This window comes from Pungitius pungitius, chromosome 1 (genome assembly GCF_949316345.1).
Source record: "Pungitius pungitius chromosome 1, fPunPun2.1, whole genome shotgun sequence".
Classification (NCBI taxonomy): Eukaryota; Metazoa; Chordata; class Actinopteri; order Perciformes; family Gasterosteidae; genus Pungitius; species Pungitius pungitius.
The window spans coordinates 13,436,559-13,953,739 of NC_084900.1; the positions used below are offsets into that span (position 1 = coordinate 13,436,559).

Here is a 517,181-nt window from a genome sequence, read left to right on the forward strand (position 1 = left end):
TCCTCCACTTAGAGATTTAGAATGTGTGTGTGTGGCTTCCATGGTGACAACTGGCAGTTGGTTTCAGCGGTCTCCATGGCGATGAAGAGAACAGGCAGACAGAATTAAAACCCACCCTGTACCGCACGGTGTGTGTGTGTGTCTGTGTGTGTCTGGGGGGGAGGGGGGGTGTATGTGTGTGTGTGTGTGTGTGTGTGTGGTGTTTACTGTTCCAACAGCTGAAACAGGAAGTCCAGTCAGCATGACTTAACACACACACACAGATACACAAACACACACACACACACACACACACACACACACACACACACACACAGGGTGGAGATCAATACAATTATTATCACACACTGAAAACCATACTAAAGTAAAATGATATACAGTAAAAAGTACAATATGTACCTCTGAGGTGTAGTAAGAAGTACACTATAAATACCTCTGAGGTGTAGTACACGATAAGGATGTGTAATACATTGTGTTGTACTCACAGTACTCTGAGGTTTCCTCTTTAAACCACAAACTTCCTTTTTTGGTGGTGAAGATTATTAAAAGTCAGTTTTTCTTAAATGAAAATGATCTGAAAACATTGTTGACTTTTCACATTTTTATAATATCTGTCTTTAAATTAAGGAAACAAAAGCTACTTATTGTTAACAAACCAAAGGTATTTTTTAAGTCAATATATGTTTGTCAATAAAACAAACATTTGAAAACCTGTAGGACTTCTTTCTCATCTTCATCATCTTCTCCTTCACCTACTTTTTCCCCTTCTGCTGCTCCATATATTCATTCTCCTTCTTCTCCTTCTCCTCCTCATCAGGAATGAGGAACACGAAGCGAAGCCAATGAATCGCCGGACGCTGTCCTGCAGAAGCCAATCAGCGCTGAGACGCTCGTCGAAGGCCTCTCCGAAGCAGAGTCACCTGCTGAGAACTGTTTCTCAGAGTCATTTAGCTTCTCTCACCGCTCTGCTGAACCTGTATTTTGACTCTGTGTCCCCACCCCTTTACGCCTGATGCTTCTGCAGGCGGAGCTTGTGGACTTTTAACTTTTTTAACTGTTATCACTTTATTTTTAAACTAACCCAAAGCCTTAGATCACTAACCCATAGCATACCATGTTGACATTTACTCTTTAATTCAATAAATGCTCCTTTCATGTAATGATGAAGTGGTGAAGTTTCATGTTGACATTTACTCTTTAATTCAATAAATGCTCCTTTCATGTAATGATGAAGTGGTGAAGTTTCATGTTGACATCTACTCTTTAATTCAATAACTGCTCCTCTTAGTGCAGTGATGACGTGGTGAAGTTTCATGTTGACATCTACTCTTTAATTCAATAAATGCTCCTTTCATGTAGTGATGAAGTGGTGAAGTTTCATGTTGACATCTACTCTTTAATTCAATAAATGCTCCTCTTAGTGTAGTGATGAAGTGGTGAAGCTTCATGTTGACATCTACTCTTTAATTCAATTACTGCTCCTTGTAGTGTAGTGATGAAGTGGTGAAGTTTCATGTTGACATCTACTCTTTAATTTAATAACTGCTCCTCTTAGTGTAGTGATGAAGTGGTGAAGCTTCATGTTGACATCTACTCTTTAATTCAATAACTGCTCCTTAGCGTAGTAATGAAGTGGTGAAGTTTCATGTTGACATCTACTCTTTAATTCAATAACTGCTCCTCTTAGTGTAGTAATGAAGTGGTGAAGTTTCATGTTGACATCTACTCCTTAATTCAATAACTGCTCCTCTTAGTGTAGTAATGAAGTGGTGAAGTTTCATGTTGACATCTACTCCTTAATTCAATAATTGCTCCTCTTAGTGTAGTGATGAAGGGGTGAAGCTTCATGGGGCGTGGGGGCGTGTCTTATGGCTTGCCCCTGCACGTTCCTGCACGCCCGGTTTGCGCACGTGCATGTGTGAGTGTGTGCTCAGTCTGTCACACCCCGGCTCACTTCCTTGTTAGAGCAAATACACAAAGATTGTCAGAAGCATGCACGCTTCTCCGTGCACGCGATAACGCGCTTCTCGTCCTGAGAACTTCTTGAAGAGTTTTGTTGTCGTCACGCGGAACCCGGCAGTGCGCGAGGAGGCGGACTCAGGGAGACCTGGACAGAGACACGTACGGAGACACGCACGGAGACTTGTGGCTCTACAGCGGCAGACGGGGACACTAGAGACAGGTGTGAGCGCGTGAGGGGGACCGTTTCCGTCTTCCCGCGTCGCGTGGCCCGGACCCGGCTCCAGCATGTCGGACTCGGCCTCCAGCTTCCTCCACATCGGGGATATCGTGTCCCTGTTCGCGGAGGGTTCCGTCAACGGCTTCATCAGCACCCTGGGGTGAGTGGCGCGGCCGCGCGCTGCGCGTGCCCCCGCGGGGACTCGTACTAATGCTGGATGTGGAGTCTCCATGTCCTTCTACACACGGTGCATTTCGAGCTGCACCACTACGCTGCTGGTCTCCATCACGTTAATCACAGGAGGTTCTTACCATTGAGGAGGTGTACTATGAGTACAAGTATGCTACTAGTACTAATATACTCCTAAAGCTACATTTCTGTTGTTTCGTTCATTAAAGGCAAATTTCAACATATTAAGCTCTTTAATCTTTTAGTCGACAAAATAAAAAAATATTTGCAGAAATATACATAATTGGGTGAATAAGTTCCGTGATACAAGATATATAGATACTGTGCTATTAATACACTTTATACCTGCGTAAGGTGTCTCGTGAGGACAAATAGTTGTGGTCCTCTCATGATCAAACCCCTTTAATTACCTGTGTTATTCTGCTCCTCGCTGCCCGTAGGGGGCGCTGGTGAGAGTGAGAGGGTGAAGTCACGAGAAGCTGACCCACGTTGTGTAAATGTCCTCCTCAGTGTCTGGAAGCTTCCATCTCGCCTCTTTGGGGCAGACTGGTGAGAATGTGAAGCGGAGAAGGTCGATTCTGAAATCGCAGGGAAAGTGTCCGCTTCGTCTTGTATGGCAGGAAAAGGAAGTGGCACAAGTCTGTCCCAGAGAGATTTGTGTGTGTGTTCCGGCCTCCCTCCCTTGCATTGGACTCGTGATCTTTCAGCTTCTCTCGTTGACCTTCACTGGCTTCCACTACCATTGTGTCGCTTTTAGCCGTCGCTTTTAGCCGTGCTGGCGTCACCAAGGTCAACTTGTGAGTCCAGAATGAAGTGATCTCTACGGTTGGTTTGAGACATTCATGTGCCCCGAGGTCAAAGGTCGCGCTTCAGCTGCAGACAGGATGCCTCACAGCAGATTCCTGTTGTCGTAAGGGGAGGAGAAGCCGCACACCTGTCCTCTGGTACCTGTGTGTTTAGCACAAGGATGTCCTCACAGCACAAACAGGTCCCACTGGTTCCGTCCCTCTTCCACCTGGAGGAGTGTCCCTGACCTCTGAGGTCTGTGGATGAATCAGAGTCCAGTCAAATCTCAGCCCCACGTTTCAGGGAGCTTTAATTTGTTTAACTCCAAAGCTGCTTTGCATACCGATGGAAACGATGTCCGTCCATGCTGAACGCACCTGGAAACCTGTATGACATCACAGGTGTCAACAGGAAGCAGAGCAATGAAAAGGGATTGTCCTCCTTACCAGATAGACCCTGAACGCATCATGGTTTTGACCCGGTGGAGCTGTGGTGCCGTAAACAATAACCGTTCTATTCGTCACCACATCACAGAGAAGAAATAGACATTTATCCCATTCTACTCTCTTTTCTTCCAACTACCAAACACAGTGCCTGGTAATGTTTGATGGAAACACTTGTAAAATCTAGTCATTTATTAACGTCCACCTGTCTCAAGTTTGTCTTCTATAGACAAGAATTTAAAAACACTTCATTAAATGGAACAACACAAAAAGCACTCCTCAGACCTGCACCCACGCACAACAATGCACACAAATCCATACTCAAATGTGGAGGACCAGGTGGATGAAACAAACCACACTGTAAACCGTCAGAGGGAAACAAAGCCAGAGGTTAAACGTCACGAGGACGGCTCCGAGACGCACAGCTACGGGACACCTGGTCGTCCAACAGCTCGGCGCCATCATGGCAGCGGAGCTCCTGGGCGTCCACGGTGACCCCCACGGTGACCCGCACGGTTGCTGTTGGTGACACGCACAGAGGACGTATGTCTCCTCGCAGAAGGACTCGAGCGCACAGGACGATCAGAGGCCGTCCACCAGGTTGCTTTTTACAATGTAGGACCTTCTGAAGACCTTCTCATTCGATGAAGAACGTTGGTGCAAATGGTTCCGCTGAAAGAATCTAAATGATGATCTCAAAATGCGTGAAAGCCTCAGACGTTGAACGGAGTGAAGATGCGCTGTGATTTGTGAAGCACTCAGTCGTCGCTGAGTCAACACACCTGGGTGTGAATGGAGCAATCAGCAGGACACACCTGGGACACACCTGGCACACACACAAAGGGGCTGAGAGGCGCCGGGGGGTTAGACGAAGAAGACTATGAATGATTAAAAGGACGTTTTGTACAAAGTAAAGACGTTAAATAAACAAATATGAAAAAGAGTCCAAACAAAAGAGGTTTAATAGATTCATTAATGTGAATGATTGCTGAACAAAACCAGGCTTTTTGTGAAGGAAGTGTTGTGTACTTCACAATAAAAGTTACAAACACACACCCACCGAAACACACAAATCCCTCTTTTCATGCAGTGAGCCGCCTGCAGGCAGCAGGATTACAGTGAGGCCCTCTGGTGCCTCAACACTGATGTTAGGAGAGATTTCCTCTACTGACCACACACACAGCCAGACGTCTGTCTGTGATCAACTCCGCTCCCATCCCACATATTTATGTTCTTCACCCATGAACGTGATGAACGTCTTCTTCTCTCCAGGCTGGTGGATGACCGCTGTGTGGTGGAACCGGCTGGTGGAGACCTGGAGAACCCTCCAAAAAAGTTCCGAGGTAGGACCACACGAGTGTTGTTGTGACCTCTAGTCAGAAGGGAGAAAGTCTCGTCTGCATGAAGGAATGTTGATTCTCTGGTAAATCTCGAAATAAACGGACTAGAATCACCACAAAAGGCTTTTATTTTGACATTTCAATCATGAGAGGTGAAAACTTATAACATTAACCATTAAATCATCAGTCTCCTGGTGAAGTAATAGTAATAGTAAATAGTATTTAGTAAATAGTAATAGTAAAAGTAGACCGGTTCAGTTCAGCCCGGCCTCATTCTGGTCCTGGGTCATGTCCTCGTTAGAAGAACCAAACGGACCCATGAAAAACCTCCAGAGTGATGGATTTCATATAAGTGATGTGGGTCCAGCTGCTGTCACACACACACACACACACACACACACGCGCAATGCCATCTGTTCAGTGCTGTTTTAGTCTTTAGTCATAAATGAATTGAACTAGTTTACGAGAGAAAGAGAGAGATGTATAATCGTAGTCGTATGGAAGGACAACAAAATGTCCACTCAAACACTCAACGACCATATTTGGCTGTTAACGTCAGACACTTCACCGGTTTGATCTCCTGAACCCAAAACAACCAATTAGCCTCAGGCGCCAGACGTCACATGACTCCACAGAGTGACTGAGGTCATAGACATTATTTATATTTGTCTATTATTATATTCTAATATCTTATATTTGTCTATGTTAATGTATTCTATTCTATTCTACTCTAATATATATTATTATAACACGGGTAGATGAAATCCAGCGTTCTGATTGGTGAAGAGTGAGTCACGGGGTGCCTTATTCAGTGATAATGTTCCATATCACTGCACTGACATGTGACACAACGTTTGGTGGCTACAACTATTTTGTGCTGAAAGGCAGCTATTTACTTATTATTTATAATGTCTCTGGTAACGTGTTATAAAAGCAACAAGTTACTGTTTTAATAAATTATATTCTATTATCTCAGACTTTTAAAGTTGATCCAATGAGTTGTTCTATTGTATATTTGATTAGTTATGTTAAATTATTTGATTTCATGTTATATTGTATTACTTAATGTTCTATATTAATATTCTCTCCTCTCAGACTGCCTGTTTAAAGTTTGTCCCATGAGTCGATATTCTGCTCAGAAACAATTCTGGAAAGCAAAGCAAGCAAAGCACGAGAAGGACAAAATCGCTGATGTGGTGCTGCTGCAGAAACTCCAGGTAACGCACACACACACCGACATACAGAAACTCCAGGTAACACGCACACACACAGGTAACACACACACACAGGTAACACAGGTAACAGACACACACACACACACACCGACATACAGAAACTCCAGGTAACACGCACACACGCACACACACAGGTAACACAGGTAACAGACACACACACACACACACACACAAGTAACAGACAGAGAAACAGACTCACACAGGTAACAGACACACACACACACAGACACACACACACAGACACACACAGTCACACACACACACACAGGTAACAGACACACACACAGGTAACACAAACACAGAGTAACACCACAGAAAATGAAATAAATGTGAAAAAGAAAAACATGAAAAGAAGTTGGATGCTACGTTAGCACGTTAGCATGTTTCCCTCTGCTTCCATTCATTGTGCTAAGCTAAACATTGTCACTGTGTTACAACTAAACAGAGGGGTCTCGTCTGTGTGTGTCTGTGTGTTTCCCAGCATGCCTCTAACTTGGAGCAGAAGCAGAACGAGACGGAAAATAAGAAAGTCCACGGAGACGTCGTGAAGTACGGAACCGTCCTGCAGGTACAACGTCGCACAAGACAATGTAACGCAACGTAGTAACACAACATCGCAACATCGCAACGTAGTAACACATCATCACAATGTAGTAACACAACATCACAACATAGTAACACAAAGTTACAACTTTATGAGCAAAGCATCATGGTGTTAAGTGTTTTCAAATCACAGTTGAAAACACATCTATTCAGACAAGCTTTTAATACGTAGCCTCCAACTGGACTGCTTTTGTTATTTTTATGTATATCTGAGGTTTTAATTACTGTTTTGTTGTTTTAACTGGAAAGCGCCTTGTGCACCTTTTGGCTGTTGTAAAGCGCTCTACAAATAAATTTGGTTGATTGATTGATTTACTTTTTATAATCGAGGAGTTTTTACAATTGACCGTACGAGGTTCGAATCCGCCGGCACACTGCGTTGCAGTGGTCTGTCGTTCGTCGCCATGGCAACACGTGTCCTTTTGACCGCCCTGGTGCATGTGTGATCGTTTAGTGTACCTGTCTGACGCACACACAAACATGCGCACACACACACCTCCACTGCGTATCGACGTATCGCTATCTATCAGTGTCAATATTGACCTCGCTTCGAAGCTGGAGACCTCTCTTCATAGAAGACACACACACACACACACACAGAGAGAGTGAATCTGGGTGTGGTTGCTGCTGAATTGGACCGTGTCGAGATGATAAAGATTCCTTCAGCAGACCGGTGTGTTTGTGTGTGTGTAAGGTGTGTAAACGGTGAACTGCTCTTTTGCACACATTGTTCTTTACTTGTTCCTTCTTATGAATTCTCATTAGTAACATTAGATTGAGTCCACGGTCACGTTTTAGACTCAATTAATTCCATTCTTCACATGCAGCAGTTCTTGGCTGGTTTAAACATCCAGTTTGGAGGTCAAAACCATTTTCTCTTCTGGGGTCAAACACGGTGAATCCACAACCTAAATACCAAAGCTAAATAGTGTTTAGTGGAGCGCCACCCAGTGTACAAAGATGGGAACACAGTTCCAACCTCACCCGTATAGGGACTACTTTCTGCAGCGGATGTGGCTCCAGAGAGCATTCCTACGTGTGTGATGGTTCAGGAGAAGCGTGAAGGTCCTGTGTGCTCCTCCTCCAGCTGCTCCACATGAAGAGCAACAAGTACCTGACGGTGAACAAGAGGCTGCCGGCGCTGCTGGAAAAGAACGCCATGCGGGTCACGCTGGACGGGACGGGGAACGAGGGCTCCTGGCTCTTCATCCAGCCCTTCTGGAAGCTTCGGGCCAACGGGGACAACGTGAGGGCCCCTGCTGCTAAACACAGACACACAAACTCACACACACGCTGCACCTTCATGCTCCCCAGAAGATTTAAGCGAGTGTGTGTGTGTGTGTGTGTGTGTGTGCGTGCTGCAGGTGGTTGTGGGGGATAAAGTGATCTTGAACCCGGTGAACGCCGGTCAGCCGCTTCACGCTTCAAATTATGAACTGAGCGACCACCCAGGCTGCAAGGAGGTAAATATACTACTGATGTAGTACTGCTACTGTACTGTGTAGAGCACTATACTGTAGTACTGTATAAAGTACTGAGGCTGTAGTACTGGTTATAGCAGCAATACTGAAGACTAGTTCTGATTGTGGTACTGGTCCTGAAGAGGACTAGTTCTGAGCCAGAACCCCCCTGCTGAGCAGCTTTCGCCCCCCCCTGCAGGTGAACTCGGTGAACTGCAACACAAGCTGGAAGATCAACCTGTTCATGATGTTCAGTGACCATCGAGAGGAGGTCCTGAAAGGGGTGAGAGGGTACACGCAGTACACGCAGTACACGCAGTACACACAGTACACGCAGTACACGCATCAGAGCAATACTGTACCTGCGTCCAACCAATAAACTATTATATATTATTTAAATTATTGGAAATATATCTGGTTGTTGACAGAATAAAAGTATTAAAGGAAGGATGAATTGGAAATAATAAATAATTGTCGATACATATTTTTCATATTATTATATTCCATTTGACTTAATTTTCCGTAATGTGAATAAAAAAGAACAAAGAACCCTGAGAGTTGTCATGCTTTCCTCTTTTTAGTGTTTGACAAACTCAAACAATAATAACAAAGTGTATTGATGATGTCATCATCACAATAATAAAAAAGTGTATTGGTGATGTCATCACAATAATAACAAAGTGTAATTGTAGTGCCTTCCAGTAAGTCACTTCGGACGCCTCAGGGGTTTCAATATGCTGTTCTGTTTATTCCAGTATGTCTTTCAAGTCTCTGGATAAATAACTTCCACGTATAATTAAAAAAAATAAACTGTCACTAAACTTATAAATAAACCAACAAACAAACAAATAAACAAGCAAAATTGAAAAACCATATACCTGCTGGCGTCCACGTATTTCCAACATTCAATTCCAAAAACTTCCAAACTCTCTCAAGGATTCCTCCTTTGTCTTCTTCTGACCTACTAATTGGCACAGGTGTGCAACTTTAACTCTGGCCCTTTCTCAATACCTGAGACGGCGAGAACGGACTTGCGTTCCCGCGAGAATAGACTCGGGAGACAGACTCTGGAGTCCTGACTCGCAGGTTCAAGAGACCGGAGAACGGACATTTCCGCAATTGGAACAGCAGCTGACTTGATGACGTCACCACGTCAGCTGGTCTTGCTAATACGTTTTAATTCAGTTTTTGACAAATATTTTACTATTAACAAGCTTTTGTCTCATTTTCATTTAATATTAGAAATGATATATATAATATTGAGCACTATATATTATGACTGATTATATATATATATATATATATATCAGTCATAAAATAATTAGCATTTTAGGAGGAGGAGGTTGGATACAGTAACAAAAAATAAACTATTATACTAAAATATTTGAATGCACACACACCTACCGTTTGTCTTGTTACTCAAACATCAAGAGGCTGATAATCAGTGTAGTGGTCCTCGTACAGCAAGCTGCTGGCCACACATCAAAGATCTTACAGATAACTATACAATAATTCATATGTGGAATATTATTCATTAAAGTTTTTATTCATTATTATTATAGTTCAGAGCTTCAGAGTTTCTTTGAAGTTGAAGTTCTGCTTAGAGTTAGTTTTAATGCACAATGATGGACAATAAACAAGCTGCACTCTGCGGATACAGACAATACGTTAAAGTTTAAACATGAAGTTATGAATCTAAACTCTGTCCTCAAACAGACGTAACCGGTGAACAACATCAGTCTCTGACACCACATTAAAACTTATGAAGACTCGTTATAGTAGTTAAATCTCATGTGTAACCGCTACGGAGAAGTGAAAACCGGCGGAGCATTTCACAGAAGACTCGCCGAAAACAGGCTGCTCTCTTTGGGCTGAGATGAGCTGACCGCCCGGTGCTGGAGGGTCTGACGGTCCGTTAACTACACCTCACATCTCCATCCACGGAGCAGATTGTAACAACAAAAGTTGCTTGAACAACTAACTTCATAAAATTACATTACGTTACTTAAATAAAGTAGTATTTATAAACTTTGACATAAAGTTGTTCATTTTTCGTTGTTGTTGTTGCCTGTTGCTGAGGTGAAATGCATTCTGGGATATTTGGCTCTCACAAGAACAGACAAGCCTGCTCCAATGCATGCCCGGTAAAATGGGCGGGCCGAGTCACATCCGGGTATTATAACCGTTCTCGGCTAGATGCGGACTTTAGAAAAAATTAAACAGTACTCGGGCTGCGACTGATGACGTTTCACGAGTCCACGAGAACAAAAGTCCACACAAGAACGCATATTGAGAAAGGGCCTCTGTTCCAAGGCCTTCCAAGGCCGCAAGGTCAGGATTCGCCAGCAGGCGTCATTAAAGTAACTTCATCACAAATGGCTCCATCAGTAATGGTGATGTCATCATCACAATAATAACTAAGTGTAATGGTGATGTCATCATCACAATAATAACAAAGTGTAATGATGATGTCATCATCAGGGCGAGGTGGTTCGCTTGTTTCACGCCGAGCAGGAAAAGTTTCTCACCTGCGACGAGTACAAGAGCCAAAACCACGTCTTCCTGCGGACGACCCTGAGGCAGTCAGCCAGCTCGGCTACCAGCTCCAATGCACTGTGGGAGATAGAGGTACACACACACACACAGCACAAAACATATACACACAACCATGCGGGGGTTCTACTAAACCCCCTGTGTGCTGATTGGGCCGTCAGGTTGTCCATCATGACCCGTGTCGCGGGGGGGCGGGACACTGGAACAGCCTCTATCGCTTCAAACACCTGGCTACCGGCAACTACCTGGCTGCGGAGGTAACCATGGGAACACTGTGTGGTATGATTCATGAAAGAAGAAAGGAATGAATGGATGGATGGATAAATGAAGTAATGAATTCAAACCTGGTCTTATTATTGAAACTCAATCAGTTTTAGTAGTCATAGCAGTAGATTGTGTGTCTATTGTTGTAGGAGATGATTGTGTGGATGTTTCTGTTTTTGTTGTTGTTGTAGGAGATGATTGTGTGGATGTTTCTGTTTTTGTTGTAGGAGATGATTGTGTGGATGTTTCTGTTGTTGTTGTTGTTGTAGGAGATGATTGTGTGGATGTTTCTGTTTTTGTTGTAGGAGATGATTGTGTGGATGTTTCTGTTGTTGTTGTTGTAGGAGATGATTGTTTGGATGTTTCTGTTTTTATTGTTGTTGTTGTAGGAGATGATTGTTTGGATGTTTCTGTTTTTGTTGTTGTAGGAGAACCCTGGGTACAAAGGAGACCACGCGGAGCCGGTGTCCTCGGTGAGTCTGCTTGTCGACGCCGGCGAGTCTGAAAGCGATAAAGTACATAACTAGACCACTGAAATACCCATGCAGTAAAAGTACACAATGCTGAGTATCCTCCTCTGGAAGAACCACTGTGACCTTTGACCCCTCCTTAGATGGACAGTCGCAGCATCAAACGCTCCCACGGCGAGAGGATCAAGTACAAGCTGGTGGCGGTGGCTCACGGGAGCGACATCGCCTCACTTTTCGAGCTAGACCCGACGACGCTGCAGAAGACCGACTCATTTGTTCCGCGGTAGGAACTCCCCCGGTTTTCACAATAAAATACAGTTTATCATTTTCAAAAATGTTTTTATCCTTCTTATTACATTACATGTCATTTAGCTGACGCTTTTATCCAAAGCGACTTACAATAAGTACATTTCAATCGTAGAGATACAAACTCAGAAGAACAAGTAACAAGAAAGTACAATTTTCATCAAATAAGCAGTTTCAAAACATGTTATAGACACGTGCCATTATAAGTACAATTTAAGTGCTATGATTTGTTAGTGCTACAGTTAGTGTTTTAGTCAAGGTAGAGTCTAAAGATGTAAAGGCTCTCTGTGGTCCTGATGTCATCACAGAGCTCCTTCCACCATGTAGGAGCAGGACAGCAAAGAGTTGTGATCTTGTTGAGTGTTTTGCTCTCAGTGAGGGAGGAACAAGCAGCTTGATGTTGGGATGGAGGGTTTGACCATGTCCTGGATGGAGACTGGATCCCATCCATTCACAGCATGCTATGTGAGCACCAATGTTTTGAACTGGATGAGGCAGCCACTGGTGACCAGTGAAGAAAGGAGGAGTGGAGTAGTGTGGGAGAGTTTAGGAAGGTTGAAGACCAGTCGAGCTGCTGCATTCTGGATGAGCTGCAGAGGTGGAATGGAGCAGGGAGACCTGCCAGGAGAGAGTTACAATAGTCAAGGAGATGACAAGAGCCTGAATCAGTACCTGCGCTGCCTTCTGAGTGAGAAGGGGTCGTATTCTCCTGATGTTGTAGAGCGTGGACCTACAGGATCGTGTTGTCGCTGTGATGTTGGGAGTCAAGTGTCACACCGAGGTTCCTATTAGTCAGAGTTGGCCTTAAAATGGAGCCAAAGTTAACAGTCAGGTCCTGTGTCACAGAGTCTTTTCTGGGGAAGAGAAGTAGTTCACTCTTGTCGGGGTTGATTTTCAGGTGGTTAGTGGACATCCACTGAGAGATGTCAGTCAGACAGGCAGAGATACGTGTGAGGGAAGGAGAGAATTAGTTGGGTGTCATCAGCATAGCTGTGGTAGGAGAAACCATGTGAGCGAATGACGGCGCCCAGAGAGTTAGTGCAGATAGATAAGAGGAGGGGACCCAGGACGGAGCCCTGAGGAACTCCAGGAGTAGAAGAGGACATGGTTCCGACACAGATCCTCTCTAGGTCATCCAGTAGCTGCGGCCATCAAGGTAGGATGAGAGAATGGAGAGAGCAGAGCCTGTGACACCAAGTTCCTGAAGAGAGAAGATAAGGATGTGGATAAGGATCTCATCTTGAGGGGAGTTTTAAACTTGACCTGCGTCAACATGCTACAGGAGTCTGTCTGATTGAAGCTTTAAGACTTCACACAACTACCTTCATGTATGCTTTTATTCTGCAACATTTATACAGGAAGTCTAGAGTTTCACTGACAGCAACTTGACGACATTCAAAAGATCCAACCTTTATTTGAGTGAAACCAGGGGCTGCTGTTGAATAGTCCAGAGGTTACGTCCTAGAGTCCTTTTCTAACTTCTTGTCTTCAAACATCATTGAGTAATCTAAGCATTTTTAAGTTATGACAACCTTTACTTTCATCATCCTTTGTTCTTGTGCGTCATTTTAAAAGATGCTGCCACTAGGCATTATCGGTTGGAATGACCTTTCGTTTGGTAGAGGAATGTCCAGTGTATCCTATGCTAAAGAAGCTAATAAAGGAAGTATTGCAACATTTAGGGCAGGGGTGTCAAAGTCATTTGAGTATGGGCGATGGGTACGGGGGGTACAACGGGGCCTTTCTGTAATTCTCACAATTGCAAAGTCATCCAGCGGTTGACATATGTGATCTACATTATTGTAACAGCTGAGAGACACTTGAGATATATGAGATCAAAAGGAGTGCTCCCCCATAGCAGTCTTCCTTTTAAAAGCAAAACTGAAAGCAGGCAATGGGTGAGTATATCGGTTGAACGGACCACCAGGTGGTTTAGGTGCATCGAGACTGATCCGTGTGCCGCATGTCTGCAGGAACTCGTACGTACGGCTGAGACACCTGTGCACCAACACCTGGATCCAGAGCACCAACGTCCCCATCGACATCGACGAGGAGAGGCCCATCAGGCTCATGGTGAGGCCCAAACACTTCTATCTCCATTTCGCCTCAAGGAAATCACAACACTTTATTTATTTATTTTGGAAACGATGAGTGTGAAGTGTTCCTTAATGTGACCAATCCTGTAGTTAGGAACATGTCCCACCAAAGAGGACAAGGAGGCCTTCGCCATCGTCTCCGTCCCTGTAATGGAGATCAGAGATCTGGACTTTGCCAACGACGCCAGCGCCATGCTGAGCACCGTGGTGGAGCAGTTCAGCCAGGGCTTCATCAGCCAGAACGACCGGCGGTACGGCTCCCTGTGTGTGTGTGTGTGTGTCTTTAAAAAAAAACATTTATTATTTCATCTGATTTCAACTCAATATGGACATAAATTAATATTCATACCGAAAGAGCTCAAGTGGATTTGGTTTAGGTTGAGGTCACATATTTTCGTAAGAATACTCACGTTATCCTTCGTACTCGTTATTCATGATCTGAGCTGCTATTGATTGAGCTCAGTTTTTAATTTCCCCTCAAAGTGGCATGTCAAAAAAAAAAAAGGATGTGGGAGATGGAATGGAATGGGAGAAAATGTTTTCGCCATAGTGAAAGGACCCCCATGTCGTCTTAGAACATGCAGATGATCCTCTGGTCCCTAATCCCTAATGTGTCATGTCATGAGGCGTTTCTGAGGAGAAACTCTAATATTCACAGAAAGACAAGGAGGAATTAAAGGTTACTGTTTCTTGCCCATCAGGTTTGCCATTAAACTGCTCGAGGACGTGGTGTTCTTCGTGGCTGATGTCATCAATAGCGGTCAGGCGGTCCTGGATGTGACCATGACCAAAGCCAACCGAGAGAGGCAGAAGCTGATGAGGGAGCAAAACATCCTCAAACAGGTGTGATTTGCGGATTGCTCCGGTTTCTAAAGTGAAATCACAGAAACGTCACCAGCAAACACCTGATTGTGTTTTCAGATCTTCGGCATCCTGAAGGCTCCCTTTAAAGACCGGGGCGGAGGGGAGGGTCCTCTGCTGCGTCTGGAGGAGCTGGCAGACCAGAAAAACTCTCCCTACCAGTACATGTTCAGACTCTGCTACAGAGTCTTGAGACACTCCCAGGAGGACTACCGCAAGAACCAGGTGAGGATGATGGTGACCTCACTGGTCTGCTACCCGTCTAATCCTTCTCAAAGTGGTCGGTTCAGTTAGCCTTACCGGATCAAAAGAAGCACCCCAGGGTTCTGTACTTGGGCCACTTATCTTTTCTAAATATTTAAGTTAAATGTATCAACCTCCACAGACTCTCATCTGCATATCAACTTTGAATTTGAAAATTGAAAACAAATTGAAAAAAATACATTACATTTCTTTTAGCTGATGCTTTTATCCAAAGCGACTTACATTGCATTGCATTATAACCCGTGCATTACATTATTTTGCCTGGGGAGCAATTAGGGATTAGGTGGCTTGCTCAGGGACACTTCGACATGGCACATGGGGCAGCCAGGATTCGTACCACCAACCTTGCGGCCTCCAGCGCACTGCTCTACTCCATGCGCCACCATCGCCCATTACATTATGTTAATTATAAAATATAATTACATTATCTGAATAGTTACATGAGTGGTTGAGACTCAATGAAGATGAAGTTGATGAGAATGATGATGGTTGAGTTGTTAAGAATGATGAAGATGAAGTTTGATGAGCAAGATTAAGATGTTAAGAATAATAAGGTTGGTGAGGATGGTTGAGAGTCAATGAAAAAGGAAGATTAAGTTCATGATGTGATGCTGAGACGATAAGGAAAATCATAACAATGGCGTTGTTGTTAACGCTTTAAGAAGTGAGAGGGTGAGTCCTTTTTCCCCCCTCCAGGAACACATAGCGAAGCAGTTCGGGGTGATGCAGAGTCAGATTGGTTACGACATCCTGGCCGAGGACACCATCACCGCCCTCCTGCACAACAACCGGAAATTGTTGGAGAAGCACATCACCAAGACCGAGGTAGAGACCTTCGTCAGCCTGGTCCGCAAGAACCGAGAGCCCAGGTACTGATGGAGGGCGCGAATTGGAGGAGTGGGGCAGGAATTTTGTTTATTCCTACATTTTGCGGTTGTGTGGGTTTGTGCAGGTTTCTCGACTACCTGTCGGACCTTTGTGTATCCAACAACATCGCCATCCCCGTCACTCAGGAGCTCATCTGTAAATGTGTGCTGGAACCCAAAAACCAGGACATCCTCATCAAGACAGAGTAAGGAGGGAGAGAGGGAGGACTCTTGAGTCATTGTGGCTGTACTTATTTCTGTGGGGATGACAGACCAGCGTATATCAGTGGTTGCATGTACTGTTGTCTGGATTGTATTTTTTTATGTATAGTTTCCTACTTCCATGTGTGCAATACCTTAAAACTAAAATTACTACTGTCTTAATGAAGAGGTGTCAAGTAACAAAGTACAAATACTTTGTTACCCAAAATTTCTACTTCAGTAAGGTATCTAAACTTTACTGGAGTATTTATTTTTGCTTAAAGTGGTCGGTGTAAGGATCCTTTTTCAGGTCGGCAGGTTGGTGGTTGGTTCCTCCTCTGGTCGGTGGTAACGAGCCGATCTCAGTTGGTATTTAGCGGCATGGACCCGGCATGAATACTTTTGACACCTCTGTCTAAATGATGCTGCAAAGTCAACATCTGATCTTTTAACTTAACTCATTTGTCTGCTTTGTTTCATCTAGACGTCGTGTGCCCAAAGATGCGCCCACTGGTGGTGGTCAGGCGGACTACCTGGGGATGGATGACTATGGAGATGAGGATGAGGTAAATCTTCCTCATCTTAATAGATGGCAACAAAGATTGAAGCCGGGACACCACAAAATTACAAATATCTTTGAATTGATTATGTTGATGAAGCTTATCAGTGTATAATGGAAAAGCAGAAGTAGAGCTTGAATGCACACAACAATTGATTCCATGAACTAAATCCTTACATTTTAGATTTTTCACACCAATTCTGTGTTCACACTCTGCGTAGCTGTCTAGAATATAGCAACTTCGGATAAAGATTGCCAGCAGAGCATTCAAAGACATTTCTAAAGATTTGACATCATGATCTCTCTGTTGCAGAGGTGGTAAAATATGTTAGAGAAAGATAGCATGTTTTTCTGCTTCATCAAATATATTTGGGAATGGTCATCTAGGTTTTCTTCTTGTCTATATTCCTGCAGGTGTGGCTGGTGTGGACGGACAAAACCAATGAGAGACAGGAGAAGGGCATCAGACAGTTGGCTCAGGAGGCGAGACAAGGGAATGCCCACGATGAGAACGTCCTCACATACTACAGGTAGGAACACCAAGGAGGGCCGTGCACAGAAGATTTAGTGAAACTCACAGCATTAACTTTCAGTCAAATCTAAGTTCTCCCATGAATAGAAGCAGAAGAAAGCAAAACTCTCTGTGGACAACCGTAGGTACCAGCTGAAGCTCTTTGCGCGAATGTGTCTGGACCGCCAATACCTGGCCATCGATGAAATCTCCAAGCAGCTGGACGTAGAGCTCATCTTCCTGTGCATGATGGACGAGACGCTGCCCTTTGACCTTCGAGCATCCTTCTGTCGCCTCATGCTCCACGCCCACGTAGACCGAGACCCTCAGGAACTGGTGACACCTGTCAAGTTTGCCCGCCTATGGACAGAGATCCCTACCTCCATCACCATCAAAGAGTTGGTAGACTTTAATACTCCTATCTTCTAATCTAAGTATGTTGTCTGTTATCAATTCTAAAGTCATTTTGTTGAATATTGGATACCTCAATCGGTAGAGCATCAGACTTAATCCCAAAGCTGTTATGCTTCTTCCTCTGAGCAGGGTTACAATTGCTTTTCTCATCAGTCCTCTCAGATGTTCCTTTAACAAGTACCGTTTTCCAACATTACCTTCTAATCACGGTCAAACTTTAAACCCTGAGTATTTTGTTGACGAACAAATTTAACTTGTTCCTCTGCAAGAATCACGTTTGCAACAATTCATTCAGTTTTCGAAGCCTGGATAGCTCATTCGGTAGAGCATCAGACTCTGAGGGTCCAGGGTTCAAGTCCCTGTTCAGGCTTGACGTTTAGCGGAACTGTGAAGTTTAGCACAACTGTGACCTTCCCCTAAAGTTCCTGACTCTTGAGCCAGTTCCAAACCAAGCTTTACCCTTCCCAAAGCTGTTATGCTTCTTCCTCTGAGCAGGGTTCCTCTGCCAGAATCACGTCTGCAACAATCCATTCAGTTTTCGAAGCCTGGATAGCTCAGTCGGTAGAGCATCAGACTTTTAATCTGAGGGTCCAGGGTTCAAGTCCCTGTTCAGGCTTGAAGTTTAGTGGAACTCTGACCTTCCTGTCAAGTTTCAACTATTGTTTGTCCTGAATCAGTTCCAAACCAAGCTTTACCCTTCCCAAAGCTGTTTTGCTTCTTCCTCTGAGCAGGGTTACAATTGCTTTTCTCTTCAGTCCTCTCAGATGTTCCTTTAACCAGTACCGTTTTCCAACATTACCTTCTTATCACGGTCAAACCTTAAACCCTGAATATTTTGTTGACGAACAAATTTGACCTGTTCCTCTGCGAGAATCATGTTTGCAATAATCCATTCAGTTTTTGAAGCCTGGATAGCTCAGTCGGTAGAGCATCAGACTTTTAATCTGAGGGTCCAGGGTTCAAGTCCCTGTTCAGGCTTGAAGTTTAGTGGAACTGTGACCTTCCTGTCAAGTTTCAACTATTGTTTGTCCTGAATCAGTTCCAAACCAAGCTTTTCCCTTCCCAAAGCTGTTTTGCATCTTTCTCTGAGCAGGGTTACAATTGCTTTTCTCATCAGTCCTCTCAGGTGTTCCTTTAACAAGTACCGTTTTCCAACATTACCTTCTAATCACGGTCAAACCTTAAACCCTGAATATTTTGTTGACGAACAAATTTGACTTGTTCCTCTGCGAGAATCACGTTTGCAATAATCCATTCAGTTTTCGAAGACTGGATAGCTCAGTTGCTAGACCATCAGACTTTTAATCTGAGGGTCCAGGGTTCAAGTCCCTGTTCAGGCTTGAAGTTTAGTGGAACTCTGACCTTCCTGTCAAGTTTTAACTATTGTTTGTCCTGAATCAGTTCCAAACCAAGCTTTACCCTTCCGAAAGCTGTTATGCTTCTTCTTCTGAGCAGGGTTCCTCTGCCAGAATCACGTTTGCAACAATCCATTCAGTTTTCGAAGCCTGGATAGCTCAGTCGGTAGAGCATCAGACTTTTAATCTGAGGGTCCAGGGTTCAAGTCCCTGTTCAGGCTTGAAGTTTAGCGGAACTGTGAAGTTTAGCACAACTGTGACCTTCCCGTAAAGTTCCTGACTCTTGAGCCAGTTCCAAACCAAGCTTTACCCTTCCGAAAGCTGTTATGCTTCTTCTTCTGAGCAGGGTTCCTCTGCCAGAATCACGTTTGCAACAATCCATTCAGTTTTCGAAGCCTGGATAGCTCAGTCGGTAGAGCATCAGACTTTTAATCTGAGGGTCCAGGGTTCAAGTCCCTGTTCAGGCTTGAAGTTTAGTGGAACTCTAACCTTCCTGTCAAGTTTCAACTATTGTTTGTCCTGAATAAGTTCCAAACCAAGCTTTACCCTTCCCAAAGCTGTTTTGCTTCTTCCTCTGAGCAGGGTTACAAATGCTTTTCTCTTCAGTCCTCTCAGATGTTCCTTTAACCAGTACCGTTTTCCAACATTACCTTCTAATCACGGTCAAACCTTAAACCCTGAATATTTTGTTGACAAACAAATTTGACTTGTTCCTCTGCCAGAATCACGTTTGCAATAATCCATTCAGTTTTCGAAGCCTGGATAGCTCAGTCGGTAGAGCATCAGACTTTTAATCTGAGGGTCTAGGGTTCAAGTCCCTGTTCAGGCTTGAAGTTTAGTGGAACTCTGACCTTCCTGTCAAGTTTTAACTATTGTTTGTCCTGAATCAGTTCCAAACCAAGCTTTACCCTTCCGAAAGCTGTTATGCTTCTTCTTCTGAGCAGGGTTCCTCTGCCAGAATCACGTTTGCAACAATCCATTCAGTTTTCGAAGCCTGGATAGCTCAGTCGGTAGAGCATCAGACTTTTAATCTGAGGGTCCAGGGTTCAAGTCCCTGTTCAGGCTTGAAGTTTAGCGGAACTGTGAAGTTTAGCACAACTGTGACCTTCCCGTAAAGTTCCTGACTCTTGAGCCAGTTCCAAACCAAGCTTTACCCTTCCGAAAGCTGTTATGCTTCTTCTTCTGAGCAGGGTTCCTCTGCCAGAATCACGTTTGCAACAATCCATTCAGTTTTCGAAGCCTGGATAGCTCAGTCGGTAGAGCATCAGACTTTTAATCTGAGGGTCCAGGGTTCAAGTCCCTGTTCAGGCTTGAAGTTTAGTGGAACTCTAACCTTCCTGTCAAGTTTCAACTATTGTTTGTCCTGAATAAGTTCCAAACCAAGCTTTACCCTTCCCAAAGCTGTTTTGCTTCTTCCTCTGAGCAGGGTTACAAATGCTTTTCTCTTCAGTCCTCTCAGATGTTCCTTTAACCAGTACCGTTTTCCAACATTACCTTCTAATCACGGTCAAACCTTAAACCCTGAATATTTTGTTGACAAACAAATTTGACTTGTTCCTCTGCCAGAATCACGTTTGCAATAATCCATTCAGTTTTCGAAGCCTGGATAGCTCAGTCGGTAGAGCATCAGACTTTTAATCTGAGGGTCTAGGGTTCAAGTCCCTGTTCAGGCTTGAAGTTTAGTGGAACTCTGACCTTCCTGTCAAGTTTTAACTATTGTTTGTCCTGAATCAGTTCCAAACCAAGCTTTACCCTTCCGAAAGCTGTTATGCTTCTTCTTCTGAGCAGGGTTCCTCTGCCAGAATCACGTTTGCAACAATCCATTCAGTTTTCGAAGCCTGGATAGCTCAGTCGGTAGAGCATCAGACTTTTAATCTGAGGGTCCAGGGTTCAAGTCCCTGTTCAGGCTTGAAGTTTAGCGGAACTGTGAAGTTTAGCACAACTGTGACCTTCCCGTAAAGTTCCTGACTCTTGAGCCAGTTCCAAACCAAGCTTTACCCTTCCGAAAGCTGTTATGCTTCTTCTTCTGAGCAGGGTTCCTCTGCCAGAATCACGTTTGCAACAATCCATTCAGTTTTCGAAGCCTGGATAGCTCAGTCGGTAGAGCATCAGACTTTTAATCTGAGGGTCCAGGGTTCAAGTCCCTGTTCAGGCTTGAAGTTTAGTGGAACTCTAACCTTCCTGTCAAGTTTCAACTATTGTTTGTCCTGAATAAGTTCCAAACCAAGCTTTACCCTTCCCAAAGCTGTTTTGCTTCTTCCTCTGAGCAGGGTTACAAATGCTTTTCTCTTCAGTCCTCTCAGATGTTCCTTTAACCAGTACCGTTTTCCAACATTACCTTCTAATCACGGTCAAACCTTAAACCCTGAATATTTTGTTGACAAACAAATTTGACTTGTTCCTCTGCCAGAATCACGTTTGCAATAATCCATTCAGTTTTCGAAGCCTGGATAGCTCAGTCGGTAGAGCATCAGACTTTTAATCTGAGGGTCTAGGGTTCAAGTCCCTGTTCAGGCTTGAAGTTTAGTGGAACTCTGACCTTCCTGTCAAGTTTTAACTATTGTTTGTCCTGAATCAGTTCCAAACCAAGCTTTACCCTTCCGAAAGCTGTTATGCTTCTTCTTCTGAGCAGGGTTCCTCTGCCAGAATCACGTTTGCAACAATCCATTCAGTTTTCGAAGCCTGGATAGCTCAGTCGGTAGAGCATCAGACTTTTAATCTGAGGGTCCAGGGTTCAAGTCCCTGTTCAGGCTTGAAGTTTAGCGGAACTGTGAAGTTTAGCACAACTGTGACCTTGCCGTAAAGTTCCTGACTCTTGAGCCAGTTCCAAACCAAGCTTTACCCTTCCGAAAGCTGTTATGCTTCTTCCTCTGAGCAGGGTTCCTCCGCCAGAATCACGTCTGCAACAATCCATTCAGTTTTCGAAGCCTGGATAGCTCAGTCGGTAGAGCATCAGACTTTTAATCTGAGGGTCCAGGGTTCAAGTCCCTGTTCAGGCTTGAAGTTTAGTGGAACTCTGACCTTCCTGTCAAGTTTCAACTATTGTTTGTCCTGAATAAGTTCCAAACCAAGCTTTACCCTTCCCAAAGCTGTTTTGCTTCTTCCTCTGAGCAGGGTTACAAATGCTTTTCTCTTCAGTCCTCTCAGATGTTCCTTTAACCAGTACCGTTTTCCAACATTACCTTCTAATCACGGTCAAACCTTAAACCCTGAATATTTTGTTGACAAACAAATTTGACTTGTTCCTCTGCCAGAATCACGTTTGCAACAATCCATTCAGTTTTCGAAGCCTGGATAGCTCAGTCGGTAGAGCATCAGACTTTTAATCTGAGGGTCCAGGGTTCAAGTCCCTGTTCAGGCTTGAAGTTTAGCGGAACTGTGAAGTTTAGCACAACTGTGACCTTCCCGTAAAGTTCCTGACTCTTGAGCCAGTTCCAAACCAAGCTTTACCCTTCCCAAAGCTTTTATGCTTCTTCCTCTGAGCAGGGTTAATCTGCCAGAATCACGTTTGCAACAATCCATTCAGTTTTCGAAGCCTGGATAGCTCAGTCATCTGAGGGTCCAGGGTTCAAGTCCCTGTTCAGGCTTGAAGTTTAGTGGAACTCTGACCTTCCTGTCAAGTTTGAACTATTGTTTGTCCTGAATAAGTTCCAAACCAAGCTTTACCCTTCCCAAAGCTGTTTTGCTTCTTCCTCTGAGCAGGGTTACAAATGCTTTTCTCTTCAGTCCTCTCAGATGTTCCTTTAACCAGTACCGTTTTCCAACATTACCTTCTAATCACGGTCAAACCTTAAACCCTGAATATTTTGTTGACAAACAAATTTGACTTGTTCCTCTGCGAGAATCACGTTTGCAATAATCCATTCAGTTTTCGAAGCCTGGATAGCTCAGTCGGTAGAGCATCAGACTTTTAATCTGAGGGTCCAGGGTTCAAGTCCCTGTTCAGGCTAGAAGTTTAGTGGAACTGTGACCTTCCTGTCAAGTTTCAACTATTGTTTGTCCTGAATCAGTTCCAAACCAAGCTTTTCCCTTCCGAAAGCTGTTATGCTTCTTCTTCTGAGCAGGGTTCCTCTGCCAGAATCACGTCTGCAACAATCCATTCAGTTTTCGAAGCCTGGATAGCTCAGTCGGTAGAGCATCAGACTTTTAATCTGAGGGTCCAGGGTTCAAGTCCCTGTTCAGGCTTGAAGTTTAGTGGAACTCTGACCTTCCTGTCAAGTTTCAACTATTGTTTGTCCTGAATCAGTTCCAAACCAAGCTTTTCCCTTCCCAAAGCTGTTTTGCATCTTCCTCTGAGCAGGGTTACAATTGCTTTTCTCATCAGTCCTCTCAGATGTTCCTTTAACAAGTACCGTTTTCCAACATTACCTTCTAATCACGGTCAAACCTTAAACCCTGAATATTTTGTTGACGAACAAATTTGACTTGTTCTTCTGCGAGAATCACGTTTGCAATAATCCATTCAGTTTTTGAAGACTGGATAGCTCAGTTGCTAGACCATCAGACTTTTAATCTGAGGGTCCAGGGTTTAAGTCCCTATTCAGGCTTGAAGTTTAGTGGAACTGTGACCTTCCTGTCAAGTTTCAACTATTGTTTGTCCTGAATCACTTCCAAACCAAGCTTTACCCTTCCGAAAGCTGTTATGCTTCTTCTTCTGAGCAGGGTTCCTCTGCCAGAATCACGTCTGCAACAATCCATTCAGTTTTCGAAGCCTGGATAGCTCAGTCGGTAGAGCATCAGACTTTTAATCTGAGGGTCCAGGGTTCAAGTCCCTGTTCAGGCTTGAAGTTTAGCGGAACTGTGAAGTTTAGCACAACTGTGACCTTGCCGTAAAGTTCCTGACTCTTGAGCCAGTTCCAAACCAAGCTTTACCCTTCCGAAAGCTGTTATGCTTCTTCTTCTGAGCAGGGTTCCTCTGCCAGAATCACGTTTGCAACAATCCATTCACTTTTCGAAGCCTGGATAGCTCAGTCGGTAGAGCATCAGACTTTTAATCTGAGGGTCCAGGGTTCAAGTCCCTGTTCAGGCTTGAAGTTTAGCGGAACTGTGAAGTTTAGCACAACTGTGACCTTGCCGTAAAGTTCCTGACTCTTGAGCCAGTTCCAAACCAAGCTTTACCCTTCCGAAAGCTGTTATGCTTCTTCCTCTGAGCAGGGTTCCTCCGCCAGAATCACGTCTGCAACAATCCATTCAGTTTTCGAAGCCTGGATAGCTCAGTCGGTAGAGCATCAGACTTTTAATCTGAGGGTCCAGGGTTCAAGTCCCTGTTCAGGCTTGAAGTTTAGTGGAACTCTGACCTTCCTGTCAAGTTTCAACTATTGTTTGTCCTGAATAAGTTCCAAACCAAGCTTTACCCTTCCCAAAGCTGTTTTGCTTCTTCCTCTGAGCAGGGTTACAAATGCTTTTCTCTTCAGTCCTCTCAGATGTTCCTTTAACCAGTACCGTTTTCCAACATTACCTTCTAATCACGGTCAAACCTTAAACCCTGAATATTTTGTTGACAAACAAATTTGACTTGTTCCTCTGCGAGAATCACGTTTGCAATAATCCATTCAGTTTTCGAAGCCTGGATAGCTCAGTCGGTAGAGCATCAGACTTTTAATCTGAGGGTCCAGGGTTCAAGTCCCTGTTCAGGCTAGAAGTTTAGTGGAACTGTGACCTTCCTGTCAAGTTTCAACTATTGTTTGTCCTGAATCAGTTCCAAACCAAGCTTTTCCCTTCCCAAAGCTGTTTTGCATCTTTCTCTGAGCAGGGTTACAATTGCTTTTCTCATCAGTCCTCTCAGGTGTTCCTTTAACAAGTACCGTTTTCCAACATTACCTTCTAATCACGGTCAAACCTTAAACCCTGAATATTTTGTTGACGAACAAATTTGACTTGTTCCTCTGCGAGAATCACGTTTGCAATAATCCATTCAGTTTTTGAAGACTGGATAGCTCAGTTGCTAGACCATCAGACTTTTAATCTGAGGGTCCAGGGTTCAAGTCCCTATTCAGGCTTGAAGTTTAGTGGAACTGTGACCTTCCTGTCAAGTTTCAACTATTGTTTGTCCTGAATCACTTCCAAACCAAGCTTTACCCTTCCGAAAGCTGTTATGCTTCTTCTTCTGAGCAGGGTTCCTCTGCCAGAATCACGTCTGCAACAATCCATTCAGTTTTCGAAGCCTGGATAGCTCAGTCGGTAGAGCATCAGACTTTTAATCTGAGGGTCCAGGGTTCAAGTCCCTGTTCAGGCTTGAAGTTTAGTGGAACTCTGACCTTCCTGTCAAGTTTCAACTATTGTTTGTCCTGAATCAGTTCCAAACCAAGCTTTTCCCTTCCCAAAGCTGTTTTGCATCTTCCTCTGAGCAGGGTTACAATTGCTTTTCTCATCAGTCCTCTCAGATGTTCCTTTAACAAGTACCGTTTTCCAACATTACCTTCTAATCACGGTCAAACCTTAAACCCTGAATATTTTGTTGACGAACATATTTGACTTGTTCTTCTGCGAGAATCACGTTTGCAATAATCCATTCAGTTTTTGAAGACTGGATAGCTCAGTTGCTAGACCATCAGACTTTTAATCTGAGGGTCCAGGGTTTAAGTCCCTATTCAGGCTTGAAGTTTAGTGGAACTGTGACCTTCCTGTCAAGTTTCAACTATTGTTTGTCCTGAATCACTTCCAAACCAAGCTTTACCCTTCCGAAAGCTGTTATGCTTCTTCTTCTGAGCAGGGTTCCTCTGCCAGAATCACGTTTGCAACAATCCATTCAGTTTTCGAAGCCTGGATAGCTCAGTCGGTAGAGCATCAGACTTTTAATCTGAGGGTCCAGGGTTCAAGTCCCTGTTCAGGCTTGAAGTTTAGCGGAACTGTGAAGTTTAGCACAACTGTGACCTTCCCGTAAAGTTTCTGACTCTTGAGCCAGTTCCAAACCAAGCTTTACCCTTCCCAAAGCTTTTATGCTTCTTCCTCTGAGCAGGGTTCCTCTGCCAGAATCACGTTTGCAACAATCCATTCAGTTTTCGAAGCCTGGATAGCTCAGTCGGTAGAGCATCAGACTTTTAATCTGAGGGTCCAGGGTTCAAGTCCCTGTTCAGGCTTGAAGTTTAGCGGAACTGTGAAGTTGAGCACAACTGTGACCTTCCCGTAAAGTTCCTGACTCTTGAGCCAGTTCCAAACCAAGCTTTACCCTTCCGAAAGCTGTTATGCTTCTTCTTCTGAGCAGGGTTCCTCTGCCAGAATCACGTTTGCAACAATCCATTCAGTTTTCGAAGCCTGGATAGCTCAGTCGGTAGAGCATCAGACTTTTAATCTGAGGGTCCAGGGTTCAAGTCCCTGTTCAGGCTTGAAGTTTAGCGGAACTGTGAAGTTTAGCACAACTGTGACCTTGCCGTAAAGTTCCTGACTCTTGAGCCAGTTCCAAACCAAGCTTTACCCTTCCGAAAGCTGTTATGCTTCTTCCTCTGAGCAGGGTTCCTCCGCCAGAATCACGTCTGCAACAATCCATTCAGTTTTCGAAGCCTGGATAGCTCAGTCGGTAGAGCATCAGACTTTTAATCTGAGGGTCCAGGGTTCAAGTCCCTGTTCAGGCTTGAAGTTTAGTGGAACTCTGACCTTCCTGTCAAGTTTCAACTATTGTTTGTCCTGAATAAGTTCCAAACCAAGCTTTACCCTTCCCAAAGCTGTTTTGCTTCTTCCTCTGAGCAGGGTTACAAATGCTTTTCTCTTCAGTCCTCTCAGATGTTCCTTTAACCAGTACCGTTTTCCAACATTACCTTCTAATCACGGTCAAACCTTAAACCCTGATTATTTTGTTGACAAACAAATTTGACTTGTTCCTCTGCCAGAATCACGTTTGCAACAATCCATTCAGTTTTCGAAGCCTGGATAGCTCAGTCGGTAGAGCATCAGACTTTTAATCTGAGGGTCCAGGGTTCAAGTCCCTGTTCAGGCTTGAAGTTTAGCGGAACTGTGAAGTTTAGCACAACTGTGACCTTCCCGTAAAGTTCCTGACTCTTGAGCCAGTTCCAAACCAAGCTTTACCCTTCCGAAAGCTGTTATGCTTCTTCTTCTGAGCAGGGTTCCTCTGCCAGAATCACGTTTGCAACAATCCATTCAGTTTTCGAAGCCTGGATAGCTCAGTCGGTAGAACATCAGACTTTTAATCTGAGGGTCCAGGGTTCAAGTCCCTGTTCAGGCTTGAAGTTTAGCGGAACTGTGAAGTTTAGCACAACTGTGACCTTCCCGTAAAGTTCCTGACTCTTGAGCCAGTTCCAAACCAAGCTTTACCCTTCCGAAAGCTGTTATGATTCTTCTTCTGAGCAGGGTTCCTCTGCCAGAATCACGTTTGCAACAATCCATTCAGTTTTCGAAGCCTGGATAGCTCAGTCGGTAGAGCATCAGACTTTTAATCTGAGGGTCCAGGGTTCAAGTCCCTGTTCAGGCTTGAAGTTTAGCGGAACTGTGAAGTTTAGCACAACTGTGACCTTCCCGTAAAGTTCATGACTCTTGAGCCAGTTCCAAACCAAGCTTTACCCTTCCGAAAGCTGTTATGCTTCTTCTTCTGAGCAGGGTTCCTCTGCCAGAATCACGTTTGCAACAATCCATTCAGTTTTCAAAGCCTGGATAGCTCAGTCGGTAGAGCATCAGACTTTTAATCTGAGGGTCCAGGGTTCAAGTCCCTGTTCAGGCTTGAAGTTTAGCGGAACTGTGAAGTTTAGCACAACTGTGACCTTCCCGTAAAGTTCCTGACTCTTGAGCCAGTTCCAAACCAAGCTTTACCCTTCCCAAAGCTTTTATGCTTCTTCCTCTGAGCAGGGTTCCTCTGCCAGAATCACGTTTGCAACAATCCATTCAGTTTTCGAAGCCTGGATAGCTCAGTCGGTAGAGCATCAGACTTTTAATCTGAGGGTCCAGGGTTCAAGTCCCTGTTCAGGCTTGAAGTTTAGTGGAACTCTGACCTTCCTGTCAAGTTTTAACTATTGTTTGTCCTGAATCAGTTCCAAACCAAGCTTTACCCTTCCGAAAGCTGTTATGCTTCTTCTTCTGAGCAGGGTTCCTCTGCCAGAATCACGTTTGCAACAATCCATTCTGTTTTCGAAGCCTGGATAGCTCAGTCGGTAGAGCATCAGACTTTTAATCTGAGGGTCCAGGGTTCAAGTCCCTGTTCAGGCTTGAAGTTTAGCGGAACTGTGAAGTTTAGCACAACTGTGACCTTCCCGTAAAGTTCATGACTCTTGAGCCAGTTCCAAACCAAGCTTTACCCTTCCGAAAGCTGTTATGCTTCTTCTTCTGAGCAGGGTTCCTCTGCCAGAATCACGTTTGCAACAATCCATTCAGTTTTCGAAGCCTGGATAGCTCAGTCGGTAGAGCATCAGACTTTTAATCTGAGGGTCCAGGGTTCAAGTCCCTGTTCAGGCTTGAAGTTTAGCGGAACTGTGAAGTTTAGCACAACTGTGACCTTCCCGTAAAGTTCCTGACTCTTGAGCCAGTTCCAAACCAAGCTTTACCCTTCCCAAAGCTTTTATGCTTCTTCCTCTGAGCAGGGTTCCTCTGCCAGAATCACGTTTGCAACAATCCATTCAGTTTTCGAAGCCTGGATAGCTCAGTCGGTAGAGCATCAGACTTTTAATCTGAGGGTCCAGGGTTCAAGTCCCTGTTCAGGCTTGAAGTTTAGCGGAACTGTGAAGTTTAGCACAACTGTGACCTTCCCGTAAAGTTCCTGACTCTTGAGCCAGTTCCAAACCAAGCTTTACCCTTCCCAAAGCTTTTATGCTTCTTCCTCTGAGCAGGGTTCCTCTGCCAGAATCACGTTTGCAACAATCCATTCAGTTTTCGAAGCCTGGATAGCTCAGTCGGTAGAGCATCAGACTTTTAATCTGAGGGTCCAGGGTTCAAGTCCCTGTTCAGGCTTGAAGTTTAGCGGAACTGTGAAGTTGAGCACAACTGTGACCTTCCCGTAAAGTTCCTGACTCTTGAGCCAGTTCCAAACCAAGCTTTACCCTTCCGAAAGCTGTTATGCTTCTTCTTCTGAGCAGGGTTCCTCTGCCAGAATCACGTTTGCAACAATCCATTCAGTTTTCGAAGCCTGGATAGCTCAGTCGGTAGAGCATCAGACTTTTAATCTGAGGGTCCAGGGTTCAAGTCCCTGTTCAGGCTTGAAGTTTAGCGGAACTGTGAAGTTTAGCACAACTGTGACCTTGCCGTAAAGTTCCTGACTCTTGAGCCAGTTCCAAACCAAGCTTTACCCTTCCGAAAGCTGTTATGCTTCTTCCTGAGCAGGGTTCCTCCGCCAGAATCACGTCTGCAACAATCCATTCAGTTTTCGAAGCCTGGATAGCTCAGTCGGTAGAGCATCAGACTTTTAATCTGAGGGTCCAGGGTTCAAGTCCCTGTTCAGGCTTGAAGTTTAGTGGAACTCTGACCTTCCTGTCAAGTTTCAACTATTGTTTGTCCTGAATAAGTTCCAAACCAAGCTTTACCCTTCCCAAAGTTGTTTTGCTTCTTCCTCTGAGCAGGGTTACAAATGCTTTTCTCTTCAGTCCTCTCAGATGTTCCTTTAACCAGTACCGTTTTCCAACATTACCTTCTAATCACGGTCAAACCTTAAACCCTGAATATTTTGTTGACAAACAAATTTGACTTGTTCCTCTGCCAGAATCACGTTTGCAACAATCCATTCAGTTTTCGAAGCCTGGATAGCTCAGTCGGTAGAGCATCAGACTTTTAATCTGAGGGTCCAGGGTTCAAGTCCCTGTTCAGGCTTGAAGTTTAGCGGAACTGTGAAGTTTAGCACAACTGTGACCTTGCCGTAAAGTTCCTGACTCTTGAGCCAGTTCCAAACCAAGCTTTACCCTTCCGAAAGCTGTTATGCTTCTTCCTCTGAGCAGGGTTCCTCCGCCAGAATCACGTCTGCAACAATCCATTCAGTTTTCGAAGCCTGGATAGCTCAGTCGGTAGAGCATCAGACTTTTAATCTGAGGGTCCAGGGTTCAAGTCCCTGTTCAGGCTTGAAGTTTAGTGGAACTCTGACCTTCCTGTCAAGTTTCAACTATTGTTTGTCCTGAATAAGTTCCAAACCAAGCTTTACCCTTCCCAAAGCTGTTTTGCTTCTTCCTCTGAGCAGGGTTACAAATGCTTTTCTCTTCAGTCCTCTCAGATGTTCCTTTAACCAGTACCGTTTTCCAACATTACCTTCTAATCACGGTCAAACCTTAAACCCTGAATATTTTGTTGACAAACAAATTTGACTTGTTCCTCTGCCAGAATCACGTTTGCAACAATCCATTCAGTTTTCGAAGCCTGGATAGCTCAGTCGGTAGAGCATCAGACTTTTAATCTGAGGGTCCAGGGTTCAAGTCCCTGTTCAGGCTTGAAGTTTAGCGGAACTGTGAAGTTTAGCACAACTGTGACCTTCCCGTAAAGTTCCTGACTCTTGAGCCAGTTCCAAACCAAGCTTTACCCTTCCGAAAGCTGTTATGCTTCTTCTTCTGAGCAGGGTTCCTCTGCCAGAATCACGTTTGCAACAATCCATTCAGTTTTCGAAGCCTGGATAGCTCAGTCGGTAGAGCATCAGACTTTTAATCTGAGGGTCCAGGGTTCAAGTCCCTGTTCAGGCTTGAAGTTTAGCGGAACTGTGAAGTTTAGCACAACTGTGACCTTCCCGTAAAGTTCCTGACTCTTGAGCCAGTTCCAAACCAAGCTTTACCCTTCCGAAAGCTGTTATGATTCTTCTTCTGAGCAGGGTTCCTCTGCCAGAATCACGTTTGCAACAATCCATTCAGTTTTCGAAGCCTGGATAGCTCAGTCGGTAGAGCATCAGACTTTTAATCTGAGGGTCCAGGGTTCAAGTCCCTGTTCAGGCTTGAAGTTTAGCGGAACTGTGAAGTTTAGCACAACTGTGACCTTCCCGTAAAGTTCATGACTCTTGAGCCAGTTCCAAACCAAGCTTTACCCTTCCGAAAGCTGTTATGCTTCTTCTTCTGAGCAGGGTTCCTCTGCCAGAATCACGTTTGCAACAATCCATTCAGTTTTCGAAGCCAGGATAGCTCAGTCGGTAGAGCATCAGACTTTTAATCTGAGGGTCCAGGGTTCAAGTCCCTGTTCAGGCTTGAAGTTTAGCGGAACTGTGAAGTTTAGCACAACTGTGACCTTCCCGTAAAGTTCCTGACTCTTGAGCCAGTTCCAAACCAAGCTTTACCCTTCCCAAAGCTTTTATGCTTCTTCCTCTGAGCAGGGTTCCTCTGCCAGAATCACGTTTGCAACAATCCATTCAGTTTTCGAAGCCTGGTTAGCTCAGTCGGTAGAGCATCAGACTTTTAATCTGAGGGTCCAGGGTTCAAGTCCCTGTTCAGGCTTGAAGTTTAGTGGAACTCTGACCTTCCTGTCAAGTTTTAACTATTGTTTGTCCTGAATCAGTTCCAAACCAAGCTTTACCCTTCCGAAAGCTGTTATGCTTCTTCTTCTGAGCAGGGTTCCTCTGCCAGAATCACGTTTGCAACAATCCATTCAGTTTTCGAAGCCTGGATAGCTCAGTCGGTAGAGCATCAGACTTTTAATCTGAGGGTCCAGGGTTCAAGTCCCTGTTCAGGCTTGAAGTTTAGCGGAACTGTGAAGTTTAGCACAACTGTGACCTTCCCGTAAAGTTCATGACTCTTGAGCCAGTTCCAAACCAAGCTTTACCCTTCCGAAAGCTGTTATGCTTCTTCTTCTGAGCAGGGTTCCTCTGCCAGAATCACGTTTGCAACAATCCATTCAGTTTTCGAAGCCTGGATAGCTCAGTCGGTAGAGCATCAGACTTTTAATCTGAGGGTCCAGGGTTCAAGTCCCTGTTCAGGCTTGAAGTTTAGCGGAACTGTGAAGTTTAGCACAACTGTGACCTTCCCGTAAAGTTCCTGACTCTTGAGCCAGTTCCAAACCAAGCTTTACCCTTCCCAAAGCTTTTATGCTTCTTCCTCTGAGCAGGGTTCCTCTGCCAGAATCACGTTTGCAACAATCCATTCAGTTTTCGAAGCCTGGATAGCTCAGTCGGTAGAGCATCAGACTTTTAATCTGAGGGTCCAGGGGTCAAGTCCCTGTTCAGGCTTGAAGTTTAGCGGAACTGTGAAGTTTAGCACAACTGTGACCTTCCCGTAAAGTTCCTGACTCTTGAGCCAGTTCCAAACCAAGCTTTACCCTTCCGAAAGCTGTTATGATTCTTCTTCTGAGCAGGGTTCCTCTGCCAGAATCACGTTTGCAACAATCCATTCAGTTTTCGAAGCCTGGATAGCTCAGTCGGTAGAGCATCAGACTTTTAATCTGAGGGTCCAGGGTTCAAGTCCCTGTTCAGGCTTGAAGTTTAGCGGAACTGTGAAGTTTAGCACAACTGTGACCTTCCCGTAAAGTTCATGACTCTTGAGCCAGTTCCAAACCAAGCTTTACCCTTCCGAAAGCTGTTATGCTTCTTCTTCTGAGCAGGGTTCCTCTGCCAGAATCACGTTTGCAACAATCCATTCAGTTTTCGAAGCCAGGATAGCTCAGTCGGTAGAGCATCAGACTTTTAATCTGAGGGTCCAGGGTTCAAGTCCCTGTTCAGGCTTGAAGTTTAGCGGAACTGTGAAGTTTAGCACAACTGTGACCTTCCCGTAAAGTTCCTGACTCTTGAGCCAGTTCCAAACCAAGCTTTACCCTTCCCAAAGCTTTTATGCTTCTTCCTCTGAGCAGGGTTCCTCTGCCAGAATCACGTTTGCAACAATCCATTCAGTTTTCGAAGCCTGGATAGCTCAGTCGGTAGAGCATCAGACTTTTAATCTGAGGGTCCAGGGTTCAAGTCCCTGTTCAGGCTTGAAGTTTAGTGGAACTCTGACCTTCCTGTCAAGTTTTAACTATTGTTTGTCCTGAATCAGTTCCAAACCAAGCTTTACCCTTCCGAAAGCTGTTATGCTTCTTCTTCTGAGCAGGGTTCCTCTGCCAGAATCACGTTTGCAACAATCCATTCAGTTTTCGAAGCCTGGATAGCTCAGTCGGTAGAGCATCAGACTTTTAATCTGAGGGTCCAGGGTTCAAGTCCCTGTTCAGGCTTGAAGTTTAGCGGAACTGTGAAGTTTAGCACAACTGTGACCTTCCCGTAAAGTTCATGACTCTTGAGCCAGTTCCAAACCAAGCTTTACCCTTCCGAAAGCTGTTATGCTTCTTCTTCTGAGCAGGGTTCCTCTGCCAGAATCACGTTTGCAACAATCCATTCAGTTTTCGAAGCCTGGATAGCTCAGTCGGTAGAGCATCAGACTTTTAATCTGAGGGTCCAGGGTTCAAGTCCCTGTTCAGGCTTGAAGTTTAGCGGAACTGTGAAGTTTAGCACAACTGTGACCTTCCCGTAAAGTTCCTGACTCTTGAGCCAGTTCCAAACCAAGCTTTACCCTTCCCAAAGCTTTTATGCTTCTTCCTCTGAGCAGGGTTCCTCTGCCAGAATCACGTTTGCAACAATCCATTCAGTTTTCGAAGCCTGGATAGCTCAGTCGGTAGAGCATCAGACTTTTAATCTGAGGGTCCAGGGGTCAAGTCCCTGTTCAGGCTTGAAGTTTAGCGGAACTGTGAAGTTTAGCACAACTGTGACCTTCCCGTAAAGTTCCTGACTCTTGAGCCAGTTCCAAACCAAGCTTTACCCTTCCCAAAGCTTTTATGCTTCTTCCTCTGAGCAGGGTTCCTCTGCCAGAATCACGTTTGCAACAATCCATTCAGTTTTCGAAGCCTGGATAGCTCAGTCGGTAGAGCATCAGACTTTTAATCTGAGGGTCCAGGGTTCAAGTCCCTGTTCAGGCTTGAAGTTTAGCGGAACTGTGAAGTTGAGCACAACTGTGACCTTCCCGTAAAGTTCCTGACTCTTGAGCCAGTTCCAAACCAAGCTTTACCCTTCCGAAAGCTGTTATGCTTCTTCTTCTGAGCAGGGTTCCTCTGCCAGAATCACGTCTGCAACAATCCATTCAGTTTTCGAAGCCTGGATAGCTCAGTCGGTAGAGCATCAGACTTTTAATCTGAGGGTCCAGGGTTCAAGTCCCTGTTCAGGCTTGAAGTTTAGCGGAACTGTGAAGTTTAGCACAACTGTGACCTTGCCGTAAAGTTCCTGACTCTTGAGCCAGTTCCAAACCAAGCTTTACCCTTCCGAAAGCTGTTATGCTTCTTCTTCTGAGCAGGGTTCCTCTGCCAGAATCACGTTTGCAACAATCCATTCAGTTTTCGAAGCCTGGATAGCTCAGTCGGTAGAGCATCAGACTTTTAATCTGAGGGTCCAGGGGTCAAGTCCCTGTTCAGGCTTGAAGTTTAGCGGAACTGTGAAGTTTAGCACAACTGTGACCTTCCCGTAAAGTTCCTGACTCTTGAGCCAGTTCCAAACCAAGCTTTACCCTTCCGAAAGCTGTTATGATTCTTCTTCTGAGCAGGGTTCCTCTGCCAGAATCACGTTTGCAACAATCCATTCAGTTTTCGAAGCCTGGATAGCTCAGTCGGTAGAGCATCAGACTTTTAATCTGAGGGTCCAGGGTTCAAGTCCCTGTTCAGGCTTGAAGTTTAGCGGAACTGTGAAGTTTAGCACAACTGTGACCTTCCCGTAAAGTTCATGACTCTTGAGCCAGTTCCAAACCAAGCTTTACCCTTCCGAAAGCTGTTATGCTTCTTCTTCTGAGCAGGGTTCCTCTGCCAGAATCACGTTTGCAACAATCCATTCAGTTTTCGAAGCCAGGATAGCTCAGTCGGTAGAGCATCAGACTTTTAATCTGAGGGTCCAGGGTTCAAGTCCCTGTTCAGGCTTGAAGTTTAGCGGAACTGTGAAGTTTAGCACAACTGTGACCTTCCCGTAAAGTTCCTGACTCTTGAGCCAGTTCCAAACCAAGCTTTACCCTTCCCAAAGCTTTTATGCTTCTTCCTCTGAGCAGGGTTCCTCTGCCAGAATCACGTTTGCAACAATCCATTCAGTTTTCGAAGCCTGGATAGCTCAGTCGGTAGAGCATCAGACTTTTAATCTGAGGGTCCAGGGTTCAAGTCCCTGTTCAGGCTTGAAGTTTAGCGGAACTGTGAAGTTTAGCACAACTGTGACCTTCCCGTAAAGTTCCTGACTCTTGAGCCAGTTCCAAACCAAGCTTTACCCTTCCCAAAGCTTTTATGCTTCTTCCTCTGAGCAGGGTTCCTCTGCCAGAATCACGTTTGCAACAATCCATTCAGTTTTCGAAGCCTGGATAGCTCAGTCGGTAGAGCATCAGACTTTTAATCTGAGGGTCCAGGGTTCAAGTCCCTGTTCAGGCTTGAAGTTTAGCGGAACTGTGAAGTTGAGCACAACTGTGACCTTCCCGTAAAGTTCCTGACTCTTGAGCCAGTTCCAAACCAAGCTTTACCCTTCCGAAAGCTGTTATGCTTCTTCTTCTGAGCAGGGTTCCTCTGCCAGAATCACGTTTGCAACAATCCATTCAGTTTTCGAAGCCTGGATAGCTCAGTCGGTAGAGCATCAGACTTTTAATCTGAGGGTCCAGGGTTCAAGTCCCTGTTCAGGCTTGAAGTTTAGCGGAACTGTGAAGTTTAGCACAACTGTGACCTTGCCGTAAAGTTCCTGACTCTTGAGCCAGTTCCAAACCAAGCTTTACCCTTCCGAAAGCTGTTATGCTTCTTCCTGAGCAGGGTTCCTCCGCCAGAATCACGTCTGCAACAATCCATTCAGTTTTCGAAGCCTGGATAGCTCAGTCGGTAGAGCATCAGACTTTTAATCTGAGGGTCCAGGGTTCAAGTCCCTGTTCAGGCTTGAAGTTTAGCGGAACTGTGAAGTTTAGCACAACTGTGACCTTCCCGTAAAGTTCCTGACTCTTGAGCCAGTTCCAAACCAAGCTTTACCCTTCCCAAAGCTTTTATGCTTCTTCCTCTGAGCAGGGTTCCTCTGCCAGAATCACGTTTGCAACAATCCATTCAGTTTTCGAAGCCTGGATAGCTCAGTCGGTAGAGCATCAGACTTTTAATCTGAGGGTCCAGGGGTCAAGTCCCTGTTCAGGCTTGAAGTTTAGCGGAACTGTGAAGTTTAGCACAACTGTGACCTTCCCGTAAAGTTCATGACTCTTGAGCCAGTTCCAAACCAAGCTTTACCCTTCCGAAAGCTGTTATGCTTCTTCTTCTGAGCAGGGTTCCTCTGCCAGAATCACGTTTGCAACAATCCATTCAGTTTTCGAAGCCAGGATAGCTCAGTCGGTAGAGCATCAGACTTTTAATCTGAGGGTCCAGGGTTCAAGTCCCTGTTCAGGCTTGAAGTTTAGCGGAACTGTGAAGTTTAGCACAACTGTGACCTTCCCGTAAAGTTCCTGACTCTTGAGCCAGTTCCAAACCAAGCTTTACCCTTCCCAAAGCTTTTATGCTTCTTCCTCTGAGCAGGGTTCCTCTGCCAGAATCACGTTTGCAACAATCCATTCAGTTTTCGAAGCCTGGTTAGCTCAGTCGGTAGAGCATCAGACTTTTAATCTGAGGGTCCAGGGTTCAAGTCCCTGTTCAGGCTTGAAGTTTAGTGGAACTCTGACCTTCCTGTCAAGTTTTAACTATTGTTTGTCCTGAATCAGTTCCAAACCAAGCTTTACCCTTCCGAAAGCTGTTATGCTTCTTCTTCTGAGCAGGGTTCCTCTGCCAGAATCACGTTTGCAACAATCCATTCAGTTTTCGAAGCCTGGATAGCTCAGTTGGTAGAGCATCAGACTTTTAATCTGAGGGTCCAGGGTTCAAGTCCCTGTTCAGGCTTGAAGTTTAGCGGAACTGTGAAGTTTAGCACAACTGTGACCTTCCCGTAAAGTTCATGACTCTTGAGCCAGTTCCAAACCAAGCTTTACCCTTCCGAAAGCTGTTATGCTTCTTCTTCTGAGCAGGGTTCCTCTGCCAGAATCACGTTTGCAACAATCCATTCAGTTTTCGAAGCCTGGATAGCTCAGTCGGTAGAGCATCAGACTTTTAATCTGAGGGTCCAGGGTTCAAGTCCCTGTTCAGGCTTGAAGTTTAGCGGAACTGTGAAGTTTAGCACAACTGTGACCTTCCCGTAAAGTTCCTGACTCTTGAGCCAGTTCCAAACCAAGCTTTACCCTTCCCAAAGCTTTTATGCTTCTTCCTCTGAGCAGGGTTCCTCTGCCAGAATCACGTTTGCAACAATCCATTCAGTTTTCGAAGCCTGGATAGCTCAGTCGGTAGAGCATCAGACTTTTAATCTGAGGGTCCAGGGGTCAAGTCCCTGTTCAGGCTTGAAGTTTAGCGGAACTGTGAAGTTTAGCACAACTGTGACCTTCCCGTAAAGTTCCTGACTCTTGAGCCAGTTCCAAACCAAGCTTTACCCTTCCGAAAGCTGTTATGATTCTTCTTCTGAGCAGGGTTCCTCTGCCAGAATCACGTTTGCAACAATCCATTCAGTTTTCGAAGCCTGGATAGCTCAGTCGGTAGAGCATCAGACTTTTAATCTGAGGGTCCAGGGTTCAAGTCCCTGTTCAGGCTTGAAGTTTAGCGGAACTGTGAAGTTTAGCACAACTGTGACCTTCCCGTAAAGTTCATGACTCTTGAGCCAGTTCCAAACCAAGCTTTACCCTTCCGAAAGCTGTTATGCTTCTTCTTCTGAGCAGGGTTCCTCTGCCAGAATCACGTTTGCAACAATCCATTCAGTTTTCGAAGCCAGGATAGCTCAGTCGGTAGAGCATCAGACTTTTAATCTGAGGGTCCAGGGTTCAAGTCCCTGTTCAGGCTTGAAGTTTAGCGGAACTGTGAAGTTTAGCACAACTGTGACCTTCCCGTAAAGTTCCTGACTCTTGAGCCAGTTCCAAACCAAGCTTTACCCTTCCCAAAGCTTTTATGCTTCTTCCTCTGAGCAGGGTTCCTCTGCCAGAATCACGTTTGCAACAATCCATTCAGTTTTCGAAGCCTGGATAGCTCAGTCGGTAGAGCATCAGACTTTTAATCTGAGGGTCCAGGGTTCAAGTCCCTGTTCAGGCTTGAAGTTTAGTGGAACTCTGACCTTCCTGTCAAGTTTTAACTATTGTTTGTCCTGAATCAGTTCCAAACCAAGCTTTACCCTTCCGAAAGCTGTTATGCTTCTTCTTCTGAGCAGGGTTCCTCTGCCAGAATCACGTTTGCAACAATCCATTCAGTTTTCGAAGCTTGGATAGCTCAGTCGGTAGAGCATCAGACTTTTAATCTGAGGGTCCAGGGTTCAAGTCCCTGTTCAGGCTTGAAGTTTAGCGGAACTGTGAAGTTTAGCACAACTGTGACCTTCCCGTAAAGTTCCTGACTCTTGAGCCAGTTCCAAACCAAGCTTTACCCTTCCGAAAGCTGTTATGCTTCTTCTTCTGAGCAGGGTTCCTCTGCCAGAATCACGTCTGCAACAATCCATTCAGTTTTCGAAGCCTGGATAGCTCAGTCGGTAGAGCATCAGACTTTTAATCTGAGGGTCCAGGGTTCAAGTCCCTGTTCAGGCTTGAAGTTTAGCGGAACTGTGAAGTTTAGCACAACTGTGACCTTGCCGTAAAGTTCCTGACTCTTGAGCCAGTTCCAAACCAAGCTTTACCCTTCCGAAAGCTGTTATGCTTCTTCTTCTGAGCAGGGTTCCTCTGCCAGAATCACGTTTGCAACAATCCATTCAGTTTTCGAAGCCTGGATAGCTCAGTCGGTAGAGCATCAGACTTTTAATCTGAGGGTCCAGGGGTCAAGTCCCTGTTCAGGCTTGAAGTTTAGCGGAACTGTGAAGTTTAGCACAACTGTGACCTTCCCGTAAAGTTCCTGACTCTTGAGCCAGTTCCAAACCAAGCTTTACCCTTCCGAAAGCTGTTATGATTCTTCTTCTGAGCAGGGTTCCTCTGCCAGAATCACGTTTGCAACAATCCATTCAGTTTTCGAAGCCTGGATAGCTCAGTCGGTAGAGCATCAGACTTTTAATCTGAGGGTCCAGGGTTCAAGTCCCTGTTCAGGCTTGAAGTTTAGCGGAACTGTGAAGTTTAGCACAACTGTGACCTTCCCGTAAAGTTCATGACTCTTGAGCCAGTTCCAAACCAAGCTTTACCCTTCCGAAAGCTGTTATGCTTCTTCTTCTGAGCAGGGTTCCTCTGCCAGAATCACGTTTGCAACAATCCATTCAGTTTTCGAAGCCAGGATAGCTCAGTCGGTAGAGCATCAGACTTTTAATCTGAGGGTCCAGGGTTCAAGTCCCTGTTCAGGCTTGAAGTTTAGCGGAACTGTGAAGTTTAGCACAACTGTGACCTTCCCGTAAAGTTCCTGACTCTTGAGCCAGTTCCAAACCAAGCTTTACCCTTCCCAAAGCTTTTATGCTTCTTCCTCTGAGCAGGGTTCCTCTGCCAGAATCACGTTTGCAACAATCCATTCAGTTTTCGAAGCCTGGATAGCTCAGTCGGTAGAGCATCAGACTTTTAATCTGAGGGTCCAGGGTTCAAGTCCCTGTTCAGGCTTGAAGTTTAGCGGAACTGTGAAGTTTAGCACAACTGTGACCTTCCCGTAAAGTTCCTGACTCTTGAGCCAGTTCCAAACCAAGCTTTACCCTTCCCAAAGCTTTTATGCTTCTTCCTCTGAGCAGGGTTCCTCTGCCAGAATCACGTTTGCAACAATCCATTCAGTTTTCGAAGCCTGGATAGCTCAGTCGGTAGAGCATCAGACTTTTAATCTGAGGGTCCAGGGTTCAAGTCCCTGTTCAGGCTTGAAGTTTAGCGGAACTGTGAAGTTGAGCACAACTGTGACCTTCCCGTAAAGTTCCTGACTCTTGAGCCAGTTCCAAACCAAGCTTTACCCTTCCGAAAGCTGTTATGCTTCTTCTTCTGAGCAGGGTTCCTCTGCCAGAATCACGTTTGCAACAATCCATTCAGTTTTCGAAGCCTGGATAGCTCAGTCGGTAGAGCATCAGACTTTTAATCTGAGGGTCCAGGGTTCAAGTCCCTGTTCAGGCTTGAAGTTTAGCGGAACTGTGAAGTTTAGCACAACTGTGACCTTGCCGTAAAGTTCCTGACTCTTGAGCCAGTTCCAAACCAAGCTTTACCCTTCCGAAAGCTGTTATGCTTCTTCCTGAGCAGGGTTCCTCCGCCAGAATCACGTCTGCAACAATCCATTCAGTTTTCGAAGCCTGGATAGCTCAGTCGGTAGAGCATCAGACTTTTAATCTGAGGGTCCAGGGTTCAAGTCCCTGTTCAGGCTTGAAGTTTAGCGGAACTGTGAAGTTTAGCACAACTGTGACCTTCCCGTAAAGTTCCTGACTCTTGAGCCAGTTCCAAACCAAGCTTTACCCTTCCCAAAGCTTTTATGCTTCTTCCTCTGAGCAGGGTTCCTCTGCCAGAATCACGTTTGCAACAATCCATTCAGTTTTCGAAGCCTGGATAGCTCAGTCGGTAGAGCATCAGACTTTTAATCTGAGGGTCCAGGGGTCAAGTCCCTGTTCAGGCTTGAAGTTTAGCGGAACTGTGAAGTTTAGCACAACTGTGACCTTCCCGTAAAGTTCATGACTCTTGAGCCAGTTCCAAACCAAGCTTTACCCTTCCGAAAGCTGTTATGCTTCTTCTTCTGAGCAGGGTTCCTCTGCCAGAATCACGTTTGCAACAATCCATTCAGTTTTCGAAGCCAGGATAGCTCAGTCGGTAGAGCATCAGACTTTTAATCTGAGGGTCCAGGGTTCAAGTCCCTGTTCAGGCTTGAAGTTTAGCGGAACTGTGAAGTTTAGCACAACTGTGACCTTCCCGTAAAGTTCCTGACTCTTGAGCCAGTTCCAAACCAAGCTTTACCCTTCCCAAAGCTTTTATGCTTCTTCCTCTGAGCAGGGTTCCTCTGCCAGAATCACGTTTGCAACAATCCATTCAGTTTTCGAAGCCTGGTTAGCTCAGTCGGTAGAGCATCAGACTTTTAATCTGAGGGTCCAGGGTTCAAGTCCCTGTTCAGGCTTGAAGTTTAGTGGAACTCTGACCTTCCTGTCAAGTTTTAACTATTGTTTGTCCTGAATCAGTTCCAAACCAAGCTTTACCCTTCCGAAAGCTGTTATGCTTCTTCTTCTGAGCAGGGTTCCTCTGCCAGAATCACGTTTGCAACAATCCATTCAGTTTTCGAAGCCTGGATAGCTCAGTTGGTAGAGCATCAGACTTTTAATCTGAGGGTCCAGGGTTCAAGTCCCTGTTCAGGCTTGAAGTTTAGCGGAACTGTGAAGTTTAGCACAACTGTGACCTTCCCGTAAAGTTCATGACTCTTGAGCCAGTTCCAAACCAAGCTTTACCCTTCCGAAAGCTGTTATGCTTCTTCTTCTGAGCAGGGTTCCTCTGCCAGAATCACGTTTGCAACAATCCATTCAGTTTTCGAAGCCTGGATAGCTCAGTCGGTAGAGCATCAGACTTTTAATCTGAGGGTCCAGGGTTCAAGTCCCTGTTCAGGCTTGAAGTTTAGCGGAACTGTGAAGTTTAGCACAACTGTGACCTTCCCGTAAAGTTCCTGACTCTTGAGCCAGTTCCAAACCAAGCTTTACCCTTCCCAAAGCTTTTATGCTTCTTCCTCTGAGCAGGGTTCCTCTGCCAGAATCACGTTTGCAACAATCCATTCAGTTTTCGAAGCCTGGATAGCTCAGTCGGTAGAGCATCAGACTTTTAATCTGAGGGTCCAGGGGTCAAGTCCCTGTTCAGGCTTGAAGTTTAGCGGAACTGTGAAGTTTAGCACAACTGTGACCTTCCCGTAAAGTTCCTGACTCTTGAGCCAGTTCCAAACCAAGCTTTACCCTTCCGAAAGCTGTTATGATTCTTCTTCTGAGCAGGGTTCCTCTGCCAGAATCACGTTTGCAACAATCCATTCAGTTTTCGAAGCCTGGATAGCTCAGTCGGTAGAGCATCAGACTTTTAATCTGAGGGTCCAGGGTTCAAGTCCCTGTTCAGGCTTGAAGTTTAGCGGAACTGTGAAGTTTAGCACAACTGTGACCTTCCCGTAAAGTTCATGACTCTTGAGCCAGTTCCAAACCAAGCTTTACCCTTCCGAAAGCTGTTATGCTTCTTCTTCTGAGCAGGGTTCCTCTGCCAGAATCACGTTTGCAACAATCCATTCAGTTTTCGAAGCCAGGATAGCTCAGTCGGTAGAGCATCAGACTTTTAATCTGAGGGTCCAGGGTTCAAGTCCCTGTTCAGGCTTGAAGTTTAGCGGAACTGTGAAGTTTAGCACAACTGTGACCTTCCCGTAAAGTTCCTGACTCTTGAGCCAGTTCCAAACCAAGCTTTACCCTTCCCAAAGCTTTTATGCTTCTTCCTCTGAGCAGGGTTCCTCTGCCAGAATCACGTTTGCAACAATCCATTCAGTTTTCGAAGCCTGGATAGCTCAGTCGGTAGAGCATCAGACTTTTAATCTGAGGGTCCAGGGTTCAAGTCCCTGTTCAGGCTTGAAGTTTAGTGGAACTCTGACCTTCCTGTCAAGTTTTAACTATTGTTTGTCCTGAATCAGTTCCAAACCAAGCTTTACCCTTCCGAAAGCTGTTATGCTTCTTCTTCTGAGCAGGGTTCCTCTGCCAGAATCACGTTTGCAACAATCCATTCAGTTTTCGAAGCTTGGATAGCTCAGTCGGTAGAGCATCAGACTTTTAATCTGAGGGTCCAGGGTTCAAGTCCCTGTTCAGGCTTGAAGTTTAGCGGAACTGTGAAGTTTAGCACAACTGTGACCTTCCCGTAAAGTTCATGACTCTTGAGCCAGTTCCAAACCAAGCTTTACCCTTCCGAAAGCTGTTATGCTTCTTCTTCTGAGCAGGGTTCCTCTGCCAGAATCACGTTTGCAACAATCCATTCAGTTTTCGAAGCCTGGATAGCTCAGTCGGTAGAGCATCAGACTTTTAATCTGAGGGTCCAGGGTTCAAGTCCCTGTTCAGGCTTGAAGTTTAGCGGAACTGTGAAGTTTAGCACAACTGTGACCTTCCCGTAAAGTTCCTGACTCTTGAGCCAGTTCCAAACCAAGCTTTACCCTTCCCAAAGCTTTTATGCTTCTTCCTCTGAGCAGGGTTCCTCTGCCAGAATCACGTTTGCAACAATCCATTCAGTTTTCGAAGCCTGGATAGCTCAGTCGGTAGAGCATCAGACTTTTAATCTGAGGGTCCAGGGGTCAAGTCCCTGTTCAGGCTTGAAGTTTAGCGGAACTGTGAAGTTTAGCACAACTGTGACCTTCCCGTAAAGTTCCTGACTCTTGAGCCAGTTCCAAACCAAGCTTTACCCTTCCCAAAGCTTTTATGCTTCTTCCTCTGAGCAGGGTTCCTCTGCCAGAATCACGTTTGCAACAATCCATTCAGTTTTCGAAGCCTGGATAGCTCAGTCGGTAGAGCATCAGACTTTTAATCTGAGGGTCCAGGGTTCAAGTCCCTGTTCAGGCTTGAAGTTTAGCGGAACTGTGAAGTTGAGCACAACTGTGACCTTCCCGTAAAGTTCCTGACTCTTGAGCCAGTTCCAAACCAAGCTTTACCCTTCCGAAAGCTGTTATGCTTCTTCTTCTGAGCAGGGTTCCTCTGCCAGAATCACGTCTGCAACAATCCATTCAGTTTTCGAAGCCTGGATAGCTCAGTCGGTAGAGCATCAGACTTTTAATCTGAGGGTCCAGGGTTCAAGTCCCTGTTCAGGCTTGAAGTTTAGCGGAACTGTGAAGTTTAGCACAACTGTGACCTTGCCGTAAAGTTCCTGACTCTTGAGCCAGTTCCAAACCAAGCTTTACCCTTCCGAAAGCTGTTATGCTTCTTCTTCTGAGCAGGGTTCCTCTGCCAGAATCACGTTTGCAACAATCCATTCAGTTTTCGAAGCCTGGATAGCTCAGTCGGTAGAGCATCAGACTTTTAATCTGAGGGTCCAGGGGTCAAGTCCCTGTTCAGGCTTGAAGTTTAGCGGAACTGTGAAGTTTAGCACAACTGTGACCTTCCCGTAAAGTTCCTGACTCTTGAGCCAGTTCCAAACCAAGCTTTACCCTTCCGAAAGCTGTTATGATTCTTCTTCTGAGCAGGGTTCCTCTGCCAGAATCACGTTTGCAACAATCCATTCAGTTTTCGAAGCCTGGATAGCTCAGTCGGTAGAGCATCAGACTTTTAATCTGAGGGTCCAGGGTTCAAGTCCCTGTTCAGGCTTGAAGTTTAGCGGAACTGTGAAGTTTAGCACAACTGTGACCTTCCCGTAAAGTTCATGACTCTTGAGCCAGTTCCAAACCAAGCTTTACCCTTCCGAAAGCTGTTATGCTTCTTCTTCTGAGCAGGGTTCCTCTGCCAGAATCACGTTTGCAACAATCCATTCAGTTTTCGAAGCCAGGATAGCTCAGTCGGTAGAGCATCAGACTTTTAATCTGAGGGTCCAGGGTTCAAGTCCCTGTTCAGGCTTGAAGTTTAGCGGAACTGTGAAGTTTAGCACAACTGTGACCTTCCCGTAAAGTTCCTGACTCTTGAGCCAGTTCCAAACCAAGCTTTACCCTTCCCAAAGCTTTTATGCTTCTTCCTCTGAGCAGGGTTCCTCTGCCAGAATCACGTTTGCAACAATCCCTTCAGTTTTCGAAGCCTGGATAGCTCAGTCGGTAGAGCATCAGACTTTTAATCTGAGGGTCCAGGGTTCAAGTCCCTGTTCAGGCTTGAAGTTTAGTGGAACTCTGACCTTCCTGTCAAGTTTTAACTATTGTTTGTCCTGAATCAGTTCCAAACCAAGCTTTACCCTTCCGAAAGCTGTTATGCTTCTTCTTCTGAGCAGGGTTCCTCTGCCAGAATCACGTTTGCAACAATCCATTCAGTTTTCGAAGCCTGGATAGCTCAGTCGGTAGAGCATCAGACTTTTAATCTGAGGGTCCAGGGTTCAAGTCCCTGTTCAGGCTTGAAGTTTAGCGGAACTGTGAAGTTTAGCACAACTGTGACCTTCCCGTAAAGTTCATGACTCTTGAGCCAGTTCCAAACCAAGCTTTACCCTTCCCAAAGCTTTTATGCTTCTTCCTCTGAGCAGGGTTCCTCTGCCAGAATCACGTTTGCAACAATCCATTCAGTTTTCGAAGCCTGGATAGCTCAGTCGGTAGAGCATCAGACTTTTAATCTGAGGGTCCAGGGGTCAAGTCCCTGTTCAGGCTTGAAGTTTAGCGGAACTGTGAAGTTTAGCACAACTGTGACCTTCCCGTAAAGTTCCTGACTCTTGAGCCAGTTCCAAACCAAGCTTTACCCTTCCCAAAGCTTTTATGCTTCTTCCTCTGAGCAGGGTTCCTCTGCCAGAATCACGTTTGCAACAATCCATTCAGTTTTCGAAGCCTGGATAGCTCAGTCGGTAGAGCATCAGACTTTTAATCTGAGGGTCCAGGGTTCAAGTCCCTGTTCAGGCTTGAAGTTTAGCGGAACTGTGAAGTTGAGCACAACTGTGACCTTCCCGTAAAGTTCCTGACTCTTGAGCCAGTTCCAAACCAAGCTTTACCCTTCCGAAAGCTGTTATGCTTCTTCTTCTGAGCAGGGTTCCTCTGCCAGAATCACGTCTGCAACAATCCATTCAGTTTTCGAAGCCTGGATAGCTCAGTCGGTAGAGCATCAGACTTTTAATCTGAGGGTCCAGGGTTCAAGTCCCTGTTCAGGCTTGAAGTTTAGCGGAACTGTGAAGTTTAGCACAACTGTGACCTTGCCGTAAAGTTCCTGACTCTTGAGCCAGTTCCAAACCAAGCTTTACCCTTCCGAAAGCTGTTATGCTTCTTCTTCTGAGCAGGGTTCCTCTGCCAGAATCACGTTTGCAACAATCCATTCAGTTTTCGAAGCCTGGATAGCTCAGTCGGTAGAGCATCAGACTTTTAATCTGAGGGTCCAGGGGTCAAGTCCCTGTTCAGGCTTGAAGTTTAGCGGAACTGTGAAGTTTAGCACAACTGTGACCTTCCCGTAAAGTTCCTGACTCTTGAGCCAGTTCCAAACCAAGCTTTACCCTTCCGAAAGCTGTTATGATTCTTCTTCTGAGCAGGGTTCCTCTGCCAGAATCACGTTTGCAACAATCCATTCAGTTTTCGAAGCCTGGATAGCTCAGTCGGTAGAGCATCAGACTTTTAATCTGAGGGTCCAGGGTTCAAGTCCCTGTTCAGGCTTGAAGTTTAGCGGAACTGTGAAGTTTAGCACAACTGTGACCTTCCCGTAAAGTTCATGACTCTTGAGCCAGTTCCAAACCAAGCTTTACCCTTCCGAAAGCTGTTATGCTTCTTCTTCTGAGCAGGGTTCCTCTGCCAGAATCACGTTTGCAACAATCCATTCAGTTTTCGAAGCCAGGATAGCTCAGTCGGTAGAGCATCAGACTTTTAATCTGAGGGTCCAGGGTTCAAGTCCCTGTTCAGGCTTGAAGTTTAGCGGAACTGTGAAGTTTAGCACAACTGTGACCTTCCCGTAAAGTTCCTGACTCTTGAGCCAGTTCCAAACCAAGCTTTACCCTTCCCAAAGCTTTTATGCTTCTTCCTCTGAGCAGGGTTCCTCTGCCAGAATCACGTTTGCAACAATCCATTCAGTTTTCGAAGCCTGGATAGCTCAGTCGGTAGAGCATCAGACTTTTAATCTGAGGGTCCAGGGTTCAAGTCCCTGTTCAGGCTTGAAGTTTAGCGGAACTGTGAAGTTTAGCACAACTGTGACCTTCCCGTAAAGTTCCTGACTCTTGAGCCAGTTCCAAACCAAGCTTTACCCTTCCCAAAGCTTTTATGCTTCTTCCTCTGAGCAGGGTTCCTCTGCCAGAATCACGTTTGCAACAATCCATTCAGTTTTCGAAGCCTGGATAGCTCAGTCGGTAGAGCATCAGACTTTTAATCTGAGGGTCCAGGGTTCAAGTCCCTGTTCAGGCTTGAAGTTTAGCGGAACTGTGAAGTTGAGCACAACTGTGACCTTCCCGTAAAGTTCCTGACTCTTGAGCCAGTTCCAAACCAAGCTTTACCCTTCCGAAAGCTGTTATGCTTCTTCTTCTGAGCAGGGTTCCTCTGCCAGAATCACGTTTGCAACAATCCATTCAGTTTTCGAAGCCTGGATAGCTCAGTCGGTAGAGCATCAGACTTTTAATCTGAGGGTCCAGGGTTCAAGTCCCTGTTCAGGCTTGAAGTTTAGCGGAACTGTGAAGTTTAGCACAACTGTGACCTTGCCGTAAAGTTCCTGACTCTTGAGCCAGTTCCAAACCAAGCTTTACCCTTCCGAAAGCTGTTATGCTTCTTCCTGAGCAGGGTTCCTCCGCCAGAATCACGTCTGCAACAATCCATTCAGTTTTCGAAGCCTGGATAGCTCAGTCGGTAGAGCATCAGACTTTTAATCTGAGGGTCCAGGGTTCAAGTCCCTGTTCAGGCTTGAAGTTTAGTGGAACTCTGACCTTCCTGTCAAGTTTCAACTATTGTTTGTCCTGAATAAGTTCCAAACCAAGCTTTACCCTTCCCAAAGTTGTTTTGCTTCTTCCTCTGAGCAGGGTTACAAATGCTTTTCTCTTCAGTCCTCTCAGATGTTCCTTTAACCAGTACCGTTTTCCAACATTACCTTCTAATCACGGTCAAACCTTAAACCCTGAATATTTTGTTGACAAACAAATTTGACTTGTTCCTCTGCCAGAATCACGTTTGCAACAATCCATTCAGTTTTCGAAGCCTGGATAGCTCAGTCGGTAGAGCATCAGACTTTTAATCTGAGGGTCCAGGGTTCAAGTCCCTGTTCAGGCTTGAAGTTTAGCGGAACTGTGAAGTTTAGCACAACTGTGACCTTGCCGTAAAGTTCCTGACTCTTGAGCCAGTTCCAAACCAAGCTTTACCCTTCCGAAAGCTGTTATGCTTCTTCCTCTGAGCAGGGTTCCTCCGCCAGAATCACGTCTGCAACAATCCATTCAGTTTTCGAAGCCTGGATAGCTCAGTCGGTAGAGCATCAGACTTTTAATCTGAGGGTCCAGGGTTCAAGTCCCTGTTCAGGCTTGAAGTTTAGTGGAACTCTGACCTTCCTGTCAAGTTTCAACTATTGTTTGTCCTGAATAAGTTCCAAACCAAGCTTTACCCTTCCCAAAGCTGTTTTGCTTCTTCCTCTGAGCAGGGTTACAAATGCTTTTCTCTTCAGTCCTCTCAGATGTTCCTTTAACCAGTACCGTTTTCCAACATTACCTTCTAATCACGGTCAAACCTTAAACCCTGAATATTTTGTTGACAAACAAATTTGACTTGTTCCTCTGCCAGAATCACGTTTGCAACAATCCATTCAGTTTTCGAAGCCTGGATAGCTCAGTCGGTAGAGCATCAGACTTTTAATCTGAGGGTCCAGGGTTCAAGTCCCTGTTCAGGCTTGAAGTTTAGCGGAACTGTGAAGTTTAGCACAACTGTGACCTTCCCGTAAAGTTCCTGACTCTTGAGCCAGTTCCAAACCAAGCTTTACCCTTCCGAAAGCTGTTATGCTTCTTCTTCTGAGCAGGGTTCCTCTGCCAGAATCACGTTTGCAACAATCCATTCAGTTTTCGAAGCCTGGATAGCTCAGTCGGTAGAGCATCAGACTTTTAATCTGAGGGTCCAGGGTTCAAGTCCCTGTTCAGGCTTGAAGTTTAGCGGAACTGTGAAGTTTAGCACAACTGTGACCTTCTGGTAAAGTTCCTGACTCTTGAGCCAGTTCCAAACCAAGCTTTACCCTTCCGAAAGCTGTTATGATTCTTCTTCTGAGCAGGGTTCCTCTGCCAGAATCACGTTTGCAACAATCCATTCAGTTTTCGAAGCCAGGATAGCTCAGTCGGTAGAGCATCAGACTTTTAATCTGAGGGTCCAGGGTTCAAGTCCCTGTTCAGGCTTGAAGTTTAGCGGAACTGTGAAGTTTAGCACAACTGTGACCTTCCCGTAAAGTTCCTGACTCTTGAGCCAGTTCCAAACCAAGCTTTACCCTTCCCAAAGCTTTTATGCTTCTTCCTCTGAGCAGGGTTCCTCTGCCAGAATCACGTTTGCAACAATCCATTCAGTTTTCGAAGCCTGGTTAGCTCAGTCGGTAGAGCATCAGACTTTTAATCTGAGGGTCCAGGGTTCAAGTCCCTGTTCAGGCTTGAAGTTTAGTGGAACTCTGACCTTCCTGTCAAGTTTTAACTATTGTTTGTCCTGAATCAGTTCCAAACCAAGCTTTACCCTTCCGAAAGCTGTTATGCTTCTTCTTCTGAGCAGGGTTCCTCTGCCAGAATCACGTTTGCAACAATCCATTCAGTTTTCGAAGCCTGGATAGCTCAGTCGGTAGAGCATCAGACTTTTAATCTGAGGGTCCAGGGTTCAAGTCCCTGTTCAGGCTTGAAGTTTAGCGGAACTGTGAAGTTTAGCACAACTGTGACCTTCCCGTAAAGTTCATGACTCTTGAGCCAGTTCCAAACCAAGCTTTACCCTTCCGAAAGCTGTTATGCTTCTTCTTCTGAGCAGGGTTCCTCTGCCAGAATCACGTTTGCAACAATCCATTCAGTTTTCGAAGCCTGGATAGCTCAGTCGGTAGAGCATCAGACTTTTAATCTGAGGGTCCAGGGTTCAAGTCCCTGTTCAGGCTTGAAGTTTAGCGGAACTGTGAAGTTTAGCACAACTGTGACCTTCCCGTAAAGTTCCTGACTCTTGAGCCAGTTCCAAACCAAGCTTTACCCTTCCCAAAGCTTTTATGCTTCTTCCTCTGAGCAGGGTTCCTCTGCCAGAATCACGTTTGCAACAATCCATTCAGTTTTCGAAGCCTGGATAGCTCAGTCGGTAGAGCATCAGACTTTTAATCTGAGGGTCCAGGGGTCAAGTCCCTGTTCAGGCTTGAAGTTTAGCGGAACTGTGAAGTTTAGCACAATTGTGACCTTCCCGTAAAGTTCCTGACTCTTGAGCCAGTTCCAAACCAAGCTTTACCCTTCCCAAAGCTTTTATGCTTCTTCCTCTGAGCAGGGTTCCTCTGCCAGAATCACGTTTGCAACAATCCATTCAGTTTTCGAAGCCTGGATAGCTCAGTCGGTAGAGCATCAGACTTTTAATCTGAGGGTCCAGGGGTCAAGTCCCTGTTCAGGCTTGAAGTTTAGCGGAACTGTGAAGTTTAGCACAACTGTGACCTTCCCGTAAAGTTCCTGACTCTTGAGCCAGTTCCAAACCAAGCTTTACCCTTCCCAAAGCTTTTATGCTTCTTCCTCTGAGCAGGGTTCCTCTGCCAGAATCACGTTTGCAACAATCCATTCAGTTTTCGAAGCCTGGATAGCTCAGTCGGTAGAGCATCAGACTTTTAATCTGAGGGTCCAGGGGTCAAGTCCCTGTTCAGGCTTGAAGTTTAGCGGAACTGTGAAGTTTAGCACAATTGTGACCTTCCCGTAAAGTTCCTGACTCTTGAGCCAGTTCCAAACCAAGCTTTACCCTTCCCAAAGCTTTTATGCTTCTTCCTCTGAGCAGGGTTCCTCTGCCAGAATCACGTTTGCAACAATCCATTCAGTTTTCGAAGCCTGGATAGCTCAGTCGGTAGAGCATCAGACTTTTAATCTGAGGGTCCAGGGTTCAAGTCCCTGTTCAGGCTTGAAGTTTAGCGGAACTGTGAAGTTGAGCACAACTGTGACCTTCCCGTAAAGTTCCTGACTCTTGAGCCAGTTCCAAACCAAGCTTTACCCTTCCGAAAGCTGTTATGCTTCTTCTTCTGAGCAGGGTTCCTCTGCCAGAATCACGTCTGCAACAATCCATTCAGTTTTCGAAGCCTGGATAGCTCAGTCGGTAGAGCATCAGACTTTTAATCTGAGGGTCCAGGGTTCAAGTCCCTGTTCAGGCTTGAAGTTTAGCGGAACTGTGAAGTTGAGCACAACTGTGACCTTCCCGTAAAGTTCCTGACTCTTGAGCCAGTTCCAAACCAAGCTTTACCCTTCCGAAAGCTGTTATGCTTCTTCTTCTGAGCAGGGTTCCTCTGCCAGAATCACGTCTGCAACAATCCATTCAGTTTTCGAAGCCTGGATAGCTCAGTCGGTAGAGCATCAGACTTTTAATCTGAGGGTCCAGGGTTCAAGTCCCTGTTCAGGCTTGAAGTTTAGCGGAACTGTGAAGTTTAGCACAACTGTGACCTTGCCGTAAAGTTCCTGACTCTTGAGCCAGTTCCAAACCAAGCTTTACCCTTCCGAAAGCTGTTATGCTTCTTCTTCTGAGCAGGGTTCCTCTGCCAGAATCACGTTTGCAACAATCCATTCAGTTTTCGAAGCCTGGATAGCTCAGTCGGTAGAGCATCAGACTTTTAATCTGAGGGTCCAGGGGTCAAGTCCCTGTTCAGGCTTGAAGTTTAGCGGAACTGTGAAGTTTAGCACAACTGTGACCTTCCCGTAAAGTTCCTGACTCTTGAGCCAGTTCCAAACCAAGCTTTACCCTTCCGAAAGCTGTTATGATTCTTCTTCTGAGCAGGGTTCCTCTGCCAGAATCACGTTTGCAACAATCCATTCAGTTTTCGAAGCCTGGATAGCTCAGTCGGTAGAGCATCAGACTTTTAATCTGAGGGTCCAGGGTTCAAGTCCCTGTTCAGGCTTGAAGTTTAGCGGAACTGTGAAGTTTAGCACAACTGTGACCTTCCCGTAAAGTTCATGACTCTTGAGCCAGTTCCAAACCAAGCTTTACCCTTCCGAAAGCTGTTATGCTTCTTCTTCTGAGCAGGGTTCCTCTGCCAGAATCACGTTTGCAACAATCCATTCAGTTTTCGAAGCCAGGATAGCTCAGTCGGTAGAGCATCAGACTTTTAATCTGAGGGTCCAGGGTTCAAGTCCCTGTTCAGGCTTGAAGTTTAGCGGAACTGTGAAGTTTAGCACAACTGTGACCTTCCCGTAAAGTTCCTGACTCTTGAGCCAGTTCCAAACCAAGCTTTACCCTTCCCAAAGCTTTTATGCTTCTTCCTCTGAGCAGGGTTCCTCTGCCAGAATCACGTTTGCAACAATCCCTTCAGTTTTCGAAGCCTGGATAGCTCAGTCGGTAGAGCATCAGACTTTTAATCTGAGGGTCCAGGGTTCAAGTCCCTGTTCAGGCTTGAAGTTTAGTGGAACTCTGACCTTCCTGTCAAGTTTTAACTATTGTTTGTCCTGAATCAGTTCCAAACCAAGCTTTACCCTTCCGAAAGCTGTTATGCTTCTTCTTCTGAGCAGGGTTCCTCTGCCAGAATCACGTTTGCAACAATCCATTCAGTTTTCGAAGCCTGGATAGCTCAGTCGGTAGAGCATCAGACTTTTAATCTGAGGGTCCAGGGTTCAAGTCCCTGTTCAGGCTTGAAGTTTAGCGGAACTGTGAAGTTTAGCACAACTGTGACCTTCCCGTAAAGTTCATGACTCTTGAGCCAGTTCCAAACCAAGCTTTACCCTTCCCAAAGCTTTTATGCTTCTTCCTCTGAGCAGGGTTCCTCTGCCAGAATCACGTTTGCAACAATCCATTCAGTTTTCGAAGCCTGGATAGCTCAGTCGGTAGAGCATCAGACTTTTAATCTGAGGGTCCAGGGGTCAAGTCCCTGTTCAGGCTTGAAGTTTAGCGGAACTGTGAAGTTTAGCACAACTGTGACCTTCCCGTAAAGTTCCTGACTCTTGAGCCAGTTCCAAACCAAGCTTTACCCTTCCCAAAGCTTTTATGCTTCTTCCTCTGAGCAGGGTTCCTCTGCCAGAATCACGTTTGCAACAATCCATTCAGTTTTCGAAGCCTGGATAGCTCAGTCGGTAGAGCATCAGACTTTTAATCTGAGGGTCCAGGGTTCAAGTCCCTGTTCAGGCTTGAAGTTTAGCGGAACTGTGAAGTTGAGCACAACTGTGACCTTCCCGTAAAGTTCCTGACTCTTGAGCCAGTTCCAAACCAAGCTTTACCCTTCCGAAAGCTGTTATGCTTCTTCTTCTGAGCAGGGTTCCTCTGCCAGAATCACGTCTGCAACAATCCATTCAGTTTTCGAAGCCTGGATAGCTCAGTCGGTAGAGCATCAGACTTTTAATCTGAGGGTCCAGGGTTCAAGTCCCTGTTCAGGCTTGAAGTTTAGCGGAACTGTGAAGTTTAGCACAACTGTGACCTTGCCGTAAAGTTCCTGACTCTTGAGCCAGTTCCAAACCAAGCTTTACCCTTCCGAAAGCTGTTATGCTTCTTCTTCTGAGCAGGGTTCCTCTGCCAGAATCACGTTTGCAACAATCCATTCAGTTTTCGAAGCCTGGATAGCTCAGTCGGTAGAGCATCAGACTTTTAATCTGAGGGTCCAGGGGTCAAGTCCCTGTTCAGGCTTGAAGTTTAGCGGAACTGTGAAGTTTAGCACAACTGTGACCTTCCCGTAAAGTTCCTGACTCTTGAGCCAGTTCCAAACCAAGCTTTACCCTTCCGAAAGCTGTTATGATTCTTCTTCTGAGCAGGGTTCCTCTGCCAGAATCACGTTTGCAACAATCCATTCAGTTTTCGAAGCCTGGATAGCTCAGTCGGTAGAGCATCAGACTTTTAATCTGAGGGTCCAGGGTTCAAGTCCCTGTTCAGGCTTGAAGTTTAGCGGAACTGTGAAGTTTAGCACAACTGTGACCTTCCCGTAAAGTTCATGACTCTTGAGCCAGTTCCAAACCAAGCTTTACCCTTCCGAAAGCTGTTATGCTTCTTCTTCTGAGCAGGGTTCCTCTGCCAGAATCACGTTTGCAACAATCCATTCAGTTTTCGAAGCCAGGATAGCTCAGTCGGTAGAGCATCAGACTTTTAATCTGAGGGTCCAGGGTTCAAGTCCCTGTTCAGGCTTGAAGTTTAGCGGAACTGTGAAGTTTAGCACAACTGTGACCTTCCCGTAAAGTTCCTGACTCTTGAGCCAGTTCCAAACCAAGCTTTACCCTTCCCAAAGCTTTTATGCTTCTTCCTCTGAGCAGGGTTCCTCTGCCAGAATCACGTTTGCAACAATCCATTCAGTTTTCGAAGCCTGGATAGCTCAGTCGGTAGAGCATCAGACTTTTAATCTGAGGGTCCAGGGTTCAAGTCCCTGTTCAGGCTTGAAGTTTAGCGGAACTGTGAAGTTTAGCACAACTGTGACCTTCCCGTAAAGTTCCTGACTCTTGAGCCAGTTCCAAACCAAGCTTTACCCTTCCCAAAGCTTTTATGCTTCTTCCTCTGAGCAGGGTTCCTCTGCCAGAATCACGTTTGCAACAATCCATTCAGTTTTCGAAGCCTGGATAGCTCAGTCGGTAGAGCATCAGACTTTTAATCTGAGGGTCCAGGGTTCAAGTCCCTGTTCAGGCTTGAAGTTTAGCGGAACTGTGAAGTTGAGCACAACTGTGACCTTCCCGTAAAGTTCCTGACTCTTGAGCCAGTTCCAAACCAAGCTTTACCCTTCCGAAAGCTGTTATGCTTCTTCTTCTGAGCAGGGTTCCTCTGCCAGAATCACGTTTGCAACAATCCATTCAGTTTTCGAAGCCTGGATAGCTCAGTCGGTAGAGCATCAGACTTTTAATCTGAGGGTCCAGGGTTCAAGTCCCTGTTCAGGCTTGAAGTTTAGCGGAACTGTGAAGTTTAGCACAACTGTGACCTTGCCGTAAAGTTCCTGACTCTTGAGCCAGTTCCAAACCAAGCTTTACCCTTCCGAAAGCTGTTATGCTTCTTCCTGAGCAGGGTTCCTCCGCCAGAATCACGTCTGCAACAATCCATTCAGTTTTCGAAGCCTGGATAGCTCAGTCGGTAGAGCATCAGACTTTTAATCTGAGGGTCCAGGGTTCAAGTCCCTGTTCAGGCTTGAAGTTTAGTGGAACTCTGACCTTCCTGTCAAGTTTCAACTATTGTTTGTCCTGAATAAGTTCCAAACCAAGCTTTACCCTTCCCAAAGTTGTTTTGCTTCTTCCTCTGAGCAGGGTTACAAATGCTTTTCTCTTCAGTCCTCTCAGATGTTCCTTTAACCAGTACCGTTTTCCAACATTACCTTCTAATCACGGTCAAACCTTAAACCCTGAATATTTTGTTGACAAACAAATTTGACTTGTTCCTCTGCCAGAATCACGTTTGCAACAATCCATTCAGTTTTCGAAGCCTGGATAGCTCAGTCGGTAGAGCATCAGACTTTTAATCTGAGGGTCCAGGGTTCAAGTCCCTGTTCAGGCTTGAAGTTTAGCGGAACTGTGAAGTTTAGCACAACTGTGACCTTGCCGTAAAGTTCCTGACTCTTGAGCCAGTTCCAAACCAAGCTTTACCCTTCCGAAAGCTGTTATGCTTCTTCCTCTGAGCAGGGTTCCTCCGCCAGAATCACGTCTGCAACAATCCATTCAGTTTTCGAAGCCTGGATAGCTCAGTCGGTAGAGCATCAGACTTTTAATCTGAGGGTCCAGGGTTCAAGTCCCTGTTCAGGCTTGAAGTTTAGTGGAACTCTGACCTTCCTGTCAAGTTTCAACTATTGTTTGTCCTGAATAAGTTCCAAACCAAGCTTTACCCTTCCCAAAGCTGTTTTGCTTCTTCCTCTGAGCAGGGTTACAAATGCTTTTCTCTTCAGTCCTCTCAGATGTTCCTTTAACCAGTACCGTTTTCCAACATTACCTTCTAATCACGGTCAAACCTTAAACCCTGAATATTTTGTTGACAAACAAATTTGACTTGTTCCTCTGCCAGAATCACGTTTGCAACAATCCATTCAGTTTTCGAAGCCTGGATAGCTCAGTCGGTAGAGCATCAGACTTTTAATCTGAGGGTCCAGGGTTCAAGTCCCTGTTCAGGCTTGAAGTTTAGCGGAACTGTGAAGTTTAGCACAACTGTGACCTTCCCGTAAAGTTCCTGACTCTTGAGCCAGTTCCAAACCAAGCTTTACCCTTCCGAAAGCTGTTATGCTTCTTCTTCTGAGCAGGGTTCCTCTGCCAGAATCACGTTTGCAACAATCCATTCAGTTTTCGAAGCCTGGATAGCTCAGTCGGTAGAGCATCAGACTTTTAATCTGAGGGTCCAGGGTTCAAGTCCCTGTTCAGGCTTGAAGTTTAGCGGAACTGTGAAGTTTAGCACAACTGTGACCTTCCCGTAAAGTTCCTGACTCTTGAGCCAGTTCCAAACCAAGCTTTACCCTTCCGAAAGCTGTTATGATTCTTCTTCTGAGCAGGGTTCCTCTGCCAGAATCACGTTTGCAACAATCCATTCAGTTTTCGAAGCCTGGATAGCTCAGTCGGTAGAGCATCAGACTTTTAATCTGAGGGTCCAGGGTTCAAGTCCCTGTTCAGGCTTGAAGTTTAGCGGAACTGTGAAGTTTAGCACAACTGTGACCTTCCCGTAAAGTTCATGACTCTTGAGCCAGTTCCAAACCAAGCTTTACCCTTCCGAAAGCTGTTATGCTTCTTCTTCTGAGCAGGGTTCCTCTGCCAGAATCACGTTTGCAACAATCCATTCAGTTTTCGAAGCCAGGATAGCTCAGTCGGTAGAGCATCAGACTTTTAATCTGAGGGTCCAGGGTTCAAGTCCCTGTTCAGGCTTGAAGTTTAGCGGAACTGTGAAGTTTAGCACAACTGTGACCTTCCCGTAAAGTTCCTGACTCTTGAGCCAGTTCCAAACCAAGCTTTACCCTTCCCAAAGCTTTTATGCTTCTTCCTCTGAGCAGGGTTCCTCTGCCAGAATCACGTTTGCAACAATCCATTCAGTTTTCGAAGCCTGGTTAGCTCAGTCGGTAGAGCATCAGACTTTTAATCTGAGGGTCCAGGGTTCAAGTCCCTGTTCAGGCTTGAAGTTTAGTGGAACTCTGACCTTCCTGTCAAGTTTTAACTATTGTTTGTCCTGAATCAGTTCCAAACCAAGCTTTACCCTTCCGAAAGCTGTTATGCTTCTTCTTCTGAGCAGGGTTCCTCTGCCAGAATCACGTTTGCAACAATCCATTCAGTTTTCGAAGCCTGGATAGCTCAGTCGGTAGAGCATCAGACTTTTAATCTGAGGGTCCAGGGTTCAAGTCCCTGTTCAGGCTTGAAGTTTAGCGGAACTGTGAAGTTTAGCACAACTGTGACCTTCCCGTAAAGTTCATGACTCTTGAGCCAGTTCCAAACCAAGCTTTACCCTTCCGAAAGCTGTTATGCTTCTTCTTCTGAGCAGGGTTCCTCTGCCAGAATCACGTTTGCAACAATCCATTCAGTTTTCGAAGCCTGGATAGCTCAGTCGGTAGAGCATCAGACTTTTAATCTGAGGGTCCAGGGTTCAAGTCCCTGTTCAGGCTTGAAGTTTAGCGGAACTGTGAAGTTTAGCACAACTGTGACCTTCCCGTAAAGTTCCTGACTCTTGAGCCAGTTCCAAACCAAGCTTTACCCTTCCCAAAGCTTTTATGCTTCTTCCTCTGAGCAGGGTTCCTCTGCCAGAATCACGTTTGCAACAATCCATTCAGTTTTCGAAGCCTGGATAGCTCAGTCGGTAGAGCATCAGACTTTTAATCTGAGGGTCCAGGGGTCAAGTCCCTGTTCAGGCTTGAAGTTTAGCGGAACTGTGAAGTTTAGCACAATTGTGACCTTCCCGTAAAGTTCCTGACTCTTGAGCCAGTTCCAAACCAAGCTTTACCCTTCCCAAAGCTTTTATGCTTCTTCCTCTGAGCAGGGTTCCTCTGCCAGAATCACGTTTGCAACAATCCATTCAGTTTTCGAAGCCTGGATAGCTCAGTCGGTAGAGCATCAGACTTTTAATCTGAGGGTCCAGGGGTCAAGTCCCTGTTCAGGCTTGAAGTTTAGCGGAACTGTGAAGTTTAGCACAACTGTGACCTTCCCGTAAAGTTCCTGACTCTTGAGCCAGTTCCAAACCAAGCTTTACCCTTCCCAAAGCTTTTATGCTTCTTCCTCTGAGCAGGGTTCCTCTGCCAGAATCACGTTTGCAACAATCCATTCAGTTTTCGAAGCCTGGATAGCTCAGTCGGTAGAGCATCAGACTTTTAATCTGAGGGTCCAGGGGTCAAGTCCCTGTTCAGGCTTGAAGTTTAGCGGAACTGTGAAGTTTAGCACAATTGTGACCTTCCCGTAAAGTTCCTGACTCTTGAGCCAGTTCCAAACCAAGCTTTACCCTTCCCAAAGCTTTTATGCTTCTTCCTCTGAGCAGGGTTCCTCTGCCAGAATCACGTTTGCAACAATCCATTCAGTTTTCGAAGCCTGGATAGCTCAGTCGGTAGAGCATCAGACTTTTAATCTGAGGGTCCAGGGTTCAAGTCCCTGTTCAGGCTTGAAGTTTAGCGGAACTGTGAAGTTGAGCACAACTGTGACCTTCCCGTAAAGTTCCTGACTCTTGAGCCAGTTCCAAACCAAGCTTTACCCTTCCGAAAGCTGTTATGCTTCTTCTTCTGAGCAGGGTTCCTCTGCCAGAATCACGTCTGCAACAATCCATTCAGTTTTCGAAGCCTGGATAGCTCAGTCGGTAGAGCATCAGACTTTTAATCTGAGGGTCCAGGGTTCAAGTCCCTGTTCAGGCTTGAAGTTTAGCGGAACTGTGAAGTTGAGCACAACTGTGACCTTCCCGTAAAGTTCCTGACTCTTGAGCCAGTTCCAAACCAAGCTTTACCCTTCCGAAAGCTGTTATGCTTCTTCTTCTGAGCAGGGTTCCTCTGCCAGAATCACGTCTGCAACAATCCATTCAGTTTTCGAAGCCTGGATAGCTCAGTCGGTAGAGCATCAGACTTTTAATCTGAGGGTCCAGGGTTCAAGTCCCTGTTCAGGCTTGAAGTTTAGCGGAACTGTGAAGTTTAGCACAACTGTGACCTTGCCGTAAAGTTCCTGACTCTTGAGCCAGTTCCAAACCAAGCTTTACCCTTCCGAAAGCTGTTATGCTTCTTCTTCTGAGCAGGGTTCCTCTGCCAGAATCACGTTTGCAACAATCCATTCAGTTTTCGAAGCCTGGATAGCTCAGTCGGTAGAGCATCAGACTTTTAATCTGAGGGTCCAGGGGTCAAGTCCCTGTTCAGGCTTGAAGTTTAGCGGAACTGTGAAGTTTAGCACAACTGTGACCTTCCCGTAAAGTTCCTGACTCTTGAGCCAGTTCCAAACCAAGCTTTACCCTTCCGAAAGCTGTTATGATTCTTCTTCTGAGCAGGGTTCCTCTGCCAGAATCACGTTTGCAACAATCCATTCAGTTTTCGAAGCCTGGATAGCTCAGTCGGTAGAGCATCAGACTTTTAATCTGAGGGTCCAGGGTTCAAGTCCCTGTTCAGGCTTGAAGTTTAGCGGAACTGTGAAGTTTAGCACAACTGTGACCTTCCCGTAAAGTTCATGACTCTTGAGCCAGTTCCAAACCAAGCTTTACCCTTCCGAAAGCTGTTATGCTTCTTCTTCTGAGCAGGGTTCCTCTGCCAGAATCACGTTTGCAACAATCCATTCAGTTTTCGAAGCCAGGATAGCTCAGTCGGTAGAGCATCAGACTTTTAATCTGAGGGTCCAGGGTTCAAGTCCCTGTTCAGGCTTGAAGTTTAGCGGAACTGTGAAGTTTAGCACAACTGTGACCTTCCCGTAAAGTTCCTGACTCTTGAGCCAGTTCCAAACCAAGCTTTACCCTTCCCAAAGCTTTTATGCTTCTTCCTCTGAGCAGGGTTCCTCTGCCAGAATCACGTTTGCAACAATCCCTTCAGTTTTCGAAGCCTGGATAGCTCAGTCGGTAGAGCATCAGACTTTTAATCTGAGGGTCCAGGGTTCAAGTCCCTGTTCAGGCTTGAAGTTTAGTGGAACTCTGACCTTCCTGTCAAGTTTTAACTATTGTTTGTCCTGAATCAGTTCCAAACCAAGCTTTACCCTTCCGAAAGCTGTTATGCTTCTTCTTTTGAGCAGGGTTCCTCTGCCAGAATCACGTTTGCAACAATCCATTCAGTTTTCGAAGCCTGGATAGCTCAGTCGGTAGAGCATCAGACTTTTAATCTGAGGGTCCAGGGTTCAAGTCCCTGTTCAGGCTTGAAGTTTAGTGGAACTCTGACCTTCCTGTCAAGTTTCAACTATTGTTTGTCCTGAATAAGTTCCAAACCAAGCTTTACCCTTCCCAAAGCTGTTTTGCTTCTTCCTCTGAGCAGGGTTACAAATGCTTTTCTCTTCAGTCCTCTCAGATGTTCCTTTAACCAGTACCGTTTTCCAACATTACCTTCTAATCACGGTCAAACCTTAAACCCTGAATATTTTGTTGACAAACAAATTTGACTTGTTCCTCTGCCAGAATCACGTTTGCAACAATCCATTCAGTTTTCGAAGCCTGGATAGCTCAGTCGGTAGAGCATCAGACTTTTAATCTGAGGGTCCAGGGTTCAAGTCCCTGTTCAGGCTTGAAGTTTAGCGGAACTGTGAAGTTTAGCACAACTGTGACCTTCCCGTAAAGTTCCTGACTCTTGAGCCAGTTCCAAACCAAGCTTTACCCTTCCGAAAGCTGTTATGCTTCTTCTTCTGAGCAGGGTTCCTCTGCCAGAATCACGTTTGCAACAATCCATTCAGTTTTCGAAGCCTGGATAGCTCAGTCGGTAGAGCATCAGACTTTTAATCTGAGGGTCCAGGGTTCAAGTCCCTGTTCAGGCTTGAAGTTTAGCGGAACTGTGAAGTTTAGCACAACTGTGACCTTCCCGTAAAGTTCCTGACTCTTGAGCCAGTTCCAAACCAAGCTTTACCCTTCCGAAAGCTGTTATGATTCTTCTTCTGAGCAGGGTTCCTCTGCCAGAATCACGTTTGCAACAATCCATTCAGTTTTCGAAGCCTGGATAGCTCAGTCGGTAGAGCATCAGACTTTTAATCTGAGGGTCCAGGGTTCAAGTCCCTGTTCAGGCTTGAAGTTTAGCGGAACTGTGAAGTTTAGCACAACTGTGACCTTCCCGTAAAGTTCATGACTCTTGAGCCAGTTCCAAACCAAGCTTTACCCTTCCGAAAGCTGTTATGCTTCTTCTTCTGAGCAGGGTTCCTCTGCCAGAATCACGTTTGCAACAATCCATTCAGTTTTCGAAGCCAGGATAGCTCAGTCGGTAGAGCATCAGACTTTTAATCTGAGGGTCCAGGGTTCAAGTCCCTGTTCAGGCTTGAAGTTTAGCGGAACTGTGAAGTTTAGCACAACTGTGACCTTCCCGTAAAGTTCCTGACTCTTGAGCCAGTTCCAAACCAAGCTTTACCCTTCCCAAAGCTTTTATGCTTCTTCCTCTGAGCAGGGTTCCTCTGCCAGAATCACGTTTGCAACAATCCATTCAGTTTTCGAAGCCTGGTTAGCTCAGTCGGTAGAGCATCAGACTTTTAATCTGAGGGTCCAGGGTTCAAGTCCCTGTTCAGGCTTGAAGTTTAGTGGAACTCTGACCTTCCTGTCAAGTTTTAACTATTGTTTGTCCTGAATCAGTTCCAAACCAAGCTTTACCCTTCCGAAAGCTGTTATGCTTCTTCTTCTGAGCAGGGTTCCTCTGCCAGAATCACGTTTGCAACAATCCATTCAGTTTTCGAAGCCTGGATAGCTCAGTCGGTAGAGCATCAGACTTTTAATCTGAGGGTCCAGGGTTCAAGTCCCTGTTCAGGCTTGAAGTTTAGCGGAACTGTGAAGTTTAGCACAACTGTGACCTTCCCGTAAAGTTCATGACTCTTGAGCCAGTTCCAAACCAAGCTTTACCCTTCCGAAAGCTGTTATGCTTCTTCTTCTGAGCAGGGTTCCTCTGCCAGAATCACGTTTGCAACAATCCATTCAGTTTTCGAAGCCTGGATAGCTCAGTCGGTAGAGCATCAGACTTTTAATCTGAGGGTCCAGGGTTCAAGTCCCTGTTCAGGCTTGAAGTTTAGCGGAACTGTGAAGTTTAGCACAACTGTGACCTTCCCGTAAAGTTCCTGACTCTTGAGCCAGTTCCAAACCAAGCTTTACCCTTCCCAAAGCTTTTATGCTTCTTCCTCTGAGCAGGGTTCCTCTGCCAGAATCACGTTTGCAACAATCCATTCAGTTTTCGAAGCCTGGATAGCTCAGTCGGTAGAGCATCAGACTTTTAATCTGAGGGTCCAGGGGTCAAGTCCCTGTTCAGGCTTGAAGTTTAGCGGAACTGTGAAGTTTAGCACAACTGTGACCTTCCCGTAAAGTTCCTGACTCTTGAGCCAGTTCCAAACCAAGCTTTACCCTTCCGAAAGCTGTTATGATTCTTCTTCTGAGCAGGGTTCCTCTGCCAGAATCACGTTTGCAACAATCCATTCAGTTTTCGAAGCCTGGATAGCTCAGTCGGTAGAGCATCAGACTTTTAATCTGAGGGTCCAGGGTTCAAGTCCCTGTTCAGGCTTGAAGTTTAGCGGAACTGTGAAGTTTAGCACAACTGTGACCTTCCCGTAAAGTTCATGACTCTTGAGCCAGTTCCAAACCAAGCTTTACCCTTCCGAAAGCTGTTATGCTTCTTCTTCTGAGCAGGGTTCCTCTGCCAGAATCACGTTTGCAACAATCCATTCAGTTTTCGAAGCCAGGATAGCTCAGTCGGTAGAGCATCAGACTTTTAATCTGAGGGTCCAGGGTTCAAGTCCCTGTTCAGGCTTGAAGTTTAGCGGAACTGTGAAGTTTAGCACAACTGTGACCTTCCCGTAAAGTTCCTGACTCTTGAGCCAGTTCCAAACCAAGCTTTACCCTTCCCAAAGCTTTTATGCTTCTTCCTCTGAGCAGGGTTCCTCTTCCAGAATCACGTTTGCAACAATCCATTCAGTTTTCGAAGCCTGGATAGCTCAGTCGGTAGAGCATCAGACTTTTAATCTGAGGGTCCAGGGTTCAAGTCCCTGTTCAGGCTTGAAGTTTAGTGGAACTCTGACCTTCCTGTCAAGTTTTAACTATTGTTTGTCCTGAATCAGTTCCAAACCAAGCTTTACCCTTCCGAAAGCTGTTATGCTTCTTCTTCTGAGCAGGGTTCCTCTGCCAGAATCACGTTTGCAACAATCCATTCAGTTTTCGAAGCCTGGATAGCTCAGTCGGTAGAGCATCAGACTTTTAATCTGAGGGTCCAGGGTTCAAGTCCCTGTTCAGGCTTGAAGTTTAGCGGAACTGTGAAGTTTAGCACAACTGTGACCTTCCCGTAAAGTTCATGACTCTTGAGCCAGTTCCAAACCAAGCTTTACCCTTCCGAAAGCTGTTATGCTTCTTCTTCTGAGCAGGGTTCCTCTGCCAGAATCACGTTTGCAACAATCCATTCAGTTTTCGAAGCCTGGATAGCTCAGTCGGTAGAGCATCAGACTTTTAATCTGAGGGTCCAGGGTTCAAGTCCCTGTTCAGGCTTGAAGTTTAGCGGAACTGTGAAGTTTAGCACAACTGTGACCTTCCCGTAAAGTTCCTGACTCTTGAGCCAGTTCCAAACCAAGCTTTACCCTTCCCAAAGCTTTTATGCTTCTTCCTCTGAGCAGGGTTCCTCTGCCAGAATCACGTTTGCAACAATCCATTCAGTTTTCGAAGCCTGGATAGCTCAGTCGGTAGAGCATCAGACTTTTAATCTGAGGGTCCAGGGGTCAAGTCCCTGTTCAGGCTTGAAGTTTAGCGGAACTGTGAAGTTTAGCACAATTGTGACCTTCCCGTAAAGTTCCTGACTCTTGAGCCAGTTCCAAACCAAGCTTTACCCTTCCCAAAGCTTTTATGCTTCTTCCTCTGAGCAGGGTTCCTCTGCCAGAATCACGTTTGCAACAATCCATTCAGTTTTCGAAGCCTGGATAGCTCAGTCGGTAGAGCATCAGACTTTTAATCTGAGGGTCCAGGGTTCAAGTCCCTGTTCAGGCTTGAAGTTTAGCGGAACTGTGAAGTTGAGCACAACTGTGACCTTCCCGTAAAGTTCCTGACTCTTGAGCCAGTTCCAAACCAAGCTTTACCCTTCCGAAAGCTGTTATGCTTCTTCTTCTGAGCAGGGTTCCTCTGCCAGAATCACGTCTGCAACAATCCATTCAGTTTTCGAAGCCTGGATAGCTCAGTCGGTAGAGCATCAGACTTTTAATCTGAGGGTCCAGGGTTCAAGTCCCTGTTCAGGCTTGAAGTTTAGCGGAACTGTGAAGTTGAGCACAACTGTGACCTTCCCGTAAAGTTCCTGACTCTTGAGCCAGTTCCAAACCAAGCTTTACCCTTCCGAAAGCTGTTATGCTTCTTCTTCTGAGCAGGGTTCCTCTGCCAGAATCACGTCTGCAACAATCCATTCAGTTTTCGAAGCCTGGATAGCTCAGTCGGTAGAGCATCAGACTTTTAATCTGAGGGTCCAGGGTTCAAGTCCCTGTTCAGGCTTGAAGTTTAGGGGAACTGTGAAGTTTAGCACAACTGTGACCTTGCCGTAAAGTTCCTGACTCTTGAGCCAGTTCCAAACCAAGCTTTACCCTTCCGAAAGCTGTTATGCTTCTTCTTCTGAGCAGGGTTCCTCTGCCAGAATCACGTTTGCAACAATCCATTCAGTTTTCGAAGCCTGGATAGCTCAGTCGGTAGAGCATCAGACTTTTAATCTGAGGGTCCAGGGGTCAAGTCCCTGTTCAGGCTTGAAGTTTAGCGGAACTGTGAAGTTTAGCACAACTGTGACCTTCCCGTAAAGTTCCTGACTCTTGAGCCAGTTCCAAACCAAGCTTTACCCTTCCGAAAGCTGTTATGATTCTTCTTCTGAGCAGGGTTCCTCTGCCAGAATCACGTTTGCAACAATCCATTCAGTTTTCGAAGCCTGGATAGCTCAGTCGGTAGAGCATCAGACTTTTAATCTGAGGGTCCAGGGTTCAAGTCCCTGTTCAGGCTTGAAGTTTAGCGGAACTGTGAAGTTTAGCACAACTGTGACCTTCCCGTAAAGTTCATGACTCTTGAGCCAGTTCCAAACCAAGCTTTACCCTTCCGAAAGCTGTTATGCTTCTTCTTCTGAGCAGGGTTCCTCTGCCAGAATCACGTTTGCAACAATCCATTCAGTTTTCGAAGCCAGGATAGCTCAGTCGGTAGAGCATCAGACTTTTAATCTGAGGGTCCAGGGTTCAAGTCCCTGTTCAGGCTTGAAGTTTAGCGGAACTGTGAAGTTTAGCACAACTGTGACCTTCCCGTAAAGTTCCTGACTCTTGAGCCAGTTCCAAACCAAGCTTTACCCTTCCCAAAGCTTTTATGCTTCTTCCTCTGAGCAGGGTTCCTCTGCCAGAATCACGTTTGCAACAATCCCTTCAGTTTTCGAAGCCTGGATAGCTCAGTCGGTAGAGCATCAGACTTTTAATCTGAGGGTCCAGGGTTCAAGTCCCTGTTCAGGCTTGAAGTTTAGTGGAACTCTGACCTTCCTGTCAAGTTTTAACTATTGTTTGTCCTGAATCAGTTCCAAACCAAGCTTTACCCTTCCGAAAGCTGTTATGCTTCTTCTTCTGAGCAGGGTTCCTCTGCCAGAATCACGTTTGCAACAATCCATTCAGTTTTCGAAGCCTGGATAGCTCAGTCAGTAGAGCATCAGACTTTTAATCTGAGGGTCCAGGGTTCAAGTCCCTGTTCAGGCTTGAAGTTTAGCGGAACTGTGAAGTTTAGCACAACTGTGACCTTCCCGTAAAGTTCATGACTCTTGAGCCAGTTCCAAACCAAGCTTTACCCTTCCGAAAGCTGTTATGCTTCTTCTTCTGAGCAGGGTTCCTCTGCCAGAATCACGTTTGCAACAATCCATTCAGTTTTCGAAGCCTGGATAGCTCAGTCGGTAGAGCATCAGACTTTTAATCTGAGGGTCCAGGGTTCAAGTCCCTGTTCAGGCTTGAAGTTTAGCGGAACTGTGAAGTTTAGCACAACTGTGACCTTCCCGTAAAGTTCCTGACTCTTGAGCCAGTTCCAAACCAAGCTTTACCCTTCCCAAAGCTTTTATGCTTCTTCCTCTGAGCAGGGTTCCTCTGCCAGAATCACGTTTGCAACAATCCATTCAGTTTTCGAAGCCTGGATAGCTCAGTCGGTAGAGCATCAGACTTTTAATCTGAGGGTCCAGGGGTCAAGTCCCTGTTCAGGCTTGAAGTTTAGCGGAACTTTGAAGTTTAGCACAACTGTGACCTTCCCGTAAAGTTCCTGACTCTTGAGCCAGTTCCAAACCAAGCTTTACCCTTCCCAAAGCTTTTATGCTTCTTCCTCTGAGCAGGGTTCCTCTGCCAGAATCACGTTTGCAACAATCCATTCAGTTTTCGAAGCCTGGATAGCTCAGTCGGTAGAGCATCAGACTTTTAATCTGAGGGTCCAGGGTTCAAGTCCCTGTTCAGGCTTGAAGTTTAGCGGAACTGTGAAGTTGAGCACAACTGTGACCTTCCCGTAAAGTTCCTGACTCTTGAGCCAGTTCCAAACCAAGCTTTACCCTTCCGAAAGCTGTTATGCTTCTTCTTCTGAGCAGGGTTCCTCTGCCAGAATCACGTCTGCAACAATCCATTCAGTTTTCGAAGCCTGGATAGCTCAGTCGGTAGAGCATCAGACTTTTAATCTGAGGGTCCAGGGTTCAAGTCCCTGTTCAGGCTTGAAGTTTAGCGGAACTGTGAAGTTTAGCACAACTGTGACCTTGCCGTAAAGTTCCTGACTCTTGAGCCAGTTCCAAACCAAGCTTTACCCTTCTGAAAGCTGTTATGCTTCTTCTTCTGAGCAGGGTTCCTCTGCCAGAATCACGTTTGCAACAATCCATTCAGTTTTCGAAGCCTGGATAGCTCAGTCGGTAGAGCATCAGACTTTTAATCTGAGGGTCCAGGGTTCAAGTCCCTGTTCAGGCTTGAAGTTTAGTGGAACTCTGACCTTCCTGTCAAGTTTTAACTATTGTTTGTCCTGAATCAGTTCCAAACCAAGCTTTACCCTTCCGAAAGCTGTTATGCTTCTTCTTCTGAGCAGGGTTCCTCTGCCAGAATCACGTTTGCAACAATCCATTCAGTTTTCGAAGCCTGGATAGCTCAGTCGGTAGAGCATCAGACTTTTAATCTGAGGGTCCAGGGTTCAAGTCCCTGTTCAGGCTTGAAGTTTAGCGGAACTGTGAAGTTTAGCACAACTGTGACCTTGCCGTAAAGTTCCTGACTCTTGAGCCAGTTCCAAACCAAGCTTTACCCTTCCGAAAGCTGTTATGCTTCTTCCTCTGAGCAGGGTTCCTCCGCCAGAATCACGTCTGCAACAATCCATTCAGTTTTCGAAGCCTGGATAGCTCAGTCGGTAGAGCATCAGACTTTTAATCTGAGGGTCCAGGGTTCAAGTCCCTGTTCAGGCTTGAAGTTTAGCGGAACTGTGAAGTTTAGCACAACTGTGACCTTGCCGTAAAGTTCCTGACTCTTGAGCCAGTTCCAAACCAAGCTTTACCCTTCCGAAAGCTGTTATGCTTCTTCCTCTGAGCAGGGTTCCTCCGCCAGAATCACGTCTGCAACAATCCATTCAGTTTTCGAAGCCTGGATAGCTCAGTCGGTAGAGCATCAGACTTTTAATCTGAGGGTCCAGGGTTCAAGTCCCTGTTCAGGCTTGAAGTTTAGTGGAACTCTGACCTTCCTGTCAAGTTTCAACTATTGTTTGTCCTGAATAAGTTCCAAACCAAGCTTTACCCTTCCCAAAGCTGTTTTGCTTCTTCCTCTGAGCAGGGTTACAAATGCTTTTCTCTTCAGTCCTCTCAGATGTTCCTTTAACCAGTACCGTTTTCCAACATTACCTTCTAATCACGGTCAAACCTTAAACCCTGAATATTTTGTTGACAAACAAATTTGACTTGTTCCTCTGCGAGAATCACGTTTGCAATAATCCATTCAGTTTTCAAAGCCTGGATAGCTCAGTCGGTAGAGCATCAGACTTTTAATCTGAGGGTCCAGGGTTCAAGTCCCTGTTCAGGCTAGAAGTTTAGTGGAACTGTGACCTTCCTGTCAAGTTTCAACTATTGTTTGTCCTGAATCAGTTCCAAACCAAGCTTTTCCCTTCCCAAAGCTGTTTTGCATCTTTCTCTGAGCAGGGTTACAATTGCTTTTCTCATCAGTCCTCTCAGGTGTTCCTTTAACAAGTACCGTTTTCCAACATTACCTTCTAATCACGGTCAAACCTTAAACCCTGAATATTTTGTTGACGAACAAATTTGACTTGTTCCTCTGCGAGAATCACGTTTGCAATAATCCATTCAGTTTTTGAAGACTGGATAGCTCAGTTGCTAGACCATCAGACTTTTAATCTGAGGGTCCAGGGTTCAAGTCCCTATTCAGGCTTGAAGTTTAGTGGAACTGTGACCTTCCTGTCAAGTTTCAACTATTGTTTGTCCTGAATCACTTCCAAAACAAGCTTTACCCTTCCGAAAGCTGTTATGCTTCTTCTTCTGAGCAGGGTTCCTCTGCCAGAATCACGTCTGCAACAATCCATTCAGTTTTCGAAGCCTGGATAGCTCAGTCGGTAGAGCATCAGACTTTTAATCTGAGGGTCCAGCGTTCAAGTCCCTGTTCAGGCTTGAAGTTTAGTGGAACTCTGACCTTCCTGTCAAGTTTCAACTATTGTTTGTCCTGAATCAGTTCCAAACCAAGCTTTTCCCTTCCCAAAGCTGTTTTGCATCTTCCTCTGAGCAGGGTTACAATTGCTTTTCTCATCAGTCCTCTCAGATGTTCCTTTAACAAGTACCGTTTTCCAACATTACCTTCTAATCACGGTCAAACCTTAAACCCTGAATATTTTGTTGACGAACATATTTGACTTGTTCTTCTGCGAGAATCACGTTTGCAATAATCCATTCAGTTTTTGAAGACTGGATAGCTCAGTTGCTAGACCATCAGACTTTTAATCTGAGGGTCCAGGGTTTAAGTCCCTATTCAGGCTTGAAGTTTAGTGGAACTGTGACCTTCCTGTCAAGTTTCAACTATTGTTTGTCCTGAATCACTTCCAAACCAAGCTTTACCCTTCCGAAAGCTGTTATGCTTCTTCTTCTGAGCAGGGTTCCTCTGCCAGAATCACGTTTGCAACAATCCATTCAGTTTTCGAAGCCTGGATAGCTCAGTTGGTAGAGCATCAGACTTTTAATCTGAGGGTCCAGGGTTCAAGTCCCTGTTCAGGCTTGAAGTTTAGCGGAACTGTGAAGTTTAGCACAACTGTGACCTTCCCGTAAAGTTCCTGACTCTTGAGCCAGTTCCAAACCAAGCTTTACCCTTCCCAAAGCTTTTATGCTTCTTCCTCTGAGCAGGGTTCCTCTGCCAGAATCACGTTTGCAACAATCCATTCAGTTTTCGAAGCCTGGATAGCTCAGTCGGTAGAGCATCAGACTTTTAATCTGAGGGTCCAGGGTTCAAGTCCCTGTTCAGGCTTGAAGTTTAGCGGAACTGTGAAGTTGAGCACAACTGTGACCTTCCCGTAAATTTCCTGACTCTTGAGCCAGTTCCAAACCAAGCTTTACCCTTCCGAAAGCTGTTATGCTTCTTCTTCTGAGCAGGGTTCCTCTGCCAGAATCACGTTTGCAACAATCCATTCAGTTTTCGAAGCCTGGATAGCTCAGTCGGTAGAGCATCAGACTTTTAATCTGAGGGTCCAGGGTTCAAGTCCCTGTTCAGGCTTGAAGTTTAGCGGAACTGTGAAGTTTAGCACAACTGTGACCTTGCCGTAAAGTTCCTGACTCTTGAGCCAGTTCCAAACCAAGCTTTACCCTTCCGAAAGCTGTTATGCTTCTTCCTCTGAGCAGGGTTCCTCCGCCAGAATCACGTCTGCAACAATCCATTCAGTTTTCGAAGCCTGGATAGCTCAGTCGGTAGAGCATCAGACTTTTAATCTGAGGGTCCAGGGTTCAAGTCCCTGTTCAGGCTTGAAGTTTAGTGGAACTCTGACCTTCCTGTCAAGTTTCAACTATTGTTTGTCCTGAATAAGTTCCAAACCAAGCTTTACCCTTCCCAAAGCTGTTTTGCTTCTTCCTCTGAGCAGGGTTACAAATGCTTTTCTCTTCAGTCCTCTCAGATGTTCCTTTAACCAGTACCGTTTTCCAACATTACCTTCTAATCACGGTCAAACCTTAAACCCTGAATATTTTGTTGACAAACAAATTTGACTTGTTCCTCTGCGAGAATCACGTTTGCAATAATCCATTCAGTTTTCGAAGCCTGGATAGCTCAGTCGGTAGAGCATCAGACTTTTAATCTGAGGGTCCAGGGTTCAAGTCCCTGTTCAGCCTTGAAGTTTAGCGGAACTGTGAAGTTTAGCACAACTGTGACCTTCCCGTAAAGTTCCTGACTCTTGAGCCAGTTCCAAACCAAGCTTTACCCTTCCCAAAGCTTTTATGCTTCTTCCTCTGAGCAGGGTTCCTCTGCCAGAATCACGTTTGCAACAATCCATTCAGTTTTCGAAGCCTGGATAGCTCAGTCGGTAGAGCATCAGACTTTTAATCTGAGGGTCCAGGGTTCAAGTCCCTGTTCAGGCTTGAAGTTTAGCGGAACTGTGAAGTTTAGCACAACTGTGACCTTGCCGTAAAGTTCCTGACTCTTGAGCCAGTTCCAAACCAAGCTTTACCCTTCCGAAAGCTGTTATGCTTCTTCTTCTGAGCAGGGTTCCTCTGCCAGAATCACGTTTGCAACAATCCATTCAGTTTTCGAAGCCTGGATAGCTCAGTCAGTAGAGCATCAGACTTTTAATCTGAGGGTCCAGGGTTCAAGTCCCTGTTCAGGCTTGAAGTTTAGCGGAACTGTGAAGTTTAGCACAACTGTGACCTTCCCGTAAAGTTCCTGACTCTTGAGCCAGTTCCAAACCAAGCTTTACCCTTCCCAAAGCTTTTATGCTTCTTCCTCTGAGCAGGGTTAATCTGCCAGAATCACGTTTGCAACAATCCATTCAGTTTTCGAAGCCTGGATAGCTCAGTCGGTAGAGCATCAGACTTTTAATCTGAGGGTCCAGGGTTCAAGTCCCTGTTCAGGCTTGAAGTTTAGTGGAACTCTGACCTTCCTGTCAAGTTTCAACTATTGTTTGTCCTGAATAAGTTCCAAACCAAGCTTTACCCTTCCCAAAGCTGTTTTGCTTCTTCCTCTGAGCAGGGTTACAAATGCTTTTCTCTTCAGTCCTCTCAGATGTTCCTTTAACCAGTACCGTTTTCCAACATTACCTTCTAATCACGGTCAAACCTTAAACCCTGAATATTTTGTTGACAAACAAATTTGACTTGTTCCTCTGCGAGAATCACGTTTGCAATAATCCATTCAGTTTTCGAAGCCTGGATAGCTCAGTCGGTAGAGCATCAGACTTTTAATCTGAGGGTCCAGGGTTCAAGTCCCTGTTCAGGCTAGAAGTTTAGTGGAACTGTGACCTTCCTGTCAAGTTTCAACTATTGTTTGTCCTGAATCAGTTCCAAACCAAGCTTTTCCCTTCCGAAAGCTGTTATGCTTCTTCTTCTGAGCAGGGTTCCTCTGCCAGAATCACGTCTGCAACAATCCATTCAGTTTTCAAAGCCTGGATAGCTCAGTCGGTAGAGCATCAGACTTTTAATCTGAGGGTCCAGGGTTCAAGTCCCTGTTCAGGCTTGAAGTTTAGTGGAACTCTGACCTTCCTGTCAAGTTTCAACTATTGTTTGTCCTGAATCAGTTCCAAACCAAGCTTTTCCCTTCCCAAAGCTGTTTTGCATCTTCCTCTGAGCAGGGTTACAATTGCTTTTCTCATCAGTCCTCTAAGATGTTCCTTTAACAAGTACCGTTTTCCAACATTACCTTCTAATCACGGTCAAACCTTAAACCCTGAATATTTTGTTGACGAACAAATTTGACTTGTTCCTCTGCGAGAATCACGTTTGCAATAATCCATTCAGTTTTCGAAGCCTGGATAGCTCAGTCGGTAGAGCATCAGACTTTTAATCTGAGGGTCCAGGGTTCAAGTCCCTGTTCAGGCTTGAAGTTTAGCGGAACTGTGAAGTTTAGCACAACTGTGACCTTCCCGTAAAGTTCCTGACTCTTGAGCCAGTTCCAAACCAAGCTTTACCCTTCCCAAAGCTTTTATGCTTCTTCCTCTGAGCAGGGTTCCTCTGCCAGAATCACGTTTGCAACAATCCATTCAGTTTTCGAAGCCTGGATAGCTCAGTCGGTAGAGCATCAGACTTTTAATCTGAGGGTCCAGGGTTCAAGTCCCTGTTCAGGCTTGAAGTTTAGCGGAACTGTGAAGTTTAGCACAACTGTGACCTTGCCGTAAAGTTCCTGACTCTTGAGCCAGTTCCAAACCAAGCTTTACCCTTCCGAAAGCTGTTATGCTTCTTCTTCTGAGCAGGGTTCCTCTGCCAGAATCACGTTTGCAACAATCCATTCAGTTTTCGAAGCCTGGATAGCTCAGTCGGTAGAGCATCAGACTTTTAATCTGAGGGTCCAGGGTTCAAGTCCCTGTTCAGGCTTGAAGTTTAGCGGAACTGTGAAGTTTAGCACAACTGTGACCTTCCCGTAAAGTTCCTGACTCTTGAGCCAGTTCCAAACCAAGCTTTACCCTTCCCAAAGCTTTTATGCTTCTTCCTCTGAGCAGGGTTAATCTGCCAGAATCACGTTTGCAACAATCCATTCAGTTTTCGAAGCCTGGATAGCTCAGTCGGTAGAGCATCAGACTTTTAATCTGAGGGTCCAGGGTTCAAGTCCATGTTCAGGCTTGAAGTTTAGTGGAACTCTGACCTTCCTGTCAAGTTTCAACTATTGTTTGTCCTGAATAAGTTCCAAACCAAGCTTTACCCTTCCCAAAGCTGTTTTGCTTCTTCCTCTGAGCAGGGTTACAAATGCTTTTCTCTTCAGTCCTCTCAGATGTTCCTTTAACCAGTACCGTTTTCCAACATTACCTTCTAATCACGGTCAAACCTTAAACCCTGAATATTTTGTTGACAAACAAATTTGACTTGTTCCTCTGCGAGAATCACGTTTGCAATAATCCATTCAGTTTTCGAAGCCTGGATAGCTCAGTCGGTAGAGCATCAGACTTTTAATCTGAGGGTCCAGGGTTCAAGTCCCTGTTCAGGCTAGAAGTTTAGTGGAACTGTGACCTTCCTGTCAAGTTTCAACTATTGTTTGTCCTGAATCAGTTCCAAACCAAGCTTTTCCCTTCCGAAAGCTGTTATGCTTCTTCTTCTGAGCAGGGTCCTCTGCCAGAATCACGTCTGCAACAATCCATTCAGTTTTCAAAGCCTGGATAGCTCAGTCGGTAGAGCATCAGACTTTTAATCTGAGGGTCCAGGGTTCAAGTCCCTGTTCAGGCTTGAAGTTTAGTGGAACTCTGACCTTCCTGTCAAGTTTCAACTATTGTTTGTCCTGAATCAGTTCCAAACCAAGCTTTTCCCTTCCCAAAGCTGTTTTGCATCTTCCTCTGAGCAGGGTTACAATTGCTTTTCTCATCAGTCCTCTCAGATGTTCCTTTAACAAGTACCGTTTTCCAACATTACCTTCTAATCACGGTCAAACCTTAAACCCTGAATATTTTGTTGACGAACAAATTTGACTTGTTCTTCTGCGAGAATCACGTTTGCAATAATCCATTCAGTTTTTGAAGACTGGATAGCTCAGTTGCTAGACCATCAGACTTTTAATCTGAGGGTCCAGGGTTTAAGTCCCTATTCAGGCTTGAAGTTTAGTGGAACTGTGACCTTCCTGTCAAGTTTCAACTATTGTTTGTCCTGAATCACTTCCAAACCAAGCTTTACCCTTCCCAAAGCTGTTTTGCATCTTTCTCTGAGCAGGGTTACAATTGCTTTTCTCATCAGTCCTCTCAGGTGTTCCTTTAACAAGTACCGTTTTCCAACATTACCTTCTAATCACGGTCAAACCTTAAACCCTGAATATTTTGTTGACGAACAAATTTGACTTGTTCCTCTGCGAGAATCACGTTTGCAATAATCCATTCAGTTTTTGAAGACTGGATAGCTCAGTTGCTAGACCATCAGACTTTTAATCTGAGGGTCCAGGGTTCAAGTCCCTATTCAGGCTTGAAGTTTAGTGGAACTGTGACCTTCCTGTCAAGTTTCAACTATTGTTTGTCCTGAATCACTTCCAAACCAAGCTTTACCCTTCCGAAAGCTGTTATGCTTCTTCTTCTGAGCAGGGTTCCTCTGCCAGAATCACGTCTGCAACAATCCATTCAGTTTTCGAAGCCTGGATAGCTCAGTCGGTAGAGCATCAGACTTTTAATCTGAGGGTCCAGGGTTCAAGTCCCTGTTCAGGCTTGAAGTTTAGCGGAACTGTGAAGTTTAGCACAACTGTGACCTTGCCGTAAAGTTCCTGACTCTTGAGCCAGTTCCAAACCAAGCTTTACCCTTCCGAAAGCTGTTATGCTTCTTCCTCTGAGCAGGGTTCCTCCGCCAGAATCACGTCTGCAACAATCCATTCAGTTTTCGAAGCCTGGATAGCTCAGTCGGTAGAGCATCAGACTTTTAATCTGAGGGTCCAGGGTTCAAGTCCCTGTTCAGGCTTGAAGTTTAGAGGAACTCTGACCTTCCTGTCAAGTTTCAACTATTGTTTGTCCTGAATAAGTTCCAAACCAAGCTTTACCCTTCCCAAAGCTGTTTTGCTTCTTCCTCTGAGCAGGGTTACAAATGCTTTTCTCTTCAGTCCTCTCAGATGTTCCTTTAACCAGTACCGTTTTCCAACATTACCTTCTAATCACGGTCAAACCTTAAACCCTGAATATTTTGTTGACAAACAAATTTGACTTGTTCCTCTGCCAGAATCACGTTTGCAACAATCCATTCAGTTTTCGAAGCCTGGATAGCTCAGTCGGTAGAGCATCAGACTTTTAATCTGAGGGTCCAGGGTTCAAGTCCCTGTTCAGGCTTGAAGTTTAGCGGAACTGTGAAGTTTAGCACAACTGTGACCTTGCCGTAAAGTTCCTGACTCTTGAGCCAGTTCCAAACCAAGCTTTACCCTTCCGAAAGCTGTTATGCTTCTTCCTCTGAGCAGGGTTCCTCCGCCAGAATCACGTTTGCAACAATCCATTCAGTTTTCGAAGCCTGGATAGCTCAGTCGGTAGAGCATCAGACTTTTAATCTGAGGGTCCAGGGTTCAAGTCCCTGTTCAGGCTTGAAGTTTAGCGGAACTGTGAAGTTTAGCACAACTGTGACCTTGCCGTAAAGTTCCTGACTCTTGAGCCAGTTCCAAACCAAGCTTTACCCTTCCGAAAGCTGTTATGCTTCTTCCTCTGAGCAGGGTTCCTCCGCCAGAATCACGTCTGCAACAATCCATTCAGTTTTCGAAGCCTGGATAGCTCAGTCGGTAGAGCATCAGACTTTTAATCTGAGGGTCCAGGGTTCAAGTCCCTGTTCAGGCTTGAAGTTTAGTGGAACTCTGACCTTCCTGTCAAGTTTCAACTATTGTTTGTCCTGAATAAGTTCCAAACCAAGCTTTACCCTTCCCAAAGCTGTTTTGCTTCTTCCTCTGAGCAGGGTTACAAATGGTTTTCTCTTCAGTCCTCTCAGATGTTCCTTTAACCAGTACCGTTTTCCAACATTACCTTCTAATCACGGTCAAACCTTAAACCCTGAATATTTTGTTGACAAACAAATTTGACTTGTTCCTCTGCCAGAATCACGTTTGCAACAATCCATTCAGTTTTCGAAGCCTGGATAGCTCAGTCGGTAGAGCATCAGACTTTTAATCTGAGGGTCCAGGGTTCAAGTCCCTGTTCAGGCTTGAAGTTTAGCGGAACTGTGAAGTTTAGCACAACTGTGACCTTCCCGTAAAGTTCCTGACTCTTGAGCCAGTTCCAAACCAAGCTTTACCCTTCCCAAAGCTTTTATGCTTCTTCCTCTGAGCAGGGTTCCTCTGCCAGAATCACGTTTGCAACAATCCATTCAGTTTTTGAAGCCTGGATAGCTCAGTCGGTAGAGCATCAGACTTTTAATCTGAGGGTCCAGGGTTCAAGTCCCTGTTCAGGCTTGAAGTTTAGCGGAACTGTGAAGTTTAGCACAACTGTGACCTTCCCGTAAAGTTCCTGACTCTTGAGCCAGTTCCAAACCAAGCTTTACCCTTCCCAAAGCTTTTATGCTTCTTTCTCTGAGCAGGGTTCCTCTGCCAGAATCACGTTTGCAACAATCCATTCAGTTTTCGAAGCCTGGATAGCTCAGTCGGTAGAGCATCAGACTTTTAATCTGAGGGTCCAGGGTTCAAGTCCCTGTTCAGGCTTGAAGTTTAGCGGAACTGTGAAGTTGAGCACAACTGTGACCTTCCCGTAAAGTTCCTGACTCTTGAGCCAGTTCCAAACCAAGCTTTACCCTTCCGAAAGCTGTTATGCTTCTTCTTCTGAGCAGGGTTCCTCTGCCAGAATCACGTTTGCAACAATCCATTCAGTTTTCGAAGCCTGGATAGCTCAGTCGGTAGAGCATCAGACTTTTAATCTGAGGGTCCAGGGTTCAAGTCCCTGTTCAGGCTTGAAGTTTAGTGGAACTCTGACCTTCCTGTCAAGTTTCAACTATTGTTTGTCCTGAATAAGTTCCAAACCAAGCTTTACCCTTCCCAAAGCTGTTTTGCTTCTTCCTCTGAGCAGGGTTACAAATGCTTTTCTCTTCAGTCCTCTCAGATGTTCCTTTAACCAGTACCGTTTTCCAACATTACCTTCTAATCACGGTCAAACCTTAAACCCTGAATATTTTGTTGACAAACAAATTTGACTTGTTCCTCTGCCAGAATCACGTTTGCAACAATCCATTCAGTTTTCGAAGCCTGGATAGCTCAGTCGGTAGAGCATCAGACTTTTAATCTGAGGGTCCAGGGTTCAAGTCCCTGTTCAGGCTTGAAGTTTAGCGGAACTGTGAAGTTTAGCACAACTGTGACCTTCCCGTAAAGTTCCTGACTCTTGAGCCAGTTCCAAACCAAGCTTTACCCTTCCCAAAGCTTTTATGCTTCTTCCTCTGAGCAGGGTTCCTCTGCCAGAATCACGTTTGCAACAATCCATTCAGTTTTCGAAGCCTGGATAGCTCAGTCGGTAGAGCATCAGACTTTTAATCTGAGGGTCCAGGGTTCAAGTCCCTGTTCAGGCTTGAAGTTTAGCGGAACTGTGAAGTTTAGCACAACTGTGACCTTCCCGTAAAGTTCCTGACTCTTGAGCCAGTTCCAAACCAAGCTTTACCCTTCCCAAAGCTTTTATGCTTCTTCCTCTGAGCAGGGTTCCTCTGCCAGAATCACGTTTGCAACAATCCATTCAGTTTTTGAAGCCTGGATAGCTCAGTCGGTAGAGCATCAGACTTTTAATCTGAGGGTCCAGGGTTCAAGTCCCTGTTCAGGCTTGAAGTTTAGCGGAACTGTGAAGTTTAGCACAACTGTGACCTTCCCGTAAAGTTCCTGACTCTTGAGCCAGTTCCAAACCAAGCTTTACCCTTCCCAAAGCTTTTATGCTTCTTCCTCTGAGCAGGGTTCCTCTGCCAGAATCACGTTTGCAACAATCCATTCAGTTTTCGAAGCCTGGATAGCTCAGTCGGTAGAGCATCAGACTTTTAATCTGAGGGTCCAGGGTTCAAGTCCCTGTTCAGGCTTGAAGTTTAGCGGAACTGTGAAGTTGAGCACAACTGTGACCTTCCCGTAAAGTTCCTGACTCTTGAGCCAGTTCCAAACCAAGCTTTACCCTTCCGAAAGCTGTTATGCTTCTTCTTCTGAGCAGGGTTCCTCTGCCAGAATCACGTTTGCAACAATCCATTCAGTTTTCGAAGCCTGGATAGCTCAGTCGGTAGAGCATCAGACTTTTAATCTGAGGGTCCAGGGTTCAAGTCCCTGTTCAGGCTTGAAGTTTAGCGGAACTGTGAAGTTTAGCACAACTGTGACCTTGCCGTAAAGTTCCTGACTCTTGAGCCAGTTCCAAACCAAGCTTTACCCTTCCGAAAGCTGTTATGCTTCTTCCTGAGCAGGGTTCCTCCGCCAGAATCACGTCTGCAACAATCCATTCAGTTTTCGAAGCCTGGATAGCTCAGTCGGTAGAGCATCAGACTTTTAATCTGAGGGTCCAGGGTTCAAGTCCCTGTTCAGGCTTGAAGTTTAGTGGAACTCTGACCTTCCTGTCAAGTTTCAACTATTGTTTGTCCTGAATAAGTTCCAAACCAAGCTTTACCCTTCCCAAAGCTGTTTTGCTTCTTCCTCTGAGCAGGGTTACAAATGCTTTTCTCTTCAGTCCTCTCAGATGTTCCTTTAACCAGTACCGTTTTCCAACATTACCTTCTAATCACGGTCAAACCTTAAACCCTGAATATTTTGTTGACAAACAAATTTGACTTGTTCCTCTGCCAGAATCACGTTTGCAACAATCCATTCAGTTTTCGAAGCCTGGATAGCTCAGTCGGTAGAGCATCAGACTTTTAATCTGAGGGTCCAGGGTTCAAGTCCCTGTTCAGGCTTGAAGTTTAGCGGAACTGTGAAGTTTAGCACAACTGTGACCTTCCCGTAAAGTTCCTGACTCTTGAGCCAGTTCCAAACCAAGCTTTACCCTTCCCAAAGCTTTTATGCTTCTTCCTCTGAGCAGGGTTCCTCTGCCAGAATCACGTTTGCAACAATCCATTCAGTTTTCGAAGCCTGGATAGCTCAGTCGGTAGAGCATCAGACTTTTAATCTGAGGGTCCAGGGTTCAAGTCCCTGTTCAGGCTTGAAGTTTAGCGGAACTGTGAAGTTTAGCACAACTGTGACCTTCCCGTAAAGTTCCTGACTCTTGAGCCAGTTCCAAACCAAGCTTTACCCTTCCCAAAGCTTTTATGCTTCTTCCTCTGAGCAGGGTTCCTCTGCCAGAATCACGTTTGCAACAATCCATTCAGTTTTCGAAGCCTGGATAGCTCAGTCGGTAGAGCATCAGACTTTTAATCTGAGGGTCCAGGGTTCAAGTCCCTGTTCAGGCTTGAAGTTTAGCGGAACTGTGAAGTTTAGCACAACTGTGACCTTCCCGTAAAGTTCCTGACTCTTGAGCCAGTTCCAAACCAAGCTTTACCCTTCCGAAAGCTGTTATGCTTCTTCTTCTGAGCAGGGTTCCTCTGCCAGAATCACGTTTGCAACAATCCATTCAGTTTTCGAAGCCTGGATAGCTCAGTCGGTAGAGCATCAGACTTTTAATCTGAGGGTCCAGGGTTCAAGTCCCTGTTCAGGCTTGAAGTTTAGTGGAACTCTGACCTTCCTGTCAAGTTTTAACTATTGTTTGTCCTGAATCAGTTCCAAACCAAGCTTTACCCTTCCGAAAGCTGTTATGCTTCTTCTTCTGAGCAGGGTTCCTCTGCCAGAATCACGTTTGCAACAATCCATTCAGTTTTCGAAGCCTGGATAGCTCAGTCGGTAGAGCATCAGACTTTTAATCTGAGGGTCCAGGGTTCAAGTCCCTGTTCAGGCTTGAAGTTTAGCGGAACAGTGAAGTTTTGCACAACTGTGACCTTGCCGTAAAGTTCCTGACTCTTGAGCCAGTTCCAAACCAAGCTTTACCCTTCCGAAAGCTGTTATGCTTCTTCCTTTGAGCAGGGTTCCTCCGCCAGAATCACGTCTGCAACAATCCATTCAGTTTTCGAAGCCTGGATAGCTCAGTCGGTAGAGCATCAGACTTTTAATCTGAGGGTCCAGGGTTCAAGTCCCTGTTCAGGCTTGAAGTTTAGTGGAACTCTGACCTTCCTGTCAAGTTTCAACTATTGTTTGTCCTGAATAAGTTCCAAACCAAGCTTTACCCTTCCCAAAGCTGTTTTGCTTCTTCCTCTGAGCAGGGTTACAAATGCTTTTCTCTTCAGTCCTCTCAGATGTTCCTTTAACCAGTACCGTTTTCCAACATTACCTTCTAATCACGGTCAAACCTTAAACCCTGAATATTTTGTTGACAAACAAATTTGACTTGTTCCTCTGCGAGAATCACGTTTGCAATAATCCATTCAGTTTTCGAAGCCTGGATAGCTCAGTCGGTAGAGCATCAGACTTTTAATCTGAGGGTCCAGGGTTCAAGTCCCTGTTCAGGCTAGAAGTTTAGTGGAACTGTGACCTTCCTGTCAAGTTTCAACTATTGTTTGTCCTGAATCAGTTCCAAACCAAGCTTTTCCCTTCCCAAAGCTGTTTTGCATCTTTCTCTGAGCAGGGTTACAATTGCTTTTCTCATCAGTCCTCTCAGGTGTTCCTTTAACAAGTACCGTTTTCCAACATTACCTTCTAATCACGGTCAAACCTTAAAACCTGAATATTTTGTTGACGAACAAATTTGACTTGTTCCTCTGCGAGAATCACGTTTGCAATAATCCATTCAGTTTTTGAAGACTGGATAGCTCAGTTGCTAGACCATCAGACTTTTAATCTGAGGGTCCAGGGTTCAAGTCCCTGTTCAGGCTTGAAGTTTAGCGGAACTGTGAAGTTTAGCACAACTGTGACCTTCCCGTAAAGTTCATGACTCTTGAGCCAGTTCCAAACCAAGCTTTACCCTTCCGAAAGCTGTTATGCTTCTTCTTCTGAGCAGGGTTCCTCTGCCAGAATCACGTTTGCAACAATCCATTCAGTTTTCGAAGCCTGGATAGCTCAGTCGGTAGAGCATCAGACTTTTAATCTGAGGGTCCAGGGTTCAAGTCCCTGTTCAGGCTTGAAGTTTAGCGGAACTGTGAAGTTTAGCACAACTGTGACCTTCCCGTAAAGTTCCTGACTCTTGAGCCAGTTCCAAACCAAGCTTTACCCTTCCCAAAGCTTTTATGCTTCTTCCTCTGAGCAGGGTTCCTCTGCCAGAATCACGTTTGCAACAATCCATTCAGTTTTCGAAGCCTGGATAGCTCAGTCGGTAGAGCATCAGACTTTTAATCTGAGGGTCCAGGGTTCAAGTCCCTGTTCAGGCTTGAAGTTTAGCGGAACTGTGAAGTTTAGCACAACTGTGACCTTCCCGTAAAGTTCCTGACTCTTGAGCCAGTTCCAAACCAAGCTTTACCCTTCCGAAAGCTGTTATGCTTCTTCTTCTGAGCAGGGTTCCTCTGCCAGAATCACGTTTGCAACAATCCATTCAGTTTTCGAAGCCTGGATAGCTCAGTCGGTAGAGCATCAGACTTTTAATCTGAGGGTCCAGGGTTCAAGTCCCTGTTCAGGCTTGAAGTTTAGTGGAACTCTGACCTTCCTGTCAAGTTTCAACTATTGTTTGTCCTGAATAAGTTCCAAACCAAGCTTTACCCTTCCCAAAGCTGTTTTGCTTCTTCCTCTGAGCAGGGTTACAAATGCTTTTCTCTTCAGTCCTCTCAGATGTTCCTTTAACCAGTACCGTTTTCCAACATTACCTTCTAATCACGGTCAAACCTTAAACCCTGAATATTTTGTTGACAAACAAATTTGACTTGTTCCTCTGCGAGAATCACGTTTGCAATAATCCATTCAGTTTTCGAAGCCTGGATAGCTCAGTCGGTAGAGCATCAGACTTTTAATCTGAGGGTCCAGGGTTCAAGTCCCTGTTCAGGCTAGAAGTTTAGTGGAACTGTGACCTTCCTGTCAAGTTTCAACTATTGTTTGTCCTGAATCAGTTCCAAACCAAGCTTTTCCCTTCCCAAAGCTGTTTTGCATCTTTCTCTGAGCAGGGTTACAATTGCTTTTCTCATCAGTCCTCTCAGGTGTTCCTTTAACAAGTACCGTTTTCCAACATTACCTTCTAATCACGGTCAAACCTTAAAACCTGAATATTTTGTTGACGAACAAATTTGACTTGTTCCTCTGCGAGAATCACGTTTGCAATAATCCATTCAGTTTTTGAAGACTGGATAGCTCAGTTGCTAGACCATCAGACTTTTAATCTGAGGGTCCAGGGTTCAAGTCCCTGTTCAGGCTTGAAGTTTAGCGGAACTGTGAAGTTTAGCACAACTGTGACCTTCCCGTAAAGTTCATGACTCTTGAGCCAGTTCCAAACCAAGCTTTACCCTTCCGAAAGCTGTTATGCTTCTTCTTCTGAGCAGGGTTCCTCTGCCAGAATCACGTTTGCAACAATCCATTCAGTTTTCGAAGCCTGGATAGCTCAGTCGGTAGAGCATCAGACTTTTAATCTGAGGGTCCAGGGTTCAAGTCCCTGTTCAGGCTTGAAGTTTAGCGGAACTGTGAAGTTTAGCACAACTGTGACCTTCCCGTAAAGTTCCTGACTCTTGAGCCAGTTCCAAACCAAGCTTTACCCTTCCCAAAGCTTTTATGCTTCTTCCTCTGAGCAGGGTTCCTCTGCCAGAATCACGTTTGCAACAATCCATTCAGTTTTCGAAGCCTGGATAGCTCAGTCGGTAGAGCATCAGACTTTTAATCTGAGGGTCCAGGGTTCAAGTCCCTGTTCAGGCTTGAAGTTTAGCGGAACTGTGAAGTTTAGCACAACTGTGACCTTCCCGTAAAGTTCCTGACTCTTGAGCCAGTTCCAAACCAAGCTTTACCCTTCCGAAAGCTGTTATGCTTCTTCTTCTGAGCAGGGTTCCTCTGCCAGAATCACGTTTGCAACAATCCATTCAGTTTTCGAAGCCTGGATAGCTCAGTCGGTAGAGCATCAGACTTTTAATCTGAGGGTCCAGGGTTCAAGTCCCTGTTCAGGCTTGAAGTTTAGCGGAACTGTGAAGTTTAGCACAACTGTGACCTTCCCGTAAAGTTCCTGACTCTTGAGCCAGTTCCAAACCAAGCTTTACCCTTCCCAAAGCTTTTATGCTTCTTCCTCTGAGCAGGGTTCCTCTGCCAGAATCACGTTTGCAACAATCCATTCAGTTTTCGAAGCCTGGATAGCTCAGTCGGTAGAGCATCAGACTTTTAATCTGAGGGTCCAGGGTTCAAGTCCCTGTTCAGGCTTGAAGTTTAGCGGAACTGTGAAGTTGAGCACAACTGTGACCTTCCCGTAAAGTTCCTGACTCTTGAGCCAGTTCCAAACCAAGCTTTACCCTTCCGAAAGCTGTTATGCTTCTTCTTCTGAGCAGGGTTCCTCTGCCAGAATCACGTTTGCAACAATCCATTCAGTTTTCGAAGCCTGGATAGCTCAGTCGGTAGAGCATCAGACTTTTAATCTGAGGGTCCAGGGTTCAAGTCCCTGTTCAGGCTTGAAGTTTAGCGGAACTGTGAAGTTTAGCACAACTGTGACCTTCCCGTAAAGTTCATGACTCTTGAGCCAGTTCCAAACCAAGCTTTACCCTTCCGAAAGCTGTTATGCTTCTTCTTCTGAGCAGGGTTCCTCTGCCAGAATCACGTTTGCAACAATCCATTCAGTTTTCGAAGCCTGGATAGCTCAGTCGGTAGAGCATCAGACTTTTAATCTGAGGGTCCAGGGTTCAAGTCCCTGTTCAGGCTTGAAGTTTAGCGGAACTGTGAAGTTTAGCACAACTGTGACCTTCCCGTAAAGTTCATGACTCTTGAGCCAGTTCCAAACCAAGCTTTACCCTTCCGAAAGCTGTTATGCTTCTTCTTCTGAGCAGGGTTCCTCTGCCAGAATCACGTTTGCAACAATCCATTCAGTTTTCGAAGCCTGGATAGCTCAGTCGGTAGAGCATCAGACTTTTAATCTGAGGGTCCAGGGTTCAAGTCCCTGTTCAGGCTTGAAGTTTAGCGGAACTGTGAAGTTTAGCACAACTGTGACCTTCCCGTAAAGTTCCTGACTCTTGAGCCAGTTCCAAACCAAGCTTTACCCTTCCCAAAGCTTTTATGCTTCTTCCTCTGAGCAGGGTTCCTCTGCCAGAATCACGTTTGCAACAATCCATTCAGTTTTCGAAGCCTGGATAGCTCAGTCGGTAGAGCATCAGACTTTTAATCTGAGGGTCCAGGGTTCAAGTCCCTGTTCAGGCTAGAAGTTTAGTGGAACTGTGACCTTCCTGTCAAGTTTCAACTATTGTTTGTCCTGAATCGGTTCCAAACCAAGCTTTACCCTTCCGAAAGCTGTTATGCTTCTTCTTCTGAGCAGGGTTCCTCTGCCAGAATCACGTTTGCAACAATCCATTCAGTTTTCGAAGCCTGGATAGCTCAGTCGGTAGAGCATCAGACTTTTAATCTGAGGGTCCAGGGTTCAAGTCCCTGTTCAGGCTTGAAGTTTAGTGGAACTCTGACCTTCCTGTCAAGTTTTAACTATTGTTTGTCCTGAATCAGTTCCAAACCAAGCTTTACCCTTCCGAAAGCTGTTATGCTTCTTCTTCTGAGCAGGGTTCCTCTGCCAGAATCACGTTTGCAACAATCCATTCAGTTTTCAAAGCCTGGATAGCTCAGTTGGTAGAGCATCAGACTTTTAATCTGAGGGTCCAGGGTTCAAGTCCCTGTTCAGGCTTGAAGTTTAGCGGAACTGTGAAGTTTAGCACAACTGTGACCTTCCCGTAAAGTTCCTGACTCTTGAGCCAGTTCCAAACCAAGCTTTACCCTTCCCAAAGCTTTTATGCTTCTTCCTCTGAGCAGGGTTCCTCTGCCAGAATCACGTTTGCAACAATCCATTCAGTTTTCGAAGCCTGGATAGCTCAGTCGGTAGAGCATCAGACTTTTAATCTGAGGGTCCAGGGTTCAAGTCCCTGTTCAGGCTTGAAGTTTAGCGGAACTGTGAAGTTTAGCACAACTGTGACCTTCCCGTAAAGTTCCTGACTCTTGAGCCAGTTCCAAACCAAGCTTTACCCTTCCGAAAGCTGTTATGCTTCTTCTTCTGAGCAGGGTTCCTCTGCCAGAATCACGTTTGCAACAATCCATTCAGTTTTCGAAGCCTGGATAGCTCAGTCGGTAGAGCATCAGACTTTTAATCTGAGGGTCCAGGGTTCAAGTCCCTGTTCAGGCTTGAAGTTTAGTGGAACTCTGACCTTCCTGTCAAGTTTCAACTATTGTTTGTCCTGAATAAGTTCCAAACCAAGCTTTACCCTTCCCAAAGCTGTTTTGCTTCTTCCTCTGAGCAGGGTTACAAATGCTTTTCTCTTCAGTCCTCTCAGATGTTCCTTTAACCAGTACCGTTTTCCAACATTACCTTCTAATCACGGTCAAACCTTAAACCCTGAATATTTTGTTGACAAACAAATTTGACTTGTTCCTCTGCGAGAATCACGTTTGCAATAATCCATTCAGTTTTCGAAGCCTGGATAGCTCAGTCGGTAGAGCATCAGACTTTTAATCTGAGGGTCCAGGGTTCAAGTCCCTGTTCAGGCTAGAAGTTTAGTGGAACTGTGACCTTCCTGTCAAGTTTCAACTATTGTTTGTCCTGAATCAGTTCCAAACCAAGCTTTTCCCTTCCCAAAGCTGTTTTGCATCTTTCTCTGAGCAGGGTTACAATTGCTTTTCTCATCAGTCCTCTCAGGTGTTCCTTTAACAAGTACCGTTTTCCAACATTACCTTCTAATCACGGTCAAACCTTAAAACCTGAATATTTTGTTGACGAACAAATTTGACTTGTTCCTCTGCGAGAATCACGTTTGCAATAATCCATTCAGTTTTTGAAGACTGGATAGCTCAGTTGCTAGACCATCAGACTTTTAATCTGAGGGTCCAGGGTTCAAGTCCCTGTTCAGGCTTGAAGTTTAGCGGAACTGTGAAGTTTAGCACAACTGTGACCTTCCCGTAAAGTTCATGACTCTTGAGCCAGTTCCAAACCAAGCTTTACCCTTCCGAAAGCTGTTATGCTTCTTCTTCTGAGCAGGGTTCCTCTGCCAGAATCACGTTTGCAACAATCCATTCAGTTTTCGAAGCCTGGATAGCTCAGTCGGTAGAGCATCAGACTTTTAATCTGAGGGTCCAGGGTTCAAGTCCCTGTTCAGGCTTGAAGTTTAGCGGAACTGTGAAGTTTAGCACAACTGTGACCTTCCCGTAAAGTTCCTGACTCTTGAGCCAGTTCCAAACCAAGCTTTACCCTTCCCAAAGCTTTTATGCTTCTTCCTCTGAGCAGGGTTCCTCTGCCAGAATCACGTTTGCAACAATCCATTCAGTTTTCGAAGCCTGGATAGCTCAGTCGGTAGAGCATCAGACTTTTAATCTGAGGGTCCAGGGTTCAAGTCCCTGTTCAGGCTTGAAGTTTAGCGGAACTGTGAAGTTTAGCACAACTGTGACCTTCCCGTAAAGTTCCTGACTCTTGAGCCAGTTCCAAACCAAGCTTTACCCTTCCGAAAGCTGTTATGCTTCTTCTTCTGAGCAGGGTTCCTCTGCCAGAATCACGTTTGCAACAATCCATTCAGTTTTCGAAGCCTGGATAGCTCAGTCGGTAGAGCATCAGACTTTTAATCTGAGGGTCCAGGGTTCAAGTCCCTGTTCAGGCTTGAAGTTTAGTGGAACTCTGACCTTCCTGTCAAGTTTTAACTATTGTTTGTCCTGAATCAGTTCCAAACCAAGCTTTACCCTTCCGAAAGCTGTTATGCTTCTTCTTCTGAGCAGGGTTCCTCTGCCAGAATCACGTTTGCAACAATCCATTCAGTTTTCGAAGCCTGGATAGCTCAGTCGGTAGAGCATCAGACTTTTAATCTGAGGGTCCAGGGTTCAAGTCCCTGTTCAGGCTTGAAGTTTAGCGGAACAGTGAAGTTTTGCACAACTGTGACCTTGCCGTAAAGTTCCTGACTCTTGAGCCAGTTCCAAACCAAGCTTTACCCTTCCGAAAGCTGTTATGCTTCTTCCTCTGAGCAGGGTTCCTCCGCCAGAATCACGTCTGCAACAATCCATTCAGTTTTCGAAGCCTGGATAGCTCAGTCGGTAGAGCATCAGACTTTTAATCTGAGGGTCCAGGGTTCAAGTCCCTGTTCAGGCTTGAAGTTTAGTGGAACTCTGACCTTCCTGTCAAGTTTCAACTATTGTTTGTCCTGAATAAGTTCCAAACCAAGCTTTACCCTTCCCAAAGCTGTTTTGCTTCTTCCTCTGAGCAGGGTTACAAATGCTTTTCTCTTCAGTCCTCTCAGATGTTCCTTTAACCAGTACCGTTTTCCAACATTACCTTCTAATCACGGTCAAACCTTAAACCCTGAATATTTTGTTGACAAACAAATTTGACTTGTTCCTCTGCGAGAATCACGTTTGCAATAATCCATTCAGTTTTCGAAGCCTGGATAGCTCAGTCGGTAGAGCATCAGACTTTTAATCTGAGGGTCCAGGGTTCAAGTCCCTGTTCAGGCTTGAAGTTTAGCGGAACTGTGAAGTTTAGCACAACTGTGACCTTCCCGTAAAGTTCCTGACTCTTGAGCCAGTTCCAAACCAAGCTTTACCCTTCCCAAAGCTTTTATGCTTCTTCCTCTGAGCAGGGTTCCTCTGCCAGAATCACGTTTGCAACAATCCATTCAGTTTTCGAAGCCTGGATAGCTCAGTCGGTAGAGCATCAGACTTTTAATCTGAGGGTCCAGGGTTCAAGTCCCTGTTCAGGCTTGAAGTTTAGCGGAACTGTGAAGTTGAGCACAACTGTGACCTTCCCGTAAAGTTCCTGACTCTTGAGCCAGTTCCAAACCAAGCTTTACCCTTCCGAAAGCTGTTATGCTTCTTCTTCTGAGCAGGGTTCCTCTGCCAGAATCACGTTTGCAACAATCCATTCAGTTTTCGAAGCCTGGATAGCTCAGTCGGTAGAGCATCAGACTTTTAATCTGAGGGTCCAGGGTTCAAGTCCCTGTTCAGGCTTGAAGTTTAGCGGAACTGTGAAGTTTAGCACAACTGTGACCTTCCCGTAAAGTTCCTGACTCTTGAGCCAGTTCCAAACCAAGCTTTACCCTTCCCAAAGCTTTTATGCTTCTTCCTCTGAGCAGGGTTCCTCTGCCAGAATCACGTTTGCAACAATCCATTCAGTTTTCGAAGCCTGGATAGCTCAGTCGGTAGAGCATCAGACTTTTAATCTGAGGGTCCAGGGTTCAAGTCCCTGTTCAGGCTTGAAGTTTAGCGGAACTGTGAAGTTGAGCACAACTGTGACCTTCCCGTAAAGTTCCTGACTCTTGAGCCAGTTCCAAACCAAGCTTTACCCTTCCGAAAGCTGTTATGCTTCTTCTTCTGAGCAGGGTTCCTCTGCCAGAATCACGTTTGCAACAATCCATTCAGTTTTCGAAGCCTGGATAGCTCAGTCGGTAGAGCATCAGACTTTTAATCTGAGGGTCCAGGGTTCAAGTCCCTGTTCAGGCTTGAAGTTTAGCGGAACTGTGAAGTTTAGCACAACTGTGACCTTCCCGTAAAGTTCATGACTCTTGAGCCAGTTCCAAACCAAGCTTTACCCTTCCGAAAGCTGTTATGCTTCTTCTTCTGAGCAGGGTTCCTCTGCCAGAATCACGTTTGCAACAATCCATTCAGTTTTCGAAGCCTGGATAGCTCAGTCGGTAGAGCATCAGACTTTTAATCTGAGGGTCCAGGGTTCAAGTCCCTGTTCAGGCTTGAAGTTTAGCGGAACTGTGAAGTTTAGCACAACTGTGACCTTCCCGTAAAGTTCATGACTCTTGAGCCAGTTCCAAACCAAGCTTTACCCTTCCGAAAGCTGTTATGCTTCTTCTTCTGAGCAGGGTTCCTCTGCCAGAATCACGTTTGCAACAATCCATTCAGTTTTCGAAGCCTGGATAGCTCAGTCGGTAGAGCATCAGACTTTTAATCTGAGGGTCCAGGGTTCAAGTCCCTGTTCAGGCTTGAAGTTTAGCGGAACTGTGAAGTTTAGCACAACTGTGACCTTCCCGTAAAGTTCCTGACTCTTGAGCCAGTTCCAAACCAAGCTTTACCCTTCCCAAAGCTTTTATGCTTCTTCCTCTGAGCAGGGTTCCTCTGCCAGAATCACGTTTGCAACAATCCATTCAGTTTTCGAAGCCTGGATAGCTCAGTCGGTAGAGCATCAGACTTTTAATCTGAGGGTCCAGGGTTCAAGTCCCTGTTCAGGCTTGAAGTTTAGTGGAACTCTGACCTTCCTGTCAAGTTTTAACTATTGTTTGTCCTGAATCAGTTCCAAACCAAGCTTTACCCTTCCGAAAGCTGTTATGCTTCTTCTTCTGAGCAGGGTTCCTCTGCCAGAATCACGTTTGCAACAATCCATTCAGTTTTCGAAGCCTGGATAGCTCAGTCGGTAGAGCATCAGACTTTTAATCTGAGGGTCCAGGGTTCAAGTCCCTGTTCAGGCTTGAAGTTTAGCGGAACAGTGAAGTTTTGCACAACTGTGACCTTGCCGTAAAGTTCCTGACTCTTGAGCCAGTTCCAAACCAAGCTTTACCCTTCCGAAAGCTGTTATGCTTCTTCCTCTGAGCAGGGTTCCTCCGCCAGAATCACGTCTGCAACAATCCATTCAGTTTTCGAAGCCTGGATAGCTCAGTCGGTAGAGCATCAGACTTTTAATCTGAGGGTCCAGGGTTCAAGTCCCTGTTCAGGCTTGAAGTTTAGTGGAACTCTGACCTTCCTGTCAAGTTTTAACTATTGTTTGTCCTGAATCAGTTCCAAACCAAGCTTTACCCTTCCGAAAGCTGTTATGCTTCTTCTTCTGAGCAGGGTTCCTCTGCCAGAATCACGTTTGCAACAATCCATTCAGTTTTCGAAGCCTGGATAGCTCAGTCGGTAGAGCATCAGACTTTTAATCTGAGGGTCCAGGGTTCAAGTCCCTGTTCAGGCTTGAAGTTTAGCGGAACAGTGAAGTTTTGCACAACTGTGACCTTGCCGTAAAGTTCCTGACTCTTGAGCCAGTTCCAAACCAAGCTTTACCCTTCCGAAAGCTGTTATGCTTCTTCCTCTGAGCAGGGTTCCTCCGCCAGAATCACGTCTGCAACAATCCATTCAGTTTTCGAAGCCTGGATAGCTCAGTCGGTAGAGCATCAGACTTTTAATCTGAGGGTCCAGGGTTCAAGTCCCTGTTCAGGCTTGAAGTTTAGTGGAACTCTGACCTTCCTGTCAAGTTTCAACTATTGTTTGTCCTGAATAAGTTCCAAACCAAGCTTTACCCTTCCCAAAGCTGTTTTGCTTCTTCCTCTGAGCAGGGTTACAAATGCTTTTCTCTTCAGTCCTCTCAGATGTTCCTTTAACCAGTACCGTTTTCCAACATTACCTTCTAATCACGGTCAAACCTTAAACCCTGAATATTTTGTTGACAAACAAATTTGACTTGTTCCTCTGCGAGAATCACGTTTGCAATAATCCATTCAGTTTTCGAAGCCTGGATAGCTCAGTCGGTAGAGCATCAGACTTTTAATCTGAGGGTCCAGGGTTCAAGTCCCTGTTCAGGCTAGAAGTTTAGTGGAACTGTGACCTTCCTGTCAAGTTTCAACTATTGTTTGTCCTGAATCAGTTCCAAACCAAGCTTTTCCCTTCCCAAAGCTGTTTTGCATCTTTCTCTGAGCAGGGTTACAATTGCTTTTCTCATCAGTCCTCTCAGGTGTTCCTTTAACAAGTACCGTTTTCCAACATTACCTTCTAATCACGGTCAAACCTTAAAACCTGAATATTTTGTTGACGAACAAATTTGACTTGTTCCTCTGCGAGAATCACGTTTGCAATAATCCATTCAGTTTTTGAAGACTGGATAGCTCAGTTGCTAGACCATCAGACTTTTAATCTGAGGGTCCAGGGTTCAAGTCCCTGTTCAGGCTTGAAGTTTAGCGGAACTGTGAAGTTTAGCACAACTGTGACCTTCCCGTAAAGTTCATGACTCTTGAGCCAGTTCCAAACCAAGCTTTACCCTTCCGAAAGCTGTTATGCTTCTTCTTCTGAGCAGGGTTCCTCTGCCAGAATCACGTTTGCAACAATCCATTCAGTTTTCGAAGCCTGGATAGCTCAGTCGGTAGAGCATCAGACTTTTAATCTGAGGGTCCAGGGTTCAAGTCCCTGTTCAGGCTTGAAGTTTAGCGGAACTGTGAAGTTTAGCACAACTGTGACCTTCCCGTAAAGTTCCTGACTCTTGAGCCAGTTCCAAACCAAGCTTTACCCTTCCCAAAGCTTTTATGCTTCTTCCTCTGAGCAGGGTTCCTCTGCCAGAATCACGTTTGCAACAATCCATTCAGTTTTCGAAGCCTGGATAGCTCAGTCGGTAGAGCATCAGACTTTTAATCTGAGGGTCCAGGGTTCAAGTCCCTGTTCAGGCTTGAAGTTTAGCGGAACTGTGAAGTTTAGCACAACTGTGACCTTCCCGTAAAGTTCCTGACTCTTGAGCCAGTTCCAAACCAAGCTTTACCCTTCCGAAAGCTGTTATGCTTCTTCTTCTGAGCAGGGTTCCTCTGCCAGAATCACGTTTGCAACAATCCATTCAGTTTTCGAAGCCTGGATAGCTCAGTCGGTAGAGCATCAGACTTTTAATCTGAGGGTCCAGGGTTCAAGTCCCTGTTCAGGCTTGAAGTTTAGTGGAACTCTGACCTTCCTGTCAAGTTTTAACTATTGTTTGTCCTGAATCAGTTCCAAACCAAGCTTTACCCTTCCGAAAGCTGTTATGCTTCTTCTTCTGAGCAGGGTTCCTCTGCCAGAATCACGTTTGCAACAATCCATTCAGTTTTCGAAGCCTGGATAGCTCAGTCGGTAGAGCATCAGACTTTTAATCTGAGGGTCCAGGGTTCAAGTCCCTGTTCAGGCTTGAAGTTTAGCGGAACAGTGAAGTTTTGCACAACTGTGACCTTGCCGTAAAGTTCCTGACTCTTGAGCCAGTTCCAAACCAAGCTTTACCCTTCCGAAAGCTGTTATGCTTCTTCCTCTGAGCAGGGTTCCTCCGCCAGAATCACGTCTGCAACAATCCATTCAGTTTTCGAAGCCTGGATAGCTCAGTCGGTAGAGCATCAGACTTTTAATCTGAGGGTCCAGGGTTCAAGTCCCTGTTCAGGCTTGAAGTTTAGTGGAACTCTGACCTTCCTGTCAAGTTTCAACTATTGTTTGTCCTGAATAAGTTCCAAACCAAGCTTTACCCTTCCCAAAGCTGTTTTGCTTCTTCCTCTGAGCAGGGTTACAAATGCTTTTCTCTTCAGTCCTCTCAGATGTTCCTTTAACCAGTACCGTTTTCCAACATTACCTTCTAATCACGGTCAAACCTTAAACCCTGAATATTTTGTTGACAAACAAATTTGACTTGTTCCTCTGCGAGAATCACGTTTGCAATAATCCATTCAGTTTTCGAAGCCTGGATAGCTCAGTCGGTAGAGCATCAGACTTTTAATCTGAGGGTCCAGGGTTCAAGTCCCTGTTCAGGCTAGAAGTTTAGTGGAACTGTGACCTTCCTGTCAAGTTTCAACTATTGTTTGTCCTGAATCAGTTCCAAACCAAGCTTTTCCCTTCCCAAAGCTGTTTTGCATCTTTCTCTGAGCAGGGTTACAATTGCTTTTCTCATCAGTCCTCTCAGGTGTTCCTTTAACAAGTACCGTTTTCCAACATTACCTTCTAATCACGGTCAAACCTTAAAACCTGAATATTTTGTTGACGAACAAATTTGACTTGTTCCTCTGCGAGAATCACGTTTGCAATAATCCATTCAGTTTTTGAAGACTGGATAGCTCAGTTGCTAGACCATCAGACTTTTAATCTGAGGGTCCAGGGTTCAAGTCCCTGTTCAGGCTTGAAGTTTAGCGGAACTGTGAAGTTTAGCACAACTGTGACCTTCCCGTAAAGTTCATGACTCTTGAGCCAGTTCCAAACCAAGCTTTACCCTTCCGAAAGCTGTTATGCTTCTTCTTCTGAGCAGGGTTCCTCTGCCAGAATCACGTTTGCAACAATCCATTCAGTTTTCGAAGCCTGGATAGCTCAGTCGGTAGAGCATCAGACTTTTAATCTGAGGGTCCAGGGTTCAAGTCCCTGTTCAGGCTTGAAGTTTAGCGGAACTGTGAAGTTTAGCACAACTGTGACCTTCCCGTAAAGTTCCTGACTCTTGAGCCAGTTCCAAACCAAGCTTTACCCTTCCCAAAGCTTTTATGCTTCTTCCTCTGAGCAGGGTTCCTCTGCCAGAATCACGTTTGCAACAATCCATTCAGTTTTCGAAGCCTGGATAGCTCAGTCGGTAGAGCATCAGACTTTTAATCTGAGGGTCCAGGGTTCAAGTCCCTGTTCAGGCTTGAAGTTTAGCGGAACTGTGAAGTTTAGCACAACTGTGACCTTCCCGTAAAGTTCCTGACTCTTGAGCCAGTTCCAAACCAAGCTTTACCCTTCCGAAAGCTGTTATGCTTCTTCTTCTGAGCAGGGTTCCTCTGCCAGAATCACGTTTGCAACAATCCATTCAGTTTTCGAAGCCTGGATAGCTCAGTCGGTAGAGCATCAGACTTTTAATCTGAGGGTCCAGGGTTCAAGTCCCTGTTCAGGCTTGAAGTTTAGTGGAACTCTGACCTTCCTGTCAAGTTTCAACTATTGTTTGTCCTGAATAAGTTCCAAACCAAGCTTTACCCTTCCCAAAGCTGTTTTGCTTCTTCCTCTGAGCAGGGTTACAAATGCTTTTCTCTTCAGTCCTCTCAGATGTTCCTTTAACCAGTACCGTTTTCCAACATTACCTTCTAATCACGGTCAAACCTTAAACCCTGAATATTTTGTTGACAAACAAATTTGACTTGTTCCTCTGCGAGAATCACGTTTGCAATAATCCATTCAGTTTTCGAAGCCTGGATAGCTCAGTCGGTAGAGCATCAGACTTTTAATCTGAGGGTCCAGGGTTCAAGTCCCTGTTCAGGCTAGAAGTTTAGTGGAACTGTGACCTTCCTGTCAAGTTTCAACTATTGTTTGTCCTGAATCAGTTCCAAACCAAGCTTTTCCCTTCCCAAAGCTGTTTTGCATCTTTCTCTGAGCAGGGTTACAATTGCTTTTCTCATCAGTCCTCTCAGGTGTTCCTTTAACAAGTACCGTTTTCCAACATTACCTTCTAATCACGGTCAAACCTTAAAACCTGAATATTTTGTTGACGAACAAATTTGACTTGTTCCTCTGCGAGAATCACGTTTGCAATAATCCATTCAGTTTTTGAAGACTGGATAGCTCAGTTGCTAGACCATCAGACTTTTAATCTGAGGGTCCAGGGTTCAAGTCCCTGTTCAGGCTTGAAGTTTAGCGGAACTGTGAAGTTTAGCACAACTGTGACCTTCCCGTAAAGTTCATGACTCTTGAGCCAGTTCCAAACCAAGCTTTACCCTTCCGAAAGCTGTTATGCTTCTTCTTCTGAGCAGGGTTCCTCTGCCAGAATCACGTTTGCAACAATCCATTCAGTTTTCGAAGCCTGGATAGCTCAGTCGGTAGAGCATCAGACTTTTAATCTGAGGGTCCAGGGTTCAAGTCCCTGTTCAGGCTTGAAGTTTAGCGGAACTGTGAAGTTTAGCACAACTGTGACCTTCCCGTAAAGTTCCTGACTCTTGAGCCAGTTCCAAACCAAGCTTTACCCTTCCCAAAGCTTTTATGCTTCTTCCTCTGAGCAGGGTTCCTCTGCCAGAATCACGTTTGCAACAATCCATTCAGTTTTCGAAGCCTGGATAGCTCAGTCGGTAGAGCATCAGACTTTTAATCTGAGGGTCCAGGGTTCAAGTCCCTGTTCAGGCTTGAAGTTTAGCGGAACTGTGAAGTTTAGCACAACTGTGACCTTCCCGTAAAGTTCCTGACTCTTGAGCCAGTTCCAAACCAAGCTTTACCCTTCCGAAAGCTGTTATGCTTCTTCTTCTGAGCAGGGTTCCTCTGCCAGAATCACGTTTGCAACAATCCATTCAGTTTTCGAAGCCTGGATAGCTCAGTCGGTAGAGCATCAGACTTTTAATCTGAGGGTCCAGGGTTCAAGTCCCTGTTCAGGCTTGAAGTTTAGCGGAACTGTGAAGTTTAGCACAACTGTGACCTTCCCGGAAAGTTCCTGACTCTTGAGCCAGTTCCAAACCAAGCTTTACCCTTCCCAAAGCTTTTATGCTTCTTCCTCTGAGCAGGGTTCCTCTGCCAGAATCACGTTTGCAACAATCCATTCAGTTTTCGAAGCCTGGATAGCTCAGTCGGTAGAGCATCAGACTTTTAATCTGAGGGTCCAGGGTTCAAGTCCCTGTTCAGGCTTGAAGTTTAGCGGAACTGTGAAGTTGAGCACAACTGTGACCTTCCCGTAAAGTTCCTGACTCTTGAGCCAGTTCCAAACCAAGCTTTACCCTTCCGAAAGCTGTTATGCTTCTTCTTCTGAGCAGGGTTCCTCTGCCAGAATCACGTTTGCAACAATCCATTCAGTTTTCGAAGCCTGGATAGCTCAGTCGGTAGAGCATCAGACTTTTAATCTGAGGGTCCAGGGTTCAAGTCCCTGTTCAGGCTTGAAGTTTAGCGGAACTGTGAAGTTTAGCACAACTGTGACCTTCCCGTAAAGTTCATGACTCTTGAGCCAGTTCCAAACCAAGCTTTACCCTTCCGAAAGCTGTTATGCTTCTTCTTCTGAGCAGGGTTCCTCTGCCAGAATCACGTTTGCAACAATCCATTCAGTTTTCGAAGCCTGGATAGCTCAGTCGGTAGAGCATCAGACTTTTAATCTGAGGGTCCAGGGTTCAAGTCCCTGTTCAGGCTTGAAGTTTAGCGGAACTGTGAAGTTTAGCACAACTGTGACCTTCCCGTAAAGTTCATGACTCTTGAGCCAGTTCCAAACCAAGCTTTACCCTTCCGAAAGCTGTTATGCTTCTTCTTCTGAGCAGGGTTCCTCTGCCAGAATCACGTTTGCAACAATCCATTCAGTTTTCGAAGCCTGGATAGCTCAGTCGGTAGAGCATCAGACTTTTAATCTGAGGGTCCAGGGTTCAAGTCCCTGTTCAGGCTTGAAGTTTAGCGGAACTGTGAAGTTTAGCACAACTGTGACCTTCCCGTAAAGTTCCTGACTCTTGAGCCAGTTCCAAACCAAGCTTTACCCTTCCCAAAGCTTTTATGCTTCTTCCTCTGAGCAGGGTTCCTCTGCCAGAATCACGTTTGCAACAATCCATTCAGTTTTCGAAGCCTGGATAGCTCAGTCGGTAGAGCATCAGACTTTTAATCTGAGGGTCCAGGGTTCAAGTCCCTGTTCAGGCTAGAAGTTTAGTGGAACTGTGACCTTCCTGTCAAGTTTCAACTATTGTTTGTCCTGAATCGGTTCCAAACCAAGCTTTACCCTTCCGAAAGCTGTTATGCTTCTTCTTCTGAGCAGGGTTCCTCTGCCAGAATCACGTTTGCAACAATCCATTCAGTTTTCGAAGCCTGGATAGCTCAGTCGGTAGAGCATCAGACTTTTAATCTGAGGGTCCAGGGTTCAAGTCCCTGTTCAGGCTTGAAGTTTAGTGGAACTCTGACCTTCCTGTCAAGTTTTAACTATTGTTTGTCCTGAATCAGTTCCAAACCAAGCTTTACCCTTCCGAAAGCTGTTATGCTTCTTCTTCTGAGCAGGGTTCCTCTGCCAGAATCACGTTTGCAACAATCCATTCAGTTTTCAAAGCCTGGATAGCTCAGTTGGTAGAGCATCAGACTTTTAATCTGAGGGTCCAGGGTTCAAGTCCCTGTTCAGGCTTGAAGTTTAGCGGAACTGTGAAGTTTAGCACAACTGTGACCTTCCCGTAAAGTTCCTGACTCTTGAGCCAGTTCCAAACCAAGCTTTACCCTTCCGAAAGCTGTTATGATTCTTCTTCTGAGCAGGGTTCCTCTGCCAGAATCACGTTTGCAACAATCCATTCAGTTTTCGAAGCCTGGATAGCTCAGTCGGTAGAGCATCAGACTTTTAATCTGAGGGTCCAGGGTTCAAGTCCCTGTTCAGGCTAGAAGTTTAGCGGAACTGTGAAGTTTAGCACAACTGTGACCTTCCCGTAAAGTTCCTGACTCTTGAGCCAGTTCCAAACCAAGCTTTACCCTTCCCAAAGCTTTTATGCTTCTTCCTCTGAGCAGGGTTCCTCTGCCAGAATCACGTTTGCAACAATCCATTCAGTTTTCGAAGCCTGGATAGCTCAGTCGGTAGAGCATCAGACTTTTAATCTGAGGGTCCAGGGTTCAAGTCCCTGTTCAGGCTTGAAGTTTAGCGGAACTGTGAAGTTTAGCACAACTGTGACCTTCCCGTAAAGTTCCTGACTCTTGAGCCAGTTCCAAACCAAGCTTTACCCTTCCGAAAGCTGTTATGCTTCTTCTTCTGAGCAGGGTTCCTCTGCCAGAATCACGTTTGCAACAATCCATTCAGTTTTCGAAGCCTGGATAGCTCAGTCGGTAGAGCATCAGACTTTTAATCTGAGGGTCCAGGGTTCAAGTCCCTGTTCAGGCTTGAAGTTTAGTGGAACTCTGACCTTCCTGTCAAGTTTCAACTATTGTTTGTCCTGAATAAGTTCCAAACCAAGCTTTACCCTTCCCAAAGCTGTTTTGCTTCTTCCTCTGAGCAGGGTTACAAATGCTTTTCTCTTCAGTCCTCTCAGATGTTCCTTTAACCAGTACCGTTTTCCAACATTACCTTCTAATCACGGTCAAACCTTAAACCCTGAATATTTTGTTGACAAACAAATTTGACTTGTTCCTCTGCGAGAATCACGTTTGCAATAATCCATTCAGTTTTCGAAGCCTGGATAGCTCAGTCGGTAGAGCATCAGACTTTTAATCTGAGGGTCCAGGGTTCAAGTCCCTGTTCAGGCTAGAAGTTTAGTGGAACTGTGACCTTCCTGTCAAGTTTCAACTATTGTTTGTCCTGAATCAGTTCCAAACCAAGCTTTTCCCTTCCCAAAGCTGTTTTGCATCTTTCTCTGAGCAGGGTTACAATTGCTTTTCTCATCAGTCCTCTCAGGTGTTCCTTTAACAAGTACCGTTTTCCAACATTACCTTCTAATCACGGTCAAACCTTAAAACCTGAATATTTTGTTGACGAACAAATTTGACTTGTTCCTCTGCGAGAATCACGTTTGCAATAATCCATTCAGTTTTTGAAGACTGGATAGCTCAGTTGCTAGACCATCAGACTTTTAATCTGAGGGTCCAGGGTTCAAGTCCCTGTTCAGGCTTGAAGTTTAGCGGAACTGTGAAGTTTAGCACAACTGTGACCTTCCCGTAAAGTTCATGACTCTTGAGCCAGTTCCAAACCAAGCTTTACCCTTCCGAAAGCTGTTATGCTTCTTCTTCTGAGCAGGGTTCCTCTGCCAGAATCACGTTTGCAACAATCCATTCAGTTTTCGAAGCCTGGATAGCTCAGTCGGTAGAGCATCAGACTTTTAATCTGAGGGTCCAGGGTTCAAGTCCCTGTTCAGGCTTGAAGTTTAGCGGAACTGTGAAGTTTAGCACAACTGTGACCTTCCCGTAAAGTTCATGACTCTTGAGCCAGTTCCAAACCAAGCTTTACCCTTCCGAAAGCTGTTATGCTTCTTCTTCTGAGCAGGGTTCCTCTGCCAGAATCACGTTTGCAACAATCCATTCAGTTTTCGAAGCCTGGATAGCTCAGTCGGTAGAGCATCAGACTTTTAATCTGAGGGTCCAGGGTTCAAGTCCCTGTTCAGGCTTGAAGTTTAGCGGAACTGTGAAGTTTAGCACAACTGTGACCTTCCCGTAAAGTTCCTGACTCTTGAGCCAGTTCCAAACCAAGCTTTACCCTTCCCAAAGCTTTTATGCTTCTTCCTCTGAGCAGGGTTCCTCTGCCAGAATCACGTTTGCAACAATCCATTCAGTTTTCGAAGCCTGGATAGCTCAGTCGGTAGAGCATCAGACTTTTAATCTGAGGGTCCAGGGTTCAAGTCCCTGTTCAGGCTTGAAGTTTAGCGGAACTGTGAAGTTGAGCACAACTGTGACCTTCCCGTAAAGTTCCTGACTCTTGAGCCAGTTCCAAACCAAGCTTTACCCTTCCGAAAGCTGTTATGCTTCTTCTTCTGAGCAGGGTTCCTCTGCCAGAATCACGTTTGCAACAATCCATTCAGTTTTCGAAGCCTGGATAGCTCAGTCGGTAGAGCATCAGACTTTTAATCTGAGGGTCCAGGGTTCAAGTCCCTGTTCAGGCTTGAAGTTTAGCGGAACTGTGAAGTTTAGCACAACTGTGACCTTCCCGTAAAGTTCATGACTCTTGAGCCAGTTCCAAACCAAGCTTTACCCTTCCGAAAGCTGTTATGCTTCTTCTTCTGAGCAGGGTTCCTCTGCCAGAATCACGTTTGCAACAATCCATTCAGTTTTCGAAGCCTGGATAGCTCAGTCGGTAGAGCATCAGACTTTTAATCTGAGGGTCCAGGGTTCAAGTCCCTGTTCAGGCTTGAAGTTTAGCGGAACTGTGAAGTTTAGCACAACTGTGACCTTCCCGTAAAGTTCATGACTCTTGAGCCAGTTCCAAACCAAGCTTTACCCTTCCGAAAGCTGTTATGCTTCTTCTTCTGAGCAGGGTTCCTCTGCCAGAATCACGTTTGCAACAATCCATTCAGTTTTCGAAGCCTGGATAGCTCAGTCGGTAGAGCATCAGACTTTTAATCTGAGGGTCCAGGGTTCAAGTCCCTGTTCAGGCTTGAAGTTTAGCGGAACTGTGAAGTTTAGCACAACTGTGACCTTCCCGTAAAGTTCCTGACTCTTGAGCCAGTTCCAAACCAAGCTTTACCCTTCCCAAAGCTTTTATGCTTCTTCCTCTGAGCAGGGTTCCTCTGCCAGAATCACGTTTGCAACAATCCATTCAGTTTTCGAAGCCTGGATAGCTCAGTCGGTAGAGCATCAGACTTTTAATCTGAGGGTCCAGGGTTCAAGTCCCTGTTCAGGCTAGAAGTTTAGTGGAACTGTGACCTTCCTGTCAAGTTTCAACTATTGTTTGTCCTGAATCAGTTCCAAACCAAGCTTTTCCCTTCCCAAAGCTGTTTTGCATCTTTCTCTGAGCAGGGTTACAATTGCTTTTCTCATCAGTCCTCTCAGGTGTTCCTTTAACAAGTACCGTTTTCCAACATTACCTTCTAATCACGGTCAAACCTTAAAACCTGAATATTTTGTTGACGAACAAATTTGACTTGTTCCTCTGCGAGAATCACGTTTGCAATAATCCATTCAGTTTTTGAAGACTGGATAGCTCAGTTGCTAGACCATCAGACTTTTAATCTGAGGGTCCAGGGTTCAAGTCCCTGTTCAGGCTTGAAGTTTAGCGGAACTGTGAAGTTTAGCACAACTGTGACCTTCCCGTAAAGTTCATGACTCTTGAGCCAGTTCCAAACCAAGCTTTACCCTTCCGAAAGCTGTTATGCTTCTTCTTCTGAGCAGGGTTCCTCTGCCAGAATCACGTTTGCAACAATCCATTCAGTTTTCGAAGCCTGGATAGCTCAGTCGGTAGAGCATCAGACTTTTAATCTGAGGGTCCAGGGTTCAAGTCCCTGTTCAGGCTTGAAGTTTAGCGGAACTGTGAAGTTTAGCACAACTGTGACCTTCCCGTAAAGTTCATGACTCTTGAGCCAGTTCCAAACCAAGCTTTACCCTTCCGAAAGCTGTTATGCTTCTTCTTCTGAGCAGGGTTCCTCTGCCAGAATCACGTTTGCAACAATCCATTCAGTTTTCGAAGCCTGGATAGCTCAGTCGGTAGAGCATCAGACTTTTAATCTGAGGGTCCAGGGTTCAAGTCCCTGTTCAGGCTTGAAGTTTAGCGGAACTGTGAAGTTTAGCACAACTGTGACCTTCCCGTAAAGTTCCTGACTCTTGAGCCAGTTCCAAACCAAGCTTTACCCTTCCCAAAGCTTTTATGCTTCTTCCTCTGAGCAGGGTTCCTCTGCCAGAATCACGTTTGCAACAATCCATTCAGTTTTCGAAGCCTGGATAGCTCAGTCGGTAGAGCATCAGACTTTTAATCTGAGGGTCCAGGGTTCAAGTCCCTGTTCAGGCTTGAAGTTTAGCGGAACTGTGAAGTTGAGCACAACTGTGACCTTCCCGTAAAGTTCCTGACTCTTGAGCCAGTTCCAAACCAAGCTTTACCCTTCCGAAAGCTGTTATGCTTCTTCTTCTGAGCAGGGTTCCTCTGCCAGAATCACGTTTGCAACAATCCATTCAGTTTTCGAAGCCTGGATAGCTCAGTCGGTAGAGCATCAGACTTTTAATCTGAGGGTCCAGGGTTCAAGTCCCTGTTCAGGCTTGAAGTTTAGCGGAACTGTGAAGTTTAGCACAACTGTGACCTTCCCGTAAAGTTCATGACTCTTGAGCCAGTTCCAAACCAAGCTTTACCCTTCCGAAAGCTGTTATGCTTCTTCTTCTGAGCAGGGTTCCTCTGCCAGAATCACGTTTGCAACAATCCATTCAGTTTTCGAAGCCTGGATAGCTCAGTCGGTAGAGCATCAGACTTTTAATCTGAGGGTCCAGGGTTCAAGTCCCTGTTCAGGCTTGAAGTTTAGCGGAACTGTGAAGTTTAGCACAACTGTGACCTTCCCGTAAAGTTCATGACTCTTGAGCCAGTTCCAAACCAAGCTTTACCCTTCCGAAAGCTGTTATGCTTCTTCTTCTGAGCAGGGTTCCTCTGCCAGAATCACGTTTGCAACAATCCATTCAGTTTTCGAAGCCTGGATAGCTCAGTCGGTAGAGCATCAGACTTTTAATCTGAGGGTCCAGGGTTCAAGTCCCTGTTCAGGCTTGAAGTTTAGCGGAACTGTGAAGTTTAGCACAACTGTGACCTTCCCGTAAAGTTCCTGACTCTTGAGCCAGTTCCAAACCAAGCTTTACCCTTCCCAAAGCTTTTATGCTTCTTCCTCTGAGCAGGGTTCCTCTGCCAGAATCACGTTTGCAACAATCCATTCAGTTTTCGAAGCCTGGATAGCTCAGTCGGTAGAGCATCAGACTTTTAATCTGAGGGTCCAGGGTTCAAGTCCCTGTTCAGGCTAGAAGTTTAGTGGAACTGTGACCTTCCTGTCAAGTTTCAACTATTGTTTGTCCTGAATCAGTTCCAAACCAAGCTTTTCCCTTCCCAAAGCTGTTTTGCATCTTTCTCTGAGCAGGGTTACAATTGCTTTTCTCATCAGTCCTCTCAGGTGTTCCTTTAACAAGTACCGTTTTCCAACATTACCTTCTAATCACGGTCAAACCTTAAAACCTGAATATTTTGTTGACGAACAAATTTGACTTGTTCCTCTGCGAGAATCACGTTTGCAATAATCCATTCAGTTTTTGAAGACTGGATAGCTCAGTTGCTAGACCATCAGACTTTTAATCTGAGGGTCCAGGGTTCAAGTCCCTGTTCAGGCTTGAAGTTTAGCGGAACTGTGAAGTTTAGCACAACTGTGACCTTCCCGTAAAGTTCATGACTCTTGAGCCAGTTCCAAACCAAGCTTTACCCTTCCGAAAGCTGTTATGCTTCTTCTTCTGAGCAGGGTTCCTCTGCCAGAATCACGTTTGCAACAATCCATTCAGTTTTCGAAGCCTGGATAGCTCAGTCGGTAGAGCATCAGACTTTTAATCTGAGGGTCCAGGGTTCAAGTCCCTGTTCAGGCTTGAAGTTTAGCGGAACTGTGAAGTTTAGCACAACTGTGACCTTCCCGTAAAGTTCCTGACTCTTGAGCCAGTTCCAAACCAAGCTTTACCCTTCCCAAAGCTTTTATGCTTCTTCCTCTGAGCAGGGTTCCTCTGCCAGAATCACGTTTGCAACAATCCATTCAGTTTTCGAAGCCTGGATAGCTCAGTCGGTAGAGCATCAGACTTTTAATCTGAGGGTCCAGGGTTCAAGTCCCTGTTCAGGCTTGAAGTTTAGCGGAACTGTGAAGTTTAGCACAACTGTGACCTTCCCGTAAAGTTCCTGACTCTTGAGCCAGTTCCAAACCAAGCTTTACCCTTCCGAAAGCTGTTATGCTTCTTCTTCTGAGCAGGGTTCCTCTGCCAGAATCACGTTTGCAACAATCCATTCAGTTTTCGAAGCCTGGATAGCTCAGTCGGTAGAGCATCAGACTTTTAATCTGAGGGTCCAGGGTTCAAGTCCCTGTTCAGGCTTGAAGTTTAGTGGAACTCTGACCTTCCTGTCAAGTTTCAACTATTGTTTGTCCTGAATAAGTTCCAAACCAAGCTTTACCCTTCCCAAAGCTGTTTTGCTTCTTCCTCTGAGCAGGGTTACAAATGCTTTTCTCTTCAGTCCTCTCAGATGTTCCTTTAACCAGTACCGTTTTCCAACATTACCTTCTAATCACGGTCAAACCTTAAACCCTGAATATTTTGTTGACAAACAAATTTGACTTGTTCCTCTGCGAGAATCACGTTTGCAATAATCCATTCAGTTTTCGAAGCCTGGATAGCTCAGTCGGTAGAGCATCAGACTTTTAATCTGAGGGTCCAGGGTTCAAGTCCCTGTTCAGGCTAGAAGTTTAGTGGAACTGTGACCTTCCTGTCAAGTTTCAACTATTGTTTGTCCTGAATCAGTTCCAAACCAAGCTTTTCCCTTCCCAAAGCTGTTTTGCATCTTTCTCTGAGCAGGGTTACAATTGCTTTTCTCATCAGTCCTCTCAGGTGTTCCTTTAACAAGTACCGTTTTCCAACATTACCTTCTAATCACGGTCAAACCTTAAAACCTGAATATTTTGTTGACGAACAAATTTGACTTGTTCCTCTGCGAGAATCACGTTTGCAATAATCCATTCAGTTTTTGAAGACTGGATAGCTCAGTTGCTAGACCATCAGACTTTTAATCTGAGGGTCCAGGGTTCAAGTCCCTGTTCAGGCTTGAAGTTTAGCGGAACTGTGAAGTTTAGCACAACTGTGACCTTCCCGTAAAGTTCATGACTCTTGAGCCAGTTCCAAACCAAGCTTTACCCTTCCGAAAGCTGTTATGCTTCTTCTTCTGAGCAGGGTTCCTCTGCCAGAATCACGTTTGCAACAATCCATTCAGTTTTCGAAGCCTGGATAGCTCAGTCGGTAGAGCATCAGACTTTTAATCTGAGGGTCCAGGGTTCAAGTCCCTGTTCAGGCTTGAAGTTTAGCGGAACTGTGAAGTTTAGCACAACTGTGACCTTCCCGTAAAGTTCCTGACTCTTGAGCCAGTTCCAAACCAAGCTTTACCCTTCCCAAAGCTTTTATGCTTCTTCCTCTGAGCAGGGTTCCTCTGCCAGAATCACGTTTGCAACAATCCATTCAGTTTTCGAAGCCTGGATAGCTCAGTCGGTAGAGCATCAGACTTTTAATCTGAGGGTCCAGGGTTCAAGTCCCTGTTCAGGCTTGAAGTTTAGCGGAACTGTGAAGTTTAGCACAACTGTGACCTTCCCGTAAAGTTCCTGACTCTTGAGCCAGTTCCAAACCAAGCTTTACCCTTCCGAAAGCTGTTATGCTTCTTCTTCTGAGCAGGGTTCCTCTGCCAGAATCACGTTTGCAACAATCCATTCAGTTTTCGAAGCCTGGATAGCTCAGTCGGTAGAGCATCAGACTTTTAATCTGAGGGTCCAGGGTTCAAGTCCCTGTTCAGGCTTGAAGTTTAGCGGAACTGTGAAGTTTAGCACAACTGTGACCTTCCCGGAAAGTTCCTGACTCTTGAGCCAGTTCCAAACCAAGCTTTACCCTTCCCAAAGCTTTTATGCTTCTTCCTCTGAGCAGGGTTCCTCTGCCAGAATCACGTTTGCAACAATCCATTCAGTTTTCGAAGCCTGGATAGCTCAGTCGGTAGAGCATCAGACTTTTAATCTGAGGGTCCAGGGTTCAAGTCCCTGTTCAGGCTTGAAGTTTAGCGGAACTGTGAAGTTGAGCACAACTGTGACCTTCCCGTAAAGTTCCTGACTCTTGAGCCAGTTCCAAACCAAGCTTTACCCTTCCGAAAGCTGTTATGCTTCTTCTTCTGAGCAGGGTTCCTCTGCCAGAATCACGTTTGCAACAATCCATTCAGTTTTCGAAGCCTGGATAGCTCAGTCGGTAGAGCATCAGACTTTTAATCTGAGGGTCCAGGGTTCAAGTCCCTGTTCAGGCTTGAAGTTTAGCGGAACTGTGAAGTTTAGCACAACTGTGACCTTCCCGTAAAGTTCATGACTCTTGAGCCAGTTCCAAACCAAGCTTTACCCTTCCGAAAGCTGTTATGCTTCTTCTTCTGAGCAGGGTTCCTCTGCCAGAATCACGTTTGCAACAATCCATTCAGTTTTCGAAGCCTGGATAGCTCAGTCGGTAGAGCATCAGACTTTTAATCTGAGGGTCCAGGGTTCAAGTCCCTGTTCAGGCTTGAAGTTTAGCGGAACTGTGAAGTTTAGCACAACTGTGACCTTCCCGTAAAGTTCATGACTCTTGAGCCAGTTCCAAACCAAGCTTTACCCTTCCGAAAGCTGTTATGCTTCTTCTTCTGAGCAGGGTTCCTCTGCCAGAATCACGTTTGCAACAATCCATTCAGTTTTCGAAGCCTGGATAGCTCAGTCGGTAGAGCATCAGACTTTTAATCTGAGGGTCCAGGGTTCAAGTCCCTGTTCAGGCTTGAAGTTTAGCGGAACTGTGAAGTTTAGCACAACTGTGACCTTCCCGTAAAGTTCCTGACTCTTGAGCCAGTTCCAAACCAAGCTTTACCCTTCCCAAAGCTTTTATGCTTCTTCCTCTGAGCAGGGTTCCTCTGCCAGAATCACGTTTGCAACAATCCATTCAGTTTTCGAAGCCTGGATAGCTCAGTCGGTAGAGCATCAGACTTTTAATCTGAGGGTCCAGGGTTCAAGTCCCTGTTCAGGCTAGAAGTTTAGTGGAACTGTGACCTTCCTGTCAAGTTTCAACTATTGTTTGTCCTGAATCGGTTCCAAACCAAGCTTTACCCTTCCGAAAGCTGTTATGCTTCTTCTTCTGAGCAGGGTTCCTCTGCCAGAATCACGTTTGCAACAATCCATTCAGTTTTCGAAGCCTGGATAGCTCAGTCGGTAGAGCATCAGACTTTTAATCTGAGGGTCCAGGGTTCAAGTCCCTGTTCAGGCTTGAAGTTTAGTGGAACTCTGACCTTCCTGTCAAGTTTTAACTATTGTTTGTCCTGAATCAGTTCCAAACCAAGCTTTACCCTTCCGAAAGCTGTTATGCTTCTTCTTCTGAGCAGGGTTCCTCTGCCAGAATCACGTTTGCAACAATCCATTCAGTTTTCAAAGCCTGGATAGCTCAGTTGGTAGAGCATCAGACTTTTAATCTGAGGGTCCAGGGTTCAAGTCCCTGTTCAGGCTTGAAGTTTAGCGGAACTGTGAAGTTTAGCACAACTGTGACCTTCCCGTAAAGTTCCTGACTCTTGAGCCAGTTCCAAACCAAGCTTTACCCTTCCGAAAGCTGTTATGATTCTTCTTCTGAGCAGGGTTCCTCTGCCAGAATCACGTTTGCAACAATCCATTCAGTTTTCGAAGCCTGGATAGCTCAGTCGGTAGAGCATCAGACTTTTAATCTGAGGGTCCAGGGTTCAAGTCCCTGTTCAGGCTAGAAGTTTAGCGGAACTGTGAAGTTTAGCACAACTGTGACCTTCCCGTAAAGTTCCTGACTCTTGAGCCAGTTCCAAACCAAGCTTTACCCTTCCCAAAGCTTTTATGCTTCTTCCTCTGAGCAGGGTTCCTCTGCCAGAATCACGTTTGCAACAATCCATTCAGTTTTCGAAGCCTGGATAGCTCAGTCGGTAGAGCATCAGACTTTTAATCTGAGGGTCCAGGGTTCAAGTCCCTGTTCAGGCTTGAAGTTTAGCGGAACTGTGAAGTTTAGCACAACTGTGACCTTCCCGTAAAGTTCCTGACTCTTGAGCCAGTTCCAAACCAAGCTTTACCCTTCCGAAAGCTGTTATGCTTCTTCTTCTGAGCAGGGTTCCTCTGCCAGAATCACGTTTGCAACAATCCATTCAGTTTTCGAAGCCTGGATAGCTCAGTCGGTAGAGCATCAGACTTTTAATCTGAGGGTCCAGGGTTCAAGTCCCTGTTCAGGCTTGAAGTTTAGTGGAACTCTGACCTTCCTGTCAAGTTTCAACTATTGTTTGTCCTGAATAAGTTCCAAACCAAGCTTTACCCTTCCCAAAGCTGTTTTGCTTCTTCCTCTGAGCAGGGTTACAAATGCTTTTCTCTTCAGTCCTCTCAGATGTTCCTTTAACCAGTACCGTTTTCCAACATTACCTTCTAATCACGGTCAAACCTTAAACCCTGAATATTTTGTTGACAAACAAATTTGACTTGTTCCTCTGCGAGAATCACGTTTGCAATAATCCATTCAGTTTTCGAAGCCTGGATAGCTCAGTCGGTAGAGCATCAGACTTTTAATCTGAGGGTCCAGGGTTCAAGTCCCTGTTCAGGCTAGAAGTTTAGTGGAACTGTGACCTTCCTGTCAAGTTTCAACTATTGTTTGTCCTGAATCAGTTCCAAACCAAGCTTTTCCCTTCCCAAAGCTGTTTTGCATCTTTCTCTGAGCAGGGTTACAATTGCTTTTCTCATCAGTCCTCTCAGGTGTTCCTTTAACAAGTACCGTTTTCCAACATTACCTTCTAATCACGGTCAAACCTTAAAACCTGAATATTTTGTTGACGAACAAATTTGACTTGTTCCTCTGCGAGAATCACGTTTGCAATAATCCATTCAGTTTTTGAAGACTGGATAGCTCAGTTGCTAGACCATCAGACTTTTAATCTGAGGGTCCAGGGTTCAAGTCCCTGTTCAGGCTTGAAGTTTAGCGGAACTGTGAAGTTTAGCACAACTGTGACCTTCCCGTAAAGTTCATGACTCTTGAGCCAGTTCCAAACCAAGCTTTACCCTTCCGAAAGCTGTTATGCTTCTTCTTCTGAGCAGGGTTCCTCTGCCAGAATCACGTTTGCAACAATCCATTCAGTTTTCGAAGCCTGGATAGCTCAGTCGGTAGAGCATCAGACTTTTAATCTGAGGGTCCAGGGTTCAAGTCCCTGTTCAGGCTTGAAGTTTAGCGGAACTGTGAAGTTTAGCACAACTGTGACCTTCCCGTAAAGTTCATGACTCTTGAGCCAGTTCCAAACCAAGCTTTACCCTTCCGAAAGCTGTTATGCTTCTTCTTCTGAGCAGGGTTCCTCTGCCAGAATCACGTTTGCAACAATCCATTCAGTTTTCGAAGCCTGGATAGCTCAGTCGGTAGAGCATCAGACTTTTAATCTGAGGGTCCAGGGTTCAAGTCCCTGTTCAGGCTTGAAGTTTAGCGGAACTGTGAAGTTTAGCACAACTGTGACCTTCCCGTAAAGTTCCTGACTCTTGAGCCAGTTCCAAACCAAGCTTTACCCTTCCCAAAGCTTTTATGCTTCTTCCTCTGAGCAGGGTTCCTCTGCCAGAATCACGTTTGCAACAATCCATTCAGTTTTCGAAGCCTGGATAGCTCAGTCGGTAGAGCATCAGACTTTTAATCTGAGGGTCCAGGGTTCAAGTCCCTGTTCAGGCTTGAAGTTTAGCGGAACTGTGAAGTTGAGCACAACTGTGACCTTCCCGTAAAGTTCCTGACTCTTGAGCCAGTTCCAAACCAAGCTTTACCCTTCCGAAAGCTGTTATGCTTCTTCTTCTGAGCAGGGTTCCTCTGCCAGAATCACGTTTGCAACAATCCATTCAGTTTTCGAAGCCTGGATAGCTCAGTCGGTAGAGCATCAGACTTTTAATCTGAGGGTCCAGGGTTCAAGTCCCTGTTCAGGCTTGAAGTTTAGTGGAACTCTGACCTTCCTGTCAAGTTTCAACTATTGTTTGTCCTGAATAAGTTCCAAACCAAGCTTTACCCTTCCCAAAGCTGTTTTGCTTCTTCCTCTGAGCAGGGTTACAAATGCTTTTCTCTTCAGTCCTCTCAGATGTTCCTTTAACCAGTACCGTTTTCCAACATTACCTTCTAATCACGGTCAAACCTTAAACCCTGAATATTTTGTTGACAAACAAATTTGACTTGTTCCTCTGCGAGAATCACGTTTGCAATAATCCATTCAGTTTTCGAAGCCTGGATAGCTCAGTCGGTAGAGCATCAGACTTTTAATCTGAGGGTCCAGGGTTCAAGTCCCTGTTCAGGCTAGAAGTTTAGTGGAACTGTGACCTTCCTGTCAAGTTTCAACTATTGTTTGTCCTGAATCAGTTCCAAACCAAGCTTTTCCCTTCCCAAAGCTGTTTTGCATCTTTCTCTGAGCAGGGTTACAATTGCTTTTCTCATCAGTCCTCTCAGGTGTTCCTTTAACAAGTACCGTTTTCCAACATTACCTTCTAATCACGGTCAAACCTTAAAACCTGAATATTTTGTTGACGAACAAATTTGACTTGTTCCTCTGCGAGAATCACGTTTGCAATAATCCATTCAGTTTTTGAAGACTGGATAGCTCAGTTGCTAGACCATCAGACTTTTAATCTGAGGGTCCAGGGTTCAAGTCCCTGTTCAGGCTTGAAGTTTAGCGGAACTGTGAAGTTTAGCACAACTGTGACCTTCCCGTAAAGTTCATGACTCTTGAGCCAGTTCCAAACCAAGCTTTACCCTTCCGAAAGCTGTTATGCTTCTTCTTCTGAGCAGGGTTCCTCTGCCAGAATCACGTTTGCAACAATCCATTCAGTTTTCGAAGCCTGGATAGCTCAGTCGGTAGAGCATCAGACTTTTAATCTGAGGGTCCAGGGTTCAAGTCCCTGTTCAGGCTTGAAGTTTAGCGGAACTGTGAAGTTTAGCACAACTGTGACCTTCCCGTAAAGTTCCTGACTCTTGAGCCAGTTCCAAACCAAGCTTTACCCTTCCCAAAGCTTTTATGCTTCTTCCTCTGAGCAGGGTTCCTCTGCCAGAATCACGTTTGCAACAATCCATTCAGTTTTCGAAGCCTGGATAGCTCAGTCGGTAGAGCATCAGACTTTTAATCTGAGGGTCCAGGGTTCAAGTCCCTGTTCAGGCTTGAAGTTTAGCGGAACTGTGAAGTTTAGCACAACTGTGACCTTCCCGTAAAGTTCCTGACTCTTGAGCCAGTTCCAAACCAAGCTTTACCCTTCCGAAAGCTGTTATGCTTCTTCTTCTGAGCAGGGTTCCTCTGCCAGAATCACGTTTGCAACAATCCATTCAGTTTTCGAAGCCTGGATAGCTCAGTCGGTAGAGCATCAGACTTTTAATCTGAGGGTCCAGGGTTCAAGTCCCTGTTCAGGCTTGAAGTTTAGCGGAACTGTGAAGTTTAGCACAACTGTGACCTTCCCGGAAAGTTCCTGACTCTTGAGCCAGTTCCAAACCAAGCTTTACCCTTCCCAAAGCTTTTATGCTTCTTCCTCTGAGCAGGGTTCCTCTGCCAGAATCACGTTTGCAACAATCCATTCAGTTTTCGAAGCCTGGATAGCTCAGTCGGTAGAGCATCAGACTTTTAATCTGAGGGTCCAGGGTTCAAGTCCCTGTTCAGGCTTGAAGTTTAGCGGAACTGTGAAGTTGAGCACAACTGTGACCTTCCCGTAAAGTTCCTGACTCTTGAGCCAGTTCCAAACCAAGCTTTACCCTTCCGAAAGCTGTTATGCTTCTTCTTCTGAGCAGGGTTCCTCTGCCAGAATCACGTTTGCAACAATCCATTCAGTTTTCGAAGCCTGGATAGCTCAGTCGGTAGAGCATCAGACTTTTAATCTGAGGGTCCAGGGTTCAAGTCCCTGTTCAGGCTTGAAGTTTAGCGGAACTGTGAAGTTTAGCACAACTGTGACCTTCCCGTAAAGTTCCTGACTCTTGAGCCAGTTCCAAACCAAGCTTTACCCTTCCCAAAGCTTTTATGCTTCTTCCTCTGAGCAGGGTTCCTCTGCCAGAATCACGTTTGCAACAATCCATTCAGTTTTCGAAGCCTGGATAGCTCAGTCGGTAGAGCATCAGACTTTTAATCTGAGGGTCCAGGGTTCAAGTCCCTGTTCAGGCTAGAAGTTTAGTGGAACTGTGACCTTCCTGTCAAGTTTCAACTATTGTTTGTCCTGAATCGGTTCCAAACCAAGCTTTACCCTTCCGAAAGCTGTTATGCTTCTTCTTCTGAGCAGGGTTCCTCTGCCAGAATCACGTTTGCAACAATCCATTCAGTTTTCGAAGCCTGGATAGCTCAGTCGGTAGAGCATCAGACTTTTAATCTGAGGGTCCAGGGTTCAAGTCCCTGTTCAGGCTTGAAGTTTAGTGGAACTCTGACCTTCCTGTCAAGTTTTAACTATTGTTTGTCCTGAATCAGTTCCAAACCAAGCTTTACCCTTCCGAAAGCTGTTATGCTTCTTCTTCTGAGCAGGGTTCCTCTGCCAGAATCACGTTTGCAACAATCCATTCAGTTTTCAAAGCCTGGATAGCTCAGTTGGTAGAGCATCAGACTTTTAATCTGAGGGTCCAGGGTTCAAGTCCCTGTTCAGGCTTGAAGTTTAGCGGAACTGTGAAGTTTAGCACAACTGTGACCTTCCCGTAAAGTTCCTGACTCTTGAGCCAGTTCCAAACCAAGCTTTACCCTTCCGAAAGCTGTTATGATTCTTCTTCTGAGCAGGGTTCCTCTGCCAGAATCACGTTTGCAACAATCCATTCAGTTTTCGAAGCCTGGATAGCTCAGTCGGTAGAGCATCAGACTTTTAATCTGAGGGTCCAGGGTTCAAGTCCCTGTTCAGGCTAGAAGTTTAGCGGAACTGTGAAGTTTAGCACAACTGTGACCTTCCCGTAAAGTTCCTGACTCTTGAGCCAGTTCCAAACCAAGCTTTACCCTTCCCAAAGCTTTTATGCTTCTTCCTCTGAGCAGGGTTCCTCTGCCAGAATCACGTTTGCAACAATCCATTCAGTTTTCGAAGCCTGGATAGCTCAGTCGGTAGAGCATCAGACTTTTAATCTGAGGGTCCAGGGTTCAAGTCCCTGTTCAGGCTTGAAGTTTAGCGGAACTGTGAAGTTTAGCACAACTGTGACCTTCCCGTAAAGTTCCTGACTCTTGAGCCAGTTCCAAACCAAGCTTTACCCTTCCGAAAGCTGTTATGCTTCTTCTTCTGAGCAGGGTTCCTCTGCCAGAATCACGTTTGCAACAATCCATTCAGTTTTCGAAGCCTGGATAGCTCAGTCGGTAGAGCATCAGACTTTTAATCTGAGGGTCCAGGGTTCAAGTCCCTGTTCAGGCTTGAAGTTTAGTGGAACTCTGACCTTCCTGTCAAGTTTCAACTATTGTTTGTCCTGAATAAGTTCCAAACCAAGCTTTACCCTTCCCAAAGCTGTTTTGCTTCTTCCTCTGAGCAGGGTTACAAATGCTTTTCTCTTCAGTCCTCTCAGATGTTCCTTTAACCAGTACCGTTTTCCAACATTACCTTCTAATCACGGTCAAACCTTAAACCCTGAATATTTTGTTGACAAACAAATTTGACTTGTTCCTCTGCGAGAATCACGTTTGCAATAATCCATTCAGTTTTCGAAGCCTGGATAGCTCAGTCGGTAGAGCATCAGACTTTTAATCTGAGGGTCCAGGGTTCAAGTCCCTGTTCAGGCTAGAAGTTTAGTGGAACTGTGACCTTCCTGTCAAGTTTCAACTATTGTTTGTCCTGAATCAGTTCCAAACCAAGCTTTTCCCTTCCCAAAGCTGTTTTGCATCTTTCTCTGAGCAGGGTTACAATTGCTTTTCTCATCAGTCCTCTCAGGTGTTCCTTTAACAAGTACCGTTTTCCAACATTACCTTCTAATCACGGTCAAACCTTAAAACCTGAATATTTTGTTGACGAACAAATTTGACTTGTTCCTCTGCGAGAATCACGTTTGCAATAATCCATTCAGTTTTTGAAGACTGGATAGCTCAGTTGCTAGACCATCAGACTTTTAATCTGAGGGTCCAGGGTTCAAGTCCCTGTTCAGGCTTGAAGTTTAGCGGAACTGTGAAGTTTAGCACAACTGTGACCTTCCCGTAAAGTTCATGACTCTTGAGCCAGTTCCAAACCAAGCTTTACCCTTCCGAAAGCTGTTATGCTTCTTCTTCTGAGCAGGGTTCCTCTGCCAGAATCACGTTTGCAACAATCCATTCAGTTTTCGAAGCCTGGATAGCTCAGTCGGTAGAGCATCAGACTTTTAATCTGAGGGTCCAGGGTTCAAGTCCCTGTTCAGGCTTGAAGTTTAGCGGAACTGTGAAGTTTAGCACAACTGTGACCTTCCCGTAAAGTTCATGACTCTTGAGCCAGTTCCAAACCAAGCTTTACCCTTCCGAAAGCTGTTATGCTTCTTCTTCTGAGCAGGGTTCCTCTGCCAGAATCACGTTTGCAACAATCCATTCAGTTTTCGAAGCCTGGATAGCTCAGTCGGTAGAGCATCAGACTTTTAATCTGAGGGTCCAGGGTTCAAGTCCCTGTTCAGGCTTGAAGTTTAGCGGAACTGTGAAGTTTAGCACAACTGTGACCTTCCCGTAAAGTTCCTGACTCTTGAGCCAGTTCCAAACCAAGCTTTACCCTTCCCAAAGCTTTTATGCTTCTTCCTCTGAGCAGGGTTCCTCTGCCAGAATCACGTTTGCAACAATCCATTCAGTTTTCGAAGCCTGGATAGCTCAGTCGGTAGAGCATCAGACTTTTAATCTGAGGGTCCAGGGTTCAAGTCCCTGTTCAGGCTTGAAGTTTAGCGGAACTGTGAAGTTGAGCACAACTGTGACCTTCCCGTAAAGTTCCTGACTCTTGAGCCAGTTCCAAACCAAGCTTTACCCTTCCGAAAGCTGTTATGCTTCTTCTTCTGAGCAGGGTTCCTCTGCCAGAATCACGTTTGCAACAATCCATTCAGTTTTCGAAGCCTGGATAGCTCAGTCGGTAGAGCATCAGACTTTTAATCTGAGGGTCCAGGGTTCAAGTCCCTGTTCAGGCTTGAAGTTTAGTGGAACTCTGACCTTCCTGTCAAGTTTCAACTATTGTTTGTCCTGAATAAGTTCCAAACCAAGCTTTACCCTTCCCAAAGCTGTTTTGCTTCTTCCTCTGAGCAGGGTTACAAATGCTTTTCTCTTCAGTCCTCTCAGATGTTCCTTTAACCAGTACCGTTTTCCAACATTACCTTCTAATCACGGTCAAACCTTAAACCCTGAATATTTTGTTGACAAACAAATTTGACTTGTTCCTCTGCGAGAATCACGTTTGCAATAATCCATTCAGTTTTCGAAGCCTGGATAGCTCAGTCGGTAGAGCATCAGACTTTTAATCTGAGGGTCCAGGGTTCAAGTCCCTGTTCAGGCTAGAAGTTTAGTGGAACTGTGACCTTCCTGTCAAGTTTCAACTATTGTTTGTCCTGAATCAGTTCCAAACCAAGCTTTTCCCTTCCCAAAGCTGTTTTGCATCTTTCTCTGAGCAGGGTTACAATTGCTTTTCTCATCAGTCCTCTCAGGTGTTCCTTTAACAAGTACCGTTTTCCAACATTACCTTCTAATCACGGTCAAACCTTAAAACCTGAATATTTTGTTGACGAACAAATTTGACTTGTTCCTCTGCGAGAATCACGTTTGCAATAATCCATTCAGTTTTTGAAGACTGGATAGCTCAGTTGCTAGACCATCAGACTTTTAATCTGAGGGTCCAGGGTTCAAGTCCCTGTTCAGGCTTGAAGTTTAGCGGAACTGTGAAGTTTAGCACAACTGTGACCTTCCCGTAAAGTTCATGACTCTTGAGCCAGTTCCAAACCAAGCTTTACCCTTCCGAAAGCTGTTATGCTTCTTCTTCTGAGCAGGGTTCCTCTGCCAGAATCACGTTTGCAACAATCCATTCAGTTTTCGAAGCCTGGATAGCTCAGTCGGTAGAGCATCAGACTTTTAATCTGAGGGTCCAGGGTTCAAGTCCCTGTTCAGGCTTGAAGTTTAGCGGAACTGTGAAGTTTAGCACAACTGTGACCTTCCCGTAAAGTTCCTGACTCTTGAGCCAGTTCCAAACCAAGCTTTACCCTTCCCAAAGCTTTTATGCTTCTTCCTCTGAGCAGGGTTCCTCTGCCAGAATCACGTTTGCAACAATCCATTCAGTTTTCGAAGCCTGGATAGCTCAGTCGGTAGAGCATCAGACTTTTAATCTGAGGGTCCAGGGTTCAAGTCCCTGTTCAGGCTTGAAGTTTAGCGGAACTGTGAAGTTTAGCACAACTGTGACCTTCCCGTAAAGTTCCTGACTCTTGAGCCAGTTCCAAACCAAGCTTTACCCTTCCGAAAGCTGTTATGCTTCTTCTTCTGAGCAGGGTTCCTCTGCCAGAATCACGTTTGCAACAATCCATTCAGTTTTCGAAGCCTGGATAGCTCAGTCGGTAGAGCATCAGACTTTTAATCTGAGGGTCCAGGGTTCAAGTCCCTGTTCAGGCTTGAAGTTTAGCGGAACTGTGAAGTTTAGCACAACTGTGACCTTCCCGGAAAGTTCCTGACTCTTGAGCCAGTTCCAAACCAAGCTTTACCCTTCCCAAAGCTTTTATGCTTCTTCCTCTGAGCAGGGTTCCTCTGCCAGAATCACGTTTGCAACAATCCATTCAGTTTTCGAAGCCTGGATAGCTCAGTCGGTAGAGCATCAGACTTTTAATCTGAGGGTCCAGGGTTCAAGTCCCTGTTCAGGCTTGAAGTTTAGCGGAACTGTGAAGTTGAGCACAACTGTGACCTTCCCGTAAAGTTCCTGACTCTTGAGCCAGTTCCAAACCAAGCTTTACCCTTCCGAAAGCTGTTATGCTTCTTCTTCTGAGCAGGGTTCCTCTGCCAGAATCACGTTTGCAACAATCCATTCAGTTTTCGAAGCCTGGATAGCTCAGTCGGTAGAGCATCAGACTTTTAATCTGAGGGTCCAGGGTTCAAGTCCCTGTTCAGGCTTGAAGTTTAGCGGAACTGTGAAGTTTAGCACAACTGTGACCTTCCCGTAAAGTTCATGACTCTTGAGCCAGTTCCAAACCAAGCTTTACCCTTCCGAAAGCTGTTATGCTTCTTCTTCTGAGCAGGGTTCCTCTGCCAGAATCACGTTTGCAACAATCCATTCAGTTTTCGAAGCCTGGATAGCTCAGTCGGTAGAGCATCAGACTTTTAATCTGAGGGTCCAGGGTTCAAGTCCCTGTTCAGGCTTGAAGTTTAGCGGAACTGTGAAGTTTAGCACAACTGTGACCTTCCCGTAAAGTTCATGACTCTTGAGCCAGTTCCAAACCAAGCTTTACCCTTCCGAAAGCTGTTATGCTTCTTCTTCTGAGCAGGGTTCCTCTGCCAGAATCACGTTTGCAACAATCCATTCAGTTTTCGAAGCCTGGATAGCTCAGTCGGTAGAGCATCAGACTTTTAATCTGAGGGTCCAGGGTTCAAGTCCCTGTTCAGGCTTGAAGTTTAGCGGAACTGTGAAGTTTAGCACAACTGTGACCTTCCCGTAAAGTTCCTGACTCTTGAGCCAGTTCCAAACCAAGCTTTACCCTTCCCAAAGCTTTTATGCTTCTTCCTCTGAGCAGGGTTCCTCTGCCAGAATCACGTTTGCAACAATCCATTCAGTTTTCGAAGCCTGGATAGCTCAGTCGGTAGAGCATCAGACTTTTAATCTGAGGGTCCAGGGTTCAAGTCCCTGTTCAGGCTAGAAGTTTAGTGGAACTGTGACCTTCCTGTCAAGTTTCAACTATTGTTTGTCCTGAATCGGTTCCAAACCAAGCTTTACCCTTCCGAAAGCTGTTATGCTTCTTCTTCTGAGCAGGGTTCCTCTGCCAGAATCACGTTTGCAACAATCCATTCAGTTTTCGAAGCCTGGATAGCTCAGTCGGTAGAGCATCAGACTTTTAATCTGAGGGTCCAGGGTTCAAGTCCCTGTTCAGGCTTGAAGTTTAGTGGAACTCTGACCTTCCTGTCAAGTTTTAACTATTGTTTGTCCTGAATCAGTTCCAAACCAAGCTTTACCCTTCCGAAAGCTGTTATGCTTCTTCTTCTGAGCAGGGTTCCTCTGCCAGAATCACGTTTGCAACAATCCATTCAGTTTTCAAAGCCTGGATAGCTCAGTTGGTAGAGCATCAGACTTTTAATCTGAGGGTCCAGGGTTCAAGTCCCTGTTCAGGCTTGAAGTTTAGCGGAACTGTGAAGTTTAGCACAACTGTGACCTTCCCGTAAAGTTCCTGACTCTTGAGCCAGTTCCAAACCAAGCTTTACCCTTCCGAAAGCTGTTATGATTCTTCTTCTGAGCAGGGTTCCTCTGCCAGAATCACGTTTGCAACAATCCATTCAGTTTTCGAAGCCTGGATAGCTCAGTCGGTAGAGCATCAGACTTTTAATCTGAGGGTCCAGGGTTCAAGTCCCTGTTCAGGCTAGAAGTTTAGCGGAACTGTGAAGTTTAGCACAACTGTGACCTTCCCGTAAAGTTCCTGACTCTTGAGCCAGTTCCAAACCAAGCTTTACCCTTCCCAAAGCTTTTATGCTTCTTCCTCTGAGCAGGGTTCCTCTGCCAGAATCACGTTTGCAACAATCCATTCAGTTTTCGAAGCCTGGATAGCTCAGTCGGTAGAGCATCAGACTTTTAATCTGAGGGTCCAGGGTTCAAGTCCCTGTTCAGGCTTGAAGTTTAGCGGAACTGTGAAGTTTAGCACAACTGTGACCTTCCCGTAAAGTTCCTGACTCTTGAGCCAGTTCCAAACCAAGCTTTACCCTTCCGAAAGCTGTTATGCTTCTTCTTCTGAGCAGGGTTCCTCTGCCAGAATCACGTTTGCAACAATCCATTCAGTTTTCGAAGCCTGGATAGCTCAGTCGGTAGAGCATCAGACTTTTAATCTGAGGGTCCAGGGTTCAAGTCCCTGTTCAGGCTTGAAGTTTAGTGGAACTCTGACCTTCCTGTCAAGTTTCAACTATTGTTTGTCCTGAATAAGTTCCAAACCAAGCTTTACCCTTCCCAAAGCTGTTTTGCTTCTTCCTCTGAGCAGGGTTACAAATGCTTTTCTCTTCAGTCCTCTCAGATGTTCCTTTAACCAGTACCGTTTTCCAACATTACCTTCTAATCACGGTCAAACCTTAAACCCTGAATATTTTGTTGACAAACAAATTTGACTTGTTCCTCTGCGAGAATCACGTTTGCAATAATCCATTCAGTTTTCGAAGCCTGGATAGCTCAGTCGGTAGAGCATCAGACTTTTAATCTGAGGGTCCAGGGTTCAAGTCCCTGTTCAGGCTAGAAGTTTAGTGGAACTGTGACCTTCCTGTCAAGTTTCAACTATTGTTTGTCCTGAATCAGTTCCAAACCAAGCTTTTCCCTTCCCAAAGCTGTTTTGCATCTTTCTCTGAGCAGGGTTACAATTGCTTTTCTCATCAGTCCTCTCAGGTGTTCCTTTAACAAGTACCGTTTTCCAACATTACCTTCTAATCACGGTCAAACCTTAAAACCTGAATATTTTGTTGACGAACAAATTTGACTTGTTCCTCTGCGAGAATCACGTTTGCAATAATCCATTCAGTTTTTGAAGACTGGATAGCTCAGTTGCTAGACCATCAGACTTTTAATCTGAGGGTCCAGGGTTCAAGTCCCTGTTCAGGCTTGAAGTTTAGCGGAACTGTGAAGTTTAGCACAACTGTGACCTTCCCGTAAAGTTCATGACTCTTGAGCCAGTTCCAAACCAAGCTTTACCCTTCCCAAAGCTTTTATGCTTCTTCCTCTGAGCAGGGTTCCTCTGCCAGAATCACGTTTGCAACAATCCATTCAGTTTTCGAAGCCTGGATAGCTCAGTCGGTAGAGCATCAGACTTTTAATCTGAGGGTCCAGGGTTCAAGTCCCTGTTCAGGCTAGAAGTTTAGTGGAACTGTGACCTTCCTGTCAAGTTTCAACTATTGTTTGTCCTGAATCGGTTCCAAACCAAGCTTTACCCTTCCGAAAGCTGTTATGCTTCTTCTTCTGAGCAGGGTTCCTCTGCCAGAATCACGTTTGCAACAATCCATTCAGTTTTCGAAGCCTGGATAGCTCAGTCGGTAGAGCATCAGACTTTTAATCTGAGGGTCCAGGGTTCAAGTCCCTGTTCAGGCTTGAAGTTTAGTGGAACTCTGACCTTCCTGTCAAGTTTTAACTATTGTTTGTCCTGAATCAGTTCCAAACCAAGCTTTACCCTTCCGAAAGCTGTTATGCTTCTTCTTCTGAGCAGGGTTCCTCTGCCAGAATCACGTTTGCAACAATCCATTCAGTTTTCAAAGCCTGGATAGCTCAGTTGGTAGAGCATCAGACTTTTAATCTGAGGGTCCAGGGTTCAAGTCCCTGTTCAGGCTTGAAGTTTAGCGGAACTGTGAAGTTTAGCACAACTGTGACCTTCCCGTAAAGTTCCTGACTCTTGAGCCAGTTCCAAACCAAGCTTTACCCTTCCGAAAGCTGTTATGATTCTTCTTCTGAGCAGGGTTCCTCTGCCAGAATCACGTTTGCAACAATCCATTCAGTTTTCGAAGCCTGGATAGCTCAGTCGGTAGAGCATCAGACTTTTAATCTGAGGGTCCAGGGTTCAAGTCCCTGTTCAGGCTAGAAGTTTAGCGGAACTGTGAAGTTTAGCACAACTGTGACCTTCCCGTAAAGTTCCTGACTCTTGAGCCAGTTCCAAACCAAGCTTTACCCTTCCCAAAGCTTTTATGCTTCTTCCTCTGAGCAGGGTTCCTCTGCCAGAATCACGTTTGCAACAATCCATTCAGTTTTCGAAGCCTGGATAGCTCAGTCGGTAGAGCATCAGACTTTTAATCTGAGGGTCCAGGGTTCAAGTCCCTGTTCAGGCTTGAAGTTTAGCGGAACTGTGAAGTTTAGCACAACTGTGACCTTCCCGTAAAGTTCCTGACTCTTGAGCCAGTTCCAAACCAAGCTTTACCCTTCCGAAAGCTGTTATGCTTCTTCTTCTGAGCAGGGTTCCTCTGCCAGAATCACGTTTGCAACAATCCATTCAGTTTTCGAAGCCTGGATAGCTCAGTCGGTAGAGCATCAGACTTTTAATCTGAGGGTCCAGGGTTCAAGTCCCTGTTCAGGCTTGAAGTTTAGTGGAACTCTGACCTTCCTGTCAAGTTTCAACTATTGTTTGTCCTGAATAAGTTCCAAACCAAGCTTTACCCTTCCCAAAGCTGTTTTGCTTCTTCCTCTGAGCAGGGTTACAAATGCTTTTCTCTTCAGTCCTCTCAGATGTTCCTTTAACCAGTACCGTTTTCCAACATTACCTTCTAATCACGGTCAAACCTTAAACCCTGAATATTTTGTTGACAAACAAATTTGACTTGTTCCTCTGCGAGAATCACGTTTGCAATAATCCATTCAGTTTTCGAAGCCTGGATAGCTCAGTCGGTAGAGCATCAGACTTTTAATCTGAGGGTCCAGGGTTCAAGTCCCTGTTCAGGCTAGAAGTTTAGTGGAACTGTGACCTTCCTGTCAAGTTTCAACTATTGTTTGTCCTGAATCAGTTCCAAACCAAGCTTTTCCCTTCCCAAAGCTGTTTTGCATCTTTCTCTGAGCAGGGTTACAATTGCTTTTCTCATCAGTCCTCTCAGGTGTTCCTTTAACAAGTACCGTTTTCCAACATTACCTTCTAATCACGGTCAAACCTTAAAACCTGAATATTTTGTTGACGAACAAATTTGACTTGTTCCTCTGCGAGAATCACGTTTGCAATAATCCATTCAGTTTTTGAAGACTGGATAGCTCAGTTGCTAGACCATCAGACTTTTAATCTGAGGGTCCAGGGTTCAAGTCCCTGTTCAGGCTTGAAGTTTAGCGGAACTGTGAAGTTTAGCACAACTGTGACCTTCCCGTAAAGTTCATGACTCTTGAGCCAGTTCCAAACCAAGCTTTACCCTTCCGAAAGCTGTTATGCTTCTTCTTCTGAGCAGGGTTCCTCTGCCAGAATCACGTTTGCAACAATCCATTCAGTTTTCGAAGCCTGGATAGCTCAGTCGGTAGAGCATCAGACTTTTAATCTGAGGGTCCAGGGTTCAAGTCCCTGTTCAGGCTTGAAGTTTAGCGGAACTGTGAAGTTTAGCACAACTGTGACCTTCCCGTAAAGTTCATGACTCTTGAGCCAGTTCCAAACCAAGCTTTACCCTTCCGAAAGCTGTTATGCTTCTTCTTCTGAGCAGGGTTCCTCTGCCAGAATCACGTTTGCAACAATCCATTCAGTTTTCGAAGCCTGGATAGCTCAGTCGGTAGAGCATCAGACTTTTAATCTGAGGGTCCAGGGTTCAAGTCCCTGTTCAGGCTTGAAGTTTAGCGGAACTGTGAAGTTTAGCACAACTGTGACCTTCCCGTAAAGTTCCTGACTCTTGAGCCAGTTCCAAACCAAGCTTTACCCTTCCCAAAGCTTTTATGCTTCTTCCTCTGAGCAGGGTTCCTCTGCCAGAATCACGTTTGCAACAATCCATTCAGTTTTCGAAGCCTGGATAGCTCAGTCGGTAGAGCATCAGACTTTTAATCTGAGGGTCCAGGGTTCAAGTCCCTGTTCAGGCTTGAAGTTTAGCGGAACTGTGAAGTTGAGCACAACTGTGACCTTCCCGTAAAGTTCCTGACTCTTGAGCCAGTTCCAAACCAAGCTTTACCCTTCCGAAAGCTGTTATGCTTCTTCTTCTGAGCAGGGTTCCTCTGCCAGAATCACGTTTGCAACAATCCATTCAGTTTTCGAAGCCTGGATAGCTCAGTCGGTAGAGCATCAGACTTTTAATCTGAGGGTCCAGGGTTCAAGTCCCTGTTCAGGCTTGAAGTTTAGTGGAACTCTGACCTTCCTGTCAAGTTTCAACTATTGTTTGTCCTGAATAAGTTCCAAACCAAGCTTTACCCTTCCCAAAGCTGTTTTGCTTCTTCCTCTGAGCAGGGTTACAAATGCTTTTCTCTTCAGTCCTCTCAGATGTTCCTTTAACCAGTACCGTTTTCCAACATTACCTTCTAATCACGGTCAAACCTTAAACCCTGAATATTTTGTTGACAAACAAATTTGACTTGTTCCTCTGCGAGAATCACGTTTGCAATAATCCATTCAGTTTTCGAAGCCTGGATAGCTCAGTCGGTAGAGCATCAGACTTTTAATCTGAGGGTCCAGGGTTCAAGTCCCTGTTCAGGCTAGAAGTTTAGTGGAACTGTGACCTTCCTGTCAAGTTTCAACTATTGTTTGTCCTGAATCAGTTCCAAACCAAGCTTTTCCCTTCCCAAAGCTGTTTTGCATCTTTCTCTGAGCAGGGTTACAATTGCTTTTCTCATCAGTCCTCTCAGGTGTTCCTTTAACAAGTACCGTTTTCCAACATTACCTTCTAATCACGGTCAAACCTTAAAACCTGAATATTTTGTTGACGAACAAATTTGACTTGTTCCTCTGCGAGAATCACGTTTGCAATAATCCATTCAGTTTTTGAAGACTGGATAGCTCAGTTGCTAGACCATCAGACTTTTAATCTGAGGGTCCAGGGTTCAAGTCCCTGTTCAGGCTTGAAGTTTAGCGGAACTGTGAAGTTTAGCACAACTGTGACCTTCCCGTAAAGTTCATGACTCTTGAGCCAGTTCCAAACCAAGCTTTACCCTTCCGAAAGCTGTTATGCTTCTTCTTCTGAGCAGGGTTCCTCTGCCAGAATCACGTTTGCAACAATCCATTCAGTTTTCGAAGCCTGGATAGCTCAGTCGGTAGAGCATCAGACTTTTAATCTGAGGGTCCAGGGTTCAAGTCCCTGTTCAGGCTTGAAGTTTAGCGGAACTGTGAAGTTTAGCACAACTGTGACCTTCCCGTAAAGTTCCTGACTCTTGAGCCAGTTCCAAACCAAGCTTTACCCTTCCCAAAGCTTTTATGCTTCTTCCTCTGAGCAGGGTTCCTCTGCCAGAATCACGTTTGCAACAATCCATTCAGTTTTCGAAGCCTGGATAGCTCAGTCGGTAGAGCATCAGACTTTTAATCTGAGGGTCCAGGGTTCAAGTCCCTGTTCAGGCTTGAAGTTTAGCGGAACTGTGAAGTTTAGCACAACTGTGACCTTCCCGTAAAGTTCCTGACTCTTGAGCCAGTTCCAAACCAAGCTTTACCCTTCCGAAAGCTGTTATGCTTCTTCTTCTGAGCAGGGTTCCTCTGCCAGAATCACGTTTGCAACAATCCATTCAGTTTTCGAAGCCTGGATAGCTCAGTCGGTAGAGCATCAGACTTTTAATCTGAGGGTCCAGGGTTCAAGTCCCTGTTCAGGCTTGAAGTTTAGCGGAACTGTGAAGTTTAGCACAACTGTGACCTTCCCGGAAAGTTCCTGACTCTTGAGCCAGTTCCAAACCAAGCTTTACCCTTCCCAAAGCTTTTATGCTTCTTCCTCTGAGCAGGGTTCCTCTGCCAGAATCACGTTTGCAACAATCCATTCAGTTTTCGAAGCCTGGATAGCTCAGTCGGTAGAGCATCAGACTTTTAATCTGAGGGTCCAGGGTTCAAGTCCCTGTTCAGGCTTGAAGTTTAGCGGAACTGTGAAGTTGAGCACAACTGTGACCTTCCCGTAAAGTTCCTGACTCTTGAGCCAGTTCCAAACCAAGCTTTACCCTTCCGAAAGCTGTTATGCTTCTTCTTCTGAGCAGGGTTCCTCTGCCAGAATCACGTTTGCAACAATCCATTCAGTTTTCGAAGCCTGGATAGCTCAGTCGGTAGAGCATCAGACTTTTAATCTGAGGGTCCAGGGTTCAAGTCCCTGTTCAGGCTTGAAGTTTAGCGGAACTGTGAAGTTTAGCACAACTGTGACCTTCCCGTAAAGTTCATGACTCTTGAGCCAGTTCCAAACCAAGCTTTACCCTTCCGAAAGCTGTTATGCTTCTTCTTCTGAGCAGGGTTCCTCTGCCAGAATCACGTTTGCAACAATCCATTCAGTTTTCGAAGCCTGGATAGCTCAGTCGGTAGAGCATCAGACTTTTAATCTGAGGGTCCAGGGTTCAAGTCCCTGTTCAGGCTTGAAGTTTAGCGGAACTGTGAAGTTTAGCACAACTGTGACCTTCCCGTAAAGTTCATGACTCTTGAGCCAGTTCCAAACCAAGCTTTACCCTTCCGAAAGCTGTTATGCTTCTTCTTCTGAGCAGGGTTCCTCTGCCAGAATCACGTTTGCAACAATCCATTCAGTTTTCGAAGCCTGGATAGCTCAGTCGGTAGAGCATCAGACTTTTAATCTGAGGGTCCAGGGTTCAAGTCCCTGTTCAGGCTTGAAGTTTAGCGGAACTGTGAAGTTTAGCACAACTGTGACCTTCCCGTAAAGTTCCTGACTCTTGAGCCAGTTCCAAACCAAGCTTTACCCTTCCCAAAGCTTTTATGCTTCTTCCTCTGAGCAGGGTTCCTCTGCCAGAATCACGTTTGCAACAATCCATTCAGTTTTCGAAGCCTGGATAGCTCAGTCGGTAGAGCATCAGACTTTTAATCTGAGGGTCCAGGGTTCAAGTCCCTGTTCAGGCTAGAAGTTTAGTGGAACTGTGACCTTCCTGTCAAGTTTCAACTATTGTTTGTCCTGAATCGGTTCCAAACCAAGCTTTACCCTTCCGAAAGCTGTTATGCTTCTTCTTCTGAGCAGGGTTCCTCTGCCAGAATCACGTTTGCAACAATCCATTCAGTTTTCGAAGCCTGGATAGCTCAGTCGGTAGAGCATCAGACTTTTAATCTGAGGGTCCAGGGTTCAAGTCCCTGTTCAGGCTTGAAGTTTAGTGGAACTCTGACCTTCCTGTCAAGTTTTAACTATTGTTTGTCCTGAATCAGTTCCAAACCAAGCTTTACCCTTCCGAAAGCTGTTATGCTTCTTCTTCTGAGCAGGGTTCCTCTGCCAGAATCACGTTTGCAACAATCCATTCAGTTTTCAAAGCCTGGATAGCTCAGTTGGTAGAGCATCAGACTTTTAATCTGAGGGTCCAGGGTTCAAGTCCCTGTTCAGGCTTGAAGTTTAGCGGAACTGTGAAGTTTAGCACAACTGTGACCTTCCCGTAAAGTTCCTGACTCTTGAGCCAGTTCCAAACCAAGCTTTACCCTTCCGAAAGCTGTTATGATTCTTCTTCTGAGCAGGGTTCCTCTGCCAGAATCACGTTTGCAACAATCCATTCAGTTTTCGAAGCCTGGATAGCTCAGTCGGTAGAGCATCAGACTTTTAATCTGAGGGTCCAGGGTTCAAGTCCCTGTTCAGGCTAGAAGTTTAGCGGAACTGTGAAGTTTAGCACAACTGTGACCTTCCCGTAAAGTTCCTGACTCTTGAGCCAGTTCCAAACCAAGCTTTACCCTTCCCAAAGCTTTTATGCTTCTTCCTCTGAGCAGGGTTCCTCTGCCAGAATCACGTTTGCAACAATCCATTCAGTTTTCGAAGCCTGGATAGCTCAGTCGGTAGAGCATCAGACTTTTAATCTGAGGGTCCAGGGTTCAAGTCCCTGTTCAGGCTTGAAGTTTAGCGGAACTGTGAAGTTTAGCACAACTGTGACCTTCCCGTAAAGTTCCTGACTCTTGAGCCAGTTCCAAACCAAGCTTTACCCTTCCGAAAGCTGTTATGCTTCTTCTTCTGAGCAGGGTTCCTCTGCCAGAATCACGTTTGCAACAATCCATTCAGTTTTCGAAGCCTGGATAGCTCAGTCGGTAGAGCATCAGACTTTTAATCTGAGGGTCCAGGGTTCAAGTCCCTGTTCAGGCTTGAAGTTTAGTGGAACTCTGACCTTCCTGTCAAGTTTCAACTATTGTTTGTCCTGAATAAGTTCCAAACCAAGCTTTACCCTTCCCAAAGCTGTTTTGCTTCTTCCTCTGAGCAGGGTTACAAATGCTTTTCTCTTCAGTCCTCTCAGATGTTCCTTTAACCAGTACCGTTTTCCAACATTACCTTCTAATCACGGTCAAACCTTAAACCCTGAATATTTTGTTGACAAACAAATTTGACTTGTTCCTCTGCGAGAATCACGTTTGCAATAATCCATTCAGTTTTCGAAGCCTGGATAGCTCAGTCGGTAGAGCATCAGACTTTTAATCTGAGGGTCCAGGGTTCAAGTCCCTGTTCAGGCTAGAAGTTTAGTGGAACTGTGACCTTCCTGTCAAGTTTCAACTATTGTTTGTCCTGAATCAGTTCCAAACCAAGCTTTTCCCTTCCCAAAGCTGTTTTGCATCTTTCTCTGAGCAGGGTTACAATTGCTTTTCTCATCAGTCCTCTCAGGTGTTCCTTTAACAAGTACCGTTTTCCAACATTACCTTCTAATCACGGTCAAACCTTAAAACCTGAATATTTTGTTGACGAACAAATTTGACTTGTTCCTCTGCGAGAATCACGTTTGCAATAATCCATTCAGTTTTTGAAGACTGGATAGCTCAGTTGCTAGACCATCAGACTTTTAATCTGAGGGTCCAGGGTTCAAGTCCCTGTTCAGGCTTGAAGTTTAGCGGAACTGTGAAGTTTAGCACAACTGTGACCTTCCCGTAAAGTTCATGACTCTTGAGCCAGTTCCAAACCAAGCTTTACCCTTCCGAAAGCTGTTATGCTTCTTCTTCTGAGCAGGGTTCCTCTGCCAGAATCACGTTTGCAACAATCCATTCAGTTTTCGAAGCCTGGATAGCTCAGTCGGTAGAGCATCAGACTTTTAATCTGAGGGTCCAGGGTTCAAGTCCCTGTTCAGGCTTGAAGTTTAGCGGAACTGTGAAGTTTAGCACAACTGTGACCTTCCCGTAAAGTTCATGACTCTTGAGCCAGTTCCAAACCAAGCTTTACCCTTCCGAAAGCTGTTATGCTTCTTCTTCTGAGCAGGGTTCCTCTGCCAGAATCACGTTTGCAACAATCCATTCAGTTTTCGAAGCCTGGATAGCTCAGTCGGTAGAGCATCAGACTTTTAATCTGAGGGTCCAGGGTTCAAGTCCCTGTTCAGGCTTGAAGTTTAGCGGAACTGTGAAGTTTAGCACAACTGTGACCTTCCCGTAAAGTTCCTGACTCTTGAGCCAGTTCCAAACCAAGCTTTACCCTTCCCAAAGCTTTTATGCTTCTTCCTCTGAGCAGGGTTCCTCTGCCAGAATCACGTTTGCAACAATCCATTCAGTTTTCGAAGCCTGGATAGCTCAGTCGGTAGAGCATCAGACTTTTAATCTGAGGGTCCAGGGTTCAAGTCCCTGTTCAGGCTTGAAGTTTAGCGGAACTGTGAAGTTGAGCACAACTGTGACCTTCCCGTAAAGTTCCTGACTCTTGAGCCAGTTCCAAACCAAGCTTTACCCTTCCGAAAGCTGTTATGCTTCTTCTTCTGAGCAGGGTTCCTCTGCCAGAATCACGTTTGCAACAATCCATTCAGTTTTCGAAGCCTGGATAGCTCAGTCGGTAGAGCATCAGACTTTTAATCTGAGGGTCCAGGGTTCAAGTCCCTGTTCAGGCTTGAAGTTTAGCGGAACTGTGAAGTTTAGCACAACTGTGACCTTCCCGTAAAGTTCATGACTCTTGAGCCAGTTCCAAACCAAGCTTTACCCTTCCGAAAGCTGTTATGCTTCTTCTTCTGAGCAGGGTTCCTCTGCCAGAATCACGTTTGCAACAATCCATTCAGTTTTCGAAGCCTGGATAGCTCAGTCGGTAGAGCATCAGACTTTTAATCTGAGGGTCCAGGGTTCAAGTCCCTGTTCAGGCTTGAAGTTTAGCGGAACTGTGAAGTTTAGCACAACTGTGACCTTCCCGTAAAGTTCATGACTCTTGAGCCAGTTCCAAACCAAGCTTTACCCTTCCGAAAGCTGTTATGCTTCTTCTTCTGAGCAGGGTTCCTCTGCCAGAATCACGTTTGCAACAATCCATTCAGTTTTCGAAGCCTGGATAGCTCAGTCGGTAGAGCATCAGACTTTTAATCTGAGGGTCCAGGGTTCAAGTCCCTGTTCAGGCTTGAAGTTTAGCGGAACTGTGAAGTTTAGCACAACTGTGACCTTCCCGTAAAGTTCCTGACTCTTGAGCCAGTTCCAAACCAAGCTTTACCCTTCCCAAAGCTTTTATGCTTCTTCCTCTGAGCAGGGTTCCTCTGCCAGAATCACGTTTGCAACAATCCATTCAGTTTTCGAAGCCTGGATAGCTCAGTCGGTAGAGCATCAGACTTTTAATCTGAGGGTCCAGGGTTCAAGTCCCTGTTCAGGCTAGAAGTTTAGTGGAACTGTGACCTTCCTGTCAAGTTTCAACTATTGTTTGTCCTGAATCAGTTCCAAACCAAGCTTTTCCCTTCCCAAAGCTGTTTTGCATCTTTCTCTGAGCAGGGTTACAATTGCTTTTCTCATCAGTCCTCTCAGGTGTTCCTTTAACAAGTATCGTTTTCCAACATTACCTTCTAATCACGGTCAAACCTTAAACCCTGAATATTTTGTTGACGAACAAATTTGACTTGTTCCTCTGCGAGAATCACGTTTGCAATAATCCATTCAGATTTTGAAGACTGGATAGCTCAGTTGCTAGACCATCAGACTTTTAATCTGAGGGTCCAGGGTTCAAGTCCCTATTCAGGCTTGAAGTTTAGTGGAACTGTGACCTTCCTGTCAAGTTTCAACTATTGTTTGTCCTGAATCACTTCCAAACCAAGCTTTACCCTTCCGAAAGCTGTTATGCTTCTTCTTCTGAGCAGGGTTCCTCTGCCAGAATCACGTCTGCAACAATCCATTCAGTTTTCGAAGCCTGGATAGCTCAGTCGGTAGAGCATCAGACTTTTAATCTGAGGGTCCAGGGTTCAAGTCCCTGTTCAGGCTTGAAGTTTAGTGGAACTCTGACCTTCCTGTCAAGTTTTAACTATTGTTTGTCCTGAATCGGTTCCAAACCAAGCTTTACCCTTCCGAAAGCTGTTATGCTTCTTCTTCTGAGCAGGGTTCCTCTGCCAGAATCACGTTTGCAACAATCCATTCAGTTTTCGAAGCCTGGATAGCTCAGTCGGTAGAGCATCAGACTTTTAATCTGAGGGTCCAGGGTTCAAGTCCCTGTTCAGGCTTGAAGTTTAGTGGAACTCTGACCTTCCTGTCAAGTTTTAACTATTGTTTGTCCTGAATCAGTTCCAAACCAAGCTTTACCCTTCCGAAAGCTGTTATGCTTCTTCTTCTGAGCAGGGTTCCTCTGCCAGAATCACGTTTGCAACAATCCATTCAGTTTTCAAAGCCTGGATAGCTCAGTTGGTAGAGCATCAGACTTTTAATCTGAGGGTCCAGGGTTCAAGTCCCTGTTCAGGCTTGAAGTTTAGCGGAACTGTGAAGTTTAGCACAACTGTGACCTTCCCGTAAAGTTCCTGACTCTTGAGCCAGTTCCAAACCAAGCTTTACCCTTCCGAAAGCTGTTATGATTCTTCTTCTGAGCAGGGTTCCTCTGCCAGAATCACGTTTGCAACAATCCATTCAGTTTTCGAAGCCTGGATAGCTCAGTCGGTAGAGCATCAGACTTTTAATCTGAGGGTCCAGGGTTCAAGTCCCTGTTCAGGCTAGAAGTTAAGCGGAACTGTGAAGTTTAGCACAACTGTGACCTTCCCGTAAAGTTCCTGACTCTTGAGCCAGTTCCAAACCAAGCTTTACCCTTCCCAAAGCTTTTATGCTTCTTCCTCTGAGCAGGGTTCCTCTGCCAGAATCACGTTTGCAACAATCCATTCAGTTTTCGAAGCCTGGATAGCTCAGTCGGTAGAGCATCAGACTTTTAATCTGAGGGTCCAGGGTTCAAGTCCCTGTTCAGGCTTGAAGTTTAGCGGAACTGTGAAGTTTAGCACAACTGTGACCTTCCCGTAAAGTTCCTGACTCTTGAGCCAGTTCCAAACCAAGCTTTACCCTTCCGAAAGCTGTTATGCTTCTTCTTCTGAGCAGGGTTCCTCTGCCAGAATCACGTTTGCAACAATCCATTCAGTTTTCGAAGCCTGGATAGCTCAGTCGGTAGAGCATCAGACTTTTAATCTGAGGGTCCAGGGTTCAAGTCCCTGTTCAGGCTTGAAGTTTAGCGGAACTGTGAAGTTTAGCACAACTGTGACCTTCCCGTAAAGTTCCTGACTCTTGAGCCAGTTCCAAACCAAGCTTTACCCTTCCCAAAGCTTTTATGCTTCTTCCTCTGAGCAGGGTTCCTCTGCCAGAATCACGTTTGCAACAATCCATTCAGTTTTCGAAGCCTGGATAGCTCAGTCGGTAGAGCATCAGACTTTTAATCTGAGGGTCCAGGGTTCAAGTCCCTGTTCAGGCTTGAAGTTTAGCGGAACTGTGAAGTTGAGCACAACTGTGACCTTCCCGTAAAGTTCCTGACTCTTGAGCCAGTTCCAAACCAAGCTTTACCCTTCCGAAAGCTGTTATGCTTCTTCTTCTGAGCAGGGTTCCTCTGCCAGAATCACGTTTGCAACAATCCATTCAGTTTTCGAAGCCTGGATAGCTCAGTCGGTAGAGCATCAGACTTTTAATCTGAGGGTCCAGGGTTCAAGTCCCTGTTCAGGCTTGAAGTTTAGCGGAACTGTGAAGTTTAGCACAACTGTGACCTTGCCGTAAAGTTCCTGACTCTTGAGCCAGTTCCAAACCAAGCTTTACCCTTCCGAAAGCTGTTATGCTTCTTCCTCTGAGCAGGGTTCCTCCGCCAGAATCACGTCTGCAACAATCCATTCAGTTTTCGAAGCCTGGATAGCTCAGTCGGTAGAGCATCAGACTTTTAATCTGAGGGTCCAGGGTTCAAGTCCCTGTTCAGGCTTGAAGTTTAGTGGAACTCTGACCTTCCTGTCAAGTTTCAACTATTGTTTGTCCTGAATAAGTTCCAAACCAAGCTTTACCCTTCCCAAAGCTGTTTTGCTTCTTCCTCTGAGCAGGGTTACAAATGCTTTTCTCTTCAGTCCTCTCAGATGTTCCTTTAACAAGTACCGTTTTCCAACATTACCTTCTAATCACGGTCAAACCTTAAACCCTGAATATTTTGTTGACGAACAAATTTGACTTGTTCCTCTGCGAGAATCACGTTTGCAATAATCCATTCAGTTTTTGAAGACTGGATAGCTCAGTTGCTAGACCATCAGACTTTTAATCTGAGGGTCCAGGGTTTAAGTCCCTATTCAGGCTTGAAGTTTAGTGGAACTGTGACCTTCCTGTCAAGTTTCAACTATTGTTTGTCCTGAATCACTTCCAAACCAAGCTTTACCCTTCCGAAAGCTGTTATGCTTCTTCTTCTGAGCAGGGTTCCTCTGCCAGAATCACGTTTGCAACAATCCATTCAGTTTTCGAAGCCTGGATAGCTCAGTCGGTAGAGCATCAGACTTTTAATCTGAGGGTCCAGGGTTCAAGTCCCTGTTCAGGCTTGAAGTTTAGCGGAACTGTGAAGTTTAGCACAACTGTGACCTTCCCGTAAAGTTCCTGACTCTTGAGCCAGTTCCAAACCAAGCTTTACCCTTCCCAAAGCTTTTATGCTTCTTCCTCTGAGCAGGGTTCCTCTGCCAGAATCACGTTTGCAACAATCCATTCAGTTTTCGAAGCCTGGATAGCTCAGTCGGTAGAGCATCAGACTTTTAATCTGAGGGTCCAGGGTTCAAGTCCCTGTTCAGGCTTGAAGTTTAGCGGAACTGTGAAGTTGAGCACAACTGTGACCTTCCCGTAAAGTTCCTGACTCTTGAGCCAGTTCCAAACCAAGCTTTACCCTTCCGAAAGCTGTTATGCTTCTTCTTCTGAGCAGGGTTCCTCTGCCAGAATCACGTTTGCAACAATCCATTCAGTTTTCGAAGCCTGGATAGCTCAGTCGGTAGAGCATTAGACTTTTAATCTGAGGGTCCAGGGTTCAAGTCCCTGTTCAGGCTTGAAGTTTAGCGGAACTGTGAAGTTTAGCACAACTGTGACCTTCCCGTAAAGTTCCTGACTCTTGAGCCAGTTCCAAACCAAGCTTTACCCTTCCCAAAGCTTTTATGCTTCTTCCTCTGAGCAGGGTTCCTCTGCCAGAATCACGTTTGCAACAATCCATTCAGTTTTCGAAGCCTGGATAGCTCAGTCGGTAGAGCATCAGACTTTTAATCTGAGGGTCCAGGGTTCAAGTCCCTGTTCAGGCTTGAAGTTTAGCGGAACTGTGAAGTTGAGCACAACTGTGACCTTCCCGTAAAGTTCCTGACTCTTGAGTCAGTTCCAAACCAAGCTTTTCCCTTCCCAAAGCTGTTTTGCATCTTCCTCTGAGCAGGGTTACAATTGCTTTTCTCATCAGTCCTCTCAGATGTTCCTTTAACAAGTACCGTTTTCCAACATTACCTTCTAATCACGGTCAAACCTTAAACCCTGAATATTTTGTTGACGAACATATTTGACTTGTTCTTCTGCGAGAATCACGTTTGCAATAATCCATTCAGTTTTCGAAGCCTGGATAGCTCAGTCGGTAGAGCATCAGACTTTTAATCTGAGGGTCCAGGGTTCAAGTCCCTGTTCAGGCTAGAAGTTTAGTGGAACTGTGACCTTCCTGTCAAGTTTCAACTATTGTTTGTCCTGAATCAGTTCCAAACCAAGCTTTTCCCTTCCCAAAGCTGTTATGCTTCTTCTTCTGAGCAGGGTTCCTCTGCCAGAATCACGTCTGCAACAATCCATTCAGTTTTCGAAGCCTGGATAGCTCAGTCGGTAGAGCATCAGACTTTTAATCTGAGGGTCCAGGGTTCACGTCCCTGTTCAGGCTTGAAGTTTAGCGGAACTGTGAAGTTTAGCACAACTGTGACCTTCCCGTAAAGTTCCTGACTCTTGAGCCAGTTCCAAACCAAGCTTTACCCTTCCCAAAGCTTTTATGCTTCTTCCTCTGAGCAGGGTTCCTCTGCCAGAATCACGTTTGCAACAATCCATTCAGTTTTCGAAGCCTGGATAGCTCAGTCGGTAGAGCATCAGACTTTTAATCTGAGGGTCCAGGGTTCAAGTCCCTGTTCAGGCTTGAAGTTTAGCGGAACTGTGAAGTTGAGCACAACTGTGACCTTCCCGTAAAGTTCCTGACTCTTGAGCCAGTTCCAAACCAAGCTTTACCCTTCCGAAAGCTGTTATGCTTCTTCTTCTGAGCAGGGTTCCTCTGCCAGAATCACGTTTGCAACAATCCATTCAGTTTTCGAAGCCTGGATAGCTCAGTCGGTAGAGCATCAGACTTTTAATCTGAGGGTCCAGGGTTCAAGTCCCTGTTCAGGCTTGAAGTTTAGCGGAACTGTGAAGTTTAGCACAACTGTGACCTTCCCGTAAAGTTCATGACTCTTGAGCCAGTTCCAAACCAAGCTTTACCCTTCCGAAAGCTGTTATGCTTCTTCTTCTGAGCAGGGTTCCTCTGCCAGAATCACGTTTGCAACAATCCATTCAGTTTTCGAAGCCTGGATAGCTCAGTCGGTAGAGCATCAGACTTTTAATCTGAGGGTCCAGGGTTCAAGTCCCTGTTCAGGCTTGAAGTTTAGCGGAACTGTGAAGTTTAGCACAACTGTGACCTTCCCGTAAAGTTCATGACTCTTGAGCCAGTTCCAAACCAAGCTTTACCCTTCCGAAAGCTGTTATGCTTCTTCTTCTGAGCAGGGTTCCTCTGCCAGAATCACGTTTGCAACAATCCATTCAGTTTTCGAAGCCTGGATAGCTCAGTCGGTAGAGCATCAGACTTTTAATCTGAGGGTCCAGGGTTCAAGTCCCTGTTCAGGCTTGAAGTTTAGCGGAACTGTGAAGTTTAGCACAACTGTGACCTTCCCGTAAAGTTCCTGACTCTTGAGCCAGTTCCAAACCAAGCTTTACCCTTCCCAAAGCTTTTATGCTTCTTCCTCTGAGCAGGGTTCCTCTGCCAGAATCACGTTTGCAACAATCCATTCAGTTTTCGAAGCCTGGATAGCTCAGTCGGTAGAGCATCAGACTTTTAATCTGAGGGTCCAGGGTTCAAGTCCCTGTTCAGGCTTGAAGTTTAGTGGAACTCTGACCTTCCTGTCAAGTTTTAACTATTGTTTGTCCTGAATCAGTTCCAAACCAAGCTTTACCCTTCCGAAAGCTGTTATGCTTCTTCTTCTGAGCAGGGTTCCTCTGCCAGAATCACGTTTGCAACAATCCATTCAGTTTTCGAAGCCTGGATAGCTCAGTCGGTAGAGCATCAGACTTTTAATCTGAGGGTCCAGGGTTCAAGTCCCTGTTCAGGCTTGAAGTTTAGTGGAACTCTGACCTTCCTGTCAAGTTTCAACTATTGTTTGTCCTGAATAAGTTCCAAACCAAGCTTTACCCTTCCCAAAGCTGTTTTGCTTCTTCCTCTGAGCAGGGTTACAAATGCTTTTCTCTTCAGTCCTCTCAGATGTTCCTTTAACCAGTACCGTTTTCCAACATTACCTTCTAATCACGGTCAAACCTTAAACCCTGAATATTTTGTTGACAAACAAATTTGACTTGTTCCTCTGCGAGAATCACGTTTGCAATAATCCATTCAGTTTTCGAAGCCTGGATAGCTCAGTCGGTAGAGCATCAGACTTTTAATCTGAGGGTCCAGGGTTCAAGTCCCTGTTCAGGCTAGAAGTTTAGTGGAACTGTGACCTTCCTGTCAAGTTTCAACTATTGTTTGTCCTGAATCAGTTCCAAACCAAGCTTTTCCCTTCCCAAAGCTGTTTTGCATCTTTCTCTGAGCAGGGTTACAATTGCTTTTCTCATCAGTCCTCTCAGGTGTTCCTTTAACAAGTACCGTTTTCCAACATTACCTTCTAATCACGGTCAAACCTTAAAACCTGAATATTTTGTTGACGAACAAATTTGACTTGTTCCTCTGCGAGAATCACGTTTGCAATAATCCATTCAGTTTTTGAAGACTGGATAGCTCAGTTGCTAGACCATCAGACTTTTAATCTGAGGGTCCAGGGTTCAAGTCCCTGTTCAGGCTTGAAGTTTAGCGGAACTGTGAAGTTTAGCACAACTGTGACCTTCCCGTAAAGTTCATGACTCTTGAGCCAGTTCCAAACCAAGCTTTACCCTTCCGAAAGCTGTTATGCTTCTTCTTCTGAGCAGGGTTCCTCTGCCAGAATCACGTTTGCAACAATCCATTCAGTTTTCGAAGCCTGGATAGCTCAGTCGGTAGAGCATCAGACTTTTAATCTGAGGGTCCAGGGTTCAAGTCCCTGTTCAGGCTTGAAGTTTAGCGGAACTGTGAAGTTTAGCACAACTGTGACCTTCCCGTAAAGTTCCTGACTCTTGAGCCAGTTCCAAACCAAGCTTTACCCTTCCCAAAGCTTTTATGCTTCTTCCTCTGAGCAGGGTTCCTCTGCCAGAATCACGTTTGCAACAATCCATTCAGTTTTCGAAGCCTGGATAGCTCAGTCGGTAGAGCATCAGACTTTTAATCTGAGGGTCCAGGGTTCAAGTCCCTGTTCAGGCTTGAAGTTTAGCGGAACTGTGAAGTTTAGCACAACTGTGACCTTCCCGTAAAGTTCCTGACTCTTGAGCCAGTTCCAAACCAAGCTTTACCCTTCCGAAAGCTGTTATGCTTCTTCTTCTGAGCAGGGTTCCTCTGCCAGAATCACGTTTGCAACAATCCATTCAGTTTTCGAAGCCTGGATAGCTCAGTCGGTAGAGCATCAGACTTTTAATCTGAGGGTCCAGGGTTCAAGTCCCTGTTCAGGCTTGAAGTTTAGCGGAACTGTGAAGTTTAGCACAACTGTGACCTTCCCGTAAAGTTCCTGACTCTTGAGCCAGTTCCAAACCAAGCTTTACCCTTCCCAAAGCTTTTATGCTTCTTCCTCTGAGCAGGGTTCCTCTGCCAGAATCACGTTTGCAACAATCCATTCAGTTTTCGAAGCCTGGATAGCTCAGTCGGTAGAGCATCAGACTTTTAATCTGAGGGTCCAGGGTTCAAGTCCCTGTTCAGGCTTGAAGTTTAGTGGAACTCTGACCTTCCTGTCAAGTTTTAACTATTGTTTGTCCTGAATCAGTTCCAAACCAAGCTTTACCCTTCCGAAAGCTGTTATGCTTCTTCTTCTGAGCAGGGTTCCTCTGCCAGAATCACGTTTGCAACAATCCATTCAGTTTTCGAAGCCTGGATAGCTCAGTCGGTAGAGCATCAGACTTTTAATCTGAGGGTCCAGGGTTCAAGTCCCTGTTCAGGCTTGAAGTTTAGCGGAAATGTGAAGTTTAGCACAACTGTGACCTTGCCGTAAAGTTCCTGACTCTTGAGCCAGTTCCAAACAGAGCTTTACCCTTCCGAAAGCTGTTATGCTTCTTCCTCTGAGCAGGGTTCCTCCGCCAGAATCACGTCTGCAACAATCCATTCAGTTTTCGAAGCCTGGATAGCTCAGTCGGTAGAGCATCAGACTTTTAATCTGAGGGTCCAGGGTTCAAGTCCCTGTTCAGGCTAGAAGTTTAGTGGAACTGTGACCTTCCTGTCAAGTTTCAACTATTGTTTGTCCTGAATCAGTTCCAAACCAAGCTTTTCCCTTCCCAAAGCTAATTTGCATCTTTCTCTGAGCAGGGTTACAATTGCTTTTCTCATCAGTCCTCTCAGGTGTTCCTTTAACAAGTACCGTTTTCCAACATTACCTTCTAATCACGGTCAAACCTTAAACCCTGAATATTTTGTTGACGAACAAATTTGACTTGTTCCTCTGCGAGAATCACGTTTGCAATAATCCATTCAGTTTTTGAAGACTGGATAGCTCAGTTGCTAGACCATCAGACTTTTAATCTGAGGGTCCAGGGTTCAAGTCCCTGTTCAGGCTAGAAGTTTAGTGGAACTGTGACCTTCCTGTCAAGTTTCAACTATTGTTTGTCCTGAATAACTTCCAAACCAAGCTTTACCCTTCCGAAAGCTGTTATGCTTCTTCTTCTGAGCAGGGTTCCTCTGCCAGAATCACGTCTGCAACAATCCATTCAGTTTTCGAATCCTGGATAGCTCAGTCGGTAGAGCATCAGACTTTTAATCTGAGGGTCCAGGGTTCAAGTCCCTGTTCAGGCTTGAAGTTTAGTGGAACTCTGACCTTCCTGTCAAGTTTCAACTATTGTTTGTCCTGAATCAGTTCCAAACCAAGCTTTTCCCTTCCCAAAGCTGTTTTGCATCTTCCTCTGAGCAGGGTTACAATTGCTTTTCTCATCAGTCCTCTCAGATGTTCCTTTAACAAGTACCGTTTTCCAACATTACCTTCTAATCACGGTCAAACCTTAAACCCTGAATATTTTGTTGACGAACAAATTTGACTTGTTCTTCTGCGAGAATCACGTTTGCAATAATCCATTCAGTTTTTGAAGACTGGATAGCTCAGTTGCTAGACCATCAGACTTTTAATCTGAGGGTCCAGGGTTTAAGTCCCTATTCAGGCTTGAAGTTTAGTGGAACTGTGACCTTCCTGTCAAGTTTCAACTATTGTTTGTCCTGAATCACTTCCAAACCAAGCTTTACCCTTCCGAAAGCTGTTATGCTTCTTCTTCTGAGCAGGGTTCCTCTGCCAGAATCACGTCTGCAACAATCCATTCAGTTTTCGAAGCCTGGATAGCTCAGTCGGTAGAGCATCAGACTTTTAATCTGAGGGTCCAGGGTTCAAGTCCCTGTTCAGGCTTGAAGTTTAGTGGAACTCTGACCTTCCTGTCAAGTTTCAACTATTGTTTGTCCTGAATCAGTTCCAAACCAAGCTTTTCCCTTCCCAAAGCTGTTTTGCATCTTCCTCTGAGCAGGGTTACAATTGCTTTTCTCATCAGTCCTCTCAGATGTTCCTTTAACAAGTACCGTTTTCCAACATTACCTTCTAATCACGGTCAAACCTTAAACCCTGAATATTTTGTTGACGAACAAATTTGACTTGTTCCTCTGCGAGAATCACGTTTGCAATAATCCATTCAGTTTTCGAAGCCTGGATAGCTCAGTCGGTAGAGCATCAGACTTTTAATCTGAGGGTCCAGGGTTCAAGTCCCTGTTCAGGCTTGAAGTTTAGTGGAACTCTGACCTTCCTGTCAAGTTTCAACTATTGTTTGTCCTGAATCAGTTCCAAACCAAGCTTTTCCCTTCCCAAAGCTGTTTTGCATCTTCCTCTGAGCAGGGTTACAATTGCTTTTCTCATCAGTCCTCTCAGATGTTCCTTTAACAAGTACCGTTTTCCAACATTACCTTCTAATCACGGTCAAACCTTAAACCCTGAATATTTTGTTGACGAACAAATTTGACTTGTTCTTCTGCGAGAATCACGTTTGCAATAATCCATTCAGTTTTTGAAGACTGGATAGCTCAGTTGCTAGACCATCAGACTTTTAATCTGAGGGTCCAGGGTTCAAGTCCCTGTTCAGGCTAGAAGTTTAGCGGAACTGCGACCTTCCTGTCTAGTTCCTGACTCTTGAGCCAGTTCCAAACCAAGCTTCAAAAAGCTGTTATGCTTCTTCCTCTGAGGAGGCTTCCTCTGCCAGAATCACCTCGGCAACAATCCATTCAGTTTTCGAAACCTGGATAGCTCAGTCGGTAGAGCATCAGACTTTTAATCTGAGGGTCCAGGGTTCAAGTCCCTGTTCAGGCTTTAAGTTTAGCGGAACTTTAAAGTTTAGCACAACTGTGACCTTCCCGTAAAGTTGCTGACTCTTGAGCCAGTTCCAAACCAAACTTTACCCTTCCGAAAGCTGTTATGCTTCTTCCTCTGAGCAGGGTTCCTCTGCCAGAATCACGTCTGCAACAATCCATTCAGTTTTCGAAGCCTGGATAGCTCAGTCGGTAGAGCATCAGACTTTTAATCTGAGGGTCCAGGGTTCAAGTCCCTGTTCAGGCTAGAAGTTTAGCGGAACTGCGACCTTCCTGTCTAGTTTCTGACTCTTGAGCCAGTTCCAAACCAAGCTTCAAAAAGCTGTTATGCTTCTTCCTCTGAGGAGGCTTCCTCTGCCAGAATCACCTCTGCAACAATCCATTCAGTTTTCGAAGCCTGGATAGCTCAGTCGGTAGAACATCAGACTTTTAATCTGAGCGTCCAGGGTTCAAGTCCCTGTTCAGGCTTTAAGTTTAGTGGAACTTTGACTGTGAAGTCTGGATAGCTCAGTTGGTGGATTATCAGACTCTAGGTTGAGGGTTTAAGTCCCTGTTCAGCCTTGAGGTGTAATTATAAGTTTTCCTCGTTTTTAGATATTTTATTTGAAAACACAGTTGACGTGTTTCCTTTCAATATTTTGACCGCTATCTTTTAATGTTTGTCCTCTTAAGTTATGACTCCAACATGGACGACAGCAGGGACAACAAGAAAAACCGGTTCTCTAATACAATGGTGTTCATGGAGGAATATCTCAACAACGTCCTGAACGACGAGCTTCCTTTCCACGACGAGGAGAAAAACAAACTCACGTATGAGGTCAGTCGTCGCTCTTTCACAGCCCGTCTCGTTTTACAATTTCCTTTTTCCTTTTGTTCTGCTATGTCCTTCTATTCATATCTATTTCTTTTTTCTCCAGGTGGTGAGCTTGGCCAGACATTTGATCTACTTTGGTTTCTACAGTTTCTTCGAGCTGCTCCGACTCACCAGAACCCTGCTAGGCATCATCGACTGTAGACCCCATCCTGGGTACAATGGGCTTTTATTACATGATGATGGATCAGGTACTCACTGCTTTGGTTAATGTTGACCTAAACAAAACTGTCCTCTTTGTAAAAATATTTAGGGCAAAACATCATATAATTTTCTCAGTTAACAACTTAGCGAATCTAATATCTGGGCTTTTCTTCCATGTCTGAAGGGAAGAACGTAAAACGCTCTATCCATGGGATGGGTCAGATGATGTCCACCATGGTCCTTAGCAGGAAGCAGTCCTTATTTGGAGGTGCCGGAGCCAGAGGGGCAGGAGTAGGGGCGGGACTTGCGATTGATGGACAGAGAGGCAGCAAAGATAGCATCGACAAGATGGACCTGACGGTGATGGATACGAAGCTGAAGATACTGGAGATACTACAGGTTTTAAAAATATATATAATATATATAATATATATATATATATATATATATATATATATATATATATATATACATACATATATAAGCATATGTATGTGGTTACTTTAAAATATAATATAATATTTAGGGCTGTCAATAGATTTAAAACACTTAACTAATTAATCGCATGTTTTGAAATTCATTCATCTCGGTTAATGGCAGTTAATGAATGTTGTTTGTAAGAGCCCACGAAGGGACGCCGTTACATGGTTGTTACAAGTCGTTTTAATGAAGTAAACCGGAAGTAAACAAACATCCGTGAACTCTATTAAAAGAATTTTGTTGCATTAACCTCGGCCAGATAAAAATCTGAACAATCCTTGGAAGGTAAATGCTATCACAGAAAACAATCCAGCAAACAGCACGAGGAGATCCACTAAATCCAGTGATATCTTCACCATTTCTCTCAGACAAACTATGCTGAATTGAGAAAACAATAAGCCATCGAAGCAAATTAATCATAAAGATATCCTAACTTTGGGGTTTTTCAAAAGAATTATGAAATGGTTCCTTTGTTTTTGCAATACGGCCAGCTGCCATCTTGCATGTCTCACAACGCACCTCGCTGCTGTGGGATGGCGTCAGTGGAGTTCCGGGGTAAATTTTTACAGCCACTGTCACTCTTGAGCGTTATTTTATGCTCAACTAATTTTGGCTTCATGTAGATGTGGTTTTAGCCTGATATTTACAGTATATGGCTGTGATATTCTCTAACTTTTTTTGCATGCAATATTGAAGCCTGGATATTTCTTCACCAGAACATATAAACTTATTTTTACTCATCATTCACTCACAGGGCCTCCTCACAATTAAATTGTCCAAATAGACAAAGTAGTTCCAGAGTTATTCAACTTTTTGCCTGTTTCGGAGCAGAGGCCAAAAATAGCCCATGGGGGGAAAAGGTGGTTGAGTGTGGTTCAGGTGAGGCTGACCTGTGTGAGAAGTGAACAGTGGCCAAAAAAAGAAAAGTCAAATGAGTAAATAAACTCAATTGATCAACAGGTCCACAGTATTTGCCACTATATGTATATTAGTTATATAAAACAGAAATACTGCAGATAGTATGGGATCTATTAACTTGAATATAAACACAGCTGAATACAATACAAACTGCAAATTAATTTGACTATTTGTATAATATCTGAAGGCAGAGACTGATACCTAAAACAAATACTGAAATGAACGTGTGAATTGTCTACGAAAACATGAAAGAGCAGTAATTTTAAACTATAAACTAAAACTGAATTTCACATCAAAATGTATAAATTAAGATCAAATCTACTTTGTTCTTTTCAAGTTGTGTTGCTGATGGACTTAAGTGAACGTTAGCTTGTACTTAAACTAACGCTAGCTAACACATGTTGCTAACTACTCCTCTCAAGATCGGCCAATAATTGGCTTCAAAAGATTTCTTTTCTCAAGTTAATCATTCTCATTTCTTCATTTGAAAATATATGACGGTTAATTAGCGTCCTCTAATCTGCTCCTCGTCAGTTCATCCTCAACGTGCGTCTGGACTACCGCCTCTCCTTTCTGCTGTCGGTGTTCAAGAAGGAGTTTGTGGACGTTTATCCGATGGCCGACGCCGACGCCACCACCAACATGGAGCACGCAGGTACTAAGTGGTGGTAACTCTATCGTCGGCTGAAAGAGCTTTGCTCTCATCCTTTAGTCTCTAGAAATACATTTAATTCCAACAAACATTTACTTTTTTGCAAAAAAGAAAAATGTAATTGTGAATTCCTTTCTCCAAGTCATTTAAAATTGTGTTTGCGTATGTGTGTGTGTGAGCTACACCAACACACACCCTCCAGAGTTTATGTGTGTTGTTACTTCTCACAACGCTCCCAGATGTACTGGGCAACAGGGAGGCAACATTTAACCCATTTCCTTTGTGTAAATTATTAAACCAACCAAAAAACGTTCAGATTGTTTTCATTCTTCCTTCCTCAGCCACCATCAACCTGCAGCACATCGGCGAGCAGGCCGAGGCCATGTTTGGAGTCGGGTATGTGATGCTCATCATGTATATACAGTATATACATATATTGAAAAAATTACAGGTATGGGTATAGATCGGTTGTGTGCACACAGGAAGGGGAACAGCATCCTGGAGGTGGACGACGAAGGCGGCCGTATGTTCCTGCGAGTGCTAACCCACCTCACCATGCACGACTACCCCCCCCTGGTGTCTGGAGCCCTGCAGCTGCTCTTCAGGCACTTCAGCCAGAGACAGGAAGTGCTGCACACCTTCAAACAGGTACACACACACACACGTACGGAACTAAAAGCGCACACACAGTGTTGAGGTTGGGAAAGTTTCCTGTGCTTCACAAAATGTGAAACAGGAAAGAAGTTGAAAGATAGATAATATCAGTGAGCTCTTAGAGGCTCCATCATGTGTAATCTCATTGAGATCAAAGTGAGCAGGAGATGATCTAAAGGAGAATAGCAAGCATTAACAGATGCAGATATGTTCCTTATAATAGACCATATCTCTTGTGAACTATGTATGTTAAGTTGGTTTTATGTTTTTTGGACCCTGTGCAGGTCCAGCTGCTGATCTCGGCTCAGGACGTAGAGAACTACAAGCTGATCAAAGCGGATCTGGATCGTCTGCGTACGCTGGTGGAGAAGTCTGAGCTGTGGGTAGAGAAGAAGAGCTCAGGTGGAGAAGACGGGAAGAAGGACAAGAAGGACAAAGGACAGGTAGGAAAGATTGATATTGAAAAAAGATCAAATGGAAAATTGTTGGAAAATTGCCAGGAAGGGGAATTTTACAAAATGTGTCAAATGACTGAGCTGCAAAACTATTGAATAGCCTCTTTTTCATAGAAAAAAAATACAAAAATACAAAAATCCAATGATATATATATATATATATATATCATTGGATTAACCCTACTTTGATGTATTTGTAGCTCTTATGTGTCCTAATATATATGAACACAGATGATGCGCAGGCACTGTGTGAGTTGAAAGAGGCGAGAGTGATGAGGAGGAAGTGAACAGAGCTACTCCTGTAGAACTCTACACAAACTAACTCATAGTCTCTACTTAAACAAGCACATTAACCATGCTGGATGAAATACTAAAATGAATTAAACCAAACTATTTACTACTAAAAAGACACTAAACATTTAGCTTCTTCCACTGACTACTCGTTGTTGGTGTGGGGCTTGGTTACGTTCCTGGGGTCAGATTTGGGCTTTTTGTTGCATGCCACGCCTTAACTCTGTCTGTACTGTATTTGTCCTGCTAATATACTGCTATGCTACTATGCTACTACTAATTAGTCCAGTGTGCAGGGATGTAGGGGGAGAAACATGGTGGACTCTGTGGAGACGACCGTCCCCCCTATGAACATATGATTGAGGTGGTTGTTCACTAAAGAAAACATTGTAGATCTTGAAGGACTGCTTCTTTAATAGCACCTTTCTATCGTCAGTGTCATAATGCATACGATAGTCTGATCATTTACTTAAACCTGTCAAAGAGAATCATCCGATCAGCTGACGTCTGACAACAACCTGCACAACATCTCATCCAGGCTCAGGAACATTTTCCACAGATACTTCCCAGGTAGCTAGGTGTACTGGCGTCCACCCTCTTTGTCCTTCCAGTGACTTCATGTCCTCCACAGTCCCAAAAGCCACAATCATGTGTTTGGGGGTCAAACCCAGCATCTGTTCATCTTTTACTCAAGTGTGTGGAATTTAGTGCCATACCCAGAGAGACCTGCATGTACTGTCTTTCCCTCTGCGTCCTGCAGGGGGCATCAGAGAAGGCGACGCCACAGAAGGACACGCAGGAGAAGGGCAACGAGAACTACCAGAAGGTCAAAGAGGTGAGACGTCCTCCAGGTGCTTTCTCTTGGTTGGGTCTGGTTGTCTTCGGCTCTCCTCTTGCATCGTGGTGTTTCTCTGGTCCAACAGATCACCTGTCAATCAATCAATGGGGGCGGGCCCACTCTTTTTTGGTTGTTGATGTCTTTTCAGAAATGGTGGCTTTCAGTGATCTTTGTGTTTTTTCTTTCTACCAAATTATAAGTCTGAAAAACATTTAAAGCGAAATGGCTCAATTGAAAATGAAAATAAAAGAATATGTTGAAAATGTAACAATGAACTTGAATCAGTCTCAGCCTGTGTTTGTACATTAAAGTAAGTGCTTTCCTTGAGACATCACAAAATCCACACAAGACATTCCAAAGCTCAGCCAATTGTTTGCCTCTCGTTTTCTTTGAGGGATTTGAGCTTGAAACAAATTTCCACAAAACCCATTCAAAAGTGACTAATTTCCCATAATAATATAATTCTAATGCCAGTTGTGATTGTACATTTTATATTTTTTGGTAAACCATAAGAATAGATGCTAAGATAATAATGCTAAGAATGCATATAATAAAAGCACGTTTTTGGAAAGTTGTTGCATTCAAATAATTCAGATGTGATTTCCAGCTTCAAGGTAATTTACTTTTGATAGTTTGATATGAATATGAAGAATATAAGTCATCTTCTTCTATAAAAATCTTCTGTTCCTTTTCCTTTGTATTTGTGGATTTAACCCTATCAAAAGAAACCTGTATCAAATAGACCTAAACATTTTAGAAACTGGAAAAATATTGTTTTCAGAATGTTTAAAAAGGAAAAGAACAATAGGGACTTAACGCTGAGCCCACAAAGGAAATCTCAAGTCATTGACATGTGTCAGTGATGTTGGGTTTGTCTTTTTACTGTACATTATTACATTCTAAACGCATGCAGAAGAGATGGACCTGCTCTGATTGCATAGTTTGTCTTATATTTCTTGATTACAGACTTATAACAGACATATGGAAATAAATTGCACTTTACTAAGCAACTAGTGACCTTACCAATTAATGTTAAGAATATGAAATTAAAGATCTTTCATGCTTTATGACCAACATGTTAAGGTTAACAATTGGTTCACTTGTAACTGGCCCCGCCCTCCTCTGTAGATCCTGGAGCGGCTGAACAAGATGTGCAGCAGTGGAGTCTGGAAGAAGCAGCAAAGGCTGCTGAAGAACATGGGAGCCCACAAAGTGATGCTGGACCTGCTGCAGGTGTCCTACGACCTGGTGAGACCGCCACAATAAAAGCTTATTTTCGCCATGAAAGAGGTCTCTGCTCATCCTTTTCGGAATTTGAATTTTGAATCAACATTAGAAGAATGCTGCTGATTTTCTGTTGTTCTAATTATTATTTTATGGTGTATTAAGTCCAAATGTCAACGGAAATGTCAAAACAATTCCAAAATTGACAGAAAGTTTTTGTCCATCAACATATTCTACTTTAATCCATAATTGTTTAGCTTTTGTTACATTTTTGGTTTTAGATTAACCCCCCCCCCCCCCCTCTTCTCTGTCTGTCTGCAGAACGACGTGAAGATGCAGGAGATCATCAGGTACACTCATCTGTTCCTGCAGAAGTTCTGCACGGGGAACCAGGAGAACCAGACTCTGCTGCACAAGAACCTGAGCCTCTTCCTGAACCCCGGGGTACGCCGCTTATGAAACTCTTATTTATTTTATTATATTCAATCCATCACAGAAGAATCATTGGCTATTGTTTCCCTTCATCTCATCAGATCAGTCCGGTTTCAAGTGTCTTTAATTAAGAGGAACATCAACATCAACTAATCATTAGTCTATAATCAAATACTGAAAATGAATCAGCATCACTGTTAATAACTAGTCAATTGATAAAGCTATTTTAGGAACAAACAATATGAAGAAAAATGTGCAAATAAACTCCCGTCCTCTGCTGGTTGAGAAGTTCAAGTTGTACGTCACCATGACAGCAGAGCTGAGATTTCCCAAACTGAGTAAGAAACTACGTGATGGTTCTTCCTCTCACAGCTGCAGGAGGCGGAGACGGTGCAGCACATCTTCTGCAACAACTACCAGCTGTGCAGCGAGATCTCTGAGAGCGTCCTGCAGCACTTCATCCACTGCCTGGCCACGCACGGCCGCCACGTCCAGTACCTCAACTTCCTCCACACCATCATCAAGGCCGAGGGCAAGTACGTGAAGAAGTGTCAGGACATGATCATGACGGAGGTGAGGATGGGGAACGGGGGACAGAATGCTCCGGTGGGTTTCTCCCGGGGTTCCTCACGCTACCGTCTCTCCCCAGTTAACCAACGCCGGCGAGGACGTGGTGGTCTTCTACAACGACAAGGCCTCCTTCAACGTGATGCTGGAGCTGATGGCGGAGAGCAGGGAGGGGGTCGGAGACAGCAGCCCGCTCAGGTAAGAAGTACACAAAGTACTACCACACTGCAAGTACAAGTATGTACATGCTGTTAGAGGAGATGAGGTGAAGGTGTGGAGGTACACATGTTCCTGTTTCTGTGTCTGGAAACACAGTATGTTCCTCCATCCTCTCTGCAGGTATCACATCTCTCTGGTGGAGCTCCTGGCAGCCTGCGCTGAGGGGAAGAACGTCTACACGGAGATCAAGTGTACGTCCCTGCTTCCTCTGGAGGACGTGGTCCGAGTGGTGACCCACGAGGACTGCATCACCGAGGTACTTCAGTCCATCTGTCCAAACAAAGTATTGGTACGACGATGTACTTAAGGAACCAAACGAACTCATTAGGCAGAATAACACAAAATTATACAATTACACAAGTATTATTGCATAATAATGGTTAACGCAATGATATTTTCTGTTACAGTATAAACCGCTTTGATTAAACTAGAAGCCGCCTGTCTTTCTTTCTCTTCCTGTCTGTCCCTCGGTCTCCAGGTGAAGGTGGCCTATGTGAACTTTGTAAATCACTGCTATGTGGACACAGAGGTGGAGATGAAGGAGATCTACACGTCCAATCACATCTGGAAGCTGTTTGAGGACTTCACTGTGGACATGGCCCGGGTACATTTTACTTTGCTCTAGTTGACCTCGTCCCTGTGAATCTCACAGTTCATGGACATTTATTTAAAGCCACACACTTACTCCTCACTGCCCCAGCACATAACTGTGGAGATCTTTTGCTAGCAAACCAGCAGAGTCCCTCGTAGGACCCCCCTCAAAGGACCCGTTGATGTTTCATGGGGGGTTAGTCTGCATCCAGCCGTCTAGTTTCCCCCCAGATGTTGAGGGTGCTCGTTCCAGCAGATGTTGTGATTGAGGATGACAGACGCACCCTAACATTGTATTATTTTCTTCATCACCACTTCCTTCCACTGCAGCCGAGCGCTTTGGTTTTGTATGGTTCTAATATTGCAGAGCGAGCATGAGGTTTTTAAAGTTTGGAGCATGATAACATTTGTTTGATCGTGGCCGGTTGGGAGTTTTGCTGATGACCCTGAGATTTTCCTCAGCGATGGCCCCGATGAGGCGTGAAACTCTCGACCTGACCTGAACTGACTCATCCTTGCTCACTTGGCCTCCTTTTGCCCGATGCTTGAAGACGGCAAAGGAGTCTTTTTCACACTATCCCAACATGATCTCCTTGATCTCTGCGGTGCCTTCTTTACAGGTTCTCTACAGGGACTCTGTGGGTTTAGCAGGATCCTCACCTGTCCTGCGTTTGGCCCACAGAGTGGGGAGGGTCACTCAGCTGAGCAGGGTGTGGCATGTCTCCATTGCGGGGGGGGCGTCCTTGTCTTACTCCCATCCGTTGGTCTACGGGTTAAAAGGATTCCTTTTGTTTCTTTTGGCAGGTTTGCAAAAAGCGTGAGAAACGTTTGTCTGATCCCATCCTGGAGAAATATATCATCAACGTGGTGTTCGACACCATCAACGCCTTCTTCAGCTCCCCCTTCTCTGAGAACAGCACGTCTCTGCAGGTGGGGGCACCACCATCTTAATCAGACAGCACCGTCACATTGCACTGCTTCCAGCTGAACGTCATTTACTGTGTGATGGATGGACAGACCTGGTTTCACTTCAATTTGAACATCTACCTCATGCAGAAGAATAACATCTTATTTATATGAACACACTATATGTATTTATTGAAATCCCTTTTAATTTGGGGTTGCTTCACCTCCCTCAGACTCACTACACCATTGTGACTCACCTGCTCCAGTCCTCTGTCCGGCTGCTGGACTGTCCCTGGCTGCAGCAGCAGCATCGAGGACAAGTGGAGACCTGCATCAAGACCCTCGCTATGACAGGTAACTGGTCGGACTGAATGGATGTGATTATTGCTCCTCTACCTTCTCTCTTAGTGTGGATGTGACTATTGCTCCTCTACCTTCTCTCTTAGTGTGGATGTGATTATTGCTCCTCTACTTTCTCTCTTAGTGTGGATGTGATTATTGCCCCTCTACCTTCTCTCTTAGTGTGGATGTGATTATTGCTCATCTACCTTCTCTCTTAGTGTGGATGTGATTATTGCTCCTCTACCTTCTATCTTAGTGTGGATGTGATTATTGCTCATCTACCTTCTCTCTTTGTGTGGATGTGATTATTGCTCCTCTACCTTCTCTCTTAGTGTGGATGTGATTATTGCTCATCTACCTTCTCTCTTAGTGTGGATGTGATTATTGCTCCTCTACCTTCTCTCTTAGTGTGGATGTGATTATTGCCCCTCTACCTTCTCTCTTAGTGTGGATGTGATTATTGCTCATCTACCTTCTCTCTTAGTGTGGATGTGATTATTGCTCCTCTACCTTCTATCTTAGTGTGGATGTGATTATTGCTCATCTACCTTCTCTCTTAGTGTGGATGTGATTATTGCTCCTCTACCTTCTCTCTTAGTGTGGATGTGATTATTGCTCATCTACCTTCTCTCTTAGTGTGGATGTGATTATTGCTCCTCTACCTTCTCTCTTAGTGTGGATGTGATTATTGCTCCTCTACCTTCTCTCTTAGTGTGGATGTGATTATTGCTCCTCTACCTTCTCTCTTAGTGTGGATGTGATTATTGCTCATCTACCTTCTCTCTTAGTGTGGATGTGATTATTGCTCATCTACCTTCTCTCTTACAGTATTTAGTATTCCAGTATTTTTTACAGCACAGTATGTCATGTGTGCTCTTCCAGCTAAGAGTCGCTCCATCTCTCTATCTCTGGACCTGGAGGCTCAGATCAGCATCATGTTGTCTAGCTCCGCACACAACTCTCTGTCCCGCTCCAACCCCAACTACAAGTCCTCCTCGAGGTCCTCCCGGCCCGTCGCCCCCAGCAACCCCTGGGACTACAAGAACATCATTGAGAAGCTGCAGGTAAGCCGGTATTATTATTATTATTATTAGCATTGAACAGAACTCATCGACTCAGAGTGATACAGCTCATCAATCACTTACAGGAGTACGTTTTTTGTTTTATTATTTTTTGTTTTATAAGTGGAACAATTATCTATTAGATCAAAAGTTTGCCAGGGATCGGGTTCCATTATTTACAGGCTGTGCGTGTGTGTGTGTGTGTCTGTGCGTGTGTGTGTGTGTCTGTCTGTGTGCGTTCCTCAGGACATAATTAACACCCTGGAGGAGCGTCTGAAGCCTCTGGTGAATGCTGAGCTATCGGTGCTGGTGGACGTCCTCCACCAGCCGGAGCTTCTCTTCCTGGAGGGAACTGACGCCCGGCAGCGCTGCGAGTCGGGGGGCTTCATCTCCAAGTGGGTTCAAGTCCTCCTGGTCCAAACATCTCAAGGTCTTCTGAGGCACACATGGGCAGAGGGCTGATGGTGTGCTCTTTGTGTGTTTCTGCAGGCTGATCCAACACACCAAAGCACTGATGAGTTCAGAGGAGAAGTTGTGCATCAAAGTTCTGAGAACTCTGCAGGAAATGCTGATCAGGACTCTGGACTTTGATGAGAAGGTCAGCTGACTTACTAAGTTACTTGCACTTAACTAACCCCTCCATAGCCGTCATCTTGGGTTTTCGTGACACAAAGTAAACAACCAAATGAGACCAAATGTTCTGACAAACAGAATGTTTTTTAACCTGTTCAGCCTCCAATGATCTCCTGTTTCCATGAACTCAAATGTGTCCTGTGGTTCCAGGGAATCTCCCTGCGGAAGGTGCTGCTGCAGAACTACTTGTTCCCGAACAAGAAGAACCACCTGAAGACGGAGCTGGCCGAGCTGGGAGCCGCGGGTACGACCCCCTTCGCTGCCATCACTAAGTCATGATGAATTTCACGCTGCTTCTGCTGAGGAACTGAGCTCAGGGGGAAGGGATAAGACGTAACACCTGACTATCGCTAATAAATTAGCAATATTTCATTAAATAAATGTTGTTGTAGAATATGTTAATAAACATTTCATGACTAGATGGACCACAAACAAATCTTAGTCTTTAATAAAGTTGGATCTATTTATTTTATCATCCCCATAATCATCAATATTCATATTTAAAGATGATTTTAAAAAGTGATAACTATTTTTCTCCTTCATCAACTTTCTTCTTCATCTGTCTCTTTCTTTGAGCTCCAGCAAATATTTTCTTCACTCTAATAATAGTGACTGTTATTATCAGAATGTTCTCACGTACACAGCATCCTATAACTAAATAAATACTAGCAACATATTTCATAGCAGAACAATCAACAATAGCTGATAGTTGTTTAATCGTAACATGAAATAACTCATTAAGAATTGTGATGTAATAATGATAAAATATAATATTAATGCTTCTCTTTTAGTTCAAACAGAAAATACTTGAATAATACTTGTGATGTTTAAATAATCTAATGAGGTTTAGTCTAACCGTAACTTTTGGAGAATTTTGGATTTAAAGAGACAGATGCAGGACATTGAGTAGAGGATGAGGACCGGTGACTTCCCCCATACTCCTCATGTTTCCCTGCTGAGACGTGTCCATACCTTCATGACGTTGTGTCATTGATCAGGCGGGGAGCAGGAGCGGGACTGGGCGGCCGTGGCCTCCGTTCAGTGTCGCCTGGACAGAGAAGGAGGAACCAAGCTCTTCACCGACCTGGTCATGAGCTCCAAGAATGACAAGATCTTCCAGGAGAGCATCCAGCTGGCCATCTGTTTGCTGGAGGGGGGGAACACAGAGATACAGGTGAGTCTCCGCCTTCTTCCCACCCGAAGCTCCGCCCTCAACCCGCTAACCTCGACACTCTCCCGCAGAACTCCTTCTACAAGCTGATGATGGGAGACAACAAGTCGGAGAAGTTCTTCAAAGTTCTCCACGAGCGGATGAAGGAGGCGCAGACGGACATCAAGGCCACGGTGTCGGTGAACGTGGGCGAGATGACGCACAAGGCCAGTGAGAAGGAGCTGGAGACTGGTGAGACGGGTCATATGATGTACCTATCCAGGTATCCTGTTGTCATCGACTTTGGCTTTTATTCTTTTATCAAATCCTTTTTTATCCTTTTATCAATATCTTTTATGTTAAATATGTGCAGTTAAGACTGTGTTTACTTTTTGTTTTTATTGTATTATAGTTTCTTTATCAGCATTTCATTTCAAAGTAATTTGAACTCAGCTTCAGCTGTTTTTTAGTTTCCATCTGTCTGAAAATCCTCTGATTAGTTTTGATTTTGCTTTGTGAAATATTTAATTTTGAAAACCTGGATAAAAGCATCCTTTCGATAGGTGATTTTATGGATTGGATCTGGACAGACCTTAGAGTCAGCTGAAGGTGACGATGTACACACTCTGATCAGGTGGCTCGGCGGCCCTGGTGCTTCCTGGGACAGGAAGTCACCCGTTGTTGTCCCAGTCCATCGCCCCGGCGGCCTCCGCCCTGCCCGTCCCGCCGGCGGTGGAGCAGAGGGAGGTGGAGATGGAGATGGGGCCGGCCGTGACCATCATGAAACCCATCCTGAGGTTCCTGCAGCTGCTCTGTGAGAACCACAACCACGACCTGCAGGTCAGTACACAAGGGGAGCTTAGCTTAGCATAGACAAGGAAATGTTTCGAGTTTCGATTGACCAACGACACGTAAATTACCCATAATTCAGTGGGATTGCAATTGATTCTGATCCATAAATCTGCAGTAAGACAATAGAGTCACTCTTTTTCCAGAACTTCCTGCGATGTCAGAACAACAAAACCAACTACAACCTGGTGTGCGAGACGCTTCAGTTTCTGGACATCATGTGTGGAAGCACCACCGGGGGCCTGGGCCTGCTGGGCCTCTACATCAACGAATCAAATGTCCACCTGATCACTCAGACCTTGGAGACACTCACTGAGTACTGCCAGGGCCCGTGCCAGGAGAACCAGGTAGACCGGAGGACCGGTGCATCACAGGGAGTCACCAAACCACCGTGAACATGCAAGCTCAGTCCGTGTGTGTGTGTGTGTGTGTGTGTGTGTGCGTGTGTGTGTGCGCGTGTGTTGTAGACCTGCATCGTGACCCACGAGTCCAACGGCATCGACATCATCACAGCGCTGATCCTGAATGACATCAGTCCTCTGTGTCGGTATCGGATGGAGATGGTGCTCCAGCTGAAGGTGCGTTGCTCCACCTGCAGGCACGGTGCCGGGAATCAGTGAGGTCATACCAGTCCACCAGGGGGTGACTCCTCTGGTCCCATAGAAGTCAATACAGCATAAAGTTAATTTAGCGGACCACGCTGCTACCCGCTGATTGACAGGTGTCTAACACACCATTTCACTCGCAAGGATCCCGCACACCAACTGAACTGTTTAACAATTGTGTTTGCAAGATGTGAGCGATAGGAAAGAAAAAGCAATAAAAATGTTAATCAGATGTTGTCATTGGCAGATTGTGTGAATTTGTAATAGTCTGATCCTTGTGAGCCTGTTGTTTGTCTGTTTCCTTCCCGGTTGCCAGGATAACGCCTCCAAGCTGCTGTTGGCTCTGATGGAGAGTCGCCATGACAGCGAGAACGCAGAGAGGATCCTGTTCAACCTCCGACCTCGAGAGCTGGTCAGGTCCCTTCTCAACAGATTAGGGGTCAAGTGTGTGTTAGTGATGTGTGCTCAGACATTAAGTGTGTGTGTCTGTGTGTGTGCGTAGGTAGAGGTGATAAAGAAGGCCTACCAACAGGACAGTGAGTGTGAGGGGGGGGAGGTTTCTCCCCGCGAGGTGGGACACAACATCTACATCCTGGCTCAGCAGGTGACTAAACACAGCCTCCTCATTGGCTGCCTTGGAGGTCTCACTCCCCTCCTGGTTCTGTCCATAACTTTTTTCTCCCGTTTGTTTGTTTGTTTGTTTACAGCTGGCCAGACACAACAAGCTCCTCCAGAACCTCCTGAAACCTCAGAAGAACAGTAAAGAGGGAGAGGAGGGAATCTCCTCTATGGTAAAGCCTTCAGCCACCTACCTAATATTCATCCATTGATCCAATCATTCATTCATTCATCCAATCATCCATTCATCCAGCCATTCATCCATTCATTTATTCCTCCAATCATCCACCTTTCCATCCTTTTATCCAGAAATAAATCCATCAATCCGCCCACGTATTCATCCGTTCATCCATCTATCGTTGATTTTCTTTGTGTTTTGTTCTATCTTCAGTTGAACAACCTGAACAACCGCCCTCTGTCCCAGATGTTGAAGTCTTCAGCTCCAGCTGCTGTGGTGGAACAGGACCCTCTGGAGTACTACGACCTGCTCACCTCACAGATAGAGGTACTGGTACTAATTGTCACTAATACCACTAATAATACTAATTCTACTACGTCTTAACTTCAACTTCATTGTTACAATGCAGGCTTTAAGGAATGCATATTTAAAAATAGGCAGTAACAGCTAGCTATATTTGTTTCTAATTCCATTTCATTGTATTTTATTATTTTATTTTTATTCTTTTTCTCATCAAACTGCACCAATCACTAGAACAGATTGCTGCATGCGTAACATACGTGGCAATATACGGCTTCTGATTCTGATCTTATTCTGATTCTAATAATAGGCGGTAACAGGTGGCAATATGCAGTAACAGATGGTAATAGGCAGGAACAGACAGTAAAAGGTGGTAATAAGCAGTAACAGGCAGTATTTTGCAGTAATAGGTGGTAATCGGCAGTAATAAGCAGTAACAGGTGGTAATAAGCAGTAACAGGCATTAATAGGCAGTAACAGGTGGTAATAAGCAGTAACAGGCAGTAATAGGCAGTAATAGGTAGTAACTGGTGGTAATATGCGCTGGGAACCGCAAGTTCGAATCCCGGGTGCTCCATGTGCCATGTCAAAGTGTCCCTGAGCAAGACACCTGACCCCCAATTGCTCCCCTGGCAAATTGTAACACATGCAATGTAAGTCGCTTTGGATAAAAGCATGAGTTAAATGTAATGTAATGTAATGAGCAGTAACAGGCAGTAAAAGGTGGTAATATGCAGTAACAGGTGGTAGTAGGCAGTAACAGGCAGTAACAGGTGGAAATATGCAGTAAAAGGTGGAAATATGTAGTAACAGGTGGTAATAGGCAGTAACAGCCAGTAACAGGTAGTGCCAAAGACTGGCTCTATATGCTCCAGCCCTTATGAAGTAACACCTGATCACATCTCCAGATCGTCCGTGACGACCGCAGCATGGAGCAGATCGTGTTTCCGGTTCATCCCATCTGTGAGTTTCTGACCGAGGAGTCAAAGACCAGAGTGTTCAACACCACAGAGCAAGACGAGCAGGGGTCAAAGGTCACGCACTTCTTCGAGCAAACCTCCTTCCTGCACGGGGAGATGGAGTGGCAGAAGAAGCTGAGGAGTAAGCACATGCACACACAAAGGGTGTATTCTTTTTACACGATCAGCTGAAGACCAGTAAACACAACTCATGTGTCAACTTAAATGTGTGTGTTTTTTTGTGTATGTGTGTGTGTGTGTTTGTTCATGTGTGTGTATGTGTGTGTGTTTGTTCGCATGCGTATGTGTGTGGTGCAGGTATGCCGGTGTTGTACTGGTTCTCCGGGAGGATGTCGCTGTGGGGAACCATCTCCTTCAACCTCGCCGTCTTCATCAACCTCATCATCGCCTTCTTCTACCCCTACGCTTCAGGACAAGGTACCGCTGATACTGCGTGTACTACTGGTACTGAAAGTACTGCTGGTACACAGAATGTCACGGTTTGGGTCTGCTTCCTGTTTTATTTTGTAGTTTCATGTCTCTTGTGTTCCTGGGTAACTTCACTTCCTGGCTTGTCCTGTCTTCCCCTGTGATTGTCTGCTGTGTCAATGATCGTTTCCACCTGTGTTCAATCATCTGCACCTCCCTTGTGTATTTAAGCCCTGTCAGTCTCTTGTCTCATGTCGCGTCATTGTTTCCTGTTACCTGGTCAGGTTGGTGGATGTCGGTTATGTTTGGTATTATTAAAGAACACTTTGTTTTTTGGTAACTCTGCTTTTGAGTCCTCTCTGCCTGCCTTCGACCCGCACCCTCCCGTGACACAGAAAACATTGAGTCACAAACATTGAGTCACAAAGGATACCTCAGGACCCTCAGCCATATTTTCGGCCCCTGCTTTATGTTGCGTACCATAATATAATGTGCAAGCATAAGGTCTATGTGAATAATCTACGTTCATTTCAGTATGTTGCAGGCTGAGAGTAAATAAATCTCAAATGTAAAGGTTCCAGGTTTGCCTGAAATAAAAATCTCTTTGGGGAGGTTTCTCCTGTGGAGGGGTGCTGTTATAGATCTAATTCTCTACACCATCACAGCACAATATGTCAACATTCTCTGTGCAAAGGTTGATCTAGAGATTATTTCAGTACAGACATTTCAGGCGAGATCTGTGGAATTTAGTTTTTTGGTTGGTTTGTAGTGCTGAAAGTGAGATTGACAGCACTGTTAGCCAACCAGGATCAGCAGAGTGCTGAAGCACCCAGACTGATTTGACTAACACATGAAGTCACATGTTTTACCGCGTTGTTTTTTTGCTTTTAGTGATGGTTGAATGTCTCTGGAAGCGGCGCGCTGTGTGCTTTCTCTAGTGATGTCCTTTGTGCGTTTTGCTCGAGGCGGTGAAATGCTTCAAAGGGTTTGCTCTTTCGTGTCTCCTGGATTATTAGTTGGTCATTCATTGAGTTGTTATTTGGATTGTTTTGGAGCATTAAAATGTGGCCAACAGGTTATTGTGGCCCCACTTCTTTTGATGTGCAGCATCACTTCTCTGAAACCACCTCGGTCCCCTGATCAGGTGACTTGCGCCCATCAATGACTCATAATCCCCCCTCCTCAGCGGGGGCCATCGATGACTCCCTGCTGCTGATGCTGTTCTGGATCCTGGCGGGCCTCTCGGTTCTGGGTCTGTTCTCTCAGCGGTACGGCCTGCAGCCTCTCACCATCGCTCTGATCCTCCGCTCCATCTACCACCTCGGCATCGGCAACACACTCATCCTGCTGGGCTCCCTCAACGTGAGCAAGACTCCATTACCCATCAGCCACCTGGGCAGCTTCTGCAATGCAGTAGAACGTACTACATGTACCTCTTAGATGTAGAGGGGTAGAACGTACTACATGTACCTCTTAGATGTAGAAGGGTAGAACGTACTACATGTACCTCTAAGATGTAGAGCAGTAGAACGTACTACATGTACCTCTAAGATGTAGAGCAGTAGAACGTACTACATGTACCTCTAAGATGTAGAACGTATTACATGTACCTCTGAGATGTAGAAGAGTAGAACGTACTACATGTACCTCTAAGATGTAGAAGGGTAGAACGTACTACATGTACCTCTAAGATGTAGAAGGGTAGAACGTACTACATGTACCTCTAAGATGTAGAGCAGTAGAACGTACTACATGTACCTCTAAGATGTAGAGCAGTAGAACGTACTACATGTACCTCTAAGATGTAGAACGTATTACATGTACCTCTGAGATGTAGAAGAGTAGAACGTACTACATGTACCTCTAAGATGTAGAGCAGTAGAACGTACTACATGTACCTCTAAGATGTAGAACGTACTACATGTACCTCTTAGATGTAGAAGGGTAGAACGTACTACATGTACCTCTAAGATGTAGAGCAGTAGAACGTACTACATGTACCTCTAAGATGTAGAGCAGTAGAACGTACTACATGTACCTCTAAGATGTAGAACGTATTACATGTACCTCTGAGATGTAGAAGAGTAGAACGTACTACATGTACCTCTAAGATGTAGAGCAGTAGAACGTACTACATGTACCTCTAAGATGTAGAACGTATTACATGTACCTCTGAGATGTAGAGCACTAGAACGTACTACATGTACCTCTGAGATGTAGAGCACTAGAACGTACTACATGTACCTCTGAGATGTAGAGCACTAGAACGTACTACATGTACCTCTGAGATGTAGAGCACTAGAACGTACTACATGTACCTCTGAGATGTAGAGCACTAGAACGTACTACATGTACCTCTGAGATGTAGAGCACTAGAACGTACTACATGTACCTCTGAGATGTAGAGCACTAGAACGTACTACATGTACCTCTGAGATGTAGAGCACTAGAACATACTACATGTACCTCTGAGATGTAGAGCAGTAGAACGTACTACGGGTACCTCTGAGATGTAGAGCAGTAGAACGTACTACGTGTACCTCTGAGATGTAGAGCAGTAGAACGTACTACATGTACCTCTGAGATGTAGAGCAGTAGAACGTACTACATGTAGTTGATAATTAGGAAGTAGCGCAAACATGGAAATACTTGTGTAGATTTTAAATAATTAAACTATTTTTTTTTCTTGACTAAATGTACTTGGTAACATTCCACTAATGCTGTGAAATATTTATCAAATATCACTAAAGAATTCTCCTCATCACCCCTGTCTTCTCCTCCTGTCCCCCCCAGCTGATCAACAAGGTGGTGTTTGTGGTGAGCTTTGTGGGAAACAACGGGACGTTTATTATGGGATACAAAGCCATGGTGATGGACGTGGAGTTCATCTACCACCTGGCCTACGTCCTCACCTCCACCCTGGGACTGTTTGTCCACGAGCTCTTCTACAGCATCCTGGTAAGAGTCTCGCCTGTCCGTCTCTCATTTGTCCCCCACCTGTCCTCAACTCAACTGTACTCACCCATCTCACCTGCCCCTCACCTACCCTTCCCCCGTCTCTGTTTCACCTGTCCCCCCAGCTGTTTGACCTGATCTACCGGGAGGAGACCCTGTTCAACGTGATAAAGAGCGTGACCCGTAACGGGCGCTCCATCCTGCTGACGGCTCTGCTGGCGCTTATCTTGGTCTACCTGTTCTCCATCGTGGGCTTCCTGTGCCTGAAGGACGACTTCATCATGGAGGTGGACCCGCTGCTCCAGCTGGCTGCAGGTAGTTGAACTTTCACCCCTTACCTCTGCTCCTGGGACAGATCACGGCCCTCTGAGCCCAGGAATATTACAACAGTGTTATAGAGTAAAACCATATATTTAATAGGATATGATTTATTTAATAGCAGCATTACATTACAAACAACATAAATAGAAAATGTGATGGTGTGGATGGGTTTGTTTACCTTTGACCCCTAAAAAATATAAATATTGATGTTCATAGGACCATAGTTCGGTCTTTATTGTCATTGGGACATAAACAAGTCGTCAAAATAAGGACGAATAAAGTGATTTTATTGTTTTATTCAGTGAATGTCAAATAACTTTCTACTTAAATAGTATGTCCCTGTAGCAAAGCTCCCTATTTATTGTTCTTTAACATCTCATCGTCTGGTGTGTCTCTCTGTGTCTCTGTGTTTTTCTCCAGCTCCTCAGCAGAATGAGGCCTCTCAGGACTTCCTCAAGTCGTGTTCTACTGACGGAGTCAGCTGCTCCTCGGAGGCCGTTGCCGAGGACGAAGGTGAGAGTCTCTTTAGTAACCAGGCGTAACCACCAGTGTTGGGAAAGTTCACTTTCTACATGAACTAGTTCAAAGTTTAGTTCACAAATTATAAAATGAACTAGTTCAGTTCATAGTTTAAACTTCAAAATTTTTGAACTAAGTTCAAGCTATTATTTTTTCAAAATTATTGCCACAGCCCATATAGAACCACAGACAGCAATTATTTTATCAGTTTTAACACTGAAGCTATGCATCAGATTTAATCTTCATATCCAATTTTGAATCCTTATCCAACCAGGGTTCACATTAGCATTGAGGGGACAGCGTTTCCCCTTTGTTGCTTTAATGTTGCTGTCTATTCACTCCACACTAGCAGCAGCTGCAGCGTTCACCCCTACAGTACATTCTCAAACACATGCTGCTTTAATGGTCAATTTTAAATAAAGAATATAAACAGGAAAGTTATCATTAAGGTGCAAATGTTTACAAAGAAAGGTCAGATTCCTCCCATTCTCACCGACCTTGTCAGTAACTTCATAAAACTCTTTTAAATTATTATACGCCGCCTCTTTGCTACATGCTGCTGTCGCCTCCATGCATTTTTTTTTTTTTTTGATGACGCATGCGCGATGCGACACTGGTGGCTGGTGTTGCCAGATTGGGTGTTTTTTCCGCTACTTATTAAGGCGCGTTTACGGTGTGTTTTCTATAGAAATCTGGAATCCTATTTGAAAAACGTTAACCTGAAAGAACGCGCCGTTCATAGACACCAGAATGAACGAGTTCACAGTGACGTTCATCGGGCATTAATACAGTACGTTCAGTTCACGTTCACCCAGAATATGAACGAGTTCATGAACTATCGTTCAATGAACGCGTTCAGGCACAACACTGGTAACCACCACGTCATCGCTGCGGCAATGTGATCATCATGACAACGACCACGTGTGCGTTGTCTTGTGTCTTCCAGCAGAGCCGGACGCAGAGCGAGCATGCGACACCCTGCTGATGTGCATCGTCACCGTGCTGAACCACGGGCTGAGGAACGGAGGGGGGGTTGGGGACGTGCTGCGTAAACCCTCCAAGAACGTAAGGACACAAACAAACACGCACACACACGCACGCATGCACACAAACGGTCACAAAGTCAGTGGAGCCAGAACCCCGATGGACTGAGGTGGACGTCTCCTTATAACCCCCCTCCAAAAAAACAAAAACAGGATCACTGTTTTTTTGGATTAAATCCAAAGTAGGAAACAGAACACCTATTTCCCTTTTATCATCATGAGCAGATGGTCCTAAAAGTCTACTATTTTTAAATAAACGTGTGTGTGTGTGTGTGCGCAGGAGCCGTTGTTTGCGGCGCGTGTCGTTTACGACCTGCTCTTCTACTTCATCGTCATCATCATCGTCCTCAACCTGATCTTCGGCGTAATCATCGACACATTTGCAGACTTGAGGAGCGAGAAGCAGAAGAAGGAGGAGGTGCTGAAGACCACGTGCTTCATCTGCGGTGGGTTGTTAACATCTGGATGTCCAGTGATGTTCTGGTTGTTAACATCTGGATGTTCAGTAATTTTTTGGTTGTTAACATCTGGATGTTAAGTAATGTTTTGGTTGTTAACATCTTTAGGCCCAGTGGTGTTCTGGTTGTTAACATCTGGATGTTCAGTGGTGTTCTGGTTGTTAACATCTGGATGTTCAGTGGTGTTCTGGTTGTTAACATCTGGATGTTCAGTAGGGTTGGGTATCGAGAATCGAGAATCGATTGGAATCGGAACTAGCTTTGCGATTTACCCGGTATCGTTCAAAAGTTTAAAATTCGATTCCTAGTTTCGATTCTCAGTCCGCCGGCGCCGACCGGAAATAGAAACCGCTGAACACCAACGAAGAAGCGTCCACCGGCGTGTTGGCGTAACAGCGCGATCGAACATGTATAGCGTGCGTCGGCGTTTCAAAGTGTGGTTACACTTCTCGAAACAAACCGAAAACTCGGCAAAAAACTCCCGGTTGTTGTGAATTTGTGACGCATCGGACCAGTGCGCGCGCGGGTGCCGGGTGGCGTGAGCGGAGCGGTCCTCTGTTAAAATGACCAGTGAGGCTGGTGCTGCAAAAAAAAAAAAAGATTGAACTAGCCCTCCCCGCGTCGACCGCCAGCAGCCCCCCGTCAGCGAAAGTGTCCCTGATTTGGGGTTGGGAGAGTTGCGCGCGCCCCCCCCCCCCCCCCTCCGTGTGCCCCGTGTTTGACGCGCTGCCTCTTCCTCTGATTCCAAGGGTTCGTCCATCAGTGGGAGCAAGGTAACGTTTAAGTACCTGCAGTATCACACACTCACGTGTAAATGTGTTTTTGTGAGGTTTCAAAAATAAAGCTCTCTGGAGGAAAGTGTACCCCTGTTAAAATATATTCATAATTTATAATGTTTATACAATATTCAAGTTCATAGTTTGATATTTATATTGTAGTTGAAAACAGCCCTGTTAGAAATTCATAGTAAAGTTAATAAAAAGTTCATAGAATTAACATTGGAGAAGGTCAGACTATTTCCTTCAGAAAGACCCTTGGTTAGCTAGCTCATTTAAAATATCTTAAACTTAAACTTTTTTGACCCTGTCTCTTAAAAGAATCGGAATCGAGAATCGCTGGGAACCGGAATCGAAACCAGGAATCGAAATCGGAATCGGAATCGCTCAAATTCAAACGATACCCAACCCTAATGTTCAGTGATGTTCTGGTTGTTAACATCTGGCGGCCAGAAAGTTGACGCTGTGGCTTCTTTGTCCCTCAGGTCTGGAGAGAGACAAGTTTGACAACAAAACGGTGTCCTTCGAGGAGCACATCAAGCTGGAGCACAATATCTGGAACTACCTGTACTTCATTGTCTTGGTGCGTGAGAAGAACAAGACGGACTACACTGGACCCGAGAGCTACGTGGCCCACATGATCAAAGTAAAGCAACCGCCGTCCAATAGGAACGCTGCAGAAGCTTCTTCTTCTTCTTCTCCTTCATTTCCTCCTTCTTCTCCTTCTGTCAAAGAACAACAACCTGGACTGGTTCCCACGGATGCAGGCGATGTCTCTGGTGGTAACCGACGGCGACGGGGAGCAGAACGAGATGAGGATGCTGCAGGACAAGCTGGCGTCGACGATGAAGGTGGTGATCACGCTGACCACCCAGCTGACGGAGCTGAAGGAGCAGGTACACACACACACACAGTACACACTTGTCAGTGGCGTATCCAGAACATTTTTACTGGGGTGGCCAAGATGGGACACAAAGCTAGTGTGGGGTGGCCATGGTAGACGGCGCTGTCCCCATCTAAGCAGCAATTTAACAGAACCTATATACATCCCGTTACATATACATAAACAATTGTAACAAAAACCAAACAAATCTTAACTCCAAACAAAGTATATACTACGAAGTAATGTTATGTGAACCTTTAAACTCTCATGAACAATAGAGGATTCTAATAATAGTAACAGTGCAATAGAGGTAGCTAGTTCTTGCTTTTGCTCTTTCTGCTGCTACAAAATGCTTTCACATAGAGCCAAGACCACAAGACAAGACTTAAAGTCCAAGTCTGTCAGTCTGTCATCTGTCATTGTTGTGCGCAAATGGGTCTTGATGAGTTTAAGAGCTGAGAAGTTGCGCTCACATGCGCTACTGCTTACCGGGGGGCTATGGCTATCTTGCACAGACGAAAAAGCTCGTGAAAAACATCCTTATGAGGTTCAAGGAACACTGTAAGTTCAACAATACCGGACAAGTTTGGCATTCCACTTTGCTGTTTCCTTTGCAAAAGCCTCCTTGTCTGGCGGAGTTCATGACTGAGATCTTCAGAGTCACTTTCATAAATTTCTCCCAGGCGAAAGACTGCTTCCTCTTGAAGGAAACATCTGCTTTTGGGGTCCAAAGCTTGTATTCCTCTCATTATTTCACAATTGTCTTTGGAGAAGCGCCTGTCTAAGTCTCCAAGTATGGTGTCCACAATGGGGTAGAAGATTGTCCTCCTAAAGGAATCCTTGTCACCATCGTTACGTTTGCGCTGACCCAATGTAGAGGTTATGACAGACCCACCAAGTCTGGATTTAACGTTTTGAGACCTCTTTTTCTCTGCATTTTCAAGGGCTATATTGCACTTTGTGGCAGTGTCTAAAATACTTTTCCACAGATTGTCAACAAATGTTTCACTTCTGTACTCCTGAAATGAGTCTTTGCACTTACTAAATCCACTGCCATGGCAAGGTCAAGTGAAGGAGATTGGAGGGTGTCAGACAGCACCTTTGCATCCCCAAGGAGCCTTCGAAAGGTTGCAAGAAGACTGACAACGCTTAGGTCTAGCTGAGTCAGCAAACCTCGAGCATCTACAGATCTTTCCCCACTATTTTCTATAGCAATAATATGTGAACTGTGAAGATGAGCTAATTGATACAGACAAAAAGTCCTTTATCTCCAAGAGCAAAAAGTCTTTAAACAGCCCTTAAATCACAGAGCAAATAAATAAGTTACAGCTTGTTCTTGTGTTATAGCTACTTAAATCTAGACTGTCACACTATATTTCAGACACTGTTAGCTCTATTGAACACACATCTGCAAACAAACACCCTCAGTCTTCAGTCCAGAAAACAGCATTTCATGGTGGTATCCTAATAATTAAAAAAAATAAAATGCTAATGTTCAACCTTAACTTGGTTTGCAGGCTGCTAAGCTAGCCAGCTAGTGCAGTGTAGTTCGACTTTTAGCTGCTACTTAGTGCTAGATAAAGTTTTCCTACACATTCAGAGGGAACAACGATATAACTAAACATTAAATTACCATACCTCTCAATCGACAGATTCCGGCGTTTTTATCGTTGTATCGTCGCTGTTGTAAACTGACCGTCCTCCTGTTTCACGGACCAGCCACCTGACCTGCATGGCCAAACGTCCGCTGAACAGAAATCAGCTCTCACAGCCTCAGTATGACCATTACTGTGTTGGTTAAAAATGTAAAACTGACCCTAAATCAGCCACCCCCCCAGAATCGCCATTGACACATGTACTTCTTTGATGCTTTTATTTTTCTAATTCTTTTCAACATAAACTTTAAAAACAAGACATATAATAACGAGCATTGTGTACATATTTGTTTATGTATGAAGCCAATATATATTTATACATCTGTGTATATAAGCGCTCTCTCTGTACTTCCTGTGTTCCTGCAGATGACCGAGCAGAGGAAGAGGAGGCAGAGGATGGGATTCGCTGACCACCAATCAGGAGCCGGCGCCGCGCTGCCACCGAGCGCCGCGGGGGGGAACCACCAGATGTACAAATCATAAACCCAATGCAGAAAATATCGGTAGAGGGTTAACTTGAGCCATAAAAACACAGATTTCCAGTTAGCTTTAGCTTTAGCTCCGGATGTGTAAAAGAAAGAACTGGTTTGGTTCATCCTCCTTCAGTCTCTGTTTCTGGGTCATTGTGAGACTTTAGGAAGATGTTGTTGTGATTCTAGTTTGGGCCACAAGAGGCAACAACACCTCACGCTGCGACATCGTCCATGTAATGAGGTTATTTTAGCTTCAGTGGACGGTTCATTGTTAAAATGAACAACACAACAAAGCAGTAGAATGTTTTTGAAATTTAGAGAAAAAAGGAAGGATCCATTGGAGCCAAATCCAGGTCAAAAGTTTTGTTAATTCGAAAAAAAAATGTGAATCTGAAAGTTCAGGTTTTGTTGTTGAACATTGAAAAATGCAACACTGTATTCAAAATAAAAATAAGTGGACAAAAAATATTTTTTCTTTTAACACTGTAGCTAGCTCAGTACAGACACTGGATTATACTAAAATAATCTTTACTGTATCTCTTCACAGACAGGTACACACTGAGCTGGGGGGGGGGGGGGGGGGGGTGGAGACCATGCATCTTCATAACAATGAAATATTTACTGAGGATTAAAGTGCATTTACTCTACTGTGTGGTTTTGTTGAAGTGAACTTGTTCTTAAATATACATTAAATACCACCAGAACTATGCTTTACACTAATGTACGTTTCATATGTACTTTATATAAGTACTTTATAGATGTACTTTCTACTGCACTGTCAGTACAGACAGGGTTTTGTGTTTTCCTTGGCAGATACTTAATAAAATGTAGAAATCGTATTAATATTACGTCAGAAAAAGACAAAGAAATGACATTTCAGGTTGAAAAACAACAAACAAATATACATGTTTTGTAGTATTTCCTGCAGTTATCTATAAATAAATCAAACCATTGTGTGTGGGGGGGAACCAGTGGGATCATGAATAATTACAGCCAAACAATAGAACATGTAACATAATACAAGAACAATTCTGCAGTGAGAAAGAGGGACGCTGATGACGACCTCTGATGACGAGGGGATGGTTTGACATGGTTGACGAAAATTAACATTCTTTCACCATCTCGCATTCATTCATATTAGTTTGTGTTTTTGTTTGTTTTCCTGTTTTCTTACTTGAATTTGGTATCAAAGCGATAACTAAACCTCGTGATCCACACTCCGTACAAGATGGTGGCGCTAATGCGGCGATTATTGATTATGCACCGTCAATAAGAAAAGGAGGAAGAGGAGGAGGAGTAGGAGGAGAAGGAAGATGAAGGAGTGAGCGAATCGGTAGAAAGTCACCAGAGCTTCATTTGAACATCTCAAAGTGTTCATAGACCTGTGAGTATGTCCCGTGATACACGGAGTGCGTGTGTGTGTTTACGGGCGGTGAACCTTCCCAAAGTTGAACAAACACGGAAATAGTTTGCGTCGGTGGCGCGAGTATCGGTCCAGATGTTTGAGGCTCTTTCTCAATACCTGACTCATGTAGATGTTCTCGGCCCTTTCGCAATACCTGAGACGGCGAGAACGGACTCGGGAGACGGGCCCTTTCTCAATATGCGTTCTTGTGTGGACTTTTGTTCTCGTGGACTCGTGGAACGTCATCAATCGCAGCCCGAGTACTGTTCCAATTCTAAAGTCCGCATCTGGCCGAGAACGGTCATAATACCCGGATGTGACTCGCCCCGCCCATTTTGCCGGAGCAGGCTCGTCTGTTCTTGTGAGAGCCAAATATCCCAGAATGCATTTCACCTCAGCAACAGGCAACGAAGATAGAGGGAAATAAACACAACTTTATGTCGAAGTTTATAAATACTATTTATAAAAATGTATAAACTTCGACATAAAGTTGCGTTTATTTCCCTCTGTCGTTTCCTTCTGTGAACAAAAGTCCACACAAGAACGCATATTGAGAACTCGCGGGAACGCGAGAACGGAGAACGGTCATTTCCGCAATTGGAACAGCAGCTGACTTGATGACGTCACCACCTCAGCTGGTCTTGCCAATACGTTTTAATTTAGTTTTTTACTTAAATATTTTACTATTAACAAGCTTTTGTCTCATTTTCATTTACAATTAGAAATGGTATATATAATATTGAGCACCACATATATATATATAATCAGTCATAAAATAATTAGCTTTATCATTTTAGGAGGAGGAGGTTGGATACAGTAACAAAAAATAAACTATTATACTAAAATATTTGAATGCACACACACCTACCGTTTGTCTTGTTACTCAAACATCAAGAGGCTGATAATCAGTGTAGTGGTCCTCGTACAGCAAGCTGCTGACCACACATCAAAGATCTTACAGATAACTATACAATAATTCATATGTGGAATTTTTTTATTCATTGTTATTATAATTCAGAGCTTCATAGTTTCTTTGAAGCTGAAGTTCTGCTGCCGAATTAGAGTCTCGATGACGGTCTCCTCATTTCCTTTAATTAAAACATCGTTAGTTTTAATGCACAATGATGGACAATAAACAAGCTGCACTCTGCGGATACAGACAATACGTTAAAGTTTAAACATGAAGTTATGAATCTAAACTCTGTCCTCAAACAGACGTAACCGGTGAACAACATCAGTCTCTGACACTACATTAAAACTTATGAAGACTCGTTATAGTAGTTAAATCTCATGTATAACCGCTACGGAGCATTTCACAGAAGACTCGCCGAAAACAGGCTGCTCTGTGCAGGCTGAGATGAACGGACCGCCCGGTGCTGGAGGGTCTGACGGTCCGTTAACTACACCTCACATCTCCATCCACAGAGCAGATTGTTACAAAGGCTGAATGTTGACAAACATTTGCTTTAACAACAAAAGTTGCTTTAACAACTAACTTCAGTCATACAACTACATTATGTTACTTAAATATAGTAGTATCTATAAACTTCGACATTAAGTTGTGTTGATTATCCTCTGTCGTTGTTCGGGATGACGGTCATTTCCGCGTTAAAACTGTGTGCGTGTGTGTGTGTGTCTACATACACACGTCATATATACTGTATATATATGACAAAACTCAATATCGTCCACCAACTCGGTGATTCTCACACCGTGGGGCGTGACCCTCTGGTGGGGCCCGGAGTTATTTTTTTTGGAATAAATTATAATATTATTATAAATTAATTTTAATAATCATTTTATTTATTATAAATAATCAATTAGGGGCTGGAGTGTTGGTGTATATTTTCTGTTTAAATACAAATTATTTTATTTGTTTATTTGCTTGAGATTGAAATTTTAACTAACTTTTCTTACAGTTTATTAGATGCACCTGACAATGATCAGTGCAATAAGAGGAGGGGGTGGGACCCAATCACAAGGCTGGCTTTTGTATGGAACGGCACATTTTGACCTTACGTTGTCCACTATCATAATCATGTTCAAATTAAACAACCAAATGTAAAACATAACGGACATAAATGAGAACACAAGGATTGAGGGTTCTTCCAATGGAGCGACAACGTGCGAGTCAAGAAGCAAAGTCCGGGCACAGAAACCAGGAAGTGCAAAGGCAGGCCACCACTAAGTAATACTTCTATTGATGTCAATGATTGAATTTCACATTATTAACCTCACACACACACACACACACACAGTCTACTTCAGTCTTTCAGCTTCATTCAGATAGAAGACGATGACAAACAAGTGTCCCATTAGCGTTCCTCAAGCTCTGTGTGTTTGTCCTGATGAAGATAATAATGTGTGAGATCTCCCAGCAGGTTGTTGTGAAGGTGTGGACTCTGCTATGAATCAGGCGGAGGACCCAGAGGACGGAGTCCCTCCCTCTGAGGCCCCTCTGTGTGGGGAACATGACAGACAGACCAAAGCTCAGAGGTGAGAGGACCATCACCAACTGTCCTCCACTCTTCTCCATGTCCCAATGTCTTTGGCTCACTGACTCTGGTTCTACATGTGTGACCAGGACCCATCAGAAACTAGGACCTGTTCCTGGAGCTGGACCTGGACCAAGCTGTGTGTCCATGAAGAGTCATCAGTCTATGGGTTCTCCTCTACACTTCAAAGATGATCAGTCTATGGGTTCTCCTCCACACTTCAAAGATGATCAGTCTATGGGTTCGCCTCTACACTTCAAAGATGATCAGTCTATGGGTTCGCCTCTACACTTCAAAGATGATCAGTCTATGGGTTCGCCTCTACACTTCAAAGATGATCAGTCTATGGGTCCTCCTCTACACTTCAAAGATGATCAGTCTATGGGTCCTCCTCTACACTTCAAAGATGATCAGTCTATGGGTCCTCCTCTACACTTCAAAGATGATCAGTCTTTAGGGTACTACAGGTAGGGCGCTGGGGGATTTTTTTTTTAAATAAATAAATGATAATAATATTATTATGAAAAAATAAATTAATCTATCATTAAATAAATTATGATTAAATAATAACAATTTTATTTATTATCCTTTTATTAATCCCTCATGGGGAATTATTCTCTGCATTCATCCTTAGTCATTAAGGAGCAGTGTGCTTCTGTGAACACTGGGGTTTTAGTGTTTTGCTCAAGGACACTGAGACACGGATTAAGCATGGACCAATTTGGTACATTTTTGTTTGGGTGGTGGGGCCCGAACATTTTTCTTCCTCCAAAGTGGGGCCACTGCTCTAACTGGTCTTTGTGTGTTTAAGTGTGAATCATTAACTGTAAACATTCTCAGATGTAAATACAATGTGAGCTAGTTCCTCCACATCAGGATCAGGAGAAGTCACATCTGGAGACAGCTGCAGGTTTCTGCAGCCAGATGACTGGGACTGAACATGTGATTAGAATAAACTCAGTGCTCTGTGGACCAGCTGATGTAGTCTCTGGACTCCATGCAGAGGTTTGGACAAAATAATGTCGTGTAGACTGTGGAAAGGTGCAAAGACTAGTTTCAGAAGATCCAAGGAGACTTCTAGAGGTCAAGGGACGGACTAAAGAGGTTTAGAGTAGTTTCAGACTTGTATCAGTTGCAGAGGCCTGGAGAGGTTGTTTTTATGACCCACAGTAAGAACTAAAAACAGAATTAAACTGATGGCTAACTGTCATTCAATAATAAACTGTCCGTCATCATCGACCGTCTTCAGCATCTGGTTTCCGTGGTGATCAATCATGACAGAAGCCAATATCTTCATCTAATGTTATGTTGGTGTTGATGGTCCAAACACCATGTGAACTGATGGTTCATGTTCCTCCACAGAGAGGACCAGGAGAGCTCAGAGGTTCCCACAGGTCAATCTGCCCAGCAGCATCAAACACACCTGGACTCCATCTTCATGGTGTGTACATGAACAGCTACTTTAACATCTCTTAGTTCCTCATCATCTCCATGCCGCACTTTGTAGACCAGTGGATTGTTCTTTCATAGACTGTTCTGTTCTAGCTGCTGGAGGAGAACATCCTCACTTTTGTGAAGAACGAGCTGAAGAAGATCCAGAAGGTTGTGAGTTCAGATTACCCAGAATGCTTAGAAAAGGAGAATGAGGAGGTGCTTGATGAAGATCAGAGGAGCAGCAGAGAGGCATTTATGAAGATTTCAGTGCACTTCCTGAGGAGAATGAAGCAGGAGGAGCTGGCTCAGCGTAAGAGTGTTTCTCGAAAGATTTGCCATGTTGATAAATGACACCTTTACAAATATCTCAAGAGATGGACAGAATATATTCATGGAGTCATTCTCTGAGGAAAGGACATATTGAAATCTATTCTTTGACCCATTGATCTCCTTTATTGTCTTCATTCAGGACTTCTTGCTCCAGTTTGTCAGCGTGAACTCAAATCCAACCTGAAGAAGAAGTTCCAGTGTGTGTTTGAGGGCATCGCTAAAGCAGGAGACCCAACCCTTCTGAATGAGATCTACACAGAGCTCTACATCACAGAGGGAGGGACTGCAGAGGTCAATAAAGAACATGAGGTCAGACAGATTGAAACAGCATCCAGGAGAGCAGCCAGACCAGAAACAACCATCAGACCAGAAGACCTCTTTAAAGCCTCATCTGGAGGAGAGGAACCAATCAGAACAGTGATGACTAAGGGAGTGGCTGGCATTGGGAAAACAGTCTTAACACAGAAGGTCAGTCTGGACTGGGCTGAAGACAAAAACCACCAGGACATACAGTTCACATTTCCATTCACCTTCAGAGAGCTGAATGTGCTGAAGAAGAAGTACAGCTTGGTGGGACTTGTTCATAATTTCTTCAGTGAAACCAGAGAAGCAGGAATCTGCAGGTTTGAGAAGTTCCATGTTGTGTTCATCTTTGACGGTCTGGATGAGTGTCGACTTCCTCTGAACTTCCTCAACAATGAAATCCTGACTGATGTCACAGAGTTGGCCTCAGTGGATGTGCTCCTCACAAACCTCATCAGGGGGAAGCTGCTTCCCTCTGCTCGCATCTGGATAACCACACGACCTGCAGCAGCCAATCAGATCCCTCCTGAGTGTGTTGGCATGGTGACAGAGGTCAGAGGGTTCGCTGACCCCCAGAAGGAGGAGTACTTCAGGAAGAGGTTCAGAGATGAGGAGCAGGCCAGCAGGATCATCTCTCACATCAAGACCTCACGAAGCCTCCACATCATGTGCCACATCCCAGTCTTCTGCTGGATCACTGCTGGAGTTCTGGAGGAGGAGTTGAAGACCAGAGAGGGAGGAGAGCTGCCCAAGACTCTGACTGAGATGTACATCCACTTCCTGGTGGTTCAGGCCAAAGTGAAGAAGGTCAAGTACGATGGAGGAGCTGAGACGGATGCACACTGGAGTCCAGAGAGCAAGAAGATGATTGAGTCTCTGGGAAAACTGGCCTTTGATCATCTGCAGAAATGCAACCTGATCTTCTATGAATCCGACCTGACAGAGTGTGGCATCGATATCAGAGCAGCCTCAATGTACTCAGGAGTGTTCACTGAGATCTTTAGAGAGGAGAGAGGACTGTACCAGGCCAAGGTGTTCTGCTTCGTCCATCTGAGTGTTCAAGAGTTTCTGGCTGCTCTTTATGTCCATCTGACCTTCTTCAGCACTGGTGTCAATCCGCTGTCAAAAGAACAAACAACCTCCTTGGAGTCCAAACGCTTTAAAGACACTCCTGAACCAAAGCGTCTCTACCAGAAAGCTGTGGTCAGGGCCTTACAGAGTCCTAATGGACACCTGGACTTGCTCCTCCGCTTCCTCCTGGGTCTTTCCCTGGAGACCAATCAGACTCTCCTACGAGGTCTGCTGACACAGACAGGAAGTAGCTCAGAGACCAATGAGGAGACAGTCAAGTACATCAAGGATAAGATAAGTAAGAAGGTGTCTCCAGAGAAAAGCATCAATCTGTTCCACTGTCTGAATGAACTGAATGATGGCTCTCTAGTGGAGGAGATCCAAGAGTTCCTTGGATCAGGACGTCTCTCCACAGAGGAACTGTCTCCTGCTCACTGGTCAGCTCTGGTCTTCATCTTACTGTCATCAGAAGAAGATCTGGAGGTGTTTGACCTGAAGAAATACTCTGCTTCAGAGGAGGCTCTTTTGATGCTGCTGCCAGTGGTCAAAGCCTCCAACAAAGTTCTGTAAGTACAGAGACCATTAGATTCATACATTATGACTTAAACATGCTGCCATCTTTTATACTTTTTGTTCATATTTTTTTCATTGTCGTTTCATTTTTCATTTACACTACTGTTGAGAAAATTAAAATCAATGTTCTTTGTTAGTGGACAGAAGGTCTGTGGCTCTTGAACTGATATGTGGTGTTCCTGAGATAAACAGATCTTAAGGATGATTTGTGAAGCAGAATCTGGGTATTTCCCAAAGGACTCATGTTAAGAAGTTTCATTGCTTCACAACATTTCTCTTCCATCTCCTTCTGTACATTAGTGTGTGTTTGGTTGTTACTGGAAACCTGTCAGTATTCATGTTAATGTGACCCCTCAGTAGCCAACCGTATCTCAGTAATGCAGTGACCTTCCCACCCTCACAGCTCCCTCAGATCATGTGACATGTGTGTTGTTGTGTATATTCGCAGGCTGTCAGGCTGTCAGATCACAGAGGACGGCTGTGCTTCTCTGGCCTTAGCTCTGAGCTCCAACCCCTTCCATCTGAGAGAGCTGGACCTGAGCTACAATCATCCAGGAGACTCAGGAGTGAAGCTGCTGTCTGCTGGACTGGAAACTCCTCACTGCAAACTGGAAACTCTCAGGTCAGATGAAGTTTGTCTTCAATGATTTACATGTCTCTAAACTTTCAGATTTTCTTTTCACCTGGAAATGAACCAGTACTATGGAACCAGAGGAACTAATCTTACACACAACTACAGAATAAAAGCCTCTTTTGTGAATCTAGGTCTGTTTCCACAGACAACTCCATAGAAAATACCTATTCATTACACAGTAGCTTATAAAAAAGTGTTTGACACGGTTCTTTCACATCCAAAGCGTCTTACATTGCATTATAACCCATGCATTACATTTTGCCTGGGATTCAAACCCATATTCAAAACTGCCATTGCTGAAGCTGCGGCAGTGAGTTGTGGCCTCAAGGTCTTAGGTGTATCAAGGGGCTCTAACCCTTGAACCCCGTGGTGGACACCGGTGGTAAGGGAAGCTGTCCGACTGATGAAGAAGGCCTTCTGGGTTATGATATCCGGTGGGTCTCTGGAGGCAGCTGCAGTGAACCGACAGGCTTGAAGGGTAGCAGCCTCTGCCGTGATTGAGGCAAAGCAGCGAGTGTGGGAGGAATAACTATGGAGAAAGACTTTTGGTCGGCACAAAAGTGCTTCTGGAAGACCATCCGGCACCTTTAGAAGGGGGAAACGGGCAACCATTCAAGCTGTGTAGAGAGAAGGATCGGACCCTGTTGGCCGCGACTGAGGAGGTTATCGGGCGGTGGAAGGAACACTTTGAGGAACTCCTGAATCCAACTACTACGCCCTCTTTGTTAGAGGCGGAGGAGGGATTTTTGTCAATTTGCCTGGTGGAGGTCACTGTGGTAGTCAAACAACTCTGCAGTGGCAAAGCCCCGGGGATTGATGAGATTCGTCCAGAGATGCTAAACGCAATGGGTGTTGGGTCTGGGACAGTGCTAAAAGAGTGGCAGACCGGCGTGATGGTACCTCTCTTCAAAAAGGGGGACCAGAGAGTGTGTGCCAATTACAGGGGATCACACTACTCAGGCTCTCTGGTAAAGTCTACTCCAAGGTGCTGGAAAGGAGGGTTCACCCGATAGTCGAACCAAGGATTGAAGAGGAACAATGCGGTTTTCGTCCTGGTCGTGGAACGACGGACCAGCTCTTTACTCTTTTACGAATCTTGGAGGGGGCCTGGGAGTATGCTCATCCAGTCTACATGTGTTTTGTGGATTTGGAGAAGGCGTATGACCGGGTCCCCCGAGAGAAAATGTGGGAGGTGCTGCGGGAGTACGGAGTGAGGGGGTCCTTACCTAAGGCCATCCAATCCCTGTACGCCCAAAGCGCGAACTGTGTTCAGGTGCTCGGCAGTAAGTCAGAGTCGTTTCCGGTGGCGGTTGGCCTTCGCCAGGGCTGCGCCCTATCACCAATCTTGTTTGTGGTTTTCCATGGCGTGGTCGGGGGGAGGAGTGTCTACACTGCTGCGGATTTCATCGCTGCTTTTTGCAGGTCCTGATTGCATCCTTCATCTGCGGCCTCCAACTCTCACTGGAGCGGTTCGCAGCAGAGTGTGAAGCGGTTGGGATGAGAATTAGCACCTCCAAATCTGAGGCCATGGTTCTCAGCAGGAAACCGATGGATTGATTGCTCCAGGTAGGGAATGTGTCATTACCCCAATTGAAGAGACCCCGGGGGAAGACCGAGGACTAGGTGGAGAGATTATATCTCTGCACTGGCCTCCGAACGCCTTGGGATCCCCCAGTCAAAGCCGGTAGATGTGGCCCGAGAAACGGAAGTTTGGGGTCCCCTGCTGGAGCTGTTGCCCCCGCGACCCGACCCTGGATAAGCGGATGAGATAGCTCGCCCGCAATCACAACAAGAAGAAACTTCGTCACTAACATAAAAACACGGAAAAGTGCGATGCAGGAGGGACCAGAGATTTACACAACCTATGCCCAAGAGAGGAGCCGTGTCTGTTTGGAAGGTTTAAAATAAGTTCAGTAAGAAAACTTTATTGCAAAGTTGGTCAAGTCGCTGGTATGGCCTCAGGTGGCAACACTAGCAGCCACAACAGCTAACACACTAAAAAGTTAACTCCCTGGCTAGCTACGAGCAAGAGCAGCTGTTCAGGTGGCCGGCGTTGTTTTTGCGGTCAATACATGAATGTGTTCACTCAAAAGAAAAATATTGTGATCCCATCATACTGTGATATGAATCTTTGCCCATACTGCCCACCCCTAGAAGCCTCACTGTATTTAGCTCTAAAAACAGCATTCAATATATCTGCCTAATCCTAATATTGGCACTACAGTACTTCCTGTAAACCGTGGAGTATGATGAGCTGATTTTTTGCTCTTGTTTAAAATAGAACAAGTGATTGTAAACCCCTCCACTGAACATCTCTTTGCTATTACTGATTGTATTTTTATCCTTACTCATCATCAAAAAAGATTTCATTTTGACTGTTATTTTTCATCTTGTTGATTGTTGTCTCTTCAGGCTGAGTGGCTGTAACCTCTCGGAGAGAAGCTGTGAAGCTCTGTCCTCAGTACTCAGCTCCCAGTCCTCTTTTCTTAAAGAGCTGGATCTTAGTAACAACGACCTGCAGGATTCCGGAGTGAAGCTGCTGTCTAGTGGACTGAAGAGTCCACACTGTGGACTGGAGAATCTCATGTCAGTTTTCAATTACTGTCCATTATTTACATCAACACACATTTCTGACCGGAAAAAGATTCTTTCTTCTTTCATGATTTGGATCAATTATGTATTTTCCAAATATTTCCATAGACTTATTGTAGAGGTTATTTTCAATATAATGGTACACATAGAAATATGGGAGACTAATCATAGTTATCACTAATGTTATCAGATTATGGATGTACATGTAGTGTTTGGTTGTGACCAGTGATGCCAGGAAGATTACTCTAATCTGACCACCTTTTTCAGTACTGAGTAATCTAACTCAGTGTGTCCAAACCAGTAATCAGATTAAGATTACTTTTCCAAGTCACTGTGCGTTACTATTTTTTCATTGATAGTCAAATATATATTTGATTTCTTGCATCTCTGAGAGTGAAGGCACGGTCGTTGACTTGTTGCCATCTGGCGGGCCGGACGCATTACGGCGGCGGGGCGGATGTATGTCCGTTGTTACGTGTGTGCGCATGCGCACACATAGTGAGAGCGAGATGCGCATTTTCAAGTTGGAAATACCAACTTGAAAATGCGCATCTCGCTCTCTCTCCTGTTTGTGTCGCTGCGTGTATGTACACGTGACTGGACCGTCATGCTGCCCCAGGTCAGCAGGACCATCTGCTCGATTAGATAAAGTGAGTGTTGGCATAACCAGTTGTCATTTTTATGTTGAGGCGGCAGGTGTTCTCAGCTGCTGCTGAATGTAACTTGTAATCTAACTTAGTAACTTCACAGATGTTACTTTTTAATAGAAGTAATCAGTAGTCGGATTAATTTTTCAAAGTAACTGTGGCAACACTGGTTGTGACTGGACACCAGTCAGTAACAATGTCAATTTGACCCCTCAGCCGACAATATCTAAGTCCTGCAGCGACCTTCCAGCCTGCACAGCTCCCTCAGATCATGTGACATGTGTGTTTGCAGGCTGTCAGGCTGTTGGATCACAGAGGAAGGCTGTTCTTCTCTGGCCTCAGCTTTAAGCTCCAACCCTTTCCATCTGAGAGAGCTGGACCTGAGCTACAATCGTGCAGGAGATTCAGGAGTGAAGCTGCTGTCTGCTGGACTGCAGGATCCGCACTGGAGACTGGAAACTCTCAGGTAGGAGAGAAAAGACAAAAAGTCAAAGAATCCATTTGTTTTAAAGATTTCAGCTTCACCTGGTTATCGTTGCTTTGCACTGAGAGCCATTTCCCTGGATGAGCGGACTGATACTGCAGGTGACAGTCGGCCACAGACGCTTAGTGAAGAACAGTGTAAACTGTTGCTAGGAGACGGAAAGTGAACAGCAGTGTCACAGACACAGACTGACCCTTTGTACCTCCAACACCCCCCCGCCCCGACCTCCATCAAAGGGTTTGTGGTTGTGACAACGGTGTCTAAGGAGTTACTGTCAGATCTCAAATCATTGCAAGTATCGACCAGTCAGTGGTCTACTGGGAACAATAACCATACACTTAACATTATTTTGGAGGATTGCAACGTAATTGCATCATGTCTTTTATTTTAACTGGTTACTGTAACTGTACGCTCTGTGCTGGTTTCAGATAGTTATACGTATATCTGCAGATCCTTAAAGATGAATGTCAGCAGAGAGACACTTGAATCAGAGGGTAGAACTAGTATGAAGTGTGTGTGCATATTGTTGAAGCCATTACACTGATCTGTGTTTTGATCTATCACATCCAAGTGAGTAAATTATAATCATGCTACCACCTTTGTATAATATCAATGTTGATCATAATGAAATGCTGTTTGTCATGTTAACATGATTGTGATGGCGATTAAGCAATGATGATGATGTTAGGGGGCATTCACTATATTTACACGTCACCGGAGTACAACCAGGTGTGTTGGTGTGCTGGAGCGCAGAAAGGAAAACTACTTTTCAACCGTATTTCGGCGCAGTAATTTATTTACCGCTCCTACATGCATAACAAAACAATACGATAAGTAACACAACCTGAACTAAGTGGTCCATTAGTCACATGGTACTAAAAACAATATCTGCATACTCCTGGTTCTTGTCTCCATGCTCCTCTGACCCCCCTCCTCCTTTCAGGGTGGAGCCTGCTGGAGCCCGATGGTTGAGACCAGGTCTGAGGAAGTGTAAGTGTGCTTTGAGTTTGAATCATGAAGATTCAACCATCTTCACACTGACGTCACTCATTCACCTCTGTGATGTCATCATCAAAGTGTCACTAGATGAACACATGATTAATAACTGCAGCTGTATTGTGTCTTGCTCTCTCATCAGATTCCTGTGAACTCACAATCGACACAAACACAGTAAACAGAAGACTCACACTGTCTGACAACAACAGGAAGGTGACACATGTGTGGGAGGGTCAGTCATATCCTGATCATCCAGACAGATTTGACTCTTATCGTCAGCTGCTGTGTAGAACTGGTCTGACTGGTCGCTGTTACTGGGAGGTTGAGTGGAGTGGAGAAGTTGAAGTATCCGTAAGTTACAGAGGAATCAGGAGGAAAGGAGACAGTACAGTCTGTGAGTTTGGATGGAATGATCAGTCCTGGAGTCTGAGATGCTCTGATAAAGATTACTCTGTCCTTCACGATAAGACAGAGACACAAATTACCTCCTCCTCCTCCTCCTCCTCCTCTGGTAGAGTAGCAGTGTATGTGGACTGTCCTGCTGGCTCTCTGTCCTTCTTCAGAGTCTCCTCTGACACACTGATCCACCTCCACACCTTCAGCACCACATTCACTGAACCTCTTTATCCTGGGTTTGGGTTTGGGTTTGGGTTTGGGTTCTTGTCCCTTTCTGGTTCCTCAGTGTCTCTGTGTTTTCTGCAGGAGGGAGAGACTCCTCCTGGTGGAGAACCTTCCTCTCTGCTCACCAGTGTGACATCCTGTACAGACTGAACTCTGTACAGGATGTCACACAGCTGATGTAGGTTCATGTGGGTGTAGGTGCAGGTGGAGCAGGTGAGGGGTATCTGAGCTGGTCTGGACTCTGGGGGGTCCACAGCTCTCTGGGACTTGTGGTGTTACAGATGGATGTCTGAAAGAGCTCAGCAAGGTGTGTTTTAATGTCTCTGTGGATAAATCAATAGATCATCATCTAGATGTTGGGTTTAATCTTAATCTTTGTGTGTCGCAGTGTTCAAGAAGACATTTTATAAAAAGGTCTCCCCTCCCCCAATATAAGACAAATATATCTGTATGATAAATGATCCTTGTGTGTCTTTCATTAACGTTCATGCTAATAAAAGGTGAAGGACTGTTTGTAAACATTAAAACAACTGAAATATAAACGTGTGATTCTACTATCTAACAGTATATCCCAACCAGTGTTGCCACAGTCACTAAAAAGTAATCAGATTACTGACTACTGACAACTTACATACTTTACAGATTACTTGATTTTTAAAGTAACAAAGTTGGATTGGACCCAAGTTACTTTATTATTTACATTCAGCAGCTGCATTCTACCCGCCTCAACATAAAAATGACAACTGGTTATAACACTTTATCTAGTCGAGGGGGATGGGGGGTGTGTGTGTGTCTGCTGGTTTGTGAGGGCACACGCGCCCCGCTGTTCTAACGGTAGGGAAACAATGGCTTTGTGGCACTTTGTCGCCACCAGCACACAGTGTACAACAAACCTTGACATTTCCAACTCGAACATGCGCATCTCTCTCTCTCCTGTTTGAGAGTCTGCGTGGTCGGTCTGTGTATGGACACGTGACGTCACCCTCATGCTGAAAACGGGACTTTATTGTTGCATCTATTTGGCTTCACTCCCACAGATGCAAGAAATCAAATATATATTTTACTATTAATGACAAAATAGTAACGCACAGTGACTTTGACGAGTACCTTTAATCTGATTACTGGTTTGGACGCACTAACGCGTTACTCTTTACTGAAACACTGATCTCGAGTACGGGGCCTTCAGACATCCATGCAACCTGAAATCAGAATAAGTATCTTTTCTTTAAACCAAGCGAGTCTGCTAAATTTGTTGTTGATTTTACTGTTTTTAACTTGATTGCTAGTTTTTGCCGTTTTTAGTGACAGTTCTTGCTGTATTAGATTAATCTGACTGCTAGTGTCTCCTCCTATCGTTGCTCGGTTTGACTTGATCCAACTCTGTTTGGCTTTCTCTCTGAAGCAGAGCAGACTTGAATCATTAAAACTCTCAGTTTGTCAAAACAGCACATGGTGAATTTTTACCGATTAGCCCGTCAAGTGATCGTTGTTTTGCATTTTGAGGAGTTTTGGCTGAGAGCAATCGACCTTGAATCTCTACTCGCAGATCTGCTCTCTATCGTAACCTCTCGTCTCTTACCGACCCCACCCGCTCCACACATGTCCAGCACCTCGCCACAGGTGGCCTCTGAACCTGCCAGTCAGCTACTCGCAAGGCAGACTTCATCTCCGGCTTCACTATCCAGCAGTCGCTTGGCTTCCTCCCTCTCACTGAGACCTGGACCACACCGGAGAACACATCCACCCCAGCTGCTCTCTCCTCCGCCTTCTCCTTCAGCCACACGCCCAGACCGTGCGTGTGTTGTGGCGCCTCGATGGAATGCAGCAGCTGCTCCTCAGCTTCACAATAAGATACCAAATAAGGACGTCTGATGTGTTTGGATGACACTTTTATTCAGACACACATGCAGGAGGAGGCATTAACGAGTTGACGTGTGTGAGTCTGCGAGAGATGTTATTACAGCTTCTATTAATAAAAAGGTCATGTGACCTTTCTTCAGATGTGTCATGTTGTGTATAAATATTATTAATAACGGAAGCTTTGATCTGAAGACTAATCACGTTTAAACAGTTTAGATTATACGACAAACACAAAAATCACACCTTCATCTCCCAGGAATCCTTCGCGCATTGAACGATGCAACGTCCATATAAATAAAACATCAAATATGATTTAATATAAATAAAAGCTGACTTGAACGTTCCTTCCTGGTAGTCCTTATGTTCCCACTCTATTGTTATGGGTTAAACACGTTTTTACTACAAAAGAAGCCGAAGGGCACATTTTAGTATAATGTGATTTTCATCCATCCATCTTCAAAGCCGCTCATCCTTCATACGGGGGGGAGTCGGTGGATGGATGATATTCATAGAAGACTTTAAGTCAATGTGACAGAAGGTCAAAGTGTGATTATGTGTGGATTCCACGTCAGTTGGTTACTATTTATTATTATTATTATTGTGTGTGTTCAGAACTTTGTTTTTAACAGAATCTGGTTCAATTAGACTGTTCATTTGTGGTTTATTTGTGGACAGATTTTTAATGACACATAAAAGGCTTCTGATGAAATATCACAATTTAAGGTTTTGTTTTGTCTTTTTTTCTGAGGAAACATTTGTCACGTGATGCATGAGACGTGTTTTCCATCGGCAGGTTTGGAGTGTGTGTGATGTCATCCTCATCCTATCTGTCACTGGATGAGGGATCCCAGGGAGGCAGAGGGGATGATGGGAGATTAAGACCAAGCCTATGTTTAGGACGAGGGTCTATTGTTCTCTGTTACAACCGGCTCGTATCTGGGATTCTTTCTGAACGTTTCTTATCCTTTAGGCCATCGGAGCGTCGCACTGCTCGCTTAGCGTACGCCTGGAATCCAGGACCAAAACAAGTGTGAGCTATCAGCCAATCAGACAACAGCAAGAGAGAGTCTTCTTCAAAGAGCTGAGGAGTCCACACAGCGGGCTTAACCCTTAGGCACTAAAGCCCTAAAGCCTTATGGGTAAGGGCTTTAGCGCCTGCTATCCAACACACCTCTGCCAGGCCGCTGTAACCCCGACCTGCAAACCAGCCGCTCTGTGCTGCTCTATCCAGAGAGTTAGACAATCAGAGACAAAGACTGATGAGGACAGAAAGACAAAGATTGATTATTTATTGGCCGATGAGGAGACACGGATGAGGACAAAGACAGTTGAGGACAGATATTACAAAGATGGATGAGGACAGACAGATGAGGACAGAGCGACAATGATCAGTTGAGGACAGAAATTACAAAGATGGATGAGGACAGACGGATGAGGACAGAGACAAAAGGCGGTTGAAGACACTCAGTATCCATAGATAGTCCTCAGATAGACAGACGGTGAGGAGCGTATTCCATGCCGACCCCAGCAGGCCCTTTTATGTCCGGCCTATTGGACCGGCTGGACCAATCACACACCGGCTGGCGGGTCAGGTGACTCTTCCCAGTGAGGTTATAAAACCCGGTGGCGCCCGGCGGCCGACTCAATGTGATCGTCCAGCGAGACTCGACCCAGGACAGAAAAAAGACAGAGCTTCAGAGGTGAGTAGGCAGCAGGACTACACTACCCATGAGCCTCAGCGGTCGTTACCATGGTGAAGATGCTGGTTCCCTGAATGTTTAGACCATGTTTTACCGAGTTCAGAATTTTTGTTCATTGCTTTAATTGTAAATGACACGGCGTGAAAATGAACCACTGACGTCTAAAAATTTGTTTAAGTTCTGATTATCATCATTTATTCTTTTCCCACCTCAGGAACAATATGTGTAACTTTCTGACATTATGATTGAACAAGTCTTCTTACTTATCGTATTATGAAAGACAACAGATCAGGTTCTCGTACATGTGTCTTCTCCTTAACTTGGACACCATCGGGAAGCATTTGTGTCATTCAACGTCTTGATATTGTCAACAACCGCTGATCTGAATGATTCAAATGAGCGTTGATGTTGTTTATAATCAAACTTCTGTTAGCCTGTAATGTCCAAGCTTCTACTGGCAACAACAAACAATACGACCTCAAAACCCTCACAATATGCTACAAAAGTCAAAACTCACCTTTTCTACGTTTCTACCTCCAAATTTCATTTTCGAAATAAAGTTCTGACACTGGACAATGTGACAAAGATGAGTCTGCGTTGACTCATGGTTCCCTCTGGGGGGGGGGCTCTGGCTGTTCACTTCAGTGCTTTTTGTTTGTTGATAACATTAAAAATGGACCAGGTATGAGTGTCATTTAATAAAAGTAATGAGGTAAACTTAATCAGAGAATAACTTGGGTAGTGACTGTTCTCGTCTGTCGCCACGGCAGTTTCTCAAACTGTGGGGTGCAACCCTCTAGTGGGTCGCAGTGGTTTTACATGTGGGGCTCATGGGGAAATGTAGATTTACTTCCCCTATTACAAAAGGGAAAAGTTCACAGATCCAAGCTGAACATTGATCATGAATTGAGAGGTTGTTTTGGAAAGTTTGGAAATCAGACTCATTACAGACACTTAAACTGATAGAAGTCAGATTAAATAATTTTTCTTCTTTTCCAAAGTTGGTCATGAAACGAACATTGTGAGAACCCTTGTCATTGTTTCTTCACCTTCTGAACATAAACGGTTGTACTTTGAATCTCGTTCGGTCCGCCAGCTGACAGGAAGTGAGTCTATCCAAGAACCAGAGGATCGTTTTAGAACTTCTGTCCTGCTTGTTGTTGTTTTGGGGTGGGATGGATTTAGAGCTTTGGTTCTTTCTGGGTGTGACGGACCAGAGAAGACCAGAGCTTTAGTGAGCAGGTCCTCTTGAGCCGACGTGGCAGCTGCATGCTCGGCCTGGAATTCCGAGCAATCGGGGGGCGGAACATACCGCGAGGATGGTCGCCATGCCGATTTGGTGACTCAACAGTTCGATCAGGGTTGCTGACAGAATGCTGTTGATGTTGAAAGAAACCAGCAGCAGATGTTTCTACTTCTAAGAGTCCTGGGGCGTGTTGCACAAAAGTAGAATAAAGAAATCCAGGATGAGTGAAAAAGTGCAGCTTGACTTAGTGTTATCTTAATCAGCTGCACTTTTGCCGAGTCGGGATGAGAAGGAGGAGCTAAGTCGATTCAGGTGCATATAGCTGGGATCAGTGCACGTCCACGACTTTCTTATCGCAGATTTACTGATGCAGAAATGGAGAAGACGCCACACGCAGCCTATTTCTCACCTGCTGAGCAGCAATTGATCAAATATATGAGGAGGAGAAGCATATAATATGCAAAAAAGGAAATACGGCAGCTGTAGTTAAACAGAGAAAAAGCCTGACAGACAATCGCGGACCAACTGAATGCGGAAGGATTAAAAAATATCTCCTACTAGGAAAGTTGTACACTCTTTTAATTGCTTTTAATATGATTGTTTTATGTGTTGGTTTTATTGCTGTATCTGTATTATTATTTAGCCTACTTTGCCTTAAAAGTGACCAGTGTTCCTCTGGAAACTTACTGGAGTTTAAGACTCATAAAAATTTGTGACAGGTTTGAGTTAACTCTGACGTAAATGTGATTAATCGTGATTAAATATTTTAACCGCTTGACAGCACTAATAAAATCATTTTTAGGAATCCGGAATCGTTTATTGTCATAATATGTCAGACATACATGGAATTTGGGAAGAAACTGCTAGTGTGGTGGGGGGTCTTAGTCCTGATGGACCTCCGCCTCCTGCCAGATGGAAGGGGCGCAAATAGTTTGCACCACGTCACCAGGTGGTCAGACTCCCACCTGTAGGCGGACTCATCCCCACCAGAGATCAGTCCAATGACGGTGGTGTCATCCACAAACTTCAGGAGCTTGACGGACTGGTGACTGGAGGTGCAGCTGTTGGTGTCCAGGGAGATGAGCAGAGGGAAAAGAACGCAGCCTTGGGGGGAACCGGTGCTGATGGACCGAGAGGCAGAGGTGTTTCCCCAGTGCTGCTTCCTGTCGGACAGGAAGTCAGTGATCCACTTGCAGGTGGAGTCGGGCATGTGCAGCTGAGAGAGTTTGTCTTGCAGCAGAGACGGGATGATGGGGTTGAAGGCAGAGCTGAAGTCCACAATCAGGATCCTGGCGTAGGTTCCTGGGGAGTCCAGATGCAGGATGAAGTGGAGGGCCATGTTGACAGCATCGTCTACAGACCTGTTGGCTCTGTAGGCGAACTGCAGGGGGTCCAGAAGGGGGTCAGTGAGGGACTTTAGGTGGGACAGGACTAGCCGTTCAAAGGACTTCATGATTACAGAGGTCCGGGCGACGGGTCTGTAGTCATTCAGTCCAGTGATCCTGGGCTTCTTGGGAACAGGGAGGCCTTGAAGCAGGCTGGAACGTGGCATGGCACCAAGGAGGTGTTGAAGATGGCGGTGAACACAGGAGACAGCTGGTCAGCACAATGGGGGATGAGAGTCAGGACATTGTCTTTCAAAGCTGCAGTAGAACTCATTCAGTTCGTCTGCCAGGCGGAGGTCATTCATGGAATGGGGGGTTTTCAGCTTGTAGTTTGTGAGGTGTTTAAAGCCTATCCAAACTGAAGCTGAGTCATTAGCTGAGAACTGACGTTGGAGTCTCTCAGAGTACAGTCGTTTAGCTTCTCTCACCGCCTTGCTAAACCTGTATTTTGACTCTGTGTACAAGTCTTTGTCCCCACTCCTAAATGCCTGATCCTTCTGCAGACAAAGTTTTGTGAGTTCCGCTGTGAACCAGGGTTTGTCATTGTTATAACTCACCCTGGTGCATGATGGTACACCGCTGTCCTCACAGAAGCCCATGTAAAAAGTTACAGCGACGGCGTGATAAGCCCTGCTAACTGTAGTGTAGCAGTGGCCCAGCGTATTTTGCAGGCTGGTAAGTGCCGTAACCATTTGCAAATGGTGTAGAAATTACTAAGAAGATGCTGCTCACATATTTCATCTAAACTGATTTAGTAGTTATAAAAGGCTCATTTGTCTGGCACTGGGGGGTACCAGCACCATGCAGGCTTCACCCTGAGGAATTGGCCCTTTGCTTTAAAACAAGGAAGGCCGGTGATAGAAGGGATTCAGGGTGGGACAGCTACTGAATCTGATCCACCTGCAGTAACTGTTAAACACGTTTGTTGGGGATCAGATCAGCTGATTTAACACATGAGACTGCAGGATTAATCTTAGCCTGGTCTTGAGCAGGCTAGGTGCAAAGAATAAATCACCATGTTTACTTGGCCGGGTTAAATTCAACCTTCTTTCGTGCAACCAAGTCCAAGCTAAATTCCTCCAGGATAACCTGAATATCCTGACTTAATCTCTCATTCAGGTTTCGTGCAATACCCCCCTGATGAGAGCTCCATTAAAACTGTTTATTCTGACTGACTCAAAGTGTGCATTCATCCGCCAATGGAAATAGTCCCCAACAAAGTCTGTATTCCCTCCAGTTAGTTTGATGCCATTCCAACTGCAATTAATCACATTTGGAACTAGATTTGTGATTTTAGAACCATTTAGACCAAAAACAGTAAGTGAGGTATCATCAAGAGACAGATAAACAACACAAAAAACATGATGGACCTGGACCACCGAGTGGTTTGGGTCCATAAATACTCACCTTTCGAGTTTTCAAGTCGAGGCTAAAATCTGTTTTGATTCTCTGAGGTTGTTTAAAGGTACCATCGGGTGTTGAAGTCCCTCAGAACCCAGAGATCCCTCTGAGCTCTCAGAACCTTTACAACCTTTAAAGCCCTTAGAACCCTCCGAACATTAAGCAGTTTCTCTCTCTCTGTACCTTTTGATTTTCTCTGTGATCTAAAAGTTCTGAGCCTCTTTGAAAGCAGAATCTTGATGACTAGAAGAAGAGAACTAGAACATGTTGGATCCATGTTTAATGACCTCTGATGAACTGTGGAGGTTTCTGCATGAGTTGTCTCTCTTACTAATGAAGGTTCTGGTGTTCAGATGTCTCGGTTTCTGGACCTGGCGGAGTTTGGAGAAGCTGCTCGCTTCCTTCGTCTCACCAACTTGGAGCAGCTGGCTGCAGTAGCCCAGGCGTATGATGGTAAGATATCCAACGTACCAACAAGGTAGCGTATACTCGTAAGTATATCTACACCTTAAAACTAAGAACTGTTTCTCCTCACAGGAACCAAGAGGGTCTGGATGCCCGATGACGTGGAGGCGTACATCGAGGTGGAGGTCAAAGAGCTGAACGGAGACAAGACCACGGTGGAGACAAAGGACGGACGGGTCAGTCGGTCTTACTTAAGAATGTTCTTCTGATGCTCAAAATCTTTATCCCCCAACTCTTCCTCCTTGACCTCGTTCTGCGTATCCGATTCAGTTCCTGGTGGTCAAAGAGAATGAGCTCCAACCGTTGAACCCTTCAAAGTTCGATATGATTGAAGACATCTCCATGCTGACACACCTGAACGAAGCCTCGGTCCTCTTCAACCTGCGGAGGAGATACAGCATGTGGATGGTCTACGTCAGTGTCTGCTCGCTTTTGTTTTTTTCAGTTTACACATAACTGCTACTAATACACCCAGATAAAACAGAAATGAAGTAAATTAAACTGAAAAAGCATCAAAAAACGCAAACAAATACAACACATATATATATATATATATGACGTTACATTAAGAAAATGACATTACATGTCATTTAGCTGATACTTTTGTCCTAAGCGACTTACAATAAGTGAATTTCGAACATAAGGAAACAAACTCAGAAGAACAAGAGCAAGTGCAATTAAAAGATTAAAAGATTTAATAAATAGCTTAACTTTTCTTTTTTTTTTTGTCAGACCTACTCTGGTTTGTTCTGCGTAGCCGTCAACCCGTACAAATTGCTGCCGGTCTACTCCAACCAGGTGGTTACCGCCTACAAGGGGCGTCGACGTCTGGAGGCCCCGCCCCACATCTACGCCGTGGCCAACAACGCCTACCTCGACCTGCTGCAGAGTGAGACCTTTGACCTCCTACCTCAGGCGCCAGCTGTGGCAGCTAGCGCTAGCTGTGCTAGAAGTCAGCTAGCATCGGCTCTGTGCCGTCAGTGTTTCTTTAGCTGCGGCTTAAGTCACAGTTCATCCTCATAACGTCAATCTGTTTTTTTATTCATTTGATTTTTGGGAGTCGGTATGTTCGGTTTTATTGGAAAAATGTAACTTCCTGTGGTCAAAAAACAAAAAAAACTTTTAACTGAAACTACAAATACAGTTTGGTTTCCAACAAACTTCATTGATTGAGTTTTATATATTCTTTTTATCGGTGAATACATTTCCAGAAAAGAATACATAGATTTTTTTTAATGCTAATAAATAAGAAAAAAATCATGCAATGTATTTCTGCACACTGTGGGTGTACTTTTAGTATGTTTCTAGTAAACTGTCACATATGTGAAAGTGGTTACACATGGATTCATTTTTCTCCACAGATCGGGAAAACCAGTCGATGTTAATCACGTGAGTCAGAAAATCGGCTGTTTTGACAATGTTTTATTTCTAACAACAAACATCGTGTAAAAACAAAAATGGATCTAAGAATGTTCAAAATTAATGAATTACAACTTCTAAACCATGTAATTATGTGTTCATCAAAGTCCTGTTATTTCATTCATGACGTGAGTGAGCACGTGTTTCCTACTCTAACTTGTCATCTTCTCAGCGGGGAGTCGGGCGCTGGGAAAACTGTCAACACCAAGAGGGTGATTCAGTACTTCGCCATCGTCGCTGCTCAGGGAGAAAATGTGAACAAAGGAGTGAGTCTTATGAAAATGATATCTTCATTAGCATCATGTTGCGCTAGATTAATAACAACAGCTGAGAATCTCTTCTTCTTTAAAGTGCAGTCAAAGTGTCATGAGCTGCATTCTCTCTACTGACCAGCAAGAGGCGACTCCTCCCATAGACGAAAATGACTCTACTTCTGTCTTGATTTATTCCCTCAGTAAACATTGTAAACATTAGTCTCTAGTTTCAAGTCTCGTTCAAAACAGCATGATGTTCATTTAGTGAATGATGGTCCATTTAGAGTCAAACAGACCATAAAGCAGGGGATGCTTTAGGGTAGGGCTACACACTGATTGACAGGTCTTTACCAGAGACGTTCATGGCGTCTCTACGTCCTCCTCAGTCCGGATGAGGTCACTTCCTGTTTACTGAGAGGCGTCTCGATGGCGAAGTCTATTTCTTAGAGCCTGAGTACTCTATTCTCCATGTGTGTTCAGGGTTCCTTAGAGGACCAGATCATTGAAGCCAATCCAGCCATGGAGGCGTTCGGCAACGCCAAAACTGTCCGCAACGACAACTCATCACGCTTTGTGAGTTTAATAAATGAATAACTATGACCATGGCGAGCTGAAGATGGGTCAAGTTTCAAAGAGAGTTCCTCTGTGTTTGTGTGTCTCAGGGAAAGTTCATCAGGATTCATTTTGGGACATCAGGACGGCTGGCGTCCGCTGACATCCACATCTGTGAGATGTTTTCTTTCACAGTTAAATCAACAGATGTGTTCATCTATGTGTTGTGATAATAACAAAATTAATGTTGGTGAATTTAATCAGATCTTCTGGAAAAGTCAAGAGTGGTGTTCCAGCAGCCGGCAGAGAGAAGCTACCACATCTATTATCAGATTCTGTCCAATCACAAGCCAGAGCTGCAAGGTAGCCACACCCACAATAAGATCTGTTCTGGACTTGTATGCAATCAGCACAAAATCAATGTGACAATGCCATCCAAACATAACATTTCACAACAAACACAAAAACATGTATTCATCTCCATGTGAGTGATAAACTGCTGGTACTTATGATGATATGGATAAAAGCTCCCTTTCCTGCAGACATGTTGCTGCTGACCACCAACCCGTACGACTACCACTTCTGCTCCCAGGGAGTGACCACAGTGGAAGGCATGGACGATGCAGAGGAGCTAAGGCTCACCGATGTAAGCAAGGTCACTTCCACACACACACACACACACACTGCTGACATGTACACAATAACATCAGAGTGTGTGTATGTGTGTGTGTGTGTGTAGCACGCTATGGACACGCTGGGCTTCACACTGGAGGAGAAGTACGGTTGCTACAAGATCGTTGGGGCCATCATGCACTTTGGAAACATGAGGTTCAAGAAGAGGCCGAGGGAGGAGCAGGCGGAGGCCGACGGGACGGAGAGTAAGGGGGCGGAGCTGCAGCCCGTTTAACCACGAAAACACTGATCATGTTGTGTCTTAGATGAATGTATACAAAGCTTCTTGGATGTGTTTGTAGAGCTTGTTGTGTTGGACCAAAGCGTAACAATGACAGTCGATAGCCATAAGCGTTGAAAACAGCTGAAATAAGACCTAAATAATTAGATGAAAAGCAGATAAAATTATCAGAAATATAGTCGCAAAGGTCAAAAAGAAATTGAGACCAGTAAGCTGAAGTGTACCTCTCTGAGAGCTAAGAGGTACTTATTACTGTACCTCTCAAGGGTACATATTGTACTTTTTACTGTACTTAATCCCAGAGGTCAGGCGGTTCTTTGCCTCCTTGTCGTATTAAAATAGTGGGACATACCTTTAGCCATGTATTAATGGGTATTAATGGCAGAGGAGTTGAGATGTGCGTTTTGTGTGCTGAGGTGTTGACAAAGCAGCCTATCTGATGGGCATCAGCTCCGCCGACCTGCTCAAGGGTCTTCTGAACCCCCGCGTCAAAGTGGGACACGAGTTCATCGTCAAGGGACAGACCGTAGAGCAGGTACCCACCGATCAATCAATCAATCAATTGAAAACATCGTATCTTCTATATGATGCCTTGTTGTGGATCTGCAGGTGACCTCCGGTGTGGCCGCTCTGGCCAAAGCCACCTACGACCGCATGTTCAAGTGGCTGGTGAGCCGCATCAACTCGTCCTTGTACACTGCGCTACCTCGTCAGTACTTCATCGGAGTCCTCGACATCGCCGGCTTTGAGGTCTTTGAGGTAAAGGGGAGGAAGGGGCAGAGATTCATGTGTTCGTGCTAAGCTATGCTAAACACGTCCGGGCCTATGTACACGAGATGGACGGGGATGAATCTTCATTTCTGAATTTATTGTAGATCATTTAAAGTTCATGGTCGTTCTTATGGTACGCCAATATGTTCAAGATTACATTTCTTTGAATTGGTGTGCAGCAACTTAAAGCCGCATTCTCTGTAGTGACCATGAGGGTGCGACTCCTCTGGTCCCATAGAGTATGCAATGGTTTGTGGGCTGGGCTACCTTGGGTACTTTCGTAAATCTAATAGGATGCTCTACACCACAGATGTTAAACTCAAGGCCGGCAGGCCGAATTCGGCCTGTATATCTACAGAAGGGTTAATGAAAATGTAACCCAAATTGCTTAAATAAACATTTCATAAAATAGAACTACCAACGAGTAACTTCCACACATCCAGTGCTCTGTCACTGTTCTCCAATCTACACCCAGCGTTGGTTTGTTTGTTTGTGTCTTACTGCAGTTCAATAACTTCGAGCAGCTGTGCATCAACTTCACCAACGAGAAACTGCAGCAGTATTTCAACCACCACATGTTCATCCTGGAGCAGGAGGAGTATAAGGCCGAGGGTATCGAGTGGACCTTCATAGACTTTGGTTTGGACTTACAGGCCTGCATAGACCTCATAGAGAAGGTGTGTGTTTCGATTGTGTTACTTTAAGTTATTTTTTTAAATATTATAAAGGTAGTGTGAAACTTTTGGGGTATTAGTTCTATTGGACGGCAGAGGCTGGAATCTGATGATGTGAATGATCCTGCGATGCCTAAATCAATGTGAATATGTTGCAGCCGATGGGCATCCTGTCCATCATGGAGGAGGAGTGCATGTTCCCCAAGGCCACTGACAACAGCTTTAAAACCAAACTCTACGACAACCATTTCGGAAAGTCGCCCAACTTCCAGCGGCCTCGGCTGGACAAAAAGCGCAAATACGAGACGCACTTTGAATTGCTCCACTACGCCGGAGTGGTGAGTGTCTGCTCAAGTAGGAGGTCCTGTCAGTGGATGTTGATTTTTCGGTTCCCAATGACGTCATTGCTGTTTTGTTTCTTCATCCTTTCTACAATGGTTGAACCATGCGTTCCTTTACAGCGTGTCCAATAAAGCAACAACCATGGAGGAAATGTTTTTACACAAGAAACACATAGTTGGACTGATCTCAGTAGCTCAGTCAATAAGCTTTTTGCTTCCAGGAAGTACTTTTGTGAAGCCACTATGGATATGATTGTTTTATCCTTTGTTTTATCCTCCTAAAGGAGGAAAGAGTGAGCTGGTCCTTTTGACTTATGACCTTAAACCCCCCAAACCAGCAGATCAGGATGAGAGTTATGTATGTAAGGTTGTAAGGTTGGCCCAGGAGAACTCCAAACCATCTTTGTTTGCAGAGATGTGTATTGCTTGCCACAAAGGACACAATAGAAGGATAAGACTCCTATAGAAACCTCTTTTTTGAGTTATTGGAAAATGATCTGTGCGTATATCTCTGTAGGTTCCGTACAGTATTACAGGATGGCTGGATAAGAACAGAGATCCTCTGAATGAGACGGTGGTGGCTCTGTTCCAGAAATCCTCCCACAAACTGATGGCTGGACTCTTTGAGGACTATATCAGCTCTGACATTGGTAACTACTCCAAACAAATAAAAATAAAAGTGTGACACTGTGTGTGTAATGAACATGTGTTGTTTGTGTTTTTGTTTTAGCAGGGGATCCAAAGGCTGAAGGAAAACACAGGAAGAGGAAAGCAGCTTCCTTTCAGACAGTTTCCCAGCTTCATAAGGTGATCAATAGTTGTTTGTCGGTTGGACTCAGACAGGTGAGAAGGTCTCTGACTCATTGTCTGTTTGTTTGTGTAAATGCAGGAGAATCTAAAGAAGCTAATGGCTAACCTCCGAAGCACTCAGCCTCACTTTGTGCGATGCATCATCCCCAATGACACCAAAAGTCCAGGTAACCAGGGAACAGAGGCCTGGCTGCGTCAGACCTGGTGTCAGCTACATTTCAACCATAATATTAGCATTTTAACATGCATTAGTATTCTAGTAGAAGCTTCTTCCTTTAGCTGTTCTGGGAGTTGTTGGCAAACAACTATTTATATTGTTTAGGTATGGGGACTTTAATATGTCATTAAACACAGAACAAATATAAAACTAAAAACTATAATGAAGCACAACTCAAAAAAGTAAAATAGACCATAAGGTATACATATATACAACAGTAATTTGAGTGTAAAGGATGTCTGGTTAAATGTAGGGAGGAGCTGTGTCTGGTGGGCTCTGTAGCGCCTACCAGAGGGGAGGAGAGGGAACAGGTTGTGTGCAGAGTGTTCTGCATCAGCAACAACTGAAACCAGAGGATAAATATAGACAAAAATAATTCCTTACATTCATGTCCTTATCTTTGCTGATATGAACTTACACAATTAAAGAAAAAGGAATGTGTCTCATCAACATAACATCAATGCGTCCGTGAAGTGGAAGCACGTCAGATTGATCCACACATTCTCTCACTGTATCCGTGCTCCAGGTGTGATGGACGCCTTCATGGTCCTCCACCAGCTGAGGTGTAACGGAGTCCTGGAAGGGATCCGGATCTGCAGGAAGGGGTTTCCAAACCGCCTCCTGTACGCCGAGTTCAAACAACGGTGGGTCTCGAACCCAATGACCAGAACTTCATTCATCTTACTGATGCTTGTCATCCCTCAGGGTTCTGCAGATCTTTGTGCCTGCTACCCTCCAGAGATCCACGTGTGCTCTTCCTTCTCAGATATCGCATCTTGAACCCTGCTGCCATTCCAGAGGACTCCTTTGTGGACAGCAGGAAGTCCGTGGAGAAGCTGCTGGGCTCTCTGGACATCGACCACAGCCAGTACAAGTTTGGACACAATAAGGTAATGTTCAGATACTGTGAATACTACCACCAGATCAGATACTGTGAATACTACCACCAGATCTCAGGGTGTCATGCTGTACGGATCTCCTGGTAACACCAGAGACCTCAGTTTGGAGTGATGCGATGGAGGTTTGTTGGAGGTTGGTGATGTGTAGGTCTTCTCCGTGCTCGCAGGTGTTCTTCAAGGCGGGTCTGTTGGGTCTGTTGGAGGACATGAGGGACTTCCGTCTGGCCGCGATCTTCACCATCATTCAGTCCATGGCCAGAGGTAGGCTGATGAGGGTGCAACGCGAGAAGATGGCGATTCAAAGGTCAGTGAGACGACCACATGACCCATGAGAAATTATATTTGTTTTCATAGTAAAGCATGAGTTTGGGCTTTACTCCTTCCTCTCAGGGACGCTGTATTGGTGATCCAGTTCAACCTCAGAGCCTTCTTCACTGTGAGGACGTGGCCGTGGATGACGCTGTTCTACAAGATCCGCCCCATGCTGAGGAGCGCCCAGGTGGAGAAAGAACTGGTTGCTCTCAAAGAAGAGTTCAGGAAGCTAAAAGAGGCCTTTGACAGGTGCGTTCAGTCTGTTGATCCCAGTCACCTTATCACTCACACATTTACATTTGGGTTCAGAAAGTAAAGTACAAAGATCAACATCATAGGTCTGCTGCTCTCTTGTAGCTGGTGATTGTTTGTTTCTTCCTCCATCAGGTCAGAGGTCAAGCGCTGGGAGGCGGAAGGGCGGCAGGTGGTGTTGATTCAGGAGAAAAACGACTTGGCTCTGCAGCTGCAAGCTGTAAGTCTCCCTGAAACTTTCAGGAACAATCCCAGTGTGCATCTCATATCAGTGTCTGGATGAAGTAGTCAAAAGTCAAAAGACCTCTATCTTCTTCATAACATCTATAGTTCTGATTAATAGAGCAACAATAGAGCAGGTATGACAAAGTTAAATTAAGAGTCCATCATGTGTGTTTATATGTCTGCATGTTTGTTACCAACTACACGTCTGCTCATAGTGTTCAGGCTGCGGTGAGCACGAAAGCAACACTCAGATGAAAAGATCTCTTTGCTTCCAGTACAGCTGCAGGTCCAGGACTCAGCTTAGCTTAGAACAATGGCTGAACGCAGATAGAAACTGCTAGCATAGCTTCATTGCATGACCGTTATATCACATCTGCAGGATTACAGTGACGGTGACAATTTATTTTCTTAAAAGGCAACTTATAACAGATTACATTATTACAGATACTTATTTCAGAAAGCTGTTTTCTTCTAAACTCATTATTCTCTTTAGTTATTTAGTCCCTCTGAGATGAAGTCCCTCTTTTGATTCGTCCAGGAGCAAGACAACCTGGCAGATGCAGAGGAGCGCTGCAACCAGTTGATTCAGTCCAAGATCTCCATGGAGTCAAAGCTGAAGGAGACAAAGGAACGTCTGGAGGACGAGGAGGAGATAACCACCACGCTCACGTCCAAGAAACGTCAGCTGGAGGAAGAGGTGGTGCTGCTGAAGAGAGACGTGGACGACCTGGAGATGACTCTGGCCAAAGTGGAGAAGGAGAGACATGGAGTGGAGAACAAGGTCTTGGCCTCTCTGTGGGGGGCCTTTACTTAGAGATTCAGTTCTGATGACTCCTAAGTATTAAATATGATTCTCCCTGCCGCCCAGGTGAAGAACCTGTCCCAGGAGATGTGTGTTCTGGATGAATCCATCGCGGCTCTAACCAGAGAGAAAGACGCCCTGCAGGCCGCTCACCAGCAGGCCCTGACTGACCTTCAGGCGCAGGAAGACAAGGTCAACATGCTGGTCAAGGTGAAAGCACGGCTGGAGCAGCAAGTGGACAATGTAAGAGAAGATTTGAACACATCACACTCCACAACCCCCCCTCCCATCACTGAGTTTCTAGATATACTGTAAGCGTCCTACAAAAACAGAAGAGATCTCCTAATCTGTCTTTCCAAAAACCCCAATTCATAAGAATCCCTAAAATCTCCTTTTGGTTGACTTGGACTTCCGCTTGACATTCAAAGCATCTTCATCACCACTAGAACCTCCTTAAACGTGAAACGGTTGAAACACCTCAGGGCCCACCAGAACGTCTCCAAGCACCTTCTCAAGGGTTCTGGTCAGATCAAAGGACCCCCCTCTCTCCTTTCGACAGGTGGAAGGCTCCTTGCAGGTGGAGAAGAAGGTGAGATTGGAGCTGGAACGTGTCAAACGGAAGCTGGAGGGGGATCTGAAGCTGTCCATAGACTCTGTGAAGGACTTGGAGACCCAGAATGGAAACCTGGAGGAGAGGCTGAAGAAGTAAGAAAGCACTTCTGCAGCTGGTAGTTAACTAAGTGTATTTATTTATTAGGATCATTAACTTCAGAACGTTCCTCCTCTCTCCTTTGTCCTCCCATCTCTCTCCCTAAAGAAAAGACTTTGAGTCAGGTCAGCTTCAGTCCAAGCTGGAGGACGAACAGAGTGTGCTCGCTCATCTTCAGAAGAAGATCAAAGAGCTCCAGGTTGGTCACACCAATCCAGAATAGAACTCGTAAGTACCTCCCTGATGTTCTCCCCTACATCACTCTGGGCTTGTGTCGTCCATCGACCCCTCAGACCCGCACCGAGGAGCTGGAGGAGGCGCTGGATGCAGAGCGAGCGTGGCGTTCCAAAGCTGAGCGCCAGAGGAACGATATCACCAGAGAGCTGGATGAGCTGGAGGAGAAACTGGAGGAGGCGGGAGGAACCTCGGCTGCTCAGATCGCTCTCAACAGGTCAGCACCAGCACCAAACCTGCGTGAATCATGGCTTGGTACCTTTCCTCCAAAACAACTGACTCGACGTCTAACAGAAAGAGGGAGGCCGACTTCCTGAAGATGCGACGGGAGCTGGAAGAGGCAGGACTTCAGCACGAAGCCACGGCCGCCACCCTGAGGAAGAAGCATTCGGACACGGTTACAGAGCTTGGCGAGCAGATTGACGCCCTGCAGAGAACCAAGTACAAACTGGAGAAGGAGAAGTTGGAGTTTAGGATGGAGGCGGAGGACTTAGCTGCTAACGTGGAGCAGCTCTCCAAGAACAAGGTGAGTCCACCTTAAAAAAGAGAACTACACAATATCATACCGGTCACACTGAGGAAATAATTGTATTTAATAATGTCTTTAAGCTGCATTCTGTGTACTGACCAGCAGGGAGCGACTCATCTGGTCCCATAGACGTCTACTTTCCCCTCAGTAAACACTGTAAACATGAGTTTATGGTCTCAGTCCATTTAGACTCAAGCTGACCATGAAGCAGGGGATGCCTTAGGGCGGAGCTTACTGTGATTGACAGGTCTCCAACAGACCATAAAGCAGGGGATGCTTTAGCCTACGTTGTGATTGAGATTGACCGAACCATTATTAGGTGATTGAATTTCACAAACCACACTTATGGCATAAAGAAGAGTTAAAGCCTTGTTATTATTGCACATGGCTACAATCCGAAGCCGAAGGTGTTTTGGGTGCTCGCTCCTTTAGCTTGAGGCACGCTCACGCAATCTAGAATCTATTGCTCTTCCTTAGTGTCCCGGATGTTGGTGTCTCACTGCTGAATTTTTTGGGCTGAATATTGTAACCATGATTTTATATATATATATATATGATACATTATTTCAATGCATAAATATTCAGTGCTAGAAATCACCTTTTTATTTCAACCCCCGATGACACAGATTTACTTCCATACATATGGCTCCAAAAAAACAAGATTGTGACAGCCAAGCTGCCAATTTTGAGAGGTCAAAACGGCAGTCCACAATCAGATCCGTGTCTTCCTCCCACTCTGCAGTCCATGCACAGAGCCAACTTGCATGATGGGAAATTTAGGATCCTTTTGTTTTTGGCGCTCAGGCGAAACCTCTATTTGAAACCTATCAGGCATTTAAACAAATTCTACATTTTTGGAATTACTCCATGAGGCTGGGAGGCAAAGCTAAAGGTAACAGTCCAACTCTTTTAGATCATGTCCCAATGAGCAAAGCATTGGATGGGCCCTGGACATGCTTTTGTTTGTGTGTGTGTGTGTGTGTGTGTGTAGGGCGCGGTGGAGAAGATGTGCAAAGTTTATGAGGACCAGTTGAATGAAACCAAGAGCAGAGCAGAGGAGCTGCAGAAACAGCTCACCGATGCTTCTGCTAAGAAAGCACGAGCACTCACAGACTGCGGTACAACACCTACGTGCATACACACATACTCACACACACATTCACACACACATACACAAACGTGCATACACACAGATCATGTGGTAGGTACAGATATATTGTAAACGTGGTTATTCCAGCTTTAAATGAAATTGTTAAACACAAAGAATGAATTATTTACATAAATAATAACTTTGCTTAAATAAAACTAAGGCTTAAAGCTTCTTTTCTGTGTCATTCTCGCAGCCGAGTACTGCCGTCGTCTGGAGGAGCGGGACGCTCTGATTGGTCAGCTGCAGCGCTCCAAAGCCGGGTTTTGCCAGAACTCTGAAGACCTGAAGAGGCAGCTGGAGGAGGAGAGCAAAGTAACCATGAGCCTCTGTGACTCCGCCCCTCATTTCAAGGCTCCTCTGGTTGTCTGGGTTACCTGAGAGGGCGTCTCACTTGTTTGACGGTCTTTTTTGTGTGCGTTTCAGGCTCGCGCGGCGCTGGCTCACAGCGTGCAGGCGTCCCGCCACCACAGCACACTGCTCAGGGAGCAGCTGGAGGAGGAGCAGGAGGCCAAGGCCGAGCTGCAGAGGGAGCTCTCCAAGGCCAACAGCCAGCTGGTCCAGTATAGGGCCAAGTACGAGACCGACGCCGTGCTGAGGATCGAGGAGCTGGAGGACGCCAAGTGAGACCTGGTGGTGTCATCAAGTGTTACGTCGCACACTTGCACACATCCTTCAGGATCTCAGGAGCTTTCCTGCACCGACGTGGGATGAAAAGTGCTCCTGTCCCTAAAAGATGGATAAAGAACAGCACATATCTCACCACACACACACACACACACAATGAAGGCTATAAAATAAAGTGAATTGCAGCTTTTCACTCTTGATCTCATTCCTCACCGACTCCTGGATTATCTCTAAATCAGCCACAAAAGCCTCCAGATACGACTGGAACCGCTATTGATTTTCATGATCCCCACATGATGAATTCCACTGACCTCCTGACCTACCACCACCATCAGGCTTTCCTACATAGCTCACATAATGTCATCATTCAGTAAGATAGTGCAGCTGAACTCACTGATCGTACAACCGTCTTTAGGGTCGCTTCGGGTTATTTTCTTACATTTGTGCAGCTCTGTGCGTTCTGATTTTAGCTGCTCTGTCCCGTTGTTTGTCTCGTAGGAAAAAGTTGGCACTCAAACTGCAGGCGTCCGAGGAAGCCGTGGAGACATCTCAGGCCAGGTGTTCCTCTCTGGAGAAAAGCAAATTGGGTCTGCAAACGGAGGTCGAGGACCTGCTGGTGGAGCTGGACCGAACCAACGCCGCCGCTCTGGCTCTGGACAAGACGCAACGCAACTTCGACAAGGTCGGCGACGCCGGCCATGAGTCCACCAGGTTGGGAGCGAGGTTGCTATAAACTAAGTTTTCTGCCGGTTTTGCAGTTGTTGGGCGAATGGAAGCTGAAGTTCGAGGAGAGTCAGTCGGACCTGGAGGCGTCACAGAGGGAGTCCCGCAGTCTGAGCACCGAGCTCTTCAAGCTGAAGAACTGCTACGAGGAAGCTCTGGACCAGCTGGAGACGGTGAAACGAGAGAACAAGAACCTGCAAGGTACTTTCTCCTCGCAGCAGACATATAGATCACTTTGGTTCTTTGACCTTCTCTGATGTCAAGTCTTTAACTCTCAGTGTGGAACATCTCCTGGTGTGAATGTGTGACACGTCTACTCAAAGGACTTAAACTAAATGTCAAACTCAATGATGCCAAACAGAAACATTCAGAATGATGTCAAACCGAAGCAACAGTTTAAAATACATTCTAAAGATCTTAAAACTCAGAAGTAAAGGTTATAGAAGGTACCATGTAGGGTTCTCTCTTTGTCTGCATAGGGGAACCCTTCTGCTCATAACCAGTGTTGGGAAAGTTCACTTTCTACATGAACTAGTTCATGAACTAAGTTTAGTTCACAAATTTTAAAATGAACTAGTTCAGTTCATAGTTCAAACTTCAAAATATTTGAACTAAGTTCACAGTTTCAACTAGTTCAGTTCTTTTTTTCCATATGTTGCTGCAAGCTATTATTTTTCAAAATGATTGCCACAGCCCATATGTGCAGCAATTATTTTATCAGTTTTAACACTGAAGCTATGCATCAGATTTCATCTTCATATCCAATTTTGAATCCTTATCCAACCAGGGTTCACATTAGCATTGAGGGGACAGCGTTTCCCCTTTGTTGCTTTAATGTTGCTGTCCATTCACTCCACACTAGCAGCAGCTGCAGCGTTCACCCCTACAGTACATTCTCAAACACATGCTGCTTTAATGGTCAATTTTAAATAAAGAATATAAACAGGAAAGTTATCATTAAGGTGCAAATGTTTGCAAAGAAAGGTCAGATTCCTCCCATCCTCACCGACCTTGTCAGTAACTTCATAAAACTCTTTTAAATTATTATACGCCGCCTCTTTGCTACACGCTGCTGTCGCCTCCATGCATTTCTTTTTTTCGATGACACTGGAGGCTGGTGTTGCCAGATCGGGTGTTTTTTCCGCTACTTATTAAGGCGCGTTTACGGTGTGTTTTCTATAGAAATCTGGCATCCTATTTGAAAAACGTTAACCTGAAAGAACGCGCCGTTCATAGACACCAGAATGAACGAGTTCACAGTAACGTTCATCGGGCATTAATACAGTACGTTCAGTTCACGTTCACCCAGAATATGAACGAGTTCATGAACTGAAAATCGTTCAATGAACGCGTTCAGGCACAACACTGCTCATAACCCAATATAAAGAGTTTCACCTGGAATTCTCTCTGGAGGTACTTTCCAAAGGTGCTAATAATTGTTCTGTTCTTGTGGCATGTCCTTCTTTTGACCAACGTTTTCAACAATCTTTGAAGTACTCTTTGGGGATACAAAAAGTTCTTATTGGGGCCTTTAGTTTATCTTCAGAAAAGGTTATTCTGAAGAAATTAGTTATGGATAGAACCTCAGCTCTGTTGTGTCAAAAACCTGTAAGAAGCCTAGTTTCTTGCTATACGTCACTGTCATGGATCTGCATTGATACTGTAATCAATTAAGCAACTTGTGTTTGTCTCCAGAGGAGATACTGGACCTGACGGATCAGATCGGTCAGGGTGTGAAGACCATCTTCGAGCTGGAGAGGATGAAGAAGATCCTGGACGTGGATAAGAGCAATATCAAAGTGGCTCTGGAGGAAGCACAGGTGACCGACTGATCCGCTGGACATACTCAATAACAGTCCACCAAGTGTTCACTAAACAACTCTCCGACCCTAAGGGAACCCTTGAGCACGAGGAGAGCAAGACCCTGAAATACCAGATGAACCTGCAGCAGATAAGGTCTGAGATTGAGCGTAAGATCGCAGAGAAAGACGACGAGATTGAGAACCTCAGGTACCAGAAATATGAGAAATAGTCAATCAGGGGCAGAGTGTCGTGCAAACATTTTGCATAAACGTAGTAAACTGTGCATTAGGAGATTATAGTAGGAGTAATACCGGTGCTGTCCACCAGACGGGGCCACCAGCGCTCCCTGGAGACCATGCAGGCCAGTCTGGAGGCGGAGGTCCGCAGTCGCAGTGAAGCGGTGCGTTTGAAGAAGAAGATGGAGTCTGACCTGAACGAGATGGAAGTCCAGCTGGGTCACGCCAACAGGCAGGCGGCTGAGGGCCAGAGGACCATCAGACACCTGCAGACACAGGTAGCCTCACGGATCTGCGTCAGGGTGGGAAGGATGGAGATAATGCTGGAATTTTACATATTCAGTAGGACCACCCTTTGCTGATTGCTTTTTTTAGGCAGTGGAGGTTTTGGATTCAGAGAAGGTTGTCCACAGCTTGTCCTCAGGTGGATTTCATCAAATGGCTAGAACATTGGATGAACATCTTACAGATCCAGTCCATAAAACAGACGTGGTTATTTGCATTCTTTTGGGACGTTGGTTGTATGAAATAAAAACGACCGTTACAAGCCATTTAAAGTTAGTAAAACAAACTTTAACTTTGTGTTGATGTTGGTGCCCTCAGTGGACTAAAGTGGTAGTGTCTCTGAACATCAGGGTGCCTTAAGACAACCTCCTTCTACTGCAGAAGACTCTCCCCCTCCCCCAGTATTGCATTGTGGGTCTCCAGAGAAGAGAAGCTCTTCTCCTGGAGGAGGAGGAGATGCTGCTGTGGGGAGCCGAGCTCCTGTCCTCCGTCTGGAGCCTCGGCTGCAGGTCCGAGGCTGTGAAGCTGATCCCCCTGTGTTCTGTCCTTTCATAGGTCCTCGAGTATCAGGTGGATCTGGAGGACAAAGTACAATCGGCCAATCAGCTCAGAGAGCAGATAGTCCTGTTGGAGCGGCGTTGTTCCCTCGTGACGGCTGAGGGGGAGGAGCTACGCAGGGTTCTAGAACAAACCACCCACGGACGCAAGATGGCCGAACACGAGCTGGTGGAGGTCACAGAGAGGCTGAACCTGCTCTCCACACAGGTACAAACACAAAGATACACACACAGGTACACACACAGAGCCACACACACAGGTACACACACAGAGCCACACACCGGTACACACACATACCCACACACACAGGTACACATACAGAGTTACACACACAGGTACACACACAGGTACACACACAGAGCCACACGCACAGGTACACACACAGGTACACACACATACCCACACACACAGGTACACACAGAGTTACACACACAGGTACACACACAGAGCCACACGCACAGGTACACACACAGAGATACACACACAGGTACACACACATACCCCCACACACAAGTACACACAGAGTTACACACACAGGTACACACACTGAGTTATACACACAGGTACACACACACACACAGTTAAACACACAGGTACACACAGAGTCACACACAGTTAAACACAGAGGTACACACACAGACACACAGACAGACTCACACACACACAGGTACACACACAGAGTTACACAGACAGACACACACACACACACACAAATTAGTATTTAATTGATTAACTGATCAAACTGACTGATTGACCAACACATGATTGGTTCTCTTACTGAGTGATTTCTGTAATTAGTGTTTAATAGATGGACGACTATAAGTTTGATTGACAGATCCGCTGACTGATGATTCCAATTAATAGATTAAAATTCTGACTTCCTTATTGACTGATTGATTGGTGTATTGATGGACTGATCAGCTGACCGATCAATGAGCCTCAGTGGTTATTGATGAAGTGATCGATGGCCTGCCTGTATCCCAGTACTCAGCTCTGATGAACCAGAAGAAGAAGCTGGAGGCCGACGTGTCCCTGCTGGCGGGGGAGGTGGACGAGGCCATGCAGGAGAGCCGCGGCGTGGAGCAGAAAGCCAAGAAGGCCATCACCGACGTCAGTGCTGACCTCTGACCTCTGGCTCACCCTGAGCTGGCTGTGTGTCTCGGAGGCTTTAAACCTTCTCACTCCTTTCAGGCGTCTCTGATGGCGGAGGAGCTGAAGAAGGAGCAGGACAGCAGCAGCGTGATGGAGAGGATGAAGAAGAACATGGCGTCCACAGTGAAAGGTACGGAGGTCATCACTCCCCCCCCCCCCCCAGCCCCGTCCATCGGATGTTGACGTAGCTGTTGCTCCTCTCACAGAGCTGCAGCTCAAACTGGAGGAGGCGGAGCAGATGGCGCTGAAGGGAGGAAGGAAGCAAGTCAGCAAGCTGGAGACCAAGGTGAGAGAGACAAGGTGGACCTGGGGGGGTCAGACGGGACCGACGAGCTCAGCTCACAGTGGGAGAAAGACTGGGTTCATAACTGTGTTACCACTGAGCTGCTGTGTTCAGGTGAGGGAGCTGCAGACGGAGCTGGGGGCGGAGCAGAGGAGGAGCGAGGAGTACCAGAGAGGAGTCCGCCACTACGAGAAGAGGGTGAAGGAGCTGACCTACCAGGTCTGATGGGTTCTGTGGGATCAGATAGGTTCTGTGGGTTCTTTGATCTGCTCTGAGGGTTCTGTGGGTTTCTCACACCGGTTCTCCTGCTGCCAGTCGGAGGAGGAGAAGAAGACTATGCTGAGGATGCAGGAGCTCATCGAGAAGCTTCAGACCAAAGTGAAGAGCTACAAGAGACAAGCGGAGACCGCTGTGAGTCTTTGAGTTATTGATCCAAACTGTCCCAAACAGACAGTGTCAATGAGTGACAGGTACTGCTCAGGTAAACCTTTCTGTTGAACTGGGTTAGCATTGAGCATTCAGCAGCTAGACATACAGATGTTTCCACTTGACTGAACAAGGTCCAGATGTCACGTAACTTACGAGAAGAGGCTTGTTTATTCTGAAGAACAAAAGTGCTCACTGAATGATGCCACCCGTGTTACTGCCGTGTCCACCAGGAGGAGCAGGTGAGCTGCAGCATGCTGCGCTTCAGGAAGGTCCGAAACGAGCTGGACGAGGCCGAGGAGAGGGCTGACCTCGCCGAAACCTCCGCCAACAAGCTGCGGATTCAAACCCGCGAGCAAACCAAGGTGGCCGTGGTGAGGAGCGCTTGTTTCGTTTTGTGGTGATACAAATGGAGTGATTTTTCTAATCCGCTGTTTGTGTTTCTGCAGATCATCGAGTGAAGCTCGAAGGATCCTTCGCAGACCCCAGAGCGGAGTTCCTTACTTACACGAACATGTTTAGCTCTATAGATCCTTATATAGATCAATACACGTACATGTTTAGCTCCATAGATCCTTATATAGATCAATTCACGTACATGTTTAGCTCCATAGATCCTTATATAGATCAATTCACGTACATGTTTAGCTCCATAGATCCTTACATAGATCAATTCACGTACATGTTTAGCTCTAAAGATCCTTATATAGATCAATTCACGTACATGTTTAGCTCTATAGATCCTCATATAGATCTATACACGTACATACAGTATATACGTATTATATTTCTCTGGGTTTGTGCAGGAAGAAGAAATGAGTACATGAGCTGGTACGTAGTCTAGTAGAATGTACTGAACAACACTCTATATATCATAGGTTTATTGTACTGAACGTCAGAGATCAATAAAGGTTTATTATACTGAACAACACATGTTTATTGTACTAAACAATATAAACATGTTTTGTAGTACTGAATAGTCTCAGCAGGTTGTGCATACATCAATAGTTTGATAAACTGCTTGAAACTAAACTTTGTCGCACAGTTGTGAGTTTGTAAGATTGTTTAAGCTTGTAACTGTCCCTGGTGGTTCGTTTGTGATTCATGATTTGTTATTAATCATTTTTATTACAATATAAAGCAGACAGAGCTTGAAGGAGGGCGGGCTTTGGACGAAATAAAAAATAATCATATGTCAAAAAGTTTATATACAGTCTCTTATATACATTTGATTAAACCTGCTTTGAAGTTGGATATTCTGCCCCCTGGTGGTCAAAGGTCTTCAGTACACCTTCAAAAGATCTGTTTCACAACTTTTGAAAAGCACAACCAACTAATACACATGTAGGTTTTCAGTCAGCATGTTTGTATCTATATTTATATTTGGGTTCTTTGATTGGTTTTACTGTTCTTCAATGTTCTTTGTGAAAATATCAAAAATAAATACCTGGGTGTTTGACGTAGTTCGTCGACGTCTTTATGTTTTTTCCTGGTGAACAGGAAGCATATGTGGAGGTATAGCACATTTCAACAAGGCACTTCAAAGTGCTTCACATAAAACCATTAAAAACATCCAAACATAAAGGAAGGAGATTTATAAAGAGTTAAAAACATTGATACCTTGAAACACAAAAGAAAAAGACGCTAAAAGATTTAAAATCAAATAAATTTGCAGAGTAGTTTAAGAATGTCTTTAAGAATTCCAGATTGCACAAACGGTGAATTAAAGGCAGCAGGAAACAGAAAAGTCTTTAATCTGGATTTAAAGGAGCTGAGGGACTCAGCAGACCTGCAGCCTTCTGGGACTTTGTTCCACATGTGGAGCAGAAGAACTGAAGCTGCTTCTCCATGTTTAGTTCTATGGGACCAGGAAGTAGATCCGTCCCAGACGACCTGAGGGGTCGTGGCGGTTCATCAGTATCAGCAGATCAGAAATGTACTTTGGCCCTAAACCATTCAGTTCAGTTTCAGTCATAGACTTGCGAGACGAGGAGTCGCCCCCTGCTGGTCACTACAGAGAACGGGTTAAGCAGAGTCCAGCAGAAGCAGGGGGTCACAGAAGAACGTGAGGTTGACATGAGCATCTCATCAAAAACCCTTACAAATCAGCAGAGAAACTGATGCCAGCGTCTCATTTTCTGAATAAATCAGTTCAAAACAATTAATCAGTTCAAAACAATTAATCTTACATTTATAAAAGAACACAAAACACTGAGGTACATTTTGGCATCGGACACTTTATTCACAAAGGGGGGGGGGGGGCTGTACAGGTGTCTTACATAAGAATCAACTAGAGGCACACACACTTCCTGTCTCACCTGGATCCTCCAATCAACTGGGTGAGTGTGTGTCTGTGTGCGTAAACATTAACACAAATACAACAACACAACCAGCTGTTAGCCAGGAGCACCGCGGAGGTACGGACATTCAGGGGTTAAAAACACATACCACTTCCTTAGAAATAACACTTTTTACACGGGGGGAGGGGGGACACGTTTAATTAAGAACAGCTTGTGTCAGGGAGGAATTGTTCACTAAAATCACATTTGGGGTATTTTGTACGCTGCAGTACACAACATGAAACACTTATTTCACTGTGAGTATTCAGGTTACGATGAAGGCTGATTATTAATAATCCTGAAAAACATTTACATGTTTACGAACAATTTTATAATTGTAAATCATCAAATCTTTTGTTAAATCTTTTCTGACTTGCTGGTGTTCATCCGTGCATGAATAAGGTATGTATACGAATACATTATATATATATATATATATATATATATATATATATAAATAAATAAAACGATTTTTCATCCATTACATATCTTCTAAGAGAAATGAAACAAGTAAAGTAACAACAAAGTAAAACAAAAAGTAATGGTCTAAATGTTAGTAATCAACTAAAGTTTCATGTTGTTTTGATGGTGTCTCCTCTTCTTCATCATCATAACTAAATACGGATTCAGTCATGTGACAAGTGGGATGACCTTCAACAGGAAAGCTCTCTTAAAGCGATGAACAGCTGTAGGTTTGGAGCGTGATGACACCACGTAGTCCTCTTTTCATTGGCTCACGGGACATCAAAAAGTCCAAAGTTCAAAGTGCATCTTTTTGTTTCGTGCTTTTTACTTCACATCAAAATGTTCTCGTTCATCATATTTCTTCAGGACTGCCGTGTTGCATTGTGGGTACTGTAGTCAGTCGCCGGGTTAGTACACCTGTAGCTCTGTCGTCAGTAAAAAATAAAATTATAGAAGAAATTACATCACAGTTACACCAGCAGTGATGTCACAGCATTCCAAGTTGGTCCGCCTTTGTCTCAGTTTAGTAACTATAGCAACAAGAGGAAAAGGAGAAGGGAGGAGCAATAAGCAAGATGATGAGGAGCTGATGAAGAGCGTGTTGTCTCCCTGAGCAGCAGGGTGAGGATGGCCGAGCGATGTCACAGAAATGGCAGAAGCTGATTGGCTGATGGGGCAAGGGGCGTCACCGCCCCTCTCAAAGACCACGCCCCGTTCTTTCAGGCTGCTATAGGTGGAGTCAGGAACCTGCTCCGACCAATCAGGAGGCTCAGCCCTTCCAGCCGTCCCAGATCGGACCTCTGGATGGACAGACAGAACCCAGAGTGAGGTGAGACACACAGAGACAGACAGACAGACGGAGGGACAGACAGACAGACAGACATACCGAGGGACAGACAGACATACCGAGGGACAGACAGACAGACCGAGGGACAGACAGACATACAGAGGGACAGACAGACATACAGAGAGACAGACAGGACGGACAGACAATCTACTAAGGAGGAAGATAAAGAGGAAAACTCACAGGGTTCGAGATGATGAAGGCTTCTTGATTCTTGGCCATTTCCTCTTCTCAAACATCCTGATACAACACACACACACACAGGGAATCATGCAGCATTCAGAGCAGGAAAACACAGTGTGTATGTGTGTGTGTGTGTGTGTCAGTGTTGTGCCTGAACGCGTTCATTGAACGATAGTTCATGAACTCGTTCATATTCTGGGTGAACGTGAACTGAACGTACTGTATTAATGCCTGATGAACGTTACTGTGAACTCGTTCATTCTGGTGTCTATGAACGGCGCGTTCTTTCAGGTTAACGTTTTTCAAATAGGATGCCAGATTTCCATTGAAAACACACCGTAAACGCGCCTTAATAAGTAGCGGAAAAAACACCCAATCTGGCAACACCAGCCACCAGTGTCGCATCGCGCATGCGTCATCAAAAAAAAGAAATGCATGGAGGCGACAGCTGCGTGTAGCAAAGAGACGGCGTATAATAATTTAAATGAGTTTTATGAAGTTACTGACAAGGTCGGTGAGGATGGGAGGAATCTGACCTTTCTTTGTAAACATTTGCACCTTAATGATTACTGTCCTGTTTTTCTAATTCCTTATTTAAAAAAGACCATTCAAGCAGCATGTGTTTGAGAATGTACTGTAGGGGTGAACACTGCAGCTGCTGCTAGTGTGGAGTGAATGGACAGCAACATTAAAGCAACAAAGGGGAAACGCTGTCCCCTCAATGCTAATGTGAACCCTGGTTGGATAAGGATTCAAAATTGGATATGAAGATGAAATCTGATGCATAGCTTCAGTGTTAAAACTGATAAAATAATTGCTGTCTGTGGTTCTGGGCTGTGAACTTAGTTCAAATATTTTGAAGTTTGAACTATGAACTGAACTAGTTCATTTTAAAATTTGAGAACTGAACTTTGAACTAGTTCATGTAGAAAGTGAACTTTCCCAACACTGGTGTGTGTGTGTGTGTGTGTGTGTGTACCTGTAGTCATCAAAGCTGCCGTGGTCCCGCCCTCCTGCTGGAGAGACAATCTGATTGGTCAATGAGCAAAGGCCTCTTAGTACCTCTGTATTCTGACTTTATAGGAGAATACATTGAATGCACCATTAATAACCAAATGGTGTGCAAAGGATTGTGGGATACCTTCCATGTGTATGTGTGTGGGTGAGTGTGTGTGTGTGAGAGTCACACACCCTGTGTGCGTGGGTTACACTGCTTGTGTCCTCTACAGCCTCGGAGCTCCATCAGCTGGACGTGGAGCTGATGGAGGACGGTCTGATCCAGAGAGCTGACGGCGTTCATCAACTGAGGGGGAGGGGGGGGGCAGGTTTACTCATTGCTTTACTTCTCACTCAGTGCCTGTTTTGTGGTTGTGTGTGTCCGTGTGTACCTGGTATGGGTCCATGTTGAGGTCAAAGAACTCCAGGAATCCGGTGGCGAACTCACAGAACAGGAAGTTGTGCGTCTCGTTGATGGTCCTCAGACACCAGTAAGTGTTGTTGTTGGCGCTGGTGCAGGCGCAGAACGAACCCACTGCAACACACACACAAGCACGCACACACTATCATACTTGTTGATAGTTGTGTGCCTTTCTGTGTCTCTATGCGTGTGCGTGTGTGTCCTACAAGTCCAGTAGGGTGCGGTGTGCCAGTGCTGGTTGTCGTGGGTGAAGCATGTGAGTCCCGGCATGGAACACGTGTCGTTGTTTCGGATCCTCTTGATTATCTTCCTCATTTTCTTCCTCCTCTTCTGCTCCTTCAGAAGCCACGCCTTCTTGTCCCGAGCCCCGCCCTTCCTGCACGCACACACACGTTATACACACATACACACGTACACACACACACTATTGAGGGCGTGTTCTATGAAGGTTAAATGAAAGTGACATTAATGCAGACTTTGTCTGTCTAACCCAGACTGGGACAGACCAGGACAAGCTTGATTGTCTCACATGTCTCACCTGAAGGGGTGTCCTCCGACTCCTCTGTACCTCAGCTTGTTCTTTAGTTTGTACTTGTACCTGTGGGACACACACGTTAACACCAGTATGTGTGTGTGTGTGTGTGTGTGTGTCTCACTCACAGGTATTTATTACAGTCACACTCCAGGGGGCGGGCTTTCTTCAGGTGACCTCTGACCTCCCTCAGGTTCTTTATCTTCGTCTGCAGTGTCTCAATCTGACAAAGTGAAGTTATGACAAACAATGTGTTACAGTACTTGTACAAGTACTGTAACACATTGTGAGTATTTCCGTGTGTACTAGTACTCGGCTCTCACCTCATGGTCGATGTGCAGCTTGTGGTCCTTCCAGGCCTGGAGAGTCTGGTACACGCCGGTGTCACACTTCACTGTGGTGTTGGGCAGGATGGAACATCTGCAGGAACATGAGAAGAAGGTGAGAACGACAGCCACTTCCCTCACAGCTAATCATCATCAATAATAGCTGATAGATGAGGCCGACGTTTCCCATAGAGGTCAAGGAGAAGTGCTTAGGAAAGGAGGTTAGGAAGTCACTCTCTGACACCTCTTATGAGCATTTTGACTCACCTGTGTGTGACCTTGTGGGAGGTGGGAGTGGCCATCCCTTCGGTAGCTCCTCCCATCCCGCTGAACTCATCCTCCGAGCCGTTCCCTGTCGGTCGAGGCCACTTGGCTCCGCCCCCCAAGCTGTGGTTGCCAGGGTAACTGTTGGCCATGGCGACGGAGCGGCTGTAGCGGTTCCTGGAGTAACTCTTCAGAGCTTTGACCTCTGACCCCACAGCAGCAGAAAGAAAACATCAGAACGACCTCATGGACAGAAGCGTCCGTCACTTCCTTGGAGAGGAGACGGGAGACACAATGAGGACATCACGGGGAGGGGCAGTTCACCCCAAGGCCACTAGAGGTCAGCAGCACGTCATCAGCTGGGCGGGATGTTTGTTTGTTTGTTTGTTTTGTTGTTTAGTACATTTAAAGTTATTCTATTTTCTTTGTATGTATTGTGGATTTTATTCTTGTTTTTTTCTAAACATATACATACAAATATTTAAATCTCAGCAAAAACTTGGAGTGTGAGCTTCACTTTGACATGTTTTCAATAAGCCCTGCAGGTGAAAGCGAGATTTTATTCAGTTTTTCTTTTATAACTCTTATAAACTAAATTGAGTCTGAAAGGAGTCATTACAAAAAAAATACTAACACCAGTTTTTTTTTCCTTTTCTGTTCAACCTTCAACCACATAATGCCCAATATTACATTTATTATTTCATCATATATCTATATATATATATAGATATATATCTATATATATACACACTTTATACACATTCACACACACACATATCATTCATTGCATATGCGTGCAACACTTCCTGCAACTATTTACCGATAGGCTGCCGGTAGAATGAAACCGGTAGACCTAGAGCTAATCAACTTTCTGTAGACTAACCATTTAGAAATGAATCAGTAATAAACCATAGTGTCAGTCTCAAGTTTATCGCGTATAGCGCTTTATTTGCAGTGTCCTCCTCGTCGTTCTCCTCATCCTGGGCTACTTGCGTGCGGTTCTCCCCCCCTCGCTGCCGGAGCTGCGCCAGCGCATCCCTACCAGCGGCACATGGCTGTCCCGCTTTTGGATGAGATCATCTTTACTCCCGTCATCTTTCAGTGTCAGTCCACAAACTTTGACGGACTTTCGGATCATGTCCTTGTCCAGCTTCTCCCAGGCAGCGACTACCCAGTTCACAAGCAGGTGGCGGGCAGCGGCTCTCATGTTACCTCCAGCAGTATTTTCTTTACTTTTACTTTTTTTTTTTTACCCCCGGCCTGTATTTGGGGCCCGGCCTTTATTTGTCCGTATCGACCGCGCCCCCGGCTACTATCTGAAGCCCGGCCACTAATTGAATCCCGGTCTTTATTTGAGGATTTACGGTATACTATATGCATAGATATATATTCATACTTTTAATACTTAATAAATAAGTAAATCCATTTTAGTCTCCATTAGTTACTGTTTGTACACTAATCTTTAATGGATTTAATAGAGGTCCCTCCTGTCCGTTAGGAATGAGACAGGAAGTGGAACAATGGAATATGGACCCCGGTACTCGAGCACTCACTCTTCTTGTAGAAGAACGGCTTCTTGTTGAAGGGTCTCAGGTTCGGAGGTCGGAGGTTGCGTGGGTCACAGTCGCAGCCGACATTGGCGTCCCGTCGGTACAGCTGAGACTTCACGCTCATTGGACGTTGTCGACTGGCCACGCCTTTAGTCCCGCCCCCTTCATGCTTACACTTGAAAAGCCGAAACTTCCCCATGGCGTCCTCCACGCACCGCCACTTCTACGCTCAGAGAGAAGAGGGACACTGGTAATAGTGGTTGTCATGACGACTGGTTGTCAGCTTCTTGATTCTCTTTAGCCTGCTGGTAAAGACAACCGATATATAGGAGTGAGAGCTCAAAGGTCATGACCACCGAGTGAGTCAACCTCAAGACCCGACGGCGGCGTGCGCAACAAAGCATCTTCATCCTCATCCTCATCATCATCATACCACACACACACTGTTTATCAGGACCATCCATTAGCTGGTGGGCATTTAATCGTTTAAAAAAGGATTTGTCCAAGAGTATAATTAACATCTCAGTTCTCTTTGATCCTGATTCCTAACAGGACAAGAGGACTATGGCCAGGAGGACTCTTATGGGACTAGAGGACTGGGACCAGGAGTGGACCAGTAGAAGTAGAGGACTGGGACCAGAAGGACTCTAATGGCACTAGAGGACTGGGACCAAGAGTGGACGAGTAGAAGTAGAGGACTGGGACCAGAAGGACTCTAATGGCACAAGAGGACTGGGACCAAGAGTGGACGAGTAGAAGTAGAGGACTGGGACCAGAAGGACTCTAATGGCACTAGAGGACTGGGACCAAGAGTGGACGAGTAGAAGTAGAGGACTGGGACCAGAAGGACTCTAATGGCACTAGAGGACTGGGACCAGGAGTGGACGAGTAGGAACCACAACTACCTGTCCGCTCTGCTGACAGGATGTCTGGTACTCTGCTCTCTGGCAGAGGTCTTTTACTCGTTGGTATTTGGGCAGGAAGTTCTCCTCCTGGGACACCTCCTTCCTCTCCACCAGCTGGTGCAGCAACTTCCTGTTGACGCACACAGAGGACTCATGTTGTCTCAAGTCTTTGCTCACGAGCTTCTGAGAGGAGGTTGTGATCCATACGCTATGTAAGACCCTCTCATCCAGGTTCATGTGTTCATGGTGTAGTAGAAGATGGATGTGGGGGTTTAAACAGGTGGTGTTGTGGTGGATTTACCCTCTCTCCACCAGGAAGGAGTCCCTCCACACCTTTTGTTTCTTTGTCACCTGGAACCTGAAGGAGAGCGAAAGCAGCACAGGTTCTTTACTCGCTCGTTGTTTTCCTTTTTAGCAACAATCACGTTCATCACGCAATGATGGACCCTGAATGCTGCTTTCAGAGGATGGATCTACGTGTTTGTACCGAATGTATACAGGAAGCATACCGTATGTATACAGGAAGCATACCGTATGTATACAGGAAGCATACCGTATGTATACAGGAAGCATACCGTATAAATACAGGAAGCATACCGTATGTATACAGGAAGCATACCGTATGTATACAGGAAGCATACCGTATAAATACAGGAAGCATACCGTATATATACAGGAAGCATACCATATGTATACAGGAAGCATACCGTATGTATACAGGAAGCATACCGTATAAATACAGGAAGCATACCGTATGTATACAGGAAGCATACCGTATAAATACAGGAAGCATACCGTATAAATACAGGAAGCATACCGTATGTATACAGGAAGCATACCGTATGTATACAGGAAACATACCGTATGTATACAGGAAGCATACCGTATGTATACAGGAAACATACCGTATGTATACAGGAATCATACCGTATGTATACAGGAAGCATACCGTATAAATTCAGGAAGCATACCGTATGTATACAGGAAGCATACCGTATAAATACAGGAAGCATACCGTATGTATACAGGAAGCATACCGTATGTATACAGGAAGCATACCGTATAAATACAGGAAGCATACCGTATGTATACAGGAAGTGGCCATTTTGAACATTATGATGACATGATAGCATGTGAACATTGCAGCAGGACGCTGTGGTCCCAGTTCAGTGGTGGGACTGGGAGCGATAAATGTGGGAGGGGGAGGTGGGGATGAGAACAAAGTAAGCTCCTCAAATCTTCTCTGATTTAAACAACAGAGTCACAATGGATTGTGGTCTTTAGGGTTCAGAGGGTCTGGTGGGGCCGGTGATGAACCATCCGCCAAACTGAGTCAGGAGAAGACAGCCTAAACACCTAAAAGTGATCATGTGACTCTCAGGCGAATCAGGCTGCAGCACGAGAATGTGGATGAAAACATTGATCATCCCCAAGGTGTGTGTTTGTGTCTGTGTGTGTGTGTCTGTTTTTGTGTGAGCGTACCTGTTGGCAGGTTTGTCCGTCTCCAGCAGGGACAGGATGGACTTCCCATCCATGTCTGCAGGCGTGTCGAGGCCGGCGATGTCCAGGATGGTCGGAGCCAGATCGATGTTTAGCACCATGTGAGGGTTACTGACACACAGACACATACCATCATCATTATCATTTACACACAAAAAAGTTATAAAACAATAATATTTATATGATAAATGCAGATAATAACAATGATAGTCAGCTTGATAATAATGATTATGAAATAATAATATGACGACTGTAATGATAACAATAAAATAATAGTGAAACTGACTCCAATAATCTACTTTACGTGTGTGTGTGTGTGTGTGTGTGTGTGTGTTTACATGGTGCCTCGCTCCACGTTGGGTCCTCTAATGAAGAATGGGACTCTGATGTCAAACTCGTACGGCATGGATTTACCTGCAGACACACACACACACATATAAACACACACAGGGTGAGTATGTCTCACTTCCTGTTCAAACTTGTTCATCCTATGTGTCTTTCTACCTTTGACGAGGCCGAACTGTCCGATGTGGTACCCGTGATCGGAGGTGTAGATGATGTAAGTGTTCTCCACCTCCCCCGTCTCCACCAGCATGTTGTAGAGCTGGAGGGGGGACGGTTAGAGAAGACAACTTTTATAGATCATTTTGAGGTTTAAACAAAAAGATTTTATGAAAAATACAAGCTCAACATCCACTGATGGATTGTAGTGTGCGTCTCTCGCAGTGTGCACGTGTGCATGTGTGCGTGCGTGTGTGTGCGTCCTCACCTGCTCCACGCTGTCGTCCACAGACAGCAGTGTCTGCAGCCTCTTCCTCTGCAGCATGTTGGTGAACTCCATGTGGACCGGCCTCATGGGGCCCGTGTAGCGCATGATCCAGTGCTTGTCCTGGTTGGGGGCGTAGTTGTAACTGGGAGTACTGATGGAGGATGAGAGGGACAGTGGACAGTGTTTAGAGGAGGGTGGGGGGGGGGGAACCTCGGTGTGTTCTGTTGGTGATGGGCTGTGTGTGTGTGTGTGTGCGCGCGGGGGGGCCCACATGTGCTGCGAGGCGTTGGGGAAGGCAGTGCTGTACTGCGGGGCCGAGTCCTCGGGTCCATGCGGTGCCGCGTGGCTCAGAACCATCATCACGGGCCGGTGAGGGTAGAGCCGCTTAGAGGACCGGAAGTACCGGATGGATTCTGAGGTGATGAGGTCAGTGAAGTAGTCCTGGAGACACAAGGGGACACACAGGGACACGCTGCTGTCACTGGCTCAACAATTAGCATTAGCCTGCCCTCCTAGTTGCAATGGTGACAGTTCCAGCCTGCCTCCAGGACAACAAACAGAAATAATGACAGTGTTTTTTTATTGTTATTGTTGTGTGTGCGTACCTGGGGGTACTGCGCTCCATGTGTGTGTGTGTGTGTGCCTGGGGGTACTGCGCTCCATGTGTGTGTGTGTGTGTGTGTACCTGGGGGTACTGCGCTCCATGTGTGTGTGTGTGTACTGCGCTTCATGTGTGTGTGTGTGTGTGTGTGTACCTGGGGGTACTGCGCTCCATGTGTGTGTGTGTGTACTGCGCTCCATGTGTGTGTGTGTGTACTGCGCTCCATGTGTGTGTGTGTGTGTGTGTGTACTGCGTTTCGTGTGTGTGTGTGTGTGTGTGTACCTGGGGGTACTGCGCTCCATATGTGTGTGTGTGTGTGTGTGTGTACCTGGGGGTACTGCGCTCCGTGCTTCTCCCTCACCCCGTTGCGGCTCAATGTGTAGTTGTAGAAGCGGCTGTTCTTCACCAAGCCGAGCCACTCCCTCCAGCCGGGGGGGACGTAGGAGCCATTGTACTCGTTCAAGTACTTCCCGAAGAACGCTAGGGGGGGGGGCGCGCGCACACACACACACACACACACACACACACACACACACACAGCTTCAAAGTCACAGAGTAATTCTACCTTCACCTGGTGTGTGTGTGTGTGTGTGTGTGTGCGTGCGCGTACCTGTCCTGTATCCTGTGTTGTTGAGGTAGACCCCAAAGCTGCGTGGCTCATGCTGCCGTTGCCATGACGGCGAGGAGCAGTTCTCGTTGTTGGTGTAGGTGTTGTGGTTGTGTACGTACCTGAGGAAGTTGTTACATCAGATTATTTATGACTTTATTTCTTCTTCTTCATGATTCCACTAAAACGCTTCAATGAAACGGTGTGGATCATTAATGAATCATTAATCAGAGCGAAGTCTCTCTCTCTCTCCTTACTTCCCAGTGAGCATGCTGGAGCGTGACGGACAGCACATGGGCGTGGTCACAAAGGCGTTGGAGAAAGAGGTCCCACCCTCCTCCATGATGCGCCGGGTTTTGTTCATGGCCTGCATGGAGCCTGAAGACAGATACTGTGTTACAGTGCTATTAATGATGAGTAATGATCATGATGATACAGCGCGTCAGTCACCCAGCTCCTGGTCCTGGTCGTCGGTCAGGATGAGGACGATGTTCGGCCGGATGTTGCGGCGGTCCCTCTGGAGGCGGGGCTTCAGACGCTGGCCAGATGGGAAGTGGGCGTGGCCAAGCGTCGCAGAGACAAACATCAAGAGGAGCAGTCGGCCCGCCATTACGTTTTCGACCCCGTCAGCCAATCAGGCGCAGAGATGACGCAACTTCTTGAGAAAAAACCAAAACAAAAGGAGCGGATGAAGCTCGCGGGAATTTAACCCGTGAGTCTGGAGACTCGTGGACCTCAGTCAGTAGAAGGGTTCTGGTGTCACACAGAGCTCCTCTAAAGAAACCGATTGCAGGAATCAAGGCGCATTAAAGGAACACAGCCCGTAAACACATGTTGTGTCAGCGCGCTACGTGATGTTGTGCGTTTATCTGCACATCATTTGTGGACACGTCCAACAGGAAATGAGAAAAGAGAAAAAAAAGAACTGAAGGATTTTTCATCCAGATAACAGAAGGTGGAAAAGGAAGAGGAGGCCGAGATGTGTGCGTCTCTGTGGTTTTCACACAAAGATACACACACACAAACACACACGCTCAAACTCACTCATCCATTATGTGGAGCCTTTTATTTTTCTGATAATAAAATGCTGCAATCCCATAAATCACACTGAGGAATCAGGAACGTGTGTATTTCTGTGTGTGTCTGTGTAAGTGTGTCAGATTGTGTGTGTGTGTGGGGGGGGGGGGGGGGGGGGCTCCAGATGGACACAACGCAGAGGTGTCTTTACTTCAGACGGTAGAGAGGAACTAAGTCTCTTGCAATGAATTATGGGTAATCACAGCTCTGATTGATTTTAAATCATCTGTTAATGCAGCTGAAGTATTTCTCTATTAAAAACTTAAGTTGTGTGTTGTACTAAATACTAGGGCCGGGACTCGATTAAAAATATTAATCTAATTAATTAGAGGCTTTGTATTTTTGTTCAACCAATTCCAGCAGACAAGTGTAGCAATAGCATATTTAGAAATATAGTACTTTCAGAAATTCAGGTAGCCTATAGGTAAGTAGACCTTGTGTAAACTAAGTTTTTTTAAGTAGACCAATACTTTCAAGTACATTCAGAACATTGGTTATTTTTTCAGACGTGGACTTAAGTTACCCTGGTCCTTAAACCAGTCATCTGGTGCAGTGTGGGTTAGGTGTGGGTCCTCGTACGTCCACGCTAGCTGCTAATTGTTTTGCGTTGAGGTGATACTTGAGGCTCGATGTGAATTCCTTGTTGCACAGCTTGCACACAACCACGCTCTTATCGACGCTTCCATCCGTGTGTTTATTATAATAAAATTTCCCATTCACGGGGCCAACCGACACGGTCTTGTCAGCTTCTTCGTTCATGTTCACTGTGGTTTGTTGTTGTCTGACGTCATGAACGCTAGTTGGTGCTCCAGTATAATTGGTCCTCCGAAACTCATCCAGTGAGAAACGTTCCACGGTGCAAAAAATAAGTGTAAAAAATATTTTTTTGTGTAATTAATTAATCTTAATTCACATTGTAATTAATTAATCGTAATTAACGCGCTAAAGTCCCGGCCCTACTAAATACACATAATACTGCAAAAACACAATGTATTCACACACACACACAAAAAGATTTATTTTGGACTTTTGCTGAAATAGTTTGGTAATTTGAGATGAATAAATGAAATGAGATGATACAGTTAATGTGGATGACATCATTAAGTCATTGTTTAAAACAACGAGGCCTCGTACTCTTCACGTACGTTTAGAGAGAACAGGAACCAACATCTGGACCAAACAGGCCAGATGTTGGCCGCCGTGAGCCGGCAGTAATCCCCCCCGTTTGGGTTACGTCATGCGCTCTCGTTATGGAAGCGACCTCCAAGCCGATAATACGTTCCACCCACAGCGACTGTCCTCCGCCCGGAGACGTCTCTTCACTGGTGACAGAAGAAGCTTCTGGCGTATTGAAGCCTGATGCTTTCTGCTCTGACATTCAGAGAAACGTTGTCTGCTGACCTGGAGTCTGCAGAACCCACCTCTGTGAACTCAGTCAGCAGCTGAGAAGTCTTCTTCTTCTTCGCTCAGATGTGATCACAGATGATGAGCAATGATCAGCCTCCATCACTGTCGTCCTATCATCACATTGTATTATGCGTCACAGCTCGTCAATATTCATGAGCGGGGGCGGGGCCTGGTGGGGGCGCAGCTGCATGTGTTAAATGTCAAAAATAGAGATGTTTATTTTACATGCAGAGTCTCGGTGACGAGATGTCAAAGGTCAGCGCAATCCAAATGGCGGTTGCCGCGGTAACAGGGTTCAGCCCGGAGCCAGGACACACAGTTCATCACGTGTGTTTCATGCAATATGTCTTTCTCCCCCGGGATCAATACGTGAGCCGATAGATCATCAATAAACACGTGCGTGCCGATGGGAGAGGTTACTGTACCCCCGTCTCTCTGCTTCCTCTGTGTCTGTCCCTCCATCATCTCCTCTCTCCTGCTTCCTCTGTGTCTGTCCTTCCATCATCTCCTCTCTCCTGCTTCCTCTGTGTCTGTCCCTCCATCATCTCCTCTCTCCTGCTTCCTCTGTGTCTGTCCCTCCATCATCTCCTCTCTCCTGCTTCCTCTGTGTCTGTCCCTCCATCATCTCCTCTCTCCTGCTTCCTCTGTGTCTGTCCCTCCATCATCTCCTCTCTCCTGCTTCCTCTGTGTCTGTCCCTCCATCATCTCCTCTCTCCTGCTTCCTGGTTTACGTGGTAGACGTTGATGAAGCATGAGCAACTTCATCACACACAAACACTATCAACGTAAAAGTGGTTTTAAACACCAAACAAAGCCAAATGTAACCATGGATACGGATAAGAAAAACATGTGACACACTGTGTGTGTGTGTGTTTTCATGATGGATGAGGTTTCTAAGCGGTTGCAGCGGCCCGACTGCAGGACTGAAAATTCATCAAACCTGCATGCACACTAAATACAAGTGTGTGTGTGTGTGTGTGTGTCAGATTGTGTGTGTGTGTGTCACCTTGTGCAAACACTCAGTGGACTGTTTGACGCAGTGTGTCTCAAATGAGACCTGAAACAAACACACACATCAGATAAATCCCTCACAACAGTGCTTCCAATATGCACACACATACACATTTTATATATATATATATATATATATGTACTGTATATATATATGTATCTGTATTTGATGAGCTGCAAGAATGCCCCTAAATGCTCTTAAAGCATAAATGACTTCACACACTCTTCAGAACGTACAAACATAACAACCACGTTCACACGACCCTCATAATCACATTTTTGTCCTAAAATCAAAATGGCGTTGGTACCCAGTCAGTGAAATAACCTGCAACAAAATTATGCGAATAAAAGGTGCAACCCATTGGAATAAAACCTTCATCAGATTAACAGAAAACTGGATGAACCCAAAGAAAAAATCTTTTGATTTATCATTTCTTTTGAAAGTCTCTCAGAATGTGTTTTCTCTTCAGTGATAATAGAAAAACTCCTTTCTATTTCAATATGAGCTCATGCCAGGCTCAAGAAGACTAGAACTAAAAGAAGCAATATAAGAAGAAGAAGAAAGAGAAGGAGATGAAGAATGAATAACGAGTAGAACTAAACGTAGAATAAGATTATGTCCTGAAGATCATGAAGTTCTATATATATATCGATGCAAATATAAAACATTTAACGGCGATTTGCTTGGCGCCATGGAGACGGACCTCCAGCATTGTCCTCTTTTAATCTTTTTGAATTAAAGTGAAGGCTTGTAGGTTTACAACTTCAAGAGGGGTGTAGTAGAGTCGGGCGGCGGGTGGGGGGGTTGTCAGCTTTATAGAGATTATGTAAGTCATTCTTGATTGTGATGCACAACATTGATTTATCTCATTTACTAAATTTACAGCAGTGCCAAATTTATTTTTAATTTCATGCCCCAAAATGTCTGTACACGTGCCTGTTGTTATCAAATCATGATGTATCTACATGCTGGTAACGACAGGCACATTGTGTCTGGGATGCCCAGACAATGTGTCCATCAAGTCTGTCCTTTCTGTAGGACTGGCAGGGACCATCTATAAAGGGCCTGGCTCCCTCTCAGCTACCTGTTTATACCGTGTACCTGTCCAACAGAACATTCCACCCGTATAATGGAAAGGGAAATACTGAAGGAACCAGCTGTGAGGTTGACATAAAAAAATCAGTTTCACAGAAAAAACGATGAGCTGCTTGTCCTCCTCCCGAGACTGTGTGTGATTTGTAATTACTCCAGTGAGCCAGTGATGCAAGATTGAGGGGAAAGTCACACACGCACACACACAGAAAGCGAAGATACATGCACTCTGAAACAATATCTGACAAACCAGTTGATAATAAGAAGCTGTGCAAACACCCACTGGAAAAACCCAAACCACGCACACGTGTGCACGTTTGAGAGTGTGTGTGTGTGTGTATGTGTGTGTGTGTGTGTGTGTGTGTGCAGACTGCAAAATAGCTTTCTCAATCTTCTTCCCGATGTGAATTTATTGTAGAAGCAGCTGCTGTCTTTGTTACAATACAATGTCACAATCTTGTGATAACCTTCCTATAATTGCAATACGCTTTTAATTAGTTATTATTACTTTTACCTTCTTACCTCACATTGTACTGTTAAAGCTTTTAGGGTCAAACAGCAGAATTCTGTGGGGAGTTGACTGAAGCATAATTTGCATAATTGTGCATATTTAGCTTTATGCAAATGAGAGCTGTCCACCTGGAGACAGTAGCTTGTTAAACAGTCAAACTAGATTAAGTGACTGCGTTACTTCTCTCTCCCCTCCAATGTTCTCAGAAGCAACTGCAGAGTGACCGATGAATAAAGAAGCTCTGTGCTGCCTAAACGTTTCTGAAAAGTGAGTCGAGTCCTAAAGAGTGAGACCAGCTAAAGAGTGAGTGAGTCCTAAAGAGTGAGACCAGTCCTAAAGAGTGAGACCAGTCCTAAAGAGTGAGTGAGTCCTAAAGAGTGAGACCAGTCCTAAAGAATGAGACCAGTCCTAAAGAGTGAGTGAATCCTAAAGAGTGAGACCAGTCCTAAAGAATGAGACCAGTCCTAAAGAGTGAGTGAGTCCTAAAGAGTGAGAGAATCCTGAAGAGTGAGACCAGTCCTAAAGAGTGAGCCCTAAAGAGTGAGTGAATCCTAAAGAGTGACCAGAGTCCTGAAGAGTGAGACCAGTCCTGAAGAGTGAGACCAGTCCTAAAGAGTTAGACGTGTCCTGAAGAGTTGGACAAGCTCTAAAAGAGTAAGTGCTGAAGAGTGAGATGAGTCCTGAGTGAGACAAGCCCTAGGGAGTGAGACCTGAAGTCCTAAAGAGGACGAGTCCTGAGGAGTGAGACGAGTCCTGAAGGGAGCCTGCTTTGCTGCTTTTCCTTCTCGCCGCCTCCATTGAGACATTTGTCTCTTATTTATTGATCTTCTCTCCTTACTAATAGCTGGAGGCTAAGAGCATCCATCAGCTACACTCGCCTCCCGCTTTTACCTGGCCTCCACCTACACCTGGAGACCTGCTGACCTGGAGACACAGGAGAGTGTGTTACTCTGTGTGTGTGTGTGTGTGTGTGTGTGTGTGTTCCTGCATGTGTGCGCTCCTCTCCACCACTGAAGCAGCTGCTTCCCTCAGAACAAGAGGAACCGAAACAGCTGCTGAATTCACTCTGTTGATTTTAAGGGGGTCAACATTCAAGCTTAGGGCCTCAAGCAGGACCTGGACCTGGAGGACATGAGAGAGGCGTCCATTAAGAGTGACACAAGCCCTAAAGAGTGAAACCTGTTCTAAAGAGTGAAAAGTGCAGTGACAGAGACGTGTACAGCGCTTCTGCGTCCTCCTCAGTCCAAATACCAAGTACTATCCGTTCTTTGGAGACGTTTAAATCGACAAACTCAAGACTTCACAGCAACTACGTCCACTTCCTGTGAACATTACATGTTAGCAGCTAATGTAGCCTCGTAACATCTATTGTGAGCTGTAAAAAAATAACGGAACACAGCAAGCTTCACCGAGCAACAGGTCGATTAAAATAATAGAGGACAAAAATACATCATCCCGTCCCTACTCCCCTCCGGGTGGTTCATCCATCCTGCCCACTGAGAGACAGAAATAGACTGATAGAGAGCAGGAGAGCTCTGCTGGGAGATGACCACTGGACACAAACAGACACACACAAACGATTCACAGTAGGTCTGACTGACTCGGTCTATATTTATAGACTAGATCTTGGTCGCAAATAACAGTTTTGATGCCTTCCAGTCAAGCTTTCGACAGCACCACAGTACGGAAACTTCTGTTGTTAATGTTTTCAACGAGATCCACTTTAACACAGACAACGGCAGGATTTTAGTCTTAGCATTACTGAATCTCAGCGCAGCATTCGACACGGTCGACCATAACATCTACCCCTCTCCTCCGAGGTGGGTGTGTATTGGGGGGGGGGGGGGGGGGGACCAGTTGATATGAAGAAAACAACGATCCTCTCATCTGTCAGAAGGAGCGAACAAGCATCCCACACATTATTGGTCGTTACATTATTGGAGTCAGCCTGGGTTGCTCTGGCATTAAATGAAATGCGTCCGTTAGTAAGCAAGGATCACTACTTAGCGTTAGTTCATCTCCCGTGGTAGAACATGCATTTGTGACGGCATTCTTTCATTGATGGACGACTTGTCGATCGCTATTGGGCACCCCCTGCGATAGACTAATCAACTGGGTGGGACTCCACAGGTTTAAAAGACCGAGAATACTTGTCTGTAGCTGTAGCTAATTACGCATCACAGCTAAAGAAAATGACGTGATGTTCCCCAAGGTTCAATACTGGGGCCCCTTCTGTCCAACATCTACATGCTTCTATTAGCTCAGATTATGGAAAACAAGTGTGTATGGAGATGACACACAAATCTATATAACTACAGTAGATCACCAGGGCCGGTATTTCAAAACTTGTAATCTAGATCAGAACGGATAACCAAATCCCTGTGTCCTCAGCCACAGATCAACCTGATCTACCCCGGTATTTCAAAACTTTGCCGGATTGGATCAGAGTGATCCTGATATTGGTACATTAGGATCTCCAAATCCGTCCTGCCCCCTGGATCGGACACAGGAAACAGGAAATGGAGCGGATATTCTACAGAAAAAAGGAGAAGCTGACTATTGTCTGTAAATGTATAATCTTGGTCCCTGTTAATGAGTCCTAAGACTAGATGAAAGGCAATCATTATATTGAGTTAACTAATTACGTAAATCAGCAAATCTTTGTTTTAATAATGGCGGAATTATACTTAATGAGGGAATTGTGAAACCGTAAATGTGAGACTCCTGAAAGGATGTAGTTAGCAGACCAATCGCAGCCTTGTGGGCTTCCGTAGCTTTTGACGCAAGTCTAGAAACATTGGTCGACATACGCAAGAGGGGGTGAAAAGGTAGGCAAGGGACGCACAAGGGGCTCCTGCGTCAGCGTGTCCTTGCGTTTCTCTGAAAACGCAGAAGCAGGTTTTAGCCCTGCGATTGGCTGGCGACTAATCCAGCGTGTACACAGTCTCTTGCCCCAAGTTGTCTGGGATTGACTCTAGCCCCCAAAACCCTGTATGAAGGATAAGCGGTTTGAAGATGGATGGATGGAGACTCGACTACCGTAATGGTGTTTTGACATGTCTGTGTAAAATGTCAATCAGATGATCAATACAGATGATCCAGAACTGCAGCTCGAGTCCTCCTAGGACCATGAAAGTGGATCACATGATGCCAGTTCTCAGGTCTTTAGACTGGCTTTCTGTCCAAGAAAGGGTTGTCTTCAAAACCCTGCTGTTGGTTTATAAAGCTCTGAATGGTTTAGCGCCTAAGGAAATTTCTGTTGATTCATATTGATCGAACCTATTCATAAATAACCAATCCATCAATCATGATGCTGTTTGAGAAATAGAAATTTAAAAAAACTGTTGGCGTTATATCCTCCACTGGTCAGCGATTCCTCTCACGTCTGCCTCAATCCCTCGAGTGAGGAGGAGGAGGAAGAAGGCGAGGAAGAGGAGGAGGTGACTGAAGGTACATTCTCTCACTCGGCAAAGCATGACCGGCATACTGATGGAAGGATTACACACACACACACACACACACACAGTGAGAGAAGTAATGACTTTCTGCCTTCTTTCTCAATTCGCTCCGAACTGCGAATTCCCACTGGGTCTGCTGTGTGTGTGTGTGTGTGTGTGTGTGAAAGAAACAGAGAGCAGAAAACACAAAGGAGGTGATACAACATCTCCAATTAGCTGGGCTGGTGGTCTGCGGTGTGTGTTTCGGGTAATGAGACCATAAAGCAGGCGTCTCCTGGGGGGTCGAGGTTGTGAACTTGAACTCTAATCCTCCAAATTTTGTGACTTAAAATCTTGCATTCTGGATTAAAACATTTTGTCTTGAGGAGCAAAGTAAAGAAATATGGTTTCTGACTTTTTAATAATCTGAATTATGATGTCATTAATTTAAACCACAGGCCAAACCTCATGATGTCATGATGATGACACAGTCAACAGCTGTCCTGAACCGAGTGACCCGCGTCCCGACACACACACACACACACACGAGATGTCTTGAGAGGAAGGGGGGGGTCAGTGATGTGATAAGGTGTCGCAATTGAAGTTCTGAGATAAAGAGTTTGTGTGTTTTCCACCAGTAACAATCCTCCAATTCTCATTTCATGCTTCAGTGAAAAGCTTCAAAACCTTGTTTCCTCTCCTCAGCCTCCTCTCCGCATCCCGTCCACCTGCCCTCTTTTTCTCTTCTCCTAACCCTGATGGGATATTGAGACAATATCTTCATTTCCTCCTCTTTCGTTCCCTCTGACCCAAAATGCAATGAAAACCGACCAGTGAGAAAAGAGGCCAATTACGAGGAGGGATTACAGCTCCTTGTTCTGTCCTCTCTATTTTCCCTCAGCTCCTTGTTCCCTCTTTTCTATTCTCCCCCTGCTCCTTGTTCCCTCAGCTCCTTGTTCCCTCCTTTCTATGCTCCCTCAGCTCCTTGTTCCCTCCTTTCTATTCTCCCTCAGCTTAGTGTTCTCTCCTTTCTATGCTCCCTCAGCTCCTTGTTCTCTCCTTTCTATGCTCCCTCAGCTCCTTGTTCCCTCCTCTCCATGTTCCCTCAGCTACTTGTTCCCTCCTCTCTATGTTCCCTCAGCTCCTTCTCCGTCCACTCTATGTCGCCTCAGCTTCTTGTTCCCTCCTTTCTATACTCCCTCAGCTCCTTGATCCCTCCTTTCAATGTTCCCTCAGTCCTCACAGACACTCACAGACACAGACACACACACACACACACACACACACACACAACCGATCTGTCAGAAAGGGAAGAAAAGGGGAGAGTTTGTGTGTGTGTGAGTTCAAAGGTCACCAAGTCGTGTTGCCATGGTACCATCATTGGTGTCTGTGATGTCAATGATGTCATTGTGTTTGCATTGAAACATTAATTAGTGGATTATGTAATAAAACAGACAACCTAAAAACTACATAACAATAATAATAATTCATGAAATCCACCAGTGTTTATTTGATTTATTTTATATTTAAACATTCACTTTTTATTTTATCCTTCACCTTTAGTCTAAACTGAACCGCTGCTTCTGACCTTTTATCTGAAAGGATCCATCCTCTGGGGAACATGAGTTCCATTCTCATTGGGAGGTGAAACTGTTGGTCGAGGAGTAAACAGCAGCCTCTTGTTGGACAATGTGTCCAGTCCAGATGACTACAGTCAGAGGATGAATCCTCTGGAGGCCACGAATGTGTCTCCACATGTTGCTGCAACTTATGTGTCCTGTTTGGTGTTAGAAGTTCAGAGTGAGGGGGTTTATCTTCTGGGGAACATGAGCAGGTATATCTTAGTACTTGAGGAGATACTTCTGTGGTCCTTGAAGCACTTTTGTTTGACGGTTCGTCACAATCTATTTGAAAATGTAAATGTCAACTTTTTTTTTTATTATAACCTTTTGTTACTTACTTTGGAAGCAAAGTAATATTATAATAAAACCAGTGCAGCCTTCCTTCCTTCCTTCCCTCTCCCTTCACAGACCCTCCCTCTCCCTCCTGACCGACCTCAGAGTTCCGCAGCTGTAACACACACCCACGTGCTCCTCAAGCAGGAAGCAATAACACACACACACACACACACACACACACACACACACACACACACACACACACACACACACACACACACACACACACACACACACACTGGCCTCGGAGAAGCGCATATGCAAAGTGGAGCAACACACGCACGCGCGCGCGCATGCACACACTCCGAAACAATTGACCAACAGGAGGTGACACACAGGGAGGTAGAGGGGAACTAAAGAGTCTCGCGTGCACACACACGCGCGCGCACACTTCGTCGGTCCGTGAGTGATGACCTCAAAGGAGCGAGAAGAACCTGATAAAGTAGAACAGAAGCTGTCCTGTACCTCCTTCTGCTGCGCCTCCTCCTCGGGACCTCCTCGCGGTCAGCAGGTGTCCTCCCCCCACCACGGCTCAGGAGTAGGAGGAGGAGGAAGAAGATCTCACGCTCCTCTCCTCCGCACAACTGTTGCTCCTCTCGGCTGTGGAACTTAGTGCTCACGCTGACATGTCTTCCTGGGTGTCTGCACAGGAGGAGGAGGAGAGGGGGGAGGTCTCACTCTGTCTCTTTTCTCCGGCCCTGACTCTCCGGAGCTCCTCCCTCTGCTTCGTGTCCAACAGCGAGTTCCTCGATGCAGCCGCCGCTGGTGAAGCCATCTGCTGCAACACGCCTGCCTGCCTGCCTCCCCACTTTCACTCTCCTGCCTCCCCCCTCTGAGCGAGAGAGAGAGGGAGAGAGGGGGGGGGGAGGAGCTCCGGGACCGCTGTGAACCAATGAGGAGGCTCCGAAACCGCTCTCTCTCTCTCTCTCTCTCTCTCTCTCTCTCTCTCTCTCCCGGACCAGAAGGGGGAGGAAGCAGCAGTGGAGAGGACAGATGCAGTAAATACGGGAGGAGGGGAGGTTTGCACGCGCACACGCACTCATTGTGTGGCCAAAAGTAGGTGGACAGAAGCTTCTTTCATAGGAGGAATGATGTGTTCACCTCATTGGAGTTAAGGATAATTCCACATTTTTTTACAGATGTATTTACCAGAAATTTGAAAATTGTCCTTTCACAACTTAATATATTTTCGTATTTCACAAAGGGTTCTTTTTGCAAACTTGTGGAATAAAGCGGGCAAACCTTCAGGTTGATGCACGTGATGAAGACGAAGAGAGAAGTTCTCTCATTCATCTGCGTAGTATCTGCAGGCGAGCTAGCGTTAGCTGCACGGCTACACAGCACAAACTAAGTGAACACATGTCATCAAAGCACACAAACGGTGAGTCACATGGGGTTAAGACTGATAGTCATCATCTTCATCCTGTTCTATCTTCTCTGGCTTAAACTTTCACGTTAGTGTTATGATTCGGCCATGGGCAAATGCAAAGAATGAGGCCTTCAGTTAAAGATTTCCGTTTCACTGTCGTCTTCATTTGTTGCCTCAATCACATTCACAAAAAACACCTCCAATTGGAGCTAATGGATCCCAATCAGTCAACGCAGTGCATCTTCTCAGTCAGTCCTCCTCAACTACAAATGATTCAATGATTCTGAACAGAACATTTAGTTCTTAAATAAGTTCGAAATACTTTAGATCACGCAGCTGGAGGAGGATCCAATGTGAGAGCGGAAGAGCGGGCGCAAAAGGGGGAGAAAACACGAGGGAGGGGAATCGGGGGGGTAAGGCACATTGTAATGGAGCTGTTGGCAGAGCTCCTGGCTCTTCATGGGTATTCATGTAGCTGGTGGCTTCAGTTAAATGGAGCGAACACAGGGAGTCGAGGGGGGGGGGGGGGGGGTGCCGAGTTTCAACCAAACAAGGAGTTCCTGCTGATCCCAACGGACCCACGTACAAGATAAACGGGATCACAGCGTTACGTTATATCACGTTATTCACATTATATCACGTTATATCACGTTATTCACGTTATATCACGTTATATCACATTATATCACGTTATTCACATTATTCACGTTATATCACGTTATATCACATTATATCACGTTATTCACATTATATCACGTTATTCACATTATATCACGTTATTCACGACTTTCTGAAGGGCGTTTTTCCCATACGATTACTTCACATGTCAATATAGTTCCATGACCTGTGTTTTTATCTTCATATTTCATCACAGAAGAGGAATATTATGCGGTGAAAAAGCCACAATTCTTTCACAGATTTGTGTTGTTTATTGTTCATATATAGTTCATATGTTCTCGCTATGTTGATGAAGTTTAATATTCCTTTTAGCCCCGTTTTTGGTCTCCAACATTAAAATTAGCTACTAAAGGCTCACCGTGACTGACAATGTAATTTGTGGTATGCTGGATTCTGTGGAAGTGTGACATGATGACAGTGATGACTTTGAAGGAACAAAAAGAGCAGCGTAATCTTTGTATTCTGTCTGAAAGCCTTCATGAAGCATTCAAATAAAAGAACTCAGAGAATGTAAATAATTTAAGACATAAAAGGGTCGGACCTAAATGGAACAATCGGTCACTTAAAAAAACGGCACACAGCATATTTGTGTTTTCTCATCTGATCGCTGGCTTCAGAAGCCTCAAAACTCCGGGTTTAGTGTTGGGATAAAAACGGCTGGGTTAAGGTTCAGAAGACAGCCATTGTGTTGTCATGGTTACCGAATAGAGGAGCTAACGTGGGCTGTCTGGTAGGAGAGCCGGAGCAGAGCGTTTCAGTGAAGGCCCAAACAAACCTGGAAGCATCCGTACGATCCACACTTCATACATGAGATGAGTTGGTTTGGAGTTACCTCATACCTCAGCCTTCCACTTTAGTTAGAAAAAAAATGCAGCTAGTGGTGGAGCTCTGATTTTGTCTTCAGGCCCCAAGAGATCACTCTCCTGCCCTTTATGAGGATCGTCCTCATGGCGAGCTGCAGCCATCGTAGCTGGTGTGATGGTGGCCTCCATGCTCTCGCAACCTGAGGATCTCAGTGTGTAGCACGCCAGGTGATTCCCAGCATGCACTGCAGACGGCGGATGTGGAAATGCTCCAGAGATTGCACATGGCGGCTATAAGCGGCCGAGGCTTCACAGCTGGGGAGGAGGGCGGTGATGCAGACAGCTTGATACCCACAGATTTAAGTTCCTGTTCTTGGACCTAGCTGTCCATGTTATTGTCCTCAGAGAGGATACAGATGGTACTAGAGACAGGCACACACACATATTCACACAGAGAGATAAGGCATTGCAAAGTCTCCGCTGACGGCGGGCTGCATGCACTCCGGCGGCGGGACGCACTGGACGCCCCCCGGCGGGGCCGCAAGTTTGACATATCGGCCCAAGCCCTTTTCCTTAGAACGATTTCACCGCTGAAAGGAACAAGGAGCCTGTGTTTGAGCCAAAAACGGCAGCTGTTGACGTCTGCATTCGGCTTTAACATTAGTGTCGCTACACACAAGATGTTCACTTGGACGACCATACAGATGTTGTTGACTGATTTGTCATTCTAGTTAGCAGTTCAGTAGCTAACAGTTGTGCCTGACCGCTATCACTTTGTGAAGACTCCATTTCCTCCTGATGTGTTGACGCTTGACAGGAAGTTCACTTCCACATTGATCACGAATTTCCTTTTTTTTTTTAAAGTTCTATAAATTGACGTTAATTTTGAATCTATTAGTCTGAACTGGAGCCAGTTTTTGTCTTTGTTCAAATAAATTAGTGTGATGGCCACAGTGATGCTAATAAGGAAGCTAACGCTAATTTATTGTGATACATGTCAAACGTCAGATTGATTGAACTTTATTAAAATCTAATATAGATTTCTGATATCATCTTTATCAGCGGGGAAAAGCTGGAAATAATCTGTGTTATAACAAGTGTTCCCGCTGCTTTCTACACACACACAGACGCACACAGACACACACACACACTCTCTCACCAACACATTGACGACCCCCCAACCCGCCTGTCAGAGGAAGCTTGTTTCTATTCAACGAGCTGCAAATTAGTCTGACCCTTCAAACCCTGCGCACACACACAGACACACACACGGACACACAGACACACACACACACGAACACACAGACACACACACAGTCATAGCTCTCTGGCTTCTCTCTCACTCGCTCTTTCTTTTCACTCCGCTGTCCCACCCTGACACAGAACTTCTGAGAGACCACACAGACACACACGCACGCGCTTACACACACACGCACACATTAGATAGAAATGAAGTGAGGGGAAGACGGTCATTAACTACACAAAAGAAGCAAAAAAGGGCATCAGAATGGTTAAAAGCAGCTAATCCATCAACATGTGAGTAAAGATGGAGGGATAGGAGAGGATGAGAGGGAAGGAGGGAGGAAAGGAGGGGACATGGGAGGAGAGGAGGGAAGGAGGGAAAGCAGGCGTCATTAAAGTAACTTCATCACAAATGGCTCCTACACATAATTTAATAGTGATGACAGCATTGTTGTTACTTCCTGTTTCTGCTCTCAGAGCTTATTATTTATGTTCAAAAACAGGAAACAGGAAGTGTGAAAGTGTCCGTCGTGCTCAATAATTATAACCTCCTTTCTCTGCCCCCTCAGCTCTCGTTATTTTCATTTGATAACAAGCTTTGTTTAATCCTGAAACCACACTTTCAAAGCTCTTCACAGTCTACATTACGATTCATTTTGACCAAACAGTTAATCAAACCTACAAAACACTTCATACACGTCTCAAAATGAGCTGACAACAGATCAGCAAACATGCAACTCATAACACCTAAAAAACACTAGCAACAGGGAGCATTACATCAATCAAGAACTGTTATTGAAAGTTTGAATGAATTCACATACAAACATTATTTCATTATAGAATAACAGATGTTTAATTTATTGAATGTACTAAAGTATACATATGAAACCATTTGTTTTCCTGCACATCTCCAGTGTGAGGCCACACAACACAACAATACTGTACATGTATTGTAACATGTTGTTTTGACAGAGAATTTGTACTATTGACGTTTTACTATTAACTGTTGAGCGGTGCAGCCACAGTCGTCTACACACACCTAACTGGGAATAGTATTTAATTGCTTTCAGACAAAATTAATTCAAGCACCACATTTTCTAAATCCACAACGAGCTCATTTTGAGAGTGAAGTGTTTTGTTGTTGGTTTGACTTTATATGATATTGATCTTGGGAGTGAAACTGTGAAGAGCTTTGAAAGTGTGGTTTCAGGACTAAACAAAGCTTGTTGAACAGTTGAAATAAACTATAAAGATGACAAACTTTGTTTAATCACCTCAGACTCTGTGTTTCAAACTTTGCTCTAAAAAAGTTGCCAACAAACTTAAAAACTAAACTGTCTTCAGCTGTTACTAAGCAACCGGCTATACCACTATGCAGTGTGTGTGTGTGTGTATGTGTGTGTGTGTGTGTGTGTGTGTGTGTGTGTGTGTGTGTGTGGATCGTTGAGCCTTTATCAATATTTCACCTCGTCATCACAGGGTCAATGCGCCGGTGTGTTTTAACGTGTTTTACTAGTCTAGTGGGGACATTGGGCTGATCACACCTACATTGTGGGGACTCGTTTCATTGTGCTTTTAATAGATATACACCTTGTACATCTATTAAAAGCACTTTGAGGTTAGAATAAGATTCAACTTTAACTTATGGTTAATGTTTAGGAACTAAAATAAAACCTTAAGATTAGGCTAAAGGCTGTGAATTAAAGGTTAGGATTAGGTCCAGCTTCAGTGACACTGAAACGCAAAGCAGTGTCTGCTGACTCACCTGAATCCCACACACACCTAACTCAGCAACATGTGTGTCTGTGTGTGTGTGTGTGTCGAGGCCTGAGCCCAGCAGAGACTCCGGTATAAGACCTTTCAAAAGAAGCAACAAAACCTGGAAGAAGAAATGAAATCGACGACCAATAAGTCGGTAAATGAATTGATCGCATCCACCAGTTAAAACACAAGTAAAACACACATCTTAGCATTCACATTAAAATGAAGCAAAGATGTTGTTGGAAAAAAACATATATACATAAATATATATAAACATCTATTTGGGTGAAGAGCTGTTCCTTGAACTTCAAACCGCTTCAGCTTCAAAGGCCTCAATTGAACGCTGGCTTCAAATATTAATAACTTAAATCAATACTTGTGACTCACACACACACACACACACACTCCTCAGTGTGTGTGACACACACACACTCTCACACACACTGAGGCTCTTAACCCTCTAAACTCAAAGCAGTTTCAGTAGTTTTTGTCAAATTCTTATGTTCCTCTGTGGTCTGAAGTTCTGCTGCTTCATGGAGACAAGTAGAGGACTCATAGAGGATCAGGACTAGACTGAGCCTGCTTCTCATAGAGGATCAGGACTAGACTAAGCCTGCTTCTCATAGAGGATCAGGACTAGACTGAGCCTGCTTCTCATAGAGGATCAGGACTAGACTGAGCCTGCTTCTCATAGAGGATCAGGACTAGACTGAGCCTGCTTCTCATAGAGGATCAGGACTAGACTAAGCCTGGTTCTCATAGAGGATGAGGACTAGACTAAGCCTGGTTCTCATAGAGGATGAGGACTAGACTAAGCCTGGTTCTCATAGAGGATCAGGACTAGACTGAGCCTGCTTCTCATAGAGGATCAGGACTAGACTGAGCCTGCTTCTCATAGAGGATCAGGACTAGACTGAGCCTGCTTCTCATAGAGGATCAGGACTAGACTAAGCCTGGTTCTCATAGAGGATCAGGACTAGACTAAGCCTGCTTCTCATAGAGGATCAGGACTAGACTAAGCCTGCTTCTCATAGAGGATCAGGACTAGACTGAGCCTGCTTCTCATATAGGATCAGGACTAGACTGAGCCTGCTTCTCATAGAGGATCAGGACTAGACTGAGCCTGCTTCTCATAGAGGATCAGGACTAGACTGAGCCTGCTTCACATAGAGGATCAGGACTAGACTGAGCCTGGTTCTCATAGAGGATCAGGACTAGACTGAGCCTGCTTCTCATAGAGGATCAGGACTAGACTGAGCCTGGTTCTCATAGAGGATCAGGACTAGACTAAGCCTGGTTCTCATAGAGGATGAGGACTAGACTAAGCCTGGTTCTCATAGAGGATCAGGACTAGACTAAGCCTGGTTCTCATAGAGGATCAGGACTAGACTGAGCCTGCTTCTCATAGAGGATCAGGACTAGACTGAGCCTGGTTCTCATAGAGGATCAGGACTAGACTGAGCCTGCTTCTCATAGAGGATCAGGACTAGACTGAGCCTGCTTCTCATAGAGGATCAGGACTAGACTGAGCCTGCTTCTCAGGACTAGACTGAGCCTGCTTCTCATAGAGGATCAGGACTAGACTAAGCCTGGTTCTCATAGAGGATCAGGACTAGACTAAGCCTGCTTCTCATAGAGGATCAGGACTAGACTAAGCCTGCTTCTCATAGAGGATCAGGACTAGACTGAGCCTGCTTCTCATAGAGGATCAGGACTAGACTGAGCCTGCTTCTCATAGAGGATCAGGACTAGACTGAGCCTGCTTCTCATAGAGGATCAGGACTAGACTGAGCCTGCTTCTCATAGAGGATCAGGACTAGACTGAGCCTGGTTCTCATAGAGGATCAGGACTAGACTGAGCCTGCTTCTCATAGAGGATCAGGACTAGACTAAGCCTGCTTCTCATAGAGGATCAGGACTAGACTGAGCCTGCTTCTCATAGAGGATCAGGACTAGACTGAGCCTGCTTCTCATAGAGGATCAGGACTAGACTGAGCCTGCTTCTCATAGAGGATCAGGACTAGACTAAGCCTGCTTCTCATAGAGGATCAGGACTAGACTGAGCCTGCTTCTCATAGAGGATCAGGACTAGACTGAGCCTGGTTCTCATAGAGGATCAGGACTAGACTAAGCCTGGTTCTCATAGAGGATGAGGACTAGACTAAGCCTGGTTCTCATAGAGGATCAGGACTAGACTGAGCCTGCTTCTCATAGAGGATCAGGACTAGACTGAGCCTGCTTCTCATAGAGGATCAGGACTAGACTAAGCCTGGTTCTCATAGAGGTTCAGGACTAGACTAAGCCTGCTTCTCATAGAGGATCAGGACTAGACTAAGCCTGCTTCTCATAGAGGATCAGGACTAGACTGAGCCTGCTTCTCATATAGGATCAGGACTAGACTGAGCCTGCTTCTCATAGAGGATCAGGACTAGACTGAGCCTGGTTCTCATAGAGGATCAGGACTAGACTAAGCCTGGTTCTCATAGAGGATGAGGACTAGACTAAGCCTGGTTCTCATAGAGGATGAGGACTAGACTAAGCCTGGTTCTCATAGAGGATCAGGACTAGACTGAGCCTGCTTCTCATAGAGGATCAGGACTAGACTGAGCCTGCTTCTCATAGAGGATCAGGACTAGACTAAGCCTGGTTCTCATAGAGGATCAGGACTAGACTAAGCCTGCTTCTCATAGAGGATCAGGACTAGACTGAGCCTGCTTCTCATAGAGGATCAGGACTAGACTGAGCCTGCTTCTCATAGAGGATCAGGACTAGACTGAGCCTGCTTCACATAGAGGATCAGGACTAGACTAAGCCTGGTTCTCATAGAGGATCAGGACTAGACTGAGCCTGCTTCTCATAGAGGATCAGGACTAGACTGAGCCTGGTTCTCATAGAGGATCAGGACTAGACTAAGCCTGGTTCTCATAGAGGATGAGGACTAGACTAAGCCTGGTTCTCATAGAGGATCAGGACTAGACTAAGCCTGGTTCTCATAGAGGATCAGGACTAGACTGAGCCTGCTTCTCATAGAGGATCAGGACTAGACTGAGCCTGCTTCTCATAGAGGATCAGGACTAGACTGAGCCTGCTTCTCAGGACTAGACTGAGCCTGCTTCTCATAGAGGATCAGGACTAGACTAAGCCTGGTTCTCATAGAGGATCAGGACTAGACTAAGCCTGCTTCTCATAGAGGATCAGGACTAGACTAAGCCTGCTTCTCATAGAGGATCAGGACTAGACTGAGCCTGCTTCTCATAGAGGATCAGGACTAGACTGAGCCTGCTTCTCATAGAGGATCAGGACTAGACTGAGCCTGCTTCTCATAGAGGATCAGGACTAGACTGAGCCTGCTTCTCATAGAGGATCAGGACTAGACTAAGCCTGGTTCTCATAGAGGATCAGGACTAGACTGAGCCTGCTTCTCATAGAGGATCAGGACTAGACTAAGCCTGGTTCTCATAGAGGATCAGGACTAGACTAAGCCTGGTTCTCATAGAGGATCAGGACTAGACTGAGCCTGCTTCTCATAGAGGATCAGGACTAGACTGAGCCTGGTTCTCATAGAGGATCAGGACTAGACTGAGCCTGGTTCTCATAGAGGATCAGGACTAGACTGAGCCTGGTTCTCATAGAGGATCAGGACTAGACTAAGCCTGGTTCTCATAGAGGATCAGGACTAGACTGAACCTGGTTTTCATAGAGGATCAGGACTAGACTAAGCCTGGTTCTCATTTCTGTCTTTTTATGTCCAATAATCTCCTTCAGTCTGAACATCCTGCTTGAACCTCGTCATCACGTTGAGAACGTTAGACGGACAACAATGAGCTGGTGACCACGGACACACACACACACCCATCAATATTCATCCTGATGCATTTGATGATGGAAAAAATCAATAAGGATTCAAATAAAGTCCAAACTGCTTCTCATCATCAGAACATACGTTCTAATTGGCTAATAGACACATGACATCACTGTTATTAATGTAAAGACTCATCCATATGAATCTATTCTCTTCTTCCATAAGCTTTGCTGTGACTTAAACTTGATCTCATAATTAACTCATTATATAAACAATTATGTTCGATTGTTTTATATTATTTTCAGTTGAACACAACACAAAAACAACATCTTGTGTCACACACACAGCTTGTTTATCTTTACATCTAAATGACAAAAGCTGCCAAATTTATGAAGGATATTTAAGGCCCACGAGACGCAGGGGACACATCAGCACCTCATGTCCCGGTCACATCGTCCCCTGCTCTGACAACCTGTTGCCATGAGTTACCGCCCCGTACCCCCACCGGGGGGGGGGGTGGGACGGGGGTCACCATGACAACACAAAGAGCCGCTGGTGACTCGATGGAGAGCGAGGTTCAGCCCCCTGACATCACGCCCAGGTTCTCTTTAAGAGGATTAACGGATCGGTCCAACAGCTGCTAGTGGGGCTATGGGGGGGAGGGGGGCGGGGGTTCCGAGGACAGACAAAGCCGGGGTTCGTCCTCTGGGGAGAACATTGAATATTCCACAACTTTGTGGTCATCATCATGATCTGTACTCACGGATTCATCCTCAGGAGACCACGAGCATACGTGTGAATACTTGGATCATGTGACATTATAACCTCCCTGTGATGTGTTCATGGTGGTGCTCTTCTCTCGTGTATGAATAGCGTGTGATGGACAGCTGAGTGGACGTCTGGTCAGACGATGATGCATTGTGGGAAATCAATCCGATCAGCAAACTCAATTACAACACAAATAACCAGTTTACAATGAGAGAGAGACATTCAAACAGAGAGACAAAGAGACAGGGACAGACAGAGGCAAAGAGACATAGTGATAGGGAGACAAAGACAGGGACAGACGTGGGTCTAAATAATAAATGAGTTGTTTATGTCTGAAGCTCTGAACACACAAACCTCCTTTCACTTAAATCAGTCTGAAAAACAAGCAAACAAATCATGACATCAACCTCACACACACACACACAGACACACACACACACACACACAATGTTTGCTCTGGCACCAATAGCCATTGATGCGGTTCAGGATTATACAAAGAGCAGAGTTTGTCTCGTAGATGGAGGCCCTCAGTGTGTCTCGATTTGTGTGTTTCTCCATGAGTGATTGTATTTGTCCCAGTGAGTCTCCCAGAGACACATGTTCTGTTTCCTCTGGTTTCCATTAATGTAAATGAGTCTTTAATAATAAAAACCAAACATAATCCATTAAAGCATTTTATTCTGTCTCACCCGGACGGACAGAAATAATTGTCTCCTCTTTGATTCTCACAGAGAGACAGAGAGCTTCGGAGGAAGGAAGCAGCGTCTTCTCTTCTCTGGAGACCCAGAAGGTGGTGCTGGACCCTCTGGAGTGAAGGGAGGCCCCCGGAAGACCAGGACCAGCACTGAGGGTCCGTCGCAGACGACACTCAGTCAGACCTTCAGGGATGAACTTGTCAAAAGTTCAGAGTCAAAATGGAGCGATTGAGTCCTCAGCTCCTAAAGCAGCGCTAGTCATTAGCATTTGAGCTACACACACACAAGTCTGTCTTTGTACTCATGGTATGCTACACAACAGGAGGCCTGGGACCCCGAGTGTGTGTGTGTGTGTTTCTGCCTGAAGTGTGATTAAAAAGCCCTTTTGTGGTTTTCAGATGCTAATCTTTCTATTATCAGCAGGATAAAGGAGGAGTTTAGCAGCTAAAGACAAACAAATGACTTCTGGCACGCACGCACGCACACACACACACACACACACACACACGGCTAATGAGTGCTTTGCGTGTGGGTTTTTTGACAGAGGCAATATCTAAATTATTCGGCGCTCTCATTTGGCCCGCTGAGGGTTTATAGCACTTCCTGTCGTTTTTTCACATCAAAAGCCCTGCAGCATTATAGTTGACGAAATAGACAAAGAGTGCTTTTATTGTGAAACATGAGCAGGAATGTCTTACGCAGAACTCTGGGACTTTGGCCGACATTAACAGTTTAAAGTTGTCCTGACTGGAAGATCAGGTCCTCAGTGAATCTGTCCCCGCACACGTCCTGCAGATCGTCCTTTCATGTCCTCTCACTTTCTTCTTCAGTTTCAGTTCAATCTCCATCTTCCTCAAGAAGACTAAGGGGAGTGTGCAGGAGAGGAGGTCATGGAAGCGTCTGAAGGTCACCAGCTGGGCCTGCAGAGGAGCCCACGCCACCATCTCACGGTGGTGATGATTGTACTATTCAGCATTTCATTCCCAGTCTCCTTCCACTAACGTCTCCACCCTGGACTGTACATAAGTGGACCATCAAGCTACTCCTCGTCCTACGAAATGTTGTCTCCCCAAAGGTTATTAATATAGAGAACCAATAAATCTATCAAATACTTAAAACAGCTGCTTCTTTCTGCTGGTATCGAAGGATGAGGACTGAGAAGAGTCTTTACTAGACTTTACTGAAAGTGTCACAGAGCACACAACGATGTCATCTCTCCTTTTTGACTAAACACTGACCTGAACTAGTTCATCTTAAGCCTAAAACTAAGCTTTCATTATGCGTTCAGTTGTGGAGGCAAATCCCCACCTTTTTACTGTGGCTCACACACACACTGTGATCACACACTACGTGTGTGTGTGTGTGTGTGTGTGTGTGTGTGTTGGTTGTCAAGTGTGTATTTGTTTGTGAGAGAGAACACGGCTACTTACTTGTGTACATAATCCAGTTTGAATAAACATGAGATGATTTATGAATAAACATGGGTGGTGAAGAGCACATATACACACACACACACACACATTCCTACAGTACCAACAGTGGACCAGGATTCTCTACTAGTTCTATTAGGGGGAAAAGGGGCACTTGTCCCTCCATCATCATAAAACGACGTTGCATGATGGTCACAGAAGGTTCTTTACACTGATAGAAATGTCATCTGTAAACCAGCTGCTTCCCATTTAAACATCCCCAGAGCTCCTGGAACACCATTCTAAAGTTATGTAAACACCACCAACATGAGACCCGGGTCTCGTTTGCTCGGTGGTCCACTGTTGGTTGGTTGGTTGGTCGGTCACTCTCTCTCTCTCTCACACTCACACACTGCTGGGAACGGTTGGCAGTGGATGAATATTCATGCCGTAGTTCTGTCACCGTTCTCACACTCGATGGCGTTTTTTTCCTCTCAGTCAGACTCTGGATTGACACTCGTCCCCCTAAGCTTCTCTCTCTCTGCCCCCCCCCCCCCTCTTTCTTTTATCATGAAGCCTAAAGGCCTGTTGGAGAAGAGCCGTCGCTCGACCGGAGAGAGGACGAGGTCGGGCTGTGGTGACCGGGGTCAGAGGTCAGACCTTTCTTCAGGAAGTCATCATTTACATCCTGTCTGACCTGATTACTGACCACTTGGTTTACAGACCCGGTCATGACACTTTGTTATTCCTTTTGAAAAATATATTTGAATAATTATGTATATAATGTATGTGCTTAAATCCATGGTATAGAAAGACAAGAAACAATATATAGTTTGTCATTCTAAATAAAATATAGAAAACAGTTTGATATTGATATTCTTATAATTAAAAAATGTTGCCAATGAATAAAAAAAACAAAAGCGTATGTTATAAAGAATAAAAGAATATCAGAACCTTCAGTAGCTGCTGCTGAAGAACAGGAAATGAAGCTGCAGGAGGACGTCGCCCCCTGGAGTCCACGTGAAGACACTGCACCTTTCAATCTTCACAATATACAATTAATCATATTTCGCAGCTTTTCAGTTAAATAAATACAAACTTAATCAATTCAATTTAAATAAACCGAATAGATATAAAATATTTACATATATTCCTTTATAGAGTTTGGGATATGTTGTTTTGTTGAAAATAAAAATTTGCTGAACAAAAAAACAAGTAGCCCTTATTCAGAAAACCTTCAAAATATCAGAAGACATATTAGTACATTATTAACTTAAAAACGTATTTAATTAGTAAATAAACATTTGGTCTTCAATGATTTTAGATTTTCAATTTCAAATATTTATCTGTTAAATACCTAGAGGTACTCGAGTAAAGTACCTCAAAACGGAAAAGTAGCTAATGTACTTTGTTACCTTCCAGGTTTAGTCTGTTGAGGAACAAAACGAGACAAACCGCTCTGAATTTATCTTTAATGACACAAACAGCCTCAAACATCAATAAATTAACACAGAAAAATAAAAAAGACCGCTTTATTTTGGCGGGTTGAAGACGACACTTCCTGTTTGAGACCCTGCAGTCACTTGACCTCAAACTGCACGCAATAAGTAGTAAAGAAACGTACAGAATAAACATACCGAATCCTTTGAGGATAAATGATCAAACACGACAGTGGAGATGTTATTGCATTAAGTTCAACAGTCAAAGAAAAAATTAAAATAAAACCCCTTTAAAACTATTAGAAAATCAGAGCGACTTCAAATTGACAACGTCGGCCGCTAATAAAAACACAACTATTGCGCACGCTCAGGGGGGAGGAGTCAATTCCTCGGCACGCAGCCACAGAGGCAAAGTACCAGGATGTAGAGCGGCTCGTTTAATATTCACGCAACCTTAGCATCGGCGCTAGCAACCTTAGCATCGGCGCTAATGGAAGGTCAGTCACACGATGACTTGTAAGAATACAATCTTGTATTTCCTAAATATTTGTGTTTTTATGAAGTAAAAAAAAAAATTACTGAAACAAAAGGAAAAGTAGAACATTTAATGGTTTACCAAAAAATTAAATAATCTGCCTCTCAACTCACCCGGGAAAACATAACTAACCTCTGCAGTGAGCAGATTGTCTGGCGGCCGTGTTGCATTGTGGGTGATGTAGGCGCCTGCTTCCAAGGAGAGGACCTCTGTGGTTGTGTTGCATCGGTTTGATCCTCACAGCTGGAAAACTACAAGTAAACAATAAAAAGAACAAGAAGACACAAAGCTCCTCCTCCTCTTCTTCTTCTTCTTCATCATCACCCGGCCTGTGGGAAGCACACGATGAGGTGGTCTCGTGACGCACAGCATGAAGGTTTGACTCCTGTGACGGCAGATTCTTCCTCTCCTTCTTTTTCTCTTGTCGCTCTGACTGCAGCTGTCCGTCTGTCCACTAAAACGGTCTCTCTCTGTCCACCTCTCAGGTGCGTCTCCTCTTGGCCCCCCCCGGACTCGCTGGGTTGGAGGACGACAGCAGCTTCTCGGCCGCTCGACTCCTCTTCCTCTTCTCTGCTTCCTTCGCCCCCCCTCCTCCTCCTCCGCCGCCTCCTCCTCCACCTACTCCACCCGGTCCTCCTTCACTCCCTGCTTTGTCCTTGTCTCGCTCTCTCTCCTTGTCGCGACCACTACTCGCTCGCTCTGACGTCTTCAGCGATGAGTTGCTGCCTGGGCACCGAAAGGACAGACAGGAAGTGATATAACAAACGTCATGAGGGAAGGTTTAAAAACAGCAGATATAAAAACAAAACAAAGGACTTCTGACTCTAAGATCGCCTTTGAATCAAACTATGTAAACAAACTAATGTTTGTAATGTAAACAGGATGTCCTAGATGTACCTTCTTCATGTGTAGCTGGAGGTTCTCTCTCCATCCGGAACTCCTCTTTGGTCTCCTCCTCAGAGCACAGCTTCCCTGAACAAACAGAAACATTTTGAGTCAAGTTCAGGATACTGATGCTGTATTGAAGAAGACTTGAAACCAGAGACCATAAACTCATGTTTACAATGAGGGAATAAATCAAGAGAGAAGTAGAGTCATGTTCTCATAGGACCAGAGGAGTCGCCCCCTGCTGATCACTACTAGGATGCAGCTTTAACACACACACGCTTAATTTCTCTATTTGCATCAAGTCTGACTAAATCAGCTGTCGTCTCACCTTCTTTCACTTCCTGGATGATGTCATCAGGCAGAGAGAAGCTCTTCTCTGTGTTTGGAAATGGCAGGATCTCAGACTCGTGCTGCATCTCTCACGCACACAGACACACACACAGTCAGCTTATGCTCGGACTACGTACGCAGTGTGTGTGTGTGTAGGTGTGTGTGTATCCTCACCAGGGCCTGCATGTCGTACATGGTACCCAGATGGTCCCAGATGACGGACGAGGAAACCTGCCGTCCGATGTTCTGACTGAACTTGTCTCTGATGCAGATCATGTGAAAGTGACGGTTCACTCCTGAAGACAGAGTAACACACACGCAGAACCTGTGATGCAACATATCAAGCGTCACAGCCATTAAATCGATCATCTCATCAATCCCGCGGTCCTTGAACACATTAGTTCGTAAGAAAAATTATCTTTAAATTGTGATATTTCATGAAAAACATCTTATTCTTCATGACTGAAATGAAATAACAATAACCTGTATGTTTGTATGTGTGTGTGTATATATATGTAGAAACATGCATTATCATTATGTTATGACAGCTTAAAAAGACAACTGACAATGGTTCCAACACGTCAGTACTTCTACTGGTATAGTACCAGCAAGTAAAGTGACTTTTGGTAATAACTGGTTACTTAAGCTGTAAATTTTATCCAGTACCATCGTTATTTTCTGGTCGTTGTTTTCATTAGGGTCATATCTATTGTTATTGTTCCTCGGCGAGAAACTTCCGGTTTGTAATCACTTAAAAAAAACAAATGACGTCACAACAATCCAAACTACACCAACACGTAACATTTCCTGGACCCTGCAGGACTCCGAGGAGCCCGCGACCCGCGGATTGAGAAACTGCGGGTTTAAACGGGCCGTTAACGGCCACATATGCTAAAGTGCTAGCAGAGTTAGCGCCCCCCCACTTACCGACGGGCTTGTGTCCGATCATCGCGTGAAACAGACAGACCTCCACCTCGTGGCTCCAGACCACCGAGTCCTCCCCGGAAACCAACCCGGAGTCCGGGGGCTTCTCGTCAGGCTGGTTCAGCGTCACGTCAGCCTCCCCCATGTTCGACAGGAGAAATGAGCTCTCGAGTAAAAGAGACGGGAGGATGAGCTAACGCTGCTACCAGCTAGGAGAGTCTTCGCTTTAGCTCCGCCCTCCACCGGTGGCCGGAAACACTATTCCACATCCGGGTGTCGTTTTATTTTATTTCCAGAATAAATGTTTTCAGGGAAGGAAATCTGTGAGGAGCTTTAATTTTGACATCAACACGTTATGTTCTAAACAATATAAAAAAGATACGTCAATTAACTAATGTTTATATTCATAATCTAACAACGTTTACAGTATTTTCAGAATAAATGTATCCAGGGATAGAAATCTGTGTGGCGATGTGTTACGGTCTGATATGAATGACTCCACTACTACTACATAACATTGTTTTTTGAAGGGGGGGGGGCAGTTAAGTCACAAGCAACAAAGAACCATCTGAGCACTTTGCCACATTCCTAACACTTAAAATGTTTAAATGGTAACAATGACTTCCTTCTCAAAACACTTAACGTAATTTAGATTCTAAATAAGGAAATAATGAACAAAGCAATGTTATGCATAGGATTAACTCTCCACTACATATAGTTAAAACAAACTTGGTGTGGGAAACAATGTGAAAAGGGTTAAATATAAACTTTATACTAATTTGCATTTTTCTTTAATTAGAACGTGAGATTTTAGCAGTCTGAAAAAATTATACTGAATAGACAACTTTTCATCTGAAAAGGAACCGAAACATTAAAAGAAGCAGACGGACGCAGGGTTATGCTTCTCTACGTGGTGATCAAAACACCCCCAAAAAGGTTTATTGCAAATAAAATATATATTCAGGCCATAAAAACGACCTCCTGCACAAATCTAACCAAAGAAAGAAAGACTAAATAGTTCAAATACATCATTTAAAATGCTGATGATGAGCTACTGAACAACACGGAGCGAAGGATGGGGGATTTCCTCTCATGTTTTTACATCAAAATACAAAAACTGTGCATCTCTTGATAAAGCGACATTGATCAACATCGAGAACAATAACAAGGCCAATCACGTCCAATCGGAAGCTTTAAATGAAATGACTTCCTCAAATGATAGATTATATATTCATTGGACAATAATACAAAAGTGGGAATTAGATACTTTTGAAACAGACTCAAAACCTCTTTAAGAAAATGACTGTCGATGGTTTTTGGCACTTGAGATGATTTAGATGACACATGTCTCGTGCTCCGATGCCTCAATTTGGATCCTTGACGAGTTTTTTTTACTAAAACGTGGATCTTTGAACAGAAATTCAAGAAATAAGTCGGCGCTTCAGATTGACCGACTCCGGAAGGTTATTCAGCTTCAGGTTTGCTTATTTTGTCTAACTCATGCAACCAGTCTCTGATTTAATGTAAAATTAAGTTAAACGAATGAACAAAAAAAATATTCAAAACCGATGCTTTATTTTGAAAAACCCCTGAAACTCTTGTTCTCTGAGCCTATTGCCTCCGACACCCTCTGCACCAATAAGACGTCAGAACGAGGCCTGGAAGATCAGACGCTGGAGAACCAGAAGCAGTTCAGACCAAGAACAGAACGTCTTCCAATGATCTGGGCTTCCTTGGCCCTCTTAAAATTCTGACCTTCAACAATAAAACTAAAGTAAAGCACGACTGAAAACATTGGCGAGAGGTGTGTGTTTAAAACAAAGAAAGCAAAAGCAGCGCTTGTTTTACTGTTGTTTAAGGTCGATGAAAACAAAGCAGTTCAGACCAAACGCAAAGGAGACACTTTGTGGCATTGTGTGTGGAGCCTTAGCCCCGCCCCCCAGCTGCTGGTGTGAGAATGCAGCTTTAACACAGGAAGCAGACTTCACTTTAGAGGAGAAGCAGCGAGAGGTTTAGAAACATCTTTGCGTTTGGTCTGAACTGTACGGTTTGTGGTCAATCTGAGCTGCAAACACAGAAGTTCAGGAGTCACCACGAGGCTCCGAGTCGCAGTCTACCCAAACGACCTTTACAATACAAATCTACCGTTACCACGGAGACCAGCTGGGCCGTCACGCGGTATCAGACAACACTCAGCGGCAGACAGGAAGCTGGAGGCGGGCTTCAGTGAAATGTGGCAGCAGGCTGGATGAGGAACGCTTGAGGAAGGGGGCGGGGCCGGGGGCAGCGATGGATGCTATTGGTCCTTCTTCTCTGTTTCTGGGTCTTCTTTAACATCTGTATCCTCAGGAGGGGTCTCCTCGTACCTGGAGACGAGGAGGAAGAAACAAAAGCATGAGGAAAATTGTCTCCATTTCCATCATTAGCAGAACTTCAATTCATTATTTTCAATTGTTGAAAAATAGAAAATGAAACCAAATAGAATCCGTGAAATCTCAAATTAAAATGATATAAGAAGGCCTTTAATGATAATTCATTCAGTTTGTTGAATATATTTGGTATATTTCAGAGTGAAGCGAGTTCCAGAGGATTCATCAGTCTGCTCATAGTCCAGATAAACTCGACTGAGTTTCCTTGACGATGGATCAGATTGAGTCATGTCATGTCATGAGGTGAGTGCAGACTTTGATCTTTAATTCTATTACTCTGCTGTAAACTTCCACCTGTTCACTTCAAACAAAATGTCATTTTTGCTAACTTTATTTGTATAAAATTGTATTAATTAACTGTCTGATTACCTGTCCTGGAGACAGGTGTGTGTGCAGTGGTGGGGGAGGAGTTTAAAGAGGGACGGGCCTCTACATGGGGGTGGGCGGTAAACACCGGTGACGGGGGGAGGGGCCTGTTGTCATGGAGAAGGCATCCATGGAGCTAGCCAGGCTGGCGGGCGAGCCGCTGACTGTTGGGAAGGAAGTGAGCCGGGGGGAGCAGGGGAGGAGCTGCTCTGATGACTCATAGCTAACCATGGGGGGAGGGGGAGGGGGGGGACGCACGGCGGAGAGGAGAAAGAAAGGAGAAGAAAATTTAAGAGAAAGGGGGGGGGGGTAGAAGGAGAGAATGTTTAAGTTTGTATCTTAGTGTAAAGTTTAAAACTACTAAAGAAATCTGCTGCTAACGCATTACAGAAACGAGAGGGACAGAGGACAAGAAGACTGGACAGAGGAGAGGAGGACAAGAAGGAGGTCAGAGGAGAGGACAGAGGAGAGGACGGAGGAACCGAGGAGAGGAGGAGTTTTTTGGTTGGCGAGTCCTGTCTGATGGAGACATGTCCTACTTCCTTCATGCGGACACACACTTCAAACATTTGTCTCGTTTACGTGACAGAAGCAGCCTTTTATTCTGCCGTCCAATCACAGAGCAGAAAGGATTTTAAAATGTGACCAGCCAATCAGCTGTGAGATGTCCAGAGATGAGGGTCACTTGTAAAGGATGTTTTTAGATATTAAAGAACACTAAGCGCTTTGAAGTCTCACCTGAACAACTCTGTGAGTTCTCCTTTGATCAGAGCGACGACGACGGGGAAGCCCACGCAGGCCGGGACCAGGTAGAGCAGAGCGGGCTGCAGGCAGACAGGTCAACACACACACATATGCATATACATATAAATAAAATAGAGATCCATACTTATGGTTGACAAATATCTAAAATATATGATCACAAAACTGTTCCTCTGGACTAGAGACTCATCGTGGTTCCGTTCCCACAGAGGAGCAGAACTTCTGTATTAAAGGTGAAACATCTGAGGTTCAGTGCAGACGACCTGACCCCTGACCTCATACCTGTGCGTGTTTGAAGGTGTGCATGACGAAGATGGTGAGGCCCAGTCCGAAGATGTAGGCCAGGAAGCTGGAGTAGAAGTACGTCCTGCTGTTCTTCTTCAGGCTGCATGAAGACACAAGAGACATTAAAACTTTCCTCAGGAAGACGAGGAGCAAAAAAAAAAAAAAGGAGAACAGGGAGAAGGACAAGAACAAAAAGGACAAAGAAGAAGGGGACGTTACCTGACGTCAAAGCGCAGCAGCAGGGCGATAAAGATCCCGGGGATGACGATGTCCCCAAGACCCAACATGGCAAAGTTACTGGCATCAAGTCCTCGCTCCAATAAGTCCTGAGGAAACACCACTGAGGACAGAGGAGACGAGTAACCACGTGAGCGCTTAACCCTCAACGACCTGCCGCCCATCTGGCCAACTCACATTTGATCGGCGCCTCAAAGGACCTGGCGACTGTTACCATGACGTTAGTCCCAAACACCTGCAGGGACACGGAATCAGGACACAGGTTGTGGTGAGTTCAGGTGCTGCTGGTTAGTGTTGCCATTCATCTTCTAAAGTTCTGGGCTCATGTTCATAAAACCATTAAAAAGGTTATTTTGGGGACTTAAATGATAAAAAAAACTCCATCACTGTCAACAGTTCGTATGTTATTTGATTTGTCTGATAATACTTTAAACTGGCGTCTTTGCTCTCTGTTAACGTTGGTTTATGAGCGATGGCGGAGATGCTGATGAGTAGCTTGAGAGTAAACATAAATAAAGAATAGATAAGATCTTTTATCGACTGTCTTTCAAACTGAAAGCAGTGACACTGAATGTACAATGTTGTCCCAAGTAGTGAGAGCAGAATACTTACCATCTGTGGTCAATAACTGGGCAATATGTCCCATCATGCATTGTGCCGAGCAAGAAATATAGACGGACGAGAGGAAATGAGACAAATCCTCGAGTGGTGGCATGAAAATACTTGTGAGCAGCATCAGACTTTATTCATTTGGGATACAAGCTTTCGATCCAGCAGATAGTGCCTCTACTCTTTCAGTCTGTTCCCTTTCAAAATAAAATGCCACACATGGTACACGCCCACCACGGACACCTCACTCTCATTTGGCAAAAAGGAAGAATGGTTCACAATGATCACAAAAACACATCCACGGAAAAAACCTTTAGTTTTAAAAATCCTCTCACCCAGAAGACGTCGTAGACAAACAGCCCCCCCAGCAGGATGCAGCCGGTACTGACGTTGTTCAGATGGAGCAGCTCCACTCCGTTGAGGGCGAACGCCAAACCAAACAGGTTATTGGCTATCCAGTGCTGTGATGTCACCAAGCACAGAGACAGGTTATTGGCTATCCAGTGCTGTGATGTCACCAAGCACAGAGACAGGTTATTGGCTATCCAGTGCTGTGATGTCACCAAGCACAGAGACAGGTTATTGGCTATCCAGTGCTGTGATGTCACCAAGCACAGAGACAGGTTATTGGCTATCCAGTGTTGTGATGTCACAAAGCACAGAGACAGGTAATTGGTTATCCAGTGCTGTGATGTCACCAAGCAGACACAGGTTATTGGCTATCCAGTGCTGTGATGTCACCAAGCACAGAGACAGGTAATTGGCTATCCAGTACTGTGATGTCACATGATCTATCATTTGAGTCTGTGACTGGTTGTCTGGTATAGTGACATCACAGAAAGGGTACTTTTGGTCAGAAGGAACCAACCTTCAGCTCCCTGCGTGTCTGTGACATCAGAAGATAGTGGTCAGGCTTACCTTTTTCAACAGGTACCAGACTCCCACCACGGTGCTGATGAGCAAACACACCAAGTTCTTGGTGTCAAACTCATAATTCACAATTTCTGCAGAGAGTCGAAGTGAAGAAGGTTATTGGTCAGATTTAAATTACTTTTTTTGGTGAATAAAGGGGGTTGTTAGGGTTGACACAATATCACATTATTGTTGTGTGATTATTGCACAAACATTTATTGCAACATTGCAATTGTCAGACCATTTTATGCCACTGAACATAATATGATTACATACAAAAAAAAAATTGCAAGGGACATGGATCGGGCGAAGCATCGTTCTCGGTCTGCAGAAAGGAGCCGTGGAGGTTTAACCCGTGGCTCTGACCGCCGGCAGGGAGAGACGGAGCGGCTCGGTGCCGCTAACAATCAACGAGCAGTCCGCAGGGACCGACAGTTGTTCAGGTCAAAGACGGGCGGATGGTTGTTTTTGAGGTTTGAGCTTAGTTGTGTTGCCCGTTTTCGGTGCCACTGTTTTTTTAAACAGTCGACGCACCGGCTCGTGCACATGGATTGGTTCTCCTCTCTCATTGTCTCAAACTAAAGCCAAAAAGACGTTCATTTATAAGTAAAATGAATATCGCAGCACCAAAGATTATTGCATGCAATGTGTGTTTATCGCATATTGCGACGGGCCTGGTGCTTGATGCAAATGATAAGAAACTAGCTACTCTGTGTAAACTGGTAAATAGTCAACAGACTTGTCTAAAGGTCCGTCAATGTGCTTCGTACCTTCTTTGGTCTCTTCAGAGCCCTGAGTGAAGAGCAGCTGGAACTGTTTGTTTGAGAAGGAATCAGGAAAGATTCTGGACATCAGAGGACTGCAGGAGGTAGACAAGGACAACGGATCGCAGGCATTGCAATATGAAGTTAATAAAATCTAACTTTTTATTTGACGGCTTAAAAAACTGATATTGTCTAAATAAATGTAATGATAAATCTCGTTAAAAAAAACATTTATTTTAGCCAGATTCTGGTGAAACATTCAATTCTATGAAACTGACGTCCTAAATGATTCTTCTGATACAAACAGTCATGTGACTATAAATCAGAGGAACTGGCCCACTGAGGTCACCTGGTCAGTGGTTGAGGCCTGAAATGTGTCACCATAACGTCACACAATACAATTTACCACTGAGGGGATTTAATTCATACTTTTCATTCTGATTTGAAGAACTTTTCTCATATGGTCATTTTAGATGTTTTACTGTTTGTCAAAATTGCTTTGATGATAAGAAATACATATTTTTATGAATAAACATCTGAGTTGACGCATTTGTTTTCCTCCATCTTTAATCCTTGATGCTTTAAATGTATACATTTTAACGTGTGCCTCCTCTTTTTAACGTTGTGATGAATGTTTATAACTTGTATGTAACTTTTTTAACTATTTCACTCGTTCTAGTTCTCTAAATGAAGGCTCTAGTTTCCAAAGGGGGTCAAAATGTGTCAACTCATTTTACACTTAATTAGTTTAAATCGATAGAGCAACCCCCCCCCCCCCCCCCCGCCCCCCCCGGTGGTGGTGGTAGTAGTTATTTTTACCTCATGGTGTGAGACAGAGCCAGGACGCCCAGGCCAAAGAAGTAGACTGACAGCAGCAGGTTGATGTACTCTTGTGAGAATACCTGCATGTGAACATTTACACGTTACCCCCAAAGTGCAGAAGACTCTACCTGAGGCCCCTGAAGTAGGGCCGAGTAAACCATGTTACCTTGAAGAAGAGGTAGAGCCCAAACAGAGTGCAGCTGGCGATGATGGGAAACCTGGCTGCGTCTCGACCGGTGATCGTTTCAGGCATGTCTGATGCATTCTGGGAGGAGAAAGAAATACAGAGAGATGAGCGTGTCACTATATAGAAGGGTCAGGTTGTAGATTAAAGATCTAATGTGTAAAAATAGAAAACCACAAAAAACTGATTTGCCCAAAACAATAAAAAAGCCAAACTATTCCTCCTGTTCTATGAATTGAAGTCAAAGCGCCATGAGGTGAGGCTCATGTGACCACCAGGACGTCTCCCCTGGTGTCAACAGAACAGTGGTCCCCAACCACAGGACCGGTACCGGTGGACACGGACGCTTTCACACACAGAATAAATCACTTGTTTATTCAGGACGCTTGTCTCGGTCACGTCAAAATTACAGCATAACTTAAGGCCAAGAGCCGGCGAAAAAAAACAAAAAGCTGGAAAGCTTTTTTGGAAGGTGGAAAGACCCATGAGGAGACAAAGACGCCAACTTAAAAGAAAGCTTCATTTAACAGGAAGTATCATGCTTAAAATACCACTCTGCGTTACATGGATGTGTATTAATGCCGATCAGAGCTTTTTATTTCACAGTGTTTATCTGCCACACCTTTTGAAGACTGTCCGCTAAATGTTGTCCAGCAGGAGACCAGTCTGTGAGGAATAAAAGGTTGGGGACCATTGTCATAGAAGTCTAGGAGAAAATGCCTACTTCTGTGTAGTGACCAGCAGGGGGCGACTCCTCTGGTCACATAGACGTCTATGAGGAAATGACTCTACTTCTGTGTAGTGACCAGCAGGGGGCGACTCCTCTGCTCCCATAAACGTCTATGAGGAAATGACTACTTCTCTCTTGATTTATTCCCCCAGTAAACATTGTAAACATGAGTTTATGGTCTCAGTCTCTAGTTTCAAGTCTTCAATACACCATGATGTCCATTTACAAAACCACTAACTTAGGGCTTCATAACGTCCACAAACTAACGCAGGTCACCATGACAATGTCCACTTATAAACAAAGTTTGCCACGCCGTCCAGCAGACGAGTCACCTATTGATCATTGGCTAATCAATGAAAACAGCTGGGTAGAAGTTAGTAAAGACACGACCCCGACTCCTCCCTCCGTCCTTCTACTCTGATTCAAAGACACCAACAGGCTGACACCACCCTGTATGAGAGCCCCTCCTGACTCAGTGTTAGTAAGGGTCAAGAAGGGTAAGAAGCCATTTTTATTAAGTATTATTTTACACCTACAGGAAATTGTTCTCTGCATTTTACCCACCCCACGCAGTGGGAGCAGTGGGCTGCCTTAGGGGAGCAGGTGAGGGTTAGGTGTCTTGCTCAAGGACACTTCGACTTGTGACATTGAGCAGGCGGGGTTTGAACCGCCAACCCTTCGGTTCCCAGTGCACCCTCTACTCCACGCGCCGCTGTCACCCTTCTGTAAGGTAAACGCGTCCCGTGTCCATGCTCAGGTGTTGGTGCTGTGAACAAGCGGCTCTCATACTCACTCTGAAGCCCGAATCGTAATCATTTTCTCCAAGCTCCTACGGACAGAGAGACGGGATGGATGGACAGACAGGTGTGCACAGACAGGGAGAGAGCGATCAGATTGGCAGCAAAGGGGAGGACAGAAAGCAGGGCCAAAAGAGATCAGGAAACAGCCTTGAAAAAGGCTCTGAGCAGAACTGTTTGAGTGATTAAAGAGGTTATGTGACCTCATTTTAAAGATGGCTGACGGAGGAGAGCGATAGACAGAGGGAGACAAAGGATGAGAGAAGATGACCTACAGTTACACCTCACCGGAGACAAAAATACCTGTTAAACACCAGGTAAAGTGCTCTCAACGTCCTTGCGGTAGTTTACCTTTACAATGGTCATCTTCAGGTCACATGTCAAAGAGCAAGTACCTCAAAGCACTGTATGTGTAACCAAGTACCAAAAGCCCTTCATGTGACGATACATTAGAACAATGACTGAATTCCTTTTGCGTTGCAGCTGAGGGCTGCAACAACAAATCGATGAAAGCGATTATTAAAAGTGTTGGCTACAAATTTCATTATCGATTCGCTGTGTCGAACGATTATTACGTTTTTGTGAGTCATCCGTTGTCTTGTATGTATTCCGTGCTTTGTCCCATTTCGGTTATCGTTGACAAATATATTTGTGTGTGTTGTACTTTTTAATCCTGTCATATATGGTAGTCTAGTGCAAATCTACTGTGGGTTTACGGTAGTTGGTGTGATGCCTGTAACAGGAGTCACACGGTGATCTATTAAACTAAGAAGCCTGTAATGCATTTATTTACAAATGCTATTTTAAATTCATCTCATAGCACTTGGTTATTTTTTTAGCTGTATAGATTTAATTAACTTGCACTACAACGATGGTAATAATTTAATAAATAAGCTTCAAGTGAACATGGGGGTGTGTTTTCGTCTGTGCACAAGTTGACGTTAAAACAAATCGTTACATTTTCTGATTTGTATTTTTTAAATAAATTATTATATTATTATTATAACCCGTACTTTCTGAAGTATTACAGTATGCAATGTTAATTTTAGTTAACAGCAGTTCCATTTTAGAACAAAGGGTTGGAAATTAAAGCTTTTTAATGCCGTTTTTCCCCCGATTCATTGATTAATCGGAAAAATAAATCGACCGATTAATTATCAAAATAATCGTTATTTGCAGCCCAAGTTGAAGCTGATAGAAGGTGGAATAAGGTAGTAACGTTCGAGTAGAACGACTCTAGTGACGTTTCCGCCACTGTCGACCATACGTCATCTTAGTGAACCGGCGCATGAAGCTCCACTGCGCATGCGCACCAAATAAAGAACCCCCAAAAGCGTGCAAATAAATCCATTTTAGTACACGTCTGTCTGTGTGTCTGTCTCTCTCTCTCTCTCTCGCACGCGCACACACACACACACACACACGTCAATAAACTCGCTGTGTGCGCGAGACAAGCCACTAAAAACACCACTACGTTAACGTAGTTAGCCCCACTAGTTAGCCGTCACCTGAACTAACGTTAGTACGCGACTAGCTCAATTAGCTAACCACTAATAGCCGGCGGAAGCTACCGACGGACTGGGCCGCGTCACCGCGGTGAGCCCCGAGGGAGCTGCCGCTGAATGTTACCTTAGATTTGGAGCAGTGGACGGACCGCAGGGCTCCGAAGAAGATGGGCAGCAGTGCCATGAACACCAGGCTGCCGTACGCCAGCGCGGTGCCCTCCGGCGAGGCGACGAACTTTGCCGTAGCGTTGAGCGCCTCGGTCCCGTTAGTGTCCGTCGCGTTCAGGGCGTCCAGGACCGCGGCAGCAGCGGCCTCCGGCACCGAGGCCGGGGCTTGTTCCGTGTCAGCCATGGTCGTTGGTTCAGAGACGGGCTTCGAGGGGGCAGCGGGGTGGAAGGCAGGCGGATGGAAGGTATAGCTGCTGTGCGCGTCTCCTTCATACAGCGGGATGCTGCGTAAGGCCACGTTTCCTAACACACGGAGCAAAGAAGCGGAGGCGCACAGGACGTCTCACTCTGTAGCTTTTTCCAGGAACCAGAGACGTCGCGGACGTGCTTAAGACTGCAAACTTAATGAAAAAATAACAATCAAAGACATACTACATAGAATAGGTAATACGGAGGTATAATACATGACTACAGTATTATGCGGGTAGCTACATACACTTAATATTACGCGGTCTGGTCGACTGTTACTTTACACTACAGATAAAATACTACAGACAAAATGAAGGAACTGTATAGAAAGCTGGAGGGGAACCCCTTCACTAGTATAGACGATGTTGGCATGGAAGAAAGACAACATGTCTTCTTTGTTGGTGGAACCAGTTGTCGTGAGACGCTTCAATATGAAGGTAAATCAGTCCCATGCGCGCGCGACGTATTTGCTGGGTTGTAAAACTTGAACCTCGCTGCTCGCTTTACTGTCGCTTTTTGACAGTAAGGGGGCGGAGCCAGTCACCGGTATCTCTACATCTAATTGGTTACAAGCCCCGTCTTTGGATTGGCTGGAGTTGTGCGTCCACACAACTATAGAAGCCTAAGAAAGGGGATAGAAAGTCGAAATGATGAGATAAAACGTTGCCTAAACACAAAGGTCTATAGAAGCCCATTTCAAAACATCTGCTCGAGCTCGCAGATTCAGGTTTTGCGAGTGTCCAAATAGAAGGACATAGTACCTGAGCAGGTAGTGAACAGGTAGTAAATATACATAAATATAAAATCATAACTTCAAGATGCCATTATATCTTGGACGCGCAGATGTCTGCGCCCCACCGGGCCACGGCTTAGAAAACCCGGCTTCAAAGTCAGCCTACGGGTTACTTTTCTCAACCTCCACGGTCAACTCAGAGAACTTTCTTCATGAGTTTTCAGTCGTCACTAATCACGACTGCCACGGAGCAAACACCCACCGGGACGTATTTAATCTCCAGATGAACATGGTCGTAATTTAGACTCCGCTAAAAGGACCAATGTACATCTTCTCCAAGTTACGCAGGACCTGCCCGGCCTGGAGCTGATGGGGTGTGGAGTGAGTGGGTGTCCGTAGTGGATCTACCTCACGTGGACCAGGGCTCGCCGGACGTCGGTGGGTCTCAATGAAGAAACTTCAAAGAATCAAAGCGAACTCGGTCTTATTTCCTTCATGATAAAAAAATCTGATTATAACAAGTTATGGAGGGTAAAGGAGAATAAAATGTCGAACAAAAACTAAGATAAAAGTGTTGAGACAGCTTTAGATACAGCTTCTTTATCACCGTCCAGCAAACAGCAAAAACCAACCACCCAGAAAAGTCCCCCCTCTGGTCCAACTGTCCCTTTTAAGACCAGAAAGTTCGTAGAATCAGGAAAAGTATCACTTGGGTTAAGCCTCATGTCTCCTCCCAGAACTGATGTCACTTCTGTCCATAAATGACACAAACATGTCAACACTTACATATAGATTTAGCATTTTACAGTTTTAGATGACATGCACATACAAAAAATATGAAACACAAAGAACACCTGCACATATATAGGTGTGTCAATAAGGATGACTTTATACCTCTTATAATAAAACTACAGAGCATCTCTTTATTATCTACTACATAATATGGCTGATTATCTCATCAAAAAATATTTGGTCCCACTTAAAAGATTAAAACATAAGCACTTGGCATTTATGTGTCCCCTCTTATATCCTAAACCCGTAATAGTTCTTCGTCCTTAAAAAGTCAGAACAACATTATTCATTTCATCCTCACTACAAAGCAAAGAAGGATTCTCACAATGAAGAAACACAATATTAACATTAAAGCATCTACGTCCAAAACAACAGACTTAAGTTTCTTCATTGTCACCCGTGAAAGTACTCGTGAAAAATAGCATGCTGTGAATGGATAGGGTCCAGGACGACAGAGAGCCTTTACATCTTCAGACTAAAGACACACCTCTTCAGACTAAACCTCCCCTAAAACACTAACACACTGTAGACCTTAAACTGGACTTAGAATGGATCTTATCTAGAAAAAGTTTTGAAACTTTCCTTTTTGATGAAAATTGTACTTTCTTGTTACTTGTACTTCTGAGTTTGTATCTCTACGATTGAAATGAACTTATTGTAAGTCTTTGGATACAAGCATCAGCTAAATTACATGTAATGTAATTAACTCTTTTCGAGAGCTTTTATGTAATAAACAGCATGTTGTTGGCATTTTATCTATGATTATCATGTGAGTTGCATTTTTACGTTATAAAACAATGCTTCATATCTCATAAACCCGTCACATATTTAATATTTAAATCTAGTGAAGATAAACAAACCACACTCTAAAAATTAAACGTTCTGAACAGGTGGGGTTTTTTGGTTCTAACAGAAGAACCCTCTTGTGCTGTTTCTAAAGGTTTCACACCCAAAGGTTCATCCAAAACCCACATTTCTGTGGTGATTTTACCACCAGTGCTTTTAATAACCTTTGAAGAACCTTTGAAGACCCCAGAGGACGGAAGCAACATTAAAGCTCATCTTTGTCTGCACACGTCTCCTTTGTCTTCTTCTCCTCCTTGTGGAAGACTTTTCCATCCGGCTGCTTCTTCCAGCTCAGTTGGACGTGGTCGTCCATCCCCTGGTCCTTCAGCCTCTGTTTGAGCTGAGACACACAAACAGAAGAACTCTTCATTATGCTGCTGTTCATTCACATCCTGTCTCTCACTGTCCTTGTGTGGAAGCTCTGGTTCACAACCACTCTGGTTCGCTCTTTAACAGCTTTGTTCTTTGGACACACGAGAGAGTACCTTCTCCAACATGTCATCCATCACCTTTGGGTCATTGAGGTCCACAGAGGAGCTGCTCTGCAGCCTCACTTTGATCACTTGCTTTGAAACAGGCACATCTAAAAAGGCAAAGAAACGTCATCAGTCAAAATATTGTTGCATCGTTGAATCTTTAACACAAATAATAGAGAAAACCATGGTCATTAACCTGAAATCAATATGTACCGAATAAGTGAATGGTATCTTACCAGTGTAGCAGATGAAGGGTCTCATGTCCTGACAGAAGGACACCTGCCATTGTCCATTGGCACTGAAATCTGCTGCCGCACAAATCTCATTGGAGAGCTTTGGTTCACCATTTTTCCAGTTTGTAAATGAAGAGTCAGTCCCATCAGACCCCTTCCATCCATCTCTGAAAAGACCGATCCTGACTATTGATTTTGGGGGAACCAGACTCTGTACTTTCTGGTTCTCTGCCAGGTTCCTTACAATGGCCAGGTCTGTGTAGTGTTCTCTGCAGTAGGTCTGGGCCTGAGTCCAGTTCATGGAGATGCTAATGAGGATAAATGTCTCACTCAGACCTGAGAAGAAACCAGAGAGAAGAACTGTGACAACAGACAACACAGACCCATACCAGTCCATATGAACCAGAACCAATAGTTCCCTCTCTAGCATCGCTACCAGCTGGATGTTTTTTTTTTTTTTGCATTGGCATATGTATTCTGTCTCCATACTATCTCAGGTTCAAACTGCACCATATTTTCATTAAATCAATTTGAGAAGTTGAGAATGTTCCTCGATTTGGGTCGCGGCTTGTCATTAAGGGTTGATGGTGGGTCCCGGAGCCAGACCAATTGAGAACCACTGTTCTAGAGGGACCCAGGTGAGAGCAGGTACTACCACTTCTGTCCACAGGGGGTGCCAGAATCACCACTCAATGAAAGTTTCTCCATGTAGCTTTAATATTCTCACCTCAAGCGTCGAAGCAGATGGACAACATTAAAGTGTTAGGAGGGTAGTCCATCCAGTACCCATCTGAATACATAGCTGTGCAGCTTTCATAGTTGTTGGACCCTTCTCCAGGCCCCCATCGTCTGAACTCTGCCTCCCCGGGTTTGTAGAAACTCGGGTTTGACAGTGACCACCTCCAGCTGTTCACATCAGCATACAGTCCTATCCAGGCTACCTAGAAGCAATATTTCATTGTGACAGCAGGACACTTATACACTTATACAGGGCACTCATGTTCATGATGGAGTGTCTCTTAACGTGGAACTATCTTTACATGGAATATGGGATCATTGTTTGATGAGGTATTACATCTGTGGGTATCATGTACAGATTTGCAGTGTATTTTGCAAAATCCTACTCTGTCACGTCAATAACCCTCTGAAACGTATGATGAGAAGGAATTGAATTCATTATACTCAAGTACAAGTACACACTCCAGTACACCTCCTCTGCACACCTTCCTCACTGTGAGAAGGGGAAACCTTCAGACCTTCCGTCCCTGACCTCAAAACACTCACATGGTTGTAGGCGGCCATCTTGCTTGAGTCCACCATCTGGTTGAGTGTCTTCCTGTCCTCCGAGTGGCGGACAGTCACCAGGTCGGTGTACTTCTTTCTGCAGTGACGCTGTGCTTCAGTCATGTTCTTTGGTTCGTAAACAACATCATAGCGACGCTCAGGACGGTGGGATGAGATGGCACACAGCCCTGTGGCGACCAACATATTTATTATGTTTTAGATGAATCATTCAGGCAAATTATTATTCTACATTGAAGTAAGAAACCAGGAAGATAGAAGAGGAATGCTACAGGAGAATTTATTGAATGTCATCACGTTAAATGTATAAAATAATAAAAACATGTAAAAGTCTTGCCTGAAAGGACGAAGATGCTCAGAAGGAGTTTGTCCATCCTCGTCTCTTCTCTGGTCCTCTGTGGATGTGCTCACCACCCCTTCCTGTCTCGGCTGCACTAGACAACACTTAACACACTCCAAGGTGTGGACGTCATCATGGAAATGCCATGTAAATACAATGCTGGGTGCCAATTAGATCTGATTTTCTGCAGTCGGTGCTTTGACTAAAAATGTCAAAAGGTCTTTAGATTTGACTGACCAACCTCCCTGTTGGGTTTAGAGCACAGAGCCAAGACTTGCTTTCGGTTCTCCATTGGAAACATGTGGTCATCCAATGTCATCCATGTAAATCCAACCTCGCTCCCAAATTACATTCATTTCATCAGTAGGTCTCCTGCCCACAGTCCCAAGGGGTTTTCAGCATCCTACACTCAGAATAAGGAGCTTCCTTATTGGCCATTAAGCAGCCTACACGTCAACTGACAAGTCTTAAACCGGGTGGTACTGTGTGGAATCTTTACATGGATATTAGTTGAAATACTAATGCATTCTGGAATGTATTTGGACCGTAACCTCTCAGCCTGTTGGCAGGTGTTGAGTCTGTCCAGTCTTTGGTGAATTATTGTTTGTAAAAATTGAATACATAAAATGAAGTGTAGTGAATGTTAAAATCACTCACATTCATAACATTCATGTGGATGTCGATAGCGACAGCCTTGGTACTTCATTTCTCTCCTTGCGTGATAACTTATTTAACAATGTTATCACGTTAAATGTGAATTCCTGGCCCGACAAAGAGAGTATTTATCATGTTTTGTATTAATAACTTAACTCACTATAAAGATTGTTTATATCTTATAAAAAAGGATGAAGGAAGAAGGGGAATGTAAAATGAGAAATCATTTAACAATATCATTATGTTAGAGATGAAAAGAATAAAACCATATTATAATATAAGTCTTACCTGACAGGACGAAGATTCTCAGAAGGAGTTTGTCCATCCTCGTCTCTTCTCTGGTCCTCTGTGTCAGCCACTGACTGTGGATGTGCAGCTCATGCAAAATTCTGGGAACAATTATTTGACTATCAGTGTTCATCCTGATGTATTTACGTTTGTGAAACAAGCCTGTTACCTGCGCGGTTTCTTTGAGCACAAATAAAGCAAGTTATCTTTCGGAATGAGATGGATTGCATTAAGATGCATTAAGTTCCCACATCTGAGGCTAGTTTTCATGATATTCATTATAATTAAAATATCACGCTGTGCGTCCATCACAGTTATGCTCCGTCCACATGAATTGCGTCACGCACCTACAAAGTCTGTGCACAGACAGTCAGTCCGTCTGTCCAATCAGAAGGGTCCATCCTCTGCTAGATAGGCCCTACCCTTTCCGTAAGAAGTTAATTCCTTTGCGTTTTCCGTTGCGTTTTTCTAGTTGTCGTTGTGCTTTCTTATTTGCCGTTGTGATTTTCTACTTGTCGTTGTGTTTTTCACTTCAGGGCCACCATAGGAGACAGCTGGTCAGCACAATGCTTCAGGGTGTGGGGCGAGACTCAGTCCAGACCGGCTGCTTTACGAGGGTTTTGTCTTTTAAAGAGCCGGTTCACGTCTCTCTCCAGAATGGTTGCTGGTGAGGGGGGTGGGGGAGTGGAGGGTGGTGGTTTGGGGCAGGCTGGTGGAGCTTTGTCTTCCATGGTTGACGCGGAGGAAAAAAAACGGCGCGAATTGACAGAAATGAATCCTGAGAGTCCTGCTGCGCGTTTAGAGCAGTTCTCTTTTCTGCTTTCTACCATGGAAATAACCACTATTGCTGCTCTGTACTCATTGTGAAAATTACACAAATGTCGGAACTGACGTTCCAATATAACCATTTGCATGCATTGACTTCGGGGAAGATCTATTTGCCTGAATAATTTGCTTCACTTTTGGTGTGAACGCAGCATTAGATGCTTTTTCTGCAACGGCTACATGACAGATTATGTAACTAAAGAGTCCACAACTTCCTTTCTCTACTCTGCTGCAGTACACAACACTTTAAACAACATTATGTAAATGTCATGTAAACAAGAGGCCTTTCAGGGATTAAAGCTGATTTCTTTTCGGCAGAAGTTGCTTTGACTAAAAGGTAAAAAAAACTCTTTAGATTTGACTGACCATTTTCTCTGTTGATTTAGAGCACAGAGCCAAGAGACCTTTTTTATGTCCCCCATGTAAAGTGAACCTCACTTTTGGCCTACTTTTATGACAATTAGTAGAAGCCTTATTGAGGCAGTTAATACAAATCAAATTCACCTTCTGATGGAGGTGTGGGGTTAACCCTGTGCATGTCCTCCTCCTCCCTCCGTTCTGACGCATGCAGGTTATATATATATATATATTAGGGGTGTCAAATGATTAAAAATTTTAATCAAATTAATCAGAATTTTCAGTGGATTAATCATGATTAATCACTATTTGGAATTACACCTTAATCCTAACCATTTTTTCTTTCTGAAATGCATACTAAAGATAAATAACAGGACACAGATACATAATTATCATTATTATTATCATCATTATTATATTTTACATAAATACATGTTATTGATATTTGACTTTTTAATTCATTCCAGAAAATAATCAAAGCAATGTTATCTGATAAGTTACAGACGGATTTCCCTGCATGGCTCTAGAAGGGTCTCCAGCCTCTGCAGTTTATCCCACTCTGCTGCGGTCGGCAAAACGAGTTTGTGCTGCTGATGGTCCAGGGCTGCGATGACCAGACATGTCAACCCTCCCGATATTTACGGGAGACTATCGAATTTCAAAGCCCCTCCCGAAAATCTCCCGGACCGACCTTTCTCCCGAATTTCTCCCTGGCAGTAATGTGTTGTATAGGATGAAGTGCATTCCCTAGAGGAAGAGGCACTTTCCTGACCTGAATAATTTGTCACACTGCGGATGCGTGAAATGTGTTTAAAAAATTTACGTAATTAAAAACAAACAACTAATTAACGTCGTTAACGCGCTATTTTTGACAGCCCTAATATATATGCAAATTTGCTAATAAATATGTGTGATTTAAATACTGTTGAGAATATTTGATAATATGAGTAACAAAGCCATGTTAAATAGTCGATGCAGTGATGTCACATTAGAACATGTGCTAACTGTGATGGGATGTGATGGGAAGTATTTTTTGTTTGAAGTATTGTACTTCGCTACATTTTAAATCATATCCGTTACTGAGTAAAAAAAAATGCAAAGAAAAAAATATGCAAAGGAAAAAAAATCCAGGAAACTAGCCCAGGAAACTAAGGTCACTGCAGTGATTGAGTGATGAGCGGGAGAACGAACGCGCTAAACAAAAATGATGGAGATGGACAAAACAGATGCACACCCAGCTGAAATCGAATGACAATACGAAGCGTAGCCGCTAAACCGGAAGTACGTAGATTTTCACAGTAAGAATCGGCGCAACCGTCTGTAATGACAGCGGTTACCAGGGTAACAAGAGGAGAAAAGTTCATTAACGGATATAAATAAATAATCCTGGTCTGACGGGATGTGTTAGCAGCAGTAGTTGACTACCCTCGCTGCTCTTGGCTCTGATATTTATTGTCCACGTATTGTCATCAGACTCTATTTTGACCTGAAATACATGAAGAGCTGATTCAAATGTTTTATTGTAGCCAAAGAAGGATAAATACAATGAAGAAACAACAAGAAGGTTATTGGATCCATACGACTGACACTGTGAGGACTGCTGTCTAATATTCTCTCCTCATGTTGATGTCATTCCCCGTTCTGTTTCTTATGGTTTTGTAATGTGCTTGTGTTTTTGCACTTAGTGTCTGATCTGGTATTTCTTGGCCCTCTGACCCTCACTCACGTTTTTTCTGGGCCTTATGCTACTTGCTCCAAAGTCACTTGTTGGCACTAATGTCTTTTTAGCCATTTTAATTTCACCTGATGATTGAAGTCAGACCACCTCGGTTCCTCAAAGGCAAGGCAATTTTATTTGTTAATCACACATTTCAAATTTACAGTGTAATTTAATTGTAACCACACGTCGGCCATCAGGATAATTACATGTAAATCATCAGGTATTGATCAACAAAGTTACAGGTGTCAAACTCACGACCCGCTGACCAAATCCGGCCTGCCGGGGCGTCCAGTGCGACCCGCCGGATGACTTTGCTATTGTGAGAATTACAGAAATGTCCCCAAGCATGAGCGGTCGTCCACCAACCCCCCCCGACCAGGCGTTACTCCAGGCATCAGCGCCCGCTTAAAAATGACGGTGCCCCCCTTTAGCTGGACCATCCACACAGCAACCCCCCCAATGATTTGAGTGATTGAGAGCAAAGTGGGGGTTTGTGGCATGACTTGTTCAGACTGGAGCAACACATTCATTCTTTCCCACGGGCAGTGAATGCAGCAGCCCGGGAGGGCGTGGCCAGCCTGCTAACTCAGGAAAGGTGTGAGAGTCACAGCAGCAGGTTCAGAGCCACCACCCGGAAGCAGCAGAAGGACTTACCTGAACAGGTAAGGAGACCAGCACACCCAGTACTGCTGACCGGTCCCAGTACGGACCGTGAGGGACTAAAGTTGAGGGTGTGGTGCGCGCGTGTGTTTGTGTGTGTGTCAATGGCCGACTCACGTGACTGTGTGTTGGTTTGTGTTAAAGTGCGAGTGCTTGTGTTTTCTCTTTCACGTTTTTTAAATGTACATCATGAATAAATAACAATTGTAAGTTTCTTTACTATAATAACGTTATGTAGAGTTTTGACTGACTATTAATAACATTATTATTTAATGAAGTATAGGATTGCTTGCTGCTGTCTGATTAACGGTTTGTTTATGATCCTCCCTGTAATCCTTCAAGTAAAGTCAGAGCTTCATGAGTTAAAGCTGCATTATGTGTCCCATAGACGTCTATGAGAAGATGACTCTACTTCTCTCTTGATTTATACCCTCAGTAAACATTGTAAACATGAGTTTATGGTCTCAAGTCTAGTTAGTCTTTCTACAGTAGCCCAGAAGGGACACACTTAAGATTCTGGAGGGAGACGTCCACATTGAAGACCTGAAGACCCCTGTAGTTCTCCCTACTCACCATGAAATGGAGGAGTGAGGGACCACTGGTTTAAATGCTGCATCTTAATGCGACGCCTTCTGTGGGCGAACAGGGTGTGGAGATTCATGACTGTAGAGCAATGGGCTTTGAGTGAGGGAGGGGCCGATGATCACTAGAAGAGAGGAGGTAATGAGTGTTTTGTACCTTTAAGACAAATCTACGTGGTGTTATCCCCCCCCCCCCCAGACAAAAGCCAAAAGAATATTAAAGCACAGTGTAATATTCTGAATGCTGAACCCGAGGTGATCCAGAAGGACTTCCTGCTTCTTCCCAACATTTGATTCAGTAATCTCTTTTTTTGGATGCGACTCAGCTTGTTTACCAGCAGGTCTGAGCGTGCTCCCACTGCTCCTCAGACCGGTCAGACCAGTCAGACCAGTTCCAGTGGGACACGCTGTCAGGGTGACTCCGCCCGGATGCAGAGCGTGTCGCTCACTGCCGCTTTATCAGTCCTGTGTAAACCCCCCCGCCCCCCCCCGGGTTGTGTCACGTTAGATCCCACTATCCCACATGGCTGAGAGGACATGTGGAAGACTTCAGGGTGGACACGCATGGACACAACTGATGCTGGCACAGCATTTCTGGGTCTCACAAGCCGGGAATGAAAATAAAAAAGAACTTTCTGTCATGTGAACATTTTTTAGAAGAAGTGAAACCAAACTGAATACTGTGTGTGTGTGTGTGTTTGTGTGCACACACAAAGTGTTCAATCACTGTCTTTTACTTCACAGTCGCACCATGGGGTCCAGCTCTCCTTGTCTTCCTCTCTTCTCATTCTTCATCCTGTTGGTCAAGATAGTAGCAGCTTCAGAGTTCAAGATCTGCGCCTACAATGCGGAAAGATTTGACAATGCGAAAGCATCCGACTTCAGATTGTTACACACATTGAATCGGGTAGGACACACACACACACGCAAGCAAACACATTTTTTGTCTTTATTTTGAGCTCAGCTTGAGAACTGACTGCCGGGGTGGGGGTGTCTTCATGGGGGACAAACTGTAGGTTGAATGCATTGTTTGGTCTGTCCCTCTTCCTGTCTGTCTCACTGTCTCCCGTCTGTGCAGATTGTGTCTCGCTGTGATATCTGCCTCCTGCAGGATGTGGTGGATTCTGGCGCCATCGAGACTTTGCTGGAGTCCCTCAACAGGTAAAGAGAAGCTTAGTGCTGCAGATCCGTCCTGCTTCCTCTGGTACGGGTTTCTCTGTGGGTCTGTAGTATGTAGTATTAATGATGTGGTCTGTATTATGTAGTATTTGGTTTGTGTTCTTTAGTAGGTAGTCTCTAGTATGCAGTCTTAATGATGTGGTCTGTAGTACGTATTATTTGGTTTGTGGTCTTTAGTAGGTAGTATGTAGTCTTAATGATGTGGTATGTAGTATTTGGTTTGTGGTCCTTAGTAGGTAGTCTTAATCATGTGATCTGTAGTATTTGTTTTGTGGTCTTTAGTAGGTAGTCTGTAGTATGTGGTCTTAATGACGTGGTCTGTAGTACGTAGTATTTGGTTTGTGTTCTTTAGTAGGTAGTCTCTAGTATGCAGTCTTAATGATGTGGTCTGTAGTACGTATTATTTGGTTTGTGGTCTTTAGTAGGTAGTATGTAGTCTTAATGATGTGGTATGTAGTATTTGGTTTGTGGTCCTTAGTAGGTAGTCTTAATCATGTGATCTGTAGTATTTGTTTTGTGGTCTTTAGTAGGTAGTCTGTAGTATGTGGTCTTAATGACGTGGTCTGTAGTACGTAGTATTTGGTTTGTGGTCTTTAGTAGGTAGTATGTAGTCTTAATCATGTGGTCTGTAGTATTTGGTTTGTGGTCTTTAGTAGGTAGTATATAGTCTTAATGATGTGGTCTTAGGGTGCGTAGTCTGTAGTATTTGGTATGTGGTCTTATGTAGTCTATAGTCTGCAAATATTCTGGTCTACAGTCTAAAAAATATGTCATTATGTCTGTAGTGTGAGAATGTGAAGGTCTAGGGGTCAATAACCTGTTTGTCTGCATTGTGTCCATTTGCTGGTCTGTAGGTTGATCAATAGGTCTGTGGTCCATACTCCATTGATCTGTAGTTCCTGAGGTCGGTATCATGGTGGTTTTTGAGTTTTTAGGTCTATAGTCTGTAGTTCCTGAGGTCTGTAGATATAGTATGTAGTTTGTGTGCGACTGGGTGAGCCGGGAGCAGGTCGTCTTCCAATCAGGGTTGTTGGTTTGATCCCAGGTCCAGTTAACCTGCATGCCGATGTGTCCTTGGGCAACACACTTAACCCCACACTGCTCCTCTAGCTGTGACTACAGTGTGTGAATGTTAGTGACTGGGCAGGTGCTTCTGTGTGTGGTAGGTCCTGTCATCAGTGTATGAATGGGTGAATGATGTCATTTAGTGACACACTTTGAGTGGTTGGAAGACTAGAAAAGTACAGACCATTTACCATTAGTTTGGAGGTTATATATCCCCTATATTCAGGGGGTCTCTAGTGTGGAAATATGGAGATCAGTACTCTGTAGGTCAATGGTCTCTAGTCTGGAGGTCTGGAGTGTTTAATCCATAATTAATCAATTATAAGACAATTTCACAAGTTGTTGTTTGAATTCACTTTGCATGAAGTCCTTTACACAAGTTGTCATCGTTCATTTTCATAGAGATTCATTTATTAACCGTTCAGGAGCCTTCAAAAAGGACTTTTCATAGAACGTCAATGTAAATTCTCATGTCTGAACGCTGACTAAACATCCACCAGTAAGCTTAAGGATTTATAGGAGGCAGCCCGACTAATGACACTGCTGTAACCGCAATGTGTGTATTAATACATGTGGTCATCATTGTGTGTCTCCAACAGGGAAAGTGACAGGTACAGTGGCCTTATGAGCATGCATAACATCCTCTGATCATTAATCATCAGTTCCCTTTACCTACCCTCTTCACTAACGCCGGTGATATGGGAGTGCTGCAAGGATGGTGTGTTTCGTTTTTTTACGTTCGTTTGAGCGTGAACAGCATCTTCAGAAGTAAGAAGCTAATGATAAACTGAGAAAATCAAAATGATGAAAGGCAACAAAGAACCGTCAACCACTGAAGAACCGTGGTATCTGCTGGATGTGGTTCGTTGGGATATTAAAGGGTCTTTTAAGTCTATGGTACCACTTTATTTCTGGTAGTTGCTCTTCTAGTAACTCTGCAATACATTTTTTTTAAACAGAAGAGACTGGAAAACTGAGCAGATAAAACCAAAAAAATTGTCCTACCTTATTATGAAAGGGTTAAATTGGGATTTTTGTCTTTGAATTCAACATGTATTAGGCTATACGATCCAGTTTACAAACTTTGCACAATTCAGTAACTTTATTGGAATATGACTCAATATTAATAATCTAATCTTTAAATTCAAGTAATTCAAGTTTTAAGTTATGTTCACAAGATGAGAACAGAAATATTGTGTCGTCGGACAAACACTGAACATATTGCTCAAGAGTGTTTCTAGCTGAATTAACTTTAATAAAGTAGTGGACCAAAGCCTTGAAGGACACCACGTCCAGGACAGGTAGACCAATCAATCAATCAATATAATGAAGTGAGAAATTAGACCAGAACTTAAAAAAATGCATTTTGATGGGATTTAAACCTGGAATAAAGTGGATCAAAAATAATATTTATTACTGAACCGGAATTTCTTCACAGTCCGCAGTAGGAATGGATGGGGATTAGAAAGTGTTCTACCTTCTTTGTTTGTGGATAAACAGTTGTTCTTATAAAATACTGTGCATATTGAGGATCTCCCTGTCACCCCTACAGGAATATTCTTATGTACTTGCTACACATTGATAGAAGTAATCGTCTGCTGGAGTTATATTTAACTCGTACTTCCATTTATGTTTGTGTGAAATGACCGAATTTAACCCCCATTACACGACTGGAAGGGGTTTTTCTTTTCTCAGCATGCAGCTGCTTTCCTTCTGGTGATGGCTGACATTGAGCAATCAAACTTGGTCTCTTCTTGATTTGTTGGGCTATCATTTATTTACTATCGCAGGTGGCAGGTTCCTGTTTGCTCAAAGATTTTAGCTAAGCTAACAAGACAAAAGAATGTCCACTGGTGCCCTCGGACCATTGTGAAGGTAAAAGCCATTGAACACATGGAACGCATGAGGAGACGTTTGCAGAGGTTGCTCTGCAGGTGTGGATCCGTGGAAGCTCCTGGTCCTGTCAAAGGAAAACCTGCTAATGCTAACCGGAGGGAAGCTCAAGAGGTGGAAGAAGTACTCCGATGAAATGTAGTCGTGGTGCAGTAAATGTGCCGTTAGGTGGTTGCTGTTGAAGCATCACTGATCCAGATGGTTTAAATACAGTCAGCTAGTTTAGTCCAGTGTCATCATATCTGTTGCAGGGCGCAAGATGATCAATTGCAGAGATGTACAACAAAGCTGGACTTGGGTCTGAATGTTGCTTAAAATACGTATTATTTTCGTATTGCTGAAACAAGTAAATGCTAGAGGTTTATTGGGATAAATGTTTCTTTGGAGGAACATCTGAGACGTTTCAATTATTACTGCAACCTTTTGCAATTTAATTCAAGCCAAACAAGTTTTTCACCTCCAAAGTAACTCCAATCTGCCGGATTAGTGCTGTAAAAAAGTACAAGATGACTAGATATACTTTCTGCAAGAGGGCTGTTCAGCTCAGCTACTTTGGTTCCAAGTGATACTCTGTAACTCATTCAGATGAAGAAGTGCATCTGGTCGAAAGCTTTTATCACAGATTTATGAGCTTGCCGTTGATATTTCCGGTCGGTGTTGTGCCCAGGAGTTAAAATATGTTTTGTACCACACAGTCCACCCTTGGACAGAGTAATGTCTGCTTCTTTCATTGGTTCCTCTGTAAAAAACAAAGGCCTGGAAGTGAATCCACAGTTTCTCTTTTCCTTGTGTTGAGGTACGACAGATACGGCTACCAGTCGGTGTCCAGTGAGAGTCTGGGAAATTCACCCGATGACATGCAGAAGTACGTTTTCATCTACAGGTGAGGAAACCAACCTGTGCACACCTGGACAGTCCGCTCACCTGTGGGATGAATCTCAAAACTGGGAAAAGACATTTAAATTCGTTCTGTGCGTCTGGGAATCCGATCTGAATTTTAATTTACTGATGATCTCAAAATAAATGAAATAAGAGCATTGGTCCATTTTGGATTTTACCAGCAGATTAGGACTTCTTCTCCTTCTCCGTCTTGTTCTTCTGTCCACACAGGGAGCAGAATGTGAACGTGACGGGGCAGTATCAGTACCAGAACAAAAGCGCCTTCCTCAGACCGCCGTTCGCCGTTCAGTTCCAAAGCGAAAAAACTGGTCAGTCGACACCAAACGCGTTTTTCAGCAAAATGTCTTTAGCTGTGAAAAGTTTAGAGTTCAACTCGGCGGGAAGTCAGAAACACATCCTTCCATTACAGATGAGACCAACGTTTGTGTAAATAACAGACTCCTACCTTTCCTCCTGCCTCTCTTTTCCTGTCCTTGTTTGTCCTTCCCTTGCTTCCTTCCAGCGATCGGGTCCTTTGTCCTGGTTCCTCTGCACTCGGATGCCCTTCAGGCCATTCAGGAGATCGACCGCCTTTACGACGTCTTTGAAGAAGTCACCAAGAGGTGGAACAACAACGTGAGGAATGGGATTTAAATAAAGAATGTTAGAATAATCCGTTAGCCAGAAGCAGGAGCCGCCATCTTATCCAGAAAATGGCCCTGTAGGTTTGTGGTGATGAGCATTCTTTGGCACACAGAATGGACTTATCATAAGGTGTTTGTGTGTGTAGAATGTCATGTTCCTGGGAGACTTCCACGCCAGCTGTGCCTACGTGACCCGAGCCGACAAGAGAAACATCCGGCTGATCACCAACTCCTCTTTTACCTGGCTGATCGGAGACAAAGCGGACAGCACCATCTCCTCTGACACCAACTGCGCCTTTGACAGGTGTGTGTGTGTGTGTGTGTGTGTCAGTCATATATTTGTTTTTTAGGCACCAGATTTCAGGTGTGTGTGTGTTTCAGGATCGTGGTTCACGGAGAACCCTTCCTGAAGACCATCAGTCCGTTCTCTGCGCAAGTCTTCGACTATGTGAGGAGCTTCAAACTACCCAAGAGAGAGGTGTGTGTGTCTCCCCTCTGTGATAAAGAGCCGTTCATTGTCCCCTCAGGATGAACCATAGTAACAGACTCTTCATGTAGCGCCTACTTCAGGTCACCATGTCAATGTTTCTAAAACCTTAGTTTAACACTTTCAACTCAAACCCCTGTTGTCCAATCAGAAGCTGGCACCGAGGCTGCCAAGAGCCGCACGCTAAAGTAAACGAGAAGGATGAGGGGCGTTTCTCCTGTAAAATGCAGACTAGATCTGAGTCCCTGTTGTCGGCACCGTAGTCTGCGTTTACACACTGGCCGCTTGAACAAACCACCTCAAACTGCTCACCCACTGACGTCTGACCTGGCCGACGTTCAATCAGTCTTCATTGTTGTTTAAGTGTCAATTTGTCTGTAGTTCTGCACATTGTTGGAGGCCGTTGACTCTGAGCTCTGTTGCTTCTGTCTGTTGCAGGCGCTGCAGGTGGGCAACCACTTACCTGTGGAGGTGAGGCTGAAGAGCTCTGCCCTTCTCCTTCAGGCCACGCCCCTCCTGATCCTTGCCCAGTCCTTCCTGTCCGCTCTGTGATCGACTGCTTTGGTCTCTGAAGACCTTTTTTTAAATGTTTCTCCTCTTGGATCTGTCAAAATGGCTGACAATAACTAAGTCATTCCAACAGATTCACCTGGATGAATGTGTCATGTGACCAAAGCCAACCAACAGATGAATGAGACGCAACCGTTTTTCAATGTTTACGCTCTAATCCTAATTCATTCACATTGTTAAGAGAGTGACGCTTAATATCTGCAGACCAAGAAGATACACTTAAGATCTTGACTCCATCAGCATATGGTTATTGCATTGTTATGAATTATAGCATTAAAGACAATGTATAAATGATTTAAACCTTTGTCTGATGAAAAGCACCAAATCTTCACATTTACAGTAAAACCTGCTTCTGGTTTTGAAGAGAACAAAGTAATTGAATTGATAAAAAGTTTCTGCGGTATTAATAAGCATGACATCTACGTTAATTTGTGTTCTATTGTTTAGAACCGAACAATGATTATCACATTATTGATCTGCTGTTCAGTGCATGAACGAAAGCCTTCCTGGTTTAAAGGACTTTTGAGTTTTTAATGGATGTAAATGTTCACGTTTTCATGACGCATCATGTGACCGTTCTCTCGGAGGTCGGTCAGTAGAATGTTGTCTCAGACGTCATGGTTTTCTGTTTCCACCTCAGGTCTGTTCCACTTGTACAGAAACTGATGTAAATATTGTAATGTTTATTGGATAACTTTTCTAATATTTAAAAAAAAAAAAGCGCTGATTATCTTGTCATTGGATTTATTTTTAACTCGGAAATCCTCACAATATATCGGAAGACGTAACATTTTTAAAGAAATAAAATTATTGCTGGGGAACACCCATTCACGACCAGGTGGAAACATGAAGCTGAAGACAATTAGCCGGATATTAGATCAACAAAGACTTTTTAAAACGAGATGGTGCTTCATTCATTTAATAACACAAGAAGAAGCTGCTTCATGCTGCTGCTGTCAATCCGATTTTCAAATATTTTTAACTAGGAATGTTAATAAACAACCAATAATGTTTGACCTAATGATCTAAATGTTAATTAGGACTGACATAAAATTGCTTCACAATCCTGCTCTTCTTTTGCATTATATTGTGTCCATTGTTTTTTACAAATAATTTAAGTCACCGAGTCACTTTCAGCTGTTGGGCCTCTTCAACCCACACGATTCAGCTTCTCATGTAAGAAGACAGGGACAGTCCACAGACAGAGACAATTCCAAGATGTCCAAGCAGCAAAGGAGAGATGTCCTTCTCCGAGGACAAACATCGTCTCCGTTAAATTCAGGAACTTTCCGTCTCAACTCGAGTCTGCATGTAAACATCGGCAATATCTTGGTATCAGGATGGCGGCTGACCTCTGACCTTTCGTTTGACACTCAACTTGAGGCAATAGGAGCTGTCATGTTTCTGTCCACGGCATACAAAGGAACGAAGGTGCCTGTCCCCAAGTGCTTTTTTTTAGAATGTAATAGTCGACAGAAGTAAAACATGTGACATCCCCAAAACTCCCCAAAAATGAAAAACCCTTCCATGGGGAAAAAAGGCAACAAACCTTAGTGAGAAGGTCAGAGGAGGATCCTTCTATCAGGATGGACAGACTGCAATAGATATCATGTGTACAGAATGAACAATGTAAAAGATGTACAATACATTCAATTCATCTAACAGAAATGATACAAATAATTGCAAGTAGCAGAACAAGTGTACAGCAGGACCACTGCAGGGACAACCACCATCAGATAGAACCACCATCAGATAGAACCATCATCAGATAGAACCACCATCAGATAGAATCTTCATCAGATAGAACCACCATCCACAGAGGCTTCTGTGGGGATGGAGAGCAGAAAGATGTTGGTTTATGATGACAGTAATATGAATCATATCTAAAGTAATGATGATGGCAGCAGCAGGTGTCAGCAGAGCCCTGCCAGGAGTCCGAACCGGGGTCCAGACGGAACTATGATCTACAGAGACCTGCTAGGCAGACCTGCTAATTCAGAAGCTGAATTAGTGATGTACATTAATAAAACATGGATTATTGTAGAAGGAGAGAGTGAGAATGTGAGAGTGAGAGAAGGCTTGTGTGTCCTATGAAGTCCTCCAGCAGTCTAAGCCTAGAGCAGCTTAACTAAGGGCTGGTCCAGACTAACCTGAGCCAGCCCTAACTATAAGAGCTACCAAAGAGGAACGTTCTAAGCTTTATCTTAAATGAACTGACCGAGTCTGCCCCCCGGACTGAAAGTGGAAGCTGGTTCCACAAAAGAGGAGCTTGATAACTGAAGGCTCTGGTTCCCATCCTACTTTTTAAAACTCAATAATACGGTGTAACAAGCTGTTTAAAATCAGACGGTGCCTCACCAGCAAGTGCCTTGTAGGTGCGGAGAAGTACCTTAAATTCTATTCTTGATTTAACAGGAAGCCAGTGCAGATAAGTTAATACAGGAGTTATATGATCCCATTTCTTAGTTCTTGTTAATACACGTGCTGCAGCATTCTGAATCAACTGGAGAGGTTTAAGAGATTTAAAAGAGCAGCCTGATAACAAAGAATTAATGTAATCCACACTTGAAGTAACAAATGCATGAACTAGTTTTTCTGCATCACTTTGAGACAGGAAGTTCTTGATTTTCGATATATTAACGTAGATGAAAATTCTTTATATGAGAGTTGAAGGACACATCCTGGTCGAAGAGAACTCCAAGATTTCTGACGGTGCTGTTGGATACCAGAGCAATTCCATCCATAGAGACTGTATCATGTGAAAGCTGACTTCGAAGGCGTATCATGATAACTTCCGTTTTTTCTGAGTTTAGCATTAGGAAGTTGCAGGTCCTCCAAATTTTGATGTCTCCAAGACATTCTTGAAGACAAGCTGGTTGGTGTCTTCTGTGTCACAAATTCTCCGGCTTATTAATTTTTCTCCTGCCTGTCTGCTTGTCAATTAACGTCTCTCGGTTACGTATGTAACCTTCGTTCCCTGAAGGGAACGTGACGCTGCGTAAAGACGCTGTGGGAACGCCCCTGCGTAACCGCGTCATGAAGCACGTGTAAAATCTAACCAATGGCGAGCTGGTATGTCATAGGCGGGCACGCCGGACCAGGATAATAATAATAAAGGAACCCGAAGGGCAGGACCATTCATCTTTGAAAGGCCGAATCGAGTGCCACGGGCAGGCCGGGAGTATGGCAGAACGTTTACGCAGCGTCTCGTTCCCTTCAGGGAACGAAGGTTACATACGTAACCGAGAGACGTTCCCTCTCAGGGAATTCGAGCTGCGTAAAGACGCTGCGGGAACCCTATACCCACTCACCATATGCAGCCGCACAATAGGCCTGACCGTAGCGAAAATGATCCTAGGAATGTAGCCGGGGGAAGGGAGAAGAACGCCTTCACCATACCGGGTGCAAAGTCCAAGCACGATGGGGCCACCGAGAGGGCTTGCATATCTCCAACTCTCTTGAGGGAAGAAATAGCGAGCAGGAAGAGGGTCTTAAGAGCCACATACTGCAACCTCCGCCATGGGCTCGAAGGGAGCACTGGAGAGACCCTCTAGTACGATGGCCAAGTCCCACGGGACTAGTGCTGGCCTTAGCCTCAGGGTGCCACAAAGGAAGCGGGATGCCAGCGGGTGTCTCCCCAGAGAACGCCCGTCTAGTGGGGCATGGGCTGCCGACAGGGCCGTCACATATACTTTTTATACTGCCCCGGGGCAGGATGCGCGAGGGAGAAACACAGAGGACAGTGAGTGGTCTCTCTGAAGGCAAACAGGTCTACCTCGGTAAGACCGCCTTTCCACAGGAGCTCCACCACTCGGGGTGGAGTCCAGTCCCCGGGCCTCGGCCCCTGTCTCGACAGGGCGTCTGCCCCCCATATGGCCAGAGCCCGCAGGCGTGGTTCAACGATCTAGTATCTCTTCTCCCTTCGGACGCCAACCCCCATCCTCCTTTGGAACGGTGAAGTAGCGGCTGTAGTAGCCCAACTCTCTGTCTGGAGGGAGAACTCGTTCCGAGGCTCCCATCCGCAGCAGGGTCTGTACTTCTTGCTCCGATGTCCGCGCCTGCTGAGGGTCTATCACAGTGGGTAGTACCCGGCGAAATCGAAGGGGCCGCCACCTGAACTAGGTGGCGTAGCCTCCGTCGATTGTGCGCAGGACCCATTAAGATACATTGGGGCGGGCTCGCCGCTCTCCCAATGAGTCTCTCAGGGGCACCGGCCTCCGGGGTGGAGGAAGCCGCAGAGCGTGCCTCCGACGCCGGACAATACCGCTCAGCCATTACTAGGTGGAAAAACTTCACACGCACTAGATGAAGGCACAGAGATGAATGGTCCTGCCCTTCGCGGTCCCTTTATAGCGCCCTGGTCCGGCGTCCCCACACTTTAGATTTTACACGTGCTTCATGACGCGGTCACGCAGGGGCATTCCCACAGCGTCTTTACGCAGCTCGAGTTCCCTGAGAGGGAACTCTACTGTCATTCCAGATCCCGTCATCAACACAAAATCATCTGATTCTCTTCACCTGGTCCTCATGCCCTTCCCACCTGCAGTCCATTCCCTCATCAGCCACTCACTATTTAAGTCCCCGCACTTGCACTTGCCCTCTGCCAGATTGTATTGTGTTTATGCCCAGTTCTCCAGCGTTTCTCCATTTTCCTGATACCCCGTTTGGACCTAGCCTGCCCTTTTTGATCACGGATTCCCTGCCTGCTCCTTTTCGGATTTGTTTTGACCCTGTCTGATCAAGTAAATAACTTTTGATTGGATTTCTGTCTCCGAGTTGTGCTTTTGGGTTCGAGTACCTGTAATCCTTACATTCTGTCTTGATCATCAGATACAGTTGAGTATCGTCTGCATAACAAAGGAAGTTTATGCGGTCTTTTCTGATAACTCTGCCTAAAGGAAGCATATACAGGGTAAATAAAATCGGTCCAAGCACAGAACCTTGTGGGACTCCGTGACCAACATTGGTGGTCCTCGGTTCCCTTTGTGTCTTGTTGGATTATTATTGTAAGTCAAGCCCTTGCCCTGTCCAGCAGCCTCCAGACCACCTGTTTTGCTCGTGTCCTGCTCGTCCGGTCTCCAGCGTCGTGCCGCGGGGGCTGCATCCTGCGGGCTCCTGTCGAGCTTCCGTCTCCAAGGAGGGGATTCCCCTTCCCAGAGGATTATTTTTCGTTCTGCCTTTTGCCTAGCTGGTCTCCTAGAGAATGCATTTTTGTTCTATGTTTATGCCATCGAGCTCGGCTCGCTGTTTCTGTTGAACATTAAAACCCTTATTTTGTGACCTGCCTCTGCGCATGGATCTTTGCCGCCATCTTTGACATTAGTATTTCAACTAATATCCATTTAAAGATTCCACACAGTACCACCCGGTTTAAGACTTGTCAGTTAACGTGTAGGCTGCTTAATGGCCAATAAGGAAGCTCCTTATTCTGAGTGTAGGATGCTGAAAACCCCTTGGGACTGTGGGCAGGAGTCCTACTGATGAAATGAATGTAATTTGGGAGGGAGGTTGGATTTACATGGATGACATTGGATGAGCACATGTTTCCAATGGAGAACCGAAAGCAAGTCTTGGCTCTGTGCTCTAAACCCAACAGGGAGGTTGGTCAGTCAAATCTAAAGACCTTTTGACATTTTTTTGTCAAAGCACCGACTGCAGAAAATCAGATCTAATTGGCACCCAGCATTGTATTTACATGGCATTTCCATGATGACGTCCACACCTTGGAGTGTGTTGAGTGTTGTCTAGTGCAGCCATTACTCTTCCTTTTCTTTCTACCCTTCAATGTAGAATAATATATATTTGTTATTATTCATTTAAACCTTGATTAAACCAGGAAAGTCCCATTGAGATTAAAAATCTCATTTCCCAACTTTCAATTTGCATAAATAATTAATACAAAACATGATAAATATTATCTTTGTTTCCCAGGAGTTCACATTTAACGTGATAACATTGTTAAATAAGTTCTCTCTGTAGCATTCCTCTTCCTCTTCTATCTTCCTGGTTTCTTACTTCAATGTGGAATAATAATTTGCCTGAATGATTCATCTAAAACATAATAAATATGTTGGTCGCCACAGGGCTGTGTGCCATCTCATCCCACCGTCCTGAGCGTCGCTATGATGTTGTTTACGAACCAAAGAACATGACTGAAGCACAGCGTCACTGCAGAAAGAAGTACACCGACCTGGTGACTGTCCGCCACTCGGAGGACAGGAAGACACTCAACCAGATGGTGGACTCAAGCAAGATGGCCGCCTACAACCATGTGAGTGTTTTGAGGTCAGGGACGGAAGGTCTGAAGGTTTCCCCTTCTCACAGTGAGGAAGGTGTGCAGAGGAGGTGTACTGGAGTGTGTACTTGTACTTGAGTATAATGAGTTCAATTCCTTCTCATCATACGTTTCAGAGGGTTATTGACGTGACAGAGTAGGATTTTGCAAAATACACTGCAAATCTGTACATGATACCCACAGATGTAATACCTCATCAAACAATGATCCCATATTCCATGTAAAGATAGTTCCACGTTAAGAGACACTCCATCATGAACATGAGTGCCCTGTATAAGTGTATAAGTGTCCTGCTGTCACAATGAAATATTGCTTCTAGGTAGCCTGGATAGGACTGTATGCTGATGTGAACAGCTGGAGGTGGTCACTGTCAAACCAGAGTTTCTACAAACCCGGGGAGGCAGAGTTCAGACGATGGGGGCCTGGAGAAGGGTCCAACAACTATGAAAACTGCACAGCTATGTATTCAGATGGGTACTGGATGGACTACCCTCCTAAAACTTTAATGTTATCCATCTGCTTCGACGCTCGAGGTGAGAATATTAAAGCTACATGGAGAAACTTTCATTGAGTGGTGATTCTGGCACCCCCTGTGGACAGAAGTGGTAGTACCTGTAGTGGTAGTACCCTCTAGAACAGTGGTTCTCAATTGGTCTGGCTCCGGGACCCACCATCAACCCTTAATGACAAGCCGCGACCCAAATCGAGGAACATTCTCAACTTCTCAAATTGATTTAATGAAAATATGGTGCAGTTTGAACCTGAGATAGTATGGAGACAGAATACGTATGCCAACGCAAAAAAAAAAAAACATCCAGCTGGTAGCGATGCTAGAGAGGGAACTATTGGTTCTGGTTCATATGGACTGGTATGGGTCTGTGTTGTCTGTTGTCACAGTTCTTCTCTCTGGTTTCTTCTCAGGTCTGAGTGAGACATTTATCCTCATTAGCATCTCCATGAACTGGACTCTACACAGAACACTACACAGACCTGGCCATTGTAAGGAACCTGGCAGAGAACCAGAAAGTACAGAGTCTGGTTCCCCCAAAATCAATAGTCAGGATCGGTCTTTTCAGAGATGGATGGAAGTGGTCTGATGGGACTGACTCTTCATTTACAAACTGGAAAAATGGTGAACCAAAGCTCTCCAATGAGATTTGTGCGGCAGCAGATTTCAGTGCCAATGGACAATGGCAGGTGTCCTTCTGTCAGGACATGAGACCCTTCATCTGCTACACTGGTAAGATACCATTCACTTATTCGGTACATATTGATTTCAGGTTAATGACCATGGTTTTCTCTATTATTTGTGTTAAAGATTAAACGATGCAACAATATTTTGACTGATGACGTTTCTTTGACTTTTTAGATGTGCCTGTTTCAAAGCAAGTGATCAAAGTGAGGCTGCAGAGCAGCTCCTCTGTGGACCTCAATGACCCAAAGGTGATGGATGACATGTTGGAGAAGGTACTCTCTCGTGTGTCCAAACAACAAAGCTGTTAAAGCTGTTAAAGCCCGGCTTGCGAGTAAATGTCATAACTTCTGTCTTGTTATTTGGAGCGTGAGACGACAGCGTGGCGGCAAAACCTGAATCCTTTAAAGGTGGAACTGAAGCTGAGGGAGAAAAATAAGAGATGATCTGGAGGAAGGTGCATCCAAATATTTCAACATCTTTGACTTATTTGAGAAAACCACGGAATGGTGACACAACTTATTGTTTTGTTATGCACCTTCAACACCCTCCACACACACACACACACACACACACACACACACACACACACACACACAGGATGCAACACTACTGATACCGCCTGTTCATTTATACAACATAGTTCATACTAATGCTACCCTCTGGTTCTTGATGTGAGTCTTCCTCTGCTGACATTCATTGCTTGAGGCTCTGTAGTCATACGTATAACCGTCTGATACCAGCAGATTCTTCTACAAAACTATACCTACCTTGAAGAGGGAGAGAAGGAGGTGAAGGAGAAGGAAGAGCAGAAAAGGAGGAGGGAGAGAAGGATGGTAACCTTCAGCTTTCAGCCTGGAGGCCTTCAGCCGTGTGCAGCACTTTAGGTGAACAAATGAACTGATGAATTACTGTTACTGTCTAAAACCTCCTCTGTATTAAAGTTATAAAGTAATGCAGCGTAATGTCATACAACAGCCCTCAATTAAGTAACGTTTTATGTGGACATCCTCCGACTCCCATTTCCTCCTCATTCTCTCCTCCTCCTTCACCTCCTTCTCTTCCTCCTCCTTTGCCTCCTTCTCTCCCTCTTCCTTTTCTCCTCTTCCTCCTCCTTAGCCTCCTTCTCTACCTCCTCCCTCTCCTTTTCCTTCTCCTTCTCTTTAAACTCCTCCCCCTCTTTCTTATCCTCGGCGGATGGATTCAGGAATGAGGATCCGGTCATCTGAGCGTGTGAATGCGGACACTTGACTACCGAACACCGTGATCTCTCCTCCCGCGTTCCATTACCGGGCGACGTGCGGTGACTTCACGAGCTCCGGTGAGTCATCGAATTAGTCGGTGATCGATCGGTTATCGGTTCAGTGATTGTAAACAAACTTCATAGTTTGTTTTCTAACTTTCTGGGCACTAGCTAAAGTTAAAGTGTTTCAGCCGTTAACGCCTCCGTCGGACGTTCGACCGACAAACTGTCCGTTAAATTTCAATGTAACCGGGATTTACGGTATTAACGGGAGCCTTCAGGGTTTAACGGCAGTTTTAGAACCTGCGGCTGCGCTAACTTCAGCTGCCGTTTGAACACACAGTGATTAGCTCGATGCTAACGTTAGCATCCACTGCTGCTTTATTAATGAGCTCATATGTTCACAGCGTCACACGTTTTTTTTATTACATTACATTGTATTACATCACATGTCATTTAGCTGATTTTATCCAAAGCAAATTACAATAAGTGCATTTCAACCATAGGGAACAGACTAAGAAGAACAAGAGACAAGAAAGTGCAACTTCATCAAATAAGCAGCTTTACAACTGGTGACAGATAAGAATGAGTCCAGTTCAAGGTCTGCAGTGTTTTAGTGGAGTCCAGTTTAAGGTTTACAGTGTGTTAGTGTTTTAGTGGAGTCCAGTTTAAGGTCTGCAGTGTTTTAGTGGAGTCCAGTTTAAGGTTTACAGTGTGTTAGTGTTTTAGTGGAGTCCAGTTTAAGGTCGGCAGTGTTTTAGTGTTTTAGTGGAGTCCAGTTTAAGGTCTGCAGTGTGTTAGTGTTTTAGTGGAGTCCAGTTTAAGGTCTGCAGTGTGTTAGTGTTTTAGTGGAGTCCAGTTTAAGGTCTGCAGTGTGTTAGTGTTTTAGTGGAGTCCAGTTTAAGATCTACAGTTTGATAGTGTTTTAGTGGAGTTCAGTTTAAGGTCTACAGTGTTTTAGTGGAGTCCAGTTTAAGGTCTGCACTGCTTTAGTGGAGTCCAGTTTAAGGTCTACAGTGTGATAGTGTTTTAGTGGAGTCCAGTTTAAGGTCTTTAGTGTTTTAGTGGAGTCCAGTTTAAGGTCTTTAGTGTTTTAGTGGAGTCCAGTTTAAGGTCTTTAGTGTTTTAGTGGAGTCCAGTTTAAGGTCTTTAGTGTTTTAGTGGAGTCCAGTTTAAGGTCTTCAGTGTGTTAGTGTTTTAGTGTGTTTAGGTTCAGTCTGAAGAAGTGTGTCTTTAGTCTGAAGAGCTCATCCATTCACAGCCTCACGCTCTACAATAGAAATGAACAAAAACAAATGCACAGATAGCAATGAATCAAATAATGATGAGATATCAATAAACAATGTATATTTTTTTTTTGTGAATTCATATTACAATGATATTTGTAGGAAAGTGCAAAGGACGCCTGGAATACATGTTTCTAAATCCTTAATTCTAAATGGTTAACAACAATGAATTAACCTAAACCGTTATTAATGAAGATATTTAAAATACAGCATTTTGAGAAAAGAGAATATTATCTCACCTCCTGATGCAGCACATTAGCTGTTATTGATCATAAGTATCTTCTATTTATTTATTAATCTGTGGTTTTGCTCTTTGATCGAAACACATGAAACCAGTTTACAAAGAATTTCAAAAATGAATTATTAAAAAAATGAAAAACTATTGAATATTTTTCCAGCATATGGAGTAAATCCTCATTTGATCGATTCCTCTTTTGTTCCACAGGTGAGATTCATTGGAGAAGAAAGCGCCACCGGCCCGAACCTCGCCGTTTGTTTGGCTCTCCCGACATGCACCTCTGCATTATTAAGGTGCGCCATGGTTCCTGTTGGGAGGGGCCCCCCCGGCTGTGTAACCGGAGCTGAAATGTGATTGAGGTTCTTAAAGTGACCTCGATGACCCGTTGAGCTTCGCTGTCACAGGTATGAAGGGTGGACCTTTTAAAGTATATATTGAAAGGATTAAAAGGGATCCTAATAATGACCGATGAAAACCAGCTGATGCCCCCCCCCCAGCGGCGTCATGGCGTCCCGGCTGCTCAACCGTCTGAAGCGCTCGTTGTTTAAAGATGGTCAGGGGGCGGGACCTGAGCAGGAGGCGGCACGCGGACAGGAAGTGGAGTCATTCAAGGAGGATGGCTGGGAGGCGGAGCTTGAAGAGGAGGAGGAGGAGGAACGGGTGACCGATCGGTTGGGCGGGACGCTGTGCTTCGACGCTGGGGGAGGTGAAGGAGTTGAGGACGGGGGCGAGGAGCTGGACAGCGACTCTGACTACCTGGGAGAGTCGATGGAGGAGGGGCTTTGCAGCACAGGTAGGACGTATGCAGGTTATTCTTCCTGTTTGGATGCTGGTTGGATGCGGTAGCGCTAGCTAGCTTGTTAGCACTTCTCTTTGAGTGACGGTTGCTTCAGGTGAGCAACGTGGCACCTCGCCATCTCTTTATAAAACAAAATATTTAAGCTTTGTTTGAATATATTGCTTCTATCACTGTGTAAGGGGCGCCATGAATGATGTGGTAGCTACGATGCTACGAGCTAATGTGAACAGAGCATGACGCTACGAGTATTACCGATGGCTTAGTAAACCTGTGAATTCTTGTACCCCCGCAGACACCAGTCCGGGGGGCCCCCCCGCGTCCTTCCTGCTGACTCGGCAGCTTCAGGAGAGCTGGAGGACCCTGCGTGGCCTCGGCGGAGGAAGCCCCGCCTCCGCCGGGAGGCAGCCGACAGACGACGTGCTGTTCGAGGTGACGGACGCCAGTGTGGTGCAAGAATCCTCCTCTAAATACGTGGTGAGTTCACAGTGGGGGTACTTTATCAAACTCGTCTCAAAGAAAACGTCTCCTTCAGATTCTGGTAAAAACATTCAATTCTGAGCTCCTCAGAAAACTGCCGGTGTGACTGATGGATCTGAGACCAACAGTCATGTGACAATGAATGAGAGTTGATGTACCAGGGTTTCCTTTAGTTAAATGAAAGGCACTAGTATGTCAAGTTGTTGAACAAACACCATGGAGATAAAAGTATTCATTTTAAATATATATATTTGCTATATGTGAGTCTGAATGAACCCCGTAAAGCCTCCGTCTTCCTGCAGCTCTACACCGTCCACGTCGTCCAGTCCGCCGCCAGCGACAAGACGCCAGCCGTCATCACCCGCCGCTACTCTGACTTTCAGCGGCTCCACGCAGCGCTGCGGCGTAACCACGGAGACGAGATGGAGCGCGTCTGCTTCCCGCGTGAGTAGAAGGTCGTCCCGCCCTCTCGCCCCTCTCACCCCTTGAGAGCTCCGTCAATGAAAGGCGCCTCCCGTGTGTGCAGGGAAGAAGCTGCGCAGGAACTACACGGCGGAGACCATCGCCAAGCGGAGCCGGGCCTTCGAGCAGTACTTGTCTCACCTGTGCTCCCTGTCGGGCCCGCGGGGGGCGCCCTGCGTCCGACACTTCTTCTACCTTACCGACCTGCAGGCCGGGCAGCTGCTCATCAGGTGGGTGGCGTCCCGCTCGCATCGACCACATCTACGAGCAGCTAAGCAGGAAGTGGAAGGTCGCGTAGGAATGCCCGGCCCTGGCTGGATTTGATTTGATTGTTTGGGAAGCAACCAGCCGGAAACATTGATTTCTTTAAAGGGAAGTCAAAGTTTCACATGTTCATGCTTCACATGAGGTCATTGGCATCTTCAAAGCGCTGTGACCTTTCTCTGTTGATTCTTTGCACCCTCAGAGACATGAAAGAGATCAAAGTGTCCTCCTTGAATTTAGATAACTGTTTGATAGTTACTGATGTAAAAGTTTCCTTTAATCTATGTGCACAATCAATTAAAGCACTGATTAATAATAAATAATCAAGCCCTGGATGCTGCACATAATAGACAATCAGCAACTCAATTAGTTCTTCTGCAGAGTGCGTGAAGATAAAGTTCACACAAAGAGGCCTTAAGAGACACCACTCATCAACTCCCCTTATTTCAGTTCAGTTATTTTACTGTATTAACAATTAAAGCTCCTCACCAAAGGTAAGGGTTTTATTCAGAGACCACCTCCGGTTCTTTAAAGTGAAGTCAGAGCTTCATGAGTTAAATCTGCAGTCTGTGTAGTGACCAGCAAGGGGTGACTCCTCTGGTCCCATAGACGTCTATGAGGAAATTACTTTACTTCTGTGTAGTGACCAGCAGGGGGCGACTCCTCTGCTCCCATAAACGTCTATGAGGAAATTACTCTACTTCTGTGTAGTGACCAGCAGGGGGCGACTCCTCTGCTCCCATAGACGTCTATGAAGAAATGACTCTACTTCTCTGTAGTGACCAGCAGGGGGCGACTCCTCTGCTCCCATAGACGTCTATGAGGAAATGACTCTACTTCTGTGTAGTGACCAGCAGGGGGCGACTCCTCTGCTCCCATAGATGTCTATGAGGAAATTACTCTACTTCTGTGTAGTGACCAGCAGGGGGCGACTCCTCTGCTCCCATAGACGTCTATGAAGAAATGACACTACTTCTCTGTAGTGACCAGCAGGGAGCGACTCCTCTGCTCCCATAGACGTCTGAGGAAATGACTCTACTTCTCTGTAGTGACCAGCAGGGGGCGGCGACTCTGCTCCCATAGACGTCTATGAGGAAATGACTCTACTTCTGTGTAGTGACCAGCAGGGGGTGACTCCTCTGCTCCCATAGACGTCTATGAGGAAATGACTCTACTTCTGTGTAGTGACCAGCAGGGGGTGACTCCTCTGCTCCCATAGACGTCTATGAGGAAATGACTCTACTTCTCTGTAGTAACCAGTCCTCATATGGTGACTAGCTGATGGTCCTGATGGCCAGATGGTAAATCCTTTAGAGTTACATTACATGTCATTTAGCTGACACTTTTATCCAAAGCGACAATAAGTGCATTTCCACATAGAGATACAAACTCAGAAGAACAAGTAACAAGAAAGTACAATTTTCATGTATCTAAGCTGAGAGGAGAGTAATATTTCAGCGTGAGGAAGCATAAAAACATTGTCTTCTTTCGTTGAGGGTGGGACGTTTCCAGGAGGCTTTGGGCCCGCTGCTCAACGCCAAGAGGCTGCAACAGAAACTGGGCTGGGCAACTTACTACGACAGTCAGGCCCCGCCCCCTGCCTCCTCCCATTGGTTCTTCACCTTGGTGGGTCTGTCGAGCTGCTTCCAGGAAGTGGACCAGCTGGAGGAAGCTCGAGATCATTGTGACGGGGCCCTCCGCGTCCTGAGCCCTGAGGCGGATGACGGGGCCCCCCCACTCCGAGACAAGCCCCACCCACAGACTGAAGAGTCGCCGCAGCGCGTCGGCAGGCCACACCCCCTCCTGTTGCCGTTGTTACGGGTTGTGGTCCGGCTGTCGTGGCAGACTGGGAAAGACAAGCGGCAGTGGGAGGAGCTGCTGCAGAAGCTGGAGGAGCAGAGGGCGGGGCTAGTAGACAATCAGCCAACCATTAAAGAGTTCCTGGTCAAACACAACCTGAAGGAGAGCGAGGGGTAGAACAACAACAACAACACAAACTGCAGGAGATAAGCACTACACTGCACTTTCTTTCTAAAGCTATTCTGATGTTTCTATTTACTGGTTTTAAAGGGTTTGTTACATATTTAGTTTTGAGGACCGTTTCATTGCACTTTTCTTGGGTCCTGAATCAGCTTCCTGTGGCCCGTATGAAATATTGATCCGTGGAAGAGGCATTAAAACCGAATACTGATTAGAACAAACCTTATAAAAGGGATGAAGTATGATTCACAAACCATGAATTACCTGGAATGAGACTCATTTAGCAGTAAACAGGCCAGTGATTCTCAGACAACATTTAGATAACGAAGGGTTTACACGTTCACCAATGTTTTAAAAAACATTCAAACAAGTTTGGTTTCTTCTTTTAAACTGTTAATTTCACAGACCTGACGCAAAGCTTCTTTTCTTTCTTTTTGAGATGGTGTTTTCTTTTCCTCTGGTTTCCAACCAAATCAAATTCAAGTGTTTTTTTAAAAGTGTTGGTTCAGCAGAACATCCTCACACAGAGAAACAAAAGTACTTTTTATGGAATAAATTCAGTTAATCCCAGACTTCGTCGTTCCTCACTGATCAGGCCTCGGAGGGTCCGGTGGGTCATCCTGTTGCCATGGAGACGGGACGGATCGGGTTGATTTCGGCGTTTATATCAAGCTGAACTGAGAGAGGACATGTTGGACATGCCCTCCTGATGAGGACGTTCTCAACAGTCACATGGAAGGCTGTTATAGCAGAATGAAACCGTCGAGCCATCAATCTACATTCACCTGTTCTGCTCTTTTCAAAGACTGAATCTTATGAATGAACAAGTAAGCACTTTAGAAACGTTTTGTTTGTATGTTAAACACCAACTGCACACGTGCTCGTGTTGGAGATGGAACATGTTCAACTACGACTGCTGTCCTCCTGCAGTTAGATGCAGAGAGCTGTTTGCATTGAAGTAAAAACAAGACCTGAGCAGAGGGCGTCCTCCACGTGTCAAACAGAAGGGGGACGAGTGGGAAACGGACCACTTAAAGCACCGCTATGCTAAGCTAGCTGCTATGCTAAGCTAGCTGCTAGCCTACTTCCATCTCAACATCTACCTGCAGAGGACTCCACTGTGTCCCTAAAAGACGGTGGTTTGAAAACGTCCTGCTGAATGTGGGACAATGTTGGACAAATGATGGAGAGATGAGAGCAAAGTGCATGAGGACAACAGGAAGAGTCACTAGTTCAACAAGCGCTTCACTTTTACCACATTTTGTTATGTTACAGCCTTTTTCCAAAATGGATTAAATTCATTATTTTCCTCAACATTCTACACACAACCACCCATAATGACAAAGTGAAAACTGTTTTTTGCAAATTTTTGCAAATCTGTTAAAAATAAAAAACGAAAACTTACTTATGTACATAAGTATTCACAACCTTTGCCATGACACTCAAAATTTAGCTCAGGTGCATCCTGTTTCCACTGCTCATCCCTGAGATGTTTCTACAACTTGATTGGAGTCACCTGTGCTAAATGCAGTTGATTCGACATGATTGAGAAAGGCACACACCTGTCTATATAAGGTATCACAGTTGACAGTGCATATCAGAGCATAAACCAAGCCAAGGAATTATCTGTAGACCTCCGAGACAGAATTGTATCGAGGCACAGATTTGGCGAAGGGTACAGAAAGATTTCTGCAGCATTGAAAGTCACAATTAGCACAGTGGCCTCCATCATCCAGAAATGGAAGAAGTTTGGAACCACCAGGACTCTTCCTAGAGTTGGCCGCCCAGACAGACTGAACGATCGAGGGAGAAGGGCCTTAGTCAGGGGGGTGACCAGGAACTCGATGGTCATTCTGACAGAGCTCCAGCGTTGTTCTTAGAAGAGAGGAGAACCTTCCAGAAGGACAACCATCTCTGCAGCACTACACAAATCAGGCCTGTTTGGTAGAGTGGCCAGACGGAAGCCACTTCTCAGTAAAAAGCACATGACATCCCGCCTGGAGTTTGCAAAAAAGCACCTGAAGGACTCTCAGACCATGAGAAACAAAATTCTCTGGTCTGATGAAGCAAAGATTGAACTCTTTGGCCTGAATGCCAAACATCATGTCTGGAGGAAACCAGGCACTGCTCATCACCTGCCCAATACCATCCGTACAGTGAAGCATGGTGGTGGCAGCATCATGCTGTGGGGATGTTTTCAGCGGGAGGAACTGGGAGACTAGTCAGGATTGAGGGAAAGATGAATGCAGCAATGTACAGAGACATCCTCGATGAAAACATGCTCCGAAGCGCGCTGGACCTCAGACTGGGGCGACAGTTCATCTTCCAACACAACGACCCGAAGCACACAGCCAAGATAACAACAAAGGAGTGGCTTCGGGACAACTCTGTGAATGTCCTTGAGTGGCCCAGCCAGAGCCCTGACTTGAACCCGTTTGAACATCTCTGGAGAGATCTGAAAATGGCTGTGCACCGACACTCCCCATCCAACCTGATGGAACTTGAAAGATTCTGCTAAGAAGAATGGAAGAAACTGCCCAGAAATAGGTGTGCCACGCTTGTGGGATCATACCCAAAAAGACTTGAGGCTGTAATTGCTGCCAAAGGTGCAGAAAAGTTTTGAGCAAAGGCTGTGAATACTTGTACATGTTATGTTTTCGTTCTTTATTTTTAACAGATTTGCAACTGAAAAAACAGTTTTCACTTTGTCATTATGGGTTGTTGTGTGTAGAATGTTGAGGAAAATAATGAATTTAATCCATTTTGGAATAAAGCTGTAACATAACAAAATGTGGAAAAAGTGATGCGCTGTGAATACTTTCCGGATGCACTGTGTATATATATTCATTTGTTTTTTTAGGATTTTAATTTATTTTTATAATTACTTTTCTTACAATTGTATTCTTTTTTTTAGATATTCTATAAGCGTTACATTTCTTTCCCCATATTTTGAGTTTTTCCGCATCACAATCGTCCTATGTGATCTTTTCCCATTCTTTTTTTAATCTCTTCTATGATTAAAATGTTTCCTCTTTTCCTGTTCATAGTCAGATTAGTTTTTGGGTTCTAGGTTTTGCTCATGTGTGATCACACAATTCTTCTACCTCCTTGTGTACTGATCTGATTCCTCTCTCGGCTGCACCTTCCCGTCCTCCGCCTGCAGGGGGCGCCCTGCCGCAGCTCACGTCGCAGCGGTGACGTCCGAAGCAGATCTCACATTCCTGCTGTTGAGGCTTCTTTCTGCACAGCTGACTGGTGCGAGCTGTTAATAAGACCCGTCATCCTCCACAGAAACATTACCATGGCGACAAGGCCGAGCGCTGAGAGATCAGCTGACATGTAGACACCAGTTGCCACAGCAACGGTCACGGATGGAAGACTGAAGAGCCAACATGGCTGAAGGAGGGAGACGTCCTCGTGAGTTAAGAAACAAACAGCAAACGCAACAAGTGGTTTCAGGACTTCAAACGTGGTTCAATCGGGTTTTCTGCTCTAATCTGCCCGGCAACCAGGCTCCGTCTGTGTAGAGCAGTCATGTTCCCTAGAATGTGTCACTAACAGCATCTCTGCATCTCAAAACTCTAATGTGTGGATTTTATAACTAAACCCCTTAAAATGGACTGAATGAATGTAATTATTATTAATATATTATTTCCACTAGCTGTTAATTCATATTTTTATACATTTAGACCATAAAGAAAGGGATGCTGTAGGGAGGGGCTGCACGCTGATTGACAGGTCTCTAACAAAGACATGTACACCGACCTCTACGTCTTCCTGTGTCCAAATATAGTCACTTCCTGTTTGATATTATAAAAACAAGATGACTACTAAAACATCAGTTTACAAAAGCAAGTGATGTCACCATGACAACTACCAATTCTTAAATTCATATTACACAACATAAAGAATTTAAACAGTGAGCTGTAGATTACTGTAAACGGAGCTGGGCTAGCTCCTTCCTTTATTAATCTTTATGCTAAGCTAGGCTAACTGAGGCCAGGCTCCAGCTCCGCCCACACGTGAGCTTCACAGAAATATTCACATTCATTAAGCAAATTCTGTCAGTTGAAATGTCTTGAATAAACGTGCACTGTAATCAGCAGAACTACCACTTAACACGTGTTTCCACTTGTTTATTTCAACAAATCAGGTTATAAACTTCCTGTCAAAATAAGGGCTTGTGCACTTTAGGCAATAATTGAGATGCTAATTCTGTGCTAATTGGGAGTTAGCATGCTCTAGGTTTAGACTGCAATGATGAAGCTGATGCTAACAGATGCACACTAGCATAGCAGGACGTTGGTGAGAAGCAGAAGTATGAGGATAAAGAATATAAAAACTATTATGATTACAAATATATACCTTTACATCATACAGTGGTGCTTCTAGATTGTCCATAAACCAAAGTTACACAATATTCTTTGGCCAAACTTCATGTTTTTCTTGCATGAATGCACACACACACACACACACGCAGTTTAGAAAAACAACCCCTTAAATATATTGGTGACATGAAAAACGATTTTCATTTCCACCTGAACCTCGACAGGATACAAAAATAACTATAAATAAATATCTTTGACAAAATTGCATTGAACATTTTCCTTGTTTAAGACGTTATTTCGTGGTAACATTTAACCCTGATTAGCGAGTCACAGATTAATCTTCACACATGAGGGATGAGAGATGTTTGTTTCCGGTGTGATGGACCTCAGTTTAGAAAGGAGAGACAAACTGAAGATCCGACATGCTAGATGAAAGTCTCCATTTAGTGAGTAAAAGATGATAGAGTTCCATCCTTGGATTCACTGCTGATGTTTTGTTAGCAACCAAAGAACATGAAACACGATTCATGTTCTGTGACTTAATCATTGACTGTTTGTCAAAGGAATCCTTGAAAACGGCTTCAGGCGGGGTTTAATCAATAGAAACTCTTCAAGCTGGGTGCGATGTAAGTGTAAAGCTCTCAGGACACAGCGGAGGACTAAAGAAATACTACGTCACGTGAGACAGAATCCACAAAGCTTCAGCCTTCAGCTGTGGTTGCTGGTAGCTGAAGCTCTGGGGACTTCTGGACTCGTTTGAGGAGATCGCTCCTGAGCTTGTTGTTTTTTTCCCCCGGAGCACCCGTAGCTCTTGATTTGTTCAAATTCGCTAACATTAAATTACAGAGATCGCGATTCACTTAGAGCTCAGTGATCGACACGTGTGTGACACCATCTATTCATTTGTTGGACCTGCATTGCGTCTCTAGCTGTATGGTCTGGTCAGCTCTGCATTCCAAATCCCACATTCAGTTTCTTTTTACTTTAAGTTTTTTGCTTTTGATTGGGGGATACTACAAGGTGACAGTACACCTTGAACTTTAACCTTATCTGTGCATTGTTTAACTGGTTTAGGACACTGTGCACCTGATGGATCGTTCGAAGGGACTCACGTGTACCTTTGAACACCGTAATCAAGGGGATGGATTTCTCTATTAGGACGTACTAAACCTTCTGTATTTCCAAATCAAGTCCCTTTGTTACAGCTACTAGTGAGCAGGTGTGTGAGCCCCTAACCCTCCGAGCAAGTCCTCCTTATATTTCCACTCTTCGAATGTCTTTTTGAATTTCTAGCATCAACTTCTGTGGCGAGTGAAATAGACCAAGACTGTGACTGGCTGCAACCATCTGTGCCTTTGACAAGTCCCAGAAGTCACCACTAGGGGTTGTGGGTTTGTGCTCTTGTACTTGAGTCGAATCCATTTCACACTGAAACATGAACTTCTTCGTTCTGTGGTCCTGTCAGTGCCTCTGAGGTGTGGGATCAGGGCTGACCGGCGGTGGACTGTGTCCCACACACTCAGACAGTAGTAACCGACAGCAGAGGGCTGGGACAGAGCTGACCGTCGCTCTCCACTCGTGTGCCGTGAGTCAGCAGCTCCTCCACCGTGGTCCAGTCGTCCAGCAGCTTGCTGTTCCTCAGCCGGTTCTGCTTCATGTGGCTGAGCTCCAGCACCGTCTGGGACGACATGGACCCCTGGGGCCCCCCGGCCGGCTCCTCCCCGCCGCAGCCTCTCCGCTCTCTGTGTTGCCGCGACAGCGCCAGGTGGCGCCTTCTCTCGGTGCGGTTCCAGTACCGCCCGGCCCACCGGCCGTCTTCCCCTTCCTCCTCGGCGTTCCTCTCTCCGCCTCCCCGCACCTCCTCGTCGGTCGTGGCCTCGCTGCGCTCCCTGGCCAGCCGGTAGGCTCGCGCCCTGAGCAGCTGGTTCCTGACCGACTTCTGATTGGACGCTCTGGAGCGGGGCGACGGTGGGGAGCGGGTCGCGCTGTGTTGCGGCGCTCCCAGCGTGCTGTAGGAGGGCCCCGGGGAGCCTTTGGAGACGCGGGGGCGATTCCCCAGGGTCTGAAAGCCACGCCAGTCCGACGCGCCGCTGGATCCAGAGCCGGGACTCTTGGGAAGGGCGTCCTCCTCTCGGCTCCTGCTGTTTCTCAGTGCGTTCTGGTGAGTGTTCAGACTGGTTCGGTCCATGCCCAGTTGACAGTTACTGGGGCAACTGGCCCTGCTCCTGGGCCCTAGCTTGTGACTGGGTTTCCCCGGCCGGCTGTCTTGGAGGCCGCCTCGCAGGGCGTTGGAGTCGGCCGCGTTGGGGTGACTAGCTCGGCGGGGACGCTGCCCTTCACTCAGGTCCGTTAGCGTTCGACTTCGCCCCGGGGCCTCAATCGCACCTCCGCTTTGCTTCTCCAACCACAGCGCCCTCCGCTGGCAGGGCTCGGTACGACAACCTGTAGAACAGAGGGAAGAGATCAGGTGCTACAGCAAATCACAACTAGGAAAACATTTCAACAAATCATAAAACAACGACATTAACTTCTGGCGGCAACAGAAAGTGACATGGACAATTCAAATTAGAGGAACTCCTTAACTATTTGTGCAATCAACGTACTGGCAACGGATTCTGAAAGCTGAAAAATGCCGCTTTCTACATTACAGTAGTCAATAAATCAGTCGCAGGAGACCTGCGAGGGAGGGGCGGAAGCGAGCGCAGCAGAAAGTCACAGGAGAGAGGTCTGAAAAACCTACAAGTGGTTCACCATTGTTTTACCGGTGTTTAGTTGTTCAATTATATTTCGGTGTTGTAAATAAAGGTTTTATGATTTGTGATTTGTTGTGAAGTGTTTTCCTATTTGCCGTTGTTTGCTAGAGGGCCGATGTAGTTTTCAGAAGACCTCCCCATGGCTTCTCCTCTGCTGTATAACTGCAACACCAGAAGGAACAAGTCGAGTGGCTCTTTTTGCAGCCCATGCGGAGATCATTTGAAAAATAGTACTTCACTCATAGACATGAGTCCCTTTTGCATCCAGTGTGATCGGTAGGTGTGAACCCTCAGGATTGCGCACATCTCTGTAGGACACAACACTAGCGAGCTTTACTCACCAGTGGCAGGGGAAGGAGGCGAGCGGTGGCGAGGTAAGGTGGGACTCCTCTCGGCTCGGTGGAAGTGAACCGTCGTAGTGGTGCTGTTACCCACAGTGCAGCGGGACGCCTGCGGCGCCCCGGAGTGGATCATCGGGGTCGTCTCAGGGATGGACTCCAAATCCCAGCGTCCTCTCTGCTCCCGGGGGGAGCGTGGGTGGTGCGTCTGGCGGTGGGCGTGGCTCGCGTGAATCTTGTGAAGTCGGCGGTGCTCCCCGGTGCTGACGCTGTGGAACCCGGAGTCGCTGGGTTCGGAGGAGATCAGGGACTCTGAGGAGGAGGAGGAGCCCTGGGAGGAAGCGGTGTGCCCTGGCAATGACGACATGGCGTCCGTCTCGGCCTCGGAGAGCGGCATGCGGTGATGCGGGCTGTCAGGGCCGCAGCCCAGCCCACTGTCGAGCTCGCTGAGGGGAAGGTACCCGAGGAAACGATCCGACCGCCAGGGGGGGCGATAGTCCGACTGGGGGAGAGTAAGAGGGCGTTAAATTTCACGGCGGCTAAAGCAATTGGTGCAGATCAAAGGAAACTGTCGACCTCTTGATGGAAATCCTTTGGCTCCATCTCTTCTGGGCTGTAGCAGCCGATCAGGCAGCTCTCGGAGTTGGGCTGGTAGGGCAACATCTCTGGTCTCTGGAATAGAATAAAACCCGTCAGAATAAATTACAGTCACACGTAAATATGAAAGAATACCAGACTAGAATTGAACCGATCACCTGATAGTCCAGTCTGTCCAGGTGATCCAGGCTGTAGGAGACACTGGGCAGGTAGTTGTCCCCCAGGTGCTGCTCATTGGACGATCTGGCAAGGTAGCCGTTGGGTGGGTAGACATTGGGCGGCATCATCATGTGATCGTTGGAGTACGGGTCGGGCGACGCGGCCATGTGACCATAGTAAGACCTGCAGAGGTGAAAGTAGGGAGAGAGCGTCTTTAGGGAAACAGAAGGATCGGGGATGTGTAAATGAAACCATAAATAATGTTGAGCCTTCATGGGCGTGTCTGATCGTAGCAGGTACCGCCTCAGCAAAACATATTCATGACTTGAGTGCCTCGACCTTTCAAACTGAACCCAGGAGTGCAGAAAACCCTTTGAATCCTCGATGGAGAGAAGTACAACTCGTTCTTTAAAGGCCCTTCAGTTCAGTCCGTCGACTCCAAAAGTCTTACCCCTACCAAAACTTAGTAAGTTATTTCACCAAATCCAGAACTGTTACACCTGTTCCGAACATCCTTAAAATTTCCAAAATGTTTCCCTAATCTGACTTTTTACAGAACGTTTATCGCTTACAAATGCAAAATTTCACCCTAATCCCAAAACTGTCTACATTATTTTATAATTTTCTACTCTTCTCGCTGAGAACCTTTTACAGTTCAATTTATTCATCCAAACACCAAATTAGTCACTTAGTTCTTGGTAGCAGGGTCAATCCTAGTCCCCAAATTTCATTTTATTAGCAAATGTCTACCTTGTACCATCTAAACAAATCTAGAACTCTTGACCCCTTTATCGCCCCCCAGGACAGCGGCACACCCACCCCGCAGCGTAGGCATCTCCCTGGCCTCCCTCTCCCTCCATCAGGCCCATGGCTCTCAGGGCCTCCCAGTGTCTCTCCGTTGGGACACTGCAGTCGACCGCGCAGTGAGACCGCCTCCTCCTGTGTCCACGCCCCCTTCTGGCCTCCACCTGCACAGCGATTGGCTGGCCGTACTCGTCCACATATTGCACCTCCTCCCGGTGGCGTTGATGAGAAGGTTCTGGAGTCTTAGCCTGGTGAATAACATTGTGCACATATTATATTATAGATACAAATGCAGACTGTTTTAAATACTACCTCCCCCCCCCCCCCCCCCCCGCCCTCCCACTATTAAAATAGTCCCACTATTAAAATAATTACTAATAAAATGTCCCTTACTAATAACCCAAGGACATATCTCTGACAATCCGAGGACCCCGATCCGTCTGCTCGACACAGTAAAGGACGGCCAATGCCCTGGAGGACGTTTTCAGTTGTCATGACGACATCACTTATTGTAGGTAGCTTTGGATAAAAGCGTCAGCTAAATGACATGTAATGTAATGTTGCGGTACGACAGCAGCGCTCTTGTGTCGTAACGTCACGCGTGAGAGTGAAGGCGGCGGCGCGATGTAGGTCAGCTCCGCCGTCATTGCAGCACCAGAACCGGAGTCTTTACAGTGCACCGCCCAGGGCCACACACACACACACCAGTACATACATGAGGAAATCTGCCACACACAAAGCCACACATGTACCAACACGTAGTCCGAGTGAGAGTGATGAACCCTGGAGATGTGTGTGGCGCTTCACTGCACTTTGACAGTAACACAGACTGATCTCTCTCCCTCCCTCACATTTTCTTTTTTTTTAAAAGCAATTTTTTAGTGCAGAACTCTGCTAAATAAGACACTCCTCAATCGCAGCATAAAATAAAAGGTGCAGCGGACATAATAAAACTGTAGCACAGTTTGATTTGATCTTGTGAGTTTTAGTCGCTGCAGTTTAGAGAGTTTAAACCAGAGACCACCTCCGCTTCTTTAGAGTCAAGTCTTCATGAGTTAAAGCGTCATTCTGTGTAGTGACCAGGAGGGGGGGACTCTTCTGCTCCCATAGACGTCTGTGAGAAAATTACTCTACTTCTCTCTTGATTTATTCCCTCAGTAAACATTGTAAACATGAGTTTATGGTCTCAGTCTCTAGTTTCAAGTCTTCATCAATACATCATGATGTTCATTTAGTGAATGATGGTCCATTTAGAGTCAAACACACCATAAACAAGGGGATGCTTTAGGGCGGGGCTACACGCTACACAGCGTCTCTACATTGTCCTCAGTCCTTTTATGGTCACTTCCTGTTCACTGATTGCAAAAAACAAGATGGCGACGGACAAAACTACCAACGTAATGCTTCATAACGTGATGTCACAAGCGATGTCACCAGGACAACATCCACTATGTATGGATTTCATGTATGTATAAGTATATTCAGTGTATGCTTGAAACCATCTGAATACCGTCTTTTTAACTCTCCTCCCTTTGAGCTGCAGACTGCAACAGCTTTTAAAATAATCTATTTTAGAGCCTATTCAACAAATGTCTGATCCCGACTCTGACGTTCGATCCCCTCAGAGTGTGAGCTCGTGTTCTTCCAGTGAGCATCGAGGCCAGAACATTCAGACGCATTCAGCCATCAGGAGGACATGGATTGTTTTGAGCTGAGTGATTCGAGTGAAGTGGAAAATGAGTCACATTTTCTTTTGTGCATACAGAAAGCGTCAGTCTTTCACTCTGAAATGTTCTGGTGTCATTAAAAACCTGAATGGTTGCTTTATTTTGAAGCTCCTGTCTTTGCTTTCATTGTCTCAAAAGGATAATTTGATCTAATTTAATCAGTCTCATTATTTAAGGTATTATTGTTAGACAATATGAATCATGATGGTGTGAAAATGGGTTTTCTTTACTTTTCATAGTTTTGTTTAAACAAGTACACACTGCTCTTTGATTCAACAATGATTCATTCATGCTCAGCAAACCCAAATAACTCCTCACAGCCTCAGAGTTTGTTCCTTCAGCAGCTCCGTGACCATGTGAAGGTTTAACCCTAACCCACTAACCCTAACCCTAAACCCAAACCCTAACCCTACAAGCCATGAGAAGCACCAGCAGCCATTTCTGTCAACAAATCCTCTACTGTGACTTCAGATCCTGCGCTGACATCATAGACTAACAAGCCGCGCGTGAGCCTCACAATGGGATCCCTCCATGAGCCCCTCTGAGGAACAAACCCTTTGTCTCTCCCTCTGTGTCTCCAGCTTTCACAGCATATTAATGATGAGCTTTATTTGAGAGCTGATCAAGCAGCAGCCAATGGGCTTGGAGCCACAGAAGTTGAATGAAGCTTCAGCGCCTGCTAGTCCCGCCCTACTGTGCTGTGGTTGGCTAGAGCTTCCTACCAAGTATGGTTCCCTTTGACACAAACCATGATCTTTTCCTTAACCTTGCAATGCCGCTGTGTTGCATTGACCTGAGGGGATTTCTGACTAGCTGGCTAGCTAAGTAGCCATCAGCGTACTCTGTCACAGCGAAGTTATTGCTATCGCCAGATGAGATAGCTTTAGGAACTCATTTAATCTCAGCCTTGGTTTGCACGTGATATTTATCCATAATAAGAGAAGGATAAAAACCGATTGTTGTCGATTGCAGAGGCCAGCAGTAAAAGTGTGTATTTTACCTAGTTTAAACAAACTAGTCAGCAAGCTAGCTGGGGAGTTAGCTTGTCTGTGGAGTTACAATGTGGGAACATTTTACCCATTAAGTAAGTTGTGAAAGTGGTTTATGTGTGTGAATCTCTGCTGATCTCAATCTGCGTGATGTTTGCACAAGCCTTGATTCCACTGATGGCGTCACCTCGGCAGCCATCAGATCTGTTTATGATCTGTTATGATCCATCCCGTCACAAGCCCTGGACTGTGTGCGTGTGTGTGTGTCCGAGACACACTGATGCAGCAAGTCATCTGACAAGAGCTTAGTTCAACGCATGCAGGACAAAAAGCTTCTCTGACAGGAATCGCCGGACCATGTCAGGATCTGGGTCTGTCCCCTGTGGACTGGTCTCTGCTGGAGGATCTGGGTCTGTCCCTGGTGGACCTGGGTCTGTCCCTTGTGGACTGGTCTCTGCTGGAGGATCTGGGTCTGTCCCTGGTGGACTGGTCTCTGCTGGAGGATCTGGGTCTGTCCCTGGTGGATTGGTCTCTGCTGGAGGATCTGGGTCTGTCCCTGGTGGACTGGTCTCTGCTGGAGGATCTGGGTCCGTCACTGGTAGACTGGTCTCTGCTGGAGGACCTGGGTCTGTCCCTGGTGGATTGGTCTCTGCTGGAGGATCTGGGTCTGTCCCTGGTGGACAGGTCTCTGCTGGAGGATCTGGGTCTGTCACTGGTGGACTAGTCTCTGCTGGAGGATCTGCATGCTAACAGTGGCGCTGCTAGCAAGCTAACGTTTAGCGTTTGATGAAGCGTTTGACGTATGATGGTCAGCGGACCATCATGTTTGAGGCTATACGTCCATGTCACCTGAGTGGCGAGTCTTTTCCGACTTTTGTGACGCGACTGTAGAAAAACTACATGCTGCTAACTTCAGGTATTATATCAATAAAGTAAAGTAGAAATAGCATTTAAAGACACTACAAGTAAAGTCCAAATGAAACGCCAGCAATAGTAAAAACTAGACTTCCATCATTATCGTGGTCTCAAATTATGGGGTCATCATTAGCAAAACTCCAGCAGGCAACACACAAACAGGTAGCACAAGTACTTTGACTGTATTCTCATGACTGATGTATATATACCATGCAGTAATACTCATTAAAAGTACTTCATAAGACTTTTTGTATCCTCACAATGGACGGATATGTTATTAATGTACAAATATTTATGTTCAGTAGACACACAGAATGTTTCCCCCAGTGTGTGTGTGTGTGTGTGTGTGTGTGTGTGTGTCTAACAGAGAACAGGTCATCTCAGCGAACATCACATCTCGTTATCTGACTTCTCCCCTCAGTGTCTCTCTCTCTCTCTCACCCTGTCTCTGGCCATTTATCTCTCTCTCGCCCCAAAAGCACACCTGCAGAAGGTCACTCACCTTGGTCCGAGTCAGGCGACAACCCATTCTGACTCCTCCTTGTGAGAGGAGAGAGGATGGAGGGTGAAAGGAGAGGAAGATGAGGAGGATGGCCGAGAGAAGCTACAGAGGAGAGGAAGGCTGAAATAAGGAGAGAGAGAGCAGAATAGAGAGTGATGATCCTCGTTCCAAGCTTACATCCTCCAAACTCTGGCAACCCACAGACCCCCACCCCCCCAACACCCCTCACCCCAGCAATTCAGCTGTGCTCCTGTGTCGCTCAGCGCACTACATCTCCCATGATGCCACGGTGTAAACAGCAGCAGGAACAGCAGGCGATGTGCAGTGGCGGGGCCATCGCATTAAAGCTCCCTCTCTCTGCTCGCCAAGGGACAGAGAGACAGAGTGAGAGACATAAAGGACAAGCTGAGACAGAGAGAGAGACATAAAGGACAAGCTGAGACAGAGAGATGGAGGTGAGGAGAACACAGACGTCTTCCTCTGACAGTTTCTTCTTTCTTACCCTCCTGTCACTCTCTCTCTGTCTCTGCAGCTCTGCTCCCGCTGGCCAATCACAGAGCCCGGATGAGAGAGGAGGGATGCGGATGCTCTGATTGGCCCGAAAGCAGAGTCATTTTGAGCATCCATTCAGGGTTTTCTCTCTCTGCACAGATTTGTCCTTTTTCCTTCGTCTCGGTATTTCTCTTGTGTGTGTTTGTGCATTTGTGTGTGTGTGTGTGTGTGTGTGTGTAATTGTGGTGCAGAGGCAGCAGAACCTGGATCCACCACTTCATCTACATTCAGACTCATACACTGTCTGTGGGAAGTGGAGGTCGTCACGGTGACGTCGTTCATTGGTCTGTAGACGTTTTGAAACTTCTAGTTCAGCAATTTTTCTGTCTGCAATTTGTTTTTTTCACAACCAGTGAACAGGAAGTGACCATATAAAGACTGAGGAGAGACACCATTTACCTCTCTGGTAGAGAGACCTGTCAATCAGCGTTAGGCCCCGCCCTAAAGCATCCCCTCTTTATGGTCTGTCTGACTCCAAATAGACCATCATTCACTAAATGAACATCATGCTGCATTGAAGAAGACTTGAAACTGTTTACAATGTAAACTTCTACAGCAGACGATGTGCTGGACTCACGCTACGATTGGTCTGGTTTGGGAGGGGGAGGGGCCTAAAGAAACCCTAAAGAAATGTCCCACATTCAGCAGGACATTTTCAAACCACTGTCAGCATGTGGTCCTCTGTAGATGTTGAGATGAGCCTAGCAGCTGGCTTAGCATAGCAGTTAGCTTAGCATAGCAGCTAGCTTAGCATAGTCCGTTTGCCACTCGTCCCCCTTCTGTTTGACACGTGGAGTGATTCCTCTGCACAGTTCTTCTGTTTGTTTTACTTCTAATGCAAAAAGCTCTCTCCATCTTGATGAACCTGACTGCAGCTCTCCTTCTCTCTCTCTCTCTCTCTTTATATATACATATAAATATCACTGATATTCCACTAACTGACTGCAGCCAGCAGCCGTTTCGTTCCTCCGGTCAACTTACCGTTTACTTCTGGTCTGGACTGCAATGTTACGTCTGCTTTAAAATATTTTGTTGCATTATGGCTGCTGGCTATCATCGATTAATGCGTTTATGTTGACAACTCTAATTTGACCATAAAGCATGTGTTTTAGCCGTTTTGAACATTTTTTCTTATTTAACTTTTCTGTGTTACATGATTGTATTGTTTCCTTATTTGAATATTGGAGTGCCATTTCCTTGCACTTTAGGAGGATTGTTAATTTGTCACCTGAACCGGCCATTAATAAGTGTCACCTGGATGGCTCGTTTACTCTCACCTGGATGGGTTATTAGTGGTGTCACCTGGACAGCTCAGAAGAAGTTGAGTGGATGAGTCAAATGTTGGGTCTAGAGGCACGTAAAAAGATACCGTTTTTTGACCATTTCTCGGTACAAGTTTAGCCCTTTTTTTTTACTGTTGTTAACTTTGCTTTATTGTTTGAATTTACAACTCGTTTATGTTCACCTTTTTAGAAACCAAAATAACTGGATATATTCTTTACAATCTTGGAGTATCGAGCGTGCGTAATCCACTACCTGCTGACCAGACCCACGGCCTTGACTGGATCTTGGAATTGTAAAATTATGTTAAAGGCCGCCACAGCATGTGAACGTGTTAAGATGGAAACACTAAATATAATACAAGTGTTAAAATGAGCTAAGTAAGCAGTTTAGTGGCCTTAAGTTAACAAAGTGGTTTAGTTGTCTATAATACCAAAAGTACTAGAGCCACACACAGTGAATGAGTGACACCTGTGACTCGGTGGGACATTATTTAGTCCATCGGATATCACAGAGTCACATTCACACTGTCCCATTAGTTCTGCCCTTCTGTCCCCAGCAACCAGTTTACATGCAAACCTTCAACTATCAGGATCAACACACACACACACTCACACACTACACGCACACGCACACACTACACACACACACGCACTATAAGCACACGCACTGCACACACACACACTACACGCACACTCACTTCACACACACACACGCACTACACACATACACACACACTGTGTTGTGTGCAGTAATGTAGCAGCAGAAATAGCTGCAGAGCAGTTAGCGATGAATATTTTAAGCTCTTTCCTCCACATTTTCTTTTTCTGTTTCCACCTCTTTACACTTTTAAAATCGTCTCCCTCTTCACCGTCATCATCATCATCATCTTCTTCTTCACAGAGTGAAGCGAGGATCCTCCTCTATTCAGACGACCTGCAGGCGTTATATAAAGTTACATAATAAGTGATTAAAGTTGTGAATCATCTTTTCATTTAATGGTGACGACTCGTAGCATTTGGTTCATTTTTGTGACACAAAGGATCCTCGTGTTTATTAATGTGACGTTTTGATGAGATAATTGGAGCAACTTTACAGGATTTACCCACAGTTATGAGGTACTTGGAATTGAGTATTTCCTTGTTATCCTTCTTTACTTGTACTACATTTGTCTCAGTGCTTCAGTCACTTTACAGATTCCAATCAACCAATAAGTGATGATCAAATGCAGGAGTTGTACTTGTAGCTGAGTACTTCTACACTGTAGTAGTGGTACTTTTACTTCAGTACTTCTACCCTGTAGTATTAGTTACTTTATTAGTATTAAATGAAGAGACATTAGTTGAAGGGTCAAGAGAAGGAGCGTGGTTTATTTCCGTATTGATCGTGCGTACAAACATTTACTGCAGTCCGTGCTCCTTGTGTACGACGTCACTTCCAGCCGAGCAGAGGTCATGTGACCCCAGTCTGAGGAGTAAATGATGCACAGCAGATATACGAGGAGGAGGAGGAGCAGCGGGGTCGTCATAAAAACAGACTCACTTCTTGAACACTTGAGATGAATCTGTTTATTCACAGAGGCTCCGCCTCCATTCGCCCGCTGGCTTTCTGAGGTCACCAATCAAACACTTCCTTCCGCTGTATTTAATCTGTCGTTAATGTGCCGGTTTTTATGAGTTTAAGGTTACAATGAAAAGAAAAGGCTTCTTTTCACAAGTTGGTGGAGTCGTGATAAAGATCTGCGTCCGCCAGACCAAAAACTCCTGGAGCGGACACAGAAAGATGTTTATAGAAACGTTCCATCTTCTCCACCCAGATCCACCTGCAGATGTTTGGATTATGGCAGCTGATTTTGTGATGGGTGCGAATTATTAATTGACCCATAAACTTTCGACAAGGGGAGGAGCCGTGTTTGTTACCACATGGGTGGGGTTAATGAGGCGTTGTCTCCCCCTCCTCCTCCTCGTGCTCCTCACAGCCTCAGGGTCAGGAGCCCAGTCAGACAGGCTAACAGCAGAAGAGGTGAGGAGGTGGAAGCAGCGCTGCTCCCCTCCGGGCTGTGGGCTAAGTTACGCCCTCCGTCTCGCTCCTCTTTTACCGCCTTCTTATTGAAAGGATCCTTTTTCTTCACTTCCACCATCTCGTCTGCACCCTTCTTCTCCTTCTCCTCTGGAGTTGGGTGGTCTTCTGGAGGCTGGGTGCCCGGTGCAGGTGTGGCTGGTGGTTGGAGGTCCGCTGAGTCCCCTTCTGCTGTGATGGTGCTGATACTGGCAGGGGAAGTGGTGGTGGGAGGCTGGACATTAGGGCCGACATCCTCACCTTCAGCCAGGGCGGAGGAGCCAGATGTTCCTGCAGGAGGAAGATCTGCCTCCTGCTCCTTCTCCCCTTCAGGCTGGAGGGAGGGGCCAGATGTTCCTGCAGGAGGAACAACTGCCTCCTGCTCCTTCTCCCCTTCAGGCTGGACGGAGGGGTCAGATGTTCCTGCAGGAGGAACAACTGCCTCCTGCTCCTTCTCCCCGTCAGGCTGGACGGAGGGGTCAGATGTTCCTGCCTCATCGTCCACCTCGTCCCCTTCATCATCGTCATTCCCCACCGTGTCAGCAACTACAAAACCAACAACACAAGAAAATAAGAGAAACAACGAACTACTATAGAAATGAAACATTTTCTCTTTGATTATCTCACTTAATGATGGTCTATAGAGGATCTGGACCCTAAACTGGGACTGGTTCCTAGAGGTTCAGGACTAAAAGACTGGTTCTTCGAGGATCAGGAATAAAAGAAGACTAGTTCTTAGAGGATCAGGACTAAAAGGAGACTTGTTCTTAGCGGATCAGGACTTAACTGGGACTTGTTCTTAGCGGATCAGGACTAAACTGGGACTTGTTCTTAGCGGATCAGGACTAAACTGGGACTGGTTCTTAGAGGATCAGGACTCAACTGGGACTGGTTCTTAGAGGATTAGGACTAAACTGGGACTGGTTAGTCTGGAGATGAAACCTGCAGAAGCAGAACTTCTCAAAGTCGTACCACAGAGGTTGTTTTCACACTTCTGGAGGTTGTCAGGACATCTGGAGCACCATTCACCTTCAACATACGGCCGCTGTTCTTCGTAGTTCCCTCTGAGGACATTTAAAGAGACAGTACAGTTATTGTAGTTACGATTTATCTTTGTATAGCATCATATATCTGAGAAAATACTGAGTATAAAGAGTAGATAAGAGTAGATGTGCAATAACGAGTAAATATCAACATTTCACTAGTTTCATGTTGATATACACTCTTTAATTCAATAAATGCTCTTCAGTTGTACTGACGCTGGGTAGTAGTATTAGTAGTAGTACTAGTAGTAGTACTGTGCCGGTAGTAGTCATACTGTAGTAGTAGTAGAACTAGTATTGTAGTGTTAGTAGAAGTAGTGGTAGTACTGACGCCGGGTAGTAGAATTAGCGGTATTACTGTAGTGGTAATAGAAGTAGTACTAGTACTGATTCTAGGTAGCAGTATTAGTAGTTGTGGTAGTAGAAGTAGTCATACTATAGTTGTAGTAGAAGTAGTAGCAGCACTGACGCTGGGTAGTAGTATTATTAGTAGTACTGTAGTGGTAGAACTAGTAGTAGTAGTGTGTTAGTAGTAGAACTAGTACTAGTAGTACTATAGTGGTACTATAAGTAGTGGTAGTACTGTGTTATTAGTAGAACTAGTACTAGTAGTACTGTAATGGTACTATAAGTAGTGGTAGTACTGTGTTAGTAGTAGAACTAGTACTAGTAGTACTGTAGTGGTAGTAGAAGTAGTAGCAGTACTTATGCTGGGTAGTAGTATTAGTAGTAGTACAGTAGTGGTAGTAGAACTAGTAGTAGTACTGTGTTTGTCACGAACCAACGCTCCTCGTCCCCAGAATATTGAGGCCTGAAGACCGGGATCCCAAATCCCCCTCTGTTTACGGCTGCGTTGGTTTGTGCCTTTTGGGATCAGCTCATTGAGTGGGCACGGCCACTCCTCCTGACGCACCTGTGTCTCGTCACCCATCAAGAGGGCCTGTATATAAGCTCCTGACTCCTCAGAGCTCTTTGCGAAGTCTTGTGCATGTTCATCACATTCTGAGCGTTCTCCTGATCTCCTGTTCTTGCCTCTCGTTGAAGACTCCTCGATTTTCCCAGACCTCGGTGCCTTTGCCCATCTACGCTCTCCTGGATTTTGAACATTTTTTGACCACCCTCTTGGTGGCCCCATCGTGCTTGGAATTTGCACCCGGTATGGTGAAGGCGTTCCTACTTCCCTCCCCCGGGTATATTCCTAAGGTCCCGTCCGCTTCGGTCGGGCCTATTGTGCTGCAGGCTTACTGTCCTCCCCCGTTTCTGACGTCGGACCAGGCGAATCTTAACCTCCTCTGCCCAGTTAGAGCCCTAGACTTGTACGTCCGCAGGACCGCCCTGTGTAGGCTCTCCGAACAGCTGTTCGTATGCTTCGGGCCCCCCAATACTGGTGGCCCAGTCACTAAGCAGAGGATGAGCAAGTGGGTGGTGGAGGCCATCACACTTGCTTATGAATCGGCCGGCCAGCCCGCACCTTTGGCTGTCCGGGCCCATTCTAGCAGGGGTATGGCGGCTTCTAAAGCCCTTAGGTCGGGAAGAGTGTCACTTCACGACGTTTGCATGGCGGCAGGCTGGTCCTCTCCCCACAAGTTCGTGAGGTTCTACCACCTTGACCTTAACGCTACACCTGGAGCACAAGTGCTCTCGTCTGAGTGTGCGTCTTGAACTTCACACCACGGTCACTTGCTCATATGGTGAGTGGGTATAAGGTTCCCACAGCGTCTTTAGGCTGCGTAAACGTTCTGCCATACTCCCGGCCTGCCCGTGGCACTCGATTCGGCCTTTCAGAGATGAGTGGTCCTGCCCTTCGGGTCCCTTTATAGCGCCCTGGTCCGGCGTCCCCGCCTATGACGTACCAGCTCGCCATTGGTTAGGTTTCACACGTGCTTCATGACGCGGTCACGCAGGAGCGTTCCCACCGCGTCTTTACGCAGCGTCTCGTTCCCTTCAGGGAACGAAGGTTACATACGTAACCAAGAGACGTTTGCCTTTGCTCAATAAATCTGCACTCTGCGCTTGGGTTTACTCCTGTCTCTTGTGGTGCGTTACAGTGTTAGTAATAGAACTAGTACTAGTAGTACTATAGTGGTAGTAGAAGTAGTGGCAGTACTGACTTTGGCTAATAGTATTAGTAGTGTTACTGTAGTGGTAATAGAACTAGTAGTGGTACTGTGTTAGTAATAGAACTAGTACTAGTAGTACTGTAGTGGTTGTAGATGTGTTGGTAGTACTGACGCTGGGTAGTAGTTGCAGACCAGGAAGGAGGCTCCCTCCCAGTCTAAACCCTCCATGTTGTTACAGAGATGGAAGGCACAGCCGACTCTGTGTGTATCTGCCCACACCATCTGTAACACACACACACACACACACACACACACACAAACAGCTTAGATACACAGATACAAATGTGTGTAAAAATATATATGGCAATATACCACTATCTGACCTGTGTATAGTGTCCACACATCTGGTCTTCGTTACAGGTGTTGTTTTGGAAGTGAAAGTCCAGACGTTCTACAGAAAATAGAGTACATTATGTATGTGTATATACAGTATATATATACATATATATAAATTTGACTGACAATAATAAATATAACGTAAAAGTAAAAGACACGTATCCACAATTACATATTTCTTACATCATTTGATGTATATTATTGATGCATTAATCATTAAACGTATTACTTTACCGTCATGAATGTGTTTCAGTCTGATATTCTCGGTTCATCTGAGACACTAAGAGCGAAATCTGCACGCTTAAGACTAACCTGCTCGTTTGGTGCACCAGCAGAACATTTGTGGCCCACTCTTCTCTTTGAGATAGATGGTGGACCAGCAGGTCCGATATTTGGTTTTACAAATGGATAAAGACACTCACCCAGAAACCATTTCTCCAGAGCCTCCCGGAGGTCCAGAGGCCCGGTGCCGGCGAACAGATTCTCACCGGTGTCCTCCAGCGCCGGGTTGTGGTTCCAGATGCATTTGGCGGCGTAGCCCTCCGCGATGATCTTCAGGCTCGGGTCCCATCGCTGCACAGAACCAACGGGAAGTTTAGCGGCTCCAAAACTACTGAAGTGTTTCTATTGGGAATCATTCTCTCCTGTGATCAGCTGCTTTGAATAAATCTTTAATTTCATTTAGCTATCGGTTAGCTACCCAGCTGGCTAATTAATTCCAACGTGCTTCAACGGTACCCTGAAGATCACAATGTTCTTTCCTACGTCGATAGAAGAGCATGTGGACGAAACATTAGTTACTTTTATTTCTAATTTAGTGACTGGGTGGTTATTCCTCGATCCATTAATGCTATGCTGGCTTTCCTAAACTATGACAAGTTTATGGATAAACTATTACAGTTTTTTTGGATCGCTTACACACTAAAATTAAAAGTATTACACTATTAGCAAAACACTACACTCAAGATGCAAAACATCAGCCCATATTTGCACAACTATAAGCACATTGTCAACCTCACACCTGTTGCAAAACTCTACACACAGTGATTTGGAAAACACTAAACACTCTTAACATACATTACACACAAAAATCTATCATGAAGTCATGTCCTTGCAATACCAAAGCACTGACTGTCAAATAAGCACACCGTCCAACCAATTGCTTCAACACAGTCATCAGGTGTGCAAACACCTGTTTGCTTAATTGTAGACACACCAATCAGGTGTATAAGCACTATAAAAAGCAGCAGGTGAGTTCATCGGTCTTCAAGCACAATGGAAAGAGTAGGACGAGGACGAGGACGAGAAGGAGAAGGAGAAGAAGAAGATTGACCAGAACGACCAGGAAGAGGAGGAAGACAAGCATGTGCTCAAAGAGGACCGAATCTGACAAATGAGATCCGCGCAACACTGGTTGACCACGTTGTCAACCACGGCCTGACGCTGAGGGAGGCTGGACTGCGAGTTCAGCCAAATCTAAGCCGATATACAGTGGCAAGTGTGATGAGAACATTTCGACTGGAAAATAGGTATTGTAAAAATATCATATCAACAACATCTGCACGGTTTCAGTAACTGCTTACAGTACTGTATTCTATGCACTATCAGCACTTCTGTTACCTTTTCTTGTGAAATTATTGTACTATTGTATACTGTTTTTTTTTTTTCTACATAGGATTGAGGGTCAGGGACGACAAGGGGGAAGACCTCCTATGTTCACAGAACAGCAAGAGAGGGAGATAGTAAATCTGGTTTTGGCCAACAATGCTATAACACTCAAGCAGCTCCAAGCTAACATTGTCAATGACCACGCCATTTTCAACGATATCCATCAGGTCTCAACATCAACACTGGCACGCATCCTAAAAAAAAAACCTATTCAAATGAAGCAAATTTATCGAGTGCCTTTCGAGCGCAATTCCGAAAGAGTGAAACGAGCGCGGCATGATTATGCAGAGGTGTGTATTTACTTTAGCAGTGTGATCTTAGGCTAGGTTTGGTGAATTTACATTATATTTGTACTTTGTTGATGTAGTAGCCTACTGTAATATGTCTACTAGATCTACACTGAACTACACCATTTTGCCTGACACCGTTTTTCAGAGAGTTTTACAAATGGATGGAGAGGAGATCCAGCATGAGTTCATTTATGTAGATGAGGCTGGGTTCAACCTGACAAGAACACGAAGGAGGGGAAGAAACATCATTGGCCACAGGGCTATAGTCAACGTCCCAGGGCAACGTGGGGGTAATATAGCACTCTGTGCAGCCATTACACAGAATGGGGTCCTCTACCGCCATGCCCATATGGACCCTTACAACACAGCACTCATTCTTGCATTCTTGGACCAATTGCACAACATAACAGCATCAAATCGATCGAATGCAATACATTGTTGTCTGGGACAATGTGTCTTTCCACCGCTCTGCTCTGGTTCAGAACTGGTTTCAGCAACATCCACAGTTCACCGTCCTATATCTTCCACCATATAGAAGAGTTTTTCTCTGCATGGCGGTGGAAGGTATATGATCTCCGTCTCCAGGCTGAGGTACCCCTCATCCAAGCCATGGAGGACGCCTGTGACCAGATGGAGGTAGCAGCAATGCAAGGATGGATTCGTCATTCAAGACGTTTCTTTCCAAGGTGTCTTGCTAATGACAACATTGCTTGCGATGTTGATGAAATTCTCTGGCCAGATCCAGCTAGGCAAAGAGACAATATCTATTTTTTTAATATATTTTTTTTCATTTACAATACGTAAAGTGACGCTTGGTTACAGTATCATGGATCTCCATGTCAACATTTTGGGCGTGTTCAGAAATAAATGAGTATCTTCAATCAGCAACATTGGTCTTGTGTAGTGTTTGGTGAATTTACATTATATTTGTACTTTGTTGATGTAGTAGCCTACTCTAATCATAGGAAAGTAGAAGTGCTAAAAGTGTTTTAAGTTTATCACAGTAGAGTGTAACTCGTGCAAACAGTATAGTAATGTGAAACGTGTGTGCTTCATATGGTAACAAAGTGTGTTTTTTAAAAAGAAGTGTATAGTTTTAACAAGTGTGTTTAATTTTGCAAAGGATATTTAGTGTTTTGCTAATTGGGTGTGTGGTTGTGATAATTGTGTGTAGTGTTTTGAAAACACGGGCCCTGTTTTGAAAATTGTGCTTTAGCAATCCAAAAAAACTGTAAGTAGTTTCATTTATATTATTTAGCACCTGGCCAGTTGTGTGCTAGCAATGTGCTCTCCTACAAAGATTGTGTGGATGATGCATTAAAATGTTCTTGTGTACTCATTTAGCAACGAGCTACTTAGAAAGCTAGCTAGCTCATTGAAGTGTTAAACTTGTTAACTGGGTACAATAAAATACCATAAAAAGATCCCAGTTTGGGTTCAAATAAACAGCTTTTTGGTTTAAAAAGAGCCAAACATCCTCTTAGTGTGGACAGACCTGTTGAGGTGACACATACAAACAAGTGATCGGGACGATTTGTGAAGTCGGATCAGGATATTTAAAGCTTAGGCGTTCTTAGTATCTGACTGCCTTAGACTATGTAACGCACCACTGTAGAAGGTTAATTTATTTATGTGTGAACACAAACAGCCAGACCTCGCTTTCCCTTTTTGTTTATTCTGATTCAATCACACATATGAATATTCTAAAGAGCAGCGTGTGTGGATTCATCCGCCTCTGAAAAAATAGTCCCAGCAAAGTTAGTTTTAGTATAAAACTAAATTGAATCCCTGTTTTTTGAAGTTATTTTGTTGCTTTTTTTCTGATGAGACAGCAGATATTTACATATTTGTGTCCTTTTTGTGGTCCAGCTAAAATTCCAAAAGGATGAACAATGTGTGTTTGTGTGTGTGTGTGCGTTTATTGTGTGCCGATGACCCACAACAATAGTCAGGGGTCTCGTCCACATTCCTGTCCCTCCCCTCTCAACATCTGATCCCTGTTATGACTTTCAGACAACAGCACACACACGGACTGTGTGTGCTGTTGTCATAGCGATCACCGCCGCAGCCTGACTGGATGGAAACCTTTTTGACCACCAGGGGGCGACTCTCCTGGTCCTGTAGACGTCTATGAGAACATGACATGGATTTATTCCATCTGTCAGTTTTTAGCTGCCGTAGACGAGGGGTAATATTAATTAAATATTATCCTGCGGCCCAAAGATAGTTGTGTTCTAGATCCTCTCTCCAGCTTGTCTCCAGCTGGAGGAAAAACATGAAAATGGTAATTTTCACTTTTTTTCTTTCTCTACTGAAACATTGTGTTCTTTGTCGACCTCATCTGTTGCTCCACCAAGCCCCCCCCTCTCCCTCCCTGTCCCCCAGGATGATCCAATCGAGGGAAACACCCGTCTACTATTTGCTCAGCATTTTGTCTCTGAGCTTTTGTGGTTCTCCAAATAAAAATCGAGAGAGAAAGGCGATCTGATCGGGGTCCGAGGAGACTTTCACTGACCGAACAGGAGAGTCTTACACACTTCTCTGCGCCTCCATCCGAGCACTCAGCCATAGCATAATTAATTAGAAACTTGAACGTTTATGGCGTTCCACCAAATCAGAAGGATCTAGGCTAGTTTGGCAAGACAGCGTTAAAACATATAAGAAGGCTCTCCGTAACACAAGAGCATCTTATTACTCATCATTAATCGAGAAAAATAAAAACAAAACCAGGTTTCTCTTCAGCACTGTAGCCAGACTGACAGAGAGTCACAGCGCTGTCGAACTTCTTCAATGAGAAGATTCTGACTATCAAAGAGAAAACAGAGCCGACCCGTCCTCGGATGTAGGAACCTTGGATGCAGCAGTGAGCATTGACACCTACTTGAATGGCTTCTCTTCCATCAACCTTGACTGTTGAATCAAGAATAGAATTTAAGGTACTTCTCCTTACCTACAAGGCACTTGCTGGTGAGGCACCGTCTTATCTTAAAGAGCTTGTTACACCTTATTGTCCTACAAGGCATCTGCGCTCCGTAGATGCTGATGCTACTTGTGGTTCCTAGAGTTTTAAAAAGTAGGATGGGAACCAGAGCCTTCAGTTATCAAGCTCCTCTTTTGTGGAACCAGCTTCCACTTTCAGTCTGGGGGGCAGACTCTGTCAGTTCATTTAAGATTAAGCTTAGAACGTTCCTCTTTGGTACCTCTTATGTCTAGGGCTGGCTCAGGTTAGTCTGGACCAGCCCTTAAGCCTAGACTGCTGGAGTCTTAGGACACATCGAGCCCCTCACTCACTCTCTCCTTCTACAATAATCGATGTTTTATTAATGTACATCACTAATTCAGCTTCTTTCCGGGAGTTTTTTTTGTTTTCTCACTTAGCAGGTCTGGACCCTGGTTCTGACTTCTGGCATGGCTCTGCTGACACCTGCTGCTGCCATCATCATCATTATTTTAAATATGATTCATATTACTGTCATCATACGCCAACATTACCCTTTCCTAAAGTCTTTGCTTTCCCTCCCCCCAGAAGCTTCTGTGGATGGTGGTTCTATTTGATGATCGTTCGATCTGATGGAGGTTCTATCTGATGATGGTTCTATCTGATGATGGTTCTATCTGATGGAGGTTCTATCTGATGATGGTTCTATCTGATGAAGGTTCTATCTGATGGAGGTTCTATCTCATGATGTTTCTATCTGATGGAGGTTCTATCTGATGGATGTTCTATCTGATGGAGGTTCTATCTCATGATGGTTCTATCTGATGGAGGTTCATTTTTGGGGGAGTTGTTCCTGTGCTGATGTGAGGGTTTCTGGACAGAAGATGTCTGATGTGTACAGACTGTAAATTCCTCTGAGGCAAATTAGTAATTTGCGATTTTGGGCTCTACAAAATAAAATGAATTGAATTGAGTGATGAAGGTTTAGAGAAGTATTTTTAAAAAACACGTAGGCATGAAGCTCTGGTTCTATGAACTGAAGTCAGTGTTTCATGAGTTCAAGCTGCATTGTTTCTAGTGACCAGCAGGGGGCGACTCCTCTGGTCCCATAGACCTTTATGAGAAGATGACTCTACTTCTGTCTTGATTTATGCCCTCAGTAAACATTGTAAACATGAGTTTATGGTCTTTTAGTCATTTAGTGAATGATGGTCCATTTAGAGTCAAACAGACCATGAAGCAGGGGATGCTTTAGGGCGGGGCCTAACGCTGATTGACACAGAATTCCTCAAATTTGGTCGTAATGATTTCCCAGAGCATTCACACGTTCACACTAACCAAAGATACGCTCCATGAATCATGGCAACGACTTGAATGTTACACGGTGACATATAATCTTTAGGACTTTTCCTGCGAGACTATATGAGACGTGGACGTCGTTATGGTGACGCCACCTTGTTGGTTTGAGGATTTTTCGAGGCCTTGAGTTTGCAATCTTAATAATATCTGGACCAATGTAGTTGTTTTAGGAGCAGCGGAGTGTTCCCCTGGTGGACACTAGAGAAAATGCAGCTTAGCGACATGAAGCTTGGCTACCTGGTCACGATAGTCGTTTTTTGTCACTTACGTAAACCAAAACCTTTACATCTGATAACAGTTTGATCTGTTCAGTGGGTACATTTTTCTTATTGCTAATGAGTCTTTTTTTAAACTTTTTAAAATAAATAATAATTCTCCTTAATATTGAGGACGCGTGTGTCTGGGTACATGAAGAAGCAACAATCAAAAAAAAAGATAATTAGAACAAGCCGCTCCAGAGATCACATGATGCGTGTTTGTGTTCTGACTCAGAAACACGGGACCAATGTGCATTCATATATTAATAAACCAATACATTTTCGTTCTTCGTCTCCCCTTGTCTCCTTTTCTTTCCCTCCTCCGTTCCTTCTTCCTCCACCTCCTCCTGCACCATATATCAGACCCAGACCTCCTCCCTCAGACACACGCACCATCGTTCAACGTTAAAACAGCCAGGGGCCTCACAGCTGGAGACAATTAGAGCCTCCAGAAAGAAAAATGCAGCTTCATTTCTGTTTGGCTTAGTTTTCATCTTGAGAATATAAACTACTAAATACATTTCTAGTGCTTATTATTATTCTGAATATTACTACATGTAAGCTCTGTTCATTTGGAAGGCAGAAGCTAAAAGTAAAACACGTTTTATTATTTTAAAAGAACTTATGTGTTAAAATGGGTGAGTGGAAAAATGTCACAAATTGAAATTAGAAAGCAGCATAAACAGGATATTTAACTTAAAATGTTTATTAATGATGAATCATGAGATACTAAATCCAATAATAAAAATTGAGTGACGTTATTACCTTTGCTTAGCAAGTTTTGTACTACGGAATTAGCCGTTTTGCTACAAACTGTTTTTTTCTTTGTGATATCAGGTTAGTTGTGCTAATACCTGGTTAATCACTTGTGCTATCGGGTTAGCTCTTGTGTTAATACCCGGTTAATCACTTGTGCTATCGGGTTAGCTCTTGTGTTAATACCCGGTTAATCACTTGTGCTATCGGGTTAGCTCTTGTGTTAATACCTGGTTATTCACTTGTGCTATCGGGTTAGCTCTTGTGCTAATACCTGGTTATTCACTTGTGCTATCGGGTTAGCTCTTGTGCTTATACCTGGTTATTCACTTGTGCTATGGGGTTAGCTCTTGTGCTAATACCTGGTTAATCACTTGTGCTATCGGGTTAGCTCTTGTGCTAATACCTGGTTATTCACTTGTGCTATCGGGTTAGCTCTTGTGCTAATACCTGGTTATTCACTTGTGCTATCGGGTTAGCTCTTGTGCTAATACCTGGTTATTCACTTGTGCTATCGGGTTAGCTCTTCTGCTAATACCTGGTTAATCACTTGTGCTGTGGGTTGTGGGAGTGCAGTCTCTTGCTCATTTGATGTGTGCTCATGAACCATTTAACTCCTGGACTTCCCGCTAAGTTTTCTTCCTTTTTTTCATAAAAAGCTTTTTGCAGATTTGTTTTTTTGTTGTCCTGTGGGTTCTACCCATGGCTTCAAACTGACGTCCGTTGATGCGAGGCACCTAAAAGCCTTCAAAGATGAATGTTATTTATTATTTATCTTTGTATGGCAGTTCAAAATAGAAAATGACAAAGGTGAACGGCTTCATATCCACGATGACTTTAACTGATTGTAAGCATCATGCCTCTCCCTGCAGGATTCAGAGATCATCTCCACTCCACAAAGCTCCATGTTTATTATGCAGGGCTGCAGAATCAGATTTGTGAGACTCGAGCGCGTCTCCTGTTTCCAAGAATAAAGACGAGTCTGTGACGTCGGAGCTTTCACTCCAAAAATCTACAATTAAATTGAAAACTGCAAAAGTGTCCTGAATGCAGAAAATCTGCTTTCTCTTCTGGCAGCAGATGCTTTTGACTTCTTCATTCATTGTTTGTAATAATTATCTTAGAACTTGTGAAGACCAACTTCTTTGAAGGTCAACGCTGTTTGAGACTTTTAAAGAGGACAGTAGGAGGTAAATATTTATCAGCTTTTCAAACCAATATGTTTTTTCCTTCGGTTTGTTGCTCTGAAACATTTATTCATTAGTTATGACTTAGAATATAAGCACAGACTGCATATAAGACGAGGATGTGACATCACTCATTGATTCTGTGAGATGTGGGGCCAGTGTATGAATGTGTTATTTTTACTTTTTCTGTTTTCTAGCCTGTACCAACGTCGGAAATGACGCTGTGCTGATATGCATATTCAGTAAACACTTACTGTGGTGTGTCTTAGGACCTTATGTGGTAAAACAGGATCATAAAGCAGAATGGGGAAGTACAAAAATACATCTTGTGTGCCTTAGACGAGTCAGTTTTGACCAGTTCTTAAAGTGGTGGGGGGGGCGGTATAAAAGGGTTCACAGTCGGACAGCTGACAGACTCTCTGACGGATTTGCTGTTCAATGCGGCGAAGGGTCTCCAGATATCTATGCAAATTGCTCATGTATCTTTGTCTCTTACAAAATAAATGTTATCTTTATTAACTTTAATTGATTGACGTGTCAGATTTCTCAGAAATCTCAAAAGTTTGTGAAATGATGTTCAGAACAACTCAGAGACAGCATACACGTCTCTGGAGAAGACCTGTCAATCATTGTTTAGCCCTGCCCCTGCAGCATCCCCATCTTTTGGTAAAGACACCTTGTCCAGGACACCTGGGACCCTGAAGGAGATGATTAAACTGGATTTTACTCTAATCTGAACCTTTAGTTGGTTTATTATTTCTCACAGGGCAGAGATAAGAATTTTAACATCCAGAGAGCCTCCTCCCACACCACGATGAACCCAGACTGATTAAGATGTTGTCATGGTGATGTATGTTAGGAAGCCCCCAGTTTGCCCGTAGACATCTTAACTTTTTAGCATTCGATAAACAGAAAGTGAGTTACGAGTAAGTAGAGACGCCGTATACGTCTGTGTCAATCAGCGTTAGGCCCCGCCCTAAAGCATCCTCTGCTTCATGGTCTGTTTGACTCTATATGGACCCGAATTCACTAAATGAACCTCATGGTGTATTGAAGAAGACTTGAAACTGGAGACTGAGACCATAAACTCCTGTTTACAATGTTTATAAATCATTAAATCAAGAGAGAAGTAGTGTTGTTTTCTCATTGACTTCTATGGGACAGGGACAGAGGAGTTAGTTGAAGAATTAGTTCAAAGTTCAAAGATGACATATTCTGCGAAGTAAATTAAATGAGTTCTCCTGCATCTTGGTTCAGCCAGCTGACATTTAAAGGACAGTATTACCATAATCACACTAGGACATCTTACCAGGGGCAGCATGGCCGAGGCGCTGGGGAACACCTGTCCTCTGTAGTGGTTGTGGAGCTCCACCACCAGCTCCTCCTCCTCCTCGCTCAGGAAGCTCCGGGCTCCGGGCACCGCCAGGGCCCCCAGTAGGAGCCAAGTCCAGAGAGGGGCCCTGGCCCGGGCAGCAGTCCTTCGGCTGGAGGCCCCCTGGATCTCAGAGGGGCTCCGCTGGTGCATGGTGGGAAAACTAGGGTCCGGAGGGTATGTTTCCTGAGACGCTGTGTGTGTGTGTGTGTGTGTGTGTGTGTGTGTACAACAGGACACTTTAAGAGAGAGTGGAGTGTATTTCGTCCTCAGCGTCTCTCACTCTGCTGATCGCTGTGTTTCTGAGGCAGCTTTAAGAGAGAGGATCCTCCCCTACACACACACACACACAGTCCACACACTGCACGGACTGGTACGCCCAAACAACAACCCCCCTCCCCTCCTTGATGCTTTGTACTCCTCATACCCCTTCCCCACCTTATTCCCCTTCTTCTACTTTCATTTATTTTATTGGCTCCACAAGTAAAATAAATGTTCTACTACTATATAATAACTATAAATAATATTGTTTAATATATTCACATAATCTCTCTCCCTCCTCGTGTGTTTTACTGCTTTGTGACATTTGTTCAAACATCCCTTTACATCCCAGGAGTCCTCCTCCTCCTCTTCCTCATCCTCTTCCTCCTCCTCCTCCTCAGACGTAGGAATGTGCACATAGGACAACGTCCTGAAGGAAAGCTGCACATGAGTCAAAGTTACAACAGGAAACACACATTTTACACATTTGCATATGTCGTATAGGCATACCCCCTCCACACACACACACACACACACACACAAACTCACCTGAAGCTGAGGAGAAAGACAGTAGCTCATTCCAGAAGAGGCCTGTGTAGCTGATGAGGTAGATGGCTGGTCCTCATCCTGAGGCTCTGAGACTATTCCAGCAGCAGAGTCATGTGTAGCAGGGGAGGTAGGTGGCTCATCCTGACCAGTAGCAGAGGATGCTCCAAAAAAAATTAAAAGTGACCCTGAAATTGTAGTTGATTTGCAATTGAAATTTAAATCAAAAGACCGTAGGATTATGTTTTATACACCTAAAACAATGAAGGAGTCACAGTGCAGTCTTCCTGCACCTCCTGATGTTCTGGATTCTGTTAAGTGTGTTTTTCTAATGTAATTTTCTCTGCATTGAATGGCCCTGGGTGCCATTGTGACGTTGATCAATCACACATGATGAAATGTAACATCACCTGGAGACGAACCGACCCGTCACTCACACAGAGGGAGGCGGGCTTATTGATCGGTGTGATTGGCTTTAGATATAGATACACCAAACTCAGGTGTGTGTGCGTGTGTGCGTGCGTGCGTGCGTGCGTGCGTGTGTGCGTGTGTGTGTGTGTGTGTGTGTGGCACAGATGCAATCACACTCACAATGTTCTTACTTAATTTGAGCTGTTTTCATTCTCTCAGCCAAGTGCATCACATCATTACACACACCCAGCTGTACCCACCGGCTCACATTACACATTCCTCACAGTGTGGGTGTGTGTGTGTGCTGGAGGAAGCCGAGGTGGTGAACACATGAAACTGAGTCCTGTGGGTCACTGTTTGCTCTGTAACACCAACCTCATGTTGTTGGTCTGCAGGGAGACCCGGTACATGTGTGTCCTGACCTCACACACACACACACACACGTTAGACAACCAAAGCACTTCGTATTAACAATACAAAGGTTTATTAATAAGGAGACGAGAGGTCAGCTGTTTCACTGGGGAGGGACAACTCTTCTGGATGGAGTCAAACAGACCATAAAGCAGGGAATGCTTTAAGGTGGGGCTACACAATGATTGACAGGTTGCCACCAGAATTGATTAAAACAAGCTTTGAGGTGATTTGAACGTTTAGTTGTTTGACATGAATGAGTGCTGGATGTGGCTGTGGACACAGAGCAGCATGAAGACAGTCAATGATCCTCTAAGAGGTTTCATTTAAGGACTTTTCAGCAGACTGGAACTCCCCTCATACTGGGACTGGTGTTAAACTGGGCCAAGGGACGAGTACCCCGTTCCTCACAGCTGCACACACACACACACACACATACACATACATCTATACATCATAGGAATAGTATGCGATCGTGTGTGAGTGCACTGAACCCGGCCCTCGCCTGTTGTCATTGACAGCCTGCTGATGGCTAACAGATGAGTGTGTGAGTGTGTGTGTGTGTGTGCAGGGTGTGGACCTTCTTCAGAGTGATTAGTTTGGGCACTTCGAGCCAAATGCTGACATTATGCAACGTGTGAGCAGACCAGGGTAAGTGTAACACGGCCTCTGTGTGTGTGTGTGTGTGTGTGTATGTCCCATTATCATCACCATCATCTGTTCCTGGACCATCTGCAGCGCTGCTCGTGATGTCATGTGTGTACAGGAAGTGGACCACTCCTTAGAGATGATGTCAAAACCTTCACAACCAAGTTCTCGTTGTCTGCAAACCCCCCCCAAGCCAGAGACCTGACTCCTGGTCCATTCTCTTTTTACCCAGACGTCGTCATGGTTCCAGTTCTGAAGCCTTGGGTTTGGCCGTCAACATGTTCTCTTTTTTCAAGTAGTCAAATGACCATGAAATAAAAACAAAAACCTTTACCATTGGTGATTTAGAAGTTGGTGCTTTGAGGAGAGGATCTAGTGAAGAAGGAGAAAGGATCTAGTGAAGAAGATAGGATCTAGTGAAAGAGAGAGGATTTAGTGAAGGAGGAGAGGATCTAGTGAAGGAGGAGAGGATCTAGTGAAGGAGGGGTCAAGTAGAGGAAGGAGGATGAACTGAAGACGTCAGCAGTTAGTCATGACGGAGTCATTGAGGAGACTAATCCAGAGACCCACCCTGTGTGTGTGTCAAATACTTCTCTCTTGGAATGATGTTCATTTATCAGTCGAGGATTCTTTAAAAAGGTAATTTTGTACACAAAAGGATATGAACCATTGTGTGTCGCCCCCTGCTGGAGGCTTCTTATATTTTTCACTTCCGCTCCTCGTATTGTTACTTTGGGTCAGTTTTACCTCCTAAGACACTTCCTCCATTGTGAAAAGATGTTTTTGGTTATTCTGCTTTTGTAAGACTGATAATATTTTATGTTACATGAAGGCAACAGACAATAAGACAAATAGATACAAATATATTTAACTTTCATTTTAAATTACAAAGTCACAGTTTGAGTTCTTGTTTCGCTGCTTCACAAAACGCAAAAACCTGCTTCATGAACTATTGTTCGTCACATCTGGAGCGCTTACACATCTGGAGTGTTCACACATCTGGAACGCTCACACATCTGGAAGGCTCACACGGTGCATTCAGGTGTCGTCGGAGAAAACCTGTCCCAGGACGGCGAGTCGAGCGCTGAAGGGCTGAACAGGGCAGGACAGCAGGGGTGTTTTCCTCTCGCCCGGCTTCAAAACGATGCTCTCCGATTGGCCGGGAGGCGGGTCTTCTAATGGGCCGGGAGGCGGGGCGGGAGGCGGGGCCTCGGTCCGCCCGCGCTCCGGTTGGCCGCTTGGCTGCATCAGGCCCAGCAGAACGTCCCGGAGCTCCTGGCGGTCCCGGGCGTGGCGCCCGCAGCAGTGCAGCGCCGCCGGGTCCAGAGGGTGGGCCTCCGTGTTAAAGATGAAGCCGCCCGCCCCAAGAACGCAACCCCCCCCCTCGCCACCCTCCTCCCAGGAGCCGTCCCCTTCCGTCCCCCCGCCGTGCAAGAAGTGGGCGGGGTCAAAGAGCAGATAGAGGTACTTGATGGTCTCAGCCAGGAAGAAGGACTCCATCCGGTTGTCCAGCTGGTGATCTCGCAGGTCCTTCACCTGAACCAGAAGGACCCGATTATCAGCTCTCCAATTAAGGTTAAAAGAAACGATCAGAAATCATTAAATAACGTTGGTTTCAGAATGAATTCAATTCTAAATCATCTGGTAGTAGTTTCTCCAGGTTGAAGAATTGTACATTGAACATTATAATCAATAAACTCAAGATATTGAAAATTAATAAATGGATGTTCTTTTAGAGTTTAAAATGAAGTCTCATGTTCATGTAGACCCCTCCCTCCTCTGGTCTTACGCTGGCGTATCCGCAGGGCGTCTTGGTGATCTTCTCGATGGACTCCAGCGCATCGAGGCCCAGCTGCAGGTAGGTGTGGTCGCCCGTCGCCCTGAACAGGTACATGGCGCTCTCGATCAGCTCTGCAACGACGAACAACGTTTTCAAAATAAAAGCTTTTAAGTAGAAGGAAGTGGTAAGGTTGGGTCTGCGTGTGCGGCGCTCGGTTGGCGGACCGACCCGGTCTCAGCGGGTACCCCTCCCTCTTGTCCACCGTGTAACCCTGAGGGATGCTGTAGAACTCGGGAAGACCTCCAAACTGTCTCCACACCGAGTAGTAGTTCTGGAACGTTCTCACAGCGCTGTCCAGGTTCCCCAGGAGAGACTGAGAGAAGAACGTAGAGTCAGGACTGAGTGAAGGTGTGTGTGTGTGTGTGTGTGTGTGTGTGTACCTGCAGGCCGGGCCAGAAGGCCTCCAGAGACTGGAAGACGGGCATGGAGACCGTCCCTTTGTGCATCTGGACCCACAGGTACCAGTCGTCGAAGCGGGTGTAGTTCTGGATGGCCCGGTCGTACTCTGAGGAGAACAAACCAGATTAGCGGGTGAGTGGTGCGCTGCGGGCTTCATGTGGTTGTTGCTGTTGTTGTTGTGGTTACCCAGGAACATGTGGAGCAGCTCCTCGTCCTGCAGCAGGATGGCTCCTTTCACCAGGTACTCAAAGTAGGAGTCCACCCCGGCCCCGATGCCGGCGTCCTGAGCGACCCACTTCTTAGTGAGGACGTCGATGTGGTTCCCCACCTGGGCAGCGAGACACAGTCAAGACGTACAATTCAGACTACAAAGCTGCGGTTGTGTACAGAGCTGTTTCCATGGTAACTGAACTAAGCAGACAGACAGACAGGTGCCTGCCTGCCCCCTCCCCTCCCCTCCCCTCTCTCTCTCTCTCTCTCTGTCCCCGTTACCAGCCCGATGTTGGACCGGGTCCTCCACAGCGCCCTGAGGGCCCGGCGGGCGGCATCTTCGAACTCCTCGTCGCCCGTCAGCCGGCTCAGCGTGGCAAACTCCAGGATGAAGGTGCCCACGCCGGCAGTGCAGGTGACCGGCGTCTCGGTGGGACTGACCCCCCTCAGCAGGTTCACCGTGCCGTACGGCATCCCGGTGGGGGTCTGGAACGCTGGAATCAATAATACATGTTCACAAGAAAATGTACTTAGAGATATTTGTGTTGAAAGGGTCCTGACCTAAAAAAAACAGCTAGAATAAAGAACAGTTTAATCATTTGAATAAATACATAAATAAATACAATCCGAACTCAAATAAAAGATAACCAAATAATCTGGTTTAAAGATAGCTGCAGAACCTCAGGATGACGAACACTGATTCATCATTATTATTGATTAGATGTGTGTGTGTGTGTGTGTGTGTGTGTTACCAGGCAACAGTTTCCTTGCGGCCTCCTCAGCCATCCTCAGCAGCGGCCCTGAACACGGCCACCCGGGCTCCAGCTCCATCTTCGCCCGACCAGCCAACAGGTGAGCAGACAGCAGGCCGCCGACCACTGCACACACACACACACACACACAGTTTGACTACTGCACACAGAGAAAATCAGAGAAGAAGCTGGATCTGCCTCACTCCAAACCTCGGATGTTGGTCTCGAACACAGAGGCGTTGACGTCGATGTCGAAGTCCACGGTGTCCTGGAGGAGCGACGCCACGCGCTGGAACTCCGTCCGGTTCCCCAACACCTGGAGAGGAACATCTATCTCTGAACGTCACCTGAACGCAGCGCCGCTCTTGAAGTCATGAGTCGCTTGCTTTGCACTAGTAATGATTTCTTCACGTCGGGAGCTTACCAGCAGCGTGTCGAGAGCATCGATCAGAGTGAGAGAGAAACTGTTGAGATCACAAGATCTCGACGTTACTTAAGAACAGAATCTACAGCAAAAATGTAAAGCTAATATACTACATTATTAAAGTACATTAAAAACTATATAAAAAGGGTGAAGAAAATATGTACAACTAAGGGATCATTGTTTTTACAAATACAAACATTTTCATTTGGTGTTTCTGAAAGATTTGAAATTGTAAAAACAAAAAAAATGTTTTCTGTCACACAGGAATCAAACTAAGTGCAAAGTAGATTTCACATAACAGAAGTCTCTCAGTGTTTCATATTTGAGAAAATAAAATCAGACAATATATAAATATATGTAAAAGAGAGCAACAAAGATGGAAGAAGTGACCAAATAAAGTAACTAATTAGAAGATTAGGTTTTTCCTTCGTGAACACATGTGACATTAGCTTTAATTAGTCTTACCAATCACAATAACGTCAGTTTACCTGCCCCAGGTGTCCTGTCCGTCACAGGTGAGTGGGCGGAGCTCGTCGTAGGGGAATGCGTTGTCAAGGTAACTGTTGTAGGCGTGGTAGAACATTGATTTGATGCGCTGTCTGATCAATGAAGCAGGTCACAGGAGACGCAGGTTAATGACTCGGAAAAAGGAATAAACCTGTAGTCATTTTGATTGATCTAAACGTGTTTAGATTTATTTGAATTCTTGTATCATGTGTCATTAACGTTTGAGACTGGTCTTTGTTGGTCATGTTTAGACAAATATCAAGTTGGAATTATTTCTAATGTTTTTACTACTTTTAGCTAACTATTAATGCAACTATTTTAATGGAGTGATTGAGTTAGGGTTAGCTATGACAACAGTAAAATCTATTCACATCACTGGCTCACTGACACATAGGCGTACTGCACATAGGCGCAAAAGAGGGGTGTGAGCATTTCTACTTCATGCTACTTTGTACATATGATCCCACACAGTCCGTTTAAGTTAGGTGATTGTGCTGTTTGAAGGACCCGAGTGGGTGCAGGTGCTTCTTGTTACCTGACAGCAGCCATCTGCTCCTCAGTGAAGTGACGCGTCGTCGCGTCGCTCAGCACACAAACAAACAGCGTCACCAACACGGGAGCGCGCATGGTGACAGCAGATCAAATAAAATAAAAACACAAAGAAGTGAATAAAACACAGCAGCACAGGTAGGTTTTCTGCTGCTGTTTTGTTATCCGCCCGGAAGTGAACAATGTAAGCATGCGCCTTCCGCTACGCTGACGGGTAACGTAAACTAAGCTGCGTTCAAGAACACAGGTTCTATTTCCGTTTTTGTCAAACTAAAAATCCAATGAAAATCAGAGGGAACCGTGAGAAAATATCAAAAAACCCAAGTTTAGAAGACAAAAAAATCTAGCTACAGCTTTGGGCTGTTTAGTCTTTGAACATATAAAGACGTTTTATTTGCTTGTTTAAAAGTGTTCTATTAGTAGTGTGAGCTGCGTTCAAGAGCAGTGCACGTCAAGGCTACGTGTTAGTACGTCATCACGCCCGGTTGTTACCATGGAGACGCGGTAGACACAACTTTCTTCTTAGAAAGCTAAACATTAAAGATCGTTTCAAATAAAACCCATTTTTTCCTGAAGAATTGCGTGAGTACATCGAGTTTCATATTTGAATATACATTTGACTACATATAAAGATGTATATATTGTCTAAATTATTTTAACTTGACCCGCTTAATGTTAGATTGATAATTTTAAGTCTAAAAATACTTCAACGCCTATAATTTAAAAAGTTGACATAAAAAAGTCTAATATAGAAGTATAGTCACCTAGATGAAACTAAAGTATGCAAAGTAAAAGCACTCCTTACTACAAGTGTCATATAAGTTAATTTTACTACAGTAAAATACTTCCTTCTGACACGTAACAAAGTAACTTTGAAGTGTTAAGTAGTAAGCAAGGAAACCCAGTATGTACTTTATTTATACCCAGAAGCACTGACCACGTATCAAAGTACTGAGTGGGTTTTAATCTTAGAGTAACTAGATGTCCCATTTCACTTTGTGAGAACGTCTCGTTGCTTCCACAGAAGATGGAGGCGGTGCAGGAGTCAGTGGGGCAGGAGGAGCTCAGCAGTGTGGAGACACCTACAAAGGAAGAGGAGGAGGATGAAGGACCTCGCTGCGCTTCAGCTGCTCACGAGCTTCTGTGAGTGTCCACATCGAACGCACAAACACAATCACACACATCCTATACAGATAAAGAATTACAACTACCTCAGAGTACTTTTTAGAATCCTAAAGTTGTTTTTTAACATTCAATCCAACAAAACAAGCTCTTTGAATACGAGAACGCTGAGAGAATGTGATCCCACAACATTCTGACATTCATTAAACACAACAATCAATCAATCAAATATTGGCTGATTATTCCACAATGAAGAGAATCATTGATTATTATTCATGATTTCTTAATAATTCAACACTTTAATGTGTAACAATGTTTTTTTGACCTAAAACCCGTCAAAACCAGTCTACAAAGTTACTAAAACGATTGATCCAATTAACAACACAAGGAGAAGAATCCTCACAGCGAGAAGCTGGGAACAGAGTTTTTGGCTTTTTTGTTTAAAAATGTTTTAAGATATGATGAACTAATCCTTCCATTTTAATTGCTTAATTAACTCGGGGTGTTGTTCGGTCACTTTAGAGCAGTTATCTCTGGAACAAAGCAAGAAGGTGTGATTAATCCAAAGGAATATTTGGCTAATTGTTTCCAAAGTTTGACACCTTCAGATATTTGAAATGCACATGTTCGCACGTCTGGTATAAGCATCTGGTGTAGGGGGGTCATGATATCTCCTCCAATGACATCACGGTATGTGATGAAGGACATGTTGGTGTTCGCCTTCCATCTGGCAGTCTGACGTTGGACGACCCAGACAAGCTGTGTCCAGAGTCGTACCGGCAGAACTCCCCCAACGAGGTCCGACTGATGGTCGTCGCCGACAACTTCCAGCGGCAGTTTTCTCACCTGTGTCCCGACCGCAAGCCGCTGCTGCTCTGCCCGACCAACGAGTGGGGCGTGAAGGTGAGAAACCAATCAGAAGGGACAATGATCCGGGACAAATCTTTGTTCATAGGTCAGGTTAGGTAATAGGTTATATAGGTCATGTTCGTCCTCCGCTGGCTTCCACGTCTTTGCCCCTTTGTTAAGCTCCTCAAACCCTCCTCAGTTACCTCCACTGACTCCCTGTGTGCATTTCTCTGATACTCAGAAGTTTGTGTCCACGACTCTTCGGCCCACCGCAACAGACCACCCGGAGCTTTTCACCTGGCAGGGCTGCGCCTCCTTTGTGGCCGACTTCCTGTCTCTGGAGCCGCTGGAGCCACCGGAGAACCTGGTGAGGAACTTTACATGCTGAGATAACATGCGACGAGGAGGACGTTTAGTCACCATTACAGCCGCTGAATGTTTCTTAAATCCGGTCAACATTCCAGTGTTGAAGAGGAAACATCCTTCTCCTAGTGGTGTGTGCATTTAAATGGAATGGTCAAAAGTCTTAAGGGGAGTGATGAAACTCATCTACAGATCACTCTCCCACAACCTGTTTTCTGTTTCTGGTTGACAAAAATAAAAATGAACTGCGTTTGCACAGAGGAGACTTGGAGTGACTTGAGATCTGTGCGTGTCTGTGCGTGTCTGTGCGTGACTGTGCGTGTCTGTGCGTGACTGTGCGTCCCAGCCTCGGTCCCTGTTCTCCTCCACCCTGGTGCTGCAGAGCCAGAGGGCCACGTGCCTGGAGTCCTCCACGCTGCTCTGCAGCCTGCTGCTCGGCGCCAACTACGACGCTTACTGCGTCAGCGGCTACGCCTCCAAGGACGCGTGCCTGCTGGACCGCAGCCTGCTGCGCTGCCCCCTTCTGGGTGCCCTGCCAAAGGTACGCGCCGCTCCCGCCTCCAGCGCGCACTACGAGGAACACGCCGCACATGTAACGCTTCCTGTGCAGGGCGGGACCTCGGAGCAGGAGCCCCTGGAGAACAAGTACCTGGTGAAAGCTGCGAAGGAGCTGAGGAGTCGCTTTGTGACGCAGCAGGAGGAGAAGAAGAAGAAGCGGGAGGCGGAGGCCGCGATGATGGAGGAGCAGCAGGAGGTGACAGGAGGGTTCCATCGTAGAAATGGGAGGTTGACCCAGAAACAGGAAAACAAAGAAAAGAAATAACCCTTTTGTTAATATCCTCATGTGAACCCAGTCGAAACCCCTTTGACCTTTGACCTCTCTCTTTCCGGGACGGGCAACAGGGCGAGCGGCGAGTGGCCGACCCCCTGTGGGGGCTGCGGGTGCACTGCTGGGTGCTGGTGCTGTCCGGCAGTCGGGACGTCCCGCAGAACTTCTTCATCGACCCGCTGACGGGCGAAAGCCACGCCCCCGACGACCAGCGCTTCCTGGGCGTGGAGAGCGCCTGGAACCACCTCAACTACTACGTCAACATGCAGGACTGCAGCAGCGGCTGTGCAGTGGGTCCCCGACCACACACACATGTACACGTGCACACGCGTTTACACACGTGTACACGTGTGTGGTCTTTGTGTGTGAGCAGGACATGGCGTTCGACCTGGAGGACCTGAGCAGGTGGGAGCCCCTCCTCTACGGGGCGCTCAGCAGGAAGCAGCTGGCTCTTTGCATCTCCAGGAGAAAGGAGCGAGAGATGATGAGCAGACTCCTCAAGGAGGAGAAGCAGGAGCAGGTGTGTATGTTACGTTTGTGAATATTTAGACTAAAGGTGAAACATGTTGGTCTTCTTTCAGACTGTGGTAAATAAGCATTTATGTTGCTAATACAACAGCTGACCCCTTTGAGCCCGTCCCTCAGGACCAAGACCTCTTTCCCCCTCAGTCCGTGTCCCTCATTGACCCAAATACAGCTTGGAAACATATGGACATACTGTACATACACCTTTTAACATACTTATCTGTTTATATTGTTAATTCTTGCTTGAATATTTTTTATCTTATTTTTCTCATATTTGATTCTTATTTTGCATAAATGCACCAAGTCAAATCCCTCATGTGTAACATACTGTATGTTGCAATAAATGCCTTGTTTATTTCTCTGTATAATTCTCCTAAAATCTGCCATTAAATAATGTCTAATTTCCAAATTTAGATATTTCAGCGTTTCCTCACAACTCACAGACGGCTGCAGGCAAACAAGTTGACAAATAATGATTTGTTCATGTTATTCCCATTTATTGGGGTGTATTGATTTACTTAATGATAAAACACCCTAGAAATCTCTCCCCAGGACCCAACGGATGTTGTTTGTTTTTGAAGGAGCAGGCGGAGGAAGGTGGTGTTTTAGAGATGCCCCGATCCTGGGTCAGTTACATCAACATCTCAAAAGAAGGTACGGTCAAGCACTACTTACACGGCGTAGTGATCCATGAACATTCGCCCCTGAGTGAGTAAATAGATCCCCTGTTCCCCTGCAGACCTGGAGACCCGTTGGCCGGGCCGACAGAAGACCACCCACTATAGGAAGGCCAAGCTGGAGCACTTTGCTCCGTACCTGAATCCAGACGGTCTGGTCCGGAGACTCACCACCTACAAGGACCTGGCCTGTGAGCGCAGCCTAATGAAAATCTGTGTGTTTGTGTTAAAGCTGCATTGTTTCTGACGTCCACCAGGGGCAACGTTCCCTTAACCTGGAAATCTAATCAGGGATCAGGAATCGTTTATTGCCGTAGTATGTCAGACACACATGGAATTTGGAAGGTAATGGTTGGACGTAATGGAAGTTAATGGACTTATGTGTGTGCTTATTTGTGTGTGTGCGCGTGTGTGTGTGTGTGTGCGTGCGTGCGTGCGTGCGTGTGTGTGCGTGCGTGCGTGTGCGTAAGGCACTGAGGAGGTCACGGTGAAGTCGTGGTACCAGCAGAGAGACGACCACCTGGAGGAGACTGAGGTCAACAAGGTCGACAACTCGACCACAGAGCGCTTCACGTGTGGAAGAAGTTTTTACCTTTCACGTAAATAATTCTAATTCTAACAATAATGATCATATTTTACAGAAATTGTGATTCACACTCCCATCGTAGTTCATCAAATGAAGAAAAGGCATCTAGTCTCTTGGTAGCTCTCTGACACTTCCAGGCTTTGAGGGGTCAAAACATGAAATAATATATACTGTTGAATATATTGGTACTGGATTCTTTATCTATTCCATGAACTGATACAAGTATTTCAAAAGGAAAGATCGGCCTTTGACCGTGTGAATCTAAAGTCAGAAAAGTATCAGGAAAGGACGTTGAATATTGTCCCCGATTATGAAGTGATTTATTTCTGCTCCTCTCCCTCAGTCCACAGGTTCTGGTCCCGCAGCGAGGAGCACGACATGCGGTTCAGCAGCGACACTCGCATAGACGGCCTGGCGAGGAGGACGTTGTCCCCGCTGGAGATGACGGAGACCTTCGAGGGCCGGAAAGACTTCCTCTTCCACCGGCACACCGTCTTCCTACAAGACCTCCCCTTGTCCACACCAGATTCAGACGAGGAAGTGGAGAAGGATCAGCTGCAGGTAGAAATATGTCCACGAGACATCATGAACCACATTGGGACAGTTAGAAGTAGGACATTTATTCATATATATATATATATAGTGGGTTTCAATATAAACACCAGATTTCATGTAAGTTTACATTTCACCTACTATATATACTGAATATACATATATATTTAATTCAACAGAGGAAATAGGGACTATTTTCAGGGCGGATGTGTTGTCCTGAGCGTATTTACACACTAGAGGGTGATGATGAAGATTGTTAACAGGGCCGGCGCTAGCCATTTGGGTGCCCTAAGCAATGCTTGGTGGTGCCCCCCCCCCCCCAACCAACGAACCACCACCAAAGGAATGACAACCGTTCTCTTTATTCCCCAAATAACTTCTAAACATAAATAATTTACATAAACAAACATGTAAAGAAATAAATTATATAAAAGATAAAATTATAAATACCAAATACGACTTACAATAAGTGCATTTCCACATAGTACAAACTCAGAAGAACAAGTAACAAGAAAGTAAATTTTTCATCAAATAAGCAGTTTCAAAACATGTTATAGAAAAGTGCCATTATAAGTACAATTTAAGTGCTACCATTTGTTAGTGCTACGGTTTGCCAGTGTTTTAGTCAATGTAGAGTCTAAAGAGGTGTGTCTTGAGTTTTCGACGGAAGATGTAGAGGCTCTCTGCGGTCCTGATGTCATCGGAGAGCTCATTCCACCATCTGGGAGCCAGGACGCGCAGTGCGTGATGTGCGTGTGATTGTGAAGTGAGGCTCATTGAGGCTGTTTGTGTGCGCGTGTCTGTGTGCGCGTGTCTGTGTGCGTGTCTCTGTGTGTGCGAGTGCACACAGGAAGTGCTGGAGCGTTTCCACCGGAATCGATCCAAACCGGCCCATGCTGACGTAGCCCAGCGCTTGTTCCTATTGGCTGAGGGGCGGATCGAGGTGACCTATCACCTGGAGGACCACAGGTGCGTCGCCTCCAGGCGGAGCTTCATCAAACCGCTGGGGTCAACGGAGAGAAGGAAGGCGGAGGACTTCAGAGCGGACATGGTGTCCAGCTTCCAGGTACAGAGGGCAGAGGTCACAGCCTCTTCAGAACGAGATCATTCACAGCGTAACAACACACCTGTGTGTGTCTGTGTGTGTGTGTGTGTGGGGGGGGGGGGGGGTCAGGTGGACGCGTCTAAGGAGCCTCTGAAAAACCTGACACTTAGTCAGATGCTGGATGACCTGATGGAGGAGGAGGGGAAGGTGGCTCTCCAAATCAACATGTCCCGGATGGAGGTGAGTGGCACATCCCATAATATTCATAGATGACATTTTGAAGGAGACTCACAAAGATTTCTTGCACACCGATGACTCACACTTCACAATCTGTGTCTCCTTTTAAAAATGATTTTCTTTTGTCAGGTAAATGTTGATGGATCAGACATTTCCTCCATCTTTCTCTTTATTTGTCCTCATGTACTTTCAAAATGGAAGTGAAGCCTCATTGGATTATTTTTTCCTTCATTTCGTCCTGTTGCTGTATCAAAGTCTATTATTAACTACTAACTTTGCTGTAACTGCGTTTCCATCAGTTTTCATTATAGAGAAGGCGTTTTAGCACCAAATGGCTCTATATTTCAATGGGTACACAAAGGTGGATTCTGCCTAGTCTCCCCCTCACTCGTACCGCCCCCCCCCAATAGAAGCATGCCCCCCCCCCTCCATCCCCTGACTCGGTGACATCCTGTGAGCAGGTGGCCGACATCCTGGCCTGCAGAGAGACGGAGAAGCAGCGCGTCTGCCTCCCCTTCTCCCCTTGGACCACGGGCGGAGCGGCCAAGGCCCGCAGCAAGAGACAGGAAATGGTGACACACACACACACACACACACACACACACACACACACACACACACACAGACACACACACACACAGACACACACAGACACACACACTCGAAAAAAGCGGTGACGCCTCCTTCTCCCGCCGCTGTAGGAGCGGCAGGCCGAGGAGGAGCGGAGGTGGCTGCAGGAGAGGAAGAAGGACATTCTGGCACCGCTGCTGATCCGACTTGGCGACCCTGAGGCTCTGAGCGCCGAAGACGCCAGGCGGCTTTACCTCGAGTGTTTGGCGGAGAGCAAATGCAGGCTGGTGGAGAAGGCCGAGCTGATCCAGCAGCGCATTGAGCAGGTAGAGCATCATGTCGCTTTAATACTGCCTGCAACACAGAGAAAAGGACAGGAAACGACCACACTCAGACCAGAGGGCAAAGGTCCAAATGGATGCATTCATGGGGACATGGGCACCTTGGTAAAGAAGTGGTGTTGTTGTATCTGTGTGTAAATCTGTGTTTAGGAGACACAAGAGCTGCAGAGGAAACAGCAGTGGTACCAGAAGAACCCGTTCGGCATGACGTCGCTGAAGAGGGAAGACTACAAGAAGTACTGCGCTGAGAAAACACTACGAATAGGTGTAGCCAAGAGACGCCTCAGCATGTACGCACACACACACACACAGATCATCTGCGTATTCCAGCCCACATCATAAGATTGGCTGATAAGATGTTTGTATTTATATTTCAGGCACATGAAAGCAGCTCCTCTGGAGCATCAGAATGTGGATCAGAGGCTGAGAAACGACCCTCGACTGGCCCCCCACCTGCTCACATGAGTCACACCGGCCTTCTTTATGAACACTACCGAGTATATGACTTCTCTCTTTCCTACACAATATGATCGATACGTATGTGAGCAGTTGTTACTGTTTTCATGTGTTGTGTCTCTTCATTCAAGTCTGTGTGAGATGAAAATGACTCATCTCAAGCTGTACAGCTCTGATAACACAACATGCTCACCAATAACCGACAAGATTAACACGTGCAAAAATGAGACAAAAAACACCACAAATTCACACGAAGAGACACAGCACGACTACATCAAACTCATAACATGAAGTGGGAAGTAAAAGGATGGAAAGGAATTACAAAGAGTCACAAAATTACAACATTAAGTGGCAAAACAAGCAGAAAGTGACACAAAAACGACTACAAAAACGACCCAAAAAAATACTTGAAATGATCACAAAGAGACGTAAAAATACTTTATAAAGTGGCGTAACCAGCAAAGAGAGTGTGTGTGTTCTTCATTTGCAGAAAAGATAAGGAGGACTGCATGTGCTCATTGTCACAAAATCTCTCCATGGCCACGATGTGGAAGGGACCGAAGGCTCGCTAGTTCTTCTAATCCCTCTGAAAGATACACCTGGCTTTACATGGAAACAAAATATGGAACAATATCTTAATAATACTTTTGTTTTTTATAGTGCTTTTCTTGGTACTCAGACACTATAAGTCTAAGTAAGGTATAATGTACAGATAAGATAGAGAAACGTTTTTAAAAAAAATAATAAGATTAAAATTGGGAAAGAGAGAGAAACAAACTTACAAAGATACTTGTTTCAAGACAGTGAGACATTATGTTGAAGGTTCTTGTGATTTTGAGTAGCTATTACTATTTTTAAATATCAATAAATTATTTTCTCATACTCTTTGAGTTTGAGACATTAAGTCATTATTTTGATGAAAATCATTAAACCTTTTTTGCCTTACGAAATCATTTTTATGAAATACTAAATTATTAAATATTAACCCCTAATTTTGAGACCAAGTTAACCCCCCCCCCCAAAAAAAAACACCCACAGCTGAGAAGGTAACCGTCCGCGCATGCGCTCCGCGGACATCACAGTATGAAGAAGAGTGAAGTGTGCAAGTAGCGCAAGAGGTAAACAAGCTTTTGTGACTCCCGTTAACTCCTTTTACCTTTCATAATGGCGTTAATATAACGGCGATAAGTTGTTACAGGTGAGGACTTCCACGGGAGCTCACTGGCTTCGTGTCACGGACACTTTTCAGCTGGAACCCAATTAGCATTCAGCATTAGCTGACGGCTAACTGTGTAGCATTCAGCATTAGCTTACGGCTAAGTGTGTTAGCTCCACTCTCCACATGCAATGGAAGAGAGACAGCTACCATGTTTAACATTTACCCGCGCACGTCCCGACGCAGGTGTAGTTCACGCACGGGTCATTTTGGAGCGTTTAGCGTGTCGCCCTGTGTCATTTTCTCGCTGCCCGGTAGAGCTAACACAGATTAGCATTAGCGATTTAGCCACTGTCAAATATCCAAAGGGGTGGAGCGTGTTTGACTGCCAGCAGAAACAGCCAATGAGAATTCCGAAGAGGCGTCCTCCACTGGCCTTTGAACCAATCGGCTTGGCTCTAAGAAGAAGGTAGCGGATCAGAAAAACAAACAACTGAATGTGATAAATAAGTTAAAGTAGTTTAAATGATGACACGTGGCTTGAGTTTTGATGGTTTATTTGCGACGTATGCTCTGACCCGTCCACTTTGCATTAGTGGTCATTAAAGACCATATTGACTTGCCTAAAAGTTTCCTAGGACCATTACTTCCCGTCATGACGTCATGATACGCTTGACACGCCGTGTCACGTCCAGTTTACGTAGCCTCTAAACTCACCAAAACATCTGTCGCATCTTCTCAAGCTAATCTTATAACATTAAAACATATTTTACAAACTTTTTTTGATCTACAATGGTAAGACTTTAAACCACAGGAAGGCCGAGCTGCAACCTCAGTGACGTCGAGCGCTCACTGGCTCTGTACGGCTCCTATACTTGGTAATTCATTGTGAAAGTGAATCTATGAATCTAAATATACTAAAATATGATATGAAAGTATTGATTTAAAAAAAATGTATATCTGTTATTTCTGTTTGTTCCATGTGACCTGCTTCATATCCTGCTTTAATTCACGCGTTATATGAGGTCATCATTAGATTGACCTACACTCTAATGATGACCTCATCAGTTTCAGTTTAACACTCATCTTGAAACGCCATCATTTGGTGAAAGGTTTCCTCCTGAGTCCACGTGTTTAATAATTAAAGTGATATTTTTATATCTTTTTGATGAAGATGAAGACTCCCCCGGACAGGTCAGGAATCACCTTTGAGGTTGGAGCTCAGCTAGAAGCCCGAGACCGCCACAAGAACTGGTGTGACACACCCACACACACGCACACACGCGCTGGTCGCTAACAACTGGTGATGGTCCACCAAGCCCGGCTGAGGGTGTTATATATATTTATAAATGTGTTTTTAATATCTCCTTCTGTTAGGTACGCTGCCACCATCGAGAAGATCGACTACGACAAAGAGCGGATCCAGGTCCACTACCGTCAGTGGAGCCGGCGGCACAACGAATGGTTCCACTGGACCTCGCCGTACCTGAGGCCCCTGGAGCGAGTCAGTCTGAGGAGGCGGGGCCTGAACCCGGCAAGCTCACTGCCGGTATTAGCGCTGGTCCCGGGTCAGCTCCGAATAGTCTCAGAACAGGCTGTCAACATTAACGTGTTAATCTATGAGATTAATGTGGCCAAGATGGATGCAACAAAATATTTCAACGTAGTTTCAACCGCTAGCTGTCAGTTACATGAAGATGGAGAGAGCTTTTTGCATCAGAAGTAAAACAAACAGAAGAACTGAGCAGAGGAATCACTCCACGTGTCAAACAGAAGGGGGATGAGGGGCAAACGGACCACTTAAAGCAGAGCTATGCTAAGCTTGCTGCTATTCTTAGCTAGCTGCTAGGCTAAGCTAGCTGGAGTTCAACATGTTCCACTCTGTGGAATTCTGCCTCCAAGATGATCAAATATGTGTAGTTTTGTGTTGTAAAATAATTTAACAGTGTCTAAAATACACGTTTAAAAAATGATTACTCATTACTTGTAAGATTTAGTCTTTAAAAGAAGAACATCCATTAAAAACGACATTGTAACAACAACAACAACATTCATTAATTGCCACTAATCAAGATTAATTAATTTCAAAATGTGCAAATAATTTGTTTATTTTATTTTAATCTATTGATACTCCTAATAAATATGTGTGTGTATGTGTGTGTGTATATATACACATATATATATATATATATATATATTCATATATATATATATATATATGAATATATTCTGTCCTCCCTGCTCAGTGTTTATTTCCTAAAATTCTGTGATATTTTCTTTTATTTATTCTCACATGACTGTTTCAGATTAATCATCCTCATAGTTTCACTGAGGAGGTCAGAATTTGAAGTATTCAACGGAATCGAATGAAAGTTAATATAAGTATGTATAGTTTTTAAATGAGAATAAAATGTCAAAATGTAAAGCTTGACTGAAGCCGTCATCACACAGGATGTGAAACAGTTAATCTGATTGAAATGAGACATCTTTTCTGACTGGCTTTTGTCACATGTGATGTGTTCAAGGACCATTGGAAAGATAAAACCCTGTAGATCATTAAGGCTCTCTTCTGGTGGACCTCACCTGTCTCTCTGTCTCCGTCTCAGATGTTCGTCTCAGGGTCAAAGGTTATGGCCTGTTGGACCGACTGCCGTTTCTACCCGGCCAAAATCCTCAGAGTCAACAAGGACGGTGAGCTTCTCCTCGGCTCCCGAGTGGGTCCAAATTCACTCCTCTCATTTCGTCTGTTTTCAGTTATTAGGAAAAAGAATCAACACTAAGTAATATCATGAAAAGTCCATTGATTACATTGTCCTAAGAAGACTCTCAGATTGACAGCAGGAGGTTTTCTGTCAGATGTTTGGGTTGAAACTTTAGAACGCTGCGATGATTCATCATTTATTATTAAATCAGATTAATGTCCATTCATCACTTTGAGTGACTTTTGTCTCAGACTCCTACACAGTGCGTTTCTATGACGGGGTGGTTCTGACTGTGAAGCCCACCAAGGTGAAGCCTTTCCAGGAAGTAAGAAACGTTCCCATTGGTCCTCGTCTGATTGACCACCAATCACAGCTTCTGTGATCGCAAAGGTTTGTTTGTTTTTGTTTCTGTTGACACAGAGGTCCAGATCTGAGAAGAGCGCGGTGGGAAGCGAGGGATGGGAGGAAGGGGAGAGCGAAGAAGAAGAAGAGGAGGAGGAGGATGAGGAAGAAGAAGAAGAAGAGAGTGGTGAAGGTGGTGCAGAAGGAGGGGAGGAGGAGGAGAGGAATGAGGAAGCAATGGAGGAGGCAATGAAGGAGGCATCGGGGGAAAGGGAAGGAGCTGAGGAAGAAGAAGAGGAGAGGAAGAGGAAGGCGGAACCTTCATCCTCCCATCCACCAGCAAAGAAAAAAACAGAGAGTGAGTCACATGACCGGAAGACAAACATACATGTACATCCCAGTAATACCACTCATTCGTGAGTGATGAAGTGATGCATTGTGGGTGAGGCAAGTCACCTTTTGTGACGCCGTATTACAGCCATTGTAGGTTAAAAAAACTTTCTAAGAATCTGGAGATGATCGGCTCTTATGGATCATTGACAATCAATAAATGGTAACGGATGAAACCATATGATTCTGATCTGTAAAAGGTTATTTGTGTATAATTCTTCCTTGGGCTGATCCAATCTGTAAGTTGTATGATCCGTCTGCTGATTCTAATCAATTGATCTTCCAGGTCGAATTAGTGCAGCTCAGAATCAGCCAATCACTGCTGACTGCACCCACCCCGAACCTCCTAGCCCCGCCCATGTGGACAGAGGTAACTGCAAATATTATAAAAGTTTTTGTATTTAAATTATTATTCATTATTTTAGATACTATTTATTCTATTGAAACCTTTTATTGATGTAAAATCTCTGTCTGTCAGACGTCCTGTTGGAGCGTCAGGCTCACCTGCCCACCACTCACAAATTCAGCAGAGAGCCCCGTAAGTGAACTATATCATTATTTTAATCTATATGATACTTAAAATACTGTGAAATCATGCATTGAGTATTGTATACAAATGTGTGAATATTTAAGGTCATTTGTTCATTATTTCTCTATAATATCGTCTGATGAAATGTCTAATTTAGCTGCTGCACTGATGAGTATCACTAAAGGAAGTTATAGTTATAATGAAGCTGTATTTCAGTCAATGACACACAAAGGCTTTGAATGTGTGTGTGTGTATATATATATATATATATATATATATATATTTTTAGTCTACAGGGTGATTAAGAACCAGCCACCTCCCATCCTCTCCATCGAGCTGGACCACAACCCCTTCAAGTGCCCCGCTGATGGCTGCTCAAAGTCCTTCCGGAAGGCAAGCCTGCTGCACTACCACATCAAGTACTACCACTCGGACCAGCCGCCGGGCGAGCAGCCGGAGACGCCCAGGTGGGGGTTCCGCCGGCTCTTTTCCCTGCACCTTTTTTCCAGTGGGATTGGAGACACGGTGGTCTTCACTGCTTGACCTCATGTGTCGTTGCAGGAGGAAGAGGTCGTCCTCCAAGGGGAGCGACTTCCTGTCGGACGGCAAGGGCGAGGAACAGGAGGCCTGTCGCCACGACGACCGACAACACGGCATTGCAGGGGCGGGTACGTTCGATCGTTTTAACCAACGTCTGTTTAAACTATGACTGAACGTCAGGAAGTGGACGCAGACCGGGAAGGAGAAGCTTGAAGTATATAATATTTATAAAACACAGAAGAGTCATTCAAATGAGTTTAAATCTGTCAATAGGTTTATTTAGGACGAGTTCACTCCTGTTATGTCTCCTCTGTCTGTTTGCAGAAGTGAAGAAAGAAAGGAAAAAAAGCGGAGAGCAGGACAGAAAGGACAGGAAGAACTTCCTGAGGGTCAAACTAAAGAAGAAGAAGAAGAAAAAGAAGAAGAAGAAAAGTCAGTCAGGTGAGTGGCCCTCTGTGACTGACTCCTTCAAACCCTGCAATTAGTTTATGATAGAGTAGCTGAATCATCATTAACAGCAGTAAAGTTCTTTTGACTGTGATGAGATCACAATAAACGGAACAATGATGCTGGATTTGAAAAATATTCTGAATTAATATTTATAAGACAACGGATAGATTCAAATGTCCTTCAAACTTCCTTTGCTTCCTGTTTGTGGCTCCTCTCAGGCCTCCCCAGCAGTGACGAGGAGAACTCCGATCGACCCGCTATCACGCTGATGCTGACGGCCGGACCCGAGCACGAGCTCCCGCGAGGTGAGCGCTCTGTCGGGCTGAAAGGTTTGAATGAGTGTAGAGAAACGAGTTGCGGTTAACCACGGCGACTGCCTCCCCCTTCCCTCGTCCCCCTTCCAGGCGACGATGGCAGCGACTGGTCGACGCTCACGGCGGAGAGCGGGGAGGACACGCCCACCTGGCCCGACTCCATGGAGACGGAGGAGTGCGAGTTGGTGAGGTGTGTGTGCGAGGTGGACGAGGAAAATGACTTCATGATCCAGGTGAGACTAGAACACACACACACACACACACACACACTGAACTTTGACCATTGACCCCGACGGCTCTGTTCTGTCTGCAGTGCGAGTCGTGTCTGTGCTGGCAGCACGGGACCTGCATGGGTCTGTATGAAGACAACGTGCCACACAACTACACCTGCTACTACTGCAGACACACGGCAGGTAGACCTCCCCAAATATACCGCTTCACTTGATCAGAGCTGCTCAGAGAAGCCATGACATCACAAGGGACTCATTCAGGAGAGGATGACAATAGATTAGATAATATAAATAATAGTGTTTGGGTGTTTTTCAGGCTGGAGGCGGGCCCAGCGGTTCTTGTCAGAACCTGATTTGCTGATATCTGGTCACATGTTCGGCCTCTCGTGCGTGAGGGAGAACTACTCAGAGACCAATGCCTCCACCATCTCGCACACCAACAGCCTGCTGGCGCACACGCATGGCCTCAATCAGGTCCTCAGCGGGCTGCAGCTGAAGATCAGCCTGCTGGAGTGAGTACCCGGCCGTGAGGCGGCTCGACGGTTCGATTCCCCCCCAAAAAAGCTTCATCTTCTGTTCGTCTGTTTGCCGCAGCAAGCCGTCCCACCCGGACCTGCAGCTGTGGCGGTTGCCGTGGCGACGGGAGGAGGGGTCGAGAGCAGCGGGCGGCCCGAGAGGTGAGCCGCCCGTCTGCTACGTCAGCAGCGAGCACTGCTACCAGAAGCCCGGTGCATCGTGGGAAAAGGTGCAGGCTGCAGTGAAGAAGGAGGAGGAGACTGAGCTCAGGGTAAAAAAATAAAACAAAGAAAAGTTTACTCTTTATTTAAAATATGTGTCATCCATCCATTGATAAACCTATGGGAAATGTAGACATTGTGTTATTTTTGTAGTCATGAACCAGGAAGTATTAAAGGTGATTGTAACGTCAAAGGCGACCTCAGGTGACATAAGCAAATGTAAAATATGTAAAATGTGAAATATAAAACTCTTCTGGCAGAAAATCACTTTTGTTCTGATTGTTTTTGCGTGACAACGCTGACTTTTCCCCCCCAGGAAATAAAGCCCGAAGTCGCCGACCAGAAACCCGATGATGTCCCTATGGACACCAACGCCGCGGCGCGCACGGACCGGCGGCAACACGCACGTGCCCAGACGCGCCCGGCGCCGGAGGCGGAGTGTCAGCTGAACCTGCTGGAGCACGTGGAGTCCCTTCACCACCAGATCAGCGGCAGGATGGACGTGATCGAGCGGGAGCTGGACGGTAACACACACTCTTTAGTTCATACATACATCTCATGGGGGTGGGGGGGGGGGGGTGGGGGGCTCCTTGGACCCCTCCTTCCCGCTCATTTAATAATAATAAATAGTAATGATTTTTATCAGTTACTGCATAATATTCTCTTTGCCGTCCCCCTCCCCTTCAGTCTTAGAGTCCTGGTTGGACCACTCGGGCGAGCTTGAGCCTCCGGACCCTTTGTCCCGCCTTCCACAGCTCAAACAGCGAATCCGGCGGCTGCTGCTTGACCTGTGCACCGTGAGACACCTGTCGTTCTGGCGATGACGTTCTCTGCTCCAAAAAAACCCATTGACCTTTGATTCTGTGAGTGTCTGCCAGCCAGACAGAGCAGAGCGACAGACGGACCGGTGGAGAGCAAATCGTAGAGCGAGTCGACACTCCGGGTCTGGAGAGAGGAACTGGGGGGAGGGGGAAAAAGACTGTAAACAGGGGGCTTTGTTGATTTTTTTATTTTTATTTGCCTGGTCGGAGACGCATGTTAACGCACAGTGTGAGCAGTAGACCTACCGCGCAGCGTTAGCATCAGACTGACTGTTAGTGCGCAGCGTTAGCATCAGACTGAGTGTTCATTTGCAGGGTTAGCTTCAGACTGACTGTTAGTGCACAGCATTAGCATCAGACTGACTGTTCATGTGCACCGTTAGCATCAGACTGACTGTTCATGGGCACCGTTAGCATCAGACTGACTGTTCATGTGCACCGTTAGCATCAGACTGACTGTTCATGTGCAGCGTTAGCATCAGACTGACTGTTCATGTGCACCGTTAGCATCAGACTGACTGTTCATGGGCACCGTTAGCATCAGACTGACTGTTCATGTGCACCGTTAGCATCAGACTGACTGTTCATGTGCACCGTTAGCATCAGACTGACTGTTCATGTGCAGCGTTAGCATCAGACTGACTGTTCATGTGCACCGTTAGCATCAGACTGACTGTTCATGTGCAGCGTTAGCATCAGACTGACTGTTCATTTGCATCAGACTTTTAGCGTCTGTAGTAACACTTTTGCAAGTTTCTCAAGTCAGACATTTCGTTTTTGGATTTATTCGTGCACCTTTTGTAAAAGCTGAATGACCCCTAGCATCAGATCAATGTCTGTTTGGAGGTTTTGGTCCATTGCTGGCATTCAAAAGTCTAGTTAACAAGCTTCAACTGTCTGCTTGTAAACAACAAAATATTTGTACCCATAGCATGTCATGAACATCACTAACGTAACTTAAAGATAATCAACACTGGGACACAAACATGGACTGTTTGTTTGGACTGTTCCAGCATTTTGTCGCTTTCTGATTTGACTTCATTTACCTTCTTTTCTGTGTTGGTTCATCAGGTTGTTTTTAGTTAATTTCCTCTACTTTTCTAGATTTGTGTTTTAATGTGTTTATTCAATGTCTTCTCACATTACAGAGAACAAACGATGCGCATGGAAGTTAACTTTTGACCTTTATGTGTAACAAAGAAACTCCACTTGTGCATTTAGTGTCCCACAACTTTCAGCCTTCCCCGCCAGTTTAATCTCAACACGCACATACAAATGCATCATTAGACGGATAAAACATATGTAAATATGTCAAAGTATATGTTTCATACAGTTGTAAAGGAAGCTAACTGTACAAAGCTGTAGATTTATTTTCATAGGTGGGAGAAGCGGGTTGGTTACCTTTTAGGATCCTGACAGTGTTTTGGTAGAAGAACGCAGAGCTTCAGTGTTCTCCAGACGGTGCGTTCAGGCGCCTCCTCACAGCTGGCCGGGTCGTTTTAACCCAGATAGGGTTCTGTTTTGCAAAGTTTTGGAGGAGGAGCCTGAAGGCAACACAAGTTCATGTGAAGTCAAAGGTCAATGAAGAAAAATTCACACTTTGATTTAAATGGTGTTCCCGTCTGTGTGGATGTTCTCCTACCCCCCCCCCCCCCACCATAAAATGCTCTGCCAACCAAACTGTAGAATCTTTATGAATATTAAAAGAAATTAAAAAGACAATTATTCTGTTTTATTTTGTTTCTGTTGTGAGGTTTCTCTCCATCAGTTCTAAAGGATTTGGGTGCTTGTTTTTTTTTCTAAAGGTATTAGAATTGGTCTTAAATCTCCTTTTTGTGTTTATTCATTTTAAAAGCATCACTACATTTAAACACCATTGAAAACCTTGTTAAAGAGTTAAAGAGAATAAGACTTCACTAGAATTCTCTTCAGTTTCTTTTCACGTGAGTTTGAGATTTTCTGTTGGAGACACAAGCTTTGTTTCTGTATAAATGTTTAAAATATGAATCAGATAATGAATTTGCATCATTAAATCATGTAAACTGAAACACTAGACTAACATAACTTATTTGACCCTATGGTCCAAAACAAATGTTGTACAGAGAATTACAGATTAATCTATTTGTGTTTGCTATTTCCTCTGACCCCTATTGTTTTTCTTGTGAACACAATATTAATGTTGTTGTGTTCTAATGGGTCCAGATGGCCTCTCTGTTTAGTCCACAGGACCCTGTGTGTGTGTTGTGTGTGTGTGTGTATGTGTGTGTGTGTGTGTGTGTTGCATAACCCCCCCCCCCTCGACGTATGAATCCTGGATATGGATTATCCTGTTGTTTTTAATGGAAGTGGACGCGTGGCTGGGATTCCCCGGAGGGTGAAACTGATGACCAGTGACCTCCTTTGAGTCCAGCTCGGGCTGAAGGTCGATGCTTCTGCTGGAGTTGAACCACGAGAAGATGTTGATGATGGAGCCAAATAAAAACTCATATCTCCATGCCTTTTTCATTGTTTTGTTTCACCTTTAAGTCATTTAAGATATTTTGTTTTTGGATCGCATCAGTAGAAAAAAAAACATTATTCATTATTTTAATTCATTTTGATTTTGTTTTTCATGCACCTTTTATAAAAGCTGAACGACCACTAGCATCACCTCAGGGTGTCTGAGCTGCACTTCACTCGCTAGCATTCTAATTTCTTCAGCTTCAACTGTCTGTTACTGCATTCTCTGTAGTGACCAGCAGGGGGCGACTCCTCTGTCCCATAGACGTCTATGAGGAAATTACTTTACTTCTGTGTAGTGACCAGCAGGGGGCGACTCCTCTGTCCCATAGACGTCTATGAGGAAATGACTACTTCTGTGTAGTGACCAGCAGGGGGCGACTCCTCTGTCCCATAGACGTCTATGAGGAAATGACTCTACTTCTGTGTAGTGACCAGCAGGGGGCGACGACTCTGGTCCCATAGACGTCTATGAGGAAATTACTCTACTTCTCTCTTGATTTATTCCCTCAGTAAACATTGTAAACATGAGTTTATGGTCTCAGTCTCTAGTTTCAAGTCTTCAATGCAGCATGATGTTCATTTAGTGAATGATGGTCCATTTATAGTCCAAAAGACCATAAAGCAGGGGACGCTTTAGAGCGGGGCTTGTTATGATTGACAGGACTCTACCGGTCAGTGGATTATGCTCTAAAGAAAACATTAATTGATAACAAATAATATAAACTAGACCTTAAAACAGCACTTGTCTTTGTGCTTACCTAGTTTATATCTCAAAACAACTGGTGGAAAATGTTCAGCTGCTATTGAATGCCAAGAAAAGATGGTGAGTTTTTCATTTATTTATAAATCACACTTTCTGTGTCTGAATCTGTGAGATTATCCAACTTCACTGACTTTTCTTTCTTTCATTTGAAACTGTTCCAGGATTTAACTGTATTATTATTTTTTCCTGCCAGAAAAAAAAATCCAAAACAAAATAAATATCCATCTGGCTTCATCACGAGTTTAACTTTCCTCCTACATTCATGTGATAAGAACATAACTGTTTAATACTGTGTTATATGGTTATTCCACTTTTTAATACTCTTAGAGTTACAGGTACAGGTTAGAGGTACTCTTACAGTTTAATAGTATTTAACATTAGTTTAGCAGTATTTTCATCTTTATTGAATACTGTCTAATACTACCAATGTGCTGTTTAATACTGTTCCTTTACAGTTCAATAGTATATAGTAGTATAGTAGTTTGACACTACTGTCTAATACAATTGAACACATTGTTTTATTACGATTTGATAACTCAAACCGCTGTTTTTTAGTTTTAAACTGATGGCTAATGCTCTCTACAATTTAATATTATTAAACATTATGTTAACAGTACATTGACATTATCATTTATTATGATTTGATATTGTTAAATACGCCTTCAAATACTGTTTAATATTGCTTATTACTGTATATGGTTAATAATAATATCGAAATGATGTTAAATACATGCATCTTATTCAATACTGTGCAATACTGTTTAATATGGTGGAATACTGTTAAATACTGTTAAACTGCTGTTAGACCCTATTAGATATTGTTCAACTAACTATTGTTAAGTAACTGTTTGATACTGTCAAATACTGTTGAATATACTTAAATACAGTTAAATTATATTAATCATTGTTTAACTGCTGTTAGATACTGTCAAATACTGTTAAATATACTTGAATAGGGTTGAATCATGTTAAATCCTGTTGAACCGCTGTTAAATACTGTTAAATATACTTGATTACAGTTAAATCATGTTAAATCCTGTTGAATCGTGTTAGATACTGTTAAATACTGTTAAATATACTTGAATACAGTTGAATAGTGTTAAATCCTGTTGAAACGCTTTTAGATACTGTCAAATACTGTTAAATATACTTGAATACAGTTAAATCACGTTAAATCCTGTTGAACCGCTTTTAGATACTGTTAAATACTGTTACTTGCTGTGGATGATGATGTGGTGACGCGTTGTTTACGGTGATGTGGCCTCGCCCCTTACCGCCCGCGTGCAGCTGACAGTCTGTGCGCGCAGTCACGGAGAGAAGCCTCGCGACCAGCTCAGTGCCCGCTGACGCACCACACCAGACTTACCGGATCGACTGGATCTACCGGGTACCGGTGACTGCAAAGGAGCCCGCGGAGATAAGCAGCTGACGGTCAGTAGCTGCCGACGCTTCTGTCACCATGGTAGCGGCTGCTAAGGTTCCTAAGCTATTGACGGTAACGGCCCCTTGGCTGTGTGCTAGCTCACCTTGCTAACTGCACTGCCGTGCTAAAGTTGAACTAGCAGGTGCCCCGAGGTATGTCCTCGTGCGGCTCCGCTCTTTTGACGATAGCGTTTTGGTAACTGTGTGTGCGTGTGTTTGCGCGCGTGTGTGTGTGTGCGTGCGTGTGTGTGTGTCTGTGTGTGTGTGTGTGTGTGTGTGTGTGTGTGCGCGTGTGTGCGCGCGCGCTTGTGGTCGTTCGTCCGGGTCACCATCGAGGTGCGTGTCTCTCCTTAGTAACGGTTGCTAAGCGTTCAGCTGTCTGTCTGGAGCTAACATTAGCATCCCGGCTAATTCAAAAGCGTTTACCGGTGGCTCACCCACGAAGATTCCCGGGCTTACGTGCGTTCGTGCTTGCGTGTTTGTACGGCTGTGTATGCGCGTGTGTGTGTGTGTGTCTTTGTGTGTGTATGTTCGTGCGTGTGTGTGTTCGTGTGTGCGTGTGTGTATGTGGGCGAACAGCAGAACCAAGAGCACCAGTTGAGCTGCATGGAAATACAACCATGCAGCTCATTGTTGTAAATGTGGATATTTCTTTTTTTAGCGATAGTTCCTGGAATCTAAAAAATGGCAATGCGATATATATATATATATATTTTTTTTACCGACGTATATTTTCATTCAATATTCAGGACTAAGTCAGGAAATACTCAGATTGGTTTATTAATTGTTTTTGTTTTAGCTGCATTCCATATATTTTATCTGCAGTGTCAGAGACACTATTTATACTCTTTTTACTATTATCCTTGTATTTTATGAGCTATATTTGCAGACTACATCTGGTATGGAAAAGGTGTAATATACAAAAATAATTATACACAATATACAATAAACATCAATTATGTTACAAAAATGATTAGTCTTCTATTATTTTTTATTTTCATTTTGTAATCTATTATCTCACTAGTTAATTTTTGAAAGAAGTTTCTGAATATTTGCAGAAATAAACGCTTACATATGCCCACTATATGACTATTCAAATCTAGTAGAGCTTTCTGGAGAGAAAGTTTCCAGACTTCCTTCAATAATACAGAGGATCCCTTCTAAAATCTCTGATGCAGCAATAAGTAATCAAGCATCAGCGTATTAAAACTGTAGAAACAGAATAAACGTGCGAGCAGTTTGTGCTAACGCTGTAGCTGCATCGCCCCCTACTGACCAGCAGGGGGCGACTCCTCTGGTCCTACAGAAGTCCAGGAGAAAATTATACTTATATTTGTTCCCTCAGTAAACATTGTAAACATTTATGTCAGAAACAGGATCCATGAATGATGAAGTACGACCTTGTGCTGTGAGCGTTGAGTTTGAACCGTATGTTTCATCTGTTTTGATTGGATCTGTTGGGGTCAGAGCCAGGAGGCTGATTATCCATCCACAGAGCTGTGCTGCAGCACTGTTACCCAACATGTCTGCCCACGCACACACACACACACACACACACACACACACACACACACACACACACACACACACACACACACACACACACACACACACACAGCTTGGGTGACTGCCAATCAGAGATAGCTGGCTATTTCCATTAGGTTCACTCAGTTGGATAACGCTGTTGGACACAGGTGGACGGCCAAAAAGACAACCAGAGACAGACAGGCAGGTGGCAGAGCTATAGAAGCAAGTATCTTTATTTGTGTTTTGTCTTGAGACCATAAACTCGTGTTTACAATATTTACTGAGGGAATAGAGAGAAGTAGTTATTTCCTCATAGACGTCTATGGGAGCAGAGGAGTCGCCCCCTGCTGGTCACTACACAGAATGCAACCTCAAAATACAAAAAATTATCCCTTTAGCTTTTTGTCAAATGTTGCATAAAGCTTCCATTGTGCTGATTATTTATATTGAATCATAAGCTACATTAGATATTCCTTTTTAACAGAAAACATGTAAACTGTGTATCAATCATACTGTTCATCCATTTCTGTTTCATCCTACTCTCATTGGGACAAAACCCCAGACAGGTGGGACATTTTGATAGGTGTCTCCCCCTCTGTCTGACCGTCCTCTCTACAGGCGTCTTGTACCGAGCTGACTGGCAGCCCAGCGGCCCTATGATGGAGGAGCTTCACGACGTTCAGCTGACGGAGATCAAGCCACTGCTGACAGGACAGGTGTGGTGAAGGGGTCGGAGCTCAGCTGGGCTCTATGAAGCACAACAGCTGTTTGTATGATCGTAAACAGATTCATGTTTTTATTTTCTAACAATAATCATGTCTCTTCAGAACGGGAGAAACCTCCAGGATTTTGATTGTCAGGTGAGTTCAACACACCTTCTCCATCATAACTTTTGGAAAGATGGGTTCCTTATTGCTTTATGATTTTTCGATATGGGATTAGGGTCCATCATTTAGTATATGTTACATTAACCTGGTCCCCTAAAAGAGTGTTTCTCCTGCTTCTGATGAAAACCTGACGCTGTAATCGCTGCATTGATAAAAACAGTGATTGTAACACTTAGAACGCCTCCACCCGTTTGTCTTATTGTTTGACTTGTGAAGGTGAACCTGAACCCTTTTTAAAATACCGGTCCCACAATAACACAAACAAACTGACCCAATGATGCAGAACAGAACAACTCCTGTGATCTGATAAGGTCAAACCCCTGTTTATGTGAATGGGGTCTGGTGTCTTTAAAGAGGGCAAAATGTTCTAAATATAGCGTACACTTGAAAACACAGTAACTAGGGAGAAGTAATCAAATGTCCCTGTAACAAGCAGGCTGAAACCTGCGGCTTCTCATGAAGAAGTGACTCCAGTGGAGTCCAAGACATCTGATGAGGTTAACCTGTCATTAGCTCCTGCAAAATAAGAGCTCGTAGTTAAACTTAAACGTGAAAGCGACACTTGATGGTCACTTTACATAACTTTCTCCCTAAAATGATCATAGCAGTGCATTGAATTTTTGTAATTACGTGCTGTAAAAGATGTGAAGAGAAGTCTGAACCATCAGGCTGAAAGTAAGTAAAATATCCATCAGCTCCACACACAGATATTGATGAGCAGGACTCATCGGACCAACGTCAGTACAGCAGGTCAGTTTCTATCAATAAACTCCGTTCAGATAGGTCTTTTAAATTAGAGCACAGAATCATTTGAAGCCCTTTTATTATCATCCTTATTGTCCTCTTAATGGAATACATTTCCTTATATAAAGTAAAATCCTGGACACGGTTAACTGTAGAGTGCTGCTTTATCAATTAATAACATCTCATATTTGATCTTCTACTAAATATAAATCAATTGCAATACAAATATTTTAGATTATAAAGTACTTTTAAAAAAAATGGATAATAATAAGTCGTTTTTTCCTGTAAATTAGCGTCTGATCTAAAGGTTTTTTTTCAGGATATTGACCCTTTCACTAGCTCTGTTATTGTTATTATTATTATTTGTAATTCACCGCCGCCTGTGATTTATTTCATTGAGCGAACACGGATTATAACTGACAGTAGAATATAAATTATAAAATAATGTTGTTGTTGTTGTTACTGCTTTATTTACTTGTTAACCTTCAATGAGCTGAATTAATTCTATCAAGTGCGTTGAGTTGATTAACCCTGGAGCCGGATGATGTTGATCTGTTGTTGTGTTCAGGAACACGACGTGGAGACGGCCCATGGTGTGCTGCACGTCACCATGAGGGGGGTTGCTAAGGGCAACCGACCCACAATCCTCACCTACCATGACATCGGACTCAACCGTGAGTGAATGATCACATCGACAGACCACAGACACACACAAGAGACACAACAACTTAATGTGTGTGTGTGTGTGCGCGTGTGCATGTAGATAAGTCTTGTTTCAACAGCCTGTTTAACTACGAGGACATGCAGGAAGTGACGCAGCATTTCTCTGTCCTGCACGTTGATGCTCCAGGACAGCAGGAGAACGCTCCTGTGTTCCCCACCGGGTAACACACCTACACACGCACACACTCCTACACATGCACACACTCCTGCACACACACACCTACACACACCTACACACGCACACACTCCTACACATGCACACACTCCTACACACCTGCACACACACCTACACATGCACACATACACACACACACTCACACACACACACCTACACATGCACTCATACACACACACACACACCTACACATGCACTCATACACACACACACCTACACACGCACTCATACACACACACTGACACATGCACACACACCTACACACACACACACACCTACACATGCATACACTCCTACACACCTACTATTGACACTTCTCTAACCATAGTGGACTGTAGATGATAACTAGCTACAACCCTAATTTACCATCACTTTACCAATAGGGGCCGGACTGTCCGTATTGGAAAGGTTTGCTGGCGGATGTTTGGTTTGCACACACACTGATTTGCACTCTCGGATTTGCCTTCATAACTTGCACACACACATCTACACACAGGAGTCGCCCCCTGCTGGTCACTAAAGAGAAGTATTCATTTTTTGATAGACTTCTATGGGAGGCAGTATTAAGAAGATCTGGTTGCTTCCTGATTTTAGTTTATGGTTTGGGGTTAATCATCATGTTAATACTTTGATTTGATAGTTTAGATGTTTAGCTCTGTTCACAAACTATTCCTTTTTGATTAATATAAAGCTCTGATGAATTATAGTCAAGATGCTGGAGTGTTTAAACGTGTGTGTCTGTGACTACAGGTACCAGTACCCCACCATGGATGAGCTGGCTGAGATGCTGCCGTCCGTCCTGAAACAGCTTCAGTGAGTCTGGGGTCATATTTGTGGTGCATGATGGGTATTTTAGTAGAACCAGCTTTCAGTTAACCCCAAGTGTGTGTGTGTGTGTGTGTGTGTCATCAGGGTGAAGAGTGTGATTGGTATCGGTGTTGGAGCTGGAGCCTACGTCCTCACCAAACTGTCTGTGAGTATTTGCCTCTATCTTTGTAGTAAACAAAGATAGAGGCAAAGAAGTTCCTTCCTCTGTTTTTAGTTCATCGTTAACAAGAGAGGAAATAAATGAGAATGACTGTTGTGTTTCAGCTGAATGAGCCCACTCTGGTGGAGGGTTTGGTTCTGATCGACATTGACCCCTGTGCTAAAGGCTGGATGGACTGGGCCGCCTCCAAGGTGTCTCTCTCTCTCTCTCTCTCTCTCTCACTCTCTCACACACACACACACACACACACACACACACAGCTAACATATACAAATGGTCTGAACTCAAGGTGATTTACTTTGTTCCTGCGGGACTTTTAACTTCATCTCATAGCCGTGATGAGTGATGTCATCAGGTGAAATGACTGTTTACTACTGCAATAATAATACTTTCATTTATTTTATAGCGCTCATATTGGTACCCAAAGACGCTTAATAAAAGAGGAAAGCAGTTGAACTTGTCCGTCGATGAAGTGTCGCATTGAAATGTTCCCCCGTCATCTCCTGCAGCTCAGCGGCTGGACGAGCAACCTGGTCGACTTGATCATGGGGCACCACTTCAGCATCGTGAGGACAAACTCCATAACTTCTTGTAAACAGGTGATCAATCTCAGCCGAATCCTGAGCTCCGTGCGTTTGTGTGCAGGACGAGCTAACGGAGAACCAGGAGATTGTCCAGACATACAGACTCCACATCTCTCAGGATGTACCACTGGACAACCTGGCCATGTTCTACAACAGCTACAGCAGGTAGGAGACGGAACCAGAGCCTCCAGACCAGAGGGGACATCGGTGTATTGCTCCCTGGTTCTGCAGAGTGAAGTCAGAGCTTCAATGTGGTAAAGCGTCATTATGTGTAGTGACCAGCAGGGGGCGACTCCTCTGGTCCCATAGACGTCTATGAGGAAATGACTCTACTTCTGTGTAGTGACCAGCAGGGGGCGACTCCTCTGGTCCCATAGACGTCTATGAGGAAATTACTCTACTTCTGTGTAGTGACCAGCAGGGGGCGACTCCTCTGCTCCCATAGACGTCTATGAGGAAATGACTCTACTTCTGTGTAGTGACCAGCAGGGGGCGACTCCTCTGGTCCCATAGAAGTCTATGAGGAAATTACTCTACTTCTGTGTAGTGACCAGCAGGGGGTGACTCCTCTGGTCCCATAGACGTCTATGAGGAAATTACTTTACTTCTGTGTAGTGACCAGCAGGGGGCGACTCCTCTGGTCCCATAGACGTCTATGAGGAAATTACTCTACTTCTGTGTAGTGACCAGCAGGGGGCGACTCCTCTGGTCCCATAGACGTCTATGAGGAAATGACTCTACTTCTGTGTAGTGACCAGCAGGGGGCGACTCCTCTGGTCCCATAGACGTCTATGAGGAAATGACTCTACTTCTGTGTAGTGACCAGCAGGGGGTGATTCCTCTGCTCCCATAGACGTCTATGAGGAAATGACTCTACTTCTCTCTTGATTTATTCCCTCAGTAAACATTGTAAACATGAGTTTATGGTCTCAGTCTCTAGTTTCAAGTCTTCTTCAATGCAGCATGATGTTCATTTAGTGAATGATGGTCCATGTAGAGTCAAACAGACCATAAAGCAGGGGATGCTTTAGGGCGGGGCTACACAATGATTGACAGGTCCTCTGTACATTGTGTTTCAATCTTTGTGTTAAACTTTGTCATCTAGATGACTCTCTTGGACACAAAGAAACTGTGAAATAGAGTCCAGGTTGAAAAATACGTTACCTTTGAAGTAGGACTTGACATAATAATATAGTACAACAAGTTAGAATGGCCTTTAGTATCGACTTCACTGTGTGTTGCTCAAGAACCATCTCTATACGACCAGTATTGAACTGTGTGTGTGTGTGTGTGTGTGTGTGTGTGTGTGTGTGTGTCAGTCGAACTGAGCTGCAGATTGAGCGGCCTATCCCTGGTCTCAATGAAAGCACCGTCACCACGCTCAGGTAACGAGGTTTATGCCTTCTCTCCTTTTTTAACAATGAAACATTTCCATCGACACATCCTGGGTAACTGACTGTGTGTGTGTGTGTCAGGTGTCCCTCTCTACTGGTGGTTGGAGACACCTCGCCTGCTGTCGATGTCGTGGTGGGTATCTGCCCTGTTTCCATGACAACAGCCAGTATGTGACACCACATTGTCTAAATACTGTGTGTGTGTGCTTCTCTGCTTTGCAGGTTGAGTGTAACTCCAGACTGAACCCAACCAAGACCACCCTGCTCAAGGTACCTGTCTGTCTGTCTGACTGAAAATAAGTAAATAGGAAGACAACCCACCTGCCAGTGTTCATCTCTCTGAAGCTGTGATGGGTTTGGATCTTAGAATATTGTTTAAATATATTTAGAACCATTAAACTCATTAGTGGTGATGATTAGGCTAACAAGCTAGCTAGCAAGCTAACGGCCATGTGAGATGGGTTTCACACAAAACCAAGCGACACCACGAGAGAACACTGCACATGTCTGTCTGTCCTGTAAAGGTGTGTCTGACGTCGGGGCGTGGCCTCTGTTCTGCTGGTGGTCTCACCTGATGTCCTTCTTTGTCCCTCCACTAGATGGCGGACTGTGGAGGACTTCCTCAGGTGGTGCAGGTGAGTCTTCCACTTTTAACGCCCCGCTTTGCCTCAAACCTTCTAGTTTCTATGACGACGCGCCTCTAAAGTCCCCACAGAACGCAGCGAAGGACGTTCGACCCGTCACTCAGTGTTGTTGTTTTAAAGTGAAGAATAATCCGTTTCTTTCTTTTCTCAGCCGGGAAAACTAGCGGAAGCTTTCAAGTATTTTGTCCAGGGGATGGGCTACAGTGAGTATCCTCCAGACTTATTTATGAGGGATTGTGGGAGTTTTGTTGGACCAGTGAAACAAAAGGAGTAATTTGTAGAATTCTATTTGTGTTCTGGTTCCTGTTCAAGATGATAAAAACAGAAAAATATGGATCATCTGAAAAACAAATGTAAACCTGAAAGGTTTTGAACATGAAAATATACAACAATGTATTCAGAATCAAGACAAGTGGATAAAAGGTATTTTTGGGTTGAATATAGTTTTGGCGAACGACAAACTGTCCTCATTTGTTCTTCAAATGATCAAACTTTTGACTCCATGAAGGAATCAGAGTACATTCAATGTCTGTGTGTGTGTCTCCAGCCCTGCGTTACTAACTGTAAGTATCAGGATTCCAACTAGACTCGAACACCCCCCCCCCCTTCATTGCTCTGTAGCCTTGTCTCTCTGTGTGTGCATGCTGGTGATCAGCTGTTCACTGACTGCTATCCTCCTCTGCAGTGAGACTACCCAGAAGGCTGTGCTGCATGCCAACACCTCTGGGCTCTGTTCACACTACAGTTATAGTTCACAGCTTCTCACTTTGGTGTGAGATCAAACTCGCATCCCATAATAACATGAGACAATATCAGAAGGTACCACACAAATAACACATTCATTCCTCATCCCCTTCTGATGAGGAATGAAGCTTCTATGACCTGTGTTTTTGTGACTGGGGTCTGAATCAAAGTTCATGTGTGCACTTCTTTAAGGATTTAGGTTCAACAACTAAATATTTACACCTTTTACACCATCATGTTCTTCATTTGATGAGGGAGCAGCTAAAGAGTCTCTGGCAGGTGGTTGACTTCCAATGAGTTTGATCATCAGAACGTTATGATAATATAGTTAATAAGTAATAACTTTGGTTCCATCATCTGAAAGAGATTTCAAAGGAAAATCCAAAAAACCTGCAGTAACGCGTGATATGAATGAATGAAAGAATAATAATCAATACTTTCAGGTGTCACATCGCTTCGCCCCCTTCTGCTTCTCACGTGTTTTTACTGCCGTGAAACACAGACCAAGTACTTTTACTGTCACTAACGCATCATGTCCCCCCCAGTGCCCACAGCTGGTATGACCCGGCTGGTCCGCTCCAGAACTCACTCGTCCTCCAGCATCGGCTCCTCTGATGGCGTCCGGAGCCGCGCCGCCACACTGCCGGAGGGCGCCGCCGCCATCCCTGGCCTCACGGCCGACCACGCCATCAAGATGGCTGCGTAGGGCCCCTCCCTCTCTCTCCTTCTCTTCTTTACAACACGTAACGCCGTCTTTAGCGACTCGCTGTCGGCCATCTTGGTTGCTTCGCCGTGCCGCCGTACATGTGACCATACATAGGTCAGCTGGTTCATATTTTCGTGCAGTTGTCGTATTTCTTACGCCAGCTCATCGGCTCTCTTCCTTATTATTCCTCTAATGGTTATTATTTAGTTTTGGTGTTATGTTGGTGGTGTTGTTGTTGTGAAAACTTTTTTTTTACCCACGAAATAATTCTCCTGATCAATATCGATGTCCCTGCATCAAAGACGTTTTTTTATGCATTAATCTGCTTCTATGGGTTTGATACGATGTGTTCCACGACTTCATGTTTGAATTAGCACTAAGATCCAATAAGCCTCTAGTGGCCCAAACAAGTATTACTCAAACTAAAGGACTGACCTGAGTCCTCGGGCCATGAACGTTAAAGCAGAGAGTCTCTGGCTTCGTACCCGCTGACGTGTTCACCAGCTATGAACACATGCTCATTTAAAGATCTGAACGTCTTCCTCTGATGGCGCCAGCTCGCAGTGACTTTTGGCACTTCACTGGACATGTGACTGCTTTGACCTTGAATGTCTCCCTCGGGTGTCTGAATGCGTATTGATTATCTGAAGAGCTCACACACGACTTTGGTTTGATGAGCTGCACTTTAACTGTGTGTGTGTGTCACATGTGGCCCGTTAATCCTCCTCGCTTAAACGTTTCCATGGCGATGAAAGCACCGGCTTTGAGTATTATATATTTATAGAGCTGGAAGAACAGCAGCCTTCTGAATAAACCAAAATCCCAGTGATTCTTTTCACAATATTACCCTTCTAGAGAGAAAATGTTATGGATTCCTTGAGCAACTTATTTAGTTTTAGTCTTATTTACTGTAACTCTTACTGTTCATAATATTTATTACTACTTTGAGATTTGTACTGAAGTAGCTGTTTGAATGTAAGCACGGTTTGTAATGAAATAAAGCTTGTTAATCCTGAATGCTTAATTCTGTTTATTTACTGTGGTAGTAGTAACTATCGTACAAATACCGTGTTTACCTCAGAATGCATTTTTCCACTTAGAACAAACTGATTCTGGTTATGTGGATACAGTTACTATGACAACCAACAAAAACCACTGAAAAGACGATTTATTGTAGTTTTTGCTTCAACAGACAAACGCAAACCATCTGTTTGAAACGAGCAACAAATAAGTAACTAAATATACAGGCAGCTGGCTGAAGGGGGCGGAGCTTTGAGCTCTGTCAGCTGGCTGCAGGGGGCGCCGTCTTACTGCAGAGCCGACCGAGCAGACCAGCCATCTGCAGCAGAGAGTTCACTCCTTCAGCCACACGCATGTGAGTGTACCCAATCTCCTGCAGGACGGACATGGAGTACCAGTGTTACCATCAAGGGCACTACTAGAGTAGCACAGGATTAGCAAAGAGTAATGCCAGAGTAGCACAGTATCCACATAAAGAGTACTGCTAGAGTAGCACAGGATTGGCATAAAGAATGGAAGAGCAGCCTTCTGAATAAACCAAAATCCCAGTGATTCTTCTTTTCACAATATTACCCTTCTAGAGAGAAAATGTTATGGATTCCTTAAGCAACTTATTTAGTTTTATCTTTTTTACTGTAACTGAAAAGACAATTTATTGTTGTTTTTTCTTGAACAGACAAACGCAAACCATTTGTTTGAAACGAGCAACAAATAAGTAACTAAATATGCAGGCAGCTGGCAGCAGGGGGCGCCGTCTTACTGGGGGCGGAGCTGTGCCTTACCTTGATAAAGTCCAGCTTGAGGTACTCAGCCATCTGGTAGGTCTTGCAGACCCTGAAGATGTTCCCGATGATGTCCTCTGGAGAGTAGCCCAGCGCCCACAGCTGCTCCACCACCTTGTAAGCCTGCTCGATGTCGCCCTCTACGCAATGTCCCAGCATGCTTTTCACCAGCAGCGGGTGGGGCTCATCGCACACTTTGAAGACGTTTTCACTGTTGACGTAACCGAAGCCGGAGTTGGTGGACTGCAGGTTGTTCAGAGCCTGGAGAGCAGCAGGGACAGGAAGCAGGAAGTGAATGGAGAAGGACCAGGTTTATGGGAGGCCAGTGGAGAAGGATCAGGTCTCACCTGTCTCATGTCTCCCTGCGCGGTGAAGATGACGGCTTCAAGCCCGTCGTCGGACACGGCCAGGCGCTCCTGCTCCACGACGTCCTGCAGCCTCGCCAGCACCTGTCCGTCCGTCAGCTTGGAGTAGCGCAGCACGGCGCAGCGCGATTGGATGGGCTCGATGATCTTATCCGAGGCGTTGCAGGCCAGGGCGAAGCGCGTGGTCTTGGAGTAGATCTCCATGATCCTCCTCAGCGCCTGCTGGGCACCGTCAGTCATGCTGAAGGAGACATTCAGTGTCCTCAGAAGAACGACCACAGCGAGGTTGCGTCTCATGCTTTCCCTGATTTTGGTTTTTGTCTATTTGTCCTTCATACTTCCAGGACATCACTGCCATGACTTTCATTCTTTCTACTTCTTATGCGTTCTGAAATATTCTTGTTTGTCTGGTGAATTATTCTCTATGGAGAAAATCCCGGAGCCCTTCAGAGGGTCGGAGGTTCCATCCCCAAACTGTAGAAACCCGTCTCACCTGTCGGCTTCGTCCAGGATGACGATCTTATGGCGTCCTTTGGGCAGCGTGACTTTCTGCTGAGCGAACATCTTGATCTTGTTCCTCACCACGTCGATCCCCCTGTAGAGGACCACAACAGGTCACATGACACTCACCACAGCCAGCATGTCACACGACGACCCGCTCCACTTCCGGGTGTGTTTCTCATTCAAAGGTCACCTCTCGTTGGAAGCGTTGAGCTCCAGCACGGCGTCCTTCATGGAGGATCCCAGCAGCGCTCGGGCCAGGCACAGGATGCTGGTGGTCTTCCCTGTTCCTGGAGGACCTGGTTCACGGGGACTTATCTTTACTACCACTGGAGTCAGGTGCTTTCTACCATGTGCATACAATACATCAGTGTATTAACTTTGAAATGAGCAATTGATGACAATTTGAGTCATTTAAGTATTATAAGGAACAATGTGGAACTTTGGATTCAAATTGTTACTGCAATTATGTTGTTTTCTTTGTCAGTTCAGTAGTTTTACTAAAGTAAAAAAAAGACTCAGCATTTTCTGCTAATATAGTTTTTATTGCACTAACTACACCTTTGAATATTAACTTTATTAATAGTAAATAAAACCAAGTGAGAAATGGTGAGTAAGTAGAAAGTATTTTATTAGAAACAGGTCATGTACACACTATGATGCTTGTAAATTAGATCATGGGTCATTAATAAATGAATAAACGTACTTGAATATGACAAAGCAAATAAAATACTTTTATGTATTATCAGAAGCTACCAATAATACAATTCCAGCCTATGCTGCAACATTAAAGTGATGAACACATCAAAAAAATACTTTTAGTTAAGTATTCCTACACGTGTGGTATTACCAAAAATGAAGTAAATAAAGTGCATCCGGTCTGACCTGCGATGATGACGTTGGGCACGTTCCCCTCGCGTGCGAACACCTCGAGCCGGCTCACCGTCTCTTCGTTCCCAATGACGTCACTGAGCTTCAGCGGCCGGTACTTCTCCACCCAGGGCAGCTCGTGATGGCCACCGGAGCTCTTGGTGGAGGCCTCTTCGGCTCCCGTGTCTGCCGCGTCCGCCATCTCCACCTCCGCCATGACGCCTTGTGCTTGTCCGTCGGAAGCAAGCGCGGGAACTTTTTCCCCCGACTCCCTTAGCAACCACGTGACAGTAAGCCGAAGCCCCATTAGACGAGCGAAACGGCCGAGAACTACGTAGGACAGTCTCGCGATATTTAGAATCACGTTTATGACAGACGTGTAATAGCAAAATTATAAATATTTCAATACATTTATTGGCAAATGAGATTAATGAATGATACATTAATTACCATGGATGTATATGTAATAATTAAAATGATCATCCATTCATTTTTCACCATGGATGTATACATTATTCATATTTCATTGTCATTGACAAATGACTCCATGTATGTTATCCGTTTTTTAAATGATTAAAATCATAACGTATTTATTAATTTATTCTAAGCGTGCATAAACACTTTTTTAAATTTTCAAAATGGTTGTATCATTTTTCTTATAACTAGAATAATCGTAATAATCGTATTAGTATACTATTTTTGTATGTTGTTTACCAAAGATGTACAAATTCTTATTAGTAATTGTAATATATTCGTTTTTTTACTAATTGAATTCAACCCCAGTGTATAATTTATTTATATTTCATATGATCATTAATCTGCAGAAACAGAACGCAGATACAGATAAAGTGAGCGGAGGCCCCCAACCGGATGTCGTCATCGCCTAAGCGTGAACCACTTCCTACTTCCGCAAACACAGCTCGTTGTAGCTTCCCTGTATATCGGTTTGACCAATGCGGTGGTCGACTTCAGTCCGTCGTCTCCTGGCTCTTTTTAATAATTCCAACGGATCCGACATTTATGACTGATTGATCCAACATCATGACGGCCAACAGCCGCTGTTCTGCCGCCGAGCCTCCGGGCCTGGAGACCCAGCGGCGGGAGATCGAGTCTCTGCTGCGGGAGTGTGAGCTCCGCGCTGGGGACAGTTGGTGAGAGTTCGCAGACACAGTGACATGGCTAGCTGTTAGCATCACACGGCTAACGTTTCAACGGTTATTAACGGACTCCACGACAGAGTCGAGCCGTTCCGGTGTTGATGTGAGATTGCTGGGGCTTTTTAACGGCTCACCGTTGGACGTTACCCGCCGCTGCTGCGTTAGCTCGTTCTTACCAGGCGGACGTTGGGACTGGCTGTTAGCCGTCGCTGCTAACGCTAACGTTAGCCTGTCAACCAGCCGGATGACACGTTCAGGGTTGGCTCGTAAACTTCATATTTTCCACAAGGTGTAGTCCTAATCTATTTAGGTTTCACAGACGGGTATTCAGAACAGTTTACCATGATAATACCAAATAACTCCACTACCAGTGTAATCTTTTTATGTCGAAAAGCAGAATTAGTTTAACGTTACGAGTTTAGTCTCCACTCAAAGGGAAATATTCCGTTTGTGAAAGTACAAGTGGAGCAAGACTTTGAACGCGACGCTGGTTCGTCCCTGCTTCAGTAGAGTCGGAAGTGGAAAGATGACGGGGCAGGGTGTTTTGCCTCCATTTGGTTTCATTTTCTGGCTGCCAACGTCTGTAGCTTCTATGTTTGATTGTTTGTTTACTTTGCTTAGAAAAGGCCACTGGTCTTCATCCTTTTGGTCCAATATCTGAAGCGAACCTAAACCAGGTGTGAAGCCGTCTGAACAGTGAAGGAGTGGAGCTCATGATTTGTTTTGGTCAAATGTTCAAACTGGCTTTATTCTGGATACGAGGCTGAACCTCTATGAACTGATCATCACAATCAATAAACCACATCCACAGTTAAATACCTTTTCACAGAGAGACCATACTTGTTAGAGTTCGGGATGAGTAGCTTTACTTTATCTCATGTGAGAGCAAACTGATTATTTGGGCTTTTCCCAACAACACAAACATCACTTTGATATTTAGCAAACTTTAACGGACATTTTGGGACTAATATCTAACATTTAACGAACCAGCAAGTAACCAAAAATCTAAAAAGATTCATGAAAATGAGGAGACAATGAGCGAGTAGCATTTGTAAATCCACACGAAAACATTCTGGTGAATTTAATGAAGTCGCAAACGAATCAAACGGCATCGTTACATAAACATAGATAAAAAGCTGCTCATTGATTTTATAACATGAACGTGTACATGTTTATTATATCATTTTTACACCATCACATCAATGCCAACGTTGTTGAGTCCCACTTCTGTCCCAGTCAGTGAAGGGGTCGAGTGATGATGATGTCATCGCCACCGGACGTCAGACTTTCGTTATTGATTCATCTGTTGTTCTTTACAGAAAGTTAAACAACAATCTGGTGACAAGTGTGATGTATTCTTTGAGCTGTGTGTGTAAAGACATTTAATCCAATATTTCACTTTGGTGATTGATTGTTTACGTCTGTGTGTGTGTGTGTGTGTGTGTGTGTGTGTCTCTGTCTCTTTGTGCGTCTGGTTGTGTCTCTGCAGGTACGTGATGGAGCGGCGCTGGTATGAGCAGTGGAAGGAGTTTGTGGAGACGGGAGACCAGAACTCGTCTTCTTTTCCCGGTCAGATCAACAACGCTGAGCTGTTTGAGGGTCAGTGAACGCCTCATGATGTCATCACCTGCGACACCCAATCAGCAGTCTTCCTTCCTCCCCTAAAAGCAGCACTTGACAGATCCGGTGGAGCTTGAAGAGGAAGCTCATCTCAGCCTGATGGAAGCGTTAATGACTTAAAGAGCATCTTTGTTTGTTGTTGTAATACATATTCTGTCCACAAGAGGCACAGGTTCACCTTTTAAACAAGACTTTCAGGTTTTACCCTAAAAGCAGATTAATGCAGATTAAAATAGGTTTACAGCTCAAAAGAAGACCCGACAGAAACCTCATCATTCACTAACACACATCATCTCTGTTTGTATGTCCTGAAGAGACTTGACGTTGTGTTTAGAGAGCGCTCGGGATCCAGACCTCACACACCGTACTATTTGTATCATTGTCTCAGACCTGGACTCGTTCCACCTGAAGGAGCGCCTGGTGGAGAACGAGGACTTCATGCTGGTGCCGGCCGACGCCTGGCACCGCCTGCTGGGCTGGTACGGCGCCGTGGAGGGGCAACCGGCGCTGGAGCGCAAGGTGACCCCCACTGACGGCTACCAGCCAATCAGAGCCCAGGGTGCTCCCCCGGTCCGACTCACTGTGTGTGGGTGTGTGTGTGTAGGTGGTGGACCTGCCCAGCACTCTGAAGGTGGAGGTCTACCCCGTCGAGATCTTCCTCTGCCTCCACAGCAACATGGAGAACGTCATAACGGCCCAGTTCAGCCGCACTGACAGCATACGTGAGTGTGTGTGTGTGTGCATGTGTTAGAAGGCTAATGCTATACCGTTAACATGGTGCGTTCAGATAATCTGTAAAACGTAGCTATGAAGATGAATAATAATTGTTTAACTTTAAACTCTTTATTAAACATGATTTAAAAACGCGGTCTGACGTCCCGCTGTAGTCTCCATCCAGAGGGCGATGTGCGATGCCTTCAAAGTGCCTCCGGGATCAGAGTGCCGTCTGTGGATGAAGAGTTCTGACAGCAGCTGTGAGCGTCTGAGAAACGTGCACGTGAGCGTGCTGGATGCCTGTCTGAGCTCAGCCATGGTGAGGCTCTGCATCACATGATCACCATGTGATCACATGATGAATAAGTTGTATGAGGATCAATACTTGTGTGTGTGTGTGCCAGACGGTGATCATGGAGACGAGGAATGCAGACGGCACCTGGCCCAGCTCCAGACCTCAGATCATGTAAGAAGATGCTTCCTCATTGGTCTTTAATACGTCTGTTTCAAGTTCCTCCTCCGTGTTTTCTTTCACCTGTTTCCATTATTTTGATGTTCACATGTCATCTGTAAAATAAATCCAGATATTTTCTCATGAATGTAACCTAGAGAGATGAACCTGCTATAACTCTACTCCCTATGACTCATCACGTCATTAAACTCTGCATCGTTGACTCTGTGGTCCGGACCTTCAGGAGGAACTCACTGGAGGATCAGGACTCGTATCGAGGACAGCCGGGGGTCTGTGGCCTCACCAACCTGGGCAACACCTGCTTCATGAACTCTGCTCTGCAGGTGAGACACACACACACGCACACACTGGCTCAATGTTGACAAACTGATCACACAAGTGTGGCTTAAACAACTAAAGTCCTAAAATCACATTCTTTGACTTAAATCTAGTGACATTTATAATAGTTGTGTTTATTCTCCTCTGTCATTGTTGCCTGTTACTGAGGTGAAATGCATTGTGGGATATTTAGCTCCCACAACAATGGAAGTCTGCTCTGATGCATTCTGGGTAAATGGACACAAGGACACAAGTCCAGACAAGAAGGCGTATTTAGAAACAGTCGTGTCAGGTCCACTGGGTGTCTCCTTAGTGTCTGAGCAACACGCCACCTCTGACGGAGTACTTCCTGCTGAGCTCCTACCTGGAGGAGCTGAACTTCACCAACCCGCTGGGCATGAAGGGCGAGATCGCCGAGGCCTACGCCGACGTCATCAAGCAGATGTGGTCCGGCAGGCATTACTCGGTGGTGCCGCGCGTCTTCAAGGTAACGACGAGCCCGAGCAAAAAATAACGTCATGATGGACTCCGAAACGGAGTTCTTTAACAAATGAGCTTTTAATTGTAGCTGTGAGTCAATAAAACGAAGTACGCGTGGATTCTTTAGATAGTTCCTGCTGACGTGTAAATCGGCGTCAGCGCTTTCTGGTTCCTTCATGGCGTGTGCGTTAACTGCTAGCGTGGCGATGGTGCGTTCACGTGTAACCTGGTAAAACGGGGCGTTGTGTTGCTGTGTGGGCGCAGACGAAGGTGGGCCACTTTGCGTCCCAGTTCCTGGGCTACCAGCAGCACGACAGCCAGGAGCTGCTGTCCTTCCTGCTGGACGGACTCCACGAGGACCTCAACCGGGTCAAGAACAAAGAGTACATCGAGCTGAGGGACGCCGAGGGGCGACCGGACCAGGTGACAGGCTCGGCCCACACTCTATGGACCCAGTATTCAAAGTGTGGCCCCTCATTATGTGTTTGTGCGCTTCCTGTCACACAGGAAGTGGCTGAGGAGGCGTGGCGTAACCACCGCCGACGGAACGACTCTGTGATCGTCGACACGTTTCACGGCCTCTTCAAGTCCACGCTCGTCTGTCCGGAGTGCCACAAGGTGTCCGTGACCTTTGACCCCTTCTGCTACCTGAGCGTCCCGCTTCCTGTCAGCAAGGAGCGCGTGATGGAGGTCTTCTTTGTGTCTCTGGACCCGCATGCCAAGCCGGCTCAGGTACCATCTGCAGACCCAGTCCCACGGCTCCCAGGTGCAGAGGAACATGAGCGTGACGTGTGTGTGTGTGTGTGTGTGCAGCATCGCGTCGTGGTTCCTAAAGCAGGAACCGTTTTGGACCTCTGTGCTGCTCTGTCAGAGATGACCGGCGTTCCTTCATCACAGGTCAGTCTTCTTTTAAATGTATTCTAAAAACAGTCCAAATTGTATTATTACTATAAACGTATTTAAACTATTGAATTGGTTGTTTTGGTGAAGAATAAAATAAGATGTTTCTTTAAAGGTCAAAGGTCATGTTTCCGTCCCGAAGGGACCGTTCACTCTGCTGCTGGTCGCAGTGCATCCTGGGACATGTAGTTTGTGGTGTTTGTGGGTCGAGTAGCAGCACTGGTGAACTTCCCCTTTAACTGTGTGTGTCTCCCAGATGGTTGTAGCTGACGTCTTCAACCACCGCTTCTATAAGATCTACAACTCCAATGAATGTCTGAGCTGCATTCTGGACCGAGACGACATCTTTGTGTAAGAACCCCCCCCCCTCCCTCCTATTTGGTCTTTTGCTTTCAGTGTGACTGACCAACGCGTCCCGTGTCCAGGTACGAGCTCAGCGTGCTGGAGCAGCAGCAGGAGGAGGAGGCGCGGGGGGAGGAGGTGCTGCTGGCGCTCTACCTGAGGGAGCGATCCCACTACAGAGACTACGGCTCCGGGAGCAGCTCGTATGGGACGTCCCTGTTCGGACACCCCCTGCTGCTCCGTGTGCCGCGAGGCCGCTGCAGCCGGGAGGAGCTCTACACGCTGTTCCTGCAGAGGCTGGCGTGAGACACACACACACACACACACACAGACAATAAGTTCAGCGTTATACTTCATGTGTTAAAGCGTAATTCTGTGTAGTGACCAGCAGGGGGCGACTCCTCTGCTCCCATAGACGTCTATGAGAAAATGACTCTACTTCTCTCTTGATTTATTCCCTCAGTAAACATTGTAAACATGAGTTTATGGTCTCAGTCTCTAGTTTCAAGTCTTCTTCAATACAGCATGATGTTCATTTAGTGAATGATGGACATCGTCTCTACTGTCCTCAGTCCTCACATGGTCACTTCCTGTTTACTGGTTGTAAACCTAGAGGCTTATATACCAAAGTGAGTCATCGGCATGACCACTTCTCACCTAAAGTGTGTGTGTGTGCGTGTGCATGCAGGCGCTATGTGCGACCTCCCGATCCCTCTGAGGAGTTGGAAGAGGAGGAAGAGGAGGAAGGAGAGGAGGAAGAGGAGCTCTATCAGAGTCAGACCAACGGCATCAGTGACGGTACGGTGTGATAATGTTTACCTGCTGGTCCCATGTGAGCTGCCAGTCTCCCTCTGATTGGTTCCTTTCTGTGTTTTAGAGGAGCAGGAGGATGCTGAGAAAGCAGGGCCGTCTCAAACGCAACGCTGGTGCGGCGACTCGCCGGCAAACGGCCAATCAGACGAGACAGCCGTCAACCACACACCACCCACTTTGGTGGACGGTGATACGGAGCCCAAGAGGCCGACTGAGCCCATCAGCACCAGCACCACCAGCCCCCCCAGCACCACCAGCTGCACTGACGTGGGTTACCCCAGCGGGGACGCGAGCGGATCCAACGAGCCGCCGGCAGACCAACCTCATCCGCCAAGCGACACCACAGAAGAAGAAAAAGAAGACGACAAGCAGGAAGAGGCGTGTTCCCCGAGCCCACCGCCCAATGAGCAGCCGGCAAAGAGGAAGGCGTGTTGCCGAAGGAGGCGGAGTCTGTTCACCATCCAGGCTGTGAACTCCAACGGGACCACGGAGAGAGGGACGGGGGAGGGGGGGAGCGCCGTGTCCTTCAGCTGTAGGCCCGCACACACACACACACACACACACACACACACACACACACACACTCATTATTCAACAATGTCATCTTGTTCTCTAAATTTTGCAGCTGAGCGAAACAAAGAACCGTAACATCTTAGAATAAATCACTTTGAAAGTGTGTGTGTGTGTGTATGTGTGTGTGTAGCTCAGCCCTACGTGGCCATCGACTGGGACCCGGACATGAAGAAGAGATTCTACAACGAGAACGAGGCCGAGGTCAGTGTCAATGTATCTTAGCCGTCCCAAAGCTATGTTGTAGATGATGGACCGTCTGTGAACCTCCTCTTCCTGAGTAGAAGTACGTGAAGCACAGCAGCATGGAGGTTCCTCAGCAGCAGACCACAGTGCAGCTGCAGGAGTGCATCGAGCTCTTCACCACTGTGGAGACACTGGAGGAGGAGAACCCATGGTAGCGCACACACACACACACACACACACACACACACACACACACACACACACACACACACACACACGCATTTTCTCTACGTGGCAGCAATGAGACAGGTGTGTGTGTGTGTTCAGGTACTGTCCTGTGTGTAAGAAGCACCAGCTGGCCACCAAGAAGCTGGACCTCTGGTGTCTGCCTGAGGTCCTCATCATCCACCTCAAGAGGTTCTCCTACACGAAGTTCACCAGAGAGAAGCTAGACAGCATCGTGGACTTCCCCCTCAGGTACACACACACACACACACACAAACACACACACACACTGGGCTGAGTCCGACTACCTGAGCACGCTGTGTGTTGTTGGGCTGCAGGGATCTGGACTTCTCCGGGTGCCTCCTGAGGAAGAGTCTGTCCAATGGGGAGCCTCCGAGCTGCTATGACCTCATCGCTGTGTCCAATCACTATGGAGGGCTCAGAGACGGCCACTGTAAGTCCTGCCCCTAACTATGACCCCCCCCCCCCTCTCCACAGTCGTGTGGGCTCATAGTCTCTCTGCCCCCACCCCCCCCCCGCCCAGACACCAGCTATGCGCAGAACAAGGACAACGGTCAGTGGTACTACTTCGACGACAGCAAGGTGACCTTCGCCCGGGAGGACCAGATCGTGGTGAGTCATCATTGGACTAAAGAGACACACACACACACACACACACACTGTGTGATCTCAGAGGTTCAATCTTCCATGTGATCATAAACGTTTGTCTTCAGACCAACGCCGCCTACGTCCTGTTCTACCATCGACAAGACCAGATCAGGAAGCCCACCCTGCCCCCCCCCAGCCTGAGCCCCGCCGCAGCCAACGACATCACCTCCTGCAAGGAGGAAGAAGCGGAGCTGGCCGCCTCCTCCTCCTCGTCCTCCGTTACCATGGAGACGGACTAAATCACTTGGTCTTAGTTTGAATGGAATTCAGTGATGATTTTTGTTTTCTTTCAGGCAGGACTTTTTATGTCATTTATCTTAAATTATTTTTTCCACAAAGACTTGAACTTTCTCTGATTTCTTCTTCTTCTCCTCCTATTTTGTGCAGCACTGGTCTCAGATCAGCTGGTCTTCTCTACATGGAGACACTCAGGTAGTTAATCAGCTTTTATGATCCTCAGAACGTTCCAGCAACACAAGGAGCACCCAGTAAGCAACGAGAGGTTTGTCCTCAATGAAGAATTGGATTTTTAAAAAGGAATACAAATAAATGACTTCAATATTTTAGTGATTTATTCAAAGTCCTTTTTAGAATTCAGTTATTCATTCAGCATCAGTTAGACAAAGATGATTTAAGGCATCATTTAAATGAAATAAAACATTGAAATAAGTTGATCATTATTAATGTTATACAAAGCTTCTGTCAAATTGCCATCTAATATTAAAGTAGAAGCTGTTAAATAGTTCACTTAAACTGTCGGGAGCAGCTGCAGGGGATTGTGGGTAATTAATATTGAACAAAGCTGCCAGGGAAAATAATTGTATTCATTTCTTTGTACATTTTAGTTTTTTCTCCTGTGTTAATTTCTGCCGTCACATGACTTGCGTTTGATTGGACCGGTGTGGGACCTCGATGTTTATTTTTTCATATTTATGGGTAAAGATTTGTATCACGGCTTGTTTTGTCTTCGAGATCTCGCTGATTTTAAAAGCAGCTCCGTGTACAGTATTTTTGTATTGTAACAAATGTATTATCATTGCTGTTTCGGGTCGGGAGGGAAAGTTTGGCTGATTTTTCTTTGGTCTTCCTGTCAAATATCAGATGAAAATATTTTATTGTACTTTCAATCTTTTGATATGAATAAAAATCATTATCACAATGTGAAATAACACTGATTTCATTGTTCTGAAAATGGACCGTTAATCCAAATTTAAATTAATTGAAGCACAAAAAGCCGCAAAAGAACTAATCTCTACGCTTCGTCACCACGGCAACCAGCTGCTGATTTCATACTCCATATTCACCACAAAATAAAGCTATTGCATTGAAAGTCTTTTTATTGAGCGTTATTGAGCGCTCTAGAAAAATCTCACGGTACAAATACACAGAACCCTCCGGATGGGTGAAGAGGATGTTTGGTAAAAACTTTAAATATATTCATTACAGTCGTGGTTTTCTTATACTAAATCAACATCTGAAGGCAGAACATGAATAAAGTGATCGTGGTGTTTTGCGTATTCCGGGCCCCCCCCCATCTTCAGCCAGGACCTCAAGTGCGCCCAAAGTTCAGGTCTCTGGACATGAGCTCCTCCTCCACGTTCTCCAGAGCCCACTTGTGCTCCACGATCTCCAGCGCCTCCCACTCGCTCTGACAACAGACAAACAGTCATGTGACGTCTCCTCATGGCCGTGCTTTAGAAAGTAAAGCAGCGACCTCATTGTTCAGCTGGTTACATCATTCTTTATCTGACGGAGTCAAAGGACTCTTGTGTTGTTGATTTTAATGTCAGTGCACCATGAGAGCGTTACCTTGAAAGCCTTGTTGGGGTCGGGGGGCATCGCCATGGCGGCGCCCGTCATCTGGTCCTGCATCAGCCGCGTTTGGTCAGCAGCTACCAGAAAATAGACCAATCACATGTTCATTGGGTTGCTTAGCAACGGTGACCTCCCAAGAAGCTGTGTAATATTAATTAATATATGTGTGAACAGACCGACGATCAATGAACCTTTAAAACAAAGGAAATTCAGTCATGTGACAATGAGATAACTCCTCCCCCTTTGCGCTGGAAGGACAAAATAACGACATTTACGTGTACCATAACTTTTTAAACTAGTTTTTCATAAAGTGTAGTATTTTTCTCTTAGTTACTGGTTTGAGCATCACTTTATATATACACACACACACACACACAAATTTAGCTAAAAAACAAATCTAAACAATTTCCTACATTAAGTTCTGTTTTTTATCCGACCACATAAACGTTCATGAGTGATATTAAAATGAGGAAACCCTTTTGATTAAATGAATGATCTATGCATGTAACAATATGAAGGGGGAGGAGCCTCACCGTTATCTTGTCCCAGAATGAGGCTGTACATGCTCCTCAGGCCGAACACATTCAGGAAGTACCAGGACGCAGAGCTCACCCTGTTTTCCAACCAATGGAAACATGCGCTGTTACTCACCACCATCAATATCTAGTTTGCTGTTGTTGTGTTTTTGTTTGTTTACCAGGAGGCGTCGAGTGAGAGCAGGTCGATTCCTCTCTGCAACATCGGCTTGAACCTCAAAGTCAGAGGGAACGGAACCTTAGCTGCACAAAGCAAACATATGAAACTAAGATCATTAAACTGTCCACTGTCATTGATGTTTTTTGACCACCTCAGTTCTGATCCTAAAGACAAGAGACATTTTCATACTTTAAACCCTTTATATACACTCACCGGCCACTTTATTAGGTACACCTGTCCAACTGCTCGTTAACACTTAATTTCTAAGCAGCCAATCACATGGCGGCAACTCAGTGCATTTAGGCATGTAGACATTGTCAAGACAATCTCCTGCAGTTCAAACCGAGCATCAGTATGGGGAAGAAAGGTGATTTGAGTGACTTTGAACGTGGCATGATTGTTGGTGCCAGAAGGGCTGGTCTGAGTATTTCAGAAACTGCTAATCTACTGGGATTTTCACGCACAACCATCTCTAGGGTTTACAGAGAATGGTCCGAAAAAGAAAAAACATCCAGTGAGCGGCAGTTCTGTGGGCGGAAATGCCTTGTTGATGCCAGAGGTCAGAGGAGAATGGCCAGACTGGTTCGAGCTGATAGAAGGGCAACAGTGACTCAAATAACCACCCGTTACAACCAAGGTGGGCATAAGAGCATCTCTGAACGCACAGTACGTCGAACTTTGAGGCAGATGGGCTACAGCAGAAGAAGACCACACCGGGTGCCACTCCTTTCAGCTAAGAACAGGAAACTGAGGCTACAATTTGCACAAGCTCATCGAAATTGGACAATAGAAGATTGGAAAAACGTTGCCTGGTCTGATGAGTCTCGATTTCTGCTGCGACATTCGGATGGTAGGGTCAGAATTTGGCGTCTACAACATGAAAGCATGGATCCATCCTGCCTTGTATCAACGGTTCAGGCTGGTGGTGGTGGTGTCATGGTGTGGGGAATATTTTCTTGGCACTCTTTGGGCCCCTTGGTACCAATTGAGCATCGTTGCAACGCCACAGCCTACCTGAGTATTGTTGCTGACCATGTCCATCCCTTTATGACCACAATGTACCCAACTTCTGATGGCTACTTTCAGCAGGATAAAGCGCCATGTCATAAAGCTGGAATCATCTCAGACTGGTTTCTTGAACATGACAATGAGTTCGCTGTACTCAAATGGCCTCCACAATCACCAGATCTCAATCCAATAGAGCATCTTTGGGATGTGGTGGAACGGGAGATTCGCATCATGGATGTGCAGCCGACAAATCTGCGGCAACTGTGTGATGCCATCATGTCAATATGGACCAAACTCCCTGAGGAATGCTTCCAGCACCTTGTTGAATCTATGCCACGAAGAATTGAGGCAGTTCTGAAGGCAAAAGGGGGTCCAACCCGTTACTAGCATGGGGTACCTAATAAAGTGGCCGGTGAGTGTATATATATATATATATATATATATATATATATATATATATTGCAGCACTGTCGCCCCCCGGTGGACAGAATGAGTGCGACATCACTGTCAACTCACTTATGACGAATCCAGAGAAAGCCCAATTGATCCATCCGCCAATCACGATCATGGGCAGGACATTGGTGAGGTTTCCCTTCATCATGTCCGTGAGCATGCTGGTGTCTGTCGATAACGATATTAGAGACAGAAGAGGATCCGTTTGACTCTAAGCACGTTATTACACAGCTTTAAAGGGTTTTAAATCCATAAAAATACGAGATTTTATTTCATTGTTATTTTAATTGTTTTTTATGACCCTTAAATTTGGAATTATTAAAATAGAGTAAAAGACATCAGAATGTTGCAAGGTTTCTGGAAATAGTTTTAAATAAAAGCTTTTTAAAATGCAAACCTCTGAAGGAGCAGAACCTTGAAGTAATGATCACAGTCTATTTCATCATGTTTTCTACAGTGCTGCTCGGACCTGTGAAGGACAGAACTATGTTCACACCTGTCATCGGGTTTTTGGCGACGACCTTCCTCTTCACCTTCTTGAAGAATCCCGTCTCGGCGTCGTTGAAGAAATGTTTCCTCATGGCGAACGACTGAAACGATCAATTCTTCTCACTTCACCCACATTTAAACATCAGTTTAGATCATCAGTCATTATTACGCTGCGTAATGTGGTTGCTCGGCAACAATTTCTAATGGGGATTCTTTTTTTTCTCTCGATTCAATTCAAATGAAATGTAATTCAAATAAAAAATGAACGTAATCAAATGTACAAGCTATTTGTCACTGTCAAGTTTGTTTTATTCATTTCTAAATCTGCTTGCTTTTGTTTTCTGAAACAACAGAAACTTGCTTCTCTTATTAGTATTTGTTTAAAATACAAGTACAGCCCTCCCACAGCCCCCCCAATTGAAGCTTTAAAAACAAGGCTCTCACATGTCGGGGGATGTACTTCCCGTTCTCTCGCAGGATGCGGCTGCGTAGGAGAACCTGACTGAACACAAACAACAACACAACCTCAAATCAGTGGGTAACAAGCAACTCGGTCCAGCGTTGCCATGGTTACATGCTCACTAACTTTCATGTAGACATCCTGTTGGGATTGTATGTTGCGAATCATGGATCATGTTGTGTGACATGCGGCTGTATTTCATCATTCTCTGGTCATATAATGATATATATTTATATATTACACCATGTGTTATTAACGCGCATATGAAACAGCCGCTAAAAAAAGTTACATCAAGATGGAGGGAGCTTTTTGCATCAGAACTAAAACAAACACAAGATCTGAGAAGAGGAAGAACTCCACGGATCAAACATAACGGGGATGGGGGGCAAACGGACCACTTAAGTTTTGTTTCCGCGATAATAATATATAATATATATATATAAATGTATATACACACACACACCTCACCTGTCAGAAACCTGCTCCAGGTCGACCTTCTTGTCGCTGTGCAGCAGCTGGGTGACGTAGTGGCGGATGATGCCCACAAAGAAGGTGATGAAGACGATGGGCAAAACCACCCACATCCGAATACTGGAGTCCAGCAGAAGCTCTGGATCGGCCATGGCTCGTTTCTACCGGGCAGCCGAAGCAGCAGGAGGACGCTCTGAAACAGGAGAGGAGCTCGTTATGATCGAAAAGCACCACAAAAGCATTTAATTGATTGTTGCAATAATATGTAACGAAAAATGTCTGTTTACATGGTGTGTTAAAAAGCACATGGTGTGTTCAAGGACATTAAAACATGATGTTTATGATGTGATGAAGAACTATTAAGAGTACTAACATACTCCTGACAATGAATAGTATCAAAAACTGGCTCCAGGTGGATTACGTTGAACCTCAAATGTTTCTCAAGTGATCAAAGCACAATAATGTAATGCTTTAGAATAATGTGTGATGGGAATATTTCTCTCCATTCGCACTTTTACTTTTTATACTTACTGATTGTACTTTATTTATATTAACATTTTCATTTATTTATGTCATAAAAACATACATAACAAACCTAAAATAATAAAAAAAACGTTATATGTAAACAATATGTTCAATAAACTAATTTATTTAAAGCTACATAAGCTCATTTAAGATTCGAAACAGTTTAATTCATGAAATATATATACTCAAGAAAGTATAAAGTAAAGTAAAAACAACAAGAAAGTATAATAATAGATTAAATAAAGACACATGACATGCTAGCTTTAGAAACATCATTATTTTCGTATATATACGACAATAATGGAATAGAAAAAGTTGATTACACTTTCATACATTCTTTACAGGACCTTTCCTTCGACTTGAATTTGTTTTAAAAAAAATCAACAGATAAGTTACATGATGTGACTTTTGTGACACATTTATAAAACACTAATGTTAGCAGAACCTTTGAAGGCAGCCGAGTGCTAATATAACAGCTAACAGCTAACTGCTAATTGCTAACAGCTAATTGCTAACGGCTAATAGTCGGAAACGATTAAAGCTCACACATCGATCTAACGGAAGCAGTGGTAGCTAAGCTAGCCCGCTACTGACATAAGCGCGTTTCTCAGTTACCAACGGCTAGCTAATGTTAGCATCAGTAGCAGTGTAACCGTATAGAAAGCTAGCTGCAGCTAAGGACGCTAGGCTGTAGCTGAAGAGACAAGCTAACTGAACTCGGTTTGCTCCCTTTAATATTCTCTTTAACATTTGAATTGCAGATTCTACGAATGGTTTTACTCGGAGGCAGTTTTTTTTAAACACCTTAATTGACTCTGATGATGATAACATCCCAGAATATATGTTTTATATCGACCTTGACTCACCACATTTAGGAACTTTGTGAATTAGCTGCTGCAACACGTTCCGTAGTTTGACAATGCACTTCCGGGTCAATCGGAAAAAAAGACAAAATAAAACGGCTGAAGTTTTTGCTGAAACTTGTATGCAATTAGAAGGAGTGATTTATCGTCAAAACAAAGCATGAATGAGAGAATATTGATAAAATGGGAGCGATAAAAAATAAAGTATTTGGATCTACCAATACCTAACAATGAATGTGTGCATTGTAACTTCTTAATGTGTAGAATTGAGGGCTGGATTATGACATATAAAGGTTTCTATTGTGAGTGTTGCTGGATATTTGTTTGTCATTTTGACAACATGAATGTATCCTTTATCCAACTTCCTCTCTGAATGGAAAGAATGTCACACACCTTCCGCCTGTGTGTGAGGTTCCTTTTGTCTGATATTTCATGTTTAAAATGTCCAAACAAAACCGCTGAGATATTGCTGGATGAAATTAAAATGTTTAACTGAGACAGGCTAGCTGTTTTCTTCTTTATGCTAAGCTAACCTAAACCTTTCAACTTATGGTTCATTGCGAACTGCTTAATTTCATGAGAATCATTTTCTGAACATCATCATCATCATCATCATCATCATCATCATCATCTTCCTCCCAGTATAATGTTCAGGTAACATGTATGTGTGTGTGTGTGCAAGCCAAACAAAACAGGACACGTGTTTCCATCGACATGAACAGATTTTTTATATCTTTAGAGCAATAAATATTTCCACTTTCCTTTCCATGTCTCTGCAATTTCAAAAACAAAGTACAAGTAATATATATTTACATACACAGCTAAAAGTTTTCATTACTCAATTTTTAAAATAATGTTGTCTCTGTTGACACATATTTGACACTGTACTCGTACATCTTTACAAGGACTATTCCAGTCTCTCTTTGCTCTACATTATAAACAGGAAATGTTTGTTTTCCACAAAACGGCCCGTAGTGTCGGACGCAGGTCCAAAGTCGCCTCTCGCACAGACTAACAAACACACACACACACGCCGCCTTTGCACTGGAACAGAAGAACACGGCATTTTTAACTTCACTCGAGATCTGGTGTGCTTTCTTTTTCTTTCAGGGCAGATCTGTTTAAAAAAAAAAAGACAAAGCCTCCAGATCTTCAGTTTGTGGCGTCGAACCGATCCAGAGACCGACAGCCCCCCCCACGCAGCACAAGTACTCGCATTGTTACTGTTCACATAACGATGGCTATGTACATTCATGTTTATAATACAGTTCATTCAGTGCAGATACTGTAATAAATACCACATGCAAACCGATAGGCCCAGAAAAACATATTTAAACCGAGCATTTAGAGAAGCAGGCCCAGTAGCAATAGTACCGATCATCACTGAACCGTGCATCACATGCTAGATCGTTTCCTTCCTTCTTTTCAGCCACTAATTTCTATTTCAATCAGAAACGTCTCCTGGCAGAGACGTGCAGCAGCTGATCCCACAAAGGAAATGTTCCTCTAAGCTTGATGTTGGGGAGATAAAAAAAAATAGCAAACAAGGGCATTGCTCATTCCTTAAATTAACATTTAAAACATTCATAAGATGGTTTCCTGAATAGAAAACAACAATAAATATCGGTTCACTTCAAAAAGTCTGTCTAAGAGCACAAGAACGAGGCCAGAAAGATGTTTTTCTTCAGATAATCCTGCTGCAGGGACTCTGCCCCAATCAGGTCTAACTCAATAAGGAGTTGAAAAAGAGCAGACAGGTCTCCTTATAAACATGAATTCTGACGGGTTCATCCATCAACAGATCGACACTGAAACCGAAGGAAGGAAACAAATGGATTCACCAGTAATGTGAGGAACACTTTGTTGTTGCTTTAAAGTGGGACCTTCAGCGAGCGTGTGCTTGACTGGACTCGAACACGCAGTTGAACAAGGTGGAATGAGGTGGAACAAGGTGGAAGACCCGTGGTCCTGTGTGAGGTGGAAGGAGGTGGAACAAGGTGGAATAAGGTGGAACAAGGTGGAAGACCCGTGGTCCTGTGTGAGGTGGAATGAGGTGGAAGGAGGTGGAACAAGGTGGAATGAGGTGGAACAAGGTGGAAGGCCCGCGGTCCTGTGTGAGGTGGAACGAGTTGGAAGGAGGTGGAACAAGGTGGAATGAGGTGGAACAAGGTGGAGGGCCCGTGGCCCTTTGTGAAGGGGAAGGAGGTGGAACAAGGTGGAACAAGGTGGAATGAGGTGGAACAAGGTGGAAGGCCCGTGGTCCTGTGTGAGGTGGAATGAGGTGGAATGAGGTGGAACAAGGTGGAAGGCCCGTGGTCCTGTGTGAGTTTGAAAGAGAGGGAACGAGGGGGAAGCAGTTGGAACAAGGTGGGAGAAGGTGGAAGGCCCATGGTCCCATGCGAGGTGGGTTTGCTCCAGTGCTCCCAGAGACCTTTGGCTTAGTGGTTAATGTGTGACTCGTTTTGATCTGGGATAGATTTGGTGATAGTGAAAGTGTTTCTGCCGATGGGTGTTGGGGTCCAAACAGTCAGCTTATATCCTTTATTTCAGAATAAATAAATGTTGTTTGGTAGCATCGTCTCCATTGAAGGTCGGCGAGAGGCTTCGCAATGATTCAGAGTTTGTGTTTGCAAAACAAACAAACAAATGTTGGGGTGAATGAAAGTAATTATCACAGATATTAATTGTATGTTGGTCACAGAACCTTCTGTTTTTTTTGTTGTAGACATATTGAAAAGTTAAAAAAAGGTTTTAGTACCTTCTAAAATGCCCAAATTAGGAAAAAACAAAATAATCTCACACTTGTAAGCACATAACAAAATAAAAAATGCTAAGAATACAAAAACAGCCCAAGGAGTACGTTATGTTAGTAGAAGCTTGTCACACAACAATATTGATAATAATATCAGAACACTCTAAAAATTCAAAGGGGTTCTTCAGATTGAAAACAAAAGGGGACCCAGGACGGTTCCCTGAGGAACTCCAAGTGATCAATTAATAAACATTTAAAGCCTGAAGAACCCTGATAAACGTTGTTTTTTTAGAGCATACGTTTTGTTATTTCAAGCAGATCCTGAACCTCAGCAGACGGTCGGAATACAGAACACACTGTACAGTTCATATCTACGTAACACGGCGAAACTAAAGAACCACAACGTCAGTGTTTTCATTCAGAACATCGGAGGGATTTCCCATGATCCACCGGTGAAACGCTGGTAAATGTGCAACGAGCACTGAGAGGTTTCCTTTCTGGTCAAAAAAGTACAAATGCCTGGTAAGAACGTTCTGCCCATCACATGGAGAAAAAGCAAAAACGTACACTTTAACACTGGCTTGGCAGGAATAATGCGTCGTAATGAGCTGGGTGGAGGACGGCGTGCGGAGGGACGCGGCGAGCTCTCCGGTCCGGTTTCTCGGGTTCTTTTGCTGGAGGACGAGGTAGACGAAGGCCTGGGTCCTCTGCTTTGTCTTTATGTTCCGAGGCGGTGAATCAGAATGTAGATTTTGTACCATCCTTCCGTCTGAAGGCAACTGATTCTTTACTTTGAACCCGAGCAGTAACAGGAAATGTGTCAATGACAAGGTGGGAAATTAATTCTGAGCCAAACAAGTGCGTCAGCAGCTGAAATAAATGCTTTTGTAGACTTACATGCTCATTGTGTGTGGATGCAGAGAGTAGTTTAAACTTTACAATTCACCAGCTGATCTTCAGACATCTTTAATTTGATTTGATATTCTCATTGTTCTGATTCATTTTTGATAATTGTGATTTGTAGATGATGAGTTTTCTTTTCTTTCTGAGGACACACGTTGATGTCTTTCCTCAGGCTTATGTTCATTACATCTGGATGATGATATTTAGATTTTATAGTGAATATAATTATTTAGGTTTCCCACCCAGTTCATTCTCTAATATTTCCAGCGTTTCTCAGACTGCACCCTGTTTGACACCTTTCTTCTTAATCTAATTTCCCGGCAACATGAACGGTGACATTATGGAGCAGAACGAGGCTTAAAATGATTCATTCTGGTTTATGCTTTCAGATGCACTGGAACATCGGACTCCAAGGACTCCCCCTTTCAAGAGATTAAAGATTTGGGTAAATTGTCAAAAGTCTCCCGTCCGATCCGACCGTGTGGCGCCTGCTGAAACCTCGTGAGCGACAAACAAGGCTTTGAGTCCTCTTTGGAAAACACCAAAGGTAGAAATACACCTGTCATTCCTTTTTGTTACGATGGCTTATTTGAAGTTTTAAAAAACGTTTATTGTAGAAAGGAAGCTCTTCCACTAATGGACTTTTTTTAATGATCAAATGCTGGATTGGGTCATTCAAATTACAACAGCTCCCTCCCCCTTGCATCCAGGGCTTCTAACCACAGACACACTCATTAGCTATTGCACAGGTCATGCACGCCTGTCTAAGACACACAAACTACTCCACCGACGGCCTCATGGCTTGTAATTTGTCGACAACCAACAAAAGTGGCACGAGTGCTTTTTTTTTGTGTGTGTGTGCCAAAAAAAACTGAGTGATGCAAGACTGGTGTGATTTTCCTTTTTTTGGAGTGAAAGGAACAAATCGCAGGCTGTCAGTCACCTGGATGGTCCCTTCGAGCGATACGTAGCGGTAGCATCGGGCGCTAACCCTTTGCGTCTCACAAACTCAACACTCACTCGACACCAACGCCTTCGAAGGGCACTAGGAAGGGCACTAGGAAGGGAGCATGGAAGGGAACATGGACGGGAGCATGGAGGAGGTTTCCTTGGTGCAGGCGTGTGTGAGAGTCTCTCTACCTGCGGGGGAAGTTGATGTGAAAGTAACACAGGCTGAGTAGCTTCCTCTTCCCCTCTCTCCGTATTCTCTTCCTCGATAGGCGGCCGTGTTGGTAGACTTCTCCTCCTCGTCTCCTCCTCCTCACTACCGCCCCCCGGTGGCTCACTGCGGGTAGGCGGGCCAGCGTCCTCGGCCTCCGCCTCCTCACACGACCGTGCTGATCCGGCTGACCGGCTTTGACTTGGGACCCGCCCCTTGCCCCGGCACCGCCCCCGGGTGAAGGGAGAGCGCGGGGTTCAACGGCGGAGGAAGCGGGGAGTGCGGCGGCGGAGGCGGGATGGAGGAGATTGCCGTGTACTGTGGCGCGTAGGGCTGCGTTGGCGTCTGGGGGAGGAGGCGAGCCGACGGCGTCTGGGGAGGCGGGGTGGAGAAGATGAAGTGCGTGGAGGGGGAGGCAGAGGGGGAGGGGCTGAGCGGGGAGTGTGCGTGCACGGCGTGGTTGTGGGAGTGCGTGTGCGCGTGGGGGTGGGGCTGCGAGTGCGAAATGGTCAGTGGCAGCTTGCCGCCTCCCCCCGGCCTCCCCACCGCGGGGTGCGAATGGTAGAGTCCGTGCGGGGTGGTCGGGGTGACGGGGGAGTGCGGGGAGAGTGGCGGCGGCGTGATGAAGCCCAGGTTGTAGCGCGGGTGCTGGCCGACGCCATGTTGCAGCCTCTGATGCTGCTGGGCATGAGAGGAAACGCAGCTGGACGGGCCTGGCCGCCGGGGGGCAGAGAATCTGTGCGCGAGGGCGTGGTGCTGCGGCACGCTCTGCATGTGGTAGCGGTGATGGTGGTGGTAGGGTGGGGGCGGCGTCTGCTGCTGCTGCTGCTGCCCGGTAACACTGGCTCCGCCTCCTCCACTGCTGCTGTGGCAATACTGAGCGTGCAGCGCCTGCAGCTTGGACGGCCCCCCTCCTGAGTCCAGCTGGACGGGGTTGGGCGATGTGGCGGGGCATGGGGAAGGGGAGGATGGGTGGGCGATGGGAGGCGCAGGGGCGGGGTAGTGGGGGGGCGACGATATCATCAGGGGACTCGGTGGACTCTGAGGAGTCGGTGACGTCATCGTCAGGGGACCAGGACACTTGCCTCTGCGGCTGCCAAATAAGTTCCCCAGCAGCCCGCCGCCAGTTGCCCCCCCCCCACCTACCATCCCTCCTCCTCCCCCACCCCCTCCCCCGCTCACGAGGGGGGAGGTGGCGATCCCCCCCTGGTTGTGACAGAGCCCCGGCCCACCCCCCAACCCTGTACCGGGGCTCTGAGTAGGGCGGTGCGGCCGATAGGCTGCTGGAGAGGAAGGGACCATCATGGGGCTGTAGGACAGACCTCCGGCATGCAGGGGGCGCTGCTGGTGTGGACGAGGGCTGCTAATGATGGAACCCTGAGAGAGGAGCACGAGAAAAGAGAATGAAATAGGGTACCAGGAATTAAGATGAAAGAGTAGAAGAAGAAGAAACGCGACGGATCATATTCACACGTTCATCGTGAATCAGACAAACATGTAGGAAAGGATGTGAATAACTGGCAGCATGGCGGGAGGTCACACCCTGCTCACAGCCCCCCCTCGACAAACTTACTTCAATGGTACTGTCCAATGACCCAACACTGTTCCTGCGACCTCGCTTCCCTGTGAGCCAATCAGAACGAGTTAAAGGTTAGAGATAAATATCAACCCATGAATGACATTTCTGATTGTGTGGAGATGAAACAACGTGTTGATTACGACCTTAACATGTGTTTCAATGTGAGGCAGGCTAGCGATTTACAACTACTCTCAGTCTTTATGCTAAGCTAGGCTAACACCCCCAATGAATGCAGAATCCTGATATTTATTCACCAATATTGATCACCCATGGATTCAGCGTCACACTTGTTATATTCTACATCCCCCCCGATCTCTATCATGTTGAACCTCTCACAGTGGTGATGGAGCACCTCCCTATAAGCCCCACCCCCTTCCCAGCTCCGCCCCCCAGAGCTCCACATCTTCCCGTGTTATTAGTACTTTGTAAAGGTACCTGTTTCTGAGAGGTCTCTGAGTGAGGAGCTGAGCGCCGTGCGTTTGAGTCCGTCCACCGAGGCGTACGTGTCGTCGAGGCTCGGTCTACCCAGGGTGCCATTCACCACCTCGGCCTTAGCGCCACTGCCATTGGGCCCTCCGCCTCCCGGCCCTCCTCCCCCCACACCTGGACGTAGCACACCTTTCTGCTTCTCAAGCTCGGCTGTGGGGAAATATAAAAGTGCCACAACAAAGTACTGATACTACTGGTACTACCTGCTTTGGTCCAAAGGGACACACATACACACACACACACACACACACACACGCAGACAGCTTCACATTGTCTCGTCACATGACCGAGAAGAGCCTCAACATTGGTTAATGTCAACATACAGAAATCCTCAAAGCAAAATGATGAATCTTTGTATAAAATAAACATTTATACATTCATCAGGATAATCAATAATAAACTCCACTACTTCTATAAGTACTCCTGCTACTACTACTACTACTACTTCTAGTACAACTCCTCCTGTTACTCCTCCCATCCCCTGGCTCCGCCCACTCACCCTCCACCCGGTACTTCTCCATGTCCTGCACCTCGGCGACGCTCTCTCGGAGGTCAGAGGTGAAGCGAGCTCGGTCCTGTTGGCTCGGAGCCGTGAACACGATGAGAACCTTTCTCTCTCCTCCAGGGTTCGCCGACGTCAGCTTGATGCCGTGGGGGTAGTCTGAGGAGACAACGCACACGTTACACATATGCTACGCACACGTTACGCACACGCTAAACACAGGTTACGCACACGCTATGCACAAGCTAAACACACGCTAAACACAAGCTACGCACACACACGCTAAGCACACGCAACACACGCGAAGCACATGCTACACACACGCTAAACACACACACACATGACCACACACACACACACACATGACCATGCACACACACACACACAAACACACACACACACACGACCACGCACACACACACACACACATACACACACACCAGCAGCGGCTGTGAGATTGTGCTGATGAATCATTGGGGACAATCTGTGCTGCTCACAGTCATCAGCACAAGCTGCCAAGTTCCATTTAGCTCAAAACTGGAGGACCAGACCGTCAACAACAACAACAACATTCACTCATTTCTTATTTTGACACATTTACTTAATTACTATTTTGTGTGGATTTTTGCAGAGTCTGTAGACAAAGGTGGTCTACATATATATATATGTATATACTGTATATAAAATAGAGGGAGCATCAAAATCAACACAAAATAATAATTAAAGTGAATATATGAGTAAATAAATAAATACAAATAAGTATAAGGATACTACTAATAGAATATAGAATAGAATAATGATATTTTCATACAACTCCTTTTATAGTTTACAGTCGGAGGAGTAGATGGAAGAGTAGGTGGAGGAGTAGGTGGAAGAGTAGGTGGAGGAGTAGGTGGAGGAGTAGGTGGAAGAGTAGGTGGAGGAGTACGTGGAGGAGTAGGTGGAAGTAGGTGGAGGAGTAGGTGGAGGAGTAGGTGGAAGAGTAGGTGGAGGAGTACATGGAGGGAGGAGTACGTGGAGGAGTACGTGGAGGAGCAAACAAAGGAGTCGATGGAAGAGTAGGTGGAGGAGTAGATGGAAGAGTAGGTGGAGGAGTATGTGGAGGAGCAGACAAAGGAGTTGATGGAAGAGTAGGTGGAGGAGTAGGTGGAGGAGTAGGTGGAAGAGTAGGTGTAGGAGTAGGTGGAGGAGTAGATGGAAGAGTAGGTGGAGGAGTAGATGGAGGAGTAGGTGGAAGAGTAGGTGGAGGAGTAGGTGGAGGAGTAGGTGGAAGAGTAGGTGGAGGAGTAGGTGGAGGAGTAGATGGAAGAGTAGGTGGAGGAGTAGGTGGAGGAGTAGGTGGAAGAGTAGGTGGAGGAGTAGGTGGAGGAGTAGGTGGAAGAGTAGGTGTAGGAGTAGGTGGAGGAGTAGATGGAAGAGTAGGTGGAGGAGTAGGTGGAGGAGTAGGTGGAAGAGTAGGTGGAGGAGTAGATGGAAGAGTAGGTGGAAGAGTAGGTGGAGGAGTAGGTGGAGGCGTAGATGGAGGGGAAGACTCACAGCTGTTCTGGAAGGTGTGGACCTGCATGTCCACCAGAGGAAAGGACTGTCTGAAGTTATACGTCACCGAGGTCTTCTTCTTCTGGAAGATCTTTGTCACCTGAGGAGAAGAAACCAGACATGGATTAAGAGGAGGAGGAGTAGGATGGTTTGACCACTCTAATCTTCATCTTGGATTATTCCTCTTGTTGTTTTTAATATTTCCTCCATAATCTTAACTCCTGGGTCCGTTTGAAGAAGCAGGTTTAGTGTAAACTCAAAGTTCACCCTGAGATGAGGGAAACTCTGGTTGTCTGTTTCAGAAAGAGAAGTAACTAACCCTCAGGGTCAGTCGCTATGGTAACTGAGCCTGTGAACCTCACCTGATTCTTTCACAGACTCCTCCCCCTGACAGCAGCCAGCCAATGACACAGCACGCTTTCATTTCCTCATTCATTCATTCCTACTTCACAGGGTGTTAAACGTTGGAGAGAATATTGAGCCCTGATTAAATGTATTGTCATTTCCAGATAAAAACTTGTTTTCTTCAGTCCATCAAATATGTCTATAACCTCACCCCCCCCCCCCCCTCCCACACACACACACACACACACACACACACACAAGGTATTGATTACCATCAGCAGGTCGTTGAATAGGAACACTTCTCTCTGGTGGACGCCGCTCCTCTGAGCTCTGTTAGGATCGGGAACCTCGAACAGCTGACAGCAACACACCAACCGACGATGAGGCAGAGACAACACCTGTAACACACACACACACACACACACACAAACACACAAACAGGATTCAACAACATGATGTGAAGGCATTTATTCAGGCTCACAGGTTTATTGGGGAATTACATTATTTTATATTGGACGTCTTTATCGAGGTTATGAGGTGATCAAATATCACCTCAACAATATTGCGATATTGACTCATAATTCATAAACATCACTGGGCCTGATGACATCACAGCGCTGGATGGCATCACTGAGCCTGATGACATCACTGCGCTGGATGACCTCCAACACGCTCTCAGATGCTCCGGGCCTCACCGGCTTCTTGCCGACCACCATCCTCTCCACCGCCTGGACCTGAGACACGTGGTCGTCGTTGGTCCTGAGCTCCCACTTCTGGATCCGCCCGTAGATGGAGACCAGGAGGTCCCTAGGGATGTCCTGACCGTTATCCACACCTGAGACCGGGAGAAGCTCAGCTTTAGTTCAACTGAAGATAAGAGAAGTTACAATAGGATGATTTGAGACAAAATAATAATGATAACAGTACAAAGATAAGTTAAGTTAAGTTAAGTTAAGCTGGGTTTTTGGTTTTGTTTTTCATTTCCAATATCTGATCAATACAATCTTAAATTATTATAAGTACAATTCCTCACATTTATTTGTCAATTTACATTTTCATTATCTGAATCGTTAAAAGTAAATTGTAAATTATAATATATTTAATTTAATAATAAAGGCAGTTCTTCTCTCAGACTTAGTGGAGTAGAGGAAGAAAGAAAGTTGTTTCCACACAGTGGTTCTGAACTAAAGTCATGAGCTTCTGTAAAGTTTGACTGTTTGTTATCTGTTTATTGATCGCGTGACAGGAGAAGAACCAGCGACTGACCCCGCAGGTTCTTCACAAAGTCCTCCAGCTTCATCTTCCTCTCCGGCTTCACGTTGGGGCTGTAAATGTCCGTGTTCAGGAGGATGATGGCGAAGGCCAGGATGAAGATGGTGTCCGGATTCTGGAACTGGCGGATCAGCACCGGGTTACAGACGCAGTACCGCTGACTGGGGGAGGGGAGAGACATTAGGACTCTCTGGTTCCTCCGTGGGGATCAAACCCACGGCCCGGTTCCCTACCTGAAGGCCTCCACCAGTCGCTCCACCCGCTGAGCCTCGCCCTGAACCTTGATCTGAGCCTGGAACTTCCTCAGAGCGTCGTCCAAGTCCATCCCCGAGAAGTCCATCTCATCCAGGACACAGCTGCAGAGGGACGGGGGGTCAGACATACGTCCACAAACACACTTCTATTTCAAACTGAGGTTTGCGTTCAGGAGGAAACAGGAAGTGGCGCTTGGACTCACTCCAGAACGTCCTTGTTGAACTGCTGCCGGCTGCCCAGGAACTCCCCGATCATCTGCCTGCTGAGACCCTTCCTCTCCAGGATGAAGCGTGCGATGCCCACCGGCGTGTCGGACACGAAGCCTCTCTCGATCAGGTACTGGATGCCCTTCTCCGGCTTCCTGCCCGGACACACACACACACACACAGAGTTTACACACTTCAAAATGCATCCCCTATAGAATTACTTACTTTACTTACTATTAGAGAACAAAATAAACAAGCTCAGGTTAGGAAATTACTTTTAAGCAAACTGCAGTGACCAGCAGGGGGCGACTCCTCTGCTCCCATAGACGTCTATGAGGAAATTACTCTACTTCTGTGTAGTGACCAGCAGGGGGCGACTCCTCTGCTCCCATAGACGTCTATGAGGAAATGACTCTACTTCTGTGTAGTGACCAGCAGGGGGCGACTCCTCTGGTCCCATAGACGTCTATGAGGAAATGACTCTACTTCTGTGTAGTGACCAGCAGGGGGCGACTCCTCTGCTCCCATAGACGTCTATGAGGAAATGACTCTACTTCTGTGTAGTGACCAGCAGGGGGCGACTCCTCTGCTCCCATAGACGTCTATGAGGAAATGACTCTACTTCTGTGTAGTGACCAGCAGGGGGCGACTCCTCTGGTCCATGTAGAGTCAAACAGACCATAAAGCAGGGGACGATTTAGGGCGGGGCTTACTGTGATTGACAGGTCTCTACCATATGGTGGGAGTGGTCAGTGTTGTTGAATGAAACATTCAAGTGTTTTTGTTTCTGAGGAAGATTGTAAGTGAGAAGATGAAATGGGTCACACGCACTTGTTGAAGAGGTTCAGTCCGATGCGGTACTGCCGCCGCTGCACCACGTCGTTGTTGAAGGCGGGGGAGTCCCAGCTGTGGCGGCTCTCCCTCTGATAGGTCTGCTTCCCCAGTGCCCCCCCCCCCATCGGCTCCCGCAGGCTGTCCCGCGACGAGGAGCCCGAGCTGCAGTTGTTGACCGTGGTGTCGTCGTTGGAGTTGGTGGTGGTGGAGTTGACGCTCTCGTTGTCGCCGTCCGAGCAGAGCAGGTGGTGGTGGAGGAGGAGGTGGGGGTGGTGGGCCAGGTGGTGCTGCTGCGCCTCCAAGCTCTGGAGCGCCAGGGAGGAGGAAGAGGACAGCGGCGAGGGCGTGAGCGGGGGCGGGAGAGGGGAGAGGGGCGGGACGGGGGAGGGCAACGGGGAAGAGGGGGGTTCTGGGAAGCCGTGGGGGAGGTGGTGGTGGTGCAGGTGGTGGTAGTGTTGCTGGCCGAAATGGTGGGCGGGCTGCATGTAAGGGCCGCCTCCTCCCCCCCCAAGGGCGTGGTGCATGTGCACGACGTGCTGCTGGCTGTACTGCGGCTGGTGGTGGAGGATGGTGGGCAGGTGGGGGATGGGCGACGGGTGGGTGTGAGGGTGGGGGTGTTGGAGCGGGTGAGGCAGCGGGTGGGAGGGCAGGGCGCGGGCGGAGGGCATGGGGAGGGGCGCGCTGGGGGTGCGTGTCTGTCCCTGCGCCGTGGCCACCGAGCGGCCGCCGGGCTTCTGTTTGATGGTCCCCTGAGGAGAGTCAGCCTCACTGCTCCCTCCCCCACCTCCTCCCCCCTCTCCTCGCTCGTCCTCTCCGCTCTCTCCTTCCTCTCCTCCTCCCCTCCTCTCCTGCTCTCCTCCCCCTCGCTCCACTGCTGGCGGCTCCTGTTCGTACACAAGGCGTCCGATGGAGCCTCGCTCCGACCTACAAAATGATCACATGAATATTAGAGACTTAATAACAGTTTGTTTCTTCTCATTGAGACAAAACACAATCAATGACCTTCATGACCTTGATGCTTTGTGTTTACACAAACAACCCGTAGGAGACATTGCTGTGTCTAGAAGCTTTCTGATTGGCTCTGCTGACCTGTCACTCATGTCCACTGAGCTGTCACTGGGTGGTTCGATAGTCAGGACGGGGAGGTGTCCTCCTCCTCCGGTCCTCCCTCTGTACTCCCCTCGACACTCTGTGCAGGGGGTGCTGCTCCTCCGGCTTGCGCTGCTGCCTCCCTCCGTCTCCCTGCTGTCCTCCCTCCCCCCCACACCTACTCCTCCCCCCCCGCCGCCCCAGTACTCCGTGTCGGAGCTGGAGGCGGGGCGGGACAGCGGCGAGGACGGCGGGCGGGACAGCGGCGAGGAGGGGAGGCAACCGTCGTCCATATAGATCGTCACGTCGCTGAAGGAGGTGGCGGTGCTGTCCTCGTGCATGGCCGCGCCTCCCCTTCCTCCCCTCCCTCCCCTCCCTCCCCCGACCCCCGGCCGGCCCGCCATGCGGCGCGAGGACGAGCTCGCGCTGTGCCACGCGCAATCTCTGTAGTCTTCGTCTTCATCCTCGTCCTCCTCCTCTTCCTCATCTCCCTCCTCCTCGTCCTCCTCGTCGTCCTCCTCCCCGTCCCCGCCGGCCTCCTGTGAGTCCTCGAGGCCGGACTGGCAGGTGAGGGAGTCGTCGATGGAGTCGGCCAAAGACTTCACCTGCAAAACATTTAATTCGGATTTCTTTTCTTCAACAGAAACAATCCTTCTGGGATCTTTCACTCTTTGTGGTTGTTGATCATTAAAAACATGCCGTTTAAAACAAGTTGAATTCTATTACAGTCAAAATAAATGAAGCGGCGGCCATCTTTGAGTTCACCGCTGCCTTCGCTGTCGTTGTCTTATTTAAACTCACTGAGTGGAGGTTTATGCCGTTTTGACTAAAACCAGCCGGAATAAATGAGAACAACTTCAATCCCAACATTAATTTCTGCACCTAGTGCAGTATTAAAACATGTTGGGGTTAGCAAACATGCTAACTAGCTGTCTGCTAATCTTAGCCAGCTCGCCAATCCACAATGCTTTTTTTGGTTCACAGAAAATATGCAGAACAGCAGGTCTTCCAATTGTATAGATGTCTATGAGATGACTGTCCTTCTCTGAAGTGACCATCAGGGGGAGACTCCTTAGACGTCTATGAGAAAAGGACTCTCCTTCATTTACTCCCTTTACATTGTAAACATGAGTTTATGGTCTCAGTCTCTAGTTGTCTTTATCAATACAGCATGACGTTCATTTATTGAAATATCAAATGTCAGTGTAAATATGGTGACTTCCTGGTTGTTAAAAACCTGTGGCCAGTAGCATTGTTCTCTAATGTGTCCAAAACAGAGAGTTTGCTCCTGTTACCAGTGAAGTGTAGATGATGAAAAGCCATCTTCACCCCCTTAGAGAAGACTGTGAGACGCAACTGAAAGAGAAAAGCTGTGTCTACCTGCTTGGAGAAGGAGTCGTCCAAGTCCCCAACGTCGTCCAACCCCCGCGGACCCGCTGATCCTTGACCCTGCGGCTGCCGCTCGTCGAACGAGTACTGGACCACCGAAGAGCAGAAACATCTGTACAGTCTTGTGTCTTGTGTTTTCACATGCCTTGTGTGTGTGTGTGTGTACCTGCATCCTCATGTTGGACAGGATGATGCGCCGCGTCATCCGGCTCTCTGAGGCCGAGCTGCGAAGCCTCTCAAAGTTCTTGTTCATGCGGTACTGCCTGAAGGCCGTCTGGATGGTCCGGGCTGCCCGTCGGGACACAAACTGGCCCCCGTACTTCCTCTCCAGCATCTCCACCTGCGCCGCCATATGATATACAGATGTAGTACCAGGTGAAGTGTGTGTTCAGACCTTTCATTTAGCATGTACATATACCCGTGTATAACCTTATTCGACCTCCTGCCGTACCTTCTTGTCCTGGAGGTCCGTAGAGAGCTCATAGCTGTCGGATAGAGCCTTGCAGCGTTTGCTCTCCTCCTCCTCCTGCTTGCGGAGCGCCAGGCTGGCCGGCTGGTGTCGGCTGCGCTGAGCCCAGGCGAGGCTGGCCGGGCTGGGGGGGGAGACGGGGGAGCTGCCCTGGAGCGAGAGGGGAGAGTGTGACAGAAGTGATTTATTTACACCAAAACAGAAAAAAACACAACAAAGCAAATCTATGGAGATGCTTCCTGTCTCAGAGACAATGACTCGATGTGTGCGCGTCTGTACCTGTGTGTGTGTGTGGGAGGCTCCGAGCGGGCCGATGGAGGAGGAGCCGTAGGGGTCACAAGGGCTGGGCAGAGGGCTGTTGCTATAGCGATGGAATGGACGCGGATGGCCGAAGGACGAGTCAGAAAAAGTGATTGCCTCCGGACACTGAGGATCGCCCTCCACACTGAGAGAGAGATTTATAATAAAAAACAATGCAATCAGATCTACGGTTAACATAAGGACGCAAGGACGCAAGGACGTAAGGACATAAGGACATAAGGATGGATGAGGGAGCAAAGTGATGCAAATAGAAAGGATCAAATCTTATTTGAAAAGTCAAAAGAGTTGTTTCAGGTTTTGAAATAAAAGGAAGAAGAAACAACTAGAAAGACAAGGACAATGTTTACAGGTGAGGAGAAGCAATCCAACAATCCAGACTGGACCAGACCAAACTGAACCGGACCAAACCAGACTGAACCGGACCAGACCAAACTGAACCGGACCAAACCAGACCAGACTAAACTGGACCAAACCAGACTGGACCAGACCAGACTGAACCAGACCAGACTAAACTGGACCAAACCAGACCGAACCAGACCAAACCAGACTGAAGCAGACCAGACCAGACCGAACCGGACCAAACCAGACTGAACCAGACCAGAATAACTGGACCAAACCAGACCGAACCAGACCGAACCAGACCAAACCAGACTGAACCAGACCAGACTAAACTGGACCAGACTAAACTGGACCAAACCAGACTGAACCAGACCAGACTGAACCGGACCAAACCAGACTAAACCAGACCAGACTGAACCAGACCAGACTAAACTGGACCAAGCCAGACCAAACTAGACCAAACCAGACTGAACCAGACCGGACCAGACTGAACTGGACCAAACCAGACTAAACTGGACCAAATCAGACTGAACCAGACCAGACTAAACTGGACCAAACCAGACCGGACTGGAAAGAACTGGACAACTGATCCGGAGCTCCCTGGCTCGACGTCCTCGTGACACAGATTACTGAACGACCGATACACGATCAATGAAACAAATGAACAAGGAGACGAGAAGAGAGAAGGAATGTGTGTGTGTGTGTGTGTGTGTGTGTGAGATCATCAAAGGGGCTCTTCACTGTTAATCTAAGACACCCGTGAAGCTGGCAGCAAAGCTAACGTGGGCACTGCCAAGCTCTCTCTCTCTCTCTCACACACACACACACACACACACACACACACACACACACACACACACACACACACACACACACACACACACACAGTCACATGACGATGACTCATGGTTAACAGCAGTGTGTGTGTGTGGGGGTGTGTACAGTGTGTTGTGGTTGCGAGAGACCCAGCATGAGTGTGTGGGAGACACTGGATGTGTGTGTGTGTGTGTCAGAGATGAAGAAGAAGCTAAAAAACATTATTCTGGGATGATGTCGAGCTTACGTCCCTAAACCTGGATTTTTTAAATTCTTAAACACACCTGCACACACACCTGCACACACACGCACGCACGCACGCACACACACACACACACGCACACACACACACACACACACAGAAGAAGAAGACAGGAAGGGACGGCACTCATAAATCCCATGAAGCTGTGCAGTACAATCTGAGATGAAGGTACTCTAGATGATTGCTGTCTCTTTCCTCTTCATCCTCCTTCACTCCATCGGATTGTCTCCTCACCTATGATCTTTGTCCCCTTTCCTTCCTTCCTTCCTTCCTTCGTCTCCTCTCTCCTGTTATCACCCCCTCTCCATTCCCTTTCCTCTTCTTTCCTTTTATTCTTGTCTCTTCCTTTTCCTTTTCTCCTTTGATTTCCTTTCCTCTTTCCCTCTCCTCTTGTCATCATGTTATAAGCTCTCCTTCCCTTTTTCTTTTCCTCCCCTCTAACTTCATTCTTCATCCTCTTCATCCATCTCCTTTTCCGTTCCTAAATCTCTTGTCCTTTTTTTTAGGTTCCTCTTCTATTCTTTCCTCCTCTATGTTTTACTTCTTTTCTTGAGCTCCTCTTCTCTGATGTCATTGGCTTTAATTTGATCTCCTCCTCTTCCCTCATCTCCACTCCTCTCTTCTCCATTTCTCCTCCCTCCTCCCTATTCCGTAATCTTCCATCCAATCTCCTCAGCTCCTCCTCTCGCCTTTCCTCACCTCCTCTCCTTCCCTTTTCTATCCCCCCTCAGCTGATGCTGAGCAGGCTGCAGGGTAAAACAGAACAGGGGTGCGCTTGATATATCCTCCAGCACTGAGCAGCGGGTTGGCAGCACTCTGAGGTCAGGCATCAGACTGGAGGAGGACCAGATCAAACATCTGTCTCTGTCGCTTAGCAACACCTGAACACATGTCATCCTTCCTTGGTAACACTTGATAGTGTCGTACCGATTGTCTCACTGACGTATCTCTCGATCTTCTTACTGGCTCCTTAATTTATCCTCATTGTAAATTCTCTATACTGTTTGTGTGAAAGACACATGTATTTGATTGTATAACTTTCCTCGATACTTTATTCAGTCTCCTGCGTTGCGTAACCGCCTTCTGTCCCTGAGCACAAAGCGGGACATAGAAGACGTCTCTGCAGAGTAATCAGTGAAGATCAGCTGAACGAAGCTGTGGCACAAAGAGAGAAGCTTTTTCCCTCCAAACGGCTCCTCCTCTCACACATCCAAGGTAAGTGGACCTGCACACACACACACACACACACACACACACACACACACAAGCTCTCCTTCTGCTCCTTCTTTCTTTATCAGGAAACCGGTCCATTATTATCATTTTTAGATGAATCAGTTTCATCTCCACAATAAGAGAAAACTGCCCTCTGAAGTCAACTGAATGCTTTAATGATTTCATCCTGATCATCAAAGTTAACCATTAAAACCTCAAACTCAAATTAATCTACATTTTGATTGGACATCAAACTATGCAGATGTTTTAACGAAATAAAAGAAGATGTGAGATTGAGAAGATGTGAGATTGTGAAGATGTGAGAATGAGACGATGTCAGATGGAGAGGATGGAGCACTGTGTTTGCAGATGCTGAAGGTTTCAGAGACGCAAGTGAGACCGAATACGGATCGTTAAGAGCAGCAGAAGGAAAACCAGAGCTCTACACACACACACACACGCACACACACACACACTGTGTTCGTGCCTCCTGGGGGCGGTAACACACACACACGCACCCATCTGATGGATATGATGCAGTCAGGGACACACAGCCTCCTCTGTCCTCCCACTGCAACCAGTCAGCTCCGCCATACATACAAAGAGTCACTCGGTCGCCCACGGCAACGGCGGTCCTAAAAAACGTCCTTGTCGTGCGTCATGGAGGGGGGGGGGGGTTCTCCTCCACAGTTTCTAAAGCACCACGAAGAGACGTTTCTGACATTTAGTCAGTAATACAGATAAAATAAATAAGAGATTTTGAATAAAAATGTTTGATGACAAATCTATTTTTTAAGCTCTAATTCTGTGAGGAAGGTTCATTACACATGTGTGACAGTAAGGGCCTTCTTCCACAGCCTCTCGGTGATGTTTGAGGTATTTGGGGCGTTTTTTCAGTAAAACACTTTCCAGGACGGGTTTCCGTGTTCAGACGCGTTAACATAGAAACATTTTATTAGCTTCCAATAAAGCTTCAGCCCCACGTGTCAATCTCAGCTCATTACAGTCTGTGGAAAACTTCTCTCAATAATTGTCTAACACAAATAACTCGACCCTAACTCAAATTTAAAAAACGATTTGTAAATGAAATGATCTCTGATGGAAATCTGCATTGAGTCGTCTTCGTGCAGCAGCCATGTTCTTCACAGCCGCGGCGGGACAAACAGGAAGTGATGGCGCGGCGATGTGACAGAGGCCGGACTCACAGGATGACACCAGCTCATGAAGGAGGAGGAGGACCAGATGATTCACTGACCCGATGTCTCACACCCTCACCGTCTTCTGACTGACGGACCAACAAATCTCTAGGGGATCAACACGAAGCCTTTAGAGCGCAGATGATGTCAAAGCTTCACGTCTTAAAGCTACATTCTGTGTAGTGACCAGCAGGGGGCGACTCCTCTGCTCCCATAGACATCTATGAGGAAATGACTCTACTTCTCTCTTGATTTATTCCCTCAGTAAACATTGTAAACATGATGCTGGTCTCAGTCTCTAGTTTCAAGTGGTCTCAAAGCTTTGGATGATCCCCACACATAGAAGCATGTAGTTTTGTAGGTAGAAGTTCTGACAAAAGGAGACATTTGAAGAACTCACCTTGGCCTCCATGGCATGATATCTCACCCACACATCAAGAACAATGGATGTAATGGATATGACGCAACAGGTGTCCCGATGGCAGCATGGCTATAAGCAGCAACGACATGAACCCTGAGACCAACACCATGGGCAGAATCTTCTCTGACCGATGACCCAATCAGTGGAGCGCGGTCGAGACCTCCGGAACCAGAGAGTCAGAGCACCTCCAGCTGACATCCTTCATCAGCTCGGTTCACCTGCAGCTCGGCCCAGAACCCGTGTACTACGCTGTTATCTTCTTATTCTTCCTGTGCCGTGTTCACACAATCAGCAAACACAGCATTAACATTTCATCAGCAGAGCTGCTCCCAAAACAAACACACCAAATAAACCATTAGTGCCTGTTGATTTTAACGAGGAACGAACCCCTCCAACGGCTCTGTTTACCGAGCAGAAGAAAGATTCCCTTCTTCTCGTGGCGTCGCCTCTCGTCAGCTGAGGACACGTCGACGTGGAGGGACAAAACAGACGTGAAGGAACCTTCACAATCAACAACGCGCGGTGGTTTACATTTTGTCCGTCACTCAACCGTTTTACTGTGTTAAACGTCTTTAGAACAGAGGAAGAAGCTCAGAGATGGTGTTCAAAAAGAGACCTGGGGGGGGGGATTCTGCTCATTTGCTTCTTTCCAGTCCTCATCAAGCCTTTGTGATCATATTTGATGTCCTCTGCTGCTTCCATCACTTCATCGCCCCCCCCCCTCAGGGATCACAGGCTGCCCCATGTCTGGTCACATGACATTCATCCCTCCCGAGTCCATTCATTCATCAGGAAGCGCTAAGAGAATGACATGAATACCATCACAAGTTTAAATGTGGCGCCATTAACCCTAACGAGGAGGAATGGTCTTTGAGCCCTCTGGAACACGCAGGAGTCTGTGATCTGAAGGGAAGGGCGCCGTGACCTCTGAACCCCGGGCCAGACACGACTAGAAGGAACGGACTCTCTCCCGCTGCCATCCGGACAGCCGGTTGTAACGCAGCGCCCCGCTCGCAGTGGCCATGGCAACAACCAGGAACTTCCTGTGGATGCTAAAAACCGGCGATTGAGCGCCACGTGGGCAGAGCGAAAAAGTTTGATCGTCCACAGATGTTTCACTGAAACAGAAGTTCTCCTCAAAGATGCCAGAAACTTTCCTTTTATTTTTCTGCTCGACAGAAAGCAAATAAAACTGAAACATCACCCCAACAAGCAACGACTTAATTGATGTGTTACAATCTGCTTGGAGTTAGAAAGCTCACGACTCATTATCTGTGAAAATATCTTAATAATAATCACAATAAACATTGGATTTCTTTAGTTTAGTCGGCGTTGAGATTCTCATTGTATCAGAGTTTGTGATGATGGAGTAAATGAACGCCTGTATACCATGCAGTACACACAACCTGTTAATGATGTTAGCTTAGCTTTGATGTGGAGTGTTGGATTGTTGTTGGACAGTTGGTTTGATCTGTTGCACCTGGTGCTCTTGGATGAAGCCCAGGAGAAACCACACTGAGATCTGCCACATCCTCACAGCCAGCTAGCGCTCAGGTGAGAGCTCTTTTTATAAATAGATGTTCGCAGACCAAGGATCAGCTGCCAGTAACGGACGCCAGTACAAGACTCACGCCAACCCCTCCCAACGGGTACCACATTCTGGCTGGAAATCAAAAGGTGATAAATGCTGAGAACTGCACTTTAACTTTGGTGCTGCATCATCTTTGACAGGAATCCTCACGAGGTCTCTGGCCGTAATGCGTGTTCTATCATTTGCTTAGAAAGTGGCTGCTCACTCCTTAACAGAATTAGCATTGATTAGCATTGATTATCATTGAGTAGGGCCTGGTTAGTACTTGGATGGAAGACCGCTTGGGAATCCCAGGTGCTGAAGGCCTTTTCACTTCTCTCTCTGAAAGGCATCGAGCGCTGAAGAGTACGATGAAAGAAAAACAGCAGGTAGCCCCGCCCCCAAGCATCCCCAGCTCAATGGTCTATTAGAAAGCTGTCAATCAGAGTGTAGCCCCGTCCTAAAGCATCCCCTGCTTTATGGTCTGTTTGACTCTAAATGGACCATCATTCACCAAATGAACATCATGCTGCATTGAAGAAGACTTGAAAACTAGAGACTGAGACCATAAACTCGTGTTTACAATGTTTACTGAGGGAATAAATCAAGAGAGAAGTAGAGTCATTTCCTCATAGAAGTCTATGGGAGCAGAGGAGTCGCCCCCTGCTGGTCACTACACAGAAATCATTTCCTCATAGACGTCTATGGGAGCAGAGGAGTCGCCCCCTGCTGGTCACTACACAGAAGTAGGGTCATTTCCTCATAGACGTCTATGGGAGCAGAGGAGTCGTCCCCTGCTGGTCACCACACAGAATGCATGGAACCCCATGGTGTGGATCCACTGGGTCTCTCGCTATTGGCTGCGTCCAATGTCATTTTTCAAGTCACTGTGTGTTTTATGTTGCAGAACATGGGATAAAAGCCCACCGTTATTTATTCTACACAAGTAGAATGTGTTCAGAAGCTGCTGCATTGTTTGTGTTTCTACACTCGTGAGTTACGTCTTTCATCTACTCCAGGTCCGCCTCACTAGATGAAGCAAAGGCGATTACAGGTCGCCTCTGCACCCCAGCAGCGACTCGTGTTTTTGTTACGTTTCCCCGTCTCCTATTGGCTGATTCCATCCTCTGATCTCAGGCGCCGCCATGAATAAATTCTCTCTCTGTCTTCATTTGCCAAAAAAACGCTACCAGCAGCACGGCCACCTGCCGGTCCAGCAAAGCTCACCGCAGCGTTCCGTGGTGAGTCTGTGGAGGGGCGTCGGCCACGAGGTGGAGGAGGAAGAGGAGGATGCAGATTTAAAAGCACTCATGAGGATAAACAAGTAGGGGAGGAAAGAGGAGACAATGTAAATCTGGAGTGCAGCTTTAACAAGGAAATGAAAAGGAGATGAGGAAGAAGAGGGAACATAGACATTCTGTTCCCTCTTCTTCCTCACTTCCTTGGAAAGAGATGTGCACGGACGCAACGAGGGGGATTGTGGGATTAGGAGGATGGAATTAAAACGGAGGAGGAGTCAGGGAGCAGTGTGGCAGGAGGTAAAAAGAGGATGATGAGAGGAAGGAGGGGCTGAGAAAAAGGAGGACAGAGGTGTGGCATGAGGAAGGAAACAAAATAAGGAGGATGCCTAAAGATAATGCAGAGAAGGGGGAGAACAAAAAAGGAGGAGGCTGGCAGGGTGTTAAACAAGGAGGAGGAGGAGGAGAAAGATGGGACGTACCTAATGGAAAAAATGAATAGGAGAAGATGGCGGTGGAGGAGAAGGACAAGAAAGGAGGTCAGTAGGTGATGTGAAACTCAAGGACAACAAGGGAGAAGAGGAGGAGGAAGAGGAGGAATAAAGAGGGATGAAGAGGGCCTTGAGATGAGATGGATTGTGTTGCGTGGTTTCATGGGGTCTAAAGCAGGAAACACATCTCTGTCCAACAGTCTGCTAACAAAGTTCTTCTGCAGAAAGCTTCTCCGGGGAATCACGGGTTAAATTCTCACGCGGCCTCACAATGAGACGTCAGACTGCCGGATGAACCCGTGTGATTCTCGCCTCTATTTCTGAGCCGAGAAGTCTGCTGCATCTCAGGTGAGAAAGAGAAGCTGTGTTTTTGAGACTCAGATTGATCACCTGAAATCTTTCCGGCAATTATCTTTGCTCCTTTGAGTAAAACTCTCCATTCATCACACTGCAAAGAGCAAATGGTCTCTGATCCACGGCAAGATCTGAAATCACTGTGATGAGGATATCACATTTAACCTCTTACATCTCTTATTAACACTTTATTTCATAGGTTGTAGTTTCCTGATCATTTTCCTCTAAATGAATGAGTCATGATGTGTCACCAATTACGGGGAAGAAGTGCTGCTCTGGACACATCAGTTTAACCTTTCGGCCTTTTATTGCTTGTTCCCTTTGCGATCAAAGGCTGTCAAAGTCAGAGCAATCCATCAGCTGGACAAAACCTTCACATAGTTGTGGTTGTTAATAACAGTTGGAACTGGATGATATGAGAATTCCATGAAAATATGTTAATGGTAATGCGTGAGGTTCCACGAGGCTCCATTTAGGGGCCTCTTAAGTGCAACATCTACCAGCTACAACTGTGGAAAACAACATGTACTTTCAAAACTCCACTCCTCCCATAGATGTCTATAAGAAAAATACTCTACTTCTCTCTTGATTTATTCCCTCAGTAAACATTGTAAACATGAGTTTATGGTCTCAGTCTCTAGTTTCAAGTCTTCTTCAATGCAGCATGATGTTCATTTAGTGAATGATGGTCCATTTAGAGTCAAACAGACCATGAAGCAGGGGAGGCTCTAGGGCGGGGCCTAACACTGATTGACAGATATGTGTCTGGCGTCTCTACACGGCCATCATGGAGTCCATCCTCTGCTCCTCCATCACCGTGTGGTACGCTGCAGCCACAGCCAACGACAAGGGCAGGTTGCAGCGTGTCATCCGCTCTGCTGTCTCTCCAGGACTTGTTTGCTTCTAGGACCCTGAAGCGAGCTAGAAAGATGGTAGCCGACCCCTCTCACCCCAGACAGAACCTGTTTGTGCCCCTTCCATCCGGCAGGAGGCTTTCTATCTTATTGCTGCACTACGTTGTCTGTTGTCATTATTGTACTGTCTGCCGTCATGCACCAACCGCCAAGTCAAATTCCATGTACGTCTGACATGTGATGCCAATAAACGATTCCTGATTCCTGATCACTTCTCCTTATGGTCACTTCCTGTCAACTATTGTCGACAGGAACTGTCAACGATTTAAAAATTAAACCAAGAACCATTGAGTGCTCATTTAGAATCCTTCATATTAAATTACTACAAAGGAAGCCCGAAGTCTTGATATAATTATACAAAAACCACACAAGACACAGACAACAATGGTTGATGATTTGTGAACATGACCTAATTTCTCTGTTTTTGGGGGGGTTTGGAAAGTTTCCCGTCAACATTTGATCCCGGTTCAGTTCCTGGTCCACACTGATAAGTAGGTCACATAATGACTCCTCATGAGAAGAGATTCATTTAGACGGTGTAAAATGTTTTGAATGTGTATTAAGAGAACGATGATCTTAGTTTTTATCCCCTCACTAATAGACCACCTCAGTCCAAAAACATGTGACTGAATGAAGAGAGAAACCCCATCGCTGCCCAACACTCACACCTGTTTCCAGTAATAACGAGAGGAGGAGGAGTGACCTTCTGCAGCCGATGATGCTTCGTCATTTCGTTGAAGGACTTCCAGCTGACGGGGGGGGGTGCAACATAAAGAACTCCTAATTTAATGTATTAATGTGACTAATCAGAATGTGTATAATACAACCTTTGTTATTTTGTCCTCTCTCCCAGAGAGAAGTCTCAATATGAAATATGAAAATAAAACAAAGCTAACTAATTACAATATTTCCTGTTCACTGGATGCCAGAAGAAAAAACAAAATAGCAAAGGAGGCAATTCAAGACAGTTCCTTCATTGAATAACATTAGCGTTAGCACTTCACCTTTTCTAATCAGTGAATAAATAGGGGGGGCTTCATTATAGTGTGGGCTCCATGGTAACCGCTGAGGGATCAGGAGCAGGGGGCGGAGCTTAGCACAAGGTGGATTTTGCAAACTGCCATCACTATTATTCCCCTAAACCCAAATGTGAAAAGCTGCCCGCTAAGGGGCCCCCTCTCGAACATTTCCTCTCCCCCCCGTTCGGCTTCCATCATCAGCTGCGCCCGGTTGGCTGGAGGCTCGACCGAAGCGCCTCATTCCACGCCGGCGTTCCCAGCAGCCCACCGGAGGCCCACGACAGCTTGTGGGAATATTTAGAGTCTGATTCAGCTCCGCCTCGCTTCGTTCTAAGGGTGTCAGCTCCGAGGCCCGGACGCTCGGACGCCTGTAACACCACGTGTTTAAAATACACACACACACACATGCACGCACACATACACACACACACACACACGTGAGCACCTTCTGGTTCTTCTGGGGGTGTTTGAAGCCCACAAAATACTGCAGAGCACAACAAGCTGATTACTCTCTTACACTCACACACACACACACACACACACACACACACACACACACACACACACACACGCACACACAGCACCAGCCACAGTTGGAACAGCGCAGGCTTTGTTGCAGTAGAACTGGTTGGTGTGTATGAATGTGAGTAGACATAATAAGCCCTGATCATCCTCCCACAGCCCTGCACACACACACACACACACACACACACACACACACGATGCAGCTCAGCGGAGGGCAGGGAGCGTTTCTGCTGCATCATTCCTCGCCCTGTCCAAGGCGCAGAGACTAACGGACTCGTCCAAGGACACTTCCTGTCCGACCCGAGAGGACAGAAGGACTTTCTTGTGTCTCTGGGTGAAGTTATTCAAACATATAACTTAAACAGCAGCGACGACGTCCAACACTTTGATCCGAAGGGAAATAACTACAGGCGGTTCTTGGCAATATTCAGGGTCCCCAGAGGAGGATTTTCAATGTTTTAGAAAAAGGGTTAAAAATCTAAAAACTCGAATAGTAAAGGATTTTCTTTTTTTAAAGGGTAACAGTGTAACCTGAATGAACGCTATGAATGCTGGATGCAGTGCGTCAGGTTATAAAAGACCAGTGGACGTCAACTCAGAAGGAGGATGATGATGATGATGATGATGAAAGATTCTTTATCTGCCACTTTGAAGCATTGTATAGATGAAATCATTACTAATGTGTTTCAGTGTGTTCTACAAAAGAACATACATATAATTATGACTCAAACACAGTTAGCATAAGAACCTCTTGGACTTCTAGGGCCTGAGAAAGCACCACCCTGCTCCCCAGCACCTGTCCCCGGCTGCTCGTGGTAGTAAGCACAGCGGAGTCAGATCAGCTCACCGAGACACCAACGGACATGAGGGGGGAGGGGCACCCACCCCTGGTCTACATCTGATATATAATAATGACATTTGTTCAAGTGCAAACACATTTGCCAAAGAGCAACACATCAATGTATTACAGTAAAACAAGTATTTGGGTCTCTGTTGTGCTCAGATTGATGTGAACTGATGTCTATAAACAGCTGATCTCTGTGATCACATGATGTGAGGACTGTGACTACGGCTTGTCTTCAGATGAAAGTGTCTGACTCTCTGTGTGTGTGTGTCTGTGCGTGCGTGCATGTGTGTGCTTGTGCGTGTGTGTGTGTAGGCCTAACAAGAGAGAGGAAGTACACGCATATACCAATATTACTACACACTACTCTATGATGTTTTAATGCTACTTTGTACTTCCTGCTTTACAGACAAGAAGAGTTAATGAAATGTGATTTCATTTTGTTGATTTTAAAACAACAAACATAAACACACCACAGACCGACAGAAACGTGATTCTAGATTTGCTGCTTTCCTTTCTCGTTATTTTGTGTTCTTTACGTAAAAAACTCTACATGCTTCCAACATGTTTCCTTTTCCTCCAGGATATGTGTTCATCTAAAGGTCAAAGAGGGAGCTTCACCTGAGTCATCACACAGGTGCGCACACCTGGCTGCACCTCTTCTGTGACTCTGAAGGTCGAGAGAAAGGCAGCCGACAAACAAGGAGAGTTCAGCCTCACCTGAGCCCCCCCCCCCTTCCCCCCTCCTCCCCCTCTCAGCTCATATTTGATCATCTCCACCGGCTGTGCAGCCTTGGCAGCGTTTCTCTCGTATTCGCCGCGGTGCCAACGAAGCAGACTGGAGACTGAATTTAGGCCACAGACAAAAGAGCGGCTTGTGTCGTGTTTCCGTGTGTCAGCGGTTCATCGACTGCAGATCGCTCCCCAGTCCGGGGATACGGCTCCATAGTCGCTTTGGAATACAAACGTTGCTGCACATGCGCCAATAAAGAACAGTGCAGTTGTATTCAATTTGCGATTTTTTGTTTGTATTAAATTAAAAAGTAGCAGATTTGACCCTCTAAACGACACACACTGTGTCCACAAAACACAGAAATATACGTAAATAACATGAGCCAACGTGTTTAAGGTATGAGGAGATTCATAAAAAAGTTTAAGGGGGTTGCATCAGAGACGCAGAGAGAGAGACACAGAGAGAGAGAGAAAGAGAGAGAGAGAGACAGAGAGAGAGAGAGGCACGCGCACACTTGCATGCGCAATAAAACGCCAGGTCAATACTGGCAACAAAATGAAGGAATTTCCTCCTCTGCTGCACACTAACCCCCCCCCCACACTGCCTCCTCCTCCTCGCTAATCGCTGCGATAGCGGCACCAGCAGCGCGCGCCCCTCGTTGCGCGCAGCGGGGCGCCCCGCAGCGGCTGCCGTCATGTCGCATATTTCATTAGGATCTGCGGGCACGAGGAGAAGCAGTGCGCCATCAGCAGTGAGCGACTCGCGACCAAAGAGCAGCGCCCCCTTGGATGCTGCTGCTGTTGTTGTTGTTGTTGTTGTTGTTGTGTTCTTACCAGTACAGCAGCTTGTTGTGCAGGATCGCGGGCGTTTTGTCCGAAGCGCAGTTGATGCACCACATTGTTGCTGGTGCTGCTGCTGCTGATGATGATGAAGAACGCTGCTGCTGCTACAACCAGGAGGAGACCGAGATAGGGAGACAGGTGGGTGAGAGAGAGAGAGAGAGACAGGTGAGGGGGAGAGATGCCGACCGACTACCCAGGGCTGCCTCAGCCTCTTTCTCTCTCTCTCTCTCTCTCTCTCTCTCTCTCTCCTCCCCTCGCTCTTCGTCAGCAGCGCATCATCTTCCTTGCTTCCTCACTGCCCTCCTCTTCTTGCTCCTCTTCTTCTTCTTATTCTTCTTCAAACTTTCCCCAGTCTACGGAGGAGGACGAGGTGATGAAAGCCTCGGGAAGGCTCGGAAGGGAGGAGAGGTTTTCATGAGGTTCACCACCGACCGATCGGCTTGTGACTGTGTCGGTATCTCCAGGGGAGGAGCAGGCGAGGGGCGGAAGGAGACTGCATAGCGACGGTTGTTTTGGGGAGTTATCTCGGTGGGTAGCTCCTCCCTGGTCTCATGAGGCCTCAAAGCGCTCGCACAGCGGGGGGCCACAGCCTCATGGGGGGGCCACAGACTCATCGGGGGGATGTCGGAGAGCGGAGGAATCGATCCACCAATCTTCTGACCGAAGGGAGGCGTCTGTCCAGCTAGTTAGCCCGGTAGCTTGTCCTTTAACCGGCGTTTGGGGGACAGGAGTTCGGCTTGTTTTTTCGTTAGCTTAGCATTAAAACGTGAATTAGCCGGCGAGCTAACTGGCTGCGCTTAATGCCGCAGAGGCAATAAGAGAAAAAATCAGACAAACTGCTGGATCAAGTGACATCACGTCTGTTACATAACAAGAGTGATTTTAAAAAAAGGTTTGTTTCCAACCCTCATGGTGTGATTTCGTGGCCTCAGCCCATCGGCTCTCAAGGAAAACCCAGCGTGGCTTTGACCATGAGACTTTGAGCTGAAGTTCAAACGTAACGAGTCATCTTCATCTATTCCCATCATACTCACCAGGTCTCGCCTCAGTTGTTTCCCTTTTTTCATTAAGACGGAACGAAACGTTTCAAGTGTCCTTTCATCTAAAATGACAGAAGGAAACCTGAATTACCTTCATCACTGAATTCAACCGTTTAGTTTATAATCCCCATGGCTTTAGATTTAGGATTGTTGCCCCCACCCCATAGTCTCCCTCTTCATGTTGATCAGCTCCACTGTGCATTCTGTGATCAATACTGATAAAACACAGCATTAACGATGCCTTTCTTTCTCGGACAGGTTTACAATAATCGTCCTTCACCGCTGAACCGATGTTATTGATCTGATCATTTCTGTACACATGATTTGCAGAGCCATGTCATGTGACCCCTTCAAAGCTTTCCTATTGGTCTTAGACCTTTGAGCACTGAAGCTGGATCAGAACTACAGTGTTTACTTACATCTAATATTTCATACAGCTTTGAGGAAGGAGAAGCGTTGCTCGTTGGCGGAGAGCCGACTCGTTCCCCTTCGTGTCGATTTGTGTCTGACGATTAAAGAAGGTTTAGAGTGATGCTCATGAGAGGACGCGGTGATTGTCACACCATCAACACAGAAATCAGAGTGTTGCGCCGCTTTCTTTGGGCCACGAGGAGCTGCAGCTGACGGAGGGATGAGTGACAGCTCGCCGCGTGTCGACGGTCTGCCTCGAGGCGGCAGGCGAGGACGGCGAGACGCCGGCGAGAGTTTTGTTCTTTTGGTCCCTCGACAAAGACTCAAAGAAGTAAATGATAATCTACTTCAATAAGACACAAAACAACTACAAAGAGACACAAGACAACTTCAAAGAGACACAAAACAACTACAAAGAGACACATGTGTCCTGTTTTCATCGAGTCACATGTGATTTCCTGAACATCTGCTGATTGTTAAAAATAAGGACTTCATCCAGCAATCAGCAACTCAACGCCGCCTCAACCTGAATGTAAGAAAAAGTGATGATGATTATCTGAGTCAGTGGTTCCCAAAATGTTTCTATCAAGACCCCCATTGATAAAATCTAGAAACATTGAGCCCCCCCCCCCCCCCACCCCACACAGCATATGATATCGCGCTCTGGCTTTACATCTGTTTGCAAAGGTATTTGTAATCATTTTCAAGTTGACTGGGGTTGATCCTCTGGGGAACACGATGCCTTTACAGCATTTAAAGAATCCGATAGCTGAGACAAAACCACGTCAGCTGTCCTGATGGAGTCATGCTAATGTGGCTAACCACACAGAGAAAACCAAATAACACACAACAATAGTCTGGGTTTGTTTGTATATAGGTCAACAAGATTATGCGAAAAACTACCGGCTCCATTTTAATGCAACTTGCTAGAAAAGTGAAGAATTCGGAATATCTGACACATCAAATCCCTCTCGCTCTCTTTTCATCCATCGTTCAATCTCAGGACAGTTACCGTGGGCAACAAAAACGTGATAGATGAAAGAGCTTCCCCTCGGTTTCCACGACAACAGGAGCCGGGGCATTCCATGATGTTCTGTTCGCTGACAAAACGTATTGACCCACACATCTCTCTCTCGTCTTCCCTTTTCCACTTTGGCACTTTGGCCTAATTCTTCTCTTTCATCCCTTCCCTTGCTTTCTCTGTGTCTCTACTTTCTCTCCACCCTTCGCCCCCTCACCCCTTCACCCTCACCAGGGGTGAAAGTAGTTTTTAATTCTCGTCATGATGACTACCGACCGACGAGGTTTTGTTTTTTACTCATGAGCGGGGCCCCTTGAGGGGGCACTTTACTGCATTGACTATCAAAGGGGCGCTCACACAGTTTGTCGTTGCATTTTATTCTTAACCAGTCGTTGTCTCGGCGCCCCAAGCAGTTGCTTGTTTTCCTTGCCTTGTCGCGACGGGCCTGTGCGTGTGTTGTAATTTCTCACCGGTACAGCGTACCGGCCAGTACCGCCTTACTTTCACCACTGACCCTCACCCATCCATCCATTCACCCCCCCCCCCCCCTTCCACAGTGACTCTTCAGCCTGGGGACAAACTTCTATAATTCATCATTACTTCTCATAAGCTGCCTCCTCCTCCCTCTCTTATCTCCCTCCTCGAGTGTCTCCATTCATTCCTTTCAACCTTCATTTGTTGGTTCATTAATTTCTCTCCCTTCAATCTGTCGTCCATCCTGTTTGACTCCCTGATTTTAGCATGTTGTGTTATCAAAGAGTTAATTCACATGTGAGTGCCATTGTGTTGATATGTCACTGATGACATGGAGACAAACTGAGTGTGCATAAATATGAATAAATAATAATTATTATTAACAGTGCTAACAGTGCTACTAACTAACAGCGCTTAGAGCGCTGGTAGCTCCCAGCTAACAGTGCTACTAACTAACAGTGCTTAGAGCGCTAGTGGCTCACAGCTAACAGTGCTTAGTGCGCTGGTAGCTCACAGCTAACAGTGCTAACAGTGCTACTAACTAACAGTGCTTAGAGCGCTAGTGGCTCACAGCTAACAGTGCTTAGTGCGCTGGTAGCTCACAGCTAACAGTGCTAACAGTGCTACTAACTAACAGTGCTTAGAGCGCTAGTAGCTCACAGCTAACAGTGCTTAGTGCGCTAGTAGCTCACAGCTAACAGTGCTAACAGTGCTACTAACTAACAGTGCTTAGAGCGCTAGTGGCTCACAGCTAACAGTGCTTAGTGCGCTGGTAGCTCACAGCTAACAGTGCTAACAGTACTACCAACTAACAGTGCTTAGAGCGCTGGTAGCTCACAGCTAACAGTGTATACTGACTGTGTGTAAGAAGTGGACATTGTCACGGTGACGGTACTCATCTGTGTCGACTGATGTTTTGAAGCCTGAAGCTCTGTGATTTTGTCTCTGCCATCTTGGATTACTGTTTTTGATTTTTGTTTGAAGATCTTTAACTTGTGTTTCAAACCAAACTTCTCAGAGGTTGCTTTGGTTATTTCAATATTCATTTTTGAAATATTTTACATCTAAATTGTTTGTGACATTAAGCTTATCTCAGTGTAGATTAAAAACCTGCAGCTTTTAAATGAGTTGTGTTTTTAACTTGGAACAAGGAGCAGGAATATGGAAGGAGAAGGAGATAAGGCGATGGTGGCGCATGGAGTAGTGCAGTGCGCTGGGGGCCGCAAGGTTGGTGGTCCGAGCCCTGAGCAAGACACCTATCCCATAATAGCTCCCCAGGCAAAAATGTAGTACACGGGTTATAATGCAATGTAAGTTACTTTGGATAAAAGCGTCAGCCAAATAACATGTAATGTGAAAGGAAGGTGGAAAGGAGGAACAGTTTAGAAGGGAGGAGAAGATGAAAGTAGGAGTGATGAAAACAGAAGGAAATGATGGAAAGATTGGAAGGAAAAAAGAAAACTAAAGGGAAGTGGAGAAGGGAGTGAAGGAAACAGAAGAAGGGGGTGAAAGGAAAGCAGGAGGAGTAAAGATGAGGAGGAAGAAAAGAAGGTGATTAACCACAGAATCATCAGCTCTTCTTTCTTTTTTGTCCTCATCATCTTTATTCTTCTCTTGTTGTTTCATGCTTCCTTTCCTCTGACTCTTCTTTCCTTCTCCCATCGTCCCTTCCTCTCGCTTCCTTTTTTAGTATTTATTTCTCCCCTCCATCCTTGTTTCTTTTTTAAACTTGTTGTCTCATCCTCCCTCTCTTCTTCCTTCCCTACTCTACTACTTTCTTCTTTCTGTCTGAATTATTCCTTCTTTCCTTTCATGTCTCCCCTTCTATCTTTTCCTTTTCCCTTTTCTTCCTCTTCTCCCTCCATTTGTGTATTCCTCATTTTTACCTCCCTTTCCTTTCTTCCTTCATCATCTGTTTACTTCCCTCGTTAACGGTTTGCATCAACTTTTTTTCTGCCAATCGCAGAGGAAGGGAAAGAGAAGGGTAGAGAGAAAGAGAGAGAGAGAATGAGGGGGGCGGGAGGAGGATGTTGCTTGGAGACGGTTGCTGTGTAACATGAGGAGAAGAGGAGAGCAGGAGTCAAGTGAGATGTTGCTATGACAACGCTGGTTTCATGCTGTCACTGATTTTAGCATGTGGGAGTGGCCGGGGATCAGAAGCATATGGAGAGGAATGCACACACTCAGACGCACACAAACACACACACACACACACACACACACACACACACACACACACAGTTAACAGTGAGTCTAGTCGAGTTGATTGAACGTCTTTAGTTCTGCACGTACATTAACACGTTTGATAGAAGTCAGTCATCATGGTTCATCCTGGGGGGACCACGAAAGATTAACCACATTTCATCCTAATTTATTAACCATGTTTGAGTATATTATGTAGTATGTTGTGTAGAATGGAGCTCCTGGTGCGCTGGAGGAAAAGTTAAGTGATTAAAAATCCATCCAGGGTCCATCCTGAGGGGAGCATGAATGTGAGATGAGAATCCATCCAATAGTTGCAGAGATATTTCAGTCCGACCAACTGACCCATTGAGGCTGAATTGATGAGTAGGAGTTTTTAATCATCAGACTCTTCATGTCAAAGGATTTTTAATTTTTAATTTAGTTTTTTGGTCTGTTAGTGAGACAAACCACTTGGTCAAAGTTTGAGAGGGAGCGTCAAGTCAAAGCTATTAAGGGCGGGGCTACACGCTGATTAACAGGTCGACACCAGAGACCTCGTCAGATACTTCCAGCCAAAGAACGCGTTTAGAGGGACAATGACAGCATCAGATGCTGCGAGAGGGCGTCGTCCTTCCCGCGACCTCCAGAGGGCGCCGCTCAAGAAAGGACAAAGTGACCAATGCGTTTTTTTCTTTTCTTTTTCTGCTGTGGAGTCTGCAGCAACAGAGCGAAATGTGATCTGCTGGAGATACACTGCAGCATCATACTGCACCACACACACACACACACACCAGAGCACCAGTCGTGTGTTCGTGCAGCATCGTCAGCAATCTTTTTCTGTTAATTCCTACATTTTCTTTTGTTTTTCTCTTTTAAATCCAAACCTGTGATCTTCAGTTTCATTTAAATTAAATACAAAGTACCTAAAAGAATAAAAATGCACAAAAACGATTAATATATTATAAACAAATAATTTTTTATAATTTTTTTAATATCGCTAATAAACCGACAAATACCTAAAGTAAGTGGAGATTTAATCAGGTCGGATCTCTTTTTCCTACCCAGCATGCAACACGCTGTCGATGTGCAGAACAAAGAGTCTCTGGACCTCCCCCTCCAAAGCTGTGGGAGTAAACACTCCAGGGGAGACGGATGGGCGAAGGAACTCAGGTGAGGCTTTGAAGTCAGACTAGAAAACCCTCCCTCATCACTTCACATTTTGATCCTGAAAGGTATGTTGGATATATTTTCGTAATCTGAGGAAACAATGGTTTTGTGAGGTGAAAATTCATGACCCTTGACCTCCGATGGTTAGTGCCGGATCTGAAGAGATTTCCTCCAGATGCTCATTCGTCGTTTCCTCTGCAGCCTTCTTCTGATGAACGATGCTGAGTGTCACTGTCAATTAGTGTCTGTTGTGTTTATTATTATTTATGTATGTGCTGGCTGTACAAAAAGTACATGACGAGGTCACCTTGACCCTTGAAACATCTCTCGATCGACGTGCAGTGGGAGAGTTCAGACGGTCGTCGTTACCCCTGAACTACTCACAGCATCCTCTCCAGTTCCTGTTGAGCGGACCGGGAATACGTGACGTGGGAGGAAGTAGATCAACGAGCCGATGATGTCACAATAAAAGTCCTGAAAGACTCTACTGAGGTACCACACACCAGTGATGCCGTAACTCTAATCTGACCACCTTCATCAGTGAGTAATCTAACGCGTTAGTGCGTCCAAACCAGTAATCAGATTAAAGTTACTGGTCAAAGTCACTGCGTTACTATTTTGTCATTAATAGTAAAATATTAGGGCTGTCAAAAATAGCGCGTTAACGGCGTTAATTAGCTGTTTGTTGTTAATTACGTCAATTTTTTTGACGCATTTCACGCATGCGCAGTGTGACAAATTATTCAGGTCCGGAAAGAACCTCTTCTTCTAGGGAATGCACTTCATCCTATACAACACATTACTGCCACCTGCAGGCATACGTCAGGCCGTCAGGTTCAGCAAGTCGTTTGCGCCAGAGACCCGCACCCCCCCCCCCCTCCCCCCGGTTCTCGCGCAGCGGAACAGAGAAGAAGAAAAGCTCCGCCCAGCAGAGCTTTGCTAAGAAAAATAAATAAAGAGCAGCGCTGAGATAGAGGAAAGACCATTGGAGAGACCCGTAATACTGTTCTAAAACAGGGGATATTTCACACTGAAATGGGGGTGGTAGTCGTTCTAATCGCCGCGCTTGACTTTAAGGTGTAACCTTTATTATTGTTCGGTCTGAAACGGCGCGCCCAGCAATATTGTTGTTCGGGTGGAAATCGGGAGAAAGGTCGGTCCGGGAGATTTTCGGGAGGGGCTTTGAAACATCGGGAGGGTTGACATGTCTGGTCATGTCTGGTCATTGCAGGAGCACAAACTCACAGCAGAGTGGGATAAACTGCAGAGGCTCGAGACCCTTCTAGAGCCATGCAGGGAAATCAGTCTCTAACTTATCAAATAACATTGATTTGATTATTTTCTGGAATGAATTAAAAAATCAAATATCAATAACATGTATTTATGTAAAAAAAAAAAAATATCATAATAATAATGATAATTATGTATCTGTGTCCTGTTATTTATCTTTATTATGCATTTCAGAAAGAAAAAATGGTTAGGATTCAGGTGATTAATCATGATTAATCCACTGAAAATTCTGATTAATTTGATTAAAATTTTTAATCATTTGACAGCCCTATAAAATATATATATGATTTCTTGCGTCTGTAGGAGTGAAGCCACGTAGATGCAACAATAAAGTCCCGTTTTCAGCATGAGGGTGACGTCACGTGTCCATACACAGACCGACCACGCAGACTCTCAAACAGGAGAGAGAGAGATGCGCATGTTCGAGTTGGAAATGTCAAGGTTTGTTGTACACTGTGTGCTGGTGGCGACAAAGTGCCACAAAGCCAGTGTTTCCCTACCGCGTGTGCGCGCGTGTCCGTGTGTGCGCACACAGCACAGTACCCCCCCACTCGACGAGATAAAGTGTTATAACCAGTTATCATTTTTATGTTGAGGCGGCGGGTAGAAAGCAGCTGCTGAATGTAACTAATAAAGTAACTTGTAATCTAACTTTGTTACTTTAAAAATCAAGTAATCTGTAAAGTAACTAAGTTACATTTTAAAGGAGTAATCAGTAGTCAGTAATCTGATTACTTTTTCAAAGTAACTGTGGCAACACTTGGCACACACACACACACACACACACACACATACACACAGCAAGGTCAGAGGTCTGCCAGGACAGAAAGCGGCTGTCTTTTCGGAAAAAACGGTGGGCCTCAAACGCACCAGCAGACAGAAAAAACTTGTTCTTTTTTTTGCAAGGTTAGAGTGTGTGTCTGTGTGTGCGTGTGTCACTGTGTAGTGAGCGTGTGTGTGCGTTTGTCTTCTTTGTGTGTCGGAGGACTGAAGGTCATCCTGTTGTATCGAATGTCTCACACAGCTTTGTTGTGTGTCTGCGTGCACGCTCTCACACAGAATAAACTACACAAAGCTCTGGCTACTTGAACTTAAACAGTTTGCTGTGCATTCTGGGTAATTTGGGTAGAGGGATTGTGCCCATGAACTTTCCCTCACACAATAACAGCTTGACAACAATAATCTCAGCTCCGAGAGGACATCATTCATCAATGTTTATTAATTATTTTGTTGTGGTGACGTAGCTTATAATAAATCAATATCTGTGACGTAATCTGGATGTGATGAAGTGCATTGTCTCCATGCAGTGTCAGGCTTTACATTTATAACTCAGTGTATGTGTGGCTGATATGAACAAGTAGATATTAATGCTAAATGCTGACACGATAAGGACTCACACCTTCACTTTCAACTGGAAGTGTACGTATATCTCAGTTATTATTTAAAAGCAACAATATTTCCTTGTTTTCATGTCCATAATCTCTTGATTTGGGGGATGCTTTAGGGCAGGACTACACGCTGATTGACAGGTGACAGGAGCAGATATAGCGTCCTCATATGGAGGATGGCGACACATCCTCAAACCAATGGGAAACGTCACCATGATGACGTCCACCTCTTATGATCAGTGTGTGTAAATAACATGAGACGGTAACAGTTGTCTGTTACAATGAGAATGAAAGGTCTCTAGTGTCAGCTGGCCCCCCATCGCTGTCCTGCTGGCAGCGGCGGCTCACTTCTTTAAATAATTGAGTGTTAGTGCACTCAAGTGTCTTCACATGTGACTTCACTTCGCTCCGACGGGACCCGCCTTATTTTGGGCCGTTGCCTCTCTCTCCATCGAGCGCCCTCCACGTTCACACCAGACATCCTGCAACGCGCTAATTATCACCAATCAGAGGAACTGGTGATTTGGTAGAAACGAAGCTGATGACGATGGATGACTTGTTCTTTCATATATGGAGATCTATGGTATCATAGTCATAAGATGACTTCTTTGTTTTGATTTCTAGGTGAGTCAAATAGGTCACGTTATACATTTTTCATTACATTTACCCCTCCCGCCCCTCTGTCGTAACTTGTGCTGAGTGCAGAATGCAGCCAAAGAGGAAATGCTGATGAAATGGATCAAATGTTGGATCGGTGTATCATTACCAAAAATCACACACAGTGTGTAAAAAGAAACTTTCTTCCTCACAGGGTTTTAAATTCATCAGCTGGTAAAACATCTGAGTCTTGAATCTGATATGAGTTCTTTGATTTAATTTGGGTCTGAAGAAACATCGTTGATGACGCACATCTGATAACATCATCTTCTCTGTAATAAATGTACGAATCAACCGTTGAATTCAGGCTCTGATTGATGACATCATAGGCATTTGATCCAATGACGGTCAAGGGACTGAAAAGCTTTTTTTGGACTTGACTTTGAACAGTTTGAGCAAAAAACAGCCAGCAAACAACACCTTTTTAACGTGAAGTCAAAGCTTCACGTGTCGAAGCTGAATTTGACCACTAGGGGCGACGTCTATGAGAAAAGCAATCCATCTACTCCGGTCTACTTGTTTGCTTACACATGACCTAACCTCAAAGGTCCCCCCCCCCCCCCCCCCCCCCCTGTCCGGGATGCTGAGACGAGGATTCCAGAAACCGATTGGGCCGCGTCCCGATGAAAAGACGCGTCCTCTGTTTCCTCAGCGTGGGCAGGAAGCTCCACAGCTCATCTGACCCAGTTCAGGTGACGCAGCTGGAACGGAGGCCCCGCCTCCTCCAGATGTGACGTCGCCGCCGACGCTTCCTAACGGTGAGCGTTTGTCCCGAGTACCACGGAGATGTGGAGCGAGGTCATAAAGTCGCGAAGGTTCTCATCCTGCAGCAGCTCCGCCCGAAGCACCGACATCACTCAATACAAAAGCACCACTCAGAAGCTCTCGCAGTTCCCCGACGGCCCTCGAACGCACCGCGAGGTCAACGCATCCAATCAAACATTACAAGGTCCATTTGACATAAAACAAAAAAGGATGACACTTATTAAGTTATTACCTTATTCTGCTTGTGCTTCAAAGGAATCAAGTACACAAAACTCATCAGAATAAAATGTTTAGAGCTTAATAATTTAGGACATGATATAAAAAAGCTACCTTTAAAAATAAAATATTAATTGGGTCTTATGAGAGCACAAATTCTTGTCATAACGAGAAACCTCCATCACTTCCTGGACAAAACGGCACATTTAAGCTATTTCTAGCTTTATGATGTACTGTAAATGTCAATGAGGCTCCGCTGGGACTCCACTGCTGTCTTTGTCTCAGAGAGGAGGAGCAAGAAGTCCCTCTTCAAAAGATCCCATAAAACATAAATGATGCTCTTCATGCCCCAGTTGCTCCAGTCGACTGGTGTTACTGGTCTGCCCGGATCAGCCGTCCGGAGAAGGAGGAGCAGCTGCAGAAGCAGGAAGAGGAGGAGGAGGAGCAGGAGCAGGAGGTCTGAGTCTTTGCAGTATTTAACATTTAAATGCTGCTTGACACGAGGACGCTGGCAGAGAATAACACGTTCCTCAGCAGCTGCATCTTTACCCTTCACCTGACCTCCGACCTTCTGTCAGCCCTTTCTAGACTGATCATCTCAGCATTTACCTTAAACCTGTGGTCTCCAAGATTAGCTTAAACCTGATTCCAAACATAACCTAAACCTGATATAAACCAATCTCAAACTGAATCTCTATAGAAATAATGCTTCACGTAATTATGAGGTGGATTCATCCTGACGTTTGTCATGCAAAATTCATTCGTCATTTTTTCAGAACGGAGGGAATTATGGTCTATTTAGAGTCAAACAGACCATAAAGCAGGGGATGCTTTAGGGTGGGGCTACACGCTGATTGACAGGTCTCTACGAGGAACGTATACTGCGTCTCTATGTCCTCCTCAGTCTTAATATAGTCACTTCCTGTTCACTGGTTGCAAAAAATAAGACTCTCATATTTAAACATCCACAAACCATTGAGAGACGTCACCATGACAACATCCACTTTTTAAAGAGAAGCTGTGGTAGCGACATGCACCTGTCTCCAGAGTCTGGTTTGTCCATCCTGAGCTACCGTAGAAACATGGCGGACTCCATGAATACAGCCGGCCACGGCTCCTTCTAGAATCAAAGAAGATCTGTACATGTGCACATGCCGTACACCCGTACATCCTGCACACTGTTCCTTTAAATGATGTTGCGTGCTGTCGCTCAAAAGGGGAGCTAACGTATACACACACTGATGCACACACACACACCTTCTACCACAGCTACACTTCATGCGGCACACTGAATGCATCACACCTGATGTGCATCCCTTATCTAAAACACTGAGTGTGCAGGTATGACAAGCATGATGAACTTGAAGTCACACACACACACACACACACACACACAATCTATTATTAGCAGCCAGATGCTGAGCAGTGCTGCAGCTTCTTACCGTTGTGAAGACAATGGAGACGTCCGTTGATTTAAACCGGAGAGAATAAAACACACACCTTCATACCTTCACCCTCTCTCACTCGCCACGTCTCTTCTTCTTCTGCTTTTTCTAGAGCCAGCCCTCTTTCTCTCTCACCTACTCCCTGGCTCTGTCTACCTCTCTTGCCCAGCCACACCCCCAACTCCTCCTCCCTCCCTCCCTCCTCTCCATCTTTGCCTTTTCTTTCAATTTAACCTCTGTCCTCCCCCCACACCCTCCCCCATCTTCCCTCCTCTCTCTGGGAGAATTCTCCATGGAGCTGCATGGTTGCTTTCATGACAGCCTCTCCTCTCCACGTGTCTGCTTGTATGTCAATGTGTGTGTGTGTGTTTTCACTCTCCAGTGCACACGCTGTCACTCATTCACACACACACACACACACACACAGACTATTTGTCTGGTTGACGGCAGTGAACGTGCTCTCATTTCTTTGACAAACATCCGGTAGCTCTTTGCATCTTTCGCTCTCTTCCTGCGCACACTCACATCTTCCTCTCAGTAACTCGTCCTCTCCCTCACTTCCAAAAGCCCCCCCCCCCGTCCCCCGTCCCCCGTCCCCTCCCTCTCCCCTCACCATCCAGCTGGCAGCCTCACAATCGCTGATTTCTGGCAGCGACACACCCCTGCATGTACAGACGTGTGCATATTCAGCGTTATGTGCTAATTCATGCGTGCATCGTCGTCACATGGCCGCTGAGAAGTGTGGTGAATTAGCATGCATGCTTTTATGTTTAAACACATACAAGCATGCATGCATGCATGCATGAAGACCGAAAACAAACTAATGCGCTAACCTCCTAACGCACTATCCTGCTAACGCACTAACCCGCTAACACACTAGCCCACTAACATGCTAATGCACTATCCGGCTAACGCACTAACCGGCTAACGCACTAACCCACTAACCTATTGACCCACTAGCCTGCTAACGCACTAACCGGCTAACGCACTAACCCACTAACCTATTGACCCACTAGCCTGCTAACGCACTAACCGGCTAACACACTAACATGCTCATCCACTAACATAATAACGCACTAACCCACTAACCTGCTAACGCACTATCACGCTAACGCACTAACGCAGCCAGGTGCTCCGCCTACCTGCGGAGCGGCGACCAGGTCCCAGAGGAGCGCAGACAGCACGCAGCGCAGAGGTCACGCAGGGCCGACGCCCTGAACATCTCGGCCATCCTCAGTCGCCGCTTGATGACATCACTGCACTGTCGCCGTGTCATCGGGTTGCTTTAAGCGCCACACGCGTGCTCCCGCTCCACAGTTCTCACTTCCTGTCACGCGAGCCGAGTTCGTTCACACCTGTCAGCCCTCGGCCAATCAGTGTTGGCTGTTCTTAATAACTTCCTGTCAGCGCTTGGCCAATGAAGGCGATGAATGGGAAAAAACTGCAGCAATGAATTGAGCTTACAGCTACAAATAAAAATCATGCATCGTTTTAAATAAAAGACGCTGCTTCATCAAGGCTCCAGAGTATTCGTAAATTTCCTAAACACACTGTCATTTAATGAAAATAGTCAGTGGGTATTCTTGAAAACATTCAAACTCCTGGATCGCTTATGAAGTGACAGGAAACATTCAACACCCTGTCAAAATAAGAGCTTTTGCTTTAGCAGATTTTGCATTATCCTTCCTTTTCCTTATCCCGGGAACATTTGGGAAGTTTAACCATCCTGGATGCCTCTGTCACTATTTTCTATTTCCTAAACTCGAGGACATCGCTAATCGGCCAAATGATCGATAACAAATGTAACTTTTTTGACGATGCTTTTAAAGTCTTTGTTCAAAATAAAACTTTTTTCTTAATGTTTTCTTTACTTCTAATGAATGTCTCATATCATGGAGACGTTTTAATAATACCTCCAATAAAAAGTATTTACTGTGAGCGGATTTGCTGTCGTTATTATTAATGTTAATCTCATAGAATCCAGATGTTTTGTTGTGGACATAATCAGATTTCTGCAGGTTGAGTTTGGCATTTTTTATTTTGGGTAAAATAGATCAAACAAGTGGAATTATAATCCGGTTATATACTGTATATAATGCCAGAGATGTAAATGTTCAAGCTTCTTATTAGCTGATTTTTTTTTTCTTCTTTCTTAGATATCTTTAAATTTTCAACTGTTGGTTGATAAATAAAGGACTTTAGGGATAATCTACATTAATGGTGGAGACTTGTGGAGACGCTCAATGTTACAGCTAACACTCATTAATTGCAGCCAAACGGAGAGATGAATAGCTTATTGCTCCAATTACTTTTATTTACTGCAGAATATGAATTTATCTGAGATGAACCACGCGGACCACGTTGATACGATCCAGATGTGTGGGCCGCTCACAGATCCGTTAGCACACGGAAACACACCTGTGTGTGTGTTCAAGCTCCCTGGAGTCGGCAGGCTAACAGGCGGAGAGCATTTAATCCCTCTGAGCCGCCGTAGCTCCCGGCTACAGATTAGCTCCCTCGCTAGCAGATGAACTCATTTCACAAGGAAAACCTTGTTTGTTTAAACGGATTCTGCGTCCCCCGAAGGCAGAAACACCTGAAGGAGGACAGGGAGTACGCAACAAATCAGGCTGTTTACTGTCCTCCTTGTTAGCGCCTAAAAAAGAGAGAAAGCAGCTAAAAAACCAACACCTCCTTATTAATCCCCAGTTTCACCTCGTGAGCTACAGATTAGCACACTATCGCAGAAAGGTCGACCCCCTACACGGTACTTCCTGTTTTCTGTACTTCCTGCTTCCTGTTCGCCCCTCGTCAGCTTTACCAAAGAGAAAGAGTTTTGGATTCAAGTCAGGTTCCAATTTCCTCTCACACCAGAATGAGAGAGAGAGAGAGAGAAAGAGAGGGAGAAGGAGGGAGAGAGAGGGAAAGGGAGGGAGAGAGAGGGGGAGAGTTTAGTGGTGTCGACGCGAGCTGTCTCGGCTTAACGTGTGTCCTATATCCGTCTCCCGGTCAAATAATGCTCGTTTTCCTTGAGCTTTCTGGGGTTTGGACGAGGAGATCCTGGTGAAATGTGATCGCTCTTCTTCTGTCCTCACTCGCTCTGTTTGGTGCTTCGGCTGAGTACGGTGGAGTTAGGTGGAGTTGGGTGGAGTTGGGCAGTGTTGTGCCTGAACGCGTTCATTGAACGATTTTCAGTTCATGAACTCGTTCATATTCTGGGTGAACGTGAACTGAACGTACTGTATTAATGCCTGATGAACGTCACTGTGAACTCGTTCATTCTGGTGTCTATGAACGGCGCGTTCTTTCAGGTTAATGTTTTTCAAATAGGATGCCAGATTTCCATTGAAAACACACCGTAAACGCGCCTTAATAAGTAGCGGAAAAAACACCCAATCTGGCAACACCAGCCACCAGTGTCGCACCGCGCATGCGTCATAACAAAGAGACGGCGTATAATAATTTAAAAGAGTTTTATGAAGTTACTGACAAGGTCGGTGAGAATGGGAGGAATCTGACCTTTCTTTGTAAACATTTGCACCTTAATGATTACTGTCCTGTTTTTCTAATTCCTTATTTAAAAAAGACCATTCAAGCAGCATGTGTTTGAGAATGTACTGTAGGGGTGAACGCTGCAGCTGCTGCTAGTGTGGAGTGAATGGACAGCAACATTAAAGCAACAAAGGGGAAACGCTGTCCCCTCAATGCTAATGTGAACCCTGGTTGGATAAGGATTCAAAATTGGATATGAAGATGAAATCTGATGCATAGCTTCAGTGTTAAAACTGATAAAATAATTGCTGTCTGTGGTTCTATATGGGCTGTGGCAATAATTTTGAAAAAATAAGCAACGTATGGAAAAAAAGAACTGAACTAGTTCATTTTTTGGAACTGTGAACTTAGTTTAAAAACTTTGAACTATGAAATCTGTGTCATCGGGTGTTGAAATAAAAAGGTTATTGAATTTCTAGCACTGAATAGTTATGCATTGAAATTATGTACTTGAATGTTTTTCAACGTTAAAATACTGCAAAAAATTCAACCTAAAAAAAACCACTGTTAAAATATTCAGCCGCAAAAAAAATCATGGTTACAACATTCAGCCCAAAAAATTCAGCCGCAAAAACACCAACATCAGGGACACTAAGGAAGAGCAATCGATTCTAGATTCAAGATCAGGAGCGTGCGTCAAGCTAAAGGAGGGAGCACCGAATACAACTTTGGCTTCGGATTGTAGCCATATCCAATAATAACGGGGCTTTAACTCTTCTTTATGCCATCAGTGTGGTTTGTGTCTGTAAGATTCCTTAATAGACAGCTGACATTTGTACATTGTACGTTGCTTTTTTTTGCGGCTGAATATTTTAACAGTGATTTTTTTTCAGGTTGAATTTTTTGCGATGTTTTAATGTTGAAAAACATTCAGGTACATAATTTCAATACATAAATATTCAGCGCTAGAAATTCAATCACTTTTTTATTTCAACACCCGATGACACAGATTTACTTCCATAAAAAACATTCTTTTGCAACCATGAACAAACAAATGGAAAATAGAATTGCAAAACAGGAATGGTAAATCTATCAATAGTATTACATACCATTCTCACTCCTCATGCCAACCACTGTCTGGAAGGGCAACAGTGTGGTACTCTTCAGACCGTGATGTTGACTTAGATGTTGACATGTAGCCTAGCAGCTAGCTTAGCCGTGCAGCTAGCTTGTAAAGTGTTCCGTTTTCCACTCATCCCCGTTCTGTTTGACACGTGGAGGACTTCCTCTGCTTGTTTCCCTTCCGATGCAAAAATCTGACTGCAGCAAGCGGCGGTTTCGTTTCCGGGGTCATCGTTGTTTACTTCCGGTTTGCCGTAAGTAAACGACGGTGACCCTTGTAACAGGGATTAAAATATTTTATTGCATTCATCTCACATCGCATAGATTAATGTGTTAATTTAGACAGCCCTACAAATAAAAACCAAATACTACTAAAAACAGTGGATGTTGTTGGAGAATGAAAAGAAAGTGCAAGTACGAGGTTTTTTCCTATTTATACCAAAGTGGAGGAGTTTCTTTTAAAAACATTCACGAAGCCAGTTCACAATACTTTTTTTTATTGTGTTATTACATGCATGTAATGTAATATCATTTGTTTAAAATGGAACAGATCTTTGGAGATGAGGTGGGCTTAGAGTTGTGCAGCGACAATACGTTGCAGTTTCTTTGACAAGAAGGCAAGATGGGCCACAAGCTCCTCAGACTAGCAGGCTGGTAGTTTGGAGGGCTTCCAGCCTGTTAGCCTGACAACCCTTACAGGTCTGCTAACCAGACGGAAAGGTCCCGGCAGGGTAAACAGGTGGGCTCGTGCTGGCTAGTAATGTGGCAGCCAGACCGACCGCTGTGGCCCGAATCTGGAAGCACTGAGGCTAGCGGACTAAATACTCTTCTAAGTTAAGTTGAAAGCTTGCATGAGTGTTCAAAAGTTTTTCCTTGGTGAAGGCAACCAGAGAGCTAAAAGTTTAAAATATAAGAGACGGCAACATCGAGGGTGCCATCCACGGCCATCTTAGATTCACTCATAAACATAAATCTGTTGTCTAAGTCCCTTAGCAACCCGACAGACAACCAATTTTTCTGTCAACATGTCTCAGTCTGAATAGGCCTGATTCTCTAATGCCAGATCTGGCCCAGGTTTGGCAGCCATTAATGGGCCAGAACCTGTTTCAGTGCCAGTTGCCAACAAGTCCAGCAGCCACGTCTCAACCAGAGTAGGCCCAATTATATAATGCCAGATTTGGCACAAGTTCGGCAGCCGTCAATGGGTCAGAACCGGTTTCAGTGCTTGCTGCCAATTATTCCAGCTGCTATATATATATATATAATTTGTTAATTTTTCTAGTCTATTGACATCCCTAATATATATATATATATATATATATATATATATTAGGGATGTCAATATATATATATATATATATATATATATATATATATATTAGGGCTGTCAATAGACTATAGAAAAATTAACAAATTATTTGAACATTTTGAAATTCATTAATCATGATTAATGGCGATTAATGAATGTTGTTGTTGTCAATGTTGTTCTTAATGAATGTTTGTCTTTCTTCTAAAGACTAAATATTGAAATAAAGTGTGTATTTTAGAGACTGTTGTTTAATTGTTAATGTTATTTTGAACAGAAAACTGCCCCCATGTGATCATGTTGGAGGTGGAACATGTTGAACTAGTGACTCTTCCTGTTGTCCTCGTACACTTTGCTCTCATCTCCCCATCATTTATGTCCAACAATGTCCCACATTCAGCAGGACGTTTTCAGACCACAGTCTTTTAGGGACACAGTGGAGTCCTCTGCAGACTGTGTGCCGCGCAGGGTAAGGTTAGACGTTGAGATGGAAGTAGCCTAGCAGCTAGCTTAGCCTAGCAGCTAGCTTACTTTGCTTCACGTGGTCCGTTTGCCACTCACTTCTGTTTGACACATGGAGTTCTTCCTCTGCTCAGTCCTTCTGTTTTACTTCCAAAGCAAAAAGCTCTCTCCATCTTCATGTACCTGACTGCAGCTAGCAGCGCTCAACAAAGTTACGTTAACTATGTTCAAATATTTTGTCGCATTGATCTCGGCCACATTAATCACATAAAAAACGCGCTAATGTTGACAGCCGTGGGGCTGTATATATGTATATATATAAACAATTATAAAAATGTAAAATTATTTTCTCTTGCTGTATTTTCCTCTATTCAGTGTTATCAATATTTCTGGTAGTCTTTGTCTGTGTGTACTATTCATTGATTAAAAAGTAGAAAAACCTTCACTGGAAGAAAAATACATAATATCTAAATGAAGAGCAAATGTACAGATTTTTCCTAAATTAATACTATCCAACCAAAAAAAGACTTCAATAAAGTAACGTCATAGATAATTATTATTTTGCACTTTTCTAAACTTCTACAAACAGATTGATGATCATTTCTGACCTTTTGCCTCTTGACTGCTGATTGGTCAGTGACTCGTCAAGGTCAAACACGAAAAACAAAAAAAGGTTCACCAATCGTTTCTTTAGAATCATATGAGTTTTTAATCTGAATGTTCATCATTCACCACCTTCATCATCCTCATTGTCGACCATGCTCACAGACACCGCCATGACATCATCGGTTGTTAATCATCGCAGAGAAACATCATCATCATCAGATACATTCTCATCGTTTCAGTGGATAATAGATCAATCTTTTGTATTTCATAACTTATAATATATTGTTTATCATCCAAGGTCATTTATTTATTTTTTAATACTTTACATAAGAATAAAATCAACAGACTGAGCAATGACTATCTGTATATTTACATCATGAGACAAAGAGAAGGAGCGATAATCAGGAAGAAAACAGCGAATGACAGGAAGTAAAGAAAAAAGTGATGAAGAAGAAGAAGAAGAAGAAGAAGGGGAGCAGGAAGAAGCAGCACAAGAAGACAGAGGAGTGTGTGTGTGTGAGTGTGTGTGTGTGTGTGTGTGAGAGAGAGATGCGGAATGCAGCGACCCTCTGTTCTGTCGCAATGACCGTTGCCACGGTAACTACTGACAGTGCACCTTGTCTGAGGGTTCCTGATGTTTGTCCTTTCAAAATAAACTTCTTACTTCAAGCAACAAAAGCAGTTGAGGAAAAGTTGTTTTCTGGGGTAAAGTTTGTAACGTAAATGTGGTGTAAGTTACGGATGCAAATTCGGTAACAAAACTCTGTTAAATGAGGGAATGCGTTGACGTAGGCGTTGACGTAGGCGGTGTGGACGTTATCACCAGCTTTACTACGTCAGGTGATCTGGGCAGCCATAGAAGTCTTTTTCATATTTATGTCTTGTCACATCTATGATTCTTTGATTCTTTCTCTAAAACATAAAGTGCCGTCATGCTTCAGGGGTGGATATCGTCGGGGGAACGAATACGTTTTAAAGACCTTGCGAGATTTCCTTCAGCTTTAGCTTGAGAAGATAAACTGACCTGAGCCGGGGTAACCACGGCAACGCGGTACGCCACTCAAAACACCCAACAGAGGTGAGTGTGATGATGAACCTTTAGAGGATCTGAAGCCCAAATACCACAAACCATCAAAACCAACTGTTAATCAGCAAGGAGATTTAAAAAAAAAAGGTTAATCATTTACAACCTTTCTGACCGCCTATGAACACATCGTGGGAACGCCTCCTTCACAAAAATAAACCAATCATCACCCAGGAAATGAACAGATGGAGCTGAGAGACTTCAAGACTTATTGAATTATCTTCCACAGCTCTGTGGAGGAGATGAGGAGAAGAACCACGAGGAGGAGGCCCCCAAATCAAACAAACCAGACTGACTGCTGCCCCCTGGCTGCTGCATTAAAGACACACACGCACCCACGCGCGCACACACACACACACACACACACACAGACGCACACACGCGCGCGCACACACACACACACACACACGCACACACACGGGCACACACACACAGACACACACACGGGCACACACACACGCACACAGACACACACACGGGCACACACACACACATGCACACACGCACACACACGGGCACACACACACAGACATACACACGGGCACACACACACGCACACAGACACACAGACACACAGGCACACACACAGATACACACACACCATTCTGATGCATCACACAGCTTTTACTCAACATGAACATTCAATCAAAAGGTAAAAGAAACAACTGGAGGTGACCTCTGACCCCAAATGGTCCCATTAAGCTCTGATCTGTTCAATCGTTTATGGAGTAGACCTCAAAGATGAACTTCTTTCACATCTGCTTCGCGTTGTTGATATCAGGTCAAATGAATCCAACTGTGCCCTGACACTGTGTCATGTGACACACATGTGTCATGTGACACAGTGTCATGTGATTGTTATGTAATGGGACTGGAGGCTGCACCTCCATCTGAATCCTCTTTTCTTAACTTGATTGTCGCCACACGTTTTCAAGCCCAACTCCATTAGCCACAAAAGTGCTTGGTGCTTCACTGGTCATGTGATCCCGTTTCATCCGGATGTCACATGATCCTGTGAGGACGTGATTCTCTGCTATTGGTGTGTACGTGTTCTTTGTAGTGTTTTATTTTTAATAGAAACACACTATTCAAATAATAGGGGGATGGAATACTGTATTTTTACAAATTAAAAAATATCTCTTCTTTATTATTTTTAACGCAGTATAAAAATATGCTCATATTATTAGGAAAGAGATCATAATCCTCGGGTAATGTTTGTTTTATTTTCACATGAAATTATCTTGATTTATTCAAACCTCATTCCTTAGTTGTCTGAAAAGCCTCAGACTCAAAATGAGTCCACACACACACACACACGCACACACACACACCCACACACCCACACACACACCCACACACACCCACACATACACACACAGACACACACACACGCACATGCACACACACACACACACACGCACACACACACACACGCACACACACACACGCATAAACATCTCGACACAAAAGTGTTCACACGAAGCTGGAGACAAGCTGCTCACTGGAGGAAACAAAAAATAAATAAATGTAGAACTCTCTCTCTCTCTCTTTCTGTATATATATATGTATATATATACATATATATATATATGTAGATATATAAATATATTTACATATATATCTATACATAATTCTGAATATATGTTTACGTAACACGGCTGCAGAGATGACCCCATGTGATGGGGTCATCTGAGGGGCTTTGGGGGTCAGTCTTTATGCTATCTCCTTTCCTTTGGTAAAGGATTCTCCACTGGATCCTATGCTAAAATAAAGACGCATTGAGCTCCTTTCCTTAGCATTAGAGGGTTCAAACAGCTCTCATCATCTACTTCACTTCCTGTCTCTCAGCGAGGAACCTTCCTGAGAACATATGACGACTTTAATCCACCTTCAAATCTGTTAAATTGATTTTTCACACCTTTTGTGAGGCAAAAACATTTCTGGAGCCATTTTTGCAACAAAAAAAACTATATCCAAGCCTTCGATACCTTTGAATGGATGTTTCCATGGATACTGTGACAAATACGAGCTGTGTTGCTAAGAGACCGCTGTCAATCAGACAGATGAATCAATTTATTTCCTTCAAGCTGATCAGTGCAGCGTTCACGTGCACAGACTAATGCAGTATGTCACTGTCCTCCAAGGGGTCAGTGTGTGTGTGTGTGTGTGTGTGTGTGTGTGTGTGCACTGTAAACGGGGGGAAGAACTTTGTTTTTCCTTTTCACCTCCCTCTGTGCAGCTAGAACTGACCCAGCCTCTGGTCCTCCCAATGACTGTTCACCCCGAACTCTGTTGGTCTATTGAGTGCCGAACAAGAACATGGACCCCCCCCCCCTCCCCACACGTACTTCGGTTACAGTAAACATTTGAAATGAAAACAACACTCTTATCTTCTTTTCACTTGCTCATGCAGATTGTTGAAATGTTGGGGGAGTGTGGGGTGGGGGGTTGGTGGGGGGGGGCTTGACACAAGACAGAGCAGGAGACCAAAATCATGAGACTCTACTGGCAGTATGTCACTAGGGGAACCGGGGGGGTTCGGGGGAGCGGCTCCTCTTCAGTCCTCCAGCGAGAAGAGTTCGGTGTGATGTGGCGACCCCCGTCCACCTGAGGCCTTCGGGCACAGCGCGGTGACGGCGGGGGGAGGAGGGGGGGGGGGGGCGCACGGCTTCATGCTGGGAAGGGAAAGGTGAACTGTTGAAGTCCCCCCATTGGGACCCAGACCGGGAGACCAGGCCGGAGACGAGGGTCCAGCCGGAGCAGGTGTAAGCTTTTTGGACGTGTCCAGGGGGCCGAGTGGGGGGGGGGGGGGGGGGTTAAAGCTGGTGATGCAAACTTCCCCTGTCCAACGCAGGGTGTGTCCTGGTTTAGTATTCATGAAAAATCTATATCGCCAGTTCCAAAAAAAACAAAAAACGTGACTCATTTTGCAGAAGAGCGGTTGGCAGACAGGCTTTAAATTTGAAAAACCTTGCTCCCAAATAATCCCCCGCATTGCCTACTTTTGTTTTGTTGATTTGTAAATGTTATTTTTTTTCATCCGCACTGGCGGCTTTCTTGCTGTTTCGTGATCAAAGGTCGAATAAATAAATAGAAAAGATAGAGAGACAGAGAGAGAGGGAGAGAGAGGGAGAGAGAGCCAGCCATGGAGGACGGAGGGTCGGAGGTTTCATAATCCCCCCCCGCTCGATTTACCGAAGACAGTCGGGTGCGGCGTGGAAGTGGCTCACATTCGCCCCTGGTTACCTAGAAGAGGGGCTACTGCACTCTGAGGCGGGGCAACAGAACTGATGGGCGATGTCGTCATCTTCCTCCTCTCTGAGAGACAGACAGACAAACAGACGAGAGAGAGACAGGTAGAGACAGAAAGGACATCAAAGGATGGTGGGAGGAGAGCATGTGGACAGAGGGGAAGAGAAGAAGAGCAGTCTGGTGATGGGGTTTGTTCACAGCTGCAGTGCCGCAGTGGGCCACCAGGTGGCAGCACTTGTCTCCACCTGAAGGAGCAGTGACCCTCTGAAGCATCAAGCTCCGAAATGATCAACTTCACACCGAGTCAAAGGTGGCCAAAGTCATCGGACAGTAAGGGGGGTGTATGATGGGGGCAGGACAGTAAAGGGAGGGGTGTATGATGGGGGAGAGGACAGAAAGGGGGAGGGGGGAGGACGATGTGGGGGGGTTAGGTGAACTGAGGCCTTTAGGGGCCGGTGAGAATATGAATGAATGCATTAAAACGTACAAATGGATCAATGGATCCATCATTTTGACCCGAGGATCCTCATTGATGTTATCGTTTGGTCTTTTATCTGGATGCCGTTTGTTTGAAATTGATTTAAATGAAGTGAAACTACAGCAAGTCTTGGATCAAATGTCACTGGGAAATGTGGTGGTTGAAAATATGTTTTTAACACTAGACTTTTTAGTGTAAAATATATGTTTTTAGATTTGAATAAATACCTGATAAATGATCATATATTCCTTATTGAGTACTCCAGGTACCGTTACATAATGCCTAATTTGCATATTTAAACATAACATTTAAGATAACCTGTTACACACAATCCAATGGTCTTAAAGTCAGTAATGAACTGGTGAAGTTTCATGTTGTTATTCTTTGACTTTAATATGGAGCTGGAATGATGTTCTAACCCTGAATGCTCTCATCAGATTTTCCCTCAGCTCTCCTCCGGAGGGGATTTCCTCCACCCTGCTTGGAGCAGGGTACGTTTGGGTGGAGCTGAGCTCAAGTTTAGCATTGAGCTTGACTGTAGCGTTGTTTGTGTTTATTTAAGCCAAAGACTTCTGAATTATTAAAGTCTGTAGATGCTTTATTCATCTTTAAGAGGTCTGGGATGTTCTGGGGAACTAAACGCTCTTCTGGCCCAGCGGGGGGGGGGGGGGGTGGGTGAGGCGAAAAAGAGAGAGAGATGTGATGGTGTTTTGGGGGGAGGAGGCTAATGAGAGGGCAGCTGTTCCATGTGTGTCAGGAGGGGGAGGGAGGTACATAATATTAAAAGCTATTACAGCACTATGGGGGAGAGAGAGCAGGTGAGGCTTCATGTGACGTCCAAATGCATTCAGAGCCCATCTGATGAATTTGACAGAATCTATTAAGTCCAAACCATCACAACTAAAGGTTGACTAATGAGCCTGGTTTGGTGTTCTCATAATGCTGTAGTTCCTTTATTGCCCATGTGGTATTTAAAAGTTCTAAATATTCATGTTTAAATTAAAAAATATTTAATCTATATGTATCTAATTCGTCAACATGAGGAGGAGATAAAAATGTTAGCTGCAGCGCTAACAGCTAACGGCTAACCAACATCAGTGATATTATGATGCGTTCAGGCTCTGCTCAGTGAAAATTAAAACATTACTTTATCACGGGCAGCATAGCAACAAATGGAAATACATCTACCAATAAGTTGCTTCATGGCCTTACCACTAGCGCTAATAATTTCATTTATTAATATTCGTTCAACACACTGCGAGTAAGTTTAAAGGACGCGACTCGAGCCACATTCACGGGGGGGGGGGGGGGGGGGTCACTTCTCCTTCCTGCTGGTGGATGTGGTTCAGGGAGAGGTTTGGGGAGGACTACCATGGGCGGTGTTGTGGGTGGAGGCAGAGCGGAGGGGGGGGGGGGGGGGACTCTGGCCCTTACCTTGCCTGCTCGTGGTGCTTGGCGGGGGGCAGGGCGCACGGAGGCTTGGGCAGGCGGAGGCGCGCGGGACAGCAGTACTGATGGTAGGTGGCGTGGCTGTTAGGTGGTAGGCTGGAGGAGTAGAGAGAGGAGGAGGAGGAGGTGGAGGAAGGAGTGGTGATGCTAGTAGGGTTGTTGGAGGAACGACAAGAGGTGTTGGTAGCGGTACAGGTGGAGGAGGAATGAGACCTGACAGAAAGAGAGGGAGAGAGAGAGGGAGAGAGAGAGAGAGAGAGAGAGAGAGAGAGAGAGAGTTGGGGAGAGGGAGAAGGAGAAAAAAGAGAGAAAAATAAAGTCAAGAGAGAAACAGAGAAAGGTAGACAACAACAACAACAACATATAGGCACATGTAAACAAACACCATTAGCACAGTTAGCATTACAGGCCACACTATCAGCAATAGCTTAGCAGACAGTATTAATTGCAGCATGTAGCGATTAGCAAACAATTAGGGCTGGTGGTGTTAAAGCAAAAAGCACATCTAAGTCTATTAGCATTAGCATAGCACCACATTTTAACAGCAGCATAGCAATTAGCACAAATGAGTTTAGTTTACCACAAATGATCATTGCTTATGGTTAGCTTATCTTATTATCTTGGCATACAATATGAATGGCAGCAAAAAGCAGTTAGTGTAAAGTCTAAACAATAGTTATACCAGCAAACAACATTAACCTACTGTCACGTGTTTGTCAAGTGTTAGCTTAGCAGTCAGAACACACAATATATATCAGCATATGGTTAGCACACAGTCTGTTTCGGCCGTTAGCACTAGCGGTTAGCATCACAGCAGTACATGTACGGTGAGTCAGGAGAGGGAGGATGATGCACAGATATAAATAGTCAAAGTGTTTTCTCCAGTTGTGTCCCGCTGGCTAACCATGGTTGCTGATTAGCTGTTTGACTAATTCCTAATCTTCTACTCATGTTAAGCAGCAGTTCAATCATTTCACTGATGGTCTCATCCAGATCAGGCACCTCTTTGTCTGTAATTGGCCTTGAGCCCGTGACCTTGAAGTTGAAGGATGGTCCCGCTAACCCTTCGCTGAACCCAACCACGTGACCAATCTGTCTCCAGGGAGCGGTGTGATGAGTCTTCCTTGACAGACCTCACTGGGACAAAGCTGAAGCTTAGCAAGTGACGTTCGCACCACGTTCATGTCTAGTTTGAATTTTATTGAGTACTAGGAATATAACATTGTTTGTTAAGAACAGAGGATAACTCGGGCTACTTGCTACAGAAGCTTACTCTTTGTGTAAATAGGCAACTTTCGGTTCTGAAGACTGAATCGAACGCAGAAGTATCTTAAAGCTGCATTCTGTGTAGTGACCAGCAGGGGGCAACTCCTCTGCTCCCATAGACGTCTATGAGAAAATGACTCTACTTCTCTCTTGATTTATTCCCTCAGTAAACATTGTAAACATGAGTTTATGGTCTCAGTCTCTAGTTTCAAGTCTTCTTCAATGCAGCATGATGTTCATTTAGTGAATGATGGTCCATTTAGAGTCAAACAGACCATAAAGAGGGGATGCTTTAGGGCGGGGCTACATGTTGATTGACAGACCAGAGCTGTATATGGTGCCTCATCATCCTCCTCATTCCAGATGTGAAGGGACATGACGCTCTGACTTTTCTCGTCAGAACCCGAGGTTAACGCCTTAACTTAATGTAGCTGTTTCTGACCTTTAATCTTGATGTAGTGTTCAGTATTCAGAAAAAAACAGCAAGGAAATCTCTACATCCATGAAGAAGTATCAAACATTTTTAGAACTAAAAGGGCGTAGAACAAAATAGAAAGGTCAGAAACTTGTGCATTAAGGGTAAACCCCTCCACCTTTCTACCCCACCCTTTTACCCTCACAAAGAAAAAGGCAGTGTAGCAGTTCTATTAATGAACGAGCTGCTACCAATGCGGAGCAGGCTGCACCAATCATTACCAAACTGCTCCCATACTGCAGAGGGCGAGAGACACCGATACAAACAGAGAGAGAGAGAGAGAGAGTACTGCTGCAGATTGAGACACAGGTCAGACTGCAACAATCAGTCATCTTATGATCAATAATCCATACATCCCCGTTGAATCAGGCGCTGGATGTAGCTGATGACATCACGGTGAAGATAATTGGTCAAAGGCTCCATCCTCATTGGGTTAATGGTAGCTACAACAAGCATTACTAAGAAGAAGAGAAACCAGACAGCAGCCCGTGGCTGTCTCATTCCGTCCCTTTGTCTCTCATGTCCATCGGGATGGGAAGAGGACAGTTAGCCTTCTTCACTCTCACTGCCCACGTTATTCTAAACCACATCTTCTCATCACCAGTAATCAATGAATGAAATCTATCAAAAATGAATTTTGCATTAAGGGCACTCCTCCATATTTCAGAGGAAACACATTTGTTGGGAACAAGCCCCGAGCCGCTGAAGGGGCGTTCACCATGGCACCGGTGGACAACCAAGAATTGTGAGCACACACACACACACACACACACACACACACACACACACACACACACACACACACACACACACACACAATGAGATCAAATCCATTGGAACAATCGATGCAGGAAGAGACGGCTCTGCCGTTACCCGTCGTATTACAGGCCGGGTAATCTCATCTTGTCAGATCATCGAACATCCCTGTCGCCCCCCCCCCACCCCCACATGCCTCCCCACACGCCTCCCCACGCGCCTCCCCACAGCGCCACGTGGGGGAGGCGCCCTCTGCAGCCGGTGCAGGAGGGGGAGCTCCAGCTGCAGGATTCTGGGTGCTACAACTTTTTTCTTTCTGTTCACTTCAGGCTCAGTTTTTGATATTCCGCCACATGGCTTGCACATCAAGTTGTCGTCCCTTTGTGCTGCCCGGTGCATCATGGGAGGAGGAGGAGGAGGAGGAGGAGGAGGAGGAGGAGGAGGGTACCCGGTGTTTGAAAGGCTAAACACCAGCAGTTTCAGATTAAAGCAGAATATTATGTTCGATAGTGTGTGAATGTGTAAGGATGATACAAATGATGTACTACTGTTGCCTTGAATGCCATTGAATGGGATAATATAAGTTAAAATATACTTAAAAAGGTTCATACAAAGGAGAAAGTTGAAATGCACTAATGGTCTGTAGATCAGTGATTCATTGTTCTGTGGTTAAGTATATATGTGTTTAATACTGTAGGAAACATGCGGGAGTAGATGTTAATGATGGTAATCATCTAGCAGTCTAACCGTGAAGAGGTGTTCATCTAGTGTAGCGTGCATGCTAGCTGTGTAGCACGTGGTGTAGCCCGTGGGCTGGTCTCAAAGCGGGACGCAACAGCACACCGCAAGTGCCGGTTTCTCTCTTTGTATTTGTTTTATACTATAAGGATAAGGTCAAAGTGTTAAGCTAAAGAGAAAGAGTGTTTAATGTGAAGAGGAAAGAGTCTTGTACTTTTTTTCAAGGTTATTTTCCCGTATTGTTTTACGATGTTGCAAACATATTTGATATTTTGGTAAATCACTTTAAAGGCTAACTCAGGTCATTTGAGTAATATGGAGCTATAACTGAGCGAATTGTATTTGTCTTAATTGTATAATCTCTACCGACGAGACATTACCGCAAAGGGAAAATAACATGTTTAAGTGCAATACTGAGTGTATAAATGTGTTATTATGCTTTTCATGTACATTACAACAATAGACAACACTGAGCTGCATCGTGTCCGTGTCGTATTTCATATTTCCTCTTTTACAGGGGCGTATAATATGTGTGTGTTTGTGTGCCTGCTGATGTCGAGCAGCATCATATTCAAAGGAGACTCTTCTGAGAAAGCGAGCTGATTTTTGTGTATTAAGCTCCAATGTGTGCGTGCAGCTTGCAGCTTTTGGTTGTGAAGGTCTGCAGTTTGCAGCCAGGGTCCAGGGAGGGAGAGATGATCACCAGCAGCGTGAGAGACGCTGCATTTGGGTTTTGGCTGCTCCTCCAGAAAGGAGGCCGTGCCAACCGCGTTGTTAAGGGCAACCGTTTCAAATGAAGAAACATGTTGTCACGGTAACAAGGACTTGGCGGATGAGCGTGTGAGTGCACATGTGTGCGTTTTAAATAGATCCTCCACCACCGCCGCTCACAGTTGGTTTACTATTGTTCAATAGGTTTGTACGGTGGGTGCGTCGTGCGGATAAAGGGCTCGGAGCCAGGATCGAGTATTTACAACAAGTTTTATTGTTTTCAGGAAACCGTGCCAGCGTCGGGCTCTCTCGTTGTCCCCGCTCTCTTCCTCCTCGCTCGTCCTCCCCTTACTCCTTAAATGCAGAGGACCCACACACACACACACGCACACACACACACACAATCACCCACAGCTGATAATTATTATTTCCACCTGGCCCTGTTCCCCGAGCCACTCCCCCTCTCTCCCCCCTGCAGCCGAGCTGAAACCACGCCCGCCACCACATACCCCCACCGCCCGACTTAGGCCGGGGAGCCGTCCGGCCTAGCTTACTCCCCCCCCCCTCCCTCCAGAGGGCGGGAGAGGAAGTCCGCCACGACCATCCGCGTCCCCGGCCTATGGACCACCTTGAAGTTAAAAGGCTGCATGGCCAGATACCACCGAGTGATCCGGGCGTTAGTATCCTTCATGCGGTGGAGCCATTGGAGCGGGGCGTGGTCCGAACAGAGGGTGAATGAGCGTCCCAGGAGGTAGTAGCGCAGGGAGCCCACCGCCCACCGGATGGCCAGGCACTCCTTCTCCACCGTGCTGTACCTGGCCTCCCTCTCCGACAGTTTCCGGCTGATGTAAACCACCGGGCGGTCGACCCCCTCGACCTCCTGGGACAAAACGGCCCCCAGCCCTCTGTCCGACGCGTCGGTCTGCAGCACAAACGGGAGAGAAAAGTTAGGTGTGTGGAGGAGCGGCTCCCCACAGAGAGTTTGCTTTACCTTCTCAAACGCCCGCTGGCACTGCTCCGACCACTGGACCGGATCTGACGCACCTTTCCGGGTCAGGTCGGTCAAGGGGCTGGTGAGGTCCGCAAACCCGGCGATGAACCGTCTGTAGTAACCTGCCAGCCCCAAAAACCGCCTCACCTCCTTTTTTGTCTTGGGGCGCGGGCAGGCTGCAATTGCCGCTGTCTTGTCTACCTGGGGACGCACCTGCCCCCCCCCCAAGTGGTACCCCAAATACCGTACCTCCCTCCGTCCAACTGCACACTTCCCCGGGTTGGCGGTGAGCCCGGCCCGCCTCAGCGACTCCAGCACCGCGTCCACCCGCCGCACATGCTCCGCCCAGGTGGTGCTGTGGATAATGACGTCATCCAAGTATGCGGCTGCATATGCGGCGTGCGGGCGCAGCACCTTGTCCATGAGGCGCTGAAACGTGGCCGGGGCACCGAACAAGCCGAAGGGAAGCATGGTAAATTGGTACAAACCATACGGAGTGGAGAAAGCTGTTTTCTCTTTGGACTCTGACGACAGGGGAATCTGCCAGTAGCCCTTAGTTAAATCCAGGGTCGTAAAAAAACGTGCAGTGCCCAGCCGGTCCAGGAGTTCGTCGACCCGGGGCATTGGGTAGGCGTCGAATCGTGACACATCGTTCACCTTGCGGTAGTCCACGCAGAACCGCACAGTCCCATCCTTCTTGGCCACCAGAACGATGGGGCTGCACCAGGCGCTGTTGGACTCTTCTATTACCCCCATCTCCAACATTGCCGCTAATTCCTCCCGAACCACTTTTCTTTTGTGTTCGGGCAGTCTGTAGGGTCGTGACCTCACCGTCACCCCCGGGGGTGTCTCGATTTGGTGCATTATCAGGTCGGTGCGGCCTGGCTGGGGGGAGAACACATCAGCAAACCGCTCCTGCAACTGGGCAATGTCCGCTCTCTGGTCCTCAGAGAGATGACCCTCACACGGGAGCGGGGTGGGATTGGCCGCTTTTGGCACCTCCGGCCCCAGGTCCTCTCCTTCCGATACTGTGGAAATCAGAGACACAGACTCCGCCTCCCTCCAGGGTTTCAGGAGGTTGAGGTGGTATATTTGCGTAGCCCCGCCCCTGTCAGACCGCACCACCTCATAATCAACATCCCCCACCCGGCGTGTGACCTCAAAGGGCCCTTGCCACTTAGCCAGGAGTTTTGAGTTGGAAGAAGGAAGTAATACAAGTACCTTCTCTCCCGGTGTGAATTCTCGCAGCTTGGCTCCTCTGTTGTACAGCCGCTGTTGTCGTTCCTGGGCCTGGAGCAAATTCTCCCGTGACATCCTACCCAGTGTGTGGAGCTTTGCTCGTAGGTCCAGGACGTACTGGATCTCGTTTTTCCCGGGGCTCGGACCTTCCTCCCAGCTTTCCTTAATAAGGTCCAGCACCCCTCTTGGTGACCTGCCAAACAGAAGCTCAAAGGGGGAAAACCCTGTGGAGGCCTGGGGAACCTCCCGAACTGCAAACAACAGAGGGTCAAGCCATTTATCCCAATTACGTTCATCGTCGCTAATAAATTTACGAATCATGGACTTCAGCGTCCTATTCATCCGCTCCACCAACCCGTCCGTCTGGGGGTGGTAAACGCTGGTGCGGACGGACTTAATGCCCAGTAACCCGTAAAGTTCTCCCAGTGTGCGCGACATGAACGAGGTGCCCTGGTCTGTTAGAATCTCTTTCGGGATTCCAACCCGGGAGATGACCTGAAACAGCGCTTGCGCAACGCTCTTTGCAGAGATATTGCGCAATGGCACTGCCTCCGGATACCGGGTTGCGTAATCCATGAGGACTAACACAAAGCGGTATCCGCGTGCACTCCGGTGAAACGGCCCGATTAGATCCATGCCGACGCGCTCGAACGGGACCTCCACCAGCGGTAGAGGCCGCAGCGGGGCGCGCGGGATGGCTGGTGCATTGACTAACTGACACTCCGGGCAGGACGCACACCAGCGGCGCGCGTCCGCCCGGATGCCTGGCCAATAAAATCGGGCCATTATCCGGTCTAGTGTTTTCCCGTATCCCATGTGACCCGCCATCGGATTATAGTGAGCCGCCTGGAAAACCATTTCCCGGCGGCTTTTCGGCACCAGTAACTGTGTGTTTTCTTGCCCCGTTCGAGTGTCACGACTCACTCTATACAGTCTGTCCCTAATCAATGAGAAGTGCGGGTACGACTGTGCGGCGTCAGGGCGCACCAAATGACCATCAATTCTTATCACTTGGTCGTAGGCTGAGCGTAGAGTATCGTCCCGAGACTGCTCGAGTGGAAAATCTTCCATGGAGCGGAACTCGGGAACCGCCAGAGTCTCCACGGGAGGCTCCGCCGGTTCCCCCTCTCCCCCGGCGGCGTCGGACGACCTCGCGTCACCGCTGAGCACAGCACAAATACCGCATGTCCCTGTCGGTCGTGAACGCACCCCCGCAGCCTCACCCAGTAGCGCGTTAAATCCCTCCCAATCCGTTCCCAAAATTACCGGGTGCGTCAGGTGGGAGCTAACCGCGACCTTTAATCTATATTTTTTCCCCTTGAACCTAAGTTCGACGGACACTATGGGATACTCATGAACGTCCCCGTGCACACACCTAATTTTCACCCGCGACGCCTCCATCAATGCCCCGGGCCGAACCAGGCTCTGGTGTATCATGGACTGCGAACAGCCCGAATCCACCATCGCCTGGCGTGTACCCCCCTGGATTCTTACCGGAACGCGGTACGTCGCTCCCGGGCCGGGGGAGGGTGCTGGAGCGCCGGCAACCCGGATCACCTGCCCCACCTCCATTAGCGGGCACTCCCTCCGTAGGTGGCCGGGCCGCCCGCACCTCCAGCACTCCTGCCCTGGCGCTTGAGAACCTCCCTGTGGGTCGGGAAGGGGGCCGGGGCTTGCTGTGGTTGGGGGGTCGCGGTACGGGGCCGTCGGTGTCTGCCGTGGGGCCGGTCCGGGTCGTCCTGCCGCCCGCTGCTGGCTCCATCCCTGGGGTGCCGCCGCGGGTCGGGGCGGTGGTGGCGCGCCCTCCTTGTTGCCCGGTCCGCGGGGGTGTACCGCCAGGTGGTCCTCTGCCAGGGTGACGGCTGCCTCCAGTGTCGGTGGGCGGTGATACCGGACCCACGCCGCCGTCCGGGCCGGGAGCCCCTCCACGAACTGCTCGAGGACCACCTTCTCGAGGACGTCCGCGGCTGACCCCACCCCGCCTGGCAGGAGCCACCTGGCGGCCGTGTCCTTGAGCCGCTGCCCGTAGGCGAATGGCCGGTCCTCGGGTCCCAGCCTGGCCCCCCGGAACCGCCGCCGGTGGTCCTCCGGCAGCAGCCCCAGCCTGTCGACCACTGCCTTGCGCACCGCCCCGTAGTCCCGCCGGACCGCCGGGGGCAGCCCCATGGCTGCTGACTGCGCCTCCCCTGTTAGTAGCGGGAGCAGCCTCACTGCCCACTCCCCGGCCGGCCACCCGCACGCCTCCGCCGTCGTTTCGAAGGCCTCCAGGAATGCCTGCGCGTCGTCTTCCGCCGTCATCCGGTGGAGCGTCAGGCTCGCCACCGCTGTCGGGATCGGTGGTGGTTCCGCCCGCGCCACCAATTGCTCCAGGGTCTGGGCCTGCCTCCCCACCTGTGCCTGGAGCGCCCCCAGGAATTGGCGGTTGGCCTCCGCCTGGTCGCGCTGGATTGCCGCCATTTCCGCCAACATCCGGCCCAGCGCGAGCACTGGCTGGGCCGCCATCCCCTGCCGTTGCTCCTCATCCGCCATTTCTCCTCTCCGCCGAGTTGGGCGCCACTGTACGGTGGGTGCGTCGTGCGGATAAAGGGCTCGGAGCCAGGATCGAGTATTTACAACAAGTTTTATTGTTTTCAGGAAACCGTGCCAGCGTCGGGCTCTCTCGTTGTCCCCGCTCTCTTCCTCCTCGCTCGTCCTCCCCTTACTCCTTAAATGCAGAGGACCCACACACACACACACGCACACACACACACACAATCACCCACAGCTGATAATTATTATTTCCACCTGGCCCTGTTCCCCGAGCCACTCCCCCTCTCTCCCCCCTGCAGCCGAGCTGAAACCACGCCCGCCACCACAAGGTTACATCTGGAAGGTGTCCAAACACACACAGACACACACACGTGTATACGTGTGCACATATGAAAGTGTTTGATGCTCAGGGTGCTCATGATGAGCCCCCGCACTGACGCTATCGATCTTCATGATTCAGAGGAATGTGGGTTGTATTTTTTTTATGTAAAAATTGTTGCTTGTATATATTATATAATAAAATAACTTTTACTTAGTAAAGTTAAGAAAAGCTTGCACCTTAAATATAGAAATACAATGAGCTGCTTCAAACGGCTGTTAGCACTGATGTCTTAGCTTAGCACAAAGAATAATCGCTAATTAGCATGTTGCATTGGAAATACATTATTCCAGGAGGCGGGATTCATCTTCAGGAGCTAAAGTAACGCACTTTGCTTTGGCCTCTACTGCCTGCGCACACACGCACACACAGACACACATACAGTTGGACCCCAGGGTGTTGTTCTGCGGCTCGGCTCCGAGGGGTAATTCATCTCTTCTCTATTCATATCAACTAGCCTAGTTTCCTGTGCGGCACGCGCACACACACACACACACACACACACACACACACACACCTTCAAACACGCACGCACAGCGACGCAGTGGCAGAGGATCAAATACCAAAACGCACACACACACATGCACACAGGTGCAGGGCAGGCTGCTGGTATTTAAGTACAGAGCTTCTTCATTCAACAAGCCTGCGGCAGAGAACACTGATGCAGCCCACACACACACACATACACGCACACACACACGCACACACACACATGCACAGACACACACACTTTGACTGGGGCTCTACATAAATACATGTATGTGTATTTGTGATATGACATGTGACAGGCATGGTGGGTAATGAAGGATGCTCCTCATTAGCTCCTTGATGACAGAAAGTTGCTGAAGACATTTCTTCACTGGCAGCTTTTTTCCCAGCATGCAGTGCAGCGTGGTTGGATTACCGACGATGTCATCAGATGTTCTACCAACCCACACAGACACACACATACACACACACACATTCCATAACCACTAACGGTATTATCTAACATACATTAAAATGTCTTGTATCTCCCAAAATAAATGTGAGTCCCCATAAGGCCAGTAAAATGTGCCTACACACAGACAAGACGTCTTGTTCCATCACTTTATGGGACATTTGTATTTAGTAGTACTAGTGTTCCTTATCAATAACATCTTACATTGTGTTTTTTTGGCATTTTATTTTAACGCAAAATACAATTATGTAAACATGTCTCAACAACATGTCTTCCTTTTCTTGTATTTTAACGAAAGGGATTCCTTCTAAAATCTTAAAATGATGTTGAGCTGAACAACTAGCCGAGCGATTAATGATCAGACGTTTGATTCAATTCACAGGGACGTGTTAATGTCCCCATTTTACCCCCCAACCAAAATAATTATGACAGGAACTGTGCAAAACACACTCACAAACACACACACACTCAGAATTTATTGTTTTTAACAGAATCTAGTGAAAATAGAGAGTTTATTAGAATGTTTTTGATGAAATATAATATACACGATTGGTTGATGGAGACAGAAAACCTGATGAAAATCACATTTCACCACTGCTTGCTCTGACAAACGGTGTTGGTGATTGTTTAAATAATGCTTTTCAACCCCGTGGGGGGGCTGAAAGTCGGCATCCTTCACATGAGCCGCCTGCCAGTGTCCTCGGTGGCATCTGTGAGATCAGCTGCCAGAAGTCAGCCGTCACATTAAAGCGCCTTTATGCAACTAAACGTTTACAGACTCCTCACTGGATGCTTTACTTTACATAGTTCACGTTAGAAAAAAATGATTCCTGTATTCTTTTAAACTTTTGATACTATGTGGAGGAGGACGGATACAACACTTTATCCCTCTCAAAGCAACAGTGAAATGAATTGAATTGAGAGGGAAGATCAGAGCAGTTTATTCCATGAAAGCAGCATTATGGTGGAGCTCCACGACGTCACGGTGACGTCCTTCTGCCCCAAAAAGAGAAGCTGAAGAGGAGTGGAGTGTGTGCTGTCATAAAACCTACTTTCTCCTTCCTCCTCCTCCTCAGTCCAACCCAGCTGTTGCTATGACAACGCAGCTTTTGTCCCTTCAGGGAGGGCTCCAGCTTCACCACCACCAGCCGGCTCCATGTCTCATTTCCATGTTACCAAATATAACAGACGGACGGACTGACGGGGGGGGGGGGGGGGGGGGCTGTGCACGATTTCCTGCCGTGTGTGTGTGTGTGTGTGTGTGTGTCTCAACATCCAGGTCAACTGTAGAATTATTACAACATCTATCAACAAGGCTGATTACATCTCTCTCTCTCTCACACACACACACACACACACACACACACACACACACACACACACACACTCCTCTCTCTTTAATTTGATTGAGGCAGTTGCAGGGTGACTGCGGCGAGCAGGGGGAGGGGGGGGGGACATGCTTTATTCAGAGATATTCTGTTTTTTGTGACCAAACTGAACGGGAATTGATTCAAGAATTATTGTATTTAAAAGTGAATTTCATCTGTTAAAACGAGGACTTCAAATGAACAAGCTCTTTGATAAAAGGTTAAACTCAAACCAAAGAGGAATTGCCCCCTGTTGGAAAGTCTGAAAATAGATACTGATCAGATGAACACAACCTGTAACCTGATTCTAACTCGTTCCTGCAGGTAAATAAAGTTACACCACCAGGACTCATAGTTACACATCTGCTGCCTCTGCAGACCAGGACCGATGAGTAGGAGGGAGTCTAACAACGTGCGCACACAGCACTCTGTGTGACCCGGCCTCATTAGGAGAGACCCGCGTGCTCGTCTGGGGTCACATCCGAGCGCGCTGATTGGCTGATCGGTGCTGGAAGCCTGTTCAGCTCGGGAACATCAGGCGGCAGTCAGCGCTGACGAGGCGCTTCCAGTCGACCCGATAAACCACCGACATCAGACTTTTGTTCATGTGTGGGACACACAGTGGACCACGGCTTAGCACACACACACACACAGACACACAGGTGTTTCCTTCTGCAAAGCGAAGGTTACAGAGCCCATACCGTAGTGACGCCTCATTGGACGAGTGAAGCTAAGCTAGCTAGCATTGTTGCTAGCATCCGTCTCCCCTGGTTGGGATTAAGGTTCCACCAGCATTGTTAGCTTTAAGTTAAATTAAGCAAAGGCCCACAAAGTAGATGTAGCTATCCAGACAGAGATCAGAGGTTAATGCTGTGAGAAGAGGGGCAAGGAAGGGAAAGGAAGGAAGACAGAAAGAGGGAATCTGCAGAAGAGAACAGAAAAGAAAATGCTGGCGCCGCTTAACATTTCTCATCTCTCCATCCATGTGAATCCTAGTGATGGGACTCCTCTGACTCCTCCACCCACACTGCAGAACAACACCACCCTCTCCCGGCTCATTACCATAACTGCTCGCCAGTCTTCCCATCAATGCCATCAAGGAGACATCGCCGACCGCAGAGGGCCTTTTGAATATTGTGTTATTTGCTAGATGCTGCAGACAGAAGCTGCGTTACGCGTGCAGTTCGTCATCGGGTTCATGCGCGTCCAGCCTCAGGTGTCGCTGAGCACTGAGCGAGCGGACGGCGAGTTTCCTTCGTCTTCGCTCCTGAATCTTTAATGAAAACGTTTTGGATCATACCGGCGGTTTGAATATTTCATTAAACATCACTTAAGATGTGTAATTCAAGTTCAGGCTGCCGTGTCTGCGGTTGACACTTGAAGTGAGCGCTGTGGTGAGTTCATGTGCTGCCAGACACAGAGCGTCACCCCTCGTGGACTCCACAGCCACGTTGAGTTCTTCAGTGCATTGATGTTGCTTAAATAAAATTGTACCAATAAAAGTGAATGCCTAAAAGGGGCAGAACCTGCAGTTCTCTAATCAAACTCAGAATGTCCGCATTGAGTTGCTAGTATCGTAAAGTATCGGTTTCCACAACGACATGTGCAAGTAGCCAATTAGCTAACCCTAACCCTAACCCTAGAGTGGCAAACAGAACAATTTCTTTAACCAATAAAAACCGTCCAAAATGCAAAATGGCAATGATGAGAGAACTGCAAACTACAGCATAATGTTCAACAAACACAGTGTTGGATCCAGGTGATGGACAGTTTGTGAATGTGTTACAATACGGCTCCCATGCGTTATCTGTGCGACAGAAGTCTGAGACTCAACACACAGTTCAGAACCCTTCAACCCTTCTTCGTGTCCTACAACCTGTACCGCCTCCTTGTTTTCATTTACTGCTTCCACCTGCAAGGTAAATCAGTTTGAGGATGTTTTGCATTTTGCTGCATCATGACCAACACAAAACCACTCAGAAACCGGTGCGGGCCGCTCTGCAACACAACGTCAAGCCTCCATTCTAAAATCTGCCCCAGTGCAGTGTTGGATTTATTGGATGACGTTCAAGTCACTTGTGGAGGCAGTGAGCAGCCCGATTGTGCGCTCTGATTTCATAACCAATCAGCCTTATCTTCACTGCTGTCAGGCTCCCTCGGGGGCTTTCTGCCTGGTGCATCATTTGCAGGCTGTAGGTCATCTTTTTCTCACGACATCAGCTGTACCTGAACGTCCCGTGACTCAGGGCTCAGAGGAATTTCTTCTTTTTCTTCCGTGCATTTTGATTTCTGAAGAGCCTCAGATCAACACAGATCTGAGACGAATCTGAGTCTTACTGAGTGCACAATCCATTTGACTCTTTGGCTGTGTGTTTGAGAGCGTGTTACTATAGAATCTGTCTGGATGAGTCATCTCTGCGGGTCAGTCCCGTAAACTCTCGCCTCTCGCTCTGCAGGTTTGTTTTGTCACTGTAGAAGAGTCGATGGCCCACGTCCCCCAACCGCGCAGAGCAAGGTCAGAACCTTCTGCAATGCCAGTCTTGTCCTTAAAAAAAAAAAAAACCTGGGTTTCTACAGTTGCATAGCAACAGCCATCGCCAGGGCCGGTGCTTCCCACGGACGACGGCTCAGTGTTCTGGGCTACAAAAGGATCTGCCTGCTGCATGTGTGGGACAAGTGCAACCCTAACACCCCTCGTTGCCTATGGCACCACACCACCGCGTGCACAGAAACAACAGTGCGTCCCCGCAGTCCTCAGCACTTCTTGATAAAATGCTCAGAAGACAGCGTTGCCAGGCAACAAACTCAATTCCAGGCTGCGAACATGATTTCTTATTGAAAGAATATATTCAGAGCGCCAAAATGACCACAGAATGAGAGCATGAAGGGAACTGCCGAGCGTCCTGCTAAGTGGTTACCATGGTGATTAGTACAGCCAACACAACTGTGTTCTCTATGGTAGCAGAAAGAACACCCAATCCGATCGCTTAGCGAAAATATCCATTACATAACACGAGTCAGTCTGTGCTCCGCCAATTACCAGTACCAGCGGTGCTCGTCTGTCTCTGAAGTCTCATGCGCTCCTGGATTAGCTGATGGAGGGATGCATATTAATCAACCCTGCACGCCCACCAATCACAGCACAGAGAGAAAGTACAAGGTAGAAACACTTCAACCAGTCACCTCTCCTATGTGTGTTTGAGTCCAGGACGCTTTGCCTTAAAGTCTGTTTCGTGCTTTTTTTTGCCAGCAAAGTATCAAGCAGACAGATGTTTCCAGGTGGATTCGAACACGTGGGCACATATTTTTTTGGCTTGCACGAAACCTGCTTGAAAAAAGCTGCGAAGTTAGTTGCAATCAAAGTCAAAGATTTCCACAAGTGTTGGCAGAACTGACCGTGTGGCTAATGTTGTAGAGGCAAATATTACACGCTTTGATACCTCCTCAATATGATTGAGCCGTATTCAATATGCCATCCTGAGTATGAACTCAAAAATCAAGTTGTTGCCAGCAAGAAGTTGCCAACCAAAAGTTTCAAGGGTCAATTTTGATGATTTATTCACACAATCCAGCATGTCCACCTTCCTCCTGTGAAATCTTTGGCTTTTGTTGTATTAAGTATACCTTAAACTCAAACTTACGATTTCTGGTGGTGGAGGGTGTGGGCGTGGTGGTTGTTGGAGGAATTGGCTCTGTGCAGTCGCTCAAGCCTCTCCTTCTCTTTCTCCACAAAGTTGGTGTTGGTGCCGGTGCTGGTGGAGGGCATTCGTGTCAGCCGGCTGTGAGCCCGCGGTTGATCCCTTGGCAGGATCGGAGGAGGCGGAGGTGGAACCGGGGTCGGGGAGGAGATCGGAGCTGGGATCTGGGTGGGAACCGAGATGGAGGTTGGGACGGAAGTCGGTATTGCTGTTGTACTGGTGCTGTTGGAGCTGTTGTAGGAGTGGTGGTGATGCTGATGGTACTGGTGGTGGTGGTGGCTGTGGTGGAGGGGGATAGAAGAGGGAGGCTGGGGCGGAGCTTGGTATTGGCTGTTGTGGTGGTGGTGGGGATTCTTGGCAGTAATGGATGTTGACGTGGTCTGAGTCGGTGGAGGCGGCGGAGGTGGAGGAGGGAGAGGAGGCTCGGGGGGAGGAGCCGGCGGAGGAGGAGCAACGGGTTGCCGGTCCAGACGCAGGTCCTTGTTCTCCTGGCTGAGCCGGTCCAGTTGGACCTCCAGCTCCTCGATTCGACGCCGCTGGGTTTCCAGAAGCTTCTGCTGGCTCTCAATGATGTTGTTGAGTTCAAGGAGGTATTCCACGGCCCGGTTCGGGCTTTCGGGGTTGCCCTGCCCCGGGCCTTGATTAGCATCCATGACTTTTCAGGTGTGAAAACTGGGAGAAGATCCGGTGACCGTGGTTCAGTGGTGCTTAACTGGTGACTAGAGAGCCTGAATGCTGTTGTTGTTCCAGTTGGTTGGATCTAGGTTGTACACTGAGGCTTAAAAATAAACTTCTGTTGTAGATGAAATGTGGCCTGAGTATGCCTTCTACCGTCTAGTCTACAACATTAAACTTAATGTCTAAATAACTACGAAATTAAGCCCTATGGCACTTAGCCCTACACCTTAAAAACTAAACTACCTTTCACCCTCCCCCCCACCAGAGGTAAGTGGGGGGGAGAGGACTTTCTCTTCTTTGAGGTCTGATTTGAAGATCAAGATGGACCTCGTCCTTGCTGGCTCCTATCAGAGACCTTTATAGAGTTGTCCACCATCCCCTGGTTTAGTCAGCTGTTTCTTCTGGGCTTCAGACCCATGACGGTAAAAAAAGCAGAACAAATAAAGAGAGAGAGAGACTGTCTTCCCCCCTCAACCAAAACTGTTTCTCTCTGTTCGTCAGTGTGTCAATTGTATCCACTCTTTGCACTCCATCCAGGAGATCAGAACATTGGTTTCCAAGAAGCAGGTGTGAAGACCAGCGCTGACGGGGACATTGTGTGTTCCTCTGTGTCAAAAATGCACATCATCATTGTTGAGAAACTGTAGATTGTTCAGCATTTTTTTTATTATGCATCCGGTGCTGCAGAGGAGATGCAGACTGCACGACCATGTAGGAACCTCCAAAACAAGCTGACTGACCACAGGTTTCCCTGCCGTGCCTCGTAATAAAATCCAGTGGTTGATTCCCCAAATCAAGAGTTTTCTGAGTGGAAAAAGATATTATAATTCAGTTCAGACCTTTTCCATCAACAAAACTGTAGAACCAAACTTTGGGAAAATCAACACAACCCAAATCTCCCCAAAATGAAAACGTAACGTCCGTTGGGGATCATCTCCGGACAAAGGTGGAGGAGGAGAGGTTTGCCCCTTTCAGGTCCATGGGTCCACCAGCAGGACTCGGCCCGTCACCCTGCAGTCGGTCTGTCGGAGGGAGTGCTGCGCAAAGGTCAAATGTCATGTCAGATGTTTGTCTCCTTCCTGGATGCAGCGAGGCATCTGGGATTCACCGTCGTTAAGGATGGCATATCCAGATCCTCCTACATGTCAATCATCCAGAAAAAGAAGGACAATGGATGAGAAGATATAAAAGAACAGCAACAGAAAGAAATTTTAGTTAACTTACTTCCCATGACTTCTCCTATTATTCCAAATAAGGTTTCTAACCTTTCTTTCATTATTACTTCTCCATTATTCTATCTTTAGTTTCTTTCCTTTGTGTAATTATCTTTTCATACAGTTGTTACTCTCTCATCTGCATCCCTTTCACACACTCTTTCTCTGTGGTTGCTTGGGGTGTGAGGTATCTCAGAAACCATAAATGCCAATGACATCAGAGACAAGAAAAATCATCACACTCCTTAAGGCTCTCCTCCTGCACTCCATCACTATCTCTCCTCCCCCAAAGTCCCCCTGTTATTTGCCTCATGCCCTCTTTCTTTGATTTAAAGACAATAGAGCCACATGCAGGTCGCTGCTAGCATTCCGGTTGCTAACGTTAAACAACAGTAAGCCCAATGAGGGCTTAACAATCACCATAAATAAACACTGAAGGACAATATTCAGCATTTTGACATATATTGCATTCCATCTTGGATTACGGTTGTCACCATTGTCACTTTTTGGTACAGAAAAAAGGAAATAAATTCAGGTTGAGGAGGAGTTAAATACCCTGTAACCAAGGGCGTAATCATGCATTCTTTGGGGGGGGGGGGGGGGGGGTCGTGTCCCTTGCTTCTAAATGGACCATCATTCATTAAATGAACATCATTCTGTATTGAAGAAGACTTGAAACTAGAGACTGAGACCATAAACTCATGTTTACAATGTTTACTGAGGGAATAAATAAAAAGGGAGAGAAGTAGAGCCATTTTCTCATAGATGTCTATGGGAGCAGAGGAGTCGCCCCCTGCTGGTCACTACACAGAATGCAGCTTTAAGACATATGCACAGTAGATTAGAAACTTCAGTGACAGAACACGAACGCTCTCATACTCAAAGTATAACTTCAGGTAAAGATGGAGTGAGGCCTTGGTTCATTGGTTCCGTCCCATCGATGAGAGCTGCCACAGAATGGTGATGTTGAGGCGTTTAAGTCGTTTAAGTCTCTTTTACAAAGCACCCAAACAGTTTCAATTTCAATACATCGTCCAATTAAGCACATTGATTTATTAATGACTCTAACTGAGTACCATGACTCTCTGCCTCTCTCTCCCTCGGCGTCTCTCCATCTGAAGGCTCTCTGCAGATCCTTTCACGGTTCAGGTTTCGGTTTCCAAAAACACACATACCGACGTGTGCGTTGAGTAACTCAGGTAAGGTAAGCGTCATTCTGATTGTTGTCTGACAATGAGCTTTAAACGCTGTTTTTCCAAAAGCAATAATTAGTTGATCAGGTTCTTTGAATTCATGTGAAGCTCTGTGCTGGAAGTGAAGAACCTCCACGGAATTCATAGAACCTCATAGTGAGTTTCATCTCCTCGTTTATCCATTGCACCGGACTGTTCAGGTTCACCGTCACTGCTCCTACTGCGTTGCATCAGTCAAGAAGCTGTGCAAAACACCACCCTCCTCCACCTAGTGGCGGTCAAACAGTCAGACCCCAGCTGGTGGACACAGCCGAGCTCTCAGGTGGAGACCAAACACAGAGCTAAGAGGGGGAATTTCGACTGGATGTGGATATTCAACATAAAAGGGTGCCGATGTGTGGATGCAAAAAGCTGCCCCCCCCCTCCCATCTGAAGTACATGCACACAGAATTCCAAGTGACTGGGTTCTTTCTCCCGTTTCACATTTAACAGGAGCTGGACTCCGTTTTTAATCGGCCAATTTTACAGCCATGCTATCCGCCGTCGACACACACGCACATTTCACACACATGGCAGCTCGCGCAGCCTACTTCCACATCACGTACGTGCATGTACACGTGAAACACACCACACACAAGCTACACAGGCTGTACATGCACATACACACCTACGTTAAAGTCCTCACGGCCTACATAGCCAACGGTGGCACATTCACATACACACATACTTGCACACGCACAGAGAGACACAATGCAGCACCCATAATGAAAAAGCGAAAGGAATAGAACCAGGAAGCGTCTCACAGGTTTCAGCGGCTCCTGCAGAGGTGACGGAGGGATCAAGGTGGGGGCTGGAGGAAGAGGAGGAGAGAGGATTATTGATCCCTGCTCATCCTTCTATCTCCTCCTCCGCTGCTGCTGCTGCTGTCACCATCATCTCCCTCCGAAAAGACCCACACGCACACACGCACGCACACACACACACACACACGCACACACAACTGCTGCTCCACCGTCTGCGCCGTGTCCTCGATCAGATTATTATCAATTGGATCCCTCCTTTTCTCCCTCCTATTCCTCCGCTCGCCTCACGGCTGCAGGCCGGGCTCCTCTTCGTCTTCCTCCACCTTCCTCCTCCTCCTCTTCTTCTTCTTGTTGCCGAGTCAATCTCTTTGTAATTATCATTCCTCTGCGTCTGACAGCCGAGCGATCGCTGCTGCTGCAGTCTCTCTCTCTCTCTCTCTCTCTCTCTCCCTCCCTCGCTCTCTCTCTCTAATATTAGTTGTTTTTTTTCTCCTTCTCTATTCTGCCGGAGGAAGACGGAAGGGCCTGGATAGATGGATGGAGGAGGTGGGAGCAAGGAGAGTGAAAGGAGGGAAAATAAGTGTGTGTGTGTGTGTGTGTGTGTGTGTGTGCTAGTTGCAGAGCACCAAAACGCACACATCAGATAGCGCTGGTGTACTGCACAGATATCACTCAAATGGTAAAAGAAGGAATCTTGAAATGTCATTCAAATATGATAAATATAAATATTCAAAAATGAATGCAGGTCAAATCTATTACAGTCTTCTCTTGTGGATGTCCTCCTGTAGTGACAACCATACAAAAATAAAATGAAATGTAACCTAATTGAATTCAATCAACAGTCAAAAACTTTTCTTTATTTATAAGTCACTGTCTTTTACCCAGAAAGCAGGAAGTCCTCACATTTAACACTTTCTACCCTTGGTTATCAGATGAATAGAGAAACGACTGGAGCTGCAACATGACATGAGCATGAGTGGAGGTGGCCCCCATAGACTCCCATGATACAAATTGCTCACGAAACAACAATAAGATCTGATTGATTTATTAAATATGAGGCCTTATCCTATTTATTACAATAATATCTCCCGTTGCAATTTATCGTTCCACTCGCTTTAACTCACTCCAATGATTTTTTCAAGGAGACAAAATCCTCGTCTTGACAAACCTGTTGACTTTACTGAAACAGAGAGCGACATCCAATGGATCCCTGCTTTTGTGACAGAGAGGTTAAAATAATTCACTGTTTCTACTTGGCCTCCATGTAACAATACAAACAAGGTTTTACACCAAGACCAAGACCGACAGAGACCAAAACCAAGTCAAAGAGAAGGAAACACTAAGACCAAGACCAGGAAAGACTAAAACAAAAAGAAAAAGGAGGAAACACCAAGACCAAGAGAAACCAAGATTAGGAATAAAATGGAGGAAACACAAAGACCAAGACCAAAACAAAGAGGAGGAAACACCAGGTCCAAGACCAGGAAAGACCAAAACTAAGTCAAAGAGGAGGAAACACCAAGACCAAGACCAGGAAAGACCAAAACCCAGTCAAAGAGGAGGAAACACCAAGACCAAGACCAACAGAGACCAAGACCAAGAAAGACCAAAACCAGGTCAAAGAGGAGGAAACACCAAGACCAGGAAAGACCAAAACCAAGTCAAAGAGGAGGAAACACCAAGACCAAGACCAACACGAGTTATTTGAACCCAAACAACAATCAAAAAGCTAACATTTTCTCTCTAAACCTGTCTGAGCCTCCTGTGAAACCTCAGATTCTGGAGAGTTAAATCAAAGCAAAATGTCTTTAAGCTTCATTCTGTGTGGTGACCAGCAGGGGGCGGCTCCTCTGGTCCCATAGATGTCTATGAGGAAATGACTCTACTTCTGTGTAGTGACCAGCAGGGGGCGGCTCCTCTGGTCCCATAGATGTCTATGAGGAAATGACTCTACTTCTGTGTAGTGACCAGCAGGGGGCGGCTCCTCTGGTCCCATAGATGTCTATGAGGAAATGACTCTACTTCTGTGTAGTGACCAGCAGGGGGCGGCTCCTCTGGTCCCATAGATGTCTATGAGGAAATGACTCTACTTCTCTGTAGTGACCAGCAGGGGGCGACTCCTCTGGTCCCATAGACGTCTATGAGGAAATGACTCTACTTCTGTCTAGTGACCAGCAGGGGGCGACTCCTCTGGTCCTATAGACGTCTATGAGGAAATGACTCTACTTCTGTCTAGTGACCAGCAGGGGGCGACTCCTCTTGTCCCATAGACGTCTATGAGGAAATTACTCTACTTCTCTGTAGTGACCAGCAGGGGGCGAATCCTCTGTCCCATAGACGTCTATGAGGAAATGACTCTACTTCTCTCTTGAGTTATTCCCTCAGTAAACATTGTAAACATGAGTTTATGGTCTCAGTCTGTAGTTTCAAGTCTTCTTATGGAAGGAGACTTTCTCTTAAACCTCTCTAGAAAGAATTAGAGGATCCGTGATCATTGTCATACGTTGATATTATAAGCTACTACTAAAAGTACTACTAAAGGGCACACTCAGTCAAGGAGATACATTATGGAAACTAACATGAAGAAGGCTGATATAACAATAACATGGAAGATCAATACAGTACGAGATCAGATCATTACATCCAGTAGACCCCCCCCCCCCCCCAGGTCTCATTTTGCTGTTCCAGCATTATGTGACGGGAAAACCAATTAACCGTCAGCACTAATTAACGAGGCTAAACCGAGCATGAGCGCGCGTGGAACATCCAATAACCGTCACCATGGAAACAGCTTTATGAGAATAAAACAAAATAAAACAACACAAAATCACCAGAGCTGAAGTTGGACCTTTTTATCTGCAGAACACACACACACACACACACACACACACACACACACACACACACACGCACGCGCCTGTGTGAAACAGTCCGACATGTCGTCACGCGGGAAAAGAAGGGGAAAGCTTTGATAAAAATCACCTGTGCTGTGGATCCGTCATCCGACCTCCGCTGCACACGGACCATAATCCCCATCACGCTCACACACGCTCACGTGCACACACGCACACACACACACGCACAGTCTGTGTCATCGTCAAGATGCTGGGAGCTGTGGCCGCAGACTGCCTCAGAGATCCTGTATGAGAAAACAGGAGCACTCCCTCTCTTCTCTTCACAGAGCTTTGATTTAACTGATGGACCAAATGTGTCAGTTTGAGTTTCAAGGTAAATGATTCATCTAAAATGCAACAGTTCAACTTTGAAATCTGTCAAACAAGTGATGATGGCACGCAATGTAAATCTAACATTGCTGGTTTATCTTCATTTCTTTGCCGGTTGTCATGAATTATAATAAACCAAACGTGTTGCAACGAGAGACCTTGGTCTGATAAACAAAATGATCTTAAAATGATCTTACCTCCAGAATGTTTTGGAATTAATAAAAATTTGGAAATATTTAAAAGACAATAATCAGGAATTGAATATTTAAACCAGCCATTTGCAAAGCTTATGATAAAAAAATGTCTTTATGCAAATAATCTACTGGAGAACATGCTGACCACGAGCACATGCTGACGAATCCACGCTTTCACATAACAAGCAGCATAGACCAGAGGGAGGTCCTTGACCACATGGAGGCACTAAAACACCTCCTGGGTGTGAGGACCAGAATGAAGCTCCGGAGCAGAGTGACACCTCGCTGCTTTCTCTACTCTCTGAGGGTTCTGTTCATCACATCCTGCATTCTGCAGCTGCACCTGCAGCACTCTGCTGCCTCCTGCTCCTCCTCCTCCCTCCCTCCTCCTCCTCTGCTGCTGCTCCTATTCCTCATGCTACTCTACTTCACCTCCTCCAGGACTCCTCCGATGCGGCTATTCCTCATGCTACTCTACTCCTGGTGAACTTTGTTTTTACTCTTCTGTGTGATTCACTCTTTTTAAATAAATAAATGTATGAATTTATGGGCTCTGGGAGCTCAGTGAAACAAACCCTTAGAAAACTGATGCAAATGAAGAATCCATCACCCCACAATGTGAGGAAAGGACACATTAGCACTTAGATAAGTGCTATAAAACACATGCATAGACTTAACAACACATCTAGAGCAGGTTTAGCATTCATATGCATTCATATTCTACGACATCCAGCTTTAACTTTGGGTTTCTGTAGAAACATGGCTGTGCAAGATGTCGGCCCTTGTGGGAGAGGATTGAAGATATGAAGATATAAACCCAACTAATATTTCAGGAGACTATTTCATTCTCCTCCTGCTGATGAATTCCCTTAAATGTTACTCACCTGGATGTCTGAAGAGAACTGGATGTCCAGTAAAAGTTGCACAGTGATGTTTGAAGCAAAGCAATCTTGAGTAAGTGTACAATTAATCTGAAAATAATCAGGCCTCAGAGTAATTCACCTAATCAACGGGCCTGTAGGCAGGAGCACCAGCATTTAGCCCCGCCTCCCAGCCGGGACTCAGGTGCTTCATAGGAGCAAGAAATAAGGGCGAGAACCTGAATTTAGGAACTGATCTATGACGATTAGATGGATTGCTGATGGATTCATCACAGGCCCATTGTGCCTAATAACCCGACCAATAATCCCATTACCTCCTGTGAGTCTCTGACTTTGCATCTTAAGCCACCATTAAATGCACCTAGATGTATTCTGCTGTGAGCAGTCCTCTTTAGCATTTTAAAAGCCATAATCTCATTTGTTTCCCCTCAAGGTGCATGTGTGGCTACTGAATTATTGCATGTTCCTCTTCCTTGTGGTGTAATTCATTGTTTCTTTGTACTGCTGCTTTGTTATACTGTTTTTTTTTTTTGGTGTCTCCTCACAGGAAGACCTCATCTACCCGAGCCTCCATCCAGCCAAAGACCAGGGGCCCGGGTGCTCCAAAGGTTCTGCTCAGTTCCAATTCGTTCTTCTATTATTGGCAGATTTATCTATAAGCATTATATTTTCATCATCTTTCTGCTAAAGATTCATATTTCAGGTTGGGCTCTTGGCATCTTGTTGGGCAATTCTTTGGACTCCTTCCACCAATTAGGAGCAGGACGTGATCTAGTCAAGTGTTTTGCTTTCAGTGAGGGAGGAACAAGCAGCTTGATGTTGGGATGGAGGGTTTGACCATGTCCTGGATGGAGACTGGACCCCATCCATTCACAGCATGCTACGTGAGCACCAGTGATTTGAACTGGATGAGGCAGTCACTGGTAAGCAGTGAAGAGAGGAGGAGTGGAGTAGTGTGGGAGAACTTAGGAAGGTTAAAGACCAGTCGAGCTGCTGCATTCTGGATGAGCTGCAGAGGTGGAATGGAGCAGGGAGACCTGCCAGGAGAGAGTTACAGTAGTCAAGGAGATGACAAGAGCCTGAATCCGTACCTGCGCCTCAGGGTTGTATTCTCCTGATGTTGTAGAGCGTAGACCTACAGGATCGTGTTGTCGCTGTGATGTTGGCAGTCAGGGAGAGTTGGAGTCAAGTGTCACACGATATCAGTTGCTCAACAAGTCAGAAGCTGCATTTTGTAATGAAATCCAAAGAAAACATCTATGAGCTAGCTAGTGATGCAGCAGTAGCCATAGCAACAGATGTAGAAGAGATCTTTCAGGAAACACCTCCTAGTTTCAAATTCAAACGTTCAAACAGACAGAAAATGGAACTGTCTGCATTAAGTTAGACGTATTTAAATTGCTTAAATGACTAATTCTAACAAATGACTAACCTCAAATACAACAAATACAATTTTATTCATTTCTTGTTTTGATTTCTATTTGGTGTAATAAAATGTGGGTTAAATAATCTAATATATAGTTTTTCATCAAGTGAGGAGGTGCTTGCCTCTCAGCAGCAGATGGCAGCACTGACCCGTCGCCACACGCCGTCTGAAGAACCCCACCTTTCTGAAAGGGTCGTTTTCTAGTGGCTCCTCAATGCAACACATGTTTTCTCATCCAGAAAGCCCACAAACAACTACATGGGTTGACTGATTTCACAGTTTGTGAGTTAATAGGAGCACCAGATACCCAGCTAAGCACCTTTAAACCAGAAAGAAAATGGAGTCCCAGCGTCAGCTGAACTGCCAGTTGGTAGAAGTTAAACTTCTCTGTAGCTCTACGGCGAGGGACAAACATGTCAGCCAGATCTACCTGGCAGCACTAAGTTTGATAAGAAAGTTCATGGAAGAGAAGGTTAGAGCTTTTGTTGGGAGGCTATTTCCTGGATCCTGATCCAGATCAGTACTTGGTATATAGCAAGTTGTAAATCAGCTTATTTGATGAAATTGCATTTTCTTGTTTCTTGTTCTTCTGAGTTTGTTTCCTTATGGTTGAAATGCACTTTTTGTAAGTCGCTTTGGTTAAAAGCTAAATGACATCTAATGTAATGTCAACTTGACCCGACTCTCGTTTGTGTATTTACAAACCAGGGAACACGTCTCAATTGACTTCATTTTAATTCATTCTGCATGTTTTCTGTCTTCACATCGTTTTGTACACTACACCACGTTAGATTCAAGAATGCTTTCCAATAATCCAAAATGTTCAATACTTAAACCATGCATGTTTTGTTACTCAGTATTGATATATTATTTTACACAAAATGATGGACACAACCAAGCTCCGAAGCCCCACCCCGTGAGCCCCCCTGCTGCCCAATACTCCATGAGCAACACGTTTAGTAACTTCATATGAACAGTTTGACCTACACATATACACCATTTGACTATATATATATATATATATCGCATTTGACTACATCATGTTCTCTTCCCACATGAGCAGATACTAGTAATGTACCTTTATCCCCACAAGGAGTCTCACAAGGCATTTTGGGAAAGTGATTTACAAATAACGCACCTGTAAATTAAGTCACAGATCAATGAGATCTCAGATATAAAAGTGGAGATATTTTCCTTAAATGCACATGTGTTGAGTGCTGAACACTTTGTCAATAGCAAAGCTGCACAGTATTGTAATATTCATTTTATTTTATATAAATAAATCTGCTGCACTCGTCTATGGTGACCTTCATGCTCTCTGTATTACTCTTTTTAATCAGAAACACATGGCTAGTAAAGATATGAGTGGTGCAGTCACAACGTGTGGATTGTTGATATTCCTGCGAGCCACAGTAGCGTGTTATCAGCACAATGCCAGAGGGCCCACAGACAAAAGCAGTGAAAGTCACACAGACTGGAGGAGGAGGAGGAGGAGGAAGATGCAATTATCTGTAAACTCATATATCCTATTTATACTTCATTGTTTTTGCACAAGCTTTGAAAATAAAGTATTATACAGAAACAAAGGTTGAATATCCTGTAAACTATTTGATTTTGCAGCAAAATCTTGAATCAAATGAAGATTTTAACGAGCTTTTGTTGCTGAAGTCCTGTGCTGCCCACACACCAAGTGACATTAATGAAACGTGGGTAGACTGCATTCAACGGAAAACACTGGATTCCTTTTGTTTCGTGTGCAGAAAGTCGCTGCTGGAGACAAACAAACAAAACATTGTGTAGCCGTAGTCCACGGTAACATCTCCCACCAGGTGTATCAATAATACTTCTGCAGAGGGGTTAGATGTATGTACATTCAGTGGCCTTTGAGGAGAAAGACACTTTGATTTGGATTCTCTGGAATGTTCCTTTCTACATGGCAGTTCTCCTCTCAAAGCTTGTCATCCCTCAAATCGCTGTGTTCCTGCTGTGTGTCTCTGTGTCCACGGTGAGACTGAAGGCTCTGAAAACCTGCGGGGTTCCAGTGAGGCTGAACTGCATCACCTGGCTCCTGGTTGGAGAAGTTCTGATTGACGCGGTCCACAGCTGGATGGAACAAAGGACCACTCCACACCCAATATCTGAAACATTTGACCCCACATCTTCAGGACTTCCAGAGTCTACTGTGACATTAAAGCGTTCCCCGCCGAACATCTTCCCTTACGCTGCGATCTCTCCTGTTTCCTTTCCTTCTATCTTCCACTTTCTCCCTCCTACCTTCGTCACGTAAAAGTGTCCCACTGTCCAGTCTGTCCAGATCAGTAATGTTTCTGATGTCCTTTGTCCGGTCATCTCTTGGTTTGCTCCTCCTCCTCGGTGACCTCAGGTCACACCGTGGTCACAGAGAGCAGAGGGTTGTAGATCTTCTTCCCATCCGGCGACCTGGATCCGTGGGCCAGTAGCTCCTGGATGGTGATCCAGTTGTCGAGGATGCGACGGTTCCTCTTCTTCGAGGTCTTCTTCTGGCTCAGAAGCAGGATGTGGTTTTCCTGTCGTGGGGGAAGTGTTCCTGAACGGGGGTCTTCTGCACCTATTGCTGGTGAGGAAGTGTCCCTGGATAAGAAACCAAAAAACACGGATTCAACCCCCAAAATGTTGGTTCCACACATTTGATCTCATGACCTGGCCGAGAGCTCTGAGCTCTTGAGCGCAGTTCCCTATCAGGGAACTCGAGCTGCGTGGAAACGCTGTGGGAACGCCCCTGTGTGACCGCGTCATGAAGCACGTGTGAAATCTAACCAATGGCGAGCTGGTACGTCATAGGCCGGCGACGCCAGGACCAGGAAGCTATAAAGGGACCCGAAGGGCAAGCCCATTCATCTCTGTGCCTTCATCAAGTGCGTGTGAGTTTAACTATGGCTGAGTTGCAACGTTTTGCTACTTTTTCCAGTGTGCTCCCCCTTGCACCCGGCGGCAGGCTGCGGCGCTCGATGTATTCCTTTCCCGTCGATGCCGCGTCCGCGGGGCTGCTCGAGGGCACCTCCTGGCGCAGCAGGAGAGTGTCGCGTTAAGTGCACCCCCTCACCGAGGCTGGGCTGCAACACGGCACTCTCAGACGGGGCCTTCACGCAGCACGGCTGGTCTAAGGATGGCACCCCCAAGAAGGCTTCATCCAAGCAGCCCTGACGCCATCCAACGTGATCCCTTGCGGCCTGTTGCACTTGAGACCGTTGCAGTGGTGGCTCAGAGCCAAGGGGTTCTCCCCGAGGGGAAACCAGAGCCGTCTGATCAAGGTCACTCGGCGTTGCCTCCGGGCTCTGGCCATATGGAGGGACTCTTGTTTTTATCCCAAGGGCCTGTGCTAGGAAGGATCTGTCGCCGAGTCACTCTCACGACAGACGCTTCCCTCAAGAGCTGGGGAGTGATCATTAGTGGTCACTCAGCCTGGTGGGGCAACACCGGTCCTGGCATATAAACTGTCTGGAGATCTTGGCAGTGTCTTAGGCATAGAAACACTTCCGCCCAGCCTTGACGGACCAGCATGTTCTTGTCCGGTCAGACAACCCACAGCGTTTCCACGTTCCAGCGTTCCCTTCAGGGAACTAAGGTTACATAGATAACCAGAGACGTTTTGTTGAACTGGTTTCCCCCCAGTTTGACACGTTTTTTATTATTTTGGGCTTAAGGATGTTGTGAATAATCATTTTAATGATTTCTTCAGTCGTCCGGGTAGAACCCGTCCTGGTACTCTACCTGTCTCCTTTGAGGTAGTCCAGGCGGCTTTGCATCATGAACTCTCTTCTTCGTCGGTATTCTCTGGCTCTCAGCAGCTGCTGCTTCCTCTCCTCCTTGCTCCAGTATCGGCCCTGACATAGCACAGTTCCACACACAGTTATAAATATGAGCTGTGTGTGTAAACACAATGAGAGGAAGTGTTATGTTGGTTGTGGAATTGGGATCTAAAATTGTGACTAGTTAGTTATTTTATTGTTTTTGAACAGAGAAACAGAAAGAGGTCCACATGCAGGATGGTCGGGTAAACATTTAGTTAGGTCATGTGGTTGTTCTTGAACGTCTGTATGAGGAAAACGAAGTGACAAAAAACATTGTATGTGGATATGTTGAAATATAATATTGCTGAGATCACAGCGTAGACAGGCCTTACTAAGCTGAGATCACTACGTAGACAGGCCTTACTAAGATGAGATCACTACGTAGACAGGCCTTACTAAGATGAGATCACTACGTAGACAGGCCTTACTAAGCTGAGATCACAGCGTAGACAGGCCTTACTAAGATGAGATCACTACGTAGACAGGCCTTACTAAGCTGAGAGCACATCGTAGACAGGTCTTATTAAGCTGAGATTACAGCGTAGACAGGCCTTACTAAGCTCAGACTCTACCTGCTTCATCTCACTGGCCGCGTCGTCGTCGGTCGTCATGCCGCTGCGTTCCTCTCTGATCTTCATGGCTCTGGCCTTTAGGAGCCGATCCCTGACCGGCCGCTTGGCCACGTAGCGAGTGCCGTCGCTCCGGACCTTCACCTAGAGAGAACAAAGGAAAGTGGTGATTTAAAAAGACCCCATATCCTTTGCTTCACTTGTTTTGCACATGTTTTAGCAGCTTCTAGCCATCAGGTTTCTCCCTCTGAGTTCAAAGGGCTGATGGGAGAATCCTTCACCACAGCATTTACCTTCCACTCCATACGCTGCGGTGAGGCCGTCGGCGATGAGTGCGTCAGCCCGAGCGGTAGAGCCAGTCCTAACCGCGAGGCGCCTGCCTGGTGGCTCTCCAGACCACAGGGGGCGCTGTTCACGCTCCTGGGGCTGGCAGGGCAGCTGCTGTCCATTCCCCTCCCCCTCTCCTCGCCCTCGGCTCTCGCTCTGTCCCGGACTCGGTCCAGCGGGTCCACCAGGCCTTCAGAGGGCAGCGTCATGCAGCTCTGGTAGCGGTCCAACGGTTTGTTGTGACTCTGGCGTCTTCTGCTGAAATACGGACTGGACTCTGCACTTCCCCCTCCGGGCCTGTCGGCGGCGCCACCTGCAATCAGAGAATTTCAGAGAATTATTCCTAGATTTGTATCGCATTTTCCTGTGAAAGTCCAGCAACCTGTTACATTAATACAGTCTATCAAAAGGATAGATGTGTGAAATGAAGGTATTAATCCCTAAAGCTGAAGAGTAGAAGACTTCTTGAAAGACTCCCATTGTGTATCTTTGGTTTCAATGCATGTTAATTGTTGTGGCGTGTCGTGCTGCAGACAGATGCACCACTGAGGAACTTTAGCATATAACTGGCTACTTATGGGCAACCAAACCATCAGCAGAACTTTTCCTCCTCTTTGAAAATGAGCATCCACAGTATACAGAATAATTCCGTTCATTCTGTACCTGCTCTGGAGCCCCGCCCCCCATCAGCCACACCTCCTCTGGATGATCCCGCCTCTCTGGTCAGAGACCTGAAGATGAAAACAAACCCAACGTATCATCTAATACAATCAAAATGATGCAGTGTTCACAAGGTTTGAACTAACAACATGTGATGAAAGCAAAACCTGAATTTGGAGGGAGTGCAGGGGGTGGAGCTTGAGCCTTGTGGCAAGTTTCCATTGGCTGTCTCGCACTTCCTGTAAGTGCCAGGTGAGAAGGACCCACTGAGGTTGGAGTGCCGCCTCTCTCTGTCCCGCCCGCGACGCCGCGGGGTGAGGGGGGAGTTCAGAGGGGGGAGGCGAACAAGGGGGAGAAGAGGAGGCGGGGACATCATCCGCCCACCGACGTGGTCCTCCTCTTCCTGGAGAGGCGGGATCTGCTCGGTGCTGACCAGTGGCGTGCTGCGGCAGCTCTCCCCGCCGGTGTTGTAGGCGCTGGTACTGTCTTTGTCGTCAGGTCGCTCCGGGAGCTCGTTGATGGCCGACAACTCGTGGCGATGAGGGTCATCGTCGTCCATGTCCTCGCCGCCGTTGTCCAAACCTACGAGAAAAGAATGTTTCATTCATTCGTTAAAATGCTTTTTTAAATTTAGAAGATAAATTCTAGAAGGTAATCAGAGATTCAGAGATTATTTTTAAACTTTGATTACAAAAAAGAATGTCTTCCCAGGCAGCTCCACCTACATTATCCTCCTCTTGGATCGACACATGGATTTTTTACACACATTTTTAAAGAAAAATACATTAACAATGAGATGGTTGAATAGTCCAAATGTTCTTTTAAATTATTTATTTTTTAAGAGGAACCAATCTAACTTTGGCTGCCTCACGGCGTTGTGTTTTGAAAGTGATGTCATCACACAGTGGCTGTAGCCACATGTTGAGCTTTACAACCAAGAATTTATTGTTTAAAGCATCGGAACTAAACTTTTATCTCTGGAGCCAGGTGGCCTTTAGAAAAAGGAAGAGAAGCTTTTGTAGTCATGGCAACCGTGTGAGCGCCTGTTTAATATAAAAGCATTTTTTATCCATGAAAGGAAAAGAACAAATTTGGCACACACAAATGAAACTTAGGTAGCCTGCAAACGCGCAGACCTCATGCCGGATTTAACCCTTCCTTTGACACATTCCTGTTGTCATGGTTACCTGCTTCAGGGGGGCGAGGTCGCCCGGCCGTCTCCTCCTCCATCATCCAGGCTTTCAGGCACCTCTCTCTTAGCTGCTGCATTTTCTGCGCTCGCAGGATGTTGCGGCACTTGAACTCCAGGTGGCGTAGCTCCTCCTCGATCAGCGCCATCTCGTGCTCGCTCAGAGTGGCGTTAAAGCTCACGTCCACCAATGAAGAAGAATCCTCCTCTTCCGTTCGCTCCCCCGGGTCCTTCCCCTCGGCCTCTCTCTTTTTGTTGCGTTTCTCAAACTGGCACTTGACCTCCAGCAGCTCCTGGTACCGCTGGCACTCCTCCTCCGTCAGACCGGGCATCATCATGCTCAGAGGGGGCTGATGGTGGTGGAGCTGAAGTTCAGAGGTCATGAGTTAGCAAGAAACCATAATTATCTCAAAGGTTAAAAACAATTCAACAAGATCAGTAGCTCAAATTAATAAAGCTTGTAATATATAAGATAAGAATGATGGAATAGCACAAATCTTAAAAAGTTCAAAATATTTTCATCATCAATAATCTCCTCAATCTACGGATGCCGCTGGAGGTCAGCTCCGTTTTGTGTTCGTATCCGTGCTTTGCCATCGTGTCTTCTGAGTGTGGCGGTCAGTGAAGCACCCCCCCCCCCCGCCCCCACCAGGATGGCACCATCAGAAGCGGGTGTCACAGTGGAAGCGCAGCTCTTGCCATGAGACGCCGAAGTGCTCCGCTCTGGATAATGGTGTAAATGGTTTTCCTGCTGCGGCACATGAGCACGTACAGTACACCCCTGGAGATAGATACCCCTTTATTAGTAGTTGGGATTAGTATCTTTGGGATTTTATCGTTAGCTCTTATCAAATGTTCTTTATTATTTTATGAGGAAAATGGAAAACTATCAATATTTGTGTTATTATTGCATTTAAATTTTCTTTATTCCGCTGCAAAAGCTTCTTCACTCTCCTCTTCTACTTCAAGATCAGTGATCTGACTGCATCTATCGTCGCCATGGTTACCCCCTGCTCCACTAAGCATTAGTGCAGGTTAATGTTCTGCTCGCTGCTCTCATGTTTTGAGAAATGTTGGTTCCATCACATGTGAGTTCTCAGCGTTTGTGTGCGTGCGTCTTTTGGGGGATTTGCCATCATTCATGAAATAAAATATCTCCATCTTCAATTTGTCTGCACCTTGTGGTGGTGGTGGGGGCCCGCTGCCCACTCCAGGCCAGGGAGGGAGTCTGAGCTGAGCTGAAGGTCTCGCAGGTGGAGGTAAGGAGGGGTGGTGTCTCCTCGGCCAGGGCTCAGGCCGGGGCTTGGTCTAGGACTCGGTCTGGATACACGACACACAGGGGTTTGTGAAATGGAAACCTCGCCTAGACGTATTCTCCCGAGTACTGACGCTAGACCCGGTCCTACCTGGGGCTTGGTCCCGGTCTAAACTTCCTGGCGCTGCCGGGGGTGTTGGTGGTGTTGGTGTTGCAGGCGCTGGTCTGATCACCCAGCAGGTCGTGTTCTGACGACTCCTCGTAGCGGGTGCTGTCGTCCGTCCGGCCCACCCCGCTGTCCAGCTCCTGGCTGTTGGACAGCAGAGGAGCCAGGCTGAGGGGCGGAGGGAGGGACACCGGGGGGTCTCCGTCCTCCTTTTCTTCTCTCTCTCCATCCTCGTCCCCGTCCACCTCACCTGCTTCCTCCGGGCAGCCAAGGCCTCTGCCCCGACAGAGGCGGTAAGCGGCGGAGGATTGAGGGTCTGTGAGAAAGCTTCCTACTTCCAGAGTCAGCTCCATGTCCTCCTCTGGACCAGCAGGGTCGTCATTCTGAAATAAATGAATAATAAATAGATGCTAATAACCATACAAGACCCTGAAGACCAAACCTCCCAGACCCTCAAGACCGAACCTACCAGACCCTGAAGACTCAACCTTCCAGATCCTGAAGGCCAAACCTACCAGACCCTCAAGACAAAACGTACCCTCAAAACCAAACCTACCAAACCCTCAAGACCAAACTACCAGACCCTCAGGGCCAGACCTACCTACCAAATATAGCTCCATTAAAAAGCATCACTGAGCCTCACTGCTGGTGCTTCATTATTTGTGTGTTTAACTGACGTGTTTGAATGTCATGCAGTTCCTCCTCTGTCAGCAGATATGTACACAGAGCTGTGATAAATCATCCTCTGTGTGTGTGTTGTAAGGCACAGTGCACACACAACCAATTAGTGTTGTGAAGAAAAAAGGCTGACTGTGAATATCACGAATCTGCTTCACACATGTGAACAGTTGTGAACTACACACTTCATTTGGGATGACAAAAGAGCCTAAAATTACTAACCCTTGCGAGGAGAAGATCTGCATTCTCTCTACCTGTCTTCATACAACAGTTTGTACGACGTCCTCCAAAAGGTTTCTATTATTCACAAGGGAATCGGTAACAATGTGATTTGGCAGAAGTCAAAGTTTCGATTAAAAATGAAAAGAAACTCTACCCTGACCCCATAGGAATTATTATATAATAATTTATAATATATATAAGGTGCTGGATGCAGGGCTGATGAGTAGTACATCTATTCACGATGGAGGCATTCAGAAAAACACTGTGAGGTCACTGAAGTGAATGTACATTCACAGCCGTCAGGTCTGCAAATGTTAACTCTGGGTAGTGGTTGTGAGGAAAGGTCTCAGGTGTCTAAGCTCCAGAGAGGGAAACAAGCCACTGCTAGTGTCCCATGTGTTGGATGGCAGGAGGAGACCACACCGATCCTCCCTCACCAGGAGGAAGTGGGTCACTGAAGGACATTACGAATGTGGGGACTATTTTTGGAGCTGAAAATGAAGAAATCATCCTAAAAAAAAGAATTGGCTCAGTTTCTCAGTTTAAAGTAATGAAGAGATTACTGCATTAACTGTATTAATCCTATTAAACTGAACCAGTCTCACTCTAGTCCAGGGCTGGACTGGGACAAAAAGAGGGCCCTGGCATTTTTGCTCAGACCGGCCCACCACAATCGGTCGGACACAACCACCAACCAGTACACTATCCTTGCGGTCCCTGTAGATATGCATATCTACTGTTCCGTTCCCAAAAACCCATACAAAGCTGAGAACTACTGTGCCATGGACAGTAATGTCGGTAATCAGACAGTTGATGGACCCCGTTGACTTCCATAGTAGGAAAAAATACTATGGAAGTCAATGGGGTCCCTCAACTGTCTGATTACCGACATTCTTCACAAAATCTTTCTTTTTGTTTAGCAGAGTAAAGAAATTCATACAGGTTTGAAACAACTTGGGGGTGAGTAATTGATGACACAATTTTCATTTCTGGGTGAACTATCCCTTTAAAGAGCTCAAACCCTTCTTTAATATGACACCAAACAACATTTACCTCTAATTGTTGAGATACTTTGCATAAAAAACCTATACAAACAAATGACTCACACAAAACGTCCTGATAATGTATTTACAATTTAGAGTATTCACTTGCCGTAATATTGCATATTGATGATATTGGAAATTCAGAAGCATTAGAAAATATCTAGTTATTTGAATATACAGCTTTCAAAATGCAAATCGGGTTTTTAACCCCCAAATAACATACGTTAGCTACCTATTCTAATGTGTAACTCGTTGTGGGCAAGTAATAATTAAAATAATCAAATGGCATCATTTAAGTTTTTTTCTAGAGAAGAAGGGCCGTCGACGGCTGTTCTGAGTTTTAAATGGTTACATTAGAATTTATATTATATATAATATCCCAAGTTGCAATTGAATAAGTTAACTCTCAACTCTGCTAGCTACAAAAACAGTGCAAAATAGCTTATGCTGTGTTATTTGTCACCTCTCCTCCTCCATGTGCTGTGTTCACCTGCTGTTTCTGCAACATGTCGTCAGGTTCTGTAGTAGTTTTGGTAACTGAAGCTACAGCACTAAACATGTCGGTTATTTTTGAACATATTGAGGCATCAACCTCTAGATTTTGTTTGGCCCGCAATTTCTCCGCACCCCCCTTGCTCTTACGTTTTTGTTTCTCCATCCTGATCCACACATTTCTTTCTGGCTCTGAGCCACTGACGCATCTGACTGACACACGGAGAGGGAGGGGTGGAGCCTGCTAAGAGATGATTGGAACGTGTCAGTGTGGAAAATGAACCAATGGGCCGCTGTCCCTGCTTTATGGGCCGGTCGAAAGCAAAAAAAAGAAAAAAATTGTATAGGCCAATCGACTGGCCCCCAAGTGCGTAGGCCCACCAGGCATTTGCCCGGTATGCCAGATTACCAGTCCAGCCCTGCTCTAGTCCTGATCCTCTACTGGACAGTGGATGAGGGGGGGTGTTCTTTCTATGGTTATTTGCTTCTAGTGTCATGTGATGTCACCTCTATGTCGGGCCGGGCCAGCAGCAGGGAGAAGTTAATGCTGTCCTCTCGGGTCAGAACTGCCACCGCCTCCTCTCTGTTCTGGATGTCCACTCCGTTGATCTGGAGGGGAAGGGGGAGAAGGGGGGGGAGGGGGGAATCCAATCTGAGAATTTCTCTCTGTTTTTTATCCAAACACCACAGTGTCTTCCCCTCCGATTAATTGCGTCACATGACCACCTTTCTCGTATATTACAATGTGTGCGAACCATGTCAGAGGCAGATATGGTGAGTCCTTGTGAGTAATGAGCGGTACGTTCCCCGGAGAGACACCCGGTAACCATGGCGATGGGATGGTGCCGCACAGTCGATTCTCATCACACATCGCTCAACTTTTCTTCCCCTCCGACACTGCTTTTCAGTCGGAGGGTCAGAGGTCAACAAGCAGTAAAATGTCATCGGAGATAAATTCATTCACGCTCGTTTTTCAGATTTATAGTCGAGGGGGGGGCGAACAAAAACACCCATTTAAAGGGATTTCATAAAGGTCAAACCCCTCATTAAGCTCCCGCTGACGGCTCCTCTTCCAAAACCGTAGACAACAGTGGATTCATGTTCATCTTTAGTTAAAATTCAACAATTTGATTATCAATGCAGTGGTGTCCTGTGTTTGGTCGCCTGCATCAGGTGACATTCTGTCGGGGGGTGTGACTGCGATAAGACGATAAGAACCGTCTGGTAAGGTGCCCCCCCCCTTTCGCTCTGGCTCGGTTTGGGATATTGAGGTTTGTGCTGCTTCTGCTCTCCTGTCATATTCTGACAAACAAAGCCGAGAGGTGTGCTGGATTCACTGGGTGACCACAACACTGCCCGCCCCCCCCCTCGGTCTATTTAGGGCAGCAGTAACTAGGCTGCCGACGGCTCGTTCTTATTGGACCAGGCTGTCCACGAGGGTCCAAGGTATGAATTTACATAGTTTGATATGAATCTATTTTCCTCCTGAGGCCCGATCATTGATCATTGAGCAAATTTGTAATTTGCGATTTTGGGCTATACAAAATAAAATGATTTGAAAATAAAATGAATTTATGGGTATTGAGAACAACTAATGGCGTCTGCTGCAAAAGATTATTGGTTTGGGTTTTTAAAGTTTGTTGAGTGAGTTTCTTTAACCCGAATCACATTATCACATGATGAGATAAGGAAAAGCTGATAGACATTTTCTGTTTCATGTTTCATGCCCATAGTATATTTTAAATATCTTTGGGAGGGTAAAATATGGAAAATAGAAATCCAATTAAAACATAATCCTCATATTGTGTTTGTTTTGTCCAGAAACAAGTTCAGATTTTTTCTCGTTACGCGTGGGCAGTAATAAAATAATAAATGTAAATAAATGTAAAATAAAAAATAAAAAATAAACTACGTCCATAAAGGACACAGGTTTTAGGGAGCACAATAACTTTCAAAGCAGTCTTTACTTTGTCGTACCTGTAGGATTCGGTCGCCCTCTCTGATGCGTCCATTCTTGGCGGCTATGCTGTTTGGATTAACCTAACGATAAAGACACAAAAAGCTCTTCACTAACTGATGGATGAATAAATGAAGTCATGAATAAGGAAACGGATCAATGACAGGACGACGGCGGTATCAACTGGCAGAGTGAATGGAAAGAGAGAGAGAAATTGGTCGGATCGATGATTCAAAGGATAAGATCATGGAGAAAAGGATGAATGTGTGGGTGTAACTAATGAATGAGGAGGCTGGATGAAGAGAAGGATGATTGATGAATGAAAGAGAAATGGAGTAAGAAGGAGGAACATCAACTGTTTTATAGCATCATATGCTGGGGCGGGGGGCTATCTGCGTAAATATGTGAGAAGATAAATGAGATGAACTGTGGGGAGGAGGAGGAGTTGAATGCAGGGACGAAGAGTAGTTGAGGTTTTACCTCGCCGACATAGATCCCCAGATCCTCCTCGTCGTCGGTTCTGTAGCACACTGTCAGACCCAGCTTGTCCTGCTGACTCGATTTGTACAGCTCCACCTCCTGCAGGACAGAAGAAGAAAGACAGATTTATTCAAACAGACTCCAGATCAGAAGAGGAGCTGCATGACATTCAGTTCAAGTGGACTGAAGAAGCGATTGAGACCATGAACTCATGTTTACAATGTTTACTGACTGTCTTACTCCCATAGACTTCTATGGGACCAGAGGAGTCGCCCCCTGGTGGTGAGTAGGGTGATGTAAGTCAAACACAAATCCAACATTGGCTTCGTTGTACGGTTTTTTCGTCACGTTTGTCACAAACTTAAGATCAAAGGCAGTTTTAGGAGGCCAGAGACAAGAGACAAAGAGACCTTCATCGTGGCTTTAACACTCCAATCTGGATCCAGCCGGAGGGCATCGACAGAGGAAAGTAGGTGATTATGAAAGCAAATGAAGGACTTAATCCATGGAATAGGATGGACATTAGAAGGTCGTTTAGGGGGCTATAATGAAGGTGGAGAATGTGGTAACGACTGAGAGAGGAGAGATGGACCCGAGTAAAGAATAAACATGGAAGAGAAGAGGGAATGTCTTTAGTAAGCGGGCCAGAACGAAGGAGAGCGTTTCCACTTTACTGACTTCTTTAACGACCAAACTGACGTCGGTGTCGAGCAGCTCTCAACCAGCGGAGCGGAGACAGAGGAAAACGAGCTGCTCAAATGAACCTAGTGATCCATCAGGCTGCAGTAAAGTGAACAAGAGCCTCCTGTGAAGGTTTAGACCGGTCCGACCGTCACTCTTCTCCTCCAGCACCACAGCCAGTAGAAGTCAATTTGTTCCTTTTCTCAAGAGACACCAGCAGGAATGTCTCCATTTCTGTTTTACATCCTTACGGTTTCATCTCGTCAATACTTTGCTCAGTTATTTGTAGTTCTCCTTTTCCTCTGTGGAGTATTCTCCCAGTGGAGGCGAGTGAGGTGGAGCAACCACAGGGTGTAGCTCTTATCTGAGGCCTACTGCACCCAATAAAGCAACACATCTTTCATGGTTAACATCAAGAACAATACGACAAAAGGACCTTTTTATTATTCCACTTAGGGTCAAATTATCGGCATGAGGGGAGGAAGTGTAAGAAGAGGGGAGGAGCCAAGAGGAGGAGAATGAAAAGCAGGGAAGGAAGAGAAGTACGAGGACATAATGAATTAGTTGAATTAGGCTTGAGAGGCGACCGGTGTTGCCATAGAAATCAAGCCTTTAATTCCTCATTCTGGTCATCTTCTACTGTTTTGGCAACAAGAGAAGTCTCTGGCAGCGACCTGTCAATCAGTGTGCAATTCGATAGTAGGAGGCGTCAAAATATTAAATGGAGCTCACTGACGGGCTAAAGAGACGGTTCAGAGCCAGAGGCTCACCAAAGGCTTCGGTGACTTCAGTCCTCACCTCGTACTCCAGGTCATCCTGTCTGTCCACCTGGTGGTTGGAGACGTCGAAGTAGTCATCGGGGTCGTTGTACTCAAACACACAGCTGGAGGGGGGAGTCAGAACGGGGTGGCGGGACAATAATACTAATCAATCAGTCCCCGTCTCATCGGATATAGATTTTTATACTCACACAACAATTCAAAAGACAACTGTCATGACTCACTAGTAATCGATCGCATCGGGCCCCTCGAGGTGAGGGAGGGGGGAAGGTGCAGGTGGATGGATGGAGGAGCTGCCCCCCCGCCCCTGGTGGTGTTGGTGGTGCTCTCTGCTCCTCCCCAGCGGCGCCATGTTCTGGAAGCTGATGTCCGTCTGCGTGGCGTTGTCGATGCAGTCGGGGATCGGCACCATGGCAACAGAGTAGATGGAGCCGCTGCCGGCCCCCTTAGCGCCGCACACTAACGTACCTGGGGGAGGAGGGGGGGGTCGAGTTTACACAGGAACTGTCAAGGCCTTGCCGTGGTGGATTCCCCCAAATATGTGCAAACAAGGACTTTACTTTGATGGTTGGTCCTTAACGATCAATAAAGAGATCTCACAATCCATGTATGATTGTAGATCATATTTCTAAATGTTCTAAAATAAGAAATAAGCTGCCCTCTTATAGTTAGGGCTGGCTCAGGTTAGCCTGGACCAGCCCTTAGTTAAGCTGCTCTAGGCCTGGACTGCTGGAGGACTTCTTAGGACACACCGAGCCCCTCACTCACTCTCTCACTTTCACTCTCTCCAAGAATCCATGTTTTATTATTGTACATCACTAATTCAGCTTCATTCCGGGAGTTCTTTGTGTTTTCTCGCCTAGCAGTTCTCTGTAGATCAAAGTTTCGTCTGGAAGGTGGTCATCACCATTATTTTGAATATGATTCATATTACTGTCATCATAAGCCAACATTATCCTTTCCTAAAGTGTTTGCGCTCCATCTCCCCAGAAGCTTCTGTGGATGGTGGTTCTGGATCTGATGGTTCTATCATCAGATAGATCTATCTGATGGAGGTTCTATCTGATGGTGGTTCTATCTGATGATATTTCTATCTGATGGAGGTTCTATCTGATGATGGTTCTGTCTGGTGGAGGTTTTGTAAAGGACCTCTGATAGGGGGAGTATTCGAATATATGGTTAAGTATTTTATTTTAGGCATTTTGTTACGGCAATTGGAGCATTTCCGGTTGCGTTTTATTTTGAAGGTTGGAAAACCGGAAGTGGGCAGTTAGAAGCGAGAGTAAGAAGAACTATAGAAAAACACGGAAAGAGTCACGGTTTTATTAGTTTAGCACCTGGTTGACAGGGGCACAAGGTTAGTATCTGTTCATGTTTGTAAAATATTGTTTTAGGTTATTACATTTTCTTTCTGTTCTGTATAAGATGCTAATTAGTGTTAATATTAATTGTTTCTCTTAGTTCTTACGGTGTGTTCAATAAAACACCTATGGACCATCAGTTTAAGACTAGACCATAATTCAGCCAGGGATGCTACAGGTTCTATCTGATGATAGTTCTATCTGATGGAGGATCTATCTGATGGTGGTTCTATCTGATGGTGGTTCTATCTGATGATAGTTCTATCTGATTGAGGTTCTATCTGATGGAGGTTCTATCTGATGATGGTTCTATCTGATGGTGGTTGTCCCTGCAGTGGTCCTGCTGTACACTTGTTCTGCTACTTGCAATTATTTGTATCATTTCTGTTAGAGGAATTGAATGTATTGTACATCTTTTACACTGTTCATGTACACATGACATCTATTGCAGTCTGTCCATCCCAATAGAAGGATCCTCCTCTGACCTTCTCACTAAGGTTTCTTCCCTTTTTTCCCCATTGAAGGGCTTTTCATATTTTGGTTTTTCCTGCTGATGTAAGGGTTTTGGGGCTGTTTGGAGGATGTTGCATGTGTACAGACTGTAAAGTCCTCTGAGGCAAATTTGTCATTTGCGATTTTGGGATATACAAAATAAAATGAATTGAATTGAATTGAAATTGAATCAAGCCAAAGGTCATCGGGAGGGACAATGGGTCTGGTTCATGTCTAATGTAGGAGATCCTCTACCTCCTCCTACTCCTCACTCTGCAGTGACGATATTTAGACAATTTAAAATATAATTCATCCATTTCAGACATCAGAGGAGAGATAAGATTAATTCAGTCAATCATTTTCACATTTAGTGATGAAAAAGCCAAAGGAAATCAAAGATAAAAGGCAACAAATTCATTCATCATTCACTGCTGTTTGTTGCTCTTTGTTTTTATGCTGAATTAGTGAAGGAGGAAACTCAAAGGGAGGTGAGGTACTGATGGCTTTTGACTAATAATGAAACAAGCAGAATGTGATAAAACGTGCAGTTGCACCAGAAAAGATGGTAAAACTCAGGTGATAATACTAAGTGATTTAATATTTAAGAAGATTAGAGCGATAAGAGGGGAAGAAGATGAGAGATGAGAAAACATTACGAGGAAGAAGACCGTCAGCTGAAACTAGAAGTGAAAGATTTAAACCACTGTGTTAAATCACGAGATGAGAGTGTGGGAAGGAGCAGAATGAAGCGAGAGTGATGGGTCTGAAGTACGAACAGAGGCAACATTAAAGCCGTAAAAAGAGGAACGCAGCCTGAATGATCAAATGTGCGCTGACGCAATTGAGCGGCTCGCGTTACCTTTCCTCCTGTGACTCTTGCGGACCGACCCCAGTTGGTGCAAAGGCTCCTGGGAGTTTTGCGTTTTCTCCAGTGGGAGCTGAGAGGGCCTCCGTCCTCGGACCTGAAGAAGGGATCAGATCTAAAGTTGGTACCCACAGAATCACTGCAGAGAGCTGCCAGATGTCAGGTGTCTTCCACTTCCTGTGATTTGTAATCCGCTCAGTGGAAACGGCCCGCTGGCAGCGCACCGTCCCACCGGTCAACAGATGGAAGGAGCGCAGCAGGAGGTGCAGCAGTGAGACGTTGAAGAAGGAGACTTCCGAGCAAAAGATTTTTAGGGGTTTTGAGGAACGTGAGCTGATGCACAGAAGAACGAGGCAAGGGGGGAAACTTCATATATCTATGTACTAAGTTGATAAAGCCTGAAGTTAATTACAAAAAGCATTGCAATGCTCTGCTATGCTATGCTATGAGATACAAAGCCAAGAAACAGAAAAACAAAGGAAAAATGGAAAAGTGAACATCTGCAGTTGGACATTTCCATCTGTTTGTGAAGATCAGGTGACATGACAGAAATGTCGTTCTCATACCTGAACCAACAGCAGTTTGTCAGCAAGACGCCTCTAAAGCAGCCAAGCATGAGCATCCCCCCCTCCCTCCTCACATCAATCAACTACACTACAGGCCTGTAGGAGGAAGAAGTTCTCTCCATCTATCCTCAGCCTTGTGGGAAGGGGCCTTATTAAAGATGACTGATAGGAGGCGGGGGATAGGGGGGGGGCATAGCGAGGAGTGAGTGGAGGGTCGATCAGGGCTGACGGATGGCGGCAGGTTCTACCTTCACGTTTCCGTGTCTGTCCATCGGCCGCAGGGAGTCACTCCAGCCTTTCTGCTATTGAGAGGGGGGAGACAGAGAGGGAGAAAGGGAGTTACTGAGGGTGGGGGGGAGACAGAGCGGAAGTCACTGAGGCCGGAGGGAGACAAAGAGGGAGAGAGCGAGTTACCAAGGCCAGGGGGAGACAGAAAGGGCGAGAGGGAGTTACTGAGCCCAGGGGGAGACAGAGAGGGAGTTACTGAGGCTGGGGGGAGACAGAGAGGGAGTTACAGAGACCCAGGGGGGACAGAAAGGGAGAGAGGGAGTTACTGAGGCCAGGGGGAGACAGAGAGGGAGAGAGAAGTCACTGAGGCCGGGGGGAGACAGAGAGGGAGAGAGAAGTCACTGAGGCCAGGGGGAGAAAGAGAGGGAGAGAGAAGTCACTGAGGCCGGGGGGAGACAGGGAGGGAGAGAGGGAGTTACTGATGCCGGGGGGGAGACAGAGAGGGAGTTACTGATGCCGGGGGGAGACAGAGAGGGAGTTACTGATGCCGGGGGGAGACAGAGAGGGAGTTACTGATGCCGGGGGGAGACAGAGAGGGAGTTACTGATGCCGGGCGGAGACAGAGAGGGGAACGAGAACCAGAATCAACATTAAAGAGATTCCTGTAGTTGTTTGTTGAACCAAAGCATAACATTAATTTGGTCTTTATTGTATTGCACAAAAATGTCTGGTATGGTTTGTTGTCATTTTGTGTTTTTTGAGATCTCCACACAACCATGTTTACTACACACATCCATGCTCGATGAGAACAAGGTGACCTGTCAATCAGTATGAAGCGTTAGAGAAAAATATCTGCATGGGGGAACGAGGACTTCCTGTAGAAGCTCCTTGTTTGTCTCGACTGGAAGCGGATTATTGAGTATTGATCGTTGTCAACAGTTAGTCTCTGTAATCGAGGCTGGTTGACTTGTGGTGGCTTGAGGTTGGAACTCATTACGCTGTTGGTTTCTCTTCTCTCACTCATGACTCGTGAGCAGAGCATCTTTGGACTCTTCTGATCACTGAGACTCAAAAGCTGATTGATGGCTGGATCCTCCTCCGTGGTCAGAGCCTCAATCAATGTCACCTCCTGGTGCTCCTCCCTCATGAACTATTTTCTGGATCCATCAAGTTGCACTTCCTCCTCATCCATCACCCCCCCTCCCCCAACACACACACACACACACACATAAGAGTTCCACATCAACACACGTTTGTGACATTTATCCCTTCTACCTATACACTCCCTACCGTGCACAAACACACACCCACCCACTGAGGAGGAAGGATCCATTTTTCATTCCTAGCATGCCGAGGCGGAAGCAGAGGTACTATAATCATACCTGAGGGGAGGGGGCTAAAGGAAGGGACTGGCAGAGATTAAGGGATGAAGTTTCAATCCCGACAGATGAAACCGTAAGAAACACACTGTGAGAAAAGGGGGGGAGGGTGATGGGGCTGTCGGGGGGACTGAAGATGGAAGTGGGAGAGAAGAGGAGAGAGATTTCTTCTTTCATTCTCCCTCTCTCTTTCTGATTTATTGACACTTCATTAACTCATCAAGTTGATGCTTTATTCTGATTTTTGATTATTTTTGTGAGCGTCTCGAGGTAAAATTAAATCATTCAAATGATTTGACTTTTTCATCTCTGGAAATAAACAGCATGTAAACATGAAAACGTAAATCATTTAATGGCGTGATATGAGCTTTCAGCTGAGTGACATGTTTTAGTCATGTAATGTAAATCCACATCATATGAACATCTGTCACAGTTTGGTGCCTTGCTCAGGGGTGAACCTCCATAATCTACATTCTATATGCGGACGAGTCTTTGTGGCTTCATGACTCCTGAACGCAGAGCAGCAATCAAATGTTTTTATTGGATCGTGGAGACAAGTCCTCATTTTCTATATTAAATATAATGTGAACGCATCATGTGACAAAGATTTTAAAACCGTGCGGCGAGGTGATGTATTATTCAAACATGGAATACATTTGTTTCTCTACAAAGATTACTGTTAACACGATGTCTTCATGGAGGAACCCAAAGTATGAACTGAATGTGCTGTGATACAGAAGCTCATGATGTGTTTCTCTTTCTCACGAACGCTCTCCTGCTTGAAGGATCTCCTGTAAACTTTCTAAAGCGTTTCAAAAGCTTGAAAACCATTAAAAAACAAATGCTTCATACATTGCTTCTTGGTTAGTAAAAACATCATTGTTTGTCTAACAATTACAACAAAATTGACAAAGGACAGAATAAAAACTGCAGTAGAATTATTCTTATTAAATAAAAACAACAAGAGTTTTATTTTATCTGATAAACCCCTCAGATAAACCCCTCAGATAAACCCCTCAGTGCACTTTGTGACGGACAGAAACAGATTATTTAGATTTACAAAACGTTTACTAATATTGCTTTTAATTGATTAAGTCAATCTTTGGATTTATTTTTATACAGGTAAAACGTTACCCGTTTTGGACGATGAGCTCATTATTTCCTCTCGTGGAAGCAGCAGCAATGCATCATGGGAGCCGTATCAACACGTTTACCACCAGGTGCAGAATGCAAACGAGGCGGTTCTGTTTCCAGAGCATTTCCTCTGTCCGCTGCTGATGACCTAATGAGCCGACAGCTCGTTACGACTAATGTCTTCCATACAAGAACAAGGGGGGCGGGGGGTGGGGGCTTCTTCTCTTGTGCCGTTTCAAAGGCGTGCTGATGCTCAAAAAGCATGACAGATGCCTCTGTAAAACAACACAATCATTGTCATAGTAAGATGGACAAATTGTGTTTTTTACCCTATATATAGTATATATATCTGCTGAAGAAACATTTCTCTCTCACTCTCTCTATCTCTACCTGTCTGTCTGTCTGTCTGTCTGTGTGTGTGTGTGTGTGTGTGTGTGCTCATTACAGCAGTTCTGCCAGCTCCAGTATTAGAAAGCATAAATAACGGCTTCCCTAATAGCCTTGGTTACCGTGGCAACAGCATCCCATTGAGACAAATCTGACAGCAAAGTGTAGAGACGAGGTGACTGAGATGGAGAGAGGAAGGAGGGGGGTTGGGGGTGCGGGGCACTAGAGGGGAAGAAAGAAGAGCAAGAAAAGAGGTAGATATAGTACCTGCAGGAGACAAAGAGACAGACAGTAGGCGCAGATTGACGGACGGGCCGAGTCGATCTCATCTTAGTTTTTCGTGTTTACTAAAATATGTCACTTCAGTTGAATCAACAAACCAATCATTCTCAATCCTAGAAAGCATCGGAGGAGAGAAGCGTTCACTGGACTGGTCTCCAGTCACATGGACACTACCACCACTGTCACATCCACACAGCCACAGCGTCACCAGTTACCCCCCAGAGCAGAAGAAGTGTGTGTGAGAGCTTTAAAGGGAGTTCTGATGTGTAACTGTGAATCTGATCTGTATAAATATACATGAGAGTGTTTGAGTGAACAGCGCCCCCCCCCCCCCCCCGCCCCCACTCTGATCTATCAGCCTGTCAGTTGCTGGTGAAATACAAAGCGCAGAAGACAAAGAGACCTTTGTTCCCAGCGGGGGAGGACTCTGAGAATTGATTTGACTAAATTTGGTTGTTTGCGTAAAATGATCTGTTGAGAGGAAGAACGTTTTGAGTCAAGGTGGAGATGAAAGAAGACCGAAAGTGTGTGTTTTCTGTATGAGAGGACCTGCAGCTCCTCTATAAACATTTGCAGGTGGAGCTTTGACACGTTTCCTGAACCAGACACGCTGAAAAGCTTTAACCTGTTGGCTAAAAAACCAGAGTTCAGCACCATAGACAGCTCCACCAGTTACCTGTAATCAGACTGGTGTTAAACCAGAGTTCAGCACCATAGACAGCTCCACTAGTTACCTGTAAACAGACTGGTGTTAAACCAGAGTTCAGCACCATAGACAGCTCCACTAGTTACCTGTAATCAGACAGCTGATTGATTGCACATGTAAGATGTAGTTGTACTTCATCTACTTAAAATAGATGTAATCATAAAATAAACGGAAATATTTGCACTGCATGCAGACTGATTCAAGGACAACACAAACTTCTTTTTGTGGACGTTAAGGAATGTGAGAGCGTTTCTGTCCTTTGTGACTTTCAGCCTCCACTGGATTACGGAACACCGGAGAAGTCCCAGCAGGAAGACACAGTGATCTTCACCAATTAATGAGTCCTGAACGTCTCTCACAAGCACACACAGACACACAAAGACACACACATACACTGACACACTCACATTCCGCTCCCCAGGACAGTATTGTGTCTCACTTCTTCTTCCCTCCTTCCGTCATGTTTTACTTCTTAATCTTCCATTAAAACGTTCTCCTCTATGATAAATGATGTAAGATAATATTCGCTTTGAAAGAGACGAGGCCTTCACGGACCTGACGTCTCCACGTCCTGTGTGTCTCTCATACTTATTCTTATGGACAAACATAAGATTGACAGACGTATGACATCATTTTAAAAAAATAAATTATTAGCAGCTAAATGTTGCCTGGTAAATATTATGGTTCCTGATCTCAACCCGACGTCACTGCCTGGAAGGAAGGCCTAAAGAAAGGGTTTTAGGAGACATGAAGGTTGTGTTGATCTGACTTCTTACTTGGAACATGATCCGGTACTGCTCCTCCGGCCGCTTGACCACACACATGTTGCAGCCCATGATATGGACGTCCTCTGCAGGTCCCTCAGAGAAAGACTGATGTTCTGTGTCGATAATCAGCCGTCTGACCTTTAACCTCCAGATCCCACCCCCTCAGGTGTGTCTTCACTAAACTCTCCAGGTTCCTGAGGTATGGAAATGTTTCCTGAAGACTTCTGCTGCTGCTTCCAGGAGTCTTTGTGTCATGAAACAAGGAGTTTCTGTTTCAAAGGGAGAAGTTCCTGAAGGTGATGAAGGTGTGTGAGGTGTAGCTCCACCACTTTGGTCTCAGATTCCTCGATATTTTATGCTTTAAGTCAGCTGGTTGTTGACGGTTTTAAATTTAAATGGAAAAAAAGAGCAAGAAACCTTTTTCGTTCCGTCAAAATGTGAAATATCAGTTTCTTGTAAACACGACCAAAAGCTCTTAAAGTGAATCCAAGTTGTGCTTCATCAGAGCTCAGAAGACCTCTTCATAACTTCCACGATGTAACTGAAGGAAACTTTAACCTTCTGCTTAAAAATCAGGATCTCTGTGACCTCTGACCCCTCTCGTAGTCCTTGTGCTTAAAGATCAGGATCTGTGTGACCTCTGATCTTCTCGTAGTCCTTGTGCTTAAAGATCAGGATCTGTGTGACCTCTGATCTTCTCGTAGTCCTTGTGCTTTAAGATCAGGATCTGTGTGACCTCTGATCTTCTCGTAGTCCTTGTGCTTAAAGATCAAGATCTGTGTGACCTCTGATCTTCTCGTAGTCCTTGTGCTTTAAGATCAGGATCTGTGTGACCTCTGACCTTCTCGTAGTCCTTGTGCTTAAAAATCCGGATCTGTGTGACCTCTGACCTCCACGCAGTGCTTGTGCTTAAAGATCAAGATCTGTGTGACCTATGACCTTCTCCTGCTTCTTGTGCTTTAAGATCTGGATCTAGGTGACCTCTGACCTCCTTGTGGTGCTTCGGGCAGGAACTCACTGGAGACTTTTTGTGGCTCTGAATTCGCTGAGAGCTCCTCCCAGGTGCTCAGAACTCTCGGAAGGTCTTTCTGGTCAGATTGTGGCGGCTTTAATGGTGGTTATTGTACTGCTGCTCATGTTCGATGCTGGGTGGGGGGCGGGGGGGGGGGGAGGGGCTCCACCAGCATTCCGTGGTTAGATCTTTTCTAACCCCTGTGGTGTGCTTCCGTCACTGAACACGAGTCCACCTCCGTCTCTCTGCAGGTGTTATCTGTCAGCAGTAGCTGCTTGGAGCCCCCGGCGAGGAAAGGGGGGGGGTGAAGCCTGGTGGGTCCGGTTTGATCTCTTGAAGAACCGGGTTCCTGAGAGAGGCCGCTTCCGGTTCTTTGATCCAACGTTGCTCTTTAAATCCTCAACTCAACGCCTTCCATCTTCAGTCCAGAGGGGCGGAGGCTGCTGAACTCCACCAGATCCCTCCTCCTCCCCCAGGAGTGTGAGTGAGAGTGAGCAGGGTCCTCCTCCTCCTCTTCCTCTCCCAGGACTGTCAGACGGAGCTGGCTCCTCTCCTGCTCCTCCCTTCCTGCCTCGTCTTCCTCTGCTGCTCCGAAATGTCTCCACAGAGGTTGGGTCGTCTTGGTCCCGCCCCTGAACAGGAACAGAGAGAAGACACTGGTTTTACTGGTGGGATGAAGTTATGGTGGATGATCTTTCATGTTCTCTTCCTGTTGGACACTGACAGCCGAATGAGCTCCACAGCTGATCTCACAAAGCAGAACCTCTGTCAGGAAACAAGAAGCTTTTATTCTGAAAGGGAGTGGGAAATGTGCACATACTGTAGATTCTGGACCTGTTTGCAGCCTGAGAGCTAAAAACATTCTACTGAAAAACAGCATATGGAGGTTTGTTTTTCATTATTTATTTATTGACGCTGTGATTATGAAGAAAAAATAGTTGAATTAAAGCACAATAAAATACCTGCATTTATCTGGTAAAGATCGTTCGCGTCTCTGTAAAAGACGACTAAATAATGTAACATACCACAAACAGACATAATATTTTTTAAAGAAAATGAGCCTTTAAAATGACAAAAGTATGAATGTAAACTTCCTGTCAAATGGTTTTAAATCTCTTTAAGTTGCACCTTTCCAGATGTTTTAGGAGTCCTCCACTCGTTGATTTCCCCGAGGATCAGCCTGCAGGACGAGATGCTCGTCTGTGCAAAGCTTCGGCGGCGTCCCTCCTCCTCTTTCTCCTCCTCCTCCTCTTCCTCCGCTTTCCTTCCCTCCTTCAGAATAATGACGGATCCCTGCGTCTCCTCCTCGGTGCTCCTCACAAATGGGAGACGGGACGGTGGAGCGAGAGGATCAGCAGTGAGCAGACTCTCTTCTTCTGCTGCTGCTGCTGCTGCTCTCTCTTCTTCTTCTGCAGCATCCTCCCGGCGCCTGAACAACAGCGGCAGCGCAGCCAGCCAATCACCTGCAGCCGGCAATTAATTTCCCTCTCGGCGAAGCCTCCTCCCCCCTCCCCCCCTTCATCTGCTTCTCTCTGTCTCTATGTCCCTCCCTCCCTCTCTCCTGGTCCTTACCTGTCTGTTCATCTGCGCCCCTTGTCCTCCAGTGCATGGACAGGTTGTGTGTGAGGAGGACTGCAGTGGACAGATGATTGAGTTCCTCTCAGCGTGAGACGAGGACACTTCGTCCACGTGTCTTCATGAAGACGCAGCTTTTATTCTTTGAAAATAAAGTGATGAAAAACACAACATCAAATAATGGAAAACACAGAATTCCTGCTTTGTGGTCCGGATTCAATAATCAAACATCATCTTTGAATACAAGTCTTTTCAAAATAAACTTCTTTAACGTCTTCAGAAGCGTGAAATTTGTCTTTGAGGAGACAAAACAACGCTCACTTCGTTTTTTAGTGTTTGTACTTCCTGCTTCCTGATTGGTGGATTACAGACAAACAGAGGTCTCCAGTTTAGTGGTGAAATGAACTTCCCCTTGTGATGTGTGTATGTGTGTGTGTGTGTGTGTGTGTGTGTGTGTGTGTGTTTGTGTGTTTGTCTCCTGATGAATTACCTTCACTGACATTCATGTGACTCTAATGAATGAACTCCTTCTCACACACACATGAAGTATTGTCACATCATGGAGACACATTTAAGAGGTGAGACACACAAACTAACACTCATCTCACACATCTCATTACAGAGATACAACAGGAAGTATTGATCTTTAATCCCAATGATTAGCAGGTGCAGTCTGTAGTGTCCCTCTGCTGTTGCTAGGCAACTGCAAGAAACAGCTGATGTCCGTCAGCGAGCCAGAGTCCAAGAACTAAAGAATCAGTAGACGAGCTCCTCCACATCAGAACAATAATTATTATAATGTGTGTGTGTGTGTGTGTGTGTGTGTGTGTGTGTGTGTGTGGATCCTCTCAGTTCAAACTGTCTTCCTTTTCTTATCCTCATGATTTCCTTTTGCTTCTCGTCTCCTCTGCTCAATTTATTGCTCTTCTTCCTCCTCTTTCTCCTCCTCCCCCTCCTCCTCCTCTCCCTAACCCTCCCCCTCTTCCTCCTCCCCCTCCTCCTCCTCTTCCTACTCCTCCCCCCTCTTCCTCCTCCTCCTCCTCCTCCTCCTCCTCCTCCTCCTCCTCCTCCTCCTCCTCCTCCCTGCTGATAGTGAGTCCTGAGGGAGCAGTTTATCAGCTCGACTCAGTAATTATATCGATGGGGGGGGGGGGGGGGGGGGCTCTGCAATGTCAACACTCAAACGTTGTCATGGCTGTTGTGTTTCTGCACGGTGTGTAGGCAACAGACACACACACAAACACACACACACACACAACACACTGTCGCAAACACACAAACACACACAGACACACACACACTGAGTGTGTTAAAGTGACAGAGACAAACGGATGTTTGGGGTGCAGATTCGCTTCAACACACAACAAGGAGCTTTAGTCAACAGTGTGTGTGTGTGTCTGTGTGTATGAACACATCACATCTCATGTATTCATACACACACACAGTCTGCAAATAGTTATTTTTGTGGATTGTGTGATAGTTTTGATACATTTTATCATTTTAAGTTTTATCATCTAAGTCAACACAACATATTAAAGACAAAACAAACACAACAATCGAGTGATGAAATGATGATGTCTCCAGGCGAGAGGGGCAGGGATGTGTGTGTGTGTGTGTGTGTGTGTGTGTGTGTTCGTCAGGGGACTCGTTATAATCTTCCTCATGCTGCCTGACTGAAGCACAACTCAGAGGTCACACACACACACACACAGTGTGGAGGTCATCAGCAAATACACACATGGACTACCTACTGTATGCACACACACACACACACAGATACGGAGGAGGGGGGTGGGAGAGGGAGGACGGATGAGGGGGGGGTTGGCCTTTAAAACACCAGATTGAAATCCATAAATCTATAAATCATAAAGTAGAGCAGTTTGAGAGCACATCGACTAAAATTAAACTAGTTAAACTAAATTAAACTAATTGAAAACTTAAATTCCACGTGTTGAAATTTGAGAGAATTCCGTTGATGAAAGTCATTTCTAATTATTATATTATCTTCCTCCTGGAGTCAAACCAGCCAACAATTAAATGTTTTAAATTAAGTATTTGTTCCAAAATAAAAACACTTCTGAAATCTCAAAGTGTTTTTAATCAAACAAAGAGAAAATATAACGACAGCAGATGCTGAAAATGTAATTAAATATCTTAAGAATAAAGTGAAGGATGTGATCCAAAATGAACAAAAGGTCACCTGAGGTATCAACAGCTCTTTGAAGGGACGAAAAGACATGAGAGGAAGAGGAGGGAAGGAGGAAGAAGATGGAGGAAGGGAAGGAGTCCTCATCCTGAGGGACGCCTTCTAATCAGTTCAGTTCATCTCTCACGCTCACGTCTCCAAATGAAAAGCATCCAATTCAGTCTCTTTGCTGCTTTATTTATTCAAAGTCAAATGGAAAAGATGAAGCCGGCGATGACAACACGAGGAATGTGCTGTGATGTCATCAGGAAGGTGGAGGACGCCTCACTTCTTCTTCTTCTTGTGCTCCAGGAGTCGCATTTGATCCCAGCTGAAGACATTTTGTAAAATGAAGACGACATTGAAGTAAACGTAAAAGTGCCTCCGTTTAATGAATCCAAATCAGCACCAGCGACGTCACCGGAACAAACGTTTTATTAAATAACCCCAACTACGTAGTTTAGTTGTTTAAATCCAGCCTCATTGTTTGCTGTGAATGTGGAAGTTTATTTAGATGAGAAAAAGACAACGAAAAGGAGGATTCACTTTTGGTTTGATATTTTACTGAAATTAAATTGATCTTGTTGTTCATTCACCAGAAACTGTTGTCATTACAGGGAGCTACAAGGCTCATGTCATCACTAGTGTCAGAATGACGATGAACAGCTCGTGTTGAGGTCACATGGACTTGTGGACGGATGAATGCTCCCCCTTGGTTCTTTTTGTAGGTCAGGTGGGTCGGGACTCCTTCGACCTCTCTGTCCCCTTAGATCCTCTCCTCGGTGCCCTGAAGGTGGCTGTGGAGGAAAGGTCAAGAGGTCAATTCAATCAAGTGGTCTCCTCTCAGAAAGTGTCTCGTCCATCTGCACCGCGTCCGTCTAGACTCTAGAGGACCGTCGTGGCTGTGGTCACTCGTCCTCCATCGTTCCTGTGTGACTTCCTGTATAACCGGCGCCTTGAATCCAGATCTATGGAAACATGAACCTATTTGGGTTATGATACAAAAACCCTTTGGATTCACACTGAAACATTTAGGATTAATGAAACACGAGATGATAATCACAGATTTAGTCATCGATCATTCGGATTTGGAGAAAAACACCTGGACATCGGGTGGGACGACCCCCCCTGGTGTCTGAGGTGGATCGGGTTAAAAAGCAGGACGGTTGTGGTCCTCCAAGCGTTGCCCCGTATTCTGAAAGGTGGGACCAGTCACTGTGGGTGGAGCTCAAGGTGGAGGCTCTCCTTCCATCTCGGTTCCTCATCAAGCGATCCGTCCCCGCGTGGGAGGTGTCCCACCTCCCTCAGGAATCTCATCCCACCTCCTGTGAGCAGCTGCTGCTCTGCACCGCTTCTGTGCTGCGGGGGCCGTGTGGGCGGGACCACGGTCTTTCAACGTGATGAACACCAGAAGAGAGCAGGAACAGAATGCTGGAGATGGGTCCTAATGTAAAGAACAATACCCTGAAATGTGTCAGGTGACGTGTGATGAGAGGAGGTGGCCAGTGAATTGAGACACAGCCCCTGGTGTCTCCTCTGACCTGCGGCTGTGGCGCTGTAGTTGGTCTGGATGGTGATGCTGCCACCTTGTGTCTGACAGGGATTACTGCACCAAACGCTCCTCCCAAAAGGAGGAAGTTGTACTTCAGATGTTTTTATATGATTCCTCTTCAAAGAGATGAAGATGAAGATGTTTAGAGACATATCAGATGTGTATCAGTTGATATTTTAAAAGTAGTAGTTCAAACGAAATGCTGTCATGTAATTGTACCTGTAAAATAGTGGATGTCATGTGCAGGGTAGATGTCACCTGCGCTGCTTTTAGAACATACAGATATTCATGGGCTTCATAGACTCTGATCGATGACCCTTGGATCTGTGGGTTCTGACGTCTTTGTGTTGCAGATGAAGGAGGACGGTTCAGGTGACGCTGTGGCCAGCAGAGTGCAGCATGGACCACGAAACAACCATTTCACCCCCTCATATCGGTTCACATCCCACTTGATGGGGTTTGGTTTCTAGTCGATGGGTTTCACACCTTCATGGAGCTGAATGGTGTTTCATCTCCTCTCAGTAGGCTCGATTCGCTGAGTCAGCGTTTAGATGTAAACCACAAGCAGGGACACATGACCATATGGAATCCATGGCAACGTTTTTCCACGGTTTCTGACCTGCGATGCTCCAGACGTCGACGCGTTATGACGAGTGAGGGGGGGCGTTACCATGGTTTCACACTTTTACCCACAAAGTCTCATCCAGCTGTGTGTGTCTGTGAGCTTTATTTGGGTCGACAATATAGTACAGATACTTTTAATCAGTTGTGTGTGTGTGTGTGTGTGTGTGTGCGCACGTGTGTGTGTGTGTGTGTGTGTGTGTGTGCATGTGTCTGTGTGTGTGCACAACTCATGAGTCTAATGGGTCCAATTGCTTCACAGGATTTATTGACGAGTAATAAAATAAAAGTGTTATATAACTCTGTCACTCCGTCCTTACACTTAAGATGACAAAGATGACAGGTCGCCTCAACCTGTGCGAACTGTGTGTGTGTGTGTTTGTGTGAGTGTGTGTGTGTGTGAGTGTGTGTGTGCACGCTGCAGTTTGTTGGTGCTCTGTATTCCAGTCATAGAGGCTGAGTCAAACTTACGGTAAACCGTATCTATATGCAAAGAGTGTGTGCATGTGTGTGTGTGCGTGTGTGTGTGTGTGTGTATGTGTGTGTGTGAGGATGCAGTGATCAATACAGCAGATGAGGATCTTTGTCTCTCTCCTCTCAAATGTCCTTGTCTCGTGCCCGGCATCGTCTGGGACATGTCATCAAAGACACACACACACACAGACACACACACAGACACATGTTAAGTGGGTTAACTCTTATGCGAGGGAGGAGATGGAGGGGGGAGGTATGGGGGGGGGACACAAACTGCATGAGGAGATAATGGTGCTCGAGAGGAAACTCAATTTTGTGATCAGCGGCAGACGTGGAATCAACCCGCTTTTTTCCAAAGGTCACTGTGGTCTGTGTTTTTACCCAGAATGCAACAGTGCCGGGGCTCCACCAATCACCCAGGAGGCAGGACCTCCTCTCCCAACCAGCACAGGAGCAATAGGAGTTATGAGGAACTGTAGGAGGTCCAACAAACGGGATGATTTACATTCTTTTGTGTTGTGTGGGCTCACATCTCATAAAGCATTGTTCCCTCAGGGTGAACAATAACAACGCAATCCATCATAGGGTCAACAGAACGTATGAGAGAAACAAGGGCTAGCATGCTAACATGTTAGCATCTGAATTATGTTGTTGATTAGCATACAAACCAATGATTACTGAAACTAGTTTAGATAACAGTCATGACATTAAAATCATTCATCTTGATATTTATTTGACCTGCAGCTGCTTCCTCATTGATGAGCAGACGTTACTTTACTCTCTCTTCTTTCTCAATGGCATTTGGTTTAATAACACACCTCCTGCTGCTGGTTTGTATTATTTTAATTATTAACGGGACGGAAGAGCAACAAAACGAAGAACAATAATGGCACAAACCCACAGACACACAAACTGCTGAAGAGCTCCATGTAGCTTCCTGCCAAAGAGAAACCCCGCGAACCCACACACACTGCGTCCATCTGTCACACACACACACACACAACAGAGGGGGGGGGGGGGTTGGGCCCTGCTCGGTTTGGCAGATAACAAAATATCACAGATGACAGCCACCTCCAGGTAGAATAAAGGATTTCCACTCTAGTGCTGGAGGAGGAGGAGAAGGAGGAGGACGAGGAGAAGGGGGGGAGGAGGAGGAAGAGGAGGAGAAGAAGAAGAAGAGGAGGAGGCAGGGCCGAGCGGTAGAAGCATCTATAGAGACAAGGGGGGAGGAGATGGACGTGTTAGAGTCTTTACAGGAGTTCAACCACAACGTAGTTTATTAAAGAGATTCAAACGTGTCTCAGTTTCTCACCTGCAGAATCATTTTCTGCATTATTTATTAAAGGCTTCTATGATTCTTTTTTTCTACCTCAAGCTATGAAGAGAAAGTCAAAGCTTCAAGAGTTAAGGCGTCATTCTGTGTAGTGACCAGCAGGGTGCGACTCCTCTGCTCCCATAGACGTCTATGAGGAAATGACTCTACTTCTGTGTAGTGACCAGCAGGGGGCGACTCCTCTGCTCCCATAGACGTCTATGAGGAAATGACTCTACTTCTGTGTAGTGACCAGCAGGGGGCGACTCCTCTGCTCCCATAGACGTCTATGAGGAAATGACTCTACTTCTGTGTAGTGACCAGCAGGGGGCGACTCCTCTGCTCCCATAGACGTCTATGAGGAAATGACTCTACTTCTGTGTAGTGACCAGCAGGGGGCGACTCCTCTGCTCCCATAGACGTCTATGAGGAAATGACTCTACTTCTGTGTAGTGACCAGCAGGGGGCGACTCCTCTGCTCCCATAGACGTCTATGAGGAAATGACTCTACTTCTCTCTTAATTTATTCCCTCAGTAAACATTGTAAACATGAGTCTCTAGTTTTAAGTCTTCTTCAATGCAGAATGATGTTCATTTAGTGAATGAAGGTCCATTTAGAGTCAAACAGACCATAAAGCAGGGGATGCTTTAGGGCGGGGCTTAATGCTGATTGACAGCTCTCTAACAGACCACACGGCAGAGGATGATTTATTTTGAAATTCCTGTTTGTCCGACTTCCTTTCTATGTGGGTTTCCTCCTTTTTTCTTCTTAGTCTGATTACTTTTATAGAAATATTCATCCTTGAAATCACTTTCAGAAATCTGTTTGTTTATTTCAGTGTCTTTGCTCAATAAATGATCACATTTGCAGTGTGAAATTATTTCATTTTAAAATCCAACATAATTTTTTCATATGTTACTTGTTCAACAAAGCCAGATTTGTTCATCTTTAAGTTCTTAAAGTCCGATCAGTAAGACAAGAAAGCAGAGCAGGGAGGAGACGGAGGGAGGTAAAAATAGAGGAACAGGGGGGGGGCGGCATGGAGGTAAAGGAGAAGGGAGGGGCAGGAACTACCAGGGGAATACGGAGAGAGAGAAGCTGATGTCATCCATGCCAGGCAGCCAATCAGAGAGCAGCAGGGAGGAGAGAGGGAGGAGAGGCAGAGCTTGGAAGGGTGTGTTTTATGTATCACTGCAGCATCCGTGCAAAAAGAAGAAGAAGAAGAAGAAGGAGGAGAAGACACCTCTGGACAGGAGAGACCTCTTTAAGGCTCAGAAGAAGAAGATCAAGAAGAAGAAGAAGACAGGAAGTGGATAAAGGAGAAACAAAGGAGAGAGACGCCACACCTGCAAAGGTAAGATGAAAACAATAGCATCCTCCCCGACCCCCCCACGCTGTGTGTGTCTGGGTTACCATCAGAGAGTGTGTGTGTGTGTGTGTGTTGTGTTACATAACACATGGCTGTGTTTGTCCAGAGGCTGAACCAGCGAGCTTCAGCTCTGTAACATCTGGGCAGTGAGGGGGGGGGGGGGGTCCTTCCTTTTAGTGCTTCTCACTCCGTGACCCGCTGGATGTGCACGGTGCTCCTCCTGTATTATGGCTTCACCTCCTGCAGGAGGAGGAGGGGGACGTTGGAGTCCTCATGGTGAGGAGTTGATCTGAACTTCCTTTTGCTCATGAAATGGTTTATTTTTCATTAGTCAGCACTCTGCCATTGTTTTATTTGAACATTTATATTAAAATATTCTTCCTTTTTTAACTTATAAATGAACTTTTATGACATTTATATTGAAATCTTTGGATATTTCAGTGTGGTTTAGTTTGTATCTGTATGTATACATGTACATGTACAATTCTAAAATGTGTATGTATATGTGTACATATATACATATATCTACATATATATACACATATACACATATATATATACATATATATGTGTACATATATACATATATCTACATATATATACACATATACACATATATATATACATATATATATGTATTTATATATATATATATATATATATATATATACGTATGTATATGTAGATACATATGTATGTCGATACATATATCTACATATATATGTATAATACATATAGTATATATACATATATAAACCTGCAGAGATCTCTTTGACTCTTTAAATCTTTAACTCTTTATCTATGTTTACGTTTCATTGTTTACTTCTGAATTCCTCTTCGTCGCTCGTAGCAACGTCATCAGAGACACAAACTTCTCTGTCTCCGCTCTGCTGTTTGCATCCTTTCTGTCTGTCTGTGGCTCAAAAAATCCTCCTGCACCATTTGCACTTCACGACCTCCTCTTCCTCCTCCTCCTCCTCCTCCTCCTCCTCCTCCTCCTCCTCCTCCTCCTCCTCCTCTTCCTCCTCTCTTCATATTCAGACTTCCTTTTTAATCCAATTTCTCATTTTTGGGGCGTCTGTGCTGAATCGTTTAGCTCGTCTCATTAATATCTACTGTCCTCACTCCTCTTCCTCTTCCCCCTCCTCCTCCTCACACTTGGCATTAGTCAAGTTGAGTAAAACCATCTGGTGGGATTCTAAATGATCTTCATGAGCTCAAGCATGACCGATCAGAGGATTCTGCGTCCTTTATGAGCATCGTGTTCCTTATGAACATGAAGCACAACAAAGTAACAGAATTACTGGACAAGAACATCATGGTTTGACTTCTTCATGTTCTTTTAGCTGTGGGATTAAAGTGGACTTTTGGTCTGGACACAAACAGCAGGAACGGAGATACGTCAAACATGAGGACAGGTGTTGGATGAACACAAATGTTACAGGAGACACGGTGGAAGTAGGAGAGACCCGTGATGGATTCATGGGACTGGTCTGGGAGGAGGAGCACATTGTTTAGAAGCTTGTTCCACTAAAGATGAAATGTTCCCTTTGTAATCTGCAAACAAGTCATTGAGATGAAGAAGAGTTTGTGGCTCCATGAACCGAGCTGCCGTGCCCCTCAAATCAGATTAGTCTGACTTCCTGTCTCCGGCGTCCTCTGTAGTCCTCATTATGCTTCTTCTCATCCGTCTTTATCACCCCCTCTGATCCATCACTCCTCTTTTTGGGCCTTTTGCTTCCCTTGTTTTCTCCTCTGTAGAATGAAGCCTTTGTGAAGAGCAATGAGAGGAATGCCCTTCCTCTTCCTCCTCTTCTTGATTTCCTCTCAGCGCGTCTTCCTCCTGTCTTCAATGCCTCTCTTCCCGTGCATGTGTGCATGTGTGTGTGTGTGTGTGTGTGTGTGGTGGGCTTGGGGGGGGGGGGGTGGAGGGCTCCCATTAGCTGGGATTAGAGCCTGTAGGAGGGTCTTAACAGCCCCTCTGTGTTTGTTTTGCTTTTAATCTCCTCAGAAACAGCTAATCTAACTCAACATGTACAGTGAGCACACACACACACACGCGCACACACACACACACACACACACACGAGAGCCGTTATGAGAGTCCGGTCGTGACGTCGAGACTTTTATCAGCCCGAATATGAGCGACAGCATCGTCACATGACAAACGTCACATGACCTGTGAGCTGTGTATCACGTTCACATCCAGCCGAACTGCATCATTAAACCACCTCAAGAGGGAAATGGATCGAAGCGACCTGCTGGTGATTGGTGAAAAACACCCAATGACCAGAGACACTATGGACAATTCTTCCATTGATTCACTCCTCCTCCGTTGTGTTGTGTTATTGTAATTGTTATAACCATTCATAATGATTGTTTGTGTGTCAATATCCCAAGCTGAGAGCATCTTCCTGTGAACAGGAAATCCATGTTCCAGGTGAATTAAATATGAGATAAATGTACCTGCAGAGAGTCTCTGACGTCACGGCGACCATCTGCCTCCAGAACAAGAAGCTCCACGGAGACAAATGCTGCACACGAGCTGTGGACGAGAGCCTCGGGAGACAATAGCATGTGTGTGTCTGCGTGTGTGTGTTTTTGTGTGCGCGTGTGTGTGTGTGTGTGAGAAAGAGACAAGAGGTGATTTGAGGAGAATCAGGGAGTGGCACCGGAGAGAAAGCGAGGGAGGGGTGTGGAGGGGCGAGTGGGGGATGGGAGGAAAGAAGGAGGGGCAGCTGGGGGGATGGGGGAGAGAGTGCTGTGTGCTGCTGGAGTCAGGGGGTTACCATGGTGACGTGGGGAGATGGCGGGAAGGGATGGGAGACGGAGACCGTCTGCACACAGAGACACACACAATGCAAATTGACATTTTCACCCGCTGATTGAATGATACGATGAGCATCAAATCTCTTTTTAATTTAAACCTTCCTTCCTGTGTGGGGGGGAGGGGGGGGGGGGTCGATGCAGCAAAGGAGGAGAAAGGGAGATAAAGAGAGCCAGAGGCTCTCAGAGTCGAGTGGAAATGTAGAAACGCGATCTCCCACCTGGGGGTGGAGGGGTGGAGGGGGGGGGGTTGGGTTTGAAGGACATCGGCTGCTTTGTGCCTGCGTCGTTTCGTCTTAGGTCTAATTTACTGAAAGTTCAGCATCTCACAGTAAGACGGGAAGTAAGAAGACGTGAAGTAAGAAGACGTGAAGTAAGAAGACGTGATGGTCCTATCGAGACATGTGGGGTGTTTCATATGAATCCCTCATCCTGATGCATGTGGTGCATCGATCCTGTGAAAGCACAGAGGAGGAGTGAGTCGGGGCATGGAAGGAGTTGAGAGGCTGAGGAGCTGTAGGTGCTGTAGGTGCTGTAGGTGCTGTAGGTGCTTGTAGGTGCTTGTAGGTGCTGTAGGTGCTGTAGGTGCTTGTAGGTGCTGTAGGTGCTGTAGGTGCTTGTAGGTGCTGTAGGTGCTGTAGGTGCTTGTAGGTGCTTGTAGGTGCTGTAGGTGCTTGTAGGAGCTGTAGGTGTTGTAGGTGCTGTAGGTGCTGTAGGTGCTGTAGGTGCTTGTAGGTGCTTGTAGGTGCTTGTAGGTGTTGTAGGTGCTGTAGGTGCTGTAGGTGCTTGTAGGTGCTGTAGGTGCTTGTAGGTGCTGTAGGTGCTGTAGGTGCTTGTAGGTGCTGTAGGTGCTTGTAGGTGCTGTAGGTGCTTGTAGGTGCTGTAGGTGCTTGTAGGTGCTGTAGGTGCTGTAGGTGCTGTAGGTGCTTGTAGGTGCTGTAGGTGCTTGTAGGTTCTGTAGGTGCTTGTAGGTGCTGTAGGTGCTGTAGGTGCTTGTAGGTGCTGTAGGTGCTTGTAGGTGCTGTAGGTGCTTGTAGGTGCTGTAGGTGCTTGTAGGTGCTGTAGGTGCTGTAGGTGCTGTAGGTGCTTGTAGGTGCTGTAGGTGCTTGTAGGTGCTTGTAGGTGCTGTAGGTGCTTGTAGGTGCTGTAGGTGCTGTAGGTGCTTGTAGGTGCTGTAGGTGCTTGTAGGTGCTGTAGGTGCTTGTAGGTGCTGTAGGTGCTTGTAGGTGCTGTAGGTGCTGTAGGTGCTTGTAGGTGCTGTAGGTGCTTGTAGGTGCTTGTAGGTGCTGTAGGTGCTGTAGGTGCTTGTAGGTGCTGTAGGTGCAGACCATAAAGAGGGGATGATTTAGGGCGGCACTACACGATGATTGGCAGGTCTCTACCAATTCGATTGATACGTGTTCACTTCCTGTTCACTGGCTGCTAAAAACAAAACATGACGGCGTCCATAAGGGCAAACTCAAGCCTTTGAAAGCGACGCCATGAAGACGTCTTCTGCTCCTCATGATCATCTCTGGTTTCACGTAGTCGTGGTGAAGGACACAATAACGTGTGATCAGATGCATAAACTCTTAGATATCTGTGTCATGTCATGTGGACATTGTACCGTTATTGCCACATAACATAATATTTACAAAGCTCTTTCTGTTAGCGTACCCCGCCCCCCCCTAGAGTTCCTTTCCCGTTAGGGGGCTGCCCCGAGTGCTGTGTTACACAGCTGGTGCCTCTCGCCCCCCTCGGCTGGATCTAATGGACCCCCCCAGCAGAGAGCTGCTGTTTATCCAGGAACATACCGGCACTAATGACAGATTCAAGTGCTCCTACGCAGTGGTCCGTCCCAGCATGTGTGTGTGTGTGTGTGTGTGTGGTTGGAGGAAGGGGTAATCCAGAGGTGGATAAACAATGTCACGCCAATAAGAGCTGATTTGAATGTGAAAGGAGGTGGGTTGTGCCTCGGGACCCGAGGGGTAACCCCCCCCCGCCCCATCCTGTCTGAAAGGCAAATAGACAGAAGTGACACAACGGACCACTCTGACATTAAATCTGCACAAAGGATTTGCTGCTCTGCTTCATATCTGTTTCAGACTTTTAACAATCAATCAATAATCACCTGATGACGGAGAGAATAGGACCCACACACACGCACACACACACACACACACACACACACACACACACCAATGGTTCAGATTTCCATCTCGCAAAATGTTCAAGGAGAGACTAAAACCAGACCTAAAACCAGAACTAAAACCAGGACCTGAAACCAGAACTAACACCAGGACCTGAAACCAGAACTAAGACCAGACCTGAAACCAGAACTAAGACCAGGACCTGAAACGAGAACTAAGACCAGACCTGACATCAGAGGAGTGGTGATGACATCAGAGGAGCGTCACAGAGCGGGAAACACTGGTGTGAGAAAGATGTGTCTGGAGGCTTTAGAGCAGATCTGAGTGTCGCCGCACAAAAGGTTCATTGACACGGTTCTAGAAGGACAGCTTTGTTCTAAAGGTCATGAATCACATTTATCTTTTCCTGTTTTAATGTTTCTGTTCTTTCTGGTGGACTCTTCCTCCCAGGCTTTGCCAAACGCTTATTATTAATATGTGTACTAAAAGTATTTATACTAAGATGGTTGAAAAGGCAATCAGGGTCCATGCAGCACGTAGGAAGTTCAGCCTTCTGTTGAAGCTGAAGAGGCGTTCAGGTCCTCGCCAGCTCAGCTGGAACTTCTGAAAATGATTTCTCTAAACTTGAGGATGGATGTTACACAGCTGATATTAAAATAAGTAACTCTTGTTATGAGGAGGAGATACGTTCATGTAAGGGTTACACACACACACACACACAACACAGACACACGCACCCACACACACGTTAGGACGAGGCAGACTGAGCTACTCACAGTGCGCCTCCCCAGTCGGCTGAGTGACCTAAATCCACCTGAATTCATTATTCATTACACACCTCACATTTACACACACACACACACACACACACACACACACACACACACACACACACACACACACACACGCACACACACACATGCGGCTGACCATGCAATCTCTAGATGTGTGTCTTTGTGTGTGTGTGTGTGTGTGTGTGTTTGTGTGTGTGTGTGTGTCTCCTCAGCTTAATCTCTCAATCCACACTTTCCTTCCTGCAGATCGGAATCTATCAATGAATTAATTTCTCGCTCTGTCGCGTTCTGCATCCACCTGCCCCCACCCATCATCTTAACTCTTTGAACCTCCCCCCTCCTCCCCGCCCCCACCGCCCCTCAGGCCTTCCAATAGACTGTCGCACCTGCCCCCCCCCCCCCCACCCTTCTACTTCTGTGGGACAGCTCTGGAGGACAGAAGGAGGAAATCAGAGTATAATAATAATAATAATAATAATAATAATGATAATAATAATGATGATGATGATGATGATGATGATGATGATGATGATGATGATGATGATGATGATGATACATGCTGTAAAAGTCACACAGTTGTGTCATTTATTTAATTCCATTGATACATTTACAGTGTGTTATGTGCATGATCATGGTCATGTGACCTGTATAACACAGTTAAAACTCCTCATCATCATTATGATGATTCCCAAACAATGGAGAGACAAAGGCGTCAATGTGGAGGAGGCGCTGGGGTTACCACGGTTACCGCAGGAGGTGAAACTCTTCCCGCTCTTCTCCTCTGATTCCAGTCGTCTGTCTGATGGAAGATGAACAATTTGTGCAAAGTTGACACACACACAGACACACACACACACACACACACAGACACACTGTCGGTGGAGAGGAGGACTAATCGTTAGATGAAGACGTAATTCATTAACTCCCCCCTCATGAATATTTAAATTAAAGGAAGTCATTGTGTGAAACGTCCTCACAGTGTGAGACAAAACAGGAGGACAAAGACGTCTCTGGGAGGACATTTGAGGACCTGAGTTCGTCGTCTTAGTTCATAATCTTCATCATCTTGTTTTTGTTCTCATTGTTTGTGTCCACGTTGTTATTTTGTCCCAGACTTGCTTTGTCTGTCCCCATCTGCGTGTCTTTAAGTCTCCGTCTTGTTTTAAAGCGTCCTCACCTGGATGGACCTCACAGGTAGAACTGAGGCATGCTGGGACATTTTCATCAGCTGTCTCGTTACATCGGGCCCCCCACCGTTGCTAGTTAGCTTAACTCTGCTAATGCACCACACACACAAACACACACACACACACACACACACTGACACACAACATACACACACACATTCTACATTCCACTTTTGGGCTTTGGCTCATTTATTCTATAAATTAGCCTGGCAGGTAGCAGCCGACCCCGGGGCCTTTGTGTGTGTGTGTGTGTGTGTGTGTGTGTGTGTGTGTGTGTGTGTGTGTGTGTGTGTGTGTGTGTGTGTGTGTGTGAGTGAAACGGAGTGATGTGCTTGGGACAGGTTGCGTAATTATTAGATGTAGGGGGGTCTACATCAGCCAGCTGTCACTCCTTACCCCTCGCTGTCTGTGTGTGTGTGTGTGTGTGTCCTCTCACACAGTTACACACAGCGTTTAATGAGTTATGACACCTCCAACCTTCAGAAGCTTTGTCCCCTAAATGGAACCAGAGGTAAACATCGTCTCTGTCTCTTGGTTCTTGAGAAGACGTTTCACACAAAGTGGCCCTAAAGTCACTAAATGAGCTGATCAGGAAGATTGTGATGTAAAGGGACAATAAGAAGGAGGGGGGGGGGTCCATCTGTCCCCCCCCCTCCAGTAAGCCTGCTGTCACGGGTCAGCATTCAGTCAGCAGCCAGGGACAAAGAGGACATGTTTAGATGTGGCAGAACGCACACAATCACACACACATACGCATACACAATCACAGACACAGACACAGACACACACGCATACACAATCATACACACACACACACATACACACACACACACACACACACACACTCTCTCTTTGTAATGTCATTAAGACAGAAGATGTTTCCTGCTGCTCTGATCTGATCTTCTATCTTCTTCTATGACCTCGTGCCTTCATCACACAAACACACACACACTCTCACACACTTTCACAAACACACACACACACTCACACACTTTCACAAACACACACACGTCTTTCATCTAAAGAGAAAGGGAGATATTTATTAGGGGGAAACTCTTAATCTGTTGGCATTAAGTTTCAGATCTTCTCGGTGTGGAGTGAAAAAATATTTGTCTTGTTTCGGGATGATTTATGTTTGATGAAGTTAATGATGTCTTTCTTCTTGTGCCCCCCCCCTCTCCCCCCGCCCCTCTCCTTTGTTCTCAGGGGTCAATCCTCTCCTCCTCTCACATTGTGTAGCTGAAACACGGGCGTGTTTACTGGTCTCCAGAGGCTCAGGGAGCTCCCTGAAGCGTGTGTGGTGGTGTGTGTGTGTGTGTGTGTGCGTTGATGAGTGTGTGGGGGTCTCGCCTCACTTTTCATGGGACATTGAGAGATGTGTGTGTCACAGCGTAGGGGGCGGAGCTCCCCCGGCCTGCACCTGATCCTCCTCCCCCTCCTCCTCCCTCTGTCCTTCCTCTCCTCCATCGCTCAGGGAGCCATCGACATCCCCCAAAACTGTGAGTAACCTCCCCCCCCCCCCCCCCCCCCTCCCTCCCACTGTCAATAAAGATTCTGTTTCTACGACATCCTCAGAGCTGCCGTAGTTTTATGACGCCACTTTAAATAATTTAAGGGCTTTCTTTCGTCACAGGGAACATCTTTATTGGACGTAAATCAGGGTTTTCCCGTTATTCTTTCCTCTCGGGACGCTTCCACATGACATCACTTTGTTGAAGGTCTTGAGCCACTCATCTTCATCCTCATCGTTTATTGCCAGAAAGACCCTTTAAAAGGAAGCCGTTACAACCCCTGTGATATAAATGTATTTAAAGGAAAGAAAAAAAAATCCTTTACAGGAAGCCGTCTTTCAACCTCTTCTCTTCTGAAAATGTTCATCTTCACGCCGCGCTGAAACCTGAGTGACGGATGTTCTTCCTCCTCCTCTGGTCTCCTCTCTCTGAAGAATAAAGAGGAAGAAGCACTTAAACACGCTCACATGAGACCCAACGCATACACACTTACCCTCGGGATCAGGCTCAGAACCCCTGTGCCCCCGGATGCTAAGGTCAAAGGTCAGCTGGGTCCCAGAGGAGAAGGTCGTCGGCTCAAGGTCGAGCCAAACCCGACTCCTCCTCTGGGTGTGGCAGAATTGGGGGGGGGGGAGGGGGGTGAAGACATGAGCAGAATAGAGAAGGGATACATGGGGGGGCTGTTAATTGATCTGGGACTCCGTGGACCCGAGGGGAGGGGCCACTCCTTTTAGGGTCGTCGCTGTGACATCACTCGTCTTCCTGTGGTTTTAAACTCTTTCTTCTCTCCTTTGCTTCGCCTCCCGGACTAACAGACAAAGTGCAGAACAGTAAGTGACTCTCCTCATTGTGACCGGCTGATCAAATCATATATATGTGGGTACATGTACATAGTGTTAAGCTCTGTTAGCTCCAGCTTGAATGAACGGACAGAGAGAACTGAGCCTTCTTCATCCTAAGCATCTCGACGCATCTCATGACCATGTGTGTGTGTGTGTGTTCAGTATTGCAGCCTCCGATCCTGAAGGTGACGCCCAAGTCGCACACAGCCTTCTCACTGGAGGACATCCAGCTGCCCTGCGAGGCCTCCGGGACCCCGACCCCGACGTACGTGCGTGTGTGTGTGTGTGTGCGCGTGTGTGTGTGTGTGTGTGGCCGGATGTTTGTCCACATCCTCCGTTTGGCCTTTTACTGTTGTCATGGCGATGAACTGTATGTTCCTTTTAATGAAATTACAGCGATAACAAAGTCATCGCTCTGGTTTTCCTGTTGGTTTTCTCCTCCTCCACCTTCCATCTACTCTGAATCATTCCATCTCTCTCAAGCTTCACATCCTTATATGATATTGAACTTTCATGCATTCAGTATTTCTCTGATAAAAACGAGTCCCCCCCCCCCCTCCCTCGTCTGCAGCTTCCGCTGGGTGAAGGACGGCGAGGCGTTCGGCCCGGAGCGTCCGGCTTACGGGACGCTGCGAGCCGAGGACGAGGAGCCGCTGGCCTCGTACGGGGGGTTCTACCGCTGCTACGCCTCCAACACGCTGGGCACCGCCGTGACCCAGAGCGTCCAGGTCATCGTGGAGGGTGGGTCGTTGAGCCGGAGACCATCTGGGGAGCAATTAGCAGCTAATACGACTAATAGGTCTCCCTCAAGAAGGGGGAGGAGACCAAAGCAGAGCTTAAAGAGAGTTTTCTCTCTCTCTCTAATCATTTTTTTTCTCAAGAATTAATCAGAAAGAATTAAGAAGAGTATTGATAAGAGCAGTAATTGATGAGATCCTAATAACCAGCCGTAGAGGTGAGAGGAACAAAGGCTCCAGTTCACTTTCTTAATGGGTGAAAGTGTGCAGGTTGTCTTAAATTCTCTCCACAGAGAAAGAGAACTGAGAGAACTGCAGAGTAAGTTAGATGGAAACGCTTTTGCTGAAATAAGAAGAGAAACTGAAAATAAAGCGCTGACTCACTGCAGCAAAATGGTTACAGACAGAACCATGTGAAGCCACACTGATAAAGCAGCCTTGTCTTTAAAGGGACAGTTCACCCACAGATTGGATCTGCTTATGCATCTGGATTGTTCTGCAGATGTGATGATGGGGCTACATGGCTTATAGAACTCAAATATTCAGGAATGAATCAAGACCTGGTTAATGAAGAGTAGCTTTTGTAATTGTAATTGTAATAATTGTTGTATTGTTCACTGAGGGAATAAATGAAGAGAGAAGTAGAGTCATCTTCTTATAGACACCTATTTTACCAGAGGAGTCGCCCCCTGCTGGTCACTACAGAGGATGCAGCTTCAGGCTGATGCTTTAGGTCAATAACGTTCCTGTCTGACCACCTGCTGCTTTGTGTCTTCAGCTCAGCCGGTTCTTCTGAAACAGCAAAGAGTACATAAGAGAGCCCACGAGGGCGAGAGCATCATCCTGTCCTGCAACCCCCCCCAGAGCTCCACCCCCCCGTTCATCCACTGGATGGACAAAAGTGAGTCCGTCTTCCACTTCCTGCTTTAAGTCCTCAGACCAATCTGTGTTCCAGATTGACAGGCAGCTCCTCAGTCTGCCTCGTCCCTCTGCATCCATCATCCCAGCTGAGCCTCCCCCCCCCCCCCGCATTGCAGATCATTTCCACTTAAACTAATGACTGCAGTAGACCTTTATTTCTTGTCCTCCGTCTCTCTCTCTCTCTCTCTTAAATTGTCTACTTTGTTTAACTTGCAGTTTAAAGTAGTTTAGTAGTTTAAAGCTGCAGAAGACCGTCACAGCCCCCACCCCATCTTTTCTTCTCAGGGATGGTGCACATCAAGCAGAGTGACCGGGTGATGGTCGGCCTGGACGGGAACTTGTACTTCTCCAACCTGCTGGGGACCGACAGCAGGGACGACTACATCTGCAACGCCCAGTACGCGGCGGCCAGGACGGTCCTGCCCCACACGGCCGTGATGCTCACCGTCTCACCCAGTGAGTACACACACACACACACACACACTCTAAAGGCGGTTGAAGCCCAGCGTGAGGGTCCTTCAAGACACTGCCGGTTATTTGACATTACGTCCAGACAGGAAACCAATGTTATGTTAAAGGTTCCCCTAATGTACAAATACACTTCCCTAAAGCGAGGGACAGGTCTGCGATTTCGTCTTCACTTGAACGTCCACATCGTGACATTCTGGTACTAACCCTTAATCCTCTAGTTTAACCAGAACTGCCCCCCCCCCACCCCCGCCCCTGTCTCTCCCTCCAGATAATGACGTCATCCATGCCAGGAAACCCCACCTCTTCCGTCCCATTGGCTCCCACACCTCTGTGTTGGCCCTCAAGCAACAGAGCGTCACCCTAGAATGTATCCCCAAGGGCCTGTAAGGATCTGACTGTGTGTGTGTCCCTATGTGTGTGTGTGTGTGTGTGTGTGTGCATCTGAGGTGACGGATTGTATGAATGACATGCTCTTGTTGTGTTGACTATGTGTGTCGGGCACCTGATTATTCCAGAAACTTCTTACACATGAGCTTTTCATTGATGTCTTAATGTTTTAAAGGTGACAACCACACAAACTGGTTTGATTCCCATCCTTCTCATTAAGTCGTGTTCTCCCCCCTTTGCTTCGTTGCAATCCTCCTTGCTGCGGGAGTTGCGTCTCCGTCTCACATCTTTCCTTAGAACTGACTCCATGTTTCTCTGGTCAGACCCACGCCGAAGGTGGAATGGAAGAAGAAGGACGGCAGCCTGGAGGAGACCGGTGGTCGGGTGGAGGCACACGGCCGCTGGCTCCACTTCGACAGCGTCGCCCAGGGCGACGACGGCGAGTACGAATGCCGGGCCTTCAACGCCCACGGCTCCACGGCGCACTCCTTCAGCCTCACCGTGGAAGGTAGGGAGCTCACCTGGTGGCTGGGGGAGGGGGGGGGGGGGCACTCCTCCCCCAGGTGAGCTCACAGGTGCTTTGTGTGGTGTTTGTACAGCCTCTCCATTCTGGGTGAAGGAGCCTCAGAATCTGCTCTACTCACCCGGGGAGACGGTGCGACTGGATTGTCAGGCCGAAGGCATCCCAACCCCCCTCCTCACCTGGAGCCTCAACGGGGAGCCGCTCACAGGTACGCCCATGCCGTCCTCTTGATGGACGCTGTTTGATGTTGCTGGTACCTTTAGTAGGATCCTATACTACTGTGTTAAGTGTTATTTCAATCAGGAGAGACTCGTTCTGCAAATAGACCCCTTACGTATGTAACAGAATTTACTGTCTTTGGCGATTTGGACTCTATCCTCAACCAGGATAATCGGGGGCAATACAGAGTTCTGCTCCTCCAGAATTCCCCCCCTTGAGTCCAAACAATGGTGGTGGTGGTGGTGGTGGAAGCCAGGAAGTTGTTGCCTGCCTGTAGTGCTACCGGAGGTGCGTGGGGTGGAGGAGAGTTGCGTCCGGTCTGACCTGAAATGACAGCTGACAGGACCCGCCGAGATCACTCCTTAAAAAGTTTGACAGCAATGTTATGATTGGTAGACCGACCTATAGCCGCTTCTGGTTGGTTGTTTGTTACTGGTGGAAGCCACCCTCCCCTGCCCCCTTCACTGTTGCAAACAGCTAAGATGGCAGCCATACCTTTTGACCCGCTGTGAAAGGAGAGTCTCCCTTCCAGAACTACCGCTTAAGCTTTATTTACTTTCATGCTGACTTTTTGTCTTTCTTCTGGTCTTTCTTGGGTTCTTTGTTACTTTCTTTTTTCCTATTTTCATACTTTTGAAATTACTTTCTTTAACCTGCAGTATTGATTTTGGTCACTCTTAGGTTCTTAATTTCTGTGCACAATTTAACTTAATGAGATAGTTCTTCATCTTCTTTTTACCTCAGATTGAACCGATGTAAATGCTTATCTGTTATTCTCAATATTCTCAAGTAGTCACTATAAATCTTTACGTGGAATGATTAGCACTTTTTAGAGTGAACTTTTCTTTCGGTTCACTTAAAGTTTAACATTAACATTTCATTACATGGAGCTTGTTGACCACTCAGAGGATTCGGGGAAGAGTAGCGATCATTTCCTGTCTCAAGGTATCTGAAAGCCTCTTTAGACCATGAAAGGCTGCATGCGTTGGTCGAGATGGACTCGCCAAGGTCCTGGACTCCCTCCCAGAGAGAGGGGGGAGTAAAGAGAGGAAACAGAACAAGGGAGAAAGAAGGAAGAAGGTACCGAAAGATAGGAGAGGACAAAAGAATGCAGGTAGGAAGGATGAAAGGAAATCTAAGGGGAAATGAAGGAAAAGAGGACAGAGTGAGCAAAGGAAGTGTGATATAAAGAAAGGAAGAAATGGAAAGTAGGAAGGATGGGATGAGTAAGGAAGGAGGAAAAGAACAAACAAAGGAAGTGATTGATGACCTTTCTGACCTGTATTACCCGGAGAGATGTGATCAGGGTGGAGAGGAGGGTGGGTGCCAGCTGCTGCTCCGCCTCCACCTTCCTGTGCAAACATCTCATTGTGAAGAAGTTTGTGTTTGACAAGCTCTCAGCGTTGTTCCAGATGGTTCAGTCCGGCCTCTAACCCCCCTCCTCCCGCTGTGCAGAGGTGGACGAGGACCCTCGGCGCAGCGTGTCGGATGGTGTTCTGATACTGAGGGACGTGGAGTTCGCCGACACCGCTGTGTACCAGTGCGAGGCTTACAACAAGCACGGCTCCATCCTGCTCAACACCTACCTCTACGTCGTGGGTACGTCGACCACACGTTGCGCCTCGGCCTGCTGGGAAAAAAAACACCTGTCCTCACTACCTGTCCCCCTTTTGTCCCCTACCTCGCAGAGCTCCCCCCTCAGATCCTGTCCTCTGACGGACTGGTGTACCGGGTCACCGAGGGCGGAGACGTGGTGCTGCACTGCGAGTCCTTCGGCTCGCCGCGACCTCACGTCACATGGTGAGCGACGCAGAGGGTCCTGAGAGCTCCTGCTGTGCACCACCTGCCACGCCGACGCTCATCCTGGCTCTCTTACAGACACACAAATAGCCGGACGACGTTTGATCACCCCCATCCATACACCGCTGTGTTTATACTGGTTGGGTTTCCTTTCTGGGATTTTAATGTGTCTGATAATGACTGCGTGCCCCCCTACCTCTCCCTGCAGGGAGGGCGAGGAGAGGCCTCCTCTGCTGTCGGACCCTCGCATCGCTCTGCTGACCAACGGCTCCATCACGCTGTCGGGCGTGAGCCACGAAGACGACGGAGAGTACACCTGCTCCATCAAACACACCAACATCTCCATCTCAGCCCACCTGAAAGTCTACAGTGAGTCTGCTGTTCAATATTGCACAACAGCATGAATAAAACCTGCTGCACAGATACGATAAGCACTTCCTTCCTTAAGGGTTAGTCGTCCTCACGACAGTCTCTTTGTAGTGCAAAACTCCATTGAAGAAAAATTTTAGAACACAGCAGACAACAGCTTCACCTCCTCTTCAAAAAGCAGTGTGTGAAAGGTTGTAGTTGTTTGAAAATGGGAACAAAGCAAGAATTTTGGATTCACTACAATTCAATTATTCACAGCTGGTGGTGATGAAACTCCAGATAATCTTTGTTCCAGGAAACTGGAACAGGAATCTGTTTTCCACTTACCGTTAAATGGAGAAAAATATATATCTTTTCCATTTAACTGAAAAAAACGTGATTTCAAATGCTCGACCAGAAGTCTGAAGTTATTATCAAAATGACAGAGGGCTATATACTGTATCTATAAATACATAATTATGTAGGATGTTAACTTAACTTTTAGAAATACTTGGACAAGTATTTGTAAAAAGAAATGAAGGAAACTAATGTTGAGCTGAATACAAATAAATCATTTACCTTTAAACTTACTGATGGTCACTTCAATGATTTGTACATTTTTCTTTAGCAGTTTTTATACAAACGGTTAAAGAGCAACAGTCCAGATGTGGTTCTGCTAACACAAGCTCAGTACATTTCTTGTGACCTCTTATTGTGTGTTCAGATCGCACCGTGATGCTCACTGGTCCTCAGCACGTGCGCGCCCTCAGAGGAACCAGCGCCCTGCTGGACTGTGACTTCTACAAAGACCGCGAGCTGCACCAGTACCAGATCGTATGGAGGAAGGACACGCAGAAGCTGCAGGAGTCGTCTCCGGATGACAAGTAGGAGCCTACTCCATCCATACCCAACGAAATGCTCCATCCATACCCAACGAAATGCTCCATCCATACCAAACAAACTGCTTCAATACCCAACAAACTGCTCCATCCATACCCAACAAACTGCTCCATTCATACCCAACAAACTGCTCCATCTATACCCAACAAACTTCTCCATCCATATCCAACAAACTGCTCCATCCAGACCCCAAAAAATGCTCCATCCATACCCAACAAACTGCTCCATCCATATCCAACAAACTGCTCCATCTATACCCAACAAACTGCTCCATCCATACCCAACAAACTTCTCCATCCATACCCAACAAAGTGCTCCATCCATATCCAACAAACTGCTCCATCCATACCCAACAAACTGCTCCATCTATACCCAACAAACTTCTCCATCCATATCCAACAAAATGCTCCATCCACACCCAACAGTGTATATTGTTGTTCAGGTACACATTCTTTGAGAATGGCACCTTGAAAGTGTCCAACATCCAATCAGAAGACAGCGCGTACTATTCCTGTGAGGTCTTCACTGACCTGGACCAAGTGAAGGCCAGCGGCTCCATCACTGTCGTAGGTATGTCCAAACCTGTGTGTGTGTGTGTTTGTTTGAGTTTTACCTCCACGCTAACAGCCTTGTGTTTGACCCTCAGCTCGACCGGACGCCCCCAGAGATCTGTCTCTGTCCGATGCTACCGACCACAGCGTCACTCTCAGCTGGACTCCAGGAAACTCCCACAACAGCCCCATCACAGGTTCTGAGCACTCACGCACACACACACACACACACACACACACACAGGTACACACTTACCTGCTGTTGGAAAAAGGCTCCTCATTGATGTCTGGAGCCTGTTTGTAAAAACACATGACCAGCAACCTTTAAAGCAGAGAGAGAAGATAACAGAGGACTTCATTTGAAATTAATTTTTTCTCCTTCATTTGACCTCTTTCATGATTCATTCAATTCTACCGCTGCATTTGTTGTCATCACACAGGTGAGTTTCAGCCTCGAGAAAAAACATCTCCAAGTGTAAATACAACTTTAATGTATTGAGGACTGCATAACGTTTTTCATGATGGTTACAATGAAGGGTTTGAACAAATTCCCTTTTAGATTTATTTTCATTTCAATGAAGAAAACCAGAAATGGCAGCTAGTTTGAATAGTTAACTATAAGTTATTGTGGAATAATTAGTCAGAATTACCGCTCAACACAAGGGAAATTAGCGCCAAAGGTTGTTGTTCATATGATTCCTTCCGTTTGTCTGCTGCAGATATTTGTAATAATTATCGTGTATAAGTCCACAACGCTGGAGCGCTTTGACAGGAAGTAGTGATGACACCACGTCGTTTGTCTCCTCAGAGTTCCTAGTGGAGGTGCGGGAGGAGCAGCACACCGAGGAGGGTGGGTGGAGCTGGGCGAGGATGAGGAGGGTCCCCGGGGACTTTGACCACGTCGAGTTGTCCCTCGACCCGTACTGCACCTTCCGCTTCAGGGTCATCGCCATCAACGACGTCGGCCACAGCGACCCCAGCCGGCCCTCGGAGCGCCACAACACGCCGCCGGCCGGTGAGCAGCGCCGCCATGACGTCAGCCATGACGTCGGCCATGTTTGATTTGATTCTCACACGTTTCCCTCCATTAGATCATTGCTGTGGGAACAAACAGATCAAACAGTTTGGGCTCACAAGGTCAGAGGGCAAGAAATCAGTAAGCTTATTCTTCCCCTTGGTAGCCCTTTGTTTTATGTCACAACTAGGGGTGTCAAATGATTAAAAATTTTAATCAAATTAATCAGAATTTTCAGTGGATTAATCATGATTAATCACACCTGAATCCTAACCATTTTTTCTTTCTGAAATGCATACTAAAGATAAATAACAGGACACAGATACATAATTATCATTATTATTATCATAATTATTATTTTTTACATAAATATATGTTATTGATATTTGATTTTTTAATTCATTCCAGAAAATAATCAAATCAATGTTATTTGATAAGTTACAGACTGATTTCCCTGCATGGCTCTAGAAGGGTCTCGAGCCTCTGCAGTTTATCCCACTCTGCTGTGAGTTTGTGCTCCTGCGATGACCAGACATGACCAGACATGTCAACCCTCCCGATGTTTCAAAGCCCCCCCCGAAAATCTCCCGGACCGACCTTTCTCCCGATTTCCACCCGAACAACAATATTGCTGCACCACCCGTCACTGGGCGCGCCGTTTCAGACCGAACAATAATAAAGGTTACACCTTGAAGTCGAGCGCGGCGATTAGAACGACTGGCGCTGCAAAGAAATCCGCTACCACCCCCATTTCAGTGTGAAATATTCCCATACCTGGGAGGATTTAGATCGCATTGGCTTCTCTTCCTCCGCATGATTCAGAACAGCGCTGCTCTTGCTCTGCTGGACGGAGCTTTTCTTCTTCTCTGTTCTGCTGACCGAGAACGGGGGGGGGGGGGGGGGGGGGGGGAGCGGGTCTCTGGCGCAAACAACTTGCTGAACCTGACGGCCTGACATATGCCTGCAGGTGGCAGTAATGTGTTGTATAGGATGAAGTGCATTCCCTAGAAGAAGAGGTTCTTTCCGGACCTGAATAATTTGTCACACTGCGCATGCGTGAAATGCGTCAAAAAAATTGACGTAATTAACAACAAACAGCTAATTAACGCCGTTAACGCGCTATTTTTGACAGCCCTAGTCACAACACTATGAATTGTGGGAAATCTCTTGAGGCAAAGTCTGTAAGTGTTTGGTTCTGTCGTTATGTTACGTTTGACACTGTGAGTCGTTAGTGGACACTTCCCCTGAATCCACATTTCTGCCAACTTTACCCATAATTCATAATGTTGTGAGGATAAACACTGGTTATAGGAGCAGGTCACAGATGTAAGAATCTGTGACATTTTACGATTGAAGCTCTTCGGGGTCGTTGGGATTGGGTTGAGATTGGGCCAGGAAATAGTCCCTTAAATCTAACTTGACTTGTTTTTAACGCTGATTAGGTAATGAGTCTTTTTTTATTGTGGTTTGGTGTATTTTATTTTCCCATCTTCATGCTACACTGCCTGCTGGCTGTAGTTCCATATTGAAGAGAGAGATATAAGATATCATTGATCTCCCCCCTCTTTCTCCCCCTCGCAGTCCCTACGATGAACCCGGGCGGAGTGCGCAGCGAGTCCATCGACCCGAAGACCCTCGTCATCACGTGGGAGGCGAGTACCCGGACCCGGAGACCTTCACGTGGGGCCTTCTGAGGACCTCCGTCTCACATTGTCCCCCCCGTTGGTCCCTGCAGGAGATGGACAAGCGGCAGCACAACGGCCAGGGCTTCCAGTACAAGGTGCTGTGGCGGCGCGCCGGTGGCACCGACGTCCGCTGGAACCACGCAGACGTGGCGGCGCCTCCGTTCCTGGTGAACGACACCGGGACCTACGAGCCCTTCGAGATCAAAGTGCAGGCCGTCAACTCGCTGGGGGAGGGGCCGGCGCCGCAGTCGAAGGTCGGCCACTCGGGGGAGGAAGGTAGGGCAGCTGAGGGGGGGGGGGGTGTGTGGAGGTATTCATATAACGATTTATACATTTACGTATATTGAAATGCTTTTAAGTAGAACCTTAACTAGTGGTGAACGTCAGCCTCTTGTGGGCGAAATGTGAATTACAACAACAAATTGTCCCACCTCTTTCCTTGAAATAAAATAAATAAATTAGAAACTTAAAAAATATAGTTTATTGTTGTGTTTCTTTTAAGGCTTCAATTTAGGATGAATCAAAATGAATCACTTACAAACAACCACAAGACTTTTACCCAGCTTTTAAGAAAAGAAATGAAAAAGAAACACATGAAACCATCTCAGACAGTACAAATGGTCCTCAATTTACATCAAGTTTATCTTTCCATGTCCCCCCCCCCCCCCTTCATCCCTCCTCCGCTCAGAGCCGGAGGAAGCTCCCTCTGGAGTGTCCACCTCGGTGGTGAACAGCACAGTCAGAGTCCAGTGGAACGAAGCCCAGAACGTCCGAGGTCTTCTTCTGGGATACAAGGTACCCGGATATTAAAGCATGCAACACATACATATGTGCACATATATACACATATATACATGTGTATATATGTGTTGGGAAATGGTAAAAACTCATCACAGCAGAAAACTGAGAGAATAAGGGAAAAATATAAAAACATCAATATTAAGCAATATTGAGAAGAAAATACAAGCTCTCTTTATTTTCATCAAATTTTTTCTTTAGAGGGAGCAGGGTTTGTGTGTGCATATACAGTATATGTATATATGTATATGTATATATACATACTGATGATAACTGATGATTTTATATGGCGACACATGGAGAGGCCTCAGATGTTCCAGTAAAGAGACACTGAAGCCTCCGTCTTCCTTCAACTGAGCTTCTCTCCCATCGAACGTGTCTCAGATCTACTTCCAGTGGACGGGTCCTCGAGGCGGTCGAGTCGGGAGGTCTCTGCGCCGGCAGAAGGAGAGAGAGGGCCGGGCGGAGCGGGCGAGGGAGAGGGACACGCTGAGGAGGCCGCAGGTGGTGGTGGTCAACAGCACCACCACCTGGCGGGAGGTGACGGGGCTGCAGCTGTATTCCCAATACCAGCTGTCCGTCACCGCCTTCAACAGCAAAGGGGAGGGCCCCCACTCGTCCCCCCACCACTTCAGCACCCCAGAGGGAGGTGAGCTTCAGGAAGGGGGGTGGGGGGGGGATTGGAGGTGTCCTGTGTTTGGATGTGTGTGTAACTGGTGTGTGTTTAGCTCCTGGTCCTCCAGCGTCCTTGAGGTTTGAGAGTCCCTCGGAGAAGTCCCTTATCCTCTACTGGACCCCCCCGGAGGACACCAACGGCGTCCTGCTGGGATACATCGTCCAGTACCAACAGGGTAAGAGGCTAAAAAAACATACTTATTTCATTGGTAATCGGATCACTAAGTGAAATGTGGTGAAATGCGGTAATATTTGATCAGTGTCCCAAGAGGATACACCCTTCCACCTTCTATGTCCTGATACTCTCCCCCAGAGGTGGAGAGCAAAGACAGCCTGTGGAAGATGGAGACCATCAGGGACCCCGGGGTGACTCACAGCGAGCTGGACCATCTGGACCCCAGCAGCCATTACATCTTCAAGGTCATCGCTCGCACCGCCGCCGGAGATGGTCCCCCCATCATGCTGAGGGCCGCCACCCTGCTGGAAGGAGGTGACCCCTCCTCCCCACTCTCTTTCATTCACTGTGACTTCCTGGGCAACTTCTCCTTCAAACCCTGTTTGCTCTTTGTGCGTCACCCAGTTCCTCCGTCCCACATCAGCATCGTCTCCGGCAACACATCGCTCAACCTGAGCTGGGTCCCCGGAGAGCGGGACAGGAACCACGGCTTTGTCATCCGCTACCTCAGGAAGAGTCGTAAGAGACGGCGGGGGGAAGCTTTCACACAATGATGTTATGAACTGCTAACTGCTAACTGATGATGATGAAGACGTAGGAATGAAAGGAAGGAAGATGCTTGATGAGGAAAACGTAAGCTTTTTTTTTGTTGCTTTTTCTAATGTGTGTGTGTTGCAGCCGGCTGCGACTGGATGGACTCGGAAGTGGTGAACTCCACGCAGGGTTTCTATTCGCTGACTGGGCTCCAGCCCGGGTCCAACTACCACCTCATGATCAAACACGGGAACGACACTCAGTGGGAAAACATGACGTGGACCATCGGACCGGGTTTGGAAACACTTATTAATCATGATCATGTTGCTCATGTTGCTGACCCTCTGCCATTGAAAGCATCCCCTGCATAGAGACCTGTCAATCAGTGTGTAGCCCCGCCCTAAAGCATCTTCTGCTTTATGGTCTGTTTGACTCTAAATGGACCAACGTTCACTAAATGAACATCATGCTGCATTGAAGAAGACTTGAAAACTAGAGACTGAGACCATAAACTCATGTTTACAATGTTTACTGAGGGAATAAATCAAGAGAGAGTGATTTCCTCATAGACTTCTATGGGAGCAGAGGAGTCGCCCCCTGCTGGTCACTACACAGAAGAAGAGTAATTTCCTCATAGACGTCTATGGGAGCAGAGGAGTCGCCCCCTGCTGGTCACTACACAGAAGTAGAGTCATTTCCTCATAGACGTCTATGGGAGCAGGGAAGTCGCCCCCTGCTGGTCACTACACAGAATGACGCTTTAACACTTAGAAAGAACCGTAGATTGCCTCTTGACTCACATCAGTTGTCTTCTTGATTCTTTCACAGTATTTTACTCTGCCGTTTGTAAGAATAATGCAACAAACAATGTGTTAATCATCAAACCTTTGTGCGTAATTGAAGCTTGCACGTCTACACAGTGCAAAGGTATACGAAGCTTTAGACGGTGTTTGTCGTTGTAGTTTATAATACACAGAGACTCTGCTCTTAATTCTACAGCGACCCAGAGCGGACAAACCGAACCTTCCTGTTCACAAAATTTCAGGTTTTAATCTGCAGCCCGACCACTAGATGTCGCCAGTGAAACAGACTTATTGATGCCCCCCCTCTCACTCCTCCTCCCTCCCCTCCCCTCAGTGCCCTCGGTGATGCCCGGCGGGTTCGCAGCTCGGGGCTGGTTGATCGGACTCATCAGCGCCATCCTGCTGCTAGTGCTGATCCTGCTCATTATCTGCCTCATGAAGCGCAGTAAAGGTGGCAAATACGCAGGTGAGACAGACAATCAATCAATCACACAAGACCCTTTGGAACATTCATCTGAGGCATTTGGACTGTTGGTTTCCCCCCTCAGTGAAGGATAAAGAAGAAAAGGAAGTGGAGTCTGAAGCTCGGCCCATGAAGGACGAGACCTTTGGAGAGTACAGGTGGGCTTCATCCTCTTCGCTGAGTCATTGCTGCCATTATTGTTTTTCCCCTGAACAGATGCCAGAAGCATGTCATTAACACATTGTCACGCCATCATCACGCCATCGTCATACCATTGACACACCATCGTCAAACCATAGTCACACCATCGTCAAACCATAGTCACACCATCGTCAAACTATCGTCACACCATCGTCAAACTATCGTCACACCATCGTCAAACCATAGTCACATCATCGTCACACCATCGTCAAACCATCGTCACACCATCGTCAAAACATAGTCACATCATCGTCACACCATCGTCAAACCATCGTCACACCATCGTCAAGCCATAGTCACACCATCGTCAAACCATCGTCACACCATCGTCAAACCATAATCACACCATCGTCACTTGCCAACGTCGCGCCATCGTTGTGCCATCTTCACGCCATCGTACCACCATTGTTAAAATAAAACCCTAATCTAGATTTATGGACCAAAGTGGTAATGTACGGATATACTGTTTTAGATTAAAGTAGAAAAAAAGAAGAAAGAAACTTACCATTTTCTGAGATTATAAAGTCCAATATTGAGCATAGCCGAGGGAATGGCAGCCATTATTATGTCAAAGAATATCCCTAAAACAATCTTGGAATTTAATGTTCTATTTCTAGTTTATTAATTTTTTCTCTGACTTCCCTTAGGTATTTGTAGGTTGTAACAGAATAACGTACCAAGTACCTCAGAACTGTTCATTAGTGCATTAAATGCAGAGTGAACCCCTCATACACGTCCTCACTGACTCATCCCACTGCTTCGCTTATTAATGACTTCATTTTGGAATTAACTAATGCGCCTCACCGGCTCTAACTGTCTCGGCTCTCTTCCCTGTCTCCTCTCACACCTCCTCTTTTCTCCGTGGCGTTCTGCCTGAAGGTCTCTGGAGAGGTGAGGAACTTTATCGCCTCTTTTTACTCCCACACCATGTTTCAACTCTCCTAAGGGGCTGTGATCCCATTTATTGACCCGGTTACACCGTTCTGTGTGTTTCTTTATTTTTTATTTGTTTAATATGATCTTTATTTAATGGTAAAATTCATTGAGAACCATTTCTCATCTATAATGATGACCTGTCCAAGAGGCAGGCACAGTCCACCCAAATGACACAAACAGCACTCATACAATGCAGCATGACAAACACATGGCTTCTTCAATTAACAAACACTATGTGAATCAAAGGCAGATTACTGGAAGTTCTTGTAAAGAGAGAAGTGAAGGCTGATCAGCAAGTACAGCCGTCAACTCTGGCTCGTTGCAGCTTTTGTTTGAACGTGTTGAGAGACGTGAGGGCTGGTAGTTTGAGCGGAGTTAAAACCAAACGCAGTACGGACTTTTGGAATGATGACTTGAATGGAGTCACTGGATTGTAAATTGATGTCAGAAATGTGAAGATTTGTCAGAAAGATTTGAGATGGAGTAAAGTCCTCATTACATCCGTAGCTCATAGGCTTTTAATGTGAAAACGATATTTCTGTTAAGGAAAACTGTGGCACTCGACTCTCGTTTAGTCACATGACCGACATTGGATACGAGACATTGGTTGAAAACTAGAGAAGAGGGTCGAAGAATTAAAGAGTAGATGAAACTTCACCAGTTCATCACATACATGAAGAGGAGCATTCATTGAATTAAATATACCAACGTGAATTGTGGCTTTGATGGTAACTTGTGGTGAATTCAGGGATGTAGTAAAGTAGGCGTGTTAACGCGTGTTTTCCCCTCTGACCCCCCAGCGATGCGGACGAGAAGCGCTCCGGCAGCGACGCCTCCCTGAACGAGAGCAAGCTGGGCAGCGACGACTCTCTGGCCGAGTACGGGGACAGCGTGGACATCCAGTTCAACGAGGACGGCTCCTTCATCGGCCAGTACAGCAACCGGGGGCCCGTACCCCACGGCAACGAGAGCTCAGGCCCCGCCTCCCCCGTCAACGCAGCCCCGCCTCCCCCCGCCGCCCCGTCCATGACGAGCGTCCTCAACCGGCCCATCTAGACGCACACACACACACACACTCAATACATTCCACAAGCTGTTTACAGAACGCCTTTTCTACTCCGAGTTTACACACACACACACAAACAAACACACACATACATCCGATGAGACTCTTCTATGAGACAAAATATGGAGGTGGAGGTTCAGGTTGCACCAGTTCTCCAAACATCAGAGTCTTTCATTAAAGCGAGTCGCACCACAGGAGGTACAAACCTGTCCAATAGTTCACAGGATCTGAGGATCTGTCTCTATCAAACGCTGAAGACGCTACGTCTGTCTTCTACCAGTAGAGACGCTACGTCTGTCTTCTGACAGAAGAGATGCTACGTCTGTCTTCTGACTGCAGAGACGCTACGTCTCTCTTTACAGTTCGTCAGGAGACAATAAAGTAGAACGTAGATTCCTCCGGGCCTCATCAGCTGAGACTCCCCCCACGTTTGATGGGCCGCGTCCCAATTCGCTGACGGCTGGTGGGGGACCCGGCCTCGTTGTCGGGGGTTAGACAGCCGGTGCAACCTTCCTCCCTTGGGGGGAAGGAGACATAAAGAAGGGAGATTTACATCTCGTGTGACCAAAAACGTCAAACAGGTGTCCATTGTCATTCACACATTTACTCTTTGTTTTTAAATACATATAAACCACCACATTTTTCACTCTTTTGTGCTTCGTCACCACTCTGTGTCTTTGTGTCTTTGTGTCTCTGTGTCTTTGTGTCTTTGTGTCTTTGTGTCTCTGTGTCTTTGTATCTTCGTTTATGCCTTTTCAGACACTTTTTGCTTCGGCCTGCATGCATGTAATCTCAAATCATGATCTGTGGCCTTAAGAGAGCCTCTCTCCTCCCTGCTTCCTTCTGTATTCCTCTCCTCCCTTCTTTCCTCCCTCCTTCCTCCCTTCTCCCCCCTCTCCTCCCTCATTTACTCCCTCCTTCCTTCTCTATTCCTCTCCTCCCTCCTTCCTCCCTTCCCCCCTCTCCTCCTCCCTTCTCCCCCCTCTCCTCCCTCATTTCCTCCTTCTTTCCTTCTCTTTTCCTCTCTTCCCTTCTTCCCCCCTCCTTCCTCCCTTCTCTCCCCTCTCCTCCCTCATTTCCTCCCTGCTTCCTTCTCTATTCCTCTCCTCCTTCCTTCCTCCTCTTTTCCTCTCCTCCCTTCTTTCCTCCCTCCTTCCTGCCTCCTCGTACTACGGTGGCCCGGAGAGCTCATCCTCAGGTCATTAACCTCCTGATGGCTTATTGTTGAGTGTGATATAATAAAAACTGTTAAACTACTAATCTACTACTAAGAGGGTTGAAGTTAGATTGACGGCTAATACGTGAACTAATATTTTAATCCTGCGTAACACGACTCAAACACGTTCATGCACCTTCATCAACCACACACCATTTTTTATTGAATAATTACTTTTTTTATTTATTTTCTGATTAAACATTTGTCAACCGTAGAATTGTGATTACTGACGGAAAGACACACACACACACATATATATATATATATATATATATATATATATATATATATATATATATATATATCCAAGCGGAGGGCCGGTCCTTTGTAGCAAAATCTATGTGGGACCTTCTGAGGAGAGAAGAGGAGTAGGAGGAGGAGGAGAGGAGGAAAGGAGGAGAGGAGGAGGAGCAGTGGACAGAAAAGAGAACTGGGTGTATCGTTCTCTGAATGTAAATAGAACCTTAAGAATGTCCTTTTTTATTTCCATTTTCTTCTTTTATAAGATGATCAAATTGTAATATTTTTGTTGCTCTGTTGGAGGTTTGCTCATCTTTGTACCCCCGCCCCCCATCCATTGAGTTCCTTCATAGCGCTTAGCAAGCAGCAGATTATGTCGATATGAATGAGTCATAAATGAACACAGCGTGTCCTCAAGGAGAGACACGTGCTGACAAGTCAACGATTAGGAAGGAGCAAGACCCCCCCCCCCCACATCGTCTCCCATTCTGTCTGCCTCTATGTCTCACTGTGTGTCTCTCTGTCTGTCTCTATGTCTCACTGTGTGTCTCTCTGTCTGTCTCTTTCTGTATGTCTATAATTGCCTTTTATACAAATAAACACATTGAGAAAAACAAAAAAAACAAAAAAAAGTTAATAAGTAATAAAAAGTCAGCTTTATGTATCAATCATAATAATACTGCTGTTGACGACAACAACTGCTTTTATCCGTTACAATGGTAACGCCGAGTTGGTCACACTAAATCAGTCCCACTGTGTGCGTGTTTGTTCAACAGTCACACACACACACACACACACACAGTGGGTTGGGGGGCCAAGGGGGGGGGGCTACTGCAATATTGAGGTGTGCTGATGTTGTACCTGCTTGTTGCATTGTGCGCTGTGTATCTGACAAACTAACCGCAGACTGTCGACTAATGAATAAACAACAACCTTCACTACGCAGATACTGGATTCTCTTCTGTGTGTGTGCGTGCATGTGTGCGTGTGTGTGTGCGTGCGTGCATGAGAGGATCAGAGTCGTTTTCGGATACCCTTCATCTCAAACACCCTTTACAAAGGGAGATGTTTGAGTTGTAAGAACCACAAGCTGTTTAGGGGGAGATGATGAGGTCATTGTGATGTCACTCATTAGAAGTTGATGAGGTCATCGTGATGTCACTTATTGGTATGAATTCTTTGAAGCATTGAGTTCAGTATTTGGCTGTTCGGGTGAACAGGAAGTGTCCATATTTGAACCGAGGGCGTATTTTCTCTGGCAGAGACCTGTCTATCAGGGCCTAGCCCCGCCCCAAAGCATTCCCTGTTTCATGTTCTATTGAACCGTCGATTGCACAATACTCAATATGCAGAACGAAATAAGCATTGACAAGAAAATAAACGGCTCCAACATCAACCCCCCCCCCCACCCCAGAGTTACAAATACAGAGTCAAACTGAGCACCAGCAGCTACAAGGACAACGAGCTCAGAGACAGTTGTGCAACTTTTAAGATGGAAACTATCTTGGTAACAACCTTAACCCCCCTCCAAACCCAATGAAGTACCTCAGCCTGGCAAGCAAGCGGAACCACTTTGACAGACAATGGGACCCCATCCCCCATGACCCTGGTGGACCAGGTTCCCCTCCCCCAACCCAGCAGTGGTCCATGCCTCACAAACAGCCCCCCCCCCCCCCCTTCCCAACAATAACAACTCTCTGGACTGCAGAGGAACTACAGGTTGTTTGAAAGCCTGAACCTCTGGAGAGCAGCCGACTCCCCCCCCCCCCCCCCCCTGCTGATAGACCGTCTCTGGGACCAGCTCCTGCTTCAACACCCCCACCCTCAAGACCCAAAGGTTTGGGGGTGACACCGCCCTCCAGGTGGGGGGGGGGGGGACCAGCTAAACTGCCTAAGGCTCTACAGACCGTGGACTTCCTTTGATGGCGGGGAGACCCTCCTCCTCATGGTCTCTATCTGACTCAGGACCTCGAGTGGAACCCGAGGCTCCTTTAGGACCAAGACCTCAACACCTGAAGTGGAGGTCAGTTGGGTGCTAGCTCCAACCCGTTTTAATGCTTCATGGACTCATCAAATAATGGGTCACCCTTTCCTCGAACAGTAATCTTCTGATGAAGCTAATAAACATGAAGGTGTTTCTGTAAAGGGGCACGCGCACGCGCACAGGGGAGTGAGCCGCCAGCATCCGGACGGAAGGCGCGCTGCAGGGACCAGTCTGAGCGGTTCGATGCAGGAAGGAGAGCCGGGACGACGAGGCAGGACCAGCAGGACGAGTTTCCCCGAAGCAGACGGTGTGTGCGTGCGTGCGTGCGTGCGTGCGTGCGTGCGTGGAACCGAGGACGAGGACCACATTTTAAGGACTAGACACGCTGCAACTTGCCTGCATCGACCCGACCGGCACACAGCACCGGAGCCGAGGCGGCGACGCACGCATCTGTCCGTGCTACACGCACTCACACACACACGCAAACACTCAGAAACACACAGAAATAGATTTGGAGGATGAACGCAGCGGCGATGACGCAAGACCGGACCGACCCGCAGGGGGGCGCGAGGAGGGCGCTCCGGTTCCAGCGGCCGCGCGGTGAGTGACAGCAGCACGCTCACGCACACACACATTTACCAAACACGGCGGACGGAGGTCCGTGTCCGTGGTTAGTCACGTTACATAAACGCGCGCGCACGGCTTTCTCTTTCATTCGCGCCTCAAATGGAGAAACCGCGTGCGCGACCCCGCGACCAAATCGTCCGATCGCGTGCATCGATCATCGAGACACAGCAGACGCGCACGCTGTTCGATTCTGATGGTTCCAGGCGCACATTCGCGCGCGCGTCTCAGCGCCATTATGTGAGTGTTGTTTTGGGTGCAGCGCGTGCTGCTCGTGCCCCTGTAGCGGCGCGCGCAGGTGTTGGGTGTCCTCCACCCGGTACAACCGGAGGACACGGGGACCGGGGTTATTTTAGATTGGGGTGGGGGGACACGTGGACCATGAAGTCTCCTGAAGGAAAGTAGAAAAACAATGGAGTCCAAGAAGATCGCGTCACCGGAGAGGCGCGTGCGGTGCAAGAGCACAGGTGAGGTTAGAAAAGCTTCACGAGACAGACTGATCACACACACACACACACACTAACATCTCTCTCACACACACACACACACACACACGCACACATGTGCGTTGAAAGCAGCAGCAAATGTGAACTTATGATGTACACATACTGCAATGTACAGCAACTGTACTTCAGGTACAATAAATGGAAAATACTTTGAACAATTACTCCAATATTGGACTTTGAAAACTAAGACTCACCTTTAACCTGCATTCTGTCTACTGACCACAAGGGGGGGGACTAGTTCTCTCACCAGTATTAACCGGTTATATCAGACGTCATGTGAAAATCATCGTAAAAGTTTTGCGGCTTCGGGGCAAAGTTTGAATTCGCAGGTCTGTGATTGGTGGACGGCCTCGTTCTGCCATCGACCAATCAGAAGCTTCCGCCAGGTGTGAGAACTGCCTCAAGCTCCTCCTTCCCGGCATCTGACATCAGCTGACACCGGCGAAGGAGCTCAGAAGCAGTTCGCTCACCTGGAGAGCGCCTCTTGCCCGCCTGTCACTCACACAGACACACACACACACACCTCCGGCTGGTGAAGCCATGACACATAGAACACTCACCCAAAACCCCCTCGAGAAGACATGGGGTCCGTGGATGAAAAGCAGGCTGAGCCAGCGAAGGGGCTGTGAGTAGCACACACACACACACACACACACACACACAACTACAGTGTCGGTTTCGTCTCGTGTGATTAGTCAATACGTTGTTACCCCCCACTTTGAGTCTGTTTTACCCTGAAATCTCCACTTTTATTCCCCTCCAAGAATTTTCAAAGAAATCCTACGCAGCTTTTTTTCAAATCCAATGTCCTTGGTTGTGAAATAAGCTCCTTGTTTCTCAAACATATCGAATGTGTCTACTAATAGATAATCCATGTATTTGTATGTCTGTAACGTATGTGACGCTCTTTAAGGGATTGAGAGGATCACGTCTGCAGAGATCGGCCTTCCTCTCCACGAGGGACCGCAGGGTCGTTCACCCCAAAAGGTCCTCTGGCTGCTGTCAGCTGATTGGTCCGTCTGTTTATGCCCAACGTGGCTCTTTAGTGGAAACACTTCTGTCAGTTGAGGCCCAACGTTGCTTAAACAGAAGAAGAAGTCATTATGGATAAAAATACTTCTGTCTTATATCTTCAGGAAGGATAAGATTTGTTAGAGCAGCTGGTTGCCCTCGCACCTGCTCCAGGTGAAGCCACAGTGCACACAGGTAGTTTAGGACAGCGGGTCCCAAAGGCGGGGTGGGGGCCCTTCCGAAGGGTAACCAGATCAATGTGAGGGGTCCTGAGATGATTGATGGGAGAGAAGAAGAATCTATAAAACATTTTTCACCTTCCAGTCTGTTGATGTGATGTCACAGGAGGCCCTCTGTCACTGCGCCCACCTGATCAAAGGTCAAAGGTCACCATGCTGATGTGTGTGTGTGTGTGTTTCAGCGTCGGTGCCCCAGTTCACCAACTCCCCCACCATGATCGTGATGGTGGGCCTCCCGGCCCGAGGGAAGACCTACATCTCCAAGAAGCTCACCAGATACCTGAACTGGATCGGAGTCACAACCAAAGGTCCGTCTGGGAACATCTTGTTGGCTCGATGCTATATGACAACTTTAAATGCCCCATTACGTATTTATTTATCAGTTACTCAGCGTGGAAGTTTACTCAGTCCGGATTTTAGTTGCATCTACAGTGTTGCATCTTTGTTTCATAGTGTTATTAATGATTCATGTTTTTATAGTGTTATTAATGATTCATGATTTTATAGTATTATTAAGCAATAAGGTACAAGAGGCTGAACTTTATTGTCCAATAACTGTTACATTACTGAAGATAAAGTACTTCAAGTACCTTGTTGCTTTTATAACACGTTACCAGCGACATTACGTGCATGTAAACAGCATCGGGTCCCTCACCACCTCATTCATTCATACCATGACTCCACTTTAATGTCCGCTTGTTAAAGCTCACGTTGCCTCAAAATGATCATTTGGGGGATTTACAGGTTTTTACGGCGATTTCCACTGAGATAAAAGCTAAAATGTCAACTAACAGTCGCACAAATCTGACGTGTTACTTTGAGTGCAGTGATGTGGAACCATGGGTCAATGTGAACAGCTCCTGTACATTAAGGATGAATAATGACACTGAACCAATGAGGACGCTGGATTCCATCTACTCTTCTTTGTTTGGTAGTGTTTAACGTGGGTCAGTACAGAAGAGACGCCACACGTTCCTACAACAGCTTTGAGTTCTTCAGACCCGACAACACGGAGGCCATGAAGATACGCAAGTACGGCCCCTCGGCCTCCCGCCATAACCACAACCCTCTCACCTCACCTGACCTCACGCAGAACACCAAGCCATCGGCGTGTCGTTGATGTTCTCGTGTCTCTGTGCTCAGAGCTTGTGCCGTCGCTGCCCTGAAGGACGTGTGCGACTACTTCACTAGAGAGACGGGCCAGGTGGTGGTGAGTCGGCCATCTTTAATCCTGAGAGCTGGAGTCGGTGCAGCGGATATCAATAAGTAGATGTTAATATTAACTGGAGTTGTGTCCCTCCAGGCTCATAACACCTTCACCCTAACCAGGCCATTTGCCTCCTTTTAGGTGTTTGATGCCACCAACACCACGCTGGAGCGCAGAGAGGTCATCCTCCGCTTCGCCGAGGAAAACGGCTACAAGGTTTCTCCTTGGGGTCCTTTGTCAAGGAGGGGGGGGGGGGGTATAAGACACTAAGCATGTGCTCTATTCATCTTTCTTTTCCCCCCTGTGCAGGTTTTCTTTGTGGAGTCGATATGTGACGATCCAGAAATCATAGCCGCAAATATCAAAGTAAGATTAGTGTGTGTATGTGTATGTGTGTGTGTGTGTGTGTGTGTGTGTGTGTGTGTGTGTGTTACACACTATATTTCCTAATCCCCCCCCCCCCATCTGGACAGCAAGTGAAGCTGAGCAGCCCCGACTACGCGGACTGTGACAAAGAGGAGGCCGTGGCCGACTTCCTGAAGAGGATCGATTGCTACAAGTTGACCTACGTCCCGCTGGACGACAACAAGGACAGGTGACATCATCAGCGTCTCGCTGGTCTGATCCATGTCAAAGTATTGTACTGTCTGTGACCATGTGGAGACGAAAGAAAAAACGTATCGTCAAGCCGTAAAAAGAACATTTAACATAAACTTCATGAACATAAATGCTTCTTTATTCACATTATTATAAGATGCTCCTGGTGGTGTCCTCATAATGACCTTCGTCTCTGCTCAGGAACCTGTCCTACATCAAGATCTTCAACGTGGGCAGCAGGTACCTGGTGAACCGGGTCCAGGACCACATCCAGAGCCGCATCGTCTACTACCTCATGAACATCCACGTCACCCCCAGGTCCATCTACCTGTGTCGCCACGGCGAGAGCGAGCTCAACCTAGTGGGCCGCATCGGGGGGGACACCGGGCTGTCCCCTCGGGGGGCAAAGGTCAGCAGCCTTTTACACATCACACACACACACATATATATATATATGTATATATATATATATATATATGTAGATCTAACCTCGTTCCTGCACACCAGTTCGCCGGCGCTCTGGGGACGTACATGCGCGAGCAGACCATCAGCGACCTGAAGGTGTGGACCAGCCACATGAAGAGGACCATCCAGACCGCTGAGGCCCTGGGGGTCCCGTACGAGCAGTGGAAGGCCCTCAACGAGATCGACGCGGTGAGTTGTGCTGCGGGCGGCTGCAGGTGTTGGGGTCTACGCGTCTCTGACCCGCCGTGTGTTCCAGGGGGTTTGTGAGGACATGACGTACGAGGAGATCCAGGAGAATTACCCAGAGGAGTTTGCACTGCGGGACCAGGACAAGTACCGCTACCGCTACCCCAAAGGAGAGGTGACCACAAAAAACCTCTTTCTCCTCGTTTGAACTGTTTATATTTAAATAATCAAACTATTCTGTGGAAGCTCCGTTCTGCCACTTTAATTAAAAGAATGAAATGTGCTTCATTAGAATTAATGAACAAATAGTGTTTAGATGTTAGGTATGTTGAGAATCAAATAATAAGATAATAATCGTAAATGACCCTCCCCCTCCCCCCGACCCAGTCTTACGAGGACCTGGTCCAGCGTCTGGAGCCGGTCATCATGGAGCTGGAGAGGCAGGAGAACGTTCTGGTCATCTGCCACCAGGCCGTCATGAGATGTCTGCTCGCCTACTTCCTGGACAAGACTTCACGTGAGGAGAAACACCAGTCTGGACGCCATGAGACGTCCTCCTGCTTAAATGTTAAAATAAGAGCTGGGTTCCTGTGGAATGACCTTTGACCTTTTGTCCTCGGAGACACAGGCCGGAGGACATCTTTGTCTATGACGCCATAGTTGGGAATATGAGCGTGTGACCTTTGTTCCTTTCAGACGAGCTGCCCTACCTGAAGTGTCCTCTGCACACGGTGCTGAAGCTGACCCCCGTGGCCTACGGTGAGTCCCCCGTCCCTGCGTCTCCTGTCCTCATCTCTGAAGACTTTCTCACACCTGTGGTGGTTTTTCTCTCAGGTTGTAAAGTGGAATCGGTCTTCCTGAACATCGAGGCCGTCAACACACACAGAGACAGACCGGAGGTACAAGTCCTGCGTGTGTTTGCGTGTGTGTGTGTGTGCGTGCGTTTGCAGGTGTGTGTGTGTGTGTGTGTGTGTGCGTTTGCAGGTGTGTGTCAAGGTTCTTGCACCATTTTAAAAGTAAAATGTAATGCTTTTTAAGACCTCAACAAATATAATTTAAGACCCAAAAATGTTATAATTTCTTTGGAATAGGCTACTCAATTTATTGCCTACAATACAATGGAAATCAAAACTTAAATCACAATTCGGCATATTTAAACTACATAAACCACATCTACCAACAGTTATATAAAGCTTAAACTCTGAGCTAATGTGTTGTTACCTGTTAGATTGTCAAAGTGACCATATGTGACACATGACCAGTCCTCTGCCTGGAGTGGGAACACTGAGCACTGGGGGAGTGTTGGTGTTTACACCACTAGCATATGAGCTTTGAACCGCACTAACATTACTCACTTTTACACCACACTTAGTATGCGATTTCAGACAGCAATTTACCCGGTATCGTTCAAAAGTTTAAAATTCGATTCCTAGTTTCGATTCTCAGTCCGCCGGCGCCGAGCGGAAATAGAAACCGCTGAACACCAACGAAGAAGCGTCCACCGGAAGTGTTGGCGTAACAGCGCGATCGAACATGTATAGTAATCGAATAGGAAACTGTAGCCCTGTTAAAATATATTCATAATTTATAATGTTATAATACAATATTCTAGTTCATAGTTTGATATTTATATTGTAGTTGAAAACAGCCCTGTTAGAAACTCATAGTAAAGTTAATAAAAAGTAAGAAGTTCATAGAATTAACATTGATGGAGAAGGTCAGACTATTTCCTTCAGAAAGACCCTTGGTTAGATAGCTCATTTAAAATATCTTTTTTGACCCTGCCTCTTAAAAGAATCGGAATCGAGAATCGCTGGGAACCGGAATCGAAACAAGGAATCAGAATCGTTCAAATTTAAACCCTATTCACACGTACTTAATCAATCAACTATTGGATGTTTTACGGTGGCCACTGTGCTTCCCTATCGTCATTAAGCACACCGGCTGAAAATGTAATACCTACAGCAACTTTACGGTAAATTTAAGACAATTAACCTTAATTTCACAGATTTTAATTTAAGACTTTTTTAGGACCCGCGGGAACCCTGTGTGTGTGTGTGTGTGTGTCATTAGCTCCCGTCTCTCCTCTCCTCAGAACGTGGACGTGGACAGGGACCCGGCAGAGGCCCTGGAGACGGTCCCGGACCACATCTAGAGGAAGCTGCAGGGGGGGGCCGCCCCCACTGAGTGAGACATGGTCCTCCTGATGGAGGGCCTCCCCTGTTCTTCATGAAGTGTCAGGACGAACGAGGGAGGGGCCTCTTTGACTGAAGATGAAGACTGCTGTTAATCTATGAATTCATTTTGCCTAGGGGGGGGGGGGGGGGGCAGCTGGGACTTTTAGCTGCCTGAGGACCATGATGTGCCTCACACGCGCTGTGATGATTCTATGCACGTGTGTTGTGTTGGGACCCCGAGGGGGAGTGATGCATTGTGGGTACTTTTCTTTTCGGTAAAGCCGGCTGTCATGAAGCTGCTTATCAAACACGGCTACGAGTGGACTCATGAGACTTTAAGGTCCCCCCCCCCCAGAGGGTCTGAATACAAAGGGCCAACACTTCACTGAGGTTCAAGGACACTTGGAAATTGGCCTGAAGACACGATTGAAGGAATTAGGAGCCATAAACGAGCCATAAAGGAGCAAGGAACAGAGGGAAAGAACAGGGCCTCCTCCATGGAGTCATTCTGTGACCCTGCTAACCCCCCCCCAACAGATCCATGTGTGTAGCTGAGTGTGTGACTTCTTAGTCCTCAGTGACTTCTCATCAAACAGCGTTTCTCTTAAATTGTCATTTTATCCTGAATTCTGTGTTTTAATTCTGTCTCCTGAAGCATTTTTTTATTCTTGTGATCTCAGTTTAAGATCAAAAGTCTCAAGTTAAACGCCCGCACAATAATAACCATACGGTCTTCTCAGGGAACTTTTTTATTTTCGTTGAATGGAACCAGCACATGTCAGTCACTTCATCCCTCCTGAAACAAAAATGCTGATAATGTGGAAAAGGTGAACATTTGTGAGCTGTAACCTTCAGGCAATACAATAAAAACACACAAACACCTCAATAAATGAGTGACTTCAACATTTTGACTCATACTTAACAAAAAGCTGAAGTATGGATGTACAAATATGCAGCGTAAGCAGAGTTTGACTGGAGCAGCACGTGATGAAACACTGATCATCTCTGGCTGCTGCTGCCGGGCTGCGAGGGGCCGGCCCCCGAGTGGGCTTCTCTGTACTGCTGGCTCCAGCTCTGGGGCTCCTGCTCGTGCAGCTGGAAGAAGACGACACACGTCCCGGTGAGCTCCGGCACTCGGTCTCACGACCACGACGTCACCATGGCGACGGGCACGCTCACCTGACCCATGAACTCCAGGATTTTGGTCTTGGACACCTCCACGTCGGCACGCTGGCCCCATCGGAACTCGTGCTCCACCGGCTCTGTGTGGGGGATCCGCACGTACTCCAGGTACCTGCACACACACAATCAAACACACTTCTGCACAAGGAACCGTGGAACATTTCATTCAGTAACGCCCTGTTTCACAAAAAGATAAAAGGGTTGCCGTGGCGATGCATGGCGATAAATGTCCGGAGGCAGGGCTGATCCAGACCACGGAGCTGTGGTGGTCTGGGCTTCTCCTGCCGTCCCGTTGGCTCTGTGGTGTGGTATAAACCAGAGTCTAAGGTCTGTGGGACTCTGGCTCTGATCACACCAGCACACTCATCACTACACATCTCGGGGACTTGAACCCACGACCTGCAGGTCTCCGAGCCGCTGACTTACGGATGAGCTAATCACACTACACAGGGTGGGGCTGACCTGTGGGGAAGCAACCTGTGGGGAGGCGAGCTGTAGACGGGTCCTCCTGTGATCACGTCTTCCTTCTTACCTTTGACGCACAAACTCGTCTGTGACGACTCTCCTCACGTCGCCAAACTCGTCGTGTTTCTCTCTGATGGCGAAGGAACAAAGATGGAGTCATTAATAACCAGACGAGGTGCAATCGGACGTAGGCGCTACGTACACGTCCTGTCGTACCCGGGGTCCACGCGGAGCTTCTTCAGGGTGCTCCAGATCACGTCTGTGACACAAAGCACAACCCGGAGACATGACATGAATTATCAGAACACAACGAGCACATGGCGGGTAGAGTAAGACGGGCCTTTGACCCACCCCCCCAAACACAACCACCAAAACTACACCGTTAACCACAGCCAGAAGCTGGAGAGATCACAAATGTCTCCACATTCTCATCCGTCCTACGCTCATTAAACACATCATATGTGAAAAAAGCTTGTCAGAAAACTAAATAAAGTTAAATAGAATAAGTTTTAGATGTGTCATTTAAATCACCCCAAAATTAAGTCAGAGCTCCTCAGTGAAACTATGAAGTAATGATTGATTCATCTGAGACCAGCAGTCATGTGACCTTAAATCAGAGAAAAGGAGGCGCTGGAGGCAGAGGAGATGTATAAAGACTTTTCTTCTAACATTCTTAAAACTTCTAACATGTTGGATATTTAGATTCCGTTGTTTAAAATAAATCATCAATTCATGTAACTTGGGGTTGGGAGGGTTAATGTCTCCTTCTTGTGACAACAATGACAGCTGTCACTCACTTTCTCTGACAACGCCCCCTTTCATAAAAACGACACTCAGGATCACAAACAGGAGGCCCATCTTTGGATTGGTCGGCTTCCTACACACGAGCAGAACAAAGCCGTGATGGTTAAAACTGTTCATATGAAAACCGACATCAGCGCTAATCAATCAATGTTAAATTCACTCACTTGATGGCCGAGGCTTCGCCAACTGGCTCCAACTTGTTGATGAGTATGTACATGTGGTTTTTTGCGTCGATTTCAATCATTTTGAGGCCAAACACCTGTTTAAAAAATGAACTTCTATTAAACACGATGATTGATATGATTCAAACTGATTGCAGCGACGCGGCAGATCCTCTGAGACCGAACACACCTGGTCAAAGGTGCGTGCCGCTCGCTTCATGATCTCCGGGTAAATGGTTCTGTACTCCTTCACCACGTGTTTCACCAGATCTGTACACA

At 45.6% G+C, this 517,181-nt stretch overlaps 22 protein-coding genes, 1 long non-coding RNA gene and 443 other non-coding genes across 496 annotated transcripts in view; 455 read left to right on the forward strand and 11 right to left on the reverse strand.

Annotated features, from left to right (window-relative positions):
* The first annotated feature begins 1,916 nt into the window (after positions 1-1,916).
* itpr3 (inositol 1,4,5-trisphosphate receptor, type 3) lies at positions 1,917-163,384 on the forward strand. Of its 4 annotated transcripts, none has more exons than XM_062562094.1 (60): positions 1,917-2,339; positions 4,870-4,940; positions 6,033-6,154; positions 6,654-6,740; positions 7,863-8,021; positions 8,140-8,238; positions 8,435-8,518; positions 10,717-10,863; positions 10,950-11,045; positions 11,481-11,567; positions 11,666-11,805; positions 13,802-13,901; positions 14,015-14,175; positions 14,626-14,767; positions 14,846-15,010; positions 15,746-15,918; positions 16,002-16,121; positions 16,601-16,682; positions 17,090-17,205; positions 17,333-17,584; positions 138,032-138,176; positions 138,277-138,421; positions 138,559-138,773; positions 140,307-140,427; positions 140,766-140,820; positions 140,907-141,072; positions 141,363-141,521; positions 142,585-142,659; positions 143,791-143,910; positions 144,208-144,330; positions 144,691-144,891; positions 144,968-145,083; positions 145,225-145,360; positions 145,583-145,708; positions 146,500-146,625; positions 146,835-146,955; positions 147,826-148,007; positions 148,251-148,399; positions 148,494-148,602; positions 148,788-148,881; positions 149,636-149,811; positions 149,880-150,039; positions 150,422-150,627; positions 150,783-150,983; positions 151,104-151,214; positions 151,558-151,653; positions 151,744-151,845; positions 151,949-152,032; positions 152,251-152,364; positions 153,246-153,438; positions 153,615-153,734; positions 154,912-155,087; positions 156,519-156,683; positions 156,806-156,995; positions 157,422-157,514; positions 158,467-158,585; positions 158,844-159,009; positions 160,283-160,443; positions 160,532-160,693; positions 162,702-163,384. In XM_062562094.1, the coding sequence occupies exons 1-60, from the start codon at positions 2,248-2,250 to the stop codon at positions 162,816-162,818; spliced, it is 8,091 nt and encodes a 2,696-aa protein (XP_062418078.1). In that variant the 5' UTR covers positions 1,917-2,247; the 3' UTR covers positions 162,819-163,384. The 4 variants fall into 4 exon arrangements, with proteins under 4 accessions (XP_062418078.1, XP_062418079.1, XP_037335661.2 ...); XM_062562095.1 differs by having other exon boundaries at positions 158,470-158,585; XM_037479764.2 differs by having other exon boundaries at positions 11,481-11,525.
* On the forward strand, positions 18,144-18,216 carry trnak-uuu (transfer RNA lysine (anticodon UUU)). Its single transcript has one exon. It is a non-coding gene; the product is annotated as a tRNA-Lys (tRNA).
* trnak-uuu (transfer RNA lysine (anticodon UUU)) lies at positions 18,506-18,578 on the forward strand. The gene has a single exon. It is a non-coding gene; the product is annotated as a tRNA-Lys (tRNA).
* Positions 18,868-18,940, forward strand: trnak-uuu (transfer RNA lysine (anticodon UUU)). Its single transcript has one exon. It is a non-coding gene; the product is annotated as a tRNA-Lys (tRNA).
* trnak-uuu (transfer RNA lysine (anticodon UUU)) lies at positions 19,104-19,176 on the forward strand. Its single transcript has one exon. It is a non-coding gene; the product is annotated as a tRNA-Lys (tRNA).
* trnak-uuu (transfer RNA lysine (anticodon UUU)) lies at positions 19,350-19,422 on the forward strand. The gene has a single exon. It is a non-coding gene; the product is annotated as a tRNA-Lys (tRNA).
* trnak-uuu (transfer RNA lysine (anticodon UUU)) lies at positions 19,712-19,784 on the forward strand. The gene has a single exon. It is a non-coding gene; the product is annotated as a tRNA-Lys (tRNA).
* trnak-uuu (transfer RNA lysine (anticodon UUU)) lies at positions 19,948-20,020 on the forward strand. The gene has a single exon. It is a non-coding gene; the product is annotated as a tRNA-Lys (tRNA).
* trnak-uuu (transfer RNA lysine (anticodon UUU)) lies at positions 20,194-20,266 on the forward strand. The gene has a single exon. It is a non-coding gene; the product is annotated as a tRNA-Lys (tRNA).
* On the forward strand, positions 20,556-20,628 carry trnak-uuu (transfer RNA lysine (anticodon UUU)). Its single transcript has one exon. It is a non-coding gene; the product is annotated as a tRNA-Lys (tRNA).
* On the forward strand, positions 20,792-20,864 carry trnak-uuu (transfer RNA lysine (anticodon UUU)). The gene has a single exon. It is a non-coding gene; the product is annotated as a tRNA-Lys (tRNA).
* On the forward strand, positions 21,038-21,110 carry trnak-uuu (transfer RNA lysine (anticodon UUU)). The gene has a single exon. It is a non-coding gene; the product is annotated as a tRNA-Lys (tRNA).
* On the forward strand, positions 21,400-21,472 carry trnak-uuu (transfer RNA lysine (anticodon UUU)). The gene has a single exon. It is a non-coding gene; the product is annotated as a tRNA-Lys (tRNA).
* On the forward strand, positions 21,636-21,708 carry trnak-uuu (transfer RNA lysine (anticodon UUU)). The gene has a single exon. It is a non-coding gene; the product is annotated as a tRNA-Lys (tRNA).
* On the forward strand, positions 21,882-21,954 carry trnak-uuu (transfer RNA lysine (anticodon UUU)). Its single transcript has one exon. It is a non-coding gene; the product is annotated as a tRNA-Lys (tRNA).
* Positions 22,244-22,316, forward strand: trnak-uuu (transfer RNA lysine (anticodon UUU)). The gene has a single exon. It is a non-coding gene; the product is annotated as a tRNA-Lys (tRNA).
* On the forward strand, positions 22,832-22,904 carry trnak-uuu (transfer RNA lysine (anticodon UUU)). Its single transcript has one exon. It is a non-coding gene; the product is annotated as a tRNA-Lys (tRNA).
* On the forward strand, positions 23,068-23,140 carry trnak-uuu (transfer RNA lysine (anticodon UUU)). The gene has a single exon. It is a non-coding gene; the product is annotated as a tRNA-Lys (tRNA).
* On the forward strand, positions 23,666-23,738 carry trnak-uuu (transfer RNA lysine (anticodon UUU)). The gene has a single exon. It is a non-coding gene; the product is annotated as a tRNA-Lys (tRNA).
* Positions 23,912-23,984, forward strand: trnak-uuu (transfer RNA lysine (anticodon UUU)). The gene has a single exon. It is a non-coding gene; the product is annotated as a tRNA-Lys (tRNA).
* On the forward strand, positions 24,158-24,230 carry trnak-uuu (transfer RNA lysine (anticodon UUU)). The gene has a single exon. It is a non-coding gene; the product is annotated as a tRNA-Lys (tRNA).
* trnak-uuu (transfer RNA lysine (anticodon UUU)) lies at positions 24,520-24,592 on the forward strand. The gene has a single exon. It is a non-coding gene; the product is annotated as a tRNA-Lys (tRNA).
* trnak-uuu (transfer RNA lysine (anticodon UUU)) lies at positions 25,118-25,190 on the forward strand. The gene has a single exon. It is a non-coding gene; the product is annotated as a tRNA-Lys (tRNA).
* trnak-uuu (transfer RNA lysine (anticodon UUU)) lies at positions 25,716-25,788 on the forward strand. The gene has a single exon. It is a non-coding gene; the product is annotated as a tRNA-Lys (tRNA).
* Positions 25,962-26,034, forward strand: trnak-uuu (transfer RNA lysine (anticodon UUU)). The gene has a single exon. It is a non-coding gene; the product is annotated as a tRNA-Lys (tRNA).
* Positions 26,208-26,280, forward strand: trnak-uuu (transfer RNA lysine (anticodon UUU)). The gene has a single exon. It is a non-coding gene; the product is annotated as a tRNA-Lys (tRNA).
* Positions 26,454-26,526, forward strand: trnak-uuu (transfer RNA lysine (anticodon UUU)). Its single transcript has one exon. It is a non-coding gene; the product is annotated as a tRNA-Lys (tRNA).
* Positions 26,816-26,888, forward strand: trnak-uuu (transfer RNA lysine (anticodon UUU)). The gene has a single exon. It is a non-coding gene; the product is annotated as a tRNA-Lys (tRNA).
* trnak-uuu (transfer RNA lysine (anticodon UUU)) lies at positions 27,062-27,134 on the forward strand. The gene has a single exon. It is a non-coding gene; the product is annotated as a tRNA-Lys (tRNA).
* Positions 27,308-27,380, forward strand: trnak-uuu (transfer RNA lysine (anticodon UUU)). The gene has a single exon. It is a non-coding gene; the product is annotated as a tRNA-Lys (tRNA).
* trnak-uuu (transfer RNA lysine (anticodon UUU)) lies at positions 27,554-27,626 on the forward strand. The gene has a single exon. It is a non-coding gene; the product is annotated as a tRNA-Lys (tRNA).
* trnak-uuu (transfer RNA lysine (anticodon UUU)) lies at positions 27,800-27,872 on the forward strand. The gene has a single exon. It is a non-coding gene; the product is annotated as a tRNA-Lys (tRNA).
* trnak-uuu (transfer RNA lysine (anticodon UUU)) lies at positions 28,036-28,108 on the forward strand. The gene has a single exon. It is a non-coding gene; the product is annotated as a tRNA-Lys (tRNA).
* trnak-uuu (transfer RNA lysine (anticodon UUU)) lies at positions 28,282-28,354 on the forward strand. Its single transcript has one exon. It is a non-coding gene; the product is annotated as a tRNA-Lys (tRNA).
* Positions 28,528-28,600, forward strand: trnak-uuu (transfer RNA lysine (anticodon UUU)). The gene has a single exon. It is a non-coding gene; the product is annotated as a tRNA-Lys (tRNA).
* On the forward strand, positions 28,774-28,846 carry trnak-uuu (transfer RNA lysine (anticodon UUU)). The gene has a single exon. It is a non-coding gene; the product is annotated as a tRNA-Lys (tRNA).
* trnak-uuu (transfer RNA lysine (anticodon UUU)) lies at positions 29,020-29,092 on the forward strand. Its single transcript has one exon. It is a non-coding gene; the product is annotated as a tRNA-Lys (tRNA).
* trnak-uuu (transfer RNA lysine (anticodon UUU)) lies at positions 29,264-29,336 on the forward strand. The gene has a single exon. It is a non-coding gene; the product is annotated as a tRNA-Lys (tRNA).
* trnak-uuu (transfer RNA lysine (anticodon UUU)) lies at positions 29,626-29,698 on the forward strand. Its single transcript has one exon. It is a non-coding gene; the product is annotated as a tRNA-Lys (tRNA).
* On the forward strand, positions 29,872-29,944 carry trnak-uuu (transfer RNA lysine (anticodon UUU)). The gene has a single exon. It is a non-coding gene; the product is annotated as a tRNA-Lys (tRNA).
* trnak-uuu (transfer RNA lysine (anticodon UUU)) lies at positions 30,234-30,306 on the forward strand. The gene has a single exon. It is a non-coding gene; the product is annotated as a tRNA-Lys (tRNA).
* trnak-uuu (transfer RNA lysine (anticodon UUU)) lies at positions 30,480-30,552 on the forward strand. Its single transcript has one exon. It is a non-coding gene; the product is annotated as a tRNA-Lys (tRNA).
* On the forward strand, positions 30,726-30,798 carry trnak-uuu (transfer RNA lysine (anticodon UUU)). The gene has a single exon. It is a non-coding gene; the product is annotated as a tRNA-Lys (tRNA).
* On the forward strand, positions 30,972-31,044 carry trnak-uuu (transfer RNA lysine (anticodon UUU)). Its single transcript has one exon. It is a non-coding gene; the product is annotated as a tRNA-Lys (tRNA).
* trnak-uuu (transfer RNA lysine (anticodon UUU)) lies at positions 31,218-31,290 on the forward strand. The gene has a single exon. It is a non-coding gene; the product is annotated as a tRNA-Lys (tRNA).
* On the forward strand, positions 31,454-31,526 carry trnak-uuu (transfer RNA lysine (anticodon UUU)). Its single transcript has one exon. It is a non-coding gene; the product is annotated as a tRNA-Lys (tRNA).
* Positions 31,700-31,772, forward strand: trnak-uuu (transfer RNA lysine (anticodon UUU)). Its single transcript has one exon. It is a non-coding gene; the product is annotated as a tRNA-Lys (tRNA).
* trnak-uuu (transfer RNA lysine (anticodon UUU)) lies at positions 31,946-32,018 on the forward strand. The gene has a single exon. It is a non-coding gene; the product is annotated as a tRNA-Lys (tRNA).
* Positions 32,192-32,264, forward strand: trnak-uuu (transfer RNA lysine (anticodon UUU)). Its single transcript has one exon. It is a non-coding gene; the product is annotated as a tRNA-Lys (tRNA).
* trnak-uuu (transfer RNA lysine (anticodon UUU)) lies at positions 32,438-32,510 on the forward strand. The gene has a single exon. It is a non-coding gene; the product is annotated as a tRNA-Lys (tRNA).
* trnak-uuu (transfer RNA lysine (anticodon UUU)) lies at positions 32,684-32,756 on the forward strand. The gene has a single exon. It is a non-coding gene; the product is annotated as a tRNA-Lys (tRNA).
* trnak-uuu (transfer RNA lysine (anticodon UUU)) lies at positions 32,920-32,992 on the forward strand. The gene has a single exon. It is a non-coding gene; the product is annotated as a tRNA-Lys (tRNA).
* On the forward strand, positions 33,166-33,238 carry trnak-uuu (transfer RNA lysine (anticodon UUU)). Its single transcript has one exon. It is a non-coding gene; the product is annotated as a tRNA-Lys (tRNA).
* Positions 33,412-33,484, forward strand: trnak-uuu (transfer RNA lysine (anticodon UUU)). Its single transcript has one exon. It is a non-coding gene; the product is annotated as a tRNA-Lys (tRNA).
* trnak-uuu (transfer RNA lysine (anticodon UUU)) lies at positions 33,658-33,730 on the forward strand. The gene has a single exon. It is a non-coding gene; the product is annotated as a tRNA-Lys (tRNA).
* trnak-uuu (transfer RNA lysine (anticodon UUU)) lies at positions 33,904-33,976 on the forward strand. The gene has a single exon. It is a non-coding gene; the product is annotated as a tRNA-Lys (tRNA).
* Positions 34,150-34,222, forward strand: trnak-uuu (transfer RNA lysine (anticodon UUU)). Its single transcript has one exon. It is a non-coding gene; the product is annotated as a tRNA-Lys (tRNA).
* Positions 34,396-34,468, forward strand: trnak-uuu (transfer RNA lysine (anticodon UUU)). Its single transcript has one exon. It is a non-coding gene; the product is annotated as a tRNA-Lys (tRNA).
* On the forward strand, positions 34,642-34,714 carry trnak-uuu (transfer RNA lysine (anticodon UUU)). Its single transcript has one exon. It is a non-coding gene; the product is annotated as a tRNA-Lys (tRNA).
* On the forward strand, positions 34,888-34,960 carry trnak-uuu (transfer RNA lysine (anticodon UUU)). Its single transcript has one exon. It is a non-coding gene; the product is annotated as a tRNA-Lys (tRNA).
* trnak-uuu (transfer RNA lysine (anticodon UUU)) lies at positions 35,134-35,206 on the forward strand. Its single transcript has one exon. It is a non-coding gene; the product is annotated as a tRNA-Lys (tRNA).
* trnak-uuu (transfer RNA lysine (anticodon UUU)) lies at positions 35,380-35,452 on the forward strand. Its single transcript has one exon. It is a non-coding gene; the product is annotated as a tRNA-Lys (tRNA).
* On the forward strand, positions 35,624-35,696 carry trnak-uuu (transfer RNA lysine (anticodon UUU)). Its single transcript has one exon. It is a non-coding gene; the product is annotated as a tRNA-Lys (tRNA).
* Positions 35,870-35,942, forward strand: trnak-uuu (transfer RNA lysine (anticodon UUU)). Its single transcript has one exon. It is a non-coding gene; the product is annotated as a tRNA-Lys (tRNA).
* Positions 36,116-36,188, forward strand: trnak-uuu (transfer RNA lysine (anticodon UUU)). Its single transcript has one exon. It is a non-coding gene; the product is annotated as a tRNA-Lys (tRNA).
* On the forward strand, positions 36,362-36,434 carry trnak-uuu (transfer RNA lysine (anticodon UUU)). Its single transcript has one exon. It is a non-coding gene; the product is annotated as a tRNA-Lys (tRNA).
* Positions 36,598-36,670, forward strand: trnak-uuu (transfer RNA lysine (anticodon UUU)). Its single transcript has one exon. It is a non-coding gene; the product is annotated as a tRNA-Lys (tRNA).
* Positions 36,844-36,916, forward strand: trnak-uuu (transfer RNA lysine (anticodon UUU)). Its single transcript has one exon. It is a non-coding gene; the product is annotated as a tRNA-Lys (tRNA).
* On the forward strand, positions 37,090-37,162 carry trnak-uuu (transfer RNA lysine (anticodon UUU)). The gene has a single exon. It is a non-coding gene; the product is annotated as a tRNA-Lys (tRNA).
* Positions 37,336-37,408, forward strand: trnak-uuu (transfer RNA lysine (anticodon UUU)). Its single transcript has one exon. It is a non-coding gene; the product is annotated as a tRNA-Lys (tRNA).
* On the forward strand, positions 37,582-37,654 carry trnak-uuu (transfer RNA lysine (anticodon UUU)). The gene has a single exon. It is a non-coding gene; the product is annotated as a tRNA-Lys (tRNA).
* trnak-uuu (transfer RNA lysine (anticodon UUU)) lies at positions 37,828-37,900 on the forward strand. The gene has a single exon. It is a non-coding gene; the product is annotated as a tRNA-Lys (tRNA).
* trnak-uuu (transfer RNA lysine (anticodon UUU)) lies at positions 38,064-38,136 on the forward strand. The gene has a single exon. It is a non-coding gene; the product is annotated as a tRNA-Lys (tRNA).
* trnak-uuu (transfer RNA lysine (anticodon UUU)) lies at positions 38,310-38,382 on the forward strand. The gene has a single exon. It is a non-coding gene; the product is annotated as a tRNA-Lys (tRNA).
* On the forward strand, positions 38,556-38,628 carry trnak-uuu (transfer RNA lysine (anticodon UUU)). The gene has a single exon. It is a non-coding gene; the product is annotated as a tRNA-Lys (tRNA).
* On the forward strand, positions 38,802-38,874 carry trnak-uuu (transfer RNA lysine (anticodon UUU)). The gene has a single exon. It is a non-coding gene; the product is annotated as a tRNA-Lys (tRNA).
* Positions 39,048-39,120, forward strand: trnak-uuu (transfer RNA lysine (anticodon UUU)). The gene has a single exon. It is a non-coding gene; the product is annotated as a tRNA-Lys (tRNA).
* On the forward strand, positions 39,294-39,366 carry trnak-uuu (transfer RNA lysine (anticodon UUU)). The gene has a single exon. It is a non-coding gene; the product is annotated as a tRNA-Lys (tRNA).
* trnak-uuu (transfer RNA lysine (anticodon UUU)) lies at positions 39,540-39,612 on the forward strand. The gene has a single exon. It is a non-coding gene; the product is annotated as a tRNA-Lys (tRNA).
* Positions 39,786-39,858, forward strand: trnak-uuu (transfer RNA lysine (anticodon UUU)). The gene has a single exon. It is a non-coding gene; the product is annotated as a tRNA-Lys (tRNA).
* trnak-uuu (transfer RNA lysine (anticodon UUU)) lies at positions 40,030-40,102 on the forward strand. Its single transcript has one exon. It is a non-coding gene; the product is annotated as a tRNA-Lys (tRNA).
* trnak-uuu (transfer RNA lysine (anticodon UUU)) lies at positions 40,276-40,348 on the forward strand. Its single transcript has one exon. It is a non-coding gene; the product is annotated as a tRNA-Lys (tRNA).
* trnak-uuu (transfer RNA lysine (anticodon UUU)) lies at positions 40,522-40,594 on the forward strand. The gene has a single exon. It is a non-coding gene; the product is annotated as a tRNA-Lys (tRNA).
* On the forward strand, positions 40,768-40,840 carry trnak-uuu (transfer RNA lysine (anticodon UUU)). The gene has a single exon. It is a non-coding gene; the product is annotated as a tRNA-Lys (tRNA).
* On the forward strand, positions 41,004-41,076 carry trnak-uuu (transfer RNA lysine (anticodon UUU)). Its single transcript has one exon. It is a non-coding gene; the product is annotated as a tRNA-Lys (tRNA).
* On the forward strand, positions 41,250-41,322 carry trnak-uuu (transfer RNA lysine (anticodon UUU)). Its single transcript has one exon. It is a non-coding gene; the product is annotated as a tRNA-Lys (tRNA).
* trnak-uuu (transfer RNA lysine (anticodon UUU)) lies at positions 41,496-41,568 on the forward strand. The gene has a single exon. It is a non-coding gene; the product is annotated as a tRNA-Lys (tRNA).
* Positions 41,742-41,814, forward strand: trnak-uuu (transfer RNA lysine (anticodon UUU)). The gene has a single exon. It is a non-coding gene; the product is annotated as a tRNA-Lys (tRNA).
* On the forward strand, positions 41,988-42,060 carry trnak-uuu (transfer RNA lysine (anticodon UUU)). Its single transcript has one exon. It is a non-coding gene; the product is annotated as a tRNA-Lys (tRNA).
* trnak-uuu (transfer RNA lysine (anticodon UUU)) lies at positions 42,234-42,306 on the forward strand. The gene has a single exon. It is a non-coding gene; the product is annotated as a tRNA-Lys (tRNA).
* trnak-uuu (transfer RNA lysine (anticodon UUU)) lies at positions 42,470-42,542 on the forward strand. The gene has a single exon. It is a non-coding gene; the product is annotated as a tRNA-Lys (tRNA).
* Positions 42,716-42,788, forward strand: trnak-uuu (transfer RNA lysine (anticodon UUU)). The gene has a single exon. It is a non-coding gene; the product is annotated as a tRNA-Lys (tRNA).
* On the forward strand, positions 42,962-43,034 carry trnak-uuu (transfer RNA lysine (anticodon UUU)). Its single transcript has one exon. It is a non-coding gene; the product is annotated as a tRNA-Lys (tRNA).
* trnak-uuu (transfer RNA lysine (anticodon UUU)) lies at positions 43,208-43,280 on the forward strand. Its single transcript has one exon. It is a non-coding gene; the product is annotated as a tRNA-Lys (tRNA).
* On the forward strand, positions 43,454-43,526 carry trnak-uuu (transfer RNA lysine (anticodon UUU)). The gene has a single exon. It is a non-coding gene; the product is annotated as a tRNA-Lys (tRNA).
* trnak-uuu (transfer RNA lysine (anticodon UUU)) lies at positions 43,700-43,772 on the forward strand. The gene has a single exon. It is a non-coding gene; the product is annotated as a tRNA-Lys (tRNA).
* trnak-uuu (transfer RNA lysine (anticodon UUU)) lies at positions 43,946-44,018 on the forward strand. The gene has a single exon. It is a non-coding gene; the product is annotated as a tRNA-Lys (tRNA).
* trnak-uuu (transfer RNA lysine (anticodon UUU)) lies at positions 44,192-44,264 on the forward strand. The gene has a single exon. It is a non-coding gene; the product is annotated as a tRNA-Lys (tRNA).
* trnak-uuu (transfer RNA lysine (anticodon UUU)) lies at positions 44,438-44,510 on the forward strand. Its single transcript has one exon. It is a non-coding gene; the product is annotated as a tRNA-Lys (tRNA).
* trnak-uuu (transfer RNA lysine (anticodon UUU)) lies at positions 44,674-44,746 on the forward strand. The gene has a single exon. It is a non-coding gene; the product is annotated as a tRNA-Lys (tRNA).
* trnak-uuu (transfer RNA lysine (anticodon UUU)) lies at positions 44,920-44,992 on the forward strand. The gene has a single exon. It is a non-coding gene; the product is annotated as a tRNA-Lys (tRNA).
* On the forward strand, positions 45,166-45,238 carry trnak-uuu (transfer RNA lysine (anticodon UUU)). Its single transcript has one exon. It is a non-coding gene; the product is annotated as a tRNA-Lys (tRNA).
* trnak-uuu (transfer RNA lysine (anticodon UUU)) lies at positions 45,412-45,484 on the forward strand. Its single transcript has one exon. It is a non-coding gene; the product is annotated as a tRNA-Lys (tRNA).
* Positions 45,658-45,730, forward strand: trnak-uuu (transfer RNA lysine (anticodon UUU)). Its single transcript has one exon. It is a non-coding gene; the product is annotated as a tRNA-Lys (tRNA).
* Positions 45,904-45,976, forward strand: trnak-uuu (transfer RNA lysine (anticodon UUU)). Its single transcript has one exon. It is a non-coding gene; the product is annotated as a tRNA-Lys (tRNA).
* trnak-uuu (transfer RNA lysine (anticodon UUU)) lies at positions 46,150-46,222 on the forward strand. Its single transcript has one exon. It is a non-coding gene; the product is annotated as a tRNA-Lys (tRNA).
* trnak-uuu (transfer RNA lysine (anticodon UUU)) lies at positions 46,396-46,468 on the forward strand. Its single transcript has one exon. It is a non-coding gene; the product is annotated as a tRNA-Lys (tRNA).
* On the forward strand, positions 46,642-46,714 carry trnak-uuu (transfer RNA lysine (anticodon UUU)). Its single transcript has one exon. It is a non-coding gene; the product is annotated as a tRNA-Lys (tRNA).
* Positions 46,888-46,960, forward strand: trnak-uuu (transfer RNA lysine (anticodon UUU)). Its single transcript has one exon. It is a non-coding gene; the product is annotated as a tRNA-Lys (tRNA).
* On the forward strand, positions 47,132-47,204 carry trnak-uuu (transfer RNA lysine (anticodon UUU)). The gene has a single exon. It is a non-coding gene; the product is annotated as a tRNA-Lys (tRNA).
* On the forward strand, positions 47,494-47,566 carry trnak-uuu (transfer RNA lysine (anticodon UUU)). Its single transcript has one exon. It is a non-coding gene; the product is annotated as a tRNA-Lys (tRNA).
* On the forward strand, positions 47,740-47,812 carry trnak-uuu (transfer RNA lysine (anticodon UUU)). The gene has a single exon. It is a non-coding gene; the product is annotated as a tRNA-Lys (tRNA).
* Positions 48,102-48,174, forward strand: trnak-uuu (transfer RNA lysine (anticodon UUU)). The gene has a single exon. It is a non-coding gene; the product is annotated as a tRNA-Lys (tRNA).
* On the forward strand, positions 48,348-48,420 carry trnak-uuu (transfer RNA lysine (anticodon UUU)). Its single transcript has one exon. It is a non-coding gene; the product is annotated as a tRNA-Lys (tRNA).
* On the forward strand, positions 48,594-48,666 carry trnak-uuu (transfer RNA lysine (anticodon UUU)). The gene has a single exon. It is a non-coding gene; the product is annotated as a tRNA-Lys (tRNA).
* Positions 48,840-48,912, forward strand: trnak-uuu (transfer RNA lysine (anticodon UUU)). The gene has a single exon. It is a non-coding gene; the product is annotated as a tRNA-Lys (tRNA).
* On the forward strand, positions 49,076-49,148 carry trnak-uuu (transfer RNA lysine (anticodon UUU)). Its single transcript has one exon. It is a non-coding gene; the product is annotated as a tRNA-Lys (tRNA).
* On the forward strand, positions 49,322-49,394 carry trnak-uuu (transfer RNA lysine (anticodon UUU)). The gene has a single exon. It is a non-coding gene; the product is annotated as a tRNA-Lys (tRNA).
* trnak-uuu (transfer RNA lysine (anticodon UUU)) lies at positions 49,568-49,640 on the forward strand. Its single transcript has one exon. It is a non-coding gene; the product is annotated as a tRNA-Lys (tRNA).
* On the forward strand, positions 49,814-49,886 carry trnak-uuu (transfer RNA lysine (anticodon UUU)). Its single transcript has one exon. It is a non-coding gene; the product is annotated as a tRNA-Lys (tRNA).
* On the forward strand, positions 50,060-50,132 carry trnak-uuu (transfer RNA lysine (anticodon UUU)). Its single transcript has one exon. It is a non-coding gene; the product is annotated as a tRNA-Lys (tRNA).
* trnak-uuu (transfer RNA lysine (anticodon UUU)) lies at positions 50,306-50,378 on the forward strand. Its single transcript has one exon. It is a non-coding gene; the product is annotated as a tRNA-Lys (tRNA).
* On the forward strand, positions 50,552-50,624 carry trnak-uuu (transfer RNA lysine (anticodon UUU)). The gene has a single exon. It is a non-coding gene; the product is annotated as a tRNA-Lys (tRNA).
* Positions 50,798-50,870, forward strand: trnak-uuu (transfer RNA lysine (anticodon UUU)). Its single transcript has one exon. It is a non-coding gene; the product is annotated as a tRNA-Lys (tRNA).
* On the forward strand, positions 51,044-51,116 carry trnak-uuu (transfer RNA lysine (anticodon UUU)). The gene has a single exon. It is a non-coding gene; the product is annotated as a tRNA-Lys (tRNA).
* On the forward strand, positions 51,290-51,362 carry trnak-uuu (transfer RNA lysine (anticodon UUU)). Its single transcript has one exon. It is a non-coding gene; the product is annotated as a tRNA-Lys (tRNA).
* Positions 51,536-51,608, forward strand: trnak-uuu (transfer RNA lysine (anticodon UUU)). Its single transcript has one exon. It is a non-coding gene; the product is annotated as a tRNA-Lys (tRNA).
* Positions 51,782-51,854, forward strand: trnak-uuu (transfer RNA lysine (anticodon UUU)). Its single transcript has one exon. It is a non-coding gene; the product is annotated as a tRNA-Lys (tRNA).
* On the forward strand, positions 52,018-52,090 carry trnak-uuu (transfer RNA lysine (anticodon UUU)). Its single transcript has one exon. It is a non-coding gene; the product is annotated as a tRNA-Lys (tRNA).
* trnak-uuu (transfer RNA lysine (anticodon UUU)) lies at positions 52,264-52,336 on the forward strand. Its single transcript has one exon. It is a non-coding gene; the product is annotated as a tRNA-Lys (tRNA).
* trnak-uuu (transfer RNA lysine (anticodon UUU)) lies at positions 52,510-52,582 on the forward strand. The gene has a single exon. It is a non-coding gene; the product is annotated as a tRNA-Lys (tRNA).
* Positions 52,756-52,828, forward strand: trnak-uuu (transfer RNA lysine (anticodon UUU)). Its single transcript has one exon. It is a non-coding gene; the product is annotated as a tRNA-Lys (tRNA).
* On the forward strand, positions 53,002-53,074 carry trnak-uuu (transfer RNA lysine (anticodon UUU)). The gene has a single exon. It is a non-coding gene; the product is annotated as a tRNA-Lys (tRNA).
* On the forward strand, positions 53,248-53,320 carry trnak-uuu (transfer RNA lysine (anticodon UUU)). Its single transcript has one exon. It is a non-coding gene; the product is annotated as a tRNA-Lys (tRNA).
* trnak-uuu (transfer RNA lysine (anticodon UUU)) lies at positions 53,494-53,566 on the forward strand. Its single transcript has one exon. It is a non-coding gene; the product is annotated as a tRNA-Lys (tRNA).
* On the forward strand, positions 53,740-53,812 carry trnak-uuu (transfer RNA lysine (anticodon UUU)). The gene has a single exon. It is a non-coding gene; the product is annotated as a tRNA-Lys (tRNA).
* trnak-uuu (transfer RNA lysine (anticodon UUU)) lies at positions 53,986-54,058 on the forward strand. The gene has a single exon. It is a non-coding gene; the product is annotated as a tRNA-Lys (tRNA).
* trnak-uuu (transfer RNA lysine (anticodon UUU)) lies at positions 54,232-54,304 on the forward strand. Its single transcript has one exon. It is a non-coding gene; the product is annotated as a tRNA-Lys (tRNA).
* trnak-uuu (transfer RNA lysine (anticodon UUU)) lies at positions 54,476-54,548 on the forward strand. Its single transcript has one exon. It is a non-coding gene; the product is annotated as a tRNA-Lys (tRNA).
* Positions 54,838-54,910, forward strand: trnak-uuu (transfer RNA lysine (anticodon UUU)). The gene has a single exon. It is a non-coding gene; the product is annotated as a tRNA-Lys (tRNA).
* On the forward strand, positions 55,084-55,156 carry trnak-uuu (transfer RNA lysine (anticodon UUU)). Its single transcript has one exon. It is a non-coding gene; the product is annotated as a tRNA-Lys (tRNA).
* On the forward strand, positions 55,446-55,518 carry trnak-uuu (transfer RNA lysine (anticodon UUU)). The gene has a single exon. It is a non-coding gene; the product is annotated as a tRNA-Lys (tRNA).
* Positions 55,692-55,764, forward strand: trnak-uuu (transfer RNA lysine (anticodon UUU)). Its single transcript has one exon. It is a non-coding gene; the product is annotated as a tRNA-Lys (tRNA).
* Positions 55,938-56,010, forward strand: trnak-uuu (transfer RNA lysine (anticodon UUU)). The gene has a single exon. It is a non-coding gene; the product is annotated as a tRNA-Lys (tRNA).
* On the forward strand, positions 56,184-56,256 carry trnak-uuu (transfer RNA lysine (anticodon UUU)). The gene has a single exon. It is a non-coding gene; the product is annotated as a tRNA-Lys (tRNA).
* Positions 56,430-56,502, forward strand: trnak-uuu (transfer RNA lysine (anticodon UUU)). Its single transcript has one exon. It is a non-coding gene; the product is annotated as a tRNA-Lys (tRNA).
* Positions 56,666-56,738, forward strand: trnak-uuu (transfer RNA lysine (anticodon UUU)). The gene has a single exon. It is a non-coding gene; the product is annotated as a tRNA-Lys (tRNA).
* trnak-uuu (transfer RNA lysine (anticodon UUU)) lies at positions 56,912-56,984 on the forward strand. Its single transcript has one exon. It is a non-coding gene; the product is annotated as a tRNA-Lys (tRNA).
* trnak-uuu (transfer RNA lysine (anticodon UUU)) lies at positions 57,158-57,230 on the forward strand. The gene has a single exon. It is a non-coding gene; the product is annotated as a tRNA-Lys (tRNA).
* On the forward strand, positions 57,404-57,476 carry trnak-uuu (transfer RNA lysine (anticodon UUU)). Its single transcript has one exon. It is a non-coding gene; the product is annotated as a tRNA-Lys (tRNA).
* trnak-uuu (transfer RNA lysine (anticodon UUU)) lies at positions 57,650-57,722 on the forward strand. Its single transcript has one exon. It is a non-coding gene; the product is annotated as a tRNA-Lys (tRNA).
* trnak-uuu (transfer RNA lysine (anticodon UUU)) lies at positions 57,896-57,968 on the forward strand. The gene has a single exon. It is a non-coding gene; the product is annotated as a tRNA-Lys (tRNA).
* trnak-uuu (transfer RNA lysine (anticodon UUU)) lies at positions 58,142-58,214 on the forward strand. Its single transcript has one exon. It is a non-coding gene; the product is annotated as a tRNA-Lys (tRNA).
* trnak-uuu (transfer RNA lysine (anticodon UUU)) lies at positions 58,388-58,460 on the forward strand. The gene has a single exon. It is a non-coding gene; the product is annotated as a tRNA-Lys (tRNA).
* Positions 58,634-58,706, forward strand: trnak-uuu (transfer RNA lysine (anticodon UUU)). The gene has a single exon. It is a non-coding gene; the product is annotated as a tRNA-Lys (tRNA).
* On the forward strand, positions 58,880-58,952 carry trnak-uuu (transfer RNA lysine (anticodon UUU)). The gene has a single exon. It is a non-coding gene; the product is annotated as a tRNA-Lys (tRNA).
* trnak-uuu (transfer RNA lysine (anticodon UUU)) lies at positions 59,126-59,198 on the forward strand. The gene has a single exon. It is a non-coding gene; the product is annotated as a tRNA-Lys (tRNA).
* trnak-uuu (transfer RNA lysine (anticodon UUU)) lies at positions 59,372-59,444 on the forward strand. Its single transcript has one exon. It is a non-coding gene; the product is annotated as a tRNA-Lys (tRNA).
* On the forward strand, positions 59,608-59,680 carry trnak-uuu (transfer RNA lysine (anticodon UUU)). The gene has a single exon. It is a non-coding gene; the product is annotated as a tRNA-Lys (tRNA).
* On the forward strand, positions 59,970-60,042 carry trnak-uuu (transfer RNA lysine (anticodon UUU)). The gene has a single exon. It is a non-coding gene; the product is annotated as a tRNA-Lys (tRNA).
* Positions 60,216-60,288, forward strand: trnak-uuu (transfer RNA lysine (anticodon UUU)). Its single transcript has one exon. It is a non-coding gene; the product is annotated as a tRNA-Lys (tRNA).
* On the forward strand, positions 60,462-60,534 carry trnak-uuu (transfer RNA lysine (anticodon UUU)). The gene has a single exon. It is a non-coding gene; the product is annotated as a tRNA-Lys (tRNA).
* trnak-uuu (transfer RNA lysine (anticodon UUU)) lies at positions 60,708-60,780 on the forward strand. The gene has a single exon. It is a non-coding gene; the product is annotated as a tRNA-Lys (tRNA).
* Positions 60,954-61,026, forward strand: trnak-uuu (transfer RNA lysine (anticodon UUU)). The gene has a single exon. It is a non-coding gene; the product is annotated as a tRNA-Lys (tRNA).
* On the forward strand, positions 61,190-61,262 carry trnak-uuu (transfer RNA lysine (anticodon UUU)). Its single transcript has one exon. It is a non-coding gene; the product is annotated as a tRNA-Lys (tRNA).
* On the forward strand, positions 61,436-61,508 carry trnak-uuu (transfer RNA lysine (anticodon UUU)). The gene has a single exon. It is a non-coding gene; the product is annotated as a tRNA-Lys (tRNA).
* On the forward strand, positions 61,682-61,754 carry trnak-uuu (transfer RNA lysine (anticodon UUU)). Its single transcript has one exon. It is a non-coding gene; the product is annotated as a tRNA-Lys (tRNA).
* On the forward strand, positions 61,928-62,000 carry trnak-uuu (transfer RNA lysine (anticodon UUU)). The gene has a single exon. It is a non-coding gene; the product is annotated as a tRNA-Lys (tRNA).
* On the forward strand, positions 62,174-62,246 carry trnak-uuu (transfer RNA lysine (anticodon UUU)). The gene has a single exon. It is a non-coding gene; the product is annotated as a tRNA-Lys (tRNA).
* Positions 62,420-62,492, forward strand: trnak-uuu (transfer RNA lysine (anticodon UUU)). The gene has a single exon. It is a non-coding gene; the product is annotated as a tRNA-Lys (tRNA).
* Positions 62,656-62,728, forward strand: trnak-uuu (transfer RNA lysine (anticodon UUU)). The gene has a single exon. It is a non-coding gene; the product is annotated as a tRNA-Lys (tRNA).
* Positions 62,902-62,974, forward strand: trnak-uuu (transfer RNA lysine (anticodon UUU)). The gene has a single exon. It is a non-coding gene; the product is annotated as a tRNA-Lys (tRNA).
* trnak-uuu (transfer RNA lysine (anticodon UUU)) lies at positions 63,148-63,220 on the forward strand. The gene has a single exon. It is a non-coding gene; the product is annotated as a tRNA-Lys (tRNA).
* On the forward strand, positions 63,394-63,466 carry trnak-uuu (transfer RNA lysine (anticodon UUU)). Its single transcript has one exon. It is a non-coding gene; the product is annotated as a tRNA-Lys (tRNA).
* trnak-uuu (transfer RNA lysine (anticodon UUU)) lies at positions 63,640-63,712 on the forward strand. The gene has a single exon. It is a non-coding gene; the product is annotated as a tRNA-Lys (tRNA).
* trnak-uuu (transfer RNA lysine (anticodon UUU)) lies at positions 63,886-63,958 on the forward strand. Its single transcript has one exon. It is a non-coding gene; the product is annotated as a tRNA-Lys (tRNA).
* trnak-uuu (transfer RNA lysine (anticodon UUU)) lies at positions 64,132-64,204 on the forward strand. The gene has a single exon. It is a non-coding gene; the product is annotated as a tRNA-Lys (tRNA).
* Positions 64,378-64,450, forward strand: trnak-uuu (transfer RNA lysine (anticodon UUU)). Its single transcript has one exon. It is a non-coding gene; the product is annotated as a tRNA-Lys (tRNA).
* On the forward strand, positions 64,624-64,696 carry trnak-uuu (transfer RNA lysine (anticodon UUU)). Its single transcript has one exon. It is a non-coding gene; the product is annotated as a tRNA-Lys (tRNA).
* trnak-uuu (transfer RNA lysine (anticodon UUU)) lies at positions 64,870-64,942 on the forward strand. Its single transcript has one exon. It is a non-coding gene; the product is annotated as a tRNA-Lys (tRNA).
* trnak-uuu (transfer RNA lysine (anticodon UUU)) lies at positions 65,106-65,178 on the forward strand. Its single transcript has one exon. It is a non-coding gene; the product is annotated as a tRNA-Lys (tRNA).
* trnak-uuu (transfer RNA lysine (anticodon UUU)) lies at positions 65,352-65,424 on the forward strand. The gene has a single exon. It is a non-coding gene; the product is annotated as a tRNA-Lys (tRNA).
* Positions 65,598-65,670, forward strand: trnak-uuu (transfer RNA lysine (anticodon UUU)). The gene has a single exon. It is a non-coding gene; the product is annotated as a tRNA-Lys (tRNA).
* Positions 65,844-65,916, forward strand: trnak-uuu (transfer RNA lysine (anticodon UUU)). The gene has a single exon. It is a non-coding gene; the product is annotated as a tRNA-Lys (tRNA).
* Positions 66,090-66,162, forward strand: trnak-uuu (transfer RNA lysine (anticodon UUU)). Its single transcript has one exon. It is a non-coding gene; the product is annotated as a tRNA-Lys (tRNA).
* On the forward strand, positions 66,336-66,408 carry trnak-uuu (transfer RNA lysine (anticodon UUU)). Its single transcript has one exon. It is a non-coding gene; the product is annotated as a tRNA-Lys (tRNA).
* Positions 66,572-66,644, forward strand: trnak-uuu (transfer RNA lysine (anticodon UUU)). Its single transcript has one exon. It is a non-coding gene; the product is annotated as a tRNA-Lys (tRNA).
* Positions 66,818-66,890, forward strand: trnak-uuu (transfer RNA lysine (anticodon UUU)). The gene has a single exon. It is a non-coding gene; the product is annotated as a tRNA-Lys (tRNA).
* trnak-uuu (transfer RNA lysine (anticodon UUU)) lies at positions 67,064-67,136 on the forward strand. Its single transcript has one exon. It is a non-coding gene; the product is annotated as a tRNA-Lys (tRNA).
* Positions 67,426-67,498, forward strand: trnak-uuu (transfer RNA lysine (anticodon UUU)). Its single transcript has one exon. It is a non-coding gene; the product is annotated as a tRNA-Lys (tRNA).
* trnak-uuu (transfer RNA lysine (anticodon UUU)) lies at positions 68,024-68,096 on the forward strand. The gene has a single exon. It is a non-coding gene; the product is annotated as a tRNA-Lys (tRNA).
* Positions 68,622-68,694, forward strand: trnak-uuu (transfer RNA lysine (anticodon UUU)). The gene has a single exon. It is a non-coding gene; the product is annotated as a tRNA-Lys (tRNA).
* trnak-uuu (transfer RNA lysine (anticodon UUU)) lies at positions 68,868-68,940 on the forward strand. Its single transcript has one exon. It is a non-coding gene; the product is annotated as a tRNA-Lys (tRNA).
* On the forward strand, positions 69,114-69,186 carry trnak-uuu (transfer RNA lysine (anticodon UUU)). The gene has a single exon. It is a non-coding gene; the product is annotated as a tRNA-Lys (tRNA).
* trnak-uuu (transfer RNA lysine (anticodon UUU)) lies at positions 69,360-69,432 on the forward strand. Its single transcript has one exon. It is a non-coding gene; the product is annotated as a tRNA-Lys (tRNA).
* trnak-uuu (transfer RNA lysine (anticodon UUU)) lies at positions 69,722-69,794 on the forward strand. Its single transcript has one exon. It is a non-coding gene; the product is annotated as a tRNA-Lys (tRNA).
* On the forward strand, positions 69,968-70,040 carry trnak-uuu (transfer RNA lysine (anticodon UUU)). The gene has a single exon. It is a non-coding gene; the product is annotated as a tRNA-Lys (tRNA).
* On the forward strand, positions 70,214-70,286 carry trnak-uuu (transfer RNA lysine (anticodon UUU)). Its single transcript has one exon. It is a non-coding gene; the product is annotated as a tRNA-Lys (tRNA).
* On the forward strand, positions 70,460-70,532 carry trnak-uuu (transfer RNA lysine (anticodon UUU)). Its single transcript has one exon. It is a non-coding gene; the product is annotated as a tRNA-Lys (tRNA).
* Positions 70,822-70,894, forward strand: trnak-uuu (transfer RNA lysine (anticodon UUU)). The gene has a single exon. It is a non-coding gene; the product is annotated as a tRNA-Lys (tRNA).
* Positions 71,058-71,130, forward strand: trnak-uuu (transfer RNA lysine (anticodon UUU)). The gene has a single exon. It is a non-coding gene; the product is annotated as a tRNA-Lys (tRNA).
* Positions 71,420-71,492, forward strand: trnak-uuu (transfer RNA lysine (anticodon UUU)). The gene has a single exon. It is a non-coding gene; the product is annotated as a tRNA-Lys (tRNA).
* On the forward strand, positions 71,666-71,738 carry trnak-uuu (transfer RNA lysine (anticodon UUU)). The gene has a single exon. It is a non-coding gene; the product is annotated as a tRNA-Lys (tRNA).
* On the forward strand, positions 71,912-71,984 carry trnak-uuu (transfer RNA lysine (anticodon UUU)). The gene has a single exon. It is a non-coding gene; the product is annotated as a tRNA-Lys (tRNA).
* Positions 72,158-72,230, forward strand: trnak-uuu (transfer RNA lysine (anticodon UUU)). The gene has a single exon. It is a non-coding gene; the product is annotated as a tRNA-Lys (tRNA).
* trnak-uuu (transfer RNA lysine (anticodon UUU)) lies at positions 72,520-72,592 on the forward strand. The gene has a single exon. It is a non-coding gene; the product is annotated as a tRNA-Lys (tRNA).
* Positions 72,755-72,827, forward strand: trnak-uuu (transfer RNA lysine (anticodon UUU)). The gene has a single exon. It is a non-coding gene; the product is annotated as a tRNA-Lys (tRNA).
* trnak-uuu (transfer RNA lysine (anticodon UUU)) lies at positions 73,715-73,787 on the forward strand. The gene has a single exon. It is a non-coding gene; the product is annotated as a tRNA-Lys (tRNA).
* On the forward strand, positions 73,961-74,033 carry trnak-uuu (transfer RNA lysine (anticodon UUU)). The gene has a single exon. It is a non-coding gene; the product is annotated as a tRNA-Lys (tRNA).
* Positions 74,323-74,395, forward strand: trnak-uuu (transfer RNA lysine (anticodon UUU)). Its single transcript has one exon. It is a non-coding gene; the product is annotated as a tRNA-Lys (tRNA).
* trnak-uuu (transfer RNA lysine (anticodon UUU)) lies at positions 74,569-74,641 on the forward strand. Its single transcript has one exon. It is a non-coding gene; the product is annotated as a tRNA-Lys (tRNA).
* Positions 74,815-74,887, forward strand: trnak-uuu (transfer RNA lysine (anticodon UUU)). The gene has a single exon. It is a non-coding gene; the product is annotated as a tRNA-Lys (tRNA).
* On the forward strand, positions 75,177-75,249 carry trnak-uuu (transfer RNA lysine (anticodon UUU)). Its single transcript has one exon. It is a non-coding gene; the product is annotated as a tRNA-Lys (tRNA).
* On the forward strand, positions 75,423-75,495 carry trnak-uuu (transfer RNA lysine (anticodon UUU)). The gene has a single exon. It is a non-coding gene; the product is annotated as a tRNA-Lys (tRNA).
* Positions 75,669-75,741, forward strand: trnak-uuu (transfer RNA lysine (anticodon UUU)). Its single transcript has one exon. It is a non-coding gene; the product is annotated as a tRNA-Lys (tRNA).
* On the forward strand, positions 75,915-75,987 carry trnak-uuu (transfer RNA lysine (anticodon UUU)). Its single transcript has one exon. It is a non-coding gene; the product is annotated as a tRNA-Lys (tRNA).
* trnak-uuu (transfer RNA lysine (anticodon UUU)) lies at positions 76,277-76,349 on the forward strand. Its single transcript has one exon. It is a non-coding gene; the product is annotated as a tRNA-Lys (tRNA).
* On the forward strand, positions 76,523-76,595 carry trnak-uuu (transfer RNA lysine (anticodon UUU)). Its single transcript has one exon. It is a non-coding gene; the product is annotated as a tRNA-Lys (tRNA).
* trnak-uuu (transfer RNA lysine (anticodon UUU)) lies at positions 76,769-76,841 on the forward strand. The gene has a single exon. It is a non-coding gene; the product is annotated as a tRNA-Lys (tRNA).
* Positions 77,015-77,087, forward strand: trnak-uuu (transfer RNA lysine (anticodon UUU)). The gene has a single exon. It is a non-coding gene; the product is annotated as a tRNA-Lys (tRNA).
* trnak-uuu (transfer RNA lysine (anticodon UUU)) lies at positions 77,261-77,333 on the forward strand. Its single transcript has one exon. It is a non-coding gene; the product is annotated as a tRNA-Lys (tRNA).
* Positions 77,505-77,577, forward strand: trnak-uuu (transfer RNA lysine (anticodon UUU)). The gene has a single exon. It is a non-coding gene; the product is annotated as a tRNA-Lys (tRNA).
* On the forward strand, positions 77,867-77,939 carry trnak-uuu (transfer RNA lysine (anticodon UUU)). Its single transcript has one exon. It is a non-coding gene; the product is annotated as a tRNA-Lys (tRNA).
* On the forward strand, positions 78,113-78,185 carry trnak-uuu (transfer RNA lysine (anticodon UUU)). Its single transcript has one exon. It is a non-coding gene; the product is annotated as a tRNA-Lys (tRNA).
* On the forward strand, positions 78,359-78,431 carry trnak-uuu (transfer RNA lysine (anticodon UUU)). The gene has a single exon. It is a non-coding gene; the product is annotated as a tRNA-Lys (tRNA).
* trnak-uuu (transfer RNA lysine (anticodon UUU)) lies at positions 78,605-78,677 on the forward strand. The gene has a single exon. It is a non-coding gene; the product is annotated as a tRNA-Lys (tRNA).
* trnak-uuu (transfer RNA lysine (anticodon UUU)) lies at positions 78,841-78,913 on the forward strand. Its single transcript has one exon. It is a non-coding gene; the product is annotated as a tRNA-Lys (tRNA).
* On the forward strand, positions 79,087-79,159 carry trnak-uuu (transfer RNA lysine (anticodon UUU)). The gene has a single exon. It is a non-coding gene; the product is annotated as a tRNA-Lys (tRNA).
* Positions 79,449-79,521, forward strand: trnak-uuu (transfer RNA lysine (anticodon UUU)). Its single transcript has one exon. It is a non-coding gene; the product is annotated as a tRNA-Lys (tRNA).
* trnak-uuu (transfer RNA lysine (anticodon UUU)) lies at positions 79,811-79,883 on the forward strand. The gene has a single exon. It is a non-coding gene; the product is annotated as a tRNA-Lys (tRNA).
* Positions 80,057-80,129, forward strand: trnak-uuu (transfer RNA lysine (anticodon UUU)). The gene has a single exon. It is a non-coding gene; the product is annotated as a tRNA-Lys (tRNA).
* Positions 80,303-80,375, forward strand: trnak-uuu (transfer RNA lysine (anticodon UUU)). Its single transcript has one exon. It is a non-coding gene; the product is annotated as a tRNA-Lys (tRNA).
* Positions 80,549-80,621, forward strand: trnak-uuu (transfer RNA lysine (anticodon UUU)). Its single transcript has one exon. It is a non-coding gene; the product is annotated as a tRNA-Lys (tRNA).
* trnak-uuu (transfer RNA lysine (anticodon UUU)) lies at positions 80,911-80,983 on the forward strand. The gene has a single exon. It is a non-coding gene; the product is annotated as a tRNA-Lys (tRNA).
* trnak-uuu (transfer RNA lysine (anticodon UUU)) lies at positions 81,273-81,345 on the forward strand. Its single transcript has one exon. It is a non-coding gene; the product is annotated as a tRNA-Lys (tRNA).
* Positions 81,519-81,591, forward strand: trnak-uuu (transfer RNA lysine (anticodon UUU)). Its single transcript has one exon. It is a non-coding gene; the product is annotated as a tRNA-Lys (tRNA).
* On the forward strand, positions 81,765-81,837 carry trnak-uuu (transfer RNA lysine (anticodon UUU)). The gene has a single exon. It is a non-coding gene; the product is annotated as a tRNA-Lys (tRNA).
* Positions 82,011-82,083, forward strand: trnak-uuu (transfer RNA lysine (anticodon UUU)). The gene has a single exon. It is a non-coding gene; the product is annotated as a tRNA-Lys (tRNA).
* trnak-uuu (transfer RNA lysine (anticodon UUU)) lies at positions 82,257-82,329 on the forward strand. Its single transcript has one exon. It is a non-coding gene; the product is annotated as a tRNA-Lys (tRNA).
* trnak-uuu (transfer RNA lysine (anticodon UUU)) lies at positions 82,503-82,575 on the forward strand. The gene has a single exon. It is a non-coding gene; the product is annotated as a tRNA-Lys (tRNA).
* trnak-uuu (transfer RNA lysine (anticodon UUU)) lies at positions 82,749-82,821 on the forward strand. The gene has a single exon. It is a non-coding gene; the product is annotated as a tRNA-Lys (tRNA).
* On the forward strand, positions 82,995-83,067 carry trnak-uuu (transfer RNA lysine (anticodon UUU)). The gene has a single exon. It is a non-coding gene; the product is annotated as a tRNA-Lys (tRNA).
* On the forward strand, positions 83,241-83,313 carry trnak-uuu (transfer RNA lysine (anticodon UUU)). Its single transcript has one exon. It is a non-coding gene; the product is annotated as a tRNA-Lys (tRNA).
* On the forward strand, positions 83,477-83,549 carry trnak-uuu (transfer RNA lysine (anticodon UUU)). The gene has a single exon. It is a non-coding gene; the product is annotated as a tRNA-Lys (tRNA).
* On the forward strand, positions 83,713-83,785 carry trnak-uuu (transfer RNA lysine (anticodon UUU)). Its single transcript has one exon. It is a non-coding gene; the product is annotated as a tRNA-Lys (tRNA).
* trnak-uuu (transfer RNA lysine (anticodon UUU)) lies at positions 83,959-84,031 on the forward strand. Its single transcript has one exon. It is a non-coding gene; the product is annotated as a tRNA-Lys (tRNA).
* On the forward strand, positions 84,205-84,277 carry trnak-uuu (transfer RNA lysine (anticodon UUU)). Its single transcript has one exon. It is a non-coding gene; the product is annotated as a tRNA-Lys (tRNA).
* trnak-uuu (transfer RNA lysine (anticodon UUU)) lies at positions 84,567-84,639 on the forward strand. The gene has a single exon. It is a non-coding gene; the product is annotated as a tRNA-Lys (tRNA).
* trnak-uuu (transfer RNA lysine (anticodon UUU)) lies at positions 84,929-85,001 on the forward strand. The gene has a single exon. It is a non-coding gene; the product is annotated as a tRNA-Lys (tRNA).
* Positions 85,175-85,247, forward strand: trnak-uuu (transfer RNA lysine (anticodon UUU)). The gene has a single exon. It is a non-coding gene; the product is annotated as a tRNA-Lys (tRNA).
* trnak-uuu (transfer RNA lysine (anticodon UUU)) lies at positions 85,421-85,493 on the forward strand. Its single transcript has one exon. It is a non-coding gene; the product is annotated as a tRNA-Lys (tRNA).
* On the forward strand, positions 85,667-85,739 carry trnak-uuu (transfer RNA lysine (anticodon UUU)). Its single transcript has one exon. It is a non-coding gene; the product is annotated as a tRNA-Lys (tRNA).
* On the forward strand, positions 85,903-85,975 carry trnak-uuu (transfer RNA lysine (anticodon UUU)). Its single transcript has one exon. It is a non-coding gene; the product is annotated as a tRNA-Lys (tRNA).
* trnak-uuu (transfer RNA lysine (anticodon UUU)) lies at positions 86,149-86,221 on the forward strand. Its single transcript has one exon. It is a non-coding gene; the product is annotated as a tRNA-Lys (tRNA).
* On the forward strand, positions 86,511-86,583 carry trnak-uuu (transfer RNA lysine (anticodon UUU)). Its single transcript has one exon. It is a non-coding gene; the product is annotated as a tRNA-Lys (tRNA).
* On the forward strand, positions 86,757-86,829 carry trnak-uuu (transfer RNA lysine (anticodon UUU)). The gene has a single exon. It is a non-coding gene; the product is annotated as a tRNA-Lys (tRNA).
* Positions 87,003-87,075, forward strand: trnak-uuu (transfer RNA lysine (anticodon UUU)). The gene has a single exon. It is a non-coding gene; the product is annotated as a tRNA-Lys (tRNA).
* Positions 87,249-87,321, forward strand: trnak-uuu (transfer RNA lysine (anticodon UUU)). Its single transcript has one exon. It is a non-coding gene; the product is annotated as a tRNA-Lys (tRNA).
* trnak-uuu (transfer RNA lysine (anticodon UUU)) lies at positions 87,495-87,567 on the forward strand. The gene has a single exon. It is a non-coding gene; the product is annotated as a tRNA-Lys (tRNA).
* On the forward strand, positions 87,741-87,813 carry trnak-uuu (transfer RNA lysine (anticodon UUU)). Its single transcript has one exon. It is a non-coding gene; the product is annotated as a tRNA-Lys (tRNA).
* trnak-uuu (transfer RNA lysine (anticodon UUU)) lies at positions 87,987-88,059 on the forward strand. Its single transcript has one exon. It is a non-coding gene; the product is annotated as a tRNA-Lys (tRNA).
* On the forward strand, positions 88,233-88,305 carry trnak-uuu (transfer RNA lysine (anticodon UUU)). Its single transcript has one exon. It is a non-coding gene; the product is annotated as a tRNA-Lys (tRNA).
* On the forward strand, positions 88,469-88,541 carry trnak-uuu (transfer RNA lysine (anticodon UUU)). Its single transcript has one exon. It is a non-coding gene; the product is annotated as a tRNA-Lys (tRNA).
* Positions 88,715-88,787, forward strand: trnak-uuu (transfer RNA lysine (anticodon UUU)). The gene has a single exon. It is a non-coding gene; the product is annotated as a tRNA-Lys (tRNA).
* On the forward strand, positions 88,951-89,023 carry trnak-uuu (transfer RNA lysine (anticodon UUU)). Its single transcript has one exon. It is a non-coding gene; the product is annotated as a tRNA-Lys (tRNA).
* On the forward strand, positions 89,197-89,269 carry trnak-uuu (transfer RNA lysine (anticodon UUU)). Its single transcript has one exon. It is a non-coding gene; the product is annotated as a tRNA-Lys (tRNA).
* On the forward strand, positions 89,559-89,631 carry trnak-uuu (transfer RNA lysine (anticodon UUU)). The gene has a single exon. It is a non-coding gene; the product is annotated as a tRNA-Lys (tRNA).
* trnak-uuu (transfer RNA lysine (anticodon UUU)) lies at positions 89,921-89,993 on the forward strand. Its single transcript has one exon. It is a non-coding gene; the product is annotated as a tRNA-Lys (tRNA).
* trnak-uuu (transfer RNA lysine (anticodon UUU)) lies at positions 90,167-90,239 on the forward strand. The gene has a single exon. It is a non-coding gene; the product is annotated as a tRNA-Lys (tRNA).
* On the forward strand, positions 90,413-90,485 carry trnak-uuu (transfer RNA lysine (anticodon UUU)). Its single transcript has one exon. It is a non-coding gene; the product is annotated as a tRNA-Lys (tRNA).
* Positions 90,659-90,731, forward strand: trnak-uuu (transfer RNA lysine (anticodon UUU)). Its single transcript has one exon. It is a non-coding gene; the product is annotated as a tRNA-Lys (tRNA).
* Positions 90,895-90,967, forward strand: trnak-uuu (transfer RNA lysine (anticodon UUU)). Its single transcript has one exon. It is a non-coding gene; the product is annotated as a tRNA-Lys (tRNA).
* On the forward strand, positions 91,141-91,213 carry trnak-uuu (transfer RNA lysine (anticodon UUU)). Its single transcript has one exon. It is a non-coding gene; the product is annotated as a tRNA-Lys (tRNA).
* On the forward strand, positions 91,503-91,575 carry trnak-uuu (transfer RNA lysine (anticodon UUU)). The gene has a single exon. It is a non-coding gene; the product is annotated as a tRNA-Lys (tRNA).
* On the forward strand, positions 91,865-91,937 carry trnak-uuu (transfer RNA lysine (anticodon UUU)). Its single transcript has one exon. It is a non-coding gene; the product is annotated as a tRNA-Lys (tRNA).
* Positions 92,111-92,183, forward strand: trnak-uuu (transfer RNA lysine (anticodon UUU)). Its single transcript has one exon. It is a non-coding gene; the product is annotated as a tRNA-Lys (tRNA).
* On the forward strand, positions 92,357-92,429 carry trnak-uuu (transfer RNA lysine (anticodon UUU)). The gene has a single exon. It is a non-coding gene; the product is annotated as a tRNA-Lys (tRNA).
* trnak-uuu (transfer RNA lysine (anticodon UUU)) lies at positions 92,603-92,675 on the forward strand. The gene has a single exon. It is a non-coding gene; the product is annotated as a tRNA-Lys (tRNA).
* trnak-uuu (transfer RNA lysine (anticodon UUU)) lies at positions 92,965-93,037 on the forward strand. Its single transcript has one exon. It is a non-coding gene; the product is annotated as a tRNA-Lys (tRNA).
* On the forward strand, positions 93,327-93,399 carry trnak-uuu (transfer RNA lysine (anticodon UUU)). The gene has a single exon. It is a non-coding gene; the product is annotated as a tRNA-Lys (tRNA).
* On the forward strand, positions 93,573-93,645 carry trnak-uuu (transfer RNA lysine (anticodon UUU)). The gene has a single exon. It is a non-coding gene; the product is annotated as a tRNA-Lys (tRNA).
* On the forward strand, positions 93,819-93,891 carry trnak-uuu (transfer RNA lysine (anticodon UUU)). The gene has a single exon. It is a non-coding gene; the product is annotated as a tRNA-Lys (tRNA).
* trnak-uuu (transfer RNA lysine (anticodon UUU)) lies at positions 94,065-94,137 on the forward strand. Its single transcript has one exon. It is a non-coding gene; the product is annotated as a tRNA-Lys (tRNA).
* Positions 94,311-94,383, forward strand: trnak-uuu (transfer RNA lysine (anticodon UUU)). The gene has a single exon. It is a non-coding gene; the product is annotated as a tRNA-Lys (tRNA).
* trnak-uuu (transfer RNA lysine (anticodon UUU)) lies at positions 94,557-94,629 on the forward strand. The gene has a single exon. It is a non-coding gene; the product is annotated as a tRNA-Lys (tRNA).
* Positions 94,803-94,875, forward strand: trnak-uuu (transfer RNA lysine (anticodon UUU)). Its single transcript has one exon. It is a non-coding gene; the product is annotated as a tRNA-Lys (tRNA).
* On the forward strand, positions 95,049-95,121 carry trnak-uuu (transfer RNA lysine (anticodon UUU)). The gene has a single exon. It is a non-coding gene; the product is annotated as a tRNA-Lys (tRNA).
* trnak-uuu (transfer RNA lysine (anticodon UUU)) lies at positions 95,295-95,367 on the forward strand. Its single transcript has one exon. It is a non-coding gene; the product is annotated as a tRNA-Lys (tRNA).
* On the forward strand, positions 95,531-95,603 carry trnak-uuu (transfer RNA lysine (anticodon UUU)). Its single transcript has one exon. It is a non-coding gene; the product is annotated as a tRNA-Lys (tRNA).
* trnak-uuu (transfer RNA lysine (anticodon UUU)) lies at positions 95,767-95,839 on the forward strand. Its single transcript has one exon. It is a non-coding gene; the product is annotated as a tRNA-Lys (tRNA).
* Positions 96,013-96,085, forward strand: trnak-uuu (transfer RNA lysine (anticodon UUU)). Its single transcript has one exon. It is a non-coding gene; the product is annotated as a tRNA-Lys (tRNA).
* On the forward strand, positions 96,259-96,331 carry trnak-uuu (transfer RNA lysine (anticodon UUU)). The gene has a single exon. It is a non-coding gene; the product is annotated as a tRNA-Lys (tRNA).
* On the forward strand, positions 96,505-96,577 carry trnak-uuu (transfer RNA lysine (anticodon UUU)). Its single transcript has one exon. It is a non-coding gene; the product is annotated as a tRNA-Lys (tRNA).
* Positions 96,867-96,939, forward strand: trnak-uuu (transfer RNA lysine (anticodon UUU)). Its single transcript has one exon. It is a non-coding gene; the product is annotated as a tRNA-Lys (tRNA).
* trnak-uuu (transfer RNA lysine (anticodon UUU)) lies at positions 97,229-97,301 on the forward strand. Its single transcript has one exon. It is a non-coding gene; the product is annotated as a tRNA-Lys (tRNA).
* Positions 97,475-97,547, forward strand: trnak-uuu (transfer RNA lysine (anticodon UUU)). The gene has a single exon. It is a non-coding gene; the product is annotated as a tRNA-Lys (tRNA).
* Positions 97,721-97,793, forward strand: trnak-uuu (transfer RNA lysine (anticodon UUU)). Its single transcript has one exon. It is a non-coding gene; the product is annotated as a tRNA-Lys (tRNA).
* trnak-uuu (transfer RNA lysine (anticodon UUU)) lies at positions 97,967-98,039 on the forward strand. The gene has a single exon. It is a non-coding gene; the product is annotated as a tRNA-Lys (tRNA).
* Positions 98,213-98,285, forward strand: trnak-uuu (transfer RNA lysine (anticodon UUU)). The gene has a single exon. It is a non-coding gene; the product is annotated as a tRNA-Lys (tRNA).
* On the forward strand, positions 98,459-98,531 carry trnak-uuu (transfer RNA lysine (anticodon UUU)). Its single transcript has one exon. It is a non-coding gene; the product is annotated as a tRNA-Lys (tRNA).
* Positions 98,705-98,777, forward strand: trnak-uuu (transfer RNA lysine (anticodon UUU)). The gene has a single exon. It is a non-coding gene; the product is annotated as a tRNA-Lys (tRNA).
* Positions 98,951-99,023, forward strand: trnak-uuu (transfer RNA lysine (anticodon UUU)). Its single transcript has one exon. It is a non-coding gene; the product is annotated as a tRNA-Lys (tRNA).
* On the forward strand, positions 99,313-99,385 carry trnak-uuu (transfer RNA lysine (anticodon UUU)). Its single transcript has one exon. It is a non-coding gene; the product is annotated as a tRNA-Lys (tRNA).
* On the forward strand, positions 99,559-99,631 carry trnak-uuu (transfer RNA lysine (anticodon UUU)). Its single transcript has one exon. It is a non-coding gene; the product is annotated as a tRNA-Lys (tRNA).
* On the forward strand, positions 99,805-99,877 carry trnak-uuu (transfer RNA lysine (anticodon UUU)). Its single transcript has one exon. It is a non-coding gene; the product is annotated as a tRNA-Lys (tRNA).
* Positions 100,051-100,123, forward strand: trnak-uuu (transfer RNA lysine (anticodon UUU)). The gene has a single exon. It is a non-coding gene; the product is annotated as a tRNA-Lys (tRNA).
* trnak-uuu (transfer RNA lysine (anticodon UUU)) lies at positions 100,297-100,369 on the forward strand. Its single transcript has one exon. It is a non-coding gene; the product is annotated as a tRNA-Lys (tRNA).
* Positions 100,543-100,615, forward strand: trnak-uuu (transfer RNA lysine (anticodon UUU)). Its single transcript has one exon. It is a non-coding gene; the product is annotated as a tRNA-Lys (tRNA).
* trnak-uuu (transfer RNA lysine (anticodon UUU)) lies at positions 100,789-100,861 on the forward strand. Its single transcript has one exon. It is a non-coding gene; the product is annotated as a tRNA-Lys (tRNA).
* On the forward strand, positions 101,035-101,107 carry trnak-uuu (transfer RNA lysine (anticodon UUU)). The gene has a single exon. It is a non-coding gene; the product is annotated as a tRNA-Lys (tRNA).
* On the forward strand, positions 101,397-101,469 carry trnak-uuu (transfer RNA lysine (anticodon UUU)). Its single transcript has one exon. It is a non-coding gene; the product is annotated as a tRNA-Lys (tRNA).
* trnak-uuu (transfer RNA lysine (anticodon UUU)) lies at positions 101,643-101,715 on the forward strand. Its single transcript has one exon. It is a non-coding gene; the product is annotated as a tRNA-Lys (tRNA).
* Positions 101,889-101,961, forward strand: trnak-uuu (transfer RNA lysine (anticodon UUU)). The gene has a single exon. It is a non-coding gene; the product is annotated as a tRNA-Lys (tRNA).
* trnak-uuu (transfer RNA lysine (anticodon UUU)) lies at positions 102,135-102,207 on the forward strand. Its single transcript has one exon. It is a non-coding gene; the product is annotated as a tRNA-Lys (tRNA).
* On the forward strand, positions 102,497-102,569 carry trnak-uuu (transfer RNA lysine (anticodon UUU)). Its single transcript has one exon. It is a non-coding gene; the product is annotated as a tRNA-Lys (tRNA).
* trnak-uuu (transfer RNA lysine (anticodon UUU)) lies at positions 102,859-102,931 on the forward strand. The gene has a single exon. It is a non-coding gene; the product is annotated as a tRNA-Lys (tRNA).
* On the forward strand, positions 103,105-103,177 carry trnak-uuu (transfer RNA lysine (anticodon UUU)). Its single transcript has one exon. It is a non-coding gene; the product is annotated as a tRNA-Lys (tRNA).
* trnak-uuu (transfer RNA lysine (anticodon UUU)) lies at positions 103,351-103,423 on the forward strand. The gene has a single exon. It is a non-coding gene; the product is annotated as a tRNA-Lys (tRNA).
* On the forward strand, positions 103,597-103,669 carry trnak-uuu (transfer RNA lysine (anticodon UUU)). The gene has a single exon. It is a non-coding gene; the product is annotated as a tRNA-Lys (tRNA).
* On the forward strand, positions 103,843-103,915 carry trnak-uuu (transfer RNA lysine (anticodon UUU)). Its single transcript has one exon. It is a non-coding gene; the product is annotated as a tRNA-Lys (tRNA).
* On the forward strand, positions 104,089-104,161 carry trnak-uuu (transfer RNA lysine (anticodon UUU)). Its single transcript has one exon. It is a non-coding gene; the product is annotated as a tRNA-Lys (tRNA).
* Positions 104,335-104,407, forward strand: trnak-uuu (transfer RNA lysine (anticodon UUU)). Its single transcript has one exon. It is a non-coding gene; the product is annotated as a tRNA-Lys (tRNA).
* Positions 104,581-104,653, forward strand: trnak-uuu (transfer RNA lysine (anticodon UUU)). Its single transcript has one exon. It is a non-coding gene; the product is annotated as a tRNA-Lys (tRNA).
* trnak-uuu (transfer RNA lysine (anticodon UUU)) lies at positions 104,827-104,899 on the forward strand. Its single transcript has one exon. It is a non-coding gene; the product is annotated as a tRNA-Lys (tRNA).
* On the forward strand, positions 105,063-105,135 carry trnak-uuu (transfer RNA lysine (anticodon UUU)). Its single transcript has one exon. It is a non-coding gene; the product is annotated as a tRNA-Lys (tRNA).
* trnak-uuu (transfer RNA lysine (anticodon UUU)) lies at positions 105,299-105,371 on the forward strand. The gene has a single exon. It is a non-coding gene; the product is annotated as a tRNA-Lys (tRNA).
* On the forward strand, positions 105,545-105,617 carry trnak-uuu (transfer RNA lysine (anticodon UUU)). Its single transcript has one exon. It is a non-coding gene; the product is annotated as a tRNA-Lys (tRNA).
* Positions 105,791-105,863, forward strand: trnak-uuu (transfer RNA lysine (anticodon UUU)). Its single transcript has one exon. It is a non-coding gene; the product is annotated as a tRNA-Lys (tRNA).
* Positions 106,037-106,109, forward strand: trnak-uuu (transfer RNA lysine (anticodon UUU)). Its single transcript has one exon. It is a non-coding gene; the product is annotated as a tRNA-Lys (tRNA).
* On the forward strand, positions 106,399-106,471 carry trnak-uuu (transfer RNA lysine (anticodon UUU)). Its single transcript has one exon. It is a non-coding gene; the product is annotated as a tRNA-Lys (tRNA).
* trnak-uuu (transfer RNA lysine (anticodon UUU)) lies at positions 106,761-106,833 on the forward strand. The gene has a single exon. It is a non-coding gene; the product is annotated as a tRNA-Lys (tRNA).
* Positions 107,007-107,079, forward strand: trnak-uuu (transfer RNA lysine (anticodon UUU)). The gene has a single exon. It is a non-coding gene; the product is annotated as a tRNA-Lys (tRNA).
* On the forward strand, positions 107,253-107,325 carry trnak-uuu (transfer RNA lysine (anticodon UUU)). The gene has a single exon. It is a non-coding gene; the product is annotated as a tRNA-Lys (tRNA).
* On the forward strand, positions 107,499-107,571 carry trnak-uuu (transfer RNA lysine (anticodon UUU)). Its single transcript has one exon. It is a non-coding gene; the product is annotated as a tRNA-Lys (tRNA).
* Positions 107,745-107,817, forward strand: trnak-uuu (transfer RNA lysine (anticodon UUU)). Its single transcript has one exon. It is a non-coding gene; the product is annotated as a tRNA-Lys (tRNA).
* On the forward strand, positions 108,107-108,179 carry trnak-uuu (transfer RNA lysine (anticodon UUU)). Its single transcript has one exon. It is a non-coding gene; the product is annotated as a tRNA-Lys (tRNA).
* Positions 108,469-108,541, forward strand: trnak-uuu (transfer RNA lysine (anticodon UUU)). Its single transcript has one exon. It is a non-coding gene; the product is annotated as a tRNA-Lys (tRNA).
* On the forward strand, positions 108,715-108,787 carry trnak-uuu (transfer RNA lysine (anticodon UUU)). Its single transcript has one exon. It is a non-coding gene; the product is annotated as a tRNA-Lys (tRNA).
* trnak-uuu (transfer RNA lysine (anticodon UUU)) lies at positions 108,961-109,033 on the forward strand. The gene has a single exon. It is a non-coding gene; the product is annotated as a tRNA-Lys (tRNA).
* On the forward strand, positions 109,207-109,279 carry trnak-uuu (transfer RNA lysine (anticodon UUU)). The gene has a single exon. It is a non-coding gene; the product is annotated as a tRNA-Lys (tRNA).
* On the forward strand, positions 109,453-109,525 carry trnak-uuu (transfer RNA lysine (anticodon UUU)). The gene has a single exon. It is a non-coding gene; the product is annotated as a tRNA-Lys (tRNA).
* On the forward strand, positions 109,699-109,771 carry trnak-uuu (transfer RNA lysine (anticodon UUU)). Its single transcript has one exon. It is a non-coding gene; the product is annotated as a tRNA-Lys (tRNA).
* Positions 109,945-110,017, forward strand: trnak-uuu (transfer RNA lysine (anticodon UUU)). Its single transcript has one exon. It is a non-coding gene; the product is annotated as a tRNA-Lys (tRNA).
* Positions 110,181-110,253, forward strand: trnak-uuu (transfer RNA lysine (anticodon UUU)). The gene has a single exon. It is a non-coding gene; the product is annotated as a tRNA-Lys (tRNA).
* On the forward strand, positions 110,417-110,489 carry trnak-uuu (transfer RNA lysine (anticodon UUU)). Its single transcript has one exon. It is a non-coding gene; the product is annotated as a tRNA-Lys (tRNA).
* On the forward strand, positions 110,663-110,735 carry trnak-uuu (transfer RNA lysine (anticodon UUU)). Its single transcript has one exon. It is a non-coding gene; the product is annotated as a tRNA-Lys (tRNA).
* Positions 110,909-110,981, forward strand: trnak-uuu (transfer RNA lysine (anticodon UUU)). The gene has a single exon. It is a non-coding gene; the product is annotated as a tRNA-Lys (tRNA).
* trnak-uuu (transfer RNA lysine (anticodon UUU)) lies at positions 111,155-111,227 on the forward strand. The gene has a single exon. It is a non-coding gene; the product is annotated as a tRNA-Lys (tRNA).
* trnak-uuu (transfer RNA lysine (anticodon UUU)) lies at positions 111,517-111,589 on the forward strand. Its single transcript has one exon. It is a non-coding gene; the product is annotated as a tRNA-Lys (tRNA).
* Positions 111,879-111,951, forward strand: trnak-uuu (transfer RNA lysine (anticodon UUU)). Its single transcript has one exon. It is a non-coding gene; the product is annotated as a tRNA-Lys (tRNA).
* On the forward strand, positions 112,125-112,197 carry trnak-uuu (transfer RNA lysine (anticodon UUU)). Its single transcript has one exon. It is a non-coding gene; the product is annotated as a tRNA-Lys (tRNA).
* On the forward strand, positions 112,371-112,443 carry trnak-uuu (transfer RNA lysine (anticodon UUU)). The gene has a single exon. It is a non-coding gene; the product is annotated as a tRNA-Lys (tRNA).
* Positions 112,617-112,689, forward strand: trnak-uuu (transfer RNA lysine (anticodon UUU)). The gene has a single exon. It is a non-coding gene; the product is annotated as a tRNA-Lys (tRNA).
* trnak-uuu (transfer RNA lysine (anticodon UUU)) lies at positions 112,863-112,935 on the forward strand. Its single transcript has one exon. It is a non-coding gene; the product is annotated as a tRNA-Lys (tRNA).
* On the forward strand, positions 113,225-113,297 carry trnak-uuu (transfer RNA lysine (anticodon UUU)). Its single transcript has one exon. It is a non-coding gene; the product is annotated as a tRNA-Lys (tRNA).
* Positions 113,587-113,659, forward strand: trnak-uuu (transfer RNA lysine (anticodon UUU)). Its single transcript has one exon. It is a non-coding gene; the product is annotated as a tRNA-Lys (tRNA).
* Positions 113,833-113,905, forward strand: trnak-uuu (transfer RNA lysine (anticodon UUU)). The gene has a single exon. It is a non-coding gene; the product is annotated as a tRNA-Lys (tRNA).
* trnak-uuu (transfer RNA lysine (anticodon UUU)) lies at positions 114,079-114,151 on the forward strand. Its single transcript has one exon. It is a non-coding gene; the product is annotated as a tRNA-Lys (tRNA).
* trnak-uuu (transfer RNA lysine (anticodon UUU)) lies at positions 114,325-114,397 on the forward strand. Its single transcript has one exon. It is a non-coding gene; the product is annotated as a tRNA-Lys (tRNA).
* trnak-uuu (transfer RNA lysine (anticodon UUU)) lies at positions 114,571-114,643 on the forward strand. Its single transcript has one exon. It is a non-coding gene; the product is annotated as a tRNA-Lys (tRNA).
* Positions 114,817-114,889, forward strand: trnak-uuu (transfer RNA lysine (anticodon UUU)). Its single transcript has one exon. It is a non-coding gene; the product is annotated as a tRNA-Lys (tRNA).
* On the forward strand, positions 115,063-115,135 carry trnak-uuu (transfer RNA lysine (anticodon UUU)). The gene has a single exon. It is a non-coding gene; the product is annotated as a tRNA-Lys (tRNA).
* On the forward strand, positions 115,309-115,381 carry trnak-uuu (transfer RNA lysine (anticodon UUU)). The gene has a single exon. It is a non-coding gene; the product is annotated as a tRNA-Lys (tRNA).
* Positions 115,555-115,627, forward strand: trnak-uuu (transfer RNA lysine (anticodon UUU)). The gene has a single exon. It is a non-coding gene; the product is annotated as a tRNA-Lys (tRNA).
* trnak-uuu (transfer RNA lysine (anticodon UUU)) lies at positions 115,791-115,863 on the forward strand. Its single transcript has one exon. It is a non-coding gene; the product is annotated as a tRNA-Lys (tRNA).
* trnak-uuu (transfer RNA lysine (anticodon UUU)) lies at positions 116,027-116,099 on the forward strand. The gene has a single exon. It is a non-coding gene; the product is annotated as a tRNA-Lys (tRNA).
* Positions 116,273-116,345, forward strand: trnak-uuu (transfer RNA lysine (anticodon UUU)). The gene has a single exon. It is a non-coding gene; the product is annotated as a tRNA-Lys (tRNA).
* trnak-uuu (transfer RNA lysine (anticodon UUU)) lies at positions 116,519-116,591 on the forward strand. The gene has a single exon. It is a non-coding gene; the product is annotated as a tRNA-Lys (tRNA).
* Positions 116,765-116,837, forward strand: trnak-uuu (transfer RNA lysine (anticodon UUU)). The gene has a single exon. It is a non-coding gene; the product is annotated as a tRNA-Lys (tRNA).
* trnak-uuu (transfer RNA lysine (anticodon UUU)) lies at positions 117,127-117,199 on the forward strand. Its single transcript has one exon. It is a non-coding gene; the product is annotated as a tRNA-Lys (tRNA).
* Positions 117,489-117,561, forward strand: trnak-uuu (transfer RNA lysine (anticodon UUU)). The gene has a single exon. It is a non-coding gene; the product is annotated as a tRNA-Lys (tRNA).
* Positions 117,735-117,807, forward strand: trnak-uuu (transfer RNA lysine (anticodon UUU)). Its single transcript has one exon. It is a non-coding gene; the product is annotated as a tRNA-Lys (tRNA).
* On the forward strand, positions 117,971-118,043 carry trnak-uuu (transfer RNA lysine (anticodon UUU)). The gene has a single exon. It is a non-coding gene; the product is annotated as a tRNA-Lys (tRNA).
* On the forward strand, positions 118,207-118,279 carry trnak-uuu (transfer RNA lysine (anticodon UUU)). The gene has a single exon. It is a non-coding gene; the product is annotated as a tRNA-Lys (tRNA).
* Positions 118,453-118,525, forward strand: trnak-uuu (transfer RNA lysine (anticodon UUU)). Its single transcript has one exon. It is a non-coding gene; the product is annotated as a tRNA-Lys (tRNA).
* On the forward strand, positions 118,699-118,771 carry trnak-uuu (transfer RNA lysine (anticodon UUU)). Its single transcript has one exon. It is a non-coding gene; the product is annotated as a tRNA-Lys (tRNA).
* On the forward strand, positions 118,945-119,017 carry trnak-uuu (transfer RNA lysine (anticodon UUU)). Its single transcript has one exon. It is a non-coding gene; the product is annotated as a tRNA-Lys (tRNA).
* Positions 119,307-119,379, forward strand: trnak-uuu (transfer RNA lysine (anticodon UUU)). The gene has a single exon. It is a non-coding gene; the product is annotated as a tRNA-Lys (tRNA).
* Positions 119,669-119,741, forward strand: trnak-uuu (transfer RNA lysine (anticodon UUU)). The gene has a single exon. It is a non-coding gene; the product is annotated as a tRNA-Lys (tRNA).
* On the forward strand, positions 119,915-119,987 carry trnak-uuu (transfer RNA lysine (anticodon UUU)). Its single transcript has one exon. It is a non-coding gene; the product is annotated as a tRNA-Lys (tRNA).
* Positions 120,161-120,233, forward strand: trnak-uuu (transfer RNA lysine (anticodon UUU)). Its single transcript has one exon. It is a non-coding gene; the product is annotated as a tRNA-Lys (tRNA).
* On the forward strand, positions 120,407-120,479 carry trnak-uuu (transfer RNA lysine (anticodon UUU)). The gene has a single exon. It is a non-coding gene; the product is annotated as a tRNA-Lys (tRNA).
* Positions 120,653-120,725, forward strand: trnak-uuu (transfer RNA lysine (anticodon UUU)). The gene has a single exon. It is a non-coding gene; the product is annotated as a tRNA-Lys (tRNA).
* trnak-uuu (transfer RNA lysine (anticodon UUU)) lies at positions 121,015-121,087 on the forward strand. The gene has a single exon. It is a non-coding gene; the product is annotated as a tRNA-Lys (tRNA).
* trnak-uuu (transfer RNA lysine (anticodon UUU)) lies at positions 121,377-121,449 on the forward strand. The gene has a single exon. It is a non-coding gene; the product is annotated as a tRNA-Lys (tRNA).
* trnak-uuu (transfer RNA lysine (anticodon UUU)) lies at positions 121,623-121,695 on the forward strand. Its single transcript has one exon. It is a non-coding gene; the product is annotated as a tRNA-Lys (tRNA).
* trnak-uuu (transfer RNA lysine (anticodon UUU)) lies at positions 121,869-121,941 on the forward strand. Its single transcript has one exon. It is a non-coding gene; the product is annotated as a tRNA-Lys (tRNA).
* trnak-uuu (transfer RNA lysine (anticodon UUU)) lies at positions 122,115-122,187 on the forward strand. Its single transcript has one exon. It is a non-coding gene; the product is annotated as a tRNA-Lys (tRNA).
* Positions 122,361-122,433, forward strand: trnak-uuu (transfer RNA lysine (anticodon UUU)). Its single transcript has one exon. It is a non-coding gene; the product is annotated as a tRNA-Lys (tRNA).
* trnak-uuu (transfer RNA lysine (anticodon UUU)) lies at positions 122,607-122,679 on the forward strand. The gene has a single exon. It is a non-coding gene; the product is annotated as a tRNA-Lys (tRNA).
* Positions 122,853-122,925, forward strand: trnak-uuu (transfer RNA lysine (anticodon UUU)). Its single transcript has one exon. It is a non-coding gene; the product is annotated as a tRNA-Lys (tRNA).
* trnak-uuu (transfer RNA lysine (anticodon UUU)) lies at positions 123,099-123,171 on the forward strand. Its single transcript has one exon. It is a non-coding gene; the product is annotated as a tRNA-Lys (tRNA).
* trnak-uuu (transfer RNA lysine (anticodon UUU)) lies at positions 123,345-123,417 on the forward strand. The gene has a single exon. It is a non-coding gene; the product is annotated as a tRNA-Lys (tRNA).
* trnak-uuu (transfer RNA lysine (anticodon UUU)) lies at positions 123,581-123,653 on the forward strand. Its single transcript has one exon. It is a non-coding gene; the product is annotated as a tRNA-Lys (tRNA).
* Positions 123,817-123,889, forward strand: trnak-uuu (transfer RNA lysine (anticodon UUU)). Its single transcript has one exon. It is a non-coding gene; the product is annotated as a tRNA-Lys (tRNA).
* On the forward strand, positions 124,063-124,135 carry trnak-uuu (transfer RNA lysine (anticodon UUU)). The gene has a single exon. It is a non-coding gene; the product is annotated as a tRNA-Lys (tRNA).
* trnak-uuu (transfer RNA lysine (anticodon UUU)) lies at positions 124,309-124,381 on the forward strand. Its single transcript has one exon. It is a non-coding gene; the product is annotated as a tRNA-Lys (tRNA).
* Positions 124,555-124,627, forward strand: trnak-uuu (transfer RNA lysine (anticodon UUU)). The gene has a single exon. It is a non-coding gene; the product is annotated as a tRNA-Lys (tRNA).
* trnak-uuu (transfer RNA lysine (anticodon UUU)) lies at positions 124,917-124,989 on the forward strand. Its single transcript has one exon. It is a non-coding gene; the product is annotated as a tRNA-Lys (tRNA).
* On the forward strand, positions 125,279-125,351 carry trnak-uuu (transfer RNA lysine (anticodon UUU)). Its single transcript has one exon. It is a non-coding gene; the product is annotated as a tRNA-Lys (tRNA).
* On the forward strand, positions 125,525-125,597 carry trnak-uuu (transfer RNA lysine (anticodon UUU)). Its single transcript has one exon. It is a non-coding gene; the product is annotated as a tRNA-Lys (tRNA).
* trnak-uuu (transfer RNA lysine (anticodon UUU)) lies at positions 125,771-125,843 on the forward strand. Its single transcript has one exon. It is a non-coding gene; the product is annotated as a tRNA-Lys (tRNA).
* On the forward strand, positions 126,017-126,089 carry trnak-uuu (transfer RNA lysine (anticodon UUU)). Its single transcript has one exon. It is a non-coding gene; the product is annotated as a tRNA-Lys (tRNA).
* On the forward strand, positions 126,263-126,335 carry trnak-uuu (transfer RNA lysine (anticodon UUU)). Its single transcript has one exon. It is a non-coding gene; the product is annotated as a tRNA-Lys (tRNA).
* On the forward strand, positions 126,509-126,581 carry trnak-uuu (transfer RNA lysine (anticodon UUU)). Its single transcript has one exon. It is a non-coding gene; the product is annotated as a tRNA-Lys (tRNA).
* trnak-uuu (transfer RNA lysine (anticodon UUU)) lies at positions 126,755-126,827 on the forward strand. The gene has a single exon. It is a non-coding gene; the product is annotated as a tRNA-Lys (tRNA).
* On the forward strand, positions 127,001-127,073 carry trnak-uuu (transfer RNA lysine (anticodon UUU)). The gene has a single exon. It is a non-coding gene; the product is annotated as a tRNA-Lys (tRNA).
* On the forward strand, positions 127,599-127,671 carry trnak-uuu (transfer RNA lysine (anticodon UUU)). Its single transcript has one exon. It is a non-coding gene; the product is annotated as a tRNA-Lys (tRNA).
* Positions 127,835-127,907, forward strand: trnak-uuu (transfer RNA lysine (anticodon UUU)). The gene has a single exon. It is a non-coding gene; the product is annotated as a tRNA-Lys (tRNA).
* On the forward strand, positions 128,071-128,143 carry trnak-uuu (transfer RNA lysine (anticodon UUU)). The gene has a single exon. It is a non-coding gene; the product is annotated as a tRNA-Lys (tRNA).
* trnak-uuu (transfer RNA lysine (anticodon UUU)) lies at positions 128,317-128,389 on the forward strand. The gene has a single exon. It is a non-coding gene; the product is annotated as a tRNA-Lys (tRNA).
* On the forward strand, positions 128,563-128,635 carry trnak-uuu (transfer RNA lysine (anticodon UUU)). Its single transcript has one exon. It is a non-coding gene; the product is annotated as a tRNA-Lys (tRNA).
* On the forward strand, positions 128,809-128,881 carry trnak-uuu (transfer RNA lysine (anticodon UUU)). Its single transcript has one exon. It is a non-coding gene; the product is annotated as a tRNA-Lys (tRNA).
* On the forward strand, positions 129,055-129,127 carry trnak-uuu (transfer RNA lysine (anticodon UUU)). Its single transcript has one exon. It is a non-coding gene; the product is annotated as a tRNA-Lys (tRNA).
* trnak-uuu (transfer RNA lysine (anticodon UUU)) lies at positions 129,301-129,373 on the forward strand. The gene has a single exon. It is a non-coding gene; the product is annotated as a tRNA-Lys (tRNA).
* On the forward strand, positions 129,547-129,619 carry trnak-uuu (transfer RNA lysine (anticodon UUU)). Its single transcript has one exon. It is a non-coding gene; the product is annotated as a tRNA-Lys (tRNA).
* On the forward strand, positions 130,145-130,217 carry trnak-uuu (transfer RNA lysine (anticodon UUU)). Its single transcript has one exon. It is a non-coding gene; the product is annotated as a tRNA-Lys (tRNA).
* On the forward strand, positions 130,391-130,463 carry trnak-uuu (transfer RNA lysine (anticodon UUU)). Its single transcript has one exon. It is a non-coding gene; the product is annotated as a tRNA-Lys (tRNA).
* trnak-uuu (transfer RNA lysine (anticodon UUU)) lies at positions 130,637-130,709 on the forward strand. The gene has a single exon. It is a non-coding gene; the product is annotated as a tRNA-Lys (tRNA).
* On the forward strand, positions 130,883-130,955 carry trnak-uuu (transfer RNA lysine (anticodon UUU)). The gene has a single exon. It is a non-coding gene; the product is annotated as a tRNA-Lys (tRNA).
* Positions 131,255-131,327, forward strand: trnak-uuu (transfer RNA lysine (anticodon UUU)). Its single transcript has one exon. It is a non-coding gene; the product is annotated as a tRNA-Lys (tRNA).
* Positions 131,491-131,563, forward strand: trnak-uuu (transfer RNA lysine (anticodon UUU)). The gene has a single exon. It is a non-coding gene; the product is annotated as a tRNA-Lys (tRNA).
* On the forward strand, positions 131,737-131,809 carry trnak-uuu (transfer RNA lysine (anticodon UUU)). Its single transcript has one exon. It is a non-coding gene; the product is annotated as a tRNA-Lys (tRNA).
* On the forward strand, positions 131,983-132,055 carry trnak-uuu (transfer RNA lysine (anticodon UUU)). Its single transcript has one exon. It is a non-coding gene; the product is annotated as a tRNA-Lys (tRNA).
* trnak-uuu (transfer RNA lysine (anticodon UUU)) lies at positions 132,229-132,301 on the forward strand. The gene has a single exon. It is a non-coding gene; the product is annotated as a tRNA-Lys (tRNA).
* On the forward strand, positions 132,475-132,547 carry trnak-uuu (transfer RNA lysine (anticodon UUU)). Its single transcript has one exon. It is a non-coding gene; the product is annotated as a tRNA-Lys (tRNA).
* trnak-uuu (transfer RNA lysine (anticodon UUU)) lies at positions 132,721-132,793 on the forward strand. Its single transcript has one exon. It is a non-coding gene; the product is annotated as a tRNA-Lys (tRNA).
* Positions 132,957-133,029, forward strand: trnak-uuu (transfer RNA lysine (anticodon UUU)). The gene has a single exon. It is a non-coding gene; the product is annotated as a tRNA-Lys (tRNA).
* trnak-uuu (transfer RNA lysine (anticodon UUU)) lies at positions 133,319-133,391 on the forward strand. The gene has a single exon. It is a non-coding gene; the product is annotated as a tRNA-Lys (tRNA).
* Positions 133,681-133,753, forward strand: trnak-uuu (transfer RNA lysine (anticodon UUU)). The gene has a single exon. It is a non-coding gene; the product is annotated as a tRNA-Lys (tRNA).
* On the forward strand, positions 133,927-133,999 carry trnak-uuu (transfer RNA lysine (anticodon UUU)). The gene has a single exon. It is a non-coding gene; the product is annotated as a tRNA-Lys (tRNA).
* Positions 134,173-134,245, forward strand: trnak-uuu (transfer RNA lysine (anticodon UUU)). Its single transcript has one exon. It is a non-coding gene; the product is annotated as a tRNA-Lys (tRNA).
* On the forward strand, positions 134,419-134,491 carry trnak-uuu (transfer RNA lysine (anticodon UUU)). The gene has a single exon. It is a non-coding gene; the product is annotated as a tRNA-Lys (tRNA).
* trnak-uuu (transfer RNA lysine (anticodon UUU)) lies at positions 134,665-134,737 on the forward strand. Its single transcript has one exon. It is a non-coding gene; the product is annotated as a tRNA-Lys (tRNA).
* Positions 134,901-134,973, forward strand: trnak-uuu (transfer RNA lysine (anticodon UUU)). The gene has a single exon. It is a non-coding gene; the product is annotated as a tRNA-Lys (tRNA).
* trnak-uuu (transfer RNA lysine (anticodon UUU)) lies at positions 135,147-135,219 on the forward strand. The gene has a single exon. It is a non-coding gene; the product is annotated as a tRNA-Lys (tRNA).
* Positions 135,509-135,581, forward strand: trnak-uuu (transfer RNA lysine (anticodon UUU)). Its single transcript has one exon. It is a non-coding gene; the product is annotated as a tRNA-Lys (tRNA).
* Positions 135,745-135,817, forward strand: trnak-uuu (transfer RNA lysine (anticodon UUU)). Its single transcript has one exon. It is a non-coding gene; the product is annotated as a tRNA-Lys (tRNA).
* trnak-uuu (transfer RNA lysine (anticodon UUU)) lies at positions 136,343-136,415 on the forward strand. The gene has a single exon. It is a non-coding gene; the product is annotated as a tRNA-Lys (tRNA).
* Positions 136,705-136,777, forward strand: trnak-uuu (transfer RNA lysine (anticodon UUU)). The gene has a single exon. It is a non-coding gene; the product is annotated as a tRNA-Lys (tRNA).
* Positions 137,067-137,139, forward strand: trnak-uuu (transfer RNA lysine (anticodon UUU)). Its single transcript has one exon. It is a non-coding gene; the product is annotated as a tRNA-Lys (tRNA).
* trnak-uuu (transfer RNA lysine (anticodon UUU)) lies at positions 137,288-137,360 on the forward strand. Its single transcript has one exon. It is a non-coding gene; the product is annotated as a tRNA-Lys (tRNA).
* Positions 137,534-137,606, forward strand: trnak-uuu (transfer RNA lysine (anticodon UUU)). The gene has a single exon. It is a non-coding gene; the product is annotated as a tRNA-Lys (tRNA).
* trnak-uuu (transfer RNA lysine (anticodon UUU)) lies at positions 137,755-137,827 on the forward strand. The gene has a single exon. It is a non-coding gene; the product is annotated as a tRNA-Lys (tRNA).
* A 569-nt stretch (positions 163,385-163,953) lies between the features above and the next one.
* LOC119222842 (NLR family CARD domain-containing protein 3-like) lies at positions 163,954-176,935 on the forward strand. Of its 2 annotated transcripts, none has more exons than XM_062562113.1 (11): positions 163,954-164,192; positions 166,595-166,709; positions 166,798-167,175; positions 168,071-168,149; positions 168,254-168,452; positions 168,612-170,412; positions 170,868-171,041; positions 173,466-173,639; positions 174,585-174,758; positions 175,720-175,766; positions 175,915-176,935. In XM_062562113.1, exons 2-11 carry the CDS (start codon positions 166,621-166,623, stop codon positions 176,541-176,543), a joined length of 3,744 nt encoding a protein of 1,247 aa, XP_062418097.1. In that variant the 5' UTR covers positions 163,954-164,192; positions 166,595-166,620; the 3' UTR covers positions 176,544-176,935. The 2 variants fall into 2 exon arrangements, with proteins under 2 accessions (XP_062418097.1, XP_062418096.1); XM_062562112.1 differs by having other exon boundaries at positions 163,955-164,192; positions 166,592-166,709.
* Positions 176,936-179,916: 2,981 nt separating this feature from the next.
* LOC119223210 (myosin-7B-like) lies at positions 179,917-203,048 on the forward strand. Of its 2 annotated transcripts, none has more exons than XM_037480379.2 (46): positions 179,917-179,953; positions 184,339-184,438; positions 184,523-184,626; positions 184,721-184,864; positions 185,183-185,339; positions 185,812-185,839; positions 186,042-186,135; positions 186,604-186,696; positions 186,786-186,849; positions 186,940-187,038; positions 187,218-187,321; positions 187,415-187,553; positions 188,005-188,123; positions 188,198-188,347; positions 188,866-189,036; positions 189,192-189,371; positions 189,892-190,024; positions 190,105-190,181; positions 190,264-190,351; positions 190,928-191,045; positions 191,168-191,291; positions 191,468-191,604; positions 191,691-191,861; positions 192,000-192,084; positions 192,628-192,870; positions 192,958-193,134; positions 193,451-193,596; positions 193,709-193,799; positions 193,894-194,051; positions 194,129-194,360; positions 195,355-195,481; positions 195,707-195,825; positions 195,937-196,133; positions 196,636-196,819; positions 196,896-197,061; positions 198,556-198,680; positions 198,755-198,870; positions 198,991-199,177; positions 199,740-199,949; positions 200,727-200,852; positions 200,934-201,024; positions 201,101-201,180; positions 201,292-201,396; positions 201,493-201,588; positions 201,837-201,977; positions 202,053-203,048. In XM_037480379.2, exons 2-46 carry the CDS (start codon positions 184,339-184,341, stop codon positions 202,062-202,064), a joined length of 5,808 nt encoding a protein of 1,935 aa, XP_037336276.2. In that variant the 5' UTR covers positions 179,917-179,953; the 3' UTR covers positions 202,065-203,048. The 2 variants fall into 2 exon arrangements, with proteins under 2 accessions (XP_037336276.2, XP_062418081.1); XM_062562097.1 differs by having other exon boundaries at positions 201,837-201,968.
* A 772-nt stretch (positions 203,049-203,820) lies between these two features.
* LOC119222691 (extracellular sulfatase Sulf-2) lies at positions 203,821-225,227 on the reverse strand. 4 transcript variants are annotated; one of them, XM_037479505.2, is made up of 23 exons: positions 224,865-225,226; positions 214,356-214,560; positions 214,163-214,283; positions 213,909-214,027; positions 213,627-213,778; positions 212,969-213,138; positions 212,698-212,848; positions 212,433-212,532; positions 212,267-212,342; positions 211,911-212,039; positions 210,730-210,786; positions 210,429-210,558; positions 209,527-209,746; positions 207,977-208,178; positions 207,707-207,803; positions 207,512-207,606; positions 207,390-207,449; positions 207,058-207,227; positions 206,823-206,965; positions 206,626-206,737; positions 206,414-206,450; positions 205,435-205,491; positions 203,821-205,207 (listed from the first exon to the last, which is right to left on the reverse strand). In XM_037479505.2, the coding sequence occupies exons 2-23, from the start codon at positions 214,513-214,515 to the stop codon at positions 205,177-205,179; spliced, it is 2,589 nt and encodes an 862-aa protein (XP_037335402.2). In that variant the 5' UTR covers positions 214,516-214,560; positions 224,865-225,226; the 3' UTR covers positions 203,821-205,176. The 4 variants fall into 4 exon arrangements, with proteins under 4 accessions (XP_037335402.2, XP_037335403.2, XP_037335401.2 ...); XM_037479506.2 differs by having other exon boundaries at positions 206,414-206,447; positions 214,356-214,563; XM_037479504.2 differs by having other exon boundaries at positions 214,356-214,563.
* A 13,154-nt stretch (positions 225,228-238,381) lies between these two features.
* On the reverse strand, positions 238,382-241,279 carry mrgbp (MRG/MORF4L binding protein). 2 transcript variants are annotated; one of them, XM_037480753.2, is made up of 5 exons: positions 241,046-241,279; positions 240,293-240,414; positions 240,117-240,198; positions 239,798-239,872; positions 238,382-239,626 (listed from the first exon to the last, which is right to left on the reverse strand). In XM_037480753.2, exons 1-5 carry the CDS (start codon positions 241,185-241,187, stop codon positions 239,382-239,384), a joined length of 666 nt encoding a protein of 221 aa, XP_037336650.1. In that variant the 5' UTR covers positions 241,188-241,279; the 3' UTR covers positions 238,382-239,381. The 2 variants fall into 2 exon arrangements, with proteins under 2 accessions (XP_037336650.1, XP_037336649.1); XM_037480752.2 differs by having other exon boundaries at positions 240,117-240,204.
* A 659-nt stretch (positions 241,280-241,938) lies between these two features.
* hm13 (histocompatibility (minor) 13) lies at positions 241,939-252,018 on the reverse strand. Of its 2 annotated transcripts, XM_037478987.2 has the most exons (12): positions 251,569-252,018; positions 249,936-249,971; positions 248,395-248,493; positions 248,226-248,308; positions 247,413-247,501; positions 246,649-246,734; positions 246,066-246,191; positions 245,299-245,356; positions 245,104-245,224; positions 244,882-244,984; positions 244,576-244,661; positions 241,939-243,408 (listed from the first exon to the last, which is right to left on the reverse strand). In XM_037478987.2, exons 1-12 carry the CDS (start codon positions 251,794-251,796, stop codon positions 243,339-243,341), a joined length of 1,185 nt encoding a protein of 394 aa, XP_037334884.1. In that variant the 5' UTR covers positions 251,797-252,018; the 3' UTR covers positions 241,939-243,338. The 2 variants fall into 2 exon arrangements, with proteins under 2 accessions (XP_037334884.1, XP_037334885.1); XM_037478988.2 differs by lacking the exon at positions 249,936-249,971 and having other exon boundaries at positions 251,569-252,010.
* An 8,936-nt stretch (positions 252,019-260,954) lies between these two features.
* LOC119223446 (deoxyribonuclease gamma-like) lies at positions 260,955-269,448 on the forward strand. Of its 5 annotated transcripts, XM_037480764.2 has the most exons (11): positions 260,984-261,089; positions 261,734-261,807; positions 262,413-262,575; positions 262,747-262,829; positions 264,512-264,523; positions 266,602-266,688; positions 266,916-267,013; positions 267,208-267,320; positions 267,475-267,632; positions 267,710-267,806; positions 268,254-269,448. In XM_037480764.2, the coding sequence occupies exons 3-11, from the start codon at positions 262,420-262,422 to the stop codon at positions 268,365-268,367; spliced, it is 918 nt and encodes a 305-aa protein (XP_037336661.2). In that variant the 5' UTR covers positions 260,984-261,089; positions 261,734-261,807; positions 262,413-262,419; the 3' UTR covers positions 268,368-269,448. The 5 variants fall into 5 exon arrangements, with proteins under 5 accessions (XP_037336659.2, XP_037336662.2, XP_037336663.2 ...); XM_037480762.2 differs by lacking the exon at positions 261,734-261,807 and having other exon boundaries at positions 260,955-261,089; XM_037480765.2 differs by lacking the exon at positions 261,734-261,807 and having other exon boundaries at positions 260,955-261,089; positions 266,611-266,688.
* Positions 269,449-277,077: 7,629 nt separating this feature from the next.
* On the forward strand, positions 277,078-283,191 carry snx21 (sorting nexin family member 21). Of its 2 annotated transcripts, none has more exons than XM_037479610.2 (7): positions 277,078-277,193; positions 278,847-279,043; positions 279,119-279,432; positions 279,731-279,912; positions 280,218-280,359; positions 280,442-280,607; positions 282,138-283,191. In XM_037479610.2, the coding sequence occupies exons 3-7, from the start codon at positions 279,144-279,146 to the stop codon at positions 282,616-282,618; spliced, it is 1,260 nt and encodes a 419-aa protein (XP_037335507.2). In that variant the 5' UTR covers positions 277,078-277,193; positions 278,847-279,043; positions 279,119-279,143; the 3' UTR covers positions 282,619-283,191. The 2 variants fall into 2 exon arrangements, with proteins under 2 accessions (XP_037335507.2, XP_037335506.2); XM_037479609.2 differs by having other exon boundaries at positions 279,137-279,432.
* A 5,179-nt stretch (positions 283,192-288,370) lies between these two features.
* On the reverse strand, positions 288,371-296,268 carry LOC119222746 (uncharacterized). The gene is made up of 8 exons (XM_037479607.2): positions 296,236-296,268; positions 295,963-296,090; positions 295,734-295,853; positions 291,616-291,848; positions 290,796-290,979; positions 290,617-290,712; positions 290,044-290,542; positions 288,371-289,391 (listed from the first exon to the last, which is right to left on the reverse strand). Exons 3-8 carry the CDS (start codon positions 295,758-295,760, stop codon positions 288,469-288,471), a joined length of 1,962 nt encoding a protein of 653 aa, XP_037335504.2. The 5' UTR covers positions 295,761-295,853; positions 295,963-296,090; positions 296,236-296,268; the 3' UTR covers positions 288,371-288,468.
* Positions 296,269-298,916: 2,648 nt separating this feature from the next.
* Positions 298,917-313,264, reverse strand: LOC119223305 (peptidase inhibitor 16-like). Its single transcript, XM_037480536.2, has 6 exons — positions 312,888-313,264; positions 303,546-303,696; positions 303,111-303,178; positions 302,900-303,009; positions 300,597-300,688; positions 298,917-300,170 (listed from the first exon to the last, which is right to left on the reverse strand). Exons 1-6 carry the CDS (start codon positions 313,101-313,103, stop codon positions 299,539-299,541), a joined length of 1,269 nt encoding a protein of 422 aa, XP_037336433.2. The 5' UTR covers positions 313,104-313,264; the 3' UTR covers positions 298,917-299,538.
* On the forward strand, positions 304,631-305,293 carry LOC134129035 (uncharacterized). The gene is made up of 3 exons (XR_009956211.1): positions 304,631-304,652; positions 304,799-305,081; positions 305,227-305,293. It is a non-coding gene; the product is annotated as an uncharacterized LOC134129035 (long non-coding RNA).
* Positions 313,265-316,074: 2,810 nt separating the features above from the next.
* edem2 (ER degradation enhancer, mannosidase alpha-like 2) lies at positions 316,075-320,575 on the reverse strand. Its single transcript, XM_037480569.2, has 11 exons — positions 319,895-320,575; positions 319,341-319,451; positions 318,853-318,892; positions 318,639-318,744; positions 318,429-318,554; positions 317,959-318,170; positions 317,653-317,794; positions 317,448-317,572; positions 317,236-317,380; positions 317,017-317,138; positions 316,075-316,763 (listed from the first exon to the last, which is right to left on the reverse strand). The coding sequence occupies exons 1-11, from the start codon at positions 319,984-319,986 to the stop codon at positions 316,266-316,268; spliced, it is 1,719 nt and encodes a 572-aa protein (XP_037336466.2). The 5' UTR covers positions 319,987-320,575; the 3' UTR covers positions 316,075-316,265.
* ccdc135 (coiled-coil domain containing 135) lies at positions 320,418-328,871 on the forward strand. Its single transcript, XM_037480568.2, has 18 exons — positions 320,418-320,490; positions 320,933-321,051; positions 321,765-321,933; positions 322,121-322,246; positions 322,589-322,783; positions 322,853-322,996; positions 323,146-323,361; positions 323,445-323,591; positions 324,178-324,250; positions 324,336-324,464; positions 324,744-324,872; positions 325,203-325,420; positions 326,262-326,477; positions 326,586-326,696; positions 327,155-327,265; positions 327,395-327,589; positions 327,755-327,894; positions 327,982-328,871. The coding sequence occupies exons 2-18, from the start codon at positions 320,936-320,938 to the stop codon at positions 328,067-328,069; spliced, it is 2,523 nt and encodes an 840-aa protein (XP_037336465.2). The 5' UTR covers positions 320,418-320,490; positions 320,933-320,935; the 3' UTR covers positions 328,070-328,871.
* Positions 328,872-329,080: 209 nt separating this feature from the next.
* On the forward strand, positions 329,081-338,246 carry LOC119222651 (PHD finger protein 20-like). 4 transcript variants are annotated; one of them, XM_037479441.2, is made up of 18 exons: positions 329,081-329,178; positions 330,391-330,470; positions 330,594-330,765; positions 331,823-331,907; positions 332,170-332,243; positions 332,339-332,618; positions 332,937-333,020; positions 333,129-333,188; positions 333,469-333,646; positions 333,741-333,847; positions 334,044-334,160; positions 334,388-334,474; positions 334,574-334,716; positions 334,797-334,896; positions 335,030-335,225; positions 335,308-335,500; positions 335,767-335,974; positions 336,138-338,246. In XM_037479441.2, the coding sequence occupies exons 2-18, from the start codon at positions 330,391-330,393 to the stop codon at positions 336,272-336,274; spliced, it is 2,301 nt and encodes a 766-aa protein (XP_037335338.2). In that variant the 5' UTR covers positions 329,081-329,178; the 3' UTR covers positions 336,275-338,246. The 4 variants fall into 4 exon arrangements, with proteins under 4 accessions (XP_037335338.2, XP_062418109.1, XP_037335339.2 ...); XM_062562125.1 differs by lacking the exon at positions 329,081-329,178 and adding an exon at positions 329,235-329,258; XM_037479442.2 differs by lacking the exon at positions 329,081-329,178 and adding an exon at positions 329,276-329,685.
* Positions 338,247-340,786: 2,540 nt separating this feature from the next.
* LOC119222516 (protein NDRG3-like) lies at positions 340,787-351,091 on the forward strand. 2 transcript variants are annotated; one of them, XM_037479243.2, is made up of 17 exons: positions 340,787-340,967; positions 343,104-343,201; positions 343,313-343,345; positions 344,685-344,790; positions 344,880-345,000; positions 345,765-345,827; positions 345,927-345,987; positions 346,107-346,193; positions 346,512-346,568; positions 346,648-346,751; positions 347,906-347,971; positions 348,062-348,113; positions 348,203-348,250; positions 348,580-348,615; positions 348,776-348,827; positions 349,172-349,187; positions 349,914-350,050. In XM_037479243.2, the coding sequence occupies exons 2-16, from the start codon at positions 343,142-343,144 to the stop codon at positions 349,183-349,185; spliced, it is 960 nt and encodes a 319-aa protein (XP_037335140.1). In that variant the 5' UTR covers positions 340,787-340,967; positions 343,104-343,141; the 3' UTR covers positions 349,186-349,187; positions 349,914-350,050. The 2 variants fall into 2 exon arrangements, with proteins under 2 accessions (XP_037335140.1, XP_037335139.1); XM_037479242.2 differs by lacking the exon at positions 349,172-349,187 and having other exon boundaries at positions 349,914-351,091.
* A 133-nt stretch (positions 351,092-351,224) lies between these two features.
* On the reverse strand, positions 351,225-353,900 carry rfc2 (replication factor C (activator 1) 2). Its single transcript, XM_037479245.2, has 6 exons — positions 353,628-353,900; positions 352,936-353,041; positions 352,735-352,836; positions 352,224-352,482; positions 351,877-352,137; positions 351,225-351,467 (listed from the first exon to the last, which is right to left on the reverse strand). Exons 1-6 carry the CDS (start codon positions 353,827-353,829, stop codon positions 351,357-351,359), a joined length of 1,041 nt encoding a protein of 346 aa, XP_037335142.2. The 5' UTR covers positions 353,830-353,900; the 3' UTR covers positions 351,225-351,356.
* Positions 353,901-354,506: 606 nt separating this feature from the next.
* On the forward strand, positions 354,507-362,690 carry usp11 (ubiquitin specific peptidase 11). Of its 2 annotated transcripts, XM_037479077.2 has the most exons (22): positions 354,507-354,763; positions 356,259-356,368; positions 356,778-356,908; positions 356,994-357,111; positions 357,277-357,422; positions 357,508-357,569; positions 357,799-357,898; positions 358,207-358,380; positions 358,638-358,796; positions 358,881-359,105; positions 359,187-359,270; positions 359,530-359,624; positions 359,699-359,711; positions 359,754-359,917; positions 360,304-360,413; positions 360,493-360,960; positions 361,132-361,202; positions 361,283-361,395; positions 361,512-361,661; positions 361,748-361,863; positions 361,954-362,042; positions 362,144-362,690. In XM_037479077.2, exons 1-22 carry the CDS (start codon positions 354,654-354,656, stop codon positions 362,315-362,317), a joined length of 2,982 nt encoding a protein of 993 aa, XP_037334974.1. In that variant the 5' UTR covers positions 354,507-354,653; the 3' UTR covers positions 362,318-362,690. The 2 variants fall into 2 exon arrangements, with proteins under 2 accessions (XP_037334974.1, XP_037334973.1); XM_037479076.2 differs by having other exon boundaries at positions 359,699-359,917.
* Positions 362,691-362,890: 200 nt separating this feature from the next.
* On the reverse strand, positions 362,891-368,969 carry zgc:86609 (ER membrane protein complex subunit 3-like). Its single transcript, XM_037479078.2, has 9 exons — positions 368,862-368,969; positions 367,468-367,663; positions 366,984-367,041; positions 366,547-366,640; positions 366,114-366,218; positions 364,591-364,672; positions 364,427-364,506; positions 363,888-363,970; positions 362,891-363,726 (listed from the first exon to the last, which is right to left on the reverse strand). Exons 2-9 carry the CDS (start codon positions 367,620-367,622, stop codon positions 363,628-363,630), a joined length of 756 nt encoding a protein of 251 aa, XP_037334975.1. The 5' UTR covers positions 367,623-367,663; positions 368,862-368,969; the 3' UTR covers positions 362,891-363,627.
* Positions 368,970-369,561: 592 nt separating this feature from the next.
* On the reverse strand, positions 369,562-444,148 carry LOC119223181 (IQ motif and SEC7 domain-containing protein 1-like). Of its 5 annotated transcripts, none has more exons than XM_062562100.1 (19): positions 444,003-444,148; positions 441,021-441,067; positions 437,076-438,948; positions 383,917-384,082; positions 383,620-383,787; positions 383,335-383,508; positions 383,160-383,255; positions 381,780-382,384; positions 380,688-381,614; positions 379,853-380,011; positions 379,629-379,751; positions 379,390-379,556; positions 378,819-378,958; positions 378,396-378,521; positions 377,779-377,878; positions 376,240-376,401; positions 375,687-375,890; positions 375,246-375,295; positions 369,562-375,049 (listed from the first exon to the last, which is right to left on the reverse strand). In XM_062562100.1, exons 3-19 carry the CDS (start codon positions 437,783-437,785, stop codon positions 373,838-373,840), a joined length of 5,289 nt encoding a protein of 1,762 aa, XP_062418084.1. In that variant the 5' UTR covers positions 437,786-438,948; positions 441,021-441,067; positions 444,003-444,148; the 3' UTR covers positions 369,562-373,837. The 5 variants fall into 5 exon arrangements, with proteins under 5 accessions (XP_062418084.1, XP_062418085.1, XP_062418083.1 ...); XM_062562101.1 differs by lacking the exon at positions 444,003-444,148 and adding an exon at positions 441,212-441,605; XM_062562099.1 differs by lacking the exon at positions 441,021-441,067.
* Positions 444,149-447,491: 3,343 nt separating this feature from the next.
* On the reverse strand, positions 447,492-469,486 carry LOC119223228 (PDZ domain-containing protein 4-like). 2 transcript variants are annotated; one of them, XM_062562122.1, is made up of 17 exons: positions 469,250-469,486; positions 464,606-464,656; positions 463,786-463,888; positions 461,298-461,541; positions 461,093-461,177; positions 459,614-459,712; positions 459,154-459,216; positions 457,684-457,785; positions 454,727-455,124; positions 454,499-454,640; positions 453,319-453,685; positions 452,299-452,713; positions 452,135-452,202; positions 451,438-451,784; positions 451,148-451,288; positions 450,496-450,608; positions 447,492-449,355 (listed from the first exon to the last, which is right to left on the reverse strand). In XM_062562122.1, the coding sequence occupies exons 1-17, from the start codon at positions 469,307-469,309 to the stop codon at positions 449,130-449,132; spliced, it is 3,024 nt and encodes a 1,007-aa protein (XP_062418106.1). In that variant the 5' UTR covers positions 469,310-469,486; the 3' UTR covers positions 447,492-449,129. The 2 variants fall into 2 exon arrangements, with proteins under 2 accessions (XP_062418106.1, XP_062418105.1); XM_062562121.1 differs by having other exon boundaries at positions 464,606-464,659.
* Positions 469,487-479,123: 9,637 nt separating this feature from the next.
* LOC119222513 (neural cell adhesion molecule L1.1-like) lies at positions 479,124-506,241 on the forward strand. Of its 4 annotated transcripts, XM_037479237.2 has the most exons (29): positions 479,124-479,326; positions 487,484-487,776; positions 488,604-488,618; positions 488,793-488,895; positions 489,202-489,371; positions 490,146-490,268; positions 490,574-490,744; positions 491,028-491,142; positions 491,470-491,654; positions 491,746-491,877; positions 493,344-493,487; positions 493,577-493,688; positions 493,897-494,057; positions 494,761-494,920; positions 495,379-495,506; positions 495,583-495,684; positions 496,296-496,502; positions 498,084-498,154; positions 498,238-498,463; positions 498,876-498,982; positions 499,370-499,634; positions 499,714-499,836; positions 499,974-500,150; positions 500,241-500,354; positions 500,514-500,663; positions 501,507-501,638; positions 501,721-501,793; positions 502,716-502,727; positions 503,573-506,241. In XM_037479237.2, exons 2-29 carry the CDS (start codon positions 487,653-487,655, stop codon positions 503,826-503,828), a joined length of 3,858 nt encoding a protein of 1,285 aa, XP_037335134.2. In that variant the 5' UTR covers positions 479,124-479,326; positions 487,484-487,652; the 3' UTR covers positions 503,829-506,241. The 4 variants fall into 4 exon arrangements, with proteins under 4 accessions (XP_037335134.2, XP_037335135.2, XP_062418088.1 ...); XM_037479238.2 differs by lacking the exon at positions 502,716-502,727; XM_062562104.1 differs by lacking the exon at positions 488,604-488,618.
* A 1,264-nt stretch (positions 506,242-507,505) lies between these two features.
* On the forward strand, positions 507,506-515,193 carry LOC119222236 (6-phosphofructo-2-kinase/fructose-2,6-bisphosphatase). 3 transcript variants are annotated; one of them, XM_037478706.2, is made up of 14 exons: positions 507,506-507,878; positions 509,841-509,966; positions 510,594-510,690; positions 510,802-510,868; positions 511,007-511,081; positions 511,175-511,231; positions 511,339-511,460; positions 511,664-511,871; positions 511,970-512,116; positions 512,184-512,288; positions 512,501-512,630; positions 512,810-512,872; positions 512,948-513,012; positions 514,209-515,193. In XM_037478706.2, exons 1-14 carry the CDS (start codon positions 507,797-507,799, stop codon positions 514,266-514,268), a joined length of 1,404 nt encoding a protein of 467 aa, XP_037334603.1. In that variant the 5' UTR covers positions 507,506-507,796; the 3' UTR covers positions 514,269-515,193. The 3 variants fall into 3 exon arrangements, with proteins under 3 accessions (XP_037334603.1, XP_037334604.1, XP_037334602.1); XM_037478707.2 differs by lacking the exon at positions 507,506-507,878 and adding an exon at positions 507,908-508,369; XM_037478705.2 differs by lacking the exon at positions 507,506-507,878 and adding an exon at positions 508,447-509,033.
* The window catches only part of ndnl2 (necdin-like 2), a 3,133-nt gene continuing 959 nt past the window's right edge, over positions 515,008-517,181 (reverse strand). Inside the window, exons 4-10 of the mRNA XM_037478710.2 lie at positions 517,093-517,172; positions 516,906-517,000; positions 516,735-516,814; positions 516,154-516,196; positions 516,005-516,067; positions 515,470-515,584; positions 515,008-515,385 (exon numbers count right to left, since the gene is read on the reverse strand). Of these exons, the coding sequence (XP_037334607.1) occupies positions 515,290-515,385; positions 515,470-515,584; positions 516,005-516,067; positions 516,154-516,196; positions 516,735-516,814; positions 516,906-517,000; positions 517,093-517,172 (572 nt within the window). The 3' untranslated portion in view covers positions 515,008-515,289. The remainder of the gene's footprint in view (positions 515,386-515,469; positions 515,585-516,004; positions 516,068-516,153; positions 516,197-516,734; positions 516,815-516,905; positions 517,001-517,092; positions 517,173-517,181) is intronic.

What these genes read in the sequence shown, in the direction of transcription:
- itpr3 (XM_062562094.1), top strand. Translation starts at nt 2,248, where the DNA reads ATGTCGGACTCGGCCTCCAGCTTCCTCCACATCGGGGATATCGTGTCC. An exon ending in GCAACTACCTGGCTGCGGAG is followed by an intron (nt 11,046 to 11,480) that starts GTAACCATGGGA and finishes TTGTTGTTGTAG; the next exon opens with GAGAACCCTGGGTACAAAGG. An exon ending in CACCAACATGGAGCACGCAG is followed by an intron (nt 140,428 to 140,765) that starts GTACTAAGTGGT and finishes TTCCTTCCTCAG; the next exon opens with CCACCATCAACCTGCAGCAC.
- LOC119222842 (XM_062562113.1), top strand. Translation starts at nt 166,621, where the DNA reads ATGAATCAGGCGGAGGACCCAGAGGACGGAGTCCCTCCCTCTGAGGCC. An exon ending in ACCTGGACTCCATCTTCATG is followed by an intron (nt 168,150 to 168,253) that starts GTGTGTACATGA and finishes GTTCTGTTCTAG; the next exon opens with CTGCTGGAGGAGAACATCCT. An exon ending in TGGAGACTGGAAACTCTCAG is followed by an intron (nt 174,759 to 175,719) that starts GTAGGAGAGAAA and finishes TCCTCCTTTCAG; the next exon opens with GGTGGAGCCTGCTGGAGCCC.
- LOC119223210 (XM_037480379.2), top strand. Translation starts at nt 184,339, where the DNA reads ATGTCTCGGTTTCTGGACCTGGCGGAGTTTGGAGAAGCTGCTCGCTTC. An exon ending in GCATAGACCTCATAGAGAAG is followed by an intron (nt 189,037 to 189,191) that starts GTGTGTGTTTCG and finishes AATATGTTGCAG; the next exon opens with CCGATGGGCATCCTGTCCAT. An exon ending in CATGGCGTCCACAGTGAAAG is followed by an intron (nt 201,025 to 201,100) that starts GTACGGAGGTCA and finishes CTCCTCTCACAG; the next exon opens with AGCTGCAGCTCAAACTGGAG.
- LOC119222691 (XM_037479505.2), bottom strand. Translation starts at nt 214,515, where the DNA reads ATGGCGGGCCGACTGCTCCTCTTGATGTTTGTCTCTGCGACGCTTGGC. An exon ending in TCCAGCATGCTCACTGGGAA is followed by an intron (nt 214,028 to 214,162) that starts GTAAGGAGAGAG and finishes CAACTTCCTCAG; the next exon opens with GTACGTACACAACCACAACA. An exon ending in ACAGTTCGGCCTCGTCAAAG is followed by an intron (nt 212,343 to 212,432) that starts GTAGAAAGACAC and finishes GTGTGTCTGCAG; the next exon opens with GTAAATCCATGCCGTACGAG.
- mrgbp (XM_037480752.2), bottom strand. Translation starts at nt 241,187, where the DNA reads ATGGGGGAGGCTGACGTGACGCTGAACCAGCCTGACGAGAAGCCCCCG. An exon ending in CATCCAGGAAGTGAAAGAAG is followed by an intron (nt 239,873 to 240,116) that starts GTGAGACGACAG and finishes CTGTTTGTTCAG; the next exon opens with GGAAGCTGTGCTCTGAGGAG. An exon ending in TCCAGCTACACATGAAGAAG is followed by an intron (nt 239,627 to 239,797) that starts GTACATCTAGGA and finishes TTCGGTGCCCAG; the next exon opens with GCAGCAACTCATCGCTGAAG.
- hm13 (XM_037478987.2), bottom strand. Translation starts at nt 251,796, where the DNA reads ATGGCTGACACGGAACAAGCCCCGGCCTCGGTGCCGGAGGCCGCTGCT. An exon ending in CTCTGAAGAGACCAAAGAAG is followed by an intron (nt 246,735 to 247,412) that starts GTACGAAGCACA and finishes GACTCTCTGCAG; the next exon opens with AAATTGTGAATTATGAGTTT. An exon ending in TTGTCTACGACGTCTTCTGG is followed by an intron (nt 245,357 to 246,065) that starts GTGAGAGGATTT and finishes GTGTCCCTGCAG; the next exon opens with GTGTTTGGGACTAACGTCAT.
- LOC119223446 (XM_037480762.2), top strand. Translation starts at nt 262,420, where the DNA reads ATGGGGTCCAGCTCTCCTTGTCTTCCTCTCTTCTCATTCTTCATCCTG. An exon ending in AAGTACGTTTTCATCTACAG is followed by an intron (nt 266,689 to 266,915) that starts GTGAGGAAACCA and finishes CTGTCCACACAG; the next exon opens with GGAGCAGAATGTGAACGTGA. An exon ending in CCAAGAGGTGGAACAACAAC is followed by an intron (nt 267,321 to 267,474) that starts GTGAGGAATGGG and finishes TTGTGTGTGTAG; the next exon opens with AATGTCATGTTCCTGGGAGA.
- snx21 (XM_037479610.2), top strand. Translation starts at nt 279,144, where the DNA reads ATGGCGTCCCGGCTGCTCAACCGTCTGAAGCGCTCGTTGTTTAAAGAT. An exon ending in GGAGGGGCTTTGCAGCACAG is followed by an intron (nt 279,433 to 279,730) that starts GTAGGACGTATG and finishes GTACCCCCGCAG; the next exon opens with ACACCAGTCCGGGGGGCCCC. An exon ending in AATCCTCCTCTAAATACGTG is followed by an intron (nt 279,913 to 280,217) that starts GTGAGTTCACAG and finishes GTCTTCCTGCAG; the next exon opens with CTCTACACCGTCCACGTCGT.
- LOC119222746 (XM_037479607.2), bottom strand. Translation starts at nt 295,760, where the DNA reads ATGGGTTGTCGCCTGACTCGGACCAAG. An exon ending in TGGACAGACTGGACTATCAG is followed by an intron (nt 290,713 to 290,795) that starts GTGATCGGTTCA and finishes ATTCTATTCCAG; the next exon opens with AGACCAGAGATGTTGCCCTA. An exon ending in CAAAGGATTTCCATCAAGAG is followed by an intron (nt 290,543 to 290,616) that starts GTCGACAGTTTC and finishes ACTCTCCCCCAG; the next exon opens with TCGGACTATCGCCCCCCCTG.
- LOC119223305 (XM_037480536.2), bottom strand. Translation starts at nt 313,103, where the DNA reads ATGCACCAGCGGAGCCCCTCTGAGATCCAGGGGGCCTCCAGCCGAAGG. An exon ending in CCTCGGCCATGCTGCCCCTG is followed by an intron (nt 303,697 to 312,887) that starts GTAAGATGTCCT and finishes GGTTCTGTGCAG; the next exon opens with CGATGGGACCCGAGCCTGAA. An exon ending in GTGTGAAAACAACCTCTGTG is followed by an intron (nt 300,171 to 300,596) that starts GTACGACTTTGA and finishes TTGGTTTTGTAG; the next exon opens with TTGCTGACACGGTGGGGAAT.
- edem2 (XM_037480569.2), bottom strand. Translation starts at nt 319,986, where the DNA reads ATGCGCGCTCCCGTGTTGGTGACGCTGTTTGTTTGTGTGCTGAGCGAC. An exon ending in CCCGGTCCAACATCGGGCTG is followed by an intron (nt 317,795 to 317,958) that starts GTAACGGGGACA and finishes CTCGCTGCCCAG; the next exon opens with GTGGGGAACCACATCGACGT. An exon ending in CCTTCTGGCCCGGCCTGCAG is followed by an intron (nt 317,381 to 317,447) that starts GTACACACACAC and finishes TTCTTCTCTCAG; the next exon opens with TCTCTCCTGGGGAACCTGGA.
- ccdc135 (XM_037480568.2), top strand. Translation starts at nt 320,936, where the DNA reads ATGGAGGCGGTGCAGGAGTCAGTGGGGCAGGAGGAGCTCAGCAGTGTG. An exon ending in ACTGCAGCAGCGGCTGTGCA is followed by an intron (nt 323,362 to 323,444) that starts GTGGGTCCCCGA and finishes GTGTGTGAGCAG; the next exon opens with GACATGGCGTTCGACCTGGA. An exon ending in GCAGCAAGAGACAGGAAATG is followed by an intron (nt 327,266 to 327,394) that starts GTGACACACACA and finishes CCGCCGCTGTAG; the next exon opens with GAGCGGCAGGCCGAGGAGGA.
- LOC119222651 (XM_037479440.2), top strand. Translation starts at nt 330,385, where the DNA reads ATGAAGATGAAGACTCCCCCGGACAGGTCAGGAATCACCTTTGAGGTT. An exon ending in CTACTGCAGACACACGGCAG is followed by an intron (nt 334,897 to 335,029) that starts GTAGACCTCCCC and finishes GGTGTTTTTCAG; the next exon opens with GCTGGAGGCGGGCCCAGCGG. An exon ending in CTGAAGATCAGCCTGCTGGA is followed by an intron (nt 335,226 to 335,307) that starts GTGAGTACCCGG and finishes TGTTTGCCGCAG; the next exon opens with CAAGCCGTCCCACCCGGACC.
- LOC119222516 (XM_037479242.2), top strand. Translation starts at nt 343,142, where the DNA reads ATGATGGAGGAGCTTCACGACGTTCAGCTGACGGAGATCAAGCCACTG. An exon ending in TCCGTCCTGAAACAGCTTCA is followed by an intron (nt 345,828 to 345,926) that starts GTGAGTCTGGGG and finishes GTGTGTCATCAG; the next exon opens with GGTGAAGAGTGTGATTGGTA. An exon ending in TGTCCAGGGGATGGGCTACA is followed by an intron (nt 348,828 to 349,913) that starts GTGAGTATCCTC and finishes TGTCCCCCCCAG; the next exon opens with TGCCCACAGCTGGTATGACC.
- rfc2 (XM_037479245.2), bottom strand. Translation starts at nt 353,829, where the DNA reads ATGGCGGAGGTGGAGATGGCGGACGCGGCAGACACGGGAGCCGAAGAG. An exon ending in CTCAACGCTTCCAACGAGAG is followed by an intron (nt 352,837 to 352,935) that starts GTGACCTTTGAA and finishes GGTCCTCTACAG; the next exon opens with GGGGATCGACGTGGTGAGGA. An exon ending in TCAAGCTGGACTTTATCAAG is followed by an intron (nt 351,468 to 351,876) that starts GTAAGGCACAGC and finishes TCCGTCCTGCAG; the next exon opens with GAGATTGGGTACACTCACAT.
- usp11 (XM_037479076.2), top strand. Translation starts at nt 354,654, where the DNA reads ATGACGGCCAACAGCCGCTGTTCTGCCGCCGAGCCTCCGGGCCTGGAG. An exon ending in CCGAGGGGCGACCGGACCAG is followed by an intron (nt 358,797 to 358,880) that starts GTGACAGGCTCG and finishes CCTGTCACACAG; the next exon opens with GAAGTGGCTGAGGAGGCGTG. An exon ending in CGCATGCCAAGCCGGCTCAG is followed by an intron (nt 359,106 to 359,186) that starts GTACCATCTGCA and finishes GTGTGTGTGCAG; the next exon opens with CATCGCGTCGTGGTTCCTAA.
- zgc:86609 (XM_037479078.2), bottom strand. Translation starts at nt 367,622, where the DNA reads ATGGCCGATCCAGAGCTTCTGCTGGACTCCAGTATTCGGATGTGGGTG. An exon ending in CTCTCACTCGACGCCTCCTG is followed by an intron (nt 364,507 to 364,590) that starts GTAAACAAACAA and finishes GTTGGAAAACAG; the next exon opens with GGTGAGCTCTGCGTCCTGGT. An exon ending in ACCCCAACAAGGCTTTCAAG is followed by an intron (nt 363,727 to 363,887) that starts GTAACGCTCTCA and finishes GTCTGTTGTCAG; the next exon opens with AGCGAGTGGGAGGCGCTGGA.
- LOC119223181 (XM_062562099.1), bottom strand. Translation starts at nt 437,785, where the DNA reads ATGGATGCTAATCAAGGCCCGGGGCAGGGCAACCCCGAAAGCCCGAAC. An exon ending in CCTCCCACACACACACACAG is followed by an intron (nt 383,788 to 383,916) that starts GTACAGACGCGC and finishes CTCTCGCTCCAG; the next exon opens with GGCAGCTCCCCCGTCTCCCC. An exon ending in TATTCAACGACCTGCTGATG is followed by an intron (nt 377,879 to 378,395) that starts GTAATCAATACC and finishes TCTTCTCCTCAG; the next exon opens with GTGACAAAGATCTTCCAGAA.
- LOC119223228 (XM_062562121.1), bottom strand. Translation starts at nt 469,309, where the DNA reads ATGGGCTGCAACATGTGTGTGGTCAAGCGGCCGGAGGAGCAGTACCGG. An exon ending in ACAGACACGGAAACGTGAAG is followed by an intron (nt 463,889 to 464,605) that starts GTAGAACCTGCC and finishes TCCCTTCTTCAG; the next exon opens with GTCCGAGGACGGAGGCCCTC. An exon ending in ACCTCGCCCCCCTGAAGCAG is followed by an intron (nt 452,714 to 453,318) that starts GTAACCATGACA and finishes CTTTTCTCGTAG; the next exon opens with GTTTGGACAACGGCGGCGAG.
- LOC119222513 (XM_037479237.2), top strand. Translation starts at nt 487,653, where the DNA reads ATGTGTGTGTCACAGCGTAGGGGGCGGAGCTCCCCCGGCCTGCACCTG. An exon ending in CATCGTCCAGTACCAACAGG is followed by an intron (nt 499,837 to 499,973) that starts GTAAGAGGCTAA and finishes ACTCTCCCCCAG; the next exon opens with AGGTGGAGAGCAAAGACAGC. An exon ending in GACGTGGACCATCGGACCGG is followed by an intron (nt 500,664 to 501,506) that starts GTTTGGAAACAC and finishes CCCTCCCCTCAG; the next exon opens with TGCCCTCGGTGATGCCCGGC.
- LOC119222236 (XM_037478705.2), top strand. Translation starts at nt 508,949, where the DNA reads ATGACACATAGAACACTCACCCAAAACCCCCTCGAGAAGACATGGGGT. An exon ending in ACCGCTACCCCAAAGGAGAG is followed by an intron (nt 512,289 to 512,500) that starts GTGACCACAAAA and finishes CCCCCGACCCAG; the next exon opens with TCTTACGAGGACCTGGTCCA. An exon ending in GCTGACCCCCGTGGCCTACG is followed by an intron (nt 512,873 to 512,947) that starts GTGAGTCCCCCG and finishes TTTTTCTCTCAG; the next exon opens with GTTGTAAAGTGGAATCGGTC.